Here is a 576,716-nt window from a genome sequence, read left to right as displayed (position 1 = left end):
TAGACCTGGATTACTGTGATATTGAATGGTTTGCCTTGGAAATGAACAGAGATCATTGTGTCATTTTTTGAGATTGCCTCCAAGTACATTTTTTGGACTCTTTCATTGACTACGATGGCTACTCCTTTTCTTTGAAGGGATTCTTGCCCACAGTAGTAGACATAATAGTCATCTGAGTTAAATTCACCCATTCCAGTACATTTTAGTTCACTGATTCCTAAAATGTCAACATTCATCTTGCCATCTCCTGTTTGACCACTTCCAATTTGACTTGATTTGTGGACCTGACATTCCAGGTTCCTATGCAGTATTGCTCTTTACAGCACTGGACTTTACTTCCATCATAGTCACATCCACAATTGGGTGTTGCTTTTGCTTTGGCTCCATCCCTTCATTCTTTCTGGAGTTATTTCTCCACTGATCTCTAGTAGTATATCGGGCACCTACCAACCTTGGGAGTTCATCTTTCAGTGAACTATGTTACATTTCAGTATTGTGTTACATTTTATATTAATATAATTATAATTTTTTGTTAAAGAATTGGATAACATTTATGTATAAACATTTATAAATTTCTATTTATACCTAGAAAGTTAAAAATATTACAATATAATTAAAAGTTTCTTACACTCTAAGTAAAGCATGTTGTATTTCATAAACATGTCACTGTCCAAGACTTTAATTACTTTGTAAAATCGGTACTTTGCAGTGAGACCATTTGATTCACAGATGAGATAAGTTATAGAAAACGTCAAAATGACTAGGAATTCATTCGAAGGCTGGGAGCTGGTAGAAGGAAGGGAGTTTGAGGCAGCATATGCAGCAAGGGCAAGGGCACAGAGCCATATATGTTCTGAAGTAGGTGTTTATTTGGAGGGGTGAAAAAAGAAGATGTTTTAGCAAGGAGATGTAGCACATAAGAGCAAAGTTATACTGTACGGAGCCTTGTAGTTCAGGAAAGATAGTACTGTTTTTAAATTAGAGAATGGTATAATCAGAATTGTAGTAAGTTGACTCTAGACACTATATCTAGGCAAATAGTTCTTAATTGGCTGCAAGAATAATAGATCCATAGGTAGACCTTTGAAGTTCTGAAAACTTATGAAATTGTATGAGAAATTTGGAATTGTACACTTGTGTGTCTTTTCTGGGAGTTCTATAGTTTTTATCAAAATATTCCCTAAAGAATCATGGAGTTAGAAGTCATGGATGCCACTTAGGAAATTTATTAGGTTCTTAGGGCTGTTGTAAGAAAGTATGGCAAATTGAGTGGCTTAAAAGGAGAGAAACCTCTTCTCTTCCATTCCCAAGCTAGAAGTCTGAAATCAAGTTGTCAGTAGAACCATGCTACCTCTGAAGGTTCTAAGGAAAAATCCTCTTTGCCTCCTGCTAGCTTCTATTGTCCCCAGGCATTTCCTTGTCTCATAGAGCATCACTCTGCCTCTGTCTTCATATGAACTTCTCTGTGAGTACTTGTGTTCTCTTCTCTTACTGTAAGAACACTAGTCATTGAATTTAAAGGCTACCTTAAATCCAGGATAATTTCATCCTGAGAGTCTTGCTATTAATAATTGCATCTGCATACTCTATTTCCAAATAAAGTCACATTCTATGGTTCCAAGTGGACTTGACTTTTGAAAGTCACTAATTCACTACATGAAACTGATTATTTTAGTCCAGGAGTGCTGTGATGGGATAGAAGTAGAATAATAAAACAGGGGGTGTTTAGAGTATAAAATTTTGTGTATGAAGTAAAGAAGGAATTCAAACAGTGGAATTGCTTACATGTAAAAATCTTTGAAACTGAAGCAGCTCTGAATGCTGAGCCATTTCTTTGAAGAATAGAGGAGAAAATCCATACTGCAGAGGGACCAAAATGCAATGGAAAGAGAGGAAGCCAGAATAGAGAATGTTGACGCACTTACCAGAATCATAAATGGAAAGGAAGCAGAGAGAGACAGAGGATCCTACAGTATCAAGAGAGGCGCTTTTTTTTTTTTTTTTTTTGAGGTAAAATAAATATATTTCTGTGCTAATGGAAAAGAATCAATGAAAAGGAAAGTGAAGACAAAATAGAGGGACATTTGATAGGCAAGTAATAAGAGAAAAGAAAGGAACAGAATCTTTCATACATAGGGGAGTTCTGGCCACAGGTAAAACTGATAAGCAGTGTGTGGATGCTAAGTCACTTCAGTCGTGTCTGACTCTGCAACCCTATAGACTTGTAGCCCACCAGGCACTTCTATCCATGGGATTCTCCAGGCAAAACTATGGGAGTGGGTTGCCATGCTCTCTTTTAGAGGATTTTCCCAACCCAGGGATCAAACCTGCATCTCTTATGTCTCCTGCACTGGCAGGCGGGTTCTTTACCACTAGCACCACCACCTGATGAGCAGAGAAGGTGCTAAGTTCCTTGTATGCAAAGAAGTTGCTGCTGCTGCTGCTAAGTCGCTTCAGTCGTGTCCGACTCTGTGCGACCCCATAGACAGAAGCCCACCAGGCTCCTCCATCCCTGGGATTCTCCAGGCAAGAACACTGGAGTGGGTTGCCATTTCCTTCTCCAATGCATGAAAGTGAAAAGTGAAAGGGAAGTCGCTCAGTCATGTCCGACTCTTAGAGACCCCATGGACTGCAGCCCACCAGGCTCCTCCATCCATGGGATTTTCCAGGCAAGAGTACTGGAGTGGGGTGCCATTGCCTTCTCCAGCAAAGAAGTTGAGAGAGGCAGAAAATGGAAAGAGGTTACCCTTAGTGTCTTATCTGAGAAGTAGGAGGTGTTTCCTGCTGAGGTGAGGTTACAGATGGCTTGTAGACTATGGTGACCATTTAGAAGAGCCACTGCTTAGCACAGAACACCAGTGGAAACTGGAGGCTCATTGGCTTTTTCATTACACTTAATGATTACGTAATGCTTGAGAATCTCCCGAGGACTGAGATTTCTTACTGTAGTTTTCAAGTGGCATGGAAAGACTGAGGTTATTTACCTCTAAGTTTGGTAAATGACGTTGCCTTCAGTGCTTGTCTACAAATAGGAAAGAAAAGTCAATCGTGCAGTCCATTATTTTCTAAAAGGCTGTTGGAAATTTATTCAAGATATTGACTTCCACAGAACCTACATACAGATTGTATTTATGTCCTGCTGACACCAAGCAATTTATGAAGCTAAATAGAAACATCAGTCTTGGAAACAGGGTCATAATATTTCCCTGTAGCTATCACCTAAGTAAAGTGAAACGTATTAAAGATCTCATTATAAAGAAACTTATCGTCCACCAAACCCTGGAAATGAACTCCGAAAACTAGCCAACGACTTTGAGATTCAAACAGTTTCTTAGAGTAGCATTCGGTCCTAAATTTAATCTGTAACAAAAGAAGAAAATGGAGTGGAATTCATCATATCACTTTTCAGAGTAAAGCACTCAATCAGAGAACTGGTTGGTGATTACGAGAATGGGCACTGGAGCCAGAAGCCTGGGTTTGACTTTATGCCTTATTACTTCTGTGACCTTATATATGTTAGTTAACCTTTCAGTGCCTCAGCTATGCCATAGGCAAAATGCCATATGTAAGATGAGAATAGAAGCAACATCATGCCTGGTTGTATAAATTGAATTAATAGTTATAAAGACACAGGTAAAGCCTAGAAAATAATAACCTTAAAACATTCCAGGTGCTTTACATATAAGTCAGATTTCATAGGATAAAATCAATTTACGCACATGCACATGTATATATACACTCTTACACAGTCACACACACTCTATTATTTTTCTTATTGTTGGGTAATTGAGGATGAACAGTACCTTCTGAAAGCCACCAGGATGCAATTTAACCCTATTGCAAAATAGGATTAATCAGATTAACAAATTATTTTTTGGTCAAGGTATAGATGAGTCTCTGAACATTAATGAGAAATGCATTCTTATGTTTTCTCGTTCCCAAAGGTATTTAATAAATAACTGATTCTTATACAGGATGGTAGGTTAGGTTCTCTGCTTGTGCTTTTCAAATTCTTTATATTCTTTCTAAATAGGTTATATATATCATTTCATTTATTATATATAATAACTTCAAATGGGAGGTGTGTAAATATTGATGGGCTTCCCCCGTGGCTCAGATGATAAAGAATCTGCCTGCAATGCAGGAGACCCAGGTTTGATCCCTGGGTTGGGAAGATCCACTGGAGAAGGGAATGGCTATATTATAAAATATAAATCTCTTGAGTCACTTATGAAATTGCAAATGTTACATTCAACTCTGTGGAGATCCCATTCTTTGTGTAAAAATGAATTTGTGTGCTCCTACTCTGAAACATAGAATTTCACGTATGTTTCCATATGTGTATTGAAAATCTGTGTATGATCTGAACAAATCTCCAGCATTTTCATTGGCTTTATGAACTTTTTCCTTGTTCTCAAAATGGACATTTTTCTCCTAGCAACCGGTCTGCATGATTTGCCCACTGTATGTTCAGCAATGTGCAGTAGTCTACCATCAGCAAGGTACAGATCCACAAACACACTGAGATCATGGATTTCAGGGAGGTAAATTTATGAGTAGGTAACTAGTGTATGTTTGTCTTCTGGGCATTTATGGCTCCTTTTGTAGTTGATCTTAGTTTTTTGACTCTTTGGACTGAAAAGTGACCTCAGGAAGTTCATCATTACCCAGGAATATGTATACTTTGAAAATATATCAACAGCACAACAGTTAACATTACTGCCTAATTCTTAAGACATATAGTTTTACCACTTGTACTGAAGCCCCCATGTGATTTAATAGTATATATTATCTCATAGTGCTCTGTAATGGTTTGGCTATTACTATATCATACTTATGAGACTCTAAATTCTCCAGAGTTCCTTACAAGAGATACTCATGTGGTACCCGAGCAGAGACTGCTGACTCACTCTTTTGTCTGTCTCGACATTTTCTGCATGTGCTTTAGAGTTGAACTCAAATTCCAAATCACCTATGACAATCTGTGTTGATTTCTCCCTCTCCTGAATTTCCAGAGCAATGTTCTATTCCCAGTAGTTTGCATGGATTTTCCCCCCAGATATTCATATATAGACATGTGCTTTTATTTGGAAATGCTATGTATTTGTAATTTGTTTCCCCTGTCCAATTGTAAGCATTTTGGCATACTTCAGAATCTCTTGGATGGGCCACGACACTTCCTTCAGTAATTTGCATAAAGCATGAAACAACAAACACTTGGAAAATCAAAATTCATGCAACTTATGTGCATAAAATGCAGCACTTTTGTCTCATATTTCTTTCCTGTTTTCTGTATTATCTAGAATAGCTGAAAGGCCATAGTACTTTTTTCCAAAAATGTATATGTGATGGCTGTTACCCAACTGATAGCCCCATAGAAAATCTGTCTTGAGGTTCAGATGGCTTTGAGGAAATGTGACAGAGCATAGGAAAAGCAAATTATTAATTTCAAACCATGGTAAAATTCCCTTTAGTGATAAATAAATGATGTGGATTTACAAGGAAAGGTGTGCATTTATAGAAAAGACAGCTGTCATACAAAAGAATAAACATGGATTTTAAAGTCTTATTAGAGTTTTATTCCTGGCCCTATTTCTTAATAGCTGTGTGATTTTGAACATGTTTTTGTGTTTTTTTTTAAACTTTTCAGAAATTCATTTTTTATGTAAGAAACTCATTTTTTATTTTTATGTAATGAAACTTATACCAAAAGGTTTCGACTTAATGTGACAACAGTGACAGAAGTGCTTTTAGCTATAAGAAGTTAGAATTTTTACAATTATTTTGATATTAAAATATGTTACTCCAACAGAATTCATATTTCAGTTCTTAAAAAATTTAAACACTACCTTACCTAAGTAATATAGTACCATATACAAATATTCTTCACCAAAAAAAGAGAAAATAAGAAGAAAACGAAAAATACCTTGTATTTCTAGAGTATTTTCTTTGTGACAAGTTGTAACTCAACCAGAATTTATTGAGTACCTCTTGAATACAAAACACATTCTTATCTGTAAAGAACAAAAAGGCCTCACGGAATGAAATATCATGAGTCATTCTTTTATGCTACTATGCATGCATTTTTATTAAAATTTTTAAATCAACACTTGAAACTGAAGACATTGTAAAACTTTTATTGTACTCTTTCTCCATCTTCCACAGCTCAAAGGAAAGTTTAGTAAATTCTTAAGGAAGTCAGACACTAAGCTACTGCTCATTATTCATTCATTCAAGTATTTACTGAATATTTGTTTTTTGGTCCAGCATGGTAAATAGTGTATATTCTAGGTAAGTAGCTGTAAACTGTACATACATGTACTCTCCATTTCTAGAGTTTATGGCCTAGTCAGGAAACAAAACGTTTGCAGGGAAACAAATTTAACATGTATATAAATGAAATTTGTGATAAATGAAAAAAGGAATAAAGGGGAGTATAGGTTTTGAGATTAACAATATAGGACCTACTTTAAAAGAAAAGGAAGGAAACTCTTCTGCAGTGAAGTGACTCTCAGTTGAATCCTGAAGGATCAGAAGTCAGTGTTGTGAAGAGCAGAGGAGGGGTGTTAACCAAGCCCCTGAGGAAAGAAGTGTGGTGCACTTCTAGACTTCTAAGCCTAGAAGCTTCTGTGGCTGGAGCAGGAAGAGAGACAGGTGGAACAAGAGAGGACAGTTAGATAGACAGGATTGGGATCAAGCAAGATCTTGGGAGCCATGGTAAGAAGTCTGGATTTTATGTGAGGTGCAAAAGCAGTGATCTTATCCTGTTACAAAGGGTAACAGATTGATACCTTTAAAAATGGATTTCCTTTAAGTTGGAAGAGAGTAAAAGGGGAAACATCGAGATCATCTGAAGCCTCTTGCAGAAGCCTGTGTCACCTCAGTGATAGGTGGTAGTGGTTTGGACTAGTGTGGTAGCAGAGTAAGAGCATCTGTCTGTAGTACATTTGACTTTAAAGGCAGAACGGGCAGTGGAGGAAATTGAACTGGGAGTTCATTTAAAATTCTTGACACTCACTTTGGTGAGAGGAGGGAACAGAGATTTTTATTAACTTTACTGCTACCCATACAAATATATTCATAGAAATCATATCTCTGGTCCGCCTGGCCCTAAAATACTTTATCTTGGAACATTCTATTACTTCCAGGAAGTTATGGTCTACAGATTGTCAGACATTATTTTTTACACATATATTTAGCGCTTTCTATGTACCAGATACAGTGATGGATGTTTTCTGTATATATTTTCATCTGATTTCCTAACAATACTAACTCCATTTTTGAGCTAAGGAAAAAGGAGAAAATAAGAAACTGCTCCAAGGTCATACCACTGATTGCATTTAGTGACTAAATCTAAACTCGCCTCTACTTGACTCAAACTTCATGCTTCCTGTCCTAATTTACCAGCTATGTCTTTCCTTTTTCCTTCCTTCCTCTCTCTCTCTCCATTCCTTTCTTTCAAGAAGGTATAAGTTTATTCATATATTAGGGTTTTTTTGCATTGATTTATATTATTTTATTCAGAACATTTACTTTCTGGGTTCTACAAACAAGTTCTTCATTTCTCCTTACTATTCTGACACTCTAAATAAAACACAGAGGGGAGGTATTAACAGGTGATTTATCCTGAAATAACTCCTCTAAATCACTGTTTTCATTCTGAAACTTCCAGTCTCCCCAGAGGCAAGCCTAGCTCTGCCCCAGCATGCTGACAGAAATTTGGATGAATTTACCACTTGTCACTTGAATTTACCAGTGAGACATATTCTGAACTTGGCTTCTTATCAAACATTCCTATGTTTTCCTACAAATATTTCATGTACTTAAATGAAAATAGACCCCAGATGGACCTAGGTACTCTTACTTCTTTAATATAGTCTACCTTCAGAACTTGTTACTATGAAAACAAATGGATAAAGTTAAGCAGTACAAAGCCATATGAATCCCTTTGAGTAGAATGGGGAATCGCCTAAAACAGTAGTTATAGAAAAAGCAAATATAAAGGAAAGGAATATCCTGGACTGATCTAGATCAGGTTTTCAACCTCAGTACTACTAACATTTTGGGCTGGATAATTCTTTATCATGGGGGCTGTCCAATGCACTGAACATGTGTACCAGCATCTATAGCATCAACTCATTTGATTCCAGGGGCAACACACCCTTCCTCCCCCCAGTTATGATGACTAATAATTTCTCCAGATATTGTCAGATTTCCTGTAGGCTCAAAATCACCTCTGGTTGAGAACTACTGATCTAGAGCACAGGATGCTACTCAAGGGGGTGGTGGGGGGAAGCTGTTTTAGAAAGTTCCCACAATATTTTTACGGAGTTCCCACAATATTTTTATGGAGTTCCCACATATTTTTAAATTGCTAAGTACTAGCTGGGTTATAGAAATGCATAAAAGATGCACTCAGTGCTGGGGAAGTTGACTTAGTACTTACCTAATGGTATAATAATAAACATTTGTGTTGTTCAGAAGAAAAAGAAATGAGTAACTTTGACTGGAGTTTGGGCCTGTGAAGATGACAGAGCCCGGGTGTTGCTCCAGGTGATGGGGTGGGGCAGTGGTGTCTACAAAGAGGATGGACCTCCAGATAGAAAAGAAATGCCCTAGGCAAAAACACCAACTGCAAATGTGCTTGGTTTTGTTTGGAGAAGTGAACATTATTTATTCACTGTACAGGGTAGAAAAGAAGTTTGCTGACATGCTATCAACTCAGTAGAAAAAAGCCTCCTTATGAGAATTCCTGGTGGTCCAGTGGTTAGGACTCAGCACTTTCATTGCAGGGAGCATAAGGTTCCACCTTTGGTCAGGGAACCAAGATCCTACAAGCCTAGTGGTATGGTTGGAACAAAATAGCCTTCTTATGCCTAGACGTTTATGTCATATTCCAGAGACAAACAGAAGTCGTTAAATGGTTGCAAGCAGAAATTTTGTGATATGCTTCTAGAAATGGAGAGCTGTGTAAATAGGTAAGAAAGTTGTAACATTTGCAGGTCTGTATTAGGTGTCAGCAAACTACAACCGGAGAAGACAATGGCACCCCACTCCAGTACTCTTGCCTGGAAATCCCATGGACAGAGGAGCCTGGTAGGCTGCAGTCCATGGGGTCGCTAAGAGTCAGACATGACTGAGCAACTTCCCTTTCACTTTTCACTTTCATGCATTGGAGAAGGAAATGGCAACCCACTCCAGTGTTCTTGCCTGGAGAATCCCAGGGACAGGGGAGCCTGGTGGGCTGCTGTCCATTGGGTCACACAGAGTCGGACACGACTGAAGTGACTCAGCAGCAGCAGCAGCAAACTACAACCTGTAGGCAAAATCCAGTTCATTCACTACCTCATTGTGTAAATAATGTTTTAGTGGACACAGCCTCACCCACTCACGCTGCAAGGGCAGAGTTGAGTAGTAGAGACTGGATGGTCTGAATGCCTAAAATATTTCATATCTTGTCCTTTTACCAAAAAAACTTTGCTGCTACTTTTACCCAAACTCCTTGCTGGGTCCATGAATTGTGTCCACTCAACATTTGTATAGTGAAGCCTTGGGCTTTGATGTGACTCTGTTTGGAGATAAGGCTTTTAAAGAGGTAATCATAGTAAATGAGTTTCTGAGAGTGGGACCATGATCTTAAATGACTGTTGTTTTTATAAGAGGAAGAGGCTCTTCTCTGCATGTTGCACAGAGTAGAGTCCATTTTGAGGACATAGCAAGAAAGCAGCCACATACGATCTAAAGAGAGAGGCCTCATCAGAAATCAGAAATCTCCAGAGCTGTAAGAAAATAGGTTTCTGTTGTTTAAGACACCCTATTTGTGGTTTTTATTAGTAGACTAACTCACTGACCCTTAGCATAGGTCATTGATTTAAGAACATCATGCATGTATGATGTATGTGACTGGATTTTTATAGAGCTTTAAAATGACAAAGATGAGAAAATCATTTCTCCCTTACTGAAGCTTATATAGTCTAGTAGAAAGAGATTGATGACAATGTGACAAAATTCCCTACATGTATAACTTTTAAACAGTTTTATTGGATAGATTCACCTGGCTCGTCCTTTTAGTTACCCTCCAAGAGTAAGAAAAGCAAATATACTTTGTTACCCACTGGGAGAAAGTGACCATTTTTTTCTTCTTTTGTTTTAAAAAAAGGGTAAACAGAATGTTTGTACACATAGTTTAGTGTCTCATTTTAATGGTTTATCAAAGGACATTGTCAAAAAACAAGATGATTTGAAGGAATAAGAGAAATGCCTTGAAGGTGCAAGAAAAATGCGTATGTCACACCAGAAAGAGATCACCCTGGATGGGGGAGGGCTGGAAAAAGTACATCTTGTTCTAGAACCTTAGCATTCAGGGCCCTCTTTTCTAGCAGTAACTCAAGGTCATAGCAGAATTCCATGAAGGATGGCTTCCTAGTAGGTCTAAGAGAGCAAAAATGGGTTCTTAAATGGTGAAACAAATATTGCATAATGTGATATTTTGTGGCCTTTTAAATGATCATAACAGACTATAAAGAGGTGGACAGTATAGCTATATAGAGGCAATTATTAAGGAGAAAAGAGTTTTCCCAACTACGAAAAGTCTAGGAAAGTGGTCTAGGAAAGTGGACCGATTCTGAGAATCCCAATGAGGATCCTACCTCCTTTGTGACACTCCTGTCCCAAGCTTAGATACAAGCATCAGAGGAGCCACACCCAAGGACCATATGGGCATCAAAAACTATATTTCAGCAGTAAACTAAAATGATAGGTGACTGAGGGGCCTCACCACACTTTGGTACTATATTAGAGTCCTTCAGAAATGTGGTAACAACTCTGGGACTAAAGAGCTCTAAGAATAGCTGAAGTTGAGTTCTTCACCATAGTGGGGCTCAAGTTGAGAAGCTGGGAAGTGGACTACTATGGCTTTCTTGTACTTGGCAGATGCTATTTAGACCTGTTGCTATGAAAACAATAAAATAAGGAATAAATGGTTAATAATGATAAGTCTGGAGGAGTGGGTGCTGAGAAAACAAATTAATACTAAACTCTAAGATAGGAAGCAGAGGAAGGGGTAAGGTATTTTTAGAGAAAGATCAATAGGTAAGATTTAATTAAGGGATGATGGCAGTCGAGTGGAAAATAATGGTTGCAGAACTGGACATTTTCTACAGAGTAGAGATTTAAGAGATATTTAGAAGGTACAGTTGATGGGATTGGGCTACTCATTGAATCTCAAAGAGAGGGAGTGCATGAAGGAGGTATTTCCTTTTTGGAAAAGTAGGAAGAGAAGCTGAGGTCCTGGGAGAAAAACAATGCTGGTTTCCTTAGGACAAACCCAAAGTTCAATACTTTGTAATAACTTTTGGTAAAGATTGCTTGTCGTAGAGCAAAGTTTGTAAATTGACAGCCGTTAGGCTAAATGCCTTCAGAGAGGTCTGCTCATAGAATTGTATTGTTACCATTCAGTTGCTAAGTCGTGTTGAACTCTTTGAGACCCCATGGATTGCGGCACACCAGATTTCCCTGTCCTTCACTGCTGCTGCTGCTAAGTCACTTCAGTCGTGTCCGACTCTGTGCGACCCCAGAGACAGCAGCCCATCAGGCTTCCCCGTCCCTCTCCAGGCAAGAACACTGGAGTGGGTTGCCATTTCCTTCTCCAATGCATGAAAGTGAAAAGTGAAAGTGAAGTCATTCAGTTGTTCCCGACTCTTAGCGACCCCATGGACTGCAGCCTACCAGGCTCCTCTGTCCATGGATTTTCCAGGCAAGAATACTAGAGTGGGGTGCCATTGCCTTCTCCACCTCCTGGAATTTGCTCAAACTCATGTCCATGGGGTCGGTAATGCCATCCAACCATCTTATTCTCTGTCGCCCCCTTTTCCTTCTGCGCTCAATCTGTCCCAGTATCAGTATTGGCAACACATTTAAGAAATCAATCTTCTTTAAAATAGAAAACAATAATTTGTCAACATCTAAAAATCATACAATATATTCATAATAAACCAGATTTGTGAGACCTTGGGTCTTTATTCTCACCTAACCACAAAAAAACTCAGCTGGAGCTGTGGCATGGAAGCTTCCTTTAGAATGGGAACATTGTCCAGTTTACCTTACCCTGTCCCACTCCCCTGAGGTCTTCCCCTCTGCTTCATTCATTGCCTGACTGGCTCCGCAGGACCTCAGCAAGTACCAGAACTACAGGAATGAAACTAGCAAAGCCATCATAGGATGAAATATGCCTCCAACCCAGAGAATCAAGGGTGTGCAATATGAAAACAGAAGTTTAACCGAAGCCCTGCATTTATTTGCATGTCATTCATGTTAGCAATGTTTCAAGAAAAGAAGACTAGCTAGAATAGATTTACAAGAAAATTAAACATGAAATCAGAAAATATGCACTCAGAAGAGATGCAATAAAATACTATAATTGAAAGAAAAAGTCAAGTAGGCTTTCTAGTTCTGGTAGAATTTCCAATTCTTTCTAAATTCTGAGTGAATAGGCTCTCTAAATCTAGCCCCAGAATTTAAACTTTAAGATAGTTATTTGTTATAATTATCAGTGATGCCTATGTCCCCAAGAAAATGCACAGTCTCCAAATTATCACATAATGTTTACCCATTCAAAAATTTTACATTTTTGCACACCTATCTTCACCATATCCATACTTATTTATTTAAAAACTGTTCTCTCAGGCTGATTTCTCCTCCAGTGCTAGAAAGAAAAGTGCTAAAGAACAAGCCCATTTTATCACAGAAAGTTCACTGTGGTGACATTCTTCTCCAATTTCTGAAAATACTGAACCATTTTGCACCCAGCTTGACCCAACAGCTGTAGCTCTTCTGGTCTCCCTCTCTAATTTGTTTGCATTTGGCTTATATTCCTAGCTCTTCGGAGTGCTGATAATTATAGTTGTCTGGGAGGCTTGGAGGCTGTAAAAAATCTGGACCTTCTCACATTTCAGCACAGGCAGACAGGGTTCAGGCTCCAATTTGGAACTGCAGAGACTTAAATGGGGCATGTGATCCCAGAGACATCAACAGCAGTCAGCCAGCTTGAAGACTCTTCTCCAAAGCCTCTCGCCATATGTTTGGCTACAAATTGCGGACCAAACAGGCCAAAGTGTTACACAGGATTCAAATGGACCACTGTTAACATATGTGGTTGGCATGGAGCAACTGAAGTGTTGATAGTTAGAACCTCATAATTCCAGTTACAATATCAATATCACTGGAGTATTTTCCTCCTCTTAGAAATACCTTTACAATCTACTTCTTAAAAAAAAATCATAAAATGATTGTAGAGCACTTTGAATGGAAAGAAAAGCAAAAATAATAAAATTTCATATTGAAGTTTCTTTTTAGGAGATATGGACAAGAAATGGTGTCAGATATGTTAAAATGATAGTGATCATATCAGTTTGCAAAATGTTTAAAGTTATAGAAAAGATTATCCAGATATATAAGAACATTCTAATATTTCATAGCTAATAATGAATTTAGTACTGGGGCTGAGTACAGACATAGCTCTTCCTAGAGATTCTAAATTGAAAACCTAAAATGGAGTTGAGTTCATGTTAAAACGTTAAATTTAGGCTGGAAATACAGTTTCAAGGATTTGGAAATGTGCTCTAAAACATTTAAATTTGGTTTCTTTTATGTCATACTGACCTAGTCAACATGGAGCCAAAGATGCCGAAAGTCAGAAGTGACTTCGTTATCAGTATTAATGTTATTTTTGTTTAGTTTTTGGAGAAGCAGTAGTCATGTTGGTGACAAACTCACTCATCTTAAAAGGTTGTTGTTTAAAGATAAATGTTTTGTAAAATCAGACAGGGATTTGAGACTTACAGTTTTTCCCCCAATGAATTTTCTTTTTACCTGTTTGGATTTGAGATTGAATGACTAAACAATTAGGAGAAGATTATATTTTCCCTATTTCAGGCCCTCCTGTGAATAAAATTTCTACCTTATTATACTTCAGAGATGTCAACTGCTTCAAAGAGCTATTACATTCATGTTTTAAAAAGCTTTTTGTTTTCCAAAGACTGCAAAAATAACCCAACTAAGAGTTGTTAATTATCATTAAACAGTGAGCATTTTTAGTGTTGCTCAAAGTCAAGTTATGGTCCCCAGGAAGAAGGGGAATTAGAGTTAAATCAAGCATGAAACGTGTTTTAAAAAGTGACTTGCCTCAGAACTAGAACTTCATATGGGAGCTTAAAAGATATTTTATTTAGTTTTAGCACTTAATAAGATAGAGTTCACAGTTTTGAAATGTGGCTGCCTTGGAAAATCACATTTGGAGAATGTGTATGAATCTGTAAAAACAAACACACCCTATAGAGAGCTTTTCAGCATGGCTGGAACTGACAGAAATCCAGATGTTCTCCTTTTATATTCTTGGATGACCACCAAAGAGCAAAAAATAGTACCAATCAGTGCTGACCCATATCACTTGAAGAGGAAGTATTAACCCTTAAGACAGCAGGAATTATTCAACATTCTTCACCAGAAAGCTGGAGATCCTCGCAACTTGACACCTCTCTGCACATATGAGTCCCAGTTAAACTTGCTGTTATAAAAATATGCACTTGACTATATACCACCTACCATCTGTACACACTCCAATCAGCCCAGTTGCCCATTTTATTGAAACTTCAGTTTTTAAAACAAACGCTGAACAGATCAGAGCTCTGGCTCTTCTAAATCAACAAAAAACAGAACATAAGATAAGCCTGCTTGAAAAGCCAAATGCTTGCCTGTCAAGAGTGTGACAATTTGCCAATATGAAAGTTTGAACCCAAATTCTAATCTTTCCTTCAACACCTTCTACTTCTGTGGGTACCCCAAAGGATACAATCTGACAAAAGTACCAAACTATGGACGTATAATTTCCTTTCTCCTCTTATTTATTAAAAAAAGTTGAATTATGTGCAGGAAAAAGTAAAAGATACCACTAAGAATTAAATACTGCTATTAAACAAGAAAGATGTCTCTTAGTCCTGGAGAGTTTGTGTGTGTACATAATTTTCTGGGGTCTATTAAGGCAGATGCAGATCAACTATGGAGTATGTTGATCAGTTTGAAGGAGAAATCTGTGACTGAGAAAATACAAAGTGTGGAAAGAAAATAAATAGTCTGAAAACTATGGGAAATCTGCTACCTTTGCCTTTACAAAGAAAAGAAATGTCTGTGGGAAGATAAAGGGCAAAAAAACTGAAAACTTTTCCGAAAGCAGAAATAAAGCAGCTGGGAATTAAAAGGTTCAAAAAAGGTTAAATCAGTGAGAAAGCAAATCTTTGAGAATTAAAAATACCAACTACCAAAAAAATTCAAAATCAGAAGAAAAGTAAATCTTCATTGTGCTCCATTTTCCATATGCTATGTTCCTCTTTATACTATGTATAAAAATATAAAAATATTTGTGAAATAAAATTTCATAATAAAAATTTAGGTTTACTCACTTTACAGCAGAAATTAACACAATATTGTAAATCAACTATACTTCAGTCAAAAAACTTAGATTTAGCTTTATTAATTTTATCCAGATATTCTGAAAGCTAGGTCAATATCTATTTTAAAAATATATGAGCAGGTTTAGTGATGAAACTCATAGTTCACTCTACTGTGTATATATGTATATATTTTTCAGATCACATATCTAAAGAAATAAAAGCATGGAATTAGATAAATACTAGTAATATGCTAAATAAATAAATGTATTAGAAAATAAATACTGCTACTAATCTATTTAAGCTATTTTATGTAGATGTTTAACAAGAAATACCATTGTCTTAGTAAGTTTACTATTTTTTTTAGTTTCTCTTCAAAATCATTCTACTTCTGCATTATGTAGAAAATAGCTGTGGCTAAAGTCATGTGATTTTCTTTTTTAAACTTTTTAACAGTAAGATGATAATTCTAGGAAAATGAGTGCCATTTTTTAATACACTGAAAAGGTAATGTTATTTCTAGATACATTGTGTATATAGTTTAATACAAAAGAATGAATCAAACAATGCAATTCATCAAAATCCATAAAGAGAATTTTTAATATGGGGCAGTCCCTTTCAAGTTAATGATTTGTCTGACTCTCAGGATGATGGCTTCCAATTGCATCAGTTCTTGGCAGGTTGATAGACAGGCATTTAAGTGAATCTCTAAAACTTGATTCTGTCACCTAATGACAGAAACAACCTGATGGAATGCAATTATTTCAATCAATCAATCAACAAGGATTTTGAGCACACACCATTTTCTCATCATTATGCTAGACGTAAGGAAAGTGTGTTAAAAGATAAATAAAGGGAGTGTAAGACATTGATCCAAACTGAAAAAGTATGCAAATTGGCTTGAAGAAGTAAAAACAAAACACATGAAATTATTAGCCAAGTTCATGGCGTATTCTTAAGAGATGATTCATGTTGAAGAGCCAAAATTGCTACAGAATGTTAAGGATGGTAAAATGGTAAATAAGTGTCAGAGTGATGAGAAGTAATTTCAATGGGACAGACTTTCAGATCAGATCAGATCAGTCGCTCAGTCGTGTCCGACTCTTTGCGACCCCATGAATCGCAGCACGCCAGGCCTCCCTGTCCATCACCAACTCCCGGAGTTCACTCAGACTCACGTCCATTGAGTCAGTGATGCCATCCAGCCATCTCATCCTCTGTCGTCCCCTTCTCCTCCTGCCCCCAATCTCTCCCAGCATCAGAGTCTTTTCCAATGAGTCAACTCTTCGCATGAGGTGGCCAAAGTACTGGAGTTTCAGCTTTAGCATCATTCCTTCCAAAGAACACCCAGGACTGATCTCCTTCAGAATGGACTGGTTGGATCTCCTTGCAGTCCAAGGGACTCTCAAGAGTCTTCTCCAACACCCCAGTTCAAAAGCATCAATTCTTCGGCGCTCAGCCTTCTTCACAGTCCAACTCTCACATCCATACATAACCACAGGAAAAACCATAGCCTTGACTAGATGAAGCTTTGTTGGCAAAGTAATGTCTCTGCTTTTCAATATGCTATCTAGGTTGGTCATAACTTTCCTTCCAAGGAGTAAGCGTCTTTTAATTTCATGGCTGCAATCAACATCTGCAGTGATTTTGGAGCCCAGAAAAATAAAGTCTGACACTGTTTCCACTGTTTCTCCATCTATTTCCCATGAAGTGGTGGGACCGGATGCCATGATCTTCGTTTTCTGAATGTTGAGCTTTAAGCCAACTTTTTCACTCTCCACTTTCACTTTCATCAAGAGGCTTTTGAGTTCCTCTTCACTTTCTGCCATAAGGGTGGTGTCATCTGCATATCTGAGGTTATTGATATTTCTCCCGGCAATCTTGATTCCAGTTTGTGTTTCTTCCAGTCCAGGGTTTCTCATGACGTACTCTGCATATAAATTAAATAAACAGGGTGACACTATACAGCCTTGACGAACTCCTTTTCCCTATTTGGAACCAGTCTGTTGTTCCATGTCCAGTTCTAACTGTTGCTTCCTGACCTGCATACAAGTTTCTCAAGAGGCAGATCAGGTGGTCTGGTATTCCCATCTCTTTCAGAATTTTCCACAGTTTATTGTGATCCACATAGTCAAAGGCTTTGGCATAGTCAATAAAGCAGAAATAGATGTTTTTCTGGAACTCTCTTGCTTTTCGATGATCCAGTGGATGTTGGCAATTTGATCTCTGGTTCCTCTGCCTTTTCTAAAACCAGCTTGAACATCAGGAAGTTTACGGTTCACGTATTGCTGAAGCCTGGCTTGGAGAATTTTGAGCATTACTTTACTAGTGTGTGAGATGAGTGCAATTGTGCGGTAGTTTGAGCATTCTTTGGCATTGCCTTTCTTTGGGATTGGAATGAAAACTGACCTTTTCCAGTCCTGTGGCCACTGCTGAGTTTTCCAAATTTGCTAGCATATTGAGTGCAGCACTTTCACAGCATCATCTTTCAGGATTTGGAATAGCTCAACTGAAATTCCATCACCTCCACTAGCTTTGTTCATAGTGATGCTTTCTAAGGCCCACTTGACTTCACATTCCAGGATGTCTGGCTCTAGGTCAGTGATCACACCATCATGATTATCTGGGTCTGGAAATTCTTTTTTGTACAGTTCTTCTGTGTATTCTTGCCATGTCTTCTTAATATATTCTGCTTCTTTTAGGTCCATACCATTTATGTCCTTTATCAAACCCATCTTTGCATTAAATGTTCCTTTGGTATCTCTGATTTTCTTGAAGAGATACCTAGTCTTTCCCATTCTGTTGTTTTCCTCTATTTCTTTGCATTGATCACTGAAGAAGGCTTTCTTATCTCTTTTTGCTATTCTTTGGAACTCTGCATTCAGATGTTTATATCTTTCCTTTTCTCCTTTGCTTTTCACTTCTCTTCTTTTCACAGCTATTTGTAAGGCCTCCCCAGACAGCCATTTTGCTTTTTTGCATTTATTTTCTGTGGGAATGGGACAGACTTTGGAAGGGAGTAAAATTTAGATGAGGAAAATGGGAAGACACTGTTTTCCACTTAATGAATGAACATGCATAGCATAGCATGAGTGCATAGCATTCACCAAACATGGAGGACAATGGGAAATAAGTACAAATTTTGGCTGAGCACGTGAAATGAGCCACTTGGTCAATGCAAGTGGATGGATCTGTCAGAGAACAAAGCTAAGTACATATTGATAACCCATAGATGTACATGGAGAGCCTTGAAAATCAGGCAGAATTTGAGCTTGATGCGATAAGAGACTAGGAGTCAGTAGTAATTTTATTATAGAGGAAAACACGATGAAAGAGTAAACCTAATATAATATGCAGAATGAAGAGGAGAGAAAAAGTGATTGAAAGGGCCAAAGCATTCTTAATGAAGATAGGATATATTGTAAATTAATATCATTCAAAAGTAAAGCTGGTTTTCAGTAGTCAAGCATGCAAACTAACCTTGCAAATTAACTAAATTTAGTATCAGAGACCATTAAGTGGTCATTTGAGTACTGGATGGTGGCAGTGTTACCAACATTCAGAGAGTGGTGATAGAAAGGATAATTCAAAGGAACACTAATACAGTAGAAAATGAGCAATATAGGCCTACACCCTTATTAAGACTCCAATTAATTTTACTGCTACCTTTAGGCAGGTCTTTCTGTGTGTGTGTGTGTGTGTTTAGTTTTTATTTTGCTTTGTTTTGCTGAAAATTATCAGTAGAAGAGTAGTTGCAATTTTCTCCAACTGCCCAATAAGTTCTTTCTGGTGCTGGTGTAGGGGGAAGTTATGCTGTTCTGTGAGATAATACATATGATATATTATATGATGTATTTTCTGATAGAACAGTGAAATTTCCCCCACACCAGAAATAATTTATTGGGGCTTCCCTGATGGCTCAGGTGGTAAAGAATCTGCCTGCAATGCAGGAAACCTGGGTTCAATCCCTGGGGTTGAGAAGTTACCCTGAAGAAGGAAATGGCCACCCACTCCAGTATTCTTGCCTGGAGAATTCCACGGACAAAGGAGCCTGGTGGGCTACAGTCCAAGGGGTCATAAAGAGTTGGACACAACTGAGTGATTAACACTAAGCTGTTCTGTGAAAATACATCAAAGCTCTGTTCATGATGATATAGTGTGCAATTATTTCAATCAATTTCACTGTCTTTATGGGGTCCCATGTTAAGTAGGTACAGTATTACTTTGAAAAGCTAGTTGGTAGAACTTTCGAGTTCACAGCATTTTTTAGTTTCTGTACTTTCATTCCTTTAAATATTCCTGTCCAATTAAGGCACTAAGAAATGGCCACTGAGAAGAAATTCTGTATATGCTTCTTCTATTGACATCAAATAGCCACATGAAAGTAAATGTGTATAACTGGTTGTTTTTCTATAGTAACTGCATTTATGACTACTTTGGGAACCAGTTATACTGCAACACAGGTTCCTAAAACCTTCAGAAGGCCACAGTGAAAGGAATCTGAGGAAAGTCCATTAATAGCATTGCATAACTTGTTATATAACCTTAATGAGAAAAGAATTGTCAATTTCACTCCCTAATTTTCCATAATAGATGAAATGAGATATTAGACAGCCAAATGATCAGTTCATGAATATGTATAAAATTTTATTAGTATAAAATAATAGTAATTATTTTATTGATATATGTCTGAGTGAACTCCGGGAGTTGGTGATGGACAGGGAGGCCTGGCATGCTGGGATTCATGGGGTCGCAAAGAGTCGGACACAACTGAGCAAATGAACTGAACTGAACTGAACTGACTGATTATGATTGTTTGGTATAGGATTTATTTCTTCAGATATAGCTGAATATCATGGTAAAATCGGTATCTAAATGTATTAAGACAAACTGTATTATTAGTATGTGTTAAAATGGTATAAGAGGAAGAATGAGAGTAAGGGAGTAAAGACACCTTTCTCATCCTCACTGTTTCACCAAATATATATAACTTAGGAAGTTACTTAACTTTCAAGGATCAAATAATTTTCATCTGTCAGTTGATGTCATTTGGGCTAGGTCAACATGTCAAAATAATGTTACAGCAAATAATATAATTCTACTGGATATACATATTTATTAAGGAACAAAGGTAAATTGCATTAGCTTTGTAAGCAGCTTAAAGAAAATTAAGGAGGTTTCTTTACTGCAGAAATTACCAGGGATTTTGATATACTCAGATGTCACATAAACAACTGAGTATTTGTTTATTGTGAATCTCCAAACAAGATGATTAAAGAGCTGAGTATAAAATCAACAAGATTTTCCAAATGTATTCTGTGTTGTAAAATGTTATGCTGACAGTTTAAGTAATTCCAGACTAGACCTTACTCTTGCATTTTACACAGTACTGAAAATCTTTTAACACTATCTTTTGTTCGATAACAGTGGCTTTTCTAGTGCTCTGTGTTTCTCAATATGGTCTGTCTAGAACCCAGGTCCCCTGGAGTATCTTTTTCTGAGGATTTTTCCTAGCAGGTCGGACTGAGAATCAAATGGACTAATTAAAGCTTAATGTATTTAAACAAGAAAAATAAAATAATAATAAAAAAAATCTGGCCCATAACTCAAAACTCAGGATTTTTAAATCAGAGTGTTATGTGGTTTATTATAATAATACCATGTTTTAATTGAATATAGTTGAATTGCAATATTGTGTTAATTACTACTGTACAGCAAAATGACATATATGCATATACGTACCTGATTTTTCACAGTCTTTTCCATTATGGTTTACTACAGGATATTCAATATAGTTCCCTGTGCTATACAGCAGGACCTTGTTGTTTATCTATCTTGTATACACCAGTTTGCATCTGCTAACCCCAAACTCCTAATTGTTCCTCTTCCATTCCCCTTCCACTTGGCTACCACCAGTCTATTCTCTCTGTTCGTGATTCTGTTTATGTTTCATCTATAGGTTCATTTATATTCCACATATAAGGGTTTTCATATGGAATAATACCACATTATTAATCACGTCTCAAAGCATTTTGAGAATAAAGTGTTCCCCATGTTGCTCTCATTTTAGTAATCTTTTGATTATTATTTCTCTTCTCTATTTGAACAAGTTTGTTTTTTCAAGTAAGTTTATTTTACTTTTAGTAATGCCATATGAATAAGACTGGCTTTATTGTTTAGTGTTGGTGAGCAACTAGGTCTGCAACTTCCAGTGACTCTCTTACAGAGACCCTCCTTCCCACCAGAACAGGCTGGATCTCCTGCTGACACAGTCTTACACCACCCTCCATTGGTCATCACGGCACTTAGGGCAATTTGTAGATACATACATACATAAATGTGTGTATTGGTGATCATTTGATTAATTTAGATTATTTGATTAATGTTTCCCTGCTCTCATCCAAGATTATAAACTGTATGAGGACAAAGCCTAGTCTTTGCTCGCTATTATTTTTTGCTAAGTCTAGAATCCTGCCTTACCCATAGTAATTCCTAAACAAATGTTGAATTTCAAAAGCACTTAGTTTATAGCCTTCTACACGTAGATATTTGCTCTTAGATCTAACTGCTCTTCTTTAGCAAAAAGAGATAAGATACCCATTTCCTTAATTTAAAACTTTTGATCCTTATGGAAATAAAATTTTTCCTGTCAGTGGTAATGCCTTAAATAATTATCAACCAATCATGTTTACCTTAACTGAGAATGAAGTATCTGAGAATAGTATGAAATGAGAGAGAGACTGCGGATGGTAGATAAGTGGAGAAATGATAAATAATACTTTTCCTTAAAATTACTTTGCTATCAAATAATTGTGTCTGAATCTAGGCTTGGATTCTTAGTTTTCTAATAATTCTCTATTTTAAGAGAAAGCTCAAATATAGTCTTTTGTTATTTAAGAAAAGCCGATGTAATCTCTATTTTGCAATGACCATATTTTCTAAGAGGAGCTAAGGCACTTCTTAGAGCTATATAGCAAGTCAATAGAGAAAAGGAAAGTAAACCAGAATCTCAGAATACATCTGGACAACTCATGAGGATTCTGCCCATAATCATTATAAAACACATAGCCAAAAGATACATGAGGAAAATGTATCCCCATCTATAGAGAATGTATTTTGTAGTTTGTGTTACTTTTAAAAAATGAAACAAAAAATAGATAATTTTTATGTGCAAAACCCTACCTTATAGCAGAATAAATGTTGAACTATTAAATATGTATTACAGATTTGAAATTATAGGCACCACAGTGACCATAACCCAGTTCACATAAATGTGAAAGAGTTTATGATATTTTATACAATGCAATGAATGCCATTTGCCATAAAATAATGTTGCTTACTAGTGGGTTTTGGGGTTATTTTAATTTGAAAGTTTAAAGTTTATACCACCATAGTCTGAACTGGTTTGTTTTTAACAATATATTCATGTTTTTTGTATGATCATAATTATTTGCATTCAACTTTATTTGGTGTAAAGGACAAAACAAGCAAGTGGGGAGGCCATACATTTCTACTAATTTGTTTTAGTTGAAATTAGCACTTTCGTTGCTCTCTAGTTACTATCAAACCAAAAATCCAAGTTTAATTTTATAATAGTGCATCTATAATGTGCAAGCCATGTGCTAGCTAGTGTAGGGAATTTAAAAAATGAATAAACCACAAATGTTGCTACTTTAGGATCTAATGCCCTCAGTTCAGTTCATTTCAGTCACTCAGTCGTGTCCGACTCTTTGTGACCCCATGAATCACAGCACGCCAGGTCTCCCTGTCTATCACCAACTCCCAGAGTTCACTCAGACTCACGTCCATCGAGTCAGTGATGCCATCCAGCCATCTCATCCTCCGTCGTCCCCTTCTCCTCCTGCCCTCAATCCCTCCCAGCATCAGAGTTTTTCCCAGTGTGTCAACTCTTCCCATGAGGTGGCCAAAGTACTGGAGTTTCAGCTTTAGCATCATTCCTTCCAAAGAAATCCCAGGGCTGATCTCCTTCAGAATGGACTGGTTGGCTCTCCTTGCAGCCCAAGGGACTCTCAAGAGTCTTCTCCAACACCCCAGTTCAAAAGCATCAATTCTTCGGCACTCAGCCTTCTTCACAGTCCAACTCTCACATCCATACATGACCACAGGAAAAACCATAGCCTTGACTAGATGGACCTTTGTTGGCAAAGTAATATCTCTGCTTTTCAATATGCTATCTGCTGCTGCTAAGTCGCTTCAGTTGTGTCCAACTCTGTGCGACCCCATAGACGGCAGCCTACCAGGCTCCCCTGTCCCTGGGATTCTCCAGGCAAGAACACTGGAGTGGGTTGCCATTTCCTTCTCCAGTGCATGAAAATGAAAAGTGAAAGTGAAGTTGCTCAGTCGTGTCCGACTCTTAGCGACCCCATGGACTGCAGCCTACCAGGCTCCTCCATCCATGGGATTTTCCAGGCAAGAGTACTGTAATGGGATGCCATGGCCTTCTCCAATATCTAGGTTGGTCATAACTTTCCTTCCAAGGAGTAAGCGTCTTTTAATTTCATGACTGCAGTCACCATCTGCAGTGATTTTGGAGACCAAAATAATAAAGTCTGACACTGTTTCCACTGTTTCCTCATCTGTTTTCCATGAAGTGATGGGACCGGATGCCATGATCTTCGTTTTCTGAATGTTGAGCTTTAAGCCAACTTTTTCACCCTCCTCTTTCACTTTCAAGAGGCTTTTTAGTTCCTCTTCACTTTCTCCCATAAGGGTGGTGTCATCTGCATATCAGAGGTTATTGATATTTCTTCCGGCAATCTTGATTCCAGCTTGTGCTTCTTCCAGCCCAGCATTTCTCATGATGTATTCTGCATATAAATTAAATAAGCAAGGTGACAATATACAGCCTTGACATACTCCTTTTCCATGTCCAGTTCTAATCTAATGCCCTAGGAATGAATAATCAAGTAGCTAAATATGATGATTAGTAGTAGTATTAGTTGTTCAGTCGTGTCTGACTCTTTGTGACCCTATGGATTATAGCCCTCTAGGTTGCTCTGTCCATGGGATTCTCCAGGCAAGAATACTGGAGTGGGTAGCCATTCCCTTCTTCATGGGATATTCCTGACCCAGGGATCAAACCCGGGTCTCCTGCTGCAGGCAGATTCCTCACCATCTGAGACTCCAGAGAAGCCCAATATGATGTTACATGCATGAAAAATGGGAGTTTTGGAGAAGAGAACCAAGAGAAATACAAAAGAAGGAGGTACCATATCTACTTGATTGCTCAGAAGAGACTAGACTTGAGAGTGTGAGTTGATCTGGGTTTATGGAAATGAGTAAAATGTCAACATGAACCTTATCTATAGATAGATTGTATTTTAGCATATCACATTTACATTCATAATTAGGACATTATTTCAAAATGATTTTTCTATTCAATCAATCAAAGTCTTTTGATTCTAAATTCATTCTAAATTCAGGTAGGATTCTCACCATCATGATGTTAGTAAAAATTTTAAAGTAGCAACTTCTTAACATTTGTAATTTGGATTGGAATCATGAAGAACTGTGAATAACTTTACACTCCAAATGTATATTCTTTGCCACCAGTATACATACATACAGTTACAGAAACACACACAGTACTAGGCTACACTCTCTCTTACAGATAGAGACAGGCCGTTGTCAGTTCGTCTCTCCACTTTCCATCTATGAGGCTCCCTTTGTATGGCAAAGTGCTAAGTGTAGTGATATAAAGGGTAAAAGAGATAGGGACCTTCAAGAGAAATAATTCTAACTGCTCTTTTATTCTAAGTACAAGCAGTTTCCAGTGACACCACAGTACATCCACTCCAGTAGAATTGAGAGGGAAGATCTCTTAGTTGAGATACAAAAAATGCTTAAATATTAACCAGATAACATGTGTAAGGAGTGTTGAAATCTGGAAACCATTTTAAAAAGTAATAAAATACTTAAGTTTGAGACACTGGCTTTAGTTATATATGCTGAGTGTATACATTACCAGTTGAAAGAGACATGATATGAAATTAGAAAGAGAAAACTTAGACATGAATCATTAAAGATCTTATCATTTATTTTAAGGATTCCAAATATTGGATGGAAAACTTCTAACTGCTAAAACAGAGCTACTCATTATATAAAATAAAATTGAGAAAAATATAAGGAGGTATTTATAAACCCATAATACTTGGGAGATCTTAATATAATCCTTTCAGAAATTGATATGTCAAGCAGAGTATAATATGAATACATAGTTTTTTACATAGCATGAAATTGATCTATTGATCATATGTATACCACTGTGTCTTCTCAAATTGTTTTCAGGCATACATGGAAATTGAAACATGATAAAATTCAAAAATAAAACACTGACATTGAATAGATAGGACTTTGAAGAATAGATAGGAAGTTTAAAAAAATGGGATCAAAGTGGGGTACATAAGACAATTCAACCATTAATGTATTGTTTTAGTTCTTTTTTACAAAAAAGATACAAAATGTTGAGGGTTGACAAAACTTGTTGGTAGTAAGTACATGGGCTTTAAATTCTTTTTAGTTTCCTATAAGCATGAAATATTTAATAATTAGAAAAAGGTTAGATATAAAAGGAAAACTTGTAAAAAGACAAGGATGAAGGAACCAGGGAGGAAGGTAGACTTCTAGAACACGGGTATTGAGACTAAGGGAAGGAAAAGAACTATTCCAAAGAGGAATTGATCAGTAATATACTTCACAGGTGGCACTAATGGTAAAGAACCCGCCTGCTAATTTAGGAGATGTAAGAGATGAAGTAAGATACTCAGGAGACACAAGAGATGCAGGTTCAGTCCCTGGATTGGGAAGATCCCCTATAGGAGAGTATGGTAACTCACTTCAATATTTCTTCCTGGACAGTCCTATGGACAGAAGGGCCTGGAGGGCTACAGTCTGTAAGGTCACGAAGAGTTAGACATGACTGAAGTCACTTAGCACACATGCATGTAATAATATAAAATGCTTGTGAGGTACCAAATAAGATAATTATACACGTACACACAAGCGTAGACACAAATACTGTAGACGAAGATGGTCTTGTTGACAGATGTTTAAAATATCAATGAGGAAAAGGCCATTTTTCAATGCATTGCAGAATGAATGGGCAGTGAAGAAATGAAGAAAGAACAGCTCAATAAATAAATCTGACAATAAAGGAAGGAGATTGGAGTTTAGGGAGGTTATTTTCAGTTTTTCTTTTTTCTTAATGACTGGAAATCTTTGAAGTTATTTCAATGCTGATAAAATGAAACCAACAAAAGAAGAGGTCTACTAACATTGTCAGATGAGATAAAAGATAGTGAAGTCATTAAGAAGGATAAGTTTAATGAGATCTAGAGTATCATTACAGGGATTAACCTGGGGCTGGAGAAATGCTTCTTTGATTCTACCTGAAAGATAGAGGAAACATGCTTCCATGTGCAAGTTGGGTGGCAGAAAATTAGTGAAGATCTCTGGATTAAATATCCTTTGTGATTTGAGAGGCAACCTCTAAAAGTAACAATGGCAGAGTGATGACTATTTTAAATAATCTTTGGCAAATGAGAGAAACTGAAAAATAATCTGCTGGCAGCTCTGAGGATTCAGTTAAACGTAAATATCACGAATTCAGAGTCACAGACTGCACTGTTACAGCTTTTCTCCAGCAGTTCAGGAACTTGCATGTTGCCATAGGAAAGTGAATATTTAGAAGAATCTTTAGTGTAAGCATTTGTGAGGCATGTACAGCAAGAACAGAAGGTAAATGGCAAGGTACAGAAGGACAAGAAATTTAATTGTAATGATACAGAATAGATTGAAATAATGAATCATGTCCTCCCCTGAAGTCTTTTCTCACCCACATCTAACATACTGTGCCTTTATCAATTTTGTGAAATTAATGAACTATATACAGATGGTCCCTAATTGTCAATAAATAGAAAATGTTTTCATTTATAATATATGTCAAGCAGAATATTTCTTTTGCACTTTTCTGAACAAATGTACGTCTTTAAATATTTATTTAAAAAGCTGCATCATTACCATAATTTTTGTTGAAAGCTAATAGCACATTTCTAATTTTATTCAAAAAGGTTTTTATTTTAAAGGTATCAAGTCACTAAGAAACTGTCAAGGTAGATAATTTGTGCTGGTTTTGATTTTATAAAGTGTCACTCTTTCCTCTATTGGTATTTTTCGGTCTTGTTGTAGTTCAGTTGCTTAGTCATGTCCGACTCTTTGTGACCCCATGGACTGCAGCATGCCCGTTTTCCCTGTTCTTAATCATCTTCTGGAGCTTGCTCAAACTCATGTCCATTGAGTCAGTGATGCTATCCAACCATCTTGTCCCTGTTGTCCCCTTCTTCTGCCCTCAATCTTTCTCAGCACCAGGGTCTTTTCCAGTGAGTCAGATCTTTGCATCAGGTGGCCAAAGTATTGGAGCTTCAACTTCAGCATCAGTCCTTCCAGTGAATATTCAGGATTGATTTCCTTTAAGGTGGACTGGTTTGATCTCCTTGCAGTCCAAGGAGCTTTAAAGAGGTTTTTCCAAAACCATGGTTCAAAAATATCAGTTCTTTGGTGCTCAACCTTCGTTATAGTCCAACTCACATCTATACATGACTACTGGATAAGCCTTAGCTTTGACTTTACGGACCTTTGTTGGCAAAGTAATGTTCTGCTTTTTAATATGCTGTCTAGGTTTGTCATAGCTATTCTTCCAGTGTAACTGTTTCCTCTATTTGTATTTTTTGGTTTAAAGCTGACTTTACATGTATGATTATACTCTCATTCTCTTGGTTGGTCTTTGTATGGTAAAACTATTGTTATATTTTACTTTCACATTCTACATTCTTATACTTATGCCTCCTGTAGTTGCATTTCTTTTTGGATGTTAGTATTTTTTCTTGATCCAGTCTTGTGTCTTCTATTTGCAGCATTTGGCACAGTTACATTAACATAATAAATATGTGTGTCAGTTGCTTAGTTGTGTCTGACTTTTTGCAACCCCTTTGAATGTAGCCTGTGAGGCCCCTCTGTCCATGGGATTCTCCAGGCAAGAATACTGGAGTGGGTTGCCATTTCCTTCTCTAGGGGATCTTCCTGACCCAGGGATTGAACCTGGGTCTCCTGCATTGCAGGAAGATTCTTTACCATCTGAGCTATAGGTAGGTTTAAATCAATGATCTACAATTTCCATCTATAATTAGTTATTTTTCCTTCTTTCTTAACCTCTTTTGTGTTAACATTTCTTATTTTTGATTTCTACCCCTTTATTAGCTTATTAGTTATAATTCATTTTGTGTTATTTTCAAAAGTTCTTATTATTTTAGTCTGAGTTGATGTTTATGGTATTATAAACTTATAATAGACAACCTTTAGTTTTATTTTTACTATATTCTGGGTAATGCAAGGTTATTACAACTCCATTTGTTTCCTACCTTGTTTCACGCTCTTTTTCATCATTTACAAATGTCTGTTGTTGTTCAGCCACTCAGTCGTATCCCATTCTTTGCGACCCCATGGACTGCAGCATGCCAGGCTCACCTGTCCTTCACAACCTCACTGTGTTTGCTTAAACTCATGTCTGTTGAACCAGTGATGCCATCCAACCATCTCATCCTCTGCCACCCCTTTCTCCTTCTGCCCTCAATCTTTCCCAGCATCAGCGTCTTTTCCAATGTGTTGACTCTTGGCATCAGGTGGTCAAAGTACTGGAGCTTCAGCAGCAGTCCTTCCAATGAATGCTGCTGCTGCTGCTGCTAAGTTGCTTCAGTCGTGTCCAACTTTGTGCGACCCCACAGACAGCAACCCAACAGGCTCCCCCGTCCCTGGGATTCTCCAGGCAAGAATAGTGGAGTGGGTTGCCATTTCCTTTTCCAATGAATATTGAAGGTTAATTTCCTTCGGATTGACTGGTTTGATCTCCTTGCTGTCCCAGCGACTCTCAAGAGTTTTCTTTAGCACCGCAATTTAAAAGCATTAGTTCTACAGTGTTCCTGCAGTGCTTGGCCTTCTTATGGTCCAACTCTCACATCCATACATGACTACCAGAAAAACCATAGCTTTGACTATATGGACCTTTGTCAGCAAAGTGATGCCTCTGCTTTTTAATATGCTGTTTAGGTTTGCCATAGCTTTTCTTCCAAGGAGCAAGCATCTTTTAATTTTGTGGCTGCAGTCACCATCCCAGGTGATTTTGGAACCCAAGAAAAGTCTGCCACTGTTTCCATTGTTTCCCATCTGTTTGCCATGAAGTGATGTGACTGGATGTCATAATCTTCATTTTTGAATGCTGATTTTTAAGCCAGCTTTTTCCCTCTCTTCTTTTACCCTCATCAGGAGGCTCTTTAGTTCCTCTTTGCTTTCTGCCTTTAAGGTGGTATCTTCTAAATATCTGAGTTTGTATATATTTCTCCTGCAGTCTTGATTCCAGCTTGTGATTCATCCAGCCTGGCATATTGCATCATGTACTCTGCATAGAAGTTAAATAAGCAGGGTGACAATATACAGCCTTGACATTCCTTTTCCAATTTTGAAACAGTCCATTGTTTCACATCTAGCTCTAACTGTTGCTTCTTGACTTGCATACATGATTCTCAGGAGGCAGGTAAGGTGGTCTGATATTCCTATCTCTAAGAATTTTCCACAATTTGTTGTGATCCACATAGTCAAAGGCTTTAGCCTGGTCAATGAAACAGAAGTAAATATTTTTCTGGAATTCCCTTGCTTTTTGAAAGCAATTCCCTTACTTTCTGGAATTCGAATGTATGTTGGTAATTTGATCTTGGGCTCCTCTTTGCCTTTTCTAAATCTAGCTTGTACATCTGGGAGTTCTTCATTGGTGTATTATTTAAGCCTAGCTCGATGGATTTTGAGCATTACCTTGCTGGCATGTAATATGAGTGCAGTTGTATGATAGTTTGAACATTCTTTGGCATTGCCTTTCTTTGGGATTAGAACGAAAACTGACCTTTCCCAGTCCTGTGGCTACTATGGGTTTTTCCAAATGTGCTGACAGATTGAGTGCAGCACTTTAACAGCAACATTTTCTGGGATTTGAAATAGCTCAGCTGAAGTTCCATCACCTCCACTAGCTTTGTTCATAGTAATTCTTCCTAAAGCCCACTTGGCTTTATACTCCAGGGTGTCTGACTCTTAGTGAGTGACCACACCATCATGGTTATCTGGATCATTAAGGTCTTTTTTTGTATAGTTCTTCTGTGTATTCTTGCCACTTCTTTATCTCTTTTGCTTCTGTTAGGTCCATACAATTTCCGTTCTTTATTGTTCCCAATTTTGCATAAAGTGTTCCCTTGGTATCTCTAATTTTCTAGAAGAGATCTCTAGTTTTTCCCATTGTATTGTTTTCCCTCAATTTCTTTGCATTGTTCACTTAAGACGGCTTTCTTAACTCTCCTTGATATTCTCTGGAACTCTGCAGTTAACTGGGTATATCTTTCCCTTTCTCCTTTGCCTTTGCCTTCTCTTCCTTTCTTAGCCATTTGTAAAGCCTCCTTAGACAACCATCTTGCATTCTTACATTTCTTTTTCTTTGGTTTGAAAGTCCTTGCTTATATCATATCTTTAGGAAATTAGCCATCAGTTCTCCTGTTGCCCTTGGAAGATAACAGGTCTTTCTGCTAATAAGTTTGTCTTTTTGTCTTAGGTTTCAGTAGTTTCACAGTGCTGTGCTTAGATGAAGGTAAATCTCAAACATTATCTCTTTAAATATCACTTTTCCCCACTGCTTTTTTTCCTGAAAATGAAAATGTTAGTTGCTCAGTTGTGTCTGACTCTCTGTGACACCCATGGAGTGTCCATGACCTGCCAGACTCCTCTGCCCATGGAATCTTCCAGGCAAGGATACCGGAGTGAGTAGCCATTCTCTTCTCGAGGGGATCTTTCCAACCCAGGGATCAAGCCCTGGTCTCCTACATTGCAGCCAGATTCTTTACTGTCTGAGCCACTCAGGTAGCCAGTTCACTAAAGTCGTATATCTTTAATGTACTTTCCTGTATTTTTCACCCTTTTTTTTTTTCATGATCCTTCATTTTGGAGTTTCTTCAGAATTATCTTCCAGTTTATTATACTTCTCTTCTGCTGTATGTTACAGGGAATTCTTAATTATATTTAATATTATTTTTTTTTGCTTTGACTCACATTTAATTATTTTCAGGGAGCACACAAGTGACATTCCCTTTTTTCATCTTCTATGAGCTTTTATATCATATTTTAAAAAGTCTCTACCCAGCACTCCAGTATTTTTACAGTTTGAAATAATTATGTTATTTTTAATAAATAATTTTTCTTTGTGGCCTTTTTTTCCTGTTTTATGACATACACTAAATTTTTAATTTGAATGATGAATGTACATGAAAATGGGTACAGCCTATAAATGTTATTGTCTCTTTTGTGAGGCCTTAATTTTCATCTAGCTTGCCAACCAGGTCTGAGCAGCAGATAAAGGACTTCAATTTAGCTAAACAATCATATTATATATCTAAAACCCTGTTTAAACATATGATATCCATATGTATTTCTTTAACATAATTTTAATAAATAATGAAAAGCATTTTCAAGTCCATGTAAGTAATTTAGAAAAATTCACAAAGCTTTTCAGTTGGAACATTCGTAACACTGAAACTTGGAAAGAAAAAATAAAAGTAGTGGAAATAGGATGATTATTTTGTAAGACTGCCTATTTCTGTTGGTGCCTGGACTTCTGTTAATATATATTAGATATATTCAGCAATGTATTTGTCAGTTTAAAGAAAGATAATCCTTTTTCTGAATTAGGCTAATCCAATAATACATGGAACAACAGACTGGTTCCAAATAGGGAAAAGAGTACTTCAAGGCTGTATATTGTCACCCTGCTTATTTAACTTCTATGCAGAGTACATCATGAGAAACACTGGGCTGGATAAAGCACAAGCTGGGATCAAGATTGCTGGGAGAAATATCAATAACCTCAGATAAGCAGATGACACCACCCTTATGGCAGAAAGCGAAGAGGAACTAAAGAGCCTCTTGATGAAAGTGAAAGAAGAGAGTGAAAAAGTTGGTTTAAAACTCAACATTCAGAAAACTAAGATCATGGGTCCCATCCCTTCATGGTAAATAGGTGGGGAAACAGTGAAACAGTGACAGACTTTATTTTTTGGGGCTCCAAAATCACTGAAGATGGTGACTGCAGACATGAAATTAAAAGATACTTGCTCCTTGTAAGGAAAGTTATAACCAACCTAGACAGCATATTCAAAAGCAGAGACGTTACTTTGCCAACAAAGGTCTGTCCTGTCAAAGCTATTGTTTTTCTAGTAGTCATGTATGGATGTGAGAGTTGGACTATAAAGAAAGCTGAGCACTGAAGAATTGATGCTTTTGAACTGTGGTGTTAGAGAAGACTCTTGAGAGTCCCTTGGACTGCAAGGAGATCCAACCAGTCCATCCTAAAGGAGATCAGTCCTGAATATTCATTGGAAGGTGATGCTGAAACTGAAACTTCAATACTTTGGCAACCTGATGTGAAGAACTGACTCATTTGAAATGAACGTGATTCTGGGAAAGATTGAAGGCAGGAGGAGAAGGGGACGACAGATGATGAGATGGTTGGATGGTTCACTGACTTGATGGACATGAGTTTGAGTAGGTCCCAGGCCTGGCATGCTGCAGTCCATGGGGTCACAACAAGTCGGACAGAACTGAGCAACTGAACTGAATAATATGTGAAATTGTATTGTAATCCATAACACACACACATACACACACCCCCCACCCCACCCACCCAATTGTGAAACCAGTTGAGCCAGAACACTAGATTTAAACTGCAAGTTCAAAAATATAATCACGGATTTTTTTTTTTTTTTAATCCTATGTCAAAACAAATGCATCTAGGCAAAAGTTTCACTGCTTCATTATACAAAGATGCAGAATCTTTTTATTTTTATTAATTAATTTTAATTGAAGGATAATTACTTTACAATATTGTGATGGTTTCTACCATACATCAGCATGAACCAGCCACAGATGCACATGTGTCCCCCCACCCTGAAACCCCCTCTCACCTGCCTCCCCACCCTATCTTTCTGGGTTGTGCCCTGCTTCATGCATTGAAGTTGCACAGGTCATCTATTTTACATAAGGTAATATACATGTTTCAGTGCTATTCTCTTAAATCATCCCACCCTCACCTTCTCCCACAGAGTCCAAAAGTCTGTCCTTTACATCTGTGTCTCTTTTGCTGCCTTGCATATAAGATCATCACAATCATCTTTCTGAATTCCATATATATGTATTAATATACAGTACTGGTGTTTCTCTTTCTGACTTACTTCACTCTGTATAATAGGTTTCAGTTTCATCCACCTCATTAGAACTAAGTCAATTGTGTTCCTTTTTATAGCTGAGTAATATTCCATTGTGTATATGTACCACAACTTATCTGTTCATCTGCCGATGGACATCTAGGTTGCTTCCATGTCCTAGATATTGTAAACAGTGCTGCAATGAACATTGGGGTATACGTGTCTCTTTCAATTCTGCTTTATTTGATGTGTATGCCAGTGGGGATGCTGGGTTATATGGCTATTCTATTCCAAGTTTTTAAGGAATCTTCACACTGTTCTCCATAGTGGATGTATGAGTTTGCATTCCCACCAACAGTGTAAGAGGGTTCCCTTTTCTCCACACCCATTCCAGCACTTATTGTTTGTAGATTTTTTGATAGCAGCCATTCTGACTGGTATGAGATGATACCTCATTGTGGTTTTGATTTGCATTTCACTAATAATGAGTAATGTTGAGCATCTTTGCAGAATCTTAATGCAGTATTCCATGAGAACATCCTTTCTTTTAAAGCTCAAACGCTCTGTAGCTCTCTCTCTTTAGAGAATGAGAGCCAGAGCTGCCAAGAGTAAGCTACCTAACACAGCCACCTTTTTTTTTTTTTTTGGTACAACGGATTGACATCACTAAATATATTACTCCAGGATGATGATTCCACCTTAAAAATAATCTCCATAGAGAAAAGTTTGGAAACAAGGTAGTTATATATCCACACCTCAAGTGACTCTTTAAGTTTTTTAAACTATTTAGTGATTTTTTTTTCAGTTGTTTCCTCTGAGTTTTAAAAAAATTCTCTGTTTTCAAAATGTAAAGGTGGAAGATATAAGAAGTGGAATAAGATACTTAAAATGAGTAATTTGAAACCAGAGTAAATTTTAGCAAACATCTGACTGGAAAGGTCTTGACAGATAGAAAGTTCACTGTATTTGACATTCAAACAAGCAGTCAATATTTAAAGAGAAGTTCTCCTTGTTTTTGAAATATTGATTTGAGGAGAAAATAAGTTGTTAGGAGGAACTCTAGCTACCTGAAGTTTAAATCTATGTACATTTCAAAGCTATCTCAAGGAACAGTTGCCCCTGTAAAGATAAAAAGCATAAATACATTAGAAATGAGAAATAATTATCTTGAATTTCAAGCCCAATATAAATGTGGAAAGGCTCCATTGACATGGAAAAGTCTCAGAAGGTAACTAATGCCAATGTGCTTAATGATTTAGAAAAACCTTGGTATGAGAACAAAAACAAATTTTCCTTGTTAATAAAATAAACATTACCATTTATATGTTTTCAATATGGTTTAATATAGATAGATAGCATGCATATATATATTTCCTCAACATAAAAGATTTCCTTGACAAGAATTCATAAACAAGAGGAAAAACTGTCTACATTGTGATTTAATCCTAAATTCAAATTTTATATTATTTTCAAGGTAGAGCTAAAAGAATCATTTGTTGTTTGTTGTTTAGTTGCTAAGTTGTGTCTGACTCATTCTGAACCCATGGACTGCAGCATGCCAGGCTTCCCTGTCCTTCACTTTCTCCCTGAGTTTGCTCAAACTCATGTCCATCAAGTCGGTGATGCCATCCAACTGCCTCATTCTTACCTCTTGCCCTCAGTCTTTCTTGTTATCCAGTGAGTTGGCTCTTCACATCAGGTGACCAAAGTATTGGAACTTCAGCTTCAGCATCAGTCCTTCCAATGAGCATCCAGGGTTGATTTCCTTTAGGGTTGACTGGTTTGATCTCCTTGCAGTCCAAGGTTCTCTGGAGAGTCTTCTCCAGCATCAAAAAAGAGAATCAATAAGAAGGAATATTTTTTATTCAACTACTTGAGCTAAGTTTTCCGCTTCTAGAATATTCCAAATGATTTAAGTAATGACAACCTAATTTCTCAGAACTTTGTGCACTTTAAAAATGGCATATTTTTTTCAGACTATGGCTGTTACACCTGCCTGCAATCAGAAATTTTTGTTTCCTTTTTAGAAATTCTCTCTACCTTTCTTAAAATATGCAAGTTCACCAGGTGTTTGTAATGCTAGTTTGCTAGCAGAGTTATGAAAACTTAATAGTGCTTTTTCTCCCTGTCACTTTGAAGTAACTTTTTCATCTGTGCTGTAACAGACTTGTGGGTAGTATATTTGTTATGTTCACAGTAAACTAAAATATCTTCCATTTACTTCAAACACTTCTCTTTTCTTTAGGGGAAAAAAAATATCACCCAGCCTCATGGTTTTATCTTTCTTTAAAAAGTAGTCTATTTGCTGTAGGTTTTGTTTTTTCCCTATCATTGACTCTTTCTAATTTTTCTTTCTGAAGTTCAGTAGGAACTTTTTAAAAGTATTTTAAGAAGCAAAAGATAAACAGGTTGAGAAATTTCTCAAGTCCATAATCAAAAATTGGAAGGAACTTTTTAAAGTGGTCCTACAAAGGAAAGTAGAATCATCCATAAAGAATAGACTTAAAAAAAAAAAAAAAAAAAAAAACAGTTTTCCCTGTGTCTTTTAATCAACCAGTTAAAACTTTCATTAAAAATTATAAATGGTATGAATAATAAAGAACATGATTTCATATTTGATCCAGTAATAGGAAACAGAGAGATGACACAAAAGGTGATTCAGTGATATCTGAGAGCAATCCAGTTGAATTGTACAAAAAAAACTGTGACCACATTAAAATTAACATATAATTCAATTAAAGCATGATACCAGTTATTACATGCTAGATTGTAATTAATGGGTAGCTTTGAGTATTTTGTATTTTTCTTCTATAAATCTATGTTTACATATGCATCATTTATGTAAAAATATTAGCAAAGGAGTAGGAGATATTTTTATTAACTTTTATTGGAGTTGAGTTGCTTTACTATGTTGTATTAGTTTCTGCTGTACAGCAAAGTGAATCAGCTATACGTATGTAAATATTCCCTCTATTTTGGATTTCCTTCTCATTTAGGTCACCACAGAGCACTGAGTAAAGCTCCCTGTGCTATACAGTAGGTTCTCATTAGTTATCTGTTCCATACATAGTACTGTATATATTGTCAGTCCCAATCTAAGGGAGTAGGAGATTTGGGCAAGATAGCAATGGTAGTTTACAGAAGAGAACCACAAAGAATGATAGGATAGTGTGGTGATGTTGGAAGATGAAAAATCTTTGTGAGGCATTATTGTTTTAAGAAACAAGGAGCCATAATGTTTATTTGAGGTTTTACCAATTGTCTGCTGTGGTATGGTATACCCTGGGTGTTTTATCCAAGTAAAAGTCTGGATCCTGACTCTTAAGCTTCTAATACATTTTGAATACAAGTTAAATCAGCTTTAGAAAGTGCCAATGATGCAGATATATCTCTCAAACACAATGTTGAATGAGAGAAAGGAGATACAAAGGGATGACTTATATTAATGATTTAATTAATAGAAAGCATAGGTAGCTCAGCTGGTAAAGAATCCCCCTGCAATGCAGGAGACCCTGTTCAATATCTGGGTTGGGAAGTTCCCCTGGAGAAGGGATAGGCTACCCACTTCAGTATTCTTAGGCTTCCCTAGTGGCTCAGACAGTAAAGAATCTGCCTGCAGTGTGGGAAGCTTGGGTTCGATCCCTGGGTTGGGAAGATCCCCTGGAGGAGGGCATGGCAAACCACTTTGGTATTCTTACATGGAGAATCCCCATGAACAGAGAAGCCTGGTGGGCTACAGTCCATGGGGTTGCAAAGAGTTGGACATGACTGAGTGATTAAGCACATCACAGCACTTAAAACAAGCAAAGCCAGTCTGTCCTTTACAAAGTTAGAACAGTGGTTGTCCTTGAAGGAGGTTGTTACAGAAAAAGGTAGAAAGAGCAGTGTTGACAATATGCTGTGTCTTGATCTGGATATTGGGGTCACAGTTATGTACACTGTGGGATAATTCATCAAGATATGTGCTTATTAAATGATATGAGTTTTTGTTCTGTAATTATAATTAATAATTCTAAATAAATTTATTGATAAAATGACAAACATATAAGCTTGAAAAGAAATCTGGAATTTTTTTAAAGGCATATTTTGAGCAAATTCTTAGAAGTGATTGATGGTAAATGATTAAAGGCTCAATGATATTCTCAGTTGCGAAAATGGGGAATTTTTTTCTCTTTAAAGATAATTTTATTTACAATGTTGTGTTAATTTTAGGTGTACAACATAGTGATTCAGTTATACATATACATATATTAATTATTTTTCAGATTCTTTTCCCATATAGATTATTACAGAATATTGAATGAAGTTCCCTGTGCTATATAGTAGGTCTTTTTTTTATTATCTATGTTATATATAGTAGTGTATGTATGTTAATTCCAAGCTTCTAATTTATTCCTCTCTTCATGTTTCTCCTTTGGCAACAATGTTTGTTTTAGAAATCTGTCAGTCTCTTTCTGTTTTGTAAATAAGTTCACTTATATCATCTTTTAAAATTATTCCACGTATAAATGATACCATATGATATTTAATTTTGTCTTTCTGATTTACTTCACTATGATGGTTTCTATGTCTGTTCATATATTGCATATGGTAATATAGCATTCATTTTAATGAATAAATAATATTCCATTGTATATGTGTACCACATCTTCTTTATCTGTTCATCTGTCAAAGAACATTTAGGTTGCTTATGTGTCTTGGTTGTTGTAAACAATGCTGCAATGAACATCTTTTTGAATTATAATTTTCTACGGATATATTCCTAGGAGTGGGATTGCTGGGTCATATGATATTTCTATTTTTAGTTTTTTGAAGGAATGGCCATAATGTTCTCCATTGTGAAATACCAATTTACATTCCCACCAGTAGTGTAGGAGGCTTCTCTTTTCTCCACACTCTTTCCAGCATTTATTGTTTGTGGCCTTTAAAAAATTTATTTTTTATAAAAAAAAAATTACTTACTTTTAATTGAAGGATAATTGCTTTATGGTATTGTGTTGGTTTCTACCAAACATTAACATAAGTCATAGGTTTACCCATGTCCCCCCCCACTTGAATATCCCTTCCACCTCCCTCCACATCCTACCCCTCTAGGTTGTTACCAAGCCTCAGTTTGAGTTCCCTGAGTCATCCAGAAAATTCCCATTGGCTATCTATTTAATATATGGTAATATAGGTTTCCCTGTTACTCTCTCCATACCTCCCACCCTCTCCTTCCTACCCTCCCCAGCCATATCCATAAGTCTATTCCCAATGTCTATGTCTCCATTGCTGCTCTACAAATAGGTTCATCAGTACCATCTTTCTAGATTCCATATATTTGTGTTAATAGTAAACATTTGTTTTTCTTTTTCTGACATACTTCAGTCTGTATAATAGCCTCTAGACTCATCTACCTCAATGCTGCTAAGTCACTTTAGTCGTGTCCGACTCTGTGCGACCTCACAGACAGCAGCCCACCAGGCTCCCCCATCTCTGGGATTCTCCAGGCAGGAACACTGGAGTGGGTTGCCATTTCCTTCTCCAATGCATGAAAGTGAAAAGTGAAAGTGAAGCCGCTCAGTCATGTCCGACTCTTAGCGACCCCATGGACTGCAGCCTATGAAGCTCTTCCCATAGGATTTTCCAGGCAAGAATACTGGAGTGGGTTGCCATTGCCTTCTCCTTCTACCTCCATAGGACTGATTCAAATGCATTCCTTTTCAGTTCAGTCGCTTAGTCATGTCTGACTCTTTGCGACCCCATGAATTGCAGCACGCCAACCCTCCCTGTCCATCACCAACTCCTGGAGTTCACCCAAACTCACCTCCATTGAGTCAGTGATGCCATCCAGCCATCTCATCCTCTCTCGTCCCCTTCTCCTCCTGCCCCCAATCCCTCCCGGCATCGGAGTCTTTTCCAATGAGTCAACTCTTCGCATGAGGTGGCCAAAGTACTGGAGTTTCAGCTTTAGCATCATTCCCTCCAAAGAAATCCCAGGGCTGATCTTCAGAATGGACTGGTTGGATCTCCTTGCAGTCCAAGGGACTCTCAAGAGTCTTCTCCAACACCACAGTTCAAAAGCATCGGGCTGAGTAATATTCCATTGTATAAATATATACCACAGCTTCTTTATCCATTCATCCATCAGTGGACATCTAGGTTGCTTCCTTGTTCTAGTTATTATAAATGGAGCTGCAATGAACATTGGGGTACATGTGTCTTTTTCAGTTTTAGTTTCCTCGGGATATATGCCTAGTAGTAGGATAGGTCGTATGGTGGTTTTATTCCTAGATTTAAAAAAAATCCCTATATTGTTTTCCATACTGGCTGTATCAATTTACATTCCCACCAGCAGTGCAAGAGCATTCCCCTTTTTCCACACCTTCTCCAGCATTTATTGATTATTTATAGATTTTTTTGGTGATGGTCATTTTGACTGGTGTGAGGTGATATCTCACTGTAGTTTTGATTTGCATTTCTCGTACATCAAGGCTGTATATTATCACCCTGCTTATTTAACTTATATGCAGAGTACATCATAAGAAACCCTGGACTGGAAGAAACACAAGCTGGAATCAAGATTGCTGGGAGAAATCTCAATAACCTCAGATATGCAGATGACACCACCCTGATGGCAGAAGTGAAGAAGAACTAAAAAGCCTCTTGATGAAAGTGAAACAGGAGAGTGAAAAAGTTGGCTTAAAGCTCAACATTCAGAAAATGAAGATCATGGCATCCAGTCCCATCACTTCATGGGAAATAGATGGGGAAACATCTATTATGTTTTATTTTGGGGGGCTCCAAAATCACTGCAGATGGTGACTGCAGCCATGAAATTAAAAGACTCTTACTCCTTGGAAGGAAAGTTATGACCAACCTAGACAGCATATTCAAAAGCAGAGACATTACTTTGCCAAAAAAGGTCCATCTAGTCAAGGCTATGGTTTTTCCTGTGGTCATGTATGGATGTGAGAGTTGGACTGTGAAGAAGGCTGAGTGCCGAAGAATTGATGCTTTTGGACTGTGGTATTGGAGAAGACTCATGAGAGTCCCTTGGACTGCAAGGAGATCCAACCAGTCCATTCTGAAGGAGATCAGCCCTGGGATTTCTTTGGAAGGAATGATGCTAAAGCTGAAACTCCAGTACTTTGGCCACCTCATGCGAAGAGCTGACTCATTGGAAAAGACTCTGATGCTGGGAGGGATTGGGGGCAGGAGGAGAAGGGGACGACAGAGGATGAGATGGCTGGATGGCACCACTGACTCAATGGATGTGAGTCTGAGTGAACTCCGGGAGTTGGTGATGGACAGGGAGGCCTGACGTGCTGCGATTCATAGGGTCTCAAAGAGTCGGACAAGACTGAGCGACTGAACTGAACTGAACTGAATAATGAGTGATGTTGAGCATCTTTTCATGTGTTTATTAGCCATCTGTATGTCTTCTTTGGAGAGATGTCTATTGATATCTTTTTCCCACTTTTTGATTGGGTTGTTTGTTTTTCTGGTATTGATTTGTATGAGCTGCTTGTGTAGTTTTGAAATTAATCCTTTGTCAGTATTTCATTTGCTGTTATTTTTTTCCCATTCTGAGGGTTGTCTTTTCACCTTGTTTATAGTTTTCTTCATGTGTCAAAGCAAAGCTTTTAAGTTTAATTAGGTCCCTCATGTTTATTTTTGTTTTTATTTCCATTACTCTAGGAGGTAGTCATAGAAGATCTTGCTCTAATTTATGTCATTGAGTCTTCTGCCTATGTTTTCCTCTAGGAGTTTTGTGGTTTCTGGTCTTACATTTAGGTCTTTAATCCATTTTGAGTTTATATTTATGTATGGTGTTAGGAAGTGTTCTAATTTCATTGTTTTGCATGCAGCTGTCCTGTTTTCCCAGCAGCACTTATTGAAGACACTCTCTTTGCCCCAATGTATATCCTTGCCTCCTTTGTCAAAAATAAGGTATCCATAAGGTGTGTTGGTTTATTTCTGGGCTTTTTATCTCATTCCATTGGTCTATATTTCTGTTTTTGTACGAGTATCATACTGTCTTGATGGCTCTCTCTTTGTAGTATGGTCTGAAGTCAGGAAGGTTGATTTCTCCAGCTCCATGCTTCTTTATCAAGGTTTCTTTGACTCTTGGGGGTCTTTTGTGTTTCCATATGAATTGTGAGTTTTTGTTGTTGTTGTTGTTCTAATTCTGTGAAAAATGCCTTTTGTAATTTGATAGGGATTGCATTGAATCTGTAGATTACATTTGGTAGTATAGTCATTTTTGAAAGGTTGTTGTTGAATCATGCGAAGACACCAGGATTCTTGGCCCCCGGAGGAGAAGAATTCAATCCAGGGCCAGAGACGAGGCTTGATCGCTCAGAGCTTTTGTGTAATAAAGTTTTATTAAAGTATAAAGGAGATAGAGAAAGCTTCTGACATAGGCATCAGAAGAGGGCAGAAAGAGTACCCCTTGCTAGTGTTAGCAATGAAATTATATACTCTCCAATGAATCCAAAGAATGTCTGGAGGTTGTAAAGACCTCACCAGACCTACTCCCATAATTTACATTTTAAGATAACAGAATTAGCTAGAATGTTTAATCCAGAGACTGTCCTCAGGCAGGATACATTATTGTTATATAATCCTAAGGAATGTAGAGAAGGAAAAAAAAGTTTGTCCTTTCTTCCTCCTTGAGAATTCCAGACCCTTCTTTCCTTGGGGACCCCTAGACTTCTTATCAACCTGTCTAGGAAATAACTCTCTCATTTTCACAATATTGATTCTTCCAACTAAAGGAACATGGACTATCTCACCATCTGTTTATGTCATCTTTGATTTCTTTCATCAGTGTCTTATAGCTTTCTGTATGTAGCTCTTTTGTCTCCTTAGACAGGTTTATTCCTAGGTATTTTATTCTTTCTGTTGCAGTGGTAAATGAGATTGATTCCTTAATTTCTCTTTCTGATATTTCATTGCTAGTGTATAGGAATGCAAGTGGTTTCTGTGTGTTAATTTTGTATCCTGCCACTTTGCTAAATTCACTGATTAGCTCTAGTAATTTTCTGATGGTATCTTTAGGGTATTCTGTGTGCAGTTTCATGTCATCTCCAGTGAGAGTTTTACTTCTTCTTTTCCTATCTGGATTCCTTTTATTTTATTTTTTCTGCTTTGATTTCCATGGCTGTGCTGTGCGTGCTGTGTTTAGTTGCTCAGTTGTGTCCAACTCTTTGCAACCACATGAACTGTAGCCTGCCAGGCTCCTGTGTCCATGGAATTCTCCAGGCAAGAATACTGGAGTGGGTTTCCATACCCTTCTCCAGGGGATCTTCCCAACCCAGGGATTGAACCCAGGTCTCCTGCTTTGCAGGTCGATTCTTTACAGGGAATTAGTCGATTCCTTGTCTGAACCACCGGGGAAGCCCATGGCTTCCAAAACTATTTTGAATATTAGTGGTGAGAGTGGGCGCCCTTTTCTAATTCCTTATCTTAAAGGGAATGCTTTCAGTTTTTCACCATTGAGAATAATGTTTCCTGTGGGTTTCTCATATATGGCTTTTATTATGTTAAGGTAGTTTCCTTCTATGCCAATTTTTGGAAGAGTTTTTATCATAAATCGGTGTTGAATTTTGTCAAAAGCTTTTTCTGCATCTGTTGAGATTGTCATATGGCTTTTATCTTTCAATTTGTTAATATGGTGCATCTCATTGTTTCATTTGTGTTATATTGAAGAATCCTTGCATCCCTGGGATAAACCCTACTTGATCATGGTGTATGATCTTTTTAATGTGTTGTTGAACTCTATTTGCTAGAATTTTGTTGAGGATTTTTGCATCTATTTTTTATTTTATTTTATTTTTTTTGGCCACACTGCATGACATGTGGGATCTTAGTTCCTGGATTAGGGATCAAACTCACACTTCATACTTTGGGAGCATGGAGACTTAACCAGTGGACCACTGGGGAAGTCCCCTGTCTGTAGACTTTTCAATGGTGGCCATTTTAACTGGTATAAGGTTATACCTCATTGTAGTTTTGATTTTCATTTATCTGACAATTAGCAATGTCAAATATCTTTTCATATGCTTTTTGGCTATCAGGAATTTTTTTCTTAGAGTCAAATATATGCAGGAAACTTGAGTGTTAATCACAGTAACTATAAAAATGCTATTAGTAATAATCACTGTTACAATTATTAGTATTAATTAACAGACATGGTTGTAAGTGTTTTACTTAAACTAATTTAACCCTTACAATGACTCTTGCTACAGTTAGTTTATCTTTGCTTTAAAAATTCAAAAATTGAGCTATAGAGTGAAGTACCTTGTCTAGGTAAGATGGAAAAAAAATGTTATTTAAGAAAAACTAATCAAACATAATTAAAAGAATAAAGGAGGCTGTGCAGCTGTTTAGGACTGGTGATGGAGGAGCCTGGTGGGCTGCAGTCCATGGGGTCACTAAGAGTCAGACACCACTGAGCGACTTCACTTTCACTTTTCACTTTCATGCATTGGAGAAGGAAATGGCAACCCACTTCAGTTTTCTTGCCTGGAGAATCCCAGGGACGGGGGAGCCTGGTGGGCTGCCATCTATGGGGTCGCACAGAGTCAGACACGACTGAAGTGACTTAGCAGCAGCAGCAGCAGCAAAGACCTGGAAAGACCATGAAGCTATCTATGTTCTCATCTTGAATGGCAATATTGGGAGTCTCAGGAAATACTGAAAAGCTGTATGGACATTGACTTTAGCTATACCACTGGAAGCTGAATGCTGCGACTCATTTCACCCATTGGTGGAGGTTTGTCCTGGGGACATGGTGAGCTAGAAAATCCTTAGGTAGTGAAGATGAAAGCAGATGTTTTGTAAGGGAAGCTTTGTGGGTGCTGGGGATTGTCCACAGCTCCAGATAAGCTCATGTGACCCAGGGATGAGGGTGAATTACCTGGAGAATCTGATTCAGTACCACCACTGCCCCCCCAAAAAAAAACACTTTCCCAAAAGATTTCAGCATGTATCATCTGTCTCCAAGCAGCATATATTTCACTGCTGAGAAATAAAGTAAACTTTTACAGAGATTATACATTGAGAGATAAGATTATGAATATTTCAGAAAATTACAGCTCAGAGAAGCCCAACAACTTGTAAGCTACTTCTGCCTAGCCTGTTTTACCCAAGTCATAACTTGTTTTACCCAAGCATCACACCACCTTCCAAAACTTGTCTCCCTAAATCTCTCAAATTCCAACCTTAGCTTATCTCTATGAAAAAATGGCAATAAAGTACCTATCAAAACTGCTGCTGCTAAGTCACTTCAGTCGTGTCCTACTCTGTACGACCCCGTAGATGGCAGCCCACCAGGCTCCCCCGTCCCTGGGATTCTCCAGGCAAGAACACTGGAGTGGGTTGCCATTTCCTTCTCCAATGCAGGAAAGTGAAAAGTAAAAGTGAAGTTACTACCAAAACTTAGCTGTGTAAAAGTCTCCTTTATCAGGTGGTGTTTGGAAGTCTATTCTTAGCAGTATTTTGGGTTTTTTTTGCCAGATAACACTAGGACACTTCAACAAACTTGTTTGACATAGGTTTTTCTGGTGTTGGGATGGGGAATGAATGGAACATTCCCTCTTTTCTCTGAAATATGTTTTGTTGCTAAAATTTGCATACTTCAAGTATAACTAATACTTTTTGTTACTAGTATTTTTCATGTCACGATGTGTCCCTTTATGTTCTTTATTTACTTGCCAGTGGGATTCATAATATTTCCTTATTCCTTTGTTCCAGTTCTTCATCTTAAAAATGTTACCCTTTTATTCTAAAGTATTTGGCTCAAGCATATTCAGATTATTGTTTAGACTTATTTCTTTCTTTCAAATTTTGAGTATAGTTGATTTACAATGTTGTGTTAGTTTAAGGTGTGTAGTGTAGTGAATGTTAACTATATACATATATCCACTCTTCTTTAGTTTCTTTTCCCATATAGTATGTTACAGAGTATCGAGTAGAGTTCCCTGTGCTATACAGTAGGTCCTTATTAGTTATCTATTTTATATATAGTAGTGTGTATGTCAGTCCTAATCTTCTAATTTATCTCTCCCAATGCAATACCCCCTGGTAACCATAAGTTTGTTTCATACATCTGTAAACTCTTTTCTGTTTTGTAGACAAGTTCATTTGTACCCTTTTTTAGATCCCGCATATAAGTGGTATCACATATTTGTCTTTCTCTGTTTGACTTAGTTCACTCAGTGTGATTATCTCGAAGTCCATTCATGTTGCTGCAAATGGGATTATTTTGAAGGTTTTTCTTATGGCTGAGAAATATTCCATAGTATGTATGTACCAAAGCTTTTTTATTCATTCCTCTGTTGATGAATATTTAGGTTGCTTCCATGTCTTGGCTATTGTAAACAGTGTTGCACTGTGAACACTGAGGTTCACATATCTTTTCCAACCATGTTTTTCTCTGGATGTATGCCTGTAAGAAGGACTGCTAGATCGTATGGTAGTTCTATTTTTAGTTTTTTTTTTTTTTTTTTTTTTTTTAATGAACTTCCATACTGTTATCCACAGGGGCTGTACCAATTTACATTCTTACCAACAGTGTAAGAGAGTTCCTGTTCCTCCACATGCTCTCCAGTATTTATTGCTTGTGGATTATTTGAAGATGACCACTCTGACTGGTGTGAGGTGATACCTCACTGTAGTTTTGATTTGCACTTCTCTCATGATTAGTAATGTTGACCAATCTTTTCATGTTTTAGCTATCTGTTGTTTAGTTGCTCAGTTGAGTCCAAATCTTTGTTACCCCATGGAGACTGAATCATGCCAGGCTTCCCTGTCCATCACCATCTCCCAGAGCTTGCTCAAACTCATGTCCATTGAGTTGGTGATGCCATCCAAACATCTCGTCCTCTGTTGTCCCCTTCTCCTCCTGACTTCCATCTTTCCCAACATCATAGTCTTTTCTAATAAGTCAGCTCTTCACATCAGGTGGTCAAAGTATTGGAGTTTCCACTTCAACATGTCCTTCTAATGAATATTTGGGATTCATTTCCTTTAGCATTGACTGGTTTGATCTCCTTGCACTGCAAGGGACTCTAAAGAGGTTTCTCCAACATTACAAGTCAAATGCATTGATTCTTTATCACTCAGCCTTCTTTCTAGTCCAACTCTCACATCCATACATGACTACTAGAAACACCATAGCTTTGACTAGATGGATATTTGCTGGCAAGGTAATGTGTCTGCTTTTTAATATGCTGTCTAGGTTGGTCATAACTGTTCTTCAAAGGAGCAAGTGTTTTTTAATTTCATGGCTGCAATCATAATCTGCAGTGATTTTGGATCCCCAAAAAATAAAGTCTGCCACTGTTTCCACTGTTTCCCCATCTATTTGCCATGAAATGATGGGACTGGATGCCATGATCTTAGTTTTTTGAATGTTGAGTTTTAAGCCAGCTTTTTCACTCTTCTCTTTCACTTTCATCAAGAGGCTTTTCAGTTCCTTTTTGCTTTCTGCCATAAGGGTGGTGTCACCTGCACATCTGAAGTTTTTTATATTTCTCCTGGCAATCTTGATTCCAGCTTGTGCTTCATCCAGCCCAGCATTTTGTATGAATGTACTCTGCATATAAGTTAAATAAGTAGGGTGACAATATACAGCCTTGATGTACTCCTTTTCCTATTTGGAACCAGTCTGTTGTTCCATGTCCAGTTCTAACTGTTGCTTCCTGATCTGAATACAGGTTTCTCAAGAGGCAGATCAGGTGGTCTGGTATTCCCATCTCTTCTTTCCCATTCTTTCTCTGTGGAAAGAATTTTCCACAGTTTGTTGTGATCCACACAGTCAAAGGTTTTGTCATAGTCAATAAAGCAGAAATAGATGTTTTTCTGGAACTCTCTTGCCTTTTCGATGATCCAGCAGATGTTGGCAATTTAATCTCTGGTCCCTCTGCCTTTTTGAAATCCAGCTTGAACATCTGGAAGTTTACAGTTCACGTACTGTTGAAGCCTGACTTGGAGAATTTTGAGCTTTACTTTACTAGCATGTGACATGAGTGCAATTGTGCAGTAGTCTAGTCAAGTGTATGGTTTTCCCATGGTCATGTATGGATGTGAGAGTTGGACTATAAAGAAGGCTGAGTGCCGAAGAATTGATACTTTTGAACTGTGGTGTTGGAGAAAACTCTGGAGAGTCCCTTGGACTTCAGGGAGATCCAACCAGTCCATCCTAAAGGAGATCAGTCCTGGGTGTTCATTGGAAGGACTGATATTGAAGCTGAAACTCCAGTACTTTGGGTACCTGATGCGAAGAGTTGACTCATTTGGAAAGACCCTGATGCTGGGAAAGATTGAGGGCAGAAGGAGAAGGGGATGACAGAGGATGAGATGGCTGGATGGCATCACCGACTTGATGGACATGGGTTTGGGTGGACTCTAGGAGTTGGTGATGGACAGGGAGGCCTGGTGTGCTGCAGTTCATGGGGTCACAAAGAGTTGGACATGACTGAGCAACTGAACTGAACTGAACTGGCATTGCCTTTCTTTGGGATTGGAATGAAAACTGACCTTTTCCAGGCCTGTGGCCACTGCTGAGTCTTCCGAATTTGCTGGCATATTGAGTGCAGCATTTTCACAGCATCATCTTTTAGGATTTGAAATAGTTCAACTGGAATTCCATCACCTTCACTAGCTTTGCTTGTAGTGATGCTTCTTAAGGCCCACTTGCTTCACATTCCAGGATGTCTGACTCTAGGTGAGTGAGCATACCATCCTGATTATCTGGGTCATGAAGATCTTTTTTGTACAGTTCTTCTGTGTTTTCTTGCTACCTCTTCTTAATATTGTCTCCTTCTGCTAGGTCCATACCATTCCTGTCCTTTATCGAGCCCATCTTTGCATGAAATATTCCCTTGGTATCCCTATTTTCTTGAAGAGATCTCTAGTCTTTCCTATTCTGTTGTTTTCCTCTATTTCTTTGCATTGATCAGTGAGGAAGGCTATCTTATCTCTCTTTGCTATTCTTCAGAACTCTGCATTCAAGTGGGTGTATCTTTCCTTTTCTCCTTTGCCTTTTGCTTCTCTTCTTTTCACATCTATTTCTAAGCCCTCCTCAGATAGCAATTTTTCCTTTTTGCATTTCTTTTTCTTGGGGATGGTCTTCATCCCTGTCTCCTGTACAATGTCTTGAACCTCCATCCATAATTCTTCAGACACTCTGTCTATCAGATCTAATCTCTTGAATCTACTTGTCACTTTCATTGTATAATCTAAAGGGATTTGATTTAAGTCATACCTGAATCGTCTAGTGGTTTTCCCTACTTTCTTCAATTTAAGTCTGAATTTGACAATAAGGAGTTCATGATCTGATCCACAGTTAGCTCCCAGTCTTGTTTTTGCTGACTATAGAGCTTCTCCATCTTTGATTGCAAATAATATAATCAATTTGATTTTGGTGTTGACCATCTGGTGATGTCCATGTATAGAGTCTTCTCTTGTGTTGTTGGAAGAGGGTATTTGCTGTGACCAGTGTGTTCTTTTGACAAAACTCTATTACCCTTTGCACTGCTTCATTCTGTACTCCAAGGCAAAATTTTCCAGTTACTCCAGGTGTTTCTTAACTTCCTACTTTTGCATTCTCCTTTTAAAATGTTTCTATTTGCTTTGCTAGTATTTTGTTGATGATATATGTGTGTATAAAGCAAAATGGCTGTCTGGGGAGGCCTTAAAAATAGCTGTGAAAAGAAGAGAAGTGAAAAGCAAAGGAGAAAAGGAAAGATATAAGCCTCTCAATGCAGAGTTCCAAAGAATAGCAAGAAGAGATAAGAAAGCCTTCCTCAGCGATCAATGCAAATAGAGGAAAACAACAGAACGGGAAAGACTCGAGATCTCTTCAAGAAAATTAGAGATACCAAGGGAACATTTCTTGCAAAGATGGGTTTGATAAAGGACAGAAATGGTATGGGCCAAACAGAAGCAGAAGATATTAAGAAGAGGTAGCAAGAAAACACAGAAGAACTGTACAAAAAAGATCTTCACGACCCAGATAATCACGATGGTGTGATCACTCACCTAGAGCCAGACATTCTGGAATGTGAAGTCAAGTGGGCCTTAGAAAGCATCACTATGAACAAAGCTAGTGAAGGTGATGGAATTCCAGTTGAGCTATTTCAAATCCTGAGAGATGATGCTGTGAAAGTGCTGCACTCAATATGCCAGCAAATTTGGAAAACCCGGCAGTGGCCACAGGACTGGAAAAGGTCAGTTTTCACTCCAATCCCAAAGAAAGCCAATGCCAAAGAATGCTCAAACTACTGCACAATTGCACTCATCTCACACACTAGTGAAGTTATGCTCAAAATTCTCCAAGCCAGGCTTCAGCAATACATGAACCGTGACCTTCCTGATGTTCAAGCTGGTTTTAGAAAAGGCAGAGGAACCAGAGATCAAATTGCCAATATCCACTGGATCATCAAAAAGCAAGAGAGTTCCAGAAAAACATCTATTTCTGCTTTATTGACTATGCCAAAGCCTTTGACTGTGTGGATCACAATAAACTGTGGAAAATTCTGAGATAGATGGGAATACCAGACCACCTGACCTGCCTCTTGAGAAATTTGTATGCAGGTCAGGAAGCAACAGTTAGAACTGGACATGGAACAACAGACTGGTTCCAAATAGGAAAAGGAGCACATCAAGGCTGTATATTGTCATCCTGCTTATTTAACTTATATGCAGAGTACATCATGAGAAACGCTGGGCTGGAAGAAATACAAGCTGGAATCAAGATTGCCGGGAGAAATATCAATAACCTCAGATATGCAGATGACACCACCATTATGGCAGAAAGTGAAGAGGAACTAAAAAGCCTCTTGATGAAAGTGAAAGTGGAGAGTGAAAAAGTTGGCTTAAAGCTCAACATTCAGAAAACGAACATCATGACATCCAGTCCCATTACTTCATGGCAAACAGATGGGGAAACAGTGGAACAGTGTCAGACTTTATTTTTCTGGGCTCCAAAATCACTGCAGATGGTGACTGCAGCCATGAAATTAAAAGACTCTTACTCCTTGGAAGGAAAGTTATGACCAACCTAGATAGCATATTCAAAAGCAGAGACATTACTTTGCCAACAAAGGTCCGTCTAGTCAAGGCTATGGTTTTTTCTGTTGTCATGTATGGATGTGAGAGTTGGACTGTGAAGAAGCCTGAGCGCCAAAAAATTGATGCTTTTGAACTGTGATGTTGAAGACTCTTGAGAGTCCCTTGGACTGCAAGGAGATCCAACCAGTCCATTCTGAAGAAGATCAGCCCTGGGATTTCTTTGGAAGGAATGATGCTAAAGCTGAAACTCCAGTACTTTGGCCACCTCATGTGAAGAGTTGACTCATTGGAAAAGACTCTGATGCTGGGAGGGATTGGGGGCAGGAGGAGAAGGGGACAACAGAGGATGAGAAGGCTGGATGGCATCACTGACTCGATGTATGTGAGTCTGAGTTAACTCCGGGAGTTGGTGATGGACAGGGAGGCCTGGCGTGCTGCGATTCATGGGGTCGCAAAGAGTCGGACACGCTGAGCGACTGAACTGAACTGAACTGATTCTTCAGGGCTATTGACGTGTAATTTTCTTTTTGTGATGTCTTTCTCTGGTTTTAATATCAAGGTGATGGGTTCCTATTAGAATGAGCTTGAGAGTGTTCCTTCCTCTGCATTTTTTTCGGGACAGGTGAGGAAATTTTCAGAAGAGTAGGTGTTAACTCTTCTCTAAATGTTTGGTGGAATTTGCTTGTGAAGATGTCTGATTCTGGACTTTTGTTCACAGTTTCAGCTTCAGTACTTGTGACTTTTTGGGTCATATTTTATATTTCTTATTGTTTCAGTTTTGAGAGATTATATCTTTCTAAGAATTTGTCCATTTCTTCTAGGTTTTCCATTTTAGTGGCATACAGTCTTGTAGTAATCTCTTATGATTCTTTGTATTTCTGTTGTATCAGTTGTAACTTCTCCTTTTTCATTTCTAGTTTTATTGATCTGAAATTGAGTCTGCTCCACCCTTTTTTTTCTTGATCAGTCTGCCTAAAAGTTTATCATTTTTGTTTATCTTCCCCAAGAACAGTTTTGAGTTTCATTAGTCTTTGGTATTGTTTTCTTTATCTTTATTTCATTTATTTCTGCTCCAATATTTATGATTTCTTTCCTTCTCCTAACTTGGGTTTTATTTGGCCTTCTTGGTCTAGTTGCTTTAAGTGTAAGGTTAGGTTGTTTGAAATTTTTCTTGTTTCTTGAGCTAATGTTGTATTGTTATAAACTTCCCTCTTGGCACTTCTTTTGCTGTGTTCCATAGGTTTGGTTTATCATGTTTTCATAGTTATTTGTCTCTAAGTATTTATTAATTTCCTCTTTGATTTTCTTTCAGTGACATTGATTATTTAGTGACATATTGTTTAGCCTCCACTTATTTTTTTTACAGTGTTTTCTGTAATTGGTTTCAAATTTCATAGGGTTATTGTCATAAAAGTAGCTCATTATGATTTCAGCTTTTTAAATTTACTGTGGCTTGATTTGTGACCCAAGATGTGATCTATCCTCGAGAATGTTATGTGTATACCCGAGAAAGTGTTTTCTGCTGCTTTCAGATGAAATGTCCTGTAAATATCAATTAAATCTATCTAATCCAGTGTATCAGAAAAGTCTTGTCTTTATTGATTTTCTGTCTGGATGATCTGTCTATTGGTGTAAGTGAGGTGCTAATGTTCCCCACTATTATTGAATTACTGTTGATTTCCGCTTTTATGGATGTTAGCATTTGCCTTATGGATTGAAGTGTTCCAATGTTGGGTACAAAATATTTATAGTTATATCTTCTTCTTGGGTTGATCCCTTGATCATTAGGTAGTGTGCTTCCCTATACTTGTAACAGTCTTTATTTTAAGGTCTATTTTGTCTAATAAGAGTATTGCTACTCCACCTTTCTTTCTTTTGATTTCCATTTGCATGGAATATGTTTCTCCATGCCCTCACTTTCAGTCTGTCTGTGTCCTTAGGACTGAAGTGGGTCTCTTATAGAGAGCACATATACAAGTCTTGTTTTTGTATCGATTCATTCAGTTTATTTCTTGTTGGAACATTTATTCCATTTACATGGTGGTCTTCAGTATGTATATTCCTGTTGACATTTTATTAATTGTTTTGGGTTTGTTTCTGTATGTGTCTTTTCTTCCCTACCTAATTGTTTTTCTTTCTTGTGTTTCCCACCTATAGAAATTCCTTTAGCATTTATTGTGAAGCTGGTTTTATGGTGCTGAATTATTTTAGCTTTTTCTTGACTATAAGCTTTTGATTTCTGTATTGACTCTAAATGAGAGCCTTCTCAGATAGAGTACTTTTTTGTGTTTATTATTTCACAGTAATCTTTAATATTTGAAAAAGATGCTTCTTTGCTGTTAACCTTTTGAGAAACTGTTTAAAATATTCATCTTTACTTATCTTTCAAATATAATTATCTTCATACAAATGTCTGTTGTATTGTTCAGAAGCACACTAAAATGTGACTTTATTTGGGTGAATTGGTGTCTTTAGAATTTTTAGTCTTTTTATCCAGTATTTGGTATGTCTCTCCATCCCTTAAATCTTTTAGAGACTTTAGGTAAAGTATTAGTGTCCTTATACAGTTAAGCTTGCATACTTTTTTTTAAGTTTTATTCTTAAGTATTTTATTTTTGTGACTAGAGTTAATTATATTTTCTAATTTTATATTCTTTTAAATTATTTCATATTAATATATAGAAATCTACTTATTTGTGTGCAGTGCACTTCTTTACACATACATCAGTGACTTTTTAAAAAATATCTAACAAAGTGTGCCAACAACATTTATTACATAACTGTCAATTTCCCAATTAACTCTGTTGCTTCCTAATGATATGTTAATACTATTAGTTCCCAAAACATAAATTAATTTCTTCTTTTGTATCTTTACAGTTTGTTATGGAAATATGGCTCATTCATTTTAGTTTCATCAATTTGAAACTTTAAAATGGAATTTAAGAAAATATTTTCAAATTTCTAAAATTAAAGTTAAAAATTATAATTTGAGTTGGAATTGCATTACTTTTTAATGCAATTGAAATGTTGAAATTGTTCAACAATTTGAAAATGTTCAAGCTTTTTGTTCTATAACATGCTAAACCTCGCATTTCCATCTTTTTATGTACTTGATATTTGATGGTTTTTATTGCTTTCTTCATATATGTTTATTGTAGTTATATAGTGACTATATATGCTATTATGAATGAGTTTGCCATTATTTATTTCTAACTAAGCTTTGTGGGATACAAGAATTATTAATTTCCTTGTCAAGAATTTTTCTTATACTGACCTATTGGACTAAATTTTCTTTACAAATATAATAATTTATTATTTAAATATTATTCTGAATACTGTCCTTCTGTAAATAAAAACACTTCCCTAATAATTTAACTTTTTACTGTTTTATATCTCCATACATAAGACATACTTTTTATATCATTATCTCTTTCTTTTTAAATTGAGTAGAAATGCCTCTAATGTGGTTATTAATATACTGGGGCAGAAGAAAACTTAAAAATATTTTGGGAGTTATAAATCTTGTTTAATGATGACAAAGTTGTATCATTCACAAGACTCAAATGCTACTGAAGACTTTCAAAGACCATTTACCCTATTTTACTATATATGGCTGCTTTTCATACCTGATGCTTATCATCGGGTCTTTTGGATATTTATAATCTGGTGCAAATACAGCAGAACAAATGACAATTAAATGGTGCTCTGTTTTTATATTTATGTGATCCCTGAATTGGAAGTATGTTTATTATTCTGAGAAATGCACTTCATCTCTGTCATCTCTCTGATGTAACTGTGCTTCTTATCTCCAAATCAATAAACCTTAAAAGTGCCTTGTAATAGTTACAGTATGTTCCTCCAGGGAGAAATTGTTGTGTTAGGTTTTTGATGGGTTTTGACACTCTACCAATTTCATCTGACAGTGAATTGAAAGTTGAACAGTGCACTGAGCCATGCTGGTAATTTAATACTGTCCTTGGAATATTGTCTTTCAGTCTCGGACAGAAAGTCATTATTTGTAAAAATTTGGCCTAAGTTTGTTCTTATATCATGGGTTTGGTTTCATCATGAGAGAGAGATTAAGAAGGAATATCTTAAACATGTTAGTCTTATTATTGTTAGTGTAATAATGTTTTTAAGACTGAATACAAGACAACGAAGTAGATAACAGTCAACACCATTCACCATACTTCTGCCTCTCCCACAGTTGCTTCAGTTTTCTTCTATTAAAAACAGAAGACATTGCCTCAAATCCCAGTGCTTCCCTACTATCTGCTGCTGCTGCTGCTAAGTCACTTCATTCGTGTCCAACTCTGTGCGACCCCATAGATGGCAGCCCATCAGGCTCCCTTGTCCCTGGGATTCTCCAGGCAAGAACACTGGAGTGGGTTGCCATTTCCTTCTCCAATGCATGCAAGTGAAAAGTGAAAGTGAAGTTGCTCAGTCGTGTCCGACTCTTAGCGACCCCATGGAGTGCAGCCCACCAGGCTCCTCTGTCCATAGGATTTTCCAGGCAAGAGTACTGGAGTCGGGTGCCATCGCCCTCTCCATCCCTACTACCTATAGGGCCCTAAATAGGTCATTTAAGTGATCTAAGATGCATCTACTTTAACTGAAAGAGGAAATAATGATGAGACAGTTTGTCAAGTTTAAATCACTCTACAAATGCCATTGCCTTGATTTGTTGCTCCAGTTTTGAGAACCTTATAGTATGGCACCTTACACAGACAGCTTGCTGGATCTTTCCTGGATTTTCAAGTTTCCATTTCTTTATTGTTGTTCAGTTGCTAAGTCGTATCTGACTCTTTGCATTTCTGATAGGCAGGACTTGTGCATCTGAAAATCTGTTATAGTAAAACTATCACAGGAAAAGTTTAAAATCAATATAACACATAGCTAAGAGTAATTGGAGGAACAGATGAAAAATCTGTAACCTCTAATATTAAGTTTGTCATAATAGTTATAGATATGAGAGAAACTGTTATAGAAACTCAAGGCAGTCAGGAACTCTTCCAGTACTGAGTAATACTCTGCTGCTGCTGCTGCTGCTGCGTCACTTCAATCGTGTCCGACTCTGTGCGACCCCATAGACGGCAGCCCACCAGGCTCCTCCATCCCTGGGATTCTCCAGGCAAGAACACTAGAGTGGGTTGCCATTTCCTTCTCTAATGAATAAAAGTGAAAAGTGAAATTGAAGTCGCTCAGTCATGTCTGACTCTTAGCGACCCCATGGACTGCAGCCCACCAGGCTCCTCCAACCATGGGATTTTCCAGGCAAGAGTACTGGAGTGGGGTGCCATTGCCTTCTCCAGAGTAATACTCTAGGGAGTATGAAAATGTCAACTGATAAGGAATCCTAAGGAATTCCTTAGGAGCTTTTTTGATAGATCTTGGAGCTCTGCTGCAGAAGCATGAATTCAGGAGACATATGGTGAACTCTGAGGGTACTTTACACTTCAGAAGGCTTTTGAGGATAACTGATCTGTCTGGTAAAACTATAAGGTGATAATTTAAAATTATCATAGTGGATATTCACTAGGTACTAGAGGTGCTTTGGGGAAGTAGTAAGTTGATTTTGACTCCTACTAATTTTGTATATGTTGGGAAATTTTCCAGAAAATAATTTGAGTCTAGATCTCATATACGTCTGATACATTTATATCTGTTTCAGTTTACTAATCTAAAAATGATATGGTATTAAAACATAAACTAAACAGCAAACATACAAATGTTATTCTTTATACGGTTGAAAAATTATGGTTCTCCTTTTTGTGTAAACATGTTTTTGTTAATAAAGGGAATGGTTCAAGAGATTGAACATTTTTGTTCACTGTTAGAAATATTTATTTCTAGAAATATTATCTTGGTATAGAATATAAAGAAAAGAACTTGAAATAATTACTTCAGCAGTTGAACTGAGGAACTAAAAGATCAAAGGAATTTCTCACTTATTTCAATAACTAAGAAGTCATAAATCTTTCCATTCTTAAATTCATGTGATGGAATATATATGTGAATGGTTATTTAGTGTGAAGAAATTGTGCAACTGTCAATAAACATATTAAGATGGTGTATAGAATAGGAAAATATTTAAAGTAAGCAAGAAGAGTACTTCCTGAACTACCTTAAGATTAGAGGCCTCTTAGAAAATTTTCATCTTCTAAATATAGTCAGGCAGAAAATTGTTGCTCTTTTGAAGTAAGTGGTTAGGAAGCCCAGCTCTGTCATTGGAATGGGAGCAATCAGAGTGGAAGGCAGACTAGCTGAATTTTTTATACAAGGAAAATCATAGTCAAAAAGTGTATGCACACACACACACACTTTTTAGTGGTCAGGAAGTTTAATATCTATTTATTATTTTGATTCTGCTCAGGATGAGGATTAGGAGGTTAACAGCTTTCTAAGAGAAAAGATATAAAAACACTTAGATCTAGAAATACCGTGTTTTCTAAATATTCGAGGCTTATTTGTCTAAGTACTTGAGAACCCTACTGGCTTGTATATGAATAATGCAAAGTAGATAAAAACCCACTGTAGAATTCTACAATACACAATCAATACATGCTACAATAACTATAATTCACAAAATTCCAATCATGATGATTGTTAAGGTTTCCAAATGAAATGCCAAAGAATGAATGAGTTTCTTAGATTTGGGAAGACAATAAACAAGGTCTTGAAGTTATTTGGCTGAATCTGTGCTGTATGATTTGATTGCTGGGTATTGGCTTCATTGATGGGCTGAATTGTATTTCTTTAAAATCTAAGGTGGAAATCCTAGCTGCCGGAGCCCCAAAATGTAATGATATTGCATATAGGGCCTTTAAAGTGGTATTAAGTTAAAATAAAGTCATTAGAATGAGCTGCTAATCATATGACTGGTGCTTTATAAGAAGAAGACAATTGGACAGAGATATGCACAGAGGCAAGAGTAGATGAGGAAACAGAGAGAAAATAGATGGCCAACCATAAGCCAGAGAAAAAGGCCTGGGAAGAAACCAGCCTTGCTAACACCTTGATTTCAGATTTGAGTCTCCAAAATTGTAGGAAATAATTTTCTGTCATTTAGTCCATCTAGTCTGTGGTATTCTGTTATATCAGCCTAAGCAAACTAATATATCATCCTTAAAAGAGGCCCACCCTCTTTGGGAATATTAGCTGTCTGCTCTCTTATGTCACAGAGTGGAATAATGTAATAAGATAAAAATTTTTCAAAATATGAGAATTTTTCCACACTGAGGTGGTGTGACAGAGGGTAGGGAAATGATTCTGGGCTGATATTTTGTATGTAGTGGATAAAACTTTCCATGAAGATTATAGCAAATTTAAGGATAATAAGTAGCCAGATTTTCAAGAAACTTTGATAGTCTTTGATAGTCAATAGCAAAGACAGTATTTGAAATAAACTATAAAATTCTCAAGTATTTATTTGGAAGTTACTGACACAAATACTGGTCCATTATTGTCTGTAGGCTTATTTGTTGGAGTGGTGGCTTAATAGAGCACTAGGGGTCTAGTCTTGTCGGTCTTCACAGAACCTTTCAACTTCAGCTTCTCAGCATTACTGGTTGGGGCATAGACTTGGATTACTGTGATACTGAATAGTTTGCCTTGGAAATCAACAGATATCATTCTGTCATTTTTGAGATTGCACCCAAACACTGCATTTCGGACTCTTTTGTGACTATGAGGGCTACTACATTTATCCTAATGGATTCTTGCCCACAGTAGTAGATAAAATGGTCATCTGAATTAAATTTGCCCATTCCAGTCCATTTTAGTTCACTGATTCCTAAAATGTCAGTGTTCACTCTTGCCATCTGCTGTTTGACCACTTCCAATTTACCTTGATCTATGGACCTAACATTCCACATTCCTATGCAATATTGTTCTTTAGCATCAGACTTTACTTCCATCACCCATCACATCCACAACTAGGGATTGTTTTTGCTTTGGCTCCATCTCTTCATTCTTTCTGGATTTATTTCTCCACTCTTATCCAGTAGCATATTGGGCACCTATCGACCTGGGGAGCTCATCTTTCAGTGTCATATGTTTTTGCCTTTGCATACTGTTCATGGGGTTCTCAAGGCAAGAATACTGCAGTGGTTCGCCATTCCTTTCTTCAGTAGACCACTTTTTATCAGAACTCTCCACCATGAGCCATCCATCTTGGGTGGCCTTACAGGGCATGGCTCATAGTTTCACTGAGCTATGACAAGGCTGTGGTCCATGTGGTCCATGTTTGGTTAGTTTTCTGTGATTGATTTATAAGACCTTCTACAACTAACACCAAAAAAAGATGTCTTTTTCATCAGAGGGGACTGGAATATGAAAGTAGGAAGTCAAGAAATACCTGGAGTAATAGGCCAGTTTGGCCTTGCAGTACAAAAGGAAGCAGGGCAAAGGCTAACAGAGTTTTGCCAAGAGAAAACACTGGTCATAGCAAACACCCTCTTCCAACAACACGAGAAGCCTCTATACATGGACATCACCAGATGGTCAATACTGAAATCAGATTGATTATATTCTTTGCAGCCAAAGACGGAGAAGCTCTATATAGTCAGCAAAAACAAGACTGGGAGCTGACTGTGGCTCATATCATGAACTACTTATTGCAAAATTCAGACTTGAGATGAAGGAAGTGTGGAAAACCACTAGACCTTTCAGGTATGACCTAAATCAAATCCCTTTAGATTATACAGTGGAAGTGACAAATAGATTCAAGGGATTAGATCTGATAGAGTGCTTGAAGAACTATGGACAGTGGTTCATGACATTGTACAGGAGGCAGTGATCAAGACCATCCCCAAGGAAAAGAAATGCAAAATGATTGTCTGAGGAGGCCTTACAAATAGCTGAGAAAAGAAGAGAAGTGAAAGACAAAGGAAAAAAAGGAAAAATATACCCATCCGAATGCAGAGTTCAAAAAGAGCAAGGAGTGATATGAAAGCCCTTCCTCGGTGATCAGTGCAAAGAAATAGAGAAAAACAGAATGGGAAAGACTAGAGATCTCTTCAAGAAAATCAGAGATACCAAGGGAACGTTTCATACAAAGATGAGGACAATAAAGGACAGAAATGGTATGGACCTAACAGAAGCAGAAGATATTAAGAAGAGGTGGCAAGAATACACAGAAGGCCTTTATAAACAAGATCTTCATGATCCAGATAATGATGCTGGTGTGATCACTCACCTAGAGTTAGGCATCCTGGAATGCAAATGCACTTGTGTATTCAAGTGGGCCTTAGGAGACATCCTAATAATGTGATAATGGAGGTGAGGGAATTCCAGCTGAGCTATTTCATGTCCTAAAAGATGATGCTGTGGAAGTGCTGCACTCAATATGCCAGCAATTTTGGAAAACTCAGCAGTGGCCACAGGACTGGAAAAAGTCAATTTTCATTCCAATCTCAAAGAAAGACAATGCCAAAGAATGCTCAAACTACCACACAATTGCACTCATATCAAACACTAGCAAAGTAACGCTCAAAATTCTCCAAGTCAGGCTTCAACAGTACATGAACCATGAACTTCCAGATATTCAAGCCTGATTTAGAAAAGGTAGAGGAACCAGAGGTCAAATTGCCAACATCTGTTTGATCATAGAAAATGCCAGAGAGCTCCAGACAAACATCTATTTCTGCTTTATTGACTATGCCAAAGCCTTTGACTGTGTGGATCACAACAAACTGTGGAAAATTCTTAAAGAGATGGGAATACTAAAGCACCTTACCTGCCTCCTGAAAAGTCTGTATGTAGGTCAAAAATCAACAGTTAGAACTGGACATGGGGCAACAGACTGGTTCCAGATTGGGAAAGGAGTATGTCAGTACTGTGTTTTGTCACCCTGCTTATTTAACTTATATGCAGAGTACATCATGTGAAATGCCAGACTGGCTGAAGCACAGGCTTGAATCAATATTGCCAGGAGAAATATCAATAACCTCAGATATACAGATGACACCATCCTTATGGCAGAAAAAAAAGAGAAACTGAAGAGTCTCTTGATGAAGGTGAAAGAGGAGAGTGAAAAAGCTGGCTTAAAACTCAGCATTCAAAAAACTAAGATCATGGCATATGGTCCCATCACTTCATGGCAAATAGATGGGGAAACAATGGAAACAGTGACAGATTTCATTTTCTTGGGCTTGAAAGTCACTGCAGATGGTGATTACAGCCACAAAATTAAAAAATGCTTGCTTCTTGGAAGAAAAGTTATGACAAACCCAGACAAAACATTAAAAAGCAGAGACATTACGTTGATCACCAAGGTCCATCTAGTCAAAGCTATGGTTTTTCCAGTAGTCATGTATGAATGTGAAAGTTAGACTATAAAGAAAGCTGAATACTGAAGAACTGATGCTTTTGAACTGTGGTGTTGGAGAAGACTCTTGAGAGTCCCTTGGACTGCAAGAAGATCCAACCAGTCCATCCTAAAGGAAATTAGTTCTGAATATTCCTTGGAAGGACTGAAGTTGACACTCCAATACTTTGGTCACCTGAAGCGAAGAACTGACTCATTGGAAAAGACCCTGATACTGGGTAAGTTTGAAGGCAGGAGGAGAAGGGAACAACAGATGATGAGATGGCTGGATGGCATCACCGACTTGATGGACATGAGTTTGAGTAAGCTCTGGGAGTGGGTGATGGACAGGGAAACCTGGCGTGCTGCAGCACATGGCGTCACAGAGTCGGATATGAGTGAGCAACTTAACTGAACTGAGGGTCTAGTCCTGTATTACATAGTAGGTAGTCAGTACATATTTGTCAGATGAATAATGTTTTCCATACACATTTTCCTTCCAAGATTTTATTTTTGAAAATTGATTATGTTGTATAGAGAAGCTGTACAAAAAAATTTTTTTTAATTGGCCAGGGTTATTTATCTCTTTCAAATTTGTATCATTTTTTGACACTATTATTAGCTTTTTTATTTCTAGAAATTCTATTAAATGATATGTTTAAAATTTCATTTTAAGCAACATTTTATGTTATATTGGAGTATAATTGAATAACAATGTTGTGTTATGTTCAGGTGTACAGCAAAGTGATTCAGTTATTCATATATGTGTATCTATTCTTTTTCAAATTCTTTTCCCTTTAGGTGGTTATATAATACTGAGCAGAGTTCCCTGTGCTATGTAACAGTTCTTTGTTGGTTATCCATTTAAAATATAGCAGTGTGTACATGTCAGTCCAAACTCACTAACTATCCCTTTGTCTTCCCCTCCCCTCTGGTAACCATTATTTCCTTGTCCAAGTCGGTGAGTCTGTTTCTATTTGTAAATAAGTTCACTTTTTTCTTTCTTTTCTTAGATTTTGCACAAAGCCATGTTGTCTTTGACTTACTTCACTCCGTACGACAATTTCTAGGCGCATCCGTATTGCTGCAAATGTCATTATTTCATTCTTTTTAATGGCTGAGTATATTCCACTGTTTGTGTGTGCCACATCTTCTTTATGCATTCATCTTTTGATGGAAATGTAGGTTGTTTCTGTATTTTGGCTACTGTAAACAGTGCTGCAGTGAACATTGAGGTACATATATCTTTCTGGACCATATTTTTCTCTGAGTGTATGCCCAGGAGTGCGATTGTAGGGTCATAGGGTAACTCCAGTTTTTTTAATGAACTTCTGTACTGTTCTTATAGTGGCTGCACCAGTTTACATTCCCATCAACAGTATAGGAAGGTTCCCATTTCTCCACAATCTCTCCAGCATTTCTTGTTTGTAGATGTTTTGGCATGGCAACCCACTCCAGTATTCTCGCCTGGAGAATGCCATGGACAGAGAAGCCTGGTGGGCTGCAGTCCATAGGGTTACAAAGAGTTGGACACGACTGACATGACTTAGCACACACACATTCTGATTGATATGAGGTGTTACTTCATTGTAGGTATTTTTTTTAATTGGAGTATAATTACTTTACAATGCTCTGATAGTTTTGGTTGTAAAACAAAGTGAGTCAGCTATATTTATGCATATCCCCTGCTTCTTGAGTTTCCTTTCCAGCCACTCTCAGTCATCACAGAGCACTGAGTTGCACTCCCTGTTTTTACAGCAGCTTTCCGCTAGCTAGCTATTTTAGACACGGTTGTGTATATATGTCAATGCTACTCTCCCTTCCCCCACTGTTTCCACATGTCAGTTCTCTATGTCTGGGCTTCTGTTTCTTCCCTGCAAATTAGTTCATCTGTACCATTTTTCTGGGTTCCATCTATATGCATTAATATACAGCACTTGTTTTTCTCTTTCTGACTTTCTTCACTCCATATGATATACTCTAGTTCCACTCACATCACTACAAATACCCCCAATTTTGTTCCTTATTATGGCTGAGTAATATTTAATTTCATATACACATCATATCTTCTTTATCCATTTATCTGTCAGTGGACATTTATCTGTCTTTTGGTTGGAGCATTTAATCTGTTGCTTCCATGTTCTGGCTATTGTAAATAGTGCTGCAATGAACACTGGGATTCATGTGTCTTTTTGAATTAGTTTTCTCAGGGCGTATGCTCCGTAGTGGGATTACTGGGTCATATGGTAGTTCTATTTTTAGCTTTTTAGCGAACCTCCATGCTGTTCTTCATAGTGGCTCTATCAATTTACCTTCCCACCAACAGTGCCAGAGGGTTTCCTTTTCTCCACACCTTCTCCAGTATTTACTGTTTGTAGACTTTTAAATAATGGCCATTCTGGCCAGTGTGATACCTCATTGTGGTTTTTATTTGAATCCTCTAGTAATTAGTGATATCTATTTGCACGAAATACCTTTCTATTTCCCCTCATTTTCAATCTGTATATGTCCTTAGATCTTAAGCTGGTCTCTTGTAGACAGCATATTTATAAGGGTTTTGTGTTTGTGTCCATTCAACTAGTCTGTCTTTTGGTTGGAGTATTTAATCCATTTATGTTTAAGGTAATTATCAATAAAAGAAAGTGAAGTGAAAGTGGTTTAGTCATGTCCAACTTTTTGTAACCCCTTGGGGTCTCTTGCATTGCAGGCAGATTGTTTACTAGCTGAGCTACTGGGGAAGACCCAGTTATCAATATGTGTGTTCTTATTGCCATTTGTTTCTTGTTTTGGATTAATTTTTGTAGATAATTTTTCTCCCTTTCCTCTTTCATTCTCTTGTGATTTGATGACTCTGGTGCTGTGTTTGTGTTGGCTTTTCTTTTTTTGTGTGTGAGCTCATGTCATACTTCACTGACCTGAGATCATCTATGCTTAATATTTCTTGGTTTTATGTGATTATGTTTGTATAGAGGACAGGTTTTTTCAAATAGTATTTCAATTATAAAAAATAATTTGTAGCACCATAAAAAATTTAAAAGTAAAAATATATCAAAAATTATTAGGTTGGTGCAAATGTGATTTCACACTGTGAATTTTAAGTCAATATAACTAGGCTCAAATACATTTTTTTTAAACCAAAATAGGGACCATTATAATTAACCTATTTTTTTGCCAACAGGAAATAAGTTTGTTTATTCATATAGTGTAAAAATCCATGCTTTAGGATTTGATGAACTCTTCAGTTCCGTTGCTCATTTGTGTCCAACTATTTGTGACCCCATGGTCTGCAGAATGCCAGGCTTCCCTGTCCATCAATAACTCCTGGAACTTGCTCAAACTCATGTCCATCAAGTCAGTGATGCCTCCCAACCATCTCATCCTCTTTCGTCCCCGTCTCCTCCTGTCTTCAATCTTTCCCAGCATCAGGGTCTTTTCCAGTGGGTTGGCTCTTCACATCTGGTGGCCAAAGTATTGGAGCTTCAGCTTCAGCATCAGTCCTTCCAATGGATATTTAGGATTGCTTTCCTTTAGGATTGACTGGTTTGATCTCCTTGCAGTTCAAGGCACTCTCAAGAGTCTTCTCCAGCATTACAGTTCAGAAGCATTAGTTCTTCAGCATTCAGCCTTCTTTATGGTCCAACTCTCATATCCATACATGACTACTGGAAAAACCGTAGCATTGACTATATGGACATTTGTTGGCAAAGTAATGTCTCTGCTTTTTAATATGCTGTCTAGGTTCATCATAGCTTTTCTTCCAAAGAGCCAGTGTATTTTGATTTCATGGCTGCAATCACCATCTGCAGTGATTTTGGAGCCCAAGAAAATGAAGTCTGCCACTCTTTCCATTGTTTTCCCATCTATTTGCCATGAAGTGATGGGACCAGATGTCATCAACTTAGCGTTTTGAATGTTGAGTTTTAAGCCAGCTTGTTCACTCTCCTCTTTCACCTTCATCAAGGAGCTCTTTAGTTCCTCCCTGCTTTCTGCCATTGGGATGGTGTCATCTGCATATCTGAGGCTATTGATATTTCTCTCGGCAATCTTGATTCCAGCTTGTGCTTCTTCCAACCCAGCATTTTGCATGATGTACTCTGCATATAAGAAAACATTTTCTTCCTCTTTCTGGTTGTGTTAAGTGCTTTCCCTGCAAGAAGTTGTTGAGATGTTTGAAGAAGTGGTAGTCAGTTGGCGAGAGATCAGGTGAATATGGCAGATGAGGCAAAACTTTGTAGTCCAATTCATTCAACTTTAAAAGCATTGATTGTGTGATGTGTGGTTGGGTGTTGTCATGGGGAAGAATTGAGCCCATTCTGTTGACCAATGCCAGCTGCAGTTGTGGCAGTTCTTGGTGCCAGTTTTCATTGATTTGTTGAGCGTACTTCTTGGAGGTAGTGCTTTCACCAGGATTCAGAAAGCTGTAGTGGATCAGATGGGCAGCAGTCCACCAAACAGTGATCATGTCCTTTTTTTTTTTGGTGCAAGTTTGGCTTTGGGAAGTGCTTTGGAGCTGCTGCTTGGTCCAGTCACTGAGATGGTCATTGCTGGTTTTCATATAAAATCCACTTTCTGTCACAAGTCAGAATATGATGGAGAAATGGTTCATTGTTGTGTAGAATAAGAGAAGACAAAACTTCAAAATGATTTTTTTTTTTTAATTTTTGGTCAGTTCATGAGGCATATACTTATTGAGTTTTTTCATGTTTTCAAATGGTCAGTGTTAAGCTCTTTGGGAAACTTTTGTATATTTGTAAGAAGATCAGCTTTGAGATCTTCTCAGTTGGTCATTGTCAATTTCCAATGGCTGGCCACTATGTTCCTCAACCTCAAGACTCTCATCTCTTTTGAAAAATTTCTTGAACCACCATTGTGCTGTATGTTCATTAACAGTTCTTGGGCCAGATGAGTCGTTGATGTTATGAGTTGTCTCTGCTGCTTTACGACCCATTTTGAACACAAATTAAAAAAATCACTTGAATTTGCTTTTTGTCTAGCATCATTTTCATAGTCTAAACTAAAATATAGAGCAAGTAATGTCTTTAGCAAAAAATCATAATTCAAGAAATGTGCATTCAGATCAGATCAGATCAGTTGCTCAGTGGTGTCCGACTCTTTGAGACCCCATGATTCGCAGCACGCCAGGCCTCCCTGTCCATCACCAACTCCCGGAGTTCACCCAGACTCACGTCCATTGAGTCAGCGATGCCATCCAGCCATCTCATCCTCTGTTGTCCCCTTCTCCTCCTGCCCCTAATCCCTCCCAGCATCAGAGTCTTTTCCAATGAGTCAACTCTTCGCATGAGGTGGCCAAAGGACTGGAGTTTCAGCTTTAGCATCATTCCTTCCAAAGAAATCCCAGGGCTGATCTCCTTCAGAATGGACTGGTTGGATCTCCTTGCAGTCCAAGGGATTCTCAAGAGTCTTCTCCAACACCACAGTTCAAAAGCATCAATTCTTCGGCACCCAGCCTTCTTCACAGTCCAACTCTCACATCCATACATGACCACAGGAAAAACTATAGCCTTGACTAGAAGAACCTTTGTTGGCAAAGTAATGTCTCTGCTTTTGAATATGCTATGTAGGTTGGTCATAACTTTCCTTCCAAGTGTATAACATAGCTGCATTTACTTAAGAATCTATTCCAGTATCACACAAAAAATTTCAACAATGCAAAACTGCAATTACTTTTGCACCAACCTAATACATTTTCTTGAGAGTCCCTTGGACTGCAAAGGGATCCAACCAGTCCATTCTGAAGAAGATCAGCCCTGGGATTTCTTTGGAAGGAATGATGCTAAAGCTGAAACTCCAGTACTTTGGCCACCTCATGTGAAGAGTTGACTCATTGGAAAAGACTCTGATGCTGGCAGGGATTGGGGGCAGGAGGAGAAGGGGATGACAGGATGAGATGGCTGGATGACATCACTGACTCGATGGATGTGAGTCTGAATGAACTCCAGGAGTTGGTGATGGACAGGGAGGCTTGGCATGCTGCAATTCATAGGGTCTCAAAGACTTGGACATGACTGAGCAACTGAAGTGAACTGAATACGTTCATTGACATATAATGTGATTTACAATAAATAGTACCATGTTCTCATGTCCTTATAGAACTGTGTGCTCTTTTCAATTTCAAAATAAGTACCCAAGATTAACATTTATGGGACTAGGAACTCTAGAAATTCTACACTTGTAGGATTATACTTTATAATTTATTGACTCTAAATCAAAGCACCTAAATTTATTTACTATAAATAAACACACATGGTAAATATCTTAAAAATAGAATTTCAATGCAATTTTTAACAAAGGAATATTAAAAATTAATTTGAATTATGAACTGTGGTGTTGGAAAAACTCTTGAGAATCCCTTGGACTGCAAGGAGATCCAACCACTCCATCCTAAGGGGAATCGGTCCTGGGTGTTCGCTGGAAGGGGAATCGGTCCTGGGTGTTGAAGCTGAAACTCTAATACTTTGGCCACCTGATTCAAAGAACTGGCTCATTGGAAAAGACCCTGATGCTGGGAAAGATTGAAGGCGAGAGGAGAAGGGGACGACAGAGGATGAGATGGTTGGATGGCATCACTGACTCAATGGACATGAGTTTGAGTCAACTCTGGGAGTTGGTGATGGACAGGGAGGCCTGTCATGCTGCAGTCCACAGGGTTGCAAAGAGTTGAACACGGCTGAGCAACTGAACTGAACTGACGTACTTAGTATGATAATCTCTAGGTCCATACATGTTGCTGCAGATGGCATTATTCTCTTTAATGGCCGAGTAATAATTCCATTGTATATATGTACCACATATTTTTGATCTATTCATCCATTGTTGGACATTTAGGTTGCTTCCAAGCCTTAGCTATTGTAAACAGCACTGCAGTGAACATTGGGGTTTATGTATCATTTCAGACCATGCTTTTCTCTGAATCTATCCTCAGGAATATATGCACCGACTTGATGGACACGTGTTTGATCAAGCTCTGGGAGTTAGTGATGGACAGGGAAGCCTGGCATGCTGCAGCATAGGGTTACAAAGAGTCAGACATGACTGAGCAACTGAACTGAACTTATGAATATTCCATTTTGACTATTCTGACATTTACTATAACATATCATGCTTGTAAAAATTATTTGGATTATTTTCAATTTCTTAAGGTATTGAAGATTTAGACATGATTTGTGTTAGCATGGAATTTTTCTGTGTGTACTGGAAAAAGCAATGACCTTTCAGCAGCTCCTTTAATCTCTCTCAGCCTCAATTATTGGTTTGTGAAATGGGTAAAGTTATACTGAGCTACTTAGCTCACAAGGTATGTAAAAGTTAAGTAAATTGATGTATATATAAGAAAGTCATATAAAAGCACTATATTTGTACAGGTATCATTAATGTGATCTTGGTTGCCATAATGTTTGTAAACAGCTGAGTAGTACAGTTTACTTGGTTATTCTCTAAACCAAGATATTTTGAGCTCAGTCTCACCATTACCAGAACAGACAATATATCGTATGTCAACCAATGAAATCTTAAAATATTTTTTATAGGTATGTAACTCAGTAGTGAAAATTAGGGGGGGAAAATGGACAAAAATAAGGGGAAGGAGTTGTCTGCAATGGGAGAGTGAATGGCACAAAGGTGAATCCAGAAGCAAGAGCTTCAAATGAAAGTGTGTCTTTTGCCAGAAGTGTTCCCAGTGTAAGTGTATAATAATCCTGAAAGTGACTGGATTTTATGAACCAAAGCAGATAATTGAAACAGGTGTCTGGCATTAGAAGAGATCAAAATAGTTTCTCTTCTTTCTGCTATCAAGAAGAGGAAGACGTAGTAGAAATGCATATGGATTACAAGAAGACCACCATGCCAGCTCTATGTAGCACATGGAATTGTGCAAGACATCACAAATGATTAAGAATGAAAGACAGTCAAAACAAGGGAGCATGATACACAATAAAATAGCTTTGTTTTGCTCTTGAATGTCTATTATCTTTCAAAGATATTGAGGCCAGTGATTATGTTTTCATCTGCTAATGATCACTAAAATAGTGTGTATTTTTAACTGAGACTTAGTATAAAAATTTTTTGATTGGCTAAACATGAAATCAATGCAGTGGATATGAAAGATAGCTGTGCACATATTTTCTCCGTCAGATTATGGAGGTGAGAGTCTGGAGACATAGTTTAAAATGGCATAAAAAACATGAGTTGACTTATGGTCAGAAGTGAAAATTCATTATTTAAAAAAAAATTATGGAGTTTTAGAAGGTTACTGAAAACTCAACATATTGAGGCAGTATATCACTATCTTCTAATAGATCTATAATAAAAAGCATTGCAATAAGTTCAAATTCATTACTGGTATCAGTTTAGCCAAACATTAATACTAACCATAAGATATGAGAAATAATATTGGATAATATTTTCCCAGGACATTAATTTCATTCTATTTAGATGATAATTTTTTTTTAACCAAGGACTCTTAGAGTGTATTTAACTACAGTTCTTTTTTTCTCCTGACCCAGTTTTGAAGCCATAACTAGGAGTCGGTCAATTCTCCTTCTTGAACAGCTGGTTAAGTCCGTGTTCCCTTATCAGCCTCTCATACTGGGGTCACTATGCACCTGCCCTAATTGCTAAGGGCAGGTACCAGAAAATAAGAGACAGAAAGAGAATGAGTGTGAGCTCATTTCAGTATTCCCCAGAGTCTTCAAAATTATTCAGATTTATAGGGAGCCCTGGAAACCTAGCTAACCCCATCCTTCTTTTTTTTTAATATGATGAAGTCACTAATTTTTTATTGAATTCTAGTTCATTTACAACATTGTGTTAGTTTCAAGTGTAAAGCCAAGTCATTCAATTTATATTCAGTTTATATATATATTCGGTTTATATACATTTTTTTCAGATCGTTTTCCATTATCAGTTATTATAAGACACTGTGTATAATTCTGTGTGCTATACAGTAGGTCTTGTTGTTTACCTATTTTATATATTGTGATATGTGTGTGTTAATTGCAAACTCCTAGTTCACCTCTTTCTTCCACCTCGCTATCCCCTGTGGTAACCGAAAGTCCCCTTTGTATATGTAAGCTTTTCTTGATAGCTCCAAATTGCTGTTGCTCAGTTCTCAGGTGCAAGTGGCTTTTTGGCCCTATTTGGCAGCCTTCCAGTGTTTGGGGATGTGTAACAAACAGTTCACCCTTTGACCTATCTTCATGTCATTTTGTTGTGTTCACTATCAAAAGAATCTTTATATACTGTAAAACAGATACGTGGATACAAAATTGATGAAACATGCAAAATGTCTTGAAGCATCTCTTCATCCCCATGGGAACCAAATTATACAGAATCTGATAATGATGAATAGCTATCCTATCTATTAAACACTATTATATGCAAGGACTGTTACATGGATCATTTTTATTTCTTAAAATAAACTTGAAGTTCTGACACTATTAACATTCTATTTTATAGGCCAATTAAAAGCCCATTTTAATTGTTAAGAGATGGGGAGGAGAGAGAGACGGACTGAAAGAGTGGCTGAGCAAGCCACCTAAACACTGATAAAGACATCTGAAAATTAGCTGGGGAGATTTTGGAAGAAACTGTTTGATGATGGAGTAGATGCTTCTATGCAATTACCAAGACCCATTTTATTTTCCTTCTAGACACACAGCTGCCTAAATTTTGCAATTGCCATGCAATTAAGTATTGTCTTGCACAGAAGTCTAATAAAGTTATGGCCGTAAACTTCTATATTTGGGCTATAGAAACCACTGAGGAATAAATCTCTATGCTTTTTTTTTTCCTTATTGACTTCATGTGTGGAAATGACACTCAGAGTGACCTTTGGAGCCAAAAGTTAGAGACAAAACATATAAGGAATCTGCATTTCTTTCTCTGCATTTTCTGAACCCAGGTCTCCCACATTGCAGAAGAGCTACCAACAGGGAGGAATACCTGTTTTTTACTGATAAAAGTGATAAACAAATTGTATTAAATTAGCCTATCAAGTTCAATGAGTTTCTTAACTATGTCTACTACTGCTACTAAGTCACTTCAGTCATGTCCGACTCTGTGAGACCCCGTAGACGGCAGCCCACCAGGCTCTTCTGTCCCTGGGATTCTCCAGGCAAGAACACTGGAGTGGGTTGCCATTTCCTTCTCCAGTGCATGAAAGCAAAAAGTGAAAGTAAAGTCACTCAGTCATGTCCGACTTAGCAACCCCACGACTGCAGCCTACCAGGTTCCTCTGTCCATGGGATTTTCCAGGTAAGAGTACTGGAATGGGTTGCCATTGCCTTCAACTAGCTTATAAACTGAAACTTATTAAGAGAAGTGATTTCCAATAGTTTGGCTTTGTGGTGAGAGATTGTGGTTGGGCTACAGTTTTGTAGGAAGTACTAGAAGAGTTAGGCCTTTGACATTTGGGCAATGGTAATGGCTTTAGTTTTGGGCTTGTGGAGATTGAAAATGTGTGCAATATCTTAGTAGAGGTCCTGGAAGGCAATTGGATGTATGCTGCTGGTGGAGAAAATGTAAGAATTCTGCAAAGAAGAATTTGAGTTATCAGCAATTCCAAGTCCACATTTCAGAGTGACATACAAAAGAAATGACCTAAAAGGATTAATATGAGATAGAAATTAAAAAAAAAAAAAAAAAGAAGAAGAAGCTATCTGAGGTAACATCAAGAGCAATAGCAATAAATTATTTAGTTAATTTACTTTAAAAGTAGGCTTTACCTTGATTCTATTTAAGCAGCAACAAAATAAAAAATGGTGTGAACTTAGAGGTGCAAGGAGTGAAGTTAAATGGAGTAGAAATAGAGCAGTGGGATTTTTATTGTAATAAAATTATTCTTTCCATTATGTAAGAGATAACCATATTGGGTAAAAGTAATGGTGAGAATTGTCCACATTTAAATTTTAAATAGTGATCATGGAAGATTGTATTCTGGTTAGAGATTAGTAGGTTTGAAAATACATATAATTTTAGCAATTGGCTCATCTGCTATGAAACAAAACTAAATGGCACATTTATATCCTGTCCATATAAATGCTTATTCAACCCAAATGGAAGCCATTCTTTTTTAAATGTATTATCCTAGGCTTATTCTCATATAAAATATGTTTTTATTTTTATTTTTTTTAAGTCAAAAAAGTTTTTTTAGAAAAAGGTTATTTTATCCTGGGTTATAGTTGACTGACAATATTGTGTTAGTTTCACATGTACAGCAAAGTGATTCCTTTCTGCGTATATGTGTATCTGTTCTTTTTCAAAGTCTTTTCTCACTTAGGTTATTACAGAATGTTGAGTTCCATGTGCTGTAGAGTAGGTCCTTGTTAGTTATCTGTTTTAAATATGTACTGTGTGGGTTTTTCTGGTGGCTCAGATGGTAAAGAATCTGTCTGCAATGTGGAAGACCTGGGTTCAGTCCCTGTGTTGGAAAGATTCCTCTGGATTAGAGCATGGCAACTCACTCTAGTATTCTTGCTTGGATAATCCCCATGCACAGAGGAGCCTGGCAGGCTGCAGTCCGTGGGTCACAAAGAGTCGGACATGGCTAAGCATGCATGTGTATACATTAGTCCCAAACTTTTAATATATCCTTCCTCCAAACCTTGGTAACCATTAGTTTGTTTTCTAATTCTGTGAGTTTATTTCTATCTTGTAAATATGTTCATTTGTATCATTTCTTAAAATTCCACATATGAGCATTATCATATGATATTTATCTTCTTCTGACTTGTACTTTCAGCTTTCACTTTCTATGATAATCTCTAAATCCATCCATAGCTGCAAGTAGCAATATTTCTTTTTTTTTTCATTTCCAACTTAAATTTTATTTTTTCTTTGTAAAAGCAACACATTTCATTGTAGAAAATTGAGAAAATACAAACAAGCCAACAGCAAAACGAAACAATAGCAAAAATCATATGCAATCCCACACTACTTTTTATGGCTTAGTAATATCCCATTGCATGTGTGGTATATGTGTATGTATTATTTGAATTATACTTTTTTCTGAGTATATGCCCAGGAATGGGATTAGATCATGTGGTAGCTCTATTTTCAGTTTTTTAAGGAACCTCCATACTGTTTTCCATAGTGACTCTATCAATTTACATTCCTCCACATTATCTCAAGCATTTATTATTTATAGAATTTTGATGATGGCCATTCTGACTGGTGTGAGATGATACCTTACTATTGTGATTTACATTTCACTGATAATTAACAATCTTGAGTATTTTTTCATGTGCCTTTTGGCCATCTGTATGTCTCCTTTGAAGACATCTATTTAGGTCTTCTGCCTATTTTTTGATTGAGTTCTGTTTTCTTGATATTGAGTGGCTATATAAGCTGTTTTATATTTTGAAAATTAACCCCTGTTTATGTGTTTTGGAGATTAATCTTTTTAAATTATATAAGTCAAAATAGATTCAAGCAAAGTAACTCATAAAAATTTCATGGCAAATTCATTAGAGGATCATATCTCTATTTTTTAAAAATATTATAAAATTGCCAATATGCTACCCTTCATTTTGACACATAAAATTGAAAGTGACCTTAGGAAAATAATGAATGGCAAATGTGATTCTTAAATGTTAATGAGTCAAGCAATGCTTTATATTTGACTAACAATCCAATTTCTAAAGCATCTATGACAAGAATTTATCTTAATGCTACAATCAACAAAAGGGAAAGCTTTGTGATTTGCTACATGTTTATTGTATCAGTCATTCATTTATGCTATTAACAATCAAGAGATACTCTTCTTTTCTTAGTTTAAATGCCAGAGAACATATATTCCTACACAGTTCCTCAAACCTGGTGCTGCTGCTAAGTCACTTCAGTCATGTCCAACTCTGTGCGACCCCATAGACGGCAGCCCACCAGGCTCCTCCATCCCTGGGATTCTCCAGACAAGAACATTGGAGTGGGTTGCCATTTCCTTCTCCACTTCACACCTAGTATGAGTTTACCAAATATTTGTTAAATAAATTAATATATGACAAAGTATAAAAGAACTATTATGTCTTTGTACGCTGTAATCCAGTTCTTATTTACCTTCTGAATTTATTCTTATTAATACTATTTATCCCCAGAGTTCTTTATAATCTATAGCAGGTATTAGTACTTTTCTAGGTTCTATAACAAAAGATAGCTGAAGAACATCTCTTAGCTTACTTTGATTACTAAATGTGTTTTGTTAGCCAAAGACAATTAAATTTCAGGGTAGCTCTTCTGGTAGGAATTTTTAAAAATAACACAATGACATAGAGTATTAAGCATAACATTGAAAGCATAAAAATTGAAACTCTCCTTCAAAAGGAAAGAGTAAAGAGATGATGAAAACAAATATGATATCCTTTTCAAAGAGTTACACTTTGAAAAGGAGAGCAAAAGAGAAATTTTAAACATTGTGGCTTTTTTGGTATCACTTCTTCACTGGTAAAAATATAGTTCAAAATCGTTACATGCTGAAAGCTGCAAGCCATAAAATTTGGGGTAGTTTTATTTTCAAATACCTGGGGAAGACATGGGGTTTGGCAAGCAACTGGTAATTCTTTATGGAGTTTTTATTCTGGTTGCTAAACAAGACACAGGGAAGATGAAACAAAGAAGTTGACAATAATACACATCCTTTGAGAATAACACACATTCCTATTTCAAATTCTGTGTAATCAACATTTAAAGTGGCAGAATACACATCTGGGTCTCACTATTAGGCATTTTTCCCAGCATAGAATTGTTCATAGTGTTTGATTCATTTATAACATTTAAGAATAAATGTCTGATTGCAGGAGAACTTAAACATCAATATGTTAGTTTACATCTCAAATGGAAGGCAGAGAGTAAAAATATTTTCCTCAAAAATCAAGGTTTTTTTTTTCTCCCCATTCTATGAAATGTCTCTGTTCATGTTCTGCTGTGGCACTTCTAAGTTTTATAATTGTATAAGATCCCCAATAGCAGAAGTTTTTAAGTGACTTGATTTTCTAAAACTTGTTTCAATATGGTGTGTGACTCAGCATGTGTTTATTTACATGCTACAAAAAAATCCCAAATTTCATTTTTGTCGACAATCAGCCACTTTTAAAAATCAGAGTATAGTTGATTTTACAGTGTTGTGTTAGTTTCTGCTAATCATCAAATTGAATCAGTTATACATATACATGTCATATTTGTCATGAAGTATTGAGTAGAGTTCCCTGTGCTATACAGTAGGTTCTAATTAGTTACCTATTTTGTATATAGCAGTGTGTATGTATCAATCTCAGTCTCCCAATTTATCCCTCCCCATTTTCTGCCTTGATAACCATAAATTTGATTTCTACATATATGACTGTTGTGTGAATAAGTTCCTTTGTACCGATTTTTTTTAGATTCTACTTATAAACAATATCAGATGATATTTGTCTTTATCTTTTGACTTACTTCACTCAGTATGAGTGTCTGTAGGTTCATCCATGTCACTGCAAACGGCATTATTTTTTCATTTTTATAGCTGAGTAATGGCACTGCACTCCAGTACTCCTGCCTGGAGAATCCCATGGATGGAGGAGCCTAGTGGGCTGCAGTCCATGGGGCCACTGAGGGCCGGACACGACTGAGCAACTTCACTTTCATGTTTCACTTTCATGCATTGGAGAAGGAGATGGAAACCCACCCCAGTGTTCTTGCCTGGAGAATCCCAGGGACGGGGGAGCCTGGTGGGCTGCCGTCTATGGGGTCGCACAGAGTCGGACACGACTGAAGTGACTTAGCAGCTTAGCAGCAATAATCAGCCACTTTTGACTGTTTTTAATGCCCATCACCAAGTATCATACAAGTTACTGCACTTCATGGAAAAGCCTTATTTTGGAGTTGTATCTTAAAAAAAAAAAAAAAAAAAACTTCATAGAAAATAAATCATCATTAACTAAACTTTGTTGTTCTGATCTTCAAACAAAAATTGATTCAAAACATCACAGACAGTGACAGTTTCAAAAAAAAAATGTCATACTACTTGAGATATATAAAAGGCCTAGCAAAGAGAAACTTATGAATGAAAAGATTTCTTGTTCAAAGAATTTCATTTCCTAAACATGAAAGACCCTCTAATTTTCTCCAAATGAATGCCAGCTCTAGTATATTTTATGACTACCTTTATTGATGTTAGAGCCTGAAATACAATGAAATGACCCTAATATAGGATCTCTCAAAACATTTACTGGACTCTCCAGGAAGCTGTGTCAGCCTAGAATTGAAAGTATTCCAAAACCATTACTTAGTAACTCTTCAGGGAGTTGTATTTAAAAGTATTTCATCTGAATAAGTAAACCCATCTCATTTTTAATGATTATGTAAAATAGCATTCTTCCATTTCAGTGTTTTCCCTTCTTGAACTGATCTTAGTCCTTCTCTGAAGATGGATTGGGTTCTAGCAACTTCTCTGAACACCTGGGAGGAGTAAGCCCTGGCTCCTTGCCATCATTACAGAAACATTTTTCTCCTGTAAACCTAATTAATGAGTCCTTATCCAGAGATCCCAATGTGATAGAAGGTGTTAAATGACTGTGGACCACCCCTTGTGAAATCATGTCTACAGTAATCATCATGGGGCATGGTATGCAAGAAAAAAATTGTTTCAAAAAGAAGCTGTCATCCTGAATTAACATAGTGTAAAATGGCAGAGCACAGATGGTTCTGTGTTGTTTTTTCTTTAACAATTAAACCTAAGAATGTAACACAGGGTCTTGGTGTTCATGTTGTGCCAGTGACTTCAACTCAATGGGGAAAGAGTGCTTGGAAAGCATGTTCAGAATAAAAAGTACCCATCACTCTACTTTTTGTGCCTATGAAGAACTCTTCACAATTTGATTATGGATCCATCTACTACTGCAACCAGGAACAGGTAGTTCCACATATACCCCAGAACTGACATAGGGCTTTTTGTTCCCATTTTTAACTTACTTTCATTTCTTCTGTTGGCTCCAAAACCACACCTAAAAGAATGAAAAGAACACTTATTTTCAATGGAAGGCAAGAGAAGGAATGTTTAGAAGAGAATTATTCCTCAGTCAGTTAGCTAGACTTAGACTGCATTTAGAGCGGATACATTAAAGGCTACCAAACAGTGGCACTTGCCAATTTCTGTGTATTAAACTTTTTTTCTATAAAGTCTATCCATATGAGCATGAATTGAACCATCATAAACATCTCCAGCAGTCCTATCTCCAGGAAAAAAAAAAAAAAAAAAAGACTACTACCAGCTGTTTCATATACACAATCACTTGTTCAATCTCAGAGTTCCTGTGTTTTTTCTTTCTTGTCTTTGGATTCTACTGTGATTCCAACCCCCAGAGGTGCTTTGACTTTAGCCACTTTGTTTTGAATTTGCTGACCTTCACACCTTTCCAACATACAACCAACAAAAGTTGAGGGATATCCTCCTGCAGCCATGAAGTTACACCCCTCAGAACTCCAGCCCTGGGAAGCATAACTGATGAAAAATCCCAGCTACTGTGGTTGAAATCCACCACCAAGTTCACACAGAAGCCACCCTTACTCCAGGCTTTGTCCAAAAACAAGTGAGACCGGCAAGGATACTGAATCAGCTCTACTTCTGTGAGTTATAGGACTCCATTGAAGGCAATATGCTTCCATGAAGACAGCAGGTGGTGTCTGAGATTTGCACACAGTCTCTATACAACATCAATAAAAGACCAAAATTAAATATTGTGCTTTTCTTCAGGTTCTGTTAAACAACTCAAGGGGATTAAATAGTTAATTTTATTCAAATGATGTGATAAATCACTTTTTTCCAAGAGAGACCTGCCTGATTCTGGTTTAGAGTTATTTATATTCATGTATTCAGCACCTAAGGTGGCTCAGATGGTAAAGAATCTTCCTACAATGTTGGAGACCTGGGTTCTGTCCCTGGGTTGGAAAGATCCCCTGGAGAAAGGAATGGTAACCCACTCTGGTATTCTTGCCTGGAGAAGCCCATGGGCAGAGGGACCTAGTAAGCTACAGTCCATTGGGTCACAAGGAGTCGGACACAACTGAGCAACCAACACTTTACTTATTCAGTACCTATTATTTTTCTAAGGAAAGATCAGTGTCCAAAAATTTTTTTGTTTATAAATACTTATTGAATTAACTGATGTGAATTTTTTTTATCATCTACTTACAGCAGAAAATGACCATCAGTGTTGCATATATCAGATCACATTTTATGCAGAAAACCAGGTAGGCAGGGTTTCACTGTTACAGAAAATGTATATAGGAAAAAGATGCAAATAAACAATTCATAGAAGAAATAATATTAAGTAAGCACATAGAAAGCTCCCAGTTTCAGTAATAATGTAAGGAATATAAATAAAAGATACATCTGAGATATTTATCACCTATCACTTTGTCGTTGTTCAGTCCCTCAGTCTTTTCTGACTCTTTGGGACCCCATGGACTGCAGCATACCAAGCTTCCCTGTCTTTGACTCTCTTGGAGTTGGCTCAAACTCATGTCCCTTGAATTGATGATGCCATTGAACCATCTCATCCTCTGTGCTCCCTTCCTCCTGTCCTCAGTCTTTCCCAGCATCAGTGTCTTTTCCAGTGAACTGGCTCTTCACATCAGGTGGCTAAAGTTTTAGAGCTTCAGCATTAGTCCTTCCAATGAATGTTCAGGATTTATTTCCTTTAAGATTGACTGGTTTGATCTCCTTGTTGTCCAAGGGACTCTCCAGAGTCTTCTCCAGGATAACATTTCAAAAGCATCAATTCTTTGGTGGTCAGCCTTCTTTATGGTCCAACTCTCACATCCAAACATGACTACTGGAAAAACCATCACTTTGACTATATGGGCCTCTGTCAACAAAGTAATGTCTCTGCTCTTTAATACGCTGTCTAGGTTGGTCATAGCTTTTCTTTCAAGGAGCAAGCGTCTTTTAATTTCATGGCTGCAGTCACAGATTACACTGATTTTGAAGCCTAAGAAAATAAAGTCTGCCACTGTTTCCACTGTTTTCCCATCTATTTGCCATGAAGTGATGGGACCTGATGCCACAATCTTAGTTTTTTGAATGTTGAGTTTTAAGCCAGCTTGTTCACTCTTCTCTTTCACCTTAATCAAGAGGCTCTTTAGTTCCTCTTTGCTTCCTGCCATTAGGATGGCGTCATCTGCACATCTGAGGTTATTGATATTTCTCCTGGCAATCTTGGTTCCATCTGTGTTTCATCCAGCTCAGCATTTCTCATGATGTACTCTGCATGTAAGTTAAATAAGCAGGGTGACAATGTACAGCCTTGACGTACTCCTTTCCTAATTTGGAACCAGTACATTGTTCCATGTCCAGTTCTAACTGTTGCTTCTTCTTTTTTTTTTTTAATTTAATTTTATTTTATTTTTAAACTTTACAATATTGTATTGGTTCTGCCATGTATCGAAATGAATCCACCACGGGCAATCATGTGTTCCCCATCCTGAACCCTCCTCCCTCCTCCCTCCCCATACCATCCCTCTGGGTCGTCCCAGTGCACCAGCCCCAAGCATCCAGTATCGTGCATCAAATCTGGACTGGTGACTCGTTTTATATATGATATTATACATATTTCAATGCTATTCTCCCAAATCATCCCACCCTCTCCCTCTCCCACAGAGTCCAAAAGACTGTTCTATACATCAGTGTCTCTTTTGCTGTCTCATATACAGGGTTATCATTAACCATCTTTTTAAATTCCATATATATGTGTTAGTATACTGTATTGGTGTTTTTCTTTCTGGCTTACTTAACTCTGTGTAATAGGCTCCAGTTTCATCCACCTCATTAGAACTGATTCAAATGTATTCTTTTTAATGGCTGAGTAATACTCCATTGTGTATATGTACCACTGCTTTCTTATCCATTCATCTGCTGATGGACATCTAGGTTGCTTCCATGTCCTGGCTATTATAAACAGTGCTGCAATGAACATTGGGGTACACGTGTCTCTTTCCCTTCTGGTTTCCTCAGTGTGTATGCCCAGCAGTGGGATTGCTGGATCATAAGGCAGTTCTATTTCCAGTTTTTTAAGGAATCTCCACACTGTTCTCCATAGTGCTATTGCTTCTTGACCTGCATGCAGTTTCTCAGGAAATGGCTAAGGTGGTCTGGTAGTCCCTTCTCTTTAAAAATTTTCCAGTTTGTTGTGATCCACACTGTCAAAGGCTTTAGCATAATCAATGAAGCAGTAGATGTTTTTCTGTAATTACTTTGCTTTCTCTATGATTCAGTGGATGTTGGCAATTTGATCTTTGGTTCCTCTGCCTTTTCTAAATCCAGCTTGTACATCTGGAATTTCTTGGATCACATATTGTTGAAGCCTAGCTTGAAGAATTTTGTGCATTACCTAGCTAGCATGTGGAATAAGCATAATTGTGTGGTAGTTTGAACATTCTTTGACATTATTTGCAAAAATGAAAAAAGATCAATGCATGGTGGCTAGGAAAACATAGAGAAGTAGACTATTTTATAGATTTCTGAAGTCATACAACCTCCTTTATGAGGGTTATTTGACAATATAAAATTTTCAACTATGCTTTCCTTTATATACAGAGTAATTCTTAAAATAAAAATACTCATGATGTAAATTGTACTGGTATGAATTAGATGGTTTGTTTACCAGCCAGACAATTGAACCCAATGTAACTTATCAAAAAATTAATAAAATATCCATGTAATTTATGAAGAAAACATACACATCTTCTAAATTAAAAAAAAAAGTTTGTGCATACTTGTTTGCATATGTGTTATGTTTAGTATTTGTTTTTTAAAAGATCCTGGGAACCATTATTTATGGCATCATCTTACTTGGTTTTCAAATAATAATATACATATTTGTGTGATAATAAAAAAGGAAATATATGAATCATATTATTAACAGTGATTTACTTTAGGCAGGGAAGATTATAGAGGATTTTCATCTTGTATTTTATAAGATTCTGTACTATTGGAATGTTTTGGTAATAAGCATAAATCACTTTCATAATCAGGAGAGTAAAACCATTAATTCTAAATTCATTATAATTATGTAGTATTATACTTTTGCAATATAATTTTATATACATTTATACTTTTGTAATTATCCTTTTATAATTATGATTATACTTATATCATTATACTTATGTTTATAGTTTTGGTTTCATTTTGAGAACTAATTCCCTTTTTTCTATTTTAATAATTTGGGGCTCTGTTATTAGGCAGAAAATACGCTTGAGTAATTGAAGTTCATAAAAATGATAACACACAATCCAATCATGTCATGCTGGGGTGATATATATATATATATATCTATTGCTAATATTGTATGTGTGTGCATACACACATGTATATGTGTATGATTCAAATATATTCAATTATTTGATTTTGTTCCAAATAGGTATGGTGTCCCATGGACACAAAAATATTCTACAAAATGCTGGTGCATGCTTTTGTGCTCTTTGTAAGTAATGTCATGATAAAATAACAATTTACTACCTCTCTTTCTAGAATTCAGCCAACCTATGTGCATAGATTTATAGAGTCAAGGGATCTATTGAAATAGTCATTCCTGAGGGTCAGTTTTCAATCTCCGCTTCCCTTTTAGTGATTAAGATAATTTCATTGCCACCTTTGTTTCCAATTCTACCTCAGAAGACCTCAAGGGTCCTATTGATAATCACACAATTTGAAGGCAGAGATAAATGATCCATTGTGTTTTATTGAGATGTTCTAATGCAGGAACTGACAGGCTGTGCGAATTACTGAGCTATTAGATCATTTCACAGAGAAAGTGTTGTACTCTTTTGTGTATCTACTTTCCCGCTCTACAAAAATGATGATTCATACATAATTGAAGGGATGTCATTTCAACACTATGGCTAGAATTTTGAAAATCTCAAACAGCTTGTATTTTTTTCATTAGACTATAATTCTTTCTTTAAAAGAAAAATTATGAGTGTGGAGGAGGGATGAGTATTTTGGCTTTTCCTCTCACAAATGTTCTTGAACAGAACTGCTATCTACTTCCCATACCAGATGGAGGAGTAGAAACATACTGAAGTTTTTGGCAAAGAGGGGAGAAGAATAGTGTAAATCATTCCAAAGTGGCACATCAGAGGAATCCCTGGGGAATTAGCCAAGACCATGTTGTAGGAGAAAAGGGAACTAGTTGTATTTATAACTTGTTCTTATTTTGCAGATTATTAAAAAGGCAGATATTCAAAGACAAAAGGAAATGTGAATTTGGTTATTCTTATGAGGAACTACAAACTGAGCTATGTCCTTTAAAAATGATGAAACCTAAAGCAAAACATATATACATGTGAAAATCCCTGTGTAAAAATCGGACTCACTATTGTCAATACTTCTTACCAGTACACCAATATAGTATATTTCTCTTCACAGGGAAGTGGCTTGCTATGTATAGTATGATGAAGAAAATATGTTTGCCTTACTTTATTTTCAAATTGACATGTTTTTAAATATATATAAAAGTGAAGTCGCACAGTCGTGTCCAACTCTTTGCGACCCTGTGGACTGTAGCCCACCAGGCTCCTCAGTCCACGGTATTCTCCAGGCAAGAATACTGGAGTGGGTTGCCATTTCCGTCTCCAGGGGATCTTCCTGACCCAGGGATCGAACCCATGTCTCCCGCATTGCGGGCAGACGCTCTAACCTCTGAGCCACAAGGGAAACCATAAAGAGAGATAGATAGACAGATAGACAGACAGATAGATAGATAGATGGATGGATGGATGGATGGATGGATGTATTAATCGGGGTATCGTTACCTTAGAATATTGTGTTAGTTTCTGCTGTACAACAAAGTGAATCTGCCTTATGTGTCCATATATCCCCTCTCTTTTGAAGCCCCCTCCCCAACCATCTAGGTTACCCCAGAGCACTGAGCTGAGCTCCCTGTGCTGTATAGAAGGTTCCCACTAGCTATCTGTTTTACACATGGTAATGCATACTTTTTAGTCCCAATCTCCCAATTCATCCCACCCACCTTTTCCCCACACCATCTCCACACGTCTGTTCTCTATGTCTGCCTCTTGACTCCTGCCCTACGAATAGGTTCATCTGTACCATTTTTCTAGATTCCACATGTATGTGTTAATATATATTTGTTTTTCCTCTTTCTGACTAATTTCATTTTGCATGACAGACTGAGTCCATACACATCTCTACAAATGACCCAGTTTCATTCCTTTTTATGGCTGAATAACGTGTGTGTGTGTGTGTGTGTGTACCATGTCTTCTTTATCCATTTGTCAGTGGATGTTGAGGTTGTTTCCATGTCTTGCCTATTGTAAACAGTGCTGCAATGAACATCGGAGTGCATGTGTCTTTTTGAATGATGGTTTTCTCTGGATATATGCCCAGGTGTGAGATTGTTGGCAGCTCTATTTTTCGTTTTTTAAGGAACCTCCATACTGTCCTCCATCGTGACTATCAATTTACATTCCCACCAGCAGTACAAGAGGGTTTCCTCTTTGCCACACCCTCTCCAGCATTTACTGTTTGTAGATTTTTAAATAATGGCCATTCTGACAGGTGTGAGCTGATACCTTATTGTAGTTTTGCCTTTCTCTGATGATTGGTGATGTTGAGTATCTTCACATGTGCCTTTTGGCCATCTCTATGTCTTCTTTGAGAAATGTCTATTTACGTCTTCTGCCCAATTTTTGATTGGGTTGTTTGTGTTTTTGTTATTGAGCTGTTTGTATGTTATGGAGATTAATCCCTTGCCAGTTGCTTTCTTTACAGATTTTTTTTTTTCCCCATTCTGAGGATGCTCTTTTCATCCCATTTATGGTTTTATTTGCTGTGCAAAAGTTTTTAAGTTTAATTAGGTCCCATTTGTTTATTTTTGTTTAATAATATAATTTTTAATCACTGGGTAATAAGGTATTGCCAGATAACTGTGCATACTGTATCATGAGAGATGATAATATATACAGCCTCTGTATCAGTTAATGTAGCAGTAAGTACCCTGAGAAAATAATGAGCATTAAAAGAGGAAAAAGAAACTTGCTAGGATAATTGTCAGAATTTTAAATTGAGAATAAGCTACCTGAAGTTCAAAAAAGCTAAAAAATATACCTAATTCTCTATACCTAGTTAATAATTAATACATCTGGGACTTAAATCTATACCTGTTTGAGTCTAATGTCAATGTGTTTTGAAACCATGATACCTTTCCTTTCCCATGGAACTGTTAAAATTCACTTTTTCTGTAATGTTGCAAAAATGATTTCATGAGAGAGAAATTTCATTATCACTTATATTATTTCATATTTTGAGACATTTTAAAATTAGTTCCTCTAATGTTACTTTAATATATTTACTTATCTCTCTTCTACTTTGAGCCAAAATGGGTTTAAATTAACATGAAATATCAGAGTGACAAAAACTAAAATGACAATTCTGACTTAAGATAATGTTACTCTCTTATTTTTTATAAAGTTTATCTTAGGTAATAGGGAAGTTAGAGGTACATATAGACCAATGTATTGATGACTGGTGGACTCTCTGTTTTAAATGAAGAATATACCAAATTTAAAATAGTCACTGAAATAATCTGAACAAGAAGAAACATTTCCCAATCTACATAAGAGATACTGATTTTTACAATTTACTCATCCTTTGTTTATTTAATGGAATTCTACATTCTCCCTCATAATAATTTTGGGGAGGTCCTTTTCTATCATGTAGATTTCTCTGCTAATTTTTCTGTTAATCTTGAGCATATTTTTCTTTGCATCACAAGCATAGTTATAATAGAGACTTTAAAGTCTTTGTAAATTCAAAAATCTTGTATCTTAGCATCATTTCCAGTGAAGGCCAGCTGTGTGCTGTCTCCCAGACATTATGAATATATGTTGTAAAAATTCTGTGTTCTATTACGTTCCTCTGAAGAGTGCTGAATTTTGTTATTCGTTTAGCCATCAGTTAATTCGGTTGGAATATAATTGCAAACTCTCTTTTGAATGGTAGATCTTGCCTTGGGCTTCTTGAAGTCTGGAGTCAGCCAGGAGTTTGAGTGTAGTTTACAGACGAGTTCAAGGCTCCTATCTGTGACTCGACCTCTTTTGGAAATTTTCCCTTATTTTCCAACAGTTGTGATTGCCTGAAACCCGAAAGATTACTGGCTTTTATCAGTGATTTAGCTACTCTCTATGGCATACGATAAAAACCCTCACACCAAAAGTTGTAAAATCAAGAAATTGCTGTATACCTTCCCCTCATCCAGAGGTTGATTTCCCTCCTGAATCGCTTTGCTTTTGGTTACCTTCTAGTGCCTTTGATAGTTTTGTTTAGGTTTGGTTTTTTGCTTATCTAGGGATATATTTCTGTAATTTTAATCATATTAATTTTATCAGTTCTGTAGTTCATTAGCATACTTATTGGGTTGCAAGTAACAGAGATACAACCTATTCTATCTTAAATCAGAGAGGTCAAGAGCTCGCACTACTGAAATATCCAAGGTTGATTTCCAGAATAGCCGGATTAAGATTCTCAGTATCACCAGGAATGTATTTTTCTTACATATATTACATCTTATTTCTGATTCCTCTTCATAGGGTTTGTCCTGAAGGATTCTCTCCCCATACAGTTTTTAAAACTCCAGACCTAAATGCTATCAGCTTAAGGATCTCAGTAGAAAGACATCTTTCCCACTGGTTCGAGGAAAAGTCTTAGAACCAACTTGCATTTTTTTGGCTGGTTGATCCATTCCCAAACTAATCCCTATGACTGCAGTGGACCAAACACAGATCATGTGTTTGACCCCTGGAATGCCTGTGAGTCCAGTCCCATCTGGGGCTTCCCTGGTGACTCAGATGGTAAAGAATCTGCCTGCAATGTGGGAGACCTGGGTTTGATCCCTGGGTTGGGAAGATTCCTTGGAGAAGGGAATGGCTACTTACTCCAGTGTTCTTGCTTGGAGAATTCTGTGGACAGAGGAGCCTGGCAGGGGCTACATTTCAAGGGGTCACAAAGAGTTGGAAATGACTGAGTGACTAACACTTTAATACTTTCACTTTCGGTCCCATCTAATCCACATAACCTAAGAGTGAGGAGAGCAATTCCCTAAGGAAAATCAGGTGATAATATTTAATGAAAGAGAGCATAGTAGATAAGTCAAACAACAGAATCTCTCTGTTGGCACAGACAGGAAAAGAAAAACATGTCAAGCTGAGAGAAGGGTAATAACCAGTAACAGATGGTGACGAAAGTAGGCTCTTGTTAATTGACAGCTTTCTCCTTAGTCCTCTTGAGAGCCAAGTCTGAGTCCCCTCTTAAGCACAATGCCTTTCTTTGACTCTTTTCATTAGAGTTCTGATCTTCCTTCCCTTTGCCACAGAAACAGGGATTTAGTTCAGTTTCATTTTACCAACAGTAAACAAACTATTTTCCCTATGCTGCCCCAGAGCAGCTCGGGACATATGTCCAACAAAAACGTTTCCTTTTCTAGAGGACTTGGAATAAACACAACAACTTTTGCTGGCAACAGTGACCATAATCTACTGAGAAAAGAAAACAGAATCTCCATGTCAAAAAAAAAAAAAAAAAAAAAGATCAATAAATGCAAACATTTTATAAATAGAATAGTTAAAAAGACTAGTTCTTTTGGGTTACAGATAATTTTTGTTCTCTGTGTGATTCATGCTGCTGCTAAGTCACTTCAGTCGTGCCCGACTCTGTGTGACCCCATAGATGGCAGCCCACCAGGCTCCATTGTCCCTGGGATTCTCCAGGCAAAAACACTGGAGTGAGTTGCCATTTCCTTCTCCAATGCATGCAAGTGAAAAGTGAAAGTGAAGTGACTGCAGCCTACCAGGCTCCTCTGTCCATGGGGTTTTCCAGGCAAGAGTACTGGAGTGGGGTGCCATTGCCTTCTCCATGTGTGATTCATACAGATACATTAAAAGAATGTACAATTTTACTGCTAGTACTACTGCTAAGTCACTTCAGTCGTGTCCGGCTCTGTGTGACCCCACAGACGGCAGCCCACCAGGCTCCCCCATCCCTGGGATTCTCCAAGCAAGAACACTGGAGTGGGTTGCCATTGCCTTCTCCAATGCATGGAAGTGAAAGTGAAGTCGCTCAGTCATGTCTGACTCTTAGTGACCCCATGGACTGCAGCCTACCAGGCTCCTCCGTCCATGGGATTTTCCAGGCAAGAATACTGGAGTGGGGTGCCATTGCCTTCTCGCTTAGAATAAAAATAATTCAAAATTTTTAAAATTGATTAATTTATTTTAATTGGAGGCTAATTACTTTACAATATTGTAGTGGTTTTTGCCATGCATTGATAGGAATCAGCCACGGGTATACGTGTGTTCCCCATCCTGATCCCTCCTCCCACTTCCCTCCCCATCCCATCCCTCAGGATCATCCCAGTGCACCAGCCCTGAGCACCCTGTTTCATGCATCGAACCTGGACTGGCGATCTGTTTCACATATGATAATATACATGTTTCAATGCCATTCTCCCATATCTTCCCACCCTCACCCTCTCCCACAGAATCCAAAAGTCTGTTCTTTACATCTGTGTCTCTTTTGCTGTCTCGCATATAGGGTTACTGTTACCATCTTTCTAAATTCCATATGTACACATTAATATACTGTATTAATGTTTTTCTTTCTGACTTCACTCTGTATAAAAGGCTCCAGTTTCATCCACCTCATTAGAACTGATTCAAATGCATTTTTTAAATAGCTGAATAATATTCCATTGTGTATATGTACCACAGCTTTCTTGTCCATTTGTCTGCTGATGGACATCTAGGTTGCTTCCATGTCCTAGCTATGACATGTCCATTATAATGGCCCTTAATCCCCAATTCATCACCAGACTTAATCCCCAATTCATCACAATTCATCAACAAACAACAGAGTTGGTTGTTTTTGTTCTGGCTCATCTTTCCTGGGTGACGTGCATTTATAAGGCATCTTTGTAGTATTAGTGAACTCACTTCTAACATTATCACTTCTTTTCTCTCTACCAATCATCTCTATAGATAAAGATCTTTTAATTGTTTTTACTATGTTTGGATTTTTTTTTTTCTCTTTCTTTATTTGGAGAGAGCTGCTTTACAGCTCTAGTTTTACCTCTATTAACTTGTTTAGACTTCTGATTCCCCTCCCTCACCTATATCATTGCCCATTATATTCAGTCCACTGTAGCAAGTAAAAATTCTGATTCTTATTCATCTACTGTGTGCATGCTAAGCCATTTCAGTTGTGTCCAACTCTGTGCAACCCTGCAACCCTATGGACTGTAGCCCACCAGGCTCTTCTGTCCATGGAATTCTCCAGGCGAGAACACTGGAAGAGGCTATTAAACAGAAGATTCTCTTGAGATTTTATATTAGAGAAACTACATATATTTTGTCCACTTCCCGATTCTTCTGTAAAGAGAAGCAGAATCCCAAAGCAATTGTGAATTGAAATTTGTTGTCTTGTTTGCACATCTTCTGATAGACGTGTTTTCTGCTCACCCCATAAACATGACTATCACCTCATAAGCCATATTCCACTGTATCCATTGGCTTTTACCATTTCCTCAAATGATTAAGAGAGGAAAAAAAGCTTAAATTGGGCCAAACATATAAGACCAAAGTACGAACTCACTTTTAAAAGATGAGCTACTTCAATCACTTACAAGAAGAAATAAACTATAGCAGATGTTTGTTTTCCCACTTGTCTATGTATCACCATATAAAATTAGCAGCACTCTGCCAAATGGCCTATACAACTTGTGTTTATATGTGTGTATATGTTTTCATTCATTTGTATACTCGTATAGATACATGTTTATGTGATATATATCATATTACTCAGTACTTAGGGACAGCATTTACATAGCCCTGTGTCAGCAGTTCATTCATCTATCCTGGGAATAGTGTTAATTGCTCTATTATACTAATGTTTTATATATAACCCACCCTTCAAATGAGCTTCATTTAAAGTTGGCAGTGTTGGTTTACACCTGCAAAAAGGTGAGTATTTTTGTCCTAACTTGGGAATAGAGAATGATGTTTCTCATCATTTGGTATATACCTAAAGAATAATATTTTTGTTTGATTATTATGCAAAGCCACAGGGCAGACTTTGTATTGAAAGAAATTTGCTATAGAACTTTAGGGGAAAATCATGACTTGAGAGTTATGAGAATAACCACATGTTAGATAGGATATTTATTTAAAACATTTGTTTGAATACATATGAGGCAGAGTGAATAGAATTACAGAATTATCTTGTTTATAAATTCACTATTCCATTATTTAGATAGCATTGCCAACTTTAAAAATAAATTTTACCTTTCTTAAGATATTTTACTAATAGAGACTATATTTTCTTTCTTTGCATAATACGAATATAAAACATTCAGCTATAAATAGGTATCCTCAGTCACACAGTTTATTTGAATAGCATAGATTAAGTAATTTAGAGATATGTGGGGTACTCTAATTCTAATATACGAAATGTGTCCGTTAAAGTATTAACTAGTAATGATCTCCGTTGGTCCATGATGATGCGCTATCAATGATTTAGAGGCTTTGAACCATCACATAAGTTTCATGTGACCTTTTTTATTTTCCACTCCAACACCAAGGTTACCTTAAAGCTCCCCCTGGGTACAAGTTGGGGGGCGGTGACAGAGAGAGGGAGGGAAGGAGAGGGGGTGAATATACACTTAGACTCCATTTTTAAAATTAAAAGAGGTTCTGTGAAATCTGAGTTTTCTTGAGAGTTTCTGAGGATAATTTGGACTGATAAATTCTCATGTAGTTTCTTCCTTGAATAGTTGTGTCTTCCCAGAGTTCACATCAACATGGTGTTTATTGAACATCTGCTCTATACCTCTGGGGACTCTGAGAGGGACTAGGAATATAAGGAGGAGAAGCTTGTATGTTGATCTCATTATTTCTGTAGTATGATAAATAAATGTTGTCTTAAATGAACTACTTCAGCAAGTAGTAATGTTTTAAGGCATTTCCTAAGGAGTTAAAAAAATAAAATGGAGTGAGAAGCCCTGCTGTTAGATTCAGTTAGTTCTTTCCCACTAGAATAGCTTAGTTTTGTTTTCCAGGTCTCTAAACAATTACCAACATTATAGGTGAAATAGAAGAAATGTTGACTTTTTGATCTCAACCCCACTTTTTATCTTATTTGTACCATTATCTGTCTCTCAGTATTACTGTTGAGATAAACCTGGATACAGAAAAAGCACCTCCCTTCTGTATATAAACCCAATCAATGCAATAAATAAGATGCATGTCCTTAGGAAAAGAAACCAAGATATGCTTATCCTTTACTGGATGACTGCAAGATAGAAGAAATGGCTAAAAACATACCTAGATTTCTTTTTTTCAGTTTGGTTACCTAAATAAGTAAGGGCTAAAATTCAGCAGAGCTTCTGTGCTATGTTGGTCTGAGTAGAGAAAATAGATGCACAGATCATAAATTAAGGCCTGGAAACAGCCTGTGAACTTCTGCCAGCAATAGCTAATTTGCAACAATGGGGGCTTCGTGAAAATGACAATTTCAGTCGGCATGGAGAGGAAGGCAGAGCTATTTGAAAGGATGGAGAGCCTACTGTCTGCCAATTGATGTTGGCAGGGGATTGTCAACCCACTGAGTACTAGGACTCATCAGCATATTTAGTGTTATGAGCACAGACATTGTCTTTAAAAACATAAGCCATGAGAGGGCAATGCGGGCTGCAGACTGCAGAGAATAGCATTTCAGGCAGGTGGATGGCACAAATACTTATAAAAGTTGTGGCAAATGGAAATCGGAATAGAAAGGAACCAGATATGAGGGCAAAGAGATAAAAGGCCGGAAGTAAATTCACGAGAAGTGTGAGTATAGAAGTTTTAATAATAATTTTTTCTATTAATATAATAACATAAGGAACAAATGTTGACTGCCAAAAAAGGAAAAGATAAGTAATGCTAGCAAATCCAGAAAAACACAAAGGGAATAAAAATTATTCTACTGTCATCACCACAAATAGTACTGTTATGACTACTTTAAGATCTTCTAGGATTTTTAGCTCCATAATTTAAAATAATGAAAAATATTAAAAGTTTGTTTGGACAAATCTATTATAATGAAGATAATGTTAACTTTCCTCCCCCTACATGTATTATAAACAATTAATCTGTAAATTAGGGTAATTTCAGTAAACACAAATATTATAAAGACCCTCTGTTAACTTGCAGTTTTACTTACATAATAGCAAATAGATATTTTGAGAATATTTGCTCATGTTCATATAATGATTGAAATTAATGAGACTATAAACTAGTTCTAATTATATTACACTAAATTCCTCTGTTTCAGAAAATTTGTGAACAGGTGGTTTATGCCACAAGAAAGCCTTTCAGTTGTTCATTAAATACATAGTCTTACTTAGTCTTAGGTACGTCATGCTTTAATTTAGTATTGAAAATACAGGTGATAATACATCTTCAGGTACAGTGAGATACCATGTTAAAGCAGTAACTGATGAGTTTTCCTATTCTAAGCTTTATGGAACTTCTCCAGTTGTATCTATCTTGTCTCTCAGCCTGGGAATTGAGTTTACAATTTTCCCCAGAAAATTATACTTTTAGAGGCATTGAGTACCTGCTCTTCAAACCTTTCCTTCTCAAATCCAGAATAGATTAATACACTCTCACTGATGAAGGGCAAAGAGAGGTTAGGGGGAAAAGGAAGAGAAGTAAACTCTGGAGTTCACTGCAGACTTTGCAGCAGTAGAACAGGGCTCTGCAGTGGAGCAGGGGTATTGATTGGGTTGCTGACATTGGATGGGAATGGGAGGTGGTCTTTCCACATCCTTTGGGTTCCAGAATGCCATAGAGGGGGAAAAAAAAATCCCAGTATCTCTAAAAAATTTTAGGCTTTCGTTAAGAGAAATAAGAGAGACTCAGGGGAGGCTGAACCCTGGGAACCTCTGTAGATACCAAGTTGAAAAAGTGTCCTGCACACCTGTATAACCATGGCTTCCACAGACTAAGACAGAAGATGGCCTCAGGTCTGCCCACCCTGCCCCACAACCAATTGCATAAAGGTAGGTCAGGTTTTTCTGTCATTAGCTAGAATAGAGTTTGACAAATTTTAATAATCCTGCTACAAAATAGAAAAAGTAGAAAAAGATCACTTGTGTTCATCCTTGGGGGTTTCCTGGGTAGCTCAGCTGGTAAAGAATCCTCCTGCAAGACAGGAGACCCGGGTTCAATTCCTGGGTTGTGAAGTTCCCCTGGAGAAGGGATAAGCTACCCATTGCAGTATTCTTGGGCTTCCCTCATGACTCAGATAGTAAAGAATCCACATGCAATGCATGTGGGAGACCTGGGTTCAATCTCTGGGTTGGGAATATCCCCTGGAGGAGGGCATGGCAACCCACTCCAGTATAAAGAGTTTCCCTGCTGGCTCAGATAGTAAAGAATCTACCTGCAATGCAGGAGACCTGGGTTCAGTCCCTGGGTTGGGAAGATCTGCTGGAGAACTGAATGGCAACCCACTCCAGTATTCTTGCCTGGAGAATTCCATGAACAGAGGAGCCTGGTGGGCTACAGTCCATGGGATTGCAAAGAGTTGGACACTACTGAGTGACTAACACCTGTTTTGAATATTCAAACTCGACAAAACTGCATGCCTATTTCTAGCATATTTTAGAGCTGCTACTTACATCCTTGGGCTTCCCCAGTGGCTCAGGGATAAAGAATCCACTTGCAATGGCAGGAGATGCAGGTTTGATCCCTAGGTTGGGATGATCCCCTGGAGGAGAAAACGGCAACCAACTCCATCCAGTATTCTTGCTAGGGAGATCCCATGGACAGAGAGCCTGGCCAGCTACAGTCCTTAGGGTTGCAAAAAGCTGGACACAACTGAGCACACACACATTCTTAATTAACCTCACAGTAACTCTGTGTTGTAGGTGTTACAGGTCCCTACTCTACTCACTCATCATAAATAAAATGTCTTAGGGCTATTAAGTGCCCAAATGTTCACCAGAGTCTGGATATTCTCTGTTAGATGCCTTTTGTGCCCCACCTAACCTCTACAGAGTCCAAATTAATTCTTTTTTTTTTTTTTTTTTTAATGGCAACCAGGTTTGAGATGGTGTGGCCTAACAATTACATCTCAGCAGCCATGGGTGCCTCACACTTATGCCTGTGCAATGTGAAAATGAAGGGCTGTTCATTATCCCATGAATGACCCTCGACCAATGGGGCTTGAGAGCCAGGGATCGATTTTTCACTTTTTGTTCCCTTGAGTAAACCATTCTGGCTTTTTAGACTCTCTTGGCATGACTGAACCTCAGTTATTCTCAGCAGTAACCAACTCAACAGTGAATCTCCTGCTTTATGTCACTTCCCTCACTTCTGCAGCCTGCTCTCTACCATTCACTCCCCAATAAACCATCCATCCATCTACTCATCTATCCATCTCACACACGCTCACATGTGTGCAATAGGATGTCTGTGTATGCGTTGTAGGGAAAGAGCTATGCCACTAATTTTTTTAAAAAAGTTTTAATTTATGGTCTCAGAAAGCTTATGGTTTTCTGGAAAAATTGCTAAAGCTAGAGATTAGGGGAGTTTAGACACTTTTTTGAGACTAATGAGAAGTGCAGCTGGATTTAAAAACTGGACTGAACATTCTCAAAATGTGTTCTTTCCACTATAAAATGAAAACCAGCAATTTATAAGTGCTATAGTTTATGTTGCAATGTTGTTAAAATTTTCCCTCATTAAGCATACTGTATTTTCTTCAAAATAGACAATGATGTTAGAGATAAGGAAAATGGGATATTGTATAAACTGATTTAGGTTGTGATGTTTAGCAGCATGTTCAAAGAAAGAAAGTTTGGGTGAAGAACCACATGAAGAGAGTGGGAGAATAAAAATACAAATAAATTGTTTAATTCAGAGGAGATTAAGTCAGACAGACATCAAAGAATTCATATAAATCATTTGGACCCTCAAATCCAAATAACTTCCTTTCTCTCCATCTACAGTTTGAAATAAAGTCTTCGGAAAAATAATGTCCTGAAAAGTACAAAATGAATTAGTAGACCTCTACTAAAGCTTGAGAGTTATGGCTATATATTGCATTACTTCTGCCAAATAGTTGTGAACATTTGATTAAGGACTCTATAGAAAGGCTATTTTTCAAAATCAATACAGGTTGTCTTGAGTTATACATATTTGAATTTCAGTGTAGTTAACATTACATGATAATATTCTAAAATATAAGTACTATTCATGATGTCATTTTCTTCCAATCAAGGGTTCATCTTAAATAGTATTATCATATTTATAGAAAAATATACAACTGATCATTATATTTGTTTCAGGGAATTTAAAAGTTCTTCCACAGATTTTCAGAGTCCTCGTAAATGCCTGAGGTTTACAGCTGAAAGTCTAGTGGGTACCATAAGGCAGTAACTAGGTGGACTCTGGTGTCCCTACCTGATATTTAACTAGAGCAGCCTTCCTTAAGTATGTTGCTTTGGCCTCCTGGTAAGATTGGGCTTCCTGGTAACTCAAGTAAAGAATCCACCTGAAATGCAGGAGACCTGGGTTTAATTCCTGAGTTGGGAAGATCCCTTGGAGAAGGAAAATGGCAACCCACTCCAGTATTCTTGCCTGGGAAATCCCATGGACAGAGGAGCCGGGTGGACTACAGTTCATTCCATGGGGGACACAAGAATTGGACAAGTCTTAGAGACTAACCCACCACCACCACCACCAAGATATAATCATAGGAATGTTTTATTGAAATAATTGAGAACTATAAAAATTAAAGCAATGATGCCAATTGAAAGAAACATGTTATTAAATTTAAAATAATTCAAACAAAATTACAGATTTAGGTGTGTTAAAATGTTTAAATCTTTAGCTTGACTTGCAAGGTAACTAAACTTAAGGAGGCCAACTATATGTTTAGTGCTAAAAGAATAAGTGCAATTAAATAACAAACATGACAACATAGAAATACATGGTTGGACATTTTACACACAGGTTAAAATTAGGGATATATCATATTTTTAATCACTGGGATTTTAACAAATTCCTTCAACATTTATTGAGCAGCTGCTTTGTGTCAATCCCTTTCTGACAAACAGGGCTATCCCAGTGCACAAAATGCCTTCTTGGAACGTTCTAGTGTAGAAAAGGAAAACAATAAAAAGAAAAAACCAAAAGTAAACTATATCTTAGTTTATGTGACAGTTTCCTATGGCTACTGTAGTTATTAAACACAAATTTGGTGGCTTAAAACAACACAGATTTATTCTCTTACAGTCCTGGAGGACAGATGTCTGAAACCACTTTCAGAGCGTTGAAGTCAAAGCATCAGCAGAACTCTTGGGGGAACACTATTTCCTGGCCTGTTTTAACTTCTGGAGGTTACCTGCAGTCTGACTCATGACCTCTTTGCCCTGTTGCTCCAATCGCCTCCTTTCATCACCAATCTCTTTCTCCTTGTTTGTGTTCAGTCTCTTTCTCCTCTTTTAAGTGCACATGTAATGGCATTATAGAGCTTGGTTCATATAAATAACATGGGATAATATTCCTGTCTCAATCTCTTTAGTTTCATTACATCTGAAAATGTCCTTTGGTCATGTTAGATAACATTCAGAGGTTCTAGTCATTAGGACCTGAATATTTTTTTGGGTAATCACCACAAGTGATTACCATGCAACATAAGAGAGATTAAGAGTAGTCTTGAAGAGCTATTTTTAAGTAGTGTCATCAGGGTAAGCCTCATTGAGTAACAATTGACCAAAGATGGGTAAATAGTTGGTTCTGTGAATATCCAAGGCAGAGCACTACAGGGAGAGTAATACCCATTTAAAGAGTTTAAGGAGATGTGTCCACGTGTCCATGATTGAATTGGGAAAGAGGATAGAAATGGAATTATAAGTCAGGAAGCAAGTGGAAGGGTTATATGACATTTTTAAGGAAATTAGTTATTCTCAGTGAAATGAGGAGCTGTTTCAGGTATTGGGGTGGAGATGTGACGTGCCTTAAAGCAGGCTCACTCTGGCTACTGTGTTGAGAGTATTCTAAACAGCAAGAGTGAAAGGAAGGAAATCCATTAGAGAGAGATTGCACAAAGGTGAGAAAGAGCTTATAGCTGGTACCAGAGTGGTAGTAGAGAAGATGGCAAGAAATGCTCAGACTCTGAATATGTTTGAAAATTGTTCCCAAATGATTGGTCAATAGGTTGAATGGACTATAAATGAGAAATTGAGGAGAAAAGGCATCTCTGAAGTTGTGGACTGAGCTTTAGAAGGAAAGGACTGTAGGAGGATAAATTTAAGAATAAGGTCAGGAATTCATCTTTAGATGTGCTAGTTTGAGATTTCTGTTGGGCATCCAAGTGAAAGTGTAAAGTAGCTACCACTTCAGCAAGCTGTAGAAGGAAGTATTCTCAGCACACAACTATGCTTTCAGTTTCAGGGAGATAGTGAAGGGTATAAGGAATTATTCATAATAGTTCAGTTCAGTTCAGTTCAGTCACTCAGTCGTGTCTGACTCTTTGCGACCCATGAATCGCAGCACGCCAGGCCTCCCTGTCCATCACCAACTCCCGGAGTTCACTCAGACTCATGTCCATCAAGTCAGTGATGCCATCCAGCCATCTCATCCTCTGTTGTCCCCTTCTCCTCCTGCCCCCAACCCCTTCCAGCATCAGAGTCTTTTCCAATGAGTCAACTCTTTGCATGAGGTGGCCAAAGTACTGGAGTTCAGCTTTAGCATCATTCCTTCCAAAGAAATCCCAGGGCTGATCTCCTTCAGAATGGACTGGTTGGATCTCCTTGCAGTCCAAGGGACTCTCAAGAGTCTTCTCCAACACCACAGTTCAAAAGCATCAATTCTTCAGTGCTCAGCCTTCTTCACAGTCCAACTCTCACATCCATACATGACCACTGGAAAAACTATAGCCTTGACTAGATGGACCTTTGTTGCCAAAGTAATGTCTCTGCTTTTGAATATGCTCTCTAGGTTGGTCATAACTTTCCTTCCAAGGAGTAAGCGTCTTTTAATTTCATGGCTGCAGTCACCATCTGCAGTGATTTTGGAACCCAAAAAAAAAAAATAAAGTCTGACACTGTTTCCCTATCTATTTCCCATGAAGTGATGGGACCAGATGCCATGATCTTCGTTTTCTGAATGTTGAGTTTTAAGCCAACTTTTTCACTCTCCTCTTTCACCTTCATCAAGAGGCTTTTGAGTTCCTCTTCACTTTCTGCCATAAGGTTGGTGTCATCTGCATATCTGAGGTTATTGATATTTCTCCTGGCAATCTTGATTCCAGCTTGTGCTTCTTCCAGCCCAGCATTTCTCATGATGTACTCTGCATAGAAGTTAAATAAGTAGGGTGAAAATATACAGCCTTGACGTACTCCTTTTCCTATTTGGAACCAGTCTGTTGTTCCATGCTCAGTTCTAACTGTTGCTTCCTGACCTGCATACCAGTTTCTCAAGAGGCAGGTCAGGTGGTCTGGTATTCCTATCTCTTTCAGAATTTTCCACAGTTTATTGTGATCCACACAGTCAAAGGCTTTGGCATAGTCAATAAAGCAGAAATAGATGTTTTTCTGGAACTCTCTTGCTTTTTCGATGATCCAGTGGATGTTGGCAATTTGGTCTCTAGTTCCTCTGCCTTTTCTAAAACCAGCTTGAACATCAGGAAGTTCACGGTTCACGTATTGCTGAAGCCTGGCTTGGAGAATTTTGAAGATTACTTTACTAGCGTGTGAGATGAGTGCAATTGTGCGGTAGTTTGAGCATCCTTTGGCATTGCCTTTCTTTGGGATCGGAATGAAAATTGACCTTTTCCAGTCCTGTGGCCACTGCTGAGTTTTCCAAATTTGCTGGCATATTGAGTGCAGCACTTTCACAGCATCATCTTTCAGGATTTGAAATAGCTCAACTGGAATTCTATCACCTCCACTAGCTTTGTTCATAGTGATGCTTTCTAGGGCCCACTTGACTTCACATTCCAGGATGTCTACCTCTAGGTCAGTGATCACACCATAGTGATTATCTGGGTCGTGAAGATCTTTTTTTGTACAGTTCTTCTGTGTATTCTTGCCACCTCTTCTTAATATCTTCTGCTTCTGTTAGGTCCATACCATTTCTGTCCTTTATCGAGCCCATCTTTGCATGAAATGTTCCTTTGGTATCTCTGATTTTCTTGAAGAGATCTCTAGTCTTTCCCATTCTGTTGTTTTCCTCTATTTCTTTGCATTGATCGCTGAGGAAGGCTTTCTTATCTCTTCTTGCTATTCTTTGGAACTCTGCATTCAGATGCTTATATCTTTCCTTTTTTCCTTTGCTTTTCACTTCTCTTCTTTTCACAGCTATTTGTAAGGCCTCCCCAGACAGCCATTTTGTTTTTTTGCATTTCTTTTCCATGGGGATGGTCTTGATCCCTGTCTCCTGTACAATGTCACGAACCTCTGTCCATAGTTCATCAGGCACTCTATCTATCAGATCTAGTCCCTTAAATCTATTTCTCACTTCCACTGTATAATCATAAAGGATTTGATTTAGGTCATACCTGAATGGTCTAGTGGTTTTCCCTACTTTCTTCAATTGAAGTCTGAATTTGGCAATAAGGAGTTCATGATCTGAGCCACAGTCAGCTCCTGGTCTTGTTTTTGCTGACTGTATAGAGCTTCTCCATCTTTGGCTGCAAAGAAGATAATCAATCTGATTTCGGTGTTGACCATCTGGTGACGTCCATGTGTAGAGTCTTCTCTTGTGTTGTTGGAAGAGGGTGTTTGCTATGACCAGTGCATTTTCTTGGCAAAACTCTATTAGTCTTTGCCCTGCTTTGGGAGGGTAATAAAACAATGTATTGCCCATTACTGGATACTCCGGGGACTGAAGAAGGCACTTTCCATAGTTCCTGGGATAAGAAACCTAAACTGATACTGCCTCAGGAAATGGGCCCATATTCACCCTAAATTAAGAACATCTGGGAAAGTCAGATTTTTTTTTTCCTCCCCTAAATGCATTGTCCCCATTTGGCCCCTGGTGATGATAGAAAATGGTTTTCAGAGGAGTGGCTTTGGTCCCAGGACACAAGGTTCACTCTTAATCTGTGTTGAGGGTACAGCAGGTTCATTAAAAGGTTCCCCTTTAGTCTGTGCTGCCTCACTTGAGGGAGCCTGGTTTTAATTCCAGTGCCTGGTGCCAAGTGTTGATCTCTGTCTGGCAGGATTGCTTGGAGAAAATGTGACTCCCTCTCGAAGATGATTGATGAAGTTGAGGACATCTGGAAAAGATACTCTGCTTAGCTTGGGTCTCTTCTGGATCCCTGTGCATATAAAGTAGAAATCCTTGGGGAAACATGGTCTTAGTTCTAGAGTGTACGTTCACAGGGAATAGGTGTTTATATTAGACTTTTGCATATTAGAACACCCTATTCTTTATAACCTACTTCACTCTAAACTAAGTTATTCAGAGCATCCACTAAGTTCTTAATTTCAGCAATTATGTATCTTATTTCTGGACATTGCATTAGAAATATTTCCAATTCTTTTTTTTCTCATAATGGGTTTTATTTTAATTGTATTTTGTATTTCTTCTTTTATATCTCTGATCATTTAAAAACATATAGTTTATGGTCTCTTTCAAGTTGTTCCATCATCTCAAGTTCTTGGGATGCGTGCCAATTCTTCTATTTATTTTGTCTGCCACTCACTTTCTTTAGAGTAAATGGATTCTATTTTTTTCCTAAATTTTTAAACTTTTAGCTCATTAGCAGCTGGCATTTTGTAAGTGTGTGTTTGGGAGGTAAGGGGCATATCAGACCTGACAAAGATTAGTTGTTTCCTTGTGATATCCTATGGGATTCACATGAAACCTGAGATGAAGAATTTTCCTTTGAAAAGAGAAATAGTTAATATTTGTTTCTATGGGGTATTTCAGAGGGTGGGTCCCAAACAGGGCTTGATCTGGTTTCCTTGGTGGTGTTAATTTTTAGACTTGGGATTCCCTCAAGATACTGTACATTCTGAACCTATAGTATTGTGTAGTTTAGGCTTGTATTTTTGATTATTTTTCTCTCCAGCCTGGAGAGTGGAGATATATGCTATGTTGTTTTGTTGTTGTTTACTCACTGAGTCGTGCCTGACTCTTTGCCACCCTGTGGACTGTACCCCACCAGGTCCCTCTGTCTATGGGATTCTCCAGGCAAGAATACTGGAGTGGGTTGCCATTTCCTCCTCCAGGGGATCATTCCAACCCCGGAATATAACCCGGATCTCTTATGTCTCCTTCATTGGCAGGCAGGTTCTTTACCACTAGTACCACCTGGGAAGCCGCTTCCCAATCAATGCTCTGAGCCAGGGAGCAGTGGCTTGGGTATTCTTTATTCACGACTTACTCTTGAGCTTTTTATTCCAGTGTCCTGGATCTATGTGAGGATTTCAGTTCCAGATGCTCATCTTTTATGAGCTCATGAAAGTGAAAGTGTTAGTTATTCAGTCATTTTCAACACTTTGTGACCCCATGGTCTGTATGAGCTCATGCTGCTGCTGCTGCTGCTGAGTCACTTCAGTCGTGTCTGACTCTGTGCAACCCCATAGATGGCAGCCCACCAGGCTCCGCTGTCCCTGGGATTCTCCAGGCAAAAACACTGGAGTGGGTTGCCATTTCCTTCTCCAATGCATGAAAGTGAAAAGTGAAAGGGAAGTCGCTCAGTTGTGTCAGACTCTTCGTGACCCCATGGACTGCAGCCTACCAGGCTCCTCCGTCCATGGGATTTTCCAGGCAAGAGTACTGGAGTGGGGTGCCATTGCCTTCTTCCATGAGCTCATGACCAGTTCTATAATCATTGTGTGTTGGCATTTGAAGCTCTGTTTCTGTCCATGATGTTTGATTCCTGGGTGGGGAAGATCCCCTGGAGAAGGAAATGGCTACTTACTCCAGTACTCTTTCCTGGAAAATGTCATGGACAGAGGAGTCTGGTGGTCTACAGTCCATGGGGTTAACAGGCCAATGCCTGGTCCATCTTCCCCATGGGTTCCTGCAATGTCTTCTCTAACTATGACTCCCTTCCTTATTTCAGACTCTGGAAATTCCTTTATTTTATACACACAGCTTTATATTTACTCATTATGCAATATTTGGAGCACAGATATAGTTGCATTGAGAAAGTAAAACGTAGCTCAATCTACCAACTTCGTGGAACTGGATTTTTCCCTACTTTTTAAAAAATCAGTTTTTATTGGAGTAGAGTTGCTCAGTTTCTAGTGTACAGCAAAGTGAATCTGCCATATATGTATATAAATCCCTTCTCTTTTGGATTTCCTTCTCATTTTGGTTACCACAGAGCATTGAATAGAGTTTTTTGTGCAATACAGTAGATTCTTGTTAGTTATCTATTTTATAAATAGTATCAATAGTGTATATGTGTCAATCTCAGTTTCCCAGTTCATCCCATCCCCGTTTCTCCCTTGGTATTCATACGTTTGTTTTCTGTATGCATGTTTCTATTTTCGCTTTGCAAATTTGATCGTCTATACCATTTTTCTAGATTCTACATGCTGCTGCTAAGTCGCTTTAGTTGTGTCCGACTCTGTGCAACCCCATAGACAGCAGCCCACCAGGCTCCCCCGTCCCTGGGATTCTCCAGGCAAGAACACTGGAGTGGGTTGCCATTTCCTTCTCCAATGCATGAAAGTGAAAAAAGAAAGTGAAGTTGCTCAGTCGTGTCCAACTCCTAGCGACCCTATGGACTGCAGCCCATCAGGCCCCTCCGTCCGTGGGATTTTCCAGGCAAGAGTACTGGAGTGGGGTGCCATTGCCTTCTCCGAGATTCCACATATATGCGTTAATATACAATATTTGTTTTTCTTTCTGACTTACTTCATTCTATATGATAGTCTCTAGGTCCATCTACAACTCTACAATTGATCCAATTTTTTTCCTTTTATGACTGAGTAATATTCCATTGTATATACATACCACATCTTCTTTATCCATTCCTCTGTTAATGGACATTTAGATTGTTTCCTTGTCTTGACTACTGTAAATAGTGCTGCAATGAACATTGGGATGCATGTATCATTTTGAATTATGCTTTTCTCTGGTTATGTGCCCAGGAGTGGGATTGCTGGGTGATATGGTAGTTCTATATTAGTTTTCAAAGGAACTTCCATTCTTTTTTCATTTTTTGTTTTATTTCTATTTTGGAGGTAGGTGGGAAAGACTTATTTTTTAAACTATATTAAACTTAAAATAACCCTGTTCTTCATTCTTAATATTTTTTTTTACCTACTCTGTATTCCTCTATTAATATTGCTTCAGTGATTTCTAAACCCTTGAAGACAAATCCTACATGCAAGTGTTTTCAAGATAATATTTTTGAACAAAGTATGTATTTCCACTGTGGGAAACACCAACATAATAGTCTCATTATTTGATAATTTCAGGAACAGTCAATAAATCCCTACATGAAAACTAATTAGAACAGTTAATTCTAATTTCTCAACAAATATAATTTTTTCAATTAAGTTCAGTTGCTCAGTCACGTCTGGCTCTTTGCGACCCCATGGCCTGTAGCACTACAGGTTTCCCTGTCTATCACCAATTCCCGGAGCTTGCTCAAACTCACGTCCATCGAGTCTGTGATGTCATCCAACTATTTCATCCTCTGTCATCCCCTTCTCCTCCTGCCTTCAGTTTTTCCCAGCATCAGGGTCTTTTCTAAGAAGTCAGTTCTTTGCATCAGGTGGCCAAAGTATTGGATCTTCAGCTTTAGCATCAGTCTTTCCAATGAATATTCAGGACAGATTTCCTTTAGGATTGACTGGTTTGATCTCCTTGCAGTCCAAGGGACTCTCAAGAATCTTCTCCAATACTTCAAAAGCATCAATTCTTCGGTGCTCAGCTTTTTATGGTCCAACTCTCACATCCATATATGACTACTGGAAAAACCATAGCTTTTTTAGCAATTGTATTTTTTGCACATTTTAGGAAATGAACCATTACTTAAAGTTATTCAGAATCTGAAAAAAAAATTGTTACATAATGGAAATTCTTATAGGGAATGTTATTGATTATTAAATATGATTACAAAATACTTAATCGCTGTTCATTGACTATATCAATTCAGTTTTCTAATTATATTAATATTAGCACTGTGTATAAGAATAAATGTAATATAAAATAGTGTTAAATCTTATCAAAACTAAATGGTAAAGATACAAAGCATCATCAGAAAGATAATTATCTGTGTAATAGACAGCATGGAAATTATGTGCTTTGGGTATTTTTTAAAATCTCCATTAATAATTGATTTGTTCAAATCATATTTGATTTAAAAAAACAGAATATATTTAAAAATTTAACTCACCAGTTGGAGTGGATTACAAAAATATTTGACAGACTCTGTATTTTCAGATCAGATCAGATCAGTCGCTCAGTCATGTCCGACTCTTTGCGACCCCATGAATCGCAGCACGCCAGGCCTCCCTGTCCATCACCAAATCCCAGAGTTCACTCAGACTCATGTCCATCGAGTCAGTGATGCCATCCAGCCATCTCATCCTCTGTCGTCCCCTTCTCCTCTTGCCCCCAATCCCTCCCAGCATCAGAGTCTTTTCCAATGAGTCAACTCTTCGCATGAGGTGGCCAAAGGACTGGAGTTTCAGCTTTCGCATCATTCCTTCTAAAGAAATCCCAGCACTGATCACTTTCAGAATGGACTGGCTGGATCTCCTTGCAGTCCAAGGGACTCTCAAGAGTCTTCTCCAACACCACAGTTCAAAAGCATCAATTCTTTGGTGCTAGCCTTCTTCACAGTCCAACTCTCACATCTATACACAACCACAGGAAAAACCATAGCCTTGACTAGACAAACCTTTGTTGGCAAAGTAATGTCTCTGCTTTTGAATATGCTATCTAGGTTGGTTATAACTTTTTTCCCAAGGAGTAAGCGTCTTTTAATTTCATGGCTGCAGTCACCATCTGCAGTGATTTTGGAGCCCAGGAAAATAAAGTCTGACACTGTTTCCACTGTTTCCCCAACTATTTCCCATGAAGTGATAAGGCAAGTATAAAAAATCAGAAATAAATTATTATTTTTTTTAAAAACCCACAATATGAAGAAACCATATAATTGATTATTGTGAAATAAAGCAGTAACAATTTACTATATAATGGATCTGAAACTTGGCCTTTCAGTACTGACAAATTTAGGATTTGTATCATATAGTTTTACATCAGTTAAGGATTGTGTCTCCTCTAATGTTATTACTTAAAAATTCCCAGCAATTTACATTTGTTACTCAGTGCCCTTAGTTCCAACGCAAGTGCTTAATGAAGAAAAACTGAATGGTGAATGAATGAACTGTTGATCAGAAGCATGACCAGAGAACCAAAAAGTCACTGGTTAACTAGTAAGTACTTGGAGAAAGACACTCAACTCACTACAAAGGCTTACAAGGACACCTCAAAAAAGTTAAAGGGTCTAAACTTTGTGAAAGTAAAATCCAATGGCTTGGATGGAATTCTGAATTTGTGATTATGAGAAATCTTTACACAAATCTAGACACCTTAAAGTAATGCTATTTTGTGGGTCTTCTGATCTGCTGAAAATATGCCTCATCTATGCTACCTGATACGGTAGCCTCTAGTCATATATGGCTATTGAGTACTTTGAATGGAGATACTGTGACTAGAGAACTAAATTTTGAAGGTCATCTTAAATCTGATTTTAATTTAAATGGACACATATATATGTCATTATAGCCCTACAGAGTTCTCTGTGATGGAAAATAGATATGGAAGCAGCAAGGATCTAACCAAAAGGAACCAAGGTTGGAAGTAATCAGAGGCAGCTATGCCCTGCTTCTCATTATTGTTGGTCATACATTCCTTCAATGGGTTCATATACACAAATATCACACACCATATGCAGTGTCAACAGAAATCAATCATTATATATATAATGACTTAGAAACTGTGAACATTTATGACTTAGAATCATGAACAATTCCTGAAAAAGGTACATACTGAATACTCCAGCTGGGAGATAAGTCAGACAAGTAAGCATAGATATAAAAAGTTCACTGCTACAAATGAAGTAAGATATCTTTGTCTAAACAATTGCTTCACTTACAGTGAGGATACAATTTATGTGATGTGTCAGTGTGTGATACAAGTGATGTGCCAATGAGCTTGCTTTATATTTGTAAGAAGATTGTAAATGTTTAAATAGTAAATGGTACATTTTAGATAGATTATATTGGGTAAAATGAGGGTATCTTATTCTCTAAAGTTACTCTAGCATAAAACTCAGTTCTAGGCATACAAAAGAGAGTCAACTGTTACTCTTTTCTTTTTTATATACAATGAAAACATATCATTATTCTTTGGAAGCCTTTTATGATGTATTTTTAAAATTAATTCTTGAAACACTGTGTGTTTAGTAAGGCAGGCATTATTGTTATCTATTTTTTTCAGAAGCAAACAATGTGATAAATTGATGGACCTAATCCACTACTGTGTATGTAATAAATGAATGAAACCAGATTTGAAATGGGTCCTTGGGAAATAAGGTTAGCGTCATTTCTACTCTATGCTCTTGGCCCTCTATTAATGGTGACAGTAACGGCTATGATAACTACAGGGGGAAAATAATGATGTTGATAATTATCATCATTTATATGAACTATGATTTAGTTCCTATAAGGAGATTTACACACACTGTATTATTCTCAAATAGAACTACCTTCCTCATTGATTGTACAATATTTCCTTTTTCATATGTGCTGTTTGAAATTATAGTCTTCTTTTAAAATTTTGTGTCATATTCAAATAAGTTTTTAAGTTTTATATTTTTCCTTTACCTTATGCTATTTCCTCATACATTCTGGTTTACAATATTTTCTTCTTTTCTAGTTTATCAGACTGATTTCTGACTATGATCTTAAAATCAGAAAAAAATTTGAAAGCTAAATATAGTTGTTTTACACCAGCTCAAAATACAGAAATCATCACTATGAACAAAGCTAGTGGAGGTGATAGAATTCCAGTTGAGCTATTCCAAATCCTGAAACATGATGCTGTGAAAGTGCTACACTCAATATGCCAGCAAATTTGGAAAACTCAGCAGTGGCCACAGGACTGGGAAAGGTCAGTTTTCATTCCAATACCAAAGAAAGGCAATGCCAAAGAATGCCCAAACTACCACACAATTGCACTCATCTCACACGCTAGTAAAGTACTGCTTAAAATTCTCCAAGCCAGGCTTCAGCAATATGTGAACTGTGAACTTCCTGATGTTCAAGCTGGTTTTAGAAAAGGCAGAGATCAAATTGCCAACATCCGCTGGATCATGGAAAAAGCAAGAGAGTTCCAGAAAAACATCTATTTCTGCTTTATTGACTATGCCAAAGCCTTTGACTGTGTGGATCACAATCAACTGTGGAAAACTCTGAAAGAGATGGGAATACCAGACCACCTGATCTGCCTCTTGAGAAATTTGTATGCAGGTCAGGAAGCAACAGTTAGAACTGGACATGGAATAACAGACTGGTTCCAAATAGGACAAGGAGTACATCAAGGCTGTATATTGTCACCCTGTTTATTTAACTTATATGCAGAGTACATCATGAGAAATGCTGGACTGGAAGAAACACAAGCTAGAATCAAGATTGCTGGGAGGCAACACCCTTATGGCAGAAAGTGAAGAAGAACTAAAAAGCCTCTTGATGAAGGTGAAAGAAGAGAGTGAAAAAGTTGGCTTAAAGCTCAACTTTCAGAAAACGAAGATCATGGCATCCGGCCCCATCACCTCATGGGAAATAGATGGGGAAACAGTGGAAACAGTGTCAGACTTTATTTTTCTGGGCTCCAAAATCACTGCAGATGGTGACTGCAGCCATGAAATTAAAAGACGCTTACTCCTTGGAAGGAAAGTTATAACCAACCTAGATAGCATATTCAAAAGCAGAGACATTACTTTGCCAACAAAGGTTCGTCTAGTCAAGGCTATGGTTTTTCCTGTGGTCATGTATGGATGTGAGAGTTGGACTGTGAAGAAGGCTGAGCACCAAAGAATTGATGCTTTTGAACTGTGGTGTTAGAGAAGACTCTTGAGAGTCCCTTGGACTGCAAGGAGATCCAACCAGTCCATTCTGAAGGAGATCAGCCCTGGGATTTCTTTGGAAGGAATGATGCGAAAGCTGAAACTCCAGTCCTTTGGCCACCTCATGCGAAGAGTTGACTCATTGGAAAAGACTCTGATGCTGGGAGGGATTGGGGGCAAGAGGAGAAGGGGACGACAGAGGATGAGATGGCTGGATGGCATCACTGACTCGATGGACGTGAGTCTGAGTGAACTCCGGGAGTTGGTGATGGACAGGGAGGCCTGGCGTGCTGCGATTCATGGGGTTGCAAAGAGTTGGACACAACTGAGCGACTGATCTGATTTGATCTGATGCTTACAAAACTTACTTTCAAGTGAGATTCATGAAATTTAAATTCACAGACATAGATAGATAGAATAAAAGAAAGAAATTACTGCCAAAAATCAATGAAATATGTTTTCCCCTGGAAGAACCAAAGAGTACATACTGTGGTACTTTGAGTAAAGAATAATTTTCAGCACACTTTTAGATCACAATATAAAACGAAATGTATTTTCAATCACAGATGTACACTTTAACTGAATTCCTGCACAGCCAAACAAATGAAATAAAAATGAAAGTTTTCATCCAGCACAGTTTGGCACAATTCAGACAAAGGGATAAAATTATTTACTTATTCATTTTACTGAACTCAATGAAATAATTTGCATGAGGCTAGCCTGTTTCATCCTGAAATAAAGTGAGAGTAAATGGGAAGCTATTACTTTATTGATTTCACATATTTACTACATGGAGAAATTGTGACTACAGAGATTTGGTAAATGCAAAAGTACAGTTGTAATGACATACCAGACCGAGCCTGGCGATGGACTAACCACAAATGTTAATGGGATTGGACTGGGAAAGAAAAAATGAGAACTAGATCTTTTAACTGATTAAAAACTGATTAAGAACATGTAAAGGAATTTAAACATATTTAATGTTAGAGCTGTGGTCCTGCTGTTTTAGAAAATTTTAAAAAAGAACTAAGCATCTCTCCCTCTCCCCCACTTAGGGCCCCCTCTCTTTGTCCATTGCAAGCTATTCTTACTTTCAGAGTCAGAGGAAGGGAAGTCCATAGCTGAGAATAGGTCTGTTGCCCCAGAGCAGTTGCATATTCCCCACAAACTAAAGGCCCCAGCATGGGTGTTAGAGGATCTAGAGTTGTGAGCACTAAAGGAAAATGTTGTCTATGGTGGGTGGTACATTCCAGCTGGTAGTAGCTTAGAACAGATGAGTTACCTTGAGTGAAGCATGAAGATCAAGAATTTGGCTACCTGAGGAAATGCCTGTCACTTTTATAAATTGATCCTTGCCTTGATGTTTTTTGTTTTTCTTATTTTCTGACAATAAAACTTGTTTTTAACTATACAAAATAGCCAGGGTATAAAAATGTACATTTTATACACAGGAAAAACTGCTGTTGGACTTCAATATAATGTATTCCTGCTGCTGCTGCTAAGTCGCTTCAGTCGTGTCCGGCTCTGTGCGACCCCATAGACTGCAGCCCACCAGGCCCCCCCGTCCCTGGGATTCTCCAGGCAAGAACACTGGAGTGGGTTGCCATTTCCTTCTCCAATGCATGAAAGTGAAAAGTGAAAGGGAAGTCACTCAGTCGTGTCTGACTCTTTGCAACTCCATGGACTGCAGCCCACCAGGCTCCTCTGTCCATGGGACTTTCCAGGCAAGAGTACTGGAGTGGGGTGCCATTGCCTTCTCCGAACGTATTCCTAAGGTTTCTTCAAGAAAGGAATATTCCCCTGAATTATAATCTTGAGTCTTTACAGAAGATCATGTATCACTGGAGGGATAACAACTGCACTAGGGAAACCCACTGTTTCTCCACATGCATGCTATTGGCATTTGGGCCTCAAAGGTTCTGCATCCTGTGAGATTGTCCCATGCATTGCAGAATATTTGACCTTCCTACTAGTAAATGACAGCAGTGTCTCATAGTCATTCAAGGACAAAAAAAAAAAATGCCCCTTCTCAACATATATACAGTGTTTCCAAAAAGCCTCTAGGGAAAAAAAGTAACTTGGTTTCACCTGTGTTAAATACAATCAAGAAAGATTGCAGAAGAGGGACCTCTGACTCTACCTGAGGGTATCAAAGAGGGAACTTTGTTAATACATAATGAATAAGGGACAGATAATTATTCTAGATCATTGTTTTATGAGTCATTTCTCCTCTGTGTTTTCTTATTTCTCTACTTACCTGTTGTTCCTAAGATTGTCTTTTTGGTTTTATCTATTGAGCTTTCTGTTTATCTATCTAGTGGCTTTAGATACTTGGTTACAAAAGTATGCTTATTGCCATGAAAGAGAACCCCGTTTGCAAGCAAAATTAAATCACAGTGGGTATATACACCAACCATAACAGTACTAACTTGCCTGAACTCCTCTCCTGTTCTACTCCGCGACATTTTCTTTACTTGATTTTAAATAACCTTTCTAGGAATTATGAGTCTGCATTTTAAACTCATTTCAAGCTTCACTTCCCCTGCAAGGCTAAATCTATCTACATGGAAAGTTCAAAAGATGTTGTTGATTCTGTAGCTAGATTCACATGGTTCCATAGCAAGATGGGGAAAGAAACATTCCAAGCGGGTAATGAGATCATTTGTTATGTTACTGCCCCTCCCCTCCCACCCCTGAGGCCTTCTGACCTCAAACCTGACCTCACCAGTTGGAGAAAACTGTATTGTGCAGAAACAGCCCAATTCAATACAACAAGCATTTTTTGATTTCCCTAGATTTTGTTGTAGTCCTATGCAAGATTGTGCAAGGGCATGGCTGACAGCTGTCCAAGTGCCCAGCGTTCAGGTAAATGGAGTAACTGTAAGGAAACAGGACAGTTGCTGTAACTGTAGGATTGCCACGGACACCCTCACTCCCAATCAAGTCTACTTTAGTTCAAGTGTCGTCCTCTGAGGGCTCCACAGTTTCACTGGATAATCTGATCCAAATGATAGGATCTAGCAGCTCATAAGACTCTGAGATCAATAATTCCTCATTTTATAATCAGAGAGAATGTAATCCAAGTGATAATAACCTGGTCACATTTATCCATGGAGCCACCCTGGATAAACGCTTGTTAAAGGACATCTAAGCAACTTACATGCATTTTGCAATGGTTTTCTGAAGATTAGGTGTTCAGTTTGTTTTTGTTTTTCTTTTTTTTTTTTTCATATTCTGTAAGGATGATTGTTCTCAGTGCAATAAGGAGAAAATGCAGAGGGGAATTATTTGGAGTGGAAATGAGGTGAAATATTAAAGGTCTAAGGAGATAATTTAGAGATGATGTCTTTAACCATGCTGTGTAAACATTTATCTTGTATGACCTCAGTTAATCTAATTAATTATTTCCCCCAAAAGGACTTCAATTCCTAAATTATAATTTTATTTGGAGAAATTTAATTGAACATTCTGTAAAAGTCCATTAGTTTCGTATATATATGTATATATATGTATATATAGTGATGCTGTGTGCCTGATATCATTACTTTTTTAAAAAACATAATCTGCAGAATTATAATCATACAGAGCAGAGTTCCTTGTGCTATGCAGTAAGTCCTTGTTGGTTTTCTATTTCAAATATAGCAGTGTACATGTCAGTCCTCAGATCTTAGTCTATTCCTCACCAGCAAGCTTCTCCTCTGGTCACCATAAATTTGTTCTCAAAGTCTGTGAGTCTGTTTCTACTTTGTAAATAAGTTCATTTCAATCTTATTTTTTAGATTCCACATATAAGTGATAGCATATGGTATTTGTCTTTGTCTGCTTTACTTCACACCCCAAACTAATATAACATTGTTAATCAAATATACTCTAATATAAAATAAAAAACAGTGTTGTTCAGTTGCTCAGTCATGTCTGACTCTGTGCAACCCCATGGACTGCAGCATGCTAGGCTTCCCTGTCCTTCACCATCTCCCGGATTTGCTCAAACTCACGTCCATTGAGTCAGTGTTGCCATCAAACCATCTTGTCCTCTGTCAGCCCCTTCTTTTCCTGCTTTCAGTCTTTCCCAGCATCAGGGTCTTTTCCAGTCAGTCAGTTCTTCATATCAGTTGCCCAAAGTATTGGAGCTTCACCTTCATCATCAGTCCTTCCAATGAATATTCAGTGTTGATTTCCTTTAGGATTAAATGGTTTGATCTCATTGCTGTCCAAGAAACTCTCAAGAGTTTTCTCCAACACTACAGTTCAAAAGCATCAGCTCTTTGGTGGTCAGCCTTCTTTATGGTCCACCTCCCACAACCATACATTACTACTGGAAAAACCATAGCTTTGTTGGCAAAATAATGCCTCTGCTTTTTAATACACTGTCTAGGTTTGTCATAGCCTTTCTTCCAAGGAGCAAGCATCTTTTAATTTCATGGCTGCAGTTCACCATCTACAGTGATTTTGGAGCCCAAGCAGATAAAGTCTGTCACTGTTTCTATTGTTTCCCCATCTATTTGACATGAAATGATGGGACTCGATGCCATGATTTTTGGTTTTTGAACATTGAGTTTAAAGCAAGCTTTTTCACTCTCCTCTTTCACCTTCATCAAGAGGCATTTTAGCTCTTCTTCACTTTCTGCCATAATAATGGTGTCATCTGCATGTCTGAGGTTATTGATATTTCTCCTGGCAATCTTGATTCCAGCTTATACTTCAACCAGCCTAACATTTTGCATGATGTACTCTGCATAGAAGTTAAATAAGCAGGGTGACAATATACAGCCTTGATGTACTCCTTTCCCAATTTTGAAACAGTCTGTATCTGCCTGTTAAAATTGAGGATGATTCACTGTTGATCTAAAATAATAAAATGAATCTATTTGTATATTTATCATTAACTAATTGATTATCTAGATGACTAAGTCTCATACAGATGAAAAAAGACTTGTTTCATTTTCTCTCAAACAATAGCCTTCTTAAAACACTAAACAAGATGCTATGTATTCAATACAATAGTGTACTTCCATTAAAATACTTTCTGCTAAAAGGTCCCCTAGTAGAAAATCTAGACAACATGACCTGCCATCCAGATTCCTTTACATTTTAAAACAAACATGAAGAAAAATGAGTGAATGCGTATTTTCACTCAAAGGAAATTTTCAAAGTGCTACATGGTCTTTTGTTTTACCTCCCTTTGGCATCTTAACTTGGCATCTAAACTGCAGATGAAATACATGGAAATTATTTCCTATATCCTTAGTCATCCATACTGTTCTTGTTGATGGAAGATGCTCTATAGGGGAAAATAAAACATTTTCTCAAATAGGATTAAACAGTTGTGCACCTCGTTGTTTTGGGGATATAGTATCTCCTAATAGCACTTAGTGCTTTTTAAATATGAGTGATGATTGATACAAGCTACAGTAGGGATTAAGTTCTATCTTTGCTACATTGCCTGCCTGTGCAAACTGTGGGAGATATTTACACTTAATAGACTTGCCAGAAATATGAGCAAGTGTTAGTTTACATGGCATACATGTACAAAAAGTACAGTGATTTAGAAAAATTTTACCAGTGATCATAACTCAGTGCACTAGAACATCAGTATGCTCACATTTTGACTCCAAGTTGAAAATTTTAGAATTAAATTAATAGAGATAATATGTCCAAACTTACATCTCAGTGAAAAGTTGTTAATGGTTGGTTGGTGATGTGTCTTTCAAGGATCACAAATCTTTATTTTTCATTATTGGCATATGCTAATGATACTAAAAAATGCAATTTGATTTAGCTTTTTTCAGGGGGGAAAAAAAAGCATAGCCAAAATTCAGTTTGAAAGGAGTAATTCCAATGTGCTCCTCAGACAGCCACCTAAGCAGATAACCTTGTTTTTATTTTAATGATGTTATAAAAGAACAATCAAATATGAACTTGCTCTTACTTCCATTAAATCTCCCAGGCCATTTGCATTTGTGTACTTTCTGCCTCCCTCCAGTTACAACCTTCAGGAAATGTTATTACTTCAATCAAATGCTAACCTTTCTGCTCTGGATGCCATCTGCTCTTCCATCTCAAGGATTTTGCTCCTTGATTAACCCCTCTTTCTTGCAAGGTTGGCTTCTCTTTCTCCTCTTAACCAATTCACTGAGCAGAGAAACATACATTAAATCTCTGATTATCAGGAAAAAAAATAGTACAGGCTGTCCTTTCATCTCACTCTTTCCATCTATGGCTACATTTCTCTGATATCCTTCACAGTAAAACCACTTGAAAAAATTGTTTGCAATTACATCTTTACTTCCTCTTCATCTCCCACTTTTCTCCTGAAATCATTTGAAATGTCTTCACATTCCACACTTCATGGACATTACTAATATCATGGTAGCTTTGCCAAATTTAATAATCACTTGAAGTTTATATTTCTTTATCTTCAACAGCATTCAACACAGTTCACAAGTCTTAAAATATTTTTTTCCCCTGCCTTCACTCTTACTGTTCTCCTGGTTATTTTTCTTCGATTTTGAATTATTTTTCTCAAAGATCATTGCTGCTTTCTCCTATTTCTGTTGGACTTGAAAGTGTTGAAATGTTTTAGTGCTCTAAGCCCCTTTCTCTGCTTCAGGTAATTTTTTCTCCAGATAATAAATCTCATTGAGAGCAAAGGCTTTAAATAATATCTCTATAATATCTTTCTCTATTATTGACGTCTGGAGACTCATTTCCAAGCGGTCCATCAATTATCTACCTTGAGAGGAAACTGACCATCCTAAATTTAACAAGACCAAGCAAAATACTTGTTACTCCAAAACCTGCTCCTTCTTCTTTCTTATTTATATCAGTAGATGCCACCTCTGTGTACCCAGATGCTCAAGCCAAAACCAAAGAAACATTCTTGATTCCTCTCTTTTTGTCACCATAGCATCTAATCCACTAGCAGATCCTATGGTATAACTTCCAAAATGTACCCCGAAAATACAGTCCCCTTCATTCAATTCTCTACCCAGCAAACGGAGTTTGCATATCCATAAGTGCTTCACTGCAGTTTACGTACTTTACTCCAGTGACTTCTTATAATCACATAGAATCTTTTCATCATGCTTAGAATCTTTACATTTGTTTACAATTTCTGAGTCTGGCTATTAGAATCCCATCCTGGTAACTTTACAACTCCTTTCTCTGTCTATTACAACCACATTGACACTCCTTCTATTTCTTATTTGTATATTAGCACATTGTAGAAATGTTCTCCTTTGAACAGAATATTACTTTTTCTTCCTGGAATACTCCTCCCCATAATCTTAGAATATCTGGATTTTTCTTATAATTCAAGCCCAGAACTGTAGTGCTGGTTATACAGGCCATCTGTGGTAGCCATATTCAAGTTTTAGTTCAGATTTCATTCATGGAGAAAGACTTTCTCATCACTAAATCTAAAACAAAACAAGAATTAAACAATACAACAAAATTCAGAGTAATTTGTGGAATTTGGAGCAGAAGTGCAAATAAATGTGTTCTGCTATTTTTACTTAGAAGTCTCTGCTAATATTTAAAAAAAAATTATTTGTAAAATGAATGATTTTGATCCATGTCTCCCTGAGAATAAACTCTACAATATCATTAAAGCTGACAATCCTGTAAACTATTCTAATTTCATTCAGCTAGACAAATAGCAGGTAATAAACATGTATTTGTTAAACAATAAGTGAATCAATTAAGAAGAAAGAGCATGTGATTTGAAATTAAAGAATTTGCATTCAAGTTATAGGAATGACCTTTTGATACTTTGCAACTTTGAGCAAATATACTATCCTTTCTAAGGCTCAGTTGCCTCAGATTCAAAACTGGGAAAGTAATTCTAATAATAACCTCTCAGACAGAGATACTTTAAATACTAAATAAGTACTGTGTATGTATGTGCATGCATGCTAAGTCGCTTCAGTCGTGTCTTACTCTTTGTAACCCTATGGACTGTAGCCTGCCAGTCTCCTCTCTCCATGCGATTCTCCAGGCAGGAATACTGAAGTGGGTTGCTGTGCTTTCTCCCAGGGGATCTGCCCTACCCAAGGATTGAATCCACATCTCTTATGTCTCCTGCATTGGCAGGTGGGTTCTTTACCGCTAGTGCCACCTGGGAAGGCTGGTATATTTATATCTATACCCATATCCATATAAATATCTGTATTTATCACTTTTGCAATATAGAAAGCTTTACAAAAGGAAATGTCATTATTAGGTAAAAATCTCGCTTAGTAAATATGATATCACGGATAGTTTTAGTGTTACAGAAAATTTTAAAAAAGACTACAGACAGAAACTGCTATATAAATAGATTGAGGGGAAAATGGAAATGGGAACCTGAATAGAGCTTTAATAGCAAAGCTTTACTCGTATATATGTAATCCCTAAAGATCAGTGTGGTCAGAAATAAGAGTAAAATGAAAAGATAGAATTAAGAATTGCTTTGGCATTAAGTTTGGAGACCAGCAGTCATATAGCGCAAAACCATGAAAAGAAACATTATAGAGCTTGTATTATTAGGGCAGAAATACAAAGCAAAATGGATAGAACTTCCAGGTGTAAATGGCCCCTTGAACAATCCTACCAAAATGATAGCAGTCTTGCTTATTAATATGAGATGGAAAGAGAATGGATGAAAAGAGTGACAGGATTTTTAAAACTGGGAAAAAGATATAGCAGAGACCTTAAAGTATTCAAGAAAACTAAATCTTAAGCCAAGAGCTAAGCTGGTGAACAGTTCAGAATTCTTAAAGGTCCAAAGCTTGATAGCACCAAGCTTTGGGGTTATGGAGAGATGGAAAGCTACAATAAAAGATAAGCTTGAAACTCCGTAAAATTAAACTACTTTCTCAGATACACTTCCAATAGCAACTGTACTTCATAAGTGTAATCATACGAAGACTACAAGGACTGTGAAAGTTGGAGCCCCATATAAACAAAGAGGTAAATAGAAATTGGGAGGAAAAGACTAGGCTGAAAGATTAAAGCTTGAAAATGTAAACAATATACTCAGAGGGATAAGAAAGCATATTGAATATGATAAAAAAAAATATTAGTTTTCCAAAAAAAAAAATGAAGGGAAAGATCTTGGAAATTAAAACTATAAGGATTTAGATTTAGAGTCTTCAGATTTCAAACTGAACCACTGCATTCCTTTGGTAAATTCCATTTCCGTTCTCAAAAATAATGCTTTTACAATTTCCCTTCTCTCTTCAAGCCTCTTTACCCTCAAAACTTTTCTCCTCTAGTCTCTGCATCTATGTGCAATCACGCCACCACAATGCTCAACCCTCAAACCTGCTCTTTCTCATGCTTCCTCTTACCCTGCTCTCCCTGCTGTCACTTAACACATAGTATATCACCAAGTCCTGTTGACTCTACTTCCAAAACACGTGCTTAATCCATCCATTTCTCTACATCTCCCTCACTCTCACCCCAGTCTTCATCACTGCCAGCTTGCACTTGGACTACCGCAATAGCGTCGCCCAAATCTTTCTCATTGCACTTAAAATTAAAAGCTAAATCTCTTGAAGTGAAGTGAAGTGAAGTCGCTCAGTCGTGTCCGACTCTTTGGGACCCTGTGGACTGTAGCCTACTAGGCTCCTCCGTCCATGGGATTCTCCAACTTAAAATCTCAACATAATTCAGGTCCCATCTTCCTTTGAATTCATTCAACCCCTTTTTCTCTTATTTACTGTACTCACTTCCCTCCAGTCATAATGACTATATTTCTTTTTTTTCTTTTCTTTTTAATTAACTTGAATGCAATTACAACATTCCCTGGTGGCTCAGACAGTAAAGCATCTGTCTACAATGCAGGAGACCTGGGTTCAATCCCTGGGTCAGGAAGATTCCCTGGAGAAGAAAATGGCAACCCACTCCAGTACTCTTGCCTAGAAAATCCCATGGATGGAGCAACCTGGGGTCGCAAAGAGTTGGACATGACTGAGCAAATTCACTTCACTTCACTAATTTCAACATTATGTTAGTTTCTGCTGTACAATGAGGTGAATCAGCTATGTGTATACATATATCCACCTCCTCTTGGCCCTCCTCCCCCATCCCACCCCTCTAGGTCATCACAGAGCACCTAGCTGAGCGCCCTGCATTATACTGCAGGTTTCCACTAGCTGTTTTAAGCTTTCCTGGTGACTCAGTCAGTAAAGAATCCACTGCCAATGCAGGAGATGATGCAGGAGACAAAGGTTCAATCCCTGGGTGGGGAAGATCCCCTGGAGAAGAAAATGGAAACCACCCCAGTATTCTTGCCTGGGAAATCTCATGGATAGAGCAGCCTGGTAGGCTGTAGTCCATAGTAATGTATATATGTCAGTCCTAATCCCCCAATTCGTCCCTCCCTCCCCTTCCCGCGTCTGTGTCCACATGTCCCTTCTCTGATCTGCCTCTGTTCCTGCCCTAGAAATAGGTTCATCTGTACCATTTTTCTAGATTGCACATATTACTCAACCATTAAAAGGAACAAAATTGGGTCTTTTGTAGAGATGTGAATGGACCTAGAATCTGTCATACAGAATGACTATATTTCAAATGCTTCACTTTTCTTAGAAAACTTCGAGCAAGTCTGAATTTCCCCTAAAAGTGGCTTGCTATATTTTGTTTTTTCAGTTAGTATTGTCACCTAAAACTTAGAGGGGGCTTGCCTGTTGACTCATTGGTAAAGAATCTGTCTGTCAATGCAGGAGATGTGGGTTCAATCCTTGGGTTGAGAAGATCCCCTGGAGAAGGAAATGTCAACTCACTCCAATATTTTTACCTGAGAAATCCAGTGGACAGTGGGGCTTTGTGGGTTAAGTCCAAGGGGTCAATAAAGAGTCAGGCACAGTTTAGCAGCCAAAGAACAACACTTAGAGGACTATCTTTGAAGTCTCATAATATTAAGGCATATCCTGGGTTTGATAAATCCATATTGACTTAATCTGAAATACACCTCACCCTTTTAATCTGTCAGTTCAACACTTCCTCGATTTCAGGAACACTGTCTTAAATTATATCTCTGGATATTCTATTTCTCCTTTTCTTTTTTTCTCTTCCAGGTAACAAAATATGCATACCTTTCTTTGGCTCTATTCTCTTTAATTAAAAAAAAATATTATTTGAATTTGTTCTTCAAGTGTATTATCTGTGTTGCTGCTCTATTTTCATCCATATCAATTTTTCCTTCTTTCTGTGATCCATAGGACCTCATTTTTGTTGTAATTTAAAATTTCCCTTTTCTTGAGCACCACCAACTAATTTTTCATATTCTTTTGTTGCCTTATTTTATCCTTAAGCCCTGTATCTCTGCTACAAGTTCCTCATTCATGGAGGTTGAGTTCATCCAGTTCTTTGAACCCCATAGACAATTGCACAGTGTGGTTTCCCCTGTCCTGCAGCAACACTCTTCTGCTATGAGCTCTTAATCTTCCTTTTGTTTATTGTGTGTCTTCCTTCCTTCCTTTCCGCTTGTTTTCCTTCTTCCCCAACCCCTACCTCTGTGTGTGTGGCTTGGAATTTAACCATCTTCAGTTCTCAAAGACCTGGAATGATCAGTAGCTTCTGCAGTGGCCCCTCTTCTAAGCCACATGCACAGTTAACTGGTTGCAAGGAAGGTGGCTTTTCGTGTTTCTTTTCACAACCCCTTTCCTTGACACTTTGTGGCTCAGGCAACTTCTCAGTAGCTCCTGCAACCAGTACACCACTCCCACCTTATTTCAGACAGGGTGCCAAGAGATTAGCTCATAAAATCTGGACAGTCATTGCATAGTGCATGCTCTGCCAGCATGGTCTTGACTCGGTCCATCAGGCATCTTCTCTCAGATCTACTTTCCCCACATCACCTCCTGGAAGCACATCCTATGTTGTCTGATAATCACATCCCACATCTTTTGTCAGGTCTACACTTCCCACATCTACCAGATTTACATATCTCATGTCATATCTTAGATCAGCTGGTCTGATCTGTCCATCAGATCCTCATGCCCCATGTCATATCCAAGATCAGCTGGTTTGATGTCATCTGTCAGATCTCTGTGTCCCAAATAGTCTCCGGGATCTGCATGTCTGATGTCCTCCTGTAGTGGGTGATCTTAGTCTACAGCCCGTAAGGGTGGCACTTCGTCTTGTGATCTAGCAGGGTTAGGGTTATACCCCAAAACAATACACAGGGATTGGGAAGAGAGAAGTTCACACACAGGAGGGATCCCCCATGTTCAGAGAAGTGTAGTCCAAAGATGCTTTAAGATGGTTGGAGTCCTGACAAATCCATTTTTCCTAGCAAGGTTTCTTTCCGTAAAAAATGTTAGCTCTATGAAACCTCCTGCTAAGACCTGCTTGAGATGCTCTGCTGTGTTGGTGTTGGACATCTCCTCCCTTACAAGATGTGAATTTGGTCAGGTCTCTGGCTTCTGGTCTCACCTGGAGTGGACATAGTCCTGCTCTAACTCCCTCAGGAAGCCATCTTGCTATGTGGACCGTAGGGGATGGGGATGAATGAGTTAAGATAGTGTAAGCTGCTGGAATAAACACCTATCCATATGATGGTCAACAGGAAATCAGTTATGTAGAACTCATTTAAAGTCCAAAATATGAACTTCTGATTGAAGATGTGTCCCCTCCAGAGGTGACTCAGGTATCCAGGTTTCTTCTTTTTGTGTAGCTCCAGCAGTTCCATTATTTGGTCTCCAAGGTCCAAAGTCAAGCTAGAAGGTCAAGGAACAATGGAAGATTCATAGGTGGTTTTATGACTGAGTCATGGCAGGATAATCATCTGTTCTGCTCACCTTTCCTGACCTCAGTCTCATCACTTCTCCTCACATGGCACCTGAGACCTGGTATGCTTGGTCTAGCTGTGGGTCTTGAAAGTCTAGGATGCATGTGTGACCACTGCAGTGTCTCTGCCCCTGAAGTGTTCAGGAGAATGACACAGACCAGGTACAGTGCTGAGTGAAGGTTGAGCTTCTGATGTGCCATCAGGATGAGACTGCGTTGTACTACCTTGGGTCATAGGATTTCTCTTCTTTGTGCCTACACAATGCTTAGGAACACCTAAGCCAGCACCATTACTCTGGCACTACTCTTGGGAAACTTCCCCGGTGGCTCAGTGGTAAAAATCTGTTTGCCAATGCAGGAGAAACAGTTCAATCCCTGGGTCAGGCATATTCCCTGGAGAAGGAAATGGCAACCCACTCCAGTATCTTGCCTGGAAAATTCCATGGGTAAAGGAGCCTGGTGGGCTACACTCCATGGGTTCAAAGAGTTGTACACAATTTAGTGACTGAACAACAACAAAGGAAGGCAAAGCAAAGGAAAAAAATGGGAAGAGGGGAGAAGGAAAAGCAGAAAGGGAAGGAAGAAAGGAATGAACAAAGGAAACAGGAAAGAATGTTAAAACAGGAAAAGAAAAAATGTAGAGGGAGGAGGAGATGAAAGAAAATCTGCTGTATTTGAATGTTTTGAGAGACGATTTATATTTAGGAAGAAGATTGGAGAATAATTTGATTATACTGCCAAAAAAAATGACAATTATTAAACTTATGGAAATAAGTAGATTATTAAAAAAATCATAATAAATCATTTGACATAGTTGAGCATAGGAAAGGTGTAATTGGATAAGAGAATATGATAAAGACTCTCTCTTTGACCAAACTTCAAGCAAGCTCCTTGAGTCCTGTTTTCCATGAGGCTTCCTTCTGAGCCATGTCTTCTGCCTGCAAAGCCCATTTCAAGCAAGAATCCTGTTAATCAGTGTAGCAAGAATTCCTCCCACTCTTGATAGCTGATTAAATTTCTCATCCCCACTCTTGACATCTGGTCACCTTGGCATGCCTCAGCAAAAATCCTGTTAATTCGGCTTAACAAGCATGCCCCACTGCTTGATGTCTCCTCTTAGTAGTTTTCCATCCACTGACTCCCTCACTCTGCTCCTTGGCAACAAATCCCCAGATGTCTTCACTCCATTCAGAGTTGAGCCTGAGCTCTCTCCCCTATAGTGAGAGTCTTGAGTCTGATCTCTCTCGCCTATTGTGACATTCTTGACACCTATTGCAATAGTCCTGAATAAAATATCCCTTACCATTTTAATGAGTATCAAAATATTTTTTTAAACAGGTACATATAAAAGAACAAATCCTAACCTCTGTAGGGGAAGGTAATATTCCTAAAAGAAAAATCAAAACGTACCAGCATTAGTATGTTTTTAGACACATGGAGGTAAACATCAAATGAAAAAGCTTAGGTTTTAAATGGTCACATTTGGAAGTGAGGGGATGTGGGGATTACTTTGGGGAAAGGAAAAGAGGACTTTTGCTTTTTATCAACCATGTAGAATTATTTGTGTGTGTAACTTTTACTTTTTCTTAAATGCATAGAATACCAAACTGAAAAACAAAATTAATTATGTGTGTTTATAAATACACACATATATGTATTACAATCTATGGATCATTAATATTTGGATAGATGAAATCAAAATCATTTTATCATACATTAAATTCTTAATTACTAAATAATTAAGGTGAGCTTTAATGAGTAGGTAGGGCTAGTTTCAGGATAGATGTCATAAAAGCTATGTTCTTTTAAATTTGGTCTAAAGACCAGAAGCTGATGAGTAAGATGAGTTGACCCAACATTTCTAGTGTGATGTACAAGTCTTCCTTTACCTAAGCAATAGAAAAAGGTTTCCATAGAAATGATCTCCTCCATTCAAACTGCACAGGAAACCCCAATTGTCACCTCCACCCTTTGACCACTGCAGTATGGGCCTTACTTTCTTTTCTGTTTCATCCATCCCCTTTCCATCTACCCACTAACACACAATAGCATGGTCAATATGCTGTGACTTGGAACTATCCACACTCGAAGCAAATAACTGAGATGCACTCAGCCTTAATTGTTTTCTATCTCTCAAGGAAAAGAATAGGAAATAAGGAGGGAGAGAGTGGTTAGAGTATATGCCAAGGAAACAAATGCAGAGGCTCCCAAATATTTTCCCTGCATGCTTGTTTCCTTTTTCTCAGATATCTAATTGGAAGCTGTGAATATCCACCATCCCACTGTTTCTCAGAAGTCTAATTTGAAGCCAACATGGTTCTGCATTAGAATAAGCGCAGCATTTGCCAATGACGTCTGTGTTTTGCAGGTGTCAATGCCAAGTGCCAATGCTATCCAATATTTGCTCACCACCACCCACGTGGGACCAAACCCACACTTAATAAGACAGGGAGTGCATTGTCATGACATACGTGCAACAATATTCCTTGCGTTTAAGCCCCAGAAGCATGGTTATTTAGCTAACAGAGTCTTCTACTATTATCATAGCAGTTTTTCTTCCAGCAGTAAAAGTCTCACCAACTACAGTTAGGCATTTTCTGCTTTCCAATTACTTGCTGATGTTATGCCAAGTACAGAGCAATATTTTCATGTATCATTAAACAAATGCAGTTGTGCTCCCCAAACAGGTTTCATTTTGGGCTAAACTGTATCCATTAAAGCTTTCATAAATGGCACACCCTTCAGCTTATAGTTTCTTTTTGCTCATAAATATTTAAGCTGCACAGATAATACCTCAACTTCCCAGCAAGTGCTGCATTAGCTGGGCAATCTTTAAAGCATAAAACTTTGTAGCAGAAGGAAACTAGGAAGGGAAAAAGAAGTTGTACTAATAGCAGAAAATGTAACAGAATCCTAGGATTCCTTATTTTTTAAAATAATCTTTTTCCTTCCTACAAATATAAAAGTAATCATTTGAAAGATACATATAACAATGATAGTACATATAAGGGTGAAAAGTAAAAGTGTTAGTCGCTTAGTTGTGTCTGATTCTTTGTAACCCCATGGATTGTAGCCACTGTCCATGAAATTCTCCAGGCAAGAATACTGGAGCCATTCCCTTCTCCAGGAGATCTTCCTGACCCAGGGATTGAACCTGGGTCTCCTGCATTGTAGGCAGTTTCTTTACAATCTGATCCACCAGGGGATCTACACATTTAAAAGTAGTAGGTCTTATGGATTTAAATTTTTAAATGGGCAATTTTTTTTTTCCTGAACACTTCAGTCAGTTCAGTTCAGTTGCTCAGTCATGTCCAACTCTTTGTTACCCCATAGACTGCAGCAGGTGAGGCCTCCCTGTCCATCATCAACTCCTGGAGTTTACTCAAATTTATGTCCATTGAGTTGGTGATGCCATCCAACCATCTCATCCTCTGTCATCCATTTTTCCTCCTGCCTTCAATCTTTCCCCACATCAGGGTCTTTTCAAATGAGTCAGTGTCCACTTCTTCACATCAGGTGGCCAAAGTATTGGAGTTTCAGCTTCAACATCAGTCCTTCCAATGAGCACCCAGGGCTGATTTCCTTTAGGATGGACTGGTTGGATCTCCTTGCAGTCCGAGGGACTCTCAAGTGTCTTCTCCAACACCACAGTTCAAAAGCATCAATTCTTTGGTGCTCAGCTTTCTTCACAGTCCAACTTTCACATCCATACATGACTACTGGAAAAACCATAGCTTTGACTAGATGGACCTTTGTTGGCAAAGTAGTATCTCTGCTTTTTAATGTGCTCTCTAGGTTGGTCATGATGTTCCTTCCAAGGAGCAAGCATCTTTTAATTTCATGGCTGCAAGCACCATCTGCAGTGATTTTGGAGCCCCAAAAATAAAGTCTGTCACTGTTTCCATTTTTTCTGCATCTATTTGCTATGAAGTGATAGGACCAGATGCCATGATCTTAGTTTTCTGAGTGTTAAGTTTTAAGCCAACTTTTTCACTCTCCTCTTTCACTTTCATCAAGAGGCTCTTTAATTCTTCTTCATTTTCTGCCCTAAGGGTAGTGTTATCTGCCATATCTGAGGTTATTGACATTTCTCCCAGCAATCTTGATTCCAGCTTGTGCTTCCTCCAGCCCAGTGTTTCTCATGATGTACTCTGCATATAAGTTAAGTAAGCAGGGTGACAATATACAGCCTTGATGTACTCCTTTCCTGATTTGGAACCAGTCTGTTGTTCTATGTCCAGTTCTAACTGTTGCTTCCTGCCCTGCATACAGATTTCTCAAGAGGCAGGTCAGGTAGCCTGGTATTCCCATCTCTTTAAGGCTTTTCCACAGTTTGTTGTGGTCCACACAGTCAAAGGCTTTGGGATAGTCAATAAAGCAGAAGTAGATGTTTGTCTGGAACTCTCTTGCATTTTCTATGATCAAACAGATGTTGGCAATTTGATCTCTGGTTCCTCTGCCTTTTCTAAATCCAGCTTGAACATCTGGAAATTCATGGTTCACATACTGTTGAAGCCTGGCTTGGAGAATTTTGAGCATCACTTTGCTAGTGTGTGAGATGAGTACAATTGTATAGTAGTTTGAACATATATTGACATGGCCTTTCTTTGGGATTGGAATGAAAACTGACCTTTTCCAGCCCTGTGGCCACTGCTGAGTTTTCCAAATTTGCTGGCAAATTGAGTACAGCACTTTCACAGCATCATCTTTTAAGATTTGAAATAACTCAACTGGAATTCTATCTGAACACTTAGAGTGAAAAATAAGCCTTAACCCAGAGATGTTAATGTAGTAATTATAAGAGTGAAGTGAAAGGAAAGTTTAATTCTGTATTTTTGTCACAGAAAGTTTGAGGTGAATGAAAGACTGTTCTGTACAGGGTGTGAATTGCCTTGGTTCGGTTAGTCGGGGATAATAATCTGGTTGCTAAGAACCAAAACCCAGACCTTCTCTCCTAAGTGAAGGGAGATTTATGTTAAGAATGCAAAGTAGAACCCAGAACCCAAATGCAGTAATTCCTCGGGCAGTAGTTCCCTCCTCTTCCTTTTGGTTAAGCCTCAGAAGCCAAGATTTGCTCATCTCTCCTTCCACTCTTTTTCATTCTCTGTAAAAGAATCTTTCTCAGCAAGGTTCTTAGTTTCAATTTCCTCATAATTTTAGTTTATCAGAAGATTTGGGTAAGCACTGAATGAACTTTGATCATGGCTTTCTATAACCCTAAAGTTCCAGGGACATCATCTGGAAAACACTTTCTGTAACACATTTCAAATCTGGGGGAGAAAATGATAAAGTCAGCCTGATCATATGCTGAACTCAGTTCTGTCATTCAGTGCAGACATTGATTTCTAGGCTTAACTTTATCAGAAACTAGACCAATTTAACATAAGCAATGTAAATAAGAAACATATTCCACAAATGTCTATGAAAGAGTCTTCAAAAAGGCTTAATTGGAGGTCAAGATTTTAAAAGAAATGGGGATCTTCTTCAAAACAATTTTATATTTTGCATTTGAATTTACAAATTGCACTCATGTGCATTTTCACATATGCTTCTTGTAACACCCTTGTGATATATGGAGGGTGGTAGCACTTTATTTAAAAATAGAATACCAAAAGTCAGAAAGGTGTGATAGAATGGCATTTAGGTTAAGCATTTGGACGCAGCTGCTATAAGTACCTGCGGTGTGCCCATAGATTTGAAACTCTTTTTATAGCTCTAAACCAAGCTTATAGAATGAAAAAGGTTGTTTTGATATGGGTGCTATGGACAAAAAATATGGCGCTAGCTCCTTACCCTCTCATTCTTTTATTCTGGTCTATTGGAAGAATTCTTCAAGGAAGATAAGCTGTTTATCTGTTGGCTTGAATGAGGCTTAAGTTAGGCTTCCCTGGTGGCTCAGAGGTTAAAGCGTCTGCCTGAAATGCGGGAGACCTGGGTTCGATCCCTGGGTAGGGAAGATCCCCTGGAGAAGGAAATGGCAACCCACTCCAGTATTCTTGCCTGGAGAATCCCATGGATGGAGGAACCTGGTGGTCTACAGTCCATGGGGTCACAAAGAGTCAGACACGACTGAGCGACTTCACTTCCACTTCACTTCACTTCCGCTTAAGTTAGTTCAGTTGAGTTGCTCAGTCATGTCCAACTCTTTGCAACCCTATGACCAGGCTCCCCTGTCCATTACCAACTCCTAGAGCTTGCTCAAACTCATGTCCATCTAGTTGGTGGTGCCATCCAATCATCTCATCCTCTTTTAGCCCCTTCTCCTGCTTTCAGTCTTTCCCAGCATCAGGGTCTTTTGAATGAGTCAGTTCTTCACATCAGGTGGCCAAAGTATTGGCGCTTCACCTTTAGCATCAGTCCTTCTGATGAATATTCAGGACTGATTTCTTTTACGGTTGACTGGTTTGATCTCCTTGCAGTGCAAGGGACACTCAAGAGTCTTCTCCAACACCACAGTTCAAAAGCATCAGTTCTTTAGGGGTGCTCAGCTTTATTTATGGTCCAACTCTCACATCCATACATGACTACTGGAAAAACTATAGCTTTGACTAGATGGACCTTTGTTGGCCTAGTTATATCTCTGCTTAAGCATGACCAAATAACAATCTACTAAACTGAAAAAAACAGCAAAATAAAAGGGATGTTATTAATAATTAAAATAGGATGACAGATATAGTCCTGATGGTCTTATGTCAACCAAGTTCTGTTACCACCCTTCTTAAGATGTATGTTATGACTCTTTCCTTCTGGAATACAGTTCAGATCCATGGGCCAATCTTCTCTTTCCTGGAGAAAACTTTGTAGTGTGGGAAATTTGTATTTCAAGGGTTGAAACAGGATGAATGTTATTACAATATCTTGAAGTGTGGTGAGGCCACAGAATTTTTAGTGCTTTTCACTTATTTCTTGTATACTGAAAAAAACCTGATTCTTTCACCATACAGTGATCAGAACCAGGGCCTCATTAACTTAGACATATTTAGTTATAAGAGTTCTTGAGTAAATATAAAAAGCCTTTTATAGGAAATATGTTTTATAACCTTTTCTCTCAAACTTTGACTTGCTTTACAGCAAATGTTTTATATTTTCACCCAAAGTATGGCTTGCTTTTGCAATTCGTTAACAGTGGTTTTGAAGAGCAAAAGTTTTTAATTTTCAAGACTAAAATATTAACTTTTAGTTTTCATGCTTTTTGTATTAAGTCACAAAGATTTTTCTAGTTGTTCTTCCAGAAGCTTTACAACTTTAGATTACACAGCTATATTTAGTATCCACTATGAGTTAATTTTCATATAATTTTTGCATATGCTGTGAAATAAGGATTATTGTTCAATTTCATTTATTTGTGTTTCTATTTACATTTCAGTATCCAAGTGACCCAGCTGATTAGTTGAGAAGATTAATCTATATGGCTGGATAATATGCCATATTATGGCATATTGTGGCAACATATTATGGCAACAATATGTCAGTTGTTTATCAGTTTATCGCTTGATGGGTATTTGAACTGCTGCTGCATTTTGGCTCTTATGAATAATGAATATTTGTGTGTAAGTGCCATTATGAATATTTATGTACAAGTGTTTGTGTGTACCTGTGTTTTCGATTATCTTGGATTACTCTTAGGAGTTGAATTGCCGAGTCATGTGGTGTTTGTCTTTAACTTCTTGAGGAACTATCAAAATGCTTTTTATCAAGCAGCTACCACATTTAATTTCCACCAGTACTCTTGCCTGGGAAATCCCATGGACAGAGGAGCCTGGTAGACTGCAGTCCATGGGGACGCTAAGAGTTGGACATGACTGAGCTTCACTTTCACTTTTCACTTTCATGCATTGGAGAAGGAAGTGGCAACCCACTCCAGTGTTCTTGCCTGGAGAATCCCAGGGACGGCAGAGCCTGGTAGGCTGCCGTCTATGGGGTCGCACAGAGTCAGACAGGACTGAAGCGACTTAGCAGCAGCAGCAATATACCTGGCTTCCAATTTTTTCACATCTTGTCAACATTTGTTATCATCTCTTTTTGATTATAGTTGTTCTAGTGAGTGTGAAGTGTTATCTCACTGAGGTTTCAATTTGTATTTCCCTAGTGACCAATTACATTCATCTTTTCATATGCTCATTGGCTACTTATACTTAATAATTCTTTGGAGAAATATTTATTCAAATCCTTTGCCCATTTCTAAATTAGATTATGTAACTGTTGTTGAGTTATGTGTGTGTTAGTCGCTCAGTCGTGTCCGACTCTTTGCAACCCCATAGAATGCAACTCACCAGGCTCCTCTGTCCATGGAATTCTCCAAGCAAGAATACTGGAGTGGGTGGCCGTTTCCTCCTCCAGGTTGTTGAGTTGTAAGCATTCTTTATTTATTTTGAATACTGGGTCCTTATTAGATATATGATTTGAAAATATTTTCTCCCATTGTGTAGATTGTCTATTACTTTCTGGTTGTGTCTTTTGAGGCATGAAAAGTGTTCAATTTTGATGAAGTCCAGTTTATTTTTCTTTAGTTGTTGAGGCTATAGGTGTTATATCTAAGGAATTGTCACCTAATTCAAGGTTATCAAAGTTTATACCTATGCTTTCTCCTAAGCATTTGTTATCTTTTGCCTTTAGGAATTTTATTTTATTTTTTATCCTACTTGGATTTTGTTGAGTTTCTTATCAGATGTGTAAATACTTTTAACAAATTTGAAAAAAAATGACTATTATTCTTTCAAGTACTATTTTCCCCCTTCTCTCTTTCCTTTCCTGCTGGACTCTCATTATATGTATGTTGGTATAGTTGATGGTATCTAACAATTTTCTCAGGCTCTGTTTATTTTCCTTTTCTTTTTTTCTTGTTCCATAGACTAAATAAACCCAACTGATCAGCCTTCAGGTGTGCTGACTTTTTCTTCATCTGCGAAACTCTGCTACTGATACCCTCTAGCAAATTTTTCATCTTAGTTACTATGCTTTTCAACTCTATTGCATCTATTTGGTTTTATTTTATAATTCATTACCTTTATTGATATTATCTTTCTGGTTAAACATCAAACTAATGTTTTCCTTCAGTTTTTAAACATAGTCCTTTAATTCTTTGAACATATTTAAAACATTTAAAATAAAGAATGTAGTGTCTCTGTCTAGTAAAAACAGATGGATTTTCTTAGAAACAGTTTCTATTGACTGCTTTTTTTCCTGACTATGAGCCATAATTCACTATTTCTTTCCATATCTAACAATTTTTATTGAAAACTGGATATTTGAAATAATAGAATATGGCAGTATTTCTCCCTTACCAGGATTATTGTTGTTTGCTAAGGACATCTCTGAATTAATTGTGTAAAGTCACTTTATCATATTGGCCACTGAAATCTTAGTTTGGCTATCAACCAGTCAACGGCAAAGATTATTCTTAGCTGTCTCAAACGAATAAGCCTCCCAGTCTTTAGGGAGGCATGCTTTCAATACTGTGTGGATCACAATAAACTGTGGAAAATTCTGAAAGAGATGGGAATACCAGACCACCTGACCTGCCTCTTGAGAAACCTATATGCAGGTCAGTTGTTTTAGTTGGCTTTAGATTCAATGTGAATTAAGTGTGATATGACCACCATATTCTGAAATTCCTACCACCACTGTTTTCCCACCTAGTATAATTGCTTTCACATCTTATAAATGTTTCTTTTCATCTATCTTTCCTCTCTACTTTTCTTTATATTAGGGAAGAAAGTCACCATCTTTAGGAGGGCTAGCATGTGCTGTGCACCACTGCCCACTCCATCATGTTTTGCATCCCAGTCTAGTGCTTACTCTTTCTCCCTGCCTGAAATACTCAAACATTGGAACACAAGAGAGAACCATAGACCTCCTAGAGCTATTTGTAACCGTTGCCTTGTGTCTACTTCACTGATTCCAAATCCACTTCCCAGTTTATTCTGTCTCTATCTTATTTAAAACTATTGAACCAACATCCTCACTGGATCCTAACTCTAGTTTCATGGGCAGAGATCATGTTTTTGTTCTTCCTAGCATATCATAATTGGTTTTACTTAATTGATTTGCCACTCCAAATTCTTCAGTTCCTTTGGCTCCAGCCTCTGGAAACCAGCCTCTAACATGGGCAGCCAGTCCTTTGCATATTGTAGCCTATGACAGAGAGTGGTTCAGACAACTTCATCTTTAGTTCCCTTTTTTGCATTACTCTTCATCTTTTGCTCATTAATGCATATATTTGACATTCTCATTCTTTCATCCTTCTTTACTTTCTTTCCCTTTTATTCTACTCTTTGTATGATCTGACAAGTATACTAGTTATAAAAAGAAATCATTTTTCTAAGTTGAATGTTTTAAATGGAAGAACTTAACATTCTTTTCTACAGTGGAATGTTTATAGATAGCCAACAGATTTGAAATACTATCCAAGCTCTGCCAGCAACATATGGTTTTATTTAGAAACTGTGTTCATATTGAAATAGGATTTTGAACATCCTTTAAACAATCAACTAAAAATTTCACATAGTTTTCTTAGTTGTTTACTGAAACCAAATAACATATTTTGGCATGGCTCCAAGGATTCATTAAATTGAAAGAATCTCATTAAAATGTCATACAAAATGACTCAAAGTCAAAAAGTTAGTCAAAAAAAGTCACATTTTGGAAATAATATTTAAATATTTTCCCCTTACTTTGAAAATGGTTGGCAAATTTAGATGTGCAGTATAAAAAGAAAAAAATGACAGTCTATGAAATATTTTACATTTGAGATGATAAGGGCTTTTCCATATTATAAAGACATCCTATATGAAAATTAGAATTTTTTTTAAAAAAAAGTAGATCAGTATATTTCAAACTTAAGCAGAGTCACAGGGGAAAATAGGGAAAAAAGTTGTCTTATGGCTTCCTGTGTTCTCTAACTAACTTGAAACTGGTATTTTTGTTCTAGGATACCTAATATTTAAGTGTTGCTATTAATAAGATATTCTGATAATATATAAGATTATATTAAGAATCTATCATGCTATATTTATTTGACTCACTGCACTAGGTAATTGGAATCTCTTTATTTTTCTCCATTTGACTCCCATCTAGACTCCATTTATTTGCTTTCTTAACCACTCAATGTTTTAATAACTTATTTTCTAGAATCTAGTATTATATACATGAGAATAATAAAATCTTTATTTACTAGAGGATTATAAAGAGCAACATGAACATTTGCTATGTACTTTAAAGTTTTATAGGAACATGATTTTCACATGGAAAGCATTAATTTTTGTCAAATAAAGTTGTTTTCATGATTGTTATTATTTGCAGATTCTTGTGGATTAAATCATGGTATGTCCTCCATGTAATCCACAATTTTAGTTAATTCCATTTCTAACACTTCACATTATACAGGACATCTATAGGAAGCAGTTTTAAGGACCCGACTCCTTTACAAAGAACAAAAGCATCATTGAGAGGCAGCATGGAAAGTCCAAAGTGACTTGTGTTAAAAACTGTAACATCAGTTTATATTCAATTGGGCCCCTACAATGAGTACAGTGTCCAAATTACTATAATGTAATTCACATCATTATACTGACAACCTCCATAGACTGTTATGTATTACTTCATATCAAAAAATAATTAAGTTTTGATAGCATCAGAACACCTCATTGTAACTCCAATCCAGTATAAAATAAATCTCATTTTATTGATCCTCTAGATTAATTTTTGTCTCCTCTAGACTGCCTATAAAGAACCAATTCAGATAATCAAAATTAAGTTTAGTGGGAAGATAATATTTAAATGAATAATAGCTGGATTGCATCAGTAAACTCTTCTTTTCAAAATAGTCTTAAATTGAAAGCATACCTAGGAAATAATATAAATGGAATTAAAATGATTTTAAATAGCTTAAAGCTATTCTTATGATAATTTAATCCATCATTTATAATAGCAACCAAAACCACCCTAATACTGATAACAAAGGCTCTAGATGTTTCCTTCCCAAAACACAGGTTAGAGGTCATGACTTTGAAGTTCCTCATATTTCTCTTTACTTTTTAAAAAATAACATTTAAAATTTGAGGAGCTCTTTGTATATATGCTAAAGAATTCCCATATATTGCTTGTAATAGATTTAACAGCCATAAGGGAAAGATGCTGTTGTTATTCCCCATTTATAGATGTGGCTTGGAGTAATGAAGTCTCTTGCTTAAGAGTAAACCCATGAACCTCTAACATGGACTTTAACTAGGACGGCAGAGAGCCTTCTGGTTACTATGGAGCTTACGTATAGTGGAGACTCTACTTCTGTTTTGAAAATAAGGTCATTTGAACCCCTTTCTCAGATTCCACATAGAAGTGACATCATATGATATTTGTCTTTCTGTGTTTGACTTACTTCACTCAGTATGACCATCTCTAGATCTATACATGTTGTTGCAAATGGAGGTATTTGATTTCTTCCTACGGCTGAGTAATATTCCTGTGTGTGCGTGTGTGTGTGTGTCTGTGTATGTATATGTGTGAGTGTGTGTGTGTGTGTGTGTGTGTATATATATATATATATATATATATATATATATATCTCACCTCTTCTTTATTGATTCCTCTGTCAATAGACATTTAGGTTGCTTCCATGCCCTAAATGCCCATGCTATTGTAAATAGTGCTTCTCTAAAACTGGGAGTGCATGTGTCGATATTCTCTATATACAAAGGAGTGGGATTGCTGATCATATGGTAGTTCTACTTTTAGCTTTTTAAAGAATATCCATACCAATTTCCACGGTGTCTGTACCAATTTACATTCTCACCAGTAGTGTAGGAGGGTTACCTTTCCTCCACACCCTCTTAAGCATTTATTGTTAGTAGATTTTTTTATGATGACCATTATGACCAGTGTGAGGTGACTGTTTATTATACTACAGTGAAAGTCAGAGTCAGACATGACTTAGTGACCGAGCAAGCAGCAAATGATAATTAGTGATATTGAGCATCTGTGCTTTTGGGCCATCTGTATGTCTTCTTTGCCAAGAAAATGCACTGATCATAACAAACACCCTCTTCCAACAACACAAGAGAAGACTCTATACATGGACATCACCAGATGGTCAACACCGAAATCAGATTGATTATATTCTTTGCAGCCAAAGATGGAGAAGCTCTATACAGTCAGCAAAAACAAGACCAGGAGCTGACTGTGGCTCAGACCATGAACTCCTTATTGCCAAATTCAGACTGAAATTGAAGAAAGTAGGGAAAACCACTAGACCATTCAGGTATGACCTAAATCAAATCCCTTATGATTATACAGTGGAAGTGAGAAATAGATTTAAGGGATTAGATCTGATATATAGAGTGCCTGATGAACTATGGACAGAGGTTCGTGACATTGTACAGGAGACAGGGATCAAGACCATCCCCATGGAAAAGAAATGCAAAAAAGCAAAATGGCTGTCTGGGGAGGCCTTACAAATAGCTGTGAAAAGAAGAGAAGCGAAAAGCAAAGGAGAAAAGGAAAGATATAAACATCTGAATGCAGAGTTCCAAAGAATAGCAAGAAGAGATAAGAAAGCCTTCTTCAGTGATCAATGCAAAGAAATAGAGGAAAACAACAGAATGGGAAAGACTAGAAATCTCTTCAAGAAAATCAGAGATACCAAAGGAACATTTCATGCAAAGATGGGCTCGATAAAGGACAGAAATGGCATGGACCTAACAGAAGCAGAAGATATTAAGAAGAGTTGGCAAGAATACACAGAAGAACTGTACAAAAAAGATCTTCACGGCCCAGATAATCAAGATGATGTGATCACTGACCTAGAGCCAGACATCCTGGAATGTGAAGTCAAGTGGGCCTTAGAAAGCATCACTACGAACAAAGCTAGTGGAGGTGATGGAATTCCAGTTGAGCTATTCCAAATCCTGAAAGATGATGCTGTGAAAGTGCTGCACTCAATATGCCAGCAAATTTAGAAAACTCAGCAGTGGCCACAGGACTGGAAAAGGTCAGTTTTCATTCCGATCCCGAAGAAAGGCAATGCCAAAAAATGCTCAAGCTACCGCACAATTGCAGTCATCTCACACGCTAGTAAAGTAATGCTCAAAATTCTCCAAGCCAGGCTTCAGGAATATGTGAACCGTGAACTTCCTGATGTTCAAGCTGGTTTTAGAAAAGGCAGAGGAACCAGAGATCAAATTGCCAACATCCGCTGGATCATGGAAAAAGCAAGAGAGTTCCAGAAAAACATCTATTTCTGCTTTATTGACTATGCCAAAGCCTTTGACTGTGTGGATCACAATCAACTGTGGAAAACTCTGAAAGAGATGGGAATACCAGACCACCTGATCTGCCTCTTGAAAAATTTGTATGCAGGTCAGGAAGCAACAGTTAGAACTGGACATGGAACAACAGACTGGTTCCAAATAGGAAAAGGAGTTCGTCAAAGCTGTATATTGTCACGCTGTTTATTTAACTTATATGCAGAGTACATCATGAGAAATGCTGGACTGGAAGAAACACAAGCTGGAATCAAGATTGCCGGGAGAAATATCAATAACCTCAGATATGCAGATGACACCACCCTTATGGCAGAAAGTGAAGAGGAACTCAAAAGCCTCTTGATGAAAGTGAAAGTGGAGAGTGAAAAAGTTGGCTGAAAGCTCAACATTCAGAAAACTAAGATCATGGCATCCAGTCCCATTGCTTCATGGGAAATAGATGGGGCAACAGTGGAAATGGTGTCAGACTTTATTTTTCTGGGCTCCAAAATCACTACAGATGGTGACTGCAGCCATGAAATTAAAAGACGCTTACTCCCTGGAAGGAAAGTTATGACCAACCTAGATAGCATATTCAAAAGCAGAGACATTACTTTGCCAACAAAGGTTCGTCTAGTCAAGGCTATGGTTTTTCCTGTGGTCATGTATGGATGTGAGAGTTGGACTGTGAAGAAGGCTGAGCGCCGAAAAATTGATGCTTTTGAACTGTGGTGTTGGAGAAGACTCTTGAGAGTCCCTTGGCCTGCAAGGAGATCAACCAGTCCATTCTGAAGGAGATCAGCCCTGGGATTTCTTTGGAAGGAATGATGCTAAAGCTGAAACTCCAGTGCTTTGGCCACCTCATGTGAAGAGCTGACTCACTGGAAAAGACTCTGATGCTGGGAGGGATTGGGGGCAAGAGGAGAAGGGGACGACAGAGGATGAGATGGCTGGATGGCATCACTGACTCGATGGACGTGAGTCTGGGTGAACTCCAGGAGTTGGTGATGGACAGGGAGGCCTGGCGTGCTGCGATTCATGGGGTCACAAAAAGTCGGACATGACTGAGCAACTGATCTGATCTGATCTGATGTCTTCTTTGGAGAAATGTCTATTTAGATCTTACACATATTTTTTGAGTTTTTGTTGTTGTTTCAGACCTGCATGAGCCATTTGTATATTTTGGTGATGAATCTTTTGTCAGTTGTTTCATTTGAAAATGTTTTCTCCCATTCTGAAGGTCGTGTTTGTTTGTTGTTTCCTTTGCTCTGCAAAGACAACCCTTTTAATTTAATTAGATCTTATTTATTTGTTTTTCTTTTCATTACTCTAGAAGCTAGATCAAAAAAGATCTTTCTGTGATTTATTCAGAGAGTGTTCTGCCTATGTTTACTCTTAGAGTTTTAGAGTATCAGACCTTACCTTTGGCTCTTTAATTTATTTTGAATTTATATTTATATATGGTGTTAGAGAATTATACTTTCATAATTTTACATGTTATCTATTCAGTTTTTCTGGCAACACTTAATGAAGGGACTGTTGTATCTCCTCTGTAGATTCTTGCCTCCTTTGTCATAGATTAGGTGACCTTGAGTATGTAAGTTTATCCCTGGACTTTCTGTCCTGTTTTATTGATCTATATTTCTGTTTTTGTGCCAGTGCCATACTGTTTTGATTATTGTACCTTTGTATTCTAGTCTCAAGTTAGGGAGCCTGATTTCTCCAGCTGTTTTTCAAGATTGCTTTGTCTATTAGGGCTTCCCTGGTGGCTGAGAGGTTAAAGAGTCTGCCCGCAATGCCATAAAGATCCCCTGGAGAAGAAAATGGCAACCCACTCCAGTATTCTTGCCTGGAGAATCCTGTGGACAGAGGAGCCTGGTGGGCTACAGTCCACCGGGTGGCAAAGAGTCAGACATGACTGAGTGACTTCACTTCACTTTGTCTATTAGAGATCTTTGGTGTTTCCATACATATGGTCAAAATTTTTGTTTGAAATCTGTGAAAAATGCCATTTTGTAATTTGATAGGAATTGCATTGAATCTGTAAATTGCTTTCAGCAGTATAATCATCTGCAGAATACTGAGTCTTCCAATCCAAGAACATTGTTTATATCTCCATCTTTTTGTGTTATCTTTGATTTATTCCCTGAATATCTTATAATTTTTTGTGTACTGGTCTTTTGCCCCCATAGGTATGTTTATCCCTAGATATTTTATTCTTTTCATTGTGATTGTAAATTAGATTGTTTTATTGATTTCTTTTTTCTGATCCTTCTTTGTTCATGTATAGAGTATACAATGCAAGAGATTTCTGTGTATTAATTTTGTACCACACAGCTTTACCAAATTCATGATGAGCTCTAGTAGTTTTATGTGGAATATTTAGGATTTTCTATGTATCACATCATGTCATCTGCAAACTGACAGTTTTATTTCTTTTCCAATTTGGATTCCTTTTATTTCTTCTCTAATTGTCATGGCTAGAACTTATAAAATGGTGTTGAAAATAGTGGTGAGAGTAAACATCTTTAATTTGTTCCTGATCTTAGAAGAAATGCTTTTAGGTTTTCACCACTGAGAATGAGGTTTGCTGTGGATTTGTCACATACAGCCCTTATTATGTTGAGGTACATTGCCTCTGTGCCCACTTTCTGAAGAGTTGTTCTCATAAATGGACTTTGAATTTTGTCAAAAGTTTTTCTGCATCTATTGAGCTGATCATATGGATTTTAGTCTTCAATTTGTTGATGTGGTATATCACACTGATTTGTGCATATTGAAAAATCCTTGCATCTCTGGGATAAATCCCACACGATCATGGCGGGTGGACCTTTTAGTTTGTTGTTGAATTCAGTTTGCTAGTATTTTGTTTAGGATCTTAGTGTCTATATTTGTCAGTGATTTTTGGCCTATAATTTTCTTTTTTGTCCGAGTGATATCTTTGATTTTGTTATCAGGATTATAGTGGCTTCATAAAATGAGCTTAGGGCTTGGAATGAGTTCCTTCCTCTTTAAGTTTTTGGAAAAATTTGAGAATATGGGTGCTAACTCTTCTCTAAATGTTTGGCAAAATTTGCCTGTGAAGCCATCTGGTCCTGGACTTTCATTTCTTGGAATATTTTAAATCAGAGTTTCAATTTCAGTACTTGTGCTTGTTCAGTTTATATTTCCTACTTCTTCCTGGTTCAGCTTTAGGAGATTGTGGCTTTTTAAGTATTTGTCCATTTCTTCAAGGTTGTCCATGTTAGTGGCGTACAGTTGCTTGTAGTAACCACTTAGGGTCCTTTGTATTTCTATAGTTGTAACTTCTTTTTCATTTCTGATTTTATTAATTTGTGTCCTCTCTCTTTTTTTTTTCTTGATGAGACTAGCTAAAGGCTTATCAATTTTATCTTTTCAAAGAAACAGCCTTTAGTTTCATTGATCCTTGCTATTGTTTTCTCTCTTTCATTTATTCCTGCTCTGATCTTTATGATTTCTTGGTTATTTAATAACATATTGTTTAACCTCTATGTGTTTGTGTTTTTAAGTTTTTTTTTTCCTGTAATTTATTTCTAATTTCATGATGCTGTCATTGTAAAAGATGTTTGATATGATTTCAGTTTTCTTAAATTTACTGAGGCTTGATTTGTGACCCAATAAGTGATCTGTCCTGAAGAATATTCTGTGTGCACTGGAGAAGACAGTGTATTCTGCTTTTGGATGGAATGTCCTATAAATATCAGTTGAGTCTATCTGGTCTAATGTGTCATTTAAGACCTGTGTTTCCTTATTCTCTGTCTGGATGGTCTGTCCATTGGTATAAGTAGGGTGTTAAAGTCTCCCACTATTATTGTGTTACTGTTGATTTCCCCTTTTATACTTTTAGCATGTGCCATATCTATCTAGGTGGTCTCATGTTGGATGTATAAATATTTGTAATTGTTATATCTTCTTGGATTGATCCCATGATCATTATGTAGTGTTCTTCCTTATCTCCTGTGACAGTTTTTATTTTAAAGTCAATTTTGTCTGATATGAGTATTGCTCTTCCAGCTTTCTTATGATGTCCATTTGCAAGGAATATGTTTTTCCATCCCCTAACTTCTAACCTATATGTGCCCCTAGGTTTGAAGAGGATCTGTTGTAGACAGCATATATATGGGTCTTGGTTTTATACTTATTCAGTTAGTCTGTGTCTTTTGGTTGAAGCATTTAATCCATTTATTTTTAAGGTAATTATTGATATGTAGTTTCCTACTGCAATTTTCTTGATTGTTTGGAATTTGTTTTTCTGTCTTTTTTCTTCCATTTCTCTTTTGTGTCTTACCTAGAGAAGTTCCTTTAACACTTGTTGTAAACGTGGTTTGCTGATGCTGAATTGTCTTATGTTTTGCTTCTTTAAAGATTTTGATTTTTCTCTTGAATCTGATTGAGAGCCTTGCTGGGTAGAGTTCTTGGTTGTAGGTTTTTTCCCTTTCATCATTTTAAATATATCCTGCTACTCCCTTCTGTCCTGCAAAATTTCTGCTGAAAAATCAGCTGATAACATTATGGGGATTCTCTTATAGGTTCATTGACCCATTTTAATATGTATATGATTTGTTGTTGTTGTTCAGTCACTAAGCTGTGTCTGACTTTTGTGACCCTATGGACTGCAGCATGTCAGGCTTCCCTGTCATTCACCACATCCCAGAGCTTGTTCAAATTCATGTCCATTGAGTTGGTGATGCCATCCAACCATCTCATCCTCTGTCACCCCCTTCTCCTCCAGCCTTCAATCTTTCCCAGCATCAGGATTTTTTCTAATGAGTCGGCTCTTTGCATCAGGTGGCCAAAGTTTTGGAGCTTCAGCATCAGTCCTTCCAATGAATATTCAGGACTGATTTCCTTTAGGGTTGACTGGTTTGATCTCCTTGCATTCCAAGAGACTCGCATAAGTCTTCTCCAACACCACAGTTCAGAGGCATCAATTCTTTGGTGCTCAGCTTTATTTATGGTCCAACTCTCACATCCATACATGACTGCTGGAAAAACCATAGCTCTGACTACACAGACCTTTCTTGGCAAAGTAATGTCTCTCATTTTTAGTATGCTTTCTAGGTTTGTCATAGCTTTTCTTCCAAGGAGCAAGCATATTTTAATTTCATGGCTGCAGTCACCATCTGCAGTGATTTTATTGCCCAAGAAAATAAAGTCTGTCACTGTTTCCATTGTTTCCCCATCTGTTTGCCATGAAGTGATGAGACTGAATGCCATAATCTAAGTTTTTTGAATGTTGAGCTTTAGGTGTATATGATTATGTCATTATAAGTGGAAAAGATGTAGTTAAAATAATTTTATGAAACATTTTTCTAACACAGATTTTGATATCCTGAAGATAAGTGATTCTAGTTCATTAGTGATATTATACATATATTTGTTTACTTAGGGAAAAATCTCATGTTCTAAATATAATTGAAATTAACTTTGTTCTCATAGTAAATTTCAGACTTCTCCATTAAAATTTATTTTTATTAAGATTTATGATAAATAACATATGATTTTATTTTGAAATCAAAGAATTGATAGACTTTTTACACTTAGAAGTGTGACTATACACTAATATCATTTGTACTGTATTTAAACTCACATACTAATGTAACAAAAAGATTGAAATTAAATAGAGCATCTTTGGTTAATTGCCTCTGGTTCAGTTAAAATGACCTTTGTAAAGTGTAAAGTGAAGTCAGATACAAACACATGGTTAAGGGGCACATGTACTAAACAGGGCAGTCTGTCAGCACAGAAAGCAGGCTGTTCTCTCAGGGACGTTGCTGTGGTGAATGTGTGAGGTTGACCTGAAATGGTGTTAATTCCAGACCAAACCCATATGTGCAGTCACTCCTGCTGCAGTGCTTGTTTGACTTCTCCAAACTGTTAACAGTCACTTTTTACGTTGCTTATAAAAATGGTGATTTTACATATTTATTCAGCGAGTCAGTCTCAAGGTTGACTGACAAAGATTGCAGAGAATTTATTTACCTTAAATCCATATTTCCTTACTCAAGATGTGGTCAGAATGTTAAAGAAGCAACATAGCATGCAGACAGGCGTCGTATAATTCCCTACGGCCTACTTGTGAGAAATAAGTCTAAATTCGAAGATGAAATTGTGCATTCATAAATCATTAAGTGGCATTGGGGGAGCCTGTGATATTTTCCCTTTGAAAAGGGTTAGGTTGACCCACAAGACAAGAAGGTGAATATATGCTCATTATCCTCAAGGCAGGCAAAGTGAGGCAACTGAAAGCACCAACTCTAGAGCCTGACAGCTTACGTCTACATGCGGCTGAGCTGCTGACTGTGAACTTGGGGTGGGGGTGGGGCTCTTCAACCGTCACTGCCTCAGTTCCCTCACCCGCGGTGCAGATAAAAGTAATGCTTCCTAGAAGGGCTTGTTGTGAGGACTGAGTTAATACATGTAATGTATTTGAACTGGAACCTAACATAGAGTAAACACCAGGTAAGTGTAATCTGTTTTTAAACTGATATCTTCCTTCGTTTTAACTGCCTGGTCGCACAGAGTCGGACATGACTGAAGCGACTTAGCAGCAGCAGCAGACTGAGCCTTGAGAGAGACAGAAAGTAAGGGAATGTTCTGTCTAGGGAGCTGCTTGGTTATGAATACAGTGATCCAGGCAATGCTGTGAGGATGTGCTGTAATGGGGTCACTCTTACAGGTGACGTCTCTGCCTGGGCTTGCATCCTAGTTTGTCCCTGAAAAGCAGTATTACCTCAAGAGAGTTATTTAACCCCTTTGCATCTCAGTTCCCCTTCAGTTATGTAGGAAAAATACCTACATCTCATGATTGGGGTGGGGGGTGTGTGGAGTTTCCCTGCTGGCTTAGGCAGTAAAGAATTTGCTGGCAATGTGGAAGACTCAGGTTTGATCCCTGGGTCAGGAAGATCCACTGGAGAAGGGAATACCTACCCACTCCAGAATTCTGGCCTGGAGAATTCTGTGGGCAGAGGAGCCCGGTGGGCTACAGTCCATGGAGTTGCAAAGCATCGGACATGACTGAGCAACTAGCACAAGATTTGGGGAGAGATTAAATAGGTTACCACGTATAAAGGGCACAGAGCTTTATTTAGATTTGTGTGCTCAGTTGCTCAGTAGCATCCTACTCTTCAGGACCCCATGATCTGCAGCCTGCTAAGCTCCTCTGTCCATGGAATTTTTCAGGCAAGAATACTGGAGTGGGTAGCCATTCCCTTTTCCAGATTTTCAAGAACTGGTGATAGAACCTGAGTCTCTTGTATCTCCTGAATTGGCAGGCAAATTCTTTACCACTGTGCCACCTAGGAAGTCTAGCATGTAGTAAAGTCTATAAAGCTTAGCAGCTTTTATTTAGACAAAGAGAGTGTAAGGCAGAGATAATTTGGATGGCATTAAGTAGGAAGGAGTAGGGAGAAGCAAGGAGTTAAAAATGGGTTAAGAGAATTAACAGTAATAATAAGTATTCTGAGAGAGGCAGAAAATACTACCTAATGGCAGAAAGGACAGGATTGAGTGAGGGTGGTCAAGAGTCTTTCCTGGGTTGGGATCCCCTGGAGGAAGAAATGGCAACCCACTCCAGTTTTATTGCCTGGAGAATCCCATGGACAGAGGAGCCTGATGGGCTACAGTCCATGGGATCGCAAAGAGTCAGGCACGGCTGAGCGACTTAGCACACACACACACACAGTCAAGAGTCTACATTTTTTAAATTCAGTAAGCCATGAATCCTAATCCTAATGAACAAGTTTGTTCATTGTGTGATATTTTTTCTTTTAAAAATATCTCTAGATTTCAAATTTAATACCTAATTCTATTATTCTTCTAGTTTTCTGTACTTATATTTTAACCATGTGTTCACAGTTTTGGCATCCACTCATACAGTTACAGATATTTCCAAGATGTTTTTAATCTTTTGATATCTTGGAGCTCTCTTATACTTGAAAGAGTAAAAATGATTTGAGGCAATAGTAAGAGTGAGGTTCATCCCCAAAAGAGCAAATTTGTCTCTACTTTATCTGCATAACCACAGAATAGAAATGTCATCTCACTACTGAGATGTGATGGTGCTGCAGAAGTGGAGGTCGTTCAAATAAGACACAGAGTCCTATCTGGCTAGTTCAGTTGTACACATACACTCACACAAGCTACTGCCTTCTATTTTGGGACTAACCAGATCAAATAATCAAATATATTCTTTTTCTATTTTAGAAATATTTTGTAATCCTGAACACTTGGGAAAATAGAGAATGGTAATTATGTAACAGAATAATTTATCCCAAAGTACTTACCAAGGACAACATCAAGGCTAATACTGTTGTCAGCTGATCATATCCAAAAAGTCTCCTAAAGTGTTTAATTACAGCCCAAATAACACATCTGACATTTATTTAAGCAATACCTATTCTATAAATTCTTCATTGTATTAATTATTATCATATAATTGCAATCCCATGGATTGTAACCCACCAGGCTCCTCTGTCTGTGGGATTACCTGGGCAAGAATACTGAAAAGGGTTGCTGTCTCCTTCTCCAGGGGAACTACCCAACCCAGGGATAGAACCCAGGTCTCTTGTATTGCAGGCAGACTCCTTACCAACTGAGCCACAAGGGAGGCTCTGTTCCATAAATTCTTAATTGTATTAATTATAATCACATAATTAGGTAGTTAGCTATTTTCATTTAGACTATTGCTACTTAGTATTATTATGAACCAGCAGATCATAAATAGAAATCATCTAGAAGCTTGCTAGAAAGGTAGGCTCTGAGGCTCCAACCCAGAGTTCTTAGAATTGTACTCTGATAAAATCCACAGGTGACATTTTAGTAGTAAGTGTAAGATGCATAAATCTAAACTAGCTTCTCAATGAATGTTCCATATCAGAATCACACACAGGAGAACTCATGGATAAAGCTGAGTTTTTATATGTCAGTCAACAAAGTAGACAGAAATAGAATCTAGAAATAACTAAGCATTTTAGAGACAGAGAACATGTAATTATCCTAATTTGGAATAAGACAAAATTCAAACTACATGTGTATATTCATAACCAAGATCCATAGGGAAAAAGTAGCAAAAGAGAAAGGCAGTTGATCAAAGAAGAAAAATAATCAGGAACCAAAATATTCACTAGCGAGTACTAGATTTTTCTGGTTAATTTTTAGTTTTGACAGTAAATTTTTTATTGGTTTATGTTGAGGTGTTTTGTTTGTCTTTTAGTTTCTGCATGTGCAAAGACCAATTCTAGCTCAGAATCCAAAGACAGAGTCAAAAAGTAATTGCACAAATTTGGAACAGAGAGAGTGGGGATGAGACCACCAAGCTAAGTCATCCCATGTCATCTTTCATTTTATTGATTTACTTGAGTCTGGGTGTTCTCTGTTTTGAGTTTGTTAAAAGAACATTCATGATGTTCATCTGTGTAACAATAGTTGCTATACATACATGTTAAGTATAAATAGTGAAAGTTAACGTTTTAGGTAAACGTCCATTTGGTTAGATAGATGTAATTTTGAAAATCCTGGAAGGTTTAGACAATTATTTGCAGATGTGTGGAAAGAAAGATGGGTTTTCTTTTACTCATTATTGATGCTTTTTCTAAAACCTTTGTTAAATTTGCATTTAGTCACATATTTGCATTGTGGTAATTAAGAGTAAATAAAATTAACTGTTAAATAATCCAACCCAATACAAACCAATACAATACAATTATGTAAAGAATCCACATAATTCATAAATGAATTCCTAGTAAAGTGATAGCCTGGAACTTTCATAGTCTCTTTTAAAGAGATAATCAAAATTCCCTTTCTGTTTTATTTCTATCTGATGAGAATTTTTAATGTATTTATAGGGAGAAATGTGTGAGAAAAGAAAGACTAGACATTGGGAGAAGTTTTCTTTTGTAAATTAAAAACAGATACTAAAGTAATAATTAAAAAGAATGTTTGTAATGTAGTCTATTTTTTCAATTTTTAAAAGATACTATATTTCAGAGTTAGTTAATAATTTTTATTAGTGGGGTCAAAACCATTGTTGATACAGGGCAACACTCTGTCTGCTCTAGCTCCAGGTAAAATCTGCGAAAGTCAGGATTATAACATCTAAATATTAAGGACATTTCTGAAATATCAAAGGCTTCTAAGGTAATCCATTCTGAATGAGTCATTGAAAAAGATACTTCTTCTAGAAGCTAGTTCAATACCTAGTGGTAAGTAAATTAAACTGAAAATCCTTAAAAAGTTTGAAAATATTTTAATTTATCTTTTTCATCTATTTTAAGAACCACTATATTAGCAGAAATGAAAATGTTTGAAAATTACTTCTGCAGTGTTTGAAATTCCTAATGAAATTCCTACGCAGCCATAGGCAATTATAGTTAGACTTCTCATTGGAAATCTAATCCTACGTGATTATTTTACAGAATAGAGAACATTTAATCTACAGGGTCCTTTTTAATCATAAAATGCTGTCTATTTCTGAAAAGTATGTGTGAAAAATAAGATATAACTTCTCATTTTGGTAAAACTTGACTCCTCAACAATCAATACCCTGTCTGTCTCTCTCTTTCTCTCATTTTGGATGAGGATGAAACTTTTTCTGTGCTTCCCTAGTGGCTCAGTCAGTGGTAAAGAATTCGCCTGCCAACGCAGGAAATGCAGGTTCAATCCCTGGGTCAGGAAGATCCCCTGGAGAAGGAAATGGCAACCCACTCTAGTGTTCTTGCTTGGGGTATCCCATAGACAGAGGAGCCTGGTGAGCTACAGTCCATGCGGTTGCAAAAGAGTTGGAAATAACTGAGCAACTGTGCTGTGAGACTAAACACCAACAAAAACCTTTTCTGCCTTGCCTTTTTCATTCTTGCCTTTGTTTGTTTTTCTAATCCTTTAAAACTTTACAGTGGAGTGCACTTTTAAACTTACTATGCTTTTTGAGCCTCTCCTCCTCTGGCATATTCATACCAAAGTATTTCTCCTTCTAAGTTTCAGCTTAAACCCACCAAGTCAACCCTACCTTTAAACTTCATGGCAAACCAGAAATGAAATCAGTATTGGGAAAGTTTTAGAGTAAGATAAGACTATTTTAGTCTCTTATACTGTAAAGCTCACACCTCTGGGACTTTTTTGGTTACCTTCAGAAGAATGATTTAGATCTTGAATATCAGTACTTTCAATCACTAAAGGAAATGCGGTGATTGTTGTGTGCTGTATAACACTCGGTTTTGCTAATGAAGTACTTGTATATTTATTTCAGAATTGGAAAGCTAGGTGACTTTCACATGTTCACTAACTCTGAAGCTTAAGTAGGTCTTTAAAGTTAGGGTTCAGTTCAGTTGCTCAGTCATGTCCAGCTCTTTGTGACCCCATGAATCGCAGCACACCAGGCCTCCCTGTCCATCACCAACTCCCTGAGTTCACCCAGACTCACATCCATCGAGTCAGTGATGCCATCCAGCCATCTCATCCTCTGTTGTCCCCTTCTCCTCCTACCCTCAATCCCTCCCAGCATCAGAGTCTTTTCCAGTGAGTCAACTCTTTGCATGAGGTGGCCAAAGCACTGGAGTTTCAGCTTTCGCATCATTCCTTCCAAAGAAATCCCAGGGCTGATCTCCTTCACAATGGACTGGTTGGATCTCCTTGCAGTCCAAGAGACTCTCAAGAGTCTTCTCCAACACCACAATTTAAAAGCATCGATTCTTTGGCTCTCAGCCTTCTTCACAGTCCAACTCTCACATCCATACATGACCACTGGAAAAACAATAGCCTTGATTAAACAGACCTTTGTTGGCACAGTAATGTCTCTGCTTTTTAATATGCTGTCTAGGTTGGTCATAACTTTCCTTCCAAGGAGTAAGCATCTTTTAATTTCATGGCTGCAATCAACATCTGCAGTGATTTTGGAGCCTCAAAAAATAAAGTCAGCCACTGTTACCACTGTTTCCCCATCTATTTCCCATGAAGCGATGGGACCGAATGCCATGATCTTAGTTTTCTGAATGTTGAGCTTTAAGCCAACTTTTTCACTCTCCTCTTTCACTTTCATCAAGAGGTTTTTAAATATGAGATGAGTGCAATTGTGTGGTCATTTGTGCATGCTTTGGCATTGCCTTTCTTAGGGATTGGAATGAAAACTGACCTTTTTCAGTCCTGTGGCCACTGCTGAGTTTTCCAAATTTGCTGGCATATTGAGTGCAGCACTTTCACAGCATCATCTTTTAGGATTTGAAATAGCTCACCTGGAATTCCATCACCTCCACTAGCTTTGTTCATAGTGATGTTTCCTAAGGCCCACTTGACTTCACATTCCAGGGTAGATTCACTTGAAAAAAAAAATCAACCGAAAGGGAGATTTATGATATTAATAAAAGAGAGACACATAGCTAAAGTCCTACAGAAAACTAAATGAAAGATACCAAGAATTAGCAAAGATGATTTAGTTCAAAAGTCATCCAACCAAGCAATAAATGATAAGGGAAATTTATGGGGGTTAGTAAAAAGAGGAAATAGGAGAAGGCAATGGCACCCCACTCCAGTACTCTTGCCTGGAAAATCCCATGGACGGAGGAGCCTGGTAGGCTGCAGTCCATAGGGTCGCTAGGAGTCGGACACGACTGAACGACTTCACTTTCACTTTTCACTTTCCTGCATTGGAGAAGGAAATGGCAACCCACTCCAGTGTTCTTGCCTGGAGAATCCCAGGGACGGGGGAGCCTGGTGGGCTGCCATCTCTGGTGTTGCACAGAGGAAATAGGAAAAATGAAGGCATTGTGGTGAAGATATTGGATGATGTCAATGAGAATGTAATTAGAATAGCACAATGGCATGTATGGTTACAGTTTTAAAAGGAGATGTGGAAAATTATCCTGTAGTTTGTTTCTGTCTTGAAGCCAATTATTCCCTATCTTTCAAAAGTTATATTTCCTCATTTCAATTATAAGTTGATTGTTTTAAATACTTTTGGACATGATAAGTTGAAACAGTCCAAGATTTATAAATTTTTCAAGTAGGATTATTCCTCAAATCTGTATCATTTCTCATCTCAAAATTTTAATAATATACTAACAATTATGTTGTTCAAAAATATCTTTCCATTGCTCTAAGGTAAACAGCTTTTCCTTCTTTCTTTCTTTCCTTTTATTTTTTTTAACCTCTGGGCACTTTGGAGGTTTTAAATCTAATCTTTGACATTCCTTCTATTCAAGAATAAAGACAAATCCCCTGCTAAGTCTTCCCCAACTTGCAGATTTCTGAACAAAATAACATTATTATAACTTCACATCACCAAATTTGGGGTTCCTTTGTTACATGGTGGAGAAGGCTATGGCACCCCACTCCAGTACTCTTGCCTGGAAAATCCCATGGACGGAGGAGCCTGGTAGGCTGCAGTCCATGGGGTTGTGAAGAATCGGACATGACTGAGCGACTTCACTTTGACTTTTCACTTTCATGCATTGGAGAAGGAAATGGCAACCCACTCCAGTGTTCTTGCCTGGAGAATCCCAGGGATAGGGGAGCCTGGTGGGCTGCCATCTATGGGGTCACACAGAGTCGGACACGACTGAAGTGACTTAGCAGTTGTTACATGGTAATAGATAACTGATCGAATTATTTTTACCTGAGGTTGGAGGGGGTGGGGCAGTGATTCCATAACAAAAAGCAACATGTGTTATGGGTTTCCACTGGACAGCAGGTAGAAGCCAGGAAAGCGATGAGGAGAGTCTTGGTGAAATAGCTCAAAGGCTATTGAGGTTGTTGGTGAAAGTGTAAAGGAAAATGAAGGAAATGTTATTAGAAACAGGAAGAAAGGGGACTCATTAAGCCATGGTGGAAGTGTTGTTGACTTGTCTCCTGCAGTAAATGCTGAACACAGGAGATGACCCTAATGAATTCAATGATCTAGGAGAATGTTGAAAATTCCACGTAGCTGCTTCTTGATATCTATGGGGGAAAAAATGTAAGAGGAGAGAGAGAGCAGGGTGAGGGACTGCTGTGTTAAGTATAAACGAGCCAGAATTTGCTAAGTTCAAAAACAAAACACTTTCTAGGCTTTTCCGTATGACCAAAAAAAAAAAAAAAAAAAAATCCTCAAAATAGTAAATACTTTGGTGCACAAAATCTAATTCTGTGTGAAACTGTAGGGTTCATATTTCAGAAAGAATTGAGATGGGTAACTCAGAAACCCTTTCCAACAGACAGAAGGGCTTATAAGAATTAGAAGGGCATGTTTTGCAAATCCTCCCCATTTAACAATGGGATTTCTAAAAGTCTTAAAGGACCTTGTTGTCTCAGAGAACGTCATTCAGGAACCCCAGATAGAGAAGGACTTTTGCAAAAAGACTTGTAGATGTGACTTTTAACTAGTAGAACATAATTACATGGAAAACCCACTCAAATTGAGAATTGTTCTGGTGAAAGTAACTCCAGATAAAAATAAAATGGATCCCTAAACTTTTATGGGCAGAAAGCTGGTTGAAAAGAATTCAGGGCAGAGCCATGAGCGCAGAGAATGCAGACAGGAAACACAGACAGTAATTCTTATAGAGCCACACTGAGGCCTAATTTGTTGTTGGTCTTGTTCAGTTGCCAAGTGCTGCCAGACTCTTTGAGAACCCATGGACTAAAGCATGCCAGGCTCCTCTGTCCTCCACCTCTCCCAGAGTTTGCTCAAATTCAAGTTCATTAAGTAAGTGATGCTATTTAACCGTTTTATCTTCTGTCACCCCCTTCTCCTTTTGCTTTCTATCTTTCCCAGCAACAAAGTCTTTTCCAATGAGTCAACTCTTCATAGCAGGTGGCTAAGTATTGGAAATTTAGCTGCAGCATCAGTCCTTCCAATGAATATTCAGCATTGATTTCCTTTAGGATTAACTGGTTTGATCTCCTTGCAGTCCAAGGGACTCTCAAGAGTCATCTCCAACACCACAGTTCAGAAGCATCAGTTCTTCAGTGCTCAGCCTTCTTTATGATGCAAAATAAAGTCTCTCACTGTTTCCATTGTTTCCCCATCTATTTGCCATGAAGTGATGGGTCCAGATGCCATGATCTTAGTTTTTTTAATGTTGAGTTTTAAGCCAGCTTTTTCACCCTCCTTGGCCACCTTCATCAAGAGGCTCTTTAGTTCCTCTTTGCTTTCTCCCATTAGGGTGGTGTCCTCTCCATATCCAGGATGTTTGGCTCTAGGAGAGTGATTATACCATCATGGCTTCTGGGTCATTAAGATCTTTTTTGTACAGTTCTTCAGAGTACTCTTTTCATTTCTTCTTAATCTGTTCAGCTTCTGTTATATCCTTGCCATTTTTGTCCTTTTTGTGCCCATCTTTCCATGAAATGTTCCCTTGGTATCTCCAATTTTCTTGAAGAGATCTCTAGTCTTTCCCATTTTATTGTTTTCCTCTATTTCATTGCATTGTTCACTTAAGGAGGCTTTCTTATCTCTCCTTGCTATTCTTTGGAACTCTGCGTTCAGTTAGATATCTTTCCCTTTCTCCTTTGCCTTTCTATTCTCATCTTTTCTCAGCCATCTGTAAGGCCTCCTCAGACAACCATTTTTCCTTTTTGCATTTATTTTCTTGGAGATGGTTTTGGTCTCCTGTACAATGTTATGAACTTCCATCCATAGTTCTTCAGGCACTCTGTCTATCAGATCTAATCCCTTAAATCTATTTGTTACCTCCAGTGTATAATCATAGGGGATTTGATTTAATTTATACCTGAATGGCCTGGTGCTTTTCCCTACTTTCTTTAATTTAAATCTGAATTTTGCAATAAGGAGTTCATGATTTGAGCCACAGTCAGTTCCTGGTCTTGATTTTGCTGACTGTATAGAGCTTCTCCATCTTTGGCTTTTCACCACCAGACACATCCACAACTGAGAGTTCTTTCTGCTTGGGACCAGGCAGAAAGAAACTTTCTTTCTTTCTGGAGCTATTAATAATTTTCCTCCAATTTTCCCCAGTAGCATAATGGACAACTTCCAACCTGGTGTGCTCATCTTCTGGTGTCATATCTTTTTGCCTTTTCATGCTGTCCATGGGGTGTTTTAGGCAAGAATATTGCAGTGGGTTGCCATTTCCTCCTCCAGTGGATCATGTTTTGCCAGAACTCTCCTCTATGACCAATCCTTCTTAGGTGGCCCTATATGGCATGAGTCATAGCTTTGAACTACTCAAGCTCCTTTGCCATATAAGGCCGTGATCCATGATGGAAGATGCTGTCAAAGGCCCAGCCTCCAGTCCCCCACCCCAAAGGCTGTCCCCAACCCCAAAGGCAGAGTCCCCAGTCTCCAGTCTATGGACCTGTACCTCCTGTCAGATAAGCAGTGGCATTAGTTCGGAAATAAAGTATGCTGTAAACAATATGCTTGAGTCATTCTGAAACCATCCTCTCACCTGTGCCCCCTCACCAGCCCCCGGCCCTAGTTTGTTCAAAAAATCATCTTCCACGAAACTGGCTCCTCATGCCAAAAATGTTGGAGACCATTGGTCTAAAGGATGAAAACAGGCCCAACTGGAGTTTACAGTTGTGATATACTAGTGACTGCTATGCACTTCTTGTTACTCCCTTTTGAATGGGGACATCTATGGCAATTATCTTACATCATCCCCTTGCTCTGTGTCACAGAGGAAATAACTTATTTGTGTCCCAGGTCTTCAGACTAGCAGAACCGTACTTAAGGAGCTGCCTACAAAAAGCCAGACCCACGGAGCCTCACCTGCACCCTGGTCTTACCTGATCCTACATTGGTTAATGAAACTTCAGGCTTTGAGCCTGAGACCAATTCTGTAAAGTGTTTTAGGGTCTTGAAAGAAGGTATATTTTACATGTGGTGAGAATATAAATAATTTATGGCCAGAAGGTATACTGTGGCAGTTTTAAAGCATGACTTCAAAATGTTTTGACATTCCTCCCATTGATCAGGAGCTTTATATGCCTCATCGTTAAATTGAGGCTCTTTGACAAGCTTAACCAAAAGTATAGGCTGGAAGTGATTCTTTACTAGTTTCTAGTGCTAAGTCACTTCAGTCATGTCTGATTCTTTGTGACTCCAGACGGTAGCCCACTAGGATCCTCTATCCCTGGGATTCTCCAGGCATAAATACTGGAGTGGGTTGCCATTTTCTTCTCCAGGGAATCTTCCCAACCCAGGAGTAAAACTTGCATTTCTTATGTCTCCTGCATTGGCAGGCAGGCTCTTTACCATTAGCACCACCTGGAAAGCCCCATACTAGTTTTTAGAGCCAGGGTTTAAAAATGGGTGGATTCTGTTTCCTGAATTTTTCAATTGCTCCTGAGACCTAGTCCTTCCCTGTGAGAGGAGAAGACTCTGGGGAGGCCAATATAAGAGAAAATCAAGCCCTTAGCCATCAGTCAGTACTAATTTGCCAACGTTATGAGACAGCTACTCTGCAGTCTACAGTTGTACTATGAGAAGCAAGGGGCTGATTTCACAGAGTCCTGCTCAAATTGCATATAAATGAGTAAAATAAATAATTCATATTGCTTTATGTAACCAAGTTCCGAGGTGGTTTTTAATGCTGCAATAGATAACTGACACAAGTCTACTATGCAACGTTTACTCAGCAAACCAAAATGAAGTGATTCTTGGGAGTTCCCTGGTGGTCCAGTGGTGAGGACTGGGTTCTTTCACTGCCATGGCCCGGGTTGGTTCTGGAACTAAGATCCTAAATGCCATGTGGCATGGTTAAAAAAAAAAAAAAAAAGTTATTCTTCAGATCTGTAAATTTGTATCCCTATGTCTTCTGTAACTCTTAAATTGTGTTTTCAAAAGATTTCTCTGCTAATTTCTCTGTAATTGACATTATCCCATTACAAATCTATGGCAATACATTATTTCTACCCCTTCCTTACAGGAGCTTAGTGGGATCTACTACTTGCATGTGGGATAAGTCATAAATAAAATGTATACAAAATTAAGCTTTATAGAAGATGAATATTAATCTAGGTTCTCTAGAGAAACTGAACCCACAGGAGTGAGGGAGAGGGGATTTATTATAAGGAATTGGCCCATGTTCTTATGGAGGTAAGTGTAAAGTCTGCTTGGGCCAATGACCCCAGGTCAAGTCTGAAAGGTCTGACCTTGCTGTATGACAGGGAAGAGCTGATGTCCCAGCTCAAGGCCATCAGGCAGGAGAATTCGCTTACTCAGGGAGAGAGAGAAAGAGCCAGCTTTCTGTTCTCTTTAGTCTTTCAGTGGTTTGGATCATCAGAGAGAGGGATCTGCCTTACTCAGTTCACAAATGTACTTGTTAATATTACCTAAAAACACCCTTATCACACTCCAAAAAGCATTTTGTAACACTACAAATCATGTTTGATGAAACATTTGGGTACCCTATGGCCCATAAAATTAACTATCACAGGGAGCCAGACATCTGGGAGTATGAAGTCAAGTGGGCCTTAGAAAGCATCACTGCAAACAAAGCTAGTGGAGGTGTTGGAATTCCAGCTGAGCTAGTTCAAATCCTAAAAGATGCTGCTGCTCAAGTGATACACTCAATGCCAGCAAATGTGGAAAACTCAGCAGTGGCCACAGGACTGGAAAGTGTCAGTTTTCATTCCAATCCCAAAGAATGGCAATGCCAAAGAATGTCCAAACTACCACACAGTTGTCTTCATTTCACATGCTAGCAAGGTCATGCTCAATATCCTTCCAGCTAGGCTTCAACAGTACATAAATTGAGAACTTGCAGATGTACAAGATGCATTTTCTGGATTTAGAAAAGGCAGAGGAACCAGAGGTCAAATTGCCAACATCCGTTGGATCATAGAAAAAGCAAGAGAGTTCCAGAAAAACTACTTCTGCTTCATTGACTATGCTAAAGCCTTTAATTATGTGGATCACAACAAACTGTGGAAATTTCCTAAAGAGATGGAAATACCATTCTATCTTATCTGCCTCCTGAGAAACGTGTATGCAGGACAAGAAGCAACAGTTAGAACTGGAACAACATAGAACAACACACTGGTTCAAAATTGGGAAAGGAGTACATCAAGACTGTACACTGTAACCCTGCTTATTTAACTTATATGCAGAGTACATCATACAAAATGCCAGGCTGGGTGAATTGCAAGCTGGAATAAAGATTGCAGGGAGAAATATCAACAGTCTTAGATATGCAGATAATACCACTCCAATGGGAGAAAGTGAAGAAGAACCAAAGAGCCTCTTGATGAAGGTAAAATAGGAGAGTGAAAAAGCTGGCTTAAAACTCAACATTCAAAAAACTAAGATCATGAAGTCTGGTCCCATCACTTCATGGCAAATAGATTGGGGAAAAAATGCAAGTAGTGACAGATTATTTTTTTTTTAATTTTCTTAGGCTCCAAAATCACTGCAATGACTGCAGTCATGAAATTAACATTAATTTCTCCTTGGAAGAAAAGCTATGACAAACTTAGACACATTTCTAGTGTATCAAAAAGCAGAGATATGTTTGCCAACAAAGGTCCATATAGTCAAGACTATGTTTTTCCAGTAGTCATGTATGGATGTGAGAGTTGGGCCATAAAGAAGGCTGAGCACCAAAGAATTGATGCTTTCAAACTGTGATGCTAGAGAAGACTCTTCAGAGCCCCTTGGACAGCAAGGAGATTGAAACAATCAATCCTAAAGGAAATCAATCCTGAATGTTCATTGGAAGAACTGATGCTGAAGCTGAAGCTCCAATCCTTTGGCCACCTGATGCAAAGAGCTGACTCATTGGAAAAGTTGGGAAAGACTGATGGGAAAGATTGAGGGCAGGAGAAAAAGAGGGCAACAGAGGATGAGATGGTTGGATGGCATCACTGACTCAATGAACATGAGTTTGAACAAACTCCAGGAGATAGTGAAGGACAAGGAACCCTGATGTGCTGAAGTTAATGGGGTTGCAAAGAGTCAGACAGAACTAGTCAAAAAAACAACAAAATATTTAATGAAATATACTGGAGCTAGAAATCCCCAATCCCCTGTAAGAACAAATTTCTACTCTGGAATAAAGAATTCCATTTTTCCTTACCCTCGAAGAAATCTGTCATTGTTGAAGGAATATTGCTATCTAAATTAACTTCTATGAGTGCCTTACTTTTCAATCTGTTCTTGAAAGCACCTTATCCTTATAGATTTACATTACTTCCTCCCACTGGACATCTTTAACTGGAATCCCCACTGCTTCATAATTATACATGCAAGACATTTAACTTGATCTTGTAACAGGATTCATACCAAAGTTTTCTCCAAATGAAAGCACCATAGGTTAAGTCCTCATTTCCAGCCACTCAAACATGTTTTAGGGTAAAAAAAATTTCAAATAAACATAGTTTCTAGTGTTCAAATCTTATACAGATTCTTGACTTTGTACAAATATTGACATAGCAATTGCCAATGGTTAAAAAACAGCTAGTGATCACCATCAGCTACTTTCTAAGATATTGGAATTCTTTTCAATGTTATATTGCATTTGCTACACATCTAATTGTCATTTAAAGGCAAGAATGTAAAAAATTCCAGACCCATTCCAGGCACAAAATTACACACTTAATTAGTATATCTTGCTTCAAAATTTGAAAAGATTGCTTTTCATTTTTAGAATTGGAAAGTGTACTATAATTTTCAATAAATTCAGAAATCACAGTGTGGTATAAAGAGTTATGTATAGAGCTTAATGTACAGTGATTAAACTTCAGTTTCATTTCAGAGATTTGGAGATCTTTCTAGAGCCAGTTAAGTCATCATACAAACTATAAGCCACCTTTGCATATACTCGTTGCTTATTTACCACTGGTTTATCAATACTGAATTTTATAATAGAAGTTAACACAGAGTTGGATCTAATATCTGTCACTAATTAGCTATTTTTGACCTGGCATAAATTATTTAATCTTCTGGAAGCTCAGTTTTCTTGACTGAAATGAGGATAATCACAGTCCCTACCTGATAGAATGATAGCAAGAATTAAATAAGGCAAATATCTTAAATGTTTAACAAAGGGCATATTAAACTTTCAATAAGTGCTGTCTATAATTATTTTAAATATAACATAATTAGTGTAGTGTCTGAAATTAATGTGAGAAAATACATTTTGGTTCCTGAGGAAATTAAGCTCTCTTTTAAGGAAGATGCAAAGCCACTCAGAGAGAGGTTGACCTCCTGTAATTCTATAACATGTGGTGACATTTTCAAGTGATCATAAAGATAACTTCAAGAGTGTTCAAGTTTTATCCACTGTTCCACCTACCCCCACCCCACCCCCACTCCCCTGTTTGACTTCTTACAGTTTTTGTGTACAGTTCCAGGTGTCTCCTCTTTGAAACTTATAGACCTTCTCCATCTTTGTTCCTGCTCTTGTTCTTTTGTATTCCTAATTAGGCATCTCTGTTAGGTAGATGACTATTCATATGCACTGGGCACAGATTACTCTTCAATAATAAGTGACTCTTCATGAATTTAGAAAGGGAGGTTCAGGAAGGGGAACACGTGTACACCTGTGGCAAATTCATGTTAATGTATGGCAAAACCAATACAATATTATAAAGTAAAAATAATAATAATAATAAAGAAATGATAAATGGGTTTTTTTAAAAAAAAAAGTCAGTAAAGACAAATTACCATACTCTTGCTAATGTACTTTTCTCTATCACATGGTCACTCATCCAACCATTTCAAGGAAAGATCTAAACAGAGGTCAGTCCTTCCCAAATGAAAAACAACATAGCCTGTGTCAGCCTAGCCCAGGGTCAAATGGTTCTGATCTTTCCATTAGGAGCATCATCTTTTGTTGGGGTTAGACCAGTAGTCATGTGCTTATGAAGATGGGGGTGGAAAGTAGATTCCATCAAGTGTTGCTTAGGGATCTTTCTGTGTTAATGCTTAATATGTGCTGAGACCGTAGTCAAGATGGAGAAAAGGTCTGACTTTTAATTTCCATGACTACTCTTTGTTTTGAGCTACTACTGCAAAAAATACAGTAAGAAGGTGGTTTAGATCTTGTTCTAGAAATCAAGTTAGATTTACTTGTCTCCTCCTAGTTAAATTATGGTTGGGCTAAAATAGCTTGCGGGGCTTCCCTGGTGGCTCAGATGATAAAGGATCTGTCTGCAATGCAGGAGACCTGGGTTTGATCCCTGGCTTGGGAAGATCCCCTGGAAGAAGGGAATCATAACCCTCTCCATTATCTTTCCTGGAGAATTCCATGGACAGAGGAGCCTAGTAGGGTACAATCCATAGGGTCACAAACAGTTAGACATGACTGAGTAACTAACACTTAATTTGTTTTCCTTCCTTACTTAAAATAGCTTGCACCAGCTTGCTAAAGTAACAGGAATGAAGTGAGCTTTGAAACAACAGTCAGAGTCAGGTTAATAGCTATGACCAGGGTTCCAGAAATAATTTAGCACCACTACACTTAAATTAGAAAGGAAAATGTTGGCTAGAGTTAATGAGCTGTTTGAGGGTCACTGAGATAATTATACAAGAAAAATAAAAAATAATGCCTTTATGCTTTACAAACCCTGCCTCCTGAGAGAGCAGCAGCCTCCTTTCCTTGGGATGCTTTAAAGATACATCGTAATGATTTACTCATTATGTAGCCCTCACAATATTTATTACAGCTCTAAAAAAATATGTCTTTCATAATTGAAAATAAGATATTTCTGACTTGGATATGCATTGAAAGAAACAAGATAAAAATGAAATCAGTATTAGAATGTAAGTTTCTAATATGGTGGCCACCTCAGCCACCCAGCTCCCATATTACTAAGAAAATCCTACCAAGTATAAAACTGCTTTCCTTTACTACTACTCAGTTTGTAAAATCTATTTCCCTCTGAAGATTATATGTCTAACAACAATAAATATAGTGATAACCTGTCTCAACTATTAGGAATGCATAGAAGAATTTTGTCAGTTTTAATGAGATCTTGATGGTATTTAACAAGACCTCTTAAGTGGTATACTAGATGGCCTTATATATGAAGCCTTCTAAGTCAGAATAAGTCAATTCTTTAATCCATCCAACAGAGATAAGAGACAATGCAATCTAAAGTTTATAAGGCATCTACTATAGGCCAGGCTTAGTTCTTAATGAGATCACATTACTAAATTTTAACTATGATCAATTCTATCATCATTCCCATTTTGCAGGTGTACAAATTACATTAATTAGATTCTACAAGGTTCCAAAGCTAGTTATGGAAAAAATCAGGATTTAAACTAGTGCTTACCTTATTACGGGGTACAATTTCTTACCATTATTCTTTACTACCCCAATTAATGTTTTGAACACAAAAATCATGCCAGACATTGTGTTACATGTAAGAATAGATAAACATGCAAGTTCTCCAGATTTCACACTTCAGCTGGTAAACCTTGTTCATATGGTCTGTGCAGCATTTATTGTTGCGCGAGGAAAGGAGTAGTTAACCCTATCTCAAGGGAATCTATCAGAGAGGTCTTGAACTTGACTTGAAATATGAATATATGAACAGCAACAGGGTGGGGAGGATAGGCAAGGTAGACTTGTGTATGAAAACACTTGGGATATGGAATAAATGCCATATGTATTCAAGGAGTTAAAATTTTGCCAGTATGTTGCTTTGTCTGGAGTATGGAAATCAAGCAAATCAATCAGGCTAGAAAGAGACAGTGCTGAAGAGTTGAGAACTAAACAAATTTGCATATAATGCTAAAGAGTTTGCATTTTACTCAGCAGATCATGGGAAGCAATTGATAAGTTGTCAAGGGAAGCAGATTTAAATTTAGAAGGTAATTCTCAGGTGATAATTTGAAAAACATACTAAAGGAATACATAGGAAGGTCAGTTAGGGTTCTGTTGCAATAATTACTTTCAGTTGAAGGTAAAGGAGGAAATTGAGTACACCCAGGTTTCTGATATTGGTGATAGAGCTGATGTTAATTTAAAGAAACAGGTACAGTAAAAAATGGGGTTTTTCTTTAACTTTTAAAGTGACTCTTGGCTCACATTTGTACTAAAATCCTTGAACTTCTGAAATTAGGCCACCCTCAACTGGCCTCCAATGCCCATCTCAGATATGACCAGAGGATGATTAGATTGGGATAAACTGGAATGCAAAGCTAAGGATGTGGAGGAATTCTGATGGGGAGTTTCTCCACATGGGAGGAAATGAAGGCCTAACCAAAGGATTTATTTCCCTGCCAAGGCAGGAAATGTTAACCTGCACAGTAAGATTTCAGCAGTGTTATGGATTCACAGCCACTGTATAAATCTTAGAGTTCCTTTTCTTCAGTTGGATGTATTATTTCAAGTATGCTGTTCTTAACGATATCAGGATACAATTATACATAAAGGGTTGTGATACAGGTTACTTGTTTATTCGTTTGAGGGTCATCTGCCCAAGAGGAGCCGTTTGTTGTTGTAGTTCAGTTGCTAAGTGGTGTCTTTCTCTTTTGCAACCCCACGGACTATAACCCGCTAGGCTCCTCTGTCCATGGGATTTCCCAGGCAAGAATACCGGAGTGGGTTGCAACCTGCATCTCCTGCATTGCAGGTGGATTCTTTACCCACTGAGCCATTGGGGAAGCCCTTTAAATAGGTAACTAAAAGTTAAATGAGGTCCTGTGAGTAGGATTTAGTCCAGTATGACTGGTGTCCTCATGTAAAGAGGGAGACACACTGGGATGTGTATGCGTAGAGTGAGCCATTTGAGGACACAGTAATAGGTGCCCATTTGCAAGCCAAGGAGAGAGGGTTCATGAAAAACCAAAACCACTAAACAACCTCATCTATTATGGATCTATTTTCCAAAAACACAAAGGTAATTGTCTATGAGATGTGATCCCTTATTATGTAGAAACTAGAATGTTAGTTTGATGCCAGAGTAAAGACAAAATGAAGGAGATTCTCCTTCCTTTTTATATTTGGGAGATAGGTGGACAAAAGAAACATCTATATCTTAATGTTATAGTGTGACCTATAATCATTTTTGCTCCTTAAATATATGATTGCATCTATAAAATCCTCCCCCCGCAACCAAAATTTTTACAAAATCTTTGCAAGAGTCAGCCGTATATGGATCTGCCTATGCTGAAAAAGATTCTACCTCTTTGGGTATATTTTGAGGCATTAGTTAACATGAGTGTATGTACCTAACTGGGCTTATCTTGGTTAATCTTGAATAACTGTAGCTATGAAAAGATTTTACATGTTCTGCTTTATTAATATCTTACTAACTGATATTTCCAGTATAGCAGAAAGCATATCCTATTTATAGAGACTTTTCCAAGACACTGTTTTTATTTTCCCCAGTGTTTATGACAATGGTTTTGATTGATCTTTCAGTTCAGTTTGGTTCATTTGCTCAGTCGTGTCCGACTCTTTGTGACCCCATGAATCGCAGCACACCAGGCCTCCCTGTCCACCACCAACTCCCAGAGTTCACTCAGACTCACGTCCATCAAGTCAGTGATGCCATCCAGCCATCTCATCCTCTGCCGTCCCCTTCTCCTCCTGCCCTCAATCCCTCCCTGCATCAGGGTCTTTTCCAATGAGTCAACTCTTCCCATGAGGTGGCCAAAGGACTGGAGTTTCAGCTTTCGCATCATTCCTTCCAAAGAAATCCCAGGGCTGATCTCCTTCACAATGGACTGGTTGGATCTCCTTGCAGTCCAAGGGACTCTCAAGAGTCTTCTCCAACACCACAGTTCAAAAGCATCAATTCTTTGGCGCTCAGCCTTCTTCACAGTCCAACTCTCATATCCATACATGACCACAGGGAAAACCATAGCCTTGACTAGACGGACCTCTGTTGGCAAAGTAATGGCTCTGCTTTTGAATATGCTATCTAGGTTGGTCATAACTTTCCTTCCAAGGAGTAAGCGTCTTTTAATTTCATGGCTGCAGTCACCATCTGCAGTGATTTTGGACTACACCAAACGCAGAGTAAATATGGCAGTATATTTCCCATAAAAACAAAATCAGTATACAACTCTTACCTGTTTGAGCAAATTAGAACAATGATTTTTGACTCTTTAATCTGAAAAAAGTATATTGCAGGCCCAGAATCAGTTAATGAATTAAAAAGGAAGAACAAATTATATCAATTGTAAGTTGTATTAAATTAGTTTTGGCAGCATGTATACTGTGTGTAAATTTGGACAGATCCAACTGAGTTTTTGAAGAATAATTTTAAAATATCCCTAAAGCTATTTTCAAGAAATTTTCGTGATTGAGGGAAAACAAAAACAAGAATGATTAAGTTAGTTGAAGTGATTGGATTCTGACAGTTTATTCCAGTAGGAGTTAGATCCTATCAGGAGCAGGGTGCAGTTCAGTTCAGTCACTCAGTCCTGTCCAACTCTATGTGACCCCATGGATTGCAATACACCAGGCTTCCCTGTCCATCACCAATTCCCAGAACCCATTCAAACTCTGTCCATCAAGTCAGTGATGCCATCTAACCATCTCATCCTCTGTCAACCCCTTCTTCCCCTGCTTTAAATCTCTCCCAGCATAAGGGTGTTTTCCAATGAGTCAGTTCTTCTTATCTGGTGGCCACGGTTTTAGAGTTTCAGCTTCAGCATGAGTCCTTCCAATAAAAATTCAGGATTGATTTCCTTTAGGATGGACTAGTTTGATCTGCTTGTGACCCAAGAGGTTCTCAAGAGTTTTCTCCAACACCACATTTCAAATGCATCCATTCTTCAGTGCTCAGCTTTTTTTATAGTCTAACTCTCACATCCATACATGACCCTGGAAAAACCATAGGTTTGAATGGACCTTTGTTGGCAAAGTAACGTCTCTGCTTTTTAATATGCTGTCTAGGTTTGTCATAGCCTTTCTTCCAAGGAGCAAATATCTTTTAATTTTATGGCTGCAGTCACCATTTACAGTGATTTTGGAGCCCAAGAAAATAAAGTCTGTCACTGTTTCCACTGTTTCCCCATCTATTTGCCATGAAGTGTTGGAACCAGATGCCATGATCTTAGTTTTCTGAATGTTGAGTTTTAAGCCAACTTTTTCACTCCCCCTTTCACTTTCATCAAGAGCCTCTTTAGTTCTTTACTTTCTACATAAGGGTGATGTCATCTGCATATTTGAGGTTATTGATATTTCTCCTGTCAATCTTGATTCCAGCTTGTGGTTCATCCAGTCTAGCATTTCACATGATGCACTCTGCATATGAGTTAAATGAAAGGATGTACTCCTTTCCTGATTTGGAACCAGTCTGTTGTTCCATGTCCAGTTTTAACTATTGATTCTTAACCTGCATACAGATTTCTCAGGAGGCAGATCAGGTGGTCTGGTATTGCCATCTCTCGAAGAATTTTCCACAGTTTGTTGTGATCCACACAGTCAAAGGATTTGGCATAGACAATAAAGCAGAATTAGTTATTTTTCTGGAACTCTCTTACTTCTTCGATGATCCAACAGATGTTGGCAATTTGATCTCTGGTTCCTCTGCCTTTTCTAAATCCAGCTTGATCATCTGGAAGTTCACAGCACACGTACTATTGAAGCCTAGCTTGGATAATTTTGAGCATTACTTTGCTAGCATGTGAGATGAGTGCAATTGTGCAATAGTTTGAACATTCGTTGGCATTGCCTTTCTTGAGGACTGGAATGAATACTGACCTTTTCCAGTTCTGTAGTCACTGCTGAGTTTTCCAAATTGTTGATATTGAGTGCAGCACTTTCACAGCATCATCTTTTAAGATTTGAAATAGCTCAATTGGAATTCTATCACCTCCACTAGTTTTGTTCATAGTGATACTTGACTTCACATTCCAGGATGTCTGGCTCTAGTTGAGTGATCACATCATCATGGTTATCTGGGTCATGAAGATCTTTTTTGTATAGTTCTTCTGTATATTCTTGTCACCTCTTCTTAATATCTTCTGCTTCTGTTAGGTCCATACCATTTCTGTCCTTTATTGTGCCCATCATTGGATGAAATGTTCCCTTGGTATCTCTAATTTTCTTGAAGAGATCTCTAGTCTTTCCCATTCTATTGTTTTCCTCTATTTCTTTTTTCTGATCACTGAGGAAGGCTTTCTTATCTCTCCTTGCTATTCTTTGGAAGTCTACATTCAAATGGGTATGTCTTTCCTTTTCTCCTTTGCCTTTCACTTCTCTTCTTTTCTCATCTATTTGTAAGGCCTCCTCAAACAACCTTTTTACATTTCTTTTTCTTGGGGATGGTGTTGATCACTGCCTACTGTATAATGTCATGAACCTCCATCCATAGTTCTTCAGGCACTCTGTCTGTCAGAGCTAATTCCTTGAATCTATTTGCCACTTCTACTGTATAATCATAAGGGATTTGATTTAGGCCATACCTGAATGGTCTAGTGGTTTTCCCTACTTTCTTCAATTTACATCTGAATTTTGCAATAAGGAGTTCATGATCTGAGCTACTATCAGCTCCTGGTTTTCTTTTTGCTAACTGTATAGAGTTTCTCCATCTTTGGCTGCTAAGAATATAATCAGTCTGATTTCAGTGTTGACCATCTGGTGATGTCCATGTGTAGAATCTTCTCTTGTGTCGTTGGAAGAGGGTATTTGCTATGACCAGTGCATTCTCTTGGCAAAACTCTGTTAGCCTTTGCCCTGCTTCATTTTGTACTCTAAGGCCAAATTTGCCTGTTATTCCAGGTATCTCTTGACTTCCTACTTTTGCATTCCAGTCCCCTGTGATGAAAAGGACATCTTTTTTGGCTATTAGTTCTAGAAGTCTTGTAGGTCTTCATAGACCCATTCAAATTCAGCTTCTTTGGCCTTAGTGTTTGGGGCATAGACTTTGATTAGTGTAATATTTAATGGTTTGTCTTGTAAATGAACAGAGATCATTCTATTTTTGAGATCATTCTGTTTTGAGTTGTTTTTGTGATTGCATCCAAGTACTGCATTTTGGAATCTTTTGTTGACTATTATGGCTACTCCATTTCTTCTAAGGGATTCTTGCCCACAATAGTAGATATTATTGTCATCTGAGTTAAATTTTCCCATTTCAGTCCATTTTAGTTCACTGATCCCTAAAATGTCAATGTTCACTCTTGCCATCTCCTGTTTGACCATTTCCAATTTACCCTGATCTATAGACCTAGCATTCCAGGTTCCTATGCAACATTGTTCTTTACAGCTTTGGACTTTACTTCCATCACCAGTCATACCCACAGCTGGGTCTTGTTTTTGCTTTGGCTCCATCTCTTCATTCTTTCTGGAGTTATTTCTCCACTGTTCTCCAGTAGCATATTGGGCACCTACTGACCTGGGTAGTTCATCTTTCAGTGTCATATCTTTTTGCCTTTTCATACTGTTCATGGGGTTCTCAAGGCAAGAATTCTGAAGTGGTTTGCAATTCCCTTCTCCTGTGGACCACACTTTGTCAGAACTCTCACCATGACCTGTCCATCCTGGGTGCCCCTAAATGACATGGCTCATAGTTTCATTGATTTAGACAGGCTGTGGTCCATGTGATCTGTGTGTACAGGCTGCTGACCTGTACCTCCACAGGAGACACTCAAACTCTCAAAGGTAGGTCTGTCTCTGTCTCTGTGGGTTCTCCTGGTGCGCACAAGATTTTGTTTGGGCCCTCTGAGAGTCTCTGGTAGGTATGGGGTTTGATACTAAATGTAATTTCTACCCTCCTACCATCTTGTTGGGGCTTCTCCTTTGCCTTTGGACGTAGGGTATCTTTTTTTGTTGGGATCCAACATTTTCCTGTTGACAGTTGTTCAGCAGCAAGTTTTAATTTCAGAGTTCTCACAGAAGATGAGTGCATGTCCTTCTACTCTACCAGGGTAGAAAGGGAAGGTAGGTGTAATATAAGAAAAGGAATCAACTATAAAGGTATTGATATTAAATTATTTAACAATAATTTATATTTTGCATTAATAAGATTGAGCAATCTTCATTAATAAAGAAATATGTATGCATTTACTTAAAAGATAACAGATTTTTTAAATATGTTTTTAATGAGTCTCTTTTAAGTATACATGACATGGTTGACAGAAATCTAAGTGACTAGCATTCTGGTGTTTTATCATTTTGCATTACTAAATATCTGATGCATAAATAATTATTGCATATAAATATAGGCTAGTTGTTCAAAATAAGTTTTGCACCATTCAATCCAATCTATATTCTATAAACTTCAAATCTTATTCTTCAGTGGACAGCAGTCTTTTAACCCAAATCACTTACAGCCTATATTGGTTGCTCCAAATTAAATTTTTATTAAAATAAATCCTATAAATAGTTTAATTTTGTTAGTAATCTGATAGTTTACTTCATCTAGAAATATACTGCATAGACTTTATGCATATAGAATATTCAAATTTTATTTTTCCAAAAGCTTGAATATCCACCTACTGTGGACATTAAAAGAATGTGAAAATCAGGACGCATGCCCATTCTCCCCTGCTCACTAGGGGACAAATATCACTCAAGGGAACAGGTGTTCTTTCCATCCCCTCTACCAGCTTCCTGCCCACTCCCAGGTGATGGTTCTATTGGATACATCAACTGGGTGCCAGAGCTTGAAACATTTGACTTGAGCCCTTTTATAATATAAAATAATTTATAATTATTTTATAATTTATAAGTGAATGTTAAAGAGAACCTACCGCAACAGACTCTGGGAAAATGTCCAAAATATGTGAAACATCATAATGCAAAGAAGTAAGCAATAATACTGCCCTCTTCTGATTCAAGGAGGAAGGCAAGCAATTTCAAATGGATATGGGCTTTCCTAGGGGCTCAGAGGCAGAGAATCCTTTTGCCAATGCATTATTGATTATTCTAGAACCACGAGTAAACAAAATTGACACATAATCTATGACATACTATTGATTATAAAACAATCTGATTTCTGAGATGTTAACATGTGAAAAAAAGTAATATCTGCTATTTAGTGAGTGCTTTTACTTTTGTTGGAAATTGTGCTTAATGTTTTATTTACAGTAATTCACTCTCAGAGCATATAAACTATTAGTAATATTGGATATGTTTATGGTGCTATTTCTACAAATTGAGAAAATTGAGGCTTAGAGAAGTTAAACAGCTTCCCCTTGGCTAGACAGCAGACAGAGAGGGGCCCAGGATTTGTACTCAAATTATATCTGACTAAAAAATTAGGTACAAAATGATGAGTGCACAATAACTAAAGGGCAAAAGAATTGTGAATATTAATATTGTTTATAGCATAGATATGAGGAAACTTGAATAACTGAATCTAATGGGTAAAGTAAAAATAGGAATCCATGCTGCTTCTATATTTTCAAATACAGGGAATTACAACTAAAGCCGTTATCCTTAGAGTCATGGGTGTATTCTGAAGGTTAACTGAATTCAGGGAAAAGAATATTTGTGTAGGAAAGGCTGAGTTTCCAATAATGTCAGGGAAACGAATTTGTATTGCCATTTAGTTTTACACTTATGGGCCTGAAGCAAAGGTGAGAAACCAGGGAGTGGGATGTAAAAACCTGTGAGAGGACAGATCGTGTGAGTCTTTAAGGAGGGGAGCAGGAGACACAGAACCAAATTAGAGTAAGAACCACAGTTATGAATCAAGAGGAAAAGGGCCAGCTCTGGAGAAAGAGAAACTAGCAGAAAAGAACAGAAGAACAAGAATAATAAAGAGGCTTAAAGATCAAAAGTCTAAAGAATTGGAGAGATTTAATAAAACACGAATTGAGAAAAGGTTATTGAATTGAGGTAGGCAGGTGGTGATATTAACAGAATAATTTCCGTAGTAGGGTGCTTTCAAAAGCCAGATATGCAGAGGATTAAAACGTAAATGAGTTGAAGCTGTGGCACAGGTGTGACTCACATCTCAGGAACTGGCAATAAAAGGAAGAAGGGAAATAGAATGTTACTATGGAACTCTGTGAAAAGGAGAAATTTAAAATGTCAGCAAAAGAGGCACTGGGGAATGAGAATGAATCAAATGCAGAACATAATTTGAAAATGCGCTATAGAGAAATGTTTGAGAGGTTTGAGAGTTCTTCTGTTCACTGCCCAATATTTTATTGAGTCACTATTGTGAACAGCACTACCAAGGCTGGGGTTGGGATGCTGGCTCAAAGCATGCTTCCTGAGCACAAGTTGCTTAAAACTTAGATGGGAAAACTGAGATATTAAAAAGCAACTAAACTATAGCAAATAATATATAGTAGGCAAAGGAGACACAAAAGAAAGGGCCTACCTCAGATGAAGGACGGCAAGGTTGCCATGGAAGTGATGTCCAAACTGACTTTTAAAACCTCAGTGTGTGGAGGGCAAGGAGGCAATGAAAAAAAGCCCGAGTTTCGGGGAGCACTTAGCTCTTTTAGAAAGCTGTACATAGAATGGCGTGGGTCTTGAATGAAAGGAGAATAATGATGGGAGATGCAGTCAAAAAGCATAGAAGGGTTCATGTGAAGAGGATTCATGTTCTAAAATCATGGCATCCGGTCCCATCACTTCATGGCAAATAGATGGAGAAACAATGGAAACAGTGAGAGACTTTAGTTTTTTGGGCTCCAAAATCACAGCAGATGGTGATTGCAGCCATGAAATTAAAAGACATTTACTCCTTGGAAGAAAAGCTATGCCCAACCTAGACAGCATATTGAAAAGCAGAAACATTACTTTGCTGACAAAGATCTGTCTAGTCAAAGCTGTGGTTTTTCCTGTAGTCATGTATGGTTGTAAGAGTTGGACTATAAAGAAAGCTGACACCAAAGAATTGATGCTTTTGAACTGTGGTGTTGGAGAAGACTCTTGAGAGTCCCTTGGACTGCAAGGAGATCCAACCAGTCAATCCTAAAGGAAATCAGTCCTGAATATTCATTGGAAGGACTGATGTTGAAGCTGAAACTCCAATACTTTGGCCACCTGATATGAAGAACTGACTCACTGGAAAAGACCCTAATGCTGGGAAAGATTGAAGGCGGGAGGAGAAGGGAACAACAGAGGATGAGATGGTTGGATGGCATCACCAACTCGACGGATGTGAGTTTGAGCAAGCTCCAGGAGATGGTGTTGGATAGGGAGGCCGGGTGTGCTACAGTCCATCAGGTTACAAAGAATCGGACACAACTGAGCTACTGGACTGACTGACTGACTGACATTTAGCTACAGCTGTTTATAATCAGGTTGCAAACACACACAGAAAACACTTGTGGAAAATTTAAGCTGAGTAAAAATATAATCTTCATATGATTCAGAAAATCTCAGTAGATTTTCCATGAAAGCCCATCTTTAGTATTTTTATCAAATAAATGGTATGTTAGTTATATATTCATTTCCTGTGACTGCTGGAACATATTATCATAAACAATGGCTTAAAACAGCACAAACTTATCATCATATAGTTCTGAAAGTCAGAGGATGAAATTGGTCTCCCTTAGGTTAAAATCACAGCTACCCTTCTTTCTAGAGATTCTAGAGGAAAATATTTTTTCTTTTTCTTTTTTACCTTTTCCAGCTTTTGGAGGCCATTAACACTGTCTCTCTCTCTCTCTCTCTTTTCCTTTTTATTGGAGTATAATTGCTTTACAGTGTTGTTAGTTTTTGCTGTACAATGAAGTGAATCAGCTACGTGTATACATACATCCTCTCCTTCTTGGACCTCTCTCCCACTCACCCCCATCCACCCATCCAGGTCATCACAGAGCACCTAGCTGAGCTCCCTGTGCTTTTATTCATGGTCCTTTGCTGAATCTATAAATCCTTCTCATGCTACCATCTCTCTGGTTCTCTCTCTCCTGCTTCTCTCTGTTATTTATAAGAACTCCTGTGATATGTCAAGCCTCCCAGGTAATCCAGAATAATCTCTCCATTACAAGGTCAGCTGATTAGCACATTTAATTCTTTCTGTGATTCTTTAATTGCTGTTTGCATTTAACCTAAACAAATCATAGTTTCTGGGGATTAAACATGGACATCTTTGGGAGGCCATTAATCTGCCTACCACAACTGTGTCTAGAGACAGAAGAGACAGTATGTGATGGGAAAGATCAGTAATGAGTCAACAAGCATTCAATTAATATTTGCTATATGCAAAGAACTTTATCAAGTATTATATAATATGTTTAAATATCAAAAGCCATAGTATGTCCAAGAGAGTTGCAGTCAAACTATAAATATCAAGGTCAAACAAACTATAAACTAATACAGCAAATGAAGATAGTATAGTAAAATTTGAATGAATAAGTATGGAGAAAATTAATTAATTTTAAAAATAATAAAAATAAGATGAATTCTACCCAGAAGTGATTTTCTAAAGAAGGTAAGTTGGTGTCCTTGAGGAAATAATAGACATGGAATAATATAGAATGAAGAAAAGCATTTCAAGTAAAAGGGTTTTTTTGTTTTTGTTTATATGTGGCCAGGTAACCCATTATTCTTGAAGAAAACTATCATTATGGGGACATCTGACTTATGCAAAGTGGTATTGATCATTATATTTGGAAGATTCATATTTGAAGGCAGAATACCTAAATTCAAACTGGGGGTATTCTCAATTGCCCTCATTTCAGAAGAGTCATTATCTCTCCTAGAAAAATAATATATTTTACCTATTCTCTGTAGATTAATGTCATGATCATGGTATGAATGTTCCTTATAAACTTTAGAGTGCTATGCATGTTGGTACAGTTAGAGTAATTATGATGGCCCTTAATTACTGCTGCTGCTGCTGCTAAGTTGCTTCAGTCGTGTCCGACTCTATGCAATCCTATAGATGACAGCCCACTAGGCTCCTCCATCCCTGGGATTCTCCAGGCAAGAATACTGGAGTGGATTGCCATTTCCTTCTCCACCTTAATTATTAGATTGAAGAATTAAGATTCTAATTTATGAAAAATATAAATCATAAGTTTATGATTCACAAACTGCAAGTTATATATAGAGTGTTATAGACACTTGCTATAGAATTAAAAAGATTAAATCAAAGGGTACAATTTGAAGGCCACAGTTGAAGTAGATTAAGAAAAAAATGAACTAGGTTTGGATGAGGAATAGAGAACTGCACAGACACGTTTGCAGTGAATGTGTTACAATGAAATGCATCCATAGAAACTGGTAATTGACTTGGCAGGGATTGGAAGAAGAGCAAGAACGTAATACCAAAGATTGTGCATAGGAACAAAGGGCTTCTATGATGACTTAGATGTTAATACTGTGGGTGAAACGGCTCTGTTCAGGCTTAGCAGTGTTATAATCTGATATTGATGTCTGCCATTAAAGTGATAGCACATATGTGTAGTTTTAGTACCTATCGTCTTTGACATTGAGAAGTTCAGAGATTCACTGTATATGTGCCTATGTTCTTTATAGCAATTACCACAGCACTATGTACTTCCTTGTCTTTCTAAATTTTGATTACACGTTTCTCAAGGTCAAAGCTGTCTCTTTCTGTCACTGCTTTTCATAGTGCCTATCATAGCAATAGCTCAGCAAATATTTAAATGAATCAAATAGTTACATGGCTTTCCTGAGTTTGTCTCATACAGTTTTTGCAAGTAGCTTTCTCCTCCATGAATTGGCAGAGGCCATCTCTAGTCAATTTGTGCATCATCGATCATTTAATACACAATGGCTTTGCAAATCCTTGGTTCCCAATAAGTGTTTTCTCAGTTGAGTTGAGGACATGCAACTTTGACAAAAGAAGTCATATAGCATACAGCCACACACTTTGTAAATTACCCTCAAATTACAAAATGGGCTTGATATTCCATTATGGTGACATATCAATATTTCAGACTGAGTATTGGAAAACCATACATATCACTAAAATGAGAAAATTAGATCTAGGTATCAACTCCATCAAAGGAATATCCTGATATCTTGGCTGTTAAAGATGGTAGGAAGGAGAGAGAAAAGAAAGGACAAAGAAAAGGAAGGAAAAAAGAAAACTCAAACTCTTTCAGACACACTTTTTTTCCCTCCTACCTTATATCCAAACCAAAAAGATTTCACTGTTCCCATAGTATAGCAAATAAAATACCTTTTATTAAACTACATTTTTATAATTGTCTATAATAAATTGTTGCTGACATTGAATTCACAGTATATGTTTTGTACATCCTCTGGGGCTTTAAGTCATATTGCAACATGGTCTGAAAATTAGGCAGCTATTTGGTTGGATAATCTGATAGACAATACTTTGCTTTGCTTTTAAGAAGCCCAAATAGCCAAAGATGAACAATGGGAGAACTTTGCAAGGAAGTCTTTTGGTTCCCATATGATGCAACATTTTCTTTCTACTTATCAGTGAGAGGCACTTAATGAAAAAGACTGAATATCTGCCAGAGTCAACAAGACTCATTCCCAAAGAAAATAAAAGAGAACCAAATGATTGCTTGAATAAGTGTTTAGAAATGCTAGTCTTTATAGGAAATAAATAGGAAAATAGCATTTCTATTTATTTATAGAATTTCTATTTATTTATAGAATGTGTATATTTATAAGCTGCAGTTCTGAATAATGACCTCCAGTGGCCATGCCAAATCTCCAGCAAATTGCCCAGCAGGCAGGGAGGTGTGAAGGCGGGGGCAGTGACAGAGTGGAGAGAAAATCACCACCTTTAGTCACTGAAATAGCACCTTGCCTGGAATCAGAATATATAACCTGTATGTCACTGTTTCACAAATCTCATTATGAAGTCAACTGCCTATGTTTACTTCACCTGGACCAGTTTGACAGACGACATCATGATTTGTTCTCAAATCACAAAGTTGCAATATCTTACCAGTCTAGCTCCTAGGTGTAGGAGGACTCAGAAAGATTAAAAACAATCGTTGTTGGTTCAGCGCCCTCCTTAACAATAAGCTGCTCCTCTCCGCCCCTCTGCCTTTTAGTGATTGTGCAGCTCCAGTTCTATTATTGAAGAATGGCTTGAAGAAAATGATACTGCTCTACAGTTCATAACTTCCTTGGCTCCCTTCAGTTTTCTAATATAATAGCCAAAGGATGCAGAGACTGTAATCAAGAGCATCTTTCTTGGATGCCAGTTGACATTGGTAGATGTCTAAGATCAATTTTCTCCTGGCCACCTGTCATCTGAGATGATTTAAAAGGAATTCTCTTTTTCTAACTTGATTTGAAATTGTCTTAGTACCTTCAGAAAACTTTAGCCTAGGCATTAAATGATGGCAATTAAGGAATTTCAATAGAAGGAATTTTTTAGATCAATGTGCATTTATCTGTAATTTCTATTCCTTTATTTAGAATTGGCTTAGTTTACAATGCTGAAGCACATAAACTGTTTATATTGTCAAAGGATTAACTTTCACAGTTTTCACATTCTACCGTTACTTTTTGGTATATAAACCCTTAGTTATCTTACTGTGGTTCTTATGAGGTTCTCAGTTCAAGATGTAATTGGTTTATATTATATATGTAAGATAAGGGCATGAGTGTGTACATGCTAAGTCGTGTCCAACACTTTGCAATCCCATGGACTGTAGCCTACCATGCTCCTTTGTCCATGGGATTTTCCAGGCAAGAATACTGGAATGGGTTGCCATATCCTACTTTAAGAACTCTTCCTGACCCAGGGATCAAACATGCATCTCCAACATCTCTTGAGTTGCCAAGTAGATTCTTTACCATTACACTATGAAACCAGGTCTACATTAGCAATATAAATATTTTCAGGATAAAACATTTACAATTTAAGCCTGTAAAGGTTTTATCCTGAAAATATTTATATTGCTAATGTAGATTTTATCCCTTTTTAATATAAAAGTGTTCTACATCATCTGATATTCTTTATACATTGTTTCCATTAGGCAACTTCCTTCCTTAGCAGTAGGTACTACTTACTATGGTCTTCCCTGGTGGTGGTTCAGCAGGTAAAGAACCCTCCTGCAATGCAGGAGACGTGGGTTCAATACCTGGGTCAGGAAGATCCCCTGGAGAAGGAAGTGGCAACCCACTCCAGTATTCTTGCCTGGGAAATCCCATGGACAGAGGGTTCGCAAAAGAGTCAGATACGACTTAGTGACTAAACAACAACTACTACTACTTATGTAACAGAAATAGTATATGTACTTTGATGCCACAAAATCTTAGGCTCCACTGCTCCATTTTTAAGACCCCCTAATTAAAGCATGGGCTTCCCCGGTAGCTTAGTGATAAAGAATTCACCTTCCAATGCCACAGACACTGTTTTGATCCCTGGATCGGGAAGATACCCTAGAGAAGGAAATGGCAATGCATTCCCGGGACAGAAACCTGAGGCAGCTGGGGGCCCCTTTCCACTACCTTTACCATCCTCGTTTGCTTCTTGTCATTCAAGGATACTTGGTTTTTGTTGTTTGACATCCAGTACCTGAAAAATCACAGCTAGTTTTGTTTTGTTTTTGCTGTTTTAAGCCAGAGGTAAATCCAGTCCACGTTATTTCATCTTGGCCTGAAGTAAAAGGCTCAATTTCATCTTGATGTGAAGTTAGCAAGCAATATTAAAATCACATTTGCATAAAGAAATCCTTTACATTGGTTCTTTAAAACTTAAGCTTTTATTTTAAATAAAATTAAAAGCCATTGTTGAATTTGGAGCATAATGACATGAAAATGTGCATATTTTAAAAGGGGGAAGGTAATGAGTTAGGCCCATTTCTCTCTGCAACCTATGTATAGAATATGCTCCGTAGATGCTTTTTGATAACGTATGTGCATGTGTTCAGTCGTGTCCAACTCTGCGACCCCATGGATTATAGCCTGCCAGGCTCCTCTGTCCATGGAATTTTCCTGGCAAGACTAGTGGAGTAGGTTGCCATTTTGAGAAAGTAATCTAGTTAATTTTTTGCCTTAGAACCTGGATAGAGTATCTTATCAATTTATTTAATATAAACGTTTAAAGTATCTATTTGGGTTACTATTTATTTGTCTATTGTAATATTTCAGACTCCACACTAGATATATGATTCTTCCTATTCCAACCTCTTTTTACAAAAATCAGATAAGTATATTGCACCCATTTTGGAAGAGAAAAATGAGACTTAGCAAGTTTAACATCTTTCCTAAATTTGCACATTTGGTAATAAAATTCAATGTCAAGTTTGTCTGGCTGAAGTATCTATGCTTTGAGACATTTTAGATACATTCAAGGTATATAATAAGTACATTCAGAAAACATAACTTTCACTTTTTTGCTCGAATTGAAATCTGACTCTCAAACTTAATCACTGTTTTCCCTGAAACCTTCTAGTGAGCCATGAGATGGGACAGATTTCTTCTTTGCTCCTTATTTCTACCCTTCAGAATCTTACCTGCCATCCCTTTTCCATAAAACCCCCAGGTTTGAAGCTCACTTGCTCTTATAGGGCACATTACCTGCCACCTGTCTTTTCTGTCATCTCTGTAGGCCTGGGATTACTCCTCCTTACTCCTAGGAGATTTTAGCAATTGGTTATGATGGGATTCAGGGCACATCACCCCCCAGATATGATGCCTTGTCAGTGTTAATATTTTAAGCTGAAGGAATTTGAGAAATGGCAGGTTCAGAAAGGACTTTCTGACCATCTCCCTGAAACAGGACCTAAGACTCTCATGTGAGAAGTATTCTTTCTCTACTGGGAAGAATAGAGCCTTCTCACCTCTAAAGATGGAAGGGCATGAGGGGAACCTGAACCACATGACTTACTCAGTTCCCCTCCGTTCACTACACTTACTCAGATGCATGGTTCTATCACATTTTGCCATGATTTCCATTCTTCATCAAAACCATAAAAATGTTCAGTTCAGTCTGTTCAGTTCAGTCACTCAGTTGAGTCCAACTCTTTGTGACCCCATGGACTGCAGCATGCCAGGCTTCCCTGTCCATCACCAACTCCCAGAGCTTACTCAAACTCGTGCCCATTGAGTCAGTGATACCATCCAACCATCTCATCCTCTGTTGTCCCCTTCTCTTCTCACCTTCAATCTTTCCCAGTATCATGGTCTTTTCCAATGAGTTGGTTATTTGCACCAGATGGCCAATGCCTATCCACAACTGCAGAAAAGAGAATTTTCTTTCGAAAGGCTCTAGCCTAATGCCATCATGGCCCACTCACAGAACAAAGGATTGAGCAAATACCAAAGGGGAGCTTGAAGGCTGCATACCGGCCCCTCCCCGCCCGGAGGCAGAGAGGCAGGCTTGAGACAGCCAGAGCAAGGGGCTACTACAGTCTCAGCCCCAGAGATGGCATCTTCTACCAAACTGTGAGCAGGCTCCCAGATGCTAACCACATTTTCCTAAGATCCTGGATGGTTGACATCCGCCAGGAGGGTCGCAGCCTGAGATCAACTCTCCGGAAGAGACATATGGCACACCTGAGATGATGCTCTTGCAGTGCACCTGGAAAACCCAGCAGCCTGGACAGGGAGGTGATTAAGACACATGGCCCATCTGGGACAATGTGCTCACTAAGCACCTTGTCGCCTGTGCTGCTCAGACCTGGGAAGGGCACAAATGCACACCCAACCCACAGAGACTGAGCCAGAACTGTGTCAGTATCTCCTGTGGAGGTACGGGTCAGCCTGCTGCAGGGCCTGATGCAACAGACCTGGGTATAGCTTAAGCCCTCTTGGAGGAGGTCACCATGAACCCCACCATAGAACCACCAGAACTTACACAGGACTGGGGAACAGACTCTTGGAGGGCACCAACAAAACCTTGTGCACACCAGGACCCAGGAGAAAGGAGCAGAGACCTCACGAAAAACTGACCCAGACACGCCCATGAGTATCCAGGAATCTCCAGTGGAGGCGTGGGTCTACGGTGGCCTGCTGCAGGGTCAGAGGCACGGAGTGCAGCAGTGCATCATGGGACCTTTTGGAGGAGGGCACCATTATCTTCATTATCTCCACCATAGTTTGGCCTCAGATCAAGCAACAGGGAGGGAACACAGGCCCTCCCATCAACAGAAAATTGGATTAAAGATTTACTGAACACATGGCCATACTGATGGCCACACCCATCAAACCAAGACCCAGTTTGCCCCTCAGTCAGTCTCTCCCATCAGGAAGCTTCCATAAGCCTCTTATCCCTATCTATCAGAGGGCAGAGAGAATGAAAACCACAATCACAGAAAACTATCCAAACTAATCACATGGACCACAGCCTTGTCTAGCTCAATGAAACTATGAGCCATGCCATGAAGGGCCATTAAGACGGACGGGTCGTGGCAAGAGTCCTGATAAAACATGGTCCACTGGAGAAGGGAATGGCAAACCACTTCAGTGTTCTTTCCTTGAGAGCCCCATGAGCATTATGAGAAGGCAAAAAGATATGACACTGAAAGATGAACTCCCCAGGTTGGTAGATGCCCAATATGCTACTGGAGAAGAGTGGAGAAATAACTCCAGAAAGAATGAAGAGATGGGCCCAAAGCAAAAACAACACCCAGTTGTGGATGTGACTGGTGATAGAAGCAAGGTCTGATGCTGTAAAGAACAATAATGCATAGGAACCTGGAATGTTAGGTCCATGAATCAAGGTAAATTGGAAGTAGTCAAACAGGAGATGGCAAGAGTGAACACTGACATTTTAGGAATCAGTGAACTAAAATGGACTGTAATGGGTGAATTTAACTCAGATGACCATTATATCTACTACTGTGGGCAAGAATCCCTTAGAAGAAATGAAGTAGCCATCATAGTCAACAAAAATGTTCAGGTTTAACCATTTATTTCACTGGGTCTTCATTTCCTTATGAAGCTTCCCATGTCATGTAAAACAAATTTGTACATGTATCTCGTACTAATCTGTCTTCTGTTACAGAAACACAGCTGAGAAGCTAACATGGATAGAGGAAAGGTATTTTTCCTCCTCCATGGCTCAATGTAACTCTTACTCTGGACATGATACTCAGTGATTCCTGTTCCATGAAAATGCTTAAATTTTTAAATTTGCTTCTTTTAAAATGTATATGGGTTTCGTCTCATTCCTCGGCTCACTACTCTATAATGGATCTTGATTTCACTCGTACATATATCATTGTAAAAGTGTATTATTTTTAAGTAGGGTGACAATATAATGTTTTTTCTAAACAAAAACACTTTTGAGAGTAAAAGAAAGCAGTCAACAATTGAGCTGGAAAACAGGCAAAACTGTAATTCTTCTCAACAGAGTAAGACTTACAGACACCTTATCCATAAGGTCCTACATGAGCTGGCTTCTACCCCATTCTCTTTCCTCTAACACTTGGCTACTCACTCACTTTGCTCAGTTTCACTGATTTCTTTGTTCTTCCACTAATACACTGACAATTAAGGACTGTACACTGACTGGTCTTCTATTTGGGGAAAGATTCTCCTTCATTGGAATCTCATACAAGGGAGGCCTTTTCTAGCAGCAAACCCACCTCAGCTCTGTGAATTGTCCAAACCCCTTCAGACAGTTCAGTTCAGTCAACTGTGTGTGACTCTTGGCAACCCCATGGACTGCAGCACACCAGTCTTCCCTGTCCATCACCAAATCCTGGAACTTGTTCAAACTCATATCCATTGAGTCAGTGATTCCATTAAACCATCTCATCCTCTGTCATCCCCTTCTTCTGCCTTCAGTCTTTGCCAGCACAAGGGTCTTTTTGAATGTGTCAGTTCTTCACATCAGGTGGCCAAAGTATTGGCGCTTCAGCTTTAGCACCAGTCCTTCCAATGAATATTCAGGACTGATTTCCATTAGGGTTGACTGGTTGGATCTCCTGCAGTCCAAGGGACTTCTCCAAAACCATAGTTCAAAAGCATTGATTCTTCAGGGCTCAACTTTCTTTATAGTCCAAATCTCACATCCATACATGACTACTGGAAAAACCATAGCTTTGACTAGACAGTCCTTGGTTGGCAAAGTAATGTCTCTGCTTTTTAATACACTGTCTAGGTTGGCCATAGCTTTTCTTCCAAGGAGCAAGTGCCTTTTAATTTCATTGCTGCAGCCACAATCTACAGTGATTTTGGAGCCCCAAAAAACAAAAGTCTGTTACTATTTCCATTTTTTCCCCATCTATTTGCAATGAAGTGATGGGATCAGATGCCATGATCTTAGTTTTCTGAATGTTGAGTTTTAAGCCAACTTTTTATCTCTCCTCTTTCATGTTCATCAAGAGGCTCTTTAGTTATTCTTCACTTTTTGCCATAAGGATGGTGTCATCTGCATATCTGAGGTTATTGATATTTCTCCTGACAACCTTGATTCCAGCTTGTGGTTCATCTAGTCCAGTATTTTGCATGATGTGCTCTGCATATAAGTTAAATAAGCAGGGTGACAATATACAGCCTTGATGTGCTCCTTTCCCAATTTGGAACCAGTCTGTTGTTCTGTGTCCAGTTCTAACTGTTGATTCCACCGGTACACAGATTTCTCAGGAGAAAGATCAGGTGGTCTGGTATTCCATCTCTTGAAAAATTTTCCACATGGATCACTGCATTGTGATCCATGCAGTCAAAGGCTTTGGCATAGTCCGTAAAGCAGAAGTTAGATGTTTTTCTGTAACTCTTTTGCTTTTTCAATGATCCAACAAATGTTGGAAATGTTGAACTGTGGTGTTGGAGATGACTCTTGAGAGTCCCTTGGATACAAGATTAAACCAGTCCATCCTAAAGGAAATTAACTCTGAATATTCACCAGAAGGACTGCTGAAGTTGAAGCTCCCATACTTTGGCCATCTGATGCAAAGAGCCTACTCATTGGAAAAGACCCTCATGCTGGGAAAGAAGCTAAATCTAGCCTTTTCTAAATCTAGCTTGAACATCTGGAAGTTCATGGTTCATGTACTATTGAAGCCTAGCTTGAACATCTGGAAGTTCTAAATCTAGCTTGAACATCTGGAAGTTCATGGCTCACATACTATTGAAGCCTAGCTTGGAGAATTTTGAGCATTACTTTGCTAACGTGTGAGATGAGTACAATTGTGTGGTAGTTTGAACATTCTTTGGCATTGCCTTTCTTTGGGATTGGAATGAAAACTGACCTTTTCCAGTCCTGTGGCCACTGCTGAATTTTCCAAATTTGCTGGCATATTGAATGTAGCACTTTCACAGCATCCTCTTTTAGGAATTGAAATAGCTCGACTGGAATTCCATAACCTCCTCCACTAACTTTGTTCATAGTGATGCTTCCTAAGGCCCTCTTGACTTCACAATCCAGGATATCTGGCCCGGCTGAGTGATCACACCATCATGGTTATCTGGGTCATGAAGATCTTTTTTGTATAGATCTTCTGTGCATTCTTGCCACCTATTCTTAATATCTCCTGCTTCTGTTAGGTCCATACTGTTTCTGTCCTTTATTGTGCTCATCTTTTCATGAAATATTCCCTTGGTATCTCTAATTTTCTTGAAGAGATCTCTTGAAGAGAGTCTTTCCAATTCTATTGTTTTCCTTTATTTCTTTGCATTGTTCACTTAAGAAGGCTTTCTTACCTCTCCTCACTATTCTTTGGAACTCTGCATTCAAATGGGTATATCATTCCTTTTCTCCTTTGGCTTTCACTTCTCTTCTTTTCTCAGCTATTTGTAAGGCCTCCTCAGACAACCATTTTGCCTTTTTGCATTTCTTTTTCTTGCAGATATTCTTGATCACTGCTTCCTGCACAGTGTCATGAACCTCCATCCATAGTTCTTCAGGCACTCTGCCTATCAGATCTATCTCTTGAAACTATCACTTCCTCTGTATAATCATAAGGGATACCTGAATGGTCAGTGGTTTTCCCTACTTTCTTCAATTTAAGTCTGAATTTTGCAATAAGAAGTTCATGATCTGAGCCACAGTCAGTTTCCAGTCTTGTTTTTGCTGACTGACCATACCCCTTACCCTACTTTTTTTCTTACTCTACAATACTTATTGCCTCAGAAAAAGAAACTGCCTTGAATCAAATTCAAAAATTGACTAAAGACATTTTTGTCCTCTAGAGAACTGACAGACCTCTAGGAAATCTGGCTCTTTAGTTTGTTCATTCAGGAAAACACTGTGATCCATCTCTATGGCACCTTTTAATTGACCAGTTGTGTCCTCTTGGGCATAGTCAGATCCAAGAATGAGATGAAGAGGATGCTCAATTTCTTTACATAGTATAGTAACGAACAGTGAATTTCTGTAGGCCATAGAAGTAGAGAGATGATTGAGAATAGTACAGTTCAGTTCAGTCGCTCAGTCATGTCTGAATCTTTGACAGTAGAAATTTTAGAAATATATGCTCTAGAGAGAGGAGTAGCTGAGGTCTTTGGATACTAATGTATAATGCTAAATGTTAAATGGTTCATTTTCTGTGTTTTAGTTATACAACTACCTTAGCATTAGTCCCCAAAGTGCTGTACATTTCTTCAAAGTACCACAGTGTTGCAGGAACAGATGAAAAATGCAGGGCTCCATATTGGTAATAAAACAGGTAAGGCGAGGGAAAAAACGGACCATTTGAGATGTCAGGAAAATTGAGATTTTGAAATGGGCCAAAAAGGACTATCAGGGGTACTTTCTGCTTACTCCCTACAGGTGATCCCTGTCTTTCATGGTTTTTGAGCTACTTTACTTCATCAGTCGTAGAAAACATGTAATAATGCAAATAATGCCTATTCATAGAAATGTCAGTTGATTGTGTCCAGAATTTGTATAATCACTAAGTCATGTTCAACTCTTTGTGACCCCGTGGACTGCAGCACACCAGACTTCCTTGTTCTTCACAATTTCCCAGAGTTTGATCAAATGTGTATCCATTGCATCAGTGATGTCATCCAACCATCTCATCCTCTGCCACTCTCTTCTCCTTTTGCCTTCAATCTTTCCCAGCATCGGGTCCTTTCCAATGAGTTAGCTCTTTGCATTAGGTGGCCAAAGTGTTGGAGCTTCAGCTTCAGCATCAGTCCTTCCAATGAATATTCAGGTTTGATTTCCCTTAGAATTGACTGGTTTGATGTCCTTGCAGTTCAAGGGACTCACAAGTCTTCTCCAACACCACAGTTTGAAAACATCAATTCTTTGGCCTTCAGCCTCCTTTAGGGTCCAACTCTCACATCCGTGTATGACTATTGGAAAAACCATAGCTTTGATTATATGAACCTTTGTAAGCAAAGTGATTTTTCTGCTTTTGAATATGCTGTCTAGGTTTATCATAGCTTTTCTTCCAAGGAGCAAGTGTCTTTTAATTTCATGGCTGCAGTCATCATCCACAGTGATTTGGGAGCACAAGACAGTAAAATCTGCCACTCTTTGCATTTTTTCCCATCTATTTGCCATGAAGTGGTGGGAGTAGATACCATGATCTTAGTTTTTTGAATGTTTTAAGCCAGCTTTTTCACTCTCTTCTTCCACTGTCATTAAGAAGCTCTTTAGTTCCTCTTCACTTTCTTCCATTGATTATTGCCTATGCTATACCAATTTTTGCATCTATTTTAAATTCATTTTAGCATTTCTTTACTTCATAGTTATTTTTAAAAATTTCCTTTTAGTAAGTAATAACATGTTTTCAATTCCTTCAGTAATTGAGTTAAATGAAATACTTGACATCTGTTCATTTTTATATTTCTAAGACAGCCAAAATGTTACCTTAAAGGAAAGAAAAGTATTCTTTAATGAAGCTAAGACTATCAGAAATCAGACTACTTTGGGCAACATTGGAATATATCTGGCTTAAGATTTTGCAAAAATAAATAATTTGTGTTCTGTCAAAAGTTTATCAGAAAATTCATTTTTGAAATTATAAAAGGAAGATATGTGTTCTTTCTTAAGTTTTGTGAGTAAATATAGGTATTTACATAGCAGTCTAAATTGTGTAGTAGATGTTTTGAAAATCTTAACCCTTTTCATATCACTACAGTGCTTATCTGACTATTTAGCTTTTTTTCCCTTTCAAATATTTTAAATGTGTTTTTAAATTTCTTTTTGTTTTTGGTATTTTTTCCTGTGGAAAGTCTTAAAATCACTGGCTTTTCCAAAATAACAGATCAAATTCAGCAAACTTTTTCTATAAAGGAACAGGTAGTAAACATTTTATGCTTTGCTGGCCATATGGTCTCTGTCACAACTATTCAGCTCTGCTGTTGTAATGCAAAAAACACAGAAATGCACAGAAAACACAAACAAATGAGCCCCAAAAACTTTTTTGCACAAAAGCAGGATTTGGCCAGTGGGCCATTGTTTGCCAACTCCTGAGATAGATTATGATTTATTTACTCAGAGCTTATTATAAAACTATTAAAATAATTAGTTGGAACTTTTGGAGTTAGAAATTATTTAATGTAATTAAGAGTATGAAGGATAAGACAGATTTTTTTTTATCATTCTATTAAAATGTGTATAGATACAGAAGATTATAAAGAAGGTTAAATAATGGGTAAAAAATATAAAAATATTCTGTAATTCAATAACATTGCCAGGAGCATGGCACGATGAATATAAAAGATCCATAACTAAAGATCCACTGCTTAAAACAAAAAGAAATTTGATCAAAATCAGAGTAGAAGTGAGTCTTCTAGTTCAGTTCAGTTCAGTTCAGTTCAGTCGCTCAGTTGTGTCCGACTCTTTGCAACCCCATGAACCGCAGCATACCAGTCTTCCCTGTCCATCATCAAAACCTGGAACTTATACAAACTCATATCCATTGAGTCAGTGATTCCATTAAGCCATCTCATCCTCTGTCATCCCTTTCTCCTCCTGTCCTCAATCTTTCCCAGCATCAGGGTCTTTTCAAAGGAGTCAGCTCTTTACATAAGGTGGCCAAAGTATTGGAGTTTCAACTTCAACATCAGTACTTCCAAAGAATACCCAGGACTGATCTCCTTTAGGATGGACTTTTTGGATCTCCTTGCAATCCAAGGGACTCTCAAGAGTCCTCTCCAACACCACAGTTCAAAAGCATCAATTCTTTATCACTCAGCTTTCTTTATAGTCCAACTGTCACATCCATACATGACTACTGGGAAAACCATAGCATTGACTTGACGGACCTTTGTTGACAAAGGTCAAAGGCAAATTTGGCTGTGGAGTATAGAATGAAGCAGGGCAAAGGCCGATAGAGTTCTACCAAGAGAACGCACTGGTCATAGCAAACACCCTCTTCCAATAACACAAGAGAAGACTCTACACATGGACATAACCAGATGGTCAACACCGAAATCAGATTGATTATATTCTTTGCAGCCAAAGATGGAGAAGCTCTATACAGTCAGCAAAAACAAGACTGGGAGCTGACTGTGGCTCAGAGCATGAACTCCTTATTGCCAAATTCAGACATAAATTGAAGAAAGTGGGGAAAACCACTAGACCCTTCAGGTATGACCTAAATCAAATCCCTTATGACTATACAGTGGAAGTGAGAAATAGATTTAAGGGACTAGATCTGATAGAGTGCCTGATGAACTATGCATGGACATTTGTGACATTGTACAGGAGACAGGAATCAAGACCATCCCCAAGGAAAAAAAAATGCAAAAAAGCAAAATGGCTCTCTGAGTAGGCCTTACAAATAGCTGTGAAAAGGAGAAGCAAAAAGCAAAGGAGAAAAGGAAAGATATACCCGTTTGAATGACTTCTTTGGTGGCTCAGACAGTAAAGCATCTGTCTACAATGTGGGAGACCTGGGTTCAATCCCTGGGTCGGGAAGTTCCCTGTAGAAAGAAATGGCAACCCACTCCAGTACTCTTGCCTAGAAAATCCCATGGACAGAGGAGCCTGGTGTCCATGGGGTCGCAAAGAGTCAGACACGACTGAGCAACTTCACTTCACTTCACCTGTTTGAATGCAGAGCCTTCTAGAGAAGGAGATAAAAAAATGTAATCAACTCCAAGGCTTTGACAGTGAGTTGTCGAAGTTTCAGTCAATCTCTTGTTGTTCTATCAAAACTCAAGAGGAATTTGAATCAAGGAATAGCTCTGATATGCTACATCAGAAGAATACAGCAAAGACAGCAGCTATTCCAGAATAGGCAGAGTATATGCCCACCCCCTAAGCCTGAAGATAAGGAATGAATAGGAAAATCCCCTGGGAATTAAGTCTGGTCAGATAATAAAGAAGACACTTAGTGTCTTTTCAGAGGACAAAGCAGGAGTCTTTAACTGCTGTTGTTGTTTCTCTTTGTTCAGTCCTGTCCAACTCTTTGTGACCCCATGGACTGTAATATGGCAGGCTTCCCTGTCCTTCACCATCTCCTGGAGCTTGTTCAAAGTCATGTCTGTTGAGTCAGTGATGCCATCCAACCATTTCGTCCTCCATCATCCCCCTTTCTCTCCTGTCTTCTGTCTTTCCCAGCATGAGGGTCTTTTCCAATGAGTAGGCTCTTTGCATCAGATGGCCAAAATATGGGAGCTTCAACTTCAGCATCAGTCCTTCTGATGAATATTCAGGGTTAATTTCCTTTAGGATGGACTGGTTTAATCTCCTTGCAGTCCAAGGGACTCTCAAGAGTCTTCTCCAACACCACAGTTCAAAAGCGTCAATTCTTCAGTGCTCAGCCTTCTTTATGGTCCAGCTCTCATACCCATACATGACTACTGGGAAAACCATAGCTTTGCAAATATGGACCTTTGGCAGGAAAGTAATGTCTCTGCTTTTTAATACACTGTCTAGGTTGGTCATAGCTTTTCTTCCAAGCAGCAAGCATCTGTTAATTACATGGCTGCAGTTACAATCCACAGTGATTTTCTAACTCAAGAAAATAAAATCCATCACTGTTTCCATTGTTTCCCCATCTATTTGCCATGGAATGATGGCACCAGATGCCATGATCTTAATTTTTTGAATGTTGAGTTTTAAGCCAACTTTTTAACTCTGCTCTTTCACTTTCATCAAGTGGCTCTTCAGTTCCTCTTCGCTTTCTGCCATTAGGGTGGTGTCATCTGCATATCTGAGGTTATTGATATTTCTCCTGGCAACCTTGATTCCAGCTTCCTCTTAATCCAGCACAGCATTTCACATGATGTACTCTGCATATAAGTTAAATAAACACAGTGACAATATACAGCCTTGATGTACTCCTTTCCCAATTTTGTTCTGTGTGTGGTTCTAATTTTTGCTTCTTGACCTGCATACAGGTTTATGAGGAGGCAGGTAAGGTGGTCTGGTGTTTCCATCTATTTAAGAATTTTCCCCTTTGCCATGATCCACACAGTCAAAAGCTTTTGCATAGTCAATGAAGCAGATGTATATTTTTCTGGAATTCTCTTGCTTTTTCTATGATCCAAGGGATGTTGGCAGTTTGATATCTGGGTCCTCTGCCTTTTCTAAATGCAGCTTGTACCTCTGGAAGTTCACAGTTCATGTACTGCTAAAGCCTAGCTTGCAGGATTTTGAGCATGACCTTGCTAGTATGTGAAATGAGTGCAATTGTGCTGTAGTTTGAACATTCTTTGACATTGCCCTTCTTTGGCATGGGAATGAAAGATGACATTTTCCAGTCCTGTGGCCACTGCTGAGTTTTCCAAATTTGCTGGCATATTGAGTGCAGCACTTTCCCAGCATCATCTTTTAGGAATTGAAATCACTCAGCTGGTATTCCATCACCTCCACTAGCTTTGTTCATAGTGATGTCTCCTAAGTCCCACTTCACATTCCAGAATGTCTGGCTGTAGGTAAGTGATCACACCATTGTTGTTGTCTGGGTCATTAAGATCTTTTTTGTATAGTTCTTCTGTGTATTCTTGCCATCTTTTCTTAATATCTTCTGCTTCTGTTAGGGCCATACCATTTCTGTCCTTTATTGTGCCCATCTCTGCATGAAATGTTTCTTTGGTATGTTTAATTTTCTTCAAGAGATCTCTAGTCTTTCCCATTCTATTGTTTTCCTCTATTTCTTTGCTCTGATCACTGAGGAAGGCTTTTGAGAGGGTAACAGGCAGGAAGGCCAGGGGTCTCCAAATGGAAGAAATAGCCTGCAAGTGTCAGACATTTTTATCTCTCTTAAGTGGCAGGAGGAAACAAACTAGCAATATTTTTTTCCTTCTCTATACAAATTTAAAGAGAGGTTTCTCTTAAAATACTGTGTTGCCATAATGACACCTGGTTTCTCCTGAAGTTAGCTATTCTTGAGCCTAGAGATAACCAATGCCTTTTTCTTATGGAAATGTTTGTCTTAAGCTATGCTAATGTACTACGCCTTTACTCCAAACTCGGTCTCCAAGTCGGTTCCGCCTCTTGGCCCAAAACCTACTTGACAAACCAGTATGTTATGCTCAGATATTGTTCCCCTAATCTATGTAAATGAAACTATTTGTATGGTGGTCTGCCCTTCTTTAAGATTCAAGTTAATTATTTTATGGCCCAGGATAAACCATTTGGTGCCATTCTGAATTATAAGACATTCCTTTCTTTCATTAACAGACTGCTAGTGACTATATAACATCCAGCTGAAGACTAGCAAGGGGGTAGTACTCTTTCTGCCCCCTTCTGATGCCTATGTCAGAAGCTTTCTCTATCTCCTTTATACTTTAATAAAACTTTATTACACAAAAGCTCTGAGCGATCAAGCCTCGTCTCTGGCCCCGGATTGAATTCTTCTCCTCCGGGGGCCAAGAATCCCAGTGTATTCGCGTGATTCAACAACAACCTTTCACTTTCTTATCTCTTCTTGCTATTTGGAACTCTGCATTCAGATGAGTATATTTCCTTTTCTCCCTGTCTTTTACTTCTCTTCTTTTCTAGGGTATTTGTAAGGCCTCCTCAGACAGCCATTTTGCTTTTTTGCATTTCTTTTTCTCACGGATGGTCTTGATCATGCCTTCTGTACAATGTCATGATTCTCCATCCATACTCCTTCAGGGACTCTGTCTATCAGATCTAATCCCTTGAATCTATTTGTCACTTCCACTGTATAATCATAAGGGAATTGACTTAGGTCATACCTGAATGGTCTAGTGGTTTTCCCTACTTTCTTCAACTTAAGTCTGAATTTGGCAATAAGGAGTTCATGATCTGAGCCACAGTCAGCTCCCAGTCTTGTTTTTGCTGACTGTATAGAGCTTATTCATCTTCAGCTGCAAAGAACAATAAAAGCCATAAGACTTCCTATGTGGTGCTCGTGGTAAAGAACTCACCTGCCCCTGGAGGAGACTTAAAGAGACTCCAGTTCCATCCCTGGGTCAGGAAGAAACCTTGGAGGAGGGTGTGGCCATCCACTCCAGAATTTTTCCTGGAAAATCCCATGGACAGAGGAGCCTGCTGGGCTACAGTCCATGGAATTCCAAAGAGTTGGACATGACTGAAGCAACTTAGCACACAGCACTATTCAGTAAAGAAAATATTTGATGGTACATGAAGACAAAGTTGACTATTTTACTGTACTGTTATGTAGTCCCCTAAAAAGCCGAATGGACCTCACCCAAAGTTTGGTTCACGTTGAGACAGTGCTGCACACAGGAAAAGGGTGTGAAAAAGTTTATACTTATGTAATAAAGACTCTGGAAAGTATAGGTAGTCTCTTAAGCCATTTCTCAGATCTGAAGTGGCTTCAGAAAACAAAGGTGACTGGCTGAAGTTTTTATCATCTTTATTAGATAGGGCTGGAGAAGAATCTTGCTTGGTTTGAATCTCTCACCTGTGCCATAGGAAGGCAACACAAGTCTCCTTATCAGCTTGATCAGGTGTAGCATACCAGGGGAAGAGGGAAGGCTGAGGCTCAAAGCTGTCAATAGTCAAATATAAAAAAAAAAAATTGAGTCAGACTTCTTATTACATATAATACCCTGTACCATTATCAACATTCACATTATTCATATATTAAAATTGAAAACACGTATATAAGCGAATAGACAGAATACATCACAAGTCTATCCCACAAAGACATTCATAGGTGAGACCTTAGCAGATGGTTCTGTATCTGTAGATCTCTAACTTGGCTGTATATTGGCATCATCTTGTGTGTTAGTCATTCAGTTGTATCTGATTCTTTGTGATCCCATCAAGCTCATCTGTCCATGGAATTTTCCAGTCAAAAATATTGGAATAGGTTGCCATTTCCTACTCCAAGAGATCTTCCTGACCCAGGGATCAAACCTGTGACTCTTGTGTCTCCTGCATTGGCAGCGGGGTTCTTTACTGATGACACTTGTGAAGCCTAGAATCATCTTAAAGGCATTAAAATCTCACCTCCAGAAAATCTGATTGAATTGATCTGAATTGAGTCTTGGTCATTGAATTTTATAATCTCCCTAGTTGATTTTAATTTGTAGCAAAGTTTAAGCATCACTGTTGGAGAAGACGTGTGTGTGCACATTTTTTGCAGTAATAAACAGGGAATATAACTATTCATACAGTTTATAAGCAATTTTCATTTAACATATCTTAGGTCATCTTTCTGTGCCTATAAAAGCAACACCTACAGCGTCTTTATAATGCCTGCCTATTACCTTACTATATCAACATACTGTAACTTCTATCCCAACAAGCCTCTGTGCAGGACACTTACATTATATCAAATTTGTCATATTTTTTAAAACACTTAAGAATATTCTTTTATATGTACAACCTTGCTCATTTTTATAATTCTTAGTGAAATTTCTCTAGAAATATAATCACTGACTTATAGAATATAGATATGTTTAAGTCTATTTTCTGTCATCCCTCCAGCAGGAAATGAGGTTGTGTATATCCCTAAAACTCCACCATGCTGGGTATTAAAGTAGAAATAAAAATGTAATTAAATTCTGTAATTTAACTTACTTTAAACTGAACAACAACAATAACATTAAAAAAAAAACACACAAACTCTGACTCTATTTTCTCCCTAACAGCAAGTCTGAAGAACTGATTCATTAGAAAAGACCCTGATGCTGGGAAAGATCGAAGGCAGAGGGGAAGGGGACGACAGAGAATGACATGATTAGATGGCATTACCGACTTGATGGACATGAGTTTGAGTAAACTCCGGGAGTTGATGATGGACAAGGAAGCCTGATGTGCTGCCGTCTATGGGATTACAGAGTCGGACACGACTGAGCAACTGAACTGAACAGTAAGTCAGTTTTCCCAGATTGGTTATTCAGTCATCCTTGATTTGCTAAACTCAGAAAATTTATATCTAAACTGGGGCAGTGATAATACCTACCTCACATATTTTCAGGATGAACTAAATTAGTTAATATATATTAAACACTTAGAATAGTATACAGCATATAATAAATGCTCAGCATGTGATCACTATTATTTTCATGATCGTCATCCTGACAATATTTACTATATACTGTGAGTCTGTTTCTTGATTCTGAGTTCTGTGGGACTGGATCATAGCTAACTTTGCCCCAGTTGCCTAAGTTTCAGTGAGTATAGCTTTGACATACATATCTTCATATCAGAACATTTTCTGCTTTGTCAAAATGGGCCACTGTTCTGGCTATTTTCACATATTCTATTGAAGAAACTTAACATCATATTGTTAGATTCAAAAGGGAAATTTCATTCTGTTTTTTTATTCTGCTTGAGTTAAATACAAGACAATTAGAGCAAGATTTACATTGCTTACAATTCTTTCTACCTAATGGAATGTTATACCTCTTCCTATTGTCAAATTTCCTCTTACGTGCGCCTATAAATTCATGTAGTTTTCCTCAGAGATGTTTTGCGTATTCTTATTAAGTTTATGCTAAGTATTTTGTATTTGTATTGATTGTCAAAGGATTACTTTTATGTTATATTTTCTGTTTATACTTAGTATATTTGATTGATAGCTCTTTTATATTTATTTGTAACTGACTGACTTCACTGAATTCCCTGGGTAGTTATAATTCAAGGACATTATAATTCAAGTCTTCTCTTTGTGTGAAGAATGCTGTGTGTAGCAGCTAAATCTTCATTCCAGTTTATGGATGGGATTAAGAGATGGGGTAGAGGGGATAAACTATCCTCAATTTCACCTTTAGAGTTAAAAAATGTCCTATCCCTTTTAGTTAAAGAGTCTGTACTTCATTTTTGGAGTCAAATATTGTCATGACTAATTATAAAAAGTTTTAGGTAAGAAGGTGACTAAGGAAATATAATGCCGTTCGGTTGCTCAGTCATGTCTGACTCTTTGCAACCCCATGTACTGCAGCATGCCAGGCTTCCCTGTCCTTCACCATCTCCTAGAGCTTGCTCAAACTCATGTCCATTGAGTCGGTGGTGCCATCCAGCCATCTTATCCTCTGTCTCTCCCTTCTCCTCCTGCCTTCAATCTTTCCCAGCATCAGGGCCTTTTCCAGTGTGTCAGCTCTTCTCATCAGGTGGCCAAAGTATTGGAACTTTAGCATCATCCTTCCAAATATATTAAATAGAGCCTTACCTCACAAAATTAACCACCACTGTCCTTTTACCCTAGCAGTTATAATAAGTATATCTCTAAACTTTATTTTCACCAGTATATATTTGAAGTAAAGCAGCTCTAAGTGTGAAATAGATGCGGAAACAGTGGAAACAGTGTCAGACATTTTTTTTTTGGCGGGGGGTGGGGGGGGCGGGGGGAGGGGCTCCAAAATCAATGCAGATGGTGATTACAGCCATGAAATTAAAAGATGCTTACTCCTTGGAAGGAAAGTTATGACCAACCTAGATAGCATATTAAAAAGCAGAGATATTACTTTGCCAACAAAGGTTCGTCTAGTCAAGGCTATGGTTTTTCCTGTGGTCATGTATGGATGTGAGAGTTGGACTGTGAAGAAAGCTGAGCACCAAAGAATTGATGCTTTTGAACTGTGGTGTTGGAGAAGACTCTTGAGAGTCCCTTGGACTGTAAGGAGGTCCAACCAGTCCATCCTAAAGGAGATCAGTCCTGGGTGCTCATTGGAAGGACTGATGCTAAAGCTGAAACTCCAATACTTTGGCCACCTCATGCAAAGAGTTGACTCATTGGAAAAGACTCTGATGCTGGGAGGGATTGAGGGCAGGAGGAGAAGGGGACAACAGAGGACGAGATGGCTGGATGGCATCACTGACTCGATGGACGTGAGTCTGAGTGAACTCTGGGAGTTGGTGATGGACAGGGAGGCCTTGCATGCAGCAGTTCATGGGGTCGCAAAGAGCCAGACACTACTGAGCCACTGAACTGAACTGAGTTCAACTGAAGCGTGCCCCAGTGGACTCCTAGGGGTGTCCAAACTTTTTTTAAGGTGATCTGTGATATCTAAGGAGAAGGCAATGGCTCCACACTCCAGTGTTCTTGCCTGGAGAATCCCAGGGATGGGGGAGCTGTGATATCTAAATTATCTTGTATAATAGCACTGTTATCTACTTTTGCACTTTGTTGCCGTTTACAACAACTTTGTTGCTGTCTTTTAATTTCATGCCATTTATGATAGTGAAATATTTGTAATAAAACTGGTGTTACTAGCATGAATCAAGGCAGCAGTATGAAGGCTAGTAATCATGGTGTTTTTCATGCACTTGCAGACAAAACAAAAATACAGTTTCAATTAAGAATAACCTGATGAAGCAGTAAACTCTACTAACGTTATTAAATCTCAACCCTTATGCATGCATCTTTTTAAGGCTCTGTGTGACAGTGAGAAATGCACAGAAAGCACTCTGCAGAATAATATGTTGGTGACTGGAGGAAAAACACTTATATAACTATCTGAGTAAAGAGGTGAACTAGCCACTCTTTTCACGAAGCACCATTCTTATTTAAAAGAAGATTCCCAAGCTAATGATTGTGCCAGAATGAGTGAAGTTGCTCAGTTGCGTCCTACTCTTTGCAACCCCATGGACTGTAGCCTACCAGGCTCCTCAGTCCATGGAATCTCCAGGCAAGAATACTGGAATGAGCTGCCATTTCCTTCTCCAGGGGATCTTCCCAACCCAGGGATGGAAACGGGGTCTCCTGCATTGTAGGCAGACGCTTTACCATCTGAGCTACCAGGGAAGCCCAGTGGTTGTTCAGACCTTGGTATTTGACAGATATTTTCTTGAAAATAAATTCAGTGAGCCTGTCACTTCAAAGAGAATGACTGACAATATTGTTATCAGTGATAAAATCTGAACTTTCAGTTGAAAATCAGAATTTTGGAAAGCTTGTCTGCTACCACAGGCTTGATAATTTCCCAATACTTAAAGGTTTTCTGATGAGATTGGAAAAAATAGCAAATGTGTTTTTATGTTATTATTGTACAATCTATCAGAGTTAAGAATATCTACCCAGCATAAGGAATCAATTTTCCAAATGACCAATTCATGATATTACAAAATTGTATATGAGTAAATGATCCATTCAAAATGAAAGAGTGATGAATGGATTTTAACTTAACAAACTACGAAATTTGCTGGTTTCAGATTCCACACCACAGTTAATCTTTAAGAAACTATTGTTTATCAAAGAAGAATATTAACAACCATCTGTAGACGCTATTAAAATACTCCTTTTTCCAACCACATATCTGTGTAAAGCTGAATTTCCTTCATACATTTCAACCAAAACAACATATATAGCAGGTCAAGTACTATTTGGGCACCCAGATTTCTTCCTTTAAGCAGGCCATTAACAGGATTTGACAGAAACATAAAACAGTTCCATTCACCTCACTGATATTTTTTTCAGGAAAAATAATTATTTTCATAAAATATGTTAGTTATATTAATGAATAATGGATTTATCCTCTTAAAGTTAGTAAAAAAATATTTTAACACTTTTCTCTATTTTCTCATACTTTAAGTGTTAGTAGCTATAACCCCAGAGAAGGCAATAGCACCCCACTCCAGTCCTCTTGAATGGAAAAATCCCATGGACGGAGGAGCCTGATAGGCTGCAGTCCATGGGGTCGCTAAGAGTCAGACACGACTGAGCGACTTCACTTTCACTTTTCATTTGCATGCACTGGAGAAGGAAATAGCAACCCACTCCAGTGTTCTTGCCTGGAGAATCCCAGGGACAGGGGAGCCTGGTGGGCTGCCGTCTATGGGGTCGCACAGAGTTGGACACGACTGAAGCAACTTAGCAGCAGCAGCAGCAGCTATAACCCACAAAGACACAAATTTGGGGGCATTTAAGACACTCAATAGATTTTCAGAGTGTAAATTGTTTTAGTACTAAAAAATTTGAGAGCCATTGATATGGGGCTGGGGGAGTGGGAAGGATTATCTAGCATCATGGTAGAACTTGCCTCCACCAGAATATATAGACCTTGGTTGAACTTCTAACTATAAGAATGTCAATCCCCACTGAGAAATTCAGATTTCACTAAAGACTGTCCTGGAATATCTGAGATGGGTTTCCTGATGAATTTCTGATTCATCCTTCCTTTGGAAGCCTGGTTAGCACTAGAAGAGATTGTATTTGGTCACAGTGTTATGTCTGTGAGTAGAAAGAGGCTGAGAAATAGGTGCCATGGGGAGCCTTAAGCTCTACTTAGATTTTAAGTAATTTATAAGCTTTGGGCGACAGAGGATGAGATGGCTGGATGGCATCACTGACTCGATGGACTTGAGTCTGAGTGAACTCCAGGAGTTGGTAATGGACAGAGAGGCCTGGCGTGCTGCGATTCATGGGGTCGCAAAGAGTTGGACACGACTGAGCGACTGATCTGATCTGATCTGATAAGCTTTGGTGACCTTTATAAGAGCAAACTACATAAAACCAAGTTTATTGAGATGTTTAGAAAATTAACTCCAAATATAATTATGTTTTTGTCTATTTTTCCTTTCAGTTCTTTTATTATTATTATTATTTTATGTATTTTAAATCTCTGTTCCTGTGTGCTTAAAATTTTAGAACTATTATGTCTTCTTGATGCATTGACTCCTTCTTATTACATAATGTTCCTGTCTATTCTGGTCATATTCTTTGTTACAAAGTTGGCTTTTTCTATTAATATAGCCATTTCTGCTTTATTTTGATTATATTTGTAGATTATGTTTTAAATTTCCATTCAATTTAAAGTAGCTTAGTTATAGATAGTATCTGTTTGGGTCTCTGTCTTCTATTTGGTATGTTCAAAGCATTTATAATACTTTGATATTGATATGTCCATTTTGCTAGCTATGTTCTATTTCATCTGTTGTTCATCCCGTGTTTCTGCCTTTTGGATTGGTGAGTTTTTGTGATTTTATTTTTTCCATCATTGTTATTCATAACTTTCAAGAAAAAAGATTTTGCCTTAATGTATATAAATACACACACATGCGCATACATATAATTAAAAGTGGACTGAAACAAGAGCTGACAACCTGTTACACAGCAATAGGAAGTTCACATGGTAACAACCTAACATAACACATTCCCAGTACCTCTCTCCCATCCTTTTTAATATTCCCATCTTATGTTTTACTTTCATGAATGTTATCAGTGTACATAAATTGCTTTCCCATTTGTTTTAGATAGTTTTGTTCTATAGCAATTAATTTTCTTAAGTTTTATGTTTACACTAATTCATGCCACCTTCATTCCTATGGTCATGTATGGATGTGAGAGTTGGACTGTGAAGAAGGCTGAGCGCCGAAGATTTGATGCTTTTGAACTGTGGTGTTGGAGAAGACTCTTGAGAGTCCCTTGGACTGCAAGGAGATCCAACCAGTCCATTCTGAAGAAGATCAGCCCTGGGATTTCTTTGGAAGGAATGATGCTAAAGCTGAAACTCCAGTACTTTGGCCACCTCATGCGAAGAGTTGACTCATTGGAAAAGACTCTGATGCTGGGAGGGATTGGGGGCAGGAGGAGAAGGGGATGACAGAGGATGAGATGGCTGGATGGCATCACTGACTCGATGGACTTGAGTCTGAGTGAACTCTGGGAGTTGGTGATGGACAGGGAGGCCTGGTGTGCTGTGATTCATGTGGTCGCAGAGTCGGACCCAACTGAGCAACTAATCTGATCTGATCTGATCATTTCTTTGAGTTGACCTATCTTCCCTCCAACAGAGAATATTGGGCCCCCAAATCTGTGTTAGTTTTCTGTTGCTGCATAACAGGTTATTGTCATTGTTTAGTTGCTAAGTCGGATCTGACTATTTTGCAACCCCATGGACTGTAGCCCACCTGGCTCCTCTGTCCATGGGATTTTCCAAGCAATAATACTGGAGTGGGTTGCCATTTCCTTCTCCAGAGAATCTTCCTGACCCAGGGATCTTCCTCACGTCTTCTACATTGACAGGTGGGTTCTTTACCACTCAGCCACTGTGTAACAGGTTACCACAAACTTAAAATTACAACCTTAAAATGGTTAATTTCCTGTTATATGAATGTTACCTAAAAACATAAATAACCATTTATTGAAGCCAAGGATTTTTATTCCCTTAAGTAACTGATTAGAGCTTATTCAACTGAAGGTGATTAAAATGGAGATAAAAAGAAAACAGAAAAGACACATTTATAATCTAACAATTCCTTTGGTCAGAAGTCCAAATACAGTGTCTTCTCAGAGTCATCAAGGCTGAAATCAAATTTTTAGCTAGGGCTGCAATTTTGTTTCAGATTCTGGTCACCTTCCATGATCATTCTGGTTGTTGGCAGAATGCAATCTCTCACGATTGTAGGATTAAGGTCCTTACTTTCTTGCTGTCTGTTAACTGGGGGTCATTTCTAGAAGCTGGACATGCCAGCCTTTCTTTGAAAATCCTGGCAGATTGCTTATTCAAAGTTAACCTGAAAATCCCTCTGACTTCAGGATGTGGAGGGACAAATTTAGGATTCTACCTCCCACCTCACATTATTCATGATGCTCCAAAGGTTTCACGTTCATCTACTGTTTGTTTCTTGTGTTTGGGATGAGATGGGTGTGGCAGATTTTTCTCAATGTCGGTTTCATCTATAGCTTTAAACCTTCCTCTTCAACTTCACTTCAGAGAGGGTCTTTCTCTGTGCTCTTGACCTTCCTCCAGCAGTGAACAGCTATGACTTATAACTCAGATTATTATCTTGCTTGTGGAGGGTAGGAAAGGGGTTCCCAGTTGTTTGGGGTCAGCTTCTATCTTAGGTAGGTAGTATGTTCCTGATTTTTGGTTGTGGAGCCTTTTCTATGCTTTTGCCCATCTCCACCTGCAGTAGGACACTTCTGATTATCTGGCCCCAAGATGTATTCCTGCCCCTCCTCCAAGGGTGGTGGTTGTTGTTTAGTTACTAAGTTATGTGCCACTGTTTGGACCCCATGGACTGTAGCTTGCCAGGCTCCTGTGTCCATGGGATTCTCCAGGCAAGAGTACTGGAATGGGTTGACATTTCTTCCTCCAGGGGATCTTCCCCAACCAGAGGTGGAACCCATGTCTCCTGCTTTATAGATGGTTTCTTTACTGCTGAGCCACCAGGATGCTTAGAGAGAATTATTTTACATTCTTTTCCCCCAGCTGGAATGGGTTTTCACTCTTGCCCTAAAGGTGATATGATTTGCTATCCAGTCTTGCTAATTCAAGGCTTTTCTTTCATAGAGGAGATAGAGACTAAAAGATGTTATCTTTTTCCTAGAAATGCACCAAAAAAGGATTTCTTGGGTCTCTTGCCCCCATGTTTTGTCATGAGTTCATAGTGAGGTCTTTGTGGAAGAAACTGTGAGATTGTAAAAATTCAATACTTTTGCATTTTCACGTTTAGCCATACTCAACATTGAACAATTTATTAAAAATTTTGGCCTCCAGAGTATCCTGTATTTGTTCCAGGTAGGCAAATACTAGCATCCTATGTCTCCTTAGATATCTCTGCTTTTCTTTAATATTAGCTTAGGTGGTTGCCCTGCAGCCATAACTCTCTGATAGATTCAAGATAATGGGATTCTGTAGGTTCTCTGATGCTATATTGTTGTCAGTGTGGAAGCAGCCCTCTTAGCTTCTTTTACATCCTAGGAAAGCTTGTTAATTTTTGTTGTTATTGTTGTGAGTGTCCATTAAAATCATTTCCCATGAGGATAGTAAGTATACCTGTGGATTCACCATATCTGATTCTTATTTGATGAACATTATGTATTTGTTGAATGAGTCAATAAAGATGTGAACAAAAGAATGGGTACTAATAGAAAGGCACAAGAAGGAATGAAACCTTATGATCACTTTTAGATTTTTACTTCCAGATATGTGAGACAAAAATTTGTCTCATTTTTAAGCTACTCATGTGTGAAATTTGTTATAACATCAAAAGAAAACTAATCTACATGATAGGAACAGAAGGTATGAGGTTAAAACAAACTCAAAGTATGACCAAGTGTTTACAGAGATGGAACCAGAGAAATAAAACCACTAATGCCATTTCTATTTTTATCAATGTGTATAATGTGGTTATTTTTCATAATATAAAAGAATTTATAATTGAACTTTTAAAAGTATTACTACTAATATCTGCTGTATCTATTGCTCCTTGAATTTAGTGGGAATATGATTTTTTTAGTACAATGTGTGCACAAATGTTGATCAGAGACAAAAAGGATTTTAGTTACATGACCATGACCATGCTAACCATGTTATCACTTAATAGTATGACTTATTTCATCTCTTGGTACTTGAATCCCTAGATTTATATTCTAGCAAGTGACATCTTTAAAATCCCCTTCTCTGACTGTTATTCTTGGCATTTGTCCAGTCTTGATTTTAACTTTCCCATCTACAGAAAAAAGGATAAAAGTGACATAAACTACATACTTGTCAACATAACAGCTTGTACATGATTTCCCACCAACATCTCATACATTAATGTATCTCACATGTGCATACCTTAAATCTTTCTGAAACCCAAATTTTTACCTGAAATAGACTGAAAATCAACTAGCAATGATGGCAAATTGTCACCAGAAAGGACATTTATAAGATATGAGTGCTTGAAACACATGGTTGTGTTGAAAACTTCCTAACTCCTTGAGTTCAGTTCAGGCTCTCAGTCACCTCTGACTCTTTGCAACCCCATGGTCTGCAGCACACCAGACCTCCCTGTCCATCACTAACTCCCAGAGCTTGCTCAAAATCATGTCCATTAAGTCAGTGATACCATCCAACCATCTCAGTCGCTGTCTTCCCCTTTTCCTCCTGCCATCAATTTTTTCCTGCATCAGGGTCTTTTCTGAGGAGTCAGTTCTTCACATCAGGTGACCAAAGTATTAGAGTTTCAGCTTCAGCATCAGTCCTTCCAATGAATATTCAGGACTGATTTCCTTTAGGATGGACTGGTTTGATCTTCTTGCAGTCCAAGGACTCTCAAGAGTCTTCTCCAACACCACAGTTCAAAAGCATCAATTTTTTGGTGCTCAGCTTTCTTTATGGTCCAACTCTCATATCCATACATGACTACTGGAGAAACCATAGTTTCGACTAGATGGACCTTTGTCAGGAAAGTAATGTCTCTGCTTTTTAATATGCTGTCTAGGTTGGTCATAGCTTTTCTTTCAAGGAGCAAGTCTCTTTTAATTTCATGCCTGCAGTTACCATCCTCAATGATTTTGGAGACCAAGAAAATTAAGTCTCTCACTGTTTCCATTGTTTCCCCATGTATTTGCCATGAAGTGATGGGACCGGATGGCCATGATATTACTTTTTTGAATGTTGAGTTTTAAGCCAGTTTTTTCACTCTCCTCTTTCACTTTCATCAAGAGACTCTTCAGCTCCTCTTCACTTTCTGCCATTAGGGTGGTATCACCTGCATATCTGAGGCTATTGATATTTCTCCCAGCAATCTTGATTCCAGCTTGTGCTTCATCCAATCCAGCATTTTGTATGATGTACTCTGCATACAAGTTAAATAAGCAGGATGACAATACCAGCCTTGACATACTCCTTTCCTGGTTTGGAATCAGTCTGTTGTTTCATGTCCAGTTCTAACTGTTGATTCTTGACCTGCATACAGATTTCTCAGAAGGCAGGTCATGACGTCTGGTATTCCTATCCATTTAAGAATTTTGCAGTTTGTTGTGATCCTCACAGTCAAAGGCTTTGGCATAGTCAATAAAGCAGAAGTAGATATATTTCTGGAACTCTCTTGCTTTTCCTTTGATCCATTGGATGTTGGCAATTTGATATCTGGGTCATCTGCTTTTTCTAAATCCATTTTGTACATCTGGAAGTTCTCAGTTCACATACTGTTGATGCCTTACTTGGAGACTTTTGAGCATTACTTTGCTCACAAGTGAGATGGGTGTAATTGTGTGGTAATTTGAACATTTTTTGGCATTGCCTTTCTTTGGGATTGCAATGAAAACTGGACTTCTCCAGTCCTGTGGCCACTGCCAAGATTTCCAAATTTGCTGTCATTTTGAGTTCAGCACTTTCACAGCATTATCTTTTATATTTGAAATAGCTCAACTGGAATTCCATAACATCCACTAGCTTTATTCATAGTGATGCTTCCTAAGCCCCACTTGACTTCACACTCCATGATGTCTGGCTCTAGGTGGATGATCACACCATCATGGTTGTCTGGGTCATTAAGATCTTTTTTGTATAGTTCTGTATATTATTGCCACCTCTTTTTAATATCTTCTGCTTCTGTTAGGTCCATACCATTTCTGTCCTTTATTGAGCCCATCTTTGCATGAAATGTTCCCATGATATCTCTAATTTTGTTGAAGAGATCTCTAGTCTTTCCCATTCTGTTGTTTTCCTCTACTTCTTTGCACTGATCACTGAGGAAGGCTTTCTTATCTCTCCTTGCTATTCTTTGAAACTCTGCATTCAGATGGGTATATCTTTCCTTTTCTCCTTTGCCTTTAGCTTCTCCTCTTTTCTCAGCTATTTTTAAGGCCGCCTCAAACAACCATTTTGCCTTTTTGCATTTCTTTTTATTGGGGATGGTCTTTATGACTGCCTCCTTTATAATGTGCTTAGTTCGAGATATATGAAGAATTCCTCAAGGAATAATGACTATGATTAGGCCATTTACACCATTGTTCTCTATATATGTGGACAACTAATTTCAACTATGCTTTTATTAATACAGCGATAGATTTCTTGGTGATCCTAAAGTTGTTCAACTAAAATATTGGAATGGCTATGCCCATGAATGTGATACACTCTCCCTTTAAAACTTACATTTCTAATCCCATAAGTAAATTGTGTACTTATTCTTTTTTAAAATTTTATTTATTTTAATTGGAGGCTAATTACTTTGCAATATTGTAGTGGATTTTGCCATACATTAACATGAATCAGCCATGTGTGTACATGTGTTCCCCATCCTGAAACCCCCTCCCACCTCCCTCCCCAACCCCATCCCTCAGGGTCATCCCAGTGCACCAGCCCTGAGCACCCTATCTCATGCATTGAACCTGGATTGGCGATCTGTTTCACATATGAGAATATACATGTTTCAATGCTATTCTCTCAAATCATCCCACCCTCGCCCTCTCCCACAGAGTCCAAAAATCTGTTCTTTACATCTGTGTCTCTTTTGCTGTCTCAAATATAGGGTCATCATTACCATCTCTATAAATTCATATATATGCGTTAATATACTGTATTGGTGTTTTTCTTTCTGGTTTACTTCACTCTGTATAATAAGCTCCAGTTTCATCCATCTCATTAGAACTGATTCAAATGCATTCTTTTTAATAGCTGTGTAATATTCCATTGTGTATATGTACCACAGCTTTCTTATCCATTCGTCTGCTTTAATGGACACCTAGGTTGCTTCCATGTCCTGGCTGTGGTAAACAGTGCTGCAATGAACATTGGGGTACATGTGTCTTTTTCAATTCTAGTTTCCTCAGTGTGTATGCCCAGCAGTGGGATTGCTGGGTTGTATGGCAGTTCTATTTCCAGTTTTGAGGAATCTTGACACTGTTCTCCATAATTCTGTACTAGTTTGCATTCCCACCAACTGGGTAAGTGGGTTCCCTTTTCTTTGCACCCTCTCCAGCATTTATTGTTTGAAGGCTTTTTGATAGCAGCCATTCTGAGCAGCGTGAGATGGTACCTCATTGTGGTTTTGATATGCATTTCTCTGATAATGAGTGATGTTGAGCATCTTTCCATGTGTGTGTTAGCCATCTGTATGTCTTCTTTGGAGAAATGTCTGTTTAGATCTTTGGCCCATTTTTTGATTGGGTCTTTTATTTTTCTGGCATTGAGCTGTATGACCTGCTTGTATATTTTTGAGATTAATTCTTTGTCATTTGTTTATTTGCTATTACTTTCTCCCATTCTGAAGGTTGCCTTTTACTTTGCTTATAGTTCCCTTTGTTGTGCAAAAGCTTTTAAGTTTAATTAGGTCCCATTTGTTTATTTTTGCTTTTATTTCCATTACTCTGGGAGGTAGCTCATAGAGGATCCTGCTGTGATTTATGTCAGAGAGTGTTTTGCCTATGTTTTCCTCTAGGAGTTTTATAGTTGTTGGTCTTACATTTAGATCTTAATCCATTTTGAGTTTATTTTTCTGAATGGTGTTAGAAAGTGTTCTAGTTTCATTTTTTTAGAAGTGGTTGACCAGTTTTCCCAGCACCACTTGTTAAAGAGATTGTCTTTTATCCAGAGATCAAATTGCCAACATCCACTGGATCATGGAAAAAGCAAGAGAGTTCCAGAAAAACATCTATTTCTGCTTTATTGACTATGCCAAAGCCTTTGACTGTGTGGATCACAATAAACTGTGGGAAATTCTGAAAGAGATGGGAATACCAGACCACCTGATCTGCCTCTTGAGAAATTTGTATGCAGGTCAGGAAGCAACAGTTAGAACTGGACATGGAACAACAGACTGGTTCCAAATAGGAAAAGGAGTACGTCAAGGCTGTATATTGTCACCCTGCTTATTTAACTTCTATGCAGAGTACATCATGAGAAACACTGGACTGGAAGAAACACAAGCTGGAATCAAGATTTCCGGGAGAAATATCAATAACCTCAGATATTCAGATGACACCACCCTTATGGAAGAAAGTGAAGAGGAACTCAAAAGCCTCTTGATGAAAGTGAAAGTGGAGAGTGAAAAAGTTGGCTTAAAGCTCAACATTCAGAAAACGAAGATCATGGCATCCAGTCCCATCACTTCACGGGAAATAGATGGAGAAAGAGTGGAAACAGTGTCAGACTTTATTTTTCTGGGCTCAAAAATCACTGGAGATGGTGATTGCAGCCATGAAATTAAAAGATGCTTACTCCTTGGAAGGAAAGTTATGACCAACCTAGAGAGCATATTCAAAAGCAGAGACATTACTTTGCCAACAAAGGTTCATCTAGTCAAGGCTACAGTTTTTCCTGTGGTCATGTATGGATGTGAGAGTTGGACTGTGAAGAAGGCTGAGCGCCGAAGAATTGATGCTTTTGAACTGTGGTGTTGGAGAAGACTCTTGAGAGTCCCTTGGACTGCAAGGAGATCCAACCAATCCATTCTGAAGGAGATCAGCCCTGGGATTTCTTTGGAAGGAATGATGCTGAAGTTGAAACTCCAGTACTTTGGCCACCTCATGCAAAGAGTTGACTCATTGGAAAAGACTCTGATGCTGGGAGGGATTGGGGGCAAGAGGAGAAGGGGATGACAGAGGATGAGATGGCTGGATGGCATCACTGACTCGATGGACGTGAGTCTCAGTGAACTCCGGGAGTTGGTGATGGACAGGGAGGCCTGGCATGCTGCGATTCATGGGGTCACAGAGAGCCGGACACGACCGAGCAACCGATCTGATCTGATCTGATCTGATATTCTTGCCTCCTTTGTCAAAGATAAAGTGTTCATAGGTGCCTGGATATCTCTGGGCTTTCTATTTTGTTCCAATGATCTATTTTTCTGTCTTTGTGCCAGTACTATACTCTCTTGATGACTGTTGTTTTGTAGTATAGTCTGAAGTCAGGCAGCTTATTCCTCCAGTTCCATTCTTCTTTCTTAAAATTGCTTTGGCTATTCAAGGTTTTTTGTATTTCCATACAAGTTGTGAAATTATTTGTTCTAGTTCTCTGATAAATACCATTGGTAGCTTGATATGGATTGCATTGAATCTATAGATTGCTTTGGGTACTATACTCATTTTCACTATGTTGATTCTTCCAATCCATGAACATGGTATTTTTCTCTGTCTATTTGTGTCCTCTTTGATTTCTTTCATCAGTCTTTTATAGTTTTCTATATATAGGTTTTTCTTTCTTTAGGTAGATTTATTCCTAAGTATTTTATTCTTTTCATTGCAATGGTGAATAGAATTGTTTCCTTAATTTCCCCTTCTGTTTTCTCATTGTTATGTATAGGAATGCAAGGGATTTCTATGTTAATTTTATATCCTGCAACTTTACAATATTCATTGTTTAGCTCTAGTAATTTTCTGGTGGAGTCTTTAGGGTTTTCTATGTAGAGGATCATGTCATCTGCAGACAGTAAGAGTTTTACTTCTTCTTTTCCAAGCTGGATTCCTTTTATTTCTTTTTCTTCTCTGATTGTTCTGTCTAAAACTTCCAAAACTATGTTGAATAGTAGTGGTGAGAGTGGGCACTCTTGTCTTGTTCCTGACTTTATGGGAAATGCTTTCAATTTTTCACCATTGAGGATGTTTCCTGTGGATTTTTCATATATGACTTTTATTATGTTTTCTTCTATGCCTGCTTTCTGGAGGGTTTTTATCATAAATGAATGTTGAATTTTGTCAAAGGCTTTCTCTGCATCTGTTGAGATAATCATGTGGTTTTTATCTTTCAATTTGTTAATGTTGTGTATCACATTGATTGATTTGCGAATGTTGAAGTATCCTTGCATTCCTGGGATAAAGCCCACTTGGTCATGATGTATGATCTTTTTAATGTGTTGTTGGATTCCGTTTGCTAGAATTTTGTTAAGGATTTTTGCATCTATGTTCATCAGTGATATTGGCCTGTAGTTTGTGTGTGTGTGTGTGTGTGTGTGTGTGTGTGTGTGTGTGCTTGTGGCATCTTTGTCTGGTTTTGCTATTAGGGTGATGGTGGCCTCATAGAATGAGTTTGGAAGTTTATCTTCCTCTGCAATTTTCTGGAAGAGTTTGAGTAGGATAGGTGTTAGCTCTTCTCTAAATTTTTGGTAGAATTCAGCTGTGAAGCTGTCTGGTCTAGGCTTTTGTTTGTTGGAAGACTTCTGATTACAGCTTCAATTTCCATGCTTGTGATGGGTCTGTTGTCTATTTCTTCCTGGTTCAGTTTTGGAAGGTTATACTTTTCTTTTCCAAGTTGTCCATTTTATTGGCATATAGTTGCTGATAGTAGTCTCTTTTGATCCTTTGTATTTCTGTGTTGCCTGTTGTGATTTGTCCATTTTCATTTCTAATTTTGTTAATTTGATTCTTCTCCCTTTTTTCTTGATGAGTCTGGCTAATTGGTTTGTCTATTTTATTTATCTTCTCAAAGAACCAGCTTTTAGCTTTGTTGATTTTTGCTATGATCTCCTTTGTTTCTTTTTCATTTATTTTTGCTCTAATTTTTATGATTTCTTTCCTTCTACCAACCCTGGGGTTCTTCATTTCTTCTTTTTCTAGTTGTTTTAGGTGTAGAGTTAGGTTATTCATTTGATTTTTCTTTTGTTTCTTGAGGTAAGCTTGTATTGCTATGAGCCTCCCCTTGGCACTAGTTTTACTGAATCCCATTTTCATTCATTTCTATGCATATTTTTATTTCTTTTTTGATTTCTTCTGTGATTTCTTGGTTATTCAGAAGCATGTTGTTTAGCCTCCATATGTTTGTATTTTTAATAGCTTTTTTTCTGTAGTTGACATCTAATTTTACCTCATTGTGATAAAAAAAAAGATGCTTGGAATGATTTCAATTTTTTGAATTTACCAAGGCTAGATATATGGCCCAGGATGTGATCTATCCTCGAGAAGGTTCTGTGTGCACTTGAAAAAAAGGTGAAATTCATTGTTGGGGTGAAATATCCTATAGATGTAAATTAGGTCTAACTGGTCTATTGTATCATTTAAAGTTTGTGTTTCCTTGCTAATTTTCTGTTTAATTGATCTATCCATAGGTGTGAGTGGGTATTAAAGTCTCCCACTATTATTGTGTTACTGTTAATTTCCTTTTTCATATTTATTAGTATTTGCCCTACAAATTGTGGTGCTCCTATGTTGGGTGCATATAATTTATAACTGTTATATCTTCTTCTTGGATTGATCCTTTGATCATTATGTAATGTCCTTCTTTGTCTCTTTTCACAGCCTTTGTTTTAAAGTCTATTTTATCTGATATGAGTGTTGCTACTCCTGCTTTATTTTGGTCTCCATTTGCATGAAATATCTTTTTCCAGCCCTCACTTTCAGTCTGTATGTGTCCCTTGTTTTGAGGTGGGTCTCTTGTAGACAGCATATATAGGGGTCTTGTTTTTGTATCCATTCAGCCAGTCTTTGTCTTTTGGTTGGGACATTCAGGCCATTTACATTTAAGGTAATTATTGATAAGTATGATCCTGTTTCCATTTACTTTGTTGTTTTGGGTTCAAGTTTATAAACCTTTTCTGTGTTTCCTGTCTAGAGATCCTTTAGCATTTGTTGAAGAGCTTGTTTGGTGGTGCTGAATTCTCTCAGCTTTTGCTTGTCTACAAAGCTTTTGATTTCTCCTTCATATTTGAATGAGATCCTTGCTAGGCACAATAATCTAGGTTGTAGGTTTTTTTCTTTCATCACTTTAAGTATGTCCTGCCATTCCCTTCTGGCCTGAAGAGTTTCTAATGAAAGATTAGCTTTTATCCTTATGGGAATTCCATTGAGTATTATTTATTGTTTTTCCCTTGCTGCTTTTAATATTTGCTCTTTGTGTTTGATCTTCATTAATTTGATTAATATGTGTCTTGGGATGTTTCGCCTTGGGTTTATCCTATTTGGGACTCTCTGGGTTTCTTGGACTTAGGTGGCTATTTCTTTCCCAATTTTAGGGAAGTTTTCAACTATTATCTCCTCAAATATTTTCTCATAGCCTTTCTTTTTGTCTTCTTCTTCTGGGATTCCTATGATTCGAATGTTAGGGCGCTTAACATTGTCCCAGAGGTCTCTGAGGTTGTCCTCATTTCTTTTCATTCTTTTTTCTGTTTTCCTCTCTGCTTCATTTATTTCCACCATTCTATCTTCTATCTCACTTATCCTATCTTCTGCCTCAGTTACTCTCCTGTTGGTTCCCTCCAGAGTGTTTTTTATCTCAGTTATTGCATTATTCATTATTGACTGACTCTTTTTTTATTTCTTTTATGTCCTTATTAAACATTTCTTGCATCTTCTTGATCCTTGTCTCCAGACTATTTATCTGTAACTCCATTTTGTTTTCAAAATTTTGGACCATTTTTACTATCATTATTCTGAATTCTTTTTCAGGTAGACTCCCTATCTCCTCCTCTTTTGTTTGGTTTGGTGGGCATTTATCATGTTCCTTTACCTGCTGAATATTTCTCTGCCTTTTCATCTTTTTTAGAATGCTATGTTTGGGGTGGCCTTTCTGTATGCTGGTAGTTTGTAGTTCCTGTTTATTGTGGAGGTACCTCCCTGTGCTTGGGATTGAGAGAGTGAAGTTTGAGTGAACTCCGGGAGTTGGTGATGGACAGGGAGGCCTGGTGTGCTGTGATTCATGGGGTTGAAAAGAGTCGGACACGACTGAGTGACTGATCTGATTTGAGGTTATAAAAATGAAAATTAAAGGAGTAATAAATAACTTAACGGAGAAGGCAATGGCACCCCACTTCAGCACTCCTGCCTAGAAAATCCCATGGATGGAGGAGCCTGGTAAGCTGCAATCCATGGGGTCGCTGAGGGTCGGACATGACTGAGCGACTTCACTTTCACTTTTCACTTTCACGCATTGGAGAAGGAAATGGCAACCCACTCCAATGTTCTTGCCTGGAGAATCCCTGGGACGGGGGAGCCTGGTGGGCTGCCATCTATGGGGTCACACAGAGTCGAACACGACTGAAGTGACTTAGCAGTAGCAGCAAAGAACTTTAAAAATAAAAATTACAGAATTACACTAGTAAAATATATCTAGGAATTTCTCTAGAGTTGTTGAGGGTGGTGTGGGGTCAGTTCAGTTTCAGATAGTTCCTTGTTCCAGCTTATACTTTTTCTCAAGGTCTATAAGCCCCTTCCAATGTAGTCAGTGCTAACTACAGGGTTTTACTCTGTTGCACCTGTCACTTCCAGAGCAATTCCCTCTTCTTTGTTTATTTTGGCTTCTCTGTTTGCAAGTCTCTTCAGTGTCTAATTTCCGCCCTGACAAAAGGGGGCAAAGGTGGTTATTTAGGCTAACTTGTTCATTTCTGCTATAGGGAGGGAAAGTGAAGTCGCTCAGTCATGTCCGACTCTTTGCGACCCCGTGAACTGCAGCCTTTGTCCATGGGATTCTTCAGGCAAGAATACTGGAATGGGTTGCCATTTCCTTCTCCAATGGGGATGGAGGAACACTGCAAAAAAATATCACTGGCATGTGTGGGAGTGCTCACAGGGTCTGGGCCACACTGGGTTTGCCCCCGCTCACAGCTCATGTGCTTTCCAGATCTACACTGCTCAGGCTCCAGAATGCTCTTCAGGGGAACTGTCTAAAGTGGGCCCTGGGTTGCATGCTCTTCCCAGGCCTAAGCTGCTCAGGTTCAGGTTCTTGGGTACTCCACAAAGGCACAGACTCAGTTGGGTCTGTGTTTTGTGCCATTCATAGGTCTGAGCAGCTCAGGTGACCAGTTGCTTGGCGAGCGCACTCTCCCAGGTGGGCGATGCATCTTATCACCTCCCCAGTCCCAGCCCCTTCGTTTCCTGGGTGTGCCACAAGAGCGTCATCTCAAGTGTGCAGTGTGTCTCCTCTGGGGAGCTGATCTCTGACTGTGACTCTCCTGGCAGATGTGAACCACCCAGGATGCCAGGAAGACTTCATTTGGAACTGGGAGCCTGCTCACAGTTTTGTGGAGGATGCTGTCTCTGGGGCTGATATTGCCCCTCACCTTCTGGCTCTGCTGTCTCCCACCTGCCTCTGCCTCCAGCAGGGGGAGGGGCCGGTCCACAGCTGGCTAGCTCTCCTCTGGTATTCACTCATTCCTTTGTTCTGTGAGCAGGCCAGGCTGTGCTTCAGAGCTTTTCGCGGGAAAGTTCTGTCTCTCTCTTTTTTTTTCTCTCTGGCTATTCCCACAGTTTGGGTTGCTATTTCACGTTAGCTCCCTCAGATTGTCCTCAGGGCATTCAGGCTGGGTCCCCACCCTGTACATGCAGCCCCTGCCTCCCTGCTCAGCCCTGCTCCCTGCTGGCAGATGCAAGTGTCCGGGCTACCTCTCCGCTTGATGTCACAGCTAGGCGTGTAATCTGTGGATTCTTTTTTTTTTTTTTTTTTCTTCCTGGTTATGTTGTCCTCCAAGATTCTAAAATTCCCCACAGACCCACCAGTGAGAGGGTTTCCTGGTTTGTGGAACCTTCTCCTTCATGACTCCCTCCCTGGGACGGGTCTCCATCCCTAACTCGTTTGTCTTTCTTTTTATCTTTTATATTTTGCCCTACCTCCTTTTGAAGAGAATGGGCTGCCTTTCTGGGTGCCTGGTGTCCTCTGCCAGCGTTCAGAAGTTCTTTTGTGGAATTTTCTCAGCGTTCAAATGATCTTTCGATGAATTTGTGGGGGAGAAAGTGGTCTCCTCGTCCTATTCCTCCACCATCTTAGTACTGCCCCCTGTACTTATTCTTTAAATAATCTCACCATACTCTGCCAGTATCTTAAGGTTAAAATTTTGAGGAATTGATTTTCCCATGATTTAGGTTTTGGTTCAACTCTTATTATTTGAATCCCTATTATAAATAGCCCTTTTTATATACATTTATATATATTAAACTATATATTTATATATATTATATATAAATATATATTTTATATTTATATATTATATAAATATATGTTATATACATTTGTTTATATATATTTTAATATAAATATTATATATATATAGCCTTTTTATACATATTAGCTAAAAAAGTACTTTAGTGAAGATACTTTGTAAATCTTTGTCATCTGACATATGAGTCTAATCTATGGACAGCAGATAGGAAAGAGATTGTTGTTGTTTAGTTCCTAGGTCATGTCCAACTCTTTGTAACCCCATGGACTCCAGCATGCTAGGCTTTCCTGTCCTTCTCTAACTCCTGGAGTTTACTCAAGTTCATGTCTAGTGAGTTGATGATGCTATATAACCATTTCATCCTGTCATCCTCTTCTCTTCTTGCCCTCAATCATTCCCAGCATTAGGGTCCTTTCAAGTGAGTCGGCTCTTCAGATCAACTGGCCAAAGTATTAGTCCTTTGGCCAAGTATACTAGTGGCCAAGTATTAGTATTGGAGCTTCAGCATTAGTCCTTCTAATGAATATTCAGAGTTGATTTCCTTTAGGATTGATTGGTTTGATCTGGTTGCAGTTCAAGAGACTCTCAAGAGTCTTCACCAGCACCACAGTTTGAAAGCATTAATTCTTCAGTGCTCAGCCTTCTTTATGGTCCAACTCTCACATCTGTACCTGACTACTGGAACAATCCATAGCTTTGACTATATGGACCTTTGTTGACAAAGTGATATCTCTGCTTTTTAATACTCTGTCTAGGTTTGTCATAGCTTTCCATCCAAGAAGCAAGTGTCTTTAAATTTCATATCTGCAGTCACTGTCTGCAGTGATTTTGGAGCCCAGAAACATAAAATCAGCCATTGTTTACACTTTCTCCACCTTCTTATTTCCATGAAGTGTGGGACCAGATGCCATGCTCTTACTTTTTTTAATGTTGAGTTTCAAGCCATCTTTTTCACTCTCACCTTTTACCCTCATCAAGAGCCTCTTTAGCATCTCTTTGCTTACTGCCATTAGAGTGGTATCAGCTGCATATCTGAGGTCATTGATATTCCTCCTGGCAATCTTTATTCCAGCTTGGGATTCATCCAGCCTGGCATTTCTGCATAGAAGTTAACTAAGCAGGATGACAGTTTACAGCCTTGACATACTCCTTTCCCAGTTTCAAACTGTTGTTGCATGTCTGGTTCTAACTGTTGCTTCTTGACTTGCATACAGGTATCTTAGGAGGCAGGTAAGGTGGTCTGGTATACCCAGCTCTTTAAGAATTTTCCACAGCTTGTTGTGATCTACACAGTCAACTTCCCTGGTGGCTCAGATTGTAAAGAGTCTGCCTGCAATGTGGGAGACCCAGGTTTGATCCCTGGGTCAGGAAGATCCCCTAGAGAAGGCAATGGTAACTGGCTCCAGTATTCTTGCATGGAAAATCCCATGGACAGAGGAGCCTGGAGGGCTACAGTCCATGGGGTTGCAAAGAGTTGGACACAACAGAGATTCCAAAACTTTGGCTACCTGATGTGTAAAACTGAATCATTAGAAAAGACTCTGATGCTGGGAAAGATTGAGGGCAGGAAGAGAAGGGGATTACAGAGGATGAGATAATTTGATGGCATCACGGACTCGATGGATGTGAGTTTGAGCAAGCTCTGGGAGTTGGTGATGGACAGGGAAGCCTGGTGTGTTACAGTACATAGGATCACAAAGAGTCAGACACAACTGAGCGACTGAACTGACTGAAAGACTAACACTTTATCTTTTCACACAAAGGCTTTAACTTTTGGTCAATGAAGCAAAATTAGATATTTTCAAGGAATTTCTTTGCATTCTCTACAATACAAAGAGTGTTGCTAATATAATATCTGGTTCCTCTGCCTTTTCTGAATCCAGTTTGTACATCTGGAAGTTCTCAGTTCATGCACTGCTGAAGCCTAGCCTGAAGGATTTTGAAGATTACCTTGCTAGCATGTGAAATTACATGCTAGCATGTAGTTTCAACATTCTTTGGCATTGCCCATCTTTAGGATTGGACTGAATATTGACTTTTCCCAGTCCTGTAGCCATTGCTGAGTTTTCCAAATTGCTGGCATATTGAATGCAGCACTTTAACAGCATCATCTTTTAGGATTTGAAGTTCAGTTCAGTTCAGTCACTCAGTCGTGTCCGACTGTTTGTGACCCCATGAACTGCAGCACTCCAGGCCTCCCTGTCCATCACCAATTCCCAGAGTGATTTGAAGTAGCTCACTGCAATTCCATCACCTCCACTAGCTGTGTTCATTCTAATGCTTCCTAAGGCTCAGTTGACTTCGCACTACAGGATATCTGGCTCTAGGTGAGTGAACATACCATTGTGGTTATCTGGATCATCAAAACCTTTTTTATGTAGTTCTTTTGTGTATTCTTACCACTTCTTCTGCTTCTGTTAAGTCCTTGTTATTTCTATCCTTTATTGTGCCCATCCTTGCATGAAATATTCCCATGATATCTCCAATTTTTTTGAAGAGATCTCTGGTTTCCCCCATTTTATTGTTTCCCTCTATTTCTTTGCTTTGTTCACTTAAGAAGTCTTTCTTATCTCTCCTTGCTATTCTTTGGAACTCTGTATTCAGTTGGGTATATCTTTCCTTTCCTCCCTTGCCTTTTGCTTCTCTTCTTTTCTCAGCTATTTGTAAAGCCTCATAAGAGAATCACTTTGACTTCTTGCATTTCTTTATCTTTGGGATGGTTTTGGCTCCCACCTCCTGTACAATGTTAGGGCTTCCCTGGTGGCTCAGATGGTAAAAAATCTCCTGCAATCCAGGAGACCCAGTTTCAATTCCTCGGTTTGGAAGATACCCTGGGGAAGAAAATGACCACCCATCCCAGTATTCTTGCCTGGAGAATCCCATGGACAGAGAAGCCTGGTGGACTACAGTCAATGGGGTCACAAGAGTTGGAAATGACCGAGTGACTAAGCAATCTCAGAGGTTCAATGTTACGAACTTCCATCCATAGTTCTTCATGCACTTATCAGATCAAACCCCTCGAATCTATTCATTCCTCTACTGTATTAATCATAAAAGGATTTGATTTAGGTCATATCTGAATAACCTAGTGGTTTTCCTTCAATTTAATCCTGAATTTTTCAATAAAGAGTTCATGATCTAAGCCACAGTCACCTTCAGGTCATATTTTTCTGACTATATAGAGCTTTTCCATCTTTGGCTGCAAAGCATATAATCAACCTGATTTTGGTATTGACCTTCTGGTGATGTCCATGTGTAGAGTTGTCTCCTGTGTTGTTGGAAGAGGGTGGTTGCTATGACCAGTGTGTTCTCTCGACAGAAATCTGTTAGCCTTTTCCCTGCTTCATTTTGTTCTCTAAGGCCAAACTTGCCTGTTATTCTAGGAAAATTTGACTTGCCTGTTATTCTAGGCAAGTTTGACTTGCCTGACTTCCTACTTTTGCATTCCAACCCCCTGTTATGAAAAGGACATCTTTTTTTTTGGTGTTACTTCTAGAAGGTCTTGTAGGTCTTGATAGAACTGTTCAACTTCAGCTTCTTAGGCATTAGCAGTTGAGCATAGACTTGTTTTACTGTAACATTGAATAATTTGCCTTGGAAACGAACCAAGATCATTCTGCTGTTTTTGATATTGCATCCAAGTACTTCATTCAGACTCTTTTGTTGACTTGGAGGGCTAGTCCATTTCTTCTAAGGGATTCTTGTCCACAGTAATAGATATAATTGTCATCTGAATTAAATTGCCCATTCCATACAATTTAGTTCACTGATTCCTAAGATATCAGTGTTCACTCTTGCCATCTTCTGCTTGACCAAATGCAATTTATCTTGAATAATAGACATAATATTCCAGGTTCCTATGCAATATTGTTGTTTACAGCATCAGACTTTACTTTTATCACCACACACCTACAGCTGAATGTCTTGGACCCCTTCATGGATCACAGCTTTGTTGTGAAGTGGCTTGCATAATCTAATGAAGCTATGGGCCATGCCATGTAGGACCACCCAAGTCAGATGAGTCATAGTGGAGAGTTCTTATAAAATTTGCTCCACTGGATGAGGGAATGGCAAACCACTCCAGTATTCTTGCCTTGAGAACCCTATGAACATTATGAAAAGGCAAAAAAATATTACACCAGAAGATGACCACCTCCCCGACCCAGATTGGAAGGTGACCAATATGCCATGGAGGAAGAACTGAGAAATAGCTCCAGAAAGAATGAAAGGGGGGAAGTAAAATGGAAGCGATGCTCAGGAAAGAGGGAAAACAAGGAGAAATTAAATGAATTATGTGTGCCTTATATTGAAATGAGTAATGTTCAGATGTTTCAATCACATACTTGAATTTGTTCATACAGGGACAAGGGCTTTAGTGTACTCTGATGTACCTGCCCATTAAAACAGCTCAAAGATGGAGTGGATGTACAGAGAAATGAAGGTGTGAATTTCTCCTTTATCCTTTTCCCCCTTTTGCTATAAAGCTGTGTGCAGTTTTCATACTGCTGACTGAGTGAAATTTGGCATGGTGGTTTCATTAGCACACTGTTTTGATGAACTGAACTCACCAACCATAAACATCTAAAGTGTGGTGACAGTCAGGTTCATTTTAGAAGGCCTTTGGTTCTGGGAAGTAGAAGAAAAATAATCTACATTATTTGCAAAGCCCTTCTGAGAGCCCTGGTTGAGCATCCGGTTCTGTTAACTGAAATAGAAACAATTTCCTCTTGACTTGCTAGTGTTCCCTCCTCTTGACAGGTACTCAATGAAAGAAACTAAAGCACCTTTGTGTAATTAAGTATTAGCCTGTGAAAGCCACTCTGACTCATTCCTCATTTTAAATTGTTTCCATCTACTTCTTTTTTTGTCTAAGTTTCTATTGGGTGTTTTGTCCACTTTTCTAACATATTCCTTTACCACTACTATTTCTTTGTCTCTAGTCTTGCGTATCTCCTAAATTTCCCTTAGCCCTGCAAGTCACAGACACCCATTGCTTTGTATTTTTGTCTTTCCATCTTTTTTGTTTGAAAATAAAGCTTGAGCACTAAAGAGTATTCAGTTGAATGTATCCTCAGTTTAAGCAAACTAGGGGCTTTTTAAAACGAATCGTGTATTTCTTTGAGATGAATTCTGTTAGTAGAAGAATTCTCCCCTTTCTAAGGGCACAGTAAGAAAAATTTCACATCTGCAGGGTTCAGTCACTTAAAAGTAAGGGTATAAAGCCATTTTGAGGAAATGCTAAGCCTTCAAACTTATCTTACACTGCAGCCAGCTTTTATGGCCTATTTTAGGAACTTAGTATGAGCTCCTCTGTTTAATGGGCAGGTTAATTTTAAGCTTAAAATTATTAAGAATTCCAGTAGAGTCATAAATAATGCAGTTTATAATATTCTTATCAAGCACATAAAGATACATTTGTCTTCCATTAACAACATACTTTTAAAGTAGTCTGACCTCTTCAGATGTGTAAGAGCATGCAATTAGTGCAATTTGTCACAGGTCTTTTACACATTAATAAGATGTAATTAATTGTCTGTTTTGTCTAATTAACTTTTCAGACACTGGCAGCTCTTGTTCTTTTCATACAAAGCAAGTGTGCCCTATTTGCAATTCTAATACTTGACAGAGACTTCTGACCAAAAGGGACTTCCCACATGGTGCAGTGGTAAAGAATCCATCCACCCACACGGGAGATACAAGAGACGCTGGTTCGACCCCTCAATTGGGAAGATCCCCTGGAATAGGAAATGGAAACCCACTCCAGTATTCTTGGCTGGAAAATTTATGAATAGAGGAGCCTGGCAGGCTACAGTCCATGTGGTCACAAAGAGCTGGGCATGACTGAGCATGCACACATGCTGTCTGACCATAAATTCAAGTCTACAAATCTTAGAAAAAGAGCATAGGCAATTAAGAATCCAACAGAGAAATAGTATATATTTTAGAATATTAATATTTTAAGTGTAAGGAATAAGGAAAATCCTGGGACTTGCCAGGTGGCTCTGGTGGTTAAGAACCCGCCTGCCAATGCAGGAGACGTAAGAGACTTGGGTTCAATCCCTGGGTCGGGGAGACCCCCTGGAGAAGGGCATGGCAACCCACTCCAGTATTCTTGCCTGGAGAATCCCATGGACAGAGAAGCCTGGCAGGGTACAGTCCATGGGGTCACAAAGAGTCAGACACAACTGAAGTGACTTAGCATGCATGAAGGAAAATGCTACTTAAAAATAGGTGTCTCTAAATCATGAGAGAAATTTATACTACAAAATAAATGGAAAAAGTAAACATTCTAAGAATATATTCATATATAAGTTCCATACAGTCATCTCTCAATATCCATGAAAGATTGGTCCCTGGACCCTCCCCTCATACCAATATCCACAGATATTCAAGTCCCTCATATAAAACAGCCTAACATTTACCTATAATTTATGTACATCATCTCTTTTGCTTTAAATCATATTGATTACTTATAATACCTAATACAATGTAAAAAAGTGTAAATAGTTGTAAATAAAATATAAGTACTATATAAATAGCTGCCTGCATGGAAAATTCAAGTTTTGCTTCTTGGATCTTTATAAAATTTATTGGTAATTATTTTGATCTGGGTTGGTTGAATCTATGGAGAGAGAACCCAATGAATATGGAGGACCTACTATAGTTGATTTCATATTTGTTCATTCTTTCATTTGCCATTCTCATTAATTTATTGATTAATTCATTTTTGAATGCCAACTTTCTACAAGATTGTTAGTGGGTGGAGATGTGAAGATTAGCAAATAAAAACACTACTTTTAACAGAATTTATGCTACTTGGCCATGAAATTAATAGTGAAATTAACTGAATCTTGAAATAAATACCTATGCTCTATATGTAAACTTTTATTTTCCTAGTGAAGTGTAGATCAGAGTGAATTTTTGTGACATATTTGTTCAACATGAGCTAGTATATCTACTCTGTTCTTCATATTTTTAAGTGTAAAATTAGTATATTTTAAGCACAAGTATATAAAAAGTCATTTATAAATATTTTTAAAAATATTAAATATATTCAAAATATTATTTTAATGGATATAATAATTCTAATAGGTACTGTATTCAACACTAATTCTGCAACAAGTAACCAGTGGGCCCTTTTAAAATTCTGAATCTGTGATTCTGAATAGAAGCTCTATAGGGAACTGTGATGTTGTTTGAAACATGGTATCAAAACTGTATTTACTCAATGTGACAAATAATGGAACGTTTTACATTCTGTATCTGTAAGTATTTTCTTAGGATACCCTCTACATTTGAAATGCTTGGATCAAAGTCCAAATTTAACAGGTTTTTTTAGAACTCCTAATTCATACAGTTAAATCACTTTCTAGATAATTCCCAGAAATTTGACACTATATGACAATACCATTTTTACTCAACTGTATTATTTTTTAAAATTCATATTTGATTTAAAAAATTCTCTATATTTTACATTATGAGTGATATCTCTCCTGTATGTATTTGAGTTGTGTGTGCTGTGTATGTGCTTAGTTGCTCATTTGTGTCTATAGCCCGCCAGGTTCCTTTGTCTATGAGGATGCTCCAGGCAAGAATACTGGAGTGGGTTGCCATGGCCGCCTCCAGGGGATCTTCCCAACCCAGGAATTGAACCTGGGTCTCCTTCATTGCAGGAGGATTCTTTATCAGTTGAGCTACCAGGAAAGCCCCATTTGAGCTGTGTGCATAAAATTAAATATTTCCCTATCATTTTAGTTACAACAATTTTTTTTAAAGAAATGCACATTTTCATTGTAAAATAATGATGTACTAGTTAAAACAATGTGCTCTGGAGTCAGAACACCTGGGTTCTAACCATGGCTATGCTTTTATTGGCTGTGTTTTCCTGTGTGATTTCTTGAACTCTCTCTTCTTTAATTACTTCATCCATAGAAGGGACAGTAAGAGCATCTATATCATTGAGTTATCATGAGAATTAGATGTAATTCTCTTGATGTAAATTAAAAGATGTAATGAAAAAACATTAATGCAAATCTCTTCAAAAAGCTTTCATTCTTTTAAGCTGGCTGCTATCCTTTTAGCAACTATAATGTTAGATTGGATTATCATTCTTTTTTCTTCAGGGCTCATGCCCACTCTCATTAGAATCAAACCTAATCTTCTCACACTCACTCACTATAAGCTCTCAGTAAATGTTAGCATCGATTTATTGTTTCACTGTAATGTTAAATATATATAGACATTTTAAGTCTAATTACCATCTGTCCCCATACAAAGATATCACATTATTATTGATGACATACCCCAGGCAGTGCTTTTCATTCCTGTGATTCCTTTATTTTATAATTGGAAGTTTGTATCTCTTGTAGAAATTTCACTCACCTGTTTCTCTCATTCCCCCACATGTGTCCCCTCTGACAAATACCTGTTTGTTCTCTGTATCTATAACTCTGTTATGTTTGTTCATTCATTTTGTTTTTTAGATTCTACTTATAGGTGAGATGTATGGTATTTGTCTTTCTCTGACTTTTTTCACTTTGTATAATGTCTTTTAGGTCCCTCAGTGTTGTCACAAATGGCAAAATTCTTTTAAATTGTAGGATAATTGCTTTACAATGTTATATTGTTTTCTACTGTACAACAATGTGAATCAGCCAAAATGTGTGTGTGTGTGTGTGTGTATCCTCTCCCTCTTGAGCCTCCATCACACCCCTGTCCCATCCCCGTGGGTTGTCACAGAGTGCTGAACTGGGCTCCCTGTGTTATGTAGCAGCTTCCCACTGGCTATCTATTTCACACATAGCAGTAGTGTATAGACGTTAGTGCTACTCTCTCAATTTGTCCCACCACAGTGTATTCAAGTCCGTTCTCTACATTTGTGTCTCTATTCTTGCCCTACAAATAGGTTGATCAGTACCATTTTTCTAGATTCCATGTATATGTGTTAATATATGGTATTTGTTTTTCTCTTTCTGACTTCACTCTGTATGAAAGATTTAAGGTTCATCCATCTCATTTCCACTGACTCACATTTGTTCCTTTTTATGGCTAAGTAATATTTCAGTGTATGTAATTACAACTTCTTTAACTATTTGTCTGTTGATGGACATCTAGGTTGCTTCCATGTCCTGAATACTGTAAATAGTGCTGCAGTGAACATTGGGGTATATGTGTCTTTTTGAATTGATTTTTTTCTTAGTGTATATGCCCAATAGTGGGATTGCTAGGTGATATTAGTTTTATTCCTAGTTTTTTTTTTTTTTTTTTTTAAGGATCTCCATACTGTTCTCTCTAGTGGCTATATCAATTTACATTCCTTCCAACAGTGTAGGAGGATTCCATTTTCTCTACATCCTCTGTAACATTTATTCTTTGTAGATTTTCTAATGATGGCCATTCGGATCAGTGTGAGGTGATACCTCATAAAAGTTTTGATCTGCATTTTTCTAATAATGAGCATCTTTTCATGTATCCATTGGCCATCTGTACGTCATCTTTGGAGAAATGTCTGTTTAGGTCTTCTGCCCATGTTTTGATTAGGTTGTTTGTTTTTCTGATATGGAACTACATGAGCTGCTTTTGTAAAAAAAATAAAAAATTTACATGTTTTATAGATTAATCTTTTGTCAGTTGCTTCATTTGCAATTGGGCTTCCCTGATGTATGGATGTGAGAGTTGGACTGTGAAGAAGGCTGAGCACCAAAGAATTGATGCTTTTGAACTGTGGTGTTGGAGAAGAATCTTGAGAGCCCCGTGGACTGCAAGGAGATCCAACCAGTCCATTCTGAAAGAGATCAGCCCTGGGATTTCTTTGGAAGGAATGATGCGAAAGCTGAAAACTCCAGTACTTTGGCCACCTCATGAGAAGAGTTGACTCATTGGAAAAGACTCTGATGCTGGGAGGAATTGGGGGCAGGAGGAGAATGGGACGACAGAGGATGAGATGGCTGGATGGCATCACTGACTCGATGGACGTGAGTCTGAGTGAACTCTGGGAGTTGGTGATGGACAGGGAGGCCTGGCGTGCTGCGATTCATGGGGTTGCAAAGAGTTGGACACGTCTGAGCCACTGATCTGATCTGATCTGATAGCTCAGCTGGTACAGAACCTGCCTACAATGTGGGAAATCTGGGTGCAATTCCTGGATTGGGAAGATCCCCATTTTACTCAATTCTGAGGGCTATTTTTTCATCCTGTTTATAATTTCCTTTGCTGTGCAAAAGCTTTTAAGTTTAATTAGGTCCCATTTGTTTGTTTCAGTTTCTATTTCCATTACTCTAAGAGGTGGGTCAAAGAGGATTTTGCTGTGATGTATGTCAAAGAATGTTCTGCCTATGTTTTCCTCTAAGAGTTTTATAGTTTCTGACCTTGTAGTTAGGTTTTTAATGCATTGAAAATTTACTTTTCTGTATGGTGTTAGACAGCATTCTAATTTTATTCTTTCATAAACAGCTGTCCAGTTTTCCCAGCACTACTTCTCTGTATCTATGTTCATGTCAGTACCATACTGTATTGATTACCATAGCTTTGAAGTATAGTGTGAAGTCTGGGAGCATGATACGTCCAGCTCTGTTCTTCCTTTTCAAGATCATTTTGGTTATTTGTGATCTTTCTTGTTCCCATACAAATTTTTGTTTCTAAGTCTAGTTCTGTGAAAAATGCCATTGGTATTTTGATAGGAATTGCATTAAATCTGCAGATTGTCTTTGGTGGTATGGTCAGTTGAACAGTATTAATTTCACTAGTCCATGAGTCCAGTATATTTTTCCATTTGATTCATGTAGCTTTCAATTTCTTTTATTAGTGTCCTAAAATTTTTCAAGTCCAGTTTTTATTTTTATACCTCCTTAGTTAGATTTACTCCTAGATATTTTATTCTTTTTGATGCAATTGTAAATAGGATTGATTTCTTAAGTTCTCTTTCTGACAGTTCTTTGTCAGTATATAGAAATGAAGCAAATTTCTATATATAATTTGGTATCCTGAAATTTTACTGAATACATTTATTAGTTCTTGTAGTTGTTTGTTGGTGTCTCTAGGATTTTTTTAAAAATATATATATAGTATTATGTCATCTGCAAACAATGTCAGTTTTACTTCTTTTCCAATTTGGATTCTTTCTGTTTCTTTTTCTTATCTGATTTCTGTGGCTAGGTCTTTTGATATTATGTTAAATTTGGTAAGAGTGGGCATTTTTGTCTTGATTCTGATCTTAGAAGAAATGCTTTCAGCTTTTCACCATTTAGTAGGACATGGCTGTCGTAAATACTCTTACAGTGGTTACATTTTGTAATATATAGAAATATCAAATCACCACTATTTTGTGAACTAGGAACTAACATATTATTGTAGAGTTCAATTCAGTTCAGTCACTCAGTTGTGTCTGACTCTTTGTGACCCCATGGACTTCAGCACTCCAGGCCTCCTAATCCATCACCAACTTCCAGAGTCTACCCAAACCATGTCCACTGAGTCGATGATGCCATACAACTATCTCATCCTCTGTCATCCCCTTCTCCTCCTGCCCTCAATCTTTCCCAGCATCAGGTGTTTTTAAATGAGTCAGCTCTTCACATCAGTTGGCCAAAGTATTGGAGTTTCAGCTTCAGCATCAATCCTTCCAATGAACACCCAGGACTGATCTCCTTCAGGATGGACTGGTTGGATTTCCTTGCTGTCCAAGGGACTCTCAAGAGTCTTCTCTAACACCATAGTTCAAAAGCATCAATTCTTCAGCGCTCAGCTTTCTTTATAGTCCAACTCTCACATCCATACATGACCACTGGAAAAACCATAGCCTTGACTAGATGAACCTTTGTTGACAAATATCTCTGCTTTTCAATATGCTATCTAGGTTGGTCATAACTTTCCTTCCAAGGAGTATGTGTCTATTAATTTCATGGCTACAATCACCATCTGCAGTGATTTTGGAGACCACCCAAATAAAGTCAGCCACTGTTTCCACTGTTTCCCCATCTATTTGGCATGAAGTGATGGGATCAGATGCCATGATCTTAGTTTTCTGAATGTTGAGCTTTAAGCCAACTTTTTCACTCTCCTCTTTCACTTTCATCAAGAAGCTCTTTAGTTCTTTACTTTCTGCCATAAGGGTGGTGTCATCTGCATATCTGAGGTTAGTGATATTTCTCCCAGAAATCTTGATTCCAGCTTGTGCTTCTTCCAGCCCAGAGTTTCTAATGATGTACTCTGCATATAAGTTAAATAAGCAGGGTGACAATATACAGCCTTGACGTACTCCTTTTCCTATTTGGAACCAGTCTGTTGTTTCATGTCCAGTTCTAACGTTGCTTCCTGACCTGCATACAGGTTTCTCAAGAGACAGGTCAGGTGGTCTGGTATTCCCATCTCCTTCAGAATTTTCCACAGTTTATTGTGATCCACACAGTCAAAGACTTTGGCATAGTCAATAAAACAGAAATAGATGTTTTTCTGAAACTCCCTTGCTTTTTTGATGATCCAGCAGATGTTGGCAATTTGATCTCTGGTTCCTCTGCCTTTTATAAAACCAGCTTGAACATCTGGAAGATCACAATTCACGTATTGCTGAGGCCTGGCTTGGAGAATTTTCAGCATTACTTTACTAGCGTGTGAGATGAGTGCAATTGTGCAGTAGTTTGAGCATTCTTTGGGATTGGAATGAAAACTGACCTTTTCCAGTCCTGTGGCCACTGCTGAGCATATTGAGTGCGGCACTTTCACAGCATCATCTTTCAGGATTTGAAATAGCTCAACTGGAATTCTATCACCTCCACTAGCTTTGTTTGTAGTGATGCTTCCTAAGGCCCACTTGACTTCACAGTCCAGAATGTCTGGGTTTAGGTGAGTGTGAGTGATCACACCATCATGATTATCTGGGTCATGAAGATCTTTTTTGTACTGTTCTTCTGTGTATTCTTGCCATCTCTTCTTAATATCTTCTGCTTCTGCTAGGTCCATACCATTTCTGTCCTTTATCGAGCCCATCTTTGCATGAAATGTTCCCTTGGTATCTCTAACTTTCTTGAAGAGATCTCTAGTCTTTTTCATTCTATTGTTTTCCTCTATTTCTTTGCATTGATCACTGAGGAAGGCTATATTATCTCTCCTTGCTATCTTTGGAACTCTGCATTCAAATGGGTATATCTTTCTTTTTCTCCTTTGCTTTTGGCTTCTCTTCTTTTCTCAGCTATTTGTAAGGCCTCCTCAGACAGCCATTTTGCTTTTTTGCATTTCTTTTCTTGGGGATCAAATCAAATCATTGACTCATGTTTCCAAAGATTTCAAATATAATCTTTGTAACTAGTGTATTTTGTATTCCTAGCATTTCTTTGTGTCTTTCTTCTTCTGTTGTTTTTTCATCTTTGCATTTTTGTCCTCTTCCCAGTTGTGATTTCCCCTTTTGAGTCTAATTTCTTGTGTCTCAGAGGACTTTTCTTCTTTGATATATTTGATAACACCAAGGATATAACTCATAGTTTTTCCATATTTTATTTTTTAAAATCTATTTATAGAGATGTACTTACTCTCTGATTTTCTCCTAATCTTTTGGGAAGAGGACTCATATTTTTTAAAAAGTTTCAACCTTCTGTTTGTGAATAGGGACATATTTATGTGGGCTTATTGTTTTGCCAACAAGTTGAGTAGGTAGTTGATCTCTCTTGTTGCTGACTTGTAATTTTTTGTCTTCCCCCCCAAATAGAACTATTTCAACCTGAAATGTCCTGCATCTTTTCATTTGATGTTGTCCTGAACATAAAGATGGAAATTTATTTCAATATCTTCAGAGACTTTGAGGGCTTAGAAAAATGGTACTGATGAAAAACCTGAAGAATTCTGCTGTTCAAAAACAGGTTAGGACATATTAATTATAATCCTTATTACAAAACTTGTATTATTGTCAAAATAAACTAGCCACATCCAATTCACAAGTGTTAATAATACCACTGACAACTACAATCACAGAATATCATGGCCACTGAAAACTAGAATCATAGAATATTAAAACTGGAAAGGAAGATAATCATTCAGATCAAGCTCATAATTATTTTTTAATTTGAAAAAAAGATTTTTAAACTTAAATATATTTATTTTAATTGGAGGATAATTGCTTTGCAGTATTGTGTTGGTTTCTGCCATATGTCAACATGAATCAGAAATAAGAATACATTCGTCCTCTCTGTCTTGAGCCTCCATTCCACCTCTCACCATATCTTATCCCTTTGTGTTGTCACAGAAAACTGAATTCGAGCCCCATACATCATATAGCAAATTTACACTGACTATCCAATTTTACATGGGGTAATGTATATGTTTCAATGCTCCTCTCTCCATTCATCCCTCATTGCATCCAAAAAACCAGAAGCCCAAAGATGTAAAGTAGGGATTTGATGGCAGATTCTGGAATTTGACTCAGAGTACCAAGTGTCAGTTATGTTCTTATGATCAGGAATCAAGACACTAGGACAGGATAGCACGAAAAGTTCACCAGTTTGATAAGTAGATAAAGACAAAATAAACACAATAAGAAAAGAGTGAACCTTTTTTCTTGGCCCCTACAAAGATTCTTCCAGAAATGTCTGAGTGGATGTCATCGCATTAGGAAGTGATAATGTGTCTAGAGAGCCATAGGTAGATTATATTTTAAAGAACCTAGCACTTTAAAATGTAGATTCCTGCCTTACTCGCACCTGAGATTTGGTATTAATTGATAAAGTTGACAAAGCATGGAAAAAAGAGGATAGTTTTTTTTTAATTGCTGTTAGGTCCATATCTCAAATCCATCACATTGGGAGTTATATATGTTCAGTTTTCTCACCAGCAAAATACCAAAAGTGAAATATTTCTTTTGCCAGTTATTAAGTTATTGCCAGTTATTAAGATTATGAGTGAGACTATGTATATAGTGAATATCCAAAACTCCATTTTTTAGTTCATCTCCATAAAGGACTATTCAGAGGTCTGTTCCTCACATCGGGGCAATTGTCTGAGTCAGAGCAGAAACAGTGGAGAGTGAAACAGCTGATCTGTGGCAGCCTAATGGAATGAGAATCAGACAGTCCTTGCCCCAGGCCTACATACCCAGGACAGGGATGCAGGTCCCCTGGAAGGCACAGCAGCTGGGAGCCGGAACTTAGGGATTGTGGAGCCATCCCAGGGCAAGGCTGCTGTTGACTGTGGAGAGATGGATCAAGGGGATGTGAGAGAGGAGATTGTGATGGGAAGTGCCTGTAGAGGAAAATTGGGCAGCCATGGAAGCAAGGTGATGCTGCTGAGTCACACGTAGCGGGTGGAGCCATCACCATAGCCTCTCTCTCCCCACACGCCAGCATCAGCAGCTGAACAATAGAGAGGCTAGCCCAGAGAGTGCATGACACACGGAACTACAGAGTAGGACCCTAGCCAGGGGGCTCCCCTCTATGTGCCTGACACGCCAAACAACAGAGAAGGACCCCAGACAAGGAAGCCCTCTAAGTGCCTGAACAGGCAGAGCTAAGGGAAAGACTATCCAAAGAGGCCTTCTGATTGCCAACTACAAGAGGCTTGAAAAAAGACTCTGAGAGGGCCATAAATCCTGTGGTGGAGACAGTTAAGTCCCTGCACACTTGGTGCCACCAGGACCCCTGCAAGCCAAGCAACTGTGCCACCTTCACGCTCAACTCTTACTGGGGCAGAACTGCCACAAGCAAAAAATGTCTTGTGTCTATGTGTACAGGGTTGCTTCAATCATGTCCAAATCTTGTGACCATGTAGACTGTTGCCTGCCAGGCTTCTCTGTCAGAGGGGTTCTCCAGGCAAGAATACTGGAGCCTATTGGCCAATACTGGTTGTCATACCCTTCTAGAGCACTATATTTCCTGCTGCCCTAGGCACCAACATCCCTGAGTAACTGGTGTTGCCAGTTCTGGGACCCAGGCAGCTGCACCACCTCCACACCTGGCCCTCATAGGGGCAAATCCAAGTCCTCCAGGGCAGCCTCAGAAGCAAACCCCAGTGGATGAACCACATGCAGAGGTAGAAATAAAACCATAGTTGAAACCCAGTGGCAGTGTGGCTAAGGAAGAAGACCCAAAACCTTCCCACCAGATGTACAAGCTGCAGATTAAATCCACACAATCAACTAGGCAAACTCTGTGTCTGTGGAATATATAAAAGCACACTGAGAGCTCCCACAAAATAAAATGCATTAGTTCTGATAGCTGTGGACATTGGAGGCAAGAACACACAGATGTAGGACCAGATTAGTATCTGAGCTGCCCCCACACAGGTCCAGAGATTAGCACAGTGCTGGAGGGCATCCTAGAGAGGTGAGGTGGACTATGACTCCGAGCGAGGGAAAGGACTCTTGACAGCAGTGACTCAAGAAAAGCATTTATTATTCCTTGTTTTGACCTGTTCTGTAGATTCTTTTGGATATTTTTCCTTTTTTTTTTTTACCCCCTGTTTTAGTTGTTAATTTTATTGGCACTATGAAATCAATTTAAGATTTTGAGCTTTTTTTTTTTTCCTCAGTCACATTTTTTATTGTTGTTATAAACTTTTGTCTCTACATTGGGCATAGCAATCCTCATCAGACAAAATGGACCTTAAAATAAAGAAAATTACAAGAGATAAGGAAGGACACTACATAATGATCAAGGGATCAATCCAAGAGGAAGACAAAACAATTGTAAATATCTATGCACCCAACATAGGAGCACCTCAATACATAAGAAAAACACTAACAGAAATAAAAGGAGAAGTCAACTGTAACACAATAATAATAGGAGAGTTTAACACCCCACTCAAACCAATGGACAGATCATCAAAACAAAATTAACAAGGAAACACAAGTCTTTTTTTAAATGAATTTATTTATTTTAATTGGAGGCTAATTACTTTACAATATTGTAGTGGTTTTGCCATACATTGACATGAATCCACCATGGGTGTACATGTGTTCCCCATCCTGAACCCCCCTCCCACCTCCCTTCCTATCCCATCCCTCTGGGTCATCACAGTGCACCAGCCCCAAGCACCCTGTCTCATGCATTGAACCTGGACTGGTGATTCATTTCATGTATGATAATATACATGTTTCAATGACATTCTCCCAAATCATCCCACCATCGCCCTCTCCCACAGAGTCCAAAAGACTGTTCTATACATCTGTGTCTCTTTTGCTATCTTGCATATAGGGTTATCATTACCATCTTTCTAAATTCCATATATATGTGTTAGTATACTGTACTGGTGTTTTTCTTTCTGGCTTACTTCACTCTGTATAATAGGCTCCAGTTTCATCCACCTCATTAGAACTGATTCAAATGTATTCTTTTTAATAGCTGAGTAATATTGCATTGTGTATATGTACCACAGCTTTCTTATCCATTTGTCTGCTGATGGACATCTAGGTTGCTTCCATGTCCTGGCTATTATAAACAGTGCTGCAATGAACATTGGGGTACACCTGTCTCTTTCAATTCTGGCTTCCTCAGTGTTATGCCCAAAGCAATCTTGAGAAAGAAGAATGGAACTGGAGGAGTCAACCTGCCTGACTTCAGGCTCTACTACAAAGCCACAGTCATCAAGACAGTATGGTACTGGCACAAAGACAGAAATATAGATCAACAGAACAAAATAGAAAGCCCAGAGATAAATCCACACAGCTATGGACACCTTATTTTTGACAAAAGAGACAAGAATATACACTGGAGAAAAGACAATCTCTTTAACAAGTGGTGCTGGGAAAACTGGTCAACCACTTGTAAAAGAATGAAACTAGAACACTTTCTAACACCATACACAAAAATAAAATCAAAATGGATTAAAGATCTAAATGTAAGATCAGAAACTATAAAACTCCTTGAGGAGAACATAGGCAAAACACAAGTTTTAAATGATACATTAGAGGAGATGGATCTCATTGATACCTTCAGGACATTCCATCCAAATGCAGAAGAATACACCTTCTTCTTGAGTGCACATGGAACATTCTCCAGATTAGACCACATCTTGGGTCACAAATAAAACCTCAGTAAATTTAGATGCTAGATAGTAAATCGTATCTAGCATCTTCTCTGACCACAATCCTATGAGACAAGATATCAATTACAAGAAAAAAACTGTAAGAAACAAACACATGGCGACTAGACGGTATGTTTCTAAATAAACAACAGGTTACTGAAGAAATCAAAAGGGAAATCAAAACATTTCCAGAAACAAATGACAATGAAAACATGACAACTCAAAACTCATGGCATGCAGCAAAAGCAGTTCTAGGAGGGAACTTTATAGCAATACAATCCTACCTCATGAAACAAGAAAAACATCAAATAGACAACCTAACTTTACACCTAAAACAACTGGAAAAAGAAGAACAAAGAAACCCCCAAAATTAGTAGAAGGAAATAATCATAAATATCCAAGCAGAAATAAATGAAAAACAAAAAATGAAAGAAACAAAAGAAAAGATTAATAAAACTAAAAGCTGGTTCTTTGAAAAAATAAACAAAATTGACAAACCTTTAGCCAGACTCATCAATAAAAAAAGAAAGAAGAATCAAATCAACAAATTTAGAAATTAAAAAGGAGAAGTTACAACAGACATTGTAGAAATACAAAGAATTATAAGAGACTATTATGAACAACTATATGGTAATAAAATGGATACCCTGGAAGAAATGGACAGATTCTTAGAAATGTTCAATCTTCTGAGGCGGAACGAGGAAGAAACAGAAATTATGAATAACCCATTTAGAAGCACTGAAATTGAAGCTGTGAGCAAAAATCTCCTAAAAACAGAAGCCCAGGATCAGATGGCTTCACAGGAGAATTCTATCAAAGATTTGAAAAGTGAAAGTTAAATTCACTCAGTCACATCCAACTCTTTGCAACCCCAAGGATTGACTGTGGAATTCACCAGGCCAATATACTGGAGTCGGTAGCCTTTCCCTTCTCCAGGGGATCTTCCCAACCCAAGGATTGAATCTAGGTCTCCCACATTGAAGGCAGATTCTTTACCAGCTGAGCCATAAGGGAAGCCCAAGAACACTGGAGTGGGTAGCCTATCCCTTCTCCAGGGGATCTTCCCAACCCAGGAATTGAACCAGGGTCTCCTGCATTGCAGGCAGATTCTTTACCAACTGAGCTATCAGGGAGAAGAGCTAATGCCCATCCTAAAACTGTTTCAAATAATTGCAGAGGAAGGAACACTTCCACACTCATTCTACAAAGCCATCATCACCCTGATACCAAAACCAGACAAAGACAACACAGAAAAATAAAACTACAGGCCAATATCACTGATGAACATAGATGCAAAAATCCTCAACAAAATTTTAGCAAACAATTCAGCAACACATCCAAAGGCTCATATACCATGATCAAGGTGGGTTTTATTCCAGGAATGTGAGGATTCTTCAATATATGCAAATCAATCAATGTGACACACCATATTAACAAATTGGAAGATAAAAGCCATGTAATAATATCAATAGATGCAGAAAAAGCCTTTGACAAAATTCAGCATTCATTTATGATTAAAACTCTTCAAAAATGGGCATACAGGGAACCTACATAGTAAAGGCCATACATGATAAGTCTACAGCAAACATTATTCTCAATGGTGAAAAAAATAAAGCATTCCCCCAAGATCAGGAACAAGATAAGGGTGTCCACTTTCACCACTATTACTCAACAAAGTTCTGGAAGTCATAGCTACAGCAATCAGAGAAGAAAAAGAAATAAAGGAATAAAAGGAATCCAGATTGGAAAAGAAGAAGTACAGCTCTCACTGTTTGCAGATGACATGATACTGTACATAGAAAATCCTAAAGATAGTATCAAAAATTACTAGAGTGCATCAGTGAATTTAGCAGAGTTTCAGGATACAAAATCAATACACAGAAATCACTTGCATTTCTGTATACTAACAATGAAAAATCAGAAAGAGAAATTAAGTAATCAATTACATTCATCATTGCAACAAAAGAAATTAAATATCTAGGAGTAAACTTACCTAGGGAAACAAAAGAATTATACACAGAAAATTACAAGACAAGGAAGAAAGAAATCAAAGATGACATAAACAGATGGAGAGATATTCCATGTTCCTGGGTAGGAAGAATCAATATTGTGAAAGTGACTATACCACCAAATGCAATCTACAGTTTCAACGTGATCCCTATCAAATTACCAATAGCATTTTTCACAGAACTAGAACAAAAATTTTTCACAATTCACATGGAAACACAAAGACCCCAAATAGCCAAAGCAGTCCTGAGAAAGAAGAATGGAGCTGGAGGAATCAACCTTCCTGACTTCAGATTATACTACAAAGATACAGTTCTCAAGACCATATAATACTACACAAAAACAAATATAGACAAATGAAAAATATATAAAGCCTAGAAATAAACCCATGCACCTCTGGGTACCTAATTTTTGACAAAGGAGGCCAGAATATACAATGGGGCAAAGACAGCCTTTTCAATAAATGGTGCTGGGAAATCTGGACAGTTACATCCCAAAGAATGAAATAGAATACATCCTAACACCACACACAAAGATAAACTCAAAATGGATTAAAGACCTAAATGTAAGACCAGAAACTATGAAACTCTTGGAAAAGATAGGCAGAACACTTGATGACATAAATCAATGGAAGATCCTCTATGACCCACCTCCTAGAGTAACAGAAATAAAAACAAAAGTAAACAAGTGGGACCTGATTAAACTTAAAATCTTTTGCACAGCAAAGGAAACTAAAAGCAAGGTGAAAAGGCAACCGTCTGTATGGGAGGAAATAATAGCAAATGAAACAACTGACAAAGGATTAATTTCCAAAATATACAAGCAGCTCATACAACTCAATGCCAGAAAAACAAACAACCCAATCAAAAAGTGGGGAAAAAAAACCTAAACAGACATTTCTCCAAAGAAGACATACAGACGACTAACAAATACATGAAAAGATGCTCAACAATGCTCATTATTAGAGAAAAGCAAATCAAAACCACAATGAGCTATCACCTCACACTGGTCCGAATGGCCATCAACAAAAAGTCTGCAAACAATAAATACTGGAAAGGGTGTGGAGAAAAGGAAATGCTCTTGCGCTATTGGTGGGAATGTAAATTGATCCAGCCACTGTGGAAGACAGTATGGAGATTCCTTTAAAAACTAGGAATAAAACCACCATATGACCCAGCAATCCCACTCCTAGGCATACCCTGAGGAAACCAAAATTGAAAAAGACACAGGTATCACATTGTTCATTGTAGCACTATTTACAATAGCTAGAACATGAAAGGAGAAGGCAATGGCACCCCACTCCAGTACTCTTGCCTGGAAAATCCCATGGACGGAGGAGCCTAGGAGGCTGCAGTCCATGGGGTCGCTAAGAGTCAGACACGACTAAGCGACGTCACTTTCACTTTTCACTTTCGTGCTTTGGAGAAGGAAATGGCAACCCACTCCAGTGTTCTTGCCTGGAGAATCCCAGGGACAGAGGAGCCTGGTAGGAGGTTATCTATGGGGTCGCACAGAGTCAGACACGACTGAAGTGACTTAGCAGCAGCAGCAGCAGCAGCAGAACATGAATACAACTTAGATGTCCATTGACAGATGAATGGATAAAGAAGTATTGGTACATATAGGCAATGGAATATTAGTCTGCCATAAAAAGGAACATCTTTGAGTCAGTTCTAATGAGGTGAATAAACTTAGAACCTATTATGCAGAATGAAGTGAGTCAGAAAGAGAAAGATAAATATTGTATTCTAATGCATGTATATGGGATCTAGAAAAATGGTACTGAAGAATTTATTCACAGGGCAGCAGTAGAGAAAGAGACATAGAGAACAGACTTATGGACATGGGGAGCGGGGAGGAGAGGGTGAGATGTATGAAAAGAGTAACATGGAAACTTACATTACCATGTGTAAAATAGATGGCTGAAGGGAGTTCGCTATATGGTTCAGGAAACTCAAACAGGAGCTCTGTGTCAACCTGGAGGGGTGAGACGGGGAGGGAGATGGGAAGGGGTTGAGGAGGGAGGGGATATATGTATACCTATGGCTGATTCATGTTGAGGTTTGACAAAAACCAACATTTTATAAAGCAATTATCCTTTAATAAAAATTTAATTTTAAAAAACAGATTGTTGAGTGGAATGATTAATTAGATCATCTATATCATCCTTTTTTGTCCCCATTATGAAGTCATGACTGTGAGAAATATATACCTGATTAAAATACACTGGGATATTTTTATTCTATCATTCTTTGGCTTTTGTACAATGAAGCCACTCTGTGAGAAGAGGATAGCAGAGTGTTAGTACTGGGATCAAATGCCAGGTCCACTACCTGCCAAGCTGATGAGCTTGGATAAATTGGTCAGCCTTCCTAAGCCTCAGTTTCCTCAATATTAAACAAGAAAATGAATCATTTCTAGCCTTATTTGAGGATCCATTAATTTATTATATTTGCATGGTATATTTGGCACATACTGAGTGCTTACTAGTATGTGGATGACAGAGGGATGAGAAGGTTAGATGGCATTACTGACTTAATAGACATGAATTTGAACAAACTCTGGGAGATGGTTAAGGACAGGGAAGCCTGGCATGCTGCAATCCATGGGTCGCAAGGAATTGGACATGACTGAGCAACTAAACAAGTGCTCATTAAAATACATAGTTATTTTTCAATAATTACAGTGTTTTATACATTGAAGTTAAACATGTTGAGGATTGAATCTACATTTTTAAATCTACATTTTTAAATGTTAAACCATACATTTTGATGTTAAACCACTTAGGAAAATAAGTTGTTTGCAAATAAGGATCTTATTTTAGTGCTTAGTCTGCATTCTCAGAAAGAATTGAAGCTTGAATGTTTGTTAAAATTCATATTTTTAACTATCCTGTAGTTGAAAACTGTGAGACAATACTAAGCAGCATAAAAGCAATTTTCTAATGTTTTCATTAGAATAATAACATTCTCAGCAATTCTTTCCTTCCTTGTAGTTGTTGAACATTTTATATATAAATTATCATATATATATATATGTGTATCACAAAACAGTGGAAAGTATTCATTGAAAAAAATAAAGCTTTAAGGAAAGCATAGTATTATTTTAAGTATAGATTTTATTTTTCTATGAAATTCTGTGGGGGAAAAAAAAAACCCAGCTGAAGTAAGGATTCTTTGTCTGATTCTAGAACACCCAAAATGATGTTATATAAATCTTGTCTTGCTATACTCTATATAGACTGACAGGGACAGAATGAAAACCAAAGCAAATATGAGGTAAAAATGATTTTTTATTACTTTAGGTATTTCTAGATGTCAGATAAAAATGAGAACATTGCTAAAAATTTTACAGAGTGACAGCTCTGCCTTATGGATAAAATTCTAAAGTTTGATGTATGAGGCAGAAAATGTGAAAAATATTATGAAGTACTACTCTGACATAATGATGGAAAGCTGCTGGAAGTGTGCTAACGCCAGAGAAATAGAATAGAATAAAGTTAAACTTGGAAGAATGTAATTTTTTAAAATCCTGCCTACCACAGAAACATGAATTTTGGCCTTCAAAAAATGCAAACCACTAACTTTTATTTTTTATTGACTTATAAATGTTCATCTTTATTACTTTGAGATTAATTTCTCAATGAATGCCTTTGTGTATTTGTCAAATATGAAATATAGAAAGTTCTTTAAGAATCGGTTGGTTCACCATGCTCCATTCCACTAGATTACTGTATGATAAATTACTAATTCAGTGTTGTTATACCTGTATTCTCTCTTCATGCACTCTTCTAAGTGATAGTAGGCATTTGTTTCCTTAGTCCACATAGTAATCATTACCCTTTATTTACATTCACATTAGTAAATTAGATGATCCATTTCAATGTGTCCTAGCCTTCATCTTTCAGGATGTGAACACCTAACTCAGATTTGGGCAACTGGCCTGACTCGCCTAAAATTTTTGCTCTTAGGCCGATTTATGTCAATATTGGTTCCTGAGAAAATCATCTTTTACTGTCTGGAAGCCTGAACCTGCCCTGAGCTTGATACAGCAATTACTCTTTTGCCTCTATAAGAAACCCCTTTCCTTCAACTAAATTTTGCCTTTGTTAAATTAGCTAAAGTGGTTTCTGAGGCTTGAAACCAAAAAGAAAAAAAACAATATAGGCACCATGTTTATTAGTTGAAGGCATGTAGTTGAAAGTGCCATGGTGTTCTTAATACCTTTAGTAAGATAAACCTCCTAGTTCTATAATAATGCTGTCATGGAATTTTATTTTGAAGGAAATTCTGGTTCACTGATTCATTTCCCCCCATGTATTTCTGATGTTGAGAACACTCCTTATGAATTAGTAAATTAAGTCAAATATTATTTATTATCACATGCATGTAGATAAAAAGTTCCTACATTAATTCTACCTTAGGAAATCCTTTTTTTGTAAATGCTAACCACGTAATATAATGTATTTATATTTTGCAACCCCATGGACTGTAGCCTACCAGGCTCCTCTGTCCATGGGATTTTCCAGGCAATAGTACTAGAGTGGATTGCCATTTCCTTCTCCAGGGGATCTTCCTGACCCAGGGATTGAACCCAGGCCTCCTGCATTGTAGACAGACACTTTACTGTCTGAGCCACCAGGGAAGTCTAATGTATTTATATAAGATTTAAATTTTTCAGCTTGCAGACTAGAATGTGAATTACTTTATTTTATTGTCATGCATGTTTTTCATGAAGTTTTGTTATATATAACATACATTATATTATATTTTTGTACAACATATATTTATAACATATGTGATATTAATATATGTGTGTGTATATATATTCATATTTCTATAGTATTCAGCAACTGATTCAAAGAAAGAGACTTCATTTCCTTAAGAATGCCACTATTCTGAATAATTTAATGGAAACATTAGAAAATTACATTTATGTTGCTTAGCTTTAGAAAATCTCAAATTTTATGTAATTTACCAGGTATACACTTTATTTGGATTTAATGTATTATAGGCACCAATGAGAATCATAGCCATACAAATAATTATGTTAGGGTTTATTTCTCATTAGACATATTTATATAAATATTAACATTGAACTAAACATAAAAGGTTAATTAGATATAATTTTCATTCATTTAATTTATTTGCATTAAGAAATTTTTTAGTCATAAATGAGATAATCCATGAAAAGCTCAACATAAAACTGAAGACATCATAAATTCTCAATTAATATTAGTTGTAATACTGAAAATTTAATATGATGATGATGATAACGGTGTTTCACATCACCTTGACAATGATCTTGTCTAAACATTACTTTTTTTAATCATTAATACTCTTGTAATCTGGTTAGGATAGTATATATTTCTCACCAATACTTGCTATAATCAAACTTCTGTGTTTTTCTTATACTGATGAGTGTGAAATTGTATCTTATTGCTGCTTTAATTTGTATTTCCTTAATTGTGCAACTGAACCCTATAAATTACTTAACTACACCACCTTGCCTATTTTTTATTTAAAAATATTTATTGATATAATTGACATGTAAATTTATTAGTTTTAGGTATGCAACATAATGATTTGATATACATACATATTGTGAAAGAATATAACAATAAGTTCAGTCAACATCCATCACCACACTAGAGTTACATAGCATTTCTTCCTTATTCATTCATCAGTCAGTAGATACATAAGCTGTTTCCATGTCTTAGCTATTGTAAGCAATGTTGCAATAAATATGGTGAAATATACAAATGTATAATATGTACACATACACACATATATTTGTATATTTCTATTTTATATGTGTGTGTGTGTGTGCATGTATACATATATATATAGAGAGAGAGAGAGAGAGAGAGAATGAATGATTTTGTTTCCTTTGGGTAAATACTCAGAAGTGAAATAAATGGATCACAAGTTATTTCTAATTTTATATTTCCATCAACAATGCACAAGGGTTCTCTTTACTCCATATCCTCACCAATGCTTATTTTCCATCTTTTTGAAGATAGGTATTCTAACAGTTGTGAGGTGATATTTCATTGTGGTTCTGATTTACATTTACAGGATGACTAGTGATGTGGAGTACCTTTTCAATGTACCTGTTCGTCAGTTCTGTGCCTTTTCTTTTTTTTTTTTTGGAAAAATGTCTGTATAGATCTTCTGCCTATTGTATCTCTTTTTCTGTTGTATTCATTCTTTTCCTTTATTGGTCAATTTACAGCCCTTAAACAGTGGCAGTATAGCTGTTTTCCAAATTAAGTGTTGCCATTCCACACTTTAAAAATTTTTTATTGGAGTATATTTATGATGTCATTTCCGGTGTAAGGGGCTTCTCTGGTGGCTCAGACAGTAAGAGTCTGCCTGCAATGCAGGAGATCCAGGTTTGATCCTTGGGTCGGGAAAGTCCCCTGGAGAAGAAAATGGCAACCTACTCCAGGAGTTTTGCTTGGAAAATCCCATGGATGGGGGACCCTGAGGGGCTACAGTCCATGGGGTTGCAAAGAATTGGACACGATTGAAAGACTAACACATTTTCAGGTGTAAAACAAAGTGAGATCAGTTCTACACATACATATATCCATTCTTTTTTTTTTTTTTTAGATCTTTTTTTTTTCCCCCGTGTATGCCCTTAGTTCCCTGTGCTATATAGCAGATTCTTAGTAATTACCTATTTTATATAAAGTTGTGCATATATGTCAACCACAAACTCCCAATTTATCACTCCTTTTAATCCCCTGGTAACCCTGAGTTTGTTTTCTATATCTGTGATCCTATTTCTACTTTGAAAATAAGTTCATTTGAAAATAACTCCATTATTTTTAGATTCCACATATAGGTGATACTACGTGATCCTTGTCATTCTGTGTCTGACTTACTTATTTCTCATACTTCCAGTATAAGAATCTCTAAGTTCATCCCTGTTGCTGCAAATGGAATTATTTTGGTTTTTCTTTTTTTTTTAATATGACTGAGTAGTATTCCAGTGTATTTATGTAGCACATCCTCTTTATCTATTCCTCTGTTGATGGACAGTTAGGTTGCTTCCATGTCCTGGATCTTGTAAATACTGCTACAGTGAATATTGGGATGCATGAATCTTTTTGAATTATGGTTTTTCTCCAGGTAAATGTCAAGCAGTCAGATTGCTGGATTATATGAAAACTCTATTTTTAGCTTTTTAAGGAATCTCCATACTGTTCTCCATAGTGGCTGCACCAGTTTACATTCCAACCAGCAGTGTAGGAGGGTTCCCTTTTCTCCACACTCACTCCAGCATTTATTGTCTGTAAATTCTTTGATGATTGCTGTTACGACCAGTGTGAGGTGATATCTAATTATAGTTTTGATTTGTACTATATTTTGAGTTGTATTTAATTTTTATCTAATAATTAGTGATGTGGAGCATCTTTTCATGTGCTTTTTGGCCATCTATATGTCTTCTTTGGAGAACTGTCTAAGTCTTCTGCCCATTTTTTGATTGTATTGTTTGCTTTTCTGATGCTGAACTGCATAAGCTATTTGTATATTTTGGAGATAAATCCCTTCTTGATTTATTCATATGCAAATATTTTATCCCATTTTTGAGGATTGTGTTTTTGTGTTTTGTGTGATTTCCTTTGCTGAACAAGAGCTTTAAAGTTTAATTGGATCCCATTTGTTTATTTTTTAAAAATTATTCATATTATTCTAGAAGGTAGATTGAAAAAGATCTTGCTGCAATTTTTGTCAAAGAATGTTCTGCTTACATTTTCCTCTAAGACTTTTAGAGTATCCAGGCTTACATTTAGGTCTTTAATCCATTTTGAGTTTTTTGTGTGTGTGTATGATGTTAAGAGAGTGCTCTAATGTCATTCTTTTTCATGTAGCTATCCAGTTTTCCCAGCCCCTCTTATTGAAGAGACTTATTTTCTCCATTGTATAGTCTCTCCTCCATTGTCATCAATTGCATGAACATAGGTGTGTGAGTTTACCTCTGGACTTCATAGCCTCTTCTATTGATCTATATTTCTGCTTGTGTGTGTGTGCCAGTACCATACTATTTGATTACTGTAGCTTTCCTGAAGTCAAGAACCTGATTCCTCCAGCTGCATTTTTCTGTTTCAAGATTGCTTTGGTTATTTGAGATCTTTTGTGTTTTCATCAAATAGTAAAATTTTTGCTCTAGTTCTGTGAAAAATGCCACTAATAATTAGCAATTGCATTGAATCTGTAGACTGCTTTGGGAACTACAGTTGTTTTGCAAAATTGATTTTTTGGATGTAAAAGCTTGGTGTATGACACAAACATCTGTTTGGGTCATCTTTGATTTCTTTTTTCAGTATCTTATAGTTTTTAGAATACAAATCTTTTGTCTCCCTGTGCTGTGCTATGCTTAGTCACTCAGTCGTGTCTGACTCTTTGTGACTACATGTAGCCTGTCCGGCTCTTCTGTCGATGGGGATTCTCCAGGCAAGAACATTGGAGTGGGTTGCCATGCTCTCCTCCAGGGGATCTTCCCAACCCAGGAATTGAACTGGGCTCTCCTGCATTGCAGGTGGATTCTTGTCTCGATAGTTAGTTTATTCCTAGATATTTTATTCTTTTCAATGTGATGGTAAGTGGGATTTTTCCCTTAATTTCTCTTTCTGATCTTTCATTGTTAGTGTATGGGAATGCAAGAGATTTTTTTTGTTTGTTTTAATTTTGTATCCTGGGACTTTACTGATTCATTGGTGAAATATACTAATTTTCTGGTAACATCTTTAGAATTTTCTATGTATAATATTGAAAGGTTGTTGCTAAACCATAAAAGATGCCAGGATTCTTGGCCTCCGGAGGAGAAGAATTCAATCCGGGCCAGAGACGAGGCTTGATCACTCAGAGCTTTTGTATAATAAAGTTTTACTAAAGTATAAAAGAAATAGAGAAAGCTTCTGACATAGACATCAGAAGGGGGCAGAAAGAGTGCCCCCCTGCTAGTCTTTAGCTGGATGTTATATAGCTACTGCTGCTACTGCTAAGTCGCGTCAGTCGTGTCTGACTCTGTGCGACCCCATAGACGGAAGCCCACCAGGCTCCTCTGTCTCTGGGATTCTCCAGGTAAGAATACTGGAGTGGGTTGCCAAAGAAGGGAAATGTCTCAGAAATCTTGAAGAAAGACAGATTACCATACAAATAGTTTCATTAACATAGATTAGGAGAACAATGTATGAGTATAACATATTGGTTTGTCAAGTCAGTTCTGAGCCTAAATCTGAGCCTCTAGGTGGAAGCAACTTGAAGACAGAGTCTAGGGTAAGTGCATAGTACATTAACATAGCTTAAGACAAACATTTCCATAAGAAAAATGCATTGGTTAGCTCAAGGTGTGAGAAAAGTTAAGTTCAGGTGGAACCAGATGTCATTATGGCAACACAGAATTTTAAGAGAAACATCTTTTTAAATTTGTGTAGAGAAGGGGAAAAAATTTAACACTAATTTGTTTCCTCCTGCCACTCAAGAGAGAGAGAAAAAATGTCTGACATTTGCAGCCTATTTCCTCCATTTGGAGACCCCTGGCCTTCCTGCCTATTACCCTCTCAGTATCACGTCATCAGCAAACAGTAACAGTTTTACATCTTCTTTTCCAATTTAGATTCCATTTCTTTTCCTTCTCTGATTGCCATGGATAGGACTTAAAAAATTACATTAAATAATTGTTTTATTTTTTTCTTTAAATCTTCAGTTTTTTCCTTTAACTCTTCTATCTCTTTGTTCTTTTTTTTTTTTTTTTTTGGTATCTTTAAAAATATCAGCCTCCATTCTTTTACTGGATAAGAGCAGTTCTAAATCCAGTGACTGTTTGCCTTATAAGAATACCTTGTGATGACAGGCAGAGATTAGAATTATGTATTTATAAATCAGGGAAAATCAAGAATTGTTGACAACCAACGGACGCTAGGAAGAGGCAAGGAAAGTTGATTTCCTAGAGCCTTCTGATGAAGCATGGTGCTGTCAGTGCCTTGCTCCAGAACAATGAGAGAATACATTTCTATACTACTAAACCACTCGGTTTACTTTCATCTGTTACAGTAGCTGTGGGAAAGTAATACAAGCATAGAGATGATTTTGTCAGATCTTATCAACTATCCTGCTTTCTAGAGTATATAAAATAATGTATTAAATCACTGCATCTGAAAAGCTTCTCCCTATCCATAGATACTTTGACTTCAAAAGAATGTAGCTTCAATTCAAATCCTTGTTTCTATGAAGATTTTAATGAAACAACAGAAAATATAAGTCAAAATATTGCTAAATATTGTCCAGATAAACTTTTTTTTTTAACTTCTCTGCATATTTGACAGACAGTGAAAGCATAAATTTTGGCAAATTCCATTCCATTTATAAATTTCATATCAGTGAAAATGAAAAACACGTTACCTGCTTAATGTCTTACACATGTAAAAAAATACTGCTAAATAGGGGTATGATTTTCTCACCTAAAGATATTAAGGCTTTCATAAGGTAAGTCATAAATAAATAGGGTTTGTTGAGTAACAGTCCCCAAAGATATCTCAGTCCTAATCCCCAGAATGTGTGACTGTTACCCTATATGGTGAAGGAATTTTATAGTTGTGAATGTTAATCCTGCAATGGTGAGATTATTCTCGATTACCCACATAGACCATTAAATGGAATCCCACATGTCCTCCTTAGTTAGATATGTTTCTACAAGAAGGCTTTTACTCTCACAAGCCATAAAAAAGATGCTAAAATGTTGGCCTGCTGTGTGTAAATGTTGATCTAGAAATACTTGCATGTGGAGGAAAAATAAAATTTCCTTCTCTACTTTGGAACTGCATTGAGGATGAGAATAGAGATTGCAAGATTATAATAAAATAGAGAGTTACATGCTGTTTCCTTAACATGTTTGAGAACTTTTGAGGCCATAAGAGGTCTAGAAAAGAATGAATTAACAGCATCTAAATTGACCAGTATTACATGTAGGTTTTGACAAAAATTCAAACTCTGGGAAAAATCAATTTTTTGGAATAGCACTGTTTCAGAATATTTTGATATCATCAGAAAAGAACCAAGTTAAACAGAACCTTTTCATTTTCTTTACTGTAACTAATTTGTATAGAATGCAAGTTAAATTTTACAGGATCAATGGCCTCTGTGCTTTAAAATCATTTTCCCTAAGAAAGAAAGGTTTAAGTTTTTAAATAATATCTAGTATGCTTCTAAATTTTTAAAAATGATGCAATTTCAGACTTAATATATGTAATAAGTTTATAGGTACAAAGGGCCTGATTGAAAAATAGCTGATTGGATTAGGTGTGTATACAAAGTTGGCATTTTGGGAGTTGTTACTGTTGTAGTCAATGAAACAGAGGCAGATTTTTTTTTTTTTTTTTTTTCCTGGAATTCCTTCTTTTCTCTTTGATCCAGTGAATGTCGGCAATTTGATCTCTGGTTTCTCTGCCTTTTCTAAACCCAACTTGAATGTCTGGAAGTTCTTGGTTCACATAATGTTGAAGCCTAGCCTGGCAAATTTTGAGCATAACCTTACTAGCATGGGAGATGAGTACAACTCTTTGGTGGTTTGAACATTTTTTACTACTGCCCTGCTTGGGAATTGGGAATTTGCTGACATATCAAGTGTAACATTTTAAAAGCATCATCTCAGGATTTTAAGGAGCTCTGCTGAAAGTCCATCACCTCCACTAGCTTTATTGGCAACAGTGCTTCCTAAGCCCCACTTGACTTCACACTTCGAAGTGTCTGGCTCTGAGTGAGAGACTACACCATCACGGTTATCTGAGTCATTAAGATCTGTTTTGTACAGTTCTTCTGTGTATTCTTTCCATCTCTTCTTGATCTTTTCTGCTTCTATTGGGTCTTTACTGTTTCTGTCCTTTAATGTGCCCATCTTTGGATGAAATGATCCTCTGATATTCCCAATTTTCTTGAAGAGATCTCTTGTCTTACCCTTGCTGTTGTTTGCCTCTATTTCTTTGTATCTTTCTTTGAAGAAGGCCTTCTTGTCTTTCCTTGCTATTCTCTGGAACTCTGCATTTAGTTGGGTGTGCTTTTCCCTTCTCTTCTTTCCTCAGCCATTTGTAAAGTCTCCTCAGACAACCACTTTGCCTTCTTGCATTTCTTTTGTTGAGGGGATGGTTTTGTTTGTTGTCTCCTGTACGATATTACAGACCTCTGTCCATAGCTCTTCAGGCACTCTGCTTACTAGGTCTAATCCCTTGAATCTATTTGTCACCTCCACTGTATATGCCTAGGGGATTTGATTTAAGTTGTACCTGGCTGACCTAGTGGTTTTCCCCGCTTTCTTTAGTTTAAGCCTGAATTTTTCCATTAGGAGCTGATAATCTGAGCCACAGTTAGCTGCAGGTCTTGTTTTTGATAACTGTATATAGCTTCTCCATCTTCAGCTACAAAAAATGTACTCAATCTGATTTTGATATTGACCATTTGGTGATGTTCATATATAAAGTCATTTCTTGTGTTGTTGAAAAATGGTGTTTGCTATGACCAGTGTGCTCTTTTGACAGAATTCTGTTAGCCTTTGCCCTGGTTCATTTTGTACTCCAAGGACAAACTTGCCTGTTTCTCCAGGTATCTCTTGACTTCCTACTTTTGCAATCCAGTCCTCTCTGATGAATAGGACATCTTTTTTGGTGTTAGTTCTAGGAGGTATTCTAGGTCTTGATAGAACTGATCAACTTCAGCTTCTTTCGGCATTGGTGGTTGGGGCACAGACTTGGAATAATGTGATGTTGAAAGGTTTGCCTTGGAAACAAACTGAGATCATTCTGTCCTAACTTTCCAGGTTTGTATGCAATACTGTTCTTTAAAGATAGGGATTTTACTTTCATCACCAGACACATCCACAACTGAGCTTCACTTCCACTTTGGCCTAGCAGCTTCATTCTTTCTGGAGCTATTAATAGTTGTCCTCCGCTCTTCCCCAGTAACATATTGGACACCTTTCAACCTGGGGGACTCATCTTTTGGTGTCATATCTTTTTGCCTTTTTATACATTTCACCAGGTCCTCACAGCTAGTATACCAGAGTGGTTTGCCATTGCCTCCCCCACTGGATCACGTTTTGTCTGTTCTCTGCAATATGACCCGTCCATCTTGGATGGCCCTCATTGCATGGCTCATAGCATCACTGAGTTTGGTAAGCCCCTTCACGACAAGGCAGTGATCCATGAAGGGGATTTTGGGAATACTAACTTTTAATCTAAAAATCAGCTGTCACTAATAAGTTAAATCCCCAAGTATTTCATGTTCAAGTGTGTGTTTTGAGATTATTTACATTGATATTATCGTGTAGATTGACATCAGGACTTGGTGGAATGTGAGCTGGATAAGCACAGAGCTGTAAGTCAGTCAGTCAATTTCACATTGGACTATCCTCAATTTGCCACCCCTGTAAGTTTCTTTACAGAGAAAATGAAATAGACATTTACTTGCTGAAAGTCCTTCACACCTCTATACAATTTTGACAGTGCTATTTGCTACCTAAGAAAAAGGATGTACTGAAAGATACAGGCAATTCAGAGACGTATTATTTTGAGAATAAACTAAGTAAAATTATCTGTTATACTATAATAGAGGAGATAAACATATTGTGGCTGACATAACACAAAGTGGCTACTATGTTGCCCACCTCATACTATTTTGACCCCTTAATTGTGGATGGGGCTTGTGACTTGCTTTTATTTTTTATTATGAGTTTCCCTTTTTTAAGAGCACTTAAAAGTTCACAGAAAATTTTGACAGAAAAGTAGAGATTTCCCTATACCCCTTCCCCCATACATGCATAGCTTCCCCTGTTATCAGTATCCTCCACCATCATACATTTGTTAAAATTGATGAGCCTACATTGATACACCATTATCACCCAAAGCCTGGAGTTTACATTTTGTTTCACTCTTGGTGTTGTACATTCTATGGATTTGAAGCTATAAAATGACACGTGTGCATCATTATGATATCTTTCAGGTGTTTTCAAGGTCATAAAAAGCCTCTGTACTCCACCTCTTCATCCCTCTCCTCTACCTCCAGTTTCTAGCAATCAGTGATCTCTTGATTGTCTCTATAGTTTTCTTTTTTCAGAATGTCATAATTGGAATCTTACGGTACGTAGGGTTTTCAGATTGGCTTCTTTCAGTCATTAATATGCACTTAAATTCCCTCTGTCTTTTCGTGGCTTAATAGTTCACTCCTTTTTAGTGCTGAATAATATTCCATTGTCTGTGTATGTTGTTGTTGTGCAGGCGCTCAGTCATGTCTGACTCTTTGTGACCCCATGGGCAGCAGCATACCAGGCTTCCCTGTCGTTCTCCATCTCCTGGAACTTGCTCAAATTCATGTCCATTGAGTCGGTGATGCCATCTGACCATCTCATCCTCTGTCATCCCCTTCTCCTCCTGCCTTCAATATTTCCTGGTATTAGGGTCTTTTCTAATAAGTCTGCACTTCATATCATGTTGCCAAAGTATTGGAGCTTCATCATCAGTCCTTCCAATGAATATTCAGGACTGATTTCCTTTAGATTTGACTGGTTGGATCTCCTTACAGTCCAAGGGACTCTCAAGAGTCTTCTCTAACACCACATTTCAAAAGCATCGATACTTCGGTGCTCAGCCTTTTTTATGGTCCAATTCTCACATCCACACATGACTACTGGAAAAACCATACCTTTGACTAAACAGACCTTTCTTGGCCAAGTAATGTGTCTGCTTTTTAATATGCTATCTAGGTTGGTCATAGCTTTTCTTCCAAGGAGCAAGCGTCTTTTAATTTCATGGCTGCAGTCATCATCTACAGTGATTTTGGAGCCCAAGAAAATAAACTCTGTCACTGTTTCCATTGTTTCCCCATTTCTTTGCCATAAAATGATGAGACTGGATGCCATGACCTTAGGTTTTCGAATGTTGAGTTTAGAGCCAGCTTTCACTCTCCTCTTTGACCTTCATCAGAGGCTTTTTAGTTCCTCTTTGCTTTCTTCCATAAAAAGGTATCATCTCTATATCTGAGAATATTGATATTTCTCCTGGCAATCTTGATTCCAGCTTGTGCTTCATCAAGCTTGGTGTTTTGCGTGATATATTCTGCATATATTTTAAATAAGCAGCATGACAGTATACAGCCTTGATGTAGTCCTTTCTCAATTTTGGACCAGTCTGTGTTTCCCTGTCCTGTTCTAACTGTTGCTTCTTGACCTGCATACAGGTTTCTCAGGAGAAGGTAAGGTGGCCTGGTATTCCCATCTCATTAAGTATTTTCCACAGTTTGGGATCCACACAGTCAAAGGTTTTAGCATAGTCAATGAGACAGAAGTAGATATTTTTATGGAATTCTCTTTTTGTTTTTTTTTTCTATGTTCTAACAAATATTAGCAATTTGATCTCTGGTTCTTCTGCCTTTTCTAAATTTAGATTGACTATCTGGAAGTTCATGATTCATGTACTGTTGAAGCCTAGCTTGGACAATTTTAAGAATTACTTTCTTTGCTAGCATCTGAAATGAGTGCAATTGTGCAGTGATTTGAATATTCTTTGATACTGCCTTTCTTTGTGATTAGAGTAAAAACTGACCTTTTCCAGTCCTCTGGCCACTGCTGAGGTTTTCAAATTTGGAGGCATGTTGAGTACAGCACTTTAGCAGCAGGATCTTCAAAGATTTTTAAATAACCCACTTCAATTCCATCACCTTTAGTAGCTTTGTTCTTAGCGATGCTTCCTAAGGCCCACTTGACTTCACACTCCAAGATGTCTGGCTCTGGGTGAGTGATCACACCATCTGGTTATTTGGGTCATTAAGAGCTTTTTGTATGGTTTTTCTGTGTATTCTTGCCACCTCTTATTAATACTTCTGCTTCTGTTAGGTCCATACTGTTTCTGTCCTTTATTGTGCCCATCTTTGTATGAAATGTTCCCTTGATATCTCTAATTTTCTTGAAGGGATCTCTAGTCTTTCCCATTCTATTGTTTTTCTCTATTTTTTTGCATTGTCCACTTAATAAGGCTTTCTTATCTCTCCTTGATATTCTTTGAAACTCTGCATTCAAATGGGTATATCTTTCCTTTTCTCCTTTTCCTTTTGCTTCTCTTCTTTGCTCAGCTATTTGTAAGACCTCCTCAGACAACCATTTTGCATTTATTTTTCTTGGGAATGATTTTGACTACCACCTCCTGTTGAGTGTTATAAACCTCTTCAGGCACTCTGTCTATTAGATCTAATCCCTTGAATCTATTTGTTACTTCCACTCTATAATCATAAGGGATTTGATTTATGTCATATCTGAATGGTGTAGTGGGTTTTCGTACTTTCTTCAGTTTAAGTCTGAATTTGGCAATAAGTTCAGGATGTGAGTCACAGTCAGTTCCCAGTCTTGTTTTTGCTGCCTGTATAGAGCTTCTCCATCTTCAGCCACAAAGACTATAGTCAATCTGATTTTGGTATTGACCATCTGGTGATGTCCATGTGTAGAGTCATCTCTTTTGTTATAGGAAGAGTGTGTTTGCTATGACCACTGTGTTCTCTTGACAAAACTCTGTTTTAGCCTTTGTCCTTGCCTCATTTTGTGCTCCAAGGCCAAATTTGCCTGTTACTCCAAATAGGTATCTCTTGAATTCCTATATTTGCATTCTAGTTCCCTATAATGAAAAGGACATCTTTTTTTGGTGTTAGTTCTAGAAGGTCATGTAAGTCTTCATAGAACCATTAAACTTTAGCTTCTTTGGCATTAGTGGTTGGGGCAAAGACTTGGATTACTGTGATATTGAATGGTTTGCCTTGGAAATGTACAGAGATCATTTTGTCGTTTTTGAGATTGCACCCAAGTACTGCATTTCAGACTCTTTTGTTGACTATGAGGAGTATTCCATTTCTTCTAAGGGATTCTTGCCTACAGTATTAGATATAAAGGTTATCTGACTTAAATTAACCCATTCTGGTCCATTTTAGTTCTCTGATTCCTAAAATGTCAATATTCACTCTTGCCATGGCGACCTCTTCCAAGAGTGTCTGTGTATAATACAGTTTACTAATCCAGTCACCTATTGAAGGAAATCTTGGTTGCATTTTGACAAGTATGAATAAAGCTGCTATAAACACCAATGTGCAGATTTTTGTGTCAACAGGAGTTCTGCACTTAGTGTAGATAGCAAGGGTTGCAATTGCTGAATCTTTTGGTAGTATGAGGGGTTTAGTTTTGTAACAAACTGCCAAACTCTTCCAAAATTGCTACACCATTTTCCGTTTCCACCAGCAATGAATGAGAGTTCCTGTGTCTCCACATTCTCATCAACATTGGTAGTGTCATTTTGGCAGATGTTGGCCATTCTAATAAATGGATAGTAGTATATGACTATTATTTTACCTTGTATTTCTTTGATATGATTGGGAGCATCTTTTCATATTATTTTCCATCTGTGTATCTTCTTTCTTGAGATGCCTATAAAAGTCTTTGGCCCATTTTTTATAGGATTATTTGATTTCTTACTGCTAAGTTTTGAGTTTTTTGAATATTTCCTATATGGAGGATAGGTTTTGGGGTTTTTTGTTTTTTGGTTTTTTTTTTTGGCCACACCATATAGCATGCAAGATCTTAGTTCCCAGACCAGGAATCGAACCCATGCCTCCTGCATTGGAAGTGTAGAGTCTTAACCTCTGGACTGCCAGGGAAGTCACTGTATGTTTTCAATAAATACCCTTTATAAGGTATATTTTTTGCAAATATTTTACCCCAGTCTTTATTTCTATTATTTTGGCATGTCTTTCACAGAGCAGAAGTTTTCAACTTTAATGAAGTGCAGTTCATCCTTTATTTCATGAATTGTGCCTTTGGCATTTAGTATAAAAAGTAATTACCATGCCAAAGGCCATTAAGGTTAATTTGTTTTCTCTTGGTAGTTTCATAGTTTTGCAATTTAGATTTATGTCTATGATTCATTTTGAGTTTTGTGAAGGGTGTAAGGCCTATTTCTAGACTTATTTATATATTTATTTTTGCATGTGACTGTCTGGTTATTCCACCACTATTTATTGAAGAAATTGTGGTCCATTGCGTTACATTTGTTCCTTGGTCAAATCCAGGATTCTTGCCTGGAGAATCCCATGGACAGAGGAGCCTGGAAGGTTACAGTCTATTGGATCACAAAAGTCAGACATAACTGAGCAAAAGCACACACACACACACACACACACACACATATCAATTGACCATATCTATGTGGGCTAATTTCTGGGCTCTCTATTCTCTTCCACTAACCTATTCATTCATTCATTTGCCAGTACCACACTGCCTTGACTACTGTCGATTTAAATAAGTCTTAAAGTCGGCCCTTCATCTTGTTGTTCTCCTTCAATATTGTGTTGACTATTACAGACTCTTTACCTCTCCATATAAACTTTAAAAATGGCTAGTAAATGTCCACAAAATAACTACCTATTATTTCGATTGGGATTATATTGATCTACAGACCATATTGGGAAGGACTGACAATATTGAATCTTCCTACCCATGAACATAGAATTTCTTTCTATTTATTCAGTTTTTCTTTCTATTCATCAAAGTTTTGTAGCTTTTTTCATACATATCTTATACAAATGGAGAAGGCAATGGCAACCCACTCTAGAACTCTTGCCTGAAAATCCCACTACGGAGGAGCCTGGTAGGCTGCAGTTCATGGGGTCTCTAAGAGTCGGACAGGACTGAGCAACTTCACTTTCACTTTTCACTTTCATGCTTTGGAGAAGGAAATGGCAACCCACTCCAATGTTCTTGCCTGAAGAATCCCAGGGATGGGGGAACCTTGTGGGCTGCCATTGATGGGGTCACACAGAGTCAGACATGACTGAAGCAACTTAGCAGCAGCAGCATCTTATACATATGTTGTTTGATTTATACCTAAGAATTTGATTTGGGGTCATGCATTGTGTTTTAAATTTTCAGTCCCATGTGTTCCTTGCTAAATATAAGGAAATGATAGACTTTTGTATATTAATCTTGTAATTAATGTAGCCACCTTGCTTGAATCACTCATTTGTTTCAGGAAGTTTTTTGTTTAATGTTTTTTGATTTTTTACATAAGTGGTCACTTCATCTACAACCAATGACAGTTTCACTTCTGGCTTCCCAATCTATGCAGACTTTATTTCTTTTTATCAACTTTATTATTCACATTGACTTCTAGTATAAGGTTTATAAGTAGTGATACCTGAGGACATCTTTAAATTGTACCTGGTGTAGTAGGGGAGCATCAGGTTTCCCAACAGTATGTATGTAATTAGCTGTAGATTTTTTTTGTATATATTCTATATGAAGTTGAGATAATTTCCTTCTATTCATAGTTTACTGAAAGTTTTTATAATGAATGCGTGTTGGATTTTGTCGAATATTTCTTGTATCTACTGATATGATCATGTGATCTTGATTTTTTTCTTTTTTAGCCTATTTATGTGATGGACTTTTTAAATTGATTTTCAAATCTTGAAACTGCTTTCCATAACTAAGTTAAATCTTACTTGATCATAGTGGATAATTCTGTTTATATGTTATTAGATTTGATTTGCTAATTGAATATTCTAAGGGTTCTCTCATTTGACATGAACAGTGTACCTTATCCAGAATAATTAACTACATCCTGAAATTCATGTAATTAATCAAATTTGTAAGTCATTCTTAGTTTGGTCTACCAATTGAGAATCAACATTACATCATCAACAGTATATATATATATATATATATATATACACACACACACACACACACACACACATACATACATACACACTCACACACACACGTGTATATACTTCCAGTTTAATCAAGTAGAAGTGTCTTATCTCTAGGCTGTGGCTATAGGCAGCAGAATTTAAATATCCCTATGTAAATGCAAAGAAATAGAGGAAAACAATAGAATGGGAAAGACTAGAGATCTCTTCAAGAAAATTAGAGATACCAAGGGAACATTTCATGCAAAAATGGGCTTGATAAAGGACAGAAATGGTATGGGCCTAACAGAAGCAGAAGATATTAAGAAGAGGTGGCAAGAATACACAGAAGAACTGTACAAAAAAGATCAACATAATCCAGATAATCACGATAGTGTGATCACTCACCTAGAGCCAGACATCCTGGACTGTGAAATCAAGTGGGCCTTAGGAAGCATCACTATGAACAAAGCTAGTGGAGGTGATGGAATTCCAGTTGAGCTATTTCAAATCCTGAAAGATGAAACTGTGAAAGTGCTTCAGTCAATATGCCAGCAAATCTGGAAAACTCAGCAGTGGCCACAGGACTGGAAAAGGTCAGTTTTCATTCCAATCCCAAAGATAGGCAATGCCAAAGAATGCTCAAACTACCATACAATTGCACTCGTCTCACATGCTAGTAAAGTAATGCTTAAAATTCTCCAAGCCAGGCCTCAGCAATACATGAACTATGAACTTCCAGATGTTTAAGCTGGTTTTAGAAAAGGCAGAGGAACCAGAGATCAAATTGCCAACATCTTCTGGATCATGGAAAAAGCAAGAGAGTTCCAAAAAAACATCTATTTCTGCTTTATTGACTATGCTAAAGCCTTTGACTGTGTAGACCACAATAAACTGTGGAAAATTCTGAAAGAGATGGGAATACCAGACCACCTGACCTACCTCTTGAGAAACCTATATACAGGTCAGGAAGCAACAGTTAGAACTGGATATGGATCAACAGACTGTTTCCAAATAGGAAAAGGAGTATATCAAGGCTGTATACTGTCACCCTGCTTATTTAACTTATATGCAGAGTACATGATGAGAAAAGCTGGGCTAGATGAAGCCCAAGCTGGAATCAAGATTGCCGGGAGAAATATCAATAACCTCAGATATGCAGATGACACCACCCTTATGGCAGAAAGTGAAGAGGAACTAAAAAGCCTCTTGATGAAAGTGAAAGAGGAGTGGGAAGAAGTTGGCTTAAAGCTCAACATTCAAAAAATTAAGATCATGGCATCCGGTCCTATCACTTCATGGCAGATAGATAGGGAAACAGTGGAAACAGTGTCAGACTTTATTTTTCTGGGCCCCAAAATCACTGCAGATGGTGATTGCAGCAATGAAATTAAAAGACACTTACTCCTTGGAAGGAAAGTTATGACTAACCTGGATAGCATATTCAAAAGCAGAGACATTGCTTTGCCAACAAAGGTCTGTCTAGTCAAGCTATGTTCTTTTCAGTGGTCATGTATGGAAGTGAGAGTTGGACTGTGAAGAAAGCTGAGCACTGAAGAATTGATGCTTTTGAACTGTGGTGTTGGAGAAGACTCTTGAGAGTCCCTTGGACTGCAAGAAGATCCAACCAGTCCATCCTAAAGGAGATCAGTCTTGATTGTTCATTGGAAGGACTGATGTTGAAGCTGAAACTCCAATACTTTGGCCACCTCCTGCAAAGAGTTGACTTATTAGAAAAGACCCTGGTGCTGGGAGGGATTGGGGGCAGGAGGAGAAGGGGACGACAGAGGATGAGATGGTTGGATGGCATCATCGACTTGATGGACATGGGTTTGGGTGGACTCTGGGAGTTGGTGATGGACAGGGAGGCCTGGTGTGCTGTGGTTCATGGACATGACTGAGCGACTGAACAGAACTGATGTAAATACATCATTATAAGTTCAAGATATATATTAGAATTGTCTCACATGATTACACATTGGTTCTGCCTTTACTACCAGCCCCCATTTTCTTCTTTTCTTAAAAATATTTCAAGTAGATATTGAAAAGAAACTGTTAGTCAAATTTAACATTTAAATTTTGTGTAGTGGGTTTAGCTATAACAGTACTTTGTTTACTAGTGTCCAGTAATCCTAGTAAAATTTCTTCACCCTTGCTAGTCCATTAAGGCAAATGGACTTTGGTCCCCTGCTGGGGTTGTAGTAAGAGATCCTAGTCATCTAGCTAGTCAACTTATAACATCTCTCTAATTCATACCATTTCACTGGCACCATTTGGAAGGGACTCTGGATTCCTCCTTTGTGTTATTATCAGCAAACTTAATCAAGGCTATAGCAAATTGAGTAAATTCATTATGATCTTTGTGCAATATTAGGGGTTGAGAGTAGCTATACTACCTATTTTTTATGGTAATCCATTAAATTTTTAATAATTGCTCCATCTATCTCCTTTTTATGTCATTTTTAATTATCTGAACATTCTAGCTGGTTTAATTGTCACAAGAGTAATATTTCATCCATTTAATTTGTATTATTTTCTTCTTAAATTGTAACTATTTTCCCATTATTCAGCCCCATTCTGTGGAAGCTCAGCAAGGATGTACTCTACAACATCTGTCACATCTCTCTGCCTTATGTGACTTTAATCTTTTTAAAAAAAAAATTATTGGAGTGTAGTTGATGTACAATGAGCACACACACCACAGAATTTCAGGTGTACAGGAAAGTGAATTAGTTACAGATGTACGCATATCGACTCTTTTTTAGTTTCCTTTCCCATTGAGTAGAGTTGCCAGTGCTATAGAGTAGGTCACAGTTATCTGTTTTATCTATAATAGTGTGCACATGTCAATCCCAGTTTTCCAATTTATCCCTCCTCCCCCATAACCATAAGTTTGACTGATGCATCTGCAACTCTGTTTTGTAAATAAATTCACTTGTAACCTTTATTTTTGATTCCATGTATAAGCAATACCTTATGATATTTGCTTTTATCTTTCTGACTCACTTCACTCAGTATGACAATCTTCAGGTCCAGCCATGTTGTTGCAAATGGCTTTGTTTTGTTCTTTTTTTTTTGGCTGAGTAATATTTCACTGTTAAACCACGTATTCTTTATCCATTCCTCTGTCAGTAGACGTTTAGGTTGCTTCTGTATCTAGGCTATTGTAAATAGTGCTGCAGTGCATTTGGGGTGCATGTATCCTTTCGAGTCAGAATTTCCTCCAGATATAGGTCCAGGAATGGAATTCCAAGATCATATGGTACTTCTGTTTTCAGTTTTATAAGGAATCTCCATACCATTCTCCATAGAAGCAATATTGAAACATACTCACTAAAGACTTTTTAAAAAGTGTTCGACATTTAAGAAAAAAATGCACACAAACTGATGCTCAACATCACTAATTATTAGAAAAATGCAAATCAAAACTATAATGAAGTATTACCTCATACCAGTCAGAATGGCCATCATAAAAAAATATACAAACAATAAATGCTGGAAAGAGTGTGTAGAAACAGAAACCCTCCTCTTGGATGAGGGTCACACGTCATTAGGGCTTCCCTGGTGGCTCAGACAGTAAAGAATCTGCCTGCAATGCAGGAGACCTAGTTTTGATCCCTGGGTTGGGAAGTCCCTTTAAGTAGGAAATGGCAGCCCACTCTAGTATTCTTGCTTGGAGAATTCCATGGACAGAGGAGCCTCCTGGGTTACAATCCATGGAGCTGCAAACTGTCAGACATGACTGAGCAACAAACAATACACACATCATTTAAAAATACGTCTACCTCTCTTTGGTGTCGTGTGTATCCACCAAACACACAGATTCATGGGCAGTAAGTTGTAGTCCTTGGCAGCCTTTAGATTTTTATCAGTTATTTTTGTTTTCTCCAAAGCAACCAAAAGCAAAGGAAGTACCATATAAATTTCTAAAGACCCATTTAGCTTCCTCTCTGTTGTGGATCTACAACCTGCAATTCCCACACTGCTAAGTGTTCTTTGCTTTCAGTTGTCACAGTAATTGAGTGAGGGCCTCTAAATGGAGGTTGTCGGGAAACCATCCTGGCTTTGCAGATTCTCCATTCTGCCATTTGTCCTCCTCCTTTTTCCTAAACCAAGCCTTAGCAATTACTTGCATTATAGAGTCAAGTGTATTACAATTAACCTGCCTATAGTGCCAACTGTAGCAATTAAACAGTCAGATAATTGAAACAACATGTATAGGATAAGCTCCTTTACAGTCCTAATAAAGGAGATGATTCAGGAAGAGAATGGAAGTGCAAGAAATCATCTCTAAGATGATTTCTAAAATCAGAAAGCTTCCAAGCACAGCCTCTAGAATTTTTCACAGAATATGCTTCATTTTCAAATTATGTTCCTAAGTCTTATGTTCCTAGTTTCAGTGGAGTCAAAGTACAGGTTGACTTGGGGGTCTCCTATATTCCACTGGTAGAGTACCTAAAACCAGGCTATATAACCAGCTAAACAAGGTGTAAGCCATTAATACATTGTTGATAAACAATGGAGACAAGAGGATAGAGTTGTCTCCGGGGAAACGGTAAACTTTAAACAGGACATTAAAAGTACTAGTACTGGCATCGGAGAAGGCGATGGCACCCCACTCCAGTACTCCTGCCTGGAAAATCCCGTGGACGGAGGAGCCTGGTAGGCTGAGTCAGACACGACTGAGCGACTTCACTTTCACTTTTCACTTTCATGCATTGGAGAAGGAAATGGCAACCCACTCCAGTGTTCTTGCCTGGAGAATCCCAGGGACGAGGGAGCCTGGTGGGCTGCCGTCTATGGGGTCGCACAGAGTCGGACACGACTGAAGCGACTTAGCAGCAGCAGCAGTACTAGCATAATTTATTTTTATGTTGGCCAAGTGTTAGAGCCAAATGTTCAAGCATTTAAGCATATCAGATTTAAGCATGGAACTACCCCAGACCAGCTTTAAAGCAAACCTATTTTTTTTTAAAAACCTATTTTTTAATACCTTTTCCTCATTTGCCAAAATGCTTATTTATTTTAAAAGAATGTTAAATGTTGTCCAATGCTTTTTTCTGCATATATTGAAATAATTATATAGTCTTCCTCCTTTATTTAGTGGTACAGTATCAAATTGATTTTTTTTTTAATTAATAGACCTTATTTCTTAAAAGTAGTATAAGTTTACAGAAAAGTGAACAGAAAGTACAGAGAGTTTCTGTATGCTCCTTATTCTGCTACCCACAGTTTCCCCTATTATTGACATCCTGCACTGGTAAGCTGCTTTTGTTACAAGTGGTGATCCAAAACTGATCCATTATAATTAATGGATCCATGGCTTAAATTAGGGCTTATTCTTTGTGTTGTACAGTTTTATGGGTTTTGCCAAATGCATAACATCCTGTGTTCCCCTTTATGGCATCATATTGAACAGTTTCACTGCCTTAATAATCTATTTATTGTTTAGTTGCCAAGTTGTGTCTGACTCTTTGCAGCCCCATGAACTGCAGTGTGCTAAGCTTTCTTATCCTTCACTATCTCCAATAATTTGCTCAAACACATGGCCATTGAGTCAGTAATGCTATCCAACCACCTCTTCCTCTGTCACCACCTTGTTCTCCTGCCCTCAGTCTTCCCCAGCATCAGGGTCTTTTCCAGTGAGTTGACTCTTCACATCAGGTGGCCAAAGTATTGGAGCTTCAGCATCAGCATCAGTCCTTCTGATGATAATCTCTTAAGCTTTACCTATTCATCCATCTGGCCTCTACTCCACCCCCCACCCTAAACCATGGAAAACCTGATCTTTTTACTGTCTTCATAGATTTACATTTTCCAGAATACCATGTAGCTGGAATCATACAACATGAAGCCTTCAGATTGGATTCTTCCACTTTGCAATATGCATTGGAGGTTCCTCCATGTCTTCTCATGGCTTGAAAGCTCATCTCTTTTTATCACTGAATAACAGTCCATTCTATGAGCATGCCACAGTTCGTTTATCCATTCACCTACTGAAGAACACCTTGGATACTTGGTTGCTTCTAAGGTTGGATATTATGAGTAAAGCTGCTATAAACCACTGTATGTAGGACATAAATTTTTGACTTATTTGGATAGGATTACAATTTATGGATCACATGGTAAAACTATATTTGTTTGTAAGAAACTGCTAAATTGTCTTCCAAAGTGACTGTGCCATTTTGCATTCCTGTCAGCAACATATGAGAGCTCCTGTTGCCCCACATCCTCCTTTACTGTTGTCAGTGTTCTGCATTTCAGCCATCCCAGTGCAAGCGAAAGTGTTAGCCGCTCAGTGGTGTCCAACTCTTTGCAACCCCATGGACTATAAACCGCCAGGCTCTTCTGTTCACGGGATTTTCCAGGCAAAAATACAGGAGTGGGTAGCCACTCCCTTCTCCAGGGGATCTTTCCAACCAGGGATTAAACCCAAGTCTCCTGCACTGTCGGCACATTTTTTACTGTCTGAGCCACTAGGGTAATAGTATCTCATTGATGTTTTAATTTGCCTTTTCCTCATGGCATAAATGTGGAGCATCTTTTCACATGCTTATATCTGGATGTCTTCCTTGTTGAGCCATCAGTTAGTCTTTGGCCTGTTTATTAATCAGATTGTTTGTTTATTTATTATTGATTTTTAAGAGTTCTTTGTATCTTCTGAATACAAGATTGATTTTTTTTTTTAATGTTAAACTTGCATTTCTGGAATAAACTCCACTGGGTCAAAATATATTATTCTTTTTATATATTGTTGGATTTTGTAATACTTTATTAAGCACTTACTGTCGATATTCATGAAGTTATTAGTATGAAGTTTATTTTTTGTGATAGCTTTGCCTGGTTTGTGACCAGAGGAATCTCAACCAAATGAAATGTGCTGGGAAGTACATTCTACTCATCTATTTCTAGAACATATTCACTGTAGCTTAATCTTAATTCTTAAATATCTGATACAATGGAGCAATTTAATACTGGAGTTTTCTTTGTGGGTAGATTTCAATTATTATTTCAATGTCTTTAATAGATATATGAGAATTAAGATTTACTATTTCTTCTTTTGTCAGTTTGGGTAGTTTATGTCTTTCAGGAATTTATCTTCTTCATTTGTCAATATTATTGGTGTAAAGTTGTTTCAATATTACCTTATACCTTTAGTCTCCATAGGATCTTTAGTGGGGCCCACTGTTTCATTCTTGACACTGATAATTGTGTTCTCTTTCTTTTTTCCTTATTCAATCTAGGAGACCATCAATCTTGTTGATGTTTTCTAACAAATAACTTTGTTTTTTTTTTAAGATTTCTCTATTCATCTGTTTTCTATTTTATTAATTTCTAATCTTGTCTTTATTTTCCATCACTGTACTTATTTAATTTTCTAACTTTTTAAGGAGAAGGACTAATTAATTTTAGACTCCTCTTTTTCAATAGAAGTATTTTAAATTGTATATTTCTCTTTAAGTGCTTCAAATTTTGACTTTTTAATTATCACCTAGTTTAAAATATTTTCTGACTTACATTATTATTTTTTTCTTTTTATCTGTGAGACAGTTAAGTGTCATTTACCTGAAGTCCAAATATTTGGGGTTTTTTCTGGCATTCTGCAGTTACTGGATGCAGTGTAGTTTAGGTTTAAATTTGACTAAAGTAGTTAATGGTGTCAATCAGATGTTCTGTGTCCTTACTCATTATTTTTATCAAGCTCCTGAGAGAAGTATATCAATAATTTCTCCATAATTGAGTGAAGTATATTATGGTCTCTAACCATTTTTGTGGATTTGTTAATTTCTCCCATAAGTACTCTCAATCTTGCTTCATTTATTTTAAAGATCTGTTACTAGGTAATATACATTTATAATTCAGAAAAGTATGCTTACTATAGTATGATTTTGGAAAAAATCACCAAACATTCCAGACATATTTATCAATTTACCTATTATCTACTTATATAAATATACAATACATACTTGCATGGAAAATATGTGTATGAAAGAATGCACAAAGTATCTGAAGGAGGAGAAGAAGGAAGATGGAAAGTAAAACATACAGTTTAGGAGAAATTTTTAATTGAAATTTTACCACATTTGCAATGTAATGGTGGCTCAGATGTTAAAAATCTGCCTACAGTGCACAAGGCTCAGGGTTCATCTGTGGGTCAGAAAGATCCCCTAGAGAAGGAAATGGCTACCTGATCAATTATTCTTGCCTAGGAAATCTCCTGGACAGAGGAACCTGGCAGGCCTCAGTTCATGGGGTCACAGAGTCAGACACAACTGAGCAACTAACAATGATAGAATAGGCTAGAATGTTATTATTTACAATACTAATTGCTGTTAAGTATTTTCAAAATTACTTTCAGTTGATAAATATATTTCCTTACTCTCATAAATATACAGACCTACCCATGCAATGTGTATGCATGTGCACACACACACACACACATTGTAGCAAGAAGGAAAGATTGAATGTTATTTATTTGTTTACCTGAAGAGATATAGTTTCAAATTCTGAAGGATTAGTGTTTGCATTTTGGTTTGTTTCTGTTGTTGCATATTTTAATTACTGTAATGGAAACATAATACAACACTTTTTTAAGCATTAAGTAATCAAAAAATCATTTAACAATATTTATTGGGTATGAGGCAGTTTTCTGAATGATTTGTATGTCTTATGAAAATAATTCCAGAAATAAAGTGCAATTAGGATAATTGTACACTTTTTCCCTGTCTTGTGCATTTTATTATGTCAAAAGAATAGAAGAAGTCACCATATTTTTCTTAAATGTAATTGCTTCTTAATCATAAAGCTGAATCAATGTCATATACATAAAAAACAATTGATCTCTCCAAACCAGCTAAAATTACCATGCTAAATATTAAAAAAAATATGGCTTAGGGCTTCTCTGGTGGCTCAGATGGTAAAGAATCTGCCTGCAGTGCAGGAAACTGGTGTTCAATCCCTGGGTCAGGAAGATCCCCTGGAGAAGGGAATGGCTACCTACTCCATTATTCTTGCCTGGAGAATTCTGTGGACAGAGGAGCCTGGCTGGCAGGTGGACTACAGTCCATGAAGTTGCAAAGAGTCAGACAAGACTGAGTGACTATCTTTTCATAAGAGACTCAGTACTTCAGCTAAATAAGTAACTCATAATTTGAAGATAGCATTTTATTGGGGGAAAATAGTATAAATTCTCTTGCTATGTGTAGTTTTGCTTAGTAATTGTGAGTTTCTTCTAATATATATGTTCATGAATTTATTATTCATATTAAAATCTCAAATACGCTTAAGTAAGCAAAAGCTAGAAAAAATATTTCTATGTCAAAATATACATGAAACAATTTAAATATTATTCATACCACTGCACTGGATTCATTTCATATTAGAAATCACCTTCACTCTAAAGTTAAAATTAGTTTAAATGTATTTTGAATTAATATCAATGCTCAAAGCAAAATTACCACATCTGAAGGACAGTATCACAACTACTGAAAATAGTAAAAATTTATATATTTGGTAGTCATCATTTTTGTAAAATACTCATGTAAGCTAGCACATAATCTTTATTTTGTTTAATGCAAGTGTGTTAATATTTGGATTCATTTATGAATTCACCTAAATAGAATTAATTAAGTATATGTTGAACATCTACAATATACAAAAACTAGGCTAAATACTACAAAATATAGAGATGAGCAATTGTAATAAATAACAAATATAATGATAAACACAATCAATGACATTAGATACTCAACCTGCTATAGATTGTTGGAGGAAGGGGAAAATCACATGAAGTTTGATGGGTCAAGACATTTTTCAGTGTTAAAGAAATGATGCAGGGAGATAAGACCGGATGAAAATGAATAAGAGAGCAAGAAGATGCCTACTCTGCCAGGATATTTCTTTATTATTATTCAGGACAAATGTGAATTGTTGGTACTTTACCCTTCATTTGAGAAATGAAGCTTAAGAATTGAAGTAATTCCACAATCTCATCCATTAGATGGAATGTTTGGAAACTAAAAGGGGATCCCACAAGTATTCCTCTTTCAAAATCCAGGACAATTTACAACCTACCTAGCTTTCTGTGTTCTCCTGTTTCTTCTGAAACAGACCCCAGATATGCTATTTTTGAGACCATCTAGGGAAGGTGTTCCCTGGTAGCTCAGAGGTTAAAAGCATCTGCCTGCAATGTGGGAGACCTGGGTTCAATCCCTGAGTTGGGAAGATCCCCTGGAGAAGGAAATGGCAACCCACTATAGTATTATTGCCTGGAGAATCCCATGGATGGAGGAGCCTGGTGGGCTACAGTCCACGGGGTCGCAAAGAGCTGGGCACAACTGAGCGACTTCACTATAGGGAGTAGAACAATTCTATATTTATAAACATTCTTATTCTCATGGAGCAGAGATACACAACCTCTTCTACAGACTGCACATGAAAGAGTTTTACAGATGATATATAATTACTATATATATATGTATGTGTATGTGTGTATATGTATGTGTGTGTGTGTGTGTATATATATATACACACACACACACACACACTCTTTTAGAAGATAGCTCTGATAGGTAGCATCTAAGATGGATGGCAGTGATTCCCATCCCTTGACATTCATGCCCAGGTGTAAACTTCTCCACTTCATGTGGGCTGAATTTACCAACTCCTTTCTTACAAAGAGATTTGGTAAAAGTGAAGAAGTGATGCTGTGTCAATTCAGAGATTAGGTGATAAGATTGTAACTTCAGTTACCCAAGGAAGACCGGATGCCACATCTTGAAGCATCCCTTCATGATGCATTATCCTTTCATGGAGCAAGATACTGAGATCTGCCAAAACCCAGTGAGTGAGTTTATAATTGGATCCCTCTCCAAAGCTTTACCAGGGAAAGTGAATTTCACTGGTAGCTCAGACAGTAAAGCGTCTGCCTACAATGCGGGAGACCCGGGTTCAATCCCTGGGTCGGGAAGATCTCCTGGAGAAGGCAATGGCAACCCACTCCAGTACTCTTGCCTGGAAAATCCCATGGACCAAGGAGCCTGGTAGGCTACAGTCCATGGGGTTGCAAAGAGTCGGACATGAATGAGCGACTTCACTTCACTTCACTTCACTTCACTTCCAAAGCTAGCCTTCAGATGAGACTGCAGCCCCAGTTAAGAGCTAAACCAAAACCTAAAGAAAGATCAAATTCAGAGGTGACCAGATGCAGACCCACCAAGTCTATGAATAATAAAAATTATTTTTAAATAGCTAAATTTTGAAATATTTGGTACATAGAAATAATACAGAGGTTCAGGATGGGGAACACATGTATACCTGTGGTGGATTCATTTTGATATTTGGCAAAACTAACACAATATTGTAAAGTTTAAAAATAAAATTAATTCAAATAAAAAAAAAGAAATAATACAGAGGCATAAAACATCACTAGACTCAACTCTTTCATGTCTTAATGACACAGCAGTCTTCCCTTCAATCCAAGTGTCCCAGATTGTCACACAGCATCTAAACCCTCTGAACTCAAGTAACATTTGAAGTCACTATTCAGTTACCCACATTAGTAACCATTGGAAATAAATTTACAATAAATAAAAATATATGAGAAAAAGTATCTTGGAATTAAGAACATAATTTGAGAAAATGCTTTGTTTTTATGCATACTATGTGAAAAGACACATAATTTAGTTTTTGGCAACCGCAAAGATATCATAAAATAATCAGAACACTTTAAAGTTTTTTCCTGTTCTTATATATTCAATTACATAATAGATGTTAAGATATTTAGTAGGTTATTGATTATGAATATGAACACAATTTAATACAGAATTTGAATTTTGTACAGTGGTGTTATTTTATATTGAATATAAAATAATGCCATGTATGGATGATCCATAAGGGAGTAAGCTTTGGAAAAGAACAGAATTGTTAAATATGTTAATGTACTCACCCATTATTTTATATCAAGTTCATTTAATATTTTAGTTATTTTGTGTCCTGAGTATTATTTTTCAAGGCATTACATCAAGGTCTAAAAGCATGTTTTGGCTTCCATTTGTTGACAACAAAGTCACTTTGTCCATCTTTTTCCTGAATCCACAAGGACAAGAAATGAGAAACAGAAAATAATAAAATTGATAAAAATTAAGACAAAGCACACAGAACAAAAAAATAAAAACATGGAGTAAGGTTGCTGACAGCAGAAATGATTGGACCAATCATCTGAGCAATAAAGAGAAATGAGAGAAAATTGTCCCTGTGTGTATAGATCAGAGTGAGAGGGGCACAGAGAATGACAAATTCAGTTACTTTCTTAGAGGCCATTTCAAGGTGCCCTTGATTGGAATTGCAATGTTTGGATAAAGAAAGAGTCCTGTCTGACTCTTTGCGACACTTTGGACTGTAGCCCACCAGGCTCGTCTGTCCATGGGATTCTCCTGGCAGGAATACTGAAGTGGCTCGCCATGCCCTCCTCCAGGCGATCTTCCCAACTATCACTAGCACCACCTGGGAAGCCCAAACAAACAAGGAGATATTCTTAAACCATATGTATCACAAAGGTGGGATGGAGGAAAGACACTGGAAAGGACCCACCCAGACATATAGTCCTTGAAAGAAGAGTCCCTTTAGGATGCAGGATAAAGCAGCTCTGGGGAACATGAAGCTCTGTAGTTTTCAATCTTGTCTGCTAAAAAGAAGAAAATGCCATGTTATGATACAATAAGTCTGTGTAGGAAGATGGAGAAACAAAGGGGTTGCATGTTACCTCAAGGACAGAGAATTTTAGAAACTACAGGAAAAAAATATACAGGTTGGGCTATTACATCTTATGGACCCTTTCCCTCAAAATCTCTTCTTAAAAAACCTGGATGGTAGAGAATAGTCTCCATTTAAGGATGAATGAATTCTCAAAGGGACTAAGCAAAGACAATACTACTTTGGGGTTCCCTGGTGGTGCAGACTTGTAGTTAAGACCATTCAGTGCTCAATGTCTAGAGTGTTCTCAGAGCTATATGAGAAAGCACAACTCAAATATTTTCTACTCTACATGTGCCAATAATTCAGTAATTTAGAACAGGGATGCTGGCTCAGTATGTGTGAGTTCAAATTCTTGGTCCACCAGTGGTAGCTATGTGAACTTGAGCCAGTCACTTATATTCTCAATTTCCTCATCTCTAAAATGCAGATAATAGTGCTTTTTTTGTCAAAAAGTTATTTCTAGAATTAGTTAATACTTGTAAAAGACAGAACAAACTCAGGTATATAATGGATGTGTGTATGTTATTGCTTCAGTCATGTCCAACTCTTTGCGACCCTATGAACTGTAGCACACCAGGCTCCTCTGCCCATGGGATTCTCTAGGCAAGAATAGGAGTGGGTTGACATGCCCTCCTTCAGGAGATCTTCCCGACCCAGGGATCGAACCCATGTCTCCTGTAAGGTCTCCTGTACTGGCAGGCGGGTTCTTCACCACTAGCACCACCTGGGAACCCCATATAGTGGATAGTATACACATGTTAATTAATTAAGGAAAATTAATTTTAATAATTTTCTACAAACAAAGCTAGTGGAGGTGATGGAATTCCAGTTGAGCTATTTCAAATCCTAAAAGATGATGCTGTCAAAGTGCTGCACTCAATATGCCAGCAAATTTGGAAAACTCAGTAGTGGTCACAGGACGGGAAAAGGTCAGTTTTCATTCCAATGCCAAAGGATGCTCAGACGACCACACACTGGCACTCATCTCACACACTAGTAAAGTAATGCTCAAAATTCTCCAAGCCAAGCTTCAACAGTATGTGAACCATGAACTTTCAGATGTCCAAGCTGGTTTTAGAAAAGGCAGAAGAACCAGAGATCAAATTGCCAACATCTGCTGGATCATCATAAAAGCACGACAGTTCCCAAAAAACATCTATTTCTGCTTTATTGACTATGCCAAAGCCTTTGACTGTGTGGATCACAATAAACTGTGGAAAATTCTGAAAGAGATGGGAATACCAGACCACCTGACCTGCCTCTTGAGAAATCTGTATGCAGGTCAAAAAGCATCAGTTAGAACTAGACATGGAACAACAGACTGGTTCTAAATAGGAAAAGGAGAACATCAAGACTGTATATTGTCACCATGCTTATTTAACTTATATGCAGAGTACATCATGAGAAACGATGGGCTGGAAGGAGCACAAGCTGGAATCAAGATTGCTGGGAGAAATATCAATAACTTCAGATAAGCAGATGACACCACCCTTATGGCAGAAAATGAAGAAGAACTAAAGAGCCTCTTGATGAAAGTGAAAGAGGAGAGAGACAAAGTTGGCTTAAAGCTCCACATTCAGAAAACTAAGATCATGGCATCTGGTTCCATCACTTCATGGCAAATAGATGGGGAAATAGTGGAAACAGTGGCAGACTTTAGTTTTTGGGGGGGCTCCAAAAATCACTGCAGATGGTGACTGTAGCCATGAAATTAAAAGATGCTTACTCCTTGGAAAAAAAGTTATGACCAACATAGACAGTATATTGAAAAGCAGAGACATTACTTTGCCAACAAAGGCCCATCTAGTCAAGGCTATATTCTTCCAGTAGTCATGTATGGATGTGAGAGTTGGACTATAAAGAAAGCTGAGTGCCAAAGAATTGATGCTTTTGAACTGTGGTGTTGGAGAAGACTCTTGAGAGTCCTTTGGACTGCAAGGAGATCCAACCAGTCCATTCTGAAGGAGATCAGCCCTGGGATTTCTTTGGAACGAATGATGCTAAAGCTGAAACTCCAGTACTTTGGCCACCTGATGCAAAGAGTAGACTCATTGGAAAAGACTCTGATGCTGAGACGGATTAGGGGCAGGAGGAAAAGGGGACAACAGAGGATGAGATGGCTGGATGGCATCCCCAATTCAACGGACATGAGTTTAAGTAAAGTCTGGAAGTTGGTGATGGACAGGGAGTCCTGACGTGCTGCAGTCCATGGGGTCGCAGAGTCGGACTGATTGAGCGACTGAACTGAACTGAATATTAATAAAGCAAGGGCTCTCCAAAAATAACACCAGAAGCTTCTACTTACCTACTGCTGCTGCTAAGTTGCTTCAGTTGTGTCCAACTCTGTGCGACCCCAGAGACAGCAGCCCACCAGGCTCTCCCATCCCTGGGATTCTCCAGGCAAGAACACTGGAGTGGGTTACTTACCTAATAGCCAGTAATAATTTTATTGAAACTGTTTAAGTATATAGAACTAAATAATATATTTGTGGTAGGATACAAAGAAATAGGTACATATTTATGTACTTATATATACTGAATGCATAGAATACACTTTTCAAGCATGCAAGAAGTTTTATTTTAATATATGTTTCACCAGGATTCTTAGAAATCATTATTAAAGGGTCACTTTTTTTGACCAAAGTATAATAACATTAGAAATTGAAACATTAGCAAAAACAGAACTTGAGCACAGACCAAGAAGATACCAGCTAGAAATTTAAAACCAAATCTTAACTTTTAGCTATTAAAATAAAAACTAAAATTGCAGAATATAAAGGCAATAACACCATCAGATCTTTTGTGGTATCTGGTAAAATGTTCAGGTGAAAAATTAGTACTATTTTGTACCTAGCTTGCAAGAAAAAGGAAAAAAATGGAAGCAAAGGGAAACATTGAGTTTACAAAATAATTAAAAGAACAACAAAACATAACAAAGGAATGGAGAAGAAATTAATTTTAAAAAATCAAAGCTAGCAAAAATTTATAAAACAGAAATCAGAAAAAAAAAGTTTAAGCACATATAAAAGTGAATGACAATATAAAATATATTTTATATTATATAAATATAAGAGAATATAAAAGGCTTATTTTTGACTACTTGCTTTAGCTCCATATCAGTTAATTAAAAAACTTGGATTAGAAAAACTGTCCAAGTGAGATGGACATCTAAAGGAACAATTCTAAAGCACTGCTTGAGAAAATTAAGAAGTACCCTTCAAAAACCTTATGTCCAGATATTTTACAGGTACCTTTTTCATTAGGAAAGAAACAGCTCTAATTATATTTAAAGAAAAGAGGAGGGGCAAAATAGGGGTGTGGGATTAAGTGATACAAACTACTATGTTTAAAATAGATAAGTAATAAAGATATATTGTATAGCACAGGGGATTGTAGCCATTATTTTCTGATATGTTTTAATGAATTATAATCTGTAAAAATACTGAATCAGTATGTTGTAGACTTGAAATTAATATAATACTGTAAATCAATTATACTTCAATAAATAACTAAATTTATAAATTCTCTAGATCATAGAGAAAAGTAAAAATTTATAAAAATGATTTTTAGAGATAGGAAAATCACAAAGCTTAAAAACAGTTAAGAATAAATTGAAAAAATTACTGATGAACATTACTTATGAATATAAGTCCAGTAATGCTAAATGAATAATATATTAATACATAAATATTTAAAAAATGTAAAGGTTCTTCAGTATTGGGACATTTTTAGCTTTATTAATTCAAAATAAAAAAGATAGGGAGGTGCTTTTGTACATTAATTAATGAAAACACTCTTATAGACACTCCACCTAAAATAAGGGAAAGATTTGGGAAAAATAGTTTTTGATGTCTTTAAGGAACAATTGGGTAGCATATAAGAAATTGAATTATTTCACTTTAATATCATCATTCTGCTTTCTCCAAAAACAAAATTATTTTGAATATTCTTGATAGTACTAGGTGATCCAATTACACATGCAGTATATAAATAAGAATATTTTTGCCATATGGTGTTACTGTATTTGTGCAAAATTCTGAAGACTCAAACAGTATGGTTGGAAACCATAAGAAACTGTATTAAAGTGGTTAGCTACACAACTATAAAGTCCATAATTTGTGTACATTAACAGAGAGAATCAAATGAGAAAAAATATTTCATTTGCAACATATCCTGAAAGAAAAGAGAAAGAGAGAGGTATGAAGGGAGGAAAGAGGGGAGAGAAAAGATGATAGATAATATATGGTGTCAGTGTACTTAGAAACTGCAGATATACAAAGAAAACTTGAAATATTTGTGTAAGACATGAAACAAGACTTGAGTAAGTGGAATCAGGCTTCCCTGGTGGCTCATAGGGTTAAGCATCTGCCTGCAATGCAAGAGACCTGGGTTCAATCCCTGGGTCGGGAAGATTACCTGGAGAAGGAAATGGCAACCCACTCTGATATTATTGCCTGGAGAAACCCATGGATGGAGGAGCCTGGTAGGCTATAGTCCACGGGGTCACAAAGAATCAGACACGACTGAGTGACTTCACTCACTCACTCAAGTAGAATCATAAACAATGTTTTTGATTAGAACTCCTTCATATTTACGTATGTCATTTTTCCCCTCAATTAATCTGAAATGCATGTATCAAATTGTTTCTGGGACTCAACAGTTCTCATGTTAAAATTCTTAACAAAAAATATTTTTGAAAAGGCCAGGATAGTCTAAAGAGAAAATGAGTAGAGGTAAGTTGTCTCATTAGGTAACTGAAAGATACTTAAAGCTCTAACAATTAAAACAGCTTCATATTGGCCCCCAAATAGGCAGACATTAATGGTGCCAACTAGCAAATTAAGAAGTAAACATGAACAAGTATTGGAAGATAACATATGATAAACTGCCATTCGCAATTAGTGAATAAAATGCAGATGCTCTGTAAATGTCAGATACATGGCTAGTCATTAGAAAGAAAGAATGCTGATTTTTAATTCCTCTTGAAACAAACATTAATTGCAAATGAACCAAATAGTTAAATATTAAAAATAGAATCTATAATGGCACTGTAATAAAAAAATATATTTTTAAAAGATTCTTAGTTGAAGAAGTCCCTTATAAGCAAAATTTTTAAAATTTAGATGAAAATATGCCAAGTATGAAGTAAAAAGAGAAACTATATTCATCCACATAATTGTAGATAGTGATCGTTGTACAGTTGCTAAGTTGTGTCCAACTCCTTGAGACCCCATGGACTGTAGTGCTCTAGTCTCCTCTGTCCTGCTCTGAGTTTGCTCAAATTCATGTCCATTGTGATAGTGATAGTGTACTCTTAACATTGGTATATGTTCACTGCACAAATATAACACTTGTTTGATGATTAGGTCCTTCTATTTTTTTTTTACTATTCTATGTAAAGCTGTCATGGATATTCTTAAATCTGTCTTTGGTAGACATGCACACTCATTTCTCTTGATAATCCACCTATGAAAGGAATTGCTGATAGGAAACGTGTTTGGTAGATCTTACTAAACAATATTCAGTTCACTTCAGTTTAGTTGCTCAGTCATGTCTGACTCTTTGCAACCCCATGAATCGCAGCACACCAGGCCTCCCTGTCCATCACCATCTCCTGGAGTTCACTCAAACTCACGTCCATCAAGTCAGTGATGCCATCCAGCCATCTCATCCTCTATCGTCCTCTTCTCCTCCTGCCCCCAATCCATCCCAGCATCAGAGTCTTTTCCAATGAGGCAACTCTTCGCATGAGGTGGCCAAAGTTCCTTCCAAAGAACACCCAGGGCTGATCTCCTTCAGAATGGACTTGTTGGATCTCCTTGCAGTCCAAGGGACTCTCAAGAGTCTTCTCCAACACCACAGTTCAAAAGCATCAATTCTTCGGTGCTCAGCTTTCTTCACAGTCCAACTCTCACATCCATACATGACCACTGGAAAAACCATAGCTTTGACTAGACGGACATTTGGTTGGCAAAGTAATGTCTCTGATTTTCAATATGCTATCTAGGTTGGTCATAACTTTTCTTTCAAGGAGTAAGCATCTTTTAGTTTCATGGCAGCAGTCACCATAAACAGTGATTTTGCAGCACAAAAAAATAAAGTCCAACACTGTTTCCACAATTTCCCCATCTATTTCCCATGAAGTGATGCGACCAGATGCCATGATCTTCGTTCTCTGAATGTTGAGCTTTAAGCCAACTTTTTCACTCTCCACTTTCACTTTCATCAAGAGGCTTTGTAGTTCCTCTTCACTTTCTGCCATAAGCATGGTGTCATCTGCATATCTGAGGTTATTAATATTTCTCCCGGCAATCTTGATTCCAGCTTGTGCTTCTTCCAGCCCAGCGTTTCTCATGATGTACTCTGCATAGAAGTTAAATAAGCAGGGTGACAATATACAGCCTTGATGTACTCCTTTTCCTATTTGGAACTAGTCTGTTGTTCCATGTCCAGTTCTAACTGTTGCTTCCTGACCTGCATATAGGTTTCTCAAGAGGCAGGTCAGGTGGTCTGGTATTCCCATCTCTTTCAGAATTTTCCACAGTTTATTGTGGTCCACACAGTCAAAGGCTTTGGCATAGTCAATAAAGCAGAAATAGATGTTTTTCTGGAACTCTCTTGCTTTTTCGATGATCCAGTGGATGTTGGCAATTTGATCTCTGGTTCTTCTGCCTTTTCTAAAACCAGCTTGACCATCTGGAAGTTCACAGTTCACATATTGCTGAAGCCTGGCTTGGAGAATTTTAAGATTTACTTTACTAGCGTGTGAGATGAGTGCAATTGTGTGGTCGTTTGGGCATTCTAAGAAGGGCAATGCCAAAGAATGCTCAAACTACTACACAATTGCACTAAACAATATAGTTGTATTTATTTACACACTCACTCACTATGAAAGAAAATTTCACCTACTACAGAAATTGTCTAACAAATGGTATTAGCAAATCTTCTGTTTTAGCCATTGATGGGTACATACTGATATGTATTTACAGTTTAATTTGAATTTCTCAGATTATTAATGATGAGCACCTTTTATAAAATTATTGTTATAATATTCATATATTCTTTTGTGAAGTATCTTTAGTGTTTTGCCCATTTGCTCTTTAGATTTTCTATTTTTTAATATAAATTTATCTATTTTAATTGGAGGTTAATTACTTATTTGATTTGTAGGAGTTCTTTATATGATCTGAATTGTTGTTTGGTCATTCAGTCGTGTCCGACTCTTTGCAATCCCATGGACTGCAGCATGCCAGGCTTCCCTTGTCCTTCCCTATCTCCCAGAGCTTGCTCAAACTCATGTCCATTGAGTTGGTGATGCCATCCAATCATCTCATCCTCTGTTATCCCCTTCTCCTCCTGCCTTCAGTCTTTCCCAGCATCAGGGTCTTTTCCAATGAATCAGCTGTTTGCATCAGGTGGCCAAAGTATTGGAGCTTCAGCTTCAGCATCAGTCCTTCCAGTGAATATTCAGGGTTGATTTCCTTTAGGATTGACTGGTTTGATGTCCTTGCCCTCCAAGGGACTCTCAGTCTGAATATAAGTCCTTTCTAAGTTATATGCAATGTAAATATCTTCCAATCTATGACTTCCTTTTCATCCTGTTAACAGTATCTTTGATGAACAGACAAATTTAAAGATGCCTCCTTCAGTTTTCTATTGCTGCGTGACTACACATTATATTATTTACTCACAATTCTCAGTTGAGGAGGATATGGCAGTCCCTGGTACTTGCATTTCTTGCCTGGTAACCTGCTTCCCATAACACAAAAGCAGAATGCCTTGTCTTCCACATTCTTTTAAAGTGCATTACAGTGTCACAATTGTGCCGGTGGACCCAAACAAAGATTCTTATTATAGTTTGTATTAACAAAATGCCAAAAATGAATCAAATGTCTGTTAACATAAGGCTCAGTAAAGGCATCAAAATACAGTTGTTGAATTAGATATTCAGTATGCTGCTACTAAGATAATGAAGTAGAATGAGCCAAAATATATAGTGAAAACTGAAAATTGCTTGAGAGGAAAAATGTATATATGTGTGTGTAGGTATAATACCTCTCTTTTGTTTTAAAACTCAGTGTATTTGTGTATATTCATAGGAAAATTATGGTAAGATATACAAAATAATATTAACAATGTTTGCATAGCAAAAAGAGCCTTTGGAATCTTATATAGAAAACAGTTTCTCCTTTTCACCCCTTTTTGTCATAGGCATATATTAATTTTCCTTCAAATATTAATAAAATATATAAATGTACCATTTCAACATGTCAACATTAGCAAGATAAATAATGCTTAATATGTGCATATTTAGCACACAATTTACAGGCTGTCATGAAGATATTGTCATTATTGCTTTTGATTTTAAAGTTTAAAGTTCAACCTATATATTTCTAAGTACACAAAAAAAGAATAAAACTTGATGATAATAAAAGCAAGATGAGAACCCCAGTAAAATGTCAACATAATCAGGAACACCCTCAGGCAAAAATGAATTCTCTGAGAGGATTTTTTTTTTAATGGTTTCAGAAACTTACACAGATGTCTGAAAATAGTGTTTGTAAAAACATCCACACTAGATAAATTTCAGGATGCCACAAAGCGTGTGGTGGAAGTTAATAGGAGGCATCACTGTACCTCCTATGGAAAGGTCTGTCAGGAATGCAGCTGACCTACTCTTGTTCACTGTGCTTATTTAATCTTGACTTTCATAACACTGATAGGAACCATCTACTCTTGCATTCCCCATGGCACACTGTTTCACTTGGGTATTTTTGAGACATTTATGATGTCTATGACATGAAAAAATCATTAAAATGTAGCATTTTTGGGGGTTCCGATGTCAACTACCAGTTGTCTTTTCCATCTTTTTCTCCCTTGGATACAGTTGTGTTTTCCATTTTACCATTTAACTCATCTTTACTAAAATATCTGATTCTATCTTACTACAGAGTATACAAGAGAGCATTAGGCTTCATCACAGAGACGTTTTCAGCACACACACCTGAATTCTGAGTCACTCTCAACTGTCAGTTCTGTAAATACTTTACAGCACTTGTTTTTCTCCATGTTTTTGAGAATTTTGGAATAAGTAGACATTCGTATTGATGAGATCTGTAGGCCTACTTTGTTAATATAGTACTCCAAAATATTATTTTTTTTTTATTTTAATCATTGGAATATTTGAGGTCAGAGAAGCAGGAGTGTGTTACTGATAATTTTTAAAACTGATAATTTTTAAAACCTAAGATGTGACTTGGTATTCAAATAAAATTGTGTTGGAAATACAGATTTGAAAGGTAACCAAAGCCCTAAGTTTAGCCTGGAGCAAAGCTTCTAGGCAAGCTAGGGGAAAAATGGCTTCCACGGGCATTTGCCTACAGGCAGTGTTTTGTTACAGCGGCTGTGCAAGTTGCCGAGTTACCAACTAGGCTCTAGGAGCAATTTGCAAAATGCTATGGTTTGAGTGCTTACCCTTCTTTTTCTGTAACTTCCCTCTGGAGCTGGGTCGGAAAAATAGTTATAGCCTTAAGAAAGAAAAAATGTTCACATTCTACTGCCTTTAGCTTTAAGAGCTCTGAGCTAGTACCTATGTGTTGCAGAAGTTTTGATTAAAAGTTAAGAAAAAAAAAATCAATACTTTCTGATTCCTGTGATCCTGCTATTGCAATCACTTGCTTTATGATGAATAAAGCTATTATTGCTGCTGAGTGAACCAGAAAAATCTAGACTCAGAGCCAGACCTAAATTATGACATGAAGTCAAATGTCAAAATGAATTTTCACTTTTTTATTGCTTCATGTATTTTATTTACTGTAGTGAACATATAGACTGCAAAAACATAAATGTCATGTCTTTTCTTTGTAAAAAGAACATGCTCTAACCCCTAGTTGCCAAATTATTGGTAAAATGGGAACATTGCTGCTTTTATTTAAACAAAGAAACAGAATGTTAAGATGCTGCCTTTGTTATTAGTGTAGACAACAAATTATTTTATGCTTTTATTACTCTATGTTGCAAATGTGGAAAATAGATGGAAATAATAAATTACAAATAAAATAATTATGATGTAATCTCTAAATACAAAGTACAAAGGCAAATGTAGTGACAGCAGCCTCATGAAATATGTAGAGGGTCATGAGGCATTTATGGAATTAATTGCCTAGTTCTGAAGTGAATAACTCTGTGTAAGCACATTACTCATACAGGTATGAAAGATGTTCCTCAAGTCATCAGTGTAAATACTTAAATCACATATCCAGTCCCTAGAATAAAGCAAATATAATAAGCATTATGTTCTTCCCAGGTCGCAATAGTGGTAAAGAACCTGTCTTCCAGTGCAGGAGACATGAGAGATGGGGGTTTGATCCCTGTGTCAGGAAGATCCCCTGGGGGAGCAAATGACAGCCCACTCCAGTGTTCTTGCCTGGAGAATCCGATGAACAGAGGAGCCTGGTGGGCTACAATCCATAAGGTCAGTAAGAGTTGGACACGCCTGAAGCAACTTGAAACATACACATGCAATAAGCACTACAGAAATATCGTTCACCTTTGGTTCCTAGGAACATATGTCCTTTTAGCTTATTTTTATTTTAGGAAGTTTCTGTCATCAGTAGTGTTTAAAATTTTTAAAAATAGAAATAATCGAAGCCATTAATATAACATCCAGTTCTCATTTCTATTAACTTTTCTATATTTCAAATTAATATTATCACACATGATTATTTTTGCTTCACCTATATTTATGTTAAAATGAAAGATTATCCAACTATACTAACCGTAAAAACAAATGGAAATTACAAAATATCTTGAGGAAGAAAAAAGAGTGGTTATAAGAACCACTGTCCAGTGAAGCTTTATAAACCAGCCAACAAATCTTTGAAAATCTCTGATATCCTGAGCTATAGGTAAGTTAATACTGATGTAACCAAAAAAGAATAAAAGAGAATAGCACAAAGAATAGAGAAGTGTAAGAGTTAGAAACTGGGCACTGAATGACCATAAAAGCTGAAATTGAAAACTTTGTTAGTGCTATGCACTGTGCTTTGTACACCATTCTGAATCCCTATATCCCTGCAGTATGGGTTTCATTATGTAATTATAAAGCCATGGCAAACTACGGTCAGTGAAACTAACAAAGCTGCCTTCAGTTTCTTCGGCTAATAGGAGGCTGCTTTGGTGTCTGAAGGCAAGTTGGCCTCCAGCACAGTTCATGCCTTGCTGCTGCTGGGCTGTCCCTCAAGTTTAAGGATGGCTTCTGTGTTTATTACAGAAGAAGAGAGATGTCTCCCAGACAGGAAGAACCTGACCTGTGAATCATTTGAAAACAAGTGATTTGACGACATATGACAACAAATGATCCATAACTGATGAATTATGTACCAGAATACTGGGAGAAGTTTCAGATAAAGTCACTAGGTGCATACTCAGTTGCGTATGACTCTTTGCGACCCCATATGGACTCTCGCTCACCAGGCTCCTGTGTCCATGGAAGTTGGCAGGCAAGAATACTGGAGTGGATTGCCATTTCCTATTCTAGGGTATCTTCCCTACCCAGGGATGAAACCCATGTCTCTTGTGTCTCCTGCATTAGCAGGTGGATTCTTTACCACTCTGCCACCTGGGAAGATTAAGCAGGTGACATTACTGTTGGAAGAATCAAAAAGAAGAAAAAGATGGAAAGATGTAGCTTGTGTTTTCCAAAAGACAAAGAAATTAAATTCTGATAATTATTAGCAGATGTTATTATATAGATCCTGGTTGTTAAGTTTCTAGAATTCAATATTTAAAATTTGTGTGCTTAGAAAATGAGACCATTAATCACCAGAAGTCTTAATTGCTTCATTTAGTACATGTCATTATGACTAATATAATTTTCTCTTTCTTCTTATGTGAAATTAACAAGGCATTTGTCAAGGTTTTTCATAAATCTAGTGGATAGGAACAGAAATGTGGGTGACACAGAAGTTTTGAGAGACATTTTTTCATAATAATTTAACTAATAATATGAATAAAGACACTAAGTACGTTTTGCAAAATTTGCAATTAACAGGAAGGAAGTGGTCATTAGTGAAGTAATTAAAATCTAAAGGAAGCTTAACATAATAGAACAATCTGCCTAGTAAAATGAACTTAAAAGTGAGTAAATAAAAATTATTGCATTTAGTTCAAAAAGAATGGAAGAAAATAGTAATGTGATTGGGAAGTAGTCTCTGGGCTGCAAGAAGGCTTGATATCTGAATGTTAGCTACTAAACTGAATATCAGTTTGAATTAATACTTTAACAGTATGTTGGCATAAAGTACCAACCCATATAACTAATACAATGCTACCCTAGATGACTAGAACTGTAGTTTTGTTAGATTGCCAAACTTCAGAATATTGACTTGGGGTTTGAAATGACCAAAACTTTTCTCATTGCAGAGCCATCCAGGGATAAAAGAAATTTCCTCTGCAGGTTATATGTTCTCAACTATGGCAGATATCAAACGTGCATATGTATATGTTATATATGAAATTGGGGCTTCCCTGGTGGCTCAGAAAGCAAAGAATCTGCCTGCAATTGCAGGAGACCAGGGTTCAATCCCTGGGTTGGAAAGATCCCCTGGAGAAGGGAATGGCAACCTACTTCAGTATTCTTGCCTGGCTAATTCCATGGACAGAGCAAGGTGGTGGGCTACAGTCCACAGGTTGCAAAAGAGTCAGATACAACAGAGCGACTAACACTTTTCACTTTATATGAAGCTAAGCATTTTAGTTTTCTTCCCTATTTAAAGTGTAGAATTCAGTGATTTTTGCTACAACCAAAATTATACAACAATTTTGCATCCATCACCACAATCGATTTTAGAACACTTTTATTCCCTTTCACACATGCCCCGCCTCCCCCAGTTCTTGGCAACCACTAATTTATTTTCTGTCTCTAGATTTGTCTGTTCTGGATATAGTGTATAAATGGAATCATATGTGGTCTTTCATGACTAGATTCTTTTACTTAGGATGTGTTTTCAAGGTTTACCTGTGTTACAGTTTGTGTCAAGACTTCATCTATTTTTATTGCTTGATAATCTGTTAACACACTTATCAGTTGATAGGCATTTGGATTGTTTCTGCTTTCTGAAAGTTCTACCATTTTTGTGAATAATGCAACTACGAACATTTGTGTATGAGTTTTTGTGTATATGTATGTTTTCAACTCTTCATATATATACCTCGAAGTGGAATTTCTGGGTCATATGGGCTTCCCAGGTGGCACAGGGGTAAAAAAGCTGCTGCCAATGCAAGTGATGCAAGAGATGTGGGTTCCATCCCTGGGTCCGAAAGATCCACTCCAGTATTCTTGTCTGGAAAATTCTATGGACAGAGGAGCCTGCAAGCTACAGTCCATGAGGTTGCAAACAGTCAGACATGACTGAGCATACACAAGTACATAGTAAATCTATGTTTAACCTTTGGAAAGAATTGCCAGACTATTTTGCTAAAGCAGCTGCACCATTTTAAATTTCCACCAGCATTATATGCATGTGTGTGCTCAGTTGTGTCCAACTCTTCGTGACTCCATGGACTGTAGCCCACCAGGCCCCTCTATCCATGGATTTTCCAAGCAAGAATACTGGAGTGGGTTGCCATTTCCTACTCCAGGGTATTGTCCTGACCCAAGGATCAAATCCATGTCTCTTACATTGGAAAGTAGATTCTTTACCCCTGAGCCACCATAAGGGTTTCAAGTTCACATCATCATCAACACTTATTATGTCTTTTTTATTATAATTATTCTGGACATGGAACAACAGACTGGTTCCAAATAGGAAAAGGAGTACATCAAGGCTGTATATTGTCAACCTGCTTATTTAGCTTATATGCAGAGCACATCATGAGAAATGCTGGGCTGGAAGAAGCACAAGCTGGAATCAAGATTGCTGGGAGAAATATCAATAACCTCAGATATGCAGATGACACCACCCCTATGGCAGAAAGTGAAGAGGAACTAAAAAAGCCTCTTGATGAAAGTGAAAGTGGAGAGTGAAAAAGTTGGCTTAAAGCTCAACATTCAGAAAACAAAGATCATGGCATCTGGTCCCATCACTTCATGGGAAATAGATGGGGAAACAGTGGACACAGTGTCAGACTTTATTTTGGGGGCTCCAAAATCACTGCAGATGGTGACTGCAGCCATGAAATTAAAGACGCTTACTCCTTGGAAGAAAAGTTATGACCAGCCTAGATAGCGTATTCAAAAGCAGAGACATTACTTTGCCAACAAACGTCCGTCTAGTCAGGGCTATGGTTTTTCCTGTGGTCATGTATGGATGTGAGAGTTGGACTGTGAAGAAGGCTGAGTGCCAAAGAATTGATGCTTTTGAACTGTGGTGTTGGAGAAGACTCTTGAGAGTCCCTTGGACTGCAAGGAGATCCAACCAGTCCATTCTGAAGGAGATCAGCCCTGGGATTTCTTTGGAAGGAATGATGCTAAAGCTGAAACTCCAGTATTTTGGCCACCTCATGTGAAGAGTTGACTCATTGGAAAAGACTCTGATGCTGGGAGGGATTGGGGGCAGGAGGAGAAGGGGACAACAGAGGGTGAGATGGCTGGATGGCATCACTGACTCGATGGACATGAGTCTGAGTGAACTCCGGGAGTTGGTGATGGACAGAGAGGCCTGGCATGCTGCGATTCATGGGGTCTCAAAGAGTCGGACACGAGTGAGCAACTAAACTGAACTGAATTGAACTGATGATGTAGTATCTCCCTGTGGTTTTGATTTATATTTCTTTGGTGGCTAATATTGATCATCTTTCTTTTTTCTTAACTTAAAATTTCTTTATTTTTTATTACTTTTGCTGCACTGCAGAGCTTGTGGGATCTTAGCTATCAATATTTATCATATAATGAAATAAATTTAAAACACATATTAATTCAATTAAATTTAACAATAATTAACCTATTATAGTTAACACATATGTAACACTTTATGAAAAACAGCTATTTTTTAAAAACAAAAACTTAGTGACAAACGTGACACTTTTGCAAATCTGTTTATGGGTGAACCTTTCATGGAGAGGCGGGTTATGATACTCGCTTCTGTATTCAATCAATTATACCTTGGTTTTGGTTGAAGTACATAAAAGAAAATCTGGCCTCACACAAATACACAGATGGAAAAGAGAAGTATTTTAATAGCTTTTTCAGATAATCATGTATTTTGTTTGATATTATGCTAAAACTTAGCAAGTAGTATTACACTAATGGTTATTTGAAAATGAAATCTAAAACTGCATTAATCAGTTTTTTCTTCTGTGTCATAGTAAAATATCTTGATCTATGTTATAGTTTCTTTTTAAGGAAAAGCTTTATATTTTAATACCCTTTTCTCACATTAAAAAACATTGAGATATAATTAACATATTAATTTCCAGGCGTACAGTGTGATGTTTCACTATTTCACACTTTGAATAGCTGGATTACCAAGAATCATTTGGTAAATGCAGATATCATTTGGAAAATATTGGTTTACTGAGTTAGGCAGACCTTCCAAAAGGTGAAACATTTCATCAGAGAGTATTTAAAAAAAAGTCACATTCATCAGTACTCATGCTAATCTCATCAGAGAAACCATTAAGTATTGGGAAGCTGTGAGTTTCATACAAGCTTTTCAAAATTCTGATTTGAGCTATCAAGCCCAAATTTTTTTATTATTGGCAATAGCTATCAGTAGTAGCTTTCCCTGAAATAACAATTTCTATATTCCTTTTTTCAGAAAAATGGCTGCAAAATACCCAAATCTACATTACCTTAGTTTACATAACACTTGATTTTCAGTTAAAAAAATTTCATGAAAAGAGTGGCTTTTTCTGTTCATAACTCAAACTATTGCTGTTCCTTAGGACAACCATCATACTATAATACTTAACAGAAATGTTTTATGTGTACTTCCTACTAAGCCATACAGGCTAATAATAAAACAGATGTGTATTTACAAAGATTTTCAAAAATAATTTTTACTGTTTTATTTTGGAAAATCTTAAGTCAGTTAACTCTTTCATTTTTTATTCTTGAAAGCAAATGCATGGTGATGATATTTACGATTATTATTATGCTGCTGCCTTGATTTCTACTGAAGTGAAAAGTGAAGTCGCTCAGTCGTGTCCGACTCTTTGCGATCCCATGGACTGTAGCTTACCAGGCTTCTCCGTCCATGGGATTTTCCAGGCAAGAATACTGGAGTGGGTTGCCATTTCCTTCTCCAGGAGATCTTCCCAACCCAGGGACTGAACCCGGGTCTCCCTCATTGTAGGCAGACGCTTTACCGTTTAAGCCACCAGGGAAGTCTATATTCCTACTGAGTCTAGATTTCTACTGAGATGCCAGTATTTCTACCAATTTTTTGCATCATCAGTGCAAAGTCAGTATTGCAAACAAAAGGCAAATAATGTCTCACTATTATGAAAATAAGATGACCTTAAGAACCCCTGAAAATTCTCAGAGAACACTGGGATGCTACAGAACATGCTTTGAGAAACTGTGGTTGGGAGTGTGGGATACAGAGCTTTCCTACCTGGGTATGAATTACAGCTCTGACTTTATCACTGTAAGCAAATCACTTAAACTTGCTTCACCTTATTGTACTCCTCTTTAAAATGGAGATAATTATAGTGCTAATCAAAATGGTTATGCGAAAATTAGAACTGTTGTTGATAAAGTACTAAATTTTTCTTAGCTCTTGGTACCATATTAATAAAGCACACTTGCTTATTAACTTAGTAGGAGTGCTATGTGTTCCGTGAATTAATTGTGTTGCTCTATTATCTTTGAAATATTTAGTAATTTAAGTTTTCCACTTCTGTGAACCAGTTTTCTCCATGAGCCAAAAAATGGCAGTTTAAATTAATCTTCTAGAGAACAATACTCCCTTGCTCTAATTTTATCTTGATCTTCAGAACATAAATCCATTTCTTTCTCTTTACACATAGCATTTATAAACATTTTTATTACATGGCATTTCTTTACTTTTTAATTTTGAAATATATTTAACACATAACATTGTGTAAATTTAAGGAGTCCAACATGTTACTTTGATCCATATGTATATTGTAATATGATTCCCACTGTAGCAATAATTAGTACCTCTGTCACAGTTCAATTCAGTTCAGTCGCTCAGTTGTGTCTGACTTTTTGCAACCCCATGGTCTGCAGCATGCCAGGCCTCCCTGTCCATCACCAACTCCTGGAGTTTACTCAAAGTTACGTCCATTGAGTCAGTGATGCCATCCAACTATATCATCCCCTGTCATCCCCTTCTCCTGCCACCTTCAATCTTTCCCAGCATCAGGGTCTTTCCCAATGAGTCAGCTCTTTGCATCAGGCGGCCAAAGTATTGGAGTTTCAACTTCAGCAAGTCTTTCCAGTGAACATTCAGGACTGATTTCCTTTAGAATGGACTGGTTGGATCTCCTTGCAGTCCAAGGGACTCTCAAGAGTCTTCTCCAACACCACAGTTCAAAAGAATCAATTCTTCGGCACTCAGCTTTCTTTAGAGTCCAACTCTCACATCCATACATGACTACTGGAAAAACCATAGCCTTGACTAGATGGACCTTTGTTGGCAAAGTAATGTCTCTGCTTTTTAATATGCTGTCTAGGTTGGTCATAACTTTTCTTCAAAAGAGCAAGCATCTTTTAATTTCATGGTTGCAGTCACCATCTACAGTGATTTTGGAGCCCCCTAAAATAGTCTGCCACTGTTTACACTGTTTCCCCATCTATTTGCCATGAAGTGATGGAACCAAATGCCATGATCTTAGTGTTCTGAATGTTGAGTTTTAAGCCAACATTTTCACTCTTCTCTTTCACTTTCATCAAGAGGTTTTTTAGTTCTTCACTTTTTGCCATAAGCGTGGTGTCATCTGCATATCTGAGGTTATTGATATTTCTCTTGGCAAACTTGATTCCAGTTTGTGCTTCATCCAGTCCAGCATTTCTCATGATGTACTCTGCGTATAAGTTAAATAAGCAGGGTGACAATATACACCCTCTGTTACAACACATAAATATACCTCTGTCACCACACATAGTGATATATTTCTAGTGGATAAAATATCTAAAATTTACTCTTAACAAGCTTGATGATTATGATACATGACCATATACACTATATACATAAAGAATACATCACTATATACATAAATACATTATAATACATGCACTGATTTAGATCCAAGTTACTCTTAAACAACACTTGTCTTTTTCTTCTACTCTACTCTCCTACCTCCAGTAGCCACCATTTTTCTCTCTCCTTTTACAATTTTGACTTTTTTAGATTCCACATACAAGTGATACCATAGTTTGTCTGTTTCTGTCTGACTTACGTCACTTAGCATAATGTCTTCAAGGTCAATCTATATCATTGCAAATGGTAGGATGTCCTTCTTTATCATGGCTAAATAATGTTTCTTTGTGGAGGTGTGTGTGTGTGTGTGTGTGTGTATACATACCACATCTTTTTAATCCATTCATCCATTGATGGTCACTTAAGTTGTTTCAATATTTTCACTAATTTGAATAATGTTGCAATAAATGGGAATGCATATATTTCTCTGTATTGCATTTCTGTTTCCTTTCTCATACCATAGTAGATCTATTAACTTTTTTAATATATCCATATTGTTTTCTATAAAGACTGCACCAATTTACATTCCTATCAACAGCATTCAAAGGTTCTCTTTTTCCACATCCTTGCAACACTTGCTATTTCTTTTTGATGCTAGCCATTCTTCTAGCTGTGAGGGGATATCTCATTGTGGTTTTAATTTGCATGTCTCTTATGCATTTACATGTCTTCCTTGGAAAAATGTGTCTTCAGTATCTATATTCATTTTTAAATTGGATACTTTTAATTTTTTTTCTGCCTTTGAGTTATATGAGTTCTTGATATATATTAGATATTAACTTCTTATCCAATATATGGTTTGCAAAATATCCCTCATTTCATAGGTTGCCTTTTCATTTTGTTGTTTCTTCTGCTGTTCAGAGCTTTTAAGTTCATGTACTCCCTTTTGTTAAATTTTGCTTTTGTTGCTCATGCATTTAGTAATGTATACAAAAAATCATTGATCAATGTTGAATAATTTTCTATGTTCTAGGAGTACTATGGTGTCAAATTGTATGTTTAAGTCTTTGATCCATTTTAAGTTAAATTTTGTGAGTGATAAAAGGAATTAAATTTCATTGTTCTGCATATCTATACCCAGTTTTCCCAGTGACATATGTGGAAGAGACTTTCCTTTCCCCACTGGATGTCTTGATTCTATTCTATTCCAGTGGTTTATGTGTCAGTTTTTTGCCAGTGCCATACTGTTTTAATTAATATAGTTTTGTAGTATGGTTTGAAATCAGGACATAATACATCTGTCTTTATTCTTCTTGCTCAGAATTGCTTTGGCTATTTGGGGTCTTTTCTAGTCCCATAAAAATTTTGGATTTTTTTTTTCTATGATTGGCTTTGGGTAGTATGGATATTTTATAATGTGAATTCTTTCAATCCATGGACATACAATGTCTTTCCATTTTTCTGTGTACCATCTTTGATTTCTTTCAACAAAGTCTTGTATATTTCATTTTACAGATCTTTCACATCCTTGGTTAAATTTATTCCTAGGTACTTTACTGTCTTTGATAATATTGTAAACAAGATACTTTCTTTAAATTTTTCAAGCATTTCATTATTAGTGTATAGAAATACAATTAATTTCTGTATGCTAATTTTACATTCTCCAACTTTAATGAATTCACTAATCAATTCCAATAAATTTTTGGTTGTGCCTTTGGAATTTTTTGAATACAAAATTGTATCATTTGCCAAAAGTCAATTTTACTTGTTCTTTTCCAATTTGGTTGCATTTTATTTCTTTGTCTTGCCTAATTACTCTAAGCAGGCCTTGCAGTACTATATTGAATAACAGGTGTGAGAGTGTCAATCCATGTCTTGTTCCTGATCTTAGAGAAAAAGTTTTCAATATTTCACCACTTAGTATATGTGCTGTGGGTTATTGTATATAACCTTTGTTATGTTGAGATGTGTCACTTCTATACCTTATCTGCTGAGGAATTTTTATCATGAAAAGATGTTTCATTTGTTAAATACAGTTTCTGCATCTACTGAGATAATCATGCATTTGTTATCTTTTATTCTATTAATGTAATGTATTTTATGTATAAAATTGTATATGTTGAAACATACTTTCATCCCAAGGATAAATCCCATTTGGTCATAGTATGTAACACTTTTCATGTATTCTCAAATTTACTTTGCTAATATTTTGTTGAAATTTTTATCTATTTTTATCAGGAATATTGGTCTCTAGTTTTTATTTGATTTTAGTGTTCTTCTCTGGTTTTAATAGAGTAATGCTGGATTATTCAATAGAACAAGTTTGGAAATGGTCTCTCTTTTTCAATTTTTTGAAACATTTGAGAAGCATTGGCATTAATTCTTCTTTAAATGTTTGCTAGAATTCACCAGTGACGCCATCTGGCTCTGGGCTTTTCTGTTTTGACAGATTTTTTATTACTGGTTTAATATCTTTACTCATTATTTGGTCTATTCAGATTTTCTACATCTTCCTGATTTAGTCTTGGTGGGTTGTGTGTTTCTAGGAGTAGACAACATTTTTTCCCTAGGTTATCTAATTTTTTGGCACACAATTGTTCATAGTACAGGCATGGATGGTGCGTGTTCAGTTGTGTCTGACTGTCTGCAACCCCATGGGCTGTAGCCCGCCAAGTTCCTCTCTCTGTCTATGGAATTTTTCAGGCAAGAATACTGGAGTGGTTTGCCATTTCCTCCTCTAGGAGATCTTCCTGGCTCAGGGATCAAACCCACTTCTCTTGTATTTCCTATGTTGTCAGGCAGGTTCTTTACCACTGGCACTACCTGGAAAGCCCTAGTTACATGCATACCTCATTTTATTGCCCTTTGCTTTATTGAATTTCCAGATATTACATTTTTCACACATTGAATGTTTGTGGTGACTCTCAGTCAAGCAAGTCTGTCAGTGCCATTTTTTTGCAATAGCATTTACTCACTTGTGTCACATTTTGATAATTCTCACAGTATTTCAATTTTTTTATTATTATATTTGTTATGGTAATTTGTAATCAGTGATCTTTGGATGTTAGTATTGTAAAAAGATTGAGACTTGCTGATGTTTCAAATGATGGGTTAACATTAAAGTATTTTTAGCAGTAAAGTATTTTTATGTAAGTTATACACATTTTTAGACATAATGCTATTGCTCACTTAATAAACTACAGTATGATGCAACATACCTTTTATATGTGTTAGAAAATAAGAAAATTGTGTGACTCACTTTATTGTAATATTTGCTTTATTGGAATTTTCTGAAACTGAACCTGTAATATCTGTGAGGTATGCCTATAGTCTCCTATGACCCTATGTTTTTCTGAAGTATTAGTTGTACTTTCCTTTTTAATTTCTATTTTTGAGTGTTCTTTTTTTTCCCTTGATAGTCTAGCTAAAGTTTTCTCAATGTTGTTTATCTTTTTGAAAAACCAACTCTTAGTATCATTGATCATTTTTACTATTTTTCTCATCTCTAGTTCATTTATTTACATTCTGATCTTTATTATTTCCTTCCATCTGCTAACTTTGGGCTTAAATTGTTCTTTTTTCAATTCCTTGAAGTATGAAGTTAGGTTGTTTAGTTGAGATCTTTCTTATTTCCTGATGTTTGTATATTTTGCCATGAAATCCCCCTTTAGAACTGCTTTTGCAATATCTCATAGGATTTGGTAATTTGTATTTCTGTTTTTATTTATTTATTTATTTTGGTAGATCTGTTAAGTCTCTGTGGTCTAAAGCATAGGTCAATTCCAACATTTCCTTTTTGATTTTCTTTCCAGATGATCTATCCGTTACTGACTGTAGGGTATTGAAATCTACTATTATTGTATTGCTTTCTAATTCTTGTTTCAGATTTCTTACTATATGCTTAAGACACTTAGGTGCCCAAATGTTGGGTGTGTATATATTTATATCTTCTAAATGTATTGAGTCCTTTTACTTTATATAAAGATCTTTGTCTTTAGTTACCGTTTTCAGCTTCAAGTCTATTTTATCTGATATAAGAAGAGCTATAATAGGAAAAGGAGTATGTCAAGGCAGTATATTGTCACCCTGCTTATTTAACTTATATGCAGAGTACATCATGAGAAACGCTGGACTGGAAGAAGCACAAGCTGGAATCAAGATTGCCGGGAGAAATATCAATAACCTCAGATATGCAGATGATACCACCCTTATGGCAGAAAGTGAAGAGGAACTAAAAAGCCTCTTGATGAAAGTGAAAGTGAAATTGGAGAGTGAAAAAGTTGGCTTAAAGCTCAACATTTAGAAAACGAAGATCATGGCATCTGGTCCCATCACTTCATGGGAACTAGATGGGGAAACAATGGAAACAGTGTCAGACTTTATTTTGGGGGGCTCCAGAATCACTGCAGATGGAATTTGCAGTGCCATGACAGCAGCCATGAAATTAAAAGACGCTTACTCCTTGGAAGGAAAGTTATGACCAACCTAGATAGCATATTCAAAAGCAGAGACATTACTTTGCCAACAAAGGTCCGTCTAGTCAAGGCTATGGTTTTTCCAGTGGTCATGTAGGGATGTGAGAGTTGGACTGTGAAGAAAGCTGAGCGCCAAAGAATCGACGCTTTTGAACTGTGGTGTTGGAGAATACTCTTGAGAGTCCCTTGGACTGCAAGGAGATCCAACAAGTCCATTCTGAAGGAGATCAGCCCTGGGATTTCTTTGGAGGGAATGATGCTGAAGCGGAAACTCCAGTACTTTGGCCACCTCATGCGAAGAGTTGACTCATTGGAAAAGACTGATGCTGGGAGGGATTGGGGGCAGGAGGAGAAGGGGACCACAGAGGATGAGATGGCTGGATGGCATCACTGACTCAATGGACATGAGCCTGAGTGAAGTTCAGGAGTTGGTGATGGACAGGGAGGCCTGGCGTGCTGCGATTCATGGGGTCGCAAAGAGTTGGACACGACTGAGTGGCTGAACTAGACTGAACTGAACTGAACTGATATACACTTTATTTTGGTTTTTACTTGAATGAAATTTCTTCTTCTGTCCTTTATTTTGGACTTCCCAGATGGCTCAGGGGTAAAGAATCTGCCTGGCGATGCAGAAGGTGCAGGAGACACGGGTTTAATCCCTGAGTCAGGAAGATCCCCTAGAGAAGAAAATGGCAACCCACTCCAGTATTCTTGCCTGGGAAATCCCATAGGCAGAGGAGCCTGGTGGGTTCCAGTCCATGGGATCTCAAAAAGAGTCAGACACAACTTAGCAGCTAAACAATAACAACATCCTTTATTTTGAAACTGTATGTGTCTTTAGAGCTGAAATATGTTTCTTGTAGGTAGCAGACACCTCTGTAACTAAGGTTTTATGACTTTTTTTGCTTCTTAAAATTCAAGAGCCTATTAGAAATTTTTCTTTTGTATTCCAGAAGGTGGAGCTATAGTTCAGATTTGTGGTTTCTCCCTGGCCTATTATCAGATCAGCCTCTTTGTCTACTCTGGCTCCCTCTAAGTGTTTGCTAATGGGGTCTGCAACAGAGTGCAGTGGGAGGGAGGGGGAAATGTGGGTTTGGCACTTGAGGATTTGGGGGTACCCAGAGGCCTGGAAGGGACATCCTTGAGTGGGATACTCCCAGAGGTTTGTGGATAGACTTCCTGCTGAAGTCCTGAAGCCAACATCAGGGAATGTAGTCCTTTAATGCTCTTTGATATTCTTATCTGTTTCCTTCTCTTTCTCCTTCTTTCCCCTACCCAGTCATAGAGGTTCCTCCTCAAAAATCAAGAGCTGTTGGAGACAAACAGCTTTCTCCAGACGTAAGCCTCACCCGTGGGGTGGTTGAGCACTCACTCACAGCTTTTTCTTCCCACCTCCTCCACAGGAGACGTCACCATCACAGCAGCCAAAAGTTTAGTCCCTGCAGTGTAGCTCTGAGGTGGAAGCAGGGTGGCGTGAGTCTCCCTCTCTTCTATGTCCAAACTTACCTCTATCCTGATTCGATGGAGTGTTAGAATCTCACCTCTAGCAGGCTACACTTTTTATAAATTCTTTCTCGTCCATGGGTATCTGCCCAGTTGTACACTCTCCAATTATTATTTTTTTTCTTCCTAATCAAGTCCAGTGGAGTGTGGAGCAGGTTCCCTGAATCCCTTGGATCCACAGCCCTTACCAAATTATTGTTTGTTTATTTTGGGATGCTCTTGTGGGCTAGAAACTTGGGTCCCTGGGCATAAAGTACAGAGGTACTTTTGTTTGGTTATGAGTATCTGGTTAGTTGTTTTAAAAAGCTAGAGAAAAAAAAAAAAGAGGAATGACTTACGCTACCATGAGGCTGACATCATTCCTAATAAATCCTCCAATTTTATAATTCATAGTTTAGAAAAAAAAGATTTCTAGTAGATGTCACCTTCTGGAGAAGTCAAGATCACATAGCCAATGTACATTATCTTTTTAAGTAAATTTGTAAAATATGAGTTTGATTTACTTCATGTATAATTAACAGATTTTTGAAATAAGATATCTATACTTCATTTGATAAAGAAAATTCTTGATTCCTGTTTTATAAATGAGGGAAGTCAAAGACTATTATGAATCATAAAGGAATATCTACTGTTTGTTTGCAAATAGGATGTGTTTATTGTCAGAAACCTTTGGCAGGTGCTCAGAATTCTGAAAAATATTAAACTCCTGACCTAAGGTAAACAGGATGAGCAGTAGATGAGAAAACATACAGTATATATGTATTTATGGTAACCTCCTCTCTGCCATACACATACAATTAAAATTAAAAGTCAACATTTTTAGACATAAGTATATATGTGTTAATTCGTTAGAGTTATACTCGAGCCAACTGTGGCTGAATTCCCAGCAGCGCCAGTTTCTTAGGTGTGCAGCCTGTGTAGCTATTAGAAAGGCCTTCCCACCTTTGGTTGAATGCTCTGTTGTTATTAAGTCAAAATTCTCGAGATTTTTTCAACAGGGGTTCTACATTTTCATTTACCACTGGAACCCAGTAGTAGGAATGAATATAGTTAATTCCATATTCAAGGATGAGCATATCAAGAGACAGACAGGTGGAGGAAAATGTAGTTTTTTATGATCTGGTCATGGAGTTTGTGCAGCATCACTTTTACTACCTTCTATTAATATTTATTAAGGCAGGGCTTCCCTGGTGGCTCAGTAGTAAAGAATCCACTTGCCAGTGCCAGAGACATGGGTTCCATCCCTGGGTCAGGAAGATCCCCTGGCGAAGGAAATGGCAATCCACTCCAATATTCTTGTCTGGAGAATTCCATGGACTGAGGAATGGTGAACTACAATACAAGGGGTCACAAAAGACTCAGACACGACTAAATGACAACAAACAATTCATTGGGCCAAGTCACAAAATTCCATCCATTCAAAGGAGGAGTAAAGGACTACCTCTTCAAGAATGGAAGTACTTCTATAGTCAGTTTTTGGATTTTACCTGCCATTCATGTAGAAATTATATTAGTAGTTAACACATGGGCATTACCTCAAATACAGCTTTTCTTCACAACTCAAAGTGATGCTTAGAAAAATGCATGTTCCTGGGAAAGAGTTAAGAGCACAAACTTCAGAATCTAACCCCTGAGTTTCAGTTCTACTTCCTGTTGGAATTCTGGTAGGGTGCTTAACTTACTAAGTTTTCTTATCTACATGATTAGAATAATCATAGAAATTACCTTTTATGATTATGCATGTAAGGCTTAAATGACTTTGTACATGGAAAACTATGGGCCCTCAGTATTTTGCTATCTGATATGATTGATGGACTTATATAGAAAGAATATAATGAGCAATAAGACTTAATGTTCCCTACTCCCTTTAACCTGTCACCTCAGACTCATAATGAAGATTACAGTAGAATGAAGCAAAGAGAGTGTATTCCCTTGATAGAGCTGCAAATGGCTTAACAGAGTACCACAGATTTAGGGTGGCCTCTTCCCTTTCACTTTTCACTTTTATGCATTGGAGAAGGAAATGGCAACCCACTCCAGTGTTCTTGCCTGGATAATCCCAGGGACGGCGGAGCCTGGTGGGCTGCCGTCTCTGGGGTCGCACAGAGTCGGACACGACTGAGCGACTTAGCAGCAGCAGCAGCAACAACAGAAACTTATGTTCTCATAGTTCTGGAGGCTAGAAGTCTGAGACTGAGGTGTCAGCCGGTCGGTTCTTTTCAAGAACCAAAAGGGAAGTAACTGTTTCAGGTCTTTTTCCTGGCTTTTACGTGGCCATCTTTTCCCTGTGACCTCACATCATCAGCACTTTATTCATGATTGTATTCAAATTTTCTCTTATTTTAAGGACACCATAGTGTGTTCAGCCCATCCCAATGGCATTACTTTCATTTAATTAGCTTTTTCAGGACCCTTTCTACAAATAGGATTACATTCTAAGATATGGGGGTGGGGTGATTAGGGCTTCAACATGAATTTCTGCAGGGATACAATTCAGCTCACAACAGACAGTAATTTTGGTGAATATCATTATGGAGAAAATATATTTCATTGATCAGAAGTTATCAATAATTTGCCACAAAATTTTCCTAAAGTTAATTAGTTTTTGAAAGTAACTGAAAATATCATGAAAGCTATATGAGTGATTCTTATTTTCATAAGCCTGGATAATGCCATTGGATTACTAATTTCATAAACTGTGGGGGAAAAATGTACCATATCCCAGCATGTAATTTTTCTCTGCATAACCGCTTTCATCCATAAGGCTAGTGGAGGTGATGGGTTCTAGTTGAGCTATTTCAAATCCTAAAAGATGATGCTGTGAAAGTGCTACACTCAATATGCCAGCACATTTGGAAACTCAACAATGGCCACAAGATTGGAAAAGGTCAGTTTTCATTCCAATCCCAAAGAAAGGCAATGCTAAAGAATGTTCAAACTACCACACAATTGCACTCATCTCACATGCTAGCAAAATAATGCTCAAAATTCTCCAAGCTAGGCTTCAGCAGCATGTGAACTGTGAACTTCCAGTTGTTCAAGTTGGATTTGGAAAAGGCAGAGGAACCAGAGATCAAATTGCCAATATCCGCTGGATCATCAAAAAAGCAAGAGAGTTCCAGAAAAACATCTGCTTTATTGACTATGCCAAAGCCTTTGACTGTGTGGATCACAATAAACTGTGGAAAATTCTGAAAGAGATGTGAATACCAGACCACCTTAGCTGCCTCCTGAGAAATCTGTATGCAGGTCAAGAAGCAACAGTCAGAACTGGACATGGAACAACAGACTGGTTCCAAACTGAGAAAGGAGTACGTCAAGGCTGCATATTGTCACCCTGCTTATTTAATTTATATGCAGTGTACATCATGTGAAATGCCAGGCTGGATGAAGCACAAGCTGGAATCAAGATTGCTGGGAGAAATAGCAATAGCCTCAAATATGCAGATGACACCACCCTTATGGTAGAAAGTGAAGAAGAACTGAAGAGCCTCTTGATGAATGTGAAAGAGGAAAGTGAAAAAGTTGGCTTCAAACTCAACATTCATAAAACTAAGATCATGGCATCTGGTTCCATCACTTCATGGGTAATAGAGGGGGAAACATTTTTTTTAATATTAAAAAATAGTGAGAGACCTTATTTTGGGGGGCTCCAAAATCACTGCAGATCGTGACTGCAGCCATGAAATTAAAAGATGCTTGCTTCTTGGAAGAAAAGCTTTGACCAACTTAGCATATTAAAAAGCAGAGACATTACTTTGCCAACAAATGTCCATCTAGTCAAGGCTATGATTTTTTCAGTAGTCACATATGCATGTGACAGTTGGACTATAAAGAACACTGAGTGCCAAAGAATTGATGCTTTTGAACTGTGGTGTTGGAGAAGACTTTTGAGAGTTCCTTGGACAGCATGGAGATTCAACCAGTCAGTCCTAAAGGAAATGAGTCCTGAATATTCATTGGAAGAACTGATGCTGAAGGTGAAGCTCCAATACTTTGCCCAGCTGATGTGAAGAGCTGACTCATTGGGAAAGACCAAAGGCAGGATGACAGAGGATGAGATGGCTGGATGGCATCACTGACTCAATGGACATGAGCTTGCGCAAGCACTGGGAGGTGGTGGTGGAGAGGGAATCCTGGCGTGCTGAAGTCCATGGGGTCACAAGGAGTCAGACACTACTGAGTGACTGAACTGAACTGAACTGAAACCTTGATGGGAGACATGTCTTATTTTATCTCCATGGGACCTTTATATAGAAAAGAAATTTAAGCCTCTGCTTAATAGAACTTAACTGAAATCCCCTTAAAGAGATGACAACTCCAGTGTTTATGTATATCTCTACTCTAACTCAGAGTGAAGTAATTTAATAAACAATACTTTTAATACTTAAATGTATTCACTTCCATTAGACTGAACCCCAATATACTGCTTTGTTCAGTGTTTTCGTGCATCTGTGTCTTCTCCCCAGATTGATGGAAAGTTTTCTTTATCATCACAACCCTGGATTTGCCACTTTGCCTGGTGTTACTGTCATCTTATGTGATATCTACCATTTAAACCAAATGTGTGGATTGCTCTAATGTTTCCTTCACAACTTGATTACTAACCATAATCACATTCTGAAAGTCTCAAAAACTTGCAAAAAGGCCAAGTCACCAAAGTCTGTATCAGAAGTCTATGAAGTTGCAGTGAAGAACTCGTTTCCTTTTCTGAAGCTTAATATCAAAAGAGCAAAGAGTAGAGGAAGTTGGGGTCCCACAGTCCCAGGAGAGCCATGAACATTTTGGTAGTGACATATCTTCTGTATGCAAAGAGACCCCAATGTGAGAGCTTAGTTGCATTTTGATTGATACCAATGGATTGTTGGTTTTTGTTTTTGTTTTTGTTTTGAGGTATAATGGGCATATAACATTATATTTCAGGTATAAAATGTAATGATTGACCATTTTGTATATATTGCAAAATGATCACTACTATAAGTCTAGTTTACATCTGTCACCATATATAGTTACTTGATTAATTTTCTTGTTGTGAAAACTCTTAACATTTATACTTTTAGCAACTATCAAACACATAATGCAGTATTATTAATGATAGTTACCATGCTATACATTATATCTCCATAACTTATTGATTTTATAACAAGAAACGTGTACCTTTTGACCCCCTTCACCCATTCTGCTCACCCGCCTTGCTCACCCCTCCTCCCCCTGCCAGTTCAGCAACTACCAGTCTTTTCTCTGTATCTGTAATCTCAGTTTTGTTTTAATACTGTTTTTTAGATTCCACTATATAAGTGAGATCATACAGTATTTGTCTTTCTTTGACTTATTTCTCATAGCATAATACCCTCAAGGTCGAGTCGTGTTGTTGCAAATGGCAAGATTTCCTTTTTATGGCTCTATATTTTATGGTCGCCTTTTCTCCATCTGTTCATCCATCAATGAACTTCAACACTTTAGGTTTTGTCATATCTTGGCTTTGGCAAATAATACTGCAATGGTATCTTTTCACATTAGTGGTATCCTTTTCTTTAAATAAATACCCAAAGGTGGAATTGCTGGTATGACTGTTCCATTTTAAATTTTTTGAGGAATCTCCATAATGTTTTCCATAGTGGCTGTACCAATTTGCATTCCCACCAGCAGTGCACAGGAGTTCTCTTTCCTCCACATCCTTGATGATGCTTGGTATTTCTTGTATTTTTTATAACAGTTATTCTAACAGGTGTGAAGTAATATTGTGTTTCTGGCTTGCATTTCACCAATGATTAGTGATGTTGAGCATCTTTTCATGTACCTATTGGCAATATTTATGTCTTCTTGGGAAAAATGTGTATTCAAATATTCTGCCCACTTATTAGATTTTTTTTCCACTGAGTTGTATGATTTCTTTATATATTTCAGATATTGATGTCTTATCAAATATATGATTTGCAAATATTTTTCCCATTCATTTTGTTGATGATTTCCTTTGTTGTGAAAATGTTTTAGCTTGATGTAGTTCCTTGTGTTTATTTTGCTTTTGTTACATTCGTTTTGTGTGTCAAAAATATAAATCACCCCCAAGACTGGTCCAGGAGCTCTTTTGTTTGTTTACTTATTTGGCCACATCATGTAGCTTGTGAGATTTTATTTCCGTGACCAGGTATCCATCCAAGACTCTTGCTAGTGAGAGTTCAGGGTCCTAACCACTGGACCACCAGGGAATTCCCTCTAGGAGGTTTAATGTCCATGTTTTCAACAGGTGTTTTATGGTTTCATGTGTTACGTTGAATTCTTTAATCCATTCAGATTTAATTGTTGTGTATGGTGTAATAGAGTAGTCTAGATTCATTCTTTTGCATGTGACTATCCAGTTTTCCTGTCACCGTTTTTTGGTGAGATTATTCTTTCCCCATTGTGTATTCTTGGTTCCTAGTGAAGGAAATGGCAACACACTCCACTATTCTTGCTGGAAAATTCCAAACAGAGGAGCCTGGTGGGCTACAGTCCACGGGGTTGCAAAGAGTCGGACATGACTTAGCAAATTTTTAATAAACCCATGCATATATAGGCACTTAATTTACTTCAGGGCTCTACTACATTGTGTTGGATATATATACATATATACATATATATGTATATATCTCTGTTTTGAAGCCAGTAGTATACTTTTTTCCCCTAAATTTTACTAGCTATTTTATTTTTTTAGTTATTTGTAAATGCAAATTAAAATATATTGAGAATTTTTTGCTTATCAGGTTGGGAAAAAATAAAAATGAATTTTAAAATTTGATGGGAATGTGATTGTTCTGATTATTATAACTTTGTTATGTAGTTTGAAATCAGGGAGTATAATGCTTCTGGCTTTGTTTCCCCCACCCCGCCTCCACCCCTCAGGATTGCTTTGGCTTTTTTGCAATCTTTTGTGATTCTTTATAAATTTTAGGATTATTTATTCTGTTTATGTGAAAAATGCCATTGGAATTTTGATAGAAATTGCATTGAACATGTAGGTTGCTTTTAATGGTATGGACAATTTATTTTTTTTTTTTTTTTTTTTTTTTCTTTTTTTTTTTTTTTTTAATTTTATTTTATTTTTAAACTTTACATAACTGTATTAGATTTTAATATATTAATTTTTCTCATCCATAAACCTGGAATATATTTCCATTTATTTGTGTATTCTTCAATTTTCCTTTATCAATATCTTATAGTTGTCAGTGTAGAGATCTTTCACTTCCTTGGTTAGCTATTCTGAGTATTTTACTCTTTTTGACACAATTGTAACAGGATACTTTTCTTTTTTTTTTTCCTTCACAGGAAACACCAATACAGTCCCTCCACTACAACAAATTATGCAGTCCAGTTTCCCACACTTGGAGAAATCGCAGGGGCCAGCATATCTGGAGTGCAGTAGATGAGCTTTGCCCTGGGGAAACCAGCTTCATGACTATGGTATCACCCCTGCCAGGTAAGTATGGCATTGTTTTCTTAACTTCACATTCTGATAATAACTTATTAGTGTAGAGTAATGCAATCACTTTTGTGTAGTTTTGAATCTTGCAACTTTACTGACTTTGTGTATTAGTTCTGACAGTTTTAGTGGAGTCTTTAGTATTTGCTATAGTAATATGTCACCAGTAGATAGAGGCTATGTTGCTTCTTCCTTTCCAATTTGGATGCCCTTTATTTCTTTTTCTTGCCTAATTTATCTAGTTTTGCATTCCAATATGATGTTGAAGACAAGTGGCAAGAGTAGGCACTTATTCTTGATCTCAGAGGAAAAGCTTTTAACTTTTTATTGTTGGGTATGATATTAACTGTAATCTTGTCATTAATGGCCTATATTTTATTGTGGTACATTTCCTCTATACTTTGTTCATAGATTTATCATAAAATCAGTGTTGAATTTTGTCAAGTGCTTTTTCTCATCTATTAAGGTGATTGTATAATTGTATCCTTCATTCTGTTAATGTAGTGTATCACATTGATTGGTTTGCCTTTGTTGAACCACCCTTGCATTCCTGGAATGAATCCCATTTGATCATGGTGAACAATCCCTTTAATGTATTACTGAATTTGCTTCACTAATTGTTGTCCGGGATTCTTGCATGTGCATTCATCAGGGATACTGGCCTGTATTTTTTTTTTTTTCTTGTTGGCATTCTTGTCTGACTTGGCATTATGATAATGCTGGCCTTCTAAGAGTTTGGAAGGGTTTCCTCCTTTTCTATTTTTGCAAGAATTTGAGAAGTATAGGTATTAAATCTTATTAGAATGTTTGGTAAAATTTACAAGTGATGCAGTCTCGCCCTGACTTTGTTTATTGGGAGGTTTTTTGTTCTGATTCAACATGCATAGTGAACTTTCTGTTCAGATTTTGTTTCTTCATGTTTCAGTTGATAGGTTTTATGTTTCTAGGGATTTATCCATTTATTTTAGATTGCCCATTTTGTTGGTATATAATCATTCATAGTAGTCTTTTTTGATCCTTTGTATTTCTGTGGTATTAAGTGTAATATCACCTCATTAATTTCTATTTTTTTTTTTTGTAATTTTCTGGGATTTTGTAAGTGATTTTTTTTAATAAGATTTCAAACTTCTTAAATTTGTTAAGATTTGTTTTATTGCCTTATATGATATATTGTGGGGGACTTTCCATAAGCACATGAGAAGAATGTGTATTCCATTGCTTTTAGATGGAATGTTATTACATATTGTTAAATGCATCTGTTCTAATGTGTCATTTAAAGCTGATGTTTCCTTATTGTTACTCTATCTCAATGATCCATCCACAGATGGAAGTCAGGTAGCATAGCCCCCTATTATTATTATATTGATGTGTGTTTCTCCCTTTGAAGTGAAAAAATGAAAATGAAAGTCACTCAGTTGTGTCTGACTCTGCAATCCCATGGACTGTGAGCCCACCATACTCCTCTGTCCATGGAATTCCCCGGGCAATAATACTGGAGTGGGTAGTCCTTCCCTTCTCCAGGGTATCTTCCTGATCCAGGAACTGAATCCAGGTCCCCTGCATTTTAGGCAGATTCTTTACCATTTGAGCCACAACATCTGTCAATATTTGCTTTATATATTTAGGTGCTCCTAAGTTGGATGCATAAATATTTACAAACATTACATCCTCTTGTAGGATTGACCCATTTTTCATTATGTTATTACTTTCTTTGTCTCTTATTAAAGTCTTTGTCTTACTGTTATTTTGTCTGATAATAGTATAGCTACCCCAACTATCTTTGGGCTTGTATTTGCGTATAATATCTTTCTGTCCCTCTACTTTCAGTTTGTGCATGCCCTTACATCTGAAGTGAGTCCCTTGTAGGCAGCATATAGGTCGGTCTAATTTTCTTGCCCAGTCAGTCATTCTACATATTTTGACCGGAGAGCTTAGTCCATTAACATTAAAAGTTATTATTTATAGATGTGTGTTTTTGGCCTTTCTGTTCTTTGCTTTCTGGCTGTTTTTTAGCTCCTCTCTGTTCCCTCTCTTGCTCACTTCCTTTGTGGTTTGATGACTTTCTCTTTGGGTATGCTTAGATTCCCTCTTCTTTATCTGTGAGTATCTACTACAGGTTTTTACTTTATGGTTACCATGAGACTTTCCAATAATATGTGTATTTATAACAGTCAATTTTAACTTGATACCTTAAGTTTGAACACATTCTGAGCCTCCTTCTCCCACCTATATTTTATGTTTGTGACATCACAATTTACATATTTTGTCATGTATAATCCCTCAACATATTATTGTAAGTTATTTTTACTACTTTACCTTTTTCACACTTATTCTAGCTTTATACATGATTAATCTGTTACCTTTACCAGTGATATTCGTACTTGTGTATGTTTTTCTGATACTAACTTGTGCCTTCTTTTTAACTTAAAGAAGTTCCTTTTACATTTCTTGTAAGGCAAGTTTAGTGGTGACAAATTCCTTTAATTTTTGCTTATCTGGAAAAGTCTTTATCTTGACTTAACTCTGAATGATAACTTTGCCAGGTATAGTACTCCTGGTTGGAATATTTTTTCTTCCAACACTTAGAATTTATTGTGCCATACCTCTGGGCCACAAAATTCCTGCTGAAAACTAAATTTATAATCTTATGGGTGTTCCTTTGTATATAGCAAGTTGTCTTTTCTCTTTTACTTTTAAATTATCCTCATAAGTTTGACATTTTACTTCTAATATGTCTTTTTTTTTTTTTTAAATAACCAAATATATTTTATTTTATTTTATTTTTTTTTTACTTTACATCCACTCGGATGGCTTTTATTTATTTATTTTTTTTTTTCTGGAAGAAAATTTTTTTTTTTTTTATTTTATTTTTAAACTTAACATAACTGTATTAGATTTGCTTGTGGGTTCTTGAGTTAACTTTATTTGGAATTCTCTGTCCTTCCTGGATCTGAATGTTTGTTTCCCTCCCCATGTTAGGGAAGTTGCCAGCTATTATTTCTTGAAATAATTTTTCAAGAAATTTTCTTTCTGTCTGTCTGCCACTTTCTTTCTGTCTTTTCCTGTGAATATTCACCCTTTTAATGTGAATATTAATTCATCTGATATTGTTACTCAATTTCCTTAATCTATCTGTGCTTTTTCATTCTTCTTTTTTTCATTTTAGCTGCTTGAAGTGAATTCTGGTGTCCTGTCTTTAAATTCATTATTTCTGCTTTGTCTGGTGTGCTATTGAACCCTTCTAGTATATTTTTCAGTTTATTTATTATATTCTTCAGTTCTGTGATGTCTATATGGTGTTTTCTTATATTTTCTGTCTCTCTGCTGATGATCTCACTGTGGTCATCTGTTCTTTTCTAGAGTTAGTTGAACTGTTAGTTGACCATTAATTAGTTGACCGTTCTGTTGAAATCTTTATGGGGTATTAACTTACCTCTGTTTCATTCATTTCTTTTTGACTTTCTACATTGGTCTTCATGCATTAGATAAAATAGCTGCCTCTCCCAGTCTTGAAAGAGTGGCTTTGTGTAGGGATGGATCTTGTTGTTCTATCATGCCCTCACTTTTTTCTCTCAAACTTGTATGATTACCAATGCAGTCTATTTTATCTTTAATGACTTCCAGTAGTTGAAGTTGTGCAAGACTTCCCATTGTCCCAGAGGGGAGCATCTCATTAAGCACCTAGATTCAGGCTGATTGGCAGCCAGGCAGCCACTATTAAGGTATGCAGACCTACGGGACTGCAAGTACCACTACCAGAGCCATGCAGTTCAGGGTGCTGCCTGGTTAGTAGTAGTCATGAAAATGGGGGCTCCAGGTATGTATTTAAGCTCCTTCCCAGGAGATACCTGTGAGCTGTAGCAGAGTAAAAGGAAAGTGCAAAGATAACATCCACTATTCTATGTTAACTGATAGTAGCTCCATAGATCACTAGATGTGTCCCACACCTGAAGCCTGTGTCTCAGGCTAAAACTCCAAATAAGAACAGAAAGACTTTGGGTGTGTTTCAGTCTGCTGTTTGTACACTGTCACAGAGAATGTAGCCTGTCAAGAACTGTCTCTCTGATTATTATAGTCCCATGGAACCCAGGACAAAATCTCCCCTGGCCACCAGAGACAGATGATTGCATGGCATCCCTTGGTTGGCAGCCACAGAAACCAGTGCATCAGACACTGTAAGAGCTCCCCTCTGGGAGGTACAGCTGCTCTGGAACTATCTTCAAGGTCCCTGGAGAGGATTAGAGTTGGCCCTTACATGTATGTTCAATTAGAATCTGTCTCTCAGACTCTAACTGCGATGATAAGCTAAGAGTGACTAAACTCCCGGCTCTGTTGCCTTTTTCTGTGCCATGTGGATAGTAACCATTTGAATTTTTCTTTCTCCATTGGTTACGGTCCAGTGGGAACCACGAACATAAGACCCACTGGCCACCAGAGCCAGGTGATATACAGATGTCCTCTAGCCACAGACAGTAACTGGGGTGTCAGAGAAAGGGATATCCTTTTCTTTCTGGATGATACCAGTGATCTGGAGTGAGGCAGAGGCACAGTACTGAGATTTCACCCAACAACCTCCTTTACCTGAGAGTGCCACCATAGGGCTCTAGATGTGCCAAACTAAAAGGCTGCCTCTCATATCAATGTTCCTGCACAAGCAAATAGACTCCTTTCACAGAAAGACAGAGGGTATGTTTCTTTGCTCTCTGTGCAGTGCTCTTGGAGGCAGTCTGCCAAGAATTGTCCCTCTGATTGCTCCACTATCATGGGACCTAGGATCACTAGCCACCCTGGCCTCTGAGTGGCAACCCTAAAAACTGGCACACCTGATATAAGAACCGGATACACGTAAAAGCTCCCATCTAGGTGGTAATGGTGCTAAGAGTGTGGCAGAGAGGGTACCTGACCATGGCAATCCCTGGGTGGAGCAAGGCACAGGAAGAGTGTATAGATAACACCCACAGGGAGGAAAGTGAAGAAAAAAGAAGGTGGAATCCACTGGCTGGAGCAAGGCAGAGGTAAAGCATATAAATGGCACCCACTGTTGAGGGGGAGAGGGGCTAGATGGTGCCCCCTGGCTGGAATGAGACAGAGGGAGAGTGAAAGACGGTGCCTGCCAGGTAGCAGGTCCCTAGATATGCACTAAATTAGATTCCTTCTTCTCAGCCTGAAACTCTAGGATTAGCAAATCAACCTCTTTCACCTAATCTGGACATCTCTAGATTGACTGCCTCTGCACTGAGCCCTGAGATGGGTGAGTTTGTACATGAGCCCTTTACGAAGCATTTCTCACTTCAGTATGGCATTGTTGCTTTCATGGATATGAGTCTCATTGATTTCAAAGCTAGATGTTTTGGAATCTTATCTTTTATGAGCAGGTCTTAAAATCTGGAGCACTCACTGTGTGGTTCAAAGCCTTTATTCCTTAAGGAGAACCTCCAGGTTTTAAGTGCCCTCTTGATTGTAGGTCTCAGTACTTGGGGTGAGGAATTCATGGTGAGATTGTATTCCAGCTTCTCTTACCCACTTCAGTGTGGGCTTTTTTTGTTTGTTTTCATTTGCCTGAAGTATAGGAGTTGCTCAGCCAGTTTTTAAGTTTTTTCTGAGGAAACTGTTACATACTTACAGATTTGGTGTGTTCATGGCAGGAGGAGAGTCCAGAATTCTGCTATGTCGCCATCGTGAACCAGAACCCATCTTGAACTTTGATTATTAAAATACAGATAGTTATCACAAATGGAGGGACTAGGAACAGAGAGATAGCACCTAATTGGCTGCACAACTAAGTTTTACATGTCATCTAAAAAGCAGTAAAATCATTGGAATGGCCATTTTTCATAAGTTATTCTTCATAATTATCTTTTGGTATACTAGGTCTAACCATATGAATATTTATAACCAACCAGTTCTTATCTTTCAAAACATCTCAAATATCTAGTTGGAAAGTGAGGTTCAACACCTTTCCATATTTAGCTTTTTTTTTTTTAAATTAGGACATTTTTTAAAAAGTTAGAATGAGTATTTCAATTGCAGAAATATATTCTGCTCTTCCAAAAAAGAAAAAATGAAATTAATTTACATAATAGAATACTCTCTTTCTGTGGTTTGAAATACTTTAGAAGTGAAGTCCTGTTTACTATATGGAGTTGCAAGGATACCTGAAACAGTAAAATCCTGGAGAAATATGGCTAATAAATTAAAATTTACCTATTTATCTGGATAATACAAACTTTAAAAATATAAAAGTGTTACTTTAAAAAAAATCCACAGTTGCAGTTGGAACACAAATACTTATATTTCAACAAGGAACTGTCAACATGCAGCTCTCATTATTGGTTGAATCTTATTAACTTGCCATATTTAAATATCAAAATTATCTTGCCTTTTACTTATGGTTTTATTTAAATTTTAATATTCAAATAAGCTAATTTTAAAAATTTTATGATCTGTCTATGCTTGTTGTCTTGAAATTTAATACTGTTGAGCAACAATTTAGTCAAAATCCTCCACAGTTAGTATAAAAAGAAGAAATAAGACTATGAAAAATCAGAGGCTCTGAATGTCTAAGCAAGACATAATCATGTTGTATACAAAAAACTAAGTAATATAATTAATTGCTAACTTTATAAAAATCTTTCAAAGTGAGAGAAACGTTTCCTTATGATTAAAAAAAATTAGGAAGATAGAACTGTGAGGCAGGAAGGAGTTGGAAGAGAGGGGAAAAGGAAAAGAGGAAAGACAAAAATTGTAATTACTTTTGGCTTTCTGTTGACCAAAGTTAATCTTTCTGGTAAAAAGAAGTTCCTCATTTTATAAAAAAGAATTTGACAGAGAACTAATATATTAGAATCAACAGCATCCTCTTTTGTAATCCCTAGGATTAAAGGGAATAGGAATCTTCTATATATTCATGAGGGTGTAATTGTGAAAACTTGAGGAAATGTTAAATATTAGGGAGTAAGAGCCACATATGTTATACATGTTAGGTATCAGGAATAAGAGTTATAAAAATAAAAGTCATAGAAAGGTGGGAAAATCTGGATAAGATGTCATAGTGGGGTTGTGGTTAATTAAAAACATTAAAGTAAAAGATGCTGGAGGTCTTGAAGATTTAGAAAATATAAACTAGAGTGAAAAAACTCTCTTAACTATTTTGTCTAGAAACTACCTACATTGGACCACTATACCACTTTTGAAATATAGGTTTTCTGTTTATAAATACCTAAATTTTAGTTCTGAAATACTTCCAACACACAGCACATAAAACAAGCAATGCCATGCCTGTGGGGGCCAACTAGATTACAAAGGCTATGAGAAGGAAAACTTCAGGGGGGTCAAGATTGTTGTTGTTATTATTAACCTAGCAGAAGCCATGCAAAGGATTATGATAGAGGAATCAACATGGTTGGAAGCAGGTTCCCAATTCCTTCCTAGGTCCTCCCAGAATTGCACACAAATTTTAGTCAGGACTGCCTATTGGAGGGAAGAATCTGGTAGACCGGAAGACCTCAGAGGTTTCAGGGGCTTGTAGCCCTTTATTCCAATTCCCTAAACATTTCATATAAGTTCCTCACCACTCAACCACCATTTGTGATCCACAAATAAGTACAGATCAGTACAGACAGAGTGGACAGTCAGGTGCACTGGCCCAAATTCTACCCACTGCAAAGATTTCTCTTCCCACTAACCATTCAATGAAGAGTTTAATGCGACAGACTTCCATTTTAGTTTGGTGATATCATATCATATATCACCATCTAGAGGATAGGTATAATCATTTTCTTCATTACCCAGTCATGGGAACTTGGAAGCCATTGATAAGGTTTGATAAAGACCTGGCAATAAAACAGGGGTAAGTACTTGCACTGGGGGTGCAAACTACCTGCTCACGCAGCCTCGTCATGGCTTTAAGATCTTCTTCAGGACCTCTTCTTCTTCTAGGTATTGGCGACTCAACAGTGACATGTGGAGTTTACCTTCGAGGAGACAGAGACAAAATTTTTTAAAATGTCATTTTTTTTTCAATTGACAAAAAAAATGTTTTTTTTTGTTTTATGTACGTAGTGAGTACTAAGGAGAAGACAATGGCACCCCACTCCAGTACTCTTGCCTGTAAAGTCCCATGGATGGAGGAGCCTGATGGGCTGCAGTCCATGGGGTCGCTAAGAGTCGGACACGACTGAGCGACTTCACTTTCACTTTTCACTTTCATGCACTGGAGAAGAAAATGGCAACCCACTCCAGTATTTTTTGCCTGGAGAATCCCAGGGATGGGGGAGCCTGGTGGGCTGCCGTCTGTGGGGTCGCACAGAGTCGGACACGACTGAAGCGACTTAGCAGCAGCAGCAGTGAGTACTAAGGAGAAAATTTTAAAATAAAGAAACATAAAGCAGGTAGAGAAAATGATAAGTCGCTTACAGTGGTGAGGAAAGGTAATAGCTGGGCAAACAGAATGAAAAAGGAGGTAAAGCAAAATGCCTTGTGGGTATCCATGGGGAGAATGTTCCATGCAGAGAGAGAACCTGTGCAAACAGGCTGAGGTAGGGGCTTGCTTAGATTATTAGAGGAGACCTGTGTGACTGTAGCACAGTGAAAACGGAGAAGAGTGGAAACACCATTGATGGCAGCCTGATATTTACCACCTTACACACTTTTATTTCTCAGAGTCAATTAGGAAGCCATTAGAGAACTTTGAGCAGACATGCAACATCATTTGACTGATATTTAAATAGGATCATACAGGCTTCAATATTTCAGAATAGACTGAAGGGGATCAGTGAGGAGACTGTTTCAATTATCCAGGAGAATCATGTAGGTTAATGGTGTAGGTAGTAAGCAGTGTTTAACCCTTAGGCCAAGAGGGTGTTTTGATGGGTTAGTGTTAGTCACTCAGTAATGTCTGACTCTTTTGCAGTCCCATGGACTGTATAGCCCAACAGGCTCCGCTGTCCATGGAATTCTCCAGGCAAGAATATTGGAGTGAGTCGTCATTCCTTTCTCCAGAAATCTTTCCAACCCAGCGATTGAAACCATGTCTCCTGTGTTCCTGGCAAACTCTTTACTGTAACAGCCACTAGGGAAATCCTAACTATTAGAGAAAGAGAAGAAATGACTTAAAGAAATGGAAAGAACTATGACGAGAAACACTTTTAGAGCTAGACTGGGGGTGGGGGTGGGCAATCATATCCGTTCTGCACATGTTAATTTGGGGTACTGCTCAGTCAGCTGTGTACATCTTATATGTATAGGTAAGATAGAAATTGGGAATTAACAGCCTGGAGATGTTTACAGCTGAGACTGTATGAGATCATCATGTGAGTAATCCAGGGAAGAAAAAAGTCTGCAGACTGAGCGCTGGGTATGGCACTGCTGAGCTCAGAGACAGAGCCATGAGCAGAAGCCAGCATAAGGGAGTGACATGCTGTAGGCAGTAAGAAGCCAGAAATTCAAGAGTGTGTGTGTCTCACAAGAGTGTCAGGGAAGAGTGATGAGAGTCACATATTAGACTTTCAAATTTCATTCTCCACATCTTTTAATCCTTTTCATAGTTATGACTCTATGCCAAATTCTAGACATTTTCCTCAAGGGCAGTACAGCAGAGTGGTTGAGAGCACAGTTCACAGAGCCAATCTGCTTGTCACTACCAAATTCCAGCCAGCAAGAATGCACTGAGTATACTTACAAAAATAACAATAAAATTAATAACAAACAACAAAAAATCATAGTCTAGCAAGTACTTCTTTAGCATTTGTAGGCTTGGTAAGCACTCAGTTGGTATTAGTTATCATCTAGCTTCCAGGTTACTAATTTTCGTTCACCTGTTTCTAATCAATTGCTTAATGTGTTAAATGTTTAAATGACAATTTTTAATTTCTGAAACTTATATTTAATTCTTTTCAAATATTCCTATTATAAAAGTCTGTCTTTTATTCTTATAACTTGATTTTATATTGTGTTTTTAATTTGAAGCATATCTTCATAATATCTACCAGTTTGTTTTATTACCTAAATTTCTGAGGTTCTGTTCAACTGGCTTGGCATGGCTGTAATTCTCTTATATGAAACATTTTTGTTTGACTGTGTTTTTTGTTGTTGTTGTTGTTGGATTGTGAGCTTGACTGTAAGGCTTTTATTTATAAGGAACCTGTAGGATCAAAGAGATTTTGTACTTGCTTTTGCCTAAAACTCCAAGCCTACAACCGTCTTCAGGGTCAACACTTATTTCCTTGTGTAGGTTTCTAATTGTAGGGTTTCCAGAACCATTTGGTTACCATACCCTGAACCAAAGGGCTTCCCCGGTGGCTCAGCAGTAAAGACTCTACCTCCAGTGCAGGAGACTTGGGTTTGATCCCTGGGTCAGGCAGATTCCTTGGAGGAGTAAATGGCAAACTACTCCAATATTCTTGCCTGGAGAATCCTATGGACAGGGAACCCTAGTGGGCTACAGTTCATGGGGTCACAAAGAGTCGGCCATGACTGAAGTGACTGAGCACACATGAACCAAAAGCCCGGTAGATAAAGATCCACTGTTTCAGGCCAGCATCCAGGTAGACACACTATCTTCCTCATCATCTCCATGTGTAATTAGGCAGACTTTGTGCACCTTCTTCACAGGAATGGAGGCTCTGAGTGTCTCAGCTTTACGTGGGAGTCTCAGTACTAAGTCCTTGCTTAGCTTACCAAAAACAGTAACCAAGCTTTCTCTGCAGTCCCACTACCAGCTCATTTTCCTATAATCCACCTTGGAGTTCTATTTTGGTTCTTTGCTTGGGGATTTCCCTTTCTTACAGTGAGAATGCCTCTTAAATTTTATCCCACATTTGTAGCAGGGTTAATTTTTGTCGGTTGGGGTCAGAGATTGAAGCCACATTTTCTATTTCACCATATTACCAAAGTCACAATCACTCTACATAGGTTTTCAAGTCTGGAATTTTATGTTAAGATTATGTATGAAGATTATTCAGAGGTATACTGAAGGAATACATAGTTGGAAAGCAAGCTGTAGTTGTATACACTTCCAAGTCAAGGTAAAAATCTCCAGGAATAAAAAAGACAGGAAGATGTGATAGTATCATCATTTGACGATTAAATCCTATTTTTCTACCCTTGTAAGCAGGCATTTATTTACCCCACCACATGACTTTCCATTATGCTTATAGGAGATAAGCTAGATGAAATAGAAATGAAAATATTCTTAGTAAAATAGCTAAATTAGTCCAGCTATTTTGTAAAATAAAACTACCGGAAGTTTTATAGTTTCAGTTTTATATCAAAATCCTGACCTTGTCTCAGTATTCTTATTTTACAGTAGTCTGTAACATTATGACTACTCTGTAAAAGTTTTAAGTTTCACAAGTTATGAAGTTTATAAAGACCTAGCCGCAAGGAAGAAGGAGCTGAGATAAATCTAACTAATTGAATTTTGCTTTATCAATCTTTTTTAGAATGCTATGCTTGCTTATATTGAGTTTTCAATTCAGATATAGAAGATAATTTGGTACTGAAAAGCAATTGTCTTTGACTTGGCATTAAGAGGATCCATGTAATTCACTATGCTATTTACCTGTTAAGGAAATCAAACATGTGCTAGCAGAACAACAAAAATTGTTACAGCCCTCTCGGTTTCGTTTTAACATGGTTAATGTTTAAGTGCAACAGAAACAGGAATACAGACAAGAATATGATTTGGTTTGCTATAATTGGAGTCTTTGTTTTTGAGAATCTGTACTACATTTGATCAGACAATATGTATTTAGTTCTGCTGAATAAGGACATATCCAATCTTATGAATGTGTTTGCTGTTATTCAAAATATCATGTAGGCAAATATATTTGAAAAAATAAAATTTTAAAATACTGACTTTTGTTGAAATCATGCAACTATAAGTAACAAAATAATTTCATAAATAAAGTGTGAAGGAATTTACTTCAAGATACTAACATTGAAAATTTTACATAGCACCACCAAATTACTTTGAATAGAAAAATATAAAGAAATGTAGCCTGTGACAGTCCAAGGATACTCCGATCCTGTTTATATTGTTTTGTATGTAGTAAATTTGATTTTTCAGTTTTAATCAGGAAAAATACATTGTTTTTGCAACTCAGTTTTCTGTCAACTATGTTATTATTCTAAGATTCATTCTAAACATTTCTATGTAATTCCCAAGTCATTTGTATTTATTATTCTTGTGCTTCTTGCAATGTACCTATTAGTTCAGTGAGTTTAACTGTCAGGATTGTTGTAAGTCAATGTCTATGTCAAGTGAGAAGCCAGATGGCAAACCAATGATAGCTGGGAATTAAACAAACCAAATTTATAGGGTGTATATCATCACCCCATGTCATGTGGGTTTACAAAGGGAACTATAAAACAGTGTATATATCCTTTCATGGCATGTTTTGCGTGTGTATATTTTTATAGTACTTACTTTCAGTAATTTGCTAGTACTTTTATATTTATATCTCTGGATAAGTCAGAGGAGACTCTGACATAACTAATTAAAACATAAAAGCAAACTTGTTTCTCAATTAAAAATTGTTAAATAATATGTTTTCAAGGACTAGGGCTCATGTGTTTGTGTGGAGTATATACATACACGTATATGTGAAGGGTTTTCCTGGTGGCTAAGACAGTAAAGAATCTGACTGCAATGCAAGAGACCTGGGTTCAATCCCTGGGTCAGGCAGACCCTATGGAGAAGGGAATGGCTAACCACTATAGTATTTGGGCTTCCCTGGTGGCTCAGATGGTAAAGAATCTCCCTGCAATGCAGGAGACCCAGGTTCCATCATCCAAAAATTAACTACACTCATTTTTATGCTTTGTTTTGGTCCCCACTATTCTATATAACCCAAACATTTCTCTTTGCTTGTATGTCACCTTTGGTTTGGGTTGTTGTCCTATTTAATTAAATGCTGGGATTTCTTGGTAGGTAAATAATTGTTTAGATTTCTGGCTGGTAGAACTTCTCTATCCATTACTTTTTCAAACAATTCTTTAAAGCTAAACAGGATTTTTTTTTCCCTTTGCATTGCTTTTCAATATTGTCAGAAATGTTTCCATAATGAAGAGAAAATTACTTCAGTAAAATTTTCATGTTTATTACATCTCATGTACTGTTCACTGTAATGAATAACTATTTAACTATTACTTTCAAAGACTTCCAGCTCAACAGTAATTCTGCTTTCCTCATTATTGCTGTAATATAACTGCATCATTGTAGCTGATATTTTTTGCTTCACAATGATGCATCTTAAAAAAAAAAAAATACTGTTTTTTTTTTCTTTTAGAGAAGTTGGGCCATTGCTGTGATAAATTCCAACCCAAGAAAGCAGTCATTCAGAGGCTAAGATAGTATTTCATCCACATTGTAAATGCCACATGCCATAGCATCTGAGGTCAGTTCATTCTATGAAACTATTAGTTAATAATGTACTTTACACTTTAATATGCTTATACCAAACTCAACAATATAAAGTGTGTCATTCTTTTCTTATACAAGTAGAAAATTTGAATGAAGAATTGAACTTTAATTTTAATGGTTAAAAATGGCAAAAACAATTTGCGCTCTGCACTTTGTGAAGGCTACAGGTCTTCAGAAGTACGGAGTGTATTTGTTGAATCTGACAACGGTGGTTTGAGGAGTCTGACTCCAGGCCAGAGTACCCCGAGTGACCTTTCGGGCCCGACTACAGGCAGTCACATGGACTTTGTTTTGCCAGCCTCATGGGGGAAGCTGCTCTCTCCTCACTAGATTTGTTGTGCAGCCTGCATGTTAGAGTTTTCCGAAAAGAGTCAAGTGAAGGACAAGAGGTTCCTCAAGTCCAGCCATGTTCAGACATATGCTTCTTGGCCTAGGTGCTGCTGCTCAGAATCCTCTTTATTGGAGCGAGTGGTCCAAGGAACTATTTAGGTGTCTCTGCCCTCATGGGAAACCTTGACTAAGACACCTTTCTTCACTGGCTCACACTTAGGTCACCCCCCTTCCCTCCTCAAGCCCCTCAGGTGGATAAAAAGACAGGGGCTGTTTGTTTGGGGGTCATGGTCAGTTAAATGATGCCTCCTGTCTGTCTGCAGCACATGTCACTGAACCCTTGCCTTGCTGTTCTGTGTGAAGACATGGAGCCCTAGGAAACTGGCATCTATTTTTGCCTCTTGAAGTGCTATTACAGCGAGTCAACAGGCTTGTCTGTTACCTTTAGTTTGGCTTGTTGTCCTAAATGACCACTTTGACAGCTGAGAGCTCCACATGGCTCAGAACTCTTCCCTTTTCCTTTGGTGGCTTTTCTTAAACAATATTCTTTTTATGAAACTAATGACCAAGTAACAGATATTTTTAAATACTGTGAATTTTATAATGAAGAAAGTATCCTCTTATAATATAGATAAAAATACTGGCTATACATATACTCATATTTATAGACAAAGCAAAGAAGAAAAGTCTATTTTAAAATAATAGAATATAAAATAGTCATGATAATCATAGAGAGATTCATGATATCTCATTGATGCTACTAATGCAGTATTTCCTGTGTTCAAAATTGTTGGGTTTTGGTTTCCATTATTACTATATTTTAAAATATGTAGCTTTATGTAATAACAATGTCATACTCATATGCTAACAATTAATATAATGTAAATGCTGAACCTTTCCTCCTGACACTTTAGGCATTAAATTAATCTCTTGAGAAAGAATTTGTTATTCAGGCTACATTAGTAGAGACCGATATTATGTGCAGGAAAACAAAGTTTCATTGTTTAACAGATGCCTAATTAGGGAGTTTAGCACTTGAATCAAGTGAGGCATGGAAATGGATTATATAGCATTTACATGTGGAGCCCATTATTTATCAATAAGAGTAATAAATGCTGCTTTAAAGGGAAACTCACCAAAGCTTAGTTGAACTTTGAGCTTCTAATTTTTCCTTTTCTTTGGTAATTTAAATTACAGTACATAACTTTACCATTATAGCTTCTGTTAAGTTAAATAATTGATTAGTTATCCCAATGAAAAGACTCAGCTACCATAAAACTTGAATCTTGTAAAGCTTTATTTTCAGAAACACACCAAAGATATTGTTAAATTTAACGAAGAATCTGTGAAATACTGATGAAATAAAGTAAGAATTCAGGCACTGCAAAATTCCACAGATGAGCTGAGTTAGGAAGAGAGCATTGGTAGAAATGAAATGTTCTATAGGAAAACAGCTGCTTTGCATAACACATATGTCTAACCAATAATGGATTGCTGTATTCTTTTTCAAAAAAAAATTTGTGTTTTTAGATCTTTAAGACCATATATATAGCTGGAATGAATATTTTAACACTATTTCTGACTTTCAAACAGATAGAATCTTATACTACAATTACTTCATCCTAAGTATTATATATGAAATGTGCCTCTGTGATCTAGTACAAACTGCTCTGGGAGCAGAAACAATTGCTCTGCCATTTAGGAGATGGTAAGTGGAGTTTAATCTGACTTCAGTAGGAGGTCAGAGACTCCTCAAATTTAACAACAGAAGTAATAGAATAAAGAAACTTTTGTAGTTTCAGACACAGCCATTACTATATATACTATATATAAATACATATTATATGTGTGTGTGTGTGTGTGTGTATTCCTCTGTCAATACCTGCAGGGCTAGTTAAGAAGCATATTGCCTATGATGATATAACTATATTCTAGGAATACACTTAATTCTTGATAAAGGCAGCTCAAAATATAGTATTTGTTTCAACATCTCAATCCCAGGAAACCATGTAAACCATAGAACTTAAATTGTCTGAAGGAATAGTAAATAGTACATAATTAAATGCTAATGTTCTTTTTTGGAGTAGAGTCCATTATTTATGAAATACTCTGAAATATTGTGGCTTTAAAGACTTTGATCAGTTTAAACTGCCGTCCATCTTCCCCATCCCTACTCTCCTACCTCTGGCAAGCACCATCCAGGCTGGTGAAAGCCAGCCTACTCTGCTCTTCACTCTTCTTCTCACACTGCCTCCTTAGAGCTGCAGAATCTGCTGGACTGGCTCTGCAATCTCTCTTCTCCTGCTACATTGGTAATAGGAGGGGGCTAGGACAGAAGGGGCAACTATCTCAATTCAGCTGAACATTGAAGGATGCTTCTGTTCATCATCACTGTCTTTAGATAATACTCTCTACCCATTGATGACCTCCAGGTGGCAAATAAAAATATGGCTGTACTGTGAAGGGTTCCTGTGCCTCTTTTGAGAAAGACCCTAAGGCCGTTCCTAGAGAATAGGTGTTCCAGTCTCAAGGTGAGCATGGTAGCACTTGACTATGGTTGGACTAGTTCAGCTTCTTTATAAAGACTTAGGAGGTTGTCTAGTCCCAGATTTTAAGACTCATTTTAGAACTGAGGCACACAGATCCTCTTTGTCCTCAGGAGTCAGTCCTTGGTGCCTTGAAGAAACCATGCAAATCCTACTAAATGTCTTATTTGACAACTATAGTTCTTTGGGAGCACTCTGATAGGATGAAACCTGTGGACAGCTGTGACTTTGTTGAGGACATTAAAAGATGTCTGTTTGGTGTTAAATGCAGATGTATGAGTACTACCAGGGAGGTTCAATTACCCAGTTAATTTTCAATGAATGTTTTAAAGAAACTATAGTGGATCAGAAAGATTACTGAGTTAAAGAATTATATCACTTAAAGTGTGTGTGTGTACACGTGTACATAGAGAGAGACCTATAGTTAGGGAGCCAAAAAGATAAAATGACAGAGAGAACAATCGAGGTAACAGTGTTTCACCACAGACTTGCCAGTTAGCTTCAAAATCAGTGTTTGGAGAACATAATAGAGTCTACTTCAAAGTCAAGTGATATAGAGTTCTCACTGAATCATAATGTAATTGAAGATGTGACAATTTCTGAGATACTACTAAATGCTTCAAGGAAACGGAGAAAGGAAGGAATGGATTTTAAAATGGATAGATTTCTTTTTTAATATACCTAGAGTAGGAAACTTCCTGGGTAGCTCAAACGGTAAAGAATCTTCCTGCAGTGCAGGAGCCCCAGGTCCAATCCTTGGGTTGGGAAGATCCCCTGGAGAAAGGCATGGCAACCCACTCCAGAATTCTTGCCTGGAGAATCCCATGGACAGAGGAGCCTGGCAGGCTATAGTCCATGGGGTCACAAAGAGTCAGACATGACTGAGTTGGCACTGATGGGAGAGTAGGAAAAGATCTATTATGATGACAGTTATCTTTTATCTTAGTGGGAGACTTTGTGGAGAAATAAATGAAATGTTTTAAGTTTTGATCAAATAAAGTATGTACCTGATTAAAAAATGGAACATACTGATTTGACATAAAAGCAACTCTCCCTTCTTTATTTTTTTTCATATTCTGTCCTCTTCCTTGCAGGAAAAAAATATTTTGAATTCTCTTGGATCTTTCTTCTGAAACCTAGTTTTGTTTAAAATGTGTTTTCTTATGGATATTTTTAAATCGTTTTAAACCATTTTCTATATACTTTTTACTCTGGGGGGAGGGAAAAGAATATAGCTCAATAACAAATTTTTTCTCCTCTCTTCCCTCCTCCATTCCTTCCTCTTCTTTTTGTGTTTATCTATCACAATTTTTTTGGTTGCATTTATCATGAGGTTTTTATATAACAGTCTCTATGTACACATGATTATTTTAAGTTGCTGATCTCTTCATTTCAAATGCATTTCAAAAATCCTGCTTTTGTACTCTCCTCTTCTCTTGATTGCTGGTTTTCATATCACATTTTTGAGTGGATGATTTCCTACCTTTATTGTATGTTTGCCTTTACCAATGAGCATTCCCATTTTGTAATTTTTTTTTTCTACTTGTGGCCTTTTCTTTTCTACCTAAAGAAGTTCCTTTAGCATTTATTGTAATGCTGGTTTGATGGTGCTGAATTCGTTTTGCTTATCTGTGAAGATTTTGAATTCTCCATCAAATCTGAATGACAGTCTTGCTGAGTATTCTTGGTTGTCAATTTTTCCCTTTAATCATTTTAAATATATCAAGTGATTCCCTTCTGGTCTGTAGAGTTTCTGCTGAAAAAATCAGTTGATAGTCTTATATGGATTCCTTTGTATGTTATTTGCAGTTTCTGTCGTTGATTTTACTATTTTTTGTCTTTAATTTTTATCAATTTGATTACTGTTTGTCTTGGCACATCCCTCCTTGGGTTAAGTCTACATGTGACTCTGTGCTTCCTGGTCTTGGGTGACTATTTCCTTTCCCATTTTAGGTAAAATTTTGGCTGTTATCTCTTCAAATATTTTTTCAAACTCTCTCTCTCTTCTCCTCCAGGACCCCTATAATGTGAATGTTGGTGCATTCAACATTGTCCCAGAGATCTCTTAAACTGTCCTCATTTCATTTCATTCTTTTTTCTTTATTCTTTTCCATGGCAAAGATTTCCACCACTCTGTCTTCCAGCTCACTGGTTTGTTCTTCTGCCTCATTTATCCTATTGATTACTTCTACTGGTTGTTGTTTTTTTTTTTTTTTTTCAGTTATTGTATTCTTCAACTCTGCTAAGGATTTCTTATAACTTCTCAATCTGTGCATCTATTCTTTTCCTAAGTTATTGGATCATCTTTATGATCATTACTCTGAACTCTTTCTTTGGTAGACTGCCCATTTTCACTTCACTTAGTTGTTATTCTTCTGGGGTTCCTTTGTCTGCAGCATATCCTTGGCCATCTCATTTTGCTTAGAATTCCATTTGTATTTGTATGACTGTAATAGCTTCTTGATGAAAGTGAAAGAGGAGAGTGAAAAAGTTGGCTTAAAGCTTAACATTCAGAAAACTAAGATCATGGCATCTGGTCCCATCACTTCATGGCAAATAGATGGGGAAACAGTGGAAACAGTGGCTGACTTTATTTTTTTGGGCTCCAAAATCACTGCAGATGGTGATTGCAGCCATGAAATTAAAAGACGCTTACTCCTTGGAAGGAAAGTTATGACCAACCTAGACAGTATATTCAAAACCAGAGATATTACTTTGCCAACAAAAGTCTGTCTAGTCAAGGCTATGGTTTTTCCAGTGGTCACATATGGATGGGAAAGTTGCACTGTGAAGAAAGCTGAGCGCCGAAGAACTGATGCTTTTGAACTATGGTGCTGGAGAAGACTCTTGCAAGTCCCTTGGACTGCAAGGAGATCCAACCAGTTCATCCTAAAGGAGACCAGTCCTGGGTATTCATTGGAAGGACTGATGCTAAGGCTGAAACTCCAGTACTTTGTTCACCTCATGCGAAGAGTTGACTCATTGGAAAAGACTCTGATGCTGGGAGGGATTAGGTGCAGGAGGAGAAGGGAACGACAGAGGATGAGATGGCTGGATGGCATCACTGACTTGATGGACGTGAGTCTGGGTGAACTCCGGGAGTTGGTGATGGACAGGGAGGCCTGGTGTGCTGCGATTCATGGGGTTGCAAAGAGTCAGACACGACTGAGCTACTGAACTGAACTGAATAGCTTAGTTAACATTTCTCGATGTTGGAGAAGTGGCCTCCTATAGGGGATGCCCCTTGTGTCCCAGCAGTACCCTCGCTTCTTGTCACCCAAAGATCAGAAATCAGCTGGTCCCAGCCTAGGCTCTTATCTATGTTTGTACACTCAGCTCTGCAAGCTGCAGGATCATGGTTTCCTTCCTTCGGTGTTTGGTGCATGCAGATTGTCTAGAGGCTTGTACAGGCTTCCTGGTGGGAGGGGCCGGTGTCTGCCCATGGGTGGGTGGAGCTGGGTCTTGGCCCTCTTGGGGGAAAGGCCATGTCAAGGGGCATGTCTAGAGATAGCTGTGGGCTCTGGAAATTTTAGCCCCCCTATCTGTTGACGGATGGAGCTGGGTTCCCACCTGTTGTTTGACCTGAGGTGTCCCAGCTCTGAAACTTATAGGCTGTTGGGTGGGGTCAGGTCTCTGCACCAAGGATGCAAAATGTCTGCCTCCAGCTGCAGGTCATGTAAGTCCCCATATGTCTGCCACCTGCTTTTATGTCCCCAGAGGGAGTCACAGTCACCCCCTGCTCTCCAGGAGACCTTCTTAAGACCAATAGGTAGGTCTTCTGGCCCAGGAGTCTGTAGAGTCACTGCTCTTGCCCTGGGCACAACCTTGTGTGTGCCCCCCTAGAATGGAATCTCTGCTTCCCCCAGTCTGTGGAGCTCCAGCAATCAAGTCTCACTTGTGTTTAAAGCCAAATGCTCTGGGGGCCCCTCCTCCTAGCCCACACTGAGGAGCCCAGTGTGGGGCTAGAGCTTTCAGTCCTGCTGGAGAACTTCTATGACACAATTATTCTCCAGTTTGTGGGTCACCCACCCAGGGGGTATGGATTTAAATATATCACAAGTGTACCCCTCCTAACATCTCATGGTTTCTTTATGTCATTGGTTGTCGAATATCTTTTTAGGGTAGATTCCAGTCCTTTTTATCAGTGGTAGTTCAGTTAGTTGTGATTTTGGTATGCTCATGAGGAGAGGGGGAGCTCAGGGTCTTTTTACTCTGCCATCTTGTCCTGTGTATTCCACTTTTCAATATAGTGAGTGATGTCAGGATTTATAATTCTTTTCTTTAAAACCTTTAAGTAAATTTACTTGGTACATACATGTAAAGTACTTACTTGCGCATCTATTTCTTATTCAATAAATTATGCAGAGTGTCAGGGAAGACATAAATGGGTTCTATATAGCAGCTATTTTCCCCTTTCTTGACTGGTTTATAGGACAATATTTTCTGCTGCCCTCCCTTCTACCCTTGCATCCTGTTTAGGACTATCCCAAGTAAGTATGCTTAGAGCTATGGCTGACCTTGTGGCGTAAACTACCAATGCAAAAGGATGGCTAAGATGGAAGAGTATGGGCCTTGATAACTTGAATGAGTCTCAAAAAAAAGGGGGGGGGCGGTGCTCTGGGAATGCTTAACTCCAAACAGTTTGTTAAAGAAATAATAGAAGACCATATGGTTTATGTCAGGTTTATTTGCCTAGTCTCTTACTTGTAGCTGAAAATACTCCTAATACATGATGACTTTTGCCCTCATTCTCTTCTGCCCTCTTTTCCTTCCACTTGGCAACTTTATTTATCTGTTCTTTTATTTTACCCTCTCAAGCTGGAATAATAAAGATATAAATATGAGCCATATTTGATTGAGAGGCAATTTCCATAAAGGTTAGAGAATATCCAAAATTAGCTAGAGGTTTAACAGATGTGAATTAAGAAAGAGAAAACCACAGGAAATTAAGCCAGAGAAAAGATTAGGAAACCGTACAAGAAAAGCTAAAAAAAATATAGTATCCTATTTGGATCAACAGTTAAGTAGCATTTATCCAGTCATTTAAAAAATAAGACTAATTCATAGGAATTCATTTTAAAATGTGAAATGGAAGGGAAATAAAGATGAAAGCTAAGGATTTAGGACAATCCAAGAACAAAGACACAGTGGAACAGATTAAGGAGTCAGAAATATTCCCAACAGTGAATGAAGTTTTAATTTATGATAGAGATGATTTTCCAAATCTGTAGGGGGGAAGTTAAATCATTTAGTAAACTTGCTGGGAAAATGGATTTTTGATGTTTAAAAAAGTGAATTGTTTTTCAGTACACACACATGCACATATACAAATACTTACAGCAAAATTCAACCTAGATATTTATAGCAAAATATTAAAAATGTAGAAAATATAGGAGAAAATCTTTCTGAATACAGAGCAGGAAACTATTGACAAAAATCAAGATAGTATAAGCCATTAATGAAACATGTAATACATTTGACATTTTATAATTAAAATTAAAATCTTCTGGACACTTGAATCAACATAAACAAGTTAAAAGAATACACAGGGAAAATATATTGGATACGCATATAAATAAGAACTTTTGTTCAGTCACTAAGTCGTGTCCTTCACTATCTCCTGGAGTTTGCTCAAACTCATGTCCATTGAGTCAGTAATGGTATCTAACCATCTCATCCTCTGCCGCTCCCTTCCCCTCTTGCCCTCAATCTTTCCCAGTGTCTTTTCCCAGGTTTTTTTTTCCCAACGAGTTGACTCTTCATATCAGGTGGACAAAGTATTGGAGCTTCAGAATCAGTCCTTCAATGAATATTCAGGGTTGATTTCCTTTAGGATTGACTGGTTTGATCTCCTTGCCATCCAAGGGACTCTCAAGAGTCTTCTCCAGCACCAGAGTTCAAAGGCATCAGTTTTTTGATGCTCAGCCTTCTTTATGGTCCAACTCTCACATCCATACATGACTACTGGAAAAACCATAACTTTGGCTAGACAGCCCTTTATTGGCAAAGTGATGTCTCTGCTTTTTAATACACTGTCTAGGTTTGTCATATCTTTTCTTCCAAGAAGCAAGTAAGCATCTTTTAATTTTGTGGCTGCAGTCACCATCCACAGTGATTCTGGATCCAAGAAAATAAAATCTGTCACTGTTTCCAGTATTTTCCCCATCTACTTGCCATAAAGTCATGGGACCAGATGCCATCTTCTTAGTGTTCTGAATGGTGAGTTTTAAGCCAGCTTTTTCCACTCTCTTCATTCACCTTCACCAAGAGGCTCTTTAGCTCCTCTTTGCTTTCTGCCATAAGGGTGGTATCATCTGCATATCTGAGGTTGTTGATATTTCTCCTGGCAATCTTGATTCCAGCTTGAACTTTATCCTGCCCAGCATTTCTCATGACATACTCTGTATATCATTAAATAATGAGGATGACAATATACACCCTTGATGTATCTTCCGCCCACCCTGCCCCAATTTGGAACCAGTCTGTTGTTCCATGTCCGGTTCTGTTGTTTCTTGACCTGCATACAGGTTTCTCAGGAGGCAGGTAAGGTAGTCTGATATTCCTGTCTCTTTAAGCATTTTCCACAGACTGATGTGATCCACACAGTCAAAGGTCTTCATGTAGTCAATGAAGTTGAAGTAGATAAATAAGCATAGAAATGCATAGTAAAACTTGGATCAAGTTAAAACCATAAGAGATAACTTTGCAAAATATTCAAAGGGTGAGGGGGTAATCAAATTTTAAATGTATTTGAGAAGAATGGCTTATCTTACAGTACTCAGAATACTTCTCCATTACTTTCCTTCCTTAAAAGCCTGAGCCTTTCACTCATGGGTCCTGACATCCTTTGTTAACAGGCAAATCTCCAGACTAAATGAATTCCCTGAGTTTTCATCCTTCCCTAGACTGACTTCACAGTAATTCTCCATCTTCTGGATTAAGCCCCAAGTCGTATCCTTGTAAATGACCTCTTCTGTTTATTATATCAATAGGGCACCTGGATTGATTTTGCTCAGGTATGTCCATCAAATCTAATTTTAATAGTTTGGTGCTTTTCTATAATTGAGTCCTTACTTTCCAGTGAACAAAACTGGTCCTCCTGTCCGATTCTTTTTCTCTCAAATAACAACATCTTTGAGTCCTGCATCCTCAACCACCCAAGTGTATTAATTGATTCATTGCTTTGGCATATATTTAAGATTATTGGATACATTTTTCAAAATAGGAGCTCCTCCATATACATTTGTTACTTCTATATAGGTATATTCTATAACATACACTTGTGTTTCCTGATATGGGATTACCAAATTCCACAGTAGGATAATGTTTAAAATGTTTTAAAATATAACAGGTATGAGCTTTCATTAACCTTGCTACATAGACAGGGTTTTCTTTCTCAAAATCATCTTTCCTGTAACTCTCCCATTATCCTGAGAAAATATAGGGGGAATATTAATACCTAAAAGATAATTAATAATTTTTCTCCAAAATTCTCTTCCCATTTAGAATAGATAATCATATATTACAAAAAGTAGCTGTAAAATAGATATTTTCTAAGAAGATCTTGAGTCTTATTTTTAGGTAGCACAGTGCTAATGACTGAGACAGATGGCTCTTCATTACTCCATGTAAAGGACAGACTCTTGGATATAAAGTCGACAGCAGATGCTTCAGGAACTTTTTTTATGAGAAACAAAACAGAGGAGACATTCATAAAAGGCTCATTATCTTATTAAAGGGCAATTAAGCCATACCAACCATTTATTAAATAGAATATATTAAAGAATTAATTATATATCCTGAAAAAGTGAATTTTTCAATGTTTTTAAGTCACTTTTTGTGGGGCTTATTAGATTAAAAAATTCTATACACTTGTAAGGCTAAGTAAAAACAAAACCCACATTGAATTTCATTTTCCGCTTCTTGAGATTTTAATAATTAGTGTGTTCAGGTGTGATGCTAGTATACTACAATATTTAAAGTTGTGCTCATAACACTATATAAGTTATGTGCAAATTATAGACACACTGTCTGAAACCTAGTATTGCCCAAGCTTGTCAAATTTTGTAGCTAAAGTTGACTGCTGAGTAGAATTTTTTAAGGCTTATGTCACATCTGCTGGTCATTCATTTTTCCTATTTTACAAAGTGAGCCATTTAAGTGCAAGCTACAAAACACCTATATTTCTGCCAACATACAGCATGATAATTCCAATATAAGCAAGTGATAGCTAACATCTGGGCTAAACTCAACCTCACTGTTCAACTTTGGAGTAAGGTGGAAGAAAGGAGCTAGTTCCATGCCTAAACAATAGGCTGCAAATTAATTACACATTTACAAAGCATGCCACTTGTAAAATTTTAAAGACCAAGAAACAAACCTCATATGTAATCTTTTCTGGCAAGTATGAACATACAAAGCATATTTCTGCAATCAGTTGCATACTAACCTTTAAAGGCTCCTTTTCACTGCACTTTTTTTATCAAAGTTATTAGTTTGTATTTTCCCTCTTGGTTTTGTTAGTATGTTCTATATTTTTTCAGGTGTTTAAAAAATTTTCCAGGATATTCCAATATTCTGATAAACTATTTATTAAGACATGGGTTCAAACATTTGTGTCAACCGGAGTCATCTGATAACTTAATTTCTACCAATCTTGAGTGATTGCTATAGGCATCTTAAAATCTGGCCGTGATTGCCCCAGCATTCATTGTTATTCATAAGTCAACATATAGGTGATGGTAAGGCTTAACTTGCTCAGGTCGTTTTTATAGTTCAAGGATCTTATTTTCCATAGCTTTGTAAATTCTCAATTATCCATGGATATTTTTCACATTTGAAGTTCCATGCTTCCACATTACAGGGATAAAGTCCAAGGGACGTGAGCTTTTTTATACCTGATAAGATTTTTAACTTGCTCAAAATCAGGCGGGCATGGAAAGATCGTTAATAAATATTGGGGGAAAAGGAACTGAAGAAATGACTTTCAGAGGAAAAAAAGATAACTACCACTATGCATTTTCTAGAGATTACAGAAAATGGAGTTTAGATAGTTCTGGTTTCTTCTAAAGTTTGGGAATTCAGGACTTTGAATTTAGCTAGGATCCAAATCAATGCACAATATTGACAATTTTTTGTAGGGCTAATATACACAATCTGTTGGGCCATAGATTTTGGACGACTTTGATTAACCCTGAAAAAGGCTATAAGAAGCAACCTATAAAGGCTGACATTGCTCTCAGAACAGCTACAATAGCTATTGCTGTCCGTATGTGGGAACCCTCCCTTACAGCACTTTAAATGTAGTAAGTTTCTGGTAATAGAAGCATATAAAAATATGTTTCACAAATTATAGTAAGGTCTTTTTACCTGTGTATGCATGCTCAATCACTCAATTGTGTTGATTCCTTGCGACCCCATGGACTGTACCTCACCAGGCTCCTCTGTCCATTGAATTTCCTGTATGTGTCCAGTATTTTGAAATAATCCCTGGATTAAAAATAACAAACTTTACCTTCTAAAACTGTTCCATTGCACTGCTAAAGATAATGGAGCTTATGAAATCCTTTCCTTCCTAGTTTACTAGGTGAGATATATGTATCTGAAATTGTAATATTGGGTCAGTTCAGTTTGGTCGTGTCCAACTCTGTGACCCCATGGACTGCAGCACACCAGGCCTTCCTGTCCATCACCAACTCCCGGAGTTTACTCAAACTCAGTCAATTGAGTCAGTGATGCCATCCAACCATCTCATCCTCTATTGTCCCTTTCTCCTCCTGCCTTCAATCTTTCCCAGCATCAGGGTCTTTCCCAATGAGTCAGTTCTTTGCATCAGGTGGCTAAAGTATTGGAGTTTCAGCTTCAGTATCAGTCCTTCCAATGAATATTCAGGACTGATTTCCTTTAGGATGGACTGGTTGGGTCTCCTTGCAGTCCAAGGGACTCTCAAAGAGTCTTTGCCAACACCACAGTTCAAAAGAATCACTTCTTCAGCGCTCTGCTTTCTTTAGAGTCCAACTCTTACATCCATATGTGACCACTGGAAAAACCATAGCTTTAACTAGATGGACCCTTGTTGGCAAAGTAATGTCTCTGCTTTTTAATATGCTGTCTAGGTTGATCATAACTTTCCTTCCAAGGAGCAAGCATATTTTAATTTCATGGGTGCAATCACCATCTGCAGTGATTTTGGAGCCCCCCCAAAAAAAGTCTGACACTGTTTCCACTGTTTCCCCATCTATTTGCCATGAAGTGATGGGACCAGATGCCATGATCTTAGTTTTCTGAATGTTGAGTTTTAAGCCAGCTTTATCACTCTCCTCTTTCAGTTTCATTAAGAGGCTCTTTAGTTCTTCTTCCCTTTCTGCCATAAGGGTGATGTCATCTGCATATCTGAGGTTATTGATATTTCTCCCAACAACCTTGATTCCAGTTTGTGCTTCATCCAGTCCAGCATTTCTCATGATGTACATTTCTCATGATTTAATATATATGCACAAGTTAAATAAGCAGGGTGACAATATAGAGCCTTGACATACTCCTTTCTTGATTTGGAACCAGTCTGTTGTTCCTTGTCCAGTTTCTAACTGTTGCTTCTTGACCTACATACAGCTTTCTCAGGAGGCAGGTCAGGTGGTCTGGTATTCCCATCTTTTTCAGAATTTTCCACAGTTTGTTGCAATCCACACAGTCAAAGACTTGGCATAGTCAATAAAGCAGAATTAGATTTTTTCTGGAACTCTTGCCTTTTCAATGATCCAACAAATGTTGGCCATTTGATCTCTGGTTACTCTGCGTTTTTTAAAATCCAGCTTGAACATCTGGAAGTTCATGGTGCACGTACTGTTGAAGCCTGGCTTGGAGAATTTTGAGCATTACTTTGCTAGCGTGTGAGATGAGTGCAGTTGTGCAGTAGTTTGTGCATTCTTTGGCATTGCATTGGTCATATTGGTTACTAGAACAAAATTCACACTCACAGGATTAACAAATTGTACCTAAACTGACAGCACCGTCAAGTATTTTAAGAAATTCAATTATTTTGTAAGGTCTGATATTTGATTGGAGAAAGTCTAAGTGTCAGTAGAAAGTCTATAAAAGAGTAATCTAATTGAGACAACAAAATGTATAAACTTAGGTAAATCATTCAGTGAGAGTATAGGGTATGCATGCTGCGTGTCAGTCTTTGTGTGCTATTTGTCTTTTAATTTGCGTCAAGGAAATATTTATGCTATATAAAGATTTATTGAAATCAAAGCCCATATATATTTAGTTGGAATGGCTATATTACAATGTACAGCACTTGAATCTCAGAATATTGGTGTAGCAATGCAGTAAAGTCTAATGATCTCTACATCTGTTTATTACTAATGATCTTGTGTGTGTGTGTGTGTGTGTGATTTTTCTAGTACTAGAGAGCTGAGTTCTTTTGATGAAAAAAATCAGTCTGTCTAAGAAAGAAATATAAAACTTTATTCAAGCCGAGTTGAGGATTATAACCTGGGAACATCTCAAAAAGCTCTGAGAACTGTTCCACTCATGGGGGTTCAAAACGCAGTTATACATGTTTTGAGACAGATAGCTGTACATTAAATCATGTAGATAATTTGTACAATCCAGGTCTGCAAGTACAAAATGAATAGTGGGTTATGGGTCATTGTGGTCCCTTACAAAAGAGGTGCCCAATGTCTGGGTTGTGGACCAGTACCTTCTATGAGCTCAGCAGTGGCATGAGATTAGAAATAAAGTACACAATAAATATAATGTTCTTGAATCATCCCAAAACAAACCCCCCACTCCTGGTCCATGGAAAAAATATTGTCTTCCACAAAATCAGTCCCTGGTGCCAAAAATGTTGGGGATTGCTGCTTTCAAGATTAAGAAGTTAGATTATCTCCTAAGGAATTGTCTTGTTGATGCCTGGAGAATGTTCTTTGTAGTTGAGCAGGTATTTCTGCTGATGGGGCGGTTTGGTCAATGCAGAACGCAAATACACAATGCCCAGTAGAGGGGAGAGATGAGGCCAGAGGACTGAGAAGATGTTTTATGTTTAAATTTTCCTTGACTTGAGATACAATACAAATTGTATTTTATTAGTTCAAACTACAGTTGTAATTTACTAACTTTGTAGCCTGGGTTAATTTCCTTGTGCTTCCATTTCGTAAGACAGATAGTAATGGTATCACACTTCTGTGGTTGTTTTGCAAAGAAATGAATGAATATATGTAAAACTCTCCTGCTGTTTTACATTCTTAAAAAAATGTTGCTTGCTGTTTTACTTTGTTGAAGCTCTTTGCATACAACATCCCCTGACCTCCTATGCTAAGAATTCTGGTACAGCAGTGGGCTAGGAGAGATGAGGAATCTGTGGTCTTGGATCTCTGTTCTCTCAAGGATATCAGAAAAGATTACTGAGGATTATTTTATTATCTGATGAGTTTGAAGATAGGTTAAGAAACCATCTTTATCCTTCGATCCCTAATAATTGGGCTTCAGAGGTGGAGCAGTGGTAAAGAATCTGCTTGCCAAGGAGGAGATGCCAGAGAGGCAGGTTTAATCCTTGGGTCAGGAAGATCCCTGGACGAGGAAATGGCAACCCACTCCAGTATTCCTGCCTGAGAAATACCACGCACAGAGGAGCAACAGCCCTAATAATTAGTGTCATACTTGATAATTAATTTTTGCTTCCTCAGTGTTTGATAAATGACAGGCTGTGAGCATTTATATAATGGAAAAAAGTCTCAGCAATAAAATATCTGAGAAGGTTCATGGTATTCATCTCAGAAGCTCTGTGTTCCAAACCAAGACAGAGGAATACAAAAGGAGAGTCAGATCCAACACAGAGAAAGTGAAAAGCCCAGGTGACCACAGGAGCCAACTTATTGCCCCAGCAGGCATTAAAGATTTCTCTCTCTTATAAACTGTCCTTCCAATCTTGTGATGGCAAGCAGGCAAGATGTTGTGGAATTGGCAGTGGTAGTACCTGGAATCATGTCAATCCTGAAATAGAATTGGCAGAAAGTAGGATTTAGACAAGAGGGAAGATGGAGCCAAGGGCAAAAAGTCACTCTGTGGAAGGTGGACCTATCCAAGCTACATTTCTTAGACATGAAAGGAAAGAGGATCTACAGTTTTATATTCCCCAAAGTGATTTCTGGCTGGAAACATCTTGTTTTGGGAGTGTTATGGTGTTTGCTTGGCTTTGCACCTTGTAGAGAGTAGGGCTGCTTTATGTCAATGCATTGTGTGGGCCAATTCTCTAAGAGAAGAAAACTGAATAATTACTGAGCATTTGAAAAATCCCTAAGTTGAGGGAGATCTCATTGCATCATTTCATCATAATAATAATTCTGTGAGTTAATGTCCTTTTAAAAATTTTACTGATAGCATTTTCACAACTTAATTTTTAGCAAATAAAAGGCACAGATTACATAATTTGCCAGACATCAAATTGTCACTAATAATTAAGATTCTCCATAAATACTTCAGGATGAATGAGCTGTAAAACTGCTATTTTCTTCTTTCTTGTGGTTTACCTACAGAAAGAGCCATTGTGAATTAGTTTGCTAAAGATTTTTTTGTCTATATGATTAAACTGAATTCAGTTTAGCACCTGTCTCACATATATTTCCTGAAATTTTAGAAACTTTGAAGAACTTATTGGTGACATGCAGGAAAAAGAAATGATGGGTTAGGATATATGGATGTAGATTAAAGTAAGTGAAGGTAAAATAGATTGCATAGAGGCATTGTGTTAAGAAAAGTAAGAAATCTCCGTTTCACAGGTAATGTTACACATGAACAAAGAATGTAAGGAGAGGTTTCTTATTCTTTAAGAATTACAGAAAGATTTGTTTAAATAGTCAATAAGTACTTTGGCCACCTCATGCAAAGAGTTGACTCATTGGAAAAGACCCTGATGCTGGGACGGATTGGGGGCAGGAGGAGAAGGGGACGACAGAGGATGAGATGGCTGAATGGCATCACCGACTCGATGCACGTGAGTTTGGGTGAACTCTGGGAGCTGGTGATGGATGGACAGGGAGGCCTAGCGTGCTGTGATTCATGGGGTCGCAGAGTTGGACACGACTGAGTGACTGAACTGAACTGAAGTATAGTAAAAGATATTATTGGCTCTTACACAGCATAAATGAACTCTTGCCTCTTCTGTAACTCACTGCATGTTGAGGAGGAAAGAAGGATATTTTAAGAGATTCTCCCAATACAAAGGTTTAAACTGCACTGTCAGCTCTCTATCAGGAATCCCCAAAGTTGTACTAGATTTACTTGTATGTTTATATAAAGAACCAATATCTTTAAAATCATGGTTCATCATTCTGAATTTGTGTTTGCTAATTTATCTCTTAGTTGATTGAATATCAAGTAATTTTTCTTAATCAAGAGAGTTTTATTCATGTCTCTAGTTGTTAAGTGTATATACTGATACTTGGGCTTCCCTGGTGGCTCAGCTGGTAAAGAATTTGCTGCAATGTGGGAGACCCAGGTTCAGTTCCTGGGTCGGGAAGATCCCCTGGAGAAAGGGAATGGCTACCCACTCCAGTATTCTTGCCTCAAGAATCCTTAGACTTTATGTTCATGGTTTTTAAAATTGTTAATTATTTTTAACTGAGATATAATTGAAATATAACACATTAGTTTCAGGTATACAACATAATAAATCAATATTTACATGTAGTACAAAATGATCACCATAGTAAGTATAGGTAATATTTATCATATTATGAAGTTAAACATTTTTCTTGTGATGTACACATTAAATATTTACTATTAGCACTTTCAAATATGCAACACAATATTATTAACCATAGTCACCATACTGTACATTATGGCTCTGTGACTTATTTTATAACTGGAAGTTTCTGATCGTCTTTACCCACCCCACAGCTAGAAAGCACCAGTCTGTTCTCTGCAAACCATGAGCATGGTTTGGTTGTGTGTTTAGTGGTGTTTTCTTTAAATTCTAGTGTAAATAAGCCTTATGGTATTTGCCTCTCTCTGACTTATTTCAGTTAGCATAACGTCCTAGGCTCCATCCATGTTGTTATGACAAGATTTTCTCCTTTTTTAAGACTGAATAATATCCAGTTGTGTGTATGTGTATCTATATCTACCTCTATATGCTTTCTTTACCCATTCATCCATCAATGGAAACAGGATGCTTCTCTATCTTACCTATGGTAATTATACTTTAGTGAATTGGGAGTACAGATATATTTTGATGTTGCTTTTTGTTTTGTTAGGATAAACACCCAGAGGTGAAACTGCTGAATTATATGGTAGTTCAACATTTAATTTTTTGAGGAAGCTCATATAGTTTTCCATAGTGGCTGAACCAGTTTACATCCCACAAAAAAGCACAAGCGTTCCTTTTTTCTCATGTTCTTGCCAACACTTGTTACTTCCAAAATGAAGTAACAAAAATAATCTTACTTCCCTGATGGTTAGTGATGTTGAACATCTTTTCATGTACCTGTTGGCCATCTGTATGTCTTTGGAAAAATGTCTGTTTAGATGCTCTGCCTATTTTTAATGGATGGTCTGTTATTGAATTATATTAATTTTATATATGTTTTGCTAATAGTTTTCATCATTCAGTAGATCTTTTCATTAAATTGATGGTATCCTTTGCTGTAGTCTCACTTGTTTATTTTTACTTTTCAGTTCAGTCACTCAGTCGTGTCTGACACTTTGCAATCCCATGGACTGTAGCACGCCAGGTTTCCCTGATCATCACAACTCTTGGAGCTTGCTCAAGCTCATGTCATTGAGTTGGTTATGCCATCCAACCACCTCATCCTCTGTCGTCCCCTTCTCCTCCTGCCTTCAATCCTTCCCAGCATCAGGGTCTTTCCCAGTGAGTCAGTTCTTTGCATCAGGTGGCTAAAGTATTGGAATTTCAACTTCAGTATCAGTCCTTCCAGTGAATATTCAGGACTGATTTCCTTTAGGATGGACTGGTTAGATCTCCTTGCAGTCCAAGGGACTCTCAAGAGTCTTCTCCAACACCACAGTTCAAAAGCATCAATTCTTCAGTGCTCAGCTTTCTTTATAGTCCAACTCCTAGATCCATACATGACCACTGGAAAAACCATAGCTTTGACCAGATGGACCTTTGTTGGCAAAGTAATGTCTCTGCTTTTTAATATGCTGTCTAGGTTGGTCATAGCTTTTCTTCCAAGGAGCAAGCGTCTTTTAATTTCATGGCTGCAGTCATCATTTGCAGTGATTTTGAAGCCCCCCAAAATAAAGTCTGCCACTGTTTCCCTACCTATTTGCCATGAAGGGATGGGAGCCATGATCTTAGTTTTCTGAATGTTGAATTTTAAGCTAACTTTTTCACTCTCCTCTTTCACTTTCATCCAGAGGCTCTTTAGCTCCTCTTCATTTTCTGCCATAAGGGTGGTATCAGCTACATAGCTGAGGTTATTGATATATTTCTCCCTGCAGTCTTGATTCCAGCTTGTGTTTCATCCAGCCCGGCATTTCACATTTGTACTTTTGGTGTCATTCAAAAAATTATCAACATGACCAACATAAAAAGCTTACTGCCTATGTTTTCTTCTAGGAGTTTTATAGTTGTTGCAGGGTTGTAGGGCTTGAGAACATAAGCCCCTGTGGCCGCAAGAGCCAGGTGACATAGGAGTATCCCTTGGGCACAGCCACAAAAATCATGGTACCAATAAGGGTTATGAGCTCTTTGTGGAGTATTGGAGTCAGGAAGACTGTAAAAATGATGTCTGCCAGACTTTATCCCCAGAGAGTTTTCAGTAGGTTCTTAAATGTGTGTGAGTTAGAGGCCTGCCCCTCATTTCAACACTAGAAGCAAATAACTTCTTTCACAGAAAGTCTGGGAGCGTTTCAGTTGGCTGCCTCTGTGCTGGGCTTTGGGACAGGTGAGTTTGAGAGCCCTTTAAGGAACTTCTCTCTATTCACTCTAGCCCTCTGCTTCTCATGGATGCAATCCTTGTTAACCTTCAAAACTAGATGTTTCGATGTGCTTTCAGGTAGAAGTCTTAAAAGCTGGGGTGCTCAATGTGAAGTCAAACCTTTTGCTCCTCAGGGAGAAGGTGGGGTTTTGTGTCCTCTCCTGATGGTGAGTTTGCATCTCAGCCTCTCCTAGCCACTTTAAAGCATTCTCCTTCTTACTCACCTGATACGCGAGAGCTGCTCAGCTGCTTTATTCACTTGATGTTCTTCCAAGGATGTTGTTCCATATGTAGCATGGATTCAGTGTGTCTGTGGAAGGAGGTGAGTTCAGGATCTTTCTACACTGTCATCTTGAACCAGAACTTCCATTCCTATGTCAAACAAGTAAAAACATGAGTATTATAAAAATATTTAGGAACAGTCAACTGTTGGCTTGTATAAAATTTGCTAAGAAGAATCCTGGATCCAGTTATTTTGTGCTGCTTCTTTATGATAACCATTTTTTTTCTGTCTGAATACCATAGGTTTCTTTCTTAATCCTTCAAGTTCAATAATGTTATCAGTATATGTGTGTCATTATTTTATATCAACTTTTCCTGGAACAAATTTTGCACTTTTGGTCTAAAGTCAATTCTTCTATTTCAGGAAATCTATCATTCCTTTTGAATTTTTAAAATATTCTCCTCGCTTAGAAATCCACTCACCTGTTTTCCTGTTTTCCACACTCCTTATGTTTGTCCTTATTCCTATCTCTGTTTTCAATAGTATTTATTCTGTCTTTTCTGGTTCAAATGTAGTTTTCATTTCTGTAGTGGTTTTATTTCTCTGTTTTCTATGCTTTGCTGATTTATACCTTATCTGCTAATGTGCCTATCTTTTCTAATCACTACTGCAATTTCCTTTATATACTAGAATTTTTTTCTTTAGTTTATGTGAGGATATGGAGATGTATTTTGTGTGAAATGTTTTCTGTTATTGGGGCAGAATTACTTTTTCAATCGTGTTATCATCTGAATTTTGATTATTAAGTTTACCACTCCTCCCTTTTCTATAGTACCTGTGCATATATTCTTTTTTTTTTTTCCCTTCACTTCATCTGTGAATCAGATAATTCTATTGATATGTGGTACAGCTATTTGCTCAGCAATGGTTAAGGTGAGTAGATGGATATTGATCTGGGATCACAACTTCAGGAAGAAACTGCTGAGAAATCAGATTTTGGCATTCTAACCTCAGGACAAGCAGTCACCAAGGCAGAAGATGTTAGTTCTCAGTGAAGCTTGTAGCACTTGGGTATTTGTTTGATGGTTAGTGTTGATTTCTGCTTAGTCAGTTCCATTCCTTGCTGTAAAACTGGATGCTACTCATATTCTATTTTCCATTATGGTTCATCACCGTGAGAATATAGAGATGGTGCACCAACACTGTCCTTCCTTCTTTTACCTATAATGTTTTACTGGGTTTCAGAAGAAACGTAGTATCAACAGGCTACTGTTTTAACAACAATTTTCTTTCTTATTTTGGCCACCGAATTTATCTTTTCTGAATTTCACTTTATAAATTTAATCTGACTCACTTGATTGTATATATAAATCACAGTTTAATTGGTATTTCCATGAAACCATAAGTAAACTTCTTGCTTTGCATTGACACTTCACATAAAGCATCAATTACCTGACCGCTGGGAAAAGCTCTGTGTCACTTTCACAGCAATAAATGCAGTTGTGACATGCATGTCATAATACAAAATTATGAAAAGTGTTTAAAATATTGGGGAGAGGACCTACTGTATAGCACAGGTAGATCAGCTCAGTGCTTTATAGATTGGATGGGGGTTTCCCAGGTGGCATTGTGGTAAAGAATCCACCTATCAGTGCAGGAGATGCAAGAGACACAGGTTCCATCCCTGGGTCAGGAAGATCCCCTGGCAGAGGAAATGGCAATCCACTCCCGTATGCTTGCCTGGAAAACCTAATGGACAAAGGATCCTGGCAGGCTACAGTCCACAGGATCACAAACAGTCGGACATGACTGAAGCGACTTAGCATGCACGGATGGGATGGAGGGGAGTGGGAAGGTGGTCCAAGAGGGTGGAGGTCTATGTATACCTGTAGCTGATTCACTTCATTGTACAGCAGAAATTAACACAACATTGTAAAGCAACTATACCCCAATTTAAAAACAGAACTCCAAATTGTTTAAAGCAAGAAAAAATTATTTCTGGACATAGCAATATTCACACCCTCTTACTATGCAATTAAATGAACTAGCAACTATTTGCTATTGCATTAGTCTTCCATAAGAAAAGGAGAGCACGTTTAAATATACACCTTCTAAATACCATTTTCACAATGTCAAATTTACTTTATTCCTTTTTGAAAGGTTTTCTGGTATCTTTTAGAAGCAAAAGGTATAAAAATATTTCCTCAGTATCTCTGTCCATTAATCAATGCCTAATTTTTTGGCATTGCTGAAATAGTGTTTTGCTTCCCTGGCATATCAGATCATTTTCTTCAACTTTTGCATGAGTACATCTGCCTTTCATTTGTAAACCCTCAGTCATAGATCTTTAAAAATCTGTGCTCTCTTTCAGCATGTCATGAGACTGATTTTTTTCTTCCTATCTTAAAAAAATCTCTTATTGGCAATATCACTTTGGAATCACTCTTAATAAAACAATATCTTACATGTTTTTAGTTGTTTCCTATTTTCATTCAGATGTACAATTTAAACTTGTGGAAATACACAAATGCTCTGATATAAAAAATGAGCATCTTATTTATATGGTAAGACTATCCTAACATATAAATGTGGTTGGACAAAATGAGAACACTGAGTTATCGAATATTATAAATATGTGTGTTAGTCAGTCATGTCCTACTCTGTGACCCCATGGGCTGTAGCCCAGCAAGCTCCTCTGTCCATGGGATTCTCCAGATGAGAATATTGAAATGGGTAGCCATTCCCTTCTCCATGGGATCTTCCCAATCCAGGGATCAAACACGGGTCTCCTGCATTGCAGGCAGATTCTTTACCATATGAACCACCAGGGAAGCCCTTAATTATCAATATATAAGACACCAAAATTATTAGAAACTGCTGAAGGTAAGGAGCAATAAGACAAAAATAGGCTTTGAAAATGATGCCTGAGCACTTAGAATACACTCACTGTTTTCTATAGCGTAAACCTTGGTTTTCAGACCTACAAATAAAGAAATTTACATACAGTCATTGGTTAGCTCTAGGACACTAACTCATATCTATAATATGTTAATGGTGCTGCTTTCTTCACCTGCCCCCAATCAAACTAGTTTCTCATGGTAGTTTTTATACCATTAGATTCCTCTCTATTTCATGGCAAAAAGATGAAGTCTCTGACGTGCTCATTTGTGGGGCTGACTATGCTTGGTGCCACCTTACTTTCCTACTTTCTTTGAGACTGAGCTACCAGCATGTGTCCAATGCTATCCTTTGCTGCTTTGTTCCATAAACTATACAGTGGAAGCTCAACAGAGGGTGGTCTGCATCCTACCATAGTTGGTTTGAATGGAAGGGTGCTGTACTGTGCTTAGTTGCTCAGTTGTGTCTGACTCTTTGTGACCCCATAGACTATAGCCCGCCAGGCTCCTCTGTCCATGGGATTCTTCAGGCAAAAATACTGGTTTGGGTTGCCATGCCCTCCTCCAGGGAATCTTCCCAACCCAGGGAGTGAACCCAGTTCTCTCACACTGCAGGCAGATTCTTTACCATCTGAGCCACCAGGGAAGCCTGATTGGAAGGGTAAACCTGTGTAAGTCTTCAAAATACAGTATCCCACTTGACTCTGGATATATGCCACATTTTGCAATATTAACTATCCATTTTACAAAGTCATATTTAATCTCTCATCTACCTCACTATCCTAACTGGATGAGAAAATTAGTGCTATAAAACCCTAAAGCCTATGCTAATTTACCTCATAATAGATTAATGTATTAAAATGCTAATTGTTTTACAGCAAGAAATAAAACAGCCAGGCAAAAGAAAATACTTGTTAGCCGATATCTTTTAAACTGTGTGTGAAATCATGATTATTAGATGGTTTTATGTTAAATATGCAATCACACAATCAGGGTAAGGCTTACTGGGTAATCTTGATGGACACTGTTACCATCATACAAGTTTGATGCACCTATTTTCCTATAAAGATATACATCTCAAGAGGATAAGATACTTGACTGGTCTATTAAAAGTTCTTTACTAGAATTACTGAAGATACTACAATTTTCTTCATTGCCACCCTTTTTCTAGCTTCTAGATAAATACTCAAATCATTCACTTCAGGTAAAGAATCTTTTCTTCAGACAGGGTATAATATATATGAACAAGCTACATAAGTGGACTTTCTAATATAGTCATTGGCTAGCTCTAGTTTAGTAAGTAGAAAATTTCTTTACCTACATACTAAACAACATGAATAGGGCTTATATATTTTTATATCTATCTCCTGTGGCAAAGATGGATATTATCTGCCCCCAATTTTTTTTTCCAAATTGTTGTGTACAATTCATGCTGATAGCATCTGTCTGAGTAGACAGTGTATTTTCCAGTCTTCCTAAATATCTTCTGTCCATGTGACTGGGTTCTTACCAATGGAATGTGGGCCTCAGTTCAGTTCAGTCACTCAGTCGTTCCGACTCTTTGCAACCCCATGAATCGCAGCACGCCAGGCCTCCCTGTCCATCACCAACTCCCGGAGTTGACCCAGACTCACGTCCATCGAGTCAGTGATGCCATCCAGCCATCTCATCCTCTGTCATTCCCTTCTCCTCCTGCCCCCAATTCCTCTCAGCATCAGAGTCTTTTCCAGTGAGTCAACTCTTCGCATGAGGTGGCCAAAGCACTGGAGTTTCAGCTTTAGCATCATTCCTTCCAAAGAAATCCCAGGGCTGATCTCCTTCAGAATGGACTGGTTGGATCTCCTTGCAGTCCAAGGGACTCTCAAGAGTCTTCTCCAACACCACAGTTCAAAAGCATCAATTCTTCGGCACTCAGCCTTCTTCACAGTCCAACTCTCACATCCATACATGACCACTGGAAAAACCATAGCCTTGACTAGACAAATTTTTGTTGGCAAAGTAATGTCTCTGCTTTTGAATATGCTGTCTGGGTTGGTCATAACTTTCCTTCCAAGGAGTAAGCGTCTTTTAATTTCATAGCTTCAATCACCATCTGCAGTGATTTTGGAGCCCCCAAAAATAAAGTCTGACACTGTTTCCACTGTTTCCCCATCTAGTTCCCATGAAGTGATGGGACCAGATGCCATGATCTTCGTTTTCTGAATGTTGAGCTTTAAGCCAACTTTTTCACTCTCCGCTTTCACTTTCATCAAGAGGCTTTTTAGTTCCTCTTCACTTTCTGCCATGAGGGTGGTGTCATCTGCATATCTGAGGTTATTGATATTTCTCCCGGCAATCTTGATCCAGCTTGTGCTTCTTCCAGTCCAGCATTTCTCATGATGTACTCTGCACAGAAGTTAAATAAGCAGGGTGACAATATACAGCCTTGATGTACTCCTTTTCCTGTTTGGAACCAGTCTGTTGTTCCATGTCCAGTTCTAACTGTTGCTTCCTGACCTGCATACACATTTCTCAAGAGGCAGGTTAGGTGGTCTGGTATTCCCATCTCTTTCAGAATTTTCCACAGTTTATTGTGATCCACACAGTCAAAGGCTTTGGCATAGTCAATAAAGCAGAAATAGATGTTTTTCTGGAACTCTCTTGCTTTTTGATGATCCAGAGGATGTTGGCAATTTGATCTCTGGTTCCTCTGCCTTTTCTAAAACCAGCTTGAACATCTGGAAGTTCACGGTTCACGTATTGCTGAAGCCTGGCTTGGAGAATTTTGAGCATTACTTTACTAGTGTGTGAGATGAGTGCAATTGTGCAGTAGTTTGAGCATTCTTTGGCATTGCCTTTCTTTGGGATTGGAATGAAAACTGACCTTTTCCAGTCCTGTGGCCACTGCTGAGTTTTCCAAATTTGCTGGCATATTGAGTGTCTCACACTTTCACAGCACCATCTTTCAGGATTTGAAATAGCTCAACTGGAATTCCATCACCTCCACTAGCTTTGTTCGTAGTGATGCTTTCTAAGGCCCACTTGACTTCACATTCCAGGATGTCAGGCTCTAGGTCAGTGATCACACCATCGTGATTATCTGGGTCGTGAAGATCTTTTTTGTACAGTTCTTCTGTGTATTCTTGCCATCTCTTCTTAATATCTTCTGCTTCTGTTAGGTTCATACCATTTCTGTCCTTTATTGAGCCCATCTTTGCATGAAATGTTCCTTTGGTATCTCTGATTTTCTTGAAGAGATCCCTAGTCTTTCCCATTCTGTTGTTTTCCTCTATTTCTTTGCATTGATCGCTGAAGAAGGCTTTCTTATCTCTTCTTTATTCTTTGGAACTCTGCATTCAGATGCCTATATCTTTCCTTTTCTCCTTTGCTTTTTGCCTCTCTTCTTTTCACAGCTATTTGTAAGGCCTCCCCAGACAGCCATTTTTCTTCTTTGCATTTCTTTTCCATGGGGATGGTCTTGATCCCTGTCTCCTGTACAATGTCACGAACCTCCGTCCATAGTTCATCAGGCACTCTATCTATCAGATCTAGGCCCTTAAATCTATTTCTCACTTCCACTGTATAATCATAAGGGATTTGATTTAGGTTTTCCTGGATGGTCTAGTGGTTTTCCCTACTTTCTTCAATTTAAGTCTGAATTTGGCAATAAGGAGTTCATGGTCTGAGCCACAGTCAGCTCCTGGTCTTGTTTTTGCTGACTATATAGAGCTTCTCCATCTTTGGCTGCAAAGAATATAATCAATTTGATTTCGGTGTTGACCATCTGGTGACGTCCATGTATAGAGTCTTTTCTTATGTTGTTGGAAGTGGGTGTTTGTTATGACCAGTGCATTTTCTTGGCAAAATTCTATTAGTCTTTGCCCTGCTTCATTCCGTATTCCAAGGCCAAATTTGCCTGTTACTCCAGGTGTTTCTTGACTTCCTACTTTTGCATTCCAGTCCCCTATAATGAAAAGGACATCTTTTTTGGGTGTTAGTTCTAAAAGGTCTTATGGGGCTTCATAGAACCGTTCAACTTCAGCTTCTTCAGCGTTACTGGTTGGGGCATAGACTTGCATTACTGTGCTATTGAATGGTTTGCCTTGGAAATGAACTGAGATCATTCTGTTGTTTTTGAGATTGCATCCAAGTACTGCATTTCAGACTCTTTTGTTGACCATGATGGCTGCTCCATTTCTTCTGAGGGATTCCTGCCCACAGTAGTAGATATAATGGTCATCTGAGTTAAATTCACCCATCCAGTCCATTTCAGTTCGCTGATTCCTAGAATTTTGACATTCACTCTTGCCATCTCTTGTTTGACCACTTCCAATTTGCCTTGATTCATGAACCTGACATTCCAGGTTCCTATGCAATATTACTCTTTACAGCATCAGACCTTGCTTCTATCACCAGTCACATCCACAGCTGGGTATTCTTTTTGCTTTGGCTCCATCCCTTCTTTCTTTCTGGAGTTATTTCTCCACTGATCTCCAGTAGCATTCTGAGCACCTACTGACCTGGGGAGTTCCTTTTTCAGTATCCTATCATTTTGCCTTTTCATACTGTTAAGTTCTTAAAATTCTAGGCCTGGCCACAAAAACCTCTTATAAGATTCTATAATTCTGATTCTCCCTCAAAATCAAGCTGAATAATGTTAAGTCCCAAGGTGACATTGGAAATCTCTGCTGGAGATGGTAGAACCTCCATCAGCCTGGGTTCCCAAAAGAATGTGTAAAGAAATGCTTCTAGAGTGTGATACCATCAAGACTGTGACATAAGTCATTCCTGACTTTGCTTCCCCACAACAGCTAACAACTTCCATAGACAAAACATTAATGAGAAAATTGTAGTACACAGGTGTGAGGATGAAGCACCCCCCGCACCACCGAGACCGAGACATGTTTCATGAGGAGGTAAGAGAAGCAGCTGTGTGCTGACCATACTGCCCCTCCCTCAGGCTAGCAGAGAGTCACACTGAATGGCTGTCCCTGAGTCTATGGTTCCTCCAGAAGGGAAAGAGCAGCCAGGGTAAACATCCACCTCCCCCATGATTGTGGGTCACTTCTGGGGAGGCCCTACTGTAGTACTGTCCTCCAATGGGGGTTATAGGGGGATCTGAAGGGCTTGACTGCTGGGAATCTAACTGTGACAGAGAAGGAGGAAAGGGCTTCCAACAATCAACACTTAGACCTTGGCAAATCAAGTTCCTACTGCAATGCTCAAGGAGTAATCCTGAGAAGATTTTGCTATCTGAAGAGCCAAGATGGTGGTACAGTCTGACTCGGGAACTTGGCACAGTGCGGGTCAGCCTGATTCAGGTCCTTAAACCAAAAGCCTCTGGAGCTAGTCTGTCCGTGCCCAGGCAGGGGAGCTAATTCATAGATAGCACCCTTTGCATTGCTGAGTACAGCTCCCAGCCTCACCTGACCAGAAAACATTGCCAGAACACCTAGAAAGCCATGTAGCCCATGAATGTTCAAGTGAAGAGTCCAGCAGGCAGATCTAATTATTCACAGAGCAAAGCCAGTGGCCCCATTTGGCCAGGGAACCTGGGGTGCAGGTCAAATTCAGTCAGGAGCACAAAAAGCCTTACTGATTTGGATCCAGCTCCCCCCACACTGCCCTAGCAAGAAAACAAATTCATAGCCATGTTCATTGCTAAATCGAGCTTCAAGCTACCCAACCAGATGTTCTAACCAGAGCAATGGGAAGCTGCTTAGTCCACCAAGCTGACCTGCTTAAAGGATAAATTGAACAGACTAGCACAACCTGTGGCTTTCCCCATCTGCAGAGCAAAACTGGTGGTTTCTCTGGTCAGGGAATTCAGTGCATAGCTTTGCCTGATTTGGGTCCTCAAACAAGAAGCTATGCAGATCCTAGGACAGTTCTGCTCTCCTTCCAGGGCAGATAAGCTAACTCATAGCACTAACTACTATTAAACATAGAACCTAGTTCTGATTGTCTATGTAAGTCGTCTCATCAGAGAACCCAGGTGACTGCAGAAACCATACTTCAGTCTCGCTTGAACAGGGAAGCGAGCCAGCAGTCCTATCCAAATCACCTCACCTAGCAGCCACCCTACTCTGACCTCAGAGCTCAGACAGTTGCCTCACCCCAAGATAGTCCATGATATCGGGCCCAACCTGTCCAAGGGATTTAACTGTGGACACATCTAGAAAGACAAAATGAGCTGACTGGTTAAAAAAAAAAACAACTATCTCGGCCACAGTGGAAGTGTAAAGTCTGGAAGATGATAGCACATTGACAGATACCAAGGACCATGAAAAATGGGGTAAACATGTCACCACCAAAAAACTAATAAAGCTCCAATAACTGACCCTGAAGAAGTAGCGCTATATGAAGTGTCAGACAAATAGTTCAGAATAGTCCACTTAAACTTTAGTGAGTTATCAAAAAATACAGACAACTTAATGAAATTATGAAAACAATACAAATACAAAATGCATTGACTGAAATGAAGAATGCAATGGCTTCAAGAGCAGACTGAACTGTGCGGAAGAATCAGTGTGACCAACAGCACAGGATATATGAAATTATCCAGTAGGAGGAGCCAAAAGAAAAAAAAGAATGAAAAAATGAAATCCTATGAAACTTCTTGGACACAACCAAAAGAAAAAATGTGTATACATTATGGGAATTTCAGAAGGAAAAGAGAAAGAGACACAGATAGTGTGTTTAAAGTAATAATGGCTGACAACTTCCCAAAACTGGGGAGAGAAATGGACATACAGGTCCATAATGTTCAAAAGTTCCCACAATGGGGCTACACCTACATAACATTAAAATTAAATTGTCAAAAGTTAAAAAGTTTTGAAAGCAGCTAAGGAAAAGAGATTTAAATAAAAGGGAACCCTCCATTTCTTTTTTGGTAACCACAGTTTGTTTTCTATAACTGTGATTCTATTTCTGTTTTGTATGTAAGTTCATTTGTCCCTTTTCTGGATTCCACATATAAGCGGCATGGTATTTGTCTGGCTTACTTCACTTAGTATGATGATCCATAGGTTATCCAGGTTGCTGCAAACAGCATTATTTCACTCTTTATATGGCTGAGTAATATTCCATTGTGTAAATATACATCTGCACTGTATACTTTAAAAAGATATATTTTATGGTATATAAATTATCTCAAACTTAAAAAATAAAGTCAAAGCAGACTGTTCAATTTTTAAATTACTGTTTTGATGGTGTTTCAATGAGACTCATAAGTTTAGACATAGTTTTACTCTGAGTGTGACCAAACTTTTTAAAATCATTGAAAGGTTTTAAATGTCTTTCTATTGTATAAATTTTATTGAAAATATGTAAGTCATTTACATTCTTGCTCATCACTAACAATTAGGAACTTCTCTAGAAGCTTTTTTTAAAATTATAGTACATGATTTAGTTTGTATTTATGCCCATATTTGTATGATTGTTATCAGTAATGATATTCCTCACTTGAAATTTCCAAGAAAATGGAGCCTTATTTGTTTTGATTCACCAGCACCTGGCAATCTGTAGGATATTCAGCAGATATTCAATAAGTATTTATGAATAAATCAATGGATGATTCGTTGAAAACAAATGGAACCTCCGTAAGCCTAGGCAGGTTTTTCAGCAGCAATTTTTCAGGCCAGGAAAAAAATGGAGTAATTTATTAAAATGTTGAAATAAAGAAAAAAAATCACCAAACAAGAAATCTAGATCTTACAAAGCCATCCTTCAGAAATCAAACAAAGGCTGAGGTAAGTCATTGCCACAAATTCTGACATATAAGAAATGATAAAGGGAATTCCTTGAGTGGAAGTAAAAGTACCCTAATAGTGGGCTTCTTTAACACCACACTTACATCAATGGATAGATCCTCCAGATAGAAAATTAATAAGGAAACATAGGCCTTAAATGACACACTAGACAAGGTGGACTTAACTGATATTTATAGAATGTTCCAACTGAAAGCAGTCAAATACACTTTCTTCTCAAATACACCCAGAACATTCTCAAGGATAGATCACATCTTGGGCCACAAATCAAGCCTCAGTAAATTTCAGAAAACTGAAATCGTATCAAGCATCTTTTCTGACAATCCTATAGGATTAGAAATCAATTACGGGGGGAAAAAACCTAAAAAAACAAGTACATATATACTAAACAATGGATTACTGAAGACATTCAAAAAAATACTCAAGAGACAAATGACAACAGAAACACAATAGTCCAAGACCTAAGAGGGACGTTTATAACAATACAATGTTACCTCAATAAACAAGAATAATTTCAAACAACCTAATCTTACACCTAAAGCAACTAGAGAAAGAACAAAACCCAAAGTTAATATGAGGAAAGAAATTGTAAAGAACAAAGCAGAACTAGATGAAATGAAGATGAAGAAAATAATAGCAAAGATCAATGAAACTAAAACCTGGTTCTTTGAGAATTTCAACATTGATAAACCTTTAGCCAGACTCAAGAAAATATAAGGATTTTACCATGCTCCTTCATCTGCTGCAATGTTTCTCTGTCTTTTCATTGTGTTTAGTTTACAGTGTTTGTGGTCTCCTTTCTTAAGGCTGGAAGGTTATAGTTCCTTTTAATTGTACAGAGTCTGCCCTCCATGGGTGGCGTTGGGTCAGTGCCTTGTGAAGGTTTCCTGGTTGGGGGGATGTATGCCTATGTTGTGGATGGTGCTGGATCTTATCTCTCTGAAGGGGAATGCCATGTCTCATAGTGCATTTTGGGGTGTCTATGGGCTTGGTATGACTTTGAGCAGCCTTTCTGCTAATGGACAAGTTGTATTCCTGTTTTGCTAAAGGTCTGGCATGAGGCATCCTGCACTGGAGCTTGCTGGCCTTTGGGTGGAGCTTACTCTTACTGTTGAGATAGAGGCCTTTGGGAGAGCTCTCACCAATTAATGTTACATGCGTTTGGGAGCTCTCTGCTGATCCAAAGTTCTGGATTCAAATCTCGACCCATTAAAGGTTGAGAAGCCTGACCCATTACTGTAGCACCAAGACTTCACATGACACATAGCACAGAAAACAAAACCCCAAGACTAATGGTGAAACAACACTCAACAGCCAAGAACACCCAAAGAGACCCACACACTTACAAAGAGAGGAGAAAAAAAGAAGAAAGGATAAAGCTTTTGCACAGTAAAGGAAACTATAAACAAGGTAAAAACACAATTCTCAGAATGGGAGAAAATAATAGCAAATGAAACAACTGATAAAGGATTAATCTCCAAAATATACAAGCAGCTCACGCAGCTGAATACCAGAAAAACAAACAACCCAATCAAAGTGGTCAGAAAACTTAAACAGACATTTCTCCAAAGATATACAGATGGCTAATAAACACATGAAAAGATTCTCAATACACTTATTATTAGAGACATGCCAATCAAAACTACAATGAGGTATCACCTCACACCAGTCAGAATGGCTATCATCAAAAAAAATCACAGACAATAAATGCTGGAGAGGGTGTGGAGAAAAGGAAACCCTCTTGCAATGTTGGTGGAATCTAAATTGATACAGCCACTATGGAGAACAGTATGGAGATCCCTTAAAAAACTAGGAATAAAACTACCATATGACTCAGCAATCCCACTCCTGGGCATATACCCTGAGAAAACCACAACTGGAAAAGACACATGTACCCCAGTGGTCATCACAACACTATTTATAATAGCTAGGATATGGAAGCAACCTAGAAACCTAGATGTCCATCGGAAGAAGAATGGATAAAGAAGTTCTGGTACATATATACAATGGAATATTACTCAGCTATAAAAAGGAACAACTGAGTCTGTCTTATGAGCTAGATGAACCTGGAGCTTATTATACAGAGTGAAGTAAGTCAGGAAGAGCAAAACAAATATCAAGTGTTCAAATCCTGAAAGATGATGCTGTGAAAGTGCTGCACTCAATATGCCAGCAAATTGAGAAACCTCAGCAGTGGCCACAGGACTGGAAAAGGTCAGTTTTCATTCCAATCCCAAAGAAAGGCAATGCCAAAGAATGCTCAAACTACCGCACAATTGCCTTCATCTCACATGCTAATAAAGTAATGCTCAAAATTCTCCAAGCCAGGCTTCAGCAATGTGTGAACCGTGAACTTCCTGATGTTCAAGGTGGTTTTAGAAAAGGCAGAGGAACCAGAGATCAAATTGCCAACATCCGCTTCCAGAAAAACATCTATTTCTGCTTTATTGACTATGCCAAAGCCTTTGACTGTGTGGATCACAATCAACTGTGGAAAATTCTGAAAGAGATGGGAATATCAGACCACCTGATCTGCCTCTTGAGAAATTTGTATGCAGGTCAGGAAGCAACAGTTAGAACTGGACATGGAACAACAGACTGGTTCCAAATAGGAAAAGGAGTACGTCAAGGCTGTATATTGTCACCCTGCTTATTTAACTTATATGCAAAGTACATCATGAGAAATGCTGGACTGGAAGAAACACAAGCTGGAATCAAGATTGCCGGGAGAAATAGCAATAACCTCAGATATGCAGATGACACCACCCTTATGGCAGAAAGTGAAGAGGAACTCAAAAGCCTCTTGATGAAAGTGAAAGCGGAGATTGAAAAAGTTGGCTTAAAGCTCAACATTCAGAAAACGAAGATCATGGCATCCGGTCCCATCACTTCATGGGAAATAGATGGGGAAACAGTGGAAACAGTGTCAGACTTTATTTTGGGGGGCTCCAAAATCACTGCAGATGGTGATTGCAGCCATGAAATTAAAAGACGCTTACTCCTTGGAAGGAAAGTTATGACCAACCTGGATAGCATATTCAAAAGCAGAGACATTACTTTGCCAACAAAGGTCCGTCTAGTCAAAGCTATGGTTTTTCCAGTGGTCATGTATGGATGTGAGGGTTGGACTGTGAAGAAGGCTGAGCACCAAAGAATTGATGCTTTTGCACTGTGGTGTTGGAGAAGACTCTTGAGGGTCCCTTGGGCTGCAAGGAGATCCAACCAGTCCATTCTGAAGGAGATCAGCCCTGGGATTTCTTTGGAAGGAATGATGCTAAAGCTGAAACTCCAGTACTTTGGCCACCTCATGCGAAGAGTTGACTCACTGGAAAAGACTCTGATGCTGGGAGGGATTGGGGGCAGGAGGAGAAGGGAATGACAGAGGATGAGATGGCAGGATGGCATCACTGACTCGATGGACGTGAGTCTGAGTGAACTCCGGGAGTTGGTGATGGGCAGGGAGGCCTGGCGTGCTGCGATTCATGGGGTCTCAAAGAGTCGGACACGACTGAGCGACTGAACTGAACTGAGAAACCTATTTGCAGGGCAGCAGTTGAGACATAGAAAACAGACTTGTGGACACAGCTGGGGAAGGAGAGGATTGGGCAGATTGAGAGAGTAGCACTTAAACATACATATTACCACGTGTAAAGTAGATTGCCAGTGGGAATTTGCAATATGACTCAGGGAGCCGAAACCGGGTGTTCTGTGACAACCTAGAAGGCTGGGATAGAGTGGGAGGAAGGTTCAAGAGGGAAGAGACATGTACGCCTATGGCTGATTCATGTTGATGTATGCCAGAAAACAACACAATATTGTAAAGCAATTGTCCTCCAATTAAAGAAAAAGAAAAAAGGGAGAGTGTTCAAATCAATAAAGTTAGAAATGTAAAAGAAGTTACATTGGACACGACAGAAATACAATGGCTCATCAGGGATCACTGCAAGGAACTGCATGCCAATAAAATGCAGAACCTAGAAGAAAAGAATAAATATTTTAGAAAGGTACAGCCTTCTAAGACTGAAGCAGGATGAAATAGAAAATAGGAACAAACACACAAACAAAAGTTCAGGACCAGAGGGCTTCACAGGCAAATATTATCAAACATTTAGAGAAGAATTATCACCTATCCTTATGACACTATTCCAAAAAACTGTGGAAGGAACACTCCCAAGTTCATTCTACGAGGCCATCATCATCCTGATACCAAAACTAGACCAAAAAAAAAAGTAAGTTACAGGCCAGTATCACTGATGAATATAAATTCAAAATTCCTCAGTGAAATACTAACAAATCAAGTCCAACAACACATTAAAAGGAACACTATGATACAATGGGATTTATCCCAGTGATACAAAGATTCTTCAGTATCTGCAAATCAATCGGTGTAATACACCACATCAACAAACTGAAGAATAAAAAGAATAAAAACTATGTGATCATCTCACTAGATGCAGAAAATGGTTTTGACAAAATTCTACACCCATTTATGATAAAAGCTCTCTATAAATAAAGTAGGCATAAAGGGAACCTGCCTAAGGGCTGTATGACAAACCCACAGCTAACGCCATTCTCAATGGTGAAAAGCTGAAAGCATTTCCTCTAAGATCGGGAAAAGGCAAAGATGTCCACTGTCACCTCTTTTATTCAGTGTAATTCTGGAAATCCTAGCCATGGCAGTCAAAGAGGAAAAAAAAAAATAAAAGGAATTCAAATTGGAAAGGAAGAAGTAAAACTGTCACTGTTTGCCGTGACATGATGCTATACATAGAAAACCCTAAAGATGCCACCAGAAAATAGTAAACTCATTGATGAACTCTAGTAAAAGTTGCAGGATACAAAATTAATAAACAGAAATCTCTTGCATTCCTGTACACTAACAATGAAATATCAAAAAGACAAACCTAGGGAACAATCCCATTTAACATCATATCAATAAGAGTAATATACCTAGAAACAAACCTACCCCAGGAGGCAAAAAACCTCTACTCTGAAAACTCTAAGTGACTGATGAAATGGAGCTGGGGAACTACTTGACTTCAGATCATAACATGATACTATAATACCCCTAACTACACACTACAAATACAGTGTAGTACTAGCACAAAACCAGAAAAGATCAATGGAATAGGATAGAAAGTCCAAAAATAAACCCATGCACCTATGGTCAACTAATCTACAACAAAGGAGAAAGGACTATACAATGAAGAAAAGACAGTCTCTTCAATAAGTAGTTCTGGGAAAACTGAACAGCTACAGGTAAAAAAAAAAGAAATTAGGACACCATATGCAAAAATAAAGTCGAAATAAATCAAAAATCTAAATGTAAGCCTGGACACTATAAAATTCTTAAGAGGAAACTATAAGCATAACAATCTCTGACATAAATGAGAAAAACATGTTTTTTGACCCACCTCCTAATGAAAATAAAAAGAAAAATAAACAAATGGGATCTGATTGAAAGCTTCCACACAGCAAAGGAAACCATACACAAAATGAAAAGACAACCCACAGAAAGGGAAAGAATGTTTGCAACTGAAGTGACGGACAGGAGATTAATCTCCAAAGTATATGAGCAGCTTTATGTCAGAAAAACAAACAACCCAATCAAAAAATGGGCAAAATATCTAAATATATATTTCTCCAAAGAAGAAATACAGATGGCCAAGAACACATGAAAAGATGCTCAACATCATTAATTATCAGAGAAATGTGAATCAAAACTACAATAAGGTGTCACCTCACACCAGTCAGAATGGCCATCATCAAAAAGCCTACAAAAAAAAAAAAAATACTGGAGACAGTGTGGAGAAAAGGAAACTTTTCTATACTGTTGGAGGGTATAAATGGACACAGGCATTATAGAAAATAGTATGGAGGTTCTTTAAGAAACTAAAAATAGAACTACCATATGATCCAGCAGTTCCACTCCTGGGCATATATCCAGAGAAAAACTCTAATTTGACAAGACACATGCACCCAGTGTTCAGAGCAGCACTGTTTACAATACTGAAGACACGGAAGCAACCAAAACATCCACTCACTGATGATACGGTTACTTCCTATATATGTATTTCAAAACTATTTGGTGTTAGAAAGCTGGAAGTACTGGATAAAAACATCTTATTTGTATCTGTTAATGGTTAAGTTTCAATGCTAGAGTCTCAATAAATAAGGTCCAAATAAAGGGTTAAAAAAAAAAAAAAAGGAATATTACTCAGCCATGAGAAGAATGAAATACGACCATTTTGCAGCATCATGGATGGACCTAGAGATTTTCATACTACGTGAAGTAAGCCCTTGAGAGAAAGATAAATATCATATATTACATGTGGAATCTAAAAAAAAAATACAAATGATATGGGTTTCTTTACAAAACAAAAACAGAATCATGTATGTAGAAAACAAACATGGTTACGAGGGGGAGAAGAGAGGAGGTTGGGATTGATGTATACACACTACTATATATACATTACTAATAAGTACCTAATGTATAGCACAGGGAATTCTGCTTAATACTCTGTAATGACCTATCTGAGAAAAGACTCTAAAAAAGAGTGGGTATATGTATAACTGATTCAATTTGCTGTGAATCAAAACCTAACACAACATTGTAAGTCAAATGTTGAGGTTTGACAGAAAACAAAATTCTGTAAAGCAATTATCCTTCAATTAAAAAAAATAATTTTAAAAAAAAATTTAAAGAAAAGTGAACCCTCCTACACTATTGATGGGAATTTAAATCAATACAACCACTATGGAGAACAGTATGGGGTTTCCTTTAAAAACTATATAGAACTACCATATGATCCAGGAGTTATGCCTAGGCATATACCTACAGAAAACCATAATTAGAAAGGACACATGTACCCCAATGCACACACTATTTGCAATAGCCAAGACATGGGAGCAACCTAAATGTCCATCAACAGAGGAATGGATACAGAAGATATGTATACACACAATGCAATATTCCTCAGCCATAAAAAATAATGGAATAATGACATTAGCAGCAACATGAATGGACCTAGAGATTATCATACTACATGAAGTAAGTCATACAGAAAAAGACAAATATAATATCATTTATATGTGGAATCTAAGAAAATAATACAAATGAACTTATGAAATGGAAACAGACTCAGACTTAGAAATCAAACTTACAGTTACCAAAGGCGAAAGGTTAGTGGAAGGGATAAATTAGGAGTTTAGGATTAATATATACACACTCTATATATAAAATAGATAATCAACAAGGTCCAACTGTATAGCAGGAAACTCTACTCAGTATTCTTTAATAACCTGTATGGGAAAAGAAACTGAGTAAGACTTAGCTGCTAGCTGCTAAGTCACATCAGTCGTGTCCGACTCTGTATGACCCCACAGACGGCAGCCCACCAGGCTCCTCTGTCCCTGGGATTCTCCAGGCAAGAATACTGGAGTGGGTTGCCATTTCCTTCTCCTAAATATATATAGGGTTGGCCCAAAAGTTCATTTGGGTTTTTTATGTACAGTGTTACAAAAAAAACCCAAATGACATTTCTGGCCAACCCAAGATAGAGCTGAATCACTTTGCTCTACACTTGAAACTAACACAATATTGCAAATCAACTATAATTCAATATAAAATAAAAATTAAATGGAAATAACAAAATTATAAGAAAGTAATATAAATTTTTCATCAAAGTTAGATTCTGTAATATAACAATGATGGTTCATTATTATAAGTTGTTTGAAAGTTAACAACAAATGTGGTAGAAGTAATCATAACTATAGTAATCTGTTATTGGATGCACAATATAAAAGTATATAAAGTGTAACATCAATACCCTAAACTGTGGAGGGGGATGGTGAATGTTTAGAAATGCTATCAATGCTAAATTGTTATTAGCTTAAAATAGTGTGTTGCAATTTTAAGATATTTTATATAAATCTCATGATAAGCACAAAGAAAAACCCTGTAGTAATTACATAAAAGAGCATAATGGTTAAGCTTATTGATACCAAAAGACATCAAAACACAAGGAAAGAAAGCAGGATAAGAAGCTGTGAACAATGAATCTACAAAATAGCCAGAGAGCAGAGAACAAAATGACAATAGTAAGTCCTTACAAATCGATACTTACTTTAAATGTAAATGGATATAGTTCTCCATTCAAAAGAATAGAATGGCTGAATAAATAAATAAATAAGGAGATTCAACAATATGCTGCTTGTAAGGAGAAGGCAATGGCACCCCACTCCAGTACTCTTGCCTGGAAAATCCCATGGATGGAGGAGCCCGGTAGGCTGCAGTCCATGGGGTCGCTAAGAGTCAGGCACAACTGAGCGACTTCACTTTCACTTTTCACTTTCATGCATTGGAGAAGGAAATGGCAACCCACTCCAGTGTTCTTGCCTGAAGAATCCCAGGGACGGGGAGCCTGGTGGGCTGCCATCTATGGGGTCGCACAGAGTCGGCCACGACTGAAGCGACTTAGCAGCAGCAGCAGCAGCAGCTGCTGCTTGTAAGAGACCCACTTTAGCCTTAAAGAAACACATAGAGTGAAAATAGGGTGATAGTGTGTGAAGGAATGGAAAACACATGGTAACCATAGAAAGGACATTAAAAATGAGTAGCTATACTTATATCAGACAAAAATATACTTTAAACTAAAAATGGTAAAAAAAGAAACAAAAAAGGTGTTTATAATGATAAAGAGGTCAATCCACCAAGAAGATACAACACTTGTAAATATTTAGGTACCCCAAACTGGAGCACCTAATGTGTAAAGCAAAAACTAATCAAGCTAAAAGGAGAAATAAACAGTAACACCATTATAGTTAAGGACTTTAAATACTACACATGTATACCTGTGGTGGATTCATTTTGATATTTGGCAAATCTAATACAGTTATGTAAAGTTTAAAAATAAAATAAAATTAAAAAAAAAAAAATAAATCCTACTCTCAACTATGGTTAGATCATCCAGACAGAAAATCAATATGGAAATAACAGATTTGAACAATACTATAGATCCAAATAAACATGACAGACATATACAGAACCCTACTGACAGCAGCAGAAGACATTCTTCTCAAGTACACAAGGAACATTTTCTAGGATAGATCATATCAGTCCATAAGTCTTCCAAATTTAGGAAGCCTGAAATCATATCAATATCTTCTCTGATCATGTGGCATGAAACTAAAAATTAATAAGAGGAATACTGGAAAACTCATGAATACATGGAAATTAAACAACATTCCCCTGAACAACCAATAGATAAAAACAGAAATTACAGGGGAGTAGAACAAATTGAGCCCAACATTAGCAGAAGAAAAGAAAAAAAATGAAGATTAGAACAGAAATAAGTAGCAAACAAGAAAAGTACAAAAGGTTAACAAAACTGGGGCTGGTTCTTTTAGAAGATAAAATTGGAAAACAAAACAAATTAGCTATACTAGCCATGAGATCAGATCAGATCAGATCAGTCGCTCAGTCATGTCCGACTCATTGCGACCCCATGAATAGCAGCATGCCAGGCCTCCCTGTCCAACACCAACTCCCGGAGTTCACTCAGACTCACGTCCATCGAGTCAGTGATGCCATCCAGCCATCTCATCCTCTGTCGTCCCCTTCCCCTCCTGCCCTCAATCCCTCCCAGCATCAGAGTCTTTTCCAATGAGTCAACTCTTCACATGAGGTAGCCAAAGTACTGGAGTTTCAGCTTTAGCATCATTCCTTTTTTTTTTTTTTTTTTAATTTTTTTTAAATTTTATTTTTAAGCTTTACATAATTGTATTAGTTTTGCCCAATATCAAAATGGGCTGATCTCCTTCAGAGGACCCAAATCAATGAAATTACAAATGAAAAACAAGAGACATTGTAAGTGACATCAGAGAAACACAAAGGATCATAAGAGCCTACTGCTAACAACTCCATGCCAGCAAACTGGAAAATCTAAAAGACATAGAAAAATTCTTAGAAACATACAATATGCCAAAACTGAATCAGGAGGAAACAGAAAATTTCAAAGACCAAATACTAGTAAGGAGATGGAATTAGTAAGCACAAATCTCCCATAAGAAAAACTCAGGACCAAGTGGCTTCACTGATATATTTTACCAAACATTTAAAGAATTAATACGAATCCTTCCCAAAGTCTTCCCAAAAAGTCCAAAAGGAAGGAACACTCTCAGAGTTACTTTATAGGACCTGCATTATCCTGAGACCAAAGCTAGGAAAGGATACCATTAGGAAAAAACAAAACAACTGTAGGCCAATATCCCTAAGGAATATAAATACAAAATTCTCAATAAAAACTAAAAAAATGAATTCAGCAGCACAATAAAAGTGTCATTCACCATGATCCATGAGATTTAACCCTGGGATGCAAGGATGGGTCAACATACACAAATCAATATATGTGGTGCTGCTGATTGTGCTCAGTTGTGGCTGGCTCTTTGCGGACTGTAGCCCACCAGGTTCCTCTGTGCATGGAACTTTCCAGGCAAGAATACTGGAGTGGGTTGCCATTTCCTTCTCCAAATATATGTGGTATATTGTATTAAATAGGATGAAATAAATCTCCAAATGCAAAAAAGCATTTGATAAAATTCATCATGTTCATGATAAGAATTCTTAACAAATTAGGTATAGATAGAATGAAAGTGCCTCAACGTAATAATGGCTGTATCTATAATAAGACCACAGCCTACATCATACTCAATAGTGAAAGATGGAAAACTTTTCCTCCAAACAGAAGAGTGCCCACTCTCACAACTCCTATTTATTATAGTACCAGAAGTTCTAGCTTGAGCAACCAGGCAACAATAAATAAATAAAGCATCAGCATTGGAAAGGAAGAAATAAAATTGGCTATATTTGCAGGTGATATGATTTTATAACAAGAAAAGCCTTGACCTAAATACTGTTAGATCTAATGAATGAATTCAATGACATTGCAGGATACAAAATTAACACACAAAAATTCATAGCTTATTTCTTCCCTAATAACAAGTAATCTGAAAAAGATACAAAGAAAATGATCCTGTCAAAAATAATAAAATAAAATATTAGGAATAAATTTAACCAAGGAGGTGAAAGATCTCTACACTATAAGACAATGATGAAATCAAAAAAGACAAATAGATGAGAAGGCATCCCAAGTTCATGAATGGAAAGAATATTGTTAAAATAGCCATACTATCACAAGGCTTCCTCTACCAAAATTCCAAAGGCAGTTTTTTTTGTTTTTTTTTTTTGTTTTTTTTAACAGAAGTAGAATAAACAATCCTAAAATTTATATAAAGCAAGAATAGAGCACAAACAGTCAAAGAAATCCTAGGAAGAACAAAGCAGAAGGCATCATATTTATGATGTCAAGCTATATTATAAAGATATAATAATCAAAACATCATGACACTGGCACAAAAACAGACATATAGACCAGAGGAACAGAGTTTAAACCCAGTATTAAACCATATGTATATGATCAACTAACATCTGACAAGGAAGCCAAAAATACCTAATGGAGAAAAGACAGTCTTTTCAATAAACAGTGCAGAAAATTGGATATTCACATGTAAAAGAATGAAACTAGACCCTTATTTTACATCACTCACAAAAATTAACTCAAAATGCATTAAAGACTAAAATACAAAGGCCAAAACTTAGAACTCACATAAGAAAACAAGTGGTGAGCTCCATTACATGGATCTGGTCAATGATATTTTGGATATGATACCTAAAACACAAGCAGCAAAATCAAAAATAGTGAACTACATCTTACTAAAAACCTCTGAACAACAAAAGAAATGATCAACAAAATGAAACGACAACCTGTGGAATGGTAGAAAACATCTGCAAACCATATATCTGATCAGGAGTTAATATCCAAAATAAAGAACTTATACAACTCAATAGCAAAAACTCCCCAACAAATCCAAATAATCTGATTAAAAAATGAATAAAGGACCTGAATAGACATGTTCCATAGAAGATATATACGAAAGGCCAACACATACATCAAAAGATGCTCAAAATCAATAATCATAAAAGAAATGCATGTCAAAACCACAATAAATTACCTCACCACTTTGTCATCAAAAAGAGAAGAGATAATAAATGCTGGAGAGAATGCGGAGAAAAGGGACTCCTCTTCCACTGCTGGTGGAAATGTAGGTTGGTGCAGACACTATGGAAAACAGTTCGAAAGTTCTTCAAAAAGTTAAAACTAGAACCACCAGTATTTCCATTTCTGGGAATATATCAGAAGAAATTGAAAACACTATGTCATAGAGACAGGTGCACATCCATGTTCATATAAGCATTATTTACACTAGACAAGGCTTACTCGGTGGCTCAGATGTTAAAGAAACTGGCTGACAATGCAGGAGATCCAGGTTCAGTCCCCAGGTTGGGAAAATCCCCCAGGGAAGGAAACAGCAACCTGTTCCAGTATTCTTGCCTGGATAATTCCATGGATAGAGGAGTCTGGTGGGCTACAGTCCAAGGAGTTGCAAAGAGTCGGACAGGACTGAATGACTATCACTTTCACTTTTTTCACAACAGACAAGACATAACAAAATAAGTGTGCATAAATGGAAGAATGGATAAAGAAGTTGTTTATGTATATGTATGTGTGTGTGTATCCATGGAGTCGCAAAGAGTCAGACACGGCTGAGCAACTTCACTTTTCACATGGACTTTGAAGGCATTACGTTAAGTGAAGTAAGAGAGACAAAGACAAATACTGCATGATCTTTTGGAATCTCAAAGAAAAAACCCAGAAAAAAACAAAAAGAAGAAACAAAACCAAACCTCATAGAAAAAGAGATCAAATTTGTGGTTACTAGACACACTGAGAGGGAACGGGGATGGGGAGGGGGGAGGGTGTGTTGGGGTGGAAGTAGGGTAGGAATTGGAGAAAGACGTTCAAAAGATACAAACTTTCAGTTAATAAATAAATACTAGGAATGGAATGCACAACATGATGACTAGTTCACACTGCTGTATGTATATCTGAAAGTTATGAGAGTAAATTTTAACAGGTATTTTCACAAGGAAAAAAATATACATATGCATTAAATATATATGTGTGTGTATACATATATGTAATGATGGGTGTTAATTAAACTTATTGTGGTAATAATTTCAAAATTATGTAAACCAAATCATTATGCTGTATACCTTAAACTTATACAGGGCTATATGTTAATATCTCAGTGAAACTGGGAAAAAACTTAAAAGTTAACATCTGCTATAATATGGCAAACTCTAATCAAGTCATCTAATAAAATACAAGGAAATCACAAAATCACTTCTGAGGCAGCCCTGGCAAAGATGCGTCTCCTGAATCTAACCATGAGGAAACTTTAGATAAACACAAAAAGAGGCTATTCTACACAATAATAGTCATGTGATCTTCAAAGATTCCCTGGTCATGAAAGTCAAGGACAGACTGAGGAAATGCCCCATACTGCAAAGGACTAAAGGAACACGACAACTTAGGTAATGTGTGAGGGCATTATTGGGACAATTAGCAAAACTCGGATGGCTGTGTAAATTCGATGGCAACAGTGTACAAGAGTTAATTTCCTGATTTTTATATTGCATCATTATTATGTGGGAAAATATCCTTGTTTATAGAAAATGTACACCAAAATCTTAATGCTCGTCTTGGAACTGACTGTTGTTTGGAAAGAAAAAGAAAAAGCAAAACCGTCTATCAGTCTTTCCCACCCTCCTTCCTCATATCAACTTCTGTAAGCCACTGAGATTTTAGGGTTGATTTGTTATAATAATAGCTAGGCTACCTTAACAAATGTGCCTCTTGGCTTTCTCAATGACAGATAATTTATTAGTGTGGGACTTGCTGTGCCTTAGCAATTATTGATCCCAGTTGAAACATGTCCATTGCTTCTAAATTCATCCTCATAATGTCTGTAAGCTTACCTTCCAAGTTTCAGGTTTCTTGCTCTCACTACTATATGCTACAGGAAGGGACAGTCAACCGGAGCCTGCAGGCCAAGTCAGCCAACTGTCTGCTATTGTATAACCCATACGTAAAGGGTGGCTTTTTATCTTCACATGGTTGGGGGGCGGGGGGAAGAATCAAAAGAATAACACTTTATAAAGTGAAAAATATATAAAATTCAACTTGCAATGTCCATACATAAAGTTTTATTGGAACACAATTATGTCCATTCATTTACATATTTTCTATAGCTGCTTTCCTACAAACAGCAGACTTAGCTATGACAGAGACCATATTGTCCACAAAGCCTAAAATATTTACTAGCTGGCCTTTCACCAAAAAGAAGAAAAAAGAAAAAGGAAAAAAAAAATGTGCTGAAGCCTGTCCAAAAACAACAAAAAAAGTTTCCGAAGCCAAGTTTTTATTATAAAGCTAGATAGCTGCTAAGAGCACAGGCTCTGAAGCCTGAACCCTGGCTGCTCCATTTATCACCTCTGTGATCTTGGGAACCTGACATATTGTCTCTCTATATAAATATTTGACTGGTCATAATAACAACACACAATTCAGAAGGTTGTGAGAATTCCATGAGTTATTATATAGCAGGCCTTAAACTATTGCTTAACAATAAAATTAGCATTTTCCTTTTTACATTTCCTTTTTTAATTTAAATTGTCCATTTCCCCGTCATCACACATCAAAGTATAAGGCTATGATTTTATATGGGTAAGAAATTTCACACATGCATGAAAAATACTTTATGTTCCATTTTATGAAATTTAAGACCAAGCAAACCTAACTGGTAGTAATAAAAGTCAGAATGGTGGTTTCCTCTGATGGTGAGTGGGTATAGGAGTGAATGGATATGGGTGTTGGCTGGTAAGAAATACAAAGGAGCCTTCTGGAGGAATGAATCTTTCTGTCTTCAATCTGGGTCTAATTATAGGTGTGCTCATGTGTAAATATGTATCAATCTGTATACATAGTTGTGTATTTTAATAAAGTCACTATCATGTTTAAAAGGAGAGACTGAGAAAGGGTAACACTTGTATTATCCTGCAGTGAAGTTTTAGAATGTAGCTCATCAACAAAATTGGCAACAGTTGTGTACTGAGTGAATGCAAAGAGGCCAAGTCATGGAGTAAGATTCCCCGGACGGTGGGAAACTGGAAACCACCCCCAAAGGCCACTGAAAATTGGTGAGAATGTTAGTGGAACACTCCAAGTCGAAGCTTTCTTTTGTTGTTCATCGAGTCTCTGAAATCGCCAGAGCTTTCTTACTCCTGTTGCCATCCTACACATAAAAAGCATCTGGGAAAGCAGGCAGCAAGCAGCAGCAGCTGTTACCATTGGCACGGAGGAGAGGAGGAGAGCGCGGAGATGGCAGCGTGAAGCAGAACAGCCACAGGACGCGGCCAAGTAGCAGCAGCGTGCCTGAGGATGGCAGAGAACTACCCCGGAGGGTGGCCAGCAGCACTTCCACTTTCTAATGCTACAAAGAAAACTTAAATGTGAATATGGTTCCTAGTCAAGTCACGAATACATAGCTTATAATTCAAATGCCCTTTACGCAAAAACATGCCCTGTTTTTCAGTATCCTGAACCAATGATATAGTCTAACACTGATATTTTTACTAGCATCTTTCAGCTTACTAAGTACTTATGAGTTTGCTAACTAGATCTTGGGCAAGATGAAATACTTTACTTGTCAACACACTTGCTGCTCTCTTTGAACTTCTCAGCAGTTTCAGGTAGCCTGGATAAGTACGATATAAGTCAGCTTGCATTTATGCCTGCTGAGGACAGGAGAACAAGAGACAAAGACTAGGACACGACTGCACTTAGAAGAAGACCTTGCATAAAGCCCAAAGGAAGATGATAGGGTGAATCCGAATGTAAAATTATTATGAAAAATAAGACTATACAAAAAACTCATGGTATTGCTATGGTAAAAAAAAAAAAAGAAGGAAAATTTTTCTATAGCAGGAAAACTTCATCCAAAAGAAAGTTGGTATTGACTAGACTTTAAACAAAAAGCAATATTAAAAATAGTCATATGTTGATAAATACATCCAGGCTCCTCCGTTCATGGGATTTTCCAGGCAAGAGTACTGGAGTGGGGTGCCATTGCCTTCTCCGAATTCTAAGCTAATATGCAACAAATAATAAAGTTTTGTAAAATAAACACCAACTGATAGAATTATGAAGAGAAAATCCCAGATTCATCACAGCAACAGAATTTTAACACTCTCTCTTGGATAGATTGCTCTTCCTAAGTCAGAAAGTATATAGAAAAATTAAAGAACAAAATTAATAAGCTTAATACAATAGGCATATAAAGAGCATATTTCTCAGGAGTTATTTTAAGCACAGACCAAGCATTTATGAAAAATGATATAAATTTCTATAAATTCAAAATGACTGTTATCATAAAACACCATGCCATAAATTTAAAACAATTTAAAGATAAGTAGAACTTCCCATCCAGAGAAGGAAATGGCAGCCCACTTCAGTATTCTTGCCTAGAGAATCCTGTGGACAGAGGAGCCTGGTGGGCTGCTGTCCATAGGGTCGCACAGAGTTGGACACGACCGAAGCGATTTAGCATGCATGCATGCATTGGAGAAGGAAATGCAACCCACTCCAGTATTCTTGCCTGGAGAATCCCAGGGACGGAGGAGCCTGGAAGGCTGCAGTCCATGGGGGTCGCTGAGGGTCAGACACTACTGAGCCACTTCACTTTCACTTTTCACTTTCACGCGCTGGATAAGGAAATGGCAACCCACTCCAGTGTTCTTGCCTGGAAAATCCCAGGTATGGGGTCACACAGAGTCAGACACAACTGAACTGACTTAGCAGCACCGACAACATTGAATTAGGTTTTCTTACTGGAAAAAAAAACAAAGTATTTATCAACATATGACTATTTTTAATATTGCTTTTTGTTTAAAGTCTAGTCAATACCAACTTTCTTTTGGATGAAGTTTTCCTGCTATAGAAAAATTTTCCTTTTTTTTTTTTTTATCATGGCAATACCATGAGTTTTTTGTATAGCCTTATTTTTCATAATAATTTTACGTTCGGATTCATCCTATCATCTTCCTTTGGGCTTTATGCAAGGTCTTCTTCTAAGTGCCGTAGTGTCCTAGACTTTGTCTCTTGTTCTCCTGTCCTCAGCAGGCACTGTAAATGCAAGCTGACTTATACCGTACTTATCCAGGCTACCTGAAACTGCTGAGAAGTTCAAAGAGAGCAGCAAAGTTGTTGACAAGTATTTCATCTTGCCCAAGATCTACTTAGCAAACTCATAAATACTTAGTAAGCCAAAAGATGCTAGTAAAGACATCTGTGTTAGGATAGATCTTTGGTCTGGTAGGCTGCCATCCATGGGGTCACACAGAGTCAGACACAGCTGAAATGACTTAGCAGCAGCAGCATCAGAACTTCCCCATTAAGCCAAAATCTAAGAATGCAAATCTAAATAAATCCTGAATCAAAGATAAATAATACTAAGAAACAAAAAAATTTAGATGTAAATCATACATAAATACTTATAGAATTGAGCCTATGAGATATATTGAGATAAAATAAAGTTAAAAGTGTATTTTAAATGCTAACTTAGAAAAGAAATGAATAAAGATTTAAAACTAATAGAAATTTACAATCTACTTTGATCAAAAGAAAAAGATCAAAATATATCATGAAAATATAAAAATAAGGAATAATAACAAAAATTCATGAAATAGTAATCAAAATGTAAAAGTCCGAAGAGAAAATGTTTTTTAAGACTAATATTTAAAAACTTCTGATGAAAGTGATAAAGAGAAATATATTCTCATAAATATGAAAACTAAGAAATGAATAGCTTTCTAGAAAGATAAGATGCATCAAAATGGGCTGAAGAAGAAAGACACTGACACCTTGAATAGTACCACAACCATTTAACACTGAATCTAAAACTAAGTGAAGTGTGGTGCTAGAGAAGACTCCTGAGAGTAGCTTGGACAGCAAGGAGATCAAACCAGTCAATCCTAAAGGAAGTCAACCCTGAATATTCACTGAAAGGACTGATGCTGAAGCTCCAGTACTTCGGCCACCTGATGCAAAGAACTGACTCATTGGAAGAGACCCTGATGCTGGGAAAGATGGAAGGTGGGAGGAGAAGGGGACAACAGAAGATGGGATGGTTGGATGGCATCACTGACTCAAAGGACATGAGTTTGAGCAAGCTCCGGGAGATGGTGAAGGACAGGGAAACCTGGCGTGCTGCAGTCCACGAGGTGGCAAAGAGTCTAACACAACTGAGTGATTGAACAACAAAACTAGGTATCTCTCTCTCCAAAACCTTAACTGATATTACTTATCAGGATTACCAAATAATCAATAGACAAATAATTTCAACTGTCAAGACTCAGAAAATTTTTAAAAAGGAAATATCTTAAACTTCCAGCATAATCTTACATATGCTGAGAAAGGACGTGTGAGAATGGAAAAATACAGGTAAATTCCATTCATCTATACAGGAACAAAAATCATCAGGAAGGTGAATCTCTCAATATATAAAACCAAGATATACCATGAGCAAGTTGGACTTATTTTGGCAATTCAATTTTGGTATAACATTAGAAAGCGATTCACTAATTAATGGATTGAGAAAATACAATTGAACATCTCAAAAACACTCCTGAAGAAGTACAATGAAGAGATTTACCTATTATAAGTACGACACCACAAAAATAAACATAAAATATTATTGAAACAGAAAAAGACCCTATGGCCCTTGTCTCCCATGCTCTCTGCCTGTGTTCTTTATGTGGAAAAACTTTGTGTGCTCAGTCGCTCAATTATGTCTAACTCTTTGTGACCTTGGGCTGTAGTCCACTAGGCTCCTCTGTCCATGGGATTTCCAGGCAAGAATACTGGAGTGGGTTGCCATTCCCTTCTCCAAGGGATGTTCCCCACCCAGGTATCGAACCCATATCTTCTGTGGCTATTCCACTGCAGGAAAAACATTCAGTTCAGTTCAGTCCAGTCGCTCAGTCATGTCCAACTCTTTGCAACCCCATGAAGTGCAGCACGCGAGGCCGCCCTGTCCATCACCAACTCCCGGAGTTTACCCAAACATTAGCAAAAGAATTAATTTAATCAGAGAAGTGACAAAAAAATTCAGGAACAAAGGAAAACAGTCAAAGGAGATCAAGTAATAAAACTTTAGTCATTAAGTTTAGTCAAGGACCTCGAGTTCATTCTCAAGGACTATAGATAATATTCTGAGCTATATCCTGTGACCTGTTTTATAAATCCTGAAACCCCTACCAGGCAGAAGATGTTAAGATACATGATGACCAGACTGTAGCCATAACACAAGCTGCCACACTTCTGAGAAGTGGCCTCTAGAAAAAGACTGACCCTGGAACGGAAAGTTAATTGTACTTAAAACAATCCAAGTGACTCCGATCAGACCACCAATGACCGATCTCAGGATCATTGTCCTAGCTGACTGTGCTGCTTCTGCATGTTGCTCCCTCCGTCTGTAAAAGCTCTTGCCCACTGTCATTGGAGGGAGTCTGTCTTTGCACAGGCATCTGCCTTCCCTGCTCCATCCCCTCCCCTCACCATCCCCCGCCTCCGCACCCCTGTACCCCGCCCCCACACACACACACACCAAACCAAGCTGCTGGTTGCTGGCATCCAAAATAAAACAAATTTTCCTTTCCACCAGCCTGGCCTTTTTATTGGCTTTTGAGCAGCAAGCAGTTGGACCCTACTTTCAGTTACATTATGAATTACAGAGATAGACAAAGTAATGCAGCAGAATAGTGTCCAGCAAAAACGACTGACAAATGTATGAAAACATGGTCAATGGTTTTTGAAAAAGTAATTAGCCATATTGAAAAATGAAATTGGCTCCCCACTTATACCACACACAAAAAGCAATTTTAGGTGGATTAAAATCAATGTAAAAATAAGAAATCATAAAGCTACTAAAGACAATGTAGCAGAATGTGTATCTGATATTGGGTCTGGATAAAATGTTAATGAAATAAATATAAAAACATACAAACCAAAAAGTTTACAAGTTCTACTACATTGATTAGGACTTATATTCATAAAAGATAAGTCAAACTTGGTGAAATATTTGCATCATGTAAAACTGAAAATATGTAGAAAATATTTTTTTTAATCTACAAATGAATATGAGACAGACAATCCCCCCAGAAAAGTGGGGAAAGATACTATTATAAAAAGAGAAAATAAGAAAAGATAAATTACCAATAAATATATAAAAGATGCATTACCTTATGAGCTTTCAAAGAAAGTGAAATTAAAATCATACTGAGATCAGGCTTTATACTCACCAGCTAATTATGCTAAACAAGATTTCACAATTTCAAAAGGTGAAATAATGGCAAAGATGTAGAGAAACTAGAACTGTTACATAATGCTAGGAAAAGGCAAGTTGTGGAACTACTTGGAAATCAATTCGATGCTTATTTGTTAAAAGTGAAGTTTTTAATTTTTATTTTTCTTTCAACAACAGGCTTACATAGATGCAAAGGCACTGAAGCCAGACAGCTTCAGTATGTATCATGGCCCTTTCACTAATTAGCTCTGTAAAACCTTGGAATAACACGACCTTTCTCTGACTCAATTTCTTCATCTGTAAAATAATTTTAACTTAGAACACTGTCTGTCATGCAGTAAACATTCCATAAATGATAGCTGTGCCTGCATGAAGTAATAAAAATCATTTTAAAACAATATAAATCACAGGATACACCTGTTAGCTTTGAGGAAAAATATTTTTTTAGGCATGACCTTTAAATTTTTAATTAAAAATTATTTTAACTACCATGACAGGTAAAATTATTTGTGACACAAGAAATTCTGATAAAACTGAACTTAAGAACTGGGAAAATACAGTATTTAAATCCATTTATCACAAAGAGGTAAAGCACGTTCTTAGAACTGAGGGCACTATAATCATTTATAAGCAAATGCCATAAGCTTACCACCCAAAAGGTCTTCTTACCTGTGAGACTAAGAGGACAGCCTTCAGAGAAGAGCTTAATGAAGCTTGCCCTTCTGTTTGGTCCATTAACTCAAGCATATGACTACCTGCTGGAACGCTGAGTCTCTGACAATCTCTGGCACATGCACACAAACCTTCCCATTGCTTCGCATCCTTAGCTATATATTAGACAGACTCAGGAGTGAAAAAAAAGTCCTCATCCTCAGGCCACACCCATTCTATTTTAATTAAGTTCTTGAGATGAGACCCAGGAAGGAGAACATTGAAAAGCTCAGCAGGAGATTCCAAAATGCAGCCAAGGTTAAGCACCATCAGGTTAGAAGAAGCCTCCATCACTCCACCCTAAAAAGCCCAATCAGTGCCCCACGTGGTCTGAATTTTACTTGACCCTCTGGATGAGCTAGCCTGCCTAGGATTGACGGTCTGAAGCTCTAAAAGTTCAGTTGTTTGTTTGTTTGTTTTTTCCCTTTGGTATATACATTAAGGTACAAACTTTGTTTTATGTATATAAAGACCAGAAAATGAACAAACCACTGGAATCTGTAGTTTCACCTGAGGTTAAAATCCTATGTAGTGGGACTTCCCTGGTAGTCCAGTGGCTTAGACTCTGCACTCCCAATGCAGGGGAGCTGGTTGGGAGCTAGATCCCACAGGATCCAACTAAGAAGTTCGCAGTGCAACCAAGACCTGTCACAGCCAAATAACTAAATATTACATATACATAAAATCTTGTGTAGAGTCATACAACTGAGCACGGTATCAGTCAAAAGTATTATATCAGCGTGCCCTGCCCTTACCTACCACAGAGGCCTGAACCATCACATCATAGTCCTGAAACTACCTACAATTAACGATGATATTTGAAAAGCACTCTTCATTCAATCTCCATGAGAAATGCACCAAATAAGCAGAAAAGCAGTGGTGAGATTACCCCATTCATAGAGGAGAAAGTCTATACAGACTCTTTGAAAAGCAAAAACAGTTCACACAGAAGAGTATCTCAGAACCATTCTACTGTCCTTACTGATATGTGATGATTATTAGAAGGTAAGTGCCTAATCGTATTGTCTTTAGCCACCAACAACAGATACCTGTATTATTTGACTTCTGTATTTACATACAAGCATATTTCTTACAAGCTGGCTATTATCTTTTGAGACATTCATTTGCTTATTTTATAGCACTTTCAAAAAGTTTGATTAAACTGATACATTTTTTAGCATAGATATACAGTTTTAGATATAGTTTATTGTTTTGTTCAGTTTTCTGAAAGAGATTATTTTTTTCTCCAAAACTAGTTCTTTACACAGATGCTTAAACCTCACTCAGATATTTCTGCTCACCCTTCACTTTGAGAATATTTGTTTTCCAGTGCTGTGTTCTATGAATTGATTCTTGTCTTCATATCTTAAATTTATTAACAAGGACACAAACACTATCAATTTTTGTTATTCTTATGGTGAAAAATTCATCTTCATCTATCTTCAAGCCTAAACATCTAGTAATTTTGAGTAGAATTATTAACAAGCATAATTCTTTTCTTGTACAAGAATGATTTAAGTCAAAAGTAACAGCAGATCTTAACTATACTGGGAAAGAAAGAAATATAAAAGATTGGGAAAGAAGAGTTATTATAAATGTACATAGGTGTCTAGAAATGGTCCCTAATTTCCCATTTACTCAAAGGTACACGAATCCAACTAATGTGTAAAAAAAAATCTCCTTATTATTGGCAGGAAAATTAAGATATCTGACTGAATTAAGGTAAAGCCAAGCCAGAAGACAAGGATAGGTTAGGTCCAATATTGGCAATAATGAGAATTCGTTTAAAATGGAGCCAGCAAAACCTATAGCATAAAGCATACATAAACCACGGAAACTATGGTGTATAGAGGCTGTTGATGCCCATCTAAGTCCCCTTTACCAGGCTAATGTACCTGTATTCAGCTGTGAATATTGTTTACTCATGACTCACAGCTGTCCCTTTTGCCAAAGAATTGACCTGGTCTTGAAATGTTAAGCAACCCTCATCACCCCTTCTCAGCAATTCACCTAATATGAGATAAAAAGGTTGCCCCTATCCTCAACTTCTCACCTCACCAGCTTCAAAGCTGGGTAAGTTCTGTGATATAATTCAGCTCCAGAGTCCCCTTTGGGATCAGGATAAAGCTAGTCTCACATTCTCTACATATATATATATATATATATATTTTTTTTTTTTTTTTTTTTTTTCCCTTGTCTGCTTCCCTTCCCTTCCCAGTAAACCACTTGAGTAAGAATCCCCACCTCAGCCTAAGGCTCTTTGTCTGGAAACCTAAACTCTTGAAGTTCTGTAGTCTTAGCTTGAGTTGAGTGAGGAATGCACCAGTTAAAAGGAAATCTGAAATCTGGCTCATGGGGTTTCTAAGCAAATAGAAATCACCTATTTCCACACTCAGTGTTTTTCTCACATCATAAGGCTACTGGTGGCTTTGGTGCAGTAGTCCTGCCATGCTCTTCAGAGATCCCACCCCTGACTGTGAACACGGGGGTCCAGCCCTTGTGGACAACCAGCCTCTTGCTGCTGTCATGCCTGGGAATGATAACTCTGCAAATTGGCAAAAACTTACTTGCATTTTAGATTACATGACTCTTGCAGTTTGCAAGGCTTTACATTTCAGTGACTTGATGTGTTCTACCTCAGAGTCCTCAGTTATGAAGTAGTGATTATCTGTCCTGCCCTCACTAGACGGTTCCTCCAGGCTTGTTTGCTAACCTTTACTCTGTAGGACTCACTGCCAAGGGTGTGTTCTCATGGTTCCCACCCCACGGGAGAGAACACAGACAAAGGCTTACATGAACTTGGTAAGTTCCACGGACTTCTGTTAAGGAATCCAGAAAGATAATATTGGCAAATAACTCTCTGTTCTACACCGGTTATAAATGCTGTAAGGTGCAGGCCAAAAGAAGATACTGTATGAAATTGAAAGCTAGGCATAAGGTTGCCAAATTTAGCTGATTAAAATATCCAGGTAAATTGAAATTTCAGGTAAACAATTTTTTTCAGTATATCCATATATTACTGGAGACACATTTTACTAGAAAATATTAATTGTTTATTTGAAATTCAGACTTAACTAGGAGTCCTATATTTTCTCTGATAACTCAATCCAGGGGTACACCTAGAAGAAGGCGTATTGTGACTAGGAGCTACTCTTCTACACAACCGATCTGTCACAGATAGACGGCAGACAGTAGTTTTCCAAGGGAGGCCAGCTCAGCTCCCCAGGCCTCTGAATGTGTCCATGTGACTATCTTACCTGAGACAACCCAGGCTTGATCTCTTTGCTAAAGGATGCCATGCCAAGTCTTCAGCACTCCACTTGGCTAGAGGTGCAAGATACAACACTTTACAGAATTTCCCTGTCATTCACGGCAGTCTGGGGAGTGACTCAGCAGCATCTCATCAGCCTTACCCATCAGAGCCTCTCTCTAAATGTCTTCACACAGAGCTTCCTGCTCAAGCTCAATGGGGATACTGCAGGTCCTTCCCCCCAATCATGGATGTGAATGGAAAGAATGAGATCCATTATCTTTGGATTTCATGCTTATTTTTGTTATTTTTCCCAACTTGCCCTCCATTGAAAGTATGACGTCCTTCCTGCCTACCTTGTAGACTGCACCAAACTAATTGGCCACATCACCAAGTTCAGCTTAAGTTCAGATCCTGGTAAAAATGATGACTCAGATTTGATTGTATATGCTTTCATTTCACTAGTGGAAAATAAGCACAAATACACACATAAATTCATAGATTTCTGTGAGTGACTTAGGCTTCTGTTGCCTGACTCCTTTGATGGTAAGGTACACCCAACGTGTGTCAGTCTTTGCATCTCAGCAACCTATGCAAGGGCTTCCCAGGTGGCACTAGTGGTAAAAAAAAAAAAAAAAAAAAAACCTGCCTGGCAATGCAGGAGACATAAGAGACCTGGCTTCAATCCCTAGGTCGGGAAGATCCCCTGGAAGGAATAATGGCAACCCCCTTCAGTATTCTTGCCTGAAGAGTCCCATGGACAGAGGAGCCTGGTGGGCTACACTCCACAGGGTCGCAGAGTCAGACACAACTGAAGCAACTTAGCACACACGCACGCAACCTATGCAAGCTGACCTTCCATCACCCAGAGCCTGCTTTCCAAGTGAGCATGGTGCAGGTCACCCACCTTCACCAACCTGAGACTGACTCCAACCTCCCCACAGCGATCAAGGAGGATGAGAACACATCTCCAACACCGAGTTACAAGACATGGAGCAAGAAAGAGTCCTCATGTACTCATTTGATGAAATTACATGTGATATCTATAAACTAAGAAATAATGGACATATAGATTTTGTAAATAGTATCTTTAGACCTTGTTTGAAAATGACATGTATGCCAATAGGAAAATAGGTCCATTGTAAAAACAGACAATTCATAGAAAAAAATACAAAATTGATTCAATACATAACTTTAGCAGTAACTAACAGATTGAAAATTGAAATGCACACATTAAGAAACATTTTCATCCATTAGATTTTTAAAAATTGGTAAGACAGATAACATCCAGAATTGACAATGAGAAGGAAAAAGAGGCACTTTTATAAAGTACTGATGAAGAAAGTGTAAAATGATAACACTCATTTAAACATCACCCTTTTTTAAATGTTAATATCTGTCAATTTAGCAATTCCACTTTGTGTATATACCTTAGGGAAACTTTTGCACACATACAGAGAGGAATGAAAAGGAACAATAATGCATGGAATAATGAAAGGTTGTAAAAAACCTACATCCACAAAATATAATAAATATATCAACATTATAGAATACTAGGTAGTAATTTTAAATTCTATGTCCATATATAAAGATATCTAAAATGTACTGATAAATGAAAAGAATAATTTTCAGAAAAATGAGGACTTGATTCTATTTATGTAAAAAGTAAGCATAATCAGGACTTCCTTGGTGTTCCAGTGGTTAAGAATCTGCCTGCCAATGCAGGGGACATGGGTTCCCTCCCTGGTCCAGGAAGATCCCACAAGCCACATTACAACTAAGCCCACGAGCCACAACTACTGAGCCTGTGCTCTAGAGCCTGTGTGCCAGAACCACTGATGTCTGTACTCCACAATAAGAGAAGCCACCTCAATGAAAAGCCCGTCACTGCAATGAAGAGTAGCCTCCATTCACCACAACTAGAAAAAGCCCAAGCACAGCAACGAAGACCCTACTCAGGCAAAAATAAAAAAATTTTTTAAGTAAGCAAAATCAAAATATACCTAGAAAGTAGAAAAAGATTCAAATAGGTAAAGACCAACTAACACTAATAATATTTTAAAGGAGTACAATTTGGAGAGGTGGGAAGAGAAAGTTTCCACTCTTTGAGGTTTTAAAATAACCATGGATTCACTTGTTGTGTAATTATAAATGTACATAGACATATATATGATGGAATAAGAACCACCAGTTTTTCTTCCATTTTACAGGTGGCATCTGTGTACCTTCTCCTTAGATCAAGGATCTGTCCACTGAGCTGGACTGACTAATAGAACATGGCAGCACTGATGCTGAAATAGTTTCCAGGCCCAGGTCTTAACAGAGTGGCTTCCACTTCTCCCTTGGAACACTCACTCTCAGGCTGTTCCTATGGGAAACTAAACCAGCATGCCATGAGAAGGTGAAGTCATGGGGAGTCAATAGTCCCCAGACAACAGTCAAGAGCTACAGGCCATGCATATCAGCCATCTAGGACATTCAGCCTAGCTGAGCCTTCAACATATGACTACAATAGTACTAAAACCTGCAAGCAGGGACTGCCCAGCTGAGCCCAGTCAACACAGGGAGTTGTGAGCGATATTCATAAATTGCTGTTTTAAGTCACTAAATTGTTGTTTTAGTCTTTTTGGAATGATTCATTACATGACAATAGAGAGAAAGAATAATATAAACAATATGCTTTAAAACACTCAGCAATATACATATAAGATTTCAAATAATGAAGATTATGAATTATCAAATCCATGAATCTGGAGAAAGTTAATAAACAAGTCAAAGTTTATCCTCACTGCCTGGTACAGTCTTTGACATGTACCAAATGTTTCATTATTATGGTAAAATACAGACACAGGAGAGCTATACAGACAAGGAAAGGTTAAGAGACGGGGAGGGTATCTAACCTTAGTGAAAGCGAAAATTATATCTTCTCCAGGATTCTTCAAATTCCCTTCAGCAATTCAGAAATTACACATTCTGCTTTATTTCACACTTGTGTTTTATTGTAATCATCTATTTGTAATCAGCCATTTATATATAGTTAACACTTCACCTAACAAAAGAAAGGAAAATATAAACAAGCATGTTTTGCCCCAATGCCTTTGATTTATCAGAAAATGTTTGTGCCGTGTGTTTTAGTCCTATCTGACTCTTTTGCGACCCTATGAACTGCAGCCTGCCAGGCTCCTCTTTCCATGGAATTCTGTAGGCAAGAATACTGGAATGGGTTGTCATTTTGTTCTCCAAGGGATCTTCCTGGATCAGGGATTGAACCTGTGTCTCCTGCATTGGCAGCAGATTCTTTACTACTAAGCCACCAGAGAAGCCCCCAGAAAAGTTTACATGCATAGTTTTACATAAACATAATTTTTTCCAATAAAGTTATGAAAATATTTTATGAGTAACCTAGAATAGGACTTGCTTGAAGGTGTGCATTTAAAGCACAACTCCTCCTTGTAGAAGACCATATAATAATTGTCATATTATGGGACTAACCAATATTATTGTCTTCTTCAAATGGAGGGAAGGTTACCTCCTAAAGAGTTGAGGCTCACCAAAAATATTTTGCAGCCATGAAATTAAAAGACACTTACTCCTTGGAAGGAAAGTTATGACCAACCTAGATAGCATATTCAAAAGCAGAGATATTACTTTGTCAACAAATGTCCGTCTAGTCAAGGCTATGGTTTTTCCAGTAGTCAATTATGGATGCGAGAGTTGGACTATAAAGAAAGCTGAGCACTGAACAATTGATGCTTTTGAACTGTGGTGTTGGAGAAGGCTCTTGAGAGTCCCTTGGACTGCAAGGAGATCCAACCAGTCCATTCTGAAGGAGATCAGCCCTGGGTGTTCTTTGGAAGGAATGATGCTAAAGCTGAAACTCCAATACTTTGGCCACCTCATGCGAAGATCTGACTCATTAGAAAAGACTCTGATGGTGGGAAAGATTGAAGGCAGGAGGAGAAGGGGATGACAAAGGATGAGATGGTTGGATGGCATCACCGACTCAATGAACATGGGTCTGGGGAGACTCCGGGAGTTGGTGATGAACAAAGGTCTGGGGTGCTGCTGTTCATGGGGTCACAAAGAGTCTGACACGACTGAGCGACTGAACTGAACTGAAAAAATTTTTGAGTTCAGAGTTCTGAGTATAATAATATTCTTATCCTGAATAAGTGCAAATATGTACATTGTATTTGAAGGTTATCATTGCTGAAAATAATGCATTGTTTGTTATTTTTAAAAATGGTGAAATTGGGAGGAGGATACTATAAGGTAATACTGAGGAAAATGAAGAGTTGCACATGAAGGGCATGAACTTACAGTTACTGGAATGGCCTATAGTTTGATGCATAAACCTTAGGGCCACAGATGAAATAATTTTTGATAGTATACTTCATAATATCAGCACTAAGGTAGATTGTCATCAGTCCACAAGGAGAATGTCACACACATCTGAAAGAAAGCCAAGAGACCGCTGCTCCTAGTTACACATACAGAGCAACTGGTCTCAGAGTAACCCTCATATCAACGACAGCCATAGTCACTGAATAAAATGAAACAAAAACAAAGCGGAAAACAAGCAATGAAAATCACAGAGTTTTATGGCATTACCAAGCAATCAAGGCATCAGAATTTGAGGAGGCCACAATCTCTGGGAAAAAGTAAAATCACTGAAGTGAACTGATATTTTCTCTTCATTTTCCTCGCAGTATTAAATATTTATTTGTTCTTAATTCACATGCATTAAGAGAAGAATCCAAAATTTAAGTGGCATCTAAGAAACCGAGAGTTAATCAGAGCCTTCAGGAATCTCACAATAGTGGGAAAGAATCATTGTAATTTGGGCTACAGAAGTAGCCAGGACTTGTGGGGTCAAGACCCTAGGGAAAAATGGAAACAATGGAGGACAGAGAATATTCTGAGCTGAATTTTCACTTCAGATTTGTAGATTCATGGGATCAGAAACTGAGATTAGCAGAGTGGAAGCAAAAAGGCTAAAAATCTAGGCAGAGCTTCTAGCAACCTCATATTGCTGGGGAAACACAAATTAAAGTCTGGGCTTCCAGAAGAAGAGGTATTGATTAAGATGCCCTGCTTTCAGTTGAGACTAAAAAAAAAAATTTTTGTGTGTGATACTAGTGGGGATGTAAATTTCTCCCAATGACCTTGAAGAATAGGAATGGGTATTTTTGGTACAGGGAGATTCTGCCTTACAAAGTCACTCAGGAATCCAGGCTGCCAGTGGCGATACTGTCTTCAGAATGTGGCTTCTGGGAATTCCCTGGCCATCCAGTGGTCAGGACCCCACACTTCCACAGCAAGGGGCACAGGTTCGATCCCTGGTCAAGAAAATAAGATCCCGCATGCTGTGTGGCGTGGCCAAAAAATTAAAATCAATTGCTTTACAAAAATGTGGCTTACAAGTGAAATTCATCTCTCACTCCACTGAAGACTGGGAGATAGAGATCATAGAGGGAGAACAGAAGCTTTGATGGGCTAGTACATGTAAGTGGTCAGTATCACTTCCAACCACGTTCCATTGACAGAACTCCTTCATATGGCCATCTTTAACTGCAAGGGGAATTTAGCTTTGAACTCAAGAGGCAGGTAAATGAATTTGATGACCAGCCGGCCAGTCTCTGCCATGGCCCGTTTCTCATCATGTGTTGTTCAGTCACTCAGTCATGTCTGACTCATTGGGACCCCATGGACTGCAGCATGCCAGGCTTCCCTCTCCATCACCATCTCCCGGAGCTTGCTCAAACTCATGTCCATTGAGTCGGTGATGCATTCCAACCATCTCGTCCTCTGTCTTCCCCTTCTCCTCCTGCCTTCAATCATTACATGTGTAAATCTCATCATTCACACATATAAAAGGGCATTCCTTTGAATAATGCTAGACTTAAAAAAGGTATTTCACAACTTAATTTGATTTGACTACATACAAGTAAAATTTCTCTATGAACACCATTCTCTTAGAGCAAGGAGTTGCCATATACTTAACAACAATAACAACAAACCCGAAACTGTCCAAGCTCAAAATGTTATCTCCAAGCTTTTTGCTGACTTAACAGGAAAATGTAACAGAAACCCCTTTAGTTCTCAGTTTATGCGTACCAATGATAAATTTGTTACAAAAAGAAGGAAATTCTACAAGTTGAGAAACTAATGCTATAAGTAGCTATTAAAGATTGTAAACTGCTGGGTAGGATGGATATTTATAACCAGTAATGCACATTTTAAAACAGATATTCTCATGGCATTTTGGGCATTAACCCTTTTCAGAAGCTAAACAAATTGCTTTATGATTAATACCTAATTTGAACATGCCATGGTAAGAAATCCTAAGCAGTTGCTTTTGAGAGAAACTGTCATTTTCAGTCAATTTATTTTATTATGCTTTCAGAATTTACCCACTAGTGTTTAAGGATAAACAACCCTGAGGATGCAGTCCTAATCACTGTGTCTTTCACTAAGATTTTTCAGGGAGATTTGGATGTGCTTTCTGCACAGGTATTAACTTACCAAGTTTTATTTTCGCAATCAAGGAATTGCAAATAAGCAAAAGGAGAGGTCACGATTAAGCAGAAAATGTACTGATTCCTGTGTCCTCCACTTATCATGGAATCTACATTATAAATTTCATCATGGTAGATGGAAACTTTTTCTTTGGTAACAGCTCACCTGGTCTTTGGTTGGGTTTAAACGAGAATTGGATACGATTCATCCATTTTATCAGTCCTTGATTCTATTTTAGACATTTGTAAAATACCTTGCCCTCTAATTTATATAGTTTGTTCAACTAATGTTGAGAGATCAGTCAAATAAGGAGGTAAAGCTCTCAGCTAACATTTGTTAACTTGGCTAACATCTGATAAGCATTTTCTCCTTGTTCATTATATATATATTGTCTTATTTTATGCCTCTAATTGATCACACCTCCCATGTAAGATGGATATTATAGGGACTGACATTTAAGTGTTTTGATATCAGTGTGACTTAATTAGCACCTTTCCTTCTGACTGGACCATGCCTTTCTAGTCATTAAATATTTGAAGTATTACCATCTCTAGGAATTGCTATCCCATTTTATAGAACTAAGCATTTTAAGAGAAAAGCAGATTTCAGGGCAACCAATGATAATGGTTGACATGCACATCTGGTAAAATATGGAACAGAGACAGATATATCAAAATCCAGAAACAGAGCCTTTATAACATGTTATATTGAATACCCTTGTAAAATAAATTGAAATCTGTACTTAGGCTCAGTAGATCAGTCACCTCTGAGTCTTTGTGACCTTATGGGCTGTAGCCTGCCAGGCTCCTCTGTCCTTGGGATTTTCCAGGCAAAAATGCTGGAATGGGTTGCCATTTTCTACTCCAAATCTATACTTGTTCAAAAACTTATTTTTGTATGACATTTATTAAATCATAACTTTATAAAATTTGAGTAATATGAGGAAAACATATCCATGCACTAAAAAATGTATTTAATTATCAGAATGAGAAACAAAAATTATCATAGTGTAGTATATTCACTGTTATACAGTGCAGTGTGTCTGACATTATAAGCAGATTAGCACAACATAAACCCCAACCAAATAGTGAAATCCTGAACACAGCAAGGCATTGGGTTGACCAAAAAAGTTTGTTCATGTTTTTCTCTAAGATGTTACATAAAAACCTGAATGCACTTTTTGGTGTGTGTGTGTGTCTGTGTGTACTTGACATTACAAAAAGGTATTGGAGCATTAAGGTACCAAGGGGGAGTTTCTTTTTGTCTTCTCTTTCTTTACTTTCATTTTACTCAACACACACACACACACACGCACACACACACACACACACACACACACACGCACACACAAAACCTTTAAAGCATACAAAATCTTTTTCTCTATCACATAACAATTATGAGATAACTTTAAATAAATCCATCATATTTCGCTTTGTTTTGTTATCCTTGGACTAACTTGAGTACTTATAATTATAATAAAAGTTGAGCAATCAACAGAACTTATTCATATTTACAAAAATACATGTCATCTGGCTCTGTCTGGAGGGAATCTATACCCTAGTTCAATCTTAATTCCTTATAACATATCCATAAATCTCCAAACAGCTAATCAGGAAAATATTAATGAAATGAGCACATGCTTTATTTATAAGTCTTGGCTTACTAGGCCCTTATTACATTGCCAGAGAGAAGGAATATTAAAATAAATGATATCTGTGTTCAGCACTGAAAATAAATCAAAAGAGTCACAATGTCACTTATAATAGATTCCAGTCAAGTGTCACTTTGTTGCCTTAAACTGAATTAACATTTTCAACAATTCTAGAATACTTTCAGATAACTATAAATGACTAAATGGAATAATTAAAAACCCTAAATATATGAAGTACTGAAAGATAATGCTTTATATTGTATACATAAAACAATATCCTTACTATGTTTTAGATTATTCAGAATTACATATTAGGGATTTACACACTGAACCATAAGTTTAAAATTGACTAAACCATGTGCTTTATATTTATAAAAATCAGCAATATAACTTGTGCTGTGCTTACTCTCTCAGTCGTATCTGACTCTTTCCAAACCCGTTGATTGTAGCCCGCCAGGATCCTCTGTCCATGGAATTCCTAGGCAAGAATACTGGAGTGGATTGCCACTCCCTTCTCCGGGGGAATCTTCCCACCCAGAGACTGAACCTGTGTCTCCTGTATTACAGGCAGATCCTTTACTGTCTGAGGCACTGGGGAAGCCCATAACATATGGAAGTGCTTTATAAAAACATAATCGATTTCTTTTTTACCTTGTTTGTTAGGGTGAACTATTTGACTTAAACAAAAAATAATTGCTTGCTGGAAGCAGAATCCTTCACAGATCCATAAAGGAACAAGTGACTGTTCAGCCAGCATCGCCACCAGGAGGCGACATTCTCATTGGACATAACTGTGAGCCACATGTGCCTTTGGGTGAAATAATTTTCAAAATCTACTATTTAAGCAAATAGTATGTCATCTCTTGGAGAAAGCAATGGCAACCCACTCCAGTACTCTTGCCTGGAAAATCCCATGGACGGAGGAGCCTAAAAGGCTGCAGTCCATGAGGTCTCTAAGAGTCGGACATGACTGAGCGACTTCACTTTCACTTTTCACTTTCATGCATTGGAGAAGGAAATGGCAACCCACTCCAGTGTTCTTGCCTGGAGAATCCCAGGGACGGGGGAGCCTGGTGGGCTGCCGTCTATGGGGTCACACAGAGTTGGACACAACTGAAGCGACTTAGCAGTAGCAGCAGCATGTCATCTCTAATTTCTAGCCTACTATTCTTCCTTATCCTTTTCAAAAACTATTCATGACTTTTCAAATAGTGGCCTCTCTCTTATCTGTTGAGTGGTTGACTTTTTGTGAAACTTCTTTTTACTCCATTAGTCTTGCATTGACTACTCCTGCAGAAACCCCTTAGAGCCATATTTCCATTAGAGACATTTCAAAACCCTCTCTCTCCAGACACTCATGCCATTGAATAGACTGAACATATCTAATCTGTACATATATCCAGCTGTTTAGATTGTGTTAATTCATACATATGGCAGCAGCCAAAATTTAACAGAACGTGCATTTAGAATTGTGTTCAAAACAAATGATGGCCTGAAACAGGAGTGGCAAGTTGAATTTGCCATGAATTTATACTGTGTCTCACAAATGACCCGCCACAGAATTACACTCTCATCAAGAATGACCAGTTAATTAACCTTTGTATAATTCAAAGTCATTCCCTCATTACTGCAGGCAAGCAAAGTCATCACAAGGATACCATACTCCTTTCTCAGTACAAGGAAATTGTCACCTTTATTCATCAGAATTTCTGTCTTTGGCTCTCAATGCTAAATAGCTCTCAATGCTAACACCTGCTTTGCCTTTATGCTATATAACATTAAACATTACTGACAATTTAAAATACAGCAGGTATCAACAATATCAGAACTATAACCAGTTTTCTAAGAATTTACTTTCCTATCTTTGTAAAAATCATTTACAAAAATGTCATTGCAACATTTATAATTTCATAAATACATTCTGCATTTAATTAACTAAAATTTCAGGTTTGGGGACCCATTAAAAACATTTCGTCTTTCCAGTCCTCTAAAAAGAGATGGATAACTTCTCTGAAAGTTTTCCCTATTGATTTCTACTATATAACTGTTGCCTTCAAAATGTCCATTCCCAGCTTAAGCTTTTCTCCTGAGGTTTGCAACCTCTATTACTTATCAGCACATTCATTAGTTCTCAGTCTAAAACTCACCATCCCCCCACAGAACCTGCTCTGCTGCCATGCTCCCTGTCTTACTAAATAGTACTGCCATTTATCCCAGCTACTCTGGTAGGAAATCTAGGTGTTACCCTGGACATCACCTTCATTGTCATCTTTCACGTTTACTCAGCCACAACCTGCAAATTCTACCTCCTGCATATTTCCATCATCTGTCTACTTCTCTGTCCTCCAACCACCAACTTTTCTTGCCTGGGCATTTGGAAGAGCTTTAGAACTTATCTCTCTGCTCCATTACAATCTAACCTCAATTCTGCAGGCCAGTCTTAACTAAAACACAAAGTTGATGATTCTCTGCTGCTGCTGCTGCTGCTGCTGCTAAGTCACTTCAGTCATATCCGACTCTGTGCGACCCCATAGACGGCAGCCCACCAGGCTCCCCCGTCTCTCTTAAAAATCCCTTGATGATTTCCCATTTTCATTAGGATAAAACTCACATTTGTTAAATCCCCTCCATGAATTCTTCCCAATACAGTTTCCTCCCTCCGATACCGTAATGCTTACCATCCCTTCTCATGTATTAAACTTCTTTCAATTGATTTAAGAAATATAATTTCTTATCATCATACATTCATAATTTTTGCAATATTTGCCTGAAATTCACCCCATCAGTCCCTGGATAATACCAGTCCATCATTCACGTATCAGTATAAACACTACATAAGTCAGGAGACTTACTCTGACCTGTTAGATTAAATCATGTGCCTGACTGTCTTCCCACTGGTCCTTGTTTTTCCTCAATATTAACATTCTCTCTCGTATCCTCTCTTGTCTTTCCTACTTATCTCTTGTGAGCTTTTCAATTCATCAAGGTGTGGCTCCATCTGCCTTGTGTCACACAAGCCTCTATCACATGCCTAGGACTTTAAAGAAGACATTTCTAGCTTTAGATTCAGACTTTAGCCATACCAGAAACTGAAATATTTTTGAAAGCCAACTTAAATTCTGGGGAGAGGGAATTCAGCAGCCTGGATCCTGAGCCAGAGAGCTGATTTAGAATTTAGATCTGCCCCATACTAACAGTATGACCTTGGTCAAGTTACTTAAGCTTCTCTGTGCCTCAGTTTGCTCGTGTGTAATATGAAGATAATCATATTTACCTCATAGCTATATTAAGAAGGTTAAATGATAAAATATTTATACAGTGCTTACAAAGTGCCTGGCACTTAGAAAACCTACAGTAAATATTATTTTACTAGTATTTAAAGTGGGAAAATACAGAGTCAGATTGTTTGTGTTCAAATTCATTCTTTGATACACTCTTGTCATCTTGATCAGCTGACTCAACTTTCAGAACGTCAGAGTCCTCTTCTCCATAAAAGTGGGTGGTCAAAAAGTGCATAGTAAAAGTAAATCAGTTAATGTTAATGATAGGCTATCTTAGACAGTTGAACTGGGAGAGAGAAAAGTTCTTGCTTAAGTTGAAATTTGGTTCACTTAGAGCTGCAGCATTTGTAAATTTGAAATATAAACTTCAGTTTCTCTAACATCAGTTAAAAACCTTATCCCTTATTGTAATTAAAAATAGATGAACATATAATGCACATTAGGTACAAATGCCCAGGAGTAACAAATTCAACTGAAATAAAATTGAATAGTAACTTGAATGAAAAGTAGTTCCTGTGACCTGGTCCATCTGGAAAAAAAAAAAAATGCAAGTTCTTTTTTTCCATGGAGTAAAAGTAAAATATTTATTCTCTTGTTATTTTAAATTGCCTCTCAGGACTGTTGAAAGATATAACTCTGGATGTGATTTTATAGATTCTCTCCTTATGTATGTTCTTTTAAACATCAGTTCAGTTCAGCTACTCGGTCGTGTCCGACTCTTCGCGACCCCATGAATTGCAGCACTCCAGGCCTCCCTGTCCATCACCAACTCCCGGAGTTCACTCAAACTCACGTCCATCAAGTCGGTGATGCCATCCAGCCATCTCATCCTCTGTCATCCCCTTCTCCTCCTGCCCACAATCCCTCCCAGCATCAGGGTCTTTTCCAATGAGTCAACTCTTCGCATCAGGTGGCCAAAGTGCTGGAGTTTCAGCTTTAGCATCATTCCCTCCAAAGAACACCCAGGACTGATCTCCTCTAGAATGGACTGGTTGGATCTCCTTGCAGTCCAAGGGACTCTCAAGAGTCTTCTCCAACACCACAGTTCAAAAGCATCAATTCTTCAGTGCTCAGCTTTCTTCCAACTCTCACATCCATACATGACCACTGGAAAAACCATAGCCTTGACTAGACGGACCTTTGTTGGCAAAGTAATGTCTCTGCTTTTGAATATGCTGTCTAGGTTGGTCATAACATAGATTTTGTTAAATTAACTACATTAACTGAAAGATTAAATTTTTAACTATTACTACTCTTATCTTCCCTGGTCATGAAATGTTAATACCATGTTTCTCTGGTTCCATCATTCCACTGTGTAGCATTTACTGTGATAGAACTTGTCCTCTGGTACTCACAGCCTGGATTATTACATCATGCTGAACCAAATGAAGTTCGAACTAACACCAAATCATTATTATTAGCAACCTCATCCTGCCATTATATTTAAGTCATTTCCCTTTATTCCATGCTGAGTGGAATCATTACTCTAAATGTGAGATCCTAATACAAACATGTATTATCCAAATTGATCACAATATATACAAATAGCTTAGAAGTTAACAGTATCAGCCAGGCTACTTTTGCATATGGTTTTAAATGTGCTACTGAATGATGCAAATGGAAGAAGTAGATTATAATATATCGTTAGACAAGTAGCCAAAAATATTCTGAGCTGGACCAGAGGCAAAGCATCACAAATCAAGCAGACCCTTCACCTATGAACAAGAACATAGCTTTGTCTTTCACAGTAGTTTCTCAAAACAAAAATAATCCCTCTCCAGTGATTTACAGTGGGCAGTTTTCTGTTTTTCTGGCTGTATCACAACTTTTGAACATCCTTGCTATTTTGGAGGACTTCCACTTTTCTGGTTTGAGCTTCTCTAAGGCAATACTTTGGCCACCTCATGTGGAGAGTTGACTCATTGGAAAAGACTCTGATGCTGGGAGGGATTTGGGGCAGGAGGAGAAGGGGATGACAGAGGATGAGATGGCTGGATGGCATCACCGACTCAATGGACAAGAGTTTGGGTGAACTCCAGGAGTTGGTGATGGACAGGGAGGCCTGGCGTGCTGCAATTCATGGGGTTGCAAAGAGTCGGGCACGGCTGAGCGACTGAACTGAACTGAAGGCATAACCTACAAAACTTGGTTCCCTTTTCTTTGCTGCTCGGCTCAGGTGATGAGACTGGCGATCACAAATGCAAGACCTCACTTCAGAACTGAGCCACATGAAGAAGGAAAATGTACACAGAACTCACTTTGCTAAAGGGTGGTGGCAGAGGCAGCTGGCTCTGAGAGTGGCAGTGGTGGTGAGACTGCATTCCTGGCTCTGAAATCATTCCAGTAGAGGTGGCAGTGAGTTGGAGTTCCTGGCAGGGGGCATGTGGAGAGTGGGAGTGGCAGCAGTTTAGCCACAAGCCGGTTCTGTAGCATGGTTTTGGGCAGTGTTCCTGGAAGTTGAGTCTTGAGCCTGGTTATTTAGACTTATTTACCTTAGCATTCTATAGGCCATCCATTTAAAAAACAATAATAAATGCCTATTCTGCTTTATCAGTAAGAGTCAATTTCTGTGCTTTTAACAAGACTCCCTAAAGTTCTTTTAATAACTCCAAACGGATCAACTCTAGCCAGAATTGCAGCAAGAATGGGAGAAAAAGAATGGTGCAATTAAAATTTTAAATTATCATTTTCAAGTGCTGATAGTTGACAGGTACTGTGTTTAAGCCTGTCACATATCATCTCATTTAATCATCACAATAGCCTAATAAGGACAATATTATCCCCATGATGCAGAGCAGAAAGAGAGACAGAGATTAATTAACTTGCCCAGGGTCTCAGAGATATTGATTATCAGAGCCCTGGGACACTGTAGATCTAGGTCACCAGTATTCTTGCTTATGGCCAAATTGTTTCATATTGCTGATAGGTTTAAAGCAATGAGGCAATGAATCAGCACACTATTTGCATCAGCTATTGTTATCCACATGACTCGTATTTCCAGCTGGCTCTCAAAATTCCATGGGCAGAGAAGCCTGGTAGGCTGCAGTCCATGGGGTTGCTAAGAGTCAGGCACGACTGAGCGACTTTACTTTCACTTTTCACTTTCATGCATTGGAGAAGGAAATGGCAACCCACTCCAGTGTTCTTGCCTGGAGAATCCAAGGGACGGGGGAGCCTGGTGGGCTGCCGTCTATGGGGTCGCAAAGACTTGGACACGACTGATGCAACTTAGCAGCAGCAGCAGCAGCAGCTAATGAGCGCTGAAGTATTGGCAGACTCACTACCCTTTCTTGGCACTTCTCCCATGTTTATCTTCAGGTCTGAGGTTCTTCGAGTGTAAGCCCGGGATCTGCACTTTAACACATTAAACATCAACTTTCAACTTCACATAGATGAATAGGTTCATCATCCCTTAGATGTTAACATAAAATCAGACTAATCCTGGGTCTTTTCTTGTCAGTTCCTAGGAGTACTTACAGAATATAAACAATTTTTTATCTGAAAATTGATCTGCTTTAGAAAGAACCAACCAACTAGAAACAGAAGAACTTCTCAAAATCCAAGTTGAAAAAAATATTGAAAAATTCTATGGAAATTGACAAGGCAGATCCCAAACTTAAGTATATTTAACACTAGTAACCGTTTGTTATCCCTGGGAATATACGACTACAGAAGCAGTTCAACAGATTTAAAAAAAAAGATTTAACATTTTAAAAGTTAAATTATTTATAGAATATCAATAGTTCAAAAAAAAATCTCTGCAAAGAAATCTAAACTATGTATTGGTTTCTCCTATTTCCAAAAAGATCCACAGTATCTTTACAAGGGGTTACTTAAAAGGCACTTAAAGTCCAAACAAAACATTAAATAAACAAAACGGGACATGTGTATGGAGAGTATTTGAACAGACATATAACCTACACTCATGTCTAAGGATTTCTCCTCTTAAAGGTTGCTTAGCTGGCCTCAGTCCTTTACAGAGTCCCCATCCTGATGTCATACAGACCATTCTTCTAAAGAATGTAAATTGGCTATCCAAGCAGAAAATTCTACTTTAGTGCTACATCTCTCTTGCTGGGGCTTCTCAGGTAGTGCTGGTGGTAAAGAATCCACATGTCAATACAGAGACTTAAGGGACATGGGTTCGATCCCTGGATCGGGAAGATCCCCTGGAGAAAGAAATGGCAACCCACTGGAATATTCTTGCCTGGAATCTGATGGAGAGAGGAGCCTGGCAGGCTACAGTCCATGGGGTCACAAAGAGTCAGATACAACTGAAGGGACTTAGCACGTATGCATTCTCCCTTGCTGAAGACTTTGCTTTACTGTTTATCTCCCATCTGTGACCTCAGAACCTATCAATTTGCAGCTGTCTCATTCCATTGCCCACATTTATTCTAGGCAGAAGTGATTTTGTTACATTTTTAAAACTTTTTCCTATGATGCATTTGTGTTTATCACTGTTTCCCTATCTAAATACTGATTGTTTTAATTCCCCCCATCTTTTTTTTTTTTTTTTTTTTGGTCGCTGTATATTTTGATCAGCTTCTGGGAAGAGGAAAGGTGGGAGTCTGCTCTTAGCATCAGCTCTAAGCTCCAAAAGTTAAAGACTTTTATTTGTTCATCACCTTATTCCCAGTGACTAGAAGATCACCTAGTACACTCATTATCCCTAGGTAATCCATTTCTTCCTACTTAGTAGAAGGTAGTTAAAGAGCCTCTTGATGAGGGTGAAAGAGGAGACTGAAAAAGCTAGTTTAAAACTCAACATTCAAAAAACTAAGATCATGGCATCTGGTCCCATCACTTCGTGGCAAATAGATGGGAAAACAATGGAAACCGTGACAGACTTTATTTTCTTGGGCTCCAAAATCACTGCAGATGGTGACTGCAGTCAAGAAATTAAAAGATGCTTATGACAAACCTAGAAAGCATATTGAAAAGCAGAGACATCACTTTGCCAGCAAAGGTCCGTATAGTCAAAGCTATGGTTTTTCCTGTAGTTATGCATGGATGTGAGTGTTGGACCATAAAGAAGGCTGAGCACCGAAGAACTGATTCTTCAAACTGTGGTGCTGGAGAAGACTCTTGAGAGTCCCTTGGACAGCAAGAAATACAACACTGAATATTCATTGGAAGGACTGATGTTAAAGGACTCCAATACCTTGGCCGCCTGATGCAAAGGGCCAACTCTTTGGAAAAGACCTGATGCACAGAAAGACTGAGGGTAGAAAGAGAAGGGGCAACAGAGGCTGAGATGTTTGGATAGCATCACCAACTCAGTGGACATGAGTTTGAGCAAACTCAGGGAGATGGTGAAAGACAGGGAAATCTGGTAAGCTGCAGTCCATGGGGTTGCAGAGTTGGACATGACTTAGGAGCTGAATAACAACAATAAATTTGCCTTCATAGATTTTGGAGTGTTTCCAGGTGGTGCCAGTGGTATAGAACCAGCCTGCCAATGAAGGAGACATAAAGAGACTCAGGTTCGATCCCTGCATCAGGAAGATCCCCTGAAGGAGGGCAAGGCAACCCACTCCAGTGTTCTTGCCTGGAAAATCCCTTGGTCAGAGGAGCCTGGCAGGCTACAGTCCATAGGGTCACACAGAGTCAGACATGACTGAAGTGACTTAGCACACACATACACAGATTTTGGAAATATATGAACCAGCATAAGCTCTAATTTCCTAATTTGTAAAATGAAAAAAAAATTTTTGCTGCTTCATATGGTAGTTAAAGGCACAATCTCTAAATGTATATGTGATAATGCTTTGTGAACTATAAATGTTCTTATCATTAGTTTTTTTTTTTTTCATGTATCCCTTGGGTAAAATACATTTCATTAGTCCCCACTTCTTCTGCCTTGGTGTATGAATTCACTTTGATTTCTTTCTGTCAACAGTTTTTCCTCTTCTCCTACCTAACTATAAGCTTTTCTTGAAATGATATTTGTAGAAATTAAAGTTGATATTTTGAAAAAACACAGTTTTATTTGCTAATAAAAATCTGTCCATTGGAAGACCTATTTCTTATTAATCAAAACCCATTACTCTGGTCATTGTCATACCAAGGACTGTCTTCAAGAATAAGCCCCTCAGGTTTTATATAGTATTGGTCTCAGTTAATTCAAGCATTGAAAATATGCAGTTTAGGAAAACTGTATTCAAATTTGAACTAAGTAATATTTTATTAACGTGTAGGAAGTGTATTTCCTTCTCATTCAATTTCTAATTAACTAGAACCTTCATTTAAATAAAGATAAACCATGTTTGGTTCTTGGTACTTAAATTCCTACAAAAATAATTCCTGTACTAGCTTCTCAGACACACAGGTCTGTACCTGATATTATTCTTTTACTTAATTATGTCAAGAAAAGACAAGATTGTACCATTTGTTCATTTTCATATTAATTTAATTTTAGTATTCAAAGATGATTCCTTTATAGTACAAAAGGGAAAAGAAGAACTAAATTGGAATCGTTCTTATCCTTTTCTATTCCAAAATGAAAAATGTCCTTAAAATCATTTATGTTCTGAAAGAACACCAATTTTTAATACCAGAAAACCTTTAGATAAGTTAAGGTAGGGGCTTTTGAGCTACATTTTGTCCTCCCTAAAATTCATATATTGAAGTCCTAACCCCTGTACTTCAGAATGCAACCATATTTGGACACAGGCCTTTAGAGAACTCCCAGATACAGAGAACAGACTTGTGGTTGCCAAGGGGGAGTGGGTGTAGGGGAGGACGTATCAGGAGCTTGGGATTAGCAGAGGCCAATTATTCTACATACAGAATGGCAAACAACACGGCCACACTGTATAGTACAGGCGAACTCTATTCAATATTCTGTGACAAACCATTATGGAAGATAAAAAAGACACACACAGATGACACGGCCCTTATGGAAAAAAGCGAAGAACCAAAGAGCCTCTTGATGAAAGTGAAAGAGGAGAGTAAAAAAGTTGTCTTAAAACTCAACATTCAAAAAACTAAGATCATAGCATCCAGTCCCCTCACTTCATGCAAATAGGTGCACAAACAATGGAAACAGTGAGAGCCTATATTTTGGGGGGCTCCAAAATCATTGCAAATACTGACTGAAGCCATGAAATTGAATGACGCTTGCTCCTTGGAAGAAAAGCTATGAAAAATCTAGACAGCATATTCAAAGGCAGAGACATTAGTTTGCTGACAAAGATCCATCTAGTCAAAGCTATGGTTTCCCAGTAGTCATGTATGGATGTGAGAGTTGGAGTATAAAGTTGAGCACCGAAGAATTGATGCTTTTGAACTGTGGTGTTGGAGAAGACTCTTGAGAGTCCCTTGGACTGCAAGGAGATCCAACCAGTCCATCCTAAAGGAAGTCAGTCCTGACTATTCATTGGGAGGACTGATGCTAGATAAAAGTCCAATACTTTAGCTACCTGATGTGAAGAACTGACTCATTGGAAAAGATGCTGATGCTGGGAAAGACTGAAGGCAGAAGGGGACAACAGAAGATGAGATGGTGGATGGCATCACTGCCTCGATGGACATGATTTTGAGCAAGCTCCAGGAGTTGGTGATGGGCAGGTAAGTCTGGCGTGCTGCAGTCTGTGGGGTCGCAAAGAGGTGGACACCACTGAGCGACTGAACTGTTATAAGTATATTCTTGTAAAACAGTCACTGTGCTGTACAGAAGAAATCAACACAGCATTGTAAATCAACTATACTTCGATAATTTTTTAAGAAATTAAAATAAAGTCGTCATGGTGGGCCCTAATCCAGTATGACTTGTGTCTTTTAAGTAGAGGAAACATGGACACAAACACAAAGAGAGGCAAGATGATGTGATGACCCAGGGCCACACTGTCCCCTCTACAAGCCAAGAAAGAGGCCTGGAACAGATCCTTCTCTCACACCCATCAGAAGGAACTAACCTCTGACATTTAGCCTCCAGAGCTGAGAAGATGAAGTTCTATTGTTTGAATAACTGAAGGATAATCCTTCAATTGTCCTGCTGTAACAATGCCCTACCCAGAAGCCTGTCAGTGGTACTTTGTTATGACAGCCCTATTAGATAGGCTAGGCACAAAATAGGGGGAAATTACCTCTTAACCCTAAAAGAATAGGTTTGCTTTCACTGTTATATAAACTAGTGGCTAAACTTTTCTTATATGCTTCATACTCTTTATAGAATCTTTAAAAATAAATGTGTCTTCAATTCGATAACATTGCCTGAAAGAATGTGATGTTTTAATTACACAATTCAGCTCGTTGTTCATAATAAATGAAAATATACAATTTAATATGTTAGTGAGAGAGGATAAAATTTTATTATCCACCTTCTTTATCATTGCTTCAAGTCTGAATAAAGCAAAGATCATATCATCAAAGATTTTATCATAAGATCATAATATGTTGCAAGATAAAATATAATTTGAAAACTGATAAACAGATAACCTATAATCCAAGCCAACTAATAAAATAAAACAGTGGAAGTCCTCCTACTATCCTCCTGTAGTAGGTGCTGCTGCTGTTGTGTGTGCTCAGTCGCGTCTGATTCTTTGTGACCCCATGGACTGTCACCCTCCAGGCTCCCCTGTCCATGGGATTTCCCAGGCAAGAATGCTGGAGTGGGTTGCCATTTCCTCCTCCAGGGGATCTTCCCTACCCAGGGATCAAACCCCTGTTTCCTGCATTTCGGTGGATTCTTTACCACCAGCCCACCAGGGAAGCCCGTGCTAAGTACTAGTGGTGCCCTATCCACACTCCATTCACAGAAGAGGTGCAGCCCATCCTCCAGCTGGGGTGAATATTCATTGCAAATGGCTCCCAGATCCCTCCTCCTACTCAGAATTGTCCATGGCCAAATGGGAGCTGTGTTGCCCATAAAATTAAGCCTCCAGAGAAGAGGGAGCAACCAGTAGCCAATGACTGACCTACATAGGGTGCCACAAAAATGGGACCAACTCCATGATGTAATTCATGCTCCAGATCTTCCATGGGCCCAGTCTGAACCCTGCCTCCAGCAGAAACCATTCCAGTGACCTTTTTCTATATCATATCCTGATTTATCAGGGCTTCCCCAGTGGCTTAGCAGTAAAGAATCTGCCTACAGTGCAGGAGACACAAGTTCGATTCCTGGGTCAGGAAGATCCCCTAATGGAGGGCATGGCAACCCAACTCCAGTATTCTTGCCTGGGAAAATCCCATGGACAGAGGATCGTGGCAGTCTACGGTCCACGGGATCGCAAAGAGTCGGACATGACTGAAGAGACTGAGCAGCAGCAATATCCTGATTTATTACCATAATACCTGAGAGCACTCTCAGTAATTCACTTACACAATAATTCAGGCTCTGTGCCTAGGAAAACTGAGCTCAGGCTATTGGTATGAGGAGGAGTCAGAGGAAGCATAGTCTACTGATGGGAGTCTCAAGTTTGATTACTCATCCATCAGTGGGAACCCATCACTAGGGGTAGGTAAAGTCTCTGGGATGCTTCAGCCCTCAGGTGTGCTGGTGCCCCCTTCACAGTCTTTATTCTTCGGCACTAGGTGAGCGGACACAGCATAGAGTAGGAAGGGATGCACTAGTTGGTGCAATCATATGGGAGAAATAGTAACTACAAATACTGTGGAGTCAGGTGACTATGGCAAAGTGCTCTGTCATACTGAAAGAGAAACAGAGAGGCTTAGATTTCATAATAAAACCTTTTCAAGCAAAGTATGAGCCAGAGAGCCTTCTTGAAAGCATTTAAAATGCCAATAATTCAACTGTAGCTAAAGGGCAGTAGAGCTGAAGATCAGGCCTGAGTCTGAGTTGTGAGAGAGGCAGAAGTTTAAAGAAGGTTGCATTTTTTTACTAAGCCGAGTATTTCATAACAGACTCAGAGCCCTCCTAGGCAAGAAGTGGGAGCCCTGAGGCTTTGCATGGACATATCTGGGATTAAATCACCTTGAGTACCTGAACTCCCAGATTCCCCTGAATCCTGTATGATAACGGAAGGAGCCACATTTCTTTGTTTGAAACAGGAGCAACCTTTTACCTAAAGACCATGCAGAGCTCCTAAATATAGCACATGCTCCATAGATAACCTGTAAGACAATGGGCTTATTTTCTAGGATCTGCTCCCACCTCCATTCTTGGCCCCCTGGATCCACAATTTGGGTCCTTTTTTTTTTTTTTTTCAGCAAAATCTGACTGGCAGTGTTTTAGGCCTGCTAAGAGAAGACAGAGATTATATATCAAAAAACTGCAGAGTTTGGCTAACATGTGCAAGCAGAAAACAAGAAAATGCCTGGAAGTGAACCCTGAGGCTGTAGAATCAAGAGAAGTAGAATATCAAAACAGATAAGGGAGAGTTTGTCAATATCGGGACACTCTCCTATGGCACAGAGATTAACATGGCTGAGATGGACCAAATACATTTCTGGGTATGGCTTTTAGAAGCTTACAAAACAAAAAGGCTCAAATTAAATAAAGATGAAGTGCCAGGACTGCCAATTCAGACTCTTGAAGAAGAGATAAAAACTCAGAGCAGTCGGTATTCTAGAATGGTTCTACTATTTAAATATTAACAAAGCAGTAACTGACTGCATTTCTTGGAAGAGTCTGGAACACACCCCATATACCATGGCAGTAAGAAAAGCAGACTGCAAAGAACCAGTAGCATTGTTCGGAAGCTCACCAATGGCTGCTCTCTGCAGGCTGGGTGGGACTGATGGTAAGAGATACTGTTCAAGAACAAGGCTCCTCAGTAGCAGCGAGATGCTAGTATCCTCAAACAGCAGTGGACATAATTACTGTAATAAGCAACAAGGTCAGAACACAATTTGAAAAGATCAGTCTGCAGGAATCTCTTGTCATGGATAGTAAAACATAATTTTCCTAGAAATTTGTGAGAGGGGCAGTCAGTAAGGATATTTCTTAACATAGACAATAAAAATAAATCAAGTATAGATGAAAAGGCTGCGGGCTCAGCTATACAAATGGAAAATCATGATCTTTCCCACAGTTTTCAAACCTGAGCCAGTATTCTAACTCAGAGCCTGTTAACTGAAGGAGTGACCAAGTCTCCATCAAGAAGGACTATGAAACACCATGCTGATTACACACTACGGTAATTTCTCCAGTCCTTTTCTTCCAGGGGACCTAGAGCCATGTACTTGGGTAATATGCATTGAGAAGAGGAATGTTCAGATTTCTGTAGGGTGGCTGAATAGAGTCTGATCTGACAAGGCAGAAAGTGCAGTCCTGACTTAGGCTCGGGTCCATACCATTATAGGCCCACTGGACATGTGGACTCAACCAGTATTTGTTCTTTCCCAGGTTATTTCCCAGGTTCTCGAATGTATGATTGAAATGGACAGACTTACAGTTGGCAAAACCCCTTAAAACCTGCTGTAGTTGGAGATGTCTCAGTTTTCTATGCTACATTAAGAGATTATCACAGAAACTTAAAAAAAAAAAAAATTATGTACGTCAGAGGTCCAGGTGGGCTCAACTGTATTCTTTGCTTAGAGTCTCACAAGGCTGAACTGATCTCTCATCAGAAGTCTCCAGAGAAGTACCCACGTCCATGCTTGTTACAGTTTTGGAAAGAATTCGTTTTCCATCTTGTCCTTGCTGTGTCTCTTCTGTCTCAGCAAGAGAGAGCATCCCTCGGGTTGAGTGACTCTTACAGGAAGCTCTCTGACTTCTTTTGCCCCAAGTTGGCAAGAACACTCTGGTTTTAAAGGGCTTACATGACGTGACTAGGCCCACCAAGATAGTATCTTTTGCCATGTCATGTAGCCCAATCATGAGAGTAATGCCTGGGAAAAAATCATGTAGGCTGTATCATTTCCTATTGCTGTGCAAACAAAAACAAACTTAGGGGCTTAAATGATAGAAATTTATCTCCTGGGCTCCAAGTCTGAACTGGATCTCACTGGGCCTACATCAAAGTGCTGGCTGAGCTGCATGACTTCGGGAGGCTCTAAAGGAGAAGCTTTTCAACTTCTTGGCTTACAGTCCCTTCAGAGCCAGCAATGTCAAACTCAGCCTTCCTCACACTGCCATTTGTCTGGTGCCTTTTGCCACCTTCTTTCCCTTTTGAGAACTTTGTGATTACATTGGCCCCACCTGCATTATCCATGTTAATCTCCCTCTTATAAGGTAACAATTAGCAATCTTAATTCCACCTGCAACATTAATTCCCCTTTGCCATATTCACAGGTTCTGGGGGTTAGGACATTAACATTTTTACGGGCTCCTTATTCTGTCTACCTGGAGAAGGCAGTGGCACCCCACTCCAGTACTCTTGACTGGAAAATCCCATGGATGGAGGAGCCTGGTAGGCTACAGTCCATGGGGTCGCTAAGAGTCGGACACAACTGAGCGACTCCACTTTCACGCATTGGAGAAGGCAATGGCAACCCACTCCAGTGTTCTTGCCTGGAGAGTCCCAGGGACTGGGGAGCCTGGTGGGCTGCCGTCTTGTGGGGTCACACAGAGTCGGACACGACTGAAGCGACTTAGCAAATTCTGTCTACCAGAGGGACCACTTTAAAATTCTGTCTACCATACCCTGAAACAGCACCCACCAGCCAAGACAGTAAATTAAAAACGACAACAAAAACAATTGCAACTAGTGAGGAATTGACTAATCTCCTTGCAGTCCAAGGGACTCTCAAGAGTCTTTCCCAACGCAGTTCAAGATGGGGAACACGTGTATACCTGTGGCGGATTCATGTTGATGTATGGCAAAACCAATACAATATTGTAAAGTAATTAACCTCCAATTAAAATAAATAAATTTATATTTTAAAAAATTTAATAAAAAAAATTTTTTTAAATAAAAGAGAAATTTTAAAAAAGCATCAATTCTTCAGCAGTCAATTCTAAAGGAAATCAGTCCTGAATATTCATTGGAAGGATTGATGCTGGAGCTCCAATACTTAGGCCACTTGATGCGAAGAGGTGATTCATTAGAAAAGACCCTGATGTTGGGAAAGATTGAAGGCAGGAAGAGAAGGGGACAACAGAGGATGAGATGGTTGGATGGCATCACCAACTCAATGGACATGAGTTTGAGCAAATTCAGGGAGGTGGTGAAGGACAGGGAAGCCTGGTGTGCTGCAGTCCATGGGGTTGCAAAGAGTTGGACAGGACTGAGTGACTGAACATCAACAAAAGTGAAGAATAGCAGAAATAAGTGTGACCTCCAATGACACAAGGAAGCAGGGGTAGTGGTCCTCATCATATTCCTTTTTAAGTCATCAGTTTAACCCCTGGAAAAATTAGCTAATGTGTGGTGGATGAAAGTAGACTATGGCAAACCTAACCGAGATTAATCTCAATTGTCACTGCCATTTCAGATGTGACCATTTCACTAGGGCATCGTACATCCAATTTTTTTTTTAATTGGAGGATAATTGCTTTACAAGGTTGTGCTGGTTTCTACTGTACAACAACACAAATCCACTGTAAGTGTACATGTATTCCCTCCCTCTTGAGCTCACCCCTCTAGGTCATCACAAAGCACCAAGCTGAGCTCCCTGTGCTGTACAGCAGCTTCCCACTAGCTATTTACTTTACACATGGTAGTATATTATTTCAAAGTTACTCTCTCCATTTGTCCCACCTTCTCTTTCCCCCACTGTGTCCACAAGTCTGTTCTCTGTGTCTGTATCTTTATTCCTGCTCTGCAAATAGATTCATCAGTTAGGGTTGTACAGTCTTAATTGTACAAGTAGAGCAGATAGAGCCTGATAAGAGCCTCGTAAGCCATGACCCATCAGATGGCCACCCCCTGGGCAAGCCATCTGGATAAGCAGAAATGCTAGCCAAAGGAATGACGGATTATAAAACCCTACTCTTTCTAGAAATTGTAACCAACTAGAAATCAAAATAAGCTGTGCCTGAAGGTAGTAAATCAATGTGAGAAATAAGAAGATCTGAGTGCTACAAGTGGAAGGCTATCATAGATGCTCTGGGTACCCCACCCATATTCCCTTTGTCAGACCACTGAGTTCATCCAGCAACTAGCTGCTCCATTCTCACTCTCAGAGTTTCTGAGAATTATACACATTTTTATACAAATTAAGGATATGTATACAAATATTATAAATATAGCTCTAATAATTTCACTGCATTTCTTAATTTATGTTATTTCAAGGATTTTTAAATTTCTTAACTACAAAGAAATGAAGCTAGAACATTCTTGTACGTGAATATATTTATCTAAATTTGAATCTTTCCAGGAGAGAAATTGCTAGGCAAAAGTGTGTATGCATTTTAACCTAATTGTCAAAGTGGTTTTTCTGTCTTTTTGGTAAGTAGTTGAAGCAATTTACAGTATTTCAAGGAAAGTTAATGTGTTCACAGTATTCTGCATTTTTGCCAATACTGGTATTCTAATATTTTAATGTGTCCTAGTTTCTAGAGTGTGTGATGATCTTATTATCGTTGAGGTTTCATGATGTAGTTACCTGGTTACCTATGAGGTAAAGCATTTATTTTTCATTTCTTTATAATAATTCAGGTTTCCTGTTTTGAGAAATGTCTAAATATATATTATATATATATATATATATAATATATATTTGATTATTATTCTGTAGAGTTACCTTTTTCTTATTGATTTACAATAAATCATTATAAATTCTCAATATTAGTATTTGTGAAAATTATCTCCAAGGTTGTGTTTGCATCTTGTATTATTATTTGTCGATGCATATATTTTTTTAAAATTTAACTTTTCATTTAAAGTTTTCAATTTTAACTTCTTAGAAAAATTTTACCAACCCCCAAGTCATGAAGATATTTTCCTAAATGTCCTTCTAACATTTATAATCCTTACTTTCACATTTATATCTTTAAATCCTTAGAAGATATTTTTGTTATGAGTTTATCATAACATATGAGTAGTCATAATATATCATATGAGTAGTTCCAGTACCATTTACTGAATTGTCCTTTCTCTTATCCTGATCACCAATGGTAGCCCTGTCATTTATCATCACTCTTTATAAGGGCCTATTTCTTAGTTTTCTTTTCTTTTTATTGATGAGTCTCCTTCTATATCTTTAAACCAATTACACTGTCCTAATTATTATATCTTTAAGCCAATTACACTGTCCTAATTATGTCTTTAATTTCTCTTTATACTTGGTAGAACAGGTTCACAAAATTATGGCTATATTACACCCTTCCATTATACTTGAAAAATAGACTTATTGAGTTCCATTAAACTTTGCTTGATTTTGATTGAATATATGGAATAATTAAGTAAACTGATATATTCCTACAATTAGAACTTTTTGTCCTTTTACATCTTGACATTATTTTTATAGTTTTTTCTACAATTTCATGCTTTTTCAACATTTCATTTTTAAGTTGTCTAAATTTGATGTTCTTTCAGTAGTCTTTGTTGAAATTTATTTTTAAATGATTAACTTATTATTTAATATATAATACAATTACATGATTGGAAAGTTAAAAATATCTCTTACTTCCCTTCTCCAAAACATTTTTTCCTTAACCAAAAATACATAATGTTATAAAATTTTAAATATATTTTAAAACTTCTCTTTGCTTATATATGAAAACATGTATATATATTTCCATTTTATCTAAATGGAGTATTATATATATAATATATATTATATATAATGGAGTACATAGAGAATATATGTAACTTACATGTATTTTTTAAAAGAATAATTAAATGAACTACTGTACATAACCACCAGCTTTAGAAATGGCACAAACAATCCCCTCAGATCCCTGAATCAACCCTAATCACATATTCCATATTCTACTTTATGGCATTGGGAGAGATGCTCTCTAAAAGCACTTCACGTGAGAAAATCCAGTTTTTCTCATCATGGCCCATGGTAACATCTTGATCATCTTTATTACTGCTTTAGCTGAAAAGTCCATAGATTCTTCATTCACATATATATGTATTCTACAACAATGTATAGCTCTTCTCCAGTAGCTTTTCTTGTCCCTCCTGTAATCCTGGAGTACGTGTTTCAGCACAGGCTCCGTTCTGTGGTGGAGTGGCTCTGTGGCCATTACCTAGGATAATGCCTAGTAACACAAGGCACAACCGGCAATGGCTGTGAATTGGCATGAACGTACTACTAACTCATCAGAGAAGTTCGTGGAATAGCTCCCCATAATGCCAGATCATCTATGGTCTTTCTATGTCCTCAGACAGTTCATTTGTAATTTTAATTAGGTTAAATTGTTGTTATTTGTAATGTGTCATTATAAAGAACATTTCAGCTTACAATTTTTTTTTCTTGTGGTTATTGCTTTGCAAATTGTTTTTCTCTCCAGAACTAATAGATACTACTAATTAGCTCTAATTGTTTGTTGTTCTGTCGTTGCTTTTTCTAGGTGGATGATCATACAATCTATAAGGAGCGAGTTGTATTTCTTCTCCTTCAAGTCTTATGCCAGTCTTTTGTTTCTTTTCTTATGCATTTAGACAGAATTTTCAATATTCTTTTACATACTAATGATGACTGAGTTCTTTGTTACTTTCCCTGTCTTAAAGAGAATGAATACAGTATTTTGTTAGGGCTTGGGCTATAAAACCTTTTTAAATTAAGGAAGTTTTTTTCCTTATCCTAGTATGCTAAGCGTTTTATTTTTAACAAAAATTTAACTTTATCAAATGCTTTTTCTACATTGACTGAAGTAATTTATGATTGTTCTCATTTAGCCTGTTAATATCTTAGATATATTAATTGATTTTAAGATATTGAAAAACTGTTTTGTGATAAAACCTACATTTTCATAATCTAGTATTTTAAATTATCAAATTCACTTAGCCAATAATCTACTTATAAATTTTGCATGTGTTCCCATATAACACAGAAAATAGTTCTTTTTTTTGAAGGTTTGGTAGTGCTCACATGTAAAACCTCCCAGGGCTGTAGACTTGAGAAAGGAAAACTTCAATGGCCATTTCAGCTTCTTTATTGCTTATTGATCTGTTCAAATTCCTTTTTCTCATTCTCTGAGAGAAAAGTAATTTACTCAATTTTCTGTTGCCATTTACTGACAGACATAAAGATTTAGCTCATGTTCCATGGATTCCATTGCTTATGCTCTTAGCCACTGTGATAAGCATCACACAGTCATATCTTTAGAAAATATTCTCCCTAAATATGGTATATGAAGGAGGAACTAAAAAGAACTAAACCCAGTGAAAATTGTGTACACAGAAAAGCACTCACTTTCCTGAAATAGAAATTGAAGTCCAATATAATGAGGGAGAAAAATAAATCAGAAAGGTTATAACAACCCAGGAACAAATCAAGAGTATAGAATGCATTACTGATGATTGGAAATAAAAGAAAAGAAGATGGTAGATGGCCAAAACAGAAGAACATGAAGTAAAATATAAGATAAATACATGCTCTGAAAAATGTGAAGTGGAACTATGCAATTTCTTTTGGCAGAAAACAAAACATCTTAGACCATAAAGGAAAAAGGCAGAAAGGGAGAACTGGTTGTCAATGAATTCAGTTACTTATCCCGATGGTGTGAATATCCATTCTTTTCCCTCCTTGAGTTTCCTCCTGTGTGGAAGGAGTGTCTTTAGTATAGCCTTCCTAGTCTCTCTCTACTCACTCACTCCCCCCAAAGGATGGAGAATCATTTAAAGGGGATCTTGGCAGAATATCCCTGCCCCTTCCACCTTCTTTCCTTTTGGATGAGTGGTCTCTAGAAAGTATTCTGCTCTGTCCCATGTCCAACCCACTAGTTCTAGAGGATCCAACTTGAACCCCTCCATGAGGGCCCTGACCTAGGCCAGAGCTGTCGGTGATGAGGTGGCTAAATCTGTCTGATTTGGAGGTCTCAATATTAGGATGAGGCATAAGCAAAAATTTCCAAAACAGCTTTTCCATTAATTAAGTTTAGATTTGGCTTCTCAATCTGCCCATTCTTTTGTTCTACTTGTCAATGAGTTCACAACTCAGGAGAGCGTAATGAGCGACATTATTTTAATTCATCAAGCACCAAACATGTACTAAGACTGATATAAGATAAAGTACATTAGTGTTTAGAAATTTAAAAAATAAAACAGTTGATTTTTTTGAAACAGAACTAAGAATTTGTAAAATATTTGCATAGAAGTGAATGCTAAAACTGTGGGGAAAAAATATGGAAAATGAGTTTGAAGATCTAATTTGAGAATTCCTTAAGAAATAGAATGAATATTCCAGAATACAGGGAATTATTTGGAATACTAAGAGGTAAATCAGAAACCAAAAGAAAAGCAATTTTTAAGAAGATTCTTGACAATATCAGATTCCCAGAGGGCTTGGTAAGAACAAGATACAAATGACGCACTTCAAAAGCATATTTCTACATGTGGCAGGAGGTGAGCACCATGGTTTTCCTAGGATTTTGCAAGAGAGAATAAGAGAAGCAGAGATTAAGAGGGAGGTGCCGAGAGGGAGTAGGAAAAGAGAGAGAGGGAAGAGAAAGAAGTTACATATTCTTAAGAAAGCACCTAATGTTTCTTCATTTCCTGGGAAATTTTCCAGTTCTAACATAGTCCACAAATACACTTAACACAGATCTTTTTGCATCAAGTTCAGTTCAGTTCAGTCATTCAGTTGTGTCTGACTCTTTGCAACCCCATGGACTGCAGCACTCCAGGCCTCCCTGTCCATCACCAACTCCCGGAGTTTACTCAAACTCATGTCCATTGAGTCAGTGATGCCATCCAACCATCTCATCCTCTGTCGTCCCCTTCTCCTCACGTAAAGTTACTTGTAGCCTAAGAAGAAGAACGGTACGCTGATGAAGGGCTTTACGGCGCATGGGCTTCCCAGGTGGCGCTAGTAGCCGAGTCCGCCTGCCAGTGCAGGAGAAGTAGGAGACATGGATTCGATCCCTGGGTCAGGACGATCTCCTGGAGAAGGAAATGACAACCCATTCCTGTCTTTTTGCCTGGAAAGTCCCATGGACAGAGGACCTGGCTGGTTATACAGTCCATGGAGTTGCAAACAGTCGGACACGACTAAAGCGACTTAGTACACAGGCCTGTGCGTGTGGGAATGGGTAAAGGAATTGAGTTTATCAGAAATGTGACTACAAAACGGTTTCTGTGCTTGGCTGGGGACTTTCAATTTTCAGTTCTTGATTCCTTCAAGGTATAAACAAGACACCAAACAATTAAGAATTGAAAAAACCTGCCACCTTTTATTCTCTTTTCTTCTTTCAGTTTTATGCCACATTCCCTGATTTTTTTTCATCCCAATTTCTTCTTTAAATCTGTCTCTTTTGCACTTTCCTGGATACCTAAATAATATTTAAACCTAGAAAAAGCCTTGCTAGGGTTTGACTGCATTTGAGAGAGAAAGATTGGGTTTGCTATGCTTTTTACCTCTTCGTTTACCTCTTTTTTACCTCTTAGTTTATCCCTATCTCAAAGTTCTAAATTGTAAAAAATTAATTCTAACTTTAGAGAGAAGCATGGATCCAGCCTCAGTGGGAGAAAAAAAAGTTTCATTTTCACCACTGCCTCTATTAACAGTTAGAAATTCCCAGTATTATTAGTCTGTATTCAATTCTGCGAATGTTGATCCTGAGGATATATACATACACCATCACTATCTTCAGATGCTTCCTCTGGAGAAACAGAGACTAGCTCCTCTAGATTTTCCACACCTTATTATAAATATTTAATGGAGACAAATTTAAGGATATGAATAAATATGCAGTAATAACTCATGGGACCAGCAGCTTTACAGTAATTGCTTCCCTAGACCCATCTTTAGTCTATATTTAGACTTTTGTTCTACCACTGACCAACTTTATTTTCCCAAATCTCCAGTCAGCCAGAAGAGACACATTTCCTAAATGTTTTTATTTAATCAGTACATAAATTATATGTATCTAATCAGTTTGTAGATTGATTTTCTTAAATCAAATTCAATCAACTGTGGTCAGCAATGAGAGTGAGAGGGAAGGATCATTACGTGGTATAAATTATTGTTCATTTGACATGGTTGAATAGAAAGAGATAAAGAGAAACCAGGAATTAGAAATAGTACATCCAGTATCCATGATCATCAGCATTTTTTAATATTACCTATACATACAATATCATCCCATGTATGATTAAAAACACTTGCTCTTTCCTCACACATTCAGACAGTTTATTCTATATTAATGATACATAGAACCATGGTATATGCAGCTTTTGGCATCAAAATTCAATACCAATGTTAATGCCATTCTGTTACCTTTGATATTTTTAGATGTTACCGATATATCCAGTAAAGAATGCTTGGGGAAAGCAAACACATATTCAATAATCATAATGCCTATTTAATTTTAAACAAGAAATAACTATGAATTTTCTTGTTGTTTAGTTGTAAAGTCGAGTCTGACTCTTTTGAGACCTGCCAGGCTCCTCTTGTCCATGGGATTTCCCAGGCAAGAATATTGCTATTTCTTTCTCCAGTGGATCTTCCCAACCTAGGGATCAAACCTGTATCTCCTGTATTAGCAGGTGGATTCTTTACCACTGAGTCACCAGGAAAACCATTTCATTAGTGGGTACTAATCTCTGCAGCTAGTAAACAGCTCTTTCCTTTACTCATTTCTGTGTTCTACAGTGTTGAGCCAGTACTTCCAATAAGACTTTTTGCCAGATATCTTTATTTAGGTAAATCTAAGTCCAAGTTGACTATATTGGTCTGTACTCAGTGCTCCAATAAGGTTCAGTTAACCTTACACACGGAGAAGGCAATGGCATCCCACTCCAGTACTTTTGCCTGGAAAATCCCATGGACGGAGGAGCCTGGTGGGCTGCAGTCCATGGGGTCGCTCGAGTCAGACACGACTGAGCGACTTCACTTTCACTTTTCACTTTCATGCATTGGAGAAGGAAATGGCAATCCACTCCAGTGTTCTTGCCTGGAGAATCCCAGGGACGGGGAAGCGTGGTGGGTTGCTGTCTATGGGGTCACACAGAGTCGGACACAACTAAAGCGTCTTAGCAGCAACCTTACACATGTCAAGGTGTTGAAACACTCAGGGAATCCTCTGCATTCTACTCTAACTGCATTTGGCCTCCATCATGCAGTAGAAATATTTACTATTGAAAACTTATCATGTATTCATCCAACAATGTAATATGTTTATATATAAACCTTTATATAAAACAAACACAAAATTGTGTTCTCATATCTAATAAGGGGCCCGAATTTTTGAGATCTTATTTCAGATTTATTGGAATCATTATTATTTTCTCTGGTAGACATGTCATTCCATTTGGTGGCAAACCTCCAGACCCACAGACACCAGTTCAGGAAAAATTTGATAGTCTATTATATGTAATGTTTTAACGAATTCTTAGTCATTATTTCCTTAAATATTACTTATGTCCCAATTTGCTGTCCCCCTCTTCAGAAGCTGCTTGTGTGTCATTCTATCTTTTCTGAAATATATTTTATCTTCTGTGTTTTTCACACATGTATTCATCAATACTACATTTTGGCTATTTCCTTTTCATCTATTTCACATTTAACTTATTAGCTCTTCTGCTATGTCTACTGTGCTTAATTTTAGTTATTTATTTACTTTTGCTTTAGTTATTGTGTCTTTAAGTTGTAGAAGTCATATTTGGTTATTTTTGCAGTTCCTAGATGCCTTCTGAAATTTTCCGAATTACTTGATTCTACACAGTGAGAAAATAATAGTTCTTAAAAATAAATGGATGATATCTAATCCAGCTTATAAGCTTTTGCACAGCAAAACAAACCTTAAGCAAAATGAAAAGACAACCTATAAACTTGGAGAAGTTATTTTCAAATGATGTGACCAATAGGACTTAATTTTCAAATTATATAAACAGCTCATAATATTCAGTAACAACAACAAAACCCAACAGAAAATTTGGCAAATGATCTAAATAAACATATCTCCAAAGAAGACATACAGATGGTTAAAAATCACATGAAAAAATGGTCAACATCACTAATTATTAGAGAAATGCAAATCAAAACTACAATGAGGTTATTACTTCACACCTGTCAGAATGGCCATCATCAAAAAATGTGCAAACAATAAATGCTTTTTAGGTAATAAATTCTGGAGAAAAGGGAACCCTTCTACACTATTGATGGGAATGTAAACTGGTACAGCCACTATGGAGAACAGTATGGAGCTATCATATGATCCAGCAATCCCACTCCTGGGCAAATATCCAACGAAAACCATAACACAAAAAGATGCATGCACCCCCAGTGCTCACTGCAGAACTGTACAATAGCCAGGACGTGGAAACAACCGAAATGTCTACCAACAGAGAAATCAATAAAGAATACGTGGTACATGTATACCATGGGATATTCCCCCGTCGTAAAAATGTAAGAAATAATGCCATTTGCAGCAACGTGGATAAGCCTAGAGATTGTCACACTGGATGAACTAAGTCAGACAGAAAAAGACAAACATCATATATTATCCCTTATATGCAGAATCTACTTTAAAAAAGTAGATTTGTTGAACTTATTTTTTAGAAATTATCCTTAAAACATAAATAGAGTCACAGATGCTGAAAACAAACTTATGGTTACCTGGGGATAAGTGAAGGGGAGGGATAAATGGGCAGACTGGGACTGACATGTACACATTACTATTTGTAAAACAGATAATAAATAATGACCTGCTGTATAGAACACGGAACTCTACTCAATACTTTGTTATGGCCTATATGGGAAAAGAATCTGATTTAGAGTAGATATTTGTCTATGTATAACAGATTTAGTTTGCTGTACACCTGAAACTAACACAACATTGTAAATAAAATATAGTTCAATAATTTTTTGAAAAGATGTAGGAGATATATATATATATATATATAAATATAAAATGGCATATTACTCAGATATTAAAAGGAATGAAATAATGGCACTTGTAGCAACATGGATGGACCTACAGAATATTATATTAAGTGAAATAAGTCAGAGAAGTAAAACCTGTGTCAATTATGTATGGTCTAAGAAAAATAAAAGAAGGGTATTTACCAAAACAGAAACAGATTCACAGATATAGAAAATAAAGTAGCACTTACCAGAGGACAAAGTCAAGAAAAGAGAGGTAAGTTAGGGATATGGGATTAAGAGATATAAAACACTATGTATAAAACAGATAAGCAATAAGGATATATTATTGTATAATGTAGACAGTTATACCCATTTATCTTTAAAAACTTAGATGGAGTATAATCTAAAAAAACATAGATATACATGTGTTCCCCATCCTGAACCCATGTATATCTATGTTTTTTTAGATTATACTCCATCTAAGTTTTTAAAGATAAATGTGAAACTAATATTGTAAATCAACTCTACTTCAATTTAAAAAAAGAAATGTAAAAATGTATTAGCAATATTCAAAACAGCATGACAAGACCCAGTTCAGTTCAGCTCAGTGGCTCAGTAATGTCTGACTCTTTGAGACCCCATGAATTGCAGCACGCCAGGCTTCCCTGTCCATCACCAACTCCCGGAGTTCACCCAGACTCACGTCCATCAAGTTGGTGATGCCATCCAGCCAGCTCATCCTCTATCATCCCTTCTACTCCAGCCCCCAATCCCTCCCAGCATCAGAGTCTTTTCCAATGAGTCAACTCTTCGCATGAGGTAGCCAAAGTACTGGAGTTTCAGCTTTAGCATCATTCCTTCCAAAGAACACCCAGGACTGATCTCCTTTAGAATGGACTGGTTGGATCTCCTTGAATTCCAAGGGACTCTCAAGAGTCTTCTCCAACACATCAGTTAAAAAGCATCAATTCTTTGGCGCTCAGCTTTCTTCACAGTCCAACTCTCACATCCATACATGACTACTGGAAAAACCATAACCTTGACTAGACAGACCTTTGTTGGCAACGTAATGTCTCTGCTTTTGAATATGCTATCTAGGTTGATCATAACTTTCCTTCCAAGGAGTAAGCGTCTTTTAATTTCATGGCTGCAGTCACCATCTGTAGTGATTTTGGAGCCCAGAAAAATAAAGTCTGACACTATTTCCACTGTTTCCCCATCTATTTCCCATGAAGTGATGGGACCAGATGCCATGATCTTCGTTTTCTGAATGTTGAGCTTTATGCTAACTTTTTCATTCTCCTCTTTCACATTCATCAAGAGGCTTTTTAGTTCCTCTTCACTTTCTGCCATAAGGGTGGTGTCATCTGCCTATCTGAGGTTATTGATATTTCTCCCAGCAATCCTGATTCCAGCTTGTGCTTCTTCCAGCCCAGTGTTTCTCATGATGTACTCTGCATAGAAGTTAAATAAGCAGGGTGACAATATACAGCCTTGACGTACTCCTTTTCCTATTTGGAACCAGTCTGTTCAATGTCCAATTCTAACTGTTGCTTCCTGACCTGCATATGGGTTTCTCAAGAAGCAGTTCAGGTGGTCTGGTATTCCCATCTTTTTCAGAATTTTACACAATTTATAGTGATCCACTGAGCAACTTCACTTTCACTTTCCACTTTCATGCATTGGAGAAGGAAATGGCTACCCACTCCAGTGTTCTTGCCTGGAGAATCCCAGGGACAGCGGGGCCTGCTGGGCTGCTGTCTATGGGGTCGCACAGAGTCTGACACGACTGAAGTGACTTACCAGTAGCAGCACACAGTAAAAGGCTTTGGCATAGTCAATAAAGCAGAAATAGATGTTTTTCTGGAACTCTCTTGCTTTTTTGATGATCCAGCAGATGTTGGCAATTTGATCTCTGGTTCCTCTGCCTTTTCTAAAACCAGCTTGAACATCAGGAACTTCATGGTTCACATATTGCTGAAGCCTGGCTTGGAGAATTTTGAGCATTACTTTACTAGCATGTGAGACGAGTGCAATTGTGCAGTAGTTTGAGCATTCTTTGGCATTGCCTTTCTTTGGAATGGAATGAAAACTGACGTTTTCCAGTCCTGTGGCCACTGCTGAGTTTTCCAAATTTGCTGGCATATTGAGTGCAGCACTTTCACAGCATCATCTTTCAGGATTTGGAATAGCTCAACTGGAATTCCATCACCTCCACTAGCTTTGTTCATAGTGATGCTTTCTAAGGCCCACTTGACTTCACATTCCAGGATGTCTGGCTCTAGGTCAGTGATCACACCATCGTGATTATCTGGGTCATGAAGATCTTTTTTGTACAGTTCTTCTGTGTATTCTTCCCACCTCTTCTTAGTATCTTCTGCTTCTATTAGGTCCATACCATTTCTGTCCTTTATCGAGCCCATCTTTGCATGAAATATTCCCTTGGTATCTCTAATTTTCTTGAAGAGATCTCTAGTCTTTCCCATTCTATTGTTTTCCTCTATTTCTTTGCATTGATCACTGAGGAAGGCTTTCTTATCTCTTCTTGCTATTCTTTGGAACTCTGCATTGAGAGGCTTATATCTTTCCTTTTCTCCTTTGCTTTTTGCTTCTCTTCTTTTCACAGCTATTTGTAAGGCCTCCTCAGACAGCCATTTTTCTTCTTTGCATTTCTTTTCCATGGGGATGGTCTTGATCCCTGTCTCCTGTACAATGTCACGAACCTCTGTCCATAGTTCATCAGGCATTGTATCTATCAGATCTAGGCCCTTAAATCTATTTCTCACTTCCACTGTATAATCATAAGGGATTTGATTTAGGTCATACCTAAATGGTCTAGTGGTATTTCCCTACTTTCTTCAATTTAAGTCTGAATTTGGCAATAAGGAGCCCATGATCTGAGCCACAGTCACCTCCTGGTCTTGTTTTTGCTGACTGTATAGAGCTTCTCCATCTTTGGCTGCAAAGAATATAATCAATCTGATTTTGGTGTTGACCATCTGGTGATGTCCATGTGTAGAGTCTTCTCTTGTGTTGTTGGAAGAGGGTGTTTGCTATAACCAGTGCATTTTCTTGGCAAAAGTCTATTAGTCTTTGCCCTGATTCATTCCGTATTCCAAGGTCAAATTTGCCTGCTACCCCAGGTGTTTCTTGACTTCCTAATTTTGCATTCCAGTCCCCTATAATGAAAAGGATATCTTTTTTTGGGTGTTAGTTCTGAAAGGTCATGTAGGTCTTCATAGAACTGTTCAACTTAAGCTTGTTCAGAGTTACTGGTTGGGGCATAGGCTTGGATTACTGTGATATTGAATGGTTTGCCTTGGAAACGAACAGAGATCATTCTGTCGTTTTTGAGATTGCATGCAAGTACTGCATTTCGGACTCTTTTGTTGACCATGATGGCTACTCCATTTCTTCTAAGGGATTCCTACCCGCAGTAGTAGATATAATGGTCATCTGAGTTAAATTCACCCATTCCAGTCCATTTTAGTTCACTGATTCCTAGATTGTCGACATTCACTCTTGCCATCTCCTGTTTGACCATTTCCAATTTGCCTTGATTCATGGACCTAACATTCCAGGTTCCTATGCAATATTGCTCTTACAGCATCAGACCTTACTTCTATCACCAGTCACATCCACAACTGGGTATTGTTTTTGCTTTGGCTCCATCCCTTCATTCTTTCTGGAGTTATTTCTCCACTGATCTCCAGTAGCATATTGGGCACCTACCGACCTGGGGAGTTTCTCTTTCAGTATCCTATCATTTTGCCTTTTATACTGTCATGGGGTTCTCAAGGCAAGAATACTGAAGTGGTTTGCCATTCCCTTCTCCAGTGGACCACTCTTTCTGTCAGACCTGTCCACCATGACCCACCCGTCTTGGGTGGCCCCACAGGGCATGGCTTAGTTTCATTGGGTTAGACCAGGCTGTGGTTTGTGTGATTAGATTGACTAGTTTTCTGTGATTATGGTTTCACTGTGTCTGCCTTCTGATGCCCTCTTGGAACACCTACCATCTTACTTGGGTTTCTCTTACCTTGGATATGGGGTATATCTTCACAGCTGCCCCCAGCAAAGTGCAGCCGCTGCTCCTTACCGTGAGGCCCAGAGGGTCAACCCCACATCCAAGGAGCGGTGGCTGCGCAGGTGCAGGAGGGCTGAGAGGAGCCACTCCATGTTCAAGGTCAGGAGGGGCGGCGTGAGCAGATATCCCTCGTCCAAGACCCAGTAGTGTCAGCAATACGCAATGATGTTAGGGATGGGAGAGAAGTAGTGACTACTTCCTCTGTGGTGCATAGCATTAGTCATTTCACCAAACAGATAGGGATATTAAATCAAAAGATACCACTGCATATTAACCCCAACTATGTTAAATCTTATATGAAAAGACAAAATTTTTGTTCATTGCTTAGCATGAGAACAATGTCTCCTTTGTACAGTCCTGGCAAGTTTTAGGCTCTTAAGCCTTTCTTAAACATACATGTGACTCATTACAGAATTCAACAACAGGGGTGTAAATGAATTTATCTAGTTAACAATAACACACATTCATACACTTGGATATCATTATCAATTTTTATAACGTTGACATAAAAAATAGCAAATGAATCCAAAAATGAACAGTAGAACCACAGCCACCTTACCTCTGGCATCCAGTAAGTTTAGAAATCTGGATAGCTCAATTCCCTGAGGGAGTTGAGATTGTATATACTAGATATTAGATTTGTTCTAGCTTATTTTTTGTCAACGTCATTCTATGAAGTCTGGATTTTTGTTCAACCAACTGGTGTATCTGAGTCTTTGCCCCCCAGAAATAGTCAAAGAAACAAACAATTTCAGGATTTTTTTTCATGAGCTGGTAAGATCCAGTTCAACTCAGTTAATGTGTCCCTTTAATATTATCAGAAAAGTCTGCAACAATAGCTACAGTAACTCATCTTTGTAAATGTGTCATCTACCACTTTTCAGCCATAATTCAGTATTATTCAGGGAAATTTCCAGACTCTGCAAAATCTAGCCTCCTTTTCACTGGCTAACTGTGGCCCCAATTACCCATGATTGCCTTTTGTGACATATCTATTTCTCTTTAGAAATACTTGCTTGTTTGGGCCCTATAGCAGCTGAGTACCACCCCCTACAGTCCTTATGATAACCGAGCAGTCAGCACAGGCTCCTGGGCTTCTGTATTCCCTGGTTACTGTGCTTACTCCAAGGCATCTGAACACTGGAGCCACCCAGCTTGATCCCAGGCTATACAATAACACTGTAGTCCCCTATCTGTGGCAGGAAAAGTGGCTCTTTGGGCAATTCTGTCACATTTTACAGTCTCTACAGCCACTGTCTACAGGAAGGGATGTTTTTCATCTCCAGGATAAGCCAGTTAAGCACAACCAGTTCCAATAACACGATGCACAGGGACTTTACTGTTTCCAACTCCTTTGCAAACGATATACCCACCTAGCTAGTAAAAATATAAAAGTTGGGTTTGCAAGAAAAAAATAACTAGTGAAGTAGCAGAGCACACTATAATCTCTAGGCTTTATTTTTTTTTATTTGAATCAATTTATTGTTTAGTGATTATCAATCTCTTATTTTTAATGACTACACTACTGCTTTAACCTATGAACATATTAAATGTTAAACATACAGATGCCCAGGTACAATCTATTTCTTTTTTTTTTAATTTTATTTTATTTTTAAACTTTACATAATTGTATTAGTTTTGCCAAATATCAAAATGAATCCGCCACAGGTATAAATTTTTCCAGAGAGATATACTTAGACCAGATAGAGTTAGACTATATGCAATATTGGCAAATATTCCAACAGAGAGGAACCTGATCTTTGAAATGTCCTATTATCTATAAGCATAAGGAGCAGACACATCTATGTGTCTATATGCAAAAATGTTGCAAAACAATCAGTCATGTATTCTTGGTTAACCACACACTTCTGGTGTAAAAGTTATCAGAAAGTAAGGTTGAAATTCAAAGAGGATTTTTGAAAAGAATTTTTGGCAAATCTAATACAGTTATGTAAAGTTTAAAAATAAAATTAAATTAAAAAAAAAAAAAAAAAAAAAAAGAATTTTGCTTTGAGTGTCACCATTCCCAAAGAAGAATACAGAGTTTACTATACTTTTGAACACAAGCCCAGTGAAAAGGTTCAAATCTATTCAGTAGAAAGCTTGGTCAACATCCTGTTTTATTTGTGAAATGATCAGTAAAATAATGTCTCTGTCATTCTTTAGAAATGTAAATAGAGGGGCTGGCTGAGGGTCTTTGCCATAGCAGAACATGAGCCACACTTTTAGGTAAATCTCATTCCCAGAATTAGCTGGGAGAGAGAAGTAATGTTTTCTTGGAGCAAATATGGGTCTTAATTAGAAAAAAGCTTGGTGTTGGATTGTTGGATTATGCTGGATATTTCAGTTTAGATAACCAGACAAAAGTAAAAACAAAAAAAAAAACTTAGGAAAAATAAGCTGAAGTTCATACTGGATGCACAGACTCTGAAGAACAACTAAAGAACCAAGGGAAATAGTGAAACTATGGTTGAAAACTATGTTTGATCAATGCACTGAAACTGCAGATAGCAGACATTTTCATAAGAAAAAGGAAACCACCTGATGAGAGTCTACTAGCTTCAGAAAAGGATAATACCAGCACACTGCCAGATAGGTATGACTATCACCAGCCCTTCCCTTCCTTTTCAAGGCTCAGAAGTCATGGCTAAATGAGTAGAGAGACTGGAACTGACAAAGAGTTAGAAGAGCCTGATCTTGCCAGCTCTGTCTCATTACAACTTGACTTCAGCTCAAAAAGCGGAGACTGAAATGGAATTTGGATTTGTATCACTATTGCACTGGATCAGACACATTAAGTTCCCAATAGAATCACTTTTCTGCGAGCCAGTGGTCAAAGAACTTTCTTATACTTAATATTCACAAGAGAAGGCAAAGCAGTCTTTTTTATCTAGTTATGGGAAGAACTGGAACTACAAAATCTAAAGTCATAGTGGGGAAAAAAAAACATTCACACTTCATGAGTTATGCCTGTTAAATTATTATATGTAACTGTATTACATATTTATATAGTTATATAGTTTATATTATATTAAAATAAAACTTTTAAATTTTAAGTTTTTTAAAGATCTTTTAAAAATTATACCATGTTTAAACTTTAGTTACTGCAAATGTCAAAGTCAGCACTTTTACTAACATTTGTTAGGACACTTTGCAAACCATGTAGCTCATTAACACTTTGAATTCCACGTGTGTGGAAACATTCAGATATCCCATCTAACATTGTTATATCCTATTTTCATCTTAGATTAGAAAAAATTTGAATCTCAAGATTAACACTGAATTTTTAAAAAATATTTATACTTCTAAAACAAATTGCTATGTAATGTGACTGTCAAGCTTTAAATCATTCATGTGAAACTGACTATATTCAGAAACATTCTAATGGAAAATATAGAGAATGAAAGGGGGAAAAGGAAAAACTAATGAGCCATGGTTTAGTAAGACATCTGTACTTTTTTTCCTCTCTATATGGGCTTTTCCACTGTCAATTTGATTAATGGGATGTCTTTAAATGTATCTCCTTTTGGATATCTTTTATCTCAACAAGTCCATTTCATGTTCTTGCCACCAACATTTCCAGTAGATTTCTTCTAACATGTCAGAATGACAGATAAGTTTTCGTAGTCAGCCTTATACAGAGCTCATTATTTTTTCAAACCAGTGTAATTGCCCTGAAGGTCCCCAAAGCAAAGGGCCTTGGAGTGCCCTATGATTTCCAAACTCATGCTACATAAAGGTCTCCATTTCTGGGCTTAAAATAAGAGTTTAAGTCACCGGGCAAGGTCAACTACTGATTTCTTGTAAACGTTTATGAGTTAATTTGAAATAAACATTTTAAATATCTTAAACAGATCAAATTGATGTTCAATTTTTAATGTAATCCATCTGCAATTTCTTTCATAATAGTTGGCTAATAACAGTACAATAATTTATCATCTAAAATTTACTTAATTCAGGGTAAAGATTTCTGATTGAAAGTTTGAATAAAGTAGCATTTCTATAATACATAATATAAAATTGCAATAAAAAGTACTATTTTTATTCCATAAAATATTTACAAAACACATATTTATGTCATTTCCTTTTAAAAACACTCAACTGAACTGTAAAGTTTAACCATCTACCTAAAATTATTTTTTGTCAGATATTTGTAAAAAAAAAACAATATTTGTTGGTTTTACTTAAGTAGGCAGAAAGGTATTTAAGCTTATAAATAAACCCACACAAACCTATGGTCAATTAATCTATGACAAAGGAGGCAAGAATATATAGTAGAGAAAAGATAGTCTCTTCAGCATGCAATGCTGGGAAAACTGGACAGCTGCATGTAAAAGAATGAAATCAGAACAGTCCCCAACACCATGAACAAAAATAAACTCAAAATGGATTAAAGACCTAAATATAAAACCAGATACTATAAAACTCCTAGCGGAAAACATAGACAAGACACTCTTTGGCATAAATCACAGTATTATCTTTTCGGATCTGTCTCATAGAGTAATGGAAATAAGAACAAAAATAAACAAATGGGACCTAATCAAACTTAAAAGCTTTTGGACAGTAAAGGAAACAATAAACAAAACAAAAAGACAACCTACAGAATGGGAGAAAATATTTGCAAACAATGCAGCCAACAAGAGATCAATCTCCAAAATATATAAACAATTTATACAGCTCAACATCAACAAAACCAAACAATCCCAATCAAAAAATGGGTTCAGTTCAGTTCAGTCGCTCAGTCGTGTCCAACTGTTTGCGATCCCATGAATTGTAGCACGCCAGGCCTTACTGTCCATCACCAACTCCCGGAGTTCACTCAAACGCATGTCCATCGAGTCAGTGATGCCATCCAGCCAGCTCATCCTCTGTCGTCTCCTTCTCCCCCTGCCCCCAATCCCTCCCAGCATCAGAGTCTTTTCCAATGAGTCAACTCTCCGCACGAGGTGGCCAAAGTACTGGAGTTTCAGCTTTAGCATCAGTCCTTCCAAAGAAATCCCAGGACTGATCTCCTTCAGAATGGACTGGTTGGATCTCCTTGCATTCCAAGGGAGTCTCAAGAGTCTTCTCCAACACCACAGTTCAAAAGCATCAATTCTTCAGCACTCAGCTTTCTTCACAGTCCAACCCTCACATCCATACATGACCACTGGAAAAACCATAGCCTTGACTAGACAGACCTTTGTTGACAAAGTAATGTCTCTGCTTTTGAATATGCTATCTAGGTTGGTCATAACTTTCCTTCCAAGGAGTAAGCGTCTTTTCATTTCATGGCTGCCGTCACCATCTGCAGTGATTTTGGAGCCCAGAAAAATAAAAAATGTGTAGAAGATCTAAATAAGACACTTCTCCAAAGAAGACATACAGATGACCAAGAAGCACATGAAAAGATGCTCAGTATCATTAATAATTAGAGAAAAGTAAATAAAAAATACAATGAGGTACCAACTCACACCAGTCAGAATGGTCCTTATCAAGAAGTCTACAGATGATAAATGCTGGAGAGGGTGTGGAGAAAAGGGAACTTTCCTGCACTGTTGGTGGAAATGTAAAATGGTACAGCTATTATGGAGAACAGTATGAAGATTCCTATAAAACTAAAAACAGAGCTACAATATGACCCAGCAACCCAATCCTGGGCATAGAGAGAGAGAAAATTGTAATTCAAAAAGATACATGCACCCTAATGTCCACAGCAGCACTATTTAAAATACCCAAGACATGGAAACAACGCAAATGCCCATCAACTGAGGAATAATAAGATGTAGTGTGTATATATACACACACACATACACACACATATACACAAATACAATGGGCTATTAATCAGCCATAAAAAATAATGAAGTAATGCTATTTGCAGCAGGAGAAGGCAATGGCACCCTACTCCAGTACTCTTGCCTGGAAAATCCCATGGATGGAGGAGCCTGGTAGGCTGCAGTCCATGGGGTCGCACAGAGTTGGACACAACTGAGCGACTTCACTTTCACTTTTCACTTTCATGCATTGGAGACGGAAATGGCAACCCACTCCAGTGTTCTTGCCTGGAGAATCCCAGGGATGGAGGAGCCTGTTGGGCTGCCGTCTATGGGGTCGCACCGAGTCGGACACTACTGAAGTGACTTAGCAGCAGCAGCAGCTATTTGCAGACACAAAGGCCTAGAGATTATCATACTAAGTGAAGTAAGCCAAACATGTTAAGTAGCATCAGTTGTGTCTGACTCTTTGCGACCCTATGGACTGTAGCCCCCCAGGCTCCTCTGTCCATGGGATTCTTCAGGCAAGAATACTGGAGTAGGTAGCCATTTCCTCCTCCAGGGGATCTTAGTGACCCAGGGATTGAATGTCTCCCGTGTCTCCTGCACGGCAGCGGATTCTTTACCACTGAGCCACCAAGGAAGCCCAACAACTATATCAGTTCCATTCAGTTCAGTCACTCAGTCACGTCCGACTCTTTGTGACCCCATGGATTGCAGCACACAAGGCTTCCCTGTCCATCACCAACTCCCAGAGCTTGCTCAAACTCATGGCCAACAAGTCGGTGATACCATCCAACCATCTCATCCTTTGTTGTCCCCTTTTCCTCCTGCCTTTAATCTTTCCCATCCTCAGCATCTTTTCTAATGGGTCAGCCCTTTGCATCAGATGACCAAAGTATTGGAGCTTCAGCATCAGTCCTTTCAGTGAATATTCAGGATTGATTTCCTTTAGGATTGACTGGTTTGATCTCCTTGCAGTCCAAGGGACTCTCAAGAGGCTTCTCAAACACCACAGTTCAAAAACATCAATTCTTCAGCGCTCAGCTTTTTGTGTTGTCCAATGCTCACATCCATATATGACTACTGGAAAAACAATAGCTTTGACTATATGGACCTTTGTCAGAAAAGTAGTATCTCTGCTTTTCAATATGCTGTCTAGCTTGGTCATAGCTTTTCTTCCAAGGAGCAAGCGTCTTTTAATTTCATGGTGGCATTCACCATCTGGAGTGATTTTGGAGCCTAAGAAAATGTCACTGTTTCCATTGTTTTCCCACCTATTTGTCATGAAGTGATAGAATTGGATGCCACGCTCTTTGGTTTTTGAATGTTGAGTTTTAAGCCAGCTTTTTCACTCTCTTCTTTCACTTTCATCAGGAGGCTCTTTATATCCCTATGCAAAAATATGAATCTAGACACATATATAACACCCTTCACAAAACTTCACTCAAAATGGATCATAGCCCTAAATGTAAAATGCAAAATTATAATATGCCTAGAAGATAACATCGGAGAAAACTAGATGATCTTAGGCATGGCAATAACTTTTTAGATACAATATAAAGGGCACAATTCATGAATGACAAATTGATCAATTGGACTTCATTAGCATTAATGTAGTATTAGCTTTTGCTCTGTGAAAGACAACCTTAAGAAATGAGAGACAAACCTCAGACTGGAAGAAAATCTTTGCAAAAAACATCTCATAAAGAACTGTTATCCATGATATTAAATGAACTCTTAAAACTCAACAATAGGAAAACAACCAACCCAAATAAAAAATGAGTCAAAGACCTAACAGACAGCTCACCAGAGGAAATATACAGATGGCATGTAATCATATGAAAAGATGCTCAACATGGTATGTCATCAGGGAAAGGGAACGTGTGAATCATTCAGTCGTGTCTGACTCTTTGCGACACCAAGGACTGTAGCCCTCCAGGTTCCTCTGTCCGTGGGATCTTACCAGGCGAGAATACTGGAGTGGGTAGCCATTCCCTTCTCCAGTAGATCTTCTCAGGTCTCTTGTGTCTCCTATTGGCAGGCAGATTCTTTACCACTAGCGAAATGCAGACTGAAACAAGTATGAAAGAAAGTGTTAATTGCTCAGTTGTGTCTGAATGTTTTGTGACCCCACTGACTGTAGCCCATCAGGCTCCTCTGTCCATGGGATTTTTCAGGCAAGAATACTGGAGTGGGTAGCCATTCCCTTCTCCAGCAGATCTTCCCAACCCAGGGATTGAACCCTATTCTCCTGTATTACAGGCAGATTCTTTACCATCTGAGCCACCAAGGAAGCCCAAACAACTATGAGATACCACTAAACACCTATAAGAATGGCCAAAATCTGGAACACTAACATCAAATGCTGGTGAGCATGTGGACTTTAGGAACTCTCAATTCATTAATTGTGGAAATGTAAATAGTACAGCTACTTTGGAAGACAGTTCAGCAGTTTCTTACAAAACTAATCATACTCTTATCATTTGGTCCAGTAATCACTCTTCAGTATTTACCCAAAGAAGTAGAAAACTTATGATTTCCCCAATACCCCTGCCAAAAAAAAACCCTGTACATGAATGTTTACAGTAGTTTTATTCATAATTGCCAAAGCTTGGAAGCAATCAAGATGTCCTACAATATATGAATGGATAAATGAGCCATTGGATATTCAAACAATGTAATGTTACTCAGTGCTAAAAAGAAATAAGCTATCAAGCTATGAAACTTCATCAATATAGAGGAAAGTTAAATGTATATTACTAAATAGAAGTTAGTTTGAAAAAGCTATATAATATATGGTTCCAACAACATGACATTCTGGAAAAAGAAAAACTATGGAGACAGTAAAAAGATCAGTGTTGGCCAGGGGCTGAAGGTAGTGCAAGGGATGAACAGGAAGGTCAGAGGAGTTTTTAGTACAATGAAAACACTCTTCATTGTACTTTAAAGATGAATATATATTGTTATACATTTGTCGAAATCCAGATGTATAACACCAAGGGTGAATCCTAAAGTAAACTATGAGGGGGTGAGGGTGTGTCAGTATGGGTTCACTGATCACACCAAATGTACCACTCTGGTGGTGGTTATTGATAATAAGAGAGGCTATGCTTGTTTGGGGGCAGGGCAATATGAGAAACCTCTGTAACTGATTCTCCATTTTGCTATGCTGCTCTACAAATGAAAAAAGAAATGAAAAAGATACTGACAGACCAATTCAAAGATTCATTTTTTGATGTCAGGAAAAACAGAAAAATTATTCAGTAGTCATTGTTAAACTACATGCAAAAAGAAATGAATGCATTTTAAAAGATATTTAGTCTGTTTCAGAATCAACTAGGAATCAATTAGGTGAGTAGTTTCTTAAAATAAGTTTTATTCCCACTATAATTCATTACATATTTGTTTAAGCTTTTTATCATAAAAGTTCATTTCTTTCCAGGCAAGATCTAGGACTACATCATACAAAAAGATTTTGTCCTAGATAAGGTTTCTAATATCATCTTTATTTGGGGGACTTTGAAAAGTCATATATTAATACATACGATGTAGATGTGTGTTATCTGAACTCAAGTCTTCAGAATATCTTAACTTTTCACTATAGCATCTGAAATTCATCAGAAAAATTATTTTCTAGGATCCCCTTTACAGAGTATTACTAAAATTCATATATATATATATATATGCAATATTGCATAGGAACCTAGAATGTCAGGTCCATGAATCAAGGTAAACTGGAAGTGGTCAAACAGAAGACAGCAAAAGGGAACATCCCCATTTTAGGAATCAGAGAACTAAAATGGACTGGAATGGGTGAATTTAACTCAGATGACCATTTTATCTACTACTGTGGGCAGGAATCCCTTAGAAGAAATGCAATGGCCCTCATATTCAACAAAAGAGTCTAAAATGCAGTACTTGGGTGCAATCTCAAAAACGATAGAAGGATCTCTGTTCACTTCCAAGGCAAACCATTCAATATCACAGTAATCGAAGTTCTATGCCCCAACCACTAATGCTGAAGAAGTTGAAGTTGAACAGTTCTATGAAGACCCACAAAACCTTCTAGAACTAGCACCAAAAAAAAGATGTCCTTTTCATAATTGGGGGCTGGAATGCAAAAAGAGGAAGTCAAGAGATACCTGGAGTAACAGGCAAGTTTGGCCTCGGAGTACAAATGAAACAGGACAAAGGCTAATCGAGTTTTTCCAAGAGAAGCACTAGTCAGAGCAAGCACCATCTTCCAACAATGTAAGAAATGACTCTACACATGAACATCACCAGATGGTCAACACCAAAATCAGATTGATTATATTCTTTGCAGCTGAAGATGGAGAAGCTCTACATAGTCAGCAAAACAAGACCAGGAGTTGACTGTGGCTCAGATCATGAAATCCTTATTGCAAAATTCTGACCTAAACTGAAAAAAGTAGGGAAAACCACTAGACCATTCAGGTATGACCTAAATAAAATCCTTTATGATTATACAGTAGAAGTACAAATAGATTCAAGGGACTGGATCTGATACATAGAGTACCTTAAAACTATGGACAGAGGTTTGTAAAATTGTACAGAAGGCAATGTTCAAAACCATTCCCAAGATCTTAAATACCCAGATGACCATGAGGGTGTGACCAGTCCCCAACCCCCAGAGCCAGACATTCTGGAGTGTGAAGTCAAGTGGGCCTTAGGAAACACCATATAAACAAAGCTAGTGGAGGTGATACAATTCCAGCTGAGCTATTTCAAATCCTAAAAGATGATTAAAAGACACTTACTCCTTGGACTGTGAACTTCCAGATGTTCAAGCTGGTTTTAGAAAAGGCAGAGGAACCAGAGATCAAATTGCCAACATCCACTGGATCATCGAAAAAGCAAGAGAGTTCCAAAAAACATCTATTTCTCCTTTATTGACTATGCCAAAGCCTTTGACTGTGTGGATCACAATAAATTGTGAAAAATTCTGAAAAAGATGGGGATACCAGACCACCTGACCTATCTCTTGAGAAACCTGTATATGGGTCAGGAAGCAACAGTCAGAACTGGACATGGAACAACAACTGGTTCCAAATAGGAAAAGGAGTACGTCAAGGCTGTATATTGTCACCCTGCTTATTTAACTTCTATGCAGAGTACATCATGAGAAACGCTGGGCTGGAAGAAGCACAAGCTGGAATCAAGATTGCTGGGAGAAATATCAATAACCTCAGATATGCAGATGACACCGCCTTTATGGCTGAAAGTGAAGTGGAACTAAAGATACTCTTGATTAAAGTGAAAGAGGAGAGTGAAAAAGTTGGCTTAAAGCTCAACATTCAAAAAATGAAGATCATGGCATCTGGGCCCATCACTTCATGGCAAATAGATGGGGAAATAGTGGAAACAGTGTCAGACTTTATTTTTGGGGGCTCCAAAGTCACTGCAGATGACGACTGCAAACATGAAATTAGAAGATGCTTACTCCTTGGAAGGAAAGTTATGACCATCCTAGATAGCATATTCAAAAGCAGAGACATTACTTTGCCAACAAAGGTCCGTCTAGTCAAGGCTATGGTTTTTCCAGTGGTCATGTATGGATGTGAAAGTTGGGACTGTGAAGAAAGCTGAGCACCGAAGAATTGATGCTTTTGAACTGTGGTGTTGGAGAAGACTCTTGAGAGTCCCTTGGACTGCAAGGAGATCCAACCAGTCATCCTAAAGGAGATGAGTCCTGGGTGTTCACTGGAAGGACTGATGTTGAAGCTGAAACTCCAATACTTTGGCCACCTGAGGCGAAGAACTGACTCATTGGAAAAGACCCTGATGCTGGGAAGGATTAGGGGCAGGAGGAGAAGGAGACGAAAGAGGATGAGATGGCTGGATGGCATCACCAACTCGATGGACATGAGTTTGGGTAAACTCTGGGAGTTGGTGATGGACAGGGAGGCCTGGCGTGCTGCGGTATATGGGGTCGTAAAGAGTCAGACACAACTGAGTGACTGAACTGAACTAAACTGACTCCTTGGGAGCAAAGTTATGACCAACCTAGATAGCATATTAAAAAGCAGAGATATCACTTTGTTAACAAAGGTCCATCTGGTCAAGGCTATGGTTTTTCCAGTAGTCATATATGGATGTAAGAGTTGGACTATAAAAAAAAGCTGAGCGCAGAATTGACGCTTTTGAACTGTGGTGTTGGAGAAGACTCTTGAGAGTCCCTTGGACTGCAAGGAGATCCAACCAGTCCATCCTAAAGGAAACCAGTCCTGGGTGTTCATTGGAAGGACTGATGTTGAAGCTAAAACTCCAATACTTTGTCCACCTGAGGTGAAGAACTGACTCATTGGAAAAGGCCCTGATGCTGGGAAAGATTGAGGGCAGGAGGAGAAGGAGATGACAGAGGATGACATGGTTGGATGGATGGTATCACCGACTCGGTTGACGTGAGTTTGAGCAAGCTCCAGTTGTTTGTGATAGACAGGGAGGCCTGACGTGCTGCAGTCCATGGGGTCGCAAAGAGTCGGACACAACTGAGCAACTGAACTGAACTGAATTATAATTCCTACAATGGAAAATGATATTTAATTTTTTTAACAAAAGCTGGAAACCTATGAAAAAAAATAAAACAAATATATTAAGGTCTATCCTAATAACTGAGGCTTCCCAGATGGTGCTAGTGGTAAAGAATCTGCCGGCCAATGCAGGAGATACAAGACTCTGGTTCAGTTCTTGAGTTGGGAAAATCTCCTGGCAGAGGGCACAACAACCCCCTCCAGTATACTTTCCTGAGAATCCTGTGGACGGAGAAGATTGGCAGGTTATGGTCCATACTGTTGCAAAGAGTCGGACAGGACTGAAGCAACTTAGTACAGCACAGCACATGTGGAGAAGGAAATGGCTACCCATTACAATATTCTTGACTTGGAAATCCCATGGACAGAGGAGTCTGGCAACAATCCATGGGGTCAGAGAGTCAGATATGACTGAGCGTGCATGCATGTATATCCTAAATTTAATATTAAAGTTTAAAAATTAAATATTATTTGGCTTGTTTTTTTAAACATTTAAACTAATTGCAATTTTTGTGATTCTTCTTATACTAAAATGTATGTATGTGTGTGAGAAACATTATCCAGCAAAAAAAGGAGGCCCATCAGTAGACATGTATCATATCAAATATGGGAAGGCAGTCTCAGAATTTTATTCTTTCCTATGAAAAACCAGATACTCTATTATTGATGGCATTTTCCATTATGATATGTCATCTGGATTTCACAGTGAAAGGGTGACTTTGATGAAATAATAAAGCAGAGAAAGCAAAGCAGAGTAGATTAAAATATTTATCTTTCTTTTAAAGTTCAGCATGTTACTTCAGTAAAAAATATACACAAAATTGAATGTGATGGTGGCTATATAATGTTAGCTTCTTACCAGTATAAGAGGAGGCATGGAATGTTGAAAGTTGTGTCTCTGTTGAATACTGTATTATTTTGATAATATAGTAGACTAGTTTATAATAAAAATAAATTCTAAAGCTAGTATATTAGAAGGAGAGGAATTAATCTTCTTGTATTTGTAAAGATTTTTAGATAACAGTACTTATGCAGAATATTTTTAATATAGGACCCACATATATATTCACTTTATATGGTGTTTATTAAATGTCTATTTAATTCATCATAGTGTTGTCTCATATTCATTGATCTCTCTGGCAGTATATATTGCTTTCAAAACACACTGAAGGGTAGCAAAGAATTCACAATTCAAGATACACAGTATCAAAATTAGGAGTTATTGTATTAGTTTGGGGGAATAATAAATAAATCATTAAGATGAGTAATAGTTAAATGTAGTGACTATTTTGATCATGGATGAATGGGTGTCACCATACTTTGATAATCTTAAACAATGTTAACCACAATTCTTGCAATTTCATATTACAATTTGATAGTTTTATTAAATTTGTCTAAGTAGAGAGATAGGACATATTATGTTTATCCATTTTTTTTGTTTTGGCTGTACCACATGACTTGTAGGATTTTTAGTTCCCTGACCAGGGATCAAACTGGAACCCTCAGCAGTAAGAGTACAGAGTCCTAACCACTGGAATGCCAGGGACTTCCCATGATTATCAGTCTTAAGGAAAACAAATCATCACGACAATTTCTTTACCTCTACTCAAATAATAAACCTAATGTTAAGAGATATCCAAAATCTACTATGGACATTATATTATGGATACAAATAACAATGGATACTTTGAATATTTCATTCTTAATCTATAGAAGGTACTTCAGTTCAGTCGCTCAGTCGTGTCCAACTCTTTGCAACCCCATGGACTACAGCACTCCAGGTTTCCCTGTCCATCACCAACTCCCAGAGCTTGCTCAAAATCATGTTCTTTAAGTTGTCCCTAACACATCAGACAATCTTATTGCAAAACAGAAGTAGGTACAGATACATAAAGCATCCCCTCCTGGTTTGATCTCCTTGGACAACAAGGAGATCCTAAAGGAAATCCTAAAGGAAATCAACCCTGAATATTCATTGGAAGGACTTATGCTGAAGCTGACGCGCCAATATTTTGGCCACCTGATTCTAAGAACTGACTCATTGGAAAAGATTCTGATGCTGGCAAAGACTGAGGGCAAGAGGAGAAGGCACAACAGAGGATGAGATGGTTGGATGGCATCACTGACTCAGTGGACATGAGTTTGAGCAAACTCTGGGAGATGGTGAAGGACAGAGAAGCCTGGCGTGCTGCAGTTCATGGGGTTGCAAAGAGTCGGACGTGACTGAGTCACTGAATAACGAATCCCCTCCTCAAGGCTGACATAATCCAGGGTGAGGGCATACATCTTGGCAAACTGGACTAAGGCTAAATTACCTCTTTTACAAATCCTTGTTGAATGATTTCTTGCTGTGAAAAATCTATGCCAAGTATTGTTGATCACAGCACTACCTTTTATATATAAGGTAAATATAACCCTGTGCTTCTCCCCTAAGAAATCATAAGCTCTCCAAGGTCAGGGATGACACAGGGTAGAAACTAATTGTTAAATTACTGTTCTATTTTCTACTGAGCGGACTTTTTAAAACCTTAAAAATGTAATTGCCTCTATTTGTAGCATTTCATAGTTCACTTAAGATTTTATATTCATTATTGTATATGTCTATGACATCGGAAAATTGGGTGTGATTATTGTGCTCCTTAAGTATTACACAGCTGGTAAGCACATGAACCAGGACTATAAAAGCAATTCTGAATTTTCATCTATTGTACTTTCCTTTTCAGCAATTTACCATGAAAGAGCTGCTACCATTAAAACAATGTGACATATTAAGGATACTATTACACGGTGGGTTTGCATAGAGAACTTAACTAAACGTGAATCTAGAGGCAGCTCGAAGTTTTAGATACAAGGTGCCCCAAGATTTCAGTCTTCATTTCCTCCTTCCTGAAGAATCATAAAACAGTTATAAAATAGGTCTAATAATGCTGACAGAAAGCCATTTACCTCTCAGTTTTCAACTGAGAAATACTAATCTCTGGGGGGTATAATCTCGAGGTAGCACTCTTGGAGTTGCATTTGCTGGAGGATTTTCCACAATTTAATGGGAAAAAAGTGTTGGCCTGAAACACAGTAGGTGAATTTCCATTTATAGCCCTGCATGAAGCCCACTCTGACCCCTAGAATGGAACAAAAGAACGTCCTTCTTTTCTCTTGGATGCAAGGCTTTTGAAGTCTGGAATTTCATCCTAGTTATCATTGTTCTTTTCCCGCTAAGACACTAACATTTGGAAGAGAGTCAATAAAATTTTGCTTAACTTAATTGAATTTTAAAGCACAAACGTTTGCGTATTTTTAGCCAGTTTCAACCAAGTTTAAACACTGAACTCTTATTCACCGAGTAAAAGGGGCTTAATGACATTTCCCTTTCATCCTTTTTTTGAAACTGAGAAATACAGTTAAAACAATCAACTAAATAACTAGGAGGCAGAAAAATTCAAAACAAATGTTTAAATAAACTTGACAGTTTGAACCTCAACTTTCTCATTTGTTCTCAATCTGATATAATTAAATTTAAACTTTATTTAACATTTCTTTAACCTTTGTAAACATTACCCAAAGTCACTGAAACATAGTTTTGATCTGTCCAGGTATCACGAGTTCAAGAGTTGATTGACTCAAAAGTATTTTTTTTTTCTTTTTTAATTGGAATGTAATTGTTTTACAATGTTGTGCTGGTTTTTGCTGTACAGCAATGCAAATCACCCATATGTATACATATATGCCTTCCCTCTTGAACCTCCCTCCCACCACCCATCCCACGCCTCTAGGTCATCATAGAGCACTAAGCTGAGCTCCCTGCATAATATAGCTGTTTCCCGCTAGCTGCTTTATACGCGGTAGTATATATATGTCAATGCAGGTATAGGTACGTAAGAAATACTTTGAATCTCTCAACTTAAAGTATTTCTTATGTGCCTATATCTGCCTCCTCTCACTGCCAACAAGCATGGCAAGAACCCTGGCAGCACCTGGGGATTCTTTCAATGAAAGAACATAGCAGATTGGGGCCTATTGATTCAGGGAGAAAGTGGTTCATATATGAACATGTATGTATCATTCACATACATACTTAAAAATATATCTAAGTTTGTTTTGTGAATATATACAAACCACAAGCCACATCATTATCCATCACCAGATTTTTTTTTAATTGGAGATTATAGATAAAGTAACAAAATTAAAAATATAAGAAAATCATAGTGAAATTCAAAAGAAATGATGACAATTTATTCTGGAAAAATAGGCCTTGTCTCTCTATAACCCCACTGTTCCCTGAACCACTGGCATTTACAGTGTTGATTACAGGACCTGGAATTCCCTCTCTTTTCTTTCCTGCTTATTCAGATTCATTCATCAAGTTCCAACATACGTACCTTCTATTCCCTGGAATCTTCCATGAAAACTCAAGCCCACACTCATCTTACATCACACATGGATATTACCATGGCTAATGTTTAACTTTCTAAATTTTTGTAGGCATTTAGCTTTTATCTTACATATCCATCTAGTTCTTTTTTTTTTTTTTTAATTTTATTTTATTTTTAAACTTTACATAACTGTATTAGATTTGCCAAATATCAAAATGAATCCGCCACAGGTTTACATGTGTTCCCTCTTACACTGTTGGTGGGAATGCAAACTAGTACAGCCACTATGGAGAACAGTGTGGAGATTCCTTAAAAAACTGGAAATAGACATGCCTTATGATCCAGCAATCCCACTGCTGGGCATACACACTGAGAAAACCAGAAGGGAAAGAGACACGAGTACCCCAATGTTCATCGCAGCACTGTTTATAATAGCCAGGACATGGAAGCAACCTAGATGCCCATCAGCAGATGAATGGATAAGAAAGCTGTGGTACAAATACACAATGGAGTATTATTCAGCCATTAAAAAGAATACATTTGAAGCAGTTCTAATGAGGTGGATGAAACTGGAGCCTATTATACAGAGTGAAGTAAGCCAGAAAGAAAAACACCAATACAGTATACTAACGCATATATATGGAATTTAGAAAGATGGTAACAATAACCCTGTGTACGAGACAGCAAAAGAGACACTGATGTATAGAACAATCCATCTAGTTCTTGACTGTAAGCAATTGAACCAACTCTAGATTTATAGGATTAATGAAGCCTGTAAATCAGACTTGGGATATAAGCAGGATCTGGGGATGCTAGGAAACAGGAAAATAGTTCAGGTTGGTTCCAGAAGCAGTTTGATTAAGATGTGCTATCTTCTACTGTTTCAGTATCTCAACCTCCATGCCAAAAATAATGTCTTAACTCCCTATATATTTGCTATAAAATCTCAAGATTCAAAGTCTCAGCAAATTATGTCTTCTCTTCCCAGCAACTGGAGAAAGGACAATCTAGTTTTCTCAGCTTCAATATGGTGGCAGTGGAGCCTTGACTCTTAGCACAACTTACTCCATGAAAGCTCATCCTAAATGGAGAAAATGTTTAAATTTGAGTACGTCAAAATGCTTAGAGATGTCTACAATTTTAACATTTATAATATAAGCTCACTAAAGTCCAAAAGAAAGGCAATGCCACAAAATGCTCAAACTAGCGCACAATTGCACTCATCTCACACACTAGTAAAGAAATGCTCAAAATTCTCCAAGCCAGGCTTCAGCAATATGTGAACTGTGAAATTCCAGATGTTCAAGCTGGTTTTAGATAAGGCAGAAGAACCAGAGATAAATTGCCAACATCCACTGGATCATCGAAAAAGGAAGAGAGTTCCAGAAAAACATCTGTTTCTGCTTTATTGACTATGCCAAAGCCTTTGACTGTGTGGATCACAATCAACTGTGGAAAATTCTGAAAGAGATGGGAATACCAGACCACCTGACCTGCCTCTTGAGAAATCTGTATGCAGGTCGGGAAGCAACAGTTAGAATTGGACATGGAACAACAAACTGGTTCCAAATAGGAAAAGGAGTACGTCAAGGCTGTATATTGTCACCCTGCTTATTTAACTTATATGCAGAGTACATCCTGAGAAACGCTGGGCTGGAAGAAGCACAAGCTAGAATCAAGATTGCCGGTAGAAATATCAATAACCTTAGATATGCAGATGACACCACCCTTATGGCAGAAAGTGAAGAGGAACTAAAAAGCCTCTTGGTGAAAGTGAAAGAGGAGAGTGAAAAAGTTGACTTAAAGCTCAACATTCAGAAAACGAAGATCATGGCATCTGGTCCCATCACTTCATGGGAAATAGATGGGGAAACAGTGGAAACAGTGTCAGACTTTAATTTTTTGTGCTCCAAAATCACTGCAGATGATGATTGCAGCCATGAAATTAAAAGACGCTTACTCCTTGGAAGGAAAGTTATGACCAACCTAGACAGCATATTCAAAAGCAGAGACATTACTTTGCCAACAAAGGTCCGTCTAGTCAAAGCTATGATCTTTCCAGTGGTCATATATGGATGTGAGAGTTGGACGGTGAAGAAAGCTGAGCACCGAAGAATTGATGCTTTTGAACTGATGTGTTGGAGAAGACTCTTGAGAGTCCCTTGGACTGCAAGGAGATCCAACCAGTCCATTCTAAAGGAGATCAGTCCTGGGTGTTCTTTGGAAGGAATGATGCTAAAACTGAAACTCCAGTACTTTGGCCACCTCATGCGAAGAGTTGACTCATTTGAAAAGACTCTGATGCTGGGAGGGATTGGGGGCAGGAGGAGAAGGGGACGACAGAGGATGAGATGGCTGAATAGCGTCACCGACTCGATGGACATGCGTTTGGGTGAACTCCGGGAGTTGGTGATAGACAGGGAGGCCTGGCGTGCTGCAATTCATGGGGTCACAAAGAGTTGGATACAACTGAGTGAGTGACTGAACTGAGCTGAAAGTTACAAGTTCATTATATCTCATTTTTATATTCTTCACTCTGCTCAAAACAATGTTGGCTCTATGGTATACATTGTAACATTTGCTAACAGACTAGTGAGTAGAGATAAGCATAAGACTGTCTCTTCCAAAGCCAAAATTTCATGTTTCTAAACCTTGATTCAGATAACTATTCTTATATTCCTAGGCCTTCCATAATCAGACAGTTCAGCATATGCTATGGAACAGCTTTAATCATTGCACACTAACAATAAACATTTATAGTGTATGCATAAACTGTAACATGTACTTTAGAGAATCCTGCTGCTGCTGCTGCTGCTAAGTTGCTTTAGTCGTGTCCGACTCTGTGCGACCCCATGGACGGCAGCCCACTAGGCTCCCCCGTCCCTGGGAGTACAAAACACAATCCGTTATCCAAAGGCCCTCATAATCCTGATAGAGAGATGGATGGTTTTTCTCATGAGAAACAATTTGGAAAAAAGTCTAAGACAGTCATAAGCAAGCACATATGATGTATAGAGGCTCCTTGCATGGGCACTAAGAAAATACCAAGTAACCAAAAGATTAATGTGGACTGTGTTTACTTCAAGATCATGAGTATAAATTGATCTATACAGTCTGAATTCAAGGACGAATAACATTCTCAGAGTAAAAATCTGATGAATAATAATATTGTGAAGCAGCTTGATTTATACAACACTAATAAAAAGTCCTTGCACCGCATTGGTAAAATAGGTTTTATAATACCAATTGTCAGTGTTCCAATTGAACATATATTTTTTTTAATTTTCAGGCAGGAGATTTCATTTCCTTGAAAAATTCAAGAAGTTTAGCATTTTGAAATTGACAAATTTAGTTCATTAATTCAGATGTCTGTGAGCATTTCTCTGAACAATTTTGTTTCATAATGCATGATTGTTGCATTCTTTCTGATAAACTTGTAAAACAGAAAGAAAAAAAATCACTGAGTGAGAAATTTTTCTGTTTTTCTGTAATATCATTTTCAAAAAGGAAAAACAACAGCCTTGTAAAGATTCAGATAAAGATGTAAAGGTATTTTTATTATTTTTCCTAAAGGTTCTCTTAACATTATCATATCAAGTTGGAGTCTTTTTGATAAACATGGTATTCTGATACTGTAGTATTAAGCACAAAAGTAAGGAAACTTTCTTTTTTGTGGGGTCCCAATAGGAAGTAGATTGAATGCCCAATTATAATCATTACAGAAGGATTTAACAAAGAATATTAACAAATAAGTGTAACTTGTATATTGTAAAGAAAACTATTAGAGAGAATGGCAGATCACAGGGTTAACCCTAGGTCCCCAAGGCTAGGTGAGAAGATGCTATAGTTACAAGGAAGGGCTGCCTTGAGACAAGCCATAACCTTCTATCAAAGGGTCTCCGTAACTTACTAGCCCTTCCTTCCAGTCTGCTTCTTAGGCTCTCAATGGGCCAAATTCTGTTAGAAGCCAATAATGTTGTCCACCCAACTCAGCCTTCTGGGAGCAGAGAACAGGGCAGAGAAAAGTAGAGAGCTGACATGGAGGGGCAAAGGGATTGATTTAGCAAGCAGAATCTTACATAATGTTCCTAGATTTTTACCAGGTTTTCTAGTAAACAAATATGCTGCTAGAGTTTTGCTAAATTAAGAATTTACATTACAAAGGCCCATGGCAACCCAGTGATAGATTTCACTAAACAGAAAACAGTAATTAAGATTAGTAGACATTAAGAAGTTAATAATGAATCAAAGCATGCCTTTTAATGCACTGATCAATTGTGTATTGTTTAACCAGTGCATAAGAATTGTTTATTCACCTGCACATTTCTTAGGAGCTTGACAAAGTTTTAAAGAACTTTGTCGAAAACCTCTTCCATGGGAAAAAAATTTAAAGACAGATAAATCTTGTTTCCTTATTCTAAATTAGTAACATTTTATTAATTCATTTACTTATCACTCAAGATACATTAATATAAGTCTACTACTTATTCAGTATTGAGTCCTTGAACTTCAGGAGTTCAGCTAGTCAATAAACTCTAATGGAATGCCAACCACTATGAACAAATTAAATTCACTTAAAATACACTGAGTTAATAAAACTTTCAAAATGTAAGTTCTTTTAAAGCATTTACCCTTCACAGGAAACTATGCCATTTCCCTTCTTTCTGTTTATTGCTGTTGTGATCCCTGCTGAAAAATCAGCATTTCAAGGATCAGCTATGCGTGTGGCTTTACTTTTTAAAAAATATATTGAATTATTTGGTCTGCAAAACATCAAAAGGTTGGAATATCCATCAAATTGCAGATTTCTTAAGGTCAGAAATTATGTTCTCTATTCCACTGGCAATTTTATGCTTCCTTATTCAGGGTCACAAACAGAGCAGTTACTAAGTTCATATAGTTGCAGATCTCAAATTTAAGCTCAGTTCTTAATCTCTATGCTAGACTGACTGAACTGAGGCATGCCTTATTTTTTCTGCACATGTGAAAATATCAAGCATTGCACTGCCAAATATTTCATTATGATTTTATCTACCCTCTTGAAATGTTAATATTTCTACCTTCCATAGTATTCTGCTAGTGAATCACTGCTGTTAAATTAAATTAGATGATCTCACATTTTTACACACTTTAATGGCAAGAAATATTCCCAACTCAACAGCTTTAAAACAATATGGCTACATCGTCTGCAATCCTGAGAGTCTGTATTCAGTTCAGTTGCTCAGTCGTGTCTGACCTTTGTGACCCCATGAATCACAGCATACCAGGCCTCCCTGCCTACTATATTAAGCACAGAGCTCAAACTTAATAATCCACACTCACAACTGAGGTCTGAAAAGGAAAGCTGTGGTGAAATTCTAGGGATATATCTAAAAACAAGTGAGTCATTTAATATTATTATGATACAGACTCCTAACGTGGCAAGTTGCCTCTGCCTGAGAACTATAATTTGTACCACTCAGAAAAAATGGGAAGTCATTTTTGACAGTTCTGTTTTGTTTTGTTTTGTTTTTAAGCAGAAAGCTCTTTTCCATCTGCTTCTAGCTTTCTACTGGGTTGGCTGAAAAAGTTCCTTTGGGATTTTCTGTAACATCTTATGGGAAAATCTGAATGAACATTTTGACCAATGCAACACATTAATTGTGAAATAGCTAGCTAGTCTGTTTTTATGGAACAACTGACTGATTCCAAATTGCAAAAGAAGTATGTCAAGGCTGTATATAGTCACCCTGCTTATTTAATTTACATGCAGAGTACATCATGTGAAATGTGGGTTGGATGAAGCGTAAGCTAGAATCAAGATTGCCGGGAGAAATATCGATAACCTCAGATATACAGACGGAGAAGGCAATGGCACCCCACTCCAGTACTCTTGCCTGGAAAATCCCATGGACGGAGGAGCCTGGTAGGCTGCAGTCCATGGGGTCGCGAAGAGTCGGGCACGACTGAGCGACTTCACTTTCACTTTTCACTTTCATGCATTGGAGAAGGAAATGGCAACCCACTCCAGTGTTCTTGCCTGGAGAATCCCAGGGACAGGGGAGCCTGGTAGGCTGCCGTCTATGGGGTCACACAGAGTCGGACATGACTGAAGTGACTTAGCATAGCATAGCATACAGATATACAGATGACACCACCCTTATGGCAGAAAGTGAAGAAGAACTAAAGAGCCTCTTGATGAAAGTGAAAGAGGAGAGTGAAAAAGTTGACTTTAGACTCAACATCCAAAAAATCATGGCATCCAGTCCCATCACTTCATGCCAAATAGATATGGAAACAATGAGAGACTTTATTTTGTGGGGCTCCAAAATCACTGCAGATGATGACTGCAGCTATGAAATTAAAAGACACTTGCTCCTTGGAAGAAAAGCTATGACCAACCTAATGGAAGTGGAAGTGGAAGTAGCTTAGTTGTGTCCAACTCTTTGCAACCTCATGGACTATACAGTCCATGGAATTCTCCAGGCTGGAATACTGAAGTGGGTAGCCTTTCCCTTCTCCAGGGGATCTTCCTAACCCAGGGATCAAACCCAGGTCTCCCACATTGAAGGCGGATTCTTTACCAGCTGAGCCAATGACCAACCTAGACAGCATATTAAAAAGCAGACATTACTTTGCTGACAAAGGTCCATCTAGTCAAGGCTATGGTTTCTCCAGTAGTCATGTATGGATGTGAGAGTTGGACTATAAAGAAAGCTGAGCACCAAAGAATTGATGCTTTTGAACTGTGGTGTTGGAGAAGACTCTTGAGAGTCCTTGGTGTGCAAAGAGATCAAATCAGTCAATCCTAAAGGAAATGAGTCCTGAATATTCATTGGAAGGACAGATGCTGTAGCTGAAACTCCAATACTTTGGCCACCGGATGCAAAGAACTGACTCATTGGAAAAGATCTTGATGCTGGGAAAGATTGAAGGCAGGAGGAGAAGGGGACGACAGAGAATGGGATGGTTGGATGGCATCACTGACTTGATGGACATGAGTTTGAGCAAGCTCTGGGAGTTGGTGATGGACAGGGAAGCTTGGTGTGCTGCAGTCCATGGGGTCACAAAGTGTCAGACATGATTGAGTGACTGAACTGAACTGAACTAGCCTTTAACTCAATAGACCTGGAATAAACCAGGTGTGAGTAGGGCATGGGTGGAAGGGATATATCCCATATTACACTACTGCCTGGGTGAAAGAATTCCAAAAAGTAAAGTGTGATTTTTTTCAAGGAAATTTAACCCTAAGGATACTGAGTTTGGAGAATGGAAGGTTTTTCTTATTTTCTTTTTTTTGTTTGCTTGCTTTAGTATCTTTTTGAGCAATAGGGATGGGGAAATCAGATTTCACAAAAAAATGTTTTTCTAGAAATTGAGTGTTAGACTGACAGATGCACAAATAAACTTCAATTCTAGCTGTGGGGCTGGAGGGACCTATAACCATCACCAAGACAAAAGGGAGCCAAGGCAAGTATATTCCAACACTTACCTTTAAAGGAAAACTGAGTCCTATGGAAGGTCATTTCACTTGAGATGAAATAATCAGAAAGTAAAGAAGGGAGTAAGGGAGCAAGGGAAGGAAAGGTAGGGAGGGAGGAAGAGAGAAAGAGACAGAAGGGGGGGGGCGGAAATAAACCCTTACGGTTGATGAACAATAAAAAAAGGGAACTAGAAAATCATCCTGAACATTTATGAAAAGTAAACACCTCTGAAAATATTGCAGTGCTGTTTCCAGACAGAAAATTCATGAACATATTTGTCACTCTAGAAACTAATGCAAAAAGATATAACATGTATGAAGTTAGAATGAAAATGCAAGAGACAATATTAGGTTGAAATGAAGAGAAAAGTTGATACAGAAGGAACTGTGAACAATCTAAAAGTCATAATTTTCTGTCAAGATTCTCCAAAGCAGAATTTTTAACAAGGGCATCCAGACAACATGTGGCTTCATTAGCAGAGGTGATACAAGGCATAGTCATCCAAAGGAAGACCATCTTTAAAACAACTTTCAACAGTTCAGTTCAGTTCAGTCGCTCAGTCGTGTCTGACACTTTGCAACCTCAGGAACCACAACACACCAGGTCTCCCTGTCCATCACCAACTCCCGGAGTCCACCCAAACCCATGTCCATCAAGTTGGTGATGCCATCCAACTATCTCATCCTCTGTCATCCCCTTCTCCTCCTGCCCTTAATCTTTCCCAGCATCAGAGTCTTTTCAAATGAGTCAGCTCTTCGCATCAGGTGGCCAAAGTATTGGAGTTTCAGCTTCAGCATCAGTCCTTCCAAAGAACACCCAGGACTGGTCTCCTTTAGAATGGACTGGTTGGATCTCCTTGCAGTCCAAGGGACTCTCAAGAGTCTTCTCCAACACCACAGTTCAAAAGCATCAATTCTTCGGTGCTAAGCTTTCTTTACAGTCCAACTCTCACATCCATACAGACCACTTGAAAAACCATAGCCTTGACTAGACGGACATTTGTTGGCAAAGTAATGTCTCTGCTTTTGAATATGCTATCTAGGTTGGTCATAACTTTCCTTCCAAGGAGTAAGCGACTTTAAATTTCATGGCTGCAATCACCATCTGCAGTGATTTTGGAGCCCAGAAAAATAAAGTCAGCCACTGTTTCCACTGTTTCCCCATCTATCTACCATGAAGTGATGGGACCAGATGCCATGATCTTTGTTTTCTGAATGTTGGGCTTTAAGCCAACTTTTTCACTCTCCTCTTTCACTTTCATCAAGAGGCTTTTGAGTTCTTCTTCACTTTCTGCCACAAGTGTGGTGTCATCTGCATATCTGAGGTTATTGATATTTCTCCCAGCAATCTTGATTCCATCTTGTGCTTCTTCCAGCCCAGCATTTCTCAGGATGTACTCTGTAAGTTAAATAAGCACGGTGACAATATGCAGCCTTGAAGTACTCCTTTCCTATTTGGAACCAGTCTGTTTGTTCCATGTCCAGTTCTAACTGTTGATTCCTGACCTGCATACAGGTTTCTCAAGAGGCAGGTCAGGTGGTCTGGTATTCCCATCTCTTTCAGAATTTTCCACAGTTTGTTGTGATCCACACAGTCAAAGGCTTTGGCATAGTCAATAAAGCAGAAATAGATGTTTTCCTGGAACTCGCTTGCCTTTTCCATGATCCAGCAGATGTTGGCAATTTGGTCTCTGGTTTCTCTGCCTTTTCTAAAACTAGCTTGAACATCATGAAGTTCACGGTTCACATATTGCTGAAGCCTGGCTTGGAGAATTTTGAGCATTACTTTACTAGCATATGAGACGAGTGCAATGGTGAGGTAGCTTGAGCATTCTTTGGCATTGCCTTTCTTTGGGATTGGAGTGAAAACTGACCTTTTCCAGTCCTGTGCCCACTGCTGAGTTTCCCAAATTTGCTGGCATATTGAGTGCAGCACTTTCACAGCATCATCTTTCAGGATTTGAAATAGCTCAACTGGAATTCCATCACCTCCACTAGCTTTGTTCATAGTGATGCTTCCTAAGGCCCACTTGACTTCACATTCCAGGATGTCTGACTCTAGGTGAGTGATCACACCATCATGATTATCTGGGTCATAAAGATCTTTTTTGTACAGTTCTTCTGTGTATTCTTCCCACCTCTTCTTAATATCTTCTGCTTCTGTTAGGTCCTTACCATTTCTGTCCTTTATCGAGTCCATCTTTGCATGAAATGTTCCCTTGGTATCTCTAATTATCTTGAAGAGATCTCTAGTCTTTCCCATTCTGTTGTTTTCCTCCATTTCTTTGCATTGATCGCTGAGGAAGGCTTTCTTATCTCTCCTTGCTATTCTGGGGAACTCTGCATTCAAATGGGTATATCTTTCCTTTTCTCCTTTGCTTTTCGTTTCCTTTCTTTTCACAGCTTTTTGTAAGGCCTCCTCTGACAGCCAAATTGCTTTTTTGCATTTCTTTTTTCAACATGTACAACGTATTTATACATAAAATACTGTTTTCATCTCAGCTTGTTTCCTTAGGAAATGTACCCATGTCACAAATTCCCTGAGTTCACCACATTATAATGCTCTTTTTTCCACTGTGTGTATCAAAAAAGGACTTCAGAATTTACTGAGTGCAACACTGAAGGGGTGAAACACAGGGATGCAAAGGAAGGAATAAATTGAGGAACACAAAAGGTAAAAGCAGACTTACTATGTGCCAGGGTGGGAATGGTTAGTTAAATATATATAAAGAAGGAGAGAGGGCCCCTAGCTTTCACACGTGGTGACTAGCAGCAATAATTCAGATGGAACTCAGACACAGGAATTCAAGAGAGTTCCAGATGAAGTGATCAGCTGTGCCTACAGATATGATATAGATACTATAAAGATAAATCAGCAAGGGATATAATTTCAGATGAAGCCAAGCTTTAAATAGCCAAAGTACAAATTTCAGTGAAATATAGAACATTAAGATGTCTAAAATTTTATTTTAGATTAATGCCATTTAGATATCAGAAAAGAATCCCTGCCATGAAATGAGAGGATTAAAATACAATCAGCAAAGTATTACAAAGTAGCAAGTTCATCAGCACCAAAGTGTTGCTAGTTTGAATTCAGATTTGCTAGGTTGGTTGTGTGAAAAGAATTGATGACAAACAGAGACTGTGCCACCCCATGAACTGATGGAAATGACCAATTCAAAGATCTGTCAGCGACTTACTGGGGCACGACCTGGAGCGATGCACTGAGCTTTGGAAAAGACTGTGGCTTCAGTTGAGAGAATCTAGCGTTGGGAGGCAATCAACCACAGAGTTAATTCATTTTAACAAAATCTTTGTGTTTTGCTGAGAGACCCCAAAAAAAAGAAAGAAAGAAATTATGCTCAAAAATAGGCCATGTAACTGAAAGCTCAAGACTGTAATCACAGAAAATAATCTCTCGGCATAGCATTTTGCAAGTGACTCTGGGTTAATGACAGTCACAGCACCATTAGCCCATCTGCATGCATAAGCAGAAGTGTTCAAGGAGTAAATTTAAACTATGAAAGACCTTAAATTCTTAAGTTAAACCCTTAGAGCTGGTTTTCCATACAATTAACACATATATCATTTCAAGAGGCAAGTAAGTTAACAGTTTCAATGTAAGGAACTCGAAGTTAAATAAATACAAGAGATATGGATATAGTTTCTCCTGCTTCTGAGAAAATGTAAAATGAGGTGATTTTCCATGTTAAATGTAATTAGTATGATTTTACGCATTTTGGCATTTACATTTACGATGCTTGAATTTTCTTGTATATCTTGAACAACATTAAGCTATCACACTTTTCTCAGTTAAAAAGTTTACTGCTGTGTACGAGAACTTTCCAAAGCAAGTAATATAATTCTTAACATCAATCCTAGGATATTATTCTTTGGATACTGTGTATGTCATTTAAAATGCAATTTGAAATATTTCTCTAGCTACATCAGAAGAAGAAAACTCAGAAATTATATGTGAAGATGGTTTACAGGTAGGTTTTATGGTTAATCTGTGTACAAATGGAACTGTGGTGCTTAGAAGAAGCATGTAAACAGTAGTTCTGCAAAACATTCAGTGTGGCTTTAATAATTCAAAGACTGCATAACGAGAAAAAGAAAACTATAAATGTGCACTATGATTGCAATTTAAAAAAAAATCCCTGAAACTGGGACATTATACTCTGCCCAAGGATATTAGCAGAATTTATTGTATGTACAACCTGTTTTTACATGACCAGACTTGAAAAGGGATTCTCTTTCCTGGACAATTTTTAAATTGTGGCAGTTCTAAGAAGAACAACAACATATGAAAGGATCGCATTGAACAGATGAAATGTGAGTCACTTTTATTTCATACCAGCCGAAACTAATCAGAACATTGACACTGGTGAGACAGACTAAAAAGCAAAGAAAAGCTAAGTTGAGATATATCAAAACTGAAATTTTAGGGTAATATTTCTAGTCATTTCCCGACATGTTACTCAGTTTGTAAATGAAAGGAAGAGCTATCTGATGGGTAGCTGGTATCTGAGTTAAACATTTCAAATAAATCTTTCATTATATTAAAGAGTACAGAAGTTATTTTCCTCAAATTGTTCCTTGTTGCTGTTCAGTCGCTAAGTCGTGTCCCACTCTTTGTGACCCCATGGAGAGCAGCAGGCCAGGCTTACTTGTCCTTCACCATCTCCCAGAGTTTGCACAAACTCATGTCCATTGAGTTGATCCTCCCATCCAACCAGAGGTGACAGTTCATCTTAGACAGTTTAAAAATATGTTTTTTTATTCTTTTTTTAAAAAATTATAAATTTAAAAAATTTAAATTGTTATGAAAGAAGAGAAGTTGCTCAGTCGTGCCAGACTCTTTGCTACCCCATGGACTATAAAGTCCATGGAATTCTCCAGGCCAGAATACTGAAATGGGTAGTAGCCTTTCCCTTCTCCAGGGGATCTTCCCAACCCAGGGACTGAACCCAGGTCTCCCGCATTGCAGGCAGATTCTTTACCAGCTGAGCCACAAGGGAATATAGCACATGTTGTGTTAGTCTCTGCTGTACAGAAAAGTGAATCAGTTTTTTATATATATGTACATATATCCACTTTTTGCCCCATATAAGTAATTACAGAGTTCTGGATAGAGCTCCTTGTGCTATACAGTAGGTCCTTATTAGTTATCTATTTTATGTATCCTAGTGTGCATATGTCAATCCCAGTCTCCCAATTTATCCCTCCCCACCCCTTCCCCTTGTGGTAACCATGCTGCTGTTGCTCCTGTGCTGTGGTCAGTCATGTTTGACTCTTTGCGATCCCACGGATCCCACCAGGCTCTTCTGCCATGGGACTCTCCAGGCAAGAATACTGGAGTGGGTTGCCATTTCCTCCTCCAAGGAATCTTCCCGGCCCAGGGGTTGAACCTATCTCCTGTGTCTCCTGCATTGGCAGAAGGATTCTTTACCACTAGTATTACCTGGGAAGCCCCCTGGTAACCATAAGTTTGTTTTTTACATCTGTGAATCTATTTGTATGTATGTGTTTGTAGAACTTAATATTACTGGCCCCCTAAAATGCTTCAACTTGAGGAATAAAAGTGTGATAATTCCGTGTTTTTTTTTTTTATTTACAATATTGTATTGGTTTTGCCATATATCAACATGAATCTGCCACAGGTATACACGTGTTCCCCATCCTGAACCCTCCTCCCTCCCCGTACCATCCCTCTGGGTCGTCCCAGTGCACCAGCCCCAAGCATCCAGTATCGTGCATCAAACCTGGACTGGCGACTCGTTTCATATATGATATTATACATGTTTAAAAGCATAACTATCAGGCTGAGAAGGTATCTAAAAAAGAGTTCTGGTATATACTTACACTCACATAATTTAAATCCATAAACCAGCTAAATTCAGATATGAAGAGTGTCCATCTTAACTTTGAAATGTCATCAATGTCAATAAATGCGGTTTGTTGAAGTTTTAAGTTCTGGACAGGACTCACTTCTGTTAGTCCAACAGAGGAAAATATTTATGAGTAGATACTCAGATTAGGAAGATTGCACCAGAATGCAATTCATTACTTTCTCCATTGAGAAAATCTGATGTTAATTAAAGTAGATAGTGTGTTTCATAGCATAGAAAAAAATTATGAATTATCCAAAGCTTAATGCACTAAATTGAAGATTATACATTTTATTGTATGATAATATGGAAGCTGATCATAAATAAATGTTGCTGCATACTGATGTGTGATTATTACTAAAGAGAAAGGTTCTGTTGATAATCTCTGAATCATGGAACAAACTTATAGCATGACTGAAAACAGGTTTCAGTTTTGCACAAGTTGTATGAGATGTGCTTTGTTTCACCACACTGGGTTATTTATCTGATGTCTCAGGTATTTTAAAAGTTTATTTTAATATATCTTAGCAAAGAATGAATGTGTCAGATGTTTTTAAATGATAGGAATGAAAGGCTAACACAAAAGGTAGACATATCGAAGATTAGATATTCCCCATAATTACCAGAGAAATGGATGAGTGGCATGGAGTAGATGGTATTACGGTTTATGAAAGTTATTAAAGAGCAACTTACATATTAAAATAACTATTTTTTATCAAAAGAAGATATACACATATGAAATTAATAGACCTAAAGTTCATTTTACTTGACTAAATCTAAGTACAACTTTCAAAGCTAAACTGTTGGAAACTACTATTAATAAAGAATTTAGGATGAATTTTTAAAATAATGACTTGCCTCATTTTGGATAAAAAATAATAAATATCCTGAGATTGCTATATGAAAATTAATGAACAAAAGCAACAATTCAATAGAATAGGAAGACCAGAAGGGGGAGCTCTCACACCCTATGACAACAGCTGAGCCCGGCAAGGGGAAGAATAGCCGTCTGGGCAAGGACTCAGCCAATGAAAAGTCCGAAGTCCTTTGTTTACAACAACCCTCCCAACATTCATTTCCCCTCTTTAAAAAAAGGTCTTCCCTTGCTCTGTGGGGACTTAGAGATGGCTTGCTATGGTTGCAGACTCTGAACTGTAATTCTTTGCTGATCCCAAATAAACCCATCTTTGCTGAAGAAATATTTGGCAGTCTTGTGTGTTTAAGGTCAACAACCAAAACTGCTTTAAAAAATCTTCCTTCATTACCACTGACATACCATTGTGAGACTGGTTCTATGCTGTGAATGCTATTAAAACAACACATAAAAGGGTTTTGGAACATATAAATGAAAAAGCAAGAAGCAAACACTTGGTCACACTTAAAACTTTACATAGTTATAAACACAATATTCCTTCAAAGTATTCATATAGGCATTTAATAAGGGCATTGGTATTTTCTTTATACATTTTGTTTAGCTATAATGTGGAACAACAAAATTACAAGTGGAATAATAGTTCTGTGTTAATTATTCCCAAGAATATTTCCAAATAAAAATCTCTTCAGTTTCTGTAATTTACATCTTTCATCCTGTTTTAGTTGTATTAATTATGGTTATTAAAATGCAATTTTATGTTTGTTGAATCTAGTAGTAAATAAATGGGGGGAAGCAGAATGTAAATATAAAAGGAGAGCACAGGGATTCTTGTAGTAATATAACTTTCCTGTATCTTTTTTTTTTTCCTGTATCTTGACTGTGATGATAAATAAATTAAACTGCACACATTATAAATTTGCATAGAATTAAACACACACACGCAACTACATGTCACACTGGTGAAACTGGAATAAGGTTGCCAATGATGATATCAATATCAGCCTGCTGATTATAATACCATACTCTACTACGTAAGACACAGCCATTAGGAGACACTGGGTGAAGCGAACTCTGCATTCCTTTTTACTACTACATAAGACAATCATCCGGAGAAGGCAATGGCACCCCACTCCAGTACTCTTGCCTGGAAAATCCCATGGGCAGAGGAGCCTGGTAGGCTGCAGTCCATGGGGTCGCAAAGAGTCGGGCACGACTGAGCAACTTCACTTTCATGCATTGGAGAAGGAAATGGCAACCCACTCTAGTGTTCTTGCCTGGAGAATCCCAGGGACGGGGCAGCCTAGTGGGCTACCATCTATGGGGTCGCACAGAGTCGGACACGACTGAAGCGACTTAGCAGCAGCAGCAGCAGCAGCAAGACAATCATCAATTATTTCAGAATAAAAAGTCTTTTCGTAAGTACTTTAGGAACAAAGGTAATTCAATACACTAACATGAGGAGAGAGGTATTAAGAGATGTTAGGATTAGTAAAGACAGAGAGGTATTAATTCCCAGCTAGTCGTCACAGATTTCAGTTCTGCTACATACTTCCAGCTAAGATGCCTTGCAACTCAGCAATGGTGTGAAAATCCAGTCCTGAGCTGCTAGAAATTGTTGGAAAACATCCTATTCCTGAACAAGCTCTTCTTGTTATGATAACCTGATCACCACAAGTCAGAACATGAGTATTCAAAAGATCTTTGCTATTTTATGCTTCATAAGCATCTGCCTTGTCTTCTAGGTTGTAGAAACACTGGCTCTGCATTGTTAATTGTGTGATTCAATGTACCTTATGTTCAAGGACCATCCTTCTGCTTCCTTGATGAGAGAAGTGCCTTTGACAACTTGCCTATAACATTTGTAATAAGGTTCTTAAGGTTTTATTACTCAATTAAAGAATGCCTTATTTCTAGTAGTAAGAAAATATTTTGTTAAAATAATGTCATAAAAGTGTTCTTAAATGGAAAAGTATTATAAGAGCAAATCATAATTTTCTATCTTCCATTATAAATAAGTTTATCATTTAAATTAGAAGTAATTTATGGCACAACAAATTTAATTTATGGTGCACAAAACTGGATAATAATTTAATGAATGGAACAATTCACACCCTTATAAAAACAGTTTTATTGAGCTTTGACCTGAATGTAATAGCTCATGTAACAAGATATAATTACAGGATTGGAGAGTCATAATTTTTTATCAATCTCATGTAAGTGAATTCAACTTTATAAATAAATAATTATGGAATGTTTTTAATGGCAACAATGTCTTTGATACTTCTCTCATCTAGAGATGGTATCTAAGCTCCACTTGAATCCGCATGGATCTGTGACGATTTTGACCAATAGCACACAGAGAAAATGAAATTATATAGCTTCGAGGTTATTGCTGTTTAGTTGCAAAGTCGTGTCTGCCTCTTTTTGCAACCACAGAGACTGTAGCCTGCTAGGCTCCTCTGTCCACAGGATTTCCAGGCAAGAACCTTGGAGTGGGTTGCCATTTCGTTCCCAGGGGATTGTTCCAACCCAGGGACTGAACTCCAGTCTTCTGCATTGCAGGAGGATTTTTTTACTGCTGAGTTACCAGGGAAGCCCACAGGACTAGGTCAAAAAAGAAATGCAGCCTCCAGCCTACCTGTGGGGCTATTTACAGTGGAGCTCTGAGCTGCCAAATGAGAAATTCAACTATTCTAAGGCTTCCACTCTGTGAGCCACCATGAAGAGGCACCACGCAGAGGCTCTCTAGTTGACTGTAGCAGCCAAACTCTCAGCCAACAGTCAGAATCAGCTACCAGTCACGGGAGTGAGTCATGTTGGATGCTCAGCTCAGTCAAGTATGAAAATAACTACAGGCACAGCCCACAGCTAAACCCCTCCCAAATTCTCAGCTTACAGAATATGGAAAGGGGAAAAAGAAGGTTATTTTCACTCACTGGTTTATAAATCACTAGTTTTGAAAGTAATTTGTTATGCAAGATTAGGAATTTAGCCCAATAAATGTAAAATGGTAATCAATTAGATAAGAAAGTTAAATATAAAAAGCATGGAGAAGTCAATTATTTTTTACTTGAGCAACAAAGAGTTTTATTACCAGGATCTGCGGTATGAATTTTATTCACTGCAATCCAAGACCAAGGAAATTAGTTGTGTTTCACTGTAGGGTTCAGGATTTCATCTTCCAAATAAGGTTAAAAATTCAAGAGAGGTTAAAACCAAAATAAAATGAGGATGAGTCTTAAAGGTTACCCAGGGAACACTTTATGCACTGAATTGAAAAATTAAAATACAGAATACAAGCTGAAAAGCGGCTTTCAAGTCTCCATTTTGCCTTGATTCGTTCAACACAGACAGAACTATATCCTTAAAACAGCCATATTAACTTGCAGCTCAGGTAGAATTATCAAGTAATCAATCCCAGATTTTATTTGCCTGTCCAAAATCTTGGGCCATAACCCAAATCTGTAAATATATTTTGATATCAAATCTGAGATCAAGAAACTTAAGCCAGTATGAGATCTCAATTCCAATCTCTTTATTTGTATTATAAATCAGTCTGTAATCCCTGTAAGGTATAGAAATATAAGGAACTAAATCAGATCAATAGTATTAATATTTATGTATTAAGCTTAGTAATAAGTTTTCTAACTATGGTAATCATTCTGTTATTTAAATATTTGAAATGCTTAAAGAATCTGATGTATTTGAAGACCTATCATATTATGCTTTGCATTTAATTTTAAATGCTTAGGTTTACAAAGAATGCTTGGATTGATACATAGTATGAATTTTTATATCTAAAAATTTAGACATTAATTTTTTAGTTTAAGTGCACTGGTAGACTTTATTTGATATATTTGTAAGTCCATCTTTAGGATATTCAGTCTTGAGAGATTCAGATGTATTAAATCTGTGACTACAGTTTGAAATATATTTTATAAATGTGATCAATTATATAAGTGATATAATACATTAAAGAAGACTTTAATCTGTAAAAGTAATTGAATTAATTATGGTCAAAGAAAATGAATTGTCAGTATTTTTACAAAAGCTATCAGATTTCTAAATTAAAAGCAAAATTATATGTTATATTTAAATTGATAAAAGTAGTTAAAAATATCTGTAGTTTTAATAAGCAAACTATTAATATAAACATGGATAATGCAAATAGTCATTTTACTTAAGAAACTCCAATAAGACACTAATAATTGAAAGAATTCCCACTGATTTATATCAATAAAAAATACAGATGTGAAGGTCACGTAAGACTGCTTGTGACCCCATGGACTTTACAGTCCATGGCATTCTCCAGACCAGAATACTGGAGTAGATAGCCATTCCCTTCTGCAGGGGATCTTCCCGACCCAAGAATCAAACTGGGGTCTCCTGAAAATAGGCCGATTCTTTACCAGCTGAGCTACAAGGGAAGCCAGAAGTGAGTATAATTTTATAATTTGAAGCCAAATTATTAGTTATTATTTGATGATCTTATGAGACTTAGAACTTGGCTTATTGATTGGGAACTTTAATAAATGTACTCTAATGTGAAGAAATTAAAAAACCTGAGATACAGGGAGTCCACTCATTATATAGTGGACTTTATAACAGTATAATACTTTACATATCAGAGATCACTTACAGCTAAATACTGGAATGAAGATATTCTGGATCACAAAGGCCGTGTGTGCTTGGGCTACAAATTCACATGAAAGCTGCTTTATAAATATTCCATGAAGCAATTTCATGGGAAATAATTTTTTTCCACTTGGGAAAGAGAGGCCAGGTTCCCTACTGCTTCTCTCTGTACAGTGGGCCTCCTTCAAATTCATTCATTCACTAAGAGTATACCCCCTTGGCCCTTATTACATGCTTCCTAGCCAATATTCTGTTGAGTGGGTCAAGATTTTGCCTCCTGCAACTGACACTTCATGTAGCTATCAAAGAGAAGTACAAGGTGCCCAGAGTTTATAGATTCTCTCATCTCATCCGCTCATCTCCCTAGATCCCTGTATTCAATTTATTTTTCATCTTAAAGAAGTTTCCTTACATTCTTACAAGGTCTGAAATTCATATTAAAATATGAATTTAAAAATACATATTTTCACTTTATTCTTAAGTTAAATAATTTGAAAGTAATCTAGTTATCCCCATTCCAGCTCCAAATTTATAATTCTACTAACCCAGAAATCAAAAATAGTAATATCAGTCACTTAACCAACAAATAAAAATGAAGTATATTACTATAAATTTCACAATTTTTCCATAATCATATAGAATGGATGAATTTTTCATAGGCTATTCTTTCTTCATCTCAGAGCATCTGGTTCAGAAACATTATCAAGGTGACAGCTTTCATAGGTCAAATAAGAAACGGAAAAAAAGAAAAGAATAACCAGTTTCAAAAATGTAAGAGGCTTTAAGCAATTTTACAAATTTTACTAGAAAAAAAGGAAATATAAAAATCACTATTAGGTAAAACAGTTTCTTTAGTAAGTAATTGATAAGAACATAATGGTAGTTTGTTTTTATTGAAGGTGCTTTTTATGCATAGGAAATAACTTAATATCTATGTAGATATTCTTAGCAGAAGCCAGCTTATCTGAATAATTCAGCCCAAATTTATGCTTATAAATAAATTGAGAATATCTCTAACCCAGGCAAAAATTTTACTCTTTTCTGAAACTACAAGGGCAATATATTAAAATGGAAAAACTTTAGCAGGAAGAAGTAGTTGATATTTGTCATTACTCCTCCAGTTTCTTGGCTTTGAGACCTTGGCGAGTCATCCAAACTCTGGGGACTCAGTCATTTCATTTAACATAGAGGATTAATTGATTGCCAACCTGAGGCAAGGAAACAAGACAAAGGATTGATGGAAATCTTTTAGAAAGTTTAGGTCAATAATCTGTCATAGTGATTCAGTATTTCTTAACTCCTTCCTTCCTCCTCCTTTCCTTTCTTACTCCTTCCCTCCTCTTTCTTTCCTGTCCTACCCACCCACCACACAATCCCAACATGTATCCTTCCAGCTGCATAGTAATGTTTTAAACCTGTGTGTTCTATCTTCTAAAACACATTTTAGCCTAGAAAGGAATAGGTGTAGACTTAAAAACACTGACTGTCTGGAAGACAATAACTAAGCTGTAGTCCTATGCAGAGATGAAGTTAAAGCTGATTTCAATCACTTAACTTGTGACCAGCTATCCTCTAATTAAAACAAAACAAACCAAAACAATGAACCAAAAACGACTACAGATTCCAAAGGTTAAGGAGAATTATGGCCTCAAGTTCTTAGAACCTTCTTGGTCTCCAGAGTTTAAGAATATATATGACACTCATTTCTTCTAAAAAATGGAGCCACAATCTTGGACTTTTTACAGCTAGACTTACCAAATGGAAAGCCCTGGTTATTATTAGCTGCTTGAGTAGTTGAGTTTATATTTCACTGACTTCTCAATCCATTACACAGAGTAATTTTCCTTAGCCAAAAAATGATTTTTATGGTGTGTTCTTAAAAAATCCTAATTATAAAGGAATATGCAATGACTGCTTATAGCTACAGTCCCAGCTCATGATTTATTTTACAAGTCTTTGCTCACAGTTCTTTGCTGAAGACATTCTTTGTGTTTTATTACAAGTTTCTTCCATTGCATCATGCTCTCAGTGGGATAGTGTGCCTATATTTTATTTTACTCTTGCCATTAATTACCTGGGGGCCTGTATCATGTCTCCCTCAGACCCATTTATTATAATGGTGCCTGAGATGTCCCTGCAGCTAGCAGTCTGTCAGCATTTCCATTAGAAACCCCATTTCACAGGGGCTTAAAATTTAGCTGTAAAATTGTGCTTTAGGCTGTACTTGTTTAGAGTACATGATATGAAAGAGCTATGAAGCCCTTTCCTTTTAGCTCTAAAAAGCCAAATTTGGGGAGGGGAAAATCTGTTTCAAAGTTGATGTGCACATAGGTCTTAATTTTCATGATAAAAACTATTTTTCTAAAACAATGTAGTTCTATAAAAATGTTTGCAGGTTTTGCTTTATTCTTTACAAAACGGAAACATATTTGTGCACATGTTATATGAAATCCAACAAATCTAGTGATAGCTATGATCATATTTCTTTTTTTTTTAATTTTATTTTATTTTTAAACTTTACATAATTGTATTAGTTTTGATTCATATTTCTTTGCTTCATTTTAATTCCACATACATAAAACTGCAGATTTTTAAAAGAATTATGACTTACTCACTGAAAAAACTCAGGAAATGTTCTAATGACAATATAATACTGACCTTTTAAAATGTTTTAAGAGCTTGCTATAGAGCTGTTCATTGGAAAGTATTAAATTTGAATATTATTTGCCATGAGAAATACTTTGAAATTTAGAAATCATAAGTTTCTGAAAAATTATCACCCTGAGGGAAATTGATCTTATCTTTATCTTAGGTATGATTATCAGTAGGATTGCCAGATAAAAATATATAAGACATCCAGTTAAATATTAATTTTATATTGAAAAAAAATCAAAAAATTTCTGTATAAATATGTCCCAAATATTGCAATGAATATACTTATATTAAAAACATGTATCTGTTGTAAATCTCAGACTCTAACTTAACAGGGTGTCTTGTATTTTCATTAGCAAAATTTGGCAATCATAAATATTATTGATTATATTTAATATTCTTCTAGCCTAAGGTGGAGAAATATGGAAACAGTAAGAAAGTTTATTTTCTTGGGCTCCAAAATCACTGTAGATGGTGACTGCAGCCATGAAATTAAAAGACGCTTGCCCCTTGGAAGAAAAGCTATGACAGACCTAGACAGTGTATCAAAATGCAGAGACATCACTAGATAGCATATTAAAAAGCAGACAAAGGTCCATCTAGTCAAAGCTATGGTTTCTCCAGTAGTCATGTATGGATGTGAGAGTTGGACCATAAAGAAGGCTGAGTGCCAAAGAATTGAGGCCTTTGAACTGTGGTGTTGGAGAAGACTCTTGAGAGTCTCTTGGATTGTAAGGAGATCAAACCAGTCAATCCTAAAGGAAATCAACCCTGAATTGGAAGGACTAATGCTCAAGCTGAAGCTTCAATACTTGGGCCACCTGATGTGAAGAGCTAACTCATTAGAAAAGACCCTGATGCTAGGGAAGATAGAAGGCAGAAAGAGAAGGGGACAACAGATGATGAGATGGTTGGATGGCATCACAGAATCAATGCACTTGAGTTTGCACCAGCTCCAGAAGATGGGGAAGGACAGGAAAGCCTGGCATGCTACAGTTCACGGGGTCATAAGGAGCCAGACACAACTGAGTGACTGAACGGCAGTGATTATTTTTCATATTCTTCTAACCTAAAGCTACAATTCAATGTTATAGACTATATGAGAAATAAAAGAATGAGATAATAGTCTTGGATTTTTAAAAAACATTGCATAAGTTATAGAAACACTCCTCTAAAGAGTAAGCTCCTTGTCAGGAAATACTAAATTGTGGACAGAATTCAAAGTGGAATTACATGACAATGAAGAAGAAAAGAGAGATATGCTTAATGGAAAGAGGCTCCCTAAGGATAAAAATTGAGATCAGTTCAGTTCAGTTGCTCAGTTGTGTCTGACTCTTTGCGATCCCATGGACTGCAGCACACCAGGCTTCCTTGTCCATCACCAACTCCCATAGCCTACTCAAACTTATGTCCATTGCATCGATGAACACAAAGACACTAAAGGAACAATATAGTTACAAGAACTAAGAAGGTACTTCCATATGTACAATGCCCCTTGTGCACTCTATCAAATATTTGAGTTATTTCTGAAGTAGAAATCTACTAAATAGCTTTTAAGTACATCTATAAGATTTTATAATAACAACCAAAAATACTCTTTAGCAGCTGCAAGAGACTAGATGGAAACAAATGGAGCTAATAGTTGGAGAACTACTGGAAAATTAATAGCCAAAGAGTTTGGATGACTCGGGTAGCCATAGCAGTTACTAAGAGTTAAAAAGAGTCTATCCAAAAAAAAGTCTTCATTAAGCATTAATTAATCATATATCTAAAAAAACATTTATATAATACAAGAATAGGATTGATAACCTACCAAAACAAGACTTATTTTATATCTAGTTATATGAACTGCTGCTGCTAAGTCACTTCAGTCATGTCTGACTCTGTGTGACCCCAAAGACGGCAGCCCACCAGGCTCCCTACTACAATTGCACAATACATAAACACTATTGTACAACCAGTCAGAAAGGTTTTAATGACCTGGATAACCACAATTGTGTGGTCACTCACCTACAGCCAGACATCCTAGAGTGTGAAGTCAAGTGGGTCTTAGGAAGCATTACTACGAAAAAAAGCTATAAGAGGTGTTGGAATTCCAACTGAGCTATTTCAAATCTTTAAAAATGGTGCTGTTAAAGTGCTGCACATAATATATCAGCAAATTTGGAAAACTCAGCAGTGGCCACAGGACTAGAAAAGGACAGTTTTCATTCCAGTCCCAAAAAAGGACGATGCCAAGGAATGTTCAAAGTACCATACAATCATGCTAATTTCACATGCTAGCAAGGTAATGCTCAAAATCCTTCAAGTTAGGCTTCAACAGTACATGGACCAAGAACTTCCAGATGTGCAAGCTGGATTTAGAAAAGGCAGAGGAACCAAACTGGCAGAGAATCAAATTGGAAACATCCATTGGATCATAGAAAAGCAAGGGGATACCAGAAAAATATCTACTTCTGCTTCACAGACTATACTAAAACTTAGACTGCGTGAATTACAACAAACTGTGAAAAATTCTTAAAGAGATGGGAATACCAAACTACCTTAGCTGCCTCCTGAGAAACCTGTATAAAGGTCAAGAAGCAATAGTTAGAAGGGGACATGAAACAACAGACTTGTTCAAAATTGGGAAAGAAGTACATCAAGGCTATATATTGTCACCCTGCTTTTTAACTTATATGCAGAGTACTTATATGTGAAATGCCAGGTTGGATGACTCAGAAGTTGGTATCAAGATTTCCAGGAGAAATATCAACAACTTCAGATATGCAGATAATACCACTCTAATGGCAGAAAGCAATGAAGAACTGAAGAGTCTTTTGATGAGGGAGAAAGAGGAGAGTGAAAAAGCTGGCGTAAAACTCAACATTCAAAAAACTAAGATCATGGCATCTGGTCCCATTACTTCATGGAAAATAGATGGAGAAAAAGTGGAAACAGTGACAGATTTTTATATTCTTGGGCTCCAAAATCATTGCAGATGGTGACTGCATACACTGAATTAAAAAATGCTTACTCCTTGGAAGAAAAGCTATGACAAGCCTATACAGTGTATTAAAAAGCAGAGACATAAGTTTACCAACAAAGGTCCATAGAGTCAAAGCTATGATTTTTCCAGTAATCATGTACAAATGTGAGAGCTGTACCATAAAGTAGACTGAGCACCAAAGAATGATGCTTTAGAATTATGGTGTTGGAGAAGACTCTTGAGTCCCCTGGACAGCAAGAAGATCAAACCAGTCAATCCTAAAGGAAGTCAACCCTGAATATTCACTGGAAAGACTGATGCTGAAGCTGAAACTCCAATACTATGGCCACCTGATGGGAAGAGGCTGACTTTCTGGAAAAGACCCTCATGCTGAGAAAGACTGAGGACAGGAGAAGGGGGTAACAGAGAATGAGATGGATAGATGGCATCATTGACTCAAGGGACATGAGTCTGAGCAAACTCTGGGAGGTAGTGAAGGACAGGGAAAGCCAGGCGCGTTGCAGTTCATGGGGTTGCAAAGAGTCGGACACCACTTAGCAACTGAACAATAACAAACCTGTCAAACATGTGTGAATCCACGTGGAGGGACTTACTGATGTAAATTTATGTGGAAGGGCAAAAAGAAAATAAAATCATATGTATAAAAGAAATAGGAATCTGAAACATTGTCAAGAAAATATGAATGTGTGGGTCAGAATAAGACACATACTATTTCTACAAGAACTTAAATACATTCGGAGCAATATGACACGACATAATTCAGAAGTGCTGCTGCTAAGTCGCTTCAGTCGTGTCCGACTCTGTGCGACCCCATAGACGGCAGCCCACCAGGCTCCCCGATCCCTGGGATTCTCCAGGCAAGAACACTGGAGTGGGTTGCCATTTCTTTCTCCAGTGCATGAAAGTGAAAAGTGAAAGTGAATTTGCTCAGTCGTGTCCAACTCTTCGCGACCCCAGGGACTGCAGCCTACCAGGCTCCTCCGTCCATGGGATTTTCCAGGCAAGAGTACTGGAGTGGGGTGCCATTGCCTTCTTCGATTTCAGAAGTATATCTCACCAAATATTTTCTTATTTTCACAAGATGGTTTGGGTTGGCTTTCTACTTGCTTTTTACAATGCTTCTCTGGGTGTAAACACTGTTCAATTTCTTCAACTACCATTGAATATCCTCACTTGCAAGAAGTCTTCACATTTTAAAGGTATATATTTTTTTAAATTGTGGTCTCATACACATGATAAAAACTTCGCCATTTTAAACATTTTAAGTGAGATTAAGTACATTCATAATGTTTTGTAACCATTACCACTATCAATTTCAAGAACTTATTCATCATCTCAAACAGAAATTCCATGCTCATTAAGTCATAACTCCTCATACCCCCTCTCTATAGCCCCCTAAAACCTCTATTTTAGTTTCTATCTCTATGAATTTGCCTATACTAGGGACCTCATGTAACTGGAATCTCACAATATTTGTCTTTTCAAGTCTTTTTAATTTCACTTATAATGACTTCCAGATTCATCTATGTGTACCAGAATTTTACAATTTTTTAAATTGCCAAAATAATTAGGTGGTAGAGAATAACCTAGACAGTATGCCATAAAGCAAAGACATCACTTTGCCAACAAAGTCCGTATAATCAAGGCTATGGTCTTTCCAGCAGTCACAGATGGTTGTGAGCGCTGGACCATAAGGAAGGCAGAGTGTTAAAGAATTGATGCTTTCAAACTGTGGTGCTAGAGAAGACTCTGAGAGTTCCTTGGACAGGAAAGAGATCCAACCAGTAATCCTAAAAGAAATCAACCTTGAATACTCATTGGAAGGATTGATGCTTAAGCTGAAGCTCCAATACTTTGGCCACCTGATGCAAAAAGCTGACTCACTGGAAAAGACCCTGAAGTTGGGAAAGATTGAAAGCAGAAGGAGAAGGGGACAACAGAGGATGAGATGGTTGCATGGCATCACCAATGCAAGGGACATGAATGTGGACAAACTCCAGGAGATGGTGAGGGACAGGGGAGCCTGGCATGCTGCAGTTCATGGGGTCTCCAAGAGTTGCACATGACTTGGCAATGGAACAACAATGACAAAGAATCTGCTTGCAATGTGGGAGACCGGGTTCAATACCTGGGTTGGGAAGATCCCCTGGAGAAGAGAATGGCAACCCACTCCAGTATTCTTGCCTGGAGAATTTCATGGAGAGGAGCCTGGCAAGCTACAGTCCATGGGATTGCAAAGAGTCAGACATGACTGAGTCACTAACATACACAACATTCCATTTTATGTATGTGTCACATTTTGTTTTGGAGAAGGCGATGGCACCCCACTCCAGTACTCTTGCCCGGAAAATCCCATGGCAGAGGAGGCTGGTAGGCTACAGTCCATGGGGTCATGAAGAGTCGGACTCAACTGAGTGACTTCCCTTTCGCTTTTCACTTTTATGCATTGGAGAAGGAAATGGCAACCCACTCCAGTGTTCTTGCCTGGAGAATCCCAGGGACGGGGGAGCCTGGTGGGCTGCCTTCTCTGGGGTCACACAGAGTCGGACACGACTGAAGTGACTTAGCAGCAGCAGCAGCACATTTTGTTTATCAGTTCATTTGCTGGTAAACTTTTGGGTTGTCTCCACCTTTTAGCTAGAATAATGCTGCTATGAACAATGGTATACAAGTACCTGGCTTCCCAGGTGGCTCAGTGGTAAAGAATCCACCTTCCAAGTAGGAGACCCAAGTTTGAATCCTAGGTCGGGAAGATCCCCTGGAAAAGGAAATGACAACCCACTCCAGCATTCTTGCTGGAAAACTCAATGGACAGAGGAGCCTGGCAGGCTATAGTCCATGGGGTCACAAAGAGTCTGACATGACTTGTTAACTAAACAATATCAACAGCATACAAGTATCTATTTGAGACTCTGGTTTCAATTCTTTTGGGTATATACCTAGGATATTACCAGATCATATGATAACTTGTGTTAAATTTTTAAGAAACTGCCAAGTTTTCACAGGATTTGTATCATTTTACATTCCTACCGAATGTGAATGATGTTCCCATCTCTCCACATTCATGTAAGCATTTTTATTTTCTATCTTTTGTTTGTTTATAGCCATTATAATGAATATGAAGAGATATCTAATTGAGGTTTTGATTTTCATTTCCATTATAATTGCTGATGTTAAGCATCTTTTCACGCTCTTGGCCATTTGTACATATTCTTTGTAGGAAAATGTCTATTTAAATCCTTTGCATATTTTTTAACTGTGTTGTTTGTTTTGTTGCTGAGTCATATGAGTTCTTTCTATACCCTGGATATTATTCCCATATCAGATACATGGTTTCCAAATGTTTTCTCCCATTCTGTGGGCTGTGTTTTCACTCTTTTGATAATGTCTTTTGATACACAAAACCTTTAATTTTGATATGTTTATCTATCTTTCTTTGCTACCTATGTTTCTGCTGTCATACTAGACAAGTCTTTAAAACACTGTTAGTGTGCTTGATAAAATAACTGTTTGACCAGATAATTATTTTTTAATTTAAAAAAAACTGTAAATTTTGCTTGCTGCTGCTGCTGCTAAGTTGCTTCAGTCGTGTCCAACTCTGTGCGACCCCATAGACGGCAGCCCACCAGGCTCCCCCAACCCTGGGATTCTCCAGGCAAGAACACTGGAGTGGGTTGCCATTTCCTTCTCCAATGCATGAAAGTGAAGCTGCTCAATCGTGCCTGACTCTTAGCTACCCCATGGACTGCAGCCTACCAGGCTCCTCCATTCATGGGATTTTCCAGGCAAGAGTATTGGAGTTGGGTGCCATTGCCTTCTCCGTGAATTTTGCCTAAGTAATGATGCTAAAGCTGAAACTCCAGTACTTTGGCCACCTCATGCGAAGAGTTGACTCATTGGAAAAGACTCTGATGCTGGGAGGGATTGGGGGCAGGAGGAGAAGGGGACGACAGAGGATGAGATGGCTGGATGGCATCACTGACTCAATGGATGTGAGTCTCAGTGAACTCCGGGAGTTGGTGATGGACAGGGAGGCCTGGTGTGCTGCGATTTATGGGGTCGCAAAGAGTCGGACATGACTGAGCGACTGAACTGAACTGAACTGAACAATATATCAGCCTGTCTAGCATTGAAATTCCAGAAAATAACAATGAAAACCTCATTGAAGAAAAATATAAAGACAACTGTCAAAAGTTACTGGAGAAAGAACAAAGTGTAGCAGAAATGGGGAGGGGGGGCAGGAGGTGTGGCTCATAGGAGAAAAGAAAATCATACTGATTGATATCCAGGGCCATGAAAGCATGACCTGGTTTGTATGGTACTTGGAGAAGAAAGCTAAAGTCTCCCAGGGCTGAGACACTATCAAAAGTTGGATACTGGTGTTTCTAGAAGTGAAAATTGCAATGTGCAATCTTGTAAAGAGCTAACTGTAAATTGTGCAGTTTTAAAATCAGCATGTAAATTTCCGCCAAATCTTTAGCTGGCTCTTAATCTGTGTAAACACAAAAGAGATTCTCAAGAATCCAACAGAAAGCAGTACCTGGTAGCTAAAGAGCTAAATAGAAATTTTTAGCAGCTGCCCAGTACCTGGGGCATAGTTTGCAGACCCCATCAAGTTCTACCAAGTTAAGGAAGCTTGATAAACACTGTTACCCCAGAAAGGACAACATATTCAAAAGGAGGAACTTATCCAAGGACTCAGGGTCACTCCCTATGTTAAAGTACAAAACTGAAATTGGTCTGCTATTCTAACAAACCCTACAATCCAGGTTTCACCAGAGCAAGGCAATTTAAAATTTAATAGTCTGATAGAACAAAGTCAATTTTCTTTAAGAAAAAATATATGAAGTTTTTGCAGCATATCATCCACAGCGTCTAGTGGTAAATCAAATTTTAGTTATGCAAATAAGCAGGAAAATATTATCCATAATCAATAGATGCTGATCTGAAGAGGATCTTGATATTAGAATTAGACAGTGATATTTAATAACTATTATAAATATGTTTAAAATGACCAGAAAAAAGGTGTATATAATCAGTTAAACAATGAAGTATCTCAGAAGTTATAGAAACCTTATATTTAGACCTTATATTCTTTCTGCAAAAGAAAAGATCAGTAAACTGCAGACAAGTTAATAGAAACTATCCAAACTTAAGCATATAGAGAAATAATAAAATATTATTTATTATAACAATACAATATTAGAACAATGATTGCACATAACTCAATGACCCATGAGAGAGACTGTAACACATCATCTAACATTCATGTGGTTAGAGTTCCAGAAACGCTGGAACAAAAATACTTAAGAAACAATAACCAAAATATCTAACCAAAATTTGATAGAAAACAACTACCTTCAGCTCCAAGAATCTCAGTATACACCAAGAAGGATAAAAAGAAGGATAAAAAGACATATATACACCTGAATATATCATAATCAAACTGCTAGAAACAAAAGATAAAAAGAAAATCTTAAAAGAAGCCAAGAAAAAGCTAATTACACATGTAATATTAACAATAAGGATGAAGACTAATTTCTCATCAGAAACAATGGACTCTGATCATCACTGCCTCTCTCTTCCACCGTTAAAAATCCCTGGGATTTCACTAGACCCACCTGGATGATCTGAATAATCAACTGAAGACATGAATAGAACAAAAGGCTGAGTAAGAGGAAACTCCCCTAACCTGACAGATTGTAAGACATTGGTCTTTCTGGTCTTTGGACCTGGACTGTATCATTGGCTCTTCTTGGGTCTTGAGCCTCTTGGCTTTTAGACTGGGGCTTAAACCACTGGCTTTCCTGGTTCTCAGCCCTTCAATTTCAGACAGTCTCAGACTGGAATTACACATCAATTGATTGGATAAGCCCTACCCATATTAGTGAGAACAATTCCCTTTACTCAGACTACCAATACAAATATTAATTTAATCCAGAAACACCCTCACAGACACACCCAGAATAATGTTTGACCCGATGATATCTGGGTACCTAGTGGTGTAGTTAGTGTGTTAGTCCCTCAGTTGTGTGACAAATAAAATGAACCATCATCACAGAAAGTTAAAGGGTGCTGTTTGTGGTAGGCAAAATAATAATCCCTGCTCTGTGAGGACACAAGAGGAGGAAAGTAATCCATAAACCAGGAAGAGGGGATTCATCAAGAAGCCAACCATGATGACTTTCTCAGCTGGTTTTTTTAAACTTGTGCCCCCACGACTATGAGAAATACATGTTTGCTGTGAAAGCCATCAAATCTATCTCATTCTGTTATACCAGCCCCCAACTGATTAAGACATGTTGGAAAACTACATATTTATTTTATACTCTAGGAAGAAAGGATCTTTATTGCTATAATAATCTTCTATTTTCCACATGACTCATGGACAATTAAAAAAAATACAGTCTCCAAAATTATAAAGATATCTATAAATGGTATTTTAGTAGAAGAATATTTTAGAGATTCTCATAGAATCTTTTAACAGATAATGGTATCAGATTTATTAGTCAGGATAGGCTTGGTTTGGCTGAACCAATATATATCCCCAGAATATTCCCAGTAGCTTAAACAGAAAAGTTAAGTGTTCTTTCAGATAATATATTCACTGTGATTTAGCTGTGTATTTATTTCTAGGTAATCAGTAATCTGCTTTCCATATATATATATATATATGCTTATTCTTAACATTTAATGAGAGCCTCCCTGGTGGCTCAGTTGGTAAAGAATCCATCTACAACATAGGAGACCAAGGTCCAGTTACTGGGTTGGGAAGATCCCTGGAGGAGGGCATGGCAACCCATTCCAGTATTCTTGCCTGGTGAATCCCCATGGACAGAGGAGCCAAGCCGGCTGCAGTCCATGGAGTTGCAAAGACTCAGACATGACTGAGTAGTTACAAAGCACAAAGACTGAGTTGCAAAGCACAATATAAATGAATCACACATTATCTATATTTTTTGATTGACTCTCTTCACTTAGCATGTTTTCAAGGTAAATCCAAATTGTAGCACATTTTCGTTATTTCATTCATTTTTTTTGCAAAATTTCTAGTTGTTCCACATTCTTACCAACATTTACTGCCTTTTCTTCAGCGATTCAAACATACGTGAAGCATATGTCTCTCATTGCAGTTTTGATTTGCATTTTTGTAGTAACACTGGAACATCTTTTGTTGAGAATCTTTTTTATGTGCTTATTGACTATCTGTATATTATCTTTAAAGAAATATCTACTTAAATGCTTTGCTGATTTCCTATGCTCTCCTTTGAGCTTTATAGTTCTATTATACTTAGGTCTATGATCTGAGTTAATTTTTGTATATGGTATGAAGACGGTCGAACCTCAGTCTTTTGCCTGTGACTATCCAGTTGTGCCAGCACCATGGGTTGAAAGACGATTCTTTCCACCACTGAGTTTTCATGCACACTTTGAACTGACAGTAAATATAAGAGTATTCTCAGCCTGTCCTGCCTAAACTACAACATCTGTTACTTGTCAGGGATTGGCAGAAGGAAACAGCAACCCACTCCAATATTCTTGCCTGGGAAATCCCATGGCAGAAGAGCCTGGCAGGCTACAGTCCATAGGGTTACAGAGTTGGACATGACTGTGTGTGTGTGTGTGTGTGTGAGCGCGCACACACACACACATTCATTGGTTGTATGCCCTAAGGATAACTTTCAAAGACAATGACTAGTTGTTTTTAACTTAATTTTCTCTGGTTATTATTTCACTGGAGAGCAGTCACAGAGTTCCTTATATGGGCATTCCACAGGCAAAATCTTCTCCCTGTGTGATATATTTATTTTATGTGCCCTTTTACTATTCTACCAAGAAAGATGTCCAAAATGTGCTTCAAAAAGCAGAATTTTACTTGTTATATAGCAAAAAAAAAAAGAGAGAGAGAGAGAAACTTAGAAATAAATTACAAAAACTAAACCAAAATTAATTTTCAATTTTAATAAAATGAGACTTTCCTGAATAATAGCCGTGCAAATAATAGAATCACATAGAAATGAGATTTCTTGGAAAGTATTAAAAGTAACACTACATTTAACATATAGGATGTAATCAAACCAGTACTTTGGGATTGTTTCTGTTAGGATTAGTTTCATCTGTAAGTGACAGAACCTCTATAACAACAGTAGTTTAAGCAAGACGGAATTTTCTCTCGTTTCCATTAAAGAAAAAATTCTGAAAATAAGAAATCCAGAATTAGTCTATCAACCTGAGCCTAGTCGTATCCTTCCAGCCTGTTGCGCCAAAATGAGTGTTCTAGCATTAGCCGTCATGTTTGCTTTGCAGAAAAAGAATGAGCAAAAACACGGGAAGAAAGACAACAGCTCCCTTCAAAGGCATGACCCAGAAACTGCACATGCAATTACTACATGAGCACGATGTAAGGATAGTTGGAAATTTTTGTCTTTATTCTGAGCTGTATCTGCTCAATTAATATTCAAGGATCTATCACTGAGGAAGAGAAGAAGAGTTATTGGGGGAAAACTCTTGTATGAATATGGCCATTTTTATTTAATCAGAAGAGTAACTGAACTAATAATCAAGATAAATTAAAAAAAAGGCAAGGTGATTAAAATTAAAATTAATACATACTAATTATAAGAAAAAGTATATCAAAAAGAAAAATTAAAATATTGAAATTCATTGGGAAAAAAGCATAATCAAGAAATATAAAAATAGAACTTCCCTGGTGGTCGAGCTAAGTCCAGTTAAGATTCCAATTAAGAATCCCTGCTAAAAAAAAAAAAAAAGAATCCCTGCTTACAATTCAAGGGACCCAATCCAATCCCTGTTCAGGGAACTAGATCATGCATGCCACAACCAAGAGCTAACATGCCATAACTAAAGATCCTCATGCTGTAACTAAGTCCCTGGGGCAGCAAAATAAATAAATAAACATAAATATTTTTTAAAATATATAAAATACAATGTTATATTGGATAAACACCAAGAAATAATGTTTGCTTTATCCTAGTTATATGAAAATTCTTAATAAACTATATGACTTCTAGAAAAACACAAAATTCCTAAATTCTTTAAAAAGAGAGGAAGCACTTCCAAAATGACAGTGAAAATCTCAGAAAAATCTGTTGCTTCATAAAAGCAATAACAATGACAAAAATTTTTTGAATCAACTTTTTCTGAATTCTGGAAGCTAACTAAAGGCTTGCAACAACCTGAGGAGATTTATTCAATAAAAAGACTGGATCCCATATTAGAACAGAGAGCTCTGCAGCATATAAACTTATCCTATTGTAAAAATCACCTCCCACAGCTCTGAGGTAGCTTTGCAAATCAATAGCTTCATGACCAAAGTAGTGAAAACCAACAGCCTACAAGCCATGAGCAGGCAAAATAGGTTTATATCTCTCCAGAAAGACTTACCTCAGAGAATTCATTCTATCTGATCCATCTGGCAGTTGCCTTGAGAACTTGTCCTTATTTGAACTGACTCACAGCTCACTCAGGGAGAAAAACCCCATCCCCAGGGTATTTGTCAAAAATAATCAACAGCAATTATTTAAAACTGCAAATTGCTTGAAGCAGTGAAACAAAGTTGAGCAAACAAGAAAAAAAAATATATTTGAAAAATCTAGAAAATTAGATGTCCGTAGGGGGCTTTGAAAACCTCTCCAATACTTCTGACAATATAGATGGTCACTTGCACGTCCACAGCCGTGCACAAGACCATGAGATATTTGAGAAGGCCTTAAACTCTCACTCTGGCTGACTGTAAGGCCCTGTACAAGAAAGATGTGTAGTTTAAGGCAGAATTATAATCTGCCAGAGTAATTAAAGTATGTCCAATCATACACACAGGACAAGGGGAGGGGTCAGGGAGTTTTTCAATGTATTTAAGGAAATTTCTATTCATTTATTAGTTGACAACTAAACTAATTGAACAGAGAATTCAGTGGTAGCATATCACAAAACAATATAGGTTCTGGAGAATTTTTCCTGTATAATCACTAAAAACAAACTGCAAGAGCAACAACACCAAAAAATAACAACAAACAAATCCAAGGAGACATCTGATTTCTAAGATTGTCACTGTTATTATTTTAATTATTCAATTTTTATCAAAAAAAAATATGAGCCATGGCCAAAAAGAGAATGCATACACCATAGAAAGTTCGTTTTTGGCTTTTTTTTAAATAACAAAGCTTAATTTAAATTGACCAAGAAGAGAGAAGATTCAAATTAGCAAAATCAGTAATGGGAAACATTACTACTGATCTTAAACAAATAAAAGGAATTATAGAGTAATACAAAAAACAACTGCATTCAGACAAACTGGATAACTTAGATGAAGTAGATTCCTAGAAAACTATAAAGTACTAAAACTGTTCCAGAAAATAGAAAATCTGAATAGGTCTGTATACCAAGTAAATATATTGAATTAGTAATTTTTAAAAAGTTTCCCCAAAGAAAATCCCAGGACCAGATTGCTCATTCTTAAATTCTACTAATCTTTCACATAAGACTTAATAACAATCCTTCCCGGCGTCTATGAAAATATAGAAGAGGAGAAATCACATACCAATTCATTTTCCAAGGTCCTGTTACCAAAATCAGACAATGATATCACAAAAATGAGAGAAATATCCCTTAAGAACATAAATGCAAAATTCTCACAAAAAATATTAGCAAATAGAATCTAACACATACAAAGATGATTAAACAGCATGACTAAATGGGACTTATGCCAAGACTGTAAAGCTGGTTTAATATTGTAAAATTAACCAATGTACTATACCATACTGACAGCATTAAAAGCAAGAATGCGTGATTATCTCAAAATATGCAGAAAAAGCATTTGACAAAATGCAATGGCCCTCCATGATAAAACACTCAATAAGCTAAGAATGGAAGGAAATTTCCTCAACCTCTAAAAGGACATCTTTGAAATCCCACAGATGACATCATATTTAATGATAAAAGACTAAATGCTCTTCTCCTAAAGTAATGAATTATACAAGGATGTCTGTTATCATCACTTATATTTGACATTGTACTGGAGGTTCTAGGGAGGACAATTAGTCAAGGAAATGAAACAAGAGGCATCCACGTTGGAAAGAAAGAGGTAAAACTATCTCTATCCATAGATAATATTATCTTGTGTATAGAAAATCTAAAGGCATGACCAAAAGAATTATTCAAACAAAATAACAAACTAATAAAGGTTGTGGGATCAGTAAACAAAAAATCAGCTGTATTTATATACATAACAAAGGACAATCCAAAAATAATTAAGAAAACACTTTCTAATTGTACTTCAGTAAAACTGGAAAATAATTTTTTTCTGTACAATATCAAAGAGAAAAAATTAGTTTGAAAAAAATTTAGCAAAAGATATGCAAGACTTGTACACCAAAAACTGTAAAACATTGTTGAAAGAAATGAATAGGGAAACTTCTATTTAAAAGTTATTTTAGATAGTTTTAAAATAGAAACTATCTATTTAAAAGTTAATATTGCTAAGATGACTACATTCTCCACATGAATCTTTTCCTTCAGTGTTCAGTTCAGTCAGTTCAGTCCTTCAGTTGTGTCCGACTCTTTGGGACCCAATGAATCGCAGCACACCAGGCCTCCCTGTCCATCACCAACTCCCGGAGTTCACTCAGACTCATGTCCATCCAGTCAGTGATGCCATCCAGCCATCTTATCCTCTGTCATCCCCTTCTCCTCCTGCCCCCAATGCCTCCCAGCATCAGAGTCTTTTCCAATGAGTCAACTCTTCGCATGAGGTGGCCAAAGGACTGGAGTTTCAGCTTTAGCATCATTCCTTCCAAGAAATCCCAGGGCTGATCTCCTTCAGAATGGACTGGTTGGATCTCCTTGCAGTCCAAGGGACTCTCAAGAGTCTTCTCCAACACCACAGTTCAAAAGCATCAATTCTTAAACCCTATCAAAATTCCAGCTTTCCTTTTGCAGAAAGTCACAAGTTATTTCTGAAAGTCATATGGAGATGGAAGGGATTAGAATAACCAAAGTAATCCTGAAAAAGGACAAGTTGCAAGACTTACTTTTTAAGTTTTAAAATTTAATACTGAACTACACTAATTAAGAAAACATGATGCTGGCATAGGATTAATGAGATAAAACTGAAAGATCAGAAATAAACTCTTACATTTGCTATCAGTTGATTTTTCACAAATGTGGGAAGTCAATTTAAATAAGGAAAGAATAAATCTTTTAACAAATAGTAGTTAGACAATTAGATATCTACATACAAAAGAATGGAGTTGTGCCCTTCCTTCATATCATATACAAATGTTAGTTCAAAATGAATTATAAACTAAAGCTAAAAGACAAAACTATAAAACTCATACAAGATAGGAGTAAACTTTCATGAGCTTGGGTTATCTAAAACCTTCTCATGTATGATGGCAGAAGCACAAAAAAAAAGTAAATAAATTGGGCTTCGTCAAAATTATAAAATTTTGTGCCTCAAGGAACACTATTGAGATAGCAAAAAGAAAATTATTTGGTTATTCCTCTTAAAGAGAATAGATGTCCAGAAAAACCTATTTTCATACAAAGAGGCTTTCTGGGTAAACAAGATGACTTCTGAGCGGGTACAAAAATGGCTTGAGAGAGTCCAGATAAGAGACTGATTTTAAATTTTTACAGTTCTAAGGGGATGAGGCTGGGTTGTGAGTCCCTGTGTATGGGACTTTTCCCTCCAGTACCAAAGTAGGGAGAACCTGGACTTTCTAATTAGCTTACTCAGCTGTGAAGCAGAAGGGAAATCCAGATGGGTAGAACTTAAAAGTGCCAGGAGTCCAACATCAAAAATGAAGCCAGATTCTTTATTATACAACCGATGAGTGGATTTTACAAAATGTAAAATATACATAAAAGTGATATTATTTGATGATAAAAAGGAATGGCATACTGACATATGCTATAGTATGAATGAACTTTGAGACAATTATATTATGTCAAAAAATTCAGTTACAAAAAAAACCCATACATTATCTGATTCCATTTATAATGAAATGTTCAGGACAGGCAAATCCATACCAATCCATACCACTGAAAGTACATTAGTGACTGCCTAACAAGGGGGAGGAAGGCTGAGACTGTTAAATAGTGCAAGGTTTGTATTTAGGGCATTAAAAATATTTGAAAATTAGATAATGATGGGTGCACACAAAAATCTATGAATATACCAAAAAATATGCTAAATGTTATATATGTGAATTGAATCTTATATGAATTATATCACAATAAAACACACAAACCCCAAATCACTTAAACGTGATGATAATGATTATTTTTGCAATTATGTACAAATCTTGGAAGACATTTATTTTAGTAAGTATACATGCTAATGTGAACATAGTTGTTATGTGGAGTGCTAGAGAAAACTATGTCAAGAATGTAACTTTTTATTATTACCCAGATTAGCTGAATGCAAATTTTCATCCCTGATGCTTTGAGTTGGACCTCATTTTTCCCTTGGGGATACCCTGTTTTAATTATTCTGCTCTCATTTTATATTTAATTATCCATTGGAAAAGGAAGCCCTAAATGTGTGAGGCTGTAAAGATAATGTTCACCTCTGATGTCCCTTAGAAGTAGGACCTGGGTCTCCTGCATTGCAGGCAGATTCTTTAGCAACTGAGACACTAGGGAGCCCTTGACTGGGCCAGTTGTGTTTAAGTCTGTCCCAGTGTGGTACGAGTATGAGTTAGACATTATACAGTCAGTTTACCTATAAAGGCTATTTTAGGGGTCCATGAACATGATCAAGATTCTATTTAATAGGTTAAATTATTTTATAAAGAATTCTTTTCAAGCCAAACTACCTGATGATGTTTAAGGATGCATGGTTACATGGTAAAAGAATAAAGAAAGTGATTACCATAAAGGTCAGTGAAGTATAGTGATTCTTGCCCAGGGATGATCCCCTTCCCTCCTCATCATTTGTCTATTTGGCAGTATCTAGAGGCATGTGGGAGAAGGCAATGGCACTCCACTCTTACCTGGAAAATCCCATGGACGGAGGAGCCTGGAAGGCTGCAGTCCATGGGGTCGCTAAGAGTTGGACACGACTGAATGACTTCACTTTGACTTTTCACTTTCATGCACTGGAGAAGGAAATGGCAACCCACTCCAGTGTTCTTGCCTGGAGAATCCCAGGGACGGGGGAGCCTGGTGGGCTGCCATCTATGGGGTCGCACAGAGTCAGACACAACTGAAGCAACTTAGCAGCAGTAGCAGCAGAGGCATGTGAGCTTGACACAGTTACCTGGGGATAAGAAGTATATGGAGGACAGAGGAGGTAGGAATCTTCTGCTGACATCTAGTGGATTGAGATCATTGATGCTGTAGAATATTCCACAATACCCAGTTGGGCTGCCTTCAACAAAAATTTGGTACTAAGTTTCTACAGTGCTAGTATTAAGTTTCTAGAGAGTTTAGAAACTCTGAGCCAGTTAATACATTTACAGGGGAGGAATATAAACTGCATGTGTGTGTACATATATATATATATATGTGTGTGTGTGTGTGTGTGTGTGTGTGTGTTATATATGTTTATGCAGTTTTTTTATGCATACTATATTTAATTTTAAAAAAGCAAAAAGAAGAAAGGGGAGGATGGAAGGTGGAAACTTAGACAGTGACAAGAAATAAAATCATTTATCATATAATTATCCCAAAATATTTTAGGATGAGATCTTTCAGACTTTCAAAGAAGGATAATTGTCACCTTATATTTAGCATTTGAAAATAACAATATAGCAAGCTTTCCAATTTACTGTATTATGCAAAATAATCCTTTTAATAAAATATTAATTCCAAACTCATCCTATGAGGCCACCATTGCCCTGATTAAACCAAAGATATCACAAAGAAAGAATATTATAGCTGGTATCACTGATGAACACTGATGCAAAAATCCTCAGCAAAATACTAGCAAAATGACTCTAACAATACACTGAAAGCATCATACACTATGATCAAGTGGGATTTATTCCAGGGCTGCAAGGACTGTTTAATATCCACAAATAGGTCAATATGTTATACCACATTAACAAACTGAAGAATAAAAACCACATAATCATCTCAATAGATACAGAAAAGGCTTTTGATAAAATTCAACATTCATTATGATAAATCTCTTCAGAAAATGGGCACAGAATATACCTCATTGGAAAAGACCCTGATACTGGGAAAGATTGAGGTTAGGAGGAGAGGGGGAAGCAACAGAGGAGATGTTTGGATGTCATCATTGACTCACTGGACATGAGTCTGAGCAAACTCCGGGAGATAGTGAAGGACAGGGAAGCCTGGAGTGCTTCAATCCACAGGGTCACAAAGAGTCAGAAATGACTTAATGACTGAAGACCAACAACAAGCTCAGCATAATAAAGGCCATACATAAAAAACCAACAGCTAACATCATACTCAATGCTGGAAATCTGAAAGCATTTCTCTAAGATCAGGAACATGACAAGGATACCTACTCTCACCATTTTTATTCAACACTGTTTTGGAAGTCCTGGCCACAGCATTAAGAGAAGAAAAAGAAATAAAAGGAATACAAAATGGAAAAGCATAAGTAAAACTGTCATTCATTGTTTTCAGATGACATGATGCTATATATGGAAAATCCTAATGATGCCACCAGAAAATTACTAGAGTTTACCAATCAATGAAATCGCAAAGAGTTGGACATGACTGAGCAACTGAACTAAACTGAACTGAAGTTAGTAAATGTGTTGCTGCTGCTGCTGCTATGTCACTTCAGTCGTGGCCGACTCTGTGCGACCCCATAGACGGCAGCCCACCAGGCTCCCCCATCCCTGGGATTCTCCAGGCAAGAACACTGGAGTGGGTTGCCATTTCCTTCTCCAATGCAGGAAAGTGAAAAGTGAAAGTGAAGTCGCTCAGTTGTGTCCGACTCTTAGCGACCCTATGGACTGCAGCCTTCCAGGGTCTTCCGTCCATGGGATTTTCCAGGCAAGAGTACTGGAGGCGGGTACCATTGATACAAAATTAATAGACACAAATCTGTTGCTATTCTATACACTAACAACAAAGTATCAGAAAGAGAAATTAAGGAAACAATCTCATTTAACATCACATAAAAACACTAGGAATAAACCTACCTAGGGAGGAAGAAGATCTGTACTCAGGAAACATAAGACTTTGATGAAAGAAACTGAAGATGACACAAACAGATTGTCACATAAACTGAGTTTTTGGATTAGAAGAATCAGTACAGTTAGAAATGACCATACTATCCATGGCAATCTACAGATTTAATAAAATCTTTATCAAATTAACAGTGGCATTTTTCACAGAACTAGAACAAAATTTTTAAATTTTGTAAGGAAACAGAAAAAGACTCCAAAATAATCTTGAGAAAGAAGAACAGAACTGAAAGAATCATGCTCCTTGACTTCAGATTATCCTACAAAGCTATAGCAATTAAAACAGTATGATACTGGCTCAAAACAAACACACAGATCAATGGGGCAGGATAAAAAGGCCAAAAATGAAACCCACACACTTATGGACAGTTCATCTACAACAAAGGAGGCAAGAATATATGATGGAGAAAAGACAGTCTCGTCAGCTGTGGTACTGGGGAAACTGGACAGCTACGTGTAAAAGAATGAGACTAGAAAATTCTCTACCACCATAAACAAAAGTAAATTCAAAACGGGTTAAAGACATAAATGTAACACCAGATACTACAAAACTCTTACTGGAAAACAGGCAGAACACATTCTGATATAAACTGCAGCAAGATTTTTTTGTATCCATCTACTACAGTAATGGAAATAAGAACAAAATAAGCAAGTGGGGCCAATTTAAACTTAAAAGCTTTTCCACAGCAAAGGAAACCATAAAAAAAAAAAGAAAGAAAACAGACAACTTATGGATTGAGAGAAAATATTTGCAAATGATTCTAGTGACAAGGAGTTAATTTCTAAAACATAAAAGTAGCTCATACAACTTCTAAATATCAAAAAACAAACAACCTCCCCAAAATGAGCAGAAGACCTAAATAATTTTTTCTCCAAAAAAGACATACAGATGGCCTGTAGGCACATGAAAAGATGCTCAACATTGCTAATTATTAGAGAATTGCAAATCAAATCTACAATGAGATATCACAAAATTCTAATTCAAAAAGATACATTCACCTACTGTTCACAGCAACACTATTTACAACAGCCAGGACATGGAAGCAACCTAAATGTCCATTGACAGATGAATGGATAAAGATGTGGTATACATACACACCTATACACACACACACACATAACGGAATATTACTCAGCCATAAAATTGATCAAATAATGCCACTTGCAGCAACTCGGATGGACCTAGAGTTTATCATCCCACATGAGGTAAGTCAGACACAGAAAGACAAATATCACTTAGAAATGACAAATATAAATGATACCACTTATATGTGGAATCTAAAAAAAATGACACAAAAGAACTTATTTACAAAATAAGTAGACTCACAGGCATAGAAAACAAACTTCGATTACCAAAGGGATAAGCAGGAGAGAGATAAATTAGGAGTTTAGGATTAACATTATACACACTACTAAGTACAAAATATGTAAATAATAAAGACCTACTGTGTAAGGACAGGGAACTAGATTCAATATCTTGTGATAACCTTTAATGGAAAAGAGTAGGAAAAAGTGTATACATATATATAAGTGTTTATCTGTGTGCATGTGTGTATAACATATACGTATATATACACATATACATAGGAACCTGACATATACAGAGGAGCCTGGCAGGGTTCATGGGGTTGCAAGAGGCAGACATGATTAGGGACTAAACCAACACTGCCCTTTATATCTGAATCACTTTGCTGGACACCCAAAACTAACACATTATAAATTAACTGTACTTCAATTTAAGAAATGGTTAAAAAAAAAAGAGAGAAAGAGAAAATATCACTGAAAAGATTGTTTATTTTACTTGTACTATTAGCGTAAAATTTTTAATCAATTTGTAGAAAAGTAAATTTAGAGGTGGAAAATCAAGCATGCTTTAATACTGCTGTTAAGTCACTTCAGTCGTGTCCGACTCTGTGCCACCGCATAGATGGCAGCCCACCAGGCTCCCCCGTCCCTGGGATTCTCCAGGCAAGAACAATGGAGTGGGTTGCCATTTCCTTCTCCAATGCATGAAAGTGAAAAGTGAAAGTGAAGTTGCTCAGTCGTGTCCGACCCTCAGCGACCCCATGGACTGAAGCCTTCCAGGCTCCTCCATCCATGGGATTTTCCAGGTAAGAGTACTGGAGTGGGGTGCCATTGCGTTCTCCGGCTTTAATACTAGAAAAGTTATTAAATATTATATCACATTAACAATTCAAAAACTTAAGCAAGTCCCCTTATATTGAGGAACATATTCAATAAAATTTGTTAATTTTCAACTTAGTAAGAAGAGAATATCTTAGTATGAAAAAATATCTATTGCAAAGCAACATCTAAATTATAATTAATAACCTGTTTAAGATACTTAATGCTGTATGAATTCACATTTAAACCAGAAAGAATAAATGTCTATTACTATCATTTAATTTGTACACTTTCCCAGAAATTCAAATTAGTCCAAAAAGACTTTGAAACAGAAAAAAAGGCTGTATCCTGTTAGATCCTGCACTAGTTTATTCCACATTGTTTCTGTGAACTTCTAGGCTGTATAATCATTTATCCTTTTGTAGATGAGAGTGTCAAAATAATGAGATGTTTCATAATGGAAGCCCTTATAATTTTTTATACAAAGTAATATGTGTAAAAGACATAACCTGCCGGGAGCCGGCGAGAGACATTCCACTCGTGACAAAGGTCATGAGGAAGGGGGCTCGGCATACGCAAAGGCGGGATCGAGCCTCGGGAGTGCCCCCGGATATTCTCGAGCATCTACCCCCCAAAAAACCAGAGTCTGCCTACTTTATTGCTTTGTGCTCTCACCTCTGACTTTACTGGGGGCTGTCCCCCACCACCATCTCACTCTCTCTGTCAAAGAGTTAACTTACAGCTCCAATTAATAAAGTTCCTGGGCAATTAGGAGTGTTTAAATCCAAACCCCTCAGATGGCTCTCTAACTCGCCTGACAAGTTTACCCGGACACCTACAGCTATGCATACGATTGTTTACAGTCTCCCAGCCTCCAGAGGCACGGGAAGCTTAAGATATTCAAATAGCTTAGAGCCTCTCAGAGAATTAGAAACTGTCAGAATAAAACTAGTAAAAGATTTCATTGATGAGCCAATGTTTGTTGCCAAGTTTTCACATCCCCTGAATTGTATCCTTGAATGTGCATTAATTAATATAGTTGGTATGTAGAAAAAATAAGTAGTGGCCTGGTGTTAGTAACTTTAGACCCTTAAGGTAGTAAATTCTTTCCTTTGTAAACCCATTACACATCCACCCTACAGGAACGTAATCTTATCTTCGGAAGATGGCGCCAAACCTTAAAATAATTACTCTTAGAGAAAATAAGTCTTTGTTGATAAGTGCTTGTCAAGAGTCATAAAATGTTAATAGGCCTCTGGCCAGAAGATGATGTAAATCACCTAAACCATTTGTATACGATAAATCTGCAGGAAAGAAACCCTGGTTTTTGATAAGCATCAAAGACTGCTGATTTTGCATCCCCTATTATCCTCTATGTGTAACTTAGGGTATAAAAGCCCCTGTTGAAAATAAAGCTATGGGCCTTGCTCACCAACGCTTGGTCTCCCCATGTCATTCTTCCCTTTAACTTCCAGCTGAGTGTCCATCTGGAGCGTGGATATCCTCTGCAACCATTTATTTGCCTGGGCTTCTAAGACCCACTCGAGAAGGTGTCTAAGGTGGGGCACCTTCCGCTATTCGAGAGGGCGCCTGCGGCCTCCGTGGTCAGAGCTAACCTGGTGTCACGGGTTATATTGATTTTCCGCGTAAACCAAGCCACTCAGCTTCTTTTCTCCACTGAATTTTCCTACTGAGCTATCCTCATTCTATTCCTCTTTATTATCTCTAATTAACATTTGAATAGGTCGCCTAGCCATCTCTCCTTCGAATACCCTGGATCAGCCGGGGCTGGACCCCGGCAATAACCCATGTTCAATCTTTAACTTTAATTCAGTCCTCATATGCACTGTTATTCTTACCAAATCTTTCCTAATTTCATCCCTAAGACTCCTAGGCAGGGAAGGTGTAAGATTCTGGGGTGAACCAAGAATATGGGTTTCGCATGTTACTTGGCAACTTTTAAGAGGTACAAGTCCAGTAGTTAATTTTTCAAGCAAATAAAAAACATTCTCAACTCGAAACTGCTGTTATCAAAACATCATATATCAGATTTCAAGCATGAGAACAGTTCTGGTGACAAGTCCATCTAGAAGGAGACTTTTTTTTTTAATAAGGAGACATTTACTAGTGAGATTTATTTATTTATTTTATATGCTCATGGATACCAGAAACTTCCTCAGGGGCAAGGTACCCTGTGGAAGGACCCAGCAGAACTGGTTCCATTGTGAAAATACATTGGTTCAACAGCTGAAAATGTGGCTACTTTGGGACAGGTGAAAGGGGGTCAGAGAGCCATGATGTCTCTGGCTATGTTAAGACCAACAGGAAAGTTTTACCACTTATAAACTGATCACTCTCAAAAATGAATAATGAGTATAGTCACTTGCACATAAATGACACTGAACTCTGTGTCTCATTATTCCTGTAGTAGAAAGTGGAAAATACTATCTTTATAACATATGAAATATCATATATCATACATCCAACTCAATGTACTCAAAAGTAAACACTCAAAATGTCTGCTCGTCATCTTCCTTTGTATTTATTAATGTTACAAAAACTCCATTATAACTTTTTCTTCTAATTTTTGAGTTATCCAAACTGATTTTAAAACACGCTTACCTCAGAGAGCTAAAGGTGATGAAACCATATTTTTAAAACCCGTTTTTTCCATTGGAAAAATTTAATTATTTGTAATATTTTCATTAATTAAATGAAGATTATATTTATTTAAATATGTACTTAATTATTCACCTATGAGCTCATGGAACAACAGACTGGTTCAAAATCAGAAAAAGAGTACATCAAGGCAGTATATTGTCACCCTGATTATTTAACTTATATACAGAGTACATCATGCGAAATGCCAGGCTAGAGGACTCACAAGCTGGAATCAAGAATGCCAGAAGAAATATCAACAACTTCAGATATGCAGATACCACTCTAACACAGAAAGCAAAGAGGAACTAGAGAGCCTCTTGATAAGGATGAAAGAGGAGAGTGAAAAAACTGGCTTAAAACTCAACATTCAAAAAACTAGTATCATGGCATCTGGTCTTATCACTTCATGGCAAATAGATGGGGGAAAAGTGGAAGCAGTAAAGATTTTATTTTCTTGGGCTCCAAAATCACTGTGGATGGTGACTGTAGACATGAAATTAAAAGACACTTGCTCCTTGCAAGAAAAGCTATGACAAACTTACACAACGTATTAAAAAGCAGAGGCTTCTCTTTGCTGACAAAGGTCCATGTAGTCAAAGCTATGGCTTTCCAGAAGTCACAGATGGATGTGAGAGTTGGACCATAAAGAAGGCTGAACCCAAAGAATTGATGCTTTTGAATTGTGGTGCTGGAGAAGACTCTTGAGAGTCCCTTGGAAAGCAAGGAGATCAAACCAATCAATCCGAAGGGAAATCAACCCAGAATATTCATTGCAATGACTGATGTTAAAGCTGAAGCTCCAATACTTTGGCCACCTGGTGCAAAGAGCCGACTCATTGGAAAAGACCCTGATGCTGGGAAAGATTGAGGACAGGAAGAGAAATGGGTGACAGAAGATGAGTTGGTTGAGTGGCATCACCAACTCAATGTACATGAGTTTGAGTGGATTCCAGGAGATACTGAAGGACAGGAAAGCCTGGTGTGCTGCAGTTCATGGGGTTGCAAAGAGTCAGACACAACTTAGCAACTGAAAAATAACAATTAGTTGATTATAAAATAAAAGTGAACTATCTTTTTAGAAAATTCTTATTCACAATTAGTATATTTTAAAGTTCAGTACCAATTACTAAACTGGAATGATGTTTTATTCTTAAAGTAGTATTTTGATTTTACTTCTAGGCGTTCTCAAAAATATGTATATCTTGTCCTTCAAAATATTTCATTTTTAATAGAGAAAACTGCTTTAATTGTCATCCTAGATATCCAAGAAAGAAAAAAGATGATGGAGACTTCTCAGAAAGATGTCACAAGTCATAATTATAATACTTTTATGAAATAACTATTTTCCTTTCTGAGTCTTGCTCCAGAGGACCAATGAAACATTATGGTAAATATAGACCAATGTGTGTGAAATTTTAATCTTATTGTCATGGAGGTTAGTTTAAAAAAAATCACATGAAATTACTGATTTCTAGTTTGAATCTTCTAATCAGTAGCTGTTTTCCTACTTTCAAATAAGTTGAAAATAGAAACATCAAGGTATCGAAATATCCATGGCAAAAAAATTACTATTTTCTAGTCAATTTAAGTCAATCATTGAGTAACTGATTAGAATCGGTTCAGTTCAGTCGCTCAGTCATGTCTGAGTCTTTGTGACCCCAAGAATCACAGCACACCAGGCCTCCTGTCTATCACCAACACCCGGAGTTCACTCAAACTCACACCCATGGAGTTGGTGATGCCATCCAGCCATTTTATCCTCTGTCGTCCCCTTCTCCTCCTGCCCCCAATCCCTCCCATCAACAAAGTCTTTCCCAATTAGTCAACTCCCCACATGAGGCGGCCAAAGTATTGGAGTTTCAGCTTTAGCATCAGTCCTTCCAATGAATACCCAGGACCAATCTCCTTTAGAATGGACTGGTTGGATCTCCTTGTAGTCCAAGGGACTCTCAAGAGTCTTCTCCAACACCACAGTTCAAAAGCATCAATTCTTCGCACTCAGCTTTCTTGACAGTCCAACTCTCATATCCATACATGACCACTGGAAAAACCATAGCCTTAACTAGATGGACCTTTGTTGGCAAAGTAATGTCTCTGCTTTTGAATATGCTATCTAGGTTGGTCATAACTTTCCTTCCAAGGGGTAAGCATCTTTTAATTTCATGGTTTAAATCACCATCTGCAGTGATTTTGGAGCCCAAAAAAATAAAGTCTGACACTGTTTCCACTTTTTCCCCCTCTATTTCCCATGAAGTGATGGGACCATATGACATGATCTTCGTTTTCTGAATGTTGAGCTTTAAGCCAACTTTTTCACTCTCCTCTTTCACTTTCACCAAGAGGCTTTTTAGTTCCTCTTCACTCTCTGCCATAAGGGTGGTGTCATCTGCATATCTGAGGTGTTTGATATTTCTCCCGGCGATCTTGATTCCAGCTTGTGCTTCCTCCAGCCCAACGTTTCTCATGATGTACTCTGCATATAAGTTAAATAAGCAGAGTGACAATATACAGCCTTGACGTACTCCTTTTCCTATTTGGAACCAGTCTGTTGTTCCATGTCCTGTTCTAACTGTGGCTTCCTGACATGCTTATAGGTTTCTCAAGAGGCAGGTCAAGTGGTCAAGTGGTATTCCCATCTCTTGAAGAATTTTCCACAGTTTATTGTGATCCACACAGTCAAAGGCTTTGGCATAGTCAATAAAGCAGAAATAGATGTTTTTCTGGAACTCTCTTGCTTTTTCAATGATCCATTGGATGTTGGCAATTTGATCTCTGGTTTCTCTGCCTTTTCGAAAACCAGCTTGAACATCAGGAAGTACATGGTTCACATATTGCTGAAGCCTGGCTTAGAGAATTTTGAGCCATACTTTACTAGCGTGTGAGATGAGTGCAACTGTGCAGTAGTTTGAGCATTCTTTGGCACTGCCTTTCTCTGGGATTGGAATGAAAACTGACCTTTTCCAGTCCTGTGGCCACTGATGAGTTTTCCAAATTGGCTGGCATATTGAGTGCAGCACTTTCACAGCATCATCTTTCAGGATTTGGAATAGCTCAACTGGAATTCCATCACCTCCACTAGCTTTGTTCATAGTGATGCTTTCTTTTTTTTTTTTTCCTGAATATTTTATTACGTACCTTATTTTTTTTTAATTTTATTTTATTTTTAAACTTTACATAATTGTATATGCTTTCTAAGTCCCACTTGACTTCATATTCCAGGATGTCTGGCTCTAGGTGAGTGATCACAGCATTGTGATTATCTGGGTCGTGAAGCTCTTTTTTGTACAGTTCTTCTGTGTATCCTTGCCACCTCTTCTTAATATCTTCTGCTTCTGTTAGGTCCATACCATTTCTGTCCTTTATCGAGCCCATCTTTGCATGAAATATTCCCTTAGTATCTCTAATTTTCTTGAAGAGATCTCCAGTCTTTCCCATTCTGTTTTTTTTCCTCCATTTCTTTACATTGATCGCTGAGGAAGGCTTTCTTACCTCTCCTTGCTATTCTTTGGAACTCTGAATTCAGATGCTTATATCTTTCCTTTTCTCCTTTGCTTTTCACTTCTCTTCTTTTCACAGCTATTTGTAAGGCCTCCCCAGACAGCCATTTTGCTTTTTTGCATTTCTTTTCCATGGGGATGGTCTTGATCCCTGTCTCCTGTACAATGTCACGAACCTCCATCCATAGTTCATCAGGCACTCTATCTATCAGATCTAGGCCCTTAAATCTATTTCTCACTTCCACTGTATAATCATAAGGGATTATGTTCTAGTACGTTCTAGAACATATGTCCTGTATGTTCTAGTGGTTTTCCCTACTTTCTTCAATTTACCTATAAATTTTGCAATAAGGAGTTCATGGTCTAAGCCATAGTCAGCTTCCAGTCTTGTTTTTGCTGACTGTATAGAGTTTCTCCATCTTTGGCTGCAAAGAATATAATCAATCTGATTTCAGTGTTGATCATCTGGTGATGTCCATGTGTAGAGTCTTCTCTTGTGTTGTTGGAAGAGGTTGTTCGCTATGACCAGTGCGTTCTCTTGACAAAACTCTATTAGCCTTTGCCCTGCTTCATTCTGTACTCCAAGGCCAAATTTGCCTGTTACTCCAGGTGTTTCTTGACTTCCTACTTTTGCATTCCAGTCCCCTAAAATGAAAAGGACATCTTTTTTGGGTGCTAGTTCTATAAGGTCATGTATAGAACCATTCAACTTCAGCTTCTTCAGCATTACTGGTTGGGGCATAGACTTGGATTACTGTGATATTTAATGGTTTGCCTTGGAAACAAACAGAGTTCATTCTGTCGTTTTTGAGATTGCATCCAAGTACTGCATTTCAGACTCTTTTGTTGACCATGATGGCTACTCCATTTCTTCTAAGGGATTCCTGTCCACAGTAGTAGAAATAATTGTCTTCCGAGTTAAAGTCACCCATTCCAGTCCATTTGAGTCGCTGAATCCTAGAATCTCAATGTTCACTCTTGCCATCTCCTGTTTGACCACTTCCAATTTTCCTTGATTCATGGACCTGACATTCCAGATTCCTATGCAATATTGCTCTTTACAGCATCAGACCTTGCTTCTATCACCAGTCACATCCACAGCTGGGTATTCTTTTTGCTTTGGCTCCATCCCTTCATTCTTTCTGGAGTTATTTCTCCACTGATCTCCAGTAGCATATTGGGCCCCTACCGACCTGGGGAGTTCCTCTTTCAGTATCCTATCATTTTGCCTTTTCATACTATTCGTGGGGTTCTCGAGGCAAGAATACTGAAGTGGTTTGCCATTCCTTTCTCCAGTGGATCACATTCTGTCAGACATCTCCACCATGACCCACCCATCTTGGATGTCCCCACACGGCATGGCTTGCTATGGTCTGTGTGATCAGACTGACTAGTTTTCTGTGATTATGGTTTCAATGTGTCTGCCCTCTGATGCCCTCTCACAACACTTACTGTCTTACTTGATTAGAATAGTTCACAGTTAATTTTATTCACTGCATTGTTGCAACAGCCAGAAAAGAAAATCAATGCTTTGATTTAAAGCTTTATCCTATCAAAACTATAGACACACAGGAAAAGGAAAAGTAAGCAAACTTTTCCATTAGGCCACATAATGATCTTTCCTCTCTCTTTCTGGGAAGTGCCCTGAGTTAAAATAAGTAAGCTCCTCTTCTTAATAGTTTGTAATGTAACCTCCCAATAAACAAGTTATAGTTATCCCTCTCCCTTGATTAGACAAATATGAACTAAGAGACAGGCTTGTATTTTTCCCTATGCACTCTTTCAAATAAATTCAGTAGTTCCTAAACAATGTTTTCGTTAGAAATTTTATCAGTATAAATCATCTTGGAAGAGAAAGCTCAATAGGACAAATTAAATGAAGCTACTACAGAGTGTATTGTAACTGAATGATAATTGCTGTTAGGGAAGAATCTTATCCATTTTTCTTCCTCATATCTCCAAATGTGCCAAAGAATAATGTTCAGAATGAAACACTTAGTATTACTTGTCTAGAACAACCCTTAAGGAGCCTCGAAGTGTCCATCATATGAACAGTTGGCATCAAGCATCGGTTTATCCAAACACACTTGATATATATGACTGGTTGGGTAGCATTTCACTGAATCCTGGAAGAACGTTAAATTTCCTCAGCCAGTTATTCTGGAGAGAAGTGAGGATTATGAGAAGTCAATGAAGATTTAATTCACTGCATTTCAGATATTTGCTTCCTGGAAAGAGTTCTCTGTTTTTCTGAAAAAAGCACTGGGTTCAGGGGTGGCTCAGCAACTCCCACTGATATTTCCTATTAATATTTGAGGGTAGATGCTCAGATGTGGCTGTCAAAGGATTAACCTGTAAATCTCAGGATATCGACACAGGACAGTGTGTGGACACATGCTGCTGGGCATGTCAGAAGTCTAGAACTACATAACTAACTTTGACCAATTAACACATCTCAATCTGTGGGTCTTCATCTCCTCTAACTTTGAAGTGAAAAAGAGAGATGTTCATTATGATGGAGTGGTAGTGGTGAGAAAAAAAAATGAGAAAGTTCTTTTCAGTTTGGGGGGAATCTACTGGTTTGTTCTGCTTTTAGTGAATTCTATTTTCCTGTTTATTTCTATTACAAGCGACGATGTCATCATAGGAATAATACTTCCCCATTGCCAAAAAATTTATCTCAATTTCAATATCTGCAATGTTAACCAACTTTTGCTATACTAAAAATACATCACAAAGTAAAAACATTCAGTTAAAATTTAAAATTGGAATAGAACCTAGAAGAGTAAATATTTACTTCATTCTGCTTATACTTCTATCGACATAAAAATTTTATGGAGGAATGTATAGAGAATATGTGGTACATATATATAATGGAATACTACTCATTCATAAAAAAGTGAAATAATGCCATTTGCAGTGATATGGCTGGACCTAGAGATTATTATACTAAAGTTAAATAAATCAGGCAGAGAAGGAAATATATGATATCACTTAAACATGGAATCTTAAAAATGGTACAAACACACCTATTTACAGAACAGAAATAGAGTTATAACTGTAAAAAACAAACTTGCAGTTATCACAGGGGTAGGGGGAGGGATAAATTGAGACTGACATAGAGATACTACTATGTATAAAACAGATAACTAATAAGGACCTACTGTATAGCACAGGGAACCCTACTCAATACTCTGTAATGGCCTCTATGGGAATAGAATCTTTAAAAAAGTACATATATGTATAACTGATTCACCTTGCTGTATACCTAAAATGAACAAACATTGGAGATCAACTATAAAAAATATAAATCCAATAAAAACTTTTTAAATTAAAATAATAGTTGTAATCCTTCCTCCTGTTTGCCAGCCTATATAGATTCATCATGTCTTTCTTTACAACCACAATAGGTTGAGAATTCTATCCTTTGCAGCCATAACAGATTGTTTCCAAATACAGTCACCCAGCAACATCTTTACATCAGCAGTTGTCTAATGTATGCTTATAATGGAGAATGTAAACATTAAATAGTCATCTAACAATAAAAATCATGCCCCTTTCAAACCCTCCTGCACTGTTGCTGGGAATGCAAAGGGGTATAGTCACTGTGGAAAACAGTTCAGAGGTTCCTTAAAAAACTGAGAACAGTGTTACCATATGATCCAGCAATCCCACTCCTGAGCATATATCCAGAGAAAACCACGGTTCAAAAAGATACATGCACCCCAGCGTCCACTACAGCGCTATTCACAAAGCCAGGACGTGGAAATAACCTAAATGTCCATCAGCAAAGGAATGGATAAAGAAGTTGTGATACATATATACAATGGAATACTACTCAGTCATAAAAAGAACAAAATTAAGCCATTTCTAGCAACATGGGTGGAGCCCGAGATTCTCACATTGAGTGAAGTAAGTCTGACAAAGAAAACAAAAACATCATATGATATCACTTATACATGGAATCTTAAAAAAATAATAAACAGCTACAAAATTGAAATAAAGTTACATGTGTAGAAAATAAATCTATGGCCACCAGCAGTAGAGGGTAGGAAAGGATAAAATGGAAGGTTGGGATTGACACATACACACTACTACAAATGAAATAGATAACTAATAAGGTGCTACAGGATAGCACAGGGAACTCTGCTCAATACTCTGTAATGTCCTGTATGGGAAAAGAATATAGAGAGTGGATTAATGTATTTATATAACAGATGCACTTTACTGTACACCTGAAACTAAAATAACATTGTAAATCAATTATACCCTAATAAAAGTTTTAAAAAAACATGCCGTATTCCTCAAAAAGATCTTCAGGGCATATCTGAGCCAAATAAGGGCTAAAGAGGCCACATTATCTGTTGCACTATCACATCAGAGTGGAGAAGGCACTGGCACCCACTGCAGTGCTCTTGCCTGGAAAATCCCATGGACACAGGAGCCTGGTGGGCTGCAGACCATGGGGTCGCGAAGAGCTGGACACGACTGAGAGACTTCACTTTCACTTTTCCCTTTCATGCATTGGAAAGGAAATGGCAACCCACTCCAGTGTTCTTGCCTGGAGAATCCCAGGGACGGGGGATCCTGGTGGGCCGCCGTCTATGGGGTCACACAGAGTCGGACACAACTGAAGCGACTTAGCAGCAGCAACACATCAGAGATAGATCTCACCAGCTAGCCTAGCGGTAGGTTCTATAACCAGCAGGTTCTATAATGAGCTGTTGGTTGAATTCTAAGTGAACCACTATTCAAGTTTAAAAATGTATGTCTGTTCCACCTGTAGCACAAGCTCAGTAACAATTATAATCCACAAAGAGTTACATCAATTGTTTATTGTAAACCTACAGAAAAAAATACATATGACTCAACAACAAAAAAAATACCCTGAAAATTAATTATTGTTTTACCTGGTGTTTACTTTTCTGTATATAAAATTTTTGGTATATCAAAAAATCACTATACAGTGACTTTTTTTTACTTATGATTAATATGAATTTTACTTGTGTTTAAACATGTCATTTCTATGTTATTCATAAAAGAAACAATAGTAGATGGAGAAAACTATACTTCTCAGTAGATTATTTTGTTCTTTCTGAGGCCCCTTATGATAAATTTTTCTCTGATGACAGGAATTACAACTTGGTGAACATCAGAAGCCAGTCTACACAGTAAAAAACTGCTAAATCCATGCTGGTCCATGCACTTTTCCTTAAAATTATAGATATTACCACAAAGCTGCTAGTGAAATAATCTATTAGAGGTTTATTTTCCTTCTACCCTACTTTAGATTACAAATAAATTGAGGATAGAAACCTATTTTATTTTTATATCCTATTATCAATACATCTTACATGATACAGTTAATAAGTTTATAAAAGCTCTTCATATAAGGCAAATTTAATAAAAAGTATATAATATGAAAGCTATTATAATGTCAGAGATTGGACGGATAAGGGTTCAAACTATGGAAAAATTACTTGATATACAGAATTATTTGCCTCTAACTAGCTTGTTGTTATGCACAGAGCAGCAGTGGTTTGCCTCCCTCTAATCACCAAACATGAATGTAACTGCATTTTTGCCAGAACTCACAATGGCAAGGTCTGGGATTCCATCCATTCCGATTTTTCAGTTCTTTGTCAAATATTAATTATTTTCTCTGACATCGTAAGGGAGGGAACTCTTAAAAGAAAAAATCACCCCCTCTATGTTCCAGGCACACTGGATTATGTATTTGAACCTGACAACAGTCACATCATTATTTTCATCTCTCCCCTGCAATGTGAGCTACAAGAGAGCAGAGATTTTTTCTATTTCATTCTCTACTGTTTCCTTGGGACTTGAAACAGAGTAAGAGCTTAATAAACAATCTTCAAATCAAAGTAGAAAGGCAAGTTATCATATGACTAAGAGTGTGGGTCCTGATGTCAGACATTCTGGAATGACTTAACGACTGCATATTTGCTCCTGTTACTAGTTATCAATCTTACTTTGTCTCAGTCTCTTCATCAATAAACTGGAGATGATAACTATCCAGGTCTTCATGGGGTTGTTATGAGGACTAAAGAAATAATTTCAAGCAAAGTGCTTAAGGGGCTTCCCTGGTGGCTCAGATGGTAAAGAATCCACCTGCAATGCAGGAGACCCAGGTCTGATCCATGGAGAAGGGAATGGCTACCCACTCCAGTATTCTTGCCTGGAGAATTCCATGGACAGAATAGCCTGGTGGGCTTCAGTCAATGAGGTCACAAAGAGTCAGACACGACTGAGCAACTAACACACACACACAAAGTGCTTGAAATAGTGCTTTGCACGTATTATACACTGAATAAATGTCACTGCCTATTATTTTTATTATTATTATATTAAATATAAGGACTTTGAAATTCTTAGACTTTTTAGAGGCAAAGTTACATATCATGTAACAGAAGAAAATTATTTCTAATTTGAGACCTGTGCTCATTCTGCTAAACTTTTCTGACCACCCAGGATATTATGACGATGTAGTTTCGAGAAGTCAAGTAATACATTAGCAAAATGAGAAAACCAATTGCTTTCTTAAGGAGAACATACATACATATTAATATTAATAGTACAAAATACAATATTTTGTACAACTCAGGCGTAAGACTCAACCTCTAGAGAATTCCAGGGAGTGAGCGCTGCCTTAAAAGCATGAGTTGGTAGCTGTGATTGTGATACTATAATGCATGAGGGAGTAACACATCACTGAGGGAGGTCACCCTGGTCTGCAGAGGAGACCACTGCCGAAATCAGTGACGCTCCTGCTGTTCCTGATGGCCTTGGTGACTGGTTTGCCCTCTGGATCCTCCATACAAAATAATCTGGTGAGTTTTCTGGCTTCACCTCATACATGCATGTCAGCACTCACATCTAAGCCATTTTATTACTTCCTTTATCACTCATCAGATCCATGCGGGCATTTTCCCTTTAATCGCTTGGGTTGTCACTTTCTCTTTTTGGCTTCTAAAAGCAGCAGGTTTGCCCCATGCCAGTGTTCTCGCCAGAGTGTTAAATCCGTGTCCTGAGAAAATGCCCAAGACAGTGACTTTTTTTTTTCCAGTTAAAGATTTTATCACACTCTTGTTGATGTTTTCTCTAATTCTTAAGACTTAGAATTCTACTGAGTAACGTCAGAGTGATGGTAGCAATGATTCTGCAGACTACTCTCTGCTGTCAGGTAGAGACAGTACTCATTGCTGAGGGATCAGTTTGACACCAAGGTATTTTTAAGAACTTATTTTTGCATAAGGTTATCACAGCATGAATATATTTTCCAAACCCCAACTCAAGTATTCATGTCTCTATGTCATCTCACAAGCCGAATTTTCTTCATCACTGAAGTGATACTTGATAAAACCGAGGTGATTAGTTCCTATTCCCATTGTCCCCAGCACTAGCTGATTCTGCTTAAAGTTTACTTCTTTGTTTTGACTTCACTTCCTTTTTATATAATTTATTCTGGTGAGACATCACCATAGCTGTAACTTACTGTAATATTCCTCATTTCATATATTCTACCCCATCAGAAAGAAAGAGATCCATCTTGAACATGAAATGGGATAATCCAATGCCAGGTCTACTGCAATATCCAGCTCCCTCCCTCCCTGATCTTCTGATCTGTGGTGTAAACACAGTTTCTAGTTTCAGATGTTTTGGGGGGTATTCAGTATGTGTACACTCACATATGCATTCACATATATAAATAGATGATATCACAGTTAAAAGTCAAAGTGTTAGTCGTTCAGTGGTGTCTGACTCTTTGAGACCCCATGGACTATAGCCCGCCAGGCTCCTCTGCCCATGGGATTTCCCAGGCAACAATACTGGAGTGGGTTGCCATTTCCTTCTCCAGGAGATCTTCCCAACCCAGGGATTGAACCTGGGTCTCCTGATATCACAGTATGTATCTGTATATAAGTACAAAGAGGGAACTGCATAAAATTCAGTAAATGTTAATTATGGTTGTTGTGAAGGGTAAATATTGAATATTTTTAATATAACTTTCAAATTGCATATGTATGATTTTAATTAATAATTTCAACATATAACTTATCAGCCAAACAAAGACTTATTGAGAGTAAATGAGAAGACTATTGATATCTATACCAAGGAAATGGCATAAAGACAGACTGTCCTGGGCAAAGAAGATGCATGAGTCTCCATCCTGTTTAATGCTCATATTTTATACCCAGAAAAACCAGTAAAGAAAGTTGACTAGACCTAGGATGCACTACTCATAATTGGCAAAGTCAGGTTTCAAATACAACTGCTGTGTTTTCAATTACTACTGCTTATATAACATCTCTTTGGCCTGTTCTTGTCCCTGTGGTCAGATATGCTCTTTGCTGACTCTTTTTCCACAAGTTCACGTAAGACTTCCTATAAACTTCTTTTGTGACACTAATCTTTGTGTTATGGATGTCTGTGTACCTCTCATCTCTATTTCTAAATTATGTGTAAGCCATTTATTTCTAATACAACATCAAGCCTTTCAATGTATCTTATTTATCTATAGCTGATAACAAATTACCCCAAAACTTAGTGACATCAAGGAAACAAATGTGTATCAAAATGCTTCCTTTTTAAAGAAAGTTAGCACAAGTTTGCAGCTGACTAGTTTTCTCAGTCTGCTCTCTAGGGTGGAGTGACCTCCTTTTATTTTGTACTTCTCTCTCTCTTTCAGTCCAAGTTTATGATGTTCCTGCTCATAAAATTCTCCCGAGAACTTTGTGGCCTTCTGTGAATCTCACAGAGATTTATTCTAGTAGTCAAAAGCCATACCCACAAATCTCTAAAGGGCATTAATGAGTTTCTATTTAATTTAAAAATTGTACGTCAATATTCTATATTTCAGTGATTTAAAAAATCTACAGATAGAAATATTTATAGTCAGTTTTATCATCCTATTGGCTACCTTATTAATGAGTTAAACTCATGTTTGACTCATGCTCACTCAACTTATATAAGAATCCAGTTTTAACTCTTGAAAAATATGCTTTCAGAATAGTTCTTAGAAAGCAAGTTTTCTGTTATTACTATAACTTTGTTGATGATGAGATGTCATGGTTTCCTTTTCACTTTGAACTTATGTTTTAACAAAGTATAAAATGATACACAGAGATGAATCAGGATAGCACACAATGCCCATTAACTGTTATAAATAACCTGACTTTTACAGGCAACTGGCAGGCTAAGCAGGATTTCTTTTCCTCTTCACAAAATCTTATGAAATTTCTCCAGTTGAAAAGAATAAACAGACTGCTGTTAGAAGAATACAATTGGCCTCTGCTAAAATCTTTAAATATTTAAATATTCAATTTATTGGAGTGTATAGTACTGGATTCAGCTTTCCATGTGAGCCATCAAAAATAAATAAAATTATTTCTTTTGTTTCTAACAATTTAAAGTTCATCCTGAGAAGGACCCTTGTCATCTTATTTAATCAGAGTCCATCTCTTGAGTAACAAGTGGATAGAACAGCTGACTTACTTATCTAGAAAGAGATCATCACAGAGATGAGAAATCAAATTCCATCAGTGCCGGAATGACTGAAGACTAACTCTTAGTTCAGGCATGGAGAACTAAGATATAACAGAAAATGATAATAAACTTTGATTTTGTAATTTTTAAAAGTAATATACGGGGGGAAAACCCACTATATAGGTTCATTTTTATAGCATTTTCTTAGCATGGAATAATTAGTGCAAAAACTCAGGCTGTCAACCTCAGTGACAATTAATGATATTGAAAGAAGTCACATATTAGGAAATTCATGGTAACGAAACACATCTCAAAAAGGAGAGCTTTCTGCAGAACCGGTTTCTCATCTTAATTCTAGAATATGGAGATAACTAGTACCATCATCTATAGTTAATGCAACTCATGTCTGTGTTATCGTCTCATTTTTCTCTTGGGAAAGCAGCCCCAAATGTTTATTTAAGGAATTCAGAACAATTTAAACATACCAGCTGTTTCGACATCCTTTCTGCCAGATCGCCCTTTAGTCATGTTCTACCTCCAGAATGTATACACTCTTTAATCCAGTGTAATAAATTGTGAAATGATTTTTCTCAGTGAGACAAAAGGTACATTAATTGAAATGCTAGCCTGGCACTGGAATGGTAGGGAAGGCTGATGCAATTATCTAGGAGGTCTGTTTATTCCTTCTCCATTCTCTCTACCTCAGGACAAAATTATTATTCAGCCCAGTCAGCTTGAGCATTGCATCAGGAGTGAGATTAGAAAGTACTGATTTATAGGGAGAATTACAGCTGGGAAAAGAAATTCAGATAAGCAATATGAATTAAAGGCTTTATTTTATTTGCTCTTTTTAAAACTCTCTTCTGCTCCTTGCTCTATTTAAGTTTTATAATAATTAATTTAAGACTTTCACTATTTATGTGTATCTACATGCCTACTGCAAATATGTAACTTTGTATTCAGTTGCTGTTTCATCTCTGAAGCAAGGGAATTCTAATATATTGGCATATAAATCATGCTGGTGCATGATAAATGTGCCATAGAACACTTGGTCCCATGTCCAGGGAGGGAAATGAATGGCCTTTCAAGGGTACAATGTTCTCATAGTCAGTAGCAAATGGTGAGATTTTCTAGGTGGAAATCCTTATCTAGTAGTTCCTACCTTTCCAACATAAGCTAAGTTTACTGAGCTTTCCCTGAGACATGTAAATTCATATTTCTTGGCTTCACTTATTTTTTTTTCTTTTTTTTTTAAGCTGATAAGAGTTAACAGAATTTTATTATTTTTTTATGTTTCTCCTCTATTTTTTTTAATTCATTTATTTTTTTATTGAGGGATAATGACTTTACAGAAAAGTTGTTTTCTGTCAAACCTCAACATGAATCAGCCATAGGTATACATATATTCCCTCCCTTTTGAACCTCCCTCCCATCTCTCCCCATCCTACTCCTCTAGGTTGAGACAGAGCCCCTGTTTGAGTTTCCTAAGCCATACAGCAAAGTCCTGTTGGCTATCTACTTTACATACAGTAATATACGTTTCCATGTTACTCTTTCTGCTCTTCTCAGCCTCTCCTTCCCTCTCCCCATCTCCACAAGTTCTCTTATTTTTAAAACACACCGTCAAATAGCAGATACTAGAAGTTGGAATCCAGACAAGCAGCGTGTGTGCGTGCTCAGCCGTGTCCAGCTCTGTGCGACCCCATGGACTGTAGCCCACCAGGTTCCTCTGTCCCTGGGATTTCCCAGGCAAGAACACTGGAATGGGTTGCCATTTCCTTCTTCAGGGGATCTTCCCTACCCAGGGGACTGAACCAACACATCTGAGTCTCCTGCATGGGCTAGTGGATTCTTTACCACTGCAACACCTGGGAAGCCCCCAGACAAGTAGAGTGACTTGTAAATCTTGCTTTTGTAAGTGTGGGCCTCTTTCCCCTCATTGCTTCTGGAACTTCCTTGTCTTCCTGGCTATACAGTTTGAGATTCAGAACAACTTATTAGTTAGCAGTACCATATTACCAATATGACTATTTGGGATTAAAAAATGAAAGTATTTTGTACTGTACTGTACACAATCTGTTTAAGGAGACAGCAGGTAGCGCAGGTGTAGGGGTTCATACCATCGTCCCATGCAGATTTCCTCTGCATACTAATTACCACACAAAATGTCAATAAGCCAAAGAATAGACAGGCAAGGGTTTAATATACCTGCACATTTCAGAACTGTAATACTTAATCCTGATAAACTGGAAGCTAGAACCAGTCTCTTGCACTACACAAATGCTCAGTAATAACTACATGAGCCATTTGACTCTCCAGACAAATCATATTTCCTCTACCATATTGTTTAACCCTTTTGATAAGATTATCCTTAAATTGAAGTATATTTCTTATATAAAAGATCTGGATCAGAGACTTTGACCACTAGTCTCAAGAAGGCCAATTATCCTTCCACAAAAGTAGTGGCAAATTTAAAACGTTGCTAAGTTTTACTATAATTAATCTACTTCAATTAATCGGCAATATCTATACCTATATACAGAATAGTAATACTGTAGTAAGAAACAGTATATATTATAATTTAAAAATACATCTATGAAATCTACAGTTATGTTTCCCATTGTATCTTAAACCTATTATACTTCCCTTAGAATAGCTATATAAAAGCTCTTTTATATTCAATACTTATATTATTTCTATTTTAATAATATTTAATATTACTAAAAATAATATGAAAAGTGAAAGTGAAAGTCGCTCAGTCGGAAATTCTCCAGGCCAGAATACCAGAGTGGGTAGCCTTTCCCTACTCCAGATCTTCCAAACCCAGGGATCGAACTCTGGTCTCCTGCATTGCAGGCAGATTCTTTACCAACTGAATCACAAGGGAAGCCCAAGAATCCTGGAGTGGGTATCCTTTCCCTTCTCCAGGTGGTCTACCCGACCCAGGAATCGAACCAAGGTCTCCTGCATTGCAGGTGGATTCTTTACCAAGTGAGCTATCAGGGAAGCCCTAAAAATAATATATGATATATTTAATAGATATATTATTTAATAATATTTTGTATTATTTATATTTTAAATAATCATTGATAAGCCAAGATTTAACAAAAATGATAGTTGTAAGATGAAAATATATTTATTTCATATAAATATATATATGAAATAAATATATTTCATCTTAAGGCTTGTAAGATGTCACTAGAAGTATAATAAACATAATTTGTATGTTATTAATGACAGTTTTCAAGTTATATGTAAACAATAACCCTTGTGCCTCTTTCTGAATATTACTGCCAAACAACCATCAGACTGTGTAGGTTTTTCTCCAATAACTTTAAAGTATGAAATCTGAAATACAAAAACCACTGAGTTCAAGAGAAATGAAACCCAGAGATCCTTAGGCCCAACCCTCCTGATTTGCACAGAAAGGTTAAAAAGGCAAAGGCTTAATTAGTACACTTGAATGTCCCTCACTCCTAGCAAGTCAGCACTGGAAACAAAGGCAAGTTCAAACTCCTTCACTTTCTTGAAACAATGACTATATATGCTGCAAGCCATTCTGACAGGACAGCAAGTGTGTTCACATTTTGACTTGATAGCAAGTATGGTGATTCATATTTCCCACTGTCTAATCCAAATGACTACATTACACACTAACCCAAAGGAAAGGCATCCTTGAATAACCTTGTTTGCACAGAAACAAACTTGCACTGAAAAAGATTTGCAAACCTGAGCTAGTGTTGACAGGACTCAATCTGGAACAAGGAAGCTCAGAACTAAGAGCAGACTGATCTGATCTTTGCCAACCCTGAAATATCAAGGCAAGTTATCAAGCGTCTTATCTGCATTAAGGCCTGTAAGTGTTGTGATAAGAATGGGGGTGGGGAAATTGAGGTGAATGGAGATTTTAGAACTGAGGATGGATTCAAATCATGAAATTTAAGATTCTGTGGTAAAAGGGATTAAAACATCTTTAGTCCTTCAGAAAGATGCTCTAAAGCTATAGGAAATTTTCCCAAAGTAGCTCGAAGTAGAAAGGTACTAGAAAGATCTGGAAAAGATAAAGTGATATTTATTTAGGACATACTGCATGTCAGAAGGCAATGGCACCCCACTACAGTACTCTTGCCTGGAAAATCCCAAGGACGGAGGAGCCTGGTAGGCTGCAATCCATGGGGTCACTAAGAGTCAGACACGACTGAGCGACTTCACTTTCACTTTTCACTTTCATGCATTGGAGAAGGAAATGGCAACCCACTCCAGTGTTCTTGCCTGGAGAATCCCAGGGACGGGGGAGCCTGGTGGGCTGCCGTCTATGGGGTCACACAGAGTCGGACACGACTGAAGCGACTTAGCAGCAGCAGCATGTCAGATACTATCTTGGATTGTTTAGATTAAAATATTTCCTTGACTCTTCACAACAATCCTAGGAAGTAGATACTTTTTCTGAATATGTGTATTTAAGTTCCTTTTGGAGGGTCCCACATGGTATAGGAGTTCAGTATATATGGTCAGCAAGTAGGAAAGATTTACACAAATCCTGATCGAGCTCATTCACAATTTCTAGAGCTGGACTACTTGGGTCTAATTCTGGCTCATCACTTGTATGATGGTGAAGTTACTCCCTGTAAGCATTAGTTTTCTTATCTGTAAGATAAGACTGAGAGAGCTGGTATGAAAGTTAAATGAAGTAATGTGTACAAATCTTGCATTGTGCCAGGCACACAGCCAAGATCTCAGCCCTCAGCTATTGCTGGTATCATCAATGTTGCCAGCAGAGGGCAAAATATGCCTATAAAAGCAGAGTTCTAAGCATCCCAAAGGCCTCAAACCCTCAGGCGGCCAGAAAGAAACATTACATTGTAGGGAGAGACTATTTCCTCTTGGAGAAAAAATTACTGTGGCTCTAAGCAAATAGCCTGGACATTGGGCCAACCACAGGAGGCCCCCCAAAACCAGGGCAAGATCTAGAAACTATAGAAACCAAGAATGGAAAGACTGTGCTTGAGAGGACCAGCAACCTCAACAGCAGGACCTGAGCAGCCCCAGAGGGAGCCAGCTGGGAAGACTGCCTGGGAATCTCCTCAGTTTATCCCAAATTTCCCACATGGATAGAACATGAAGGGCTGAGGAAGGCAGGCAAGTCATAGTAATAGTTAGCATCAACTTGGCAATCCTTACAAAAACTTTATGAATCACAAAGAAACTGAGACACAAGGCAGTTAAGTAAATTTAACATCTCAAACCGGGAAAGCCAAGACTCTTTATCTACTCTGTGTTTCTGTAGAAAAGTCTCCAAGAATCCAAGTGTGTCTGCAATAACATGTTTGAGTTTTTTTTTTTTTCCTTTTTAATCATTCCTCTAGCCCCCCACAAGGCAGGCACAGAGGCTTGGCTGAGCCCCAGTGAAGGAGCATCTCGGTCACCACATGACTTGGTCCTTTCTGCAAGAAGGACAATGTTACCCACAAGAGGCATCAGGTTTCTACAACATCCTAAGTCAAGTCTCTTCAAGTTCCCTCTACAATAAGAAAGAGAATGAGGTTATTCTCTATCCATACCAGGTGCTTTCTCTCTCTCAAAAGCACTCAAGTGTTTTTATTTATTGATTTTGTATGGTGGTGCTTTGGAGTCATGTTTAGAAAGTTCTTCAGTGTAAACAAGAGAAAGATTTGCTGATGTTTATATCATTTAGGTTTCAAAGAAGCAGAACCACTAGGAAATAGATAAATAATGATTTGTGGGTTTGTGTGTGTGTGTGTTAAAGTGCCCTGCGGGCATGCTCAGTTGCCTCAGTAGTGTCTGACTCTCTGTGACCCCATGGACAATAGCCTACCAGGTTCTTCTGTTCACGGGATTCTCCCAGGCAAGAATACTGGAGTAGGTTGCCATGCCCTCCTCCAGGGGATCTTCCTGACCCAGGGATTGAACCTGAGTCCCCTGTGTCTCCTGCACTGGCAGGCAGATTCTTTACCACTGAGCCACCAGGGAAGCCCAAAGTACCCTACTGTTATTGTATTATTGTCAGTTTCTCCCTTTATCTGTTACTATCTGCTTTATATACTTAAATGCTGCAGTATTAGGTGAATATAGATCTAGAAACTACAGAAACCAAGAATGGAAAGACTGGTGCTTGCGACTATTAAAAATACTATATACTCTTCTTGTGTTGATCTCTTTATTTTTATATAAATAATGATTTTTAAATAGGACTTTGGGGAATTGGGGGAACTGATTAACTAGTCTTTGTGAAGGGCTGATTTTATGTCTGAAGCTGGAGTTGAAAGTCTGGAAGAAAGAACAAAAATACACTCGAACCATAAACACAAGTAGAGCCCATGAACCCCAACAGAAACTGGTGACGTGTTGCCTTGAAATTGGCAGAACTACAGGAGCTGGGGCATGTGACATCTTCACCTCTGACTGAGGAACCAGAGAAACTGATTAAGGCTCCAGAGAAAGGTGGAACAGTCGCAGGCCTGGTGGTTGCCACTCAACAACCAAATGAATCATCAAATAAGCAACAGTGTGTAAAATAGCTGTTACTACATTCCGGCTTTCTAAATATCTCAGAAGAATCTCTCACGTGGCCCACCCTAACCAGACACATGTAAGAAACAGGCTTCTGGGAAATGCAGTTCAGCCCGGCCCAGCTGACACAATACAAAACAACCACAATCAATCCCTTTTCAATTTGGCATACATGCACATTTTAGTAAACCATATTTAAACTACAGTAATCATGACAAAGCCATGCCTCCACCCAACAGGACACAATAATATCCTGAGTGCAATCAAAAGCAAGCTAACACAGAGATACACATCCAGGAAGGCAGTGTGAGGAGTCCTGCAGACAGGCATCCAGCAAAGCAACTCTCACTGGAAAAAAAATTACCAAAAAAAATTTTAAGTCTCAAAAATTGTCCTGAGGATGTATATAAAAGAAGAAAACTTCATTTAAGAATATCTGTTGCATCTTGGTAGGAAGAATAAGAGTCTGTGTCTCTTGAGCCATAACTTTTTCACCCTCTTCCCTCCACAGCTCTTCTAATGGAAGACGCACTCCAGGTGGGTGTGGCCTAGGAGATGGAACTCCCTCACCTTTCCGTTCCAGAGCTGCGTATCGCCCCCAGGAGAGGCAAGCCACTAGTATTTCTCACCACCCTATAGCCTGGGTCAGACAGGCTAAATTATAGATGAGGGCAGATAAGGGGCTGGGGGCTCTCCAAGCAGTCTCCACTTATAGGGAAGAGGCTTTAGTCCACGTGCAGCAGGCTGAGAATACTGGGGTCTCCATCATCCTCACCTCAGTTCATTCAGTAGGTAGAGGCTTCAGACTAGAAGAGGTAAACCAAAAAGACCAGAAATTATCAGCCTTACCCAGTGCCTGCCCATACTAAAGGGGATCATACCAAGAGAAAGTGGGTCACTGTCCCGGCTCTGGAACAATGGCTTCGAGTTTTGTACGGAGAAGAATCAGGATATACAGAGTACACTGAAGGTCTTTCCAAAGGAAATGACTTTATTGACAAAGTACGAGAAAGTTCAAGACGAAGGGGGCTTTGAAAACAATGGAAATTTAAATGGTAAGCAATTAACATAGGCTGATCACTCCATCAGAATCCGAAGCTAAGCCACAGGACAGCTAGTTTACCATTAAAATAAAAACATGGGAGGTAGTAACTGTTTTATAATTCCGCAAAGGGTAGTTTTGGCAGAAACACTGAGGACATTTAAAGACAAACTCATATCTACAGAACAAGTTGTCTACTCCAGTAAGAAGAAAGCACCCCCCTCCACTATGGAAACACTCCTGGGCAATCAACCTGCCACCATGTAGCTTGCTGATACTCCTGAGGAATGGTGACATGTTAGGGTTCAATGTTGATCTCATTTGATGACATAACTTAGCAGTGACTATAGTCAGACTGGGGAGTGGAAAAAGAAAAATAACCTCCATCATGCCATCGTGGTCACTTTGTGTATCAGCACATTAGACAATGGGTTAGGAGGCTGACTGAACTGATTCATCCCCTGGCTACTGAAGGCATTCTGTCTTGAGGTCACCCTTTGGTAAGCATTCCCACAGGACACAAATATCTCCATATTCTATATTCCTTTAACTATCTAGGGGGAAAAAAAGGCCACAGTCTTTAACTGCTATAAAACCATACTTTCTGACCATATCTTTTCTTTTCTCAAACTAAATTTGAACAACTTATGGAAACACCCTGAAGTTCTGCCCACTGGGAAGGCTTCCCTTTACTACTCTCCTTTAAAGCCTTCCCAGAGTGGGATGGTGGTGCTACAGCCATCCATTTTTGAGTAGTTCCTGCATTTTCTTCCCTTGGGCAATTGACTAGAGAATTTCCCAAGCAGGCTTAGGGACAGGCTGAGAAAGAGAAAATAATGTATTGGAAGTAAGAGTCATCTGGTCAACTTTCTCATGCAATTTCCACGTGCCTTCAGGATCTGGTTCTGCTTTGTTATGCAGTGCGGATGTGCATGACAACTTCATGGTATCATGTGTCAGAACACAGCTAGTTCAGGAAGGATAGCTCAAGCCACATAGTAACATACCATACCATGATCAAGGGTTCACTTCCTCTAAGATCCAGTAGCAAGCCAGAAGCTGTTCTCAAAAGAAGGTGGTCATCTTTTTGCAAAGAATGACCTACCTTTGCTTCAAAATCCTAATAAATACTGTGTGTGCCACTTTTAGGGAGCTGGCGGAAGGCTCAAGTAGCCTCTCTCTAAGTCCCTGACACTTCAAGCATCATCAGTTTGCTGTGTCTCGTGCTCTGCATAGCAAAGCGGCTTGCACAGAGCCTCATCTTGTCCTGAGCCTCACTGAAAGCTGGCCACATACGGGTCACTCAATAAATGGGTCAGAGTAACACTTACAATGAGTCATAAGTTAGTCTCAATGCAAAAATGCCTACTTAGGTATTGTGCCTTTTTCTTAGAGGCTATATGGATCAGATGCAGTAACTTGCCCTTCACCTTGTCCATGCTTCAAATGCAGGGGGTATGGGTTCAAACTCTGGTCAGGGAACTAAGATCCCACATGCCATGCAGGATGGCCAAAATATTTTTTTTTAATTAAATAAAAAAGTAAGAAAAAGAAACGGCTACCTTAGTATCCTTCAAAGATAGCTGGAAACCTAGAAACTTCTCTAAGTTGGAAGACCACTTAACTTTGGTGTGATTTATTTCTCGCCATCATTCATGTATATTACCAATGTGTTTAGAGTAGTTGCTACTTCCGGCACAACAGGCCCAGGCAGAACTATATAATCACTGTAATGGATGAGCATATTGTCCTATGAAAGCAAACTGAAGGAGATCCCTGTAGTGTAGATTATACATAGATACTGAGAAGTTCATTCATCCCCAAGTAGGACAGTGAAAGTGTGTTCTTGTCCCTGACAGGTAAAATATACTGATTTCTTTTGTGCCCTTTGTGAAGGTGAGTAGCTCTCTACCAAGTAGTATGCTAATCACAAAAACTCCAATTTCTAAGTTCTTGATGGTGCCACTGATGCCTATAATCCCTTCAAGAATATGGCATTTCTCAGTTCACTATTTTTGCAAATAGAGGCAGTTCTAGTGAACTTCCTCACAGACCAGGGAATCAGTCTCTTGAGCATGTCTACTCGGATTATACACTTCGGTACTTGATAAATAACCACAGAATAGGAATGCGGACCTACTGAAAACACTATATGAGAACCTAAATCAAAATCCATTGATCACCTAACTTCCATAAGGTCCTACTCTGACCAATGAACCACAGTGATATTTTGGATTTTCAGGAATTAACATAATTTCAGAGCTAGTGTCCAATAATCCACAAAAATGTGCAAAAGAGACTTTCCTGGTGCCACAGTGGGTGAGAATCCACCTGCCAATGTAGGGGACATAGGTTCAATCCCTGGTCTTTGAGAATTGCACGAGCCACAGAGCAACTGAGCCTTACATCACAACTACTAAGCCCGCATGCCACAGCTACTGAGCCTGTACTTTAGAGCCCGCAAGCCACAACTGCTGAGGCTATGTGCTGCAGCCAGTGGAGACTGCCCACCTTAAAGCTGCACGCTGAAACTCCTGGGCCCGCACACTGCGACTACCGAGCTTGCATCCTGCAACTACTAAAGCCCATGCTTCTAGAATCTGTGCTCTGCAACAGGAGAAGCCACTGCAATGAGAGGCCTGTGCACGGCAACGAAGACTAGTCCCCACTCGCCACAACTAGAAAAAGCCCATGCACAGCAACGAAGACCCAGTGAAACCAAGAATAAAGGTAATAAATAAACAATTTTTTTAATGTGCAAAAATCCTGGCCAGTGCCTGGAGGTACCACTGAGGAAGGCTGAGAGGGTGACTGACATTGTAAATTTGGGGGAATGTAGCAAGATCTTTCTTCAAGGGGATCCAACTTCCCCTTCATTCAAAGGGTTCAGGGTCTGTAAACTAGTTCAAGAAGTGATTAAAAGACTATTTTCTTGAATCAAGTTCTCTATAGACATAAGCAAAAAAAACTATGCCTAAAGTAAGACTTCATTATTATCTATTAGCTGATTTTCATTATGTTGAAAGACACCACAAATACTGAATTAGCAAATACTAAACCATTGCTCTTAGGAATAATACAGTTAGATTCCTACCAGCCTCTGGTCGTATTTTAATCAGTCTCTCAATACACAGCCATGTTTTATATATGTTTCTGTTTAAAGACACCTTATTTACATATATTATTTTTTCATTAACGTTGAACTCATGGCCAAGAGCATAACTCATACCAGTAAAGATGGCAGACAGTTCCCTTGTTCACTCCAGCTGGCGTGTGAGCATCCTCTGTGAACACATATGTCATGAATGGCTGCAAAAAAACTGCTTCTGAGGTGGCAAAAACATTCTAGCAAGTAGGCAACTGTGCAAATACAAAATCTGCACATAACAAGGATTGACTATTTTAGTTTTAGGGAACACCATGATCAATCAATCAGCCAATGCCAACAATCTCTGTGAGTCATACTTTTTTGATTGTGGCTTTGGCTCTTCTTGAACTTCCCTGATGGCTCAGATGTTAAAGAATCTGCCTGCAGTATAGGAGACCCGGGTTTGATACATGGGTCAGGCAATCCATTGGAGAATGGAATAGCTACCCAATCCAGTATTCTTGCCTAGAAAATTCCAAGGACAGAGGAGCCAGGCAGGCTATAGTTCATGAGGTTGCAAAGAGTCAGACACAACTGAGTGATTAACACTTTCACTTTTGGCTCTGCTGCCTATTATAAAAAGCACTTCCTGGAAGTATTTCTTTTGGGAAGTCTTTGATAAGAAGTGCCTCCACTTGTCCTCTGCCTTCATGGAATTCTGTCATTCTCATTATGCTTCAGGATTCCAGGTTGATGGTCCCAGTTCCCATCGTAATTTCTGACCTACAGAAAAGAACCATTGAAGAACTTTAAAAATATATTTATCAAATCCATGTGGAAGGGAAAGCCAGACCAGGGAACCAGCCTCTGAGTATGTCTACTCCAATTACATATTTTAGTACTGGATAAATAACCACAGAATAGGATTGGGGACCTATTGAACACACTGTGTAAAGAAAGCCCTAAGCCAAAATCCATTGATCACCTAACCTCTATAAGCCCCTACTCTGAGTGAACAACAGTGATATGGTGATAATCACAGTGATAACCAGAGTCCCTCCCAGAGTGGTGATGGGGTCTTACATGGTAAGTTCATTCTTCCTTTTCAATCTTCCTAAGCCTTTGGATACCCTTCTCTGAGATACACTGGGTGATTCTGGCATTTCAGTGTTAGCGTAGGCTACCTTTAAGGCCACGTTTTGGTCAACCAACCAACCAAAGAGAGCAATTCTCAGTTCCCCAAGCTAAAACATTGATTTGGGACTTTTTCTTACTAAACTTATATCTATAAATTCATCCTGTTCCAAAATTCTATATTCCTTCTACCTTGATCATATACTCTAAAGTTCCTTTCTCACACATATTCCTCTGGTTCAGCACTATAAACTAGAGAAATCCTGCAATTATTTTAGTATGTATTATACCACCTACAGGTAACACTTTTATCATATCCATTTGGGTATTGCTGAGATTTGGGTCTAATAATAGATCTAACAGCCAGAAGAGATTGTGGAATTATGTCCTAAGCAGGATCATCAGTGTCTTACAAGTCTCCCAACTCAGGGAATCCTTTTATAGGTTCTTCAGACACAGATGCTTCAACTTGCCACAAAGGTTTGCCAAAATTTAGAGGTTCTAGATCCTAGCATCATTAGTATCTACCTCTATATCCCTAAGCCAGTTTTCACAGTCCCATTCCTTCCCAATCATTGCCTCAACTTTAATAAAAGAGAGCCTAGGAGTTGGGGAAATCATCTGCATTGTAATTCAGTCACTCTTAAGATCAGATTTTAGGTTTGATTTCCAGCAATCTCAGCACCGTAACTAGAGGACATAAGTATTTCTCTCAGGGAAGTCAAAGAAGTTTTGGGTCCTTTATGCAGACTTTGGGAATTTAAAGTCCTGTGCTTGTCATACATTTTCACCAAGTTTCCAAGCACAGTTATAAGCAAGCAAGCAATGTCACTACACTCCTAGTTTTAGTGAAAGTTTTTATATAGCAAACAATTGGTCACCTGGAGCCTCACCTTTTATAGTTATTTGGTCACAAGTATCTACAGGTGATAATTTATATAAATGTTTTAATGCTGCATGGCATAGGTTATCAATATCCTTTTAACCATTGGAGACAGTGTCATTAATACTTTTAGAGCCAATCAGATCAAAGAACAAATCCCAGAAAATCCAGAACCAATTCATTCTTAAGATTCTGTCCTTCTAGAACCATTTCTGGTACAAATTAATATCAGTCAGGATTTTATTAAAGAGACAAAATTACTAGGTTAGGTATATAGGTAAGGATATGAATATAGACAAATTTAAGTGATTCATTACAAAAAATTTAGCCTTTTGGAATTTGGGGGCCTGATTAAGTTGTTGTCTGTGTATTTGATTCAGGAGCTAGAAAGCCACAGGTCAAACAGTTGGGAAGGAAAAGCAGACACAATATGGTAGAAAGAAAAAGCAAGCTGGAATGCATGAGCTCGAGTCCACAAAGACAATGGGAAACCCTTGTCAGTTGTTTATGCTTGAGTGACCTTTTGATAAGGGTATCCTACAGAGACTTGGGCCCTTCTTCATGGAGCTAAGCACACACACTTGGCCCAGGAGTCAGAGAAGCTGAAGCTGGATCTAGCAGTGTGGAATGTTGCCAGCTCCAGTACCCCCTGACCAATGAGATGACAGGGCAGGGCAGGGGCATGCAGGAGATACAAAGGGAAAGCTGCTTCACGTCTCACTTCCAAATCCCCCACAAGAATCCCTCCTGATCTCATCCTAACTAGAAACATACAGGAAAAGAAATTAGGAAAGTAATTCATCCTTGCAGGGTGACATATTATAAAGCCACTATAGTATCATTAACACTCCACTCTGAAGAATGTGATGTTCAGAGCAAAATGAGATTTCTGATGCCAATTCCAGGGGAGACAACAAAATGAAATGACAAAAAAATGAGGTGAGCTGGTCTCATTACAAAGGAATTAGGAAAGACAAAACTGGGACTTCTGAAAGGCAGACATAAAAAAAGGAACAAGGAAAGATGCAAAAGAAGATACTTCTAGCATAGATTCAATGCAGTCTCTATACATAGTAAGAAGACCTAACAGGAAGAGTGAAGAAATGTTTACACTCTGGATACACTCCAAATATATTTCTAATCAGCCAGACTAAGACTAGGTTCTCCCAAGTAATAAGCTGAATCTTACAGCAGACTGGTTCCAAATAGGAAAAGAAATACATCAAAGCTGTATATTGTCACCCTGCTTATTTAACTTATATGCAGAGTACATCATGAGAAATGCTGGGCTGGAGGAACCACAAGCTGGAATCAAGATTGCCAGGAGAAATATCAATAACCTCAGATATGCGGATGACACCACCCTTATGGCAGAAAATGAAGAAGAACTAAAGATCCTCTTGATGAAAGTAAAAGAGGAGAGCAAAAAAGTTGGCTTAAAGCCCAACATTCAGAAAACTAAGATAATGGCATCTGGTCCCATCATTTCATGGCAAATAGATGGGGAAACAGTGGAAACAGTGGCTGACTTTATTTTTCTGGGCTCCAAAATCACTGCAGATGGTGACTGCAGCCATGAAATTAAAAGACGCTTACTCCTTGGAAGGAAAGTTATGATCAACCTAGATAGCTTATTAAAAAGCAGAAACATTATTTTGCCAACAAAGGTCCATCTAGTTAAGGTTATGGTTTTTCCAGTGGTCATTTATGGATGTGAGAGTTGGACTATAAAGAATGCTGAGCGCCGAAGAAGTGATGCTTTTGAACTGTGGTGTTGCAGACAACTCTTGAGTCCCTTGGATGGCAAGTACCAATCCATCCTAAAGGAGATCAGACCTGGGTATTCATTGGAAGGACTGATGTTGAAGCTGAAACTCCAATACTTTGGCCGCCCGATGCGAAGAGCTGACTTATTTGAGAAGACCCTGATGCTGGGAGGGAATGAGGGCAGGAGGAGAAGGGGACAACAGAGGATGAGATGGTTGGATGGCATCACCGACTCTATGGACATGAGTTTGGGTAGGCTCTGGTAGTTGGTGATGGACAGGGAGGCCTGGCATGGTGTGGTTCATGGGGTCTCAAGGACCCCACAACTGAGCAACTGAACTGAACTGATATGCCTTGTCCAGTCTTGAGAGTTTTTAAAAGCAAATTTATAATTAGAGAATAAAATGTTTTGTTCTTACATAAAGTGTCCCTGCAAGCATACCCCCTGAGGAATTTCCTTAGGCCAGAGCACTAGCGTGGTGCAAAACCTTTGGCACTATCCAGACAACTTCATGCCTATCCCAGTAATCTTGCTAGGATTGCAATTCATGCAATAGTGAGGAAACTGAGCTAAAGAAATTGGTCTACAAAGTTAACACTAGGCTAAAACTGCCCTGATAATTACAGGACATGGAACACAAAGAACATTGCCAGCAAGTAAAGGGGTGTGGAGTTCCGAAAATAGCAGTTCTGAGTGTAGTGCTTTGGCCCATTTTCAATATCTTCTCACCAACTTTGAGGAGAGAGTCTGTGTGATCATAATGAAAGGGAAAGACATTTAAGGAGCAAATTTTATTATCTGAAAAGTTGCAGAAGGAAAAGTAATTTAGGCGTGTTACTTAGAAAATGTAAAGTTCAGTGTCCAAAAACGTTATAACATAAGCCTGGTTCAAACACTAGAAATATTGACATTAAAAAGGAGAAATAAGATAGCAAATGAGAAAATATACAGTATATTTTTGTCAGCTCATTTCAGTTAACCCTCAAGTGTGACAGCGGAAAGGACATCTTCCAGTCATGGATAGTTATGTTCCCTCACGTCTAGATAAAGAAAGAACAATGACAATCTGGTGGGATACCTTTAAGAATTATGGGTCTCATTCATCTTTCATTCAGTGTTTAGCATGTAGATACAAAATAGAAACTAACAAATGTATAGCCAACCATCCCAACTACTTAACCACAACCACTTGATCGATGGCTGCCCAACAGACATTATACGCATCAGTGATCTGCAGAGAAAGACACTTTAGGGGTCAATGTCCTTCTTCAAGCTCAAAGTGATTTAAAAGGGCATTTTAAGTCAAGTCGTCCTTCCCTCTCATCATCCTGGAGCACCTTGTTAAACATCAGTAATAGTAAAAGAACATTTAACAATCTGCTTCACATATATCTCTTTTCCAGCCAAATTGCACCTATAAAGTTAAAACAGAACCTCTTTGGATTCTTAACAAACATGAACTGAATATTTTATGATTTGTGCAATAGTACAGTGTGTTGCCTTTTTAATTAGCATATCTGTGGATGCCTTTCTTTCATGGCACATTATTGTTGCAGTAATTCAATAAAAGCACCCTAAACATTTACATTGTGGAGCATTTTTATGATTTATACCAGTAGAAGAGCACAGTGTTGTACATCTGCTTTCAAAGTCATCTCTTTACTTCATATTCATATCCCTTTTAAGACTGTAGTTCTAGAACAATGCTTGTACTTTTTGTCATTCTATTTCTCTATGAATTTCATTCTTTTATATACTCTATTCCCCATAACGTCACTCAGATCAATACTGTAGAAGAGTGGTAATTTTTTCCTTAAATCTTTCATGATGGAGTAATGGATTATTCCCTTAATCCACTCCACTGGATTTTTACTATTGAAAAAATAAACAGCATTTTCCCCTCCTGGATCACCAACTAGACTTACACTCAGCCTCTTCAAAATGACTCATAAATAGTCAAAAGCACAAGTCTTCCATAGAGAAACTACATACACGTTGAAAGAAAAATCATTATAATTTCTTTAAAGTACGCTATTCTCTGAAGAATCAATAGCTATTGGAACTAATATGTCAATAATTAGTATTTAAGAAAATGGTTTTTTTCCCATAGCATTGCTGGAGGACCAAGTCATACAAACACATATACTCAAAAAGGTTTTGAATTTCCATCAGATAATTCAAATAGCATAGGAATAAATATCAGGTTGACAGAAGAAAAAGTACAATCCTCTAAGTGAACTGACAATTCTGCAAATGTTAAATGACATTCAGACTTGTTTATATAAAAACTACATTCACAAAGAGCTAATAATTACCCTTTTCATCAGTATATTCATATTTCAACACAGCTCCATCCCCTGAAATTTACTCAGTAAATATTAGCTCAGTAACCAAAATGAGTCTAGATACAAACATGCTAATTTCTTATGCTGCTTTACCAGCAGGTAACTTGATTATTTGAAATGGAAATAAATCTGCAATCTACCTCTTCGTTTTTCTTCACACCACCTAATTTTGAAGGCACAGAGTAAATTAAAGGTCACTCAGTGACGCATATCTAAAATCCTCAATTTAATCCTGAACACCTACTTTCTGAGAGATTCCATCAATTATGCTCTGGGCGCCATGATCGTTAAAGTGTACTGGAGTCCTGAATCCATTGAAGTGTTTTAAAATTCAGCCAGTATAACCCTTCCTGCAAGTGTTTCATTGCTTTTTCCCCAAAGTGTGAGCTCTCTGGGGAGCTGACACAAAGTAGCTGCTCCACACTTCAGAAAGGGAGTACCAGTTGCCAGACTTGAAATTGCTGCTGGGATTACAACAAACTCCCAAACCACCCCAGAGCAGAAATAAACAGATCGTCTCATATGTTAAAATAGTGAGATGAGACCGAAGCGCCTGAAACTCGTACACTGCAGAAGCCTTTGTGACAACTTTGGGTAACGCTGATGAGACTTGAAATTAAGGGGATTCGGCTCTAAGAGTGACTGGGGAGAAAGGTAAGGATTTGGAAATAGGACAAGGAAAATGAGATGGCTGATCATTTTAGAAAGTTTTACTCACAGATTTAACGGATAAGTCTTTCCTTATTATAGCATGTATGGCATTTTGCCATGTGGTTTAGTTATTTCTATAAGTTTATGTTCAAAATAGGCCATAATATGCATAGAGATGGCCACTCCCAGCTATGTTTATTCATCTTTGTGTACCTATAGGTCCCAAGGAGGATATGCATTTAATACTTCTTTAAACTGATAAAAATTTAAGTCATCATCAAATGTAGCAAGGCTAGAATTTAAATAATGTGCCAAAGCAGAAAATGGCCAGATAGCTATTTTTAAAGGTACAAACTGATATATTTCTGCCACTCTATAGGGACTAATCATTAGATGTTACAGATGAGCCCTTGAAAGGAATTTTTGCCCATCCTCTAATCACTGCAGATGGTGATTGCAGCCATGAAATTAAAAGATGCTTAGTCCTTGGAAGGAAAGTTATGACCAACCTAGATAGCATATTCAAAAGCAGAGACATTACTTTCCCAACAAAGGTCCATCTAGTCAAGGCTATGTTTTTTCCAGTGGTCATGTATGGATGTGAGAGTTGGACTGTGAAGAAAGCTGAGCGCCAAAGAATTGATGCTTTTGAACTATGGTGTTGGAGAAGACTCTTGAGAGTCCCTTGGACTTCAAGGAGATCAACCAGTCCATCCTAAAGGAGATCAGTCCTGGGTGTTCATTGGAAGGACTGATCTTGAAGCTGAAACTCTAATACTTTGGCCACTTCATGTGAAGAGTTGACTCATTGGAAAAGACCCTGATGCTGGGAGGGATTGGGGGCAGGAGGACAAGGGGACGACAGAGGATGAGCTGGCTGGATGGCATCACTGACTTGATGGACGTGAGTCTGAGTAAGCTCCGGGAGTTGGTGATGGACAGCGAGGCCTGGCGTGCTGCGATTCATGGGGTCACAAAGAGTTGGACACGACTGAGCAACTGAACTGAACTGAACTACCCTTTAAGTAAGCATTTAGCATTACTTAAGCAGTTAGCACCATCCCAAACAAGAAAATTTGTTCTTTGTTTACAGAACTCTAAGGAAGTATAAGGCACAATCTTCAGTAAATCATGCAATTAAATAATATTACCCTGTGTCACATTTCCAGGGCTTCCCGGTGGCTCAGTGGTTAAGAATCCTCCTGCAAGGCAGGCGAAGCAGGTTCAATCCCTGGGTCAGGAAGATCCCCTAGAAAAGGAAGTGGCAACCCACTCCAGTATTCTTGCCTGAGAAATCCCATGGATAGAAGTCTGCTTGGCTACAGTCCATGGGGTTGCAAAAGAGTCAGATACAACTTAGCAACTAAATAACATTAAATTTGTATGAATGAATTTATTGACTGGCAATATGTCGATGAGAGAATTTAATCCTAAATGTATTCAAAAGGAAGCAGGCTTTGAAGTTACTAACAAAAGCTAAAAGTCTTCTGTGTATGTTAAAAATTCAGTCAAAACTTTTAAAAGTTAATTTAAAAAGTACAAAGCTCCCTCTATGGATAGTTTGAGAGTTGCTATTACAATGCCTGAAAATCAGGTACAGTGTAGAAAAATTAAACTCTGGTTCAGGTCCATTAATTACAATGCAACACCTCAGCCAAACAACAGCTTGGCCTTAAATCAATACTCAATTAAATACTTCCTGCAGTTCTAGCCATTAATTGCTCTGCAGCTTAGAAAATAACATTCTAACTGCTTGTAGAAAGGTAATCAAAATTGGTGTGTGAAACTTAAATTTGGTTCCTTTGTGATTATCTTTCCTCAACAAGGAAAATTAATTTCTTCAGTGACTTATCGTCCATATCTTTCAAATCCACTCAAAACTGTATTGTTGAAAACAATACAGTAATAAGCAATTGATTTTTTTGTTGTTGTTGTGGAATAATATATTTAGTTTGTCTTACAAGATGAACACAGCAAGATAGCATTCCTCAATCTTCATAATGAGAAGTATCATCATTTCTATGCTGGATCTGTAGATGTTGATGTACAGAACTCCTGCTGCCTATACACTATTGGATACAAAATGTTTAAGGGGTCACATCTAACTGCTGCTGGCAAGGGAGCATTTAATGTTTAAATAGGAAACACTACCCCACTCTGTAATGAGGAATCATCTTTCAGCTCAACTCGAAGCACAATGCAAGTCATCCTGACAAAAGTGATTTACTATTACCCTCCCACTGATGCATCATCCACAATGCCAATTGTACAGAAGGCAAATACAGAAATGGAGGAGGGAAATGCGGGATTCAGAAGGTTCACTTCAGACAGAGCTGCAGAACCTAGACACACATGGAAATCTTCATATGGCCAATAATAAGGACAAGGGAGCATAACTGAGAAACAATACGGATATGAGCACCATGTAGGCTGGGAATATCAAGTGTGTGCAAACTAAGAATTTAGGAAGTAAGGTTTTTAAACGAAGTCATATCTCAGCCCTACACAGACTGGGGCAAGATGTCCGGGGAGTGAGAAGAGCTGCAGAATCAAGACAAAGCAGATATAAAAGAAGCACCTGGAAGAGAAGCCCTTTCCTCTCCCTCACATATTCCTGGTTTAGTGTGGATGGTTTACAAGTGTGTATCATATAGGTGGCTCTCTTTTCTTTTTTAGCAAGTTTGATAACTTATGTATGATGATTCAGATGTACAAAAGCATAACTTTCTGTAATTTTTCCCACTGCATTCAACTTGTTCTCCGAGCTTCCTTTAAAAAATTGTAATTGTTGCTTAGTCGCTAAGTCCTGTCCAACTCCTTGTGACACCATGGACTGTAGCCCGCTGGGGTTTTCCAGGGGATCTTTCTAAGCCAAATAGACCTTCAGTTTCCTGTCCGGTTTGGAAGTTGCCACTCTGCCCTAACAAAAAGTGAAAAGCTGAACAAACTGAACAGCAACCACTCCTCTTAGATCCCTATGTGAAGTGAGGCCACAGGACACACTGCTCCTACCAAATTCACAGACAGGCAAATACAAAAAAATTACAACTTACCTGGAGCAGAAGCCCAGGAGCAGACACCTGTAGGAAGCAGCACCAGGGTGTAAAACCTGAGCTGTCAGTGCCGAATTGCTCATCAGTGTGGACAAGTCTGAGAGATAAAAACTCCAGAGGTACCCACTCATCAGAGTTTTAACTTTTGGAGCTTTACTGGGTTCTGACAGTGAATATCGGAGAACACTCCTCTCACACTTTTAGTAGGAGTCAGGAAAAGACATTGCGAAATTCACCAAAGCATTCTGTGTTTCTTAACAAGGTCTGCCCTCAGGAGAATTAACCACAACCTAACTTGCTGGAGTTTATCAGTCTAACTGTCCTGGAAGAAGGAAAATTCCAGCCCACTCTTGCCATTCTGTCCCACCTGAGGGGGTTGAAGATAGGGAGATGGGGAGTATAAATAAGAAGCACATGTGAAGCTCACAATTCAGCAGCAGAGGTTCATGAAGACTGAGAGCTCATCAAAGGACCAGAATACTTCCCCTCCCCTCACAACTGCCCCCACATTACGAATGGCCTAGTCACGGTAGTTCCTTTTGCCAAGCATATCACATCTGGCTACCGAAAAAATTTTACAAGATATACTACAAAGCAAAGACATGCTCTGAAGACACATAGCAAGCATTAGGAGCCAACATGGCAGGGATACTGAAATATCAGATCAGGAATTTAAAACTATTATTATTAAAATTTTAAGAGTGCTAATGGGTAAAGTTGACATCATGGAACACATGTGGGCAATATAAGCAGAGCGATGGAAAGCCTAAGAGAAAGCAAAAAGGAAATGCTAGAGATCAAAAACAGTGTAAGAGAAATGAAGAATATGTCCTTTTTGGATTTAGTAGTAGATTGAGGAAAAGCTACACAGCTGAGGAAAGAATTTCTGCACTTGACCACATCTTAAAAAAAAAAATTACTGGAGTATAGTTCATTTACGAAATTGTGTTAGTTTTAGGTGTACAGCATGTCTTAATAAAAACGTCCAAAGTTGAAAAACAAATAGAAAACCAATGAAGAGAAACAGAACATAAAATCCACATAGTCCAACCACCAAAGCTGTAACATACACATAATGGAAATACAGGGAGGAGAAGAAAGAGAGAAATTAATGGAATAAATATTGGGAACAATAATGACTGAGAAGTTCCCCCCAATTTATATCAGATACCAAAGTACAAATCCATAAAGCTCAGAGCATGCTAAGCTGGCTAAATGCACCCAAAATGCACATCTACACATATCATTTTCAAAGTACAGAAAATTAAAGATAAAGAAAAAGACACCTTACAGATAGAGAAACAACTATAAGAATTATATTTACACCTGAAGAACAAAAACAAACAAACCCACCAATCCAATAATCTGTACTCTGGAAAAGTGTTCTTCAAAAATGAACAACAAATAGTCTCAGAAAATCCCTAAAGTAATCTATGGACTCTCACTGGCAATAATGTAACATTCTAGGTCTATCAATTTAACAAATATGCCATTGTGATGTGGGCTGTTGACATCTGTGGCAGCCATGCATGTGGCTGGCTAGGAGTTACACAGGAAATAACTGTACCTTTCATTCAATTCTGCTGTGAACCTAAAACTGCTCTATAAACTGAAATCTGTTTTTTAAGAAATAAAAGCTAGGCTTGGGCAGGTAATTCAGTCACATGTTACTGAAATGTTCTTCTTGGTGCAAATATTTAATTAATAGAGATGTTAATGATATGCACTCCTCTTATACACTTGCCTCTTGATCTCCTCCTCCTTGGGAAGGCTTTGGAAAGCAAGCAGTTGCTGACAAGTCATCATAACAATGGTGGGGGGGGCGGGGCGGGACTATATTTTTCAAAAGTACTCCTCAGGTCCCAGTGGAATATATCACCCTCCACATTAATCTTTCATGACCACCTTTGTTCTTCATGTACCCACAACTGATGCAGCCACAATATCCTTGTTCATGACCAGAGATACTAGTATGGTCTCAATTTTTCCACTTCTTAATCCCAGCTCTCAAATGATCTGCTAATCTTCTTCACAAATTCGACCTTGTCCATTCAAGCATGAGGCAATTTCATGATGTTCTCTGCACCAGCTCTTTCAGTACTTTAGGAGGTAGCAGAACATGCAATCCAAGCTCTCTTTCTGCATGAATATGCAAAACTTTCATGTAAAATCCTCCAGTCATCCCATTTGGGGAGCATCATAAAGTCTTACCGCCAAGATGGGAACAGAGAACATGCTCCCTTTCCCTGAAATTACCTACAATCTGGGAGTAGACCTCCCTCTGAAGCCTCAGTTCATTTTTCTCTCTCACTTCAGTGCTTTCCCCCAGCCAAGGACTTTTACCTAAAACTGTTTGGCAGGAAATTGCTCCTAAATCATCCTTCCTATTCCATAGTTTGCAGTAAAAACTCATGTTCAATCTTCCAAACTTCTGTTCCTGATCTGGTGTTTAAAGAGAAGATTTAATAATTTAGAAAACTGTTTTCAAGTGTCCTTTGTGATTGAAAGTCTATTTTTAATCATCTGAAATGGACTTTAAGAACCTGTTTTAAAGTGCAAAGAGCTGACCTTGACTACTTCATCCTCTGCATTCCAGCTATAACAATCTTAATGTGGCAATATATGAGACTATAGTGGACATCTCGCTAAGTACTTGCATGTGTTATCCATTTTACACTCATAACATTTAAGAAATGATGTTATTGAAGTCCAGGAAGATTAAGAAACATACCCAAGACTGCAAAGTTGGTGATGAAACCAGGAATGAAACCAGCTTGCATCCTGAGTCCACACTCTTGCCTCCTCTGTTATACTATCTAAAAGCAATTAACATTGACCCAATAGAGAATCAACTACAAGGAAGTGAAAATGAAAGCTCCTATCAAAATATAATCAATAAATGTACAAACACATTGACCAGTGCCTAATTTAATGTGCAGTGAAATTTATAAATCTTATTCTGACTGGGTTTCTTTCATTGTCAACAAATCTTTAGTCATCCTCAGAAAACCCTGGATTAAAGACCTTTCCTATACAATTACTTTGGCCACCTGATGAAAAGAGCCAACTCACTGGAAGAGAACTTGATGCTGTGAAACACTAAAGGCAAAAGGAGAAGAGGCAGCAGAGGATAAAGATTCAATGGACATGAATCTGAGCAAACTCTGGGAGACAGTGAAGAACAGGGGAGCCTGGCATGCTGCAGTCCATGGTGTCACAAAGAGCTGGTCTCTGTGAGCAACTCACAGACACACAGAATGAATCACATCATGACCCTTGAAACTCAATGGAGAAATGTGTGTGTGTGTGTGTGTGTGTGTGTGTGTTCAGTCATGTCTGACTCTTGCAACCCTATGGACTGCAGCCCTCCAGGCTCCTCAGAGCATGAAATTTTTCAGGCAAGAATACTGGAGCAGGTGGCCATTTCCTTTTCCAGGGGATCTTCCCGACCAAGGGATCGAACCCTCATCTCTTGTGTCTCCTGCACTGGCAGATGGGTTCTTTACCAGCCGAGCCACCAGGGAAGCCAATGGAGAAACACTCTATCGTAGTTCAAACACAATCAGGAAACAGGGTACTTGTTAAAGATTCACTGTCATAAGCCATAAGAAGATCAAAGTCTGAAACTTGGATTCTAATGAACAATATTAGAAGTAACTTCTAGTCTAGAGGTATAATCATATTTTCTACTCTATCTGTGCCAAATAAAGAACTAGGAGAAAAGAAGATGTATTTACTTATCATATGATTACTATCTTCATCTAAGGCATTATCATTTATACTCCATGTATTAAATTCCGGGAGGACTCAGTATATGTTAGTAGTTTTTGGTGTTAAATACAAAAAGTTATTATTTTTCTTAACTTATTCTCTTTGATATATATTTATTATGTCTATATTTTATTATATATAATATATATTATTGTATATATAATATATATATTTTATTACTGTGTAATAGCATTTACTATTACTAAATCAATGAAAGGATTTATTCTACATATGTAAAATTTAAATACTTAATAGTAAATTAAATTGTGTGTAAGTGTGGAATACAAAAGAAAAATGGCTTGATATCCACAGTATTGTACTGCTATCATGAATCCAGTAACATTGTCCAGTCAGGAAAACAGAAACTTTGATTGGTATTTCAATTGGAGGACATTTCATGCAGAGAATAAGTTACAGAACGTTTAGAAGGGAAAAGGCAAGCTTTCTCAATGATTGGTACCTGCAGTAAGCCCCTGTGATCCTAGTCTACCAAGCAGAAGGGCAAGGGGGTCGTCCGTAGTACAGTCACTGCCCAGCGGAGCCGCTGGAACCCTGCTGTAGCTTCTCCTGTTGGGAAGCACTGCTGAAGCTGCCTTGTAGGAATCCATGGCCCGTTCTCCTGCTGTCAGTGCTGGAATCCTGGGGCCCAAAGTTCCTTGCATCTGTCACCGGAACAGATGGAGTCAGGGCACTTAGCCAGGGCGGGTACAGCACCTGTAGCTACTGCTGCTTTGCTATACCCCACGAAACCTGTGCTGCTGCTGGAAACACGCTGCCTGAGGAGCTGCCCAAGTGCTCAGCGTCACCCTTTGCAACTGCTACTGAAGGCTATGCTAAAAGCTCTGTCTTCCCCACCAAAGCCATGAGGTTTTGGCTAGTTTCCTTCCTTCCAACTTCTAATCACCTGCCAGTGCTTTTGCCTCAGTGTCCGAGTCTAACAGAAGCAAACTGGCAAAGTCTCAGGAAGGTACCTTTGCGCATCCAGCCCTCTGTAATGCAGAGAAGAGCACGGAGATCACAAGTGGAGCTGAGAAAGAATGTACAAATAATCCAGCCCCTCCTCCTAAGTTGCTGTATCCTTTTCTTGACATCAATCTTTCAGTTCAGTTCAGTTCAGTCGTTCAGTTGTGTCCGACTCTTTGTGACCCCATGAAGCGCAGCACGCCAGACCTCCCTGTCCATCACCAACTCCCGGAGTTCACTCAGATTCACGTCCATAGAGTCAGTGATGCCATCCAGCCATCTCACCCTCTGTTGTCCCCTTCTCCTCCTGCCCCCAATCCCTCCCAGCATCAGAGTCTTTTCCAATGAGTCAATTCTTCGTGTGAGGTGGCCAAAGTATTGGAGTTTCAGCTTTAGCATCATTCCTTCCAAAGAACATCAACCTTTAGCAGTCTCCAAAAATTCTTTAAATTGTTTTCTGTTCTTTCTCTTCTGCTCATTTTGAAAGTATAAAATATATTTCTATATTTTAGTAATTTCTGTAAAATTTAAAATTCTGTTTTATATAAAATACAATTTATAAAGTTCTATCCTTCAATTTTGCTGAATTTATTTCCTTGGTCTAATAATTTACTCACAGTTTATTTTGGATTTATGTATGTATAATAAAATTATCAGTGAGTAAATGGGAACTTTTATGTTTTCAAATATTAAACACTTTTTGTAAGTATTTGTATATTTACTTTTGTTTTATTATACTGGATAGTATCTCAAGCACAATAATAAATAAAAGCTGTAATAGAGGGCATTCTTATTTTCCTTTCCTCATATGAGATTTAAAGACTTCAATATTTTCCCACTAACATTAAGCATGCCAGATTTTCTTTTTTTTTTTTTTAGAAACATTAAATCAGAATAAGGAAAATTATTCCATTTGTAGTTTCCCAATTATTTTTATAAGTAGTTGTCTAATTTACCAAATTTGTTGCAGTACCTGGTATGAAGATTTTATGATTTTTTTTATTCTGTGACTGTATGACTTAGTTAATTGATCTATTTCCAAATAATAAATCTCAAATGAACCAAATCTGGCCACGATGTATTTTATATAGTTGTAGATTCTACAGGAATTTTCTTCAAGATTTCTTCATAGTTGTTTATTGGTGATTTTTCTTCCCAAATGGTTGTTAGTTTTGGTATAAAGAGTACACTGACTCCATAATTCATGTTGAAGAACTGTTTAATATATTTTCTGTTCTCTGAAAGAATGTATATAATATTAGTGTTATATTTTTTCTTAAATATTTAGGAGAATTTACCAGTTAAGTCATTTGAGCTATATCTTTCAATAGTATAAACTATGAAGAAATGAAGGGGAACACATGTATACCTGTGGTGGATTCATTTTGATATCTGGCAAAACTAATACTATTATGTAAAATTTAAAAATAAAATAAAAAAAGAAAATATTAAATGGGAGTAAATAAAAAAGCACCATTCGTGGGTCACAGCCTTGTCATGATTAAGGAGCTTGCATAACTCAATGAAGCTATGAGCCATGCTATGCAGGGTCACGCAAAAAGGATGGGTCACAGTGAAGAGTTCTGACAAAACATGGTCCACTTGAATGGGAATGTGAAACCACTCCAGTATTCTTGCATCAAAAACCCCATGAACAATGTAAAAAAGCAAAAAGATATGACAGCAGAAGATGAGTGCCCTGCCCCACCAAGGTTGGAATATATCCAATATGCTACTGGGAAAGAAAGGGGGCAATTACTCATTAACTCCAGAAAGCGTGAAGCAGCTGGGCCAAAGCAGAAACGACGCTCAGTTGTGAATGTTTCTGGTTATGAAAGTAAGGTCCAATGCTATAAAAACAATATTGCATAATAAACCAGGAATTTTAGGTTCATGAGTCAAGGTAAATCAGATGTGGTCAAGCAGGAGATGGCAAGAGTGAAAATGAACATCTTTGGAAGCAGTTAACTAAAATGGATGGAAATAGGTGGATTTAATTCAGAGAGCCATTGTATCTACTGATGTGGGCAAGAATGCCTTAGAAGAAACAGAGTAGCTCTCGTAGTCAAGAAGAAAGTATAAAATGCAGTACTTTGGTACAACCTCAAAAATGACAGAATTATCTTGGTTCATTTCCAAGGCAAGCCATTCACCATCACAAGTCTATGCCCCAACCACTGATGCTGAAAAAGCTGAGGTTGACCAGTTCTATAAAAATCTATAAGACCTTCTAGAACTAACACCAAAAAAGATGTCCTTTTCATCATAGGGGATGGGAATACAGAAGAAGGAAATCAAGAGATACCTGGAATAACAGGCAAGTTTGCTCTTGGAGTACAAAATGAAGCAGTCATTCAGTTCAGTCACTCAGTCGTGTCCAACTCTTTGTGACCCCATGGACTGCAGTACACCAGGCTTCCCTGTCCATCACTAACTCCTGGAGTTTACTCAAACTCATGTCCATTGAGTCAGTGATGCCATCCAACCATCTCATCCACTGTCATCCGCTTCTCCTCCCACCTTGAATCTTTCCGAGCATCAGGGTCTTTTCAAATGAGTCAGTTCTTCCCATCAGATGGCCAAAGTATTAGAGTTTCAGCTTCAGCATCAAGACCTTCCAGTGAATATGATTTCCTTTAGGATGGACTGGTTGGATCTCCTTGCAGTCCAAGGGACTCTCAAGAGTCTTCTCCAACACCACAGCTCAAAAGCATCAATTCTTTGGTGTTCAGCTTTCTTTACAGTCCAACTCTTACATCCATACATGACCACTGGAAAAACCATAACTTGGACTATACAGACCTTTGTTGGCAAAGTAATGTCTCTGCTTTTTAGTATTCTGCCTAGGTTGGTCATAACTTTTCTTCCAGGAGTAAGCATCTTTTAATGTCATAGCTTCAATCACCATCTGCAGTGATTTGGGAGCCCCCAAAAATAAAGTCTGTCACTGTTTCCACTGTTTTCCCATCTACTTCCCATGAAGTGATGAGACTAGATGCCATGGTCTTAGCTTTCTGAATGTTGAGTTTTAAGCCAACTTTTTACCCTCCTCTTTCACTTTCAGCAAGAGGCTCTTCAGTTCTTCGCTTTCTGCTATAAGGGTGGTGTCGTCTGCATATCTGAGGTTAATTCACATTTTTCCTGTCAGTCTTGATTCTAGCTTGTGCTTCTTCCAGCCCAGCATTTCTCATGATGTACTCTGCATATAAGTTAAATAAGCAGGGTGACAATATACAGCCTTGATGTACTCCTTTTCCTATTTGGAACCGGTCTGTTGGTCCATGTCCAGTTCTAACTGTTGCTTCCTGACCTGCATATAGGTTTCTCAAGAGGCAGGTCAGGTGGTCTGGTATTCCCATCTCTTGAAGAATTTTCCACAGTTTATTGTGATCCACACAGTCAGTCTTTGGCATAATCAACAAAACAGAAGTGGATGTTTTTCTGGAACTCTCTTGCTTTTTTGATGATCCAGAGATATTGGCAATTTGATCTCTGGTTCCTCTGCCTTTTCTAAATCCAGCCTGAACATCTGGAATTTCTGTGTTCACTTACTATTGAAGCCTTATTGGAGAATTTTGAGCATTACTTTACTAGTGTGTGAGAAGAGTGCAATTGTGCGGTAGTTTGAGCATTCTTTGGCATTGCCTTTCTTTGGGATTGGAATGAAAACTGACCTTTTCAAGTCCTGTGGCCTCTGCTGAGTTTTCCAGATTTTCTGGCATTTTGGATGTGGCACATTAACAGCATCATCTTCTAGGATTTGAAATAGCTCAACTGGAATTCCATCACCTCCACTAGCTTTGTTCATAGTGATGCTTCCTAAGGCCACTTGACTTCACATTCCAGGATGTCTGGCTCTAGTTGAATGATCATACCATCGTGATTACCTGGGTCATGAAGATCTTTTTTGTATAGTTCCTCTGTGTATTCTTGCCACCTCTGAAGCAGGGCCAAAGCTAATAGAATTTTGTCAAGAAAACACAGTGGTCATAGAAAATACCCTCTTCCAACAACACAAGGGACCACTCAAACATGGACGTCACCAGATGGTCAATACCTAAATCAAACTGATTGTATTCTTTGCAGTCAATGATGGATAGCTCTATATAGTCAGCAAAAACAAAACAAACAAACAAAAAAAAAACAAGACTTAAGGCTGACTGGCTGACCGTGGATCAAATCATCAGATCTTTATTGAAAAATTAAGGTTCAAATTTAAGAAAGTAGAAAAAACCACTAGGCCATTCAGGTATGACCTAAATCCAATCCCTTATTATCATACAGTGGAGATGACAAATAGATTCAAGGGGCTAGCTCTGGTAAACAGAGTACCTAAAGACATATGGACAGAGATCTCTTCAAAAATACTGGAGAGATCAAGGGAACATTTCATGCAAGAATGGCCATGGTAAAGACAAAAATGCTAAGGACTTAACAGAGGCAGAAGAGACTAAGAAGAGGTGGCAAAAATACACAGAACAACTATACAAAACAGGTCTTAATGACCCAGATAACCACAGTGGTGTGGACACTCACCTGGAGACAGATATCCTGGACTGTGAAATCATGTAAGCCTCAGGAAGCATCACGACAAACAAAGCTAGTGGAGGTGACGGAATTCCAGTTTAGATATTCAAAATCCTAAAAGATGATGTTGTTAAAGTGCTACACTCAATATGTCAGCAAATTTGGAAAACTCAGAAGCTGCCTCAGGACTGGAAAAGGATAGATTTCATTCAAATCCCAAAGAGGGCAATGCCAAAAAGCGTTCAAACTACTACAGAATTACAGTCATTACACATGCTAGTAAGGTTATTCTCAAAAATCCTTCAAGCAAGGCTTCAGCAGTATGTGAACTGAGAACTTCCAGATGTACAAGCAGGGATTAGAAGCAGCAGAAAAATCAGAGATCAAATTGCCAGTGTTTGTTGGATCATCAAAAAAGCAAGAGAGTTCCAGAAAAACATCTACTTCTGCTTCATTGATGACGTGAAAGCCTTTGATTGTGTGCATCACAACAAATTGTGGAAAATTTTTAAAGAGAGGAGAATACCAAACCACCTTACCTGTCTCCTGAATAGCCTGTAGGCAGGTCAAGAAGTAACAGTTACAACCTTACATGGAACAACTGACTGGTTCCAAATTGGGATAGGAGAATGACAAGGCTATATATTGTCACCATTTATTTAACTTTTATGGAGAATATGTCATGTGAAATGCTGGATTGGTGAATCACAGGCTGTAACCAGAATCAATACTTATGTGAGAAATATTAATAACCTCAGCTATGCAGATGTCACCACTCTAATGGCAGGATGTGAAGACGAGCTAAAGAGCTTCTTGATGAGGGTGAAACAGAAGGGTAAGAAAGCTGGCTTAAAATGAAACATTCAAAAAATTAAGATCATGGCATCCAGTCCCATCACTTCATGGCAAATAGATGGGGAAACAATGGAAACAGTGGCAGATTTTATTTTCTTGGGCTCCAAAATCACTGCCAACAGTGGCAGCAGCCATTAAATTAAAAGATGCTTGCTCCTTAGAAGGAAAGCTGTGACAAACCTAGATAATTTATTAAAAAGCAAAGACATTATATTTGCCAACAAAGGTGCGTATAGTCAAAGCTAAGGTTTTTATAGTAGTCATATCATTCTTTTTTTTTTTCCATGTTCCACCAAATTTTAATCAATATATGAAAAAACTTACATTTGCTGGGACTGAGGCCACACATGGTTGGTTTATGGTGAAACTTGTTAGACAGTGACATGCCCAGATGTGGGATACAACTGCCAGGAGACAGCAGAGGAGAAGTGGAGGTCAGGCTGGAAGGCAGGTGAAGGGCATGCTGACCGGATGCTTATTTTATTTTATTATTTTATTTTATTTATTTTATTTTATTTTATTTTTAAACCTGAAACACTGTATTAGTTTTGCCAAACATCAAAACGAATCTGCCACGGCTGAGCACAGAAGAACTGATGCTTTCGAAGTGTAGTGCTGGAGAAGATTCTTGAGAGTCCCCTGGACTGCAAGATCATCAAACCAGTCAATCCTAAAGGAAATAAACCTTGAGTATTCATTGAAAGGACTGGTGCTGAAGCTCCAATCATTTGGCCACCTGATGTGAAAGTGAAGTTGCTCAGCCGTGTTCGACTCTTTGCGACCCCATGGACTATAGCGTACCAGGCTCCTCCATCCATGGGATTTTCCAGGCAAGAATACTGGAGTGGGTTGCCATTTCCTTCTCCAGAAGATCGTCCCAACCCAGGGATCAAACCCAGGTCTCCCACATTGTAGACAGACGCTTTACTATCTGAGCCACCAGGGAAATCTTCACCTGATGTGAAAAGCTGACTTACTGGAAAAGACCCTGATGCTGGGAAAGATTGAAGACAGAAGAAGAGGGCAGCAGAGTATGAGATGGTTAGATAGCATCACTAACTCAGTGGACATGAATTTAAGCAAACTCCGGGAGACAGTGAAGGACATCGAACTGTGTGCTGCAGTGCACGGGCTCACAAAAAGAGTCAGACAAGACTAAGCAACTGAACGACAACAACAAAAATATCAAAGCAGAAGCACCATAATGAATACTCTTTACAAATTTCTTCTCCAAATTAACTATTAACTTAAAAATCTAACAGACTTTTTTTCCTCTTTCATTCTTATTCAAAGATAACAGAAATGATTGGTGGGGAAAAACTAGGACGTAAACAAGTTTACTTTATTTGGTGGAAACAGCGCTCCATCATTCTATAATGAATTTAAGAAATAGGATATCCCCACAAAAAATGATAGCTGCTAATTCATAATTCAGTATTTACTACTGTGAAGCTGGACAGTATGAGTCATTTTGATAGTTTGTGTCTTTCTAGAAACGTGTCCATTTCATCTTAAGTATGTTCTCTTTTTCTTCATTTGTTTCTTTCTTTGGAATGCATCATCCGGATCAATCTATGATAAAGCTAAGATTCTTTCTTCTACTAGGATAAATCTACTGCTCAGCTTTTCTAGTAAATTTCTCATTTTATGTATTACGTTTTTCAACTCTAGAATTTGTTTGGTTCACATTTTATCATTTTTATCCCTTTAATAGTATTGTCTATTTTATGAGACACTGTCTTCATACCTCCCTTTACTTCTTCAAGCATAGTTTCCTTTTATTTTAAAATATATTTATAATGGCTACTTTGAAGTCTTTATTAAATAAGACATCAATCCCTTTCACAGGCAATTTCTGTTTCCTGCTTTTTTTATTTAATTTTTTTCACATTAGTCACATTTTCCTGTTTCCTTGTTAGTCTCAATTTTTGCTGAAAACTGGACATTTAAAATATTATAGGAACTCTGGATCTCCCAAAAGTCTGTTTTAATTGTTTGTTTATATTTTGGTGATTTGGTGTGACTCAGTGAAACCTTTTTATACTTTTATATCACTCCTTGGGTGCAGCCTTGGATGGGGCATGGTCAGTCTGAAATAACAATGGTTTTAACAGTTCTCTTTTCTCTCTCTCTGTGGTCTCTCTGGTTCACTGTCTGTTTCATTTGGTGTTAGCCCCTATCCACTGGGCTTTTCTAATTATCCACTCTTTTCTAATTATCAACTCTATTTTGGGGGGAATGTCCTCAAGACTGAGAATACATTGCTCAACAGTCTGATCCAATTAAATTTGGGCTCCTATAAAGGTGATTTTTTGAAGCAGGTCTTTGAGTTCTTTTCTGATTCTAGGAGGGTTCTTCTTAGGTGTTTCCTTTCCTAGTTCTCTGTTGAACTAGCTCACCTACGGTTTTAAGTTTTGTTTTTAATTAAGAGGAATTATTGTTTTCACAGGGCCATTTAGCTTTGAATTTCTCCATACTCTGTTTCTAATGGGAAAAAAAAAAAAAAATCAGTTCCTTTGGGAATAGCTGAAGAATTTTCTTTTCCTATAGATTTCCTCTCCCTCTGGACAAACTCTCTGAACCACTATTCTGGGCACCAGGCATGGCAGTAACCTCTGGTCTTCCCAGCTTGCTTCACTACCATCATGGAACCTCAGGCCTAAAGTGAGCTGGAGTGAGGGCAATCTTGGTCCGGAGTAGTCTCAACCTCCCCTGCATGGGGTAGAGGCCTTCATCCTGTGAACTGAAGCAGGGTAGAGGAAGGCAATGGCACCCCACTCCAGTGCTCTTGCCTGGAAAATCCTGTGGACGGAGGAGCCTGGTAGGCTGCAGACCATGGGGTCGCTAAGAGTCGGAAACGACTGAGTTGACTTCACTTTCACTTTTCACTTTCACACATTGGAGAAGGAAATGGCAACCCACTCCAGTGTTCTTGCCTGGAGGATCCTAGGGATGGCAGAGCCTGGTGGGCTGCCATCTGTGGAGTTGCACAGAGTCGGACACGACTGAAGCGACTTAGCAGCAGCAGAGGAAGGTAGAAGGCAATGGCACCCCACTCCAGTACTCTTGCCTGGAAAAATCCCATGGGCAGAGGAGCCTGGTAGGCTGCAGTCCATGGGGTCGTGAAGAGTCGGGCATGACTGAGCGACTTCACTTCCACTTTTCACTTTCATGCACTGGAGAAGGAAATGGCAACCCACTCCAGTGTTTTTGCCTGGAGAATCCCAGGGACGGGGGGCCTGGTGGGCTGCCGTCCATTGGGTCGCACAGAGTCGGACACGACTGAAGCGATTTAGCAGCCGCAGTAGCAGCAGAGGAAGGTAGCCCCTAACCTGTCATCCATACTCATCAGGAATTTAGCCTCTTCAACTTGAAATGGGAGGAAATGAGAGATACTGGTAACTTTCCCTCTCAATGGGATAAAGTGAGCTTTGCTTGAAAATTGAGGGAAGACAGACCCTCCTCTTCATGGCCATATCTACCTAGGGTGAAACTTGTGTCTATCTGAGCTAGAACAGAGGAGAAAGAGGAAGTGGATTGAGGCTCACTTATCTTACTGCGATTTTAGATTTTACTGACTACATGTTTCCTTCTCTCCTGCTTTCCTGTGTGCCCTCAGGCCTGTTTCCTAAAACATTCATGGTTGAGTTATTTTTTGTAATTTGCACTAGTTTTGCTTGTTTCACTGGGTATCCATCCATAGAGCTCTTCATACTGGTGTCTTGAAAGGGGCATCTCCTGAGCTTGAGTCTTGAAGGTAAGATAATTAATAATGATCCAAAACTATTTAAAGTCTTTATATAAGTGATTTTCATTCTTCGTATCCCACTAATTTATTGTTGTATCCCTGGTATGGAAGGCGCTATGACTAAACGTAATTTTCTCTGCTACCTATTTAAGAAAAAAGATTTTTACAAGTATTTTTTACATCAAGACCAACCATATAGCTTTATGCCCATTTAATCCTCTATAATTTTTGCTTCCAATACAATGACAGAATAGATTGGTATCAGAAATAAAAGAAAAACTTCAGATTGCCAGAAGGAGTCCCCTAAAAGGAATATTTATTTTTGGGTTTATGATGAAAATGACATGATTTTAAATACCATCAACTCAGTTCTCTAAGCCCAGGTAATTATTTCTATTAATTGAAATAATCCAGAAGAATTTTTGGACTCTTGTAATTCTAGAATTAGAAATGATTTTACTGGGCATTTGGCCCAACTATTTCAATGATACAGCCACAAATATGAGAGATCACTTGTCAGAGATGAGACAAATTCATATCTTTTGATCAAAGATCACTATAATTCCTTCTACCATGCTGCTTTTTCTAACTATCTCTTGTTCTCAACTTAATGATTGTTCTAAAACAAAATGGATAACAAGTTCATTTTTATCTAGTTATGAATGAGGATATATCTGAGCAACTCTCTGCTTCTACTGTTTACTTTTAACATGTAATCTGAAAAAATCCATTTAATATATGTGATTTCTAAGTTGTTATGTCTATTTACTCATTACCATTTTCTAAATCTTTATTTTGATTCTATACATTATGCATCTTTTTCAAGTAGAATCTAATTTTGTAGTTTTACCCTTTAAAAAGGGTAACTAAAGTTCACTGTTATTATTGGTTTCTTATAAATGGTCTTTACAGTAACAATTTATTAAACTCCTCAAAATCTGTTGGCACAATTTTTCCACCCTTTTCCAACTAAATATTATTGACTAAAGTGTATAATATTTTCATTTATTATATTCTTCCCAGTTAGCTGCAAAGCCCTCTATCATTACCTCCCAGTTCAGTTCAGTCGCTCAGTCATGTCCGACTCTTTGCGACCCCATGAATCGCAGCACGCCAGGCCTCCCTGTCCATCACCAACTCCCGGAGTTCACTCAGACTCATGTCCATTGAGTCAGTGATGCCGTCCAGCCATCTCATCCTCTGTCATCCCCTTCTCCTCCTGTCCCCAATCCCTCCCAGCATCAGAGTCTTTTCCAGTGAGTCAGCTCTTCCCATGAGGTGGCCAAAGTACTGGAGTTTCAGCTTCAGCATCATTCCCTCCAAAGAAATCCCAGGGCTGATCTCCTTCAGAATGGACTGGTTGGATCTCCTTGCAGTCCAAGGGACTCTCAAGAGTCTTCTCCAACACCACAGTTCAAAAGCATCAATTCTTCGGCGCTCAGCCTTCTTCACAGTCCAACTCTCACGTCCATACATGACCACAGGAAAAACCATAGCCTTGACTAGACGAACCTTTGTTGGCAAAGTAACGTCTCTGCTTTTGAATATGCTATCTAGGTTGGTCATAACTTTCCTTCCAAGGAGTAAGCGTCTTTTAATTTCATGGCCGCAGTCACCATCTGCAGTGATTTTGGAGCCCAGAAAGATAAAGTCTGACACTGTTTCCACTGTTTCCCCGTCTATTTCCCATGAAGTGATGGGACCTGATGCCATGATCTTCGTTTTCTGAATGTTGAGCTTTAAGCCAACTTTTTCACTCTCCTCTTTCACTTTCATCAAGAGGCTTTTGAGTTCCTCTTCACTTTCTGCAATCAGGGTGGTGTCATCTGCATATCTGAGGTTATTGATATTTCTCCCGGCAATCTTGATTCCTGCTTGTGCTTCTTCCAGTCCAGCGTTTCTCATGATGTACTCTGCATGTAAGTTAAATAAGCAGGGTGACAATATACAGCCTTGATGTACTCCTTTTCCTATTTGGAACCAGTCTGTTGTTCCATGTCCAGTTCTAACTGTTGCTTCCTGACCTGCATACAGATTTCTCAAGAGGCAGGTCAGGTGGTCTGGTATTCCCATCTCTTTCATTACCTCCCAGTTGACAGCAATTCAGTCTCATCCAAGCAAAAGAACTGCCAAGTAATATTATACAAATACAATTTCAGGTTAAAATAAACTCAGATCCATTTTATATGTGTAAATAAGTTATGCATGTTACTATTTTTCTCTTAAAAATATTATATTGTAGGAGATCAAAGCATAGTGACCTCCATTAAAATGTTTTTAATTTACTACCTATTTAAAATCACAGCTCAATTCTTATCTCATGATTACCTTTCCTACTCAACCAGTTATTTCTATCACACTTTCTACTAAAGTATATATTTGTTTATGTACTGTGACTGTGGCTTATTGTTTTCCTTTCCTTCTGTGCGTGCCTGCTTAGTCACTTCAGTCTTGTCTGACTCGGCAACCCTATGGACTGTAGCCCGCCAGGCGCCTCTGTCCATTTCTCCAGGCAAGAACACTGGAGTCGGTTGCCATGCCCTCCTCCAGGGGATCTTCCTGACCCAAGGGTCGAATCGGAATCTCTTGTGTCTCCTGCATTGGCAGGTAGACTCTTTACTGCTGAACCACAGCTGAAGCCTCTTCTTTCCCCCTGCTCTTCGTTTAGTACTTAATTGTGTGCTCCATGATGGCTGGGACCTTTAGTTTGTTGACTAAGGAACTTTATGTGACTTGGAGATACTTGGCTCTGCTGACTGATTTAACGATGGATGTCTATTGACTGCTTACTATGTTTAAGGCATTTGGATAAGCTGGTAAAGGAAAAAGGAGCTAAAGACCTGGAGATATATATACATTTAAAATATATTTGATAAGCTTAGCCTTTTTAATAGTACTATAACAAGATATGAGCAATAATAGCAAACCTGGACCTTTTTATTTCCAAATTAATTAAGGAGGATTTGTAATACAACCTGCATCAAGGAAAGAGTCAGTGTCTATTGATAAAGAGGACAAAATTAGGTAAACAGAGGGAATAGGATTATTTAACAGAAGACACTAATCTTCATAATGTGGGATATTAGTTTTTTTTTTTTAATTCCTGAGGGGGAAAAGGGTCCCCCCAAGTTGGATCATCTGGCTGTTCTTTCTCCTTCACGCAGGAGATCACTCTTCTTCCCAAACAGGTGCAAAAATCTGGCAGAGCTGGAAGCATTTTCAACCCCTGGCTTATTCTGGGGCATGAATTCATTCATTCATCTATTCATTCATTTGACCAATGAATCTGATCAATTCATTCATTGGTCAATATATCAGAATATATTCTCATTCCCAGAATATTATGTTTGTGTATAGTCATGCCAACATAGGACCTGAAACAGGCAACCACAGAGCCTCCCTCATCTGATACCAACAGACAGCATCAGATACACTTTCATCCTGAGATAAGTAAGGGGCAGTATAGGGAAGCCCCTTATTTTAAAAATCAAGTTGAACAAAGAATATGATTAACAAGCCCTCACCTCAACTAACTACAACCAACTTGTCACTTTATCTCAGAAATAAAATACCAAAATACTACTGTGTGCAACAAACAAAAAGAATTTGTCCACTTGGTTTAACCTAAATGAAAGCACCTTAACAGGCAAGTTAGTCAAATTCCTAACCAAAGCAGAAAGCTTTGTCATTCTCCTTAACAGATTGTTACATGGCAATTCACATCAGTCAGCACACCTCTGGGTCCCACAAGCCAGGCAAGTGCACTTTAGGAAATTTTGTATTACTAACATCTTCCTCAAGTTGAGATCCAATTTCTCAACCTGAAGCTCCCACACTTTGTTTCAAATTTTCCCCTTAGTCCCTTTGAAACTATATCAAATAAATCTAACTTATCTTCTAAAAGAAAGGGCTTCAAATATGTCACGTTATAAACCCTTTCTCTCCCCACCCTTTCCATATCTACAAGAATCATCTTCCGCAAGTTAAATATTCTTCATTCTGTCAGTGCTTTTTCATCTGGTGTTAACTTAGAAGTGTTTTGTGTTCTGCAAATGGGTTGGGTTTGGGTTTGTTAGTTTTTGCTTTTGATCGACTCTGAATCCAAAATGTATGGTTGAGGGTTGTTTTTTGTTTTTGTATCTAAGTGCTAAGTTCATTTATTCCTATTGAGTTTTACCATACTTAGGATAAAAGACTCTCCCCAACCTTTTTACTATTTCATCTTGAATTCTGTTTTTATCATCCAATAGTTCAGCTTTAGCTAGTTTTGCAACCCTATGATTTATTCCTGTACCTTCCCTGTATTTCTAAACGACTGATAACATGCTGACTAAAATAAATCAATAACTGAAAGTCTAGATAAATTATACCACTCGAAATTTTGCATTGATTATCAAGAAAACAATATTCTCTCCAAATAAGCTATTAAAATTTGGAAGATAAAACATTTAAGATGTATTTGCTGAACATTTACTATGTGCTAGGTACTCATCTAAGCATATAGATGCAGGATAGGAATAATAAAAACTTTATTATATGAAAGAGTTCATTCATGGTGCCAGAGGTTAGGTAGAAAATTACATAAATAACTGCCTGCTCTATAATCAATGCTACCATCTAGATACACTGAAGACTATATTTCATTTAGGATCTTATTGTGTGCATGCACGCTCAGTCATGTCTGACTCTTTGCAACCCCATGGACTGTAGCCCACCAGGCTCCTCTGTCCGTGAGATTTTACAGGCAAGAATCCTGGAGTGAGTTGCCATTTCCTGCTCTTGGGGATCTTCCCGACTCAGGGAGCAAATCCGTATCTCCTGTGTTGGCAGGCAGGTTCTTTACCAGCTGAGCCACCAGGGAAACCCTTAGGATCTTACTAGATTGCAGGTTTAAAAACACAAGTATAATGGCTTAAACTACTAAAGGTTAGTTTCTGTTTTGTTGTGCATATAAGAAGTACAGTAGGAGGAAGTTGGTTTCTAGGCTGACTCATCAACTTAAAGATATCAAGAGAGCAGATCTTTATGAGTCTCTGTCATTTCCACAACAGTCATAAGACTGATGGTAGAGCCTTAGGCATTATTTCTGTTATTTAACATCAGAGAAGGATAGGGTGAGATAAGGCAGGACTCCTGCGTCAAGAAAACAAAAGCTTCCCCCACATCAAAATGTAGTTTATGTTTCATTGGCAAGTTCAGTTAAGTTCAGTCAGAGAGTCATGTCCAAGTCTTTGAAACCCCATGGACTGCAGCACGCCAGGCTTCCTTGTCCATTATCAACTCCTGGAACCTGCTCAAATGCATGTCCATCGAGTTGGTGATGCCATCCAGCCATCTCATCCTCTGTTGTCCCCTTCTTCTCTCACCTTCAATCTTTCCCAGCGTCAGGATCTTTTCAAATGAGTCAGTTCTTCACATCAGGTGGCCAAAGTATTGGAGTTTCAGCTTCAGCATCAGTCCTTCCAATGAATATTCAGGACTGATTTCCTTTAGAATGGACTTGTTGAATCTCCTTGCAGTCCAAGGGACTCTCAAGAGTCTTCTTCAACACCACAGTTCAAAAGCATCAATTCTTTGGCACTCAGCTTTCTTTATAGTCCAACTCTCACATCCATACATAACCACCAGAAAAACCATAGCCTTGACTAGATGGACCTTTGTTAGCAAAGTAATGTCTCTGCTTTATAATATGCTGTCTAAGTTGGTCATAACATTTCTTCCAAGGAGTAAGTGTCTTTTATTTTCATGGCTGCAGTCACCATCTGCAATGATTTTGGAGCCTCTAAAAATAAAGTCTCTCACTGTTTCCATTGTTTCCCCACCTATTTCCCGTGAAGTGATGGGACCAGATGCCATGATCTCAGTTTTCTGAATGTTGACTTTTAATCCAACTTTTTCACTCTCCTCTTTCACTTTCATCAAGAGACTCTTTAGTTCTTCATTTTCTGCCTAAGGGTGGTGTCGTCTGGATATCTGAGGTTATTAATATTTCTCTTGATATTATTTAATATAATCTCTTAATTATATTAAATTAATCTCTCGATTAATATTTTTCTCTTGATTCCAGCTTGTGCTTCAGCTAGCCCAGAATTTCACATGATGTACTCTACATATAAGTTAAATAAGCAGGGTGACAATATACATTGGCAAAAACTGTGTTAAATGGTCATGACAGTCTAAAAATCTGAAGGAAGAAGGGGTTTGCCACGGGGACTCAGCTGAGTTTAGTATCTCCCAATTTAGGGGCACAAGGGGGGTGGCCCCCAAATCTACCTAGACAGCTAGCAAGGGATGAGAGAGGTCCTTTTAGAGTCATTGAATTAAATTATGGAAAAATGAATAGGAGTTTTACAGGTGCATAGTAGACAAGGATGAGATGAGCAAAGGTTTCTATAGGAGAAAATGTTACTAGAAATTACAAATGCAGAAAGGTATGAGAGACAATGTTGTGTGGTATAGAAGAATGTAACAGTTGGTAGGACATAAGCCTCCTTTCTCATCCTGCATGAATGAGACATGGCATAGTCTTCAGATATGACGTCAGTCACGGAGAATTCAAGTGGATTTCTTTGACCCTAACCCCAGCATGTCCTGTATTATGGCTGATTACTTCAGCAGATCTTTCCCTGAGTGCTGTTCAGTGTTTATAACTTCTTGGTTCTGATATGCTCTTTATTTACTCTACCATGGCTTTACTGAAGCAGAATCCTCCTGGTCCTAACTGCATCGTGACCCTGTCTGCCTAACACTCAAATTTGCTGTTCTATAAGAAAATAATGTCACTTTTAAAAATTTTCTTCAGATTGTTCGAATCAGTCTCTTGTCACTTGCATTCTGTTACTTGGAAAAGATTCTTGGTGAATACAAACTTAAAACCTAATAAAGTAACCTTCAGTGAACCACACTTTGGGAAAAATAGCAGGCAAAATTCCACGATAGTCCCCATGATCTTCACCTCTTTGTGTTACACTCTGCATATCCCCCTCCTTTGAATGTGGATAGAACCTGTGATTCTCTTCTGGCCAACTGAATATGGCAATGTTAATAGGATATCCATCCCTTGAGTAAGTTTCAGTATACAGCAGAATTACAGGTTGTAACTCCCATAGTTACACCATGTTAACCTAAGATTCAATCTTAGAAGACTGGAACGAGAAACTGCCCTGCTGCCCTCATAAGAAGCAGTCATATTTTGAACTACCTATGGAGAGGACCATGTGAAAGAGAACTGCCTGCAACCTCAAGGAGTTAAGGACAGCCTCTGGCTGGCAATCAGCAAAACACCAGGCCCTTGGTCATATAGCTACATGGAAATGAATTCTTCCAACAACTTGGATGATCATGGTTATGGATTCCCCCAGTCAAGCTTCCAGAGAAGAATGCAGCCCAGTGACACCTGCGTGCAGCCTTACAAATACAGATTAAGAAAGCCGAAGGGTTCCTCACATACACACAAGTTAAGACACACATATGGCTTTGAGCTTCCTGACAGATGATACGTAAAGAAAATCTATTTATTATTTACCTGATTCTTATTGTTTATATATACTATTTCTCATTTGCATAAATAACAATACAATGGAAATGAAAGTCCCTCTACATTCAAAGTTGTGCAAGCTTTGAGCTTCTGACTCTTAAATTTCAGAGTTATGGTAAATTCCGAGTTAGGGTACATGGTCTCGCTGTTCCAAGCAGAACCACTTAGTCTGTGAATCTAAAGTCTTAAGAACAGTACACCTGTGTGTGACTGAGAAGCAATGAGAAGGAGAAGGACAAAGAGGGACAAACAGAGCAGAAGACATTACCGTGACCAGGAAGAGCCTTCACACCAACAGACCCACAGGTGCACGGGACCAGGAACAGAAGAGAGGCAAGGAGCTGCACCCAGACACATGCAGGGTTTCCTTGCTTGGCCACTCCATCCACACATTAGGTGGTCTAGCTACCAGGGTGCCCACTGATTAATCACACTAGTGTCTCCTCCTCCCTTGGAGGGGCTGAGAATGGTATTGGCAAACACGTGCGTGGCCCAAAAAGAGTCCAGCATGCCAAAGTCTCTCTCACACCCTCTCATTTTTATTCAGTTTTAACCTATACCCAACAATAAAGCCAAGTTTCAACCAGGGAAATGGTGTCTCTTTCAGGAGAAGAGCTCTTTCTGCAGCTTCCAAAGTCTAGCAGGGTGGGGAATTATTTTCACCTACTAAGTAGGTCAGAACAACCACCAAACATTAACTCTGGAACACATTCACTACTAGATTAAATTCTCTTGCAATTAGCTTCTCATCGCAAACTGTGCCCAGCTACGCAGTCCAACGTGGTTCATAAGAAAGAGTCAGACAGCGAGCACCAGGTGTTAATTCTTTCTATTATGGGGAGCAGAACACTGCCCCCAAAACGAAGCTGAAGCAAAGAAAGGAATTTATTGTCTCACATAACTGACAAATCAAGATGTGGCACCGCTTCAGACACGTGCTGTGTGGCATCAGATCTGGCTGACCTCCATCTTTCAGTCCTTTTACCTTTGTATGGGCTTAATTCCCAGGCAGGCTCCTTCCACGTGAACAGAGAACTAATATTGTTTTGGTGTGTACAACCTTCCACCTATTCAGCCTGAAAGAGAGCTGACCTGAAGGCTCATTGTCACATGCCTATCCCTGAAACAAGAATCCTGTGACAGATTGGCCAGGACTTTGACTTTCTCCAGCCCCCCAGAGACAAAATCAAACACTCCCAAACCCTTGGACTGAGAGCTGGAGAAAGATGGCTTAAAAAAACAAAATAGGAGTGCTTTTATTTGCAAAGGAGGGGGACAGATAACCAACAGGCCAAAATAACAGATATTCAGGCACACAAATGGCCATGATATTCCAAATGTAAGAATGGAACATCTTCCCAAATTTGAACATAATGAACACTGTTCTGTATTACCATTTTCTATTTAAATAATGGAATCCACTATTCCATTTTACCATACAGACATGAAAATGCCAAATAAAAGCTGTATCTCCTTGGTAAATTAAAGTAGTAAAATAGTAAAGTCCAATATGCTTTATTTCACAATTTTCTTTTGTGGCTTAGTTCAGATCCATAGATTTCATTCAGAAGCCAGGGCAAATCATAAACTTTTATCAGGCATTGTGGGGCTTGAAAAATATATCATCCCCTGAAATGAATGTAACTCTTTAAATATTTCCAAAGTTCAACAAAACCATGCAAGTCTTTGATAGGTCAAGAGGCAAATAATAGTCCCTACTTGTTAATGATGTTTAGAAAACACAAATGGTTGCTAGATAGCCAGGCTCATTGCTGCATTAAATAAACTTGGAATGTTGTTGCTAAGGAAAAAATAGGAGTGGCTATTTTGGGAAAGTCTCAGTCTCTGCCTACTCTCCTATAGGATCAGAAGGAGAAACGAAAAACATGCCCAAGGTCCAAGGTATCCTCTGACTAATAAGAAATTTTACACAGTTTTTATATTGGTAGATTAAGTAAAGCAAGGCCATGAGGTCATAGCCTGTGGGTTAATTATCACAAGGTTAGTGAGAAAATTCAATTACCAATGACAAATATAGCCCATAAATGTAAGTGAACAAATACAATTTCCTCACATATATGTTTTATAAGCCTTGCTTACAACCATAGCTTGCAGTTCAAAAGGTTACATTTTAAGGGAAAGCAACAGAACCTTTGTAGTTAATGGCCGAATGTGAAAGGGGAGAGTTTCTACTCTTCTTGGTAAAAGATAGAAGAAGGCAAATCCATGATGATAAATTGCTAAATCCCCAAGGATGCAATCTGAATAAGGCCTTTGTGCTTCTTGGGCGATACTTTAACAAATTTGGAGTCAGTGGAGATTATTTACTAGCCCACTTTTATTCCCTGAAAGACTTTTTCATCAGCCATTATAACATATATTTTAATTTTAACATGAAAAGGATTAAAGTTTCTTTAAAGCTATGATTCTTAATTCTCATTAGCAGATAGTGGTGCTGCTAGTTGCTTTTCTATAAACCTTGAGGAAGCCCCAGATTGTCTTTATGCTGTTCCCCTTGATGTTTCCAAAACCCAAGATATTAGAGGCCGAGAGTTGCAACTGTCTTGGTCAGATGTTCTGCCCTCATCTTTCCTTTCTTCAGCACTGAATTCCCAGATACTGAATAACCTTGACCACTTGAGTATCAGCATAAAATTTTCTTTCTATCTTTGATAGCACCGCTTCTAGCATGACCTGACTTCACCATTCCCCTGGCCAGGGTCAAGAAACAGGTTAAATGCAAAAAGTTAACAAGATTCTCAGTAAGATGAAGATGAGCAGATACATCAGCAACTAGTCTGATGCTGCCTAACAAGGATCAGAAATAATAATCCAAAACTCAACATCTTCCCATAAAAGAAATCTGTCAGCATTTATCCTGGCCCCCCTTGTGGTTGACAAAACTGCACATAGTCAAAGCTATGGTTTGTTTGTTTTTTTTTTTCTCTCTTTTTGGCAGATAATTCTTTTTTTTTTTTTATTTTATTTTATTTTTAAAACTTTACATAATTGTATTAGTTTTGCCAAATATCAAAATGAATCGCCACAAACACAAAGCTATGGTTTTTCCAGTAGTCATGTACACATGTGAGAGTTGGACCATAAAGAAGGTTGAGCACCGAAAAACTGATGGTTTCGAACTGTGGTGCTGGAGAAGACTCTCGAGAGTCTCTTCAACAGCAAGGAGATCAAACCAGTCCATCCTAGAGGAAATTAACCCTGAATATTCATTGGCAGGACTGATGCTGAAGTGGAAGCTCCAGTACTTTGACCACCTGATGCAAAGACCTGACTCATTAGGAAAGACTCTGATGCTGAGAAAGATTGAGAGAAGAGAGTGACAGAGAATGAGATGGCTGGATGGCATCATCGATTCAATGGACATGAGTTTGAGCAAATTCTGGGAAGATAGTGAAGGACAGGAAAGCCTGGCGTGTTGCAGTCCATGGGGTCGCAAAGAGTCGGACACAACTGAGGGACTGAACAACGACAACCTTGCGGTCTGCAGTTATAGTTGAAGACAAACTTATTTTTGTGATGTATCTTTCCTGACTCTAGCTAGAGCTTTTCCATGTCCATATGGACCTCTAAGCGCTAGGAGATGGCTCTGTAGTCATGGTCTATTAAGAGTGCTGGCCCTGACCCTCAAAGTTGCTAAGTCACTTCAGTCGTGTCCGACTCTGTGCAACCCCATAGATGGCAGCCCACCAGGCTCCCCCATCCCTGGGATTCTCCAGGCAAAAACACTGGAGTGGGTTGCCATTTCCTTCTCCAATGCATGAAAGTGAAAAGTGAAAGTGAAGTCGCTCAGTCGGGTCTGACTCTTCGTGACCCCATGGTCTGCAGCCTACCAGGCTCCTCCGCCCATGGGATTTTCCAGGCAAGAGTACTGGAGTGGGGTGCCATTGCCTTCTCCGGACCCTCAAAGAGGGGATCTCAAAGCTTGGTGTCACTATTCTGCCACCATCAACCCCCAAACTATTCTCTCTAGCAACATCACAGCCATGCATGGTGAAAATCACACACTTTATCCAAGTCTGTTTAATTCATTAGTGCATCAACTGTCTCCATGCAGAAACACTGTCTCTCTTCTCAGACCCTCAGGACACCACATGGAATGTTAATATCAAAGAGATGATCTGCGTGCCTATGTATTAAAACAAACTATTGTCATGACCTAGTAGCACAGAACAAGGCAATAGAGGAGAGGAACATAGTCACATCTCTTCTGGCAGAATAATACAATTAAAATCACATTTATAACAATATACCTTTCTTTTAGAGTATTCATCGCTGTCATGTGCTTACATTTATATGTTTTATTGTTGACTATATGCCTGTCTGGAACTCTTGATCTGCCTCTTGAGAAGTTTGTATGCAGGTCAGGAAGCAACAGTTAGAACTGGACATGGAACAACCAACTGGTTCCAAATAGGAAAAGGAGTTCGTCAAGGCTATGTATTGTCACCCTGCTTATTTAACTTATATGCAGAGTACATCATGAGAAACGCTGGACTGGAAGAAACACAAACTGGAATCAAGATTGCCGGGAGACATATCAATAACCTCAGGTATGCAGATGACACCACCCTTATGGCAGAAAGTGAAGAGGAACTCAAAAGACTCTTGATGAAAGGGAAAGTGGAGAGTGAAAAGGTTGGCTTAAAGCTCAACATTCAGAAAACGAAGATCATGGCATCCGGTCCCATCACTTCATGGGAAATAGACAGGGAAACAGTGGAAACAGTGTCAGACTTTATTTTTCTGGGCTCCAAAATCACTGCAGATGGTGATTGCGGCCATGAAATTAAAAGACGCTTACTCCTTGGAAGGAAAGTTATGACCAACCTAGATAGCATATTCAAAAGCAGAGACATTACTTTGCCAACAAAGGTCTGTCTAGTCAAGGCTATGGTTTTTCCTGTGGTCATGTATGGACGTGAGAGTTGGACTGTGAAGAAGGCTGAGCGCCGAAGAATTGATGCTTTTGAACTGTGGTGTTGGAGAAGACTCTTGAGAGTCCCTTGGACTGCGAGGAGATCCAACCAGTCCATTCTGAAGGAGATCAGCCCTGGGATTTCTTTGGAAGGAATGATGCTAAAGCTGAAACTCCAATACTTTGGCCACCTCATGCAAAGAGTTGACTCACTGGAAAAGACTCTGATGGTGGGAGGAATTGGGGGCAGGAGGAGAAGGGGACGACAGAGGATGAGATGGCTGGATGGCATCACTGACTCGATGGACTTGAGTCTGAGTGAACTCCGGGAGTTGGTGATGCACAGGGAGGCCTGGCGTGCTGCGATTCATGGGGTCGCAAAGGGTCGGACATGACTGAGCGACTGATCTGATCTGATATGCCTGTCTCCCCACTAAATCTTTACTCTTTGAGAGCAAAACAAAACAGCAACAACAAGAAAGTTCTGGTTTGTTCATCATTGAATTGTGTGTGGGGGGGCTCAGTCAAGTCCGACTCTTTGCAACCCTGCAGACTGTATATAGCCCATCAGGCTCCTCTGACAATGTAATTTTCCAGGCAAGAATACTGGAGTGGATTTCCATTTCCTTCTCCAAGGGATCTTCCTGACCTAGCATCTCCTGTGTCTCCTGCACTGGCAGGAGGACTCTGTACCACTAGCACCACGTGGGAACTCCAGCTTAATACCGCGCCAGGGCTTCCCAAGTAACACAGAATCCACCTGCCAATGCAGGAGACACAGGAGACACAGGTTCAATCCCTTGGTCATAAAGATCCCTTGGAGGAAGAAATCAACCCACTCTGGTATTCTTGCCTGGACAACTCCACAGACAGAGTAGTCTGGTGGGTTACAGTCCATGGGGTCACAAATAGTGAGACACAACTGAGCAACTGAGCACAATGTCATGCCCAGCATACAAGAGGCACTTGAACTTACCAGTAACATCTGAGCTTGTACTAGATTAACAATTCATTCTCATTTTTAGGTGAGGTATATTGGGTCTTGAAAACAAAAACAAAAAATAACCTTGCAAAGAGAGACTTCTCTATAAACATGAAATAAACTTGATTATTCACATGAATTTTCTGATGTGTGGTCCAACACTCAGTAATGTCTGATTCTTTTTGACCACATGGACAGTAGCTTGCCAGGCTCCTCTATCCATGGGATTCTTCAGGCAAGAATTCTGGAGTGGGGTGCCATTTCCTCCTCCACGGAATCTTCCCAATCCAGGGATTGATTCTGCATTGGCAGGCAGATTCTTTACCACTAGGGCCACTTCAGAAGTCCAAATTTTCTAATATCATATACTAAACAGAAAATGTTCCCCCAAATTCCTGAAGAGAATGTAATATTTGAGTTTAGTAATTTTTAATATCATCTCTAAATAAAAGCCAACAGCATGATTTATGCTTCCTTCAGTTAAATGAATCCACCAGAAGTCAAGGCACTGTGACTCACAAACTCAAGATATTCACTGCTTTGACTCAATTCAAGTTAAAAACAAATAAGCAAATATAACTTCAACCACAACCTGGAATATCTAAAGGAGATCTAGAGGATATAATAATTTCTTCCATATAGAGTTTTAGGAGGAGATGGATTTCAAAGTTATATTCTCTGCAAAGCACTGGATTATAAGCACCATGTTCTGTGGTATAAAAAACTACAGACTAGTGAAGGGCAGTGTTGACAATGATTTACAAATCCATAATGCCATCCTCAATAGATGAATATCTTACTTCTAGAAAGCAGGACTAAAAGTTTTCCTTTAGGGAGAAATGAATCTTTCCTGAATATATATTACAATTTGCTACAGTAAAAGACGGAGAAGGCAATGGCACCCCACTCCAGTACTCTTGCCTGGAAAATCCCATGAATGGAGGAGCCTGGTAGGCTGCAGTCCATGGGGTCGCTGAGGGTTGGACACGACTGAGTGACTTCACTTTCACTTTTCACTTTCATGCACTGGAGAAGGAAATGGCAACCCACTCCAGTGTTCTTGCCTGGAGAATCCCAGGGACGGGGGAGCCTGGTGTGCTGCCATCTATGGAGTCACACAGAGTCGGACACGACTGAAACAACTTAGCAGCATAGTAAAAGATCAACCTATTGATCAAACCCCCAAAAGTTCTACACCACAGGTAAGAGCCTCCATAAGTGCCATTCAAATGTGCCCCATGGACAGATGGTGGTCTGGATATTTCTACCAGTCCACAGTGATATGAATTCAGAAATTAGTAATGAACATGACAAGACATATAACAATTTGATATTGGCATGCCACCCAAGCACACAATCAGTGCATTATACAAACATATTAGAATGTGACTGCATGAAAATTAAATATAGAATAAGAACTACAACAACAAAATAGTTCTTTATCACAGATGGTTTAAGAAGCTTTGACCTAAATGGTTTCACTTGTAAAGTTTTCAAAAAAAGTTTTAACAGTTGCTTAAAATAACCAACAGAAAATTCTCATTAATGAAATTATATAAAACTTTGTTTGAATAGAGGCATCTGCTAGGATTAATTATTTGCACAATGTGTCTAAAAGTAACCCAAATGAAATGACTTATTTTAGTGAATGTTATCAAATAAAGTGATGTTAATGCCAGATTGATTCATTGTAAGGCATATATTCTGATAGTAGAATTGTCCATTCAAGCCAAATAAAACAATGCATTATCATAATATGATCAACAGAATTTACTTGCACTTGGAAAAAATAAAGTTTATTCTTTTTACTATGCAACTCTTCTTACACATAAACTGCCTTCAAAAAAGGATGAGGAATGTTTTGAGAGAGAGAGGTGAGTATTTGGGAAGAGATGTCTAAGCATGATTTTTTGGAATGAAATTTTAAAGCTGCATGATATCTTTAATTTTCATAAAATATATATCTTCCAGTAATGACTTACAGAGTAAGAGGGAAAAGGATAGTAGTATTTGGAAATACAAGACAGCGTTGAACTAGCTTCAATGTCGACAGACACCAAAACAAACAACTGAAAGCAGAAATTCTGAAAGTGGAGCCAGTTACATCAACTTTACATATAGGAGGATGTTTGTCAGTGTCTTCTCAAAAATACACAGAAATTTAACTCAGAAGTTCAATCAGCCTTAAATTACCATTTAACACGAGATGAAGTCAGGCAACTCAAAACCGTGATTTAATTTGTCCCTAGAGCATTTGTACCGACCTAATTCTCCCAGTGGTTCTGGCTTATGGCAGTATAAGCAACACTGAACAAAGGTTCATACTGAGTTCTTAGCTGATAACCCACAAAAAGTTCCCTTCCACACAGAGTCCAATTCTGAACTAAAGAAGAGTCACATTATGTATTATGTTCCTGTCATAAATTCTCCAGAGAGTGACAGAAGGAGGGTTAATATCCAAAGAAGTTCCTTGCTCTTCATGTGACAGTGTGATTAAAGATCCTCAGATTTGACACTGGTCAGAGGAAGCTCACAAAGTTGAGATGCAATGCTTGGACATTTTAATACAGGTAAGATACAGACGCATTTGTATAAACATGGGATAAACCATGCTGTTTCTCAGAGCAAAAGGGACTTATAAGAAGCTTAAATTACACTGTTCTTGGAATAATAGTTTTTAAAATCTCCAGGAAACAGATAACTGAATATCTAAGTCCTTGAGTCATTTAAGTAATTACAGTGTTTGGGCAATTGTACTATACGAAGCAGTCGAAGTATTCCAACCAAAGATGGATAGAAGACAATTCTGACAATTTTCCTGCCATTATTGAGATGGCAAATTAACTATCAAGTTAAATGTAGTTCAACACTGGTTTGAAAGGACAAACCCAGTATCTCTACCTGAACTTACTATATTTGAAATATTGGAATATTGGAAGCTATATGCAAAAGGGTTAAATAGGCTGAGATCTTGAGGAACCCTTTCCATGAGTCTGTCTCACTTGGCTCACTGATTTTCATTTTGCTGCTTCTTTCTCCCTTACATAGCACTTGTCAAACCAGGAACTTTAAGTCTAAAACCTACATTTTTCCAAACATGAAACAGACCAGATTTATTAATTCTCTGCTGATAAGAGAAGAGGAATCGTCACTTGCAAAACAGTGAAGACATTTTGAAGTATTCTTAAAAATAGAATAAAAGAGAATAAAAACTTTCCTTACTTTTTCTTACTCTTTTCAGAATTGTCATCTCACTAGTCAACATACGGATACACGTAGACACAAGAACACCTACAACCACATCAGATAAACCAAGATACTTTGTCTAAGGCTGAAAAAGCTAATGATGAATTCACTGTAAAGTAACCAGTAACACTGCCTTGGGGGTTAAAATATACATGAAGTTTTCCTAAATATAAAAGTGACTTGCTTTCCAAATTTGCCCCATAGGCTATCTACTCGAGTATTCTTGCCTGGAGATTTCCACGAACAGAGGAGCCTGGAGGGCTACAGTCTATGGGGTCGCAAAGAGTTGGACATGACTAAGAACTTACACTTTGACTTTACTTTCTACACTTTGACTTGACTTCGCTTTCTACACTTGACTGAACTTTTCCATTTATTTCATTTAGTGAAGTAAAATTTTATATGTAAATATAATACAATGAGAAATACTTTTTCCATTAAAATGACTCAGCTCTTTGTCAAGAAATGTACCATCTTAAAAGTTTTCCCTAGAGCAGATTTTCTGCAGGTACCTACAAAAGTCTTGGAAGAAAAGCTTTGACCAACCTAGACAGCACATTAAAAAGCAGAGACATTACTTTGCCAACAAAGGTCCATCTAGTCAAAGCTATGGTTTTTCCAGTAGTCATGGATGTGAGAGTTGGACTATAAAGAAAGCTGAGTGCCAAAGAATTGATGCTTTGAACTGTGGTGTTGGAGAAGAGTCCCTTGAACTTCAAGGAAATCAAACCAGTCCATCCTAAAGATCAGTCCTGAATATTCACTGGAAGGGCTGATGCTGAAGCTCCAATACTTTGGCCACCTGATGCAAAGAGCTGACTCATTTGAAAAGACCTTGGTGCTGGGAAAGATTGAAGGTAGGAGAAGGGGACGACAGAGGATGAGATGGTTGGATGTCATCACCGACTCAATGGACATGAGTTTGAGTGAACTCCGGGAGTTGGTGATGGACATGGAAGCCTGGCATGCTGCAGTCCATGGGGTCAAAAAGAGTCAGACACAACTGAGTGACTGAACTGAACTGAACAAAAGTCTTCACAAATAATCATTTCTGGTATATACTAACATATAATGTAAGGGCTTCCCAGGTGGCCTAGTTATAAAGAATCTGCCTGGACATGCAGGAGACACAAGAGACATGATTTTAATCCCTGGGTCAGGAAGATCCCCTGGAAAAGGAAATGGCAACCCAGTCCTATAATCCTGCCTGGAAAATCCCACGGACAGAGAAGTCTGGTGGGCTACAGTCCATAGGGTCACAAAGAGCTGGACGCGACTGAGTACACACACAGAATGTAATATAATACCATAACATATACTAATGTATATTATATATGGTATATACTCAAGTCAAAGAGTTATTACAATTTAATTCAAAATCTGAGCAGGCATCTTCTGCTTTGGTGGAAGTGTCAGATGCACAAGATAAATCATATAGAAAAGTAAAGGCAGGTAGAAGGCAACTTTGAGCAGGTAATATGGGTCAAAGGAGCTTCCCTGGTGGCTCAGATGGTAAAAAATCCACCTGAAATGCTGAGACCTAGGTTCCATCCCTGGGTTGGGAAGATTCCCTGGAGGAGGACATGGCAACCTACTCCAGTATTCTTGCCTGGAACTCCCTATGAACAGAGGAGCCTGGCGGAGAGTCAGACATGACTGACCACATATAGCACATATGGGTCAGAGAGTTTAATAGCTTTATCTCTGCCTCCCCAGTACCAATTCCTCCTTTACAGTTGGCGAGTATAAGGGCTTAAAACATGGCACCTGAGGAAAGTTATTTTATAAAATTGCAAGTTGCCTCTAAACCTATAGTATTAATATCCAACAGAAAACCTCAAAAAACCTACACCTGAAGATTATGCATTAGTTTTCCTGCCAAGCCACAGTTCTGGAAACAAACCATGGAATTTGGAAGGCAATCTTCATAGAATCTGCCAAACATGAAAAAACACATAAATCTGTTGGCACCAACTGGAAAGATGGAGCTCACTTAAACCAAGGACTTAAGGAATGTATGTGGGTTTCTGATGAGAGAGAGAAAGAACTGTCTGTCTGGAATAGGTCACGTGCCCAGGTCCCGTGCCAGCTGGAAAAGAAGCCCAACAAGTACTACTTCAAAATATTTCTGAGAAGAATGGGACGAAATGCTGATAAGGGAAAGCCTGAGGGTTCAATTACCCACCACTTTATATCATTCTATTAAGTGGTGGTGATCAGTTTGGCTTTCAAAAGAGAAACACTGTCAACGTCTAGAGAAAGTGAAGTCAAAGTTTAAGTCACTTAGTCATGTCCAACTCTTTGCGACCCCATGGACTGTAGCCCACCAGGCTCCACTGTCCATGGAATTCTCCAGGCAAGAACACTGGAGTGGGTAGCCATTCCCTTCTCTAGGGAATCTCCCCAATCCACAGATCCAACCCGGGTCTCCTGCATTGGCAGCCACATTCTTTACCATCTCAGCTACCTGGGAAGCTTGTGAGTTTTAATTTATGCTCTTTTTATTTTTTCTAAACCTAATACTCTGCTTTACATTGTGCTGTTTCTAGAGCATGCCCTGTTGAACTGTGGTTAAACTGAACTGAACACATGCTAATCTCTGAGAAAAAGATGAGGTTTTTGTCATTCTAAACATCCATCATGCTGAAGACTCTTAAATCTAGTAGATCACTTTACCTAATGGGAGTTTTAAATCAAAATTCTATTTTGGGGACTGTCATTAATATTTTCTACAGGCCCACTTCTACAAAGACATTTTTTAGTTTATACTGGAGTGGAGTCAGTTTATGAAGCTTATGTTGGAGTGGAGTCAAATTCTCCCACACTCTTCCTGCATTTCTTTGTATAATGACCCCCATTCCCCAAACTCAATCTCTGTTGTTAATTTCCTGAGGATTGTATAGAATGCCGCCTAAATGAGAAACATCAGTTTTAAGGATGTAGGCAATGCCTTAATTGATCAGATAAACATGGTCCATTTAGTTTTGCTTTAACTCAGACTTCAAAGTACCAAGCTGTATGTTTGCTCCATTTTGGCAGAAGCAAAAAGCCTGAAACTCTTCAGGAGGTAAGGAAGCAGTGGAAATTAGGCATCTGCCCAACATCTAGGATGAAGAATAAACACTTAGAATCCCTTTTAATTTCTCCTTTGAACTGAAGAGAGAAGGACTCATGAGAACATTTGAAGACAGGAAAAGTACAGTTTTCAAGACCATGAACTTGAACCCATTTGACAGCAGACGATGTGCTCTCGGGGCCACAGAATACTGGTCTTTCTTCACTGAAGTCCCATCATCCCAATCAAGATATAACATAGGCTCTAAAATCTGCACTCTTCCACCTGTGTGCATTTGCCTGTTGTTGTTTAGTCACTCCTAGGCAAGAATTCAGGCCTAGGCTTGGAGAATTCAGTCCATGGAGTTGCAAAGAGTCGGACACGACTGAGTGACTTTCACTTTCACTTTATCAGGCAAGAATACTGGAGTGGGTTACCCTTTCCTTCCCAGGGGATCTTACTGACCCAGGGATTGAACCTGAGTCTCCTGCACTGCAGGCAGATTCTTTACCACTCAGTCACCAGGGAAGCCTGGACTTGCCTGGGGAGAATTTACATATGCCTTTTTGAACTTCTAATAGAGTCTCTCTTTTGAGTAACCATTTAAAAGAAGATTAAATTTAATTAGGCTGTATCTTTTTCCTGTGACATGCTGCCTTCAAAGCCCACTTTATTACATCGGTCTACCCCAGCAGAGTACTAATGCTGGCTGACACAGGGCACCTTCAAGATGCAGGAGGAAGGACAGAGATATTTGCACACTCACTTTATCCTCTGGAAGTATATTGGAAAGGGCTGACATGCGACACCTATGCCAGTCCAGCGACATGCCTGAGTAATTATTGCTCAGGGACCAATTGACAGGCTGAAGGAGTCACCTGACACCCCCACCGCCGACCTCAGCCACCTGCCCTAGGTAGGAGCTCAGAGCCACCTTGGGTTCTATCATCCATTTACAGCCTATCTATTTCTTTTCAAACACTCTATCATTCTCTGAATTTATTAATAACAACTGCACCTCAATAGTAGTTGGTACGAACTCACTTAAGGAGAAGCATCTGTTTTATCCTGAAACCTAGGCATGATCTAATTTATGAACTTTTCAGTCTCATTCACTCTTGAGACAGTGCTCACACATTTACTGTGAATAGTATTCATTCAAACAAAAGCAGTGTCGATGGCTTTAAAGGGATTCATGGGAAGCAAGTAACTCATCTGCTACTCAATAATTAGCAAACCACTTGGAAATCATTCCATGTAAGATTCAGAATTTTAATTTTTAATAGGGTAAACTATTGAGAAAAGAGAAAGAAATATGATAAAAAGAACTAAGCATGAAAAAAGATGAAAGTCAGTATCTTCAAGCTGGTATTAAGGATCCATTCCTCTTAAAGGGGAAAAGCAGTGCAGCTGCTTTAGAAGCCTTCGATTCTATCAACATTGTTGAGGAGCATAGACGAATACGGTTTTCTTGCTTCATAATCATGTTTTGCTTTAACCAGGATGCTACAGCATTTTACCAACCTTTCCCTACCCAGCCATATCTTTTACAAAGATGAAGAAGAAAACCAACAATTTTTAAAGCAATTCCTTCTTCATTTTGGTGTGTTTTTCAGCCATGCTGGAGCATCTCTGTGGCCTTGGCTGTGGGCTTGCTGTTCAGTTCTCTGGCCTCTAAGGCTCCCCCACTGCTTGGACAGGGGGAGGCAGAAGGTTTGTTTGTGATTTCTCAGTTTTTGCTTTTTCACAGGCATGACAGTGCACAGCAGTCTAGCCTATCCTTTCATTTTTCACTGGTGTGGAGGTACATAGTCACTTAGCAAAAGAAACCACTGTCGGCTAAAGGCAGCAAAGAGGGGAAAAAAAGGAGTTGGCCAGCCTGGCCTTTCTCTGGGGCCTGAAACTGCCTGAAGTTAATTGCTTGCATAAGAAGAAGAACTGGTGGTGCTGTAATTGAATTTTTATGGAAATAAACAGGTGGCAGATTTACTATAGCTGTGGGGATAGTAGGGGGTGAAATGCTGTAGCCACATTAACCTGTTTAATTTAATAGCTTCAGTACTCATAGGAAAAAGAAAAAAAAGGCAATGTTGCTTCTGGTGTCAGTTGGATGCCAAATGTAAATAACTACAATTACCCTAGCAAGCCCATGTGGTTGAGCCAGAAAAGGGCACTGTGCCAGCTTCCACTTGGTTTGCATGTTTATTAATTAAGCTCCTGGAAGTTTCAAAGTAAGAGTTTTAACTCACCAAGAACCCTGGAAAAAGAGGGAAAGGAAAGAATTTGACAAAGAAAAAACATACTGACCGGCAGGTGGACAGACAGACAAAAGTGGTGCTTCCATTAAAGGCACAACAGTCTTTGATCAGGAGGTTTTACCAAGAGTCTCCACTACCTGGTACATGAAGGATAAGCTAAAGGCTAACTTTGCACTATGCTTCCCCCCAGTGGTCAAGTTTTGGAAATGCATTTTTCTAGTCAGGAAAGAAAAGCTGGGGACCATCTGGGCGAAATACACAAAGAATACCATTAGCTTCTTAATGTATGGAACCCGATGCTCACTTTTAAGCGGAATAATAAAAAGGGAGGTTTGCATTTAAATTGTTGCCAATTTGCAAATATAAAATGTATATATGTGAAACACATTCTAAAGAAAACATATTAAGGGTTATAAGAGACAGACCATATACTATCTAGGAGGCACACCCTAGCATTGTGAACAGAAAGGTAAAAAAACAGGGGCTTTCTCTGCCAGGTTTCTCAAGCTTGGGAAATGTCCTAGATCAGCAGTTTAAATATAAAGCAGGGCTTTCTAAGTACTGTAAGAGACACACAAGAAATGGGGATAAGAGTAAAAGAGAGTAGCAGAAAGTCACTAGATAAATGAGAAATGCTTTATACTTTATTTGAATCAATAAATCAAATACTTAGTCACCAACATTATCAGAACCAGAGGATCTGAGGGTGAAATTTTACAGTTATTTTTACTATTTTAGGGTAAGCTTGCAGAAATGACAGGGCCTCTTTAGGTGCTCTCCTTTTCCATCAGTTTTATTTCTTAAGCCCATAAACCTTTAATGAATCATTGCTAGGCGCAATGACTGTACTCACCGCATTCCAGGCGGGACCAGCACCTTATCTTCTGAAGTCCTTCAGGGCACATGTTTGGGCTTTTCTCTTATTATTCTGCATTTCTCCACATCTCTGGCCTCACTCCCCATCTACGGACCAATGACCCCCATATTTATGATTTATTTCAACACCAAACTTGTTTTCCTTCAACCTTGTGTCTAATTTTTCACTCAACATCTTTACATAAATCTGTCACACCTTTCAATCTCTACAGGTCCAAGAATAAACCTATCATCACCCCCATTTTATTATCATTCAGTGACATATGGATAGACATATTTTCCAGTGAGTCCAGATTATAGTGAAACAAATGAGCCAAAAATGAGACCCACTCCAGTCAGCTCAGATTAGACAGATAGATAGATACGGGCTTCCCTGGTGGCTCAGTGGTAAAGAATCCACCTGCAACGCAGGAGACTCGGGTTCGATCTGTGGGTCAGGAAGACCCCCTGGTGGAGGGCATGGCAACCCACTCCAGGATTCTAGCCTGGAAAATCCCATGGAAAGGGAAGCCTGGGAGGCTACAGTCCATGGGGTTGCAAAGAGTTGGACATGACTGAAGCAACTGAGCATGTACAGATACAGAGATACAGAGAGAAATATTTTCTGCTATACCAGCTAGAAATATGAAAGTATTGTTTTATGTTTCCTACTGCTGGGTGCCCAATATTCAATCCATCATCAACAGCCCATCACCAATCCTCTTAATAGCACTTCCTAGAATACCTCATAAATTCACCACTCGATTTCTACATCCATACCACACTCACTCACTTGGATTGCTGCAACAGCTCAGTGATATCCTACCACTCTCTGTTCAGACCCCTACTGCAATCAATGAAGTCTTTTAAATATCTGATCATGACATTGTACCTACTTATAACCATGCACTTGACTTCATGGATGGTCAGGTAAGAGCAAATCTGGCACGTTTCATCCCCTGTCAACTACTTCAGCATCCTCTCTCTTGTCACTTTGCCCTTCACACTCATCGCTCCAGCCACACTATCCTTTATCTGTTCCCCAAGCACACACTTCTCTCCTGCTGTCCGTGGTGTCAGCTCCCCCTGCCCCGATTTTGCAAAGCTATTAACAACACCTGCCTCTGCTTCCGAGGACATTTAAGTGTAACTTACTAAAGAAGGACTTCCCTCACCTTTGCTGCTCCCTCCTCCAAAGTCTGTCTGAACACACATACACACAAATGCCAGGGCTCCCTTATAAAACAAGCACTTAGAATTATCTTGAGCAAAAACTGCTCAATTATCTTGAGCCCCAAAATACCCGTGCCACAAAAGAAAAAAAAAAAAGTGAGGATTTGTTCATCAATGTACCCCTGACATCTGGCACAGAGCATGAGTCTTGGTTGGTACTGAAAAAATGTGTGTTAAATGGACAATTGGGTATAATTTATAATCCCTCAATGTATCTCCACATCTTCTAAGCCCATACTTCTTCCAGACAGACCTAAATAGAGACATGTAAAAAATCATCGACTCTCCATCTTTCATGATGATGTCTTTCATTTTCATGATTCAACTTTGGATGCAATATCACTTTGGATTTTAGTTCTCTAGTAGCTAGGAGCAACTCCAGAAGAGTGGCATTTCCAATTGCAATAGCCCTAGACATGGTACAGGCACCCAGCGGAGGTTCCCACCAGAGACCTATTCCAGTCAGGTAGTCAGAAAAATAACCAGAAGACCAGACCACCTAGAGTCACACTCCAATCAAAACTCAATTCATAATCTGAAGTGCAATTTGCTGTTCTCATCAGTAGATCACAGCGGTTTTCTCAGTCTCCAGGAATTAGGTAACTCAGCATCAGTGTTTAACAATATCCCAAAGCCATTTTTTCCCCTTTCCCAGGGCATGCTTGGGATATAGATGTTCACTATATGGAATTTTACAGCTCCTTTCTATTCTATTCACATGTGGATAATACCTAGCATGAAATGCCTGTGTAGCCAGTTTCTAGAAAGTGTTTGTATCCGCATGACCTGAAATGTAAGCAGTCTATTTTTGTCACAAAGTTGAAATAGTAACATTTGGTACCTGAAAATGTTTATGTGAATGCTGACCCCTGAAAGCACATTACCCTCAGAATGTAATACCGCTATTCTTAATATTTGCTAGATCACTGGTATAAAAGAGCCATAGTTCTTTGGAATTCATTTTCCAAAATGACAGCATCTCCCAGCCATTCTGAATAAATCCACAACAAAGAAGAGGTAACCAAATTAAGGGATCTATAGGAAATAGCCACAGACCCTTTGGTGAAGGTGAGGAAGGCCAGGAGTGATATTATTGCAGTCTATCATCAAAGAATTTTGATTATGGAGACAAATCTAAGAATTGGGTGAAAATGGGAAACTCCCTGTAATGATAGTCCATGTCAGACCTGTACTTCTCAGCTGTAGAATGTTTTCCATAATGCAAATCAAGAAGGACTAAGGTATTATCTCCTATTTCAATCCATGGACCCAATGGTCCACCAACCATGACCAAAAATTCCTGTAATTCACAACATTCTGACCCTGCTGCCCATTATAGTAAGCCAAAACAATTTCACCTTTGAATGCTGTCATGTGACCTCAGATGCCCTACAAGAGTCTCCTCCTCATGTCTATCAAGGAAACAATTTCAACTGAAGTATCAGCCACCAGTATCCTCTGCCTAGAAAGAGCCACAGCACAAACTCTTTGCAAAACTCCCCTCACCAACACATTTCTTAAGACCTTTTTCAGAACCTCTTGGGGTTCAAATTAGAGTGAATGTAATTTGTATATGATTATTTTACCCCCGAGTCACTTGCCACCCTTCTCTGTGTTATTCAAGGGATTTTCAGAATCTCAGCTTCACCAACCTAGCCCACCCCTGAATTCAGATTATAGTCAAGCAAATGCTCCAAAGATCAAACACACGCCTGCCAGCACAGACTGACACAATCATTTCTTTGAAAAACTATGGTTTACCTGTTCAATGTTAATCATTCATATTAGTCACCATTTTTCTTACATATAGCCCCAAGTTTGGTCAAAAACTTTGTCAAAAAAACATAAAAGGATAAAACGTCTTCAGTCAGGTTTTACAATGCAACCAACTCCCCTGGGACATGTTGATTTGAAATTTGGGAATGACAGTAGGTCTGTAAATTGGAACTCCCTTGCAAAGTCAGCCCCAGAGAAAAACCAATAGAAAGAAGAGACGGCCCTATCAAACAAGCCAGAAGTACTTCTGAAGTCTCAAGAACAGTGATGTGCTGGTAAATGTTGAACAACCCACTCCAGCAAGAGGGGGAGAGGTGCTCCCAAACTGTAGCACCACGAGGTTGCATCAAGTTGTCCATGTGGCCACAGAGAACAGAGCTGGGAAAAAGTAAATGCAACTGTCCCACATAATCCCATGGACAGAGGAGCCTGACAGGCTACAGTCTGTGGGGTTACAGAGTCAGACACGACTGAGCAGGTAAACCACCAGCAGCAGCCATAAAGAGCCGGCTCCAAGAGACCACTGAAGCACAGGGAAAAGGCTAGGGGTCCAGGGTGTTGTGTGTCTTTAGAATCAGACCAAATGGTCCCATTCCGACCAGTGCTTTCACTCCCACATAAAAAGACCAGCAGGATATTAAGGTAATTGGTATTATGATTCAGCAACCATATCAAACCTGAGTTTCATTTTCAAGTGCATGCAAGTTGAAAGAAGCTGAGAGAATGGAGAGATTCTTTGAGCATTGTTAGAACTCCTGAGATCCAGCCTTTGCCCCAATCAAGAACTTAAGAGGAGCAATTTATCATTTACCTTTTCCAGCTAGTTAGTGTTCTCAAAACATTCCTGGTATCCCTATAATCTTTTATTTTAGCTAGTTAGTGACAGCAGCAATATGGTTTCCCCAAAGCCTTTCCTTGAACAGACATTTCATTCCAAGGGAGTCTTTCATTCCAGAGGACAGAGGCTGTGTTTAATTAGCTCTTCACCACTGCATGCAATGAGCTGCCAGGGTTCTGTCCCCAAAGACAAATGGGATTCATCATTTTCAGCCCCGTTTGCTAATAAGTCCTACACCCTCACTCTTCACTCCACTCCCCCAAAGGCTCCATTCCATTAAACCCATTCCTAAGTACCATTATCTGTATCAGTGAGGTCTTTTAAGTCAAAGGGACATAAACCAAATATGTTTCAGTGAAGGAACAAAAGACATTTACAGAAAAGATATTAGTTAGCTCAAAGAATGATGTGAAACTTGAAAAACCAGGCTCAGAAAGTAGAAAGGACCCAAAAGAGATGAGTCAACCAGAAAACACTGCAGAGAAAAAGCCGAGTTTGGGATACAACAGACTTGATGGCCAACCATCACCTCTGTCCCAGGCTCTGTGGCTGCTGCTGCTGCTTCTGTTTATAATTTCTCCTCCATCTCCAGGCAGAACCATCCAACTCCCAAGCCAAGACTGCATGCCTGTCTCTAGCTGTATCTCTTCAACCTTAAACATGAACCCTGCCTTTTACCAAAATGTGGAAATTCGAGAATCCGCCTGAGAGAGAGAGAGTGCTCAGATGCTGAATGGTCCAAAACCATGACAACTGTATTCAATACATAGAAATTGTGCACTTTCATAGAATAGTTTCAAAGAACGGAGAGCAGAAAATGAGATTACAATACAGAGCAGTAAATGAAGAGGAAAGACGACAGAAGCTGAGGCTACTCTTACAAGAAACTCTGTAAGAATAAAAGCAACAATAGCTCAAAAGGCAATGTAGTTTTGGAAGAAATGTTTTCTTTTCCTTTATAAAGGCTAAATACAAGTCAATCCAAGGGATGTCTTTAAGAGGAAAAGGCTGAACATTTTAGTAATTAAGGGAATAAGAATGAGTAAAATTGGGCAAAATTAATAACACATGTGTTTGGATTAACTTCCTAAAGGATGAGGATAATTCTTTCACTAAAACTGGGGGACATGAAAAAATAAATTCAGGGACACTGTCAGTCAGAGGAGCAAGTTGCAGTTGCTTACTAAATGATTTCTCTCAGCCAGCCCTGACCTGTTTACTTAAACAGGAGGTATGAGCAGTGATCAGGGCTGAAGGGATGAGGCAGCATTAGAAGTGGGGAGGGGGTCACTGGAAACCATTTAGAAAAGCTACTATGAAAAGGAATCATAAACTAGGCTTGAATAAATTACCTACTCATGGACTTGAGGACCACTTCCCATCTGACTGGCTACAAAGCTGTTACCAAACAGTCACTGAAGTTGGGCTGACAGAATTTTCCATTAGGGGAAAAATGTATATACTAAATCCAGCTTCCCCAGCCATGGTAACAGCCTTCAGCATGATTATACAAACAACAGACGCAGGAGAAGATGTTAGCCGCACACCCACACACATAAAAGGCACAAATACCTTCCTGCAGTCATGTTAAGTTGAAATAAAATATTGCAGAGGATGAAATGATTGTGACAGATGGCAAATAAGCACCAAATTTCAGTGTTTGGGGCAGCTTTCTCTTTGGTTTTGTGGTCTCTTTGATGGCTACTTAAAGGAACTAGAATTTAACCACCCATTGAGAGCACATAAGAGCACAGATCAGACCTTAGATTCACCTTGGTCTTCTGAGGTTTGTCCCTGTTTCACAGTCTTCCAGATACATTCTGTAATGACACTCTATCAAGCCATGGAGATAGACTGCCAAAGCCCAATCTGCTACAGGAATCTTCCTAGAAGAAAAGGATGTTTCATCAGAGGCAGTCATTCATCCTAGCCCACACCTCGCCTGCTTCTGATCTTCCACTGTTAAAAACATAACACACTGGAGGAAGATTGTGCTATATTTCATGAGTGCTCCGTGCTGCCACCGAGGGACAGTTCCATCTGTTATTTGCTCTCAGCATTGCTTACTGATAAAACAGGAAGGACAGCTTGCTGATGGGCTCTTTGAAGCAAATGGCTCCTCTCTTTCCTGCAATTAATGTTTATCAATTATTTCTACAGTAGACAGTATGTATGGTACCATGATTTCAAAATTAGTTTCAATAAATTAAGGGCCTGCATTGATTACAAGTGGAGCTCAGTCACAACGCACCTCATGGAGCTTAGTGTTGAGCGCTACCTGCAGGAAATCAAACAATCATCAATGCTGTTTATTATCATCCCCTCCCAAGATCTTAAGATTGGATGTACACTTGTTTAAATTTCATTTCAGGCACAGTATACCAGAGGGTCTTAGTTTACAGAAAACAGGGTTCTCAGTTCAGTTCAGTTCAGTTCAGTCACTCAGTCGTGTCTGACTCTTTGCGACCCCATGAATTGCAGCACGCCAGGCCTCCCTGTCCATCACCAACTCCCGGAGTTCACTCAAACTCATGTCCATCGAGTCAGTGATGCCATCCAGTCATCTCATCCTCTGTTGTCTCCTTCTCTTCCTGCCCCCAATCCCTCCCAGCATCAGAGTCTTTTCCAATGAGTCAACTCTTCGCATCAGGTGGCCAAAGTATTGGAGTTTCAGCTTTAGCATCAGTCCTTCCAAAGAAATCCCAGGGCTGATCTCCTTCAGAATGGACTGGTTGGATCTCCTTACAGTCCAAGGGACTCTCAAGAGTCTTCTCCAACACCACAGTTCAAAAGCATCAATTCTTCGGCGCTCAGCTTTCTTCACAGTCCAACTCTCACATCCATACATGACCACAGGAAAAACCATAGCCTTGACTAGGTTCTAGGGCAACCTCAAAATTTAAGAGACTATTTTAGTAAGTAGCCCTTTGGTGGCAGCAAAGGGAAATGGTTCATGAGAACAAAGCACAAATATAACTAAAGTGATTTATTTCTCCCCCAAATTACTCTGCCTTTCCAATCATATAGCATTCCTGTGGTAGAGAAATGAATATATATGTTCTGGCCTCTGCACTATGTTAAAAGAGATTTCCACAGACCTAGAATATGAATCACTTTTTCTAAACTGGAAAACATTCTTTCACCTCAACTTGTCATGCGTCCTTTATTTCTTTGGCTTAACACTTGGGAAAAAATTGTCTAGGTTTTCCTTCTAAACTAAATATTTTCTCATGTTCTATAATGATCCATCTTTTAAGAAATAGTGACTATAAAACTGATATGAGGCTTGTCACTTTTACAGTTTTAGACTAGGAAATTTAACTTTCCAAGCAACACCTATTAGTTCAAAACCCAAAAAAGAAAATAAAATGAAATCACGATTTCTAAAGACTCCAGGTTAGAGACAGAAGCCTTTGAACAACGCAAGAGTCATTAAAAGACTCTGAAAAGCCCAGGGAGGCAACCATCTCTTCATCCTCGTGGGAGATCAGATGAGAAATAGAACCCCTGCAAGGAAGGAGGATCAATGGAGACAGGAACACCAAGACTGCCGGCTACACAGAATAATGCAGCATACCACCCGAAAGCGCTCCTCCTCAGTACATGTTAATAATAGAAAATGGGAAGAAAGAATTACTGGCACACGAAGAAGAAAAAAGAGGTCTGAGGCACTCCCCGCCATTCACAGGATGCATGTAGGAGAAACAACATTAAAAAATGCAGGCCAGTGCTTCTTCACTCTCTGTGACCATTTCATCTTGGTTCATAGCAGCTCGCAGAAGACACGATCTGTGTCGGGTGTGCCCATGGAACTATGAGAGTAAATTTAAAAGCATGGCAGAGATTTGAAACCTAAAGCCTACTCCTGAAAACACAACTGATTGAATTATTAACTTTAGTGGAATTTGAATTACAGCATTCTTTGTCAACTCCATCATTTACTGGGAAAGAAAATAAAGCCCCTTTGAGATGGGGCCACATACATTCATAAAGATCAGAAAGAATAAAATGTCCACTGTGTTTTATTTTTGTCATTAAATCTGTTACCTGCATTGTTTTCTAACTTTCCAAGTACCCTGCCATTCTTAGTAGATTGAAGCAGTATTCAAAACAGCACCAGTAGCAGATACAAACTACTCTGTATAAAACATATAGAAAAGATCCAACTGTATAGCACAGGAAAGTATATTCACTATCCTGTAATATAAAATAGATAATAAGAACCTTCTGTACAGCACAAAACTATTCAATATTCCATATTATCCTATATGGAATAACAAAAACAAAAAAACAGAGTGGATATATGTATATGTATAACTGATTCACTTTGCTGTAAACCTAAAACTAACAACATTGTAAATCATCTGTATTACAATAAAAACAAATAAAAACAAAAAATCCTGTAATAAGCCATAGAGGAAAAGAACACACACACACATATATATATACATGCTGCTGCTGCTGCTAAGTAGCTCCAGTCGTGTCCGACTCCATACGACCCCATAGACGGCAGCCCACCAGGCTCCTCCGTCCCTGGGATTCTCCAGGCAAGAACACTGGAGTGGGTTGCCATTTCCTTCTCCAACGCATGCATGCGTGCTAAGTTGCCTCAGTCGTGTGCGATTCTGTGCGACCCCATGGACAGAAGCCCACCAGGCTCCTCTATTCACAGGATTCTCCAGGCAAGAATACTGGAGTGGGCTGCCATTTCCTGCTCCATAAACATATATAAATACACACACAACTGATTCACTTTGCTGTACAACAGAAAGCAATACAACACTGTAAATCAACTATATTCCAGTTAAAAAGAAAACAGCACTGATGAAATGAAGAAGTGATCAGAAAACACAGTTACAAAAAGACCAATTAGAACAATTATTTTTTAAACATCTCATGATGGGATTAAAAGAAATAGTTACCAGCAAGGTAATTGTATTGTTTAAAAGAGCAGGAACATCACTGGCCTTTGTGTGATGGTTAAGAGCAATTAAATGATTTTCCTATCGAATCTAGTTATCTCCTTAGGGGAAAATTTAGATAATCCAGGAGCTTCTGTAATGACTACACATTTGACAAACCTCTCTGGTAAGTTTATACTCCCCAAGACATCAGGGAGATAGAAACATTCACAGAGGTTAGAGAAATGAATAGATTCAAGTATTCTATTTTTTTTTTTAAATAAAAAAGGGAATAGCATGCATTGAACCCAGAGAATAGCCTACCATGTAAAAAATTTCAGCAAAAAATGGTTACTCTGTTTTCCATAATTATAAAGAACACACAATTAAAAAAAAAAAAAAGGATGTAATATGAGAGACTGGAGTTGAATTTATGGCAACATACATAGAACCAGAAAGATATCAACCTTCTTTTGAGTTTTAGAAACACATGTGTGAAATACTGTAGCACCATCCTTATTATACAGAGAAGGCAATGGCACCCCACTCCAGTACTCTTGCCTGGAAAATCCCATGGACGGAGGAGCCTGGAAGGCTGCAGTCCATGGGGTCACAGGGAGTCGGACACGACTGAGCGACTTCACTTTCACTTTTCACTTTCATGCATTGGAGAAGGAAATGGCAACCCACTCCAGTGTTCTTGCCTGGAGAATCCCAGGGATGGGGGAGTCTGGTGGACTGCCGTCTATGGGGTTGCACAGAGTCTGACACAACTGAAGCGACTTAGCAGCAGTAGCAATCCTTATTATAGACGTACTCGTGATGATCAGCCCTAATATTATTCCCTCTGATACAGTTTAGAAAATAAGTTTCTGCAATTAGCAAATGGACTGAATCATAAGCAACTGTCTTTTGTTCCTGAATTGGCTGCTTTGATTACTCATAGATTCAACTAGTCAATATTAGGGGGAAAAATGCTCGTTTTTTCTTTGAAAGAAATTAAGTGCCTATTTTTTGAGGACTTACTTTTTGTGTTATTTTTCAATGAAAGCTGACTGATGTTTAAGGGTGGCTACCTAGATAAGATATTAAAAAGCAGAGACATTACTTTGCCAACAAAGGTCCATCTAGTCAGGGCTATGGTTTTTCCAGTGGTCATGTATGGATGTGAGAGTTGGACTGTGAAGAAAGCTGAGCGCCGAAGAATTGATGCTTTTGAACTGTGGTGTTGGAGAAGACTCTTGAGAGTCCCTTGGACTGCAAGGAGATCCAACCAGTCCATTCTAAAGGCGATCAGTCCTGGGTGTTCATTGGAAGGACTGATGCTAAAGCTGAAACTCCAGTACTTTGGCCGCCTCATGGGAAGAGTTGACTGATTGGAAAAGACTCTGATGCTGGGAGGGATTGGGGGCAGGAGGAGAAGGGGACGACAGAGGATGAGATGGCTGGATGGCATCACTGACTCGATGGACGTGAGTCTGAGTGAACTCTGGGAGTTGGTGATGGACAGGGAGGCCTGGCATGCTGCGGTTCATGAGGTTGCAAAGAGTCGGACACGACTGAGTGACTGAACTGATCTGAACTGAGGACAACATGATCACTGACTACTAGTAACAGGTGGTTTTCTTTTGGCACAGAACTTAAAAGTTTTTAATTATTGTTTTGAAACTTTCAGTTGCCTAATGAACACAGGGAAAATGGGCAGCACAGGGCTAGTATTCTGGAAAGAGACTAGGAGTTCTTAAACAAAACAACACGATAGGCGACTACGGGGAGACAGCATTATTTAACTGTTAAAACTGCCTATCATTCAAATGAAGGTTTTTATTCAAAGTAACCTCCACTAGAAGCTACTATTTCAGTGATAACTTTGTTCTAAGTATTTTGAAAATGTCAGTCTTGGAATTAATTTTGTACACAATACCAGCTATGCAAGAAATCAGGCACTATAGCTTTGCATATCCTATGTTCTTGGTTCTTTAGTCACTCAGTCATGTCTGACTCTTGTGATCCCACGGACTGTGACCTGCCAAGCTCCTCTGTCCACAGGATTTCCCAGGCAAGAATATTGGAGTATGTCACCATTTCCTCCTCCTGGGGATCTTCCTGACCCAGAGACCAAACTCACATCTCCCATCTCCTGCATTGCTTGTGAATTGTTTACCACTGAGCCACCAGGGAAGGCTTGCACATTCTATGTAACAGCTCAAATTCCGTGGCCTCCCCCCAAAATAGCAAAATAAATGTTATTTACTTAGAATATTTGCTGCCTCCTCATGTCATTGATAAAGCCATGCAATTAAACTGAAGAGCTTTTAGAAATTTTAAACTTGTACTGAGAACTATTCATTTCAATACATATTCATAGGCTTAAATTTTTGCATCATCATGTGCTAAACAGACCATGTGAATGGTCATGAACCAAATCACTAATCCACTCTGATTTCACCATTGATTTGGTTACATGAGGTACTCTGTATCACCAGATAAACATGTAGGAAGAAAAGTTGCGTACATACCACAGGTGAGATGTCACAAACCAGTTAATATATTTTGGTCCTCGATTGTCACTTTATACCAGCTCAATATTAGTGCAAATTCTGCAGCCAGCTAAGGACTATCACACACTCCTTACACTGTTGTTTACAATTTCAAGAATGATCATGTCCCTCCACTTAGGAAGACAAACATTTTAGGAGCAAAACTTCTTAAATTATAATCTCAAATCTAAACAAAACCTCTCATTTCTTATCATGCCGAATAGAATTGTTGCTCCTTAAAAATTGTTGAAATATTGGCTGATGGAGTATAGCAGCATGGCGGGTTTTTTAAAGGAAAAAAAAAACACAAGCAAATGCCAATAATAAGTAGTGAAATAAAAGGACATAATTCCTGTCTTACAAATATTTATTATGTTTATATAATGAATAATGGTAACAGAGTATAATAATCCTCCAAAGTCATCACCGTATTGCCTTCATTATTGTTTTCAATAAAACATCTTGCTTTCAAAGGGATGGTGGGAAATGTGACTAAAAATGTTTGTAGGTTAGTTGCATAGATTACGTGTCTACTGTGTGCTCTATTAGCATCAGTTCAGTTCAGTCCAGTCGCTCAGTCGTGTCCGACTCCTCGCGATCCCATGAATCGCACCACGCCAGGTCTCCCTGTCCATCACCAGCTCCCGGAGTTCACTCACACTCACGTCCATCGAGTCAGTGATGCCATCCAGCCATCTCATCCTCCGTCGTCCCCTTCTCCTCCTGCCCCCAATCCCTCCCAGCATCAGAGTCTTTTCCAATGAGTCAACTCTTCGCATGAGCATAAAAGTAGTTGATATTTCTAGAGAACTTACTATGATCTGGACACTATGTTTCACCTGTAGAGAAAGTACTACCAGCCCTATTTCAAAGAAGAGGAGGCAGGAGCTCAGAGAGGCTAGTAACTTGCTTTGGGTTTCATCCCTAAGAAGTTAGTAAAGCCAAAATTTAAATCTAGGTCTAACTCCAGTTTGCATTCTTACTACTTCTGAGAGTTCTGACTAATCCTAGTTGTTGAAATTTTTAGTAGGAAAACTCTCAGTCTCTTGAGGCTGAAATAAACTGTTGTCAATGACAATATCTGTCAGCTAGAGAAACACAATTTAAAACCATGTTTAAATCTGAGACTAAATTCCATGTCCTATTTATCATTTCAACAACAATTAAACAAATTTCTTTCCCTGATGGATTAACACCAGTGTGGCATATGATACATTTGGAATCCACCACCCAGTCTCAAATGGCCAGAAAACAGCAGCTGCTTTCATGTCATTTCTAAGCAAAAGTTGAAAACCAAAAAAAAAATCACTGGCAAAATTCACTCTGGTGAGACTTCCAAGTTTATTCTCCCCTGAGGTTCAAACAAACTTCAGATAATCATCATGAACATGGTAATGAACCAAACTCAGATTCAGGCTATGGCTTCTCAGAGAGTCAGCCCTTCCATTTAGACTAAAGCACAGCTTCAAGTGAGAAGCCAAATGGGGTCAGATGTTCAATAGTTGGAGAAAGCCTCAGCTGTCATATTGAAACAATGTTGACAAGATGGCAGGCTTTAAATAAATCTCCTGTGGAGGCTATTGATAGCGTTCTTCCTTTCCCTTCCTTCTTATCCAGCCTCACTGTTTTCTCGATCACATGCCAATAATGCACAGTATTTACTAAGAACAACAAGGACTATGCAACCTGACAATATTTTAGCAACAGGAGTCTGTCCTGTTTGCATTCTTACTACTTCTGAGAGTAGTAAGGGCACTTCCTTGACTCCTCAGCCCAAGATAGAACGTGCTGCTGATATATATATATCCTCAAAAAGCCACCACAAGCCTCAGCCACCAGAAATTAATCCTTTTCAGTTAATTTTACTGAATAAACTGGGCACTGAGCACCATGAGTTCTTCTTTTAAATAATCCATTCTGGCAAATGTCCTAAGACTATGGATTGATTCCAGGTAGGTGACATCAATCTATCTCTCTAGTAGCGAGAACCTGGCTTACCAACTTTGAATTAAATACCATATAAGGTTTAGAAATGGAGATCCATTAACTGTTTGAGTGGTACATTTCTCTACAATAGTAACTTGGAATTCATCAAGTATAGCCTAAAAGTTTAGTCCAAATTATGACAACAGTAAACTGTGGATTTCATGATCTTTCAACGTGCATGCACCATTATCAACTGTAGATTAAGAGCTAGCAAGGCTGTAAGGAAAACTAACTTTTGATACATTACTCCTCTGTTCTAAAATAATTGATCATCCTATAGATATATGAGAATAATAGGAGAATGATATAATTCCAATAAATATAATTTGATATTAAGGAGATATTGTTTTAAATCACTAAAAGCTATCTTTGCCTTTGGAATCTATATAATACTTAATTTCAGCCCATATACCTTTTAGTTGGAGAAGATAATGGCTACCCACTCCAGTATTCTTGCCTGGAGAATTCCAGGGACAGAGAAGCATGGTGGGCTACAGTCCATGGGGTCGCAAAGGGTCAGACACAACTGAGCAACTAAGCGTGTGCACGTGTGCGCACACACACACACACACACACACACCTTTTAGTTACAAGATTCTCAAGTTGGTAGATAGATATCTCAGTAAGCTCACTGGGGTGTCCTAAACCATGAGGACACTCAGGTAAATGGCTTTATTACAATGAAAAATTGCAAAACTATTAAAATGAAGGTAAACATTGAGAATGTTTAAAATGGGGTCTTAGAATTACCCCATTCTCATGCTATTCATATTTTTAGTAGTCTAGGAATATTAAAGTCATGGATAATTTAAAAGCTAGACCTTGAAGGCACCAGAAGATGATTTGATTCCATCCTTTACAAATGGATTGCAATGCTTTATTCAAAGGCTACTCAAAGGTGATAGAAGCGTGATTCCCCTGCCTGCTTCCATCACAGGTCTTTTCAGCAGTTTCTCTTGGGAAAATAAAATTGTACTGTTAAGAGAAAAACTAAAAACCATAGATCTTATCCACTTTATTTTACAAGGGAATAAATTATACACTAATAATATAGATATAGTATAAAAATAGATATAGATATAATATAAAAATGGGCTTCCCTGGTAGCTCAGCTATAAAGAATCGGCCTGCAATGAAGGAAATCCAAGTTTGATCCCTGGGTCGGGAAGATCCCCTGGAGAAGGGTATGGCAACCCATTCTTGCCTGGAGAATTCCAAGGACAGAGGAGCCTGGTGGGCTACAGTCCACAGGATCACAAAGGGTGGGACATGACTGAGCAACATTCACTTTCATATATAAAATAGATAACCAAAAAAGACCTATTGTATAGCACAAGGAACTATACTCAATACTTTGTAATGGCCTATAAGGGAAAAGAATATGAAAATATAAACTAGATAACCAACAAAGACCTATTGTATAGCACAAGGAACTATACTCAATACTTTGTAATGGCCTGTAAGGGAAAAGAATATGAAAATATATATGTGTGTGCGTGTGTATGTGTATAACTGAATCACTTTCTGTATACCAGAAAGTTACACAACATTGTAAATCAACTATACTTCAATTTTAAAAACTGAAGTTGAGAGAGGAGAAAAGATCAAGCCAATGTCACCCACCAAGGCAACGACCAGCTCATAGGCGCAGCAGCTCCTCCCACTCCTGACACTATAACACGTCAGTCCCTTTCAGGAGACAACAGTTTTGTTCATGCTCTTTTTTCTTCTGTCTGCATCACCCAGTCCTGTGTGATTATTATCCTGAAACGTCCTACTCCTTTTTTCCAGCATAAATCCATGAAGCCCTTTAGGGACCCCAGGCAATTTTGTTTCTGTCACACCACTTACCCAAACCAAAAGGAAACACAAGGAGAAACTGATGTCAGAGAGAAAAGCCAAAGCTAGGGGGAATCTTCCAATTCAAGATTATCCTTATCATTGTCACCATGATTATGCCATCATCTTCATCACCATCCATTATATTAAACATATCGCACACTATAATAATACACGTCACTTCATTTGATGACCAATCAACAAGTACTATGAAGTATATTAATAAACTGAGTGCTGGGGAAAAGCAGACTGCTTTGTAGTCTCCACAAGTTGCTTAGCATGTGCAATTCCTCTCAGAAAATAGATTTTACAACTTATGAAGTCGTCTGTTATGCCTCCTGTTAGTTTTCTATTACACAGATCTCTAACAAAGAGATGCATTTATAAAAAAAACAATCTGCAGATGACTGGTTCACGAAACTAGAAAGAAAACCAACACCCTTCACCACAGAGTCCAGCGACTAAAAATCAGGCTGAAAGTGGAATCAACCACAGACAAACTGCAGGGAGGCAGCAGCCCCAGTGACCTCTCTGTGGCTTCTGATGCTAATAGCCAAGCCCTCCTTCCTGAACCTTCCATTTCCTTTGTTTTATATATCACTGCTCTCTTCTTGGCTCTTTGAAGCTTCCTTCTCAGTGCCATTGTATGGCTTTGCTGACCCTCCACAGATTTTCCTACTTCTGAGCATTTGCTCATGATATTCTTTTCTTGCTTTCTCTCTGCTTGAACTTCTTATCTTCCAAGATTCACCTCTAACACCACTTCCTTTCTAAAGTCTTTTCTGACCATCTAGGCTGGAATGACTTGCTCTCGCCTCTTTTTTAAAAAAATACTTTTAGTTTTTCAAACAGATAATGCATTCACAGGGTTCAAGAGCCAAAAACATAAATAGGCATGCACCGAAGTCTCCTTCGCCTTTTCATACTGTTCAGGGAGATGGTGAAGGACAGGGAAGCCTGATGTGCTGCCGTTCATGGGGTCGCAGAGAGTCAGACACGACTTAGCAACTGAACAACAGCAACGAAGTCTCTGTTATACCACTGTTTCTGTCATCCATTGTTCCCCATTGGTTGTTTTTTTTTCTGTTTCCATAGGTATACAAATAAGCAAAGACAAGTATAAGTTTTGTCTGGTTTTATACAAGTGGTGGCATGCAACAGTATGTTTTGCATGTTGGTTTTTTTTTTCCCCCACTTAATGGGGTGTTTTGGAGAGAGGGTATTTTCCTACTAACACAGAGAATATGGCATCATTCTCTCATATTCTCTTTATGTGGAGTATTTTATTGCTTAGTCACGAAGTCTTGTCTGACTCTTGGCAACCCCATGGACTCTTTGCAAGCCCCAGGGACAGGCTCCTCTGTCCACAGGATTTTCTAGGCAAGAATACTGGAGTGGGTTGCCATTTCCTTCTCCAGGGGTAGTACTTTACTGCAGAGCTATAAATAGTATATTTTACTTCTCTTTTATTGATGGAAATTTAAGGCATTTCTTTTTCTTTTTTTTTTATTTCACTTCTTTTTTTTTTTTAATTTTATTTTATTTTTAAACTTTACATAACTGTATTAGTTTTGCCAAATATCAAAATGAATCCGCCACAGGTATACATGTGTTCCCCATCCTGAACCCTCCTCCCTCCTCCCTCCCCATTCCATCCCTCTGGGTCGTCCCAGTGCACCAGCCCCAAGCATTTCTAACTTGCTATTTTAAGCAATGAAACAATAGTCCAACAACATACTTTTATACACACATGCTATTATATCTACAGAATAAACTGGAATTCTTCTATAAAAGAGTGTGAAATTTTGATAAACATTTTCAATAGTCCTGAATATTTGTGTTGTAGGAATGTATACATTCTCAAGCAATATGTGAAGTGCTTACCTGCCTCCCATTCTTGATAACACAGTATTAACAAACTTATGTATCTTAGTCAATCTTAATAGGTAAGAGATGTTATTTCAGTGCAATACTAATTTGCATTTCTTCTTTTATGATTAATATTGAGTACCATTTCATAGTTTTAAGAGTTAAGCATATCATCTTTTTAATGAATTATATGTTTATATCATTTCCACATATTTCTACTGGGTAATGTGCCAGAGTAAAGCCTCTTGGAACACACTGAAGATTTTGTGCCAAGAGTCCTAGTCCCAGAAATCTATTTAGAAATGATAGCTTTGAAGTCAATAAATAGAAAAATTCAAGGAAATAAGAGACTTGCCCTTCAAAGAATCCAACATCAATTAGTACTACCTCTGTTCTTTATTTTCCTCCTTGCATATCCTAAATATAAATTTTATGGGTTTTTTTATAGAAAGAAAAGAACATTTCTAGGATCAGCCACTTATTCTCATTCTATTGCTTCTCAAGTGTTTCTGTGGTTGAATGAAACACAGTAACATTGTGTTGAAAGAAAACACAATGAGAACAAAGGTTATTGTCCAGTTGTTCAGCAGGGGTGGAAGGCATGGAATTCCACACACATGTTCACCCATAATTTTGTCTTTGGTTCAGACTTTAACGAGAATCCGTGATGTCCCATTGCTTTGTTCAGATTCGAGGCCTCTGTGCTAGCATGCAACTGTTCAAGAGCAATTCACCCAGACTCACCTTCCCTTTTTATTTTTATCTTTGTTCTCTCTCTTTTTTTGTCACTGATAATTGCACCAAAATAAACAGCTTTTCTATGGTGCTCAACAGGATTCAAATGTGCCAGGGCAAGGACCCCTTTTCTAGAAAATGAAATAAAACATATGGAAGGAAACTAAGCACTCTTGTCAAAATTATTCCACTGTGAAATTAGTTACATTCCACAAGAAAATATAATCACACCGAGGGGTTCTTTCTTCAGTGACTCTCACACAAACTGCAGCAGGAAAAAAAAAATCTAGTGTTCAGCTTCATAAGCTGTCAGTGCCATTGGCTACTTAAACCCATTCATATTTGATTATTTTCAGTCCACTGAAATTTCTATACAGCCCTGGTGGATATTTCTTTGGTTCATTGAATAAAACATTCACATCAGTCTATTATTGTGTTGCTGCTGTCTTTGCTATAATTAACACAGCAACAGATTAAAAAATACTACTTAAAATAACTGGTATACATTCACTTCCAAACAGAATACACATAAAAAAGATTATTCAACAGAGAGCTGCCAAATGTACTGTAAACTGGAAGTGTTTCAATATCACTTAAACACTCGGCTAGAAGCTAAGTGAACCACATCTCTGCTGTCAGCAGAGCATGAAACTCTGAGATTTGTTTCAGTTTCCATCCGGTCTCTGCCAGTTAAAACTAAAGACTTCTACAGGCTAAATACATATTTCCATTTTTACTGGCATTGTCCACTTACTCTTTTCTAAGCAATACAGTTCCTTCTCCAGGATGCTTGATCCTTTTATGAAGAAGATATTCTGAAAAGCATTACGGTCTGACAAACTTTTCCAAATTTCATCACCACCCTCATCTCTACGAAGCCTTTCTTGGATGCTCACAGTTGTGAATGGCACCATAGAGAAAATCTAATAGATGCCATTCCTTTTCCTATGAGAACATATCACTCACACACACACATACACACACACACACACACACACACACACACACACACACACACACTTGGGTGCACACAGTTGTGAATGGCACCATAGAGAGAATCTAATAGATGCCATCCCTTTTCCTATGAGAACGTATCACTCACTCACACACACACACACACACAAGAAAGAGAGAAACAAATGCAAACAGAAAACCTGCTCCAAATCCTTCACTGAATTCCGCTTTATTATCAAATCAAATAAAATGTTCTCAGCATGTCAGAGATTCCCACAATACAAGCCTAGATTATCTCTCTCTCCCCAATGTGTTCTACCAATCACTTGAGTGTATCTCCTATTCCTAGTAAACCAGATTACTTTCAGTTCCTGTGACATTAGGATTTTCTCCTCATCTGATCCTGCCCTCTAAATAAGCAGAGAACTGGGGCCCTGGAGTTTAGAGTAGGGTACGTTAGATGCCTGATTCAGAGGGAAGGGAGGGAAGGGCCTAGGGAGGAAGAAGTATTCCTTGTAATCTTATCCATGGGTAGCTGGCATGCAACTAAGAAAATCATCTGAGCCAGATCATCCCTGAGTTGCTATGGAGGAAAGTCATGCAAACCAAACATGTTGTCAGTTTAAATGAGTGCTGCAGAAATAAGGCTTTGGTGATGAAACCAGGATGAGAGAGATAGGAGAAAGAAAACATTTAAAAGTGGAGGGGTTGAGATGCAGTCAAAACTGCAGAAATAAGAGATCTAAAGACTTCCTATAATTGCTGCATCTCTGGGTGGCTGGGGACAGAGTGTGAAGGATGTGAATGGAACTAAGTGCCACCTCGGGGCTTCTACTCATGGCATTCTTTCTGCAAGGAATGTCTCCTTCCACTCATCCCAATCATACCCATTCATCAAAACCCATCTCAAATATCATATTTTCCAAGAAACCTGTACCTATCCCTTCAAAAGAGGCCACAGTCCCTCTTTTTCACTTCATCAGACATGGCTGGTACTTCTTCATGGCCTTTCTTAGGTAGATCGTATGTTACAGTCTTCAGTTTATTTGTCCCCTTACTATATTATACAATACTGTAAAATTATGGATTTCTTCTTAATATCAACTCTGTGTGTGCACGCACAGTCTCTCAGTCATGTCTGACTCTTTGAGGCCCCATGGACTGTAGCCCACCTAGCTCCTCTGCCCACGGCATTTTCCAGGTAAGAATACTGGAGTGGAGTGCCATTTCCTATTTCAGCTGATCTTCCCAACCCACGAATCGAATCTGCATCTTTTGTGTCTCCTGCATTTGCGGGTGGATTCTTTACCACTAACATCACCTGGGAAGCCCAATATCAAGTGTAGCAACTACAAACCCTGGTGCATAATTGTTGCTCAATAAATACTGTTAATATTATTTTAACTAATATCTAGGTAGGGAAGAAATATTTGCATGATCTATGGAACAAGGAAAAGGGTAAAAGGTCCAAATATGTCTCTAGATGTTCTCCCAGTCAGCCAGCATCACTGGCATTCCCACGATATGTTTTACAGAGATAACTAGAGATGTTCAGCTTATATTGAATATTTATCATGGGCCTACTCACTCAATTTGCTCATGTGTCAGAGAAAAATCATTCACTATATTCTCAAGGTATATGAAGAATGTTTAATAAATATCACTGCAGAAATATAGAAATGTCCATTTCAATATTCTCTTCAGTTTTTCTGGGCACAGCCAGGAAGCCATTTCATCCCAACTAAATCTCTGAGACCAAGACTAATTTAGGTTATGTTGTGACTAAAACTAGCTTGCTTTCTTATTTAACAATTATCTCTCACTGTATTATCTTTTTGCTAAATATATCATTTTGGAAATAGATGCTTGATATACATATTTCATATAAACCAATGGTAGGATCCATAGGAAAAATCTTACACTGTTACAGGAAATAAAAGACTTGAATGTTGTTTGTGTCAGCTGCTAGAAAGATTGAGGTCAAATTTTCAGCCAAGCTATAGCAAAGCCTATTGGACATTATGGAATATAATCTATGTTTAAACATTATCCCCAGATTTATTTTACTTTTCCTATTTATTTCCCTATTTTCCAATTTTATTACCTAAAAAAATGGTATATTATAAGCCCCTTTAAATACTTCTTATTTTAAAAATGAGGGCTATAAGTAATAAATACACAAAATTAATCTACTTTTCTTGAGACTGTGATATCCTAAAGTCAAAAATATTACACAAGTGTATAATTCTATTAAGTAAAAAGAAATTACCAGCTTTAGGATATTTTCTTAAAAGTAGAATGATTTTAAAATTAGTTGGAAGGTGCAAGAAAAATCTAAAGATTTCCTAATTTGCTCCTAATGTTGAGATAAGCCATTTATTCATTTTTATCTATTTTTTTCCCTCTAAGGGTAAGGTAAATAAAACTTCCACCTGGTGACCTCACTTTTATAATTCTATCATAAAGTACAAAGGTTAGAAATCTTGGCTTTCAAAATTCTTTGCAATACTCACAGAGCTATAAAGTTATAAGAAATGCAAAGTGGTACTATTCACTAAGAATCTTGTTTTCCAAGGCTACAGCCATGCATCAACTAAACAAACTATAAATACGAAATATTATTGGCTATTCATCATTTGAAAGACCTTCAATTCAGTTTGGTCGTTCAGTCATGTCCAACTCTTTGTGATCCCATGAACCACAGCACGCCAGGCCTCCCTGTCCATCACCAACTCCCGGAGTCTACCCAAACCCATGTCCATTGAGTCGGTGATGCCATCCAACCATCTCATCCTCTGTCGTCCCCTTCTCCTCCTGCCCTCAATCTTTCCCAGCATCATGGTCTTTTCCAATGAGTCAGCTCTTCGCATCAGGTGGCCCAAGTACTGGAGCTTTAGCTTCAACATCAGCCTTTCCAATGAACACCCAGGATCGATTTCCTTTAGGATGGACTGATTGGATCTCCTTGCAGTCCAAGGGACTCTCAAGAGTCTTCTCCAGCACCACAGTTCAAAAGCGTCAATTCTTTGGTGCTTGGCTTTCTTTATAGTCCAACTCTCACATCCAAATATGACCACTGGAAAAATCATAGCCTTGATTAGACAGACCTTTGTTGGCAAAGTAATGTCTCTGTTTTTGAATATGCTGTCTAGGTTGGTCATAACTTTCCTTCCAAGGAGTAAGCGTCTTTTAATTTCATGGCTGAAATCACCATCTGCAGTGATTGTGGAGCCCAGAAAAATAAAGTCAGCCACTGTTTCCACTGTTTCCCCATCTATCTGCTATGAAGTGATGGGACCAGATGCCATGATCTTAGTTTTCTGAATGTTGAGCTTTAAGTCAACTTTTCACTCTCCTCTTTCACTTTCATCAAGAGGCTCTTTCGTTTTTCTTCACTTTCTGCCATAGGGTGGTGTCATCTGCATATCAGAGGTTACCTTTAAAATGGGCTTCCCTGATAGCTCAGTTGGTAAAGAATCAGCCTACAATGCAAGAGACCATGGTTCAATTCCTGGACCAGGAAGATCCCCTGGAGAAGGGATAGGCTACACCCTCCAGTATTCTTGGGCTTCCCTTGTGGCTCAGCTGGTAAAGAATCTGCCTGCAATGTGGGAGACCTGGGTTTGATCCCTGCATTGGGAAGATCCTTGGAGAAGGAAAAGACTACCCACTCCAGTATTCTTGCCTGGAGATTTCCATGGACTGTATAGTTCATGGCGTCACAAACAGCAACTTTCACACTAGTCACAAACACACCTTTAAAATATGTAGTTCTCTCACTAAAACAAGATGAAAACTTAGAATTTGAAGCTGATTAACAGCAAAAATCACTGCAAGTGTCATGAAATTTCGTCAGAACTTATTTCCAAAATTTCCCATCTTTGGTAATGCCATGTCATACATATTTTGCTTTTATTTGTATACTTTCATTTCCAATTAAAATGTTTCAAAAATTAATGTTTTGAGTAAAAAGAGTCGTTAAAAGGCCAATGCAAAATATGACATTTTACACACACAGTCTTTTAAAAAATATGTCTCAGATTAAAAGGTTTTTTATGAACTGGTTATTTAAATGTGTGGAAGTGAGCAAATGTTGTATTATTGCTGACTCAAAAGAAGACACTTGCTGTGTGGGCAGAGAATGTGGAAGCTATTTGTGAAGGGAAGAGTTTGTCACTTGAATTAATGTGGTAGACTTGCCTCATAAGTCATCTCCACCATACTGCTCTACTACACTGCTGGGAAGAGTCAAGGTCAATATTCTACTCATTTAGAACATACAGAGCCTATTTATTTACTAAAGGACTCATATCCCTTCATGTGGTCAGGATACAATAAGACTCAGAATAAAAGCTTCTTTAAGAAACCAATTATTCAGGGAAATGAATAAACTATTACATTTGAACAAATATGTCAAAATCTTGCTTGCTCTCCTCTGCAGCTGAATGCCATGACTTGCCTATCCACACAGAGGAGGTGGTCACCTACCAACTCAGATTTCGGTCCTACTGAATAGGTTCCTTATTACAATGCAGTATTGTTTCTCTCTTTATGTCTTCCTTGAAGCCCTGATTTCTATTATATTTTCCCAAAATCCTTTAAAAAAGAACAAAGCATTCCTTTGCACAATAGGATTTAAGAATTGAACTTGTTTATGCAGAAAGAGTGCTGTCTTCAATATGGCAGCCAAGCTCTCAAAAAGCAGAAAGTGAAAGCAGTACATGGGAATGTCAGAGAAAAAGAGACACTGAAAGTGTTAAAAACAAACTTTAGCGGGGTTCAGCATTTTGTTTCTGGTTCACTTTTTGCTGAAGGTAAGAACATACTCCATATACCTAGGATAAGAATTCATTCTGAATATTCATGTTGATGATTTCTATTTATAGGAAATAATCATGGCAGGTCATAAAAATAACTGAATATGGAACAAATGGACTCTTCCTGGCCCTGTGGGCCAGTTTCCAACAGTGAACATATTCTTGGTACTATTTTGTTCCCATAGATTCACAAAGAGTGGCTGCTTTGGTTTTCTTGTCCAGAGAATTGGTCCATTCAGCACATCCATATGGTGCCCTAGATTCTATTGAAAAGTCGATGAATCATGTGGGTGAATGGACCACTTCTATGTCCTCATTTTCTTTTCCATTATTTGGGGTTTTAAAACTTTGGTTTGAGTTCATTTTTATTGCTAACTATTAATATTGTCTTTATGCTGTGCTCAGTCACAGTTGTGTCTGACTCTTTGCGACCCCATGGACTGTCACCCTCCAGGCTCCTCTGTCCATGGGATTATCCTGGCAAGAACACTGGAGTGGGTTGCCATTTCCTGCTCCAGTCTCTCTAGCTGGTTGGAACTGTTAAAAGAGCTGAGAAAATGGTGGGAAAAGGCAAAAGGCTGGGAAAAGACTCAAGGTTGGCATAGGCATGCAGCCAACTAGGATGTCCATTTCCTAATGCTCCAGAAAGATCTCTGTATTAAGCTTTTCTGCTAGTCTTTGCTTCAAACCAAACTGATCAGCAACTGCTGTCAGAGGATATTTAAAAAATACTCATTAAGCACTAATTATACATGAAGCACTGTTAGACTTTCAATTACAAAAATTTTTTTTTTAATAATTCCTGTTTTCACAGAGCTCAGGGTCCTTAGGAAGTCACCATGGAAGTAATACACCTGAATAAAAATTACTCCAATGACTGGGGGCAGGTTATGAAGAGATGAAAGTGTCTCAGGAGATAAGATATGGAAAGGTTATCTAGCAGAAGAAACAAAGACTATGGTAAAGAAAGTGTCATAAAACTGTGACTGAGAAATATAATATCATTTCAACGTATGAGAACCAGGGAATCACTTCCAATTTCTCAACAACTGGGGGGATAATAATACAACCGGAGCTTTGTGTTTCTACCCCATGCACTTTTAGCTACCTCCTATTTCTATTTATGCACCATTAGCTGGTTGCCTGGAATCTCTGCTACCACATGTTCATCATCCCTGCTCCTCTTTCATTTTTTCTGAAAAATGACTCAATTTCTGTAAACAAATGTTCTCATAGGTCTCTATTTCCCTATAATTTTATCATCATTAGACCTTTCCATGACCATTTGTAAGCTCTCTAAATTCAACTGTAATGGAGTTTTCAGAAGGGCAGAGGAATCAAACCTGGAGCAAATCAAAATTGGTTTCCCTCCTCCCCTGTGAAGTACGGTTAAAATGAATATCAAGAAAATCTATGAAGGCAACTAAACAGATAGGAGATCTCTTAAAACCAATGAGAAGAAAAATGAAATGAAGCAAAAAGTAATTAATCCCTGCTTCTTCTGCCTGTGGAGGAAACCCTGTCACAGGGGCAAGAGTGGGGATGCAGCCACGGAGGGCTCTCCCACCCTGTCTCCCTGAGCTTTCCATGCGACATAAAGCAATCAAACCCCTGGTGCCCGCTTCAGGCCTGGATTCAAGTGCATCCACGTGCTTGTAAAAACCCTCCATTCAGCTGGAACAGAGGGGACTAACTTAGTTCTCACAGCAAGGAAGAAAGCACATGGAGTAGAAGTTCAGCTGCAAAACAGACAAGAATACACCGGTGTCTCAGAGGGCCTTCAGCAACCGGAAGCAGAGAAACCAGGCAGAGCACACACAACACAGTCCAGAGCAGAAACGCTTCCACGTGTTCAGCACGCATTCACCACCCTTCCCTTTCTGCCCATCAGTTCTCCAATAACTGTCTTAGGTACTGACACTGTACCTCTCCCATTAGTAATATTTTCACTTGTCCAAATATACTTTTGCTCTCAACCTCCTGGCATAGGAAATAGGATGGTAGAATGGCCGCTATTCTCTTGAAAAGCAGATCCCATCTTCAGTTGTTTACTGAACGGCTGACAATAGTTCACTCCTACCAACCACTTCCAGAAAGTCAGAGAAGGAACTGCCCATCACCCTGAAGGAGAAAGAAAGGTAATTTCTCTGTGATTTTTAAACGCATGAAAAGAAAAATCTCTGTTGAAGCATTAACTATAAACTGCACAAACATTAAATTGTTTTGAAGATTAAGCTCCCAAGAGCTGCCATGATTAATGAATCAATGGCATCAGCAAATTTTACACAACAGAAACAGAGCAATTGTGAAAAACCAACAAGCACAACTAAATTTTGTTGTAACTGGCTCAAGTCATCTTAGATGTCATGAAAACGGAAAATAAAACAGTATTAAATGGTACAAAGTTTAGGAATCCTGAATTTGTACCGAAAGAGTTTGATTTTAATTGTAAAATTTTAGGGTAAGTTTTGATTCATAATGTGTTCCCATTTTCAAAGATGTAGCTTTCTTAGGCCAAACATTAGTTTACCATTAATGTAAGATTTTTTCCTATATTTTTGGATCTTTGACAGAAATACTTTATTTAACCCCTCTTCATATCCTTTATTTTTTCTGCCTACTGGAATAAGTTTGAGGTGAATGAATAAGCTATCCAATTTAGCAAGCATTTTCAACCCTTAAAAAGCTGATGTAAAGGTAGCTCTAAGAGACACCCAAGAAAATAGAATGGATCAGTAGGATAACCTAAAGCAGAAGGGTCGTCTCTGATCCTTTCTGCACCTCTTCTTATTGTCTAATGCAGGATATAGCATAGACTAGGTTTTCAGACTTGCTGGATGAAACTGGTTAAAGATGAATATGCTTATGTTGTAAGAATACAGTAAATTATCATTTGTCACCCAGTTCTTTCAACATGACCTCCACAGAAGTAAGAGACCACCCGGACTCTTGGAAGTAAGCCTTGAAAGATGGATTTGCCAAAGGAAATGTCAATAAGGCCAGTTACAGGATCATCCTGAATAATCAGATCAATCTGGGCTAAAAATTTAGTTCTGTATGTGTTAATTAGAAGTGATATTATTGGAGTTTTAAAGAGTGAGACTGCACCACAGTTTAACTCAAAATGTCTCTTCAAGGAGGAGTCATGTAAAACAGAAAGAGCACTGAGGCAGGAGTCGGCTGACAGAACTCTATCTTGACTGACTGTGTCCTTTTAAATAAATTTCTTTAATTGTTGAGGTCTCAGTGTGCTCATCTACAAAATGAAACAAGTTGAATTCCCAAATTTTCTATGTATGTCAGGGTGAAACTTTTTAAGTAGCTTGTTGGCTTTCATCTAGAAAACCAACAAATGTGAGAAATAACCAAAATAGAGGTCTTTAAATTTTAATAATTATTTAATAACAAAAATTGAAATAAAAATGTGATGAAGGGGGCATCTTATTTGATTTCTTTCCCAGGGCCTTGTCTTTCTTCATCATTTTTCCTCCTCATTTTTATGCCGTTAGTATCATGGGAGAGCATGTATGTGCACATCTGATCCCTTTTTGACTACCTAGAGGGCTTAGTTTCTTGGATTTCCCATAAGATTCAATTTGCCTGCCTGCACCAGCTCTTTTGTGATTTTTAGTAACTGTTTCTCTAATCTCCAATATCATCCACCCTTCTAGAACATCACTTCCTCATCAAGGCCCCACATTTGTCTATAGTCTAATTTTTTTCCACAAAGTCTAATAAATCTTTTATTCCCATGGAACTTAGAGTGTCTCTGTTCTCCTAACTGAAAGCTGATAGGTATAACGGCATGACATACCACGCTGACCACCAATCAAGTCTCTGACTTGTTTGTACATGTTGAGTCTCTATCTTCAAATCTCTTTGTCCTCAAGAAGATACCCCAAGGGAAAAGGACAATGAACTTCCCTGACAATGTGATACATCCAAAATCACTGCATATTATACACCTATTTTTTTAATTGGAGAATAACTAGTTCACAATATCATGGTGGTATCTGCCATAAATCAATATGAATCAGTCCTAATTATATTTATATGTATAAAACATACATATTATATATGTGTGTGTATGTATGTGTGTGTATATATATATATATAGAGAGAGAGAGACTCTCCCACCATTTCACCACTCCAGGTCATCACAGAGCACCAGGCTGGGCTCCCTGTGTTATACACCTTTTTTTCACCACGTGGAACATGAGGTCTTAAGGGCTGCTTCTTGCTAAAAGAACTTCCCTGCCTATTCTGTGGGTATAAGAAGACAATTAGTATGAAACAGAAATGTTTCTGGGCAGTTCTCTTTTTTAGTATCATCTAAAACTGTGGAAAATTCTTTAAGAGATGGGAATACCAGACCACCTGACCTGTCTCTTGAGAAACCTGTATGCAGGTCAGGAATCAACAGTTAGAACTGAACATGGAACAACAGACTGGTTCCAAATAGGAAAAGGAGTACGTCAAGGCTGTATATTGTCACCCTGCTTATTCAACTGATATGCAGAGTACATCATGAGAGAAACTGGACTGGAAGAAGCATAAGCTGGAATCAAGATCACTGGGAAAAATATAAATAACCTCAAATATGCAGATGACACCACCCTTATGGCAGAAAGTGAAGAGGAACTCAAAAGCCTCTTGATGAAAGTGAAAGTGGAGAGTGAAAACGTTGGCTTAAAGCTCAACATTCAGAAAACGAAGATCATGGCATCCGGTCCCATCACTTCATGGGAAATAGATGGGGAAACAGTGTCAGACTTAATTTTGGGGGGCTCCAAATTCACTGCTGATGGTGACTGCAGCCATGAAATTAAAAGACGCTTACTCCTTGGAAGGAAAGTTATGACCAACCTAGATAGCATATTCAAAAGCAAAGACATTACTTTGCCAACAAAGATCCGTCTGGTCAAGGCTATGGTTTTTCCAGTGGTCACGTACGGATGTGAGAGTTGGACTGTGAAGAAAGCTGAGCGCCGAAGAATTGATGCTTTTGAACTGTGGTGTTGGAGAAGACTCTTGAGAGTCCCTTGGACTGCAAGAATATCCAACCAGTCCATTCTAAAGGAGATCAGTCCTGAGTGTTCATTGGAAGCACTGACCCTGAAGCTGAAACTCCAATACTTTGGCCACCTCATGTGAAGAGTTGACTCATTGGAAAAGACTCTGATGCTGGGAGGGATTGGGGGCAGAAGGAGGGGACCACAGAGGATGAGATGGCTAGATGGCATCACTGACTCGATGGACGTGAGTCTGAGTGAACTCTGGGAGTTGGTGATGGACAGGGAGGCCTGGCATGCTGCGGTTCATGGGGTCGCAAAGAGTCAGACACGACTGAGTGACTGAACTGAACTGAACTGAAAACTGTTCCTGAAGCTAAGAGACAGGAAACTAGTTATCAGGTGGAACTCATGTCACTGTCCCCAAGACCTTTACACATTTTAAAATCTGTGCTTTGTCTCCTAATAAAAATTAGGGTGAACTGCAGAAAATAGGAAAATGAAAAACTGATATGAAGGATGTATTTAGTTAATGAAAGTCAGTATCAGATGTAAAACATACTAAAGAATAAAAGCAAAACTATTTTATTTACAAATAGATTTCAAGTTGTTCAATGGCACAGAAACATAATCACTAGTCCAAGTGAAGGAAAGTATGACCTTCACTACTTTAAAAGGCACTCTGTCTTCTTTGTCCTATTGTTTTTCCAATCCATTTCTAAGTGGCAATGCCCTATCAAATGCTCAAATGCAAAAACTTGAGTTCAAATAATTGTCAACACTTATCTGAACTCTTTTTTATTCCATCTCACATTTCTAAATCATGTTTATTTCATAAAGTTAAACTCAAGCCAGATGAAATCCCTTGACAAAAGAATCGAACAACTCCAAATTGATCTCTTAAGTGGATCAATAGAAACTTAACTGAAATGGATTGGGGATTTTATCAAACTTGATGTAGTAGAACACTAATAAGATCACTTCCAATTCATACATATAGAACTAAATTTTCAGCACAAATTGATCTTATTACTAAGGATGAATGGTCACCTTTAATAATGGATTAAGGTGGTAAAGAATTCTCTTTTTATTCAAAAATCTTTTTTTTTTCTCTTTTAAACTATTGGAGATTGTCTTAACTTTTTCTCTTACATTGAACTTTCCTCACTTTTTACATGATCAGGTTTGAGGTTTAGGATTGTTTTAATTTTCATAATTTGACCTGGATTTTTAAACTCAGAAATATCTTCTGATGTGTTCTCAAAGGAGAAGTTTGTAACAGCCAGAAAATCCATGATGATACAAATGTATTGCTCCAATAAACCATAACATTCCTACAAGCTGTTTGTAAAACAGTGCAAATAATAGTAAAGATGTCAGTATGACAGAGGATTGTACATTTGAAGTGCTAGCTTTGTCTATTTGTGACTATTAATGTGATAATCAGGTATGTTTCTTAGATCTGTTACATGCTAGAATTTATTAATATTATTCATAAAATGTATGCATGAAAATTTGATGATCAATCTTCTAGGTGATTTCGGTAAAGACAATATAGTGAAGAATAAAGGCTAAAGACTTTATCTCTTAAAAAACCCTAATCTACCTCCAATCCATTTGAAATATCAGAAGATTTATCCATCCTAAAATCCATCTCTTCATATCTACATGCAGAGACTGGCCTCTGCAATGGTGTCAAATGTTGGTTCAGATTGCTCCCAGCAATTTTCACTGCTCTTCAGCGAAAACAAAGAGAACTGCTATGAAATGTTCAGATACTTGGAGATTTTATTGGACACTTTGCCAGTGAATGCATGTGGATGTAACTTTTCCAGAACGTTTCTCCCTCCATCTTATATTAGTTAAATAGATCCAAAAGAAGAAAACATCTCTATACCTAAGAAAATGTTCAAACATTCATGTAAGACTTTGTATCCTGTTCTTGCACTCACTTCTGCCTACTGGTGGGTGTGCTCTGAATTATAAATTCTTAACGGTATTTGCAAACATTTAAGGCATGCTGCAGTCCACGGGGTTGCAAAGAGTTGGACACAACTGAGCAACTGAACTGAACAGAAACATATTTGTGCTTCAGTAAGGAAATACTGGGTTTCCCTGGTGGCTCAGACAGTAAAGAGTCCATCTGCAATGTGGAAGACCTGGGTTCAATCCCTGGGTTGTGAAGATCTGCTGGAGGAAGGCATGGCAACCCACTCCAGTATACTTGCCTGAAGAATACCCATGGAGAGAGGAAGCTGGCAGGTTACAGTCCACGGGGTCGAAAAGAGTCAGAAACAACTGAACGACTAAGCACAATACAAGTAAATAATAAGATAGGTAATATGGTGTACTCTGCTTTTATGTTCTTAAATCTAGAAGGGCTTCCCTAGTGACTCAGACGGTAAAGAATCTGCCTGCAATTCAGGAGCCCTGGGTTCGATCTCTGAGTTGGAAAGATCCCCTCGAAAAGGGAATGGCAATCCATTCCAGTATTCTTGCCTGAGAAATCCCATGGAGAAAGGACCCTGGCAGGCTACAGTCCATAGATGGTTTAGATGGAGAAAATCCACCCAAAACAGTCTTGATCTTTTTGGTGCAGGATAACTCAGAAGAGTTTTATATTGGAGTATGGGTCTAAATATGGAGTTCTATATATGGAATTATATGAATTACCATATAAGAATTATATATTATATGGGTAAGACTAGCAATCACTTTAAGAAAATTAGAGACCCCAAGGGAACATTTCATGCAAAGATGGGCAAAATAAAGGACAGAAATGGTATGGACCTAACAGAAGCAGAAGATATTAAGAAGAGGTGGCAAGAATACACAGAAGAACTGTACAAAAAAGATCTTAATGACTCAGATAACCATGATGGTGTGATCATGTACCTAGAGCCAGACTTCCTAGAGTGTGAAGTCAAGTGGGCCTTAGGGAACATCACTGCGAATAAAGCTAGTGGAGGTGATGGAATTTTAGTTGAGCTATTTCAAATCCTAAAAAGTGATGCTGTTAAAGTGCTGCACTCAATATGCCAGCAAATTTGGAAAACTCAGCAGTGGCCACAGGACTGGAAAAGGTCCATTTTCACTCCAATTCCAAAGAAAGGCAATGCCAAAGAATCTTCAAACTACTACATAATTGCACTCACCTCACATGCTAGCAAGGCAATGCTCAAAGTTCTCCAAGCCAGGCTTCAACAGTACATGAACTAGAACTTCCAGATGTTCAAGCTGGATTTAGTAAAGGCAGAGGAACCAGAGATCGAATTGCCAACATCTCTTGGATCATAGAAAAATCAAGAGAATTCCAGAAAAACATATACTTCTGCTTCATTGACTATGCTAAAGTCTTTGACTGTGTGGATTATAACAAACTGTGGAAAATTCTTCAAGACAGGGGAATACAAGTCCACCTTACACTGCTGCTGCTGCTGCTGCTAAGTCGCTTCAGTCGTGTCCGACTCTGTGCGACCCCATAGACGGCAGCCCACCAGGCTCCCCCGTCCCTGGGATTCTCCAGGCAAGAACACTGGAGTGGGTTGCCATTTCCTTCTCCAAAGGAAAGAAGTCACCTTACACTACCATATGTAAAATAGATAGCCAATAGAAATTTGCTGTATGACTCAAGGGAACTCAAGCTGGGGTGCTGTAACAACCTAGAGGGGTGGGAAGGGGTGGGAAGTGGGAGGGAGGTCCAAAGGGAAGGGACATTTGTACACCTGTGGTTAATTCATGTTGATGTATGGCAGAAATCAGACCAGTATTGTAAAGCAATCTTTTAACTAAAAATAAATAAATTTTTAAAAAAGAAAAAAAAATACCACCTTACCTGCCTCCCAAGAAATCTGTGTGCAAGTCAAGAAGCAACAGTTAGAATCTGACATGGAACAACTAACTGGTTCCAAATTGAGAAAGGAAGATGTTAAGGTGAATACTGTCACCCTGCTTATTTAACTTCTATGCAGAGTACATCATGTGAAATGCCAGACTGGATGAAGCACAAGCTGGAATCTAGATTGTTGGGAGAAATACCAATAACCTCAGATACACAGAGGACAGCATCCTTATGGCAGAATGCAAAGAGGAACTAAAGAATCGCTTGATGAAAGTGAAAGAGGGGAGTGAAAAAGCTGACTTAAAACTCAACATTCAAAAAAACTAAGCTCATGGCAACTAGTCCCATCACTTCATAGCAAATAGATGGGAAAACAATGGAAACAGTGACAGACTTTATTTTTTTTGGGGGGGGGCTCCAAAATCACTGCAGATGGTGACTGCAGCCATGAAATTAAAAGACATTTACTCCTTGGAAGAAAAGCTATGACCAGCCTAAACAGCATATTAAAAAGCAGAGACAGTACTGCACTGACAAAGGTCCTTATAGTCAATGCTGAGGAATTCCCAGTGGTCTGTATGGATGTGAGAGGTGGACCATTAAGAAAGCTGAGCGTGGAAGAATTGATACTTTTCAACTGTGGTGCTGGAGAAGACTCTTGAGAATCCCTCGGACAGCAAAGAGATTATACTAGTTGATCCTAAAGGAAATCAGTCCTGAATATTCATTGGAATGACTGATGCTGAAGCTCCAGTATTTTGGCCACCTGATACAAACAACTGATGCACTGCAAAAGACCCTGATGCTGGGAAAGATTGAAGGCAGGAGGAGAAGGGAAAGACAGAGGATGAGATGGTTGGATGGCATCACTGACTTGATAGACATGAGTTTGAGCAAGCTCTGGGAGTTGGTGATGGACAAGGAAGCATTGTATGCTGCAGTCCATGGGGTCACAAAGAATTGGACACAACTGAGCAACTGAACTGATATATGGAATATGGGAAGATCCCCTGGAGGAGGGCATGGAACCCACTCCAGTATTCTTGCCTGGAGAATCCCCATGGACAGAGGAGCCTAGCGGGCTATAGTCCATAGGGTTGCAAAGAGTCAGAGATGACTGAAGCAACTTAGCACATAGGTCTAAAGCCCTAGAAACTTCTGCAGTGTCTTTTCCCCCCACCATGGGATGCCTTCTCTTTTCAGCATTGCCCAAAAGCTTGTGTGCATACACACACACACACACACACACATGCTGATTTGTCTAATGTAGATTTAGATATGTGTTTCTAAAAGTAATACTGCCATAAGGGTCACACACATCTTTTTAACATTGGGAAAAGTAATTAATATAAAAAACAAACAAGATATTATAAATATTATCAAGTGACATGCAATTACCACTGACTTCCCTGAAGTCAGTCTCTCCTGTGTGTGTGTGTTTGTGGGTGTGCATGCACACACATATATGCTTAACAGTTGAGTTCTGTCCAACTCTTTGAGATCCCTTGGACTATGCCCATCAGGCTTCTCTGTCCATGGGATTCTCCAGGCAAGAATAATGGAGTGGGTTGTCATTTCCTATTCCAGGGGATATTCTGGACCCAGGGATTGAACCTGCATCCCCTGTATGGGCAGGCAGATTTTTTACTACTGTGCCACCTAGTTCAGTTCAGTTGCTCAGTCATGTCCGAATCTTTGTGACCCCATGGACTGCAGCATGCCAGGCCTCCCTGTCTATCGTCAACTCCTGGAGCTAACTCAAATTCATGTCCACTGAGTCGGTGATGCCATCCAACCATCTCATCCTCTGTCATCCCCTTCTCCTCCCGCCTTCAATCTTTCTAAGCATCAGGGTCTTTTTAATGAGTCAGTTCTTTGCATCAGGTGGCTAAAGTATTGGAGTTTCAGCTTTAACATCAGGCCTTCCAAAGAATATTCAGGACTGATTTCCTTTAGGATGGGCTAATTGGATCTCCTTGCAGTCCAAAGGACTCTCAAAAGTCTTCTCCAACACCACAGTTCAAAAGCATCAATTCTTCAGTGCTCAGCTTTCTTTATAATTCAACTCTCACATCCATAGCTTTGACTAGATGGACCTTTGCTGGCAAAGTAATGTCTCTGCTTTTTAATAAGCTGTCTAGGTTGGTCATAACTTTTCTTCTGAGGAGCAAGCATCTTTTAATTTCATGGCTGCAGTCACTATCTGCAGTGACTTTGGAACCCACCAAAATAAAGTCTGTCACTATTTCCACTGTTTCCCCATCTATTTGCAATGAAGTGATGGGACCAGATACCATGATCTCAGTTTTCTGAATGTTGAGTTTTAACCCAACTTTTTCACTCCCCTCTTTCACTTTCATTAAGAGGCTCTTTAGTTCTTCCTCACTTTTTTCCATAGTGTGGTGTCATCTGCATATCTGAGGTTATTGATATTTCTCCCGGCAATCTTGATTCCAGCTTGTTCTTCTTCCAGCCCCACGTTTCTCATGATGTACTCTGCATATTAGTTAAATAAGCAAGGTGACAATATACAGCCTTGACGTACTCCTTTTCCTATTTGGAATCGTTCTGCTGTTCCATGTCCAGCTATAACTTTTGCTTCCTGACCTGCATACAGATTTCTCAAGAGGGATGTCAGATGGTCTGGTATTCCCATGTCTTTCAGAATTTTCCACAGTTTCTTGTGATCCACAAAGTCAAAGGCTTTGGCATAGTCAATAAAGCAGAAATAGATGTTTTTCTGGAACTCTCTTGCTTTTTCGATGATCAAGCAGAAGTTGACAATTTGCTCTCTGGTTCCTCTGCCTTTTCTAAATCCAGTTTGAACATCTGGAATTTCATGGTTCACGTATTGCTGAAGCTTGGCTTGGAGAATTTTGAGCATTATTTTACTAGCATGTGAGAAGAGTGCAATTGTGCGGTAGTTTGAACTTTCTTTGGCATTGCCTTTCTTTGGGATTGGAATGAAAACTGACCTTTTCCAGTCCTGTGGCCACTGCTGAGTTTCCCAAATTTCCTGGCATATTGACTGTAGCACTTTCACAGCATCATCTTTTAGGATTTGACACAGCTATACTGGAATTCTGTCACTCCCACTAGCTTTGTTCGTAGTGATGCTTCCTATGTCCACTTGACTTTGAACTCTAGGATGTCTGGCTCTAGGTGAGTGATCACACCATCATGGTTATCTGGGCCATGAAGATCTTTCTTGTACAGTTCTGTGTATTCTTGCCACCTCTTCTTAATATCCTCTGCTCTGTTAGGTCCATACCATTTCTGTCCTTTATCGAGCCCATCTTTGCATGAAATGTTCCCTTGGTATCTCTAATTTTCTTGAAGAGATCTCTAGTCTTTCCCATTCTATTGTTTTCCTCTATTTCTTTGCACTGATCATTGAGGAAGGCTTTCTTATCTCTCCTTGCTATTCTTTGGAACTATGCATTCAAATGGGTATATCTTCCCTTTTCTCCCTTGCTTTTCACTTCTCTTCTTTTCACAGCTATTTGTAAGGCCTCCTCAGACAGCCATTTTGCTTTTTTGCATCTTTTTCTTGGGGATGGTCTTGATCCCTACCTCCTGTACACTCTTTAATTAAAACGTTTTGGAAAATAAGTTCATTGTATTTTTTCTAAATGTAAAAGCAATAATGTGCTTATTTTAAAATAAATGTTTGGAAAATATAGAAAACTAAGAAAAAAATAAAAATATAAAAAACTCATTTAATACCACAAATCAGAGGGAAATCACTACATTTTAGCGAGAAACTAGTCTGGGCTTAAGTTGAAAAGTTCTGGAGCTAAAGTGTTGAACTGGAAATGTCTTTCTGTTTCTATACCAAATCCGAAATAGTGGTCACATGTTTCAAATATTCAATGGAAGGAAAGGCCACCATTGCAGAAAGCAGCAGAAAGAAAAATGTTTAGGATATTCACAGTGAATAGTTACTTCATTTTTTTACTAAAAGTGACTAGTTCCATCCCCATTCCACTCACTCATCTTACCTGATTATATCAGAAATCATTCAAAAGGGAGAGAGAGTAAATATATATGGTCTGACAACTATGAGAAAGAGGATGCTCCAGGCTACTGACAGCACCTGACTACTCCATCGCAGCACAGAGAAAGCCCCTATCCATTTTCAGCTGGAAGATAAAGTCTCTGACTTCGAGCAACCCATCTCCTAAAGGCCCACTGAGTGGAATATTCCTACCTCTTCTCAAATAAGTAGTCAGAATGTTGTGAGAGGAAACAATGTTTGAACTCCTTGAGAGTCCAAAACCATAGTACAAGATATGACATGAGTATGGGTAACTAACAGGGAGTAGCGACAAATAATTAACGTGAAATAGTGGACTTCCCATGTGGCTCATCGGTAAAGAATCCATCCGCCAATGCAGGCGATGCGGGTTTGATCCCTGGGTTGGGAATATCCCCTGGAGAAGGGAAAGGCAACCCACTCCAGTATTCTTACCTGGAGAATTCCATGGACAGAGGAGCCTGGCTAGGCTACAGTCCATGGAATAGCAGAAGTGTCGGACATGCCTCAGTGACTTCACCACCACAACAAAGTGGCCAAGTTATTTAGTGTGAGAGTGGAGGCAATGAGAGCTGAGGGTCACTTGCTGTGAGAGCCAATGTTATTCCTTCCCTTCCTTTAGTGCCCCTCTTGGGGGGATACTTCCACGTCCCCACTCTGCTGAACCTGAACTTCCTCTGGCCAAACAAATGTGCATGAAGTGCTGTGAGCTAATGAGGTGCAGAGCTTTTAAGAGCCTATGTGTGGTTTGCCATGCCTCTTTACTCATTCCAGATAGCTATGGTTCCATCACCTTAAGTTCTAAGGGAAATAAAAGGAACAGATAACTAATTTTTTAGGCAGGATATAGCATGAGAAAAATAAACATGACAGTTATAAGTTAATAGGATTTATGTGTTGTTTTATGAATAATAACCTATTCTGATGGATATATGCCAAGTACCAAAGATTTCACCTCAAAGATGAGAGAGATAATAGATGACACCAACAAGAAGGAGTAGGGCAAACACAGCTGTGAGAACTGCAAAAGAGATTTGTTTGTTTTTTTTCTTTTTTTTTTTTTAATATAAGAGTGAAAGGGAAATTTCTGGAAGCTGCATAGACTCAATTTTTCCCCCACGTATTTGATTTTGAGTCATGTTGATTTTACTCAATGTAATACTGTGAACATTTCTCATGTTTTGAACATTTGGGGAAAGCAACATTTTTAATGCTTATCTATCTCACTTATTTACTTATTGCACCACTGACATTTATCTCCTATTACATGCCATTTCAATACTATAAAAACATCATTATCTTGATACTCAAATTTTGAATATACAATTTTATAACCTTAGTTGACTATGAATTTTACTTATTTAATATCTTTTTTTGTACTGTCTCTTGTATTAGATTATAGCTCCTTATATGTACATTCTATGTTTATTATTTTCTCTTAATTTCCCTTGATATTTATCCCAGTAAATTACATAGAGCTAATACATATAGTCATTATAACTTGCCAATTAACCAAATAGTGCCATGAACATGCTTTTCTCTGACTCTTATAGAGATAACTAACAGGATGGTGGGATGTTTTCTTAACAATAGTTTATGTATGGGTGATGGAACAGCATAAACTTTCATATTTACTTGTAGGAAGGCTAATTCTGATTTTATTATATTCTTTTGTTATAGATGGTCAGGTTCTCATTAAAGTTCCTTAGAAGACAATTTAAGAAAAATAGCAAAAGCCAATACTTCAATATATCCAAATATCTATTTTGCTTCTTATTCAATAATTAAAAGCTATTAAACACAGTAAGATGTTACAAAATCAAGTTCATGACTGATTCAAATGTGAAACAGATAAGTATGTGAATGAAAGAAAAACTAAAGTCTTTACAATTAATCATCCATAGATGATAAACATTCATGCAGACAATTTAGATAACCCAGAAGGCAGAGAAGGAAAAGAACTAAGCTTCACTCAAATTATCACGTATGCTACACAATTAGATTCTAAATTCACCAAATGTAATGTATTGATAAGCTACAGTAGCATGATAGTTGAGAATGATAGTCAAAATTCTGACTTGAGCAACAAGGTGATACCATTCTCAAAGAGGGGGAAATATAGGTTGAGGGGCTGAGTTGAAGAGCAAAATTCTCAAATAATTATGGACATGTGGGAAAATGTGAGACCAGGGTGTCTAATGTGTATATACACACAATTATCCACTTGTCAGATTGGTGGTAATTTCCTATACTTATAAACCTGGTTAGCACAGTATCTAATCCTATTCATTAGCTATTAATAGTTATGTCCTGTGATTTAAACTTACAAGAGGACAGAAAAGCAGTGGAAAAATAGCAAAGTGTTTTACTAAGGCAGTAAAGTAGAAATAAATGCTTACACAATAATATGCTTTAACTCATTTGGAGTAAGTGTTGGTCATTAAATATAGTCAAAACCGTTACCATGCTGTGAATTACAGGGTCTTAAACATTCCTTTAACTGATACTTGACTTGTTAGAGGATAATGGTGGGTGGAGAGAGGGGTATCACAATAAATAATTGAAGACAAATTCTAGGCCTGTCACCAATGATTTCTTATGTATTATTTTCACTTAAACAGTGAAAGAAATGACAAAGGCATAAATAGAATGAAAGCCAACTTAATGAAGTCTCTCTTTCACAGTTCAGCAATGCTGAATCTAAACCAGTTTTCAGGCAGGGCAATTTTGGCACTAGAATCAGATCTCATGACTGGTTTTCTGGGATCAAAACTGAGATGCACTTCTAGCATTGTCTTTATTAGAATGAGCCAAAATGGTTAATACCTTCATATCATCTAACTTTTTGCATTTTTTCAAATTGATGGTGTCTGCAATATCCTTTTAAATTTACAAGATTTATACTGTAGGTAGAGATGGGCTTCTCTGTTGGCTCAGATGATAAAGAATCTGCCTGCAACGCAGGAGACCCAGGTTCAATCCCTGAGTTGGAAAGATCCCCTAGAGAAGGAAATAACAAACCTTTCCAGTAGTCTTGCCTGGAGAATCCCATGGACAGAAAAGCCTGGCAGGTTACAGTCCATAGGGTTGCAAAGAGAAGGACATGACTGAGCGACCAACACCACCACCAGAGATGTGCTGCAGATTAGTGAATACCAAGTTGCTTCAGAGTTTTTCGAGCAGCAGTAAATCTACATGAAGAAACACTACAGACTTTCAAAAGCTAACGGGTCTCCAGTACAAGTCGGTCTACTTTTAGCTTCTAAGAGTGTCTATCTGAACTGCCACTGATCCAAATTTACATCATCACTACAAAATCAAAGCAAGTCACAGACGTAAAGAACAATCCTATGGACACCAAGCAGGAAAAGGGGGATGGGGGGGTGGGGATGAATTGAGAGATTGGGATTGATACATATATACTATTGATACTGTGTATAAAATAGATAACTAATGAGAACCTACTTATAACACAAGAAACTCTACGCAATGCTTTGTGGTAACCTAAGTGGGAAGGAAATTCAAAAAAGAGAGGATATATGTACATGTATAGCTGAATGACTTTGTTGTACAGTAGAAACTAACATGCCATTGTAAGAAACTATACTCCAAAGAAATTCCTTTTCAAAAAAAGCAAGTCAAAGATTATACTATATTGACTTTCCACATACTTATAACTGTCTAGAAACAAACTTTGCTTCAAGAAAGTCAGTTAGTTCTGGATATTAATACATTCATTCAACCATTTTATTGAGAAGGTATTTAATGTCAGATATCAGGTCAATACTGATATAATCAAAATATTAAGTGTACCTTCCCCATCTCTCTTTGAGACCTAGATATATGACCTGAATTGTGAATTTTAAACATCCATGGCTGAATCATGTGAATGTACGGCAAAACCACAACAATACTGTAATTAGCCTCCAATTGGCAAAACTAATACAATTATGTAAAGTTTAAAGATAAAATAAAATTTTAAAAAAATAAATAAATAAAATAAAATAAAAATAAAATTAAAATAAATAAATAAACTATTGGGAAAATCAAAGCCTTTCTCACAACTGATGTTTCCAGAGCCCTATTTTATCTTGAAGTCATCTGCTTCCACACCCATACATTTGTGAAACTTGGTGCTTCTGACGGAAGGTACACACATGCAGCGGTGGCTCAGTGGTAAAGAATCGCCTGCCAATGCAGTAGCCACAGGAAACACAAATTAATCCCTGGGTTGGGAAGACCCTCTGGAGGAGTAAATGGCAACCCTCTCCAGCAGTACTGCCTGCAAAATCCCATAGACAAAAGAGCCTGGTGGGCTAGATAGTCCAAGGGGTCACAGAGGCAGACACAACTGAAGCAACTGAGCAGGCATTTCCACACATGCATACCTGGCTATTTCTCAAGTTTAATGATGCTGTTAAACAATGTACTCCAGGGGCCGCCCTGGTGGGCCTGTGGCTGAGTCTCCACACTTTCAATCCAGGGGGCCTGGGTTCAATCCCTGGTCAGGGGATCCCAAGTGCAGCAACTAAGAGTTTGCATGCCACAAAGAAAGATACCTCAAACTACAACTAAGACCAGCCAAACAAATAAATATTTTTAAAAATGTACTCGCGAGTATGAAATTAACATGGCAGAATGCACAGCCTTCTCCCAGCTCTCTAGTATTCCCTGTGTCTCTCCACTAAAACTCTCTTCTCTTCCTCCACTCTCCTCCATCTCTCAGGACCTAAAGGGCAGTGTGCTCAGTGTTCAGGCAGATCTTGCTTCAACAGTGTTTGGAAAGAACAGATCCAGGGACACCCCTTGTTTCAGTTTCTGACCACCCTCCAATCTTTTTTCCAGCTGGAAACTTTGGAATCAGCCACTCAGCAGTTCTCTACCACCTTGACCAACCAATTTCTTTCTTTCTTTCTTTCTTTTTTTTTGAGCTTAAAATTCCGTATTACCTATCATCCACGAGCTCTTGGATTCCTCAACTTATTCAATGAGGTGGAGGCTATCATCAGACACGGGGTCAATGCGCATCTGCGTGCCTCCTACACTTACCTTTCTCTGGGCTTCTTTTTCGACCTCCACAATGTGGCTCGGGGCTGCTTGGGCCACTTTTATTTCCCACAAAACAGCACAGGAGCAGCAAGAGGGAGTCAGGCCTCTCTTCAAGCGCAAACCAGTGCTGGAGCTGTTCCCTCCCCTTCCTGAACGTGCTGAAGCCTTCTCAAGTAATTGAGTGGTGTGAAACCCAGCCCACTGTGGAAGTCCCCATGCTCACAGAGAATAACCTGAAACATACCCTTGTGGATCTCACGTCCCAGGTTCTGCCCCTGCAGACCCCTACCTCTGTGACTGCCGGGAGAGCCACACACTAGGGAGCAGGTGAAACTTATCAAGAAGATGGCGACCAGCTAACCAATCTCTGCAGGCTGGCTGGTTCTCAGGCTCGGCTGGGCGAGGATCTCGTGGAAACTCTCACCTGTAAGAAGGACTAGCAGCTTCCAAGGCCCACAAGCATTTGCAGGTGGGGCAGGCCCTTCTGGTGTCAGGGCTTCTATCTGAAGCCCCTCTCTGCAGTCACTAGTTGGATTTTTAACCACCCTGAAGTTCTCTCCCAAGCCTTGGACCAAATGGAAACAATAAAGCTTTTTGCAGCAAAAAATAAATAAAAGACCTAAACAAATTCTTTTTCCAGATGCATGCCTGATATTTCTGTCTTATTTTATTGAAATGTTCTAAATCAAACACAAGCCTCTCTCTAGAGAGTCTGTTAAGTTGTATGTTCCAGTAAAACCTCTAATTGAAAGAGCAAGGTTGTTGAATATAACTCATTGCAATGAGGGAAATGTTCAATATTCATCTTGTCCATAGAATAGCCATATGTGACTACTAAACATCTTAAGTGTAGCTAGGACAAATAAGGACCTGAGGTTTTATTTAATTTTCATTAACTAATGTTTAAATAACCACATGTAGCTAGAGGCTACTATATGGAACAGCACCACTCTAGAGCAAGTAACTTCTGCCAAGCATTCAAGTACTTACTTAATAATCAGGGTTATATTAGCAACCAAGTCAGTCAGTGTATCCTTATAGACCTCATTTTATTCACATTAAATATTTTAAACTCTTAATGGGAAAAAAAAAAAACAAGGACTGATTTAATGAATTAGACTCACCTGAATCACAGTTTCAAACTTTGAAAGTGAAAGTGTTAATCACTCAATTCTGTCTGACTCTCTGTGACCCTGCCAAGTCTCCTCTGTCCATGGAATTCTCTGAGCAAGAATACCAGAATGGGCTGCCATTTCCTTCTCCAGGGGACTTTCCCAACCTAGGGACTGAAGCCAGTCTCCAGCATTGCAGGCAGACTTTTTACCATCTGAGTCTTTTGATTTTTAAATCAATCTTTGAAACAAGCAAAACAAAGAGGTCTAGAAGCCCTCCTTCGGCTTCCCTGGTGTTTTCTCGCCACATCAGAATACCTTCCAGTCCTGATTAACATGAGATCACTAATAATATATGTGCCTACACTACCTACACAGAAGGGATCTATTTTAATTGTAAAATAACTTCATTTTATACCAAATACCATGACATTTCCTGAAAGGTGATGCCCACACATCCATAGATTTCATTCCCCCAAATTCACAGACTCCCATAAGCAATCATGGACAGACCAGGTGCATCTGCTCACAGCCTTGCATAGATAGAAGACTCTCAAACTGCTAAATACCATTAGTGCATTTCCCAGCAGTTCTGTAATTAGGATGTTTATAAGAAGCCTTCTAGGCCACCTTTGTTCTTTCTTGGAGGCATTTTCCAAGTAAAGGAAGAGAATGGATCAAAGACTTGATGCTTAAACCTTCACTTCCTACTCAAGAAACTGTGTTCACTGATGCTCTGCTGAATCTTAACTTATGTGCATCCAACAGTTAGGCAGCTATGGTGAGCCCACTCCAGTACTCTTGCCTGGAAAATCCCATGGATGGAAGAGCCTGGTAGGCTGCAGTCCATGGGGTCGCGAAGAGTCAGACACGACTGAGCGACTTCACTTTCACTTTTTACTTTCATGCACTGGAGAAGGAAATGGCAACCCACTCCAATGTTCTTGCCTGAAGAATCCCAGGGACTGCGGAGCCTGGTGGGCTGCCATCTATGGGGTCGCACAGAGTCGGACATGACTGAAGTGATTTAGCAGCAGCAGCAGCAGCAAGATGTAGTTCTATATTTGGTTCAAGTTCAACAATATTAGGGGAGCACTGAAAATGAACTCTTACTATCAGCTGCAGGTTACCTATAATATGGAAATCTAGAGTTTTAATGTCTAATATAGAAGCCACTAGACACATGTTGAGTCCTTGAATGTGACTAGTTCAAATTGAAATGTACTGTGAGTACAAAATGTACACCAGTTTTTAAAGAATTAGCATTTAAAAAAGGAATGTGACATATTTCATTGATAGTTTTACATTAATTACATGTTTAAGTGAAAATATTCTGGATATGTTTTGTTAAATTATTAAAACTAATTCCATTATTTATTTTTACTTTTTTTAATGTGACTACAAGAACATTTTAAATTACCAATGTGGGCTTGTCATTTGCAATTCACATTGTATTTCTATTGGACACCACTGGCCTAAAATATCCTAATTCAAATATACTTTTTTTGTTGTTAAAGTTCAAAGCCTCTTTTTGATCTCTTCAAATTCCAAGATATTACATTTCCATGGCTCTTCTGCCAAATACTTCCTCTATACACACTATCTCTGTTTTGCTCTATCCCAGCTCAGCCCAAAATTCATAACTTATCAGTTATTGATTTAAAGGAAAGGATTTACAAGTACAGAAATGTTATTGACAATTTATAGGCCAGAGTTGTATCTTAAGATCTCCTGCATTCTCTTTGCTTTCTTACTTTTTCTTTTTATTCTTTGTTCATTCTTCCTTTTCCTCTCCTCTCTCCTCAGGATCAAAACAATCTCTCTCTCTTTCTCCCACAAAGCAGTTTAGCAGGCATGGTATTTTGTTTAAGCATGCTTTTGAGGTCTGTCTCTTTACCTGAAAACAGGCAAAATTTCTCTCCAGGATAAAGTCTAGGGAATGCTTTTTCTCCTCATCTTTTTATTCTTGCAATACAAAGATGAAAGCCACTGGGAAGATTTTTAAGCGTGTTCATAATCTAGAGGAGGATACAGAGAAGTAAAACAAAAATGAAAATGGAATATGAAAAGAGCCACAATAAAACTTTGCACAAGATGCTTTGAGACTATAGGGAACCAACAGCACGAATCATTAATTAAACAGATTGACAAAAGCAATCGCAGCTGCATCATTTTGGCTACATTCAGCCTCTGCTCTAGCCAAGCAACTATGTGCCCTTCATCATTCACTCTATCCCAAATTCTCTACTCTGGAGATTTCCATATTTTAATACAATTCTATAACAAACACCCTCATTTAAATAAAACCCTATGGTAAAAATGTGAACCTATGACTCAAATAAAAGCACAGTCATTTTGATTTTGGTGACAGATGTGGGGTCCCACTTATTCACTCCTCTTTGATATTGTGAAATAGGGTAAACCCTAGAGGTATTTTGAGGAGTACAATGTAAAAACTATTGCTCTGTTGCCTTGGCTCCTGAGATATTCTCTTCAGCAATTTTTTAACAAAACCTTTTTCAGTCAGAATTGAGAGCTTTTCTTCCAAACATCCCTAAAGTCGGCTTCCTGTTGTTCTTCCCACCCTCAATTTCTTCCGATGTGTTTTCATCCAACATGGCCTCAACTCTGCTGTCTAAAGGCTGAAAACATCCAAATCTAGACTTCCAACACAATTTTCATCCAGGTTTAAGGTTCTGATAGCAACATGTCTGCTAGATAACTAGATATCTCCTGTTGGCTTGAAGTTCCACAGGTACCTCCAGATCTACATGCTCCACACCTCACATGTGAGTGGACAATTCGCATAACTTGAACAATTCTTCCTCCAGTATATCCCATCCCCATTGATGGCACCTCTGAAAGTCAGCTAAGTTAAACAGCTAGGAGTGTTTCACTTTCTCTTTCACTTATTCCACACCATCTTCATAAATTACTAAGTCCTCCTAAATATTTTTTCAACTTGTCCCTTGTGGTGGACAGAATAATGACCCATCAAAAATGTTTCCAACTTGATCCCTCACACCTTTTCATACATGGTAAAAGGAACTTTGTAAAGGGGATTCAGGTAAGGATTTGTGAGATGAGGATAATAATACAGGATAGTATTATCAGTCAGTCCCAATGTGAGTCATCATATCTCTGACTGTGACCCTCCTGTGTCACCTTTGTT

At 38.0% G+C, this 576,716-nt stretch overlaps 4 long non-coding RNA genes and 2 other non-coding genes across 21 annotated transcripts; 2 read left to right on the top strand and 4 right to left on the bottom strand.

Annotated features, from left to right (window-relative positions):
* The first annotated feature begins 125,923 nt into the window (after window positions 1-125,923).
* TRNAF-GAA (transfer RNA phenylalanine (anticodon GAA)) lies at window positions 125,924-125,995 on the top strand. Its single transcript has one exon. It is a non-coding gene; the product is annotated as a tRNA-Phe (tRNA).
* Window positions 125,996-187,954: 61,959 nt separating this feature from the next.
* LOC129630394 (uncharacterized) lies at window positions 187,955-388,198 on the top strand. Of its 2 annotated transcripts, none has more exons than XR_008703675.1 (3): window positions 187,955-188,172; window positions 291,699-291,849; window positions 388,072-388,198. It is a non-coding gene; the product is annotated as an uncharacterized LOC129630394 (long non-coding RNA). The 2 variants fall into 2 exon arrangements; XR_008703674.1 differs by lacking the exon at window positions 388,072-388,198 and adding an exon at window positions 300,764-300,928.
* Window positions 291,694-291,857, bottom strand: LOC129630448 (U1 spliceosomal RNA). The gene has a single exon (XR_008703714.1). It is a non-coding gene; the product is annotated as a U1 spliceosomal RNA (small nuclear RNA).
* Window positions 319,600-357,284, bottom strand: LOC129630390 (uncharacterized). Its single transcript, XR_008703656.1, has 3 exons — window positions 356,957-357,284; window positions 325,319-325,466; window positions 319,600-321,147 (listed from the first exon to the last, which is right to left on the bottom strand). It is a non-coding gene; the product is annotated as an uncharacterized LOC129630390 (long non-coding RNA).
* On the bottom strand, window positions 374,344-573,427 carry LOC129630391 (uncharacterized). 15 transcript variants are annotated; one of them, XR_008703658.1, is made up of 5 exons: window positions 572,677-573,427; window positions 536,615-536,739; window positions 531,005-531,114; window positions 406,339-406,446; window positions 390,578-390,604 (listed from the first exon to the last, which is right to left on the bottom strand). It is a non-coding gene; the product is annotated as an uncharacterized LOC129630391 (long non-coding RNA). The 15 variants fall into 15 exon arrangements; XR_008703657.1 differs by lacking the exon at window positions 390,578-390,604 and adding an exon at window positions 402,618-403,903; XR_008703671.1 differs by lacking the exons at window positions 390,578-390,604; window positions 406,339-406,446 and adding exons at window positions 479,938-480,657; window positions 481,085-481,115 and having other exon boundaries at window positions 572,677-573,422.
* Window positions 551,305-572,670, bottom strand: LOC129630393 (uncharacterized). The gene is made up of 2 exons (XR_008703673.1): window positions 572,433-572,670; window positions 551,305-552,753 (listed from the first exon to the last, which is right to left on the bottom strand). It is a non-coding gene; the product is annotated as an uncharacterized LOC129630393 (long non-coding RNA).
* Window positions 573,428-576,716: the final 3,289 nt, after the last annotated feature.

The sequence above is a fragment of the Bubalus kerabau genome, chromosome 16 (genome assembly GCF_029407905.1).
Source record: "Bubalus kerabau isolate K-KA32 ecotype Philippines breed swamp buffalo chromosome 16, PCC_UOA_SB_1v2, whole genome shotgun sequence".
In the NCBI taxonomy this organism is placed as follows: Eukaryota; Metazoa; Chordata; class Mammalia; order Artiodactyla; family Bovidae; genus Bubalus; species Bubalus kerabau.
Note: the sequence above shows the minus strand (reverse complement) of the source record. Positions and strands in the feature narration are given on the sequence as shown.